The 477,901-nt window shown below is 43.8% G+C and overlaps 19 protein-coding genes and 2 pseudogenes across 28 annotated transcripts; 6 read left to right on the plus strand and 15 right to left on the minus strand.

Annotated features, from left to right (window-relative positions):
* Window positions 1–3,419: 3,419 nt before the first annotated feature.
* On the plus strand, window positions 3,420–118,057 carry LOC309794972 (recombining binding protein suppressor of hairless). Of its 5 annotated transcripts, none has more exons than XM_082606925.1 (12): window positions 3,420–3,438; window positions 42,151–42,333; window positions 74,577–74,615; window positions 90,237–90,332; window positions 97,275–97,440; window positions 101,409–101,583; window positions 105,403–105,540; window positions 105,696–105,808; window positions 111,829–111,969; window positions 113,041–113,196; window positions 113,567–113,670; window positions 113,831–118,057. In XM_082606925.1, the coding sequence occupies exons 2-12, from the start codon at window positions 42,317–42,319 to the stop codon at window positions 114,144–114,146; spliced, it is 1,461 nt and encodes a 486-aa protein (XP_082463051.1). In that variant the 5' UTR covers window positions 3,420–3,438; window positions 42,151–42,316; the 3' UTR covers window positions 114,147–118,057. The 5 variants fall into 5 exon arrangements, with proteins under 5 accessions (XP_082463051.1, XP_082463050.1, XP_082463049.1 ...); XM_082606924.1 differs by lacking the exon at window positions 3,420–3,438 and adding an exon at window positions 3,586–3,671; XM_082606923.1 differs by lacking the exons at window positions 3,420–3,438; window positions 42,151–42,333 and adding an exon at window positions 3,588–3,671.
* Window positions 20,216–21,442, plus strand: LOC309816888 (H/ACA ribonucleoprotein complex subunit 1-like; annotated as a pseudogene). Its single transcript has one exon. The product of its transcript is annotated as an H/ACA ribonucleoprotein complex subunit 1-like (transcript).
* LOC309798676 (large ribosomal subunit protein uL6-like) lies at window positions 76,267–83,124 on the plus strand (annotated as a pseudogene). Its single transcript has 3 exons — window positions 76,267–76,351; window positions 78,218–78,387; window positions 82,570–83,124. The product of its transcript is annotated as a large ribosomal subunit protein uL6-like (transcript).
* Window positions 118,058–130,414: 12,357 nt separating the features above from the next.
* Window positions 130,415–316,371, plus strand: LOC309816189 (protein FAM184B-like; the record flags this gene model as incomplete). Its single annotated transcript, XM_082643394.1, is given in 11 exon segments — window positions 130,415–130,483; window positions 132,631–132,822; window positions 139,710–139,863; window positions 145,207–145,370; window positions 148,193–148,371; window positions 303,913–303,928; window positions 303,932–304,059; window positions 306,393–306,510; window positions 308,263–308,367; window positions 309,200–309,399; window positions 311,268–316,371. Coding segments are annotated over 11 exon segments (1,419 nt in total). The 3' UTR covers window positions 311,362–316,371.
* Window positions 150,120–155,458, minus strand: LOC309791830 (THO complex subunit 2-like). The gene has a single exon (XM_082600958.1). The coding sequence runs from the start codon at window positions 155,261–155,263 to the stop codon at window positions 150,422–150,424; it is 4,842 nt and encodes a 1,613-aa protein (XP_082457084.1). The 5' UTR covers window positions 155,264–155,458; the 3' UTR covers window positions 150,120–150,421.
* LOC309791843 (THO complex subunit 2-like) lies at window positions 164,844–170,182 on the minus strand. The gene has a single exon (XM_082600982.1). The coding sequence runs from the start codon at window positions 169,985–169,987 to the stop codon at window positions 165,146–165,148; it is 4,842 nt and encodes a 1,613-aa protein (XP_082457108.1). The 5' UTR covers window positions 169,988–170,182; the 3' UTR covers window positions 164,844–165,145.
* On the minus strand, window positions 179,569–184,906 carry LOC309791778 (THO complex subunit 2-like). The gene has a single exon (XM_082600887.1). The coding sequence runs from the start codon at window positions 184,709–184,711 to the stop codon at window positions 179,870–179,872; it is 4,842 nt and encodes a 1,613-aa protein (XP_082457013.1). The 5' UTR covers window positions 184,712–184,906; the 3' UTR covers window positions 179,569–179,869.
* On the minus strand, window positions 194,292–199,629 carry LOC309791772 (THO complex subunit 2-like). Its single transcript, XM_082600869.1, has one exon. The coding sequence runs from the start codon at window positions 199,432–199,434 to the stop codon at window positions 194,593–194,595; it is 4,842 nt and encodes a 1,613-aa protein (XP_082456995.1). The 5' UTR covers window positions 199,435–199,629; the 3' UTR covers window positions 194,292–194,592.
* On the minus strand, window positions 209,141–214,352 carry LOC309791784 (THO complex subunit 2-like). The gene has a single exon (XM_082600897.1). The coding sequence runs from the start codon at window positions 214,155–214,157 to the stop codon at window positions 209,316–209,318; it is 4,842 nt and encodes a 1,613-aa protein (XP_082457023.1). The 5' UTR covers window positions 214,158–214,352; the 3' UTR covers window positions 209,141–209,315.
* On the minus strand, window positions 223,982–229,076 carry LOC309791811 (THO complex subunit 2-like). Its single transcript, XM_082600916.1, has one exon. The coding sequence runs from the start codon at window positions 228,879–228,881 to the stop codon at window positions 224,040–224,042; it is 4,842 nt and encodes a 1,613-aa protein (XP_082457042.1). The 5' UTR covers window positions 228,882–229,076; the 3' UTR covers window positions 223,982–224,039.
* LOC309791789 (THO complex subunit 2-like) lies at window positions 238,463–243,800 on the minus strand. Its single transcript, XM_082600909.1, has one exon. The coding sequence runs from the start codon at window positions 243,603–243,605 to the stop codon at window positions 238,764–238,766; it is 4,842 nt and encodes a 1,613-aa protein (XP_082457035.1). The 5' UTR covers window positions 243,606–243,800; the 3' UTR covers window positions 238,463–238,763.
* Window positions 253,186–258,524, minus strand: LOC309791822 (THO complex subunit 2-like). Its single transcript, XM_082600925.1, has one exon. It carries the CDS (start codon window positions 258,327–258,329, stop codon window positions 253,488–253,490), a length of 4,842 nt encoding a protein of 1,613 aa, XP_082457051.1. The 5' UTR covers window positions 258,330–258,524; the 3' UTR covers window positions 253,186–253,487.
* LOC309791800 (THO complex subunit 2-like) lies at window positions 267,908–273,245 on the minus strand. The gene has a single exon (XM_082600913.1). It carries the CDS (start codon window positions 273,048–273,050, stop codon window positions 268,209–268,211), a length of 4,842 nt encoding a protein of 1,613 aa, XP_082457039.1. The 5' UTR covers window positions 273,051–273,245; the 3' UTR covers window positions 267,908–268,208.
* LOC309791827 (THO complex subunit 2-like) lies at window positions 282,756–287,967 on the minus strand. The gene has a single exon (XM_082600939.1). The coding sequence runs from the start codon at window positions 287,770–287,772 to the stop codon at window positions 282,931–282,933; it is 4,842 nt and encodes a 1,613-aa protein (XP_082457065.1). The 5' UTR covers window positions 287,773–287,967; the 3' UTR covers window positions 282,756–282,930.
* Window positions 297,354–302,692, minus strand: LOC309791834 (THO complex subunit 2-like). Its single transcript, XM_082600968.1, has one exon. The coding sequence runs from the start codon at window positions 302,495–302,497 to the stop codon at window positions 297,656–297,658; it is 4,842 nt and encodes a 1,613-aa protein (XP_082457094.1). The 5' UTR covers window positions 302,498–302,692; the 3' UTR covers window positions 297,354–297,655.
* Window positions 316,372–318,105: 1,734 nt separating the features above from the next.
* LOC309791888 (mediator of RNA polymerase II transcription subunit 28-like) lies at window positions 318,106–323,137 on the minus strand. The gene is made up of 4 exons (XM_082601090.1): window positions 322,948–323,137; window positions 320,895–320,961; window positions 319,805–319,917; window positions 318,106–318,514 (listed from the first exon to the last, which is right to left on the minus strand). The coding sequence occupies exons 1-4, from the start codon at window positions 323,110–323,112 to the stop codon at window positions 318,317–318,319; spliced, it is 543 nt and encodes a 180-aa protein (XP_082457216.1). The 5' UTR covers window positions 323,113–323,137; the 3' UTR covers window positions 318,106–318,316.
* Window positions 320,969–406,672, plus strand: LOC309791899 (protein FAM184B-like). 4 transcript variants are annotated; one of them, XR_014291579.1, is made up of 4 exons: window positions 320,969–322,978; window positions 329,465–329,594; window positions 390,378–390,717; window positions 405,892–406,672. XR_014291579.1 is itself a non-coding variant. In XM_082601099.1 (4 exons), exons 1-4 carry the CDS (start codon window positions 322,956–322,958, stop codon window positions 374,736–374,738), a joined length of 261 nt encoding a protein of 86 aa, XP_082457225.1. In that variant the 5' UTR covers window positions 320,969–322,955; the 3' UTR covers window positions 374,739–375,399. The 4 variants fall into 4 exon arrangements, 2 of the variants coding, with proteins under 2 accessions (XP_082457225.1, XP_082457224.1); XR_014291580.1 differs by having other exon boundaries at window positions 390,573–390,717; XM_082601099.1 differs by lacking the exons at window positions 390,378–390,717; window positions 405,892–406,672 and adding exons at window positions 373,424–373,471; window positions 374,679–375,399.
* On the minus strand, window positions 357,371–365,988 carry LOC309792488 (cholecystokinin receptor type A-like). The gene is made up of 5 exons (XM_082602151.1): window positions 365,741–365,988; window positions 364,813–365,064; window positions 361,234–361,492; window positions 358,862–358,989; window positions 357,371–357,937 (listed from the first exon to the last, which is right to left on the minus strand). The coding sequence occupies exons 1-5, from the start codon at window positions 365,847–365,849 to the stop codon at window positions 357,402–357,404; spliced, it is 1,284 nt and encodes a 427-aa protein (XP_082458277.1). The 5' UTR covers window positions 365,850–365,988; the 3' UTR covers window positions 357,371–357,401.
* LRIT2 (leucine rich repeat, Ig-like and transmembrane domains 2) lies at window positions 406,671–411,088 on the minus strand (the record flags this gene model as incomplete). The annotated part of the gene is made up of 4 exons (XM_082643405.1): window positions 406,671–406,695; window positions 406,761–407,388; window positions 409,899–410,680; window positions 410,979–411,088. The coding sequence occupies 4 exons, from the start codon at window positions 411,086–411,088 to the stop codon at window positions 406,671–406,673; spliced, it is 1,545 nt and encodes a 514-aa protein (XP_082499531.1).
* Window positions 411,089–417,678: 6,590 nt separating this feature from the next.
* On the minus strand, window positions 417,679–427,573 carry LRIT1 (leucine rich repeat, Ig-like and transmembrane domains 1; the record flags this gene model as incomplete). Its single annotated transcript, XM_082601081.1, has 4 exons — window positions 417,679–418,652; window positions 419,868–420,173; window positions 423,023–423,489; window positions 427,452–427,573. 4 exons carry the CDS (start codon window positions 427,571–427,573, stop codon window positions 417,679–417,681), a joined length of 1,869 nt encoding a protein of 622 aa, XP_082457207.1.
* A 3,944-nt stretch (window positions 427,574–431,517) lies between these two features.
* RGR (retinal G protein coupled receptor) lies at window positions 431,518–441,305 on the plus strand (the record flags this gene model as incomplete). The annotated part of the gene is made up of 7 exons (XM_082607619.1): window positions 431,518–431,596; window positions 433,645–433,801; window positions 434,878–434,999; window positions 436,634–436,787; window positions 438,439–438,556; window positions 440,593–440,706; window positions 441,174–441,305. 7 exons carry the CDS (start codon window positions 431,518–431,520, stop codon window positions 441,303–441,305), a joined length of 876 nt encoding a protein of 291 aa, XP_082463745.1.
* Window positions 441,306–477,901: the final 36,596 nt, after the last annotated feature.

Here is a 477,901-nt window from a genome sequence, read left to right on the forward strand (position 1 = left end):
GGCAGAGAGTAAACACAATACACAGATATGATATATGGTATGTTAGTTTACGATAAGTGCCATGGGAAAAATGAAGGAGTGAACAGGGGGTATGACGAGTTACTTTCGTGAAGGGTGGTCAGGGAAGGCCTTGCTGAGAAGGTGACATTTAAGCAAAGACCTGAAAGCAGTGAAGGAAGGATCTGTAAGGCAAGGGAAAGAGCAAAGGTAGGAGTTGAGGGTGTGCCTAGTATGTCCTAGGAACAGCAAGGAAGGCTGCTGGTTAGGGCTCAGTGAGCAAGGGGAAGAGGTGAGATCAAGGAGGTCAGGGGGTTTGGGTGGCAGGCCTCATAGGAAAATAGGAAAACCACTGGAGAGTTCTAGAGGGTTACTCTAAATGCTCTACTGAGAACAGACTGAGGGAAGGCAATAAGGGATGAAGGCAGAATGAGTTAGGAGACTTCCTGAAAACCAGGTGAGAAATGAGATGGGTTAGGCTGGGCTGGTTGCCATGGAGGTGTGGATGTGTTTGGACTGTGCGTCAGTTTTGATGGTGGACCCAGCAAGATTTTGTTAGATTGGATGTTGGATGTGAGATGGAAAGGAGGTGAGAATGATTCCAAGGTTCTTGGCTTAAATAAGTGGAAGAATGGAATTATTTACTGGGATGGGGAAAGAATGCAGGTAGAGCAGGTATTAGGGTGAAGGTGAGTTGTGATTTGACTTGTGGCTCTCTGTGGCTGGGGCTCTCAGATGGCCATGGTTCCAGATGCAATTAATGACCTAGACATGGCCATGACTGAAATGCCTTCTTGGGATGAAGGCTCAAAGGAATGTGTGCCCATGGGCATCGTTCTCCTGGTGCTAGCCTATTCCAAGTCAGCCTTGCACTGAGATACTGCATTAAATGTTCTTGCATCTTCTTTTTGTGAAATACTTAATCAAAGGGATATGCAAATGCACGCACACACACACACAACTAACCTTGAAAACAACTAAAAAACTTGATTTCTTGTCCACTACATAACTAGCAGAACATGAACCCTTATTAAAGGACTCACTGTTCTCCGAAAATAAAAAACTCAATTCAACTCTACATTTGTGGGTCTACGATGTCATCAAGACACCAGTTCCTAGACAATGCCAGGCTAGGCTGGTTACAGAAACCACACCAAGGCAATCTGAAATGTGCCTGGTTGAAGAATGCAAACCGGAATTCACTGGACAAATAAACCAAGAAGGAATGCACTTAAAACAGCTGTCACTAAAGCATTTGATGAAACAATACCTAAAATTTGGAATGAATATTTCAACAAACACATAAAAAGGTGAAGGAAAGCAAAACCAGTATTTTAAGTTAAGTTAGGGGAAAGGAAAAACAAACAAACAAAAACTCCACAGAAACTTATATACACGGATTACTTCAAAAGGCTAAAAAGAGATCAAGGGGGAGAAATTTTAAAAATGTGTCCCTGAGTGGGAGGCGGAATCTATGCAAGTCTACAACGCAAGAGCGCACAGAGCAGAATTTTTTCCCTACCCAACTCGCGAGACCAGCGGGTACCTCAGAAAGAAAACAACCGTTCGCTAGAAGAGAGTAGCTAAGGGAATCCGAACTTGTTTTAAAGCAAGTAAAGTGGTGGCCAGACTGGGTGACTCAGAGGCATGACTCAAACCCGACACTGGGGGCCGTCAGCTCCCGGAGGCCGGGGGCGCGGCGTCAAAAACATTTTAGGAAAGTACCAGGCGCGTGGAGGGCGACAGGAAACCTCCCCGGGGACCGGCCTGGGGCTCCTCCTGCCCTAGAGTCTGACCTCTTACCATCCACACCAGGAAGAGTTTCTAATCTCCAGGCTTCCCTTTCTTCTTTCAGAAGCTGCCTCTCCACCACCCCCATTTTCCTTCCACAAAGCGTCACGCAGCGTGTGTGTGCGAGACGTCGGGCCCCTCCCAGCCGCCCTCCGCCCTCCGCCCCCCGCCCCGCGCCCCCCGCCCCGCGCCCCGCGCCCCGCGCTCCCAGCCGCGCTCCGCTCCGCGCTCCCAGCCACGCGCACCGCACCCCCCCAGCTCGCCCCCGCGCCTCCTCCAAGAGCCGCTCCCTTCCCACCCCGCCCGCGCCCGCCGCCCGGGCACGCGCGGCACGAACAGCGCCGGGAGCGGCTGTAGACAAACACCTGTCCCTCCTGGGCTCCGCGAGATTTGGAGCTAAAGCATAGGCAACAGTGGGAGGGTTCTCGCGAGGTTTAAGAAATTTCCCACGGCCCGTGTTGTGTCTGAATCGAGTAGTGGAAGGCGGTGGGAAGGAGGTGTAGCGTGAGACTGGGCTGCCCGCATTGGGCACATGCGCAGTGCCGCTCGCTCGTGCCGCGCCAATCCTGCAGCGCCTTCAGCAGGTTTCGGGCTCTGGATTCCAGTTCTCCGGGTTTTGGGGCTCCCTGCGGGAGGCAGTGCTGGATCTGGGAATCTCTAGGAATTGAAAGGGCAAGGGTGGGGGGAAGAAAGGGGTGCTGCAGGTAGGGAGGAAGAGGTAGGGCTCGGTCCTGTACCTTTCTAGTAAGTGCCCAGACGGGCCAAGTTTGCTCGGGGGCTTCCAGGTTTAGATTGTCTGAGATGCACTTCGGGCAACGAGCAGCGTCCTCGACTGTGCCAGGCCCACGGGAGGACCTTGTCAGTCTGTCCCCGTATACATCTGGGTTCACACAAGTCTGGGGGCTGCGATGAGGTCCTAGGGAGATTTACACGACAGGCAGCTCTCTGCCCAAGCAAAACCTTTGGTTGAGTGCGGGGTGGGGGAGTGGTGGCTTTCAATTACAACGCAGTTTTCACTTCTGGAGAAAGCTTCGCGGTGCTCTGGCGTGTGTATGCGAAGTGGACACAGTAGGGGTGTCTTTGCCAGAGGCCTTGGCCTGACCTCATTTCACACCCAAGGAGAAGAAAGCTAAGGCTCTAATAGAGCTCAACTGCAAAAGTTGTCCATTTACAGAGTTCTGGAGGGTCGGACCACGTTGTAATATTGTCTGTCTCTCTGTTAACAAGGGGGTCGAATGAACTAAGATAATTCTTGGTTTGTCACTCGGCCGAACTCCAGGCATCTTTGTAGCTCCAGCACCTAACGCTGACATTACCATAATGGAGGCGTCCAATGAACATTTGAATGAATGAAAAGGGCTGGGAACTAGAGTGAGCGGGAAGCCACTTGGAGAACACCCATTTGAGGAGGTGTTTCATCTAGGCCTGTGAAACGCGGCAGATTTTCCCAGGACCCCTCCGCTCTTCCCCTCGGCTCCGCCTCCTGACCCCTCCATTCTCCGTCCCCGTTGTAATCCCCTCCGGTTTTCCTCAGTCTCCACGTACGTCCCTCAGGGCGCGTCCCAAAACCCGGATAACCGGAGCGCTCCCCATGGACCAGATGGAGGGCTCGCCCGCGAAGGAGCCGCCTGCGCATGCTCCATCTCTTGGGTAGGTTTCCAGGGAAGGCAGTGAGCTGTATCCCTTACTCCGCTGGCGGCGCGAGGCGTCTGGCTCTTCGCGGCTGCTGCGAGGGGAAAGGGAGCGCGGGGGCTGGGTGGAATCGAGGAGTGAGGAAAAAGGGAAGGGGCGGGGGAGAGGGACCAGGGAAGGCGTCAGGGGGAATCTCGCGAGGGTTGGAGTTTTGGCGAGAGTTTGTGGAAGATGGCGCCTGTTGTGACAGGGTAAGTCTGGGGGAATCGGAGCGCTGGGAACCGGGAAACTTGCGGGCGTCTCGTAGCCCGCGGCGGGCGGCGGGTTCGAGGGCCGCGGCACGCTTGGCGTCCGGGGGCCGCGGGGGCGGTGTAGCGTGCGCCGAGCGCGGCGACGGCGTGTGGCCGTGTGCTGCCTGCTCTGCGCTGCTGTGGCTCGGGCTCCGGCGCTTGAGGGCGGGCGGCGACGGCGGCGAGGCCGGCGGGTGCGGGCGTGAGTGCGGCCCGGCGCGCGGGGCCCGCGGGCTCCGTGCCCGCAGCGCGCCTTCCGCGCCGACGTTCGCGGGCCCTGCCTCCCGGCCCCGCGCAGCTTTGTTCCTTGAGGCCGTCGTCGCCTTCTCGCCGGGCGGGTGCCCCCGGCGCTTTGTCTCTCCCCGCTGCCCCCCGCGACTCTCTACCCCCGGCCCTTTGTTTCGCCTCCTTGGGCGCTTTGTCCGACCCGTCGCGCCCCGCATCCCTTCTCCATCTCCTCCCCTCAGCTGTCCTTCCTTCCGTGCCCCTTTGTTGTGCCCCTCTCTATTCGGTAGCTCAGTGACCTGCGACAGCCCAGGACCAGATTTCTGTTTTTCTTCTAATTTTTCTCCCATTATTTCTCTCTTGCGTTTCCCTCTCACCTTTCTGCTTGGTCCTTGATCACCCCCGGAGGCTTTGTCTCCCCCGTCCAGTGGTTTATTCGCTTGGTACCCCCTTCACCTTCTATCATCGGTTGATTTATCCACTACCCACGGTGTTTGTCGGCTGAACTGTCTCAGCCCCGGGGACTGCATATGGTGCTCCTAAGTACAGACAGACCCGAGGGTTTGTTTTTGTTTTTGTGCGTCTGAAAGATGCGTGGGGATACTTGGTTTCCTCCTCAGCGCTCCTCCTCTCCGCACCCTTTTCTCTCGGGATTGCGTGCACACCTCCCCACCACCCCTTTCTCTCGGGATTACAGTGTCTCCAGTTTTCTTCGCTGTCTCTTTGGGCCCCTGGTTGTTTTGCTTGGCAACAGTAGCCCTGGAAAAAGGTCTCTTGGTTATTCGCCCCCCGCCCCCCAGTACCCGCCCTCCCGCCCCTTGGTTTCTGATGGCCTAGGCCAAGGGCAGCTGTCGTAGCTTTGCATCTGGGTTACCTGAGGGTGTTGTAGAGACTAAAGGTGTTTTTTTTCTGTTGGTGTGCGAGAATAGTTTCAGTTGTTACGATGGATATTCATTTGGTACGTGCATAGCAGTTGAGTATTTGGTGTTAAAAAACTTGTGAATGTTGGTTTGAGGTGGAGAATTTCAGCATTTTCAAGAGTTCAGTTATTTTACCAGTAACTGCTGTTTCGCAAGGAAAAAGGGAGGGCATCCTGCTTGGAAATTTGATATAAATATTTTACTTTTTCTTAATTTTTAGATAGTTTACAGTTACGTGCTTTTGCTCCGTAGATGTATGACAGCTCTTCTGCCCCATCTTCGAAGTTGAAACGGGGAAAGCGCTTAAGAGTGCAGTTTGGGTTGATGAATACTGCTTCTGGAATCTTTGTGGAATGCATTAATCAAATGCAATTAAAAGACATTTAAGTAATAGTCTTTAAGTAAGGTAAAGGCACTTCTAGTGTTAAAGGAGCTTTAATTTGTTCAGAGTGCTTATTGTTATGGAAATGTTAAAAGCTTGGAGTTTGGTGTGGGAGTTGGGGGAGGGTGGTATGGTGTGTTTAAATGGCCTGGATATTCTGGTGCTGGAATAAGAGGTATTAGATTTACCAGTATTACTAGGCTGAGTAGACTGTTCAGGAGGTACACCCCCGCCCCAACTAGCTGATCACTACTTTTAGAAGATATGTTATCCATAAAATCACTTGGAGTGTCATTTCATTTGTAAACCACATGAATTGCTACTAGTAGAGGATATACAAGTGTGAGGGATGTTGGTGGAGAGGAAAGCATTTTGTTTTTAAGGCTGTGATTAGAATTAGTATGAATTAGTTTGAATTTTAATTAATGGAAAATCATCTTTCACGATTGATACGTGAGGCTTCTGTGAAAATTTGCAGTCTGGGTTCCATGAGTGGATTCCACTGATAATCATTTGTCTTCCTTACTTGTTCCTAGGGCATAATCATTCTTTTTGAAGGTGAAAAATCTTGAGCACACACTGTTGTTTCTGACTGTAAGCAAATACCTTGTAATAATGGAAGGTATTTTGCTCTGACGTGTGCAGATAAGAATGATCACACAAACCTCATAAAAGCAACTTTTAAAAATCAAGTTGTGCTTTTTGCTTCTAAATCGTGTAAGACCTTTACTTCGTGACCAAATAAAGCTACCTTTATTAAATTATATTAAATAGCAGCATATTTAGAAACATACAGCATTAGTTGTAATTGGGAAACTTTCATTTTGAGTATTGACTATTAAAGCTTTAAATTTATTGCTCATGCGTATTGCAGATGGGTCTGCAGAGGGTATATTTTCAGGAAAAAATATAAGAGGCTCACTTGGGGTATTTTCACTCCTAATATATCTTCTTAAATAGGTTTGTTTAAAACTTACCTATTCTGTACCCACAGATTTCTATCAGTGTCTCAAGTGGCTAAGATAAAAAACGTTTTGGGGGTGGGAGGGAAGCTACTCTTGCCAGATGTAATTCATTAAATAATCTTTGGCGCTCTGGATGGATAAAGTATTAGGGAAAAAAATGGTGTGTTTGAAAGTTCTTACAAATCTTTAGTATTCGGTCATTTTTAAAAATATACTTTAAAAACCCAGGACTTGGCTTTAAAACATTATTCACATTTTGTTTGCTCCTAATACTAAATTTCATGTTATTTCAACTAGGGGCAGTATTTTCTCATGGATTGGCTAAAAGTTGTTATTTTTGGCATCTGGCTTTGTGATTATTTCCAAGTTACTCTACTTCCCTTGGGCCAGTTTCCTAACTATGTAGTAAAATGGGAATTGTAGTAACTTGCCACATCTGCACAGGATTGCTGTACCTTAGGATTTGCAGAGAGCATCCTTGGATGAAAGGTGTGGTTAAAAAATCTAGGAATTGTTACTGAATTAAGCCAATGTGAAGTAGGTCATATTTTATAGGAAATCAAGTAGGAGGTTATGAACTAAGTTCTTGGCAAATCACAGTGGTGATAGTGGGATGAAAAATCCCCAAATATGTATTATAGTTAGGGTAATAAAATTGATACTGTTTTTAAGAGGGAGAGGGATAAGTAAAACACATTACAGGGTGGTGTGTGTGTGTGTGTTTGTGTTGTGTAAGAGAGTGAAGATCTGTCAAACTCAAATGTAATAACACATTTTAAAATTGTGGGATGCCTTTCCTCTGTTGATTTGTTTTCTGCATGTGGTACTCTTTTGTTTTAAATGGTAGCACAAAATGTTTTCACTAGACTCTAGGCCAAGTCTGTTAATAGTAGTGACTAATTTTCAATATACCTTATATTTTTTAATGCTTTGTCATTTACTCTCAATATTTTCTAACAACCAGTACCATAATTTCAGACTTGACCTTTGGCCTAGAAAAGTGTTTTGCATTTGGGAGACACTCTGTAGATATTTATTGAAAAAACAAAACCAGTTGTTTCTCTATTCCTGGTAGATTATGTCATGTCCCAATAGTTCCCCAAGCCAGGTTTTCTCTCTCACACTAACTCTTTATGTTTAATCACTAAGAACTGATGATTTTCCCTCCTGAAAAACTCTTGAATCTGTCTCCATCCTCACTGCCACAATTCATGCTCTCATCGTTTCTCACCTGGATTACTACAGACATTGGCAGCTTCCTCTTTCTGCTTCTAGACTCACCCCCTTTATCCAACTTCCACATAGTCTTTCTAAAGAGCAAATCTGATCACTTCACTCCTTACTTTAAAAACCTTTCAATGGCTCCCCCTAGCAGCCTTCATTAAGAGAGGCAGCGGAGTGGAGAGTTTATGAGCTCACTTTTAGGATTTAATCTGAACTGGGTTCCAGTTCTGTCTCTGCCACTTAAAACCTCTATAAGATTGACAAACGATCTAACCTCTCCTTGCCTCCTCCATCAGTTGCAAGGTAATTATTCTTAGCTCAGTGGTTCTCTGTGAGGATTAAATGCAAGAGAACATTTGAGGATGCCTGGCATATAGCAAGTGCTCAAAAAAATGTTAGCTAGCACGGCATATAGGGTCCTCTATAACTATTTCATTTACCTTTTCTCCAGCTGAACTGTTTTTGCCTTTCTCTCCCTTCATATTCAGTTCTCCAGCCATATTCAAGAACTTGGAGTTCCTTGTATGGGCTCCACAGTTTAATGTATCCCTGTGCTTGAAAAGTGCTGGTGTTAGGTAGGTTATTATTCAAGATTTTGGTCTGAGGATATTCTACCCTGATCCACCAGGCTGGGTTCAGTTACCCCTCCCGTTGTGTTCTTAAAGGACTGGGTATAATTCACTTGGAGGTGTCATACTGAATTGCAATTGTCTGTCATACCCAAAGGCTGTTGGTCACTTGATGACAGATAACGTTAAAAAAAATTATCTATTCTTAGGAGAGTGTCTAAAACATGATGGGGACTCAGTAAAAAGTTTTTTGAACACAGGATTCAGAGAACTTTGAAACCATGATGCAACATGGTTCGTGTAAGCAGAATTTGATGTGTACAGGGAATATATTGATTCTATAGGGTATTTAATTGCTGAAGTACCCAAAGGAATTGATATTTTCAGTCAAAGACAGTCTTATAGCCCCTGACAACATTGTAGTAAAATTCTTAGGCAAAAGTTCCTTTGGATTTTTAGAAAGTAGTGTATTGTTTGTACAAACTGACAAGCTTAAATATCATATTTTGTTTTTTGTATGGTTGACTATTCAGTGTTTTTCAAAAGGTTTCATTATTTTTAAGTGTTTTAAGTACTTCTTAGATGCATAGGGACATGCATTAAACCTTAAGACACTGTAGGCTGCTTTTTTGCGGGATCCACACAATTGAACCAAGTAAGAAGTTTATAATCTTCAGGAAGGCTCAGGTTTTGTGGACAGATTACTTATAGATAATTTCTTTAAGCTTCAGTTTCTACCTCTATAAAATAAGTAATGATAATTTTGTTGTGTTTGTCTGCTGGACACATTGTGACTATCAAATAAGGTAAAATGTGTGTCAAAACCATGGATGTGTAAGTGATTTGTAAATAGTAAAGCACTGTATACAAATACTTTAATTTTAATAATCAGTTTCTTTTGGTAACCTTTCACAGGCAGGATTCAAGATGAACTTTCTTATATTGCAACCTGTGGTTTGTGGCTCATGTCTTAGGAAGGTAGCAGTGTATTTAGTGCAGAGGACTGCAGCCCTTTGAATATATGCCTTGGCATTTTGAGCAGACCTATTTGATATATTACTGCTTGACCACACATGTTGTCATTGAGTCACCCCCAACTTTTTGGGGTCTGCTTCTTGCTGCTCTCTTTTCTGCTTGGACAGCCATAATGATGTAGGAATGTTGAATGCCCAGCTGCTACCATCTCTCAGGACACCTTGCCCATAGTTCTGGATGCCCGTTAGGCCTGGTACAACATCATGATGTCACTTATGTCTCATCAGGCCTGATTCTGCTTCAGGGAGTGAAATGATATCCTAATGGTGTGAAAAGGGTAATGCATTTCCTGAACACAACTTACTACTGGGGAAAAAGCAAGCATTGAGGCACTCTGGCTTGGTTTGTATAATTGGTAGTAATTACTTATCTGTATAAATATTTGTGTAGGTTTGTTGTGTTGAGACAATGAAGAGTGATAAGCATGACAGCTTTTCAGTCACGTTGGTAAGTTCATAGCAGTTTTTGGAATATTTAAATTATTTAAATTTACAAAAACGAAAAGAAAGAAACCACTGCATCTTGGGTATCCTAAGTTGCAAAAGCCTTGCAATGAAGATGCTGTGCTGATTGGATGTGAGTTGGAATACACTAGAAAATCAAGTTGACCCTTTTTAATTCCCCTCCCGTGCTTGCTTTTCTATATTCAGTATTTTAATTAATGAATGAATTGTGGCTGCGCCAGGTCTTAGTTGCGGCAGGCTGGATCTGTAGTTGTGGCGTGCGGACTCTTAGTTGCGGCATGCATGCAGGATCTAGTTCCCTGACCCGGGATCGAACCCTGGCCCCCTGCATTGGGAGTGCGGAGTCCTATCCACTGGACCACCAGGGAAGTCGCATCTATATTCCATATTTTTAATTTGGCCTTAGAACTAATGTTTTTTGTGCACTTGTTAATTAGATGATAGAGTTGTAAATGAATAAGAATAGTTTCTCATAAAAAGTTTATATAACTAGGAAAAATGTTCATCACTTTATGAAACCCTGTTATTTTTTACTAGTGTTGTAAAGATTGTGTTATATGACTGCAATATCAGTTGCCTTATAAAATAGAGAATCAGTGTTATATATGTTTTCTTTAAACAACTTCTTTTGGAACAGTGGTATTCCATTTATGGAAAACTGCAGATCCACTAAGATCTTGCTTTTTTATCCAGAATACTTTTTTTTTTTGGCCGTGCCACACGGCTTGAAGGATCTTAGTTCCTCGGCAAGGGATCAAACCCGGGCCCCAGCAGTGAAAGCACCGAGTCCTAGCAACTGGACCGCCAGGGAATTCCTTTTTTTTTAATTGGAACTTATTTTTTAGAGCAGTTTTAGTTTCACAGCAGAATTGAGGGGAAGGTACAGATATTTCCTGTGTACTCCTTGCCCCCCCACAAATAGCCTCCTGTATTATCAACATCCCCCAACAGAGTGGTACGTTTGTTATAACTGATGAACTTACACTGACGCATTATTATCTCCCCAAGTCCATAGTTTACGTTAGGGTTCACTCTTGGTGTACATTCTGTGGGTTTGGACAAATGTATAATGTATCTACAAATATATGTGCCGTTGTAGTATCAAACAGTAGTTTCATTGCCCTAGAAAGTCCTCTGTGCTCTGCCTGTTCACTGCTCTCTCCTCCCTTATCCCATCCTGCAACCACTGAACTTTTTATTGTCTCCATTGTTTCCAGTATACTTTTTCAAATCATTTAACTTTTGGTTTGAGTATGAGGAACTTTTTCATGGAAAAAATTATGTAGTTCTGTACAGAGCTCCTGATCCATACACCAGGTGGAAGAGGTAGAAACATTGAGAACCCCAGACATGAAGGAGTGGTTAAGGGAAATGAAGAGTATAACCATGCTTTAGTGGTTCTTTATAATTGTTTTAGTAATGTATTTATTAAAGTTATTGAGCACTTAGTAGGTATAAGACCTCTGTATAAAACCTTTTGAAGATGGCTAAAAAATGGTCCAGTGAAGTTCATGATTTAGTGGAAAGTACACAGATAATAAGGGAGATTGATTTTATGTGTATAACAGATGTATAATGTTGATGGGAACATGGGTGCAAATGATTATCTTTTATTTATTTATTTTTTTGCGGTACGCGGGCCTCTCACTGTTGTGGCCTCTCCCGTTGTGGAGCACAGGCTCTGGACGCGCAGGCTCAGCGGCCATGGCTCACGGGCCCAGCCGCTCCGTGGCCTGTGGGATCTTCCCGGACTGGGGCATGAACCCGTGTCCCCTGCATGAGCAGGCAGACTCTCAACCACTGTGCCACCAGGGAAGCCCCAAATGATTATCTTTTAATTCGAGAGGAGAGATCATAGGGAGCGGTAGAAAATAAAGCTAGAAAAGTGGTTGGGGCCTCTTAGAGGACCTTGAGTGCTAAGCCAAGGATTTGAATATCAAACAGGGATGGCGGGGGGGGGGGGCACTGACCGAGTTTTGAAGAGGTGCGGCTGGGTGTAGATACAGTTGACACTTGAATTGAATAACACAGGTGTGTGTGGGGGGTGGGTTAGGGCAAATAGCTTGTAGTAGGACCTTCAGGTACCTGAGGTTCCTCTGTACCCATGGTTCCCCATCCTCAGATTCAACGAGCCTGAGTCACGTGGTACTTAGTATTCATTACTGAAAAAAATCTTCATATAGGTGGATCAGTGCTGCTCGAGGGTCAGTTGTAGTGTAAAATAGATTGGAGTTGATGGAGAACATAAGAGAAATATATATGAGCAAAGTCTGATCTTGGAAAGCCTAGGAATGGAAGGAACAAAGCAGCTTGTTTGTTTCTTTTTGGGGGCAGGGTGGTATAGGGAGCTTTGGAATCGATGCAGTAGATAAAATCTGTGGCTGTGAGCATGTCACTTAATCTAAGTCTTGCCCTTGTCTAAAAAGTGGGAGAAAATAATACTTCATGGTATCGATATGAGGATTAAATGAGATACAGGATATAAAATGCCTAACTCAGTTCTGGGAGTAGTAGGTGCTCAAAAAATAGGTTCTCGTCTTCCCCCTTTCTGGAATAGAATTTAAAGGATATTAGATGGGGGTGGGGAGAAGCATGGAAGAGAAGGTGGGATGGGGTGGGGGGACACTGAACGATTGAAACCTGGGTGATGAAGTATTTGCAGGTGGGAAAGTCTGAGTGAGGTGAACAGGTGTAAGAGAACCTACGTAACAGTGTTTGTTTCTTTTAAATAAATACTGAATATTTTTGCATGCTTCTGATATAACATTTAACATTTTTCTGCAATTGTGTAAATATACCTGTATTATCTTTTTTTTTCTTCTGTCTATATCCATTAATCTATCAGCGAGCTTCGTAAAGACTGGGCCAATATTTTACTTTTGTTGCATAATTGTGGAGCAACTGCTATTGGCCAGTTTGTACTTGCTGGATGAACATGACTTGAATGGATTTAATAAAATACTTGCCACTAGGTGGCACTTAGTCTAAGTGATAAAGCTGAAATTTAGCATAGATTGGCTTTTGTATGTAGAGCCCACTGATAAACTGACCCCCTGGATTATTGTTTAGCTTTCTGCCAGTTCTGGACTATACTTTTTGAAGTGGGATATGAAACGTATAGCAAATAGAAACCTCAGAGTATTGAAAGACAGAAAAGTGTAATGGCATTAGAATATGTCCTGTAAAAAGGAGCTGAAGTGAAGCTCAGTTAAAATTCACAGTGACTAAATTACCCATTTCTGAGTGTATTTAAAGTGAAGCCTGGTGCTTAGATTTTAGGCCTTGTTTTTTCTTAAGACTTTGTGGATTGCTTTAAAGGAGAAGATTGGGAATTTGTTTGTTCCTGGATTTAATAAAAGATGATGATGAAGTGTGGTCTGTAGGGATACTGGACACGATTCTGTATTCTCTTATTTATATTCTGGTGTACTGTGCTCTCCCTGTTGTGGAGTAACATACATACCATAGAAAGTAACTACATCCTGTGTGACAAATGTTATATATAGGTTGTTAAATTCGTTAGATTCAGGAAACTTCACACCTGGAAAAGACCTTGTTAATCATATGTTCTAAAGTAACCACTCATTTAAACGTAGGCAGAGACAGAGTAAATAATTTACAATTAGCGAATGGCTGAGACACATTCAGTGCCTGAGCTGAGACTTGTTTTGGTTGTTTTTTGTTTGTTTGTTTGTTTTTTGCGGTACGCGGGCCTCTCACTGTTGTGGCCTCTCCCGTTGCGGAGCACAGGCTCCGGACGCGCAGGCTCAGCAGCCATGGCTCACGGGCCCAGCCGCTCCACGGCATGTGGGATCTTCCCGGACCGGGGCATGAACCCGTGTCCCCTGCATCAGCAGGTGGACTCTCAACCACTGCGCCACCAGAGAAGCCCCTGGTTTGTTTTTTAAGGGGAGAGATTTATGCTGGTCTTTCACTCTTTTGTATTTATACCACTCAGCTGCCTTTTAATGTTACATGCACTTTGTTTTTAAAAATACTTTCTTCCCCCTATTTTTGTGGGCTTAGACCAAGAATACAAATTTCTCAGCCCCAAACCCGGGAGTGCTGCTGCCAGTGTTGCTTAATAAGCGGTCAGCTCTGAGCCTGCCTGTTCTTTCTTCCTTTGCTGTTTTCCTGTTCTTGATGCTGCTTGCGTTCTTTATCTTGTACTGTACTTGTGACTGACCAGGGTGGCCACACACTTGTTCTCACTGCACACCTCCTCACCCAGTCTGCTTTAGTTGCCCCATGCAAGAACTGCCTGGGTTCACTTACCCGTGGTTCACTCCAGTCTCTGCTTCTTGCCTCCTTAGCTTCTTAGTTTTGCCACCTGCACTAAATTACAGCTGGCTATTTCCAAGAAAATGGACAGGAGGGGAGATTGAGAAACAAGAAGACTGTCATATAGGGAAGGAGGCCACAACCTGAAATCATATACTGAAAGATGGGCTTGTTTATGAACCTTATGATTTTCATACAGTGATTTTTTTAGTGTATTTATGTCAAAACAATATGACACTTGACTATGGAATTCATTAAATCTGTTGTGTCTGTCATCTGTGCTTATCCAAATGTCAGGGAAGTGAATTGAATCCATTTCAGCATTCCAAAGATAGTAGTGGTAGTTTTGGTTTGGAACTTTACTTACAGCTTACAGTAATGAGTGTCATTATTTGATTAAATGGATTGTACTGCATTAGTGGGGGTTGTTGCTTCACTGTTGTAATGTTAAAAAAAAACAAACCTGGAGAGCCATAGCTTTCAAAGATGATTTCATAATTATTGGTAACAAGTATTTTTCATTCTGGCCTTCCTCTATGCTATAGTGTGATGGGTACGTTTTAATACAGAATTTAGTGGCATGTTATTCATTTAATCCTAGTTTCTTAGCTGTAAGTCCTGGAAGTTGTCATTTGGTACATTAAGTATCGTTTAAATTACATTACGATTTAAGTTCACATGGTAGCTTAGGTGTGCAGTTGATTTATTTTTTTACTGTATTTTACCTTGTTTCTAAAATTATTTCAGGGAAGTGACTATGGAGTGGAAGTTTTCCTTAAGGGCTAGTTAGTGTCATCTGTAAACACTCATCTTGATTATTTTTCTTGTTGGAAAAATAATGTTTGTTATAAGAAACTCAAAAGTTATTTAAATATGTCATGTAAAGTGAGCCACTGTAGTCTTCCACCAGGAAATTAACTACTGTTACCAATTTGGGAGCATATTCTTCAACTTCTTTTGTTTTAAATGGAAATGCTAACATTCTATTTTATTGATATATTAAAGATGTCAGTAGTTTAGCAAACAGAATATTTAAGGGGATTAGGGAACTGACATTTTGTTGAATACCTACTGAGTCCTCAACTACATTGTGAAGGGAGATAGTATCTCCATTTTATAGATGTCCGAGGGTCAGGGATTTAGTGATTTAACCCAAGTTCACACAGCTTCCCTTCTGCCTTTGTCATTGCACTACCATGTACTCAGAGAGCTTTTGTTTATCTCTCCACCTAAATGTTAATCATTTGAAAGCTTCCAAGCTCTCTACTAGGTGGCAAGACAGTCCCAGACATAGGTAAGCCTAACACAAGGCTTTAAGGAAAAGGAGATTATTATACTCTTCTCTATTACATTACTTTAAAAATAAATATAAATTCTTGACTAGTGTTTGAATTCAGAAGGTTCTCTGAAGTAGCATCGTTTATCTTTAAGTAAAATTTTGTATCATTAAAAAATAATCTTGTCAGGTACTCCTGGGATGATGTTAAATCAGTTAGTCCTCTTTCTCCTATTTGTGTTTTTAGTTTTTATCTGTCGTCTTATTCATTTTCTGCCTAAAGACCAATTTTCAAGTCATTTAATTATTTTGTATACACATTGTTTGGCTTTGGACAAGTTACCTAATTGTGTTGTAACTTAAGTTTCTCCATTTGTAAAGTGGGGAGCATATCTCAGAATTCTTGTGAGGATCAAATGTATGTATGCAAGGGGCTGCCAGACTAGGCTGTTCTGTAAGAATTGCTTACTGTTGATTTCCTTTCTTACTTCTCATTCAAGCCAGGGCCAGATCTTTTCTTTACCACTTATCTTTTTTGTTAAATGTTAAAATCTGGTTTTCCATCCCAGGCCATCAATAAATAACCCTTCAACTGGATCCCAAAACCTTGTTTAATTTTTCTGCCTCCTTTGTTTTTGTTGACCATGGTGTCTTTATTCATGACTAATAAGACACTATCTTTATCTCTTGGACATTCCATCTTTTATACCTATTCCTCCTCTAGTCTTTTTTTTTTTTTTGCAGTATGTGGGCCTCTCTCTGTTGTGGCCTCTCCTGTTGTGGAGCACAGGCTCCTGATGCTCAGGCTCAGCAGCCATGGCTCACGGGCCCAGCCGCTCCGCGGCATGTGGGGTCTTCCTGGACCGGGGCACGAACCTGTGTCCCCTGCATCGGCAGGCGGACTCTCAACCACTGCACCACCAGGGAAGCCCCCCTCCTCTAGCTTAAATATTGTGGTCTGCAATCTTTGTCTTTCTCTCTGTCTTATCTGTTCTTTGACTTGATATGTGTATCATCACCTCAGATGTTTAGATCCATATTTCTAAAACTACTACTGGTTGTTCTGTAGGCCCACCAAACTTGTTTTTTTCCAAAACAACATGTTTTTTCCACCAACTAGACCTGTTATACCATCTTATAAAATAGGCTTGATATCTGTTATTAATGCCATTGTTCATCCAGCAGGTAAAAATGAACTTCCGTATTTTCCTCATTTCCTCCTACTCTTGTATTTTCTTATTTTGTTGATGACCAAATCATTCCCTTTCTGCTTCCAGATTACTTGTCTCATATTCTGGGCTCTCCTCTCCTTGCTCACTGCCATTGCTTTATTCTCCAGGTCACCTTCATCTCCTGGTTGGACCACTGTCATAGCCTTGTCAGTTCCTTCTTTAGTCTATGGCTGTTGGTGGTTTGCTAGTGTACAGTTGTTAGTATTTAGAGGTTTGGGGTCACTTGGCAACCTAATTTTGTTGTAAATGGTGTCCGTAGATTTTGATTTTGTTGTCTAGGTGCTCTTGTATGTGGAGAGGTTGAAAAACTGCTGCTGCCACCACCATCCTAAAATCCTGTCTTGAGTTTTTTAAAAAGTAATTTAGACAAATACATGTTACTTGTAAACTGAAATCAGTATAAAGTGAATAAGATAGTTCCTCTTCACACTTAAATCCCAACCCCCAGAGATAATGCACTGCTTACAGTGGGGCGAGTATACTTCCAAACTTTAGGGCAAACTCTCTACTTGTGCCCTAGATCCCTTCCCTTCTCAGCTACTCTAGGACATTGGTTAGCCCACTAGCCTTTCCTCTGGTCTAAATTTTTACCTTTCTAGTGAAGCATTCTTTTTTGTAAAATAAATTTATTGATTTATTATTTTTATTTTTGCCTGCGTTGGGTCTTCACTGCTGCACGCAGACTTTCTCTAGTTGCAGCGAGCGGGGGCTACTATTCCTTGTGATGCGCGGGCTTCTCATTGCGGTGGCTTCTCTTGTTGCAGAGCATGGGCTCTAGGTGCACGGGCTTCAGTAGTTGTGGCTCGTGGGCTCTAGAGCGCAGGCTCAGTAGTTGTGACACACGGGCTTAGTTGCTCGGAGGCATGTGGAATCTTCCTGGACCAGGGCTCGAACCCGTGTCCCCTGCATTGGCAGGGGGATTCTTAACCACTGCTGCCACCAGGGAAGCCCTAATGAAGCATTCTTGACAGTACAAACATGCTGTTATTTCTTCTCTGGATTCTGCACTCCCCTCTAGTTTCTATTTCTCTATTCCTCTTTGCAACAAACTTCGTATGAAGAGTTCTTTCTATCTCCAGTTACTCTTACTCCATTCCCCCTAAACCTTTTCCAACCACACTTTTTGTCTGGACCATTTCAGCAAAACTGCTTTTCTCACGGTTACCAATTCCCTTCACACAGGTGAATGTAGTAGTTTTTTTTTTTTTCAAGTGTTATTTGACTTGACTTGATCAGTGGCATTTGATGTCTTGTTCAAACATTTTTTTTGCCTTCTAGGATACCACACTTCTAGTTTCCTACCTCACTGGCACCTTTTTCTTGGTCTCCTTTCTAGTGCTTTCTGATTTTACTACATTTATCCTACTTTTTATCCCACATTATGTGCTCCTTCCCTGTTTTATTTTTCTCACTGGTTTGTGTCAGCTTCTAACAATATACGTTATTTGCCTTTTATTTATTTCTCTTCTCTGCTAGAATATAGTGCTTGGCATGTAGTGGGTACTCAGTATGTAATTGTTGAATGAATGAACAAAGTGTTCTAACAGCATCTCTTTTTGAATGGTCTGTTGTTTTCTCCTTGATTTGAAGTCCTACTTTTACTACTGTGTGTTATACTTATAAAATTTTATAAGCCCCCTGGTATAAATACAGATTCATCTAATGTGTTTTAAATATAATCTATTACCTGAATATGGTGTTCAGTAGCCTTGAGGTCTGTTGTTGCATTTAGCCCTTGCCATCCTCTAGTGAGGAAGATAGTGTTCCTCTGTTTTACAGAAACTTAAGCAAGCTCACCTGTTGGTTGGTGGGAGAGTTGAAATTCAAACTCGTCTCTGGATTCCAGTTCCATTGCCATGAATGTCTTCTAGTGATTGTGCAGTCTAATATGTGATAATGCTTCCCCATATGTAGTTAATGCTTAGTCATCCATCAACACATGATTGGCTGTGCTCACTAACCAGAGGAGCCCCTTCCCTCAGTCCAGGCAGAGAATAGATCTGAGGCAGAAGGGTAAAGTTGAATAGGGAATTGGTTTATGCAGGATTTTTTTTTTAATAGACTTTTTTCAATAGATATTTTTTTAGAACAGTTTTATGTGGGATTTTTGCCTCTGAATTTTAGAATATGATTTTGGAAGGAAGATTGTGGAAAGAACACAGGCTGGTGGTCATGAAATAGATTCTCTTCACCACTAACTAATTTGGTATTATCCCTGCTTTGCTTATTTTCTGTGTAGATGATATCCTTGATCTAGGCTTTAAGTTAGAAATGATACTGTATGTGCCAGAAAGCTTAGAGAGTAATTCTCACACCATGTAAATGAAAGGTATCACTATTAAAAATGACTCAAGTCTCATGTTTTTGGTACTCTAGATACATTCATTCTTTTTATTATACTGGAGTACTTTTAATTTTGTTTTATGTAAATCTTTTATTTTAAAGTTTCTGCTGTCAAATTTTGTTGTTTTTCTAACTAAGACAGCAGCTGTGGATGTGGCTTAAAAACTGATGAACTTCTACAATGATGAGCCTTTATGGAGCAATGAAAGGCTGCTTACAAATTGTAGCCACAGTTGCAGTGAATTCTGTGTTTGTTCCCAAGGGTGAATGTGTTTTGAGGGGAGTGAGTTAGGATAGTACAAATTGAGAGAGTGTTTCTATTCTGGGAATCTTTGGAGCAGTCATTTCTGCTACTGCTCTTTATTTCTTATGACTTTGAAGGAATTTGGAATGTTTTGCATGACTTTTTGATGATCTTTAAGTGTATTACTTGGATATGTGTAAAGGTAAATTGTAATTTTAGTTGTTTTATGGACATGGTTTCTGTCATCAAATATTTTTGCCCTCAGCAATTACTGTGTGTAATAGCACTTATGGATGATGCTTTACCTATGTCTGCTGTTTAAATGTTGGATTGTTTGGAACTAAATATTTTCCATTTGGTATGATTAGCTCACACATATAGTTTTAGGCACAGTGCGTATACCTGTTTTCATTTCAAAAGTATATGGTTTTAATACGTTATTGAGCAGATCCAAATAGTTAACTATAAATTATTAAAAGTAGTTTTACTCTGAGATACTAAAGCTCACACCTGGAGCTGAGTTACAAGAAATAAGGTGAGCCTTGGTATTTTCTATCAAAATATCTAGAAGATAAATTTCTCCAATGAAAAGAATTCTAGAAGATATTTATTTCAAAAAAAGAAAATAAAAGGGGGAAGGGTGGTAGAGCGATAGTTGAAACGAGGCTCCCTGACCAAAAAAACCAAAAACAAAATAACCCCATAACTGTATATGTGAAAGTATAGTCAGTATTTAGGAAGTTATTAGAGTATATATTTGCAAACCTATAAACTATTTATGTATTTATTTATTTTTATAAATTTATTTATTTTTGGATGCATTGGGTCTTCCTTGCCGCTTGCAGGCTTTCTCTAGTTGCAGCGAGCAGGGGCTCCTCTTCATTATGGTGCACGGGCTTCTCATTGCAGTGGCTTCTCTTGTTGCAGAGCACGGGCGCCGCCTCTAGGCGTGCGGGCTCAGTAGTTGCGGCGTATGGGCTTAGTTGCTCCGTGGCATGTGGGATCCTCCCCGACCAGGGTTCGAACCATGTCCCCTGCATTGGCAGGCGGGTTCTTAACCACTGTGCCACCAGGGAAGCCCAAATTGCTTAGTATTGAAGATATTCAAAAAGTACAAGTTGAATATGCTGTTAAAATGAACTTTTTTGTTGTTAAATTGCCTCATTTTTCCTCGTAGTTAAGAGAGTTTAAACCTTGACAGTAACTTCTTTCATTGTGTGGGACAGGATTTTATGCACAATAAAAATAACAGTTTTTGTGAATTGTAGTTATTATCCACAATTACTTTTAGATATAAAAGCATTCCCAGCGCCTGAGGTGCACGTGGCTCCGGTGGGAGCAGAGCATGTCTTTTCGAGGCGGAGGTCGCGGGGGTGGCGGCGGCGGCAGAGGAGGATTTGGACGAGGGGCGGCCGTGGAGGTTTTAACAAAGACCAGGACCAAGGACCTCCAGAGCAAGTAGTTTTGTTAGGAGAGTTCCTGCACCTCTGTGAAGATGACATAGTTTGTAAATGTTCCACAGATGAGAATAAGGTGCCTTATTTCAGTGCTCCAGTTTATTTAGAAAACAAAGAACAAATTGGAAAAGTGGATGAAATATTTGGACAGCTTAGAGATTTTTTTTTTCCGTTAAATTGTCAGAGAACATGAAGGCATCTTCCTTTAAAAAACTACAGAAGTTTTATATAGATCCATGTAAGCTGCTGCCGTTGCAGAGGTTTCTACCTCAACCTCAGGTGAGAAGGGAGGCGGTGGCCGGGGAGGTCGGAGGAGGAAGAGGAGGAGGTGGCAGAGGTGCAAGAGGCCGTGGTTTCAGAGGTGGAAGAGGACATGAAGTGTAACAGTTGACAGAAACTTCACCAGTTGACTTCTGCATTAACCTCATGATCTACTTCTATGGACCAGAAACTTGTTTCTTGATCAAATCTTAAAGAACTGGTCATTTTATGACAGTGGAGCTAAAACGTCAATGTCAACAAAAAACAAGTGTGGCAGAACAGGCAATTTTGCCCTAAAAGAGTATGAACAAGTGTTCTAATGTTTTGTACAAAGCTTGAAACTTGTGGGTGTTTAATAAAGGGGCAGCTTTCATTTGAAGCATATTCGAATTTTTAAAATAAAGTGTTTTATTCCTTTAAGTTAAAAAAAAAAGCATTCCCAGTGAGTTACTTCTGATTCATAATCAGATTTTAGCAGAACAGATGTGGGCTACCAAAGGAATAATTAGCCAAAAAATACTAGGGGGTTAGAGAGCCCTTTGTGTAACATTTAACTTTAGTTTCTTGGCTAGTTTATATGAATAATTAAAGTTTCGAGGCAGTTAAATTTTCTTTTCTTCTCTTGGGATCTTACAGTTGTCACTGGTAGCTATAATCACTAGGGAAATGGAAGTATTATTTCCATAAACAGATGGCTTTTCCAGCACTGGTCCCTGACAGTGCTACTGAGGTTCCTGTTTATGTTGGATGATTTCCTAATCACACCAACTTGGTATACTTTTGAAAGATGACACCTGACAATAGAATATGATGTAGATATTAAAATGACTTAGTGAACTTGAGAATTTACAAAAGTTGAGAGTATATATAATTCCCATGTTCCTGGGGGAAGATAGTCTGTTCCTGTGAGAGGAATCACCTAGTAATGGATACTGATGCCTCAGCTATCCTCTCAGGGATTCCTTAGCTACCTCTTCCACTTTTTGACTTTCATTTAGCTATGACATCAGTGCTTTTTTCATTTCTGCTTGGTCAGATGACTAGCCCATCCAGTGCTTTGAGGCATTGGTAGGTTTTTGTTAGGATTAAGGATAGGTTTCTGTTGTGTACAAGGAAGATTTTCAGAGAATACAGTGATACAGTTACTTAAAATGACAAAATCACATATTTTTTCTGCTCTAGTGTGAGCTTTTATTTGCTATTAATAGGATTATCTTCTCCCTTTTAATGTGTCTGTTTTCCTTTTCCTGTTGGACATTTTGTTTTGTTTTGTTTTTGGCTTTGCCACGCTGCGTGGCTTGCGGGATCTTAGTTCCCTGACCCGGGATTGAACCCGTGCAGTGAAAGTGCAGGGACGGAACCACTGGACCACCAGGGAATTCCCCTGTTGGACATTTTAAAACAAACGCATATTGGGGATCCACATGTATACTTATGCTCCTAAAATTTCAAAAACACGAGCCAACTATTAGGATTCTAAAAACTTTGCATTTGTAAGCTATATTTACTCTGTAGCAAGAACTATCTGTATTTTTGAAGTCATTTTTAAATATATGAAAGGAATCTAGTGACAAAATTTGTGAAGACAGGTTGCCTTTTGAAAAGACAGGGTAGGGCTTTATTTCTTTAGTATAACTGGTTGGGGTAAGTTGTAAGAGTGAATAGAGTCTTGGCGGATATATCTCGATTTTGGAGCTATTAAGAATTTGTCAAGGGACTTCCCTGGTGGTCCAGTGGGTAAGGCTCTGAGTTCCCAGTGAAGGGCGCCCGGGTTCGATCCCTGGTCGGAGAACTAGATCCTGCATGCATGCCACAACTAAGAAGTCTGCATGCTGCCACTAAGACCTGGCGCAGCCAAAATAAATAAATATTTTAAAAAATTGTCAAGAAGGAAAAAAACTCTGGTGCTTTACACATTTTGTTGGGGTAGGGGATGGTGGTGCCATTTGTTAAGATTAGATGGCACTGTGATAAATGGCATAGTAGAAGAGTAGAGTTAGTGTTGGTGGGGAGTTTTTGGTTTTGAACATGTTTTGTTTGAGGCCATTGTGAGAAAGTTAGATGAAGATATCCAGTGGCCAGTTACATATATAAATTATGTGTGTGGTTCCTGGAGCTCGGGAGAGAGAGGTCAAGGTTGTACACACATACTTGAAGACTGTTAGATGTTCATTAAAACCTTGGGAGTGGGCAAAATCTCCTCAGGGAGAGGTGGAGTTAAGCAGAGACAAGCCACTGGTGAGCATCAATACTTCAGGAGTGGGTAGAGGTGTAAAAACTAGTAAAGGAAAACTAATAATAGAAGAGATGGGGGCTTCCCTGGTGGCGCAGTGGTTGAGAGTCCGCCTGCCGATGCAGGGGACACGGGTTCGTGCGCCGGTCCGGGAAGATCCCACATGCCGCGGAGCGGCTGGGCCCGTGAGCCATGGCCGCTGAGCCTGTGCGTCCGGAGCCTGTGCTCCGCAGCGGGAGAGGCCACAACAGTGAGAGGCCCGAAAAAAAAAAAGAAGAGGTGGGACAAAAACCTAGACAGTGTAGTATCATAAAAATGAAGAGAGTACTTCTAGGAGGAGGGAAACTTGTCAGTTGTGTCACATGCTACAAAGCGGGCAAATGGGATAAACACAAATGCTCACTAGTTTAGCACTTTAGGACTTCAAGTTGGTAAGACTTTAGGACTTCAAATTGGTAAGAACTTGTGGGAGCTAAAATGTGGTTTGTCACAGGTTGAGGAAGTGGAGACAGCTCTTTCAAGAGTAGTGGTTCAGAACTTGGTGGGAATGGAACCTAGGTGTCGTGATGGAGGAATAGGCTTGACTTGTTTAGGTGCTTATTGGAAGGAACACAAAGAGGGAAGGGGATGAAATTTAATTTGAAACTCCTGTTGGTGCCTTTTCTGTAACATTGTGCAGCTTCTCATGTGTTAATGGAAAGTCAACATTAAAGGGGGTTTTGTTGGGGACGGGCACACATTCAGTAACGTGACAATGAAGACATTCATGAACTTGATTCTCTTTAACTTTTCAGAGTCTTTCCACATTGACTATCTCATTTAAAAAAAATTTTTTTTTTTTGGTCACACTATGTGGCATGTAGAACTTCCCTGACCAGGGATTGAACCCGTGCCCCCTGCAGTGGAAGCGTGGAGTCTTAACCACTGGACCACCAGGGAAGTCCTGACTATCTCATTTTAATGAGGGAAAATATTCTGTATTGTTTTTCTCCTCAAGGGTTGATATTTATTCGTTGATTCTTCCATATTTTTTTGCTTGGTGTCCCTGGTGACTGATGTGGTGGATTTAATTAATTCATACGAAGCCAAAGAAGATTGCCTGTCTTTGGGGTCTTGATCCATATACTACAAGAGCTATGTGGCCTGTGCAGCACTTTGTTTTGCTTTGTATTATACTATAGTCTCTAGACTTTTGGTTGTTTACCTATATCAGTAGAAAGTTAACGTGTACCCCAGTATATGTGATTGTGTATTAATAAATTATAATGAAGTGTTGTACTTTACTAATATACACATTGAAGTATCTATAGAAATTTCAAATATTAAAAATTTTGTGATAAAAATGAGGTAAACAAAAATTTGAAGATACTTTTAATGGTAGAACCCCTTTTTATCTTTACAAGTATTTTGTGAGAACAGTGTATTTAAGTTTACTTTGTTACTTTTTAATTGTGGTATATATAATATACATCATTATTTTAAAAAAATCTTGGTTAATACTTTGTGAGAGTCATTCAAAGGGCTAGTTTTAAGTTATTTCTATACAAATCAGGTGATTTTCATAGTTGAAAAGCCATTGTTTAAAATGCCATGCTTACCTTAAGTGTTTTTAATTTTACAGAAGTAACTGCTAGATCACATACTACAGGAAGCTGCATGTCTTCACAGGAAAAGTAATCAATTTGGGGACCTTTTTGTGTAAGAAAAATGAGCAACTCGTCAAGTTTCAAAACCTTTTAAGTGCTTTGCCACAAGATGAAGAGCAAACCTCTCTGTGGTACAAAAGGTTTTCATGGTTACTCCCTGTTTCATGAAGATACAGTGTAACTAGCCATATCCATGACATCTGGTAGTACTTTGTGTCATTCTGTTGTCATTTTCTTTGCTTCCTAATTGAAAGATGAAATGAATGAGTTTCTTGTGTGATGGGAATCTCAGTAAGTTTTTTATAGAAATCTTGTTTTATTTTGCTTAAAGCAGCCACTCTCATAGCAGATAATACTCTTACTGATTTTCCATAAAAAGCTTTAATTAAAAGAGGTCAAAGAAGCTCCCTCCTGAAGACATTGTGTCTTTTTGTTCAGTTTTCTATCCCTTGTACCTATAAGAGTTCCTGTCATGTAAAAGGCACTCAGTAAATATTTAACTGTAGAATGAATTTGCAGTTGAGAATATGTTTTCCTATAGGTATATTCTTAGAAAACTTTGCATTTCATTAAGAAGCCAGCAAAGACTAAATAAACTGAGGCATATCAGAAAAAACATAACTACCTACTGTATGACAAATTTCCCGCAGTATGTAGTTTTTTCTAATACCAATTCCCCCCCCCCATAATCTTCAACAGTGTTTCTGTGCATATTTATATAGTAATTTATTGACAGAAAAATACATTTTGGTTTATGTTCATGTTGTTCCCCAAGTCATACTTCAGCCTTTTCTACCATGACAGGAAGAATAAATCTTTCCCATGATATGTGGCTTCTTTTTTTTTTTTTTGACCGCGGCACGTGGGATTTTAGTTCCCCAACCAGGGATTGAACCCGTGCCCTCTAAAGTGGAAGCGCGAAGTCTTAATCACTGGACCACCAGGGAAGTCCCTGTGGCTTTTTATCTTATACTGTTTTATAAGAAGTCACAAAAGAGGCATGTAAACTCAATGACATTTTCCAAAGTACTGAATTGAAAATCATGACTTTAAACCTTGCCAGAGAGAAAAAACTCACAACCTATAGAGACCTGTTATGTTTTAAGTACTTAAAATTTTAAGTATTTTACTAATTGTGATTGCTTTGTACTGTCATTTGCTAATACTTTGGGGCAAAATTTATATATACGGTGAAGTTACTGTTAATAATAGATGTAAATCTATATTTTAAAAAGTTATCTTGGTTATTTCTATCTTCTTTTTGACTGTCTTATTATATCTGATTAATCATTATTTTTACTTGGTAAAGAGGGAATACTAGGAGGAAGAGGTACCCTTCTGCCATTTATTTATTTAGTGTGCTTAAATTATTAGTACTATCTCCAATACCTCTTTGTTGCAGAAATTATCTTAAGTCCCTCACCTGTTTTTTGAGGGCTCAGGTCATTAAACTAGGTAATTTGTGATGTGCTGAAACAGATCAGTCAGTGAGGGCACCATTATCAACCCTTCACATTGTGGAACACCTTTTATTCCCTCAGGTTGGGATCTTAGTGATGTATTCAAAGGATTTTGAGTGCCAACTGTGTCCCAGGCACTAGGATATACCAGTGGACAAAACAGACCAAAAAATATAGATTTAAATATGTATAATCTGCCAGTGTATAGAGGTTGCATTTTAGTGAGAGAGACAAAAACCAAATAAGTTAAATATTTATTGCGATAAGGGCTTCAGAAGAGAAAGAGTGTTGGAAATAGGATAGGGAGTATCAGAAAGAGGTTGCAACAAGATAAAGTGGGTCTCTGAGGTGGTGACACTTGAGCAAAGGACCTTAAGCATAAGGTGAGAATGTGAGGCATGTTGTATGTGGGGACAGAACGTTCCAGCAAGCAGGAGCAGCAAATGTAAAGACCCTGAGGCAAAGCGTGCCTAGATTAGATATGGTATGTGAAGTAAAGACAAGAATCAAAGCTAACCTCATGTTCTGGTCTGAGCAATGGTAATTACAGGGTCGCCATCATTTGATATGGGAAACAGGTTTTGGGTGTGAGATTGGGAGATGAGGATGTATGTACAGGAATAATTTGCTGGCATGGCTTCTGGATTTCGCATGGTGACGGATCAAAAAATGTCACTCAGGCAATAAATGTGATTTTGAATAACTTTCACTCTAAATTGATGACACTTAGGGAAGATAAACTAATTTATTTGCTCAAGCCAAAGGTTATTAATAAAGGAAGGGAACTTTCCTGGAGTAAATGAGTGTTTCACACACTAATTTTGGATTTCTTAAATGATTACTTGAAATTTTCTTGCTTTATTCTATTAAAATGCAAAACGTCTCTCCCAACCCTGTTTTTTTAAAATTAATTGATTTAATTTATTTTTAGCTGCATTGGGTCTTCGTTGCTGCATGTGGGCTTTTCTCTACTTGTGGCGAGCGGGGGCTACTCTTCATTGTGGTGTGTGAGCTTATTGCTGTGGCTTCTTTTGTTGCGGAGCATGGGCTCCAGGCGCGTGGGCTTCAGTAGTTGTGGCATGTGGGCTCAGTAGTTGTGGCTCACAGGCTCTAGAGTGCAGGCTCAGTAGTTGTGGCGCATGGGCTTAGTTGCTCTGTGGCATGTGGGATCTTCCTGGAGCAGGGCTCGAACCCCTGTCTCCTGCATTGGCAGGCGGGTTCTTAACCACTGCGCCACCAGGGAAGCCCCCAACCCTGTTGATTTAAACAATAAATGTGGTAATATTGTACAGATTAGTATGTAATCTCTGATCATAGTTCTGAGATCTGTTTAGATAGAAACAGGGAAATAGGGAGGTATAATATTAAGACTAATGGGAAGAAGAAACAAATTTTTTACCACTGTGATGTTGTGATTTATAAATCTGGTCATCAGATGACCAGAATATATTTCTCATACGTATTTGGTTTTGTCCACAGTTCCTGGCTCACAGCTCCTAAAACCCATGGAATTTCCTGAGTGATAAAGGTGTCTTTTGTTATGTTAATGAGGTAACACGTGGCCCTTTCCCCATACCTAGCCCTTTGCATCTCTTCCAGTTGGCTATTCCTGAGTTATATCCTTTTATAAGAAACCGGTAATGTAGTAAGTGTGAGCCACTCTAGCAAATTAATCGAACCCAAGGAGGGGGTCATGGGAACCTCTGATCTATATAGCTCGCTGGTCAGAAACACACGTAATAAGTTGGGCTTGAGACTGGCTTCTGAAACCCAAGTTGGAGGTCATTGGAACCTCGGAGATCTATCTCTGGGTAGGTAGTGTCAGAATTGAGTTGAATTGTAGGATACCTTTCTGCTGTCCAGGGAACTGCTTGTTGGTATGAGAAGTCCCCTTTCCATGTTGGAATTAGTACCAGAACCTGAACCTACATTTAACCACATACTTCAGTCTCCAGGCATCACTTGAATGATTTTTTTTCTGAGAATGCTTTATGTTATAAACAATTAATTCTGGGCAACTGTGTATCAAAATATCTGCATTATATGACCTGTTTTCTATACAAACTATGTTTATCTTTCTATATGAGCTTTCTGTTTTGATGCTGTATTTATAAATTTGGAAATACATGCATGCTGGGTAGGCTCCATTGCCTTAGTTTATATAATAGATTATTCAATAGAATCACTCCCCATAGGATCATCTTTTCTAATTATGTTAAGAAATGAAGTACATTAATGGCTGCTTTGGGGTGTGTGTGTGTGTGCACGTGCGTGCGGGCGCCTCATGTCTACTTTGGGATCACGATTAGTTGACATTGATCTTTGTTTAAAGATCAACAACAGGGACTTCTCTGGTGGTTCAGTGGTTAAGACTCTGTGCTCCCAATGTAAGGGGACCGGGTTCGATCCCTGGTCAGGGAACTAGATCCCACCTGCATGCCGCAACTAAGAGTTTGAGTGCTGCAACTAAGAGTTTGAGTGCCACAACTAAGGAACCCTCAAGCTGCAACTAAGGAGCCCACCTGCTGCAACTAAGACCCAGAACAACCAAATAAATAAGTAAATACATATAAAAAAAAGATCAACAACAAATCATCAAAATATCATTAATCACCACTACTGCATTTTTGTCCTAATGGTAGCAGCTTTAACACACTTTTATTATTTTCTCTGTAGCATTGGCGTTTACATCACACTTCTAAAAGCCAGAACCAAAACCAAACAAAAAACTATCCATGGCATTTTGATAAATCCATGCACTAAAGATTCATAGGGATTGTTTTGTCTAATGCACACAGGAGTTTCTGCTATAATGCCACACACAGTTGGTCCTTTGTGTCCATAGATTCTGCATCTGAGAAGTCAACCAACTGTGGTTTGAAAATATTTGGGGAGAAAAAAAATCCAGAAAGTTCCCAAAAGCAAAATTTGAATTTGCAACTTGCTGGCAACTATTTACATAGTATTTATGGAACATTTACATTGTATTAAGTATTATAAGTAATCTAGAGATGATTTAGATGATATGGGAGGGGGGGTACTTCCCTGGTGAATCCGCCTGCCAATGCAGGGGATGCGGGTTCGATCCCTGGTCAGGGAACTAAGATCCCACATGCCCTGAGGCAACTAAACCCACGTGCCACAACTACTGAGCCCATCTGCCTCAACTAGAGAGACTGCATGCCACGAACTACAGAGCTCACGTGCGCCACGACTAAAGAGAGAAAACCTGTACACCACAACTAGAGAGAAGCCTGTGCCCCGCAATGAAAGATCCCGGATGCCACAACTAAGACCCAATACAGCCGAAAAAGAAAAAAAAAAGAATAACAATAATAAAACTATATATGTGGGAGGATGTGCATAGGTTATATGCAAATACTATGTGATTTTATATAAGGGACTTGGGCATCTGCAGATTTTGGTATCCAGGGGGGTCCTGGAACCAATCACCTGCAAATACTGAGGGGTGAATATGTAGCTTGACAAAACTTGAGATTTGCAAAATTGTGCAGTGGAAGTAATAAAACTCACGGGGAAAAAAGGTTTGGGACAGACTAGTGAAATTCTATGAAACTGTGATCTTGGATACTAACTAAAAACAATAGCAATCCTAAAAAAACAAAGGACTAGCATTTGTACCTTGTATTACCATCAATCTTTGGAATCTTGAACCTTGGATTCAGCCTCTTCTAGTTGTAGGTTCTGGAAGGACATTGCTTCTAAGAGACTATTTTCATTAAAATTAAAAATCTAATCCTATGTGTAGCTTTCTTCATTAATCCATTGTTTGTTTTTAATATTTATTTATTTGGTTGTTCTGGGTCTTAGTTGCGGCTTGCTGGCTTCTTAGTTGCGTTACGTGGGCTCCTTAGTTGTGGCATGCGAATTCTTAGTTGTGGCCTGCATGTTGGATCTAGTTCCCTGACCAGGGATCGAACCTGGGTCCCCTGCATAGTGCTCATGGAGTCTTAACCACTGCACCACCAGGGAAGTCCGAATCCATTGTTTTAATACAGGGGGAATTTTTTGCAGCTTCTTCATCTGCATAGGCAGCTTTGTCAAATAGGTTAACCCAGTTAGCTGAAAGAGTAGCAATTCCTGAAGCCGCTAAACCAGCTACTACTCATAAGAAAGAAAAGTACTTTTGTAGATTTTTCAGGGCTTTTTTCTTAAAATATTCATCTGCTACTAAGCTTTCATCTTTATTTGTGGAAAAGCTTTCCCCGTTTGCCTCAAAACATTAACATGCTAGGAAAAATAGTGTATGAGGCAACATAACTTCCTTTTACACTAGTATCATTCCCCTATTTCTAGTTGCCTAAGAAGTAATTCACAGCAAAGAACATACATTATGGCAGAACAAACTTTACACTTGTTTTGATTTGATTTGTTAAATGTATAGGGTGAGTGGCAGGTGAGTTCAGCTGACGCTTGAACAACTTGGCAGTTAGGGACATCATACCCCTGTGCAGTGGAAAATCCTCATATAGCTTTACAGTTGGCCCTCTGTACCCACAGTTCCGCTTCCTTGGATTTACCCAACCATGGATTGCATGGTATTATGGTATGTATTTATTGGAAAAAAAAAATCCGTGTGTAAGTGGACCTGCATAGTTTAAATCCGTCGTGTGTAAGTGGACCTGCCTAGTTCAAATCCATGTTGTTCAAGGATCAGCGGTATTAATTTTGGAATCAGGAAGACCAGGCTTTGAATTCTGGCTCTATCACTTAAATGTCACTTTCTGCAAGTTACTTGACTTCTTTAAGCCTCAATTTGTGTATCTGTAAAATGGAATTAATTATACCTGTCCATAGAGTTTGGTAGTAAATAAAGGAGATAATTCCTGACAATTTTTTTTACACACTGAATTTACTAATAGTAAGTGTTAGCTCTTAATTTGCAGTTGTCATTTATAATTCATAGTACTCTTCAGAGCATGGCATAACATATACCACTGTCAAGGAATATTTTCAGCAAGTTTAACATTTTTCAAATAATTTTAGATGCTTATCAATTTTATTTAATATAAAATTTGAGAAGGCAGGATTTTGTTTTTACTGTCAAATGTAGGTCACAAGGAAAACAGACACAAAATGTGGTAAATGAGATTTGTATTTTCATTTTTTTGGCAAAGTTTTATATAGGAAACTGGTAAAATAATCAGAAAGTGAAGAAGCTGTAATTGTATTTAGGCTCTTGTGATGTAAGGGGATACAAAAAGGTTTTTTCCTTTAGGTTGCAAAGGAGATTAACTTTTTTCTGTTTAAACGCTGTTAAAAGTTCTATACTGCTTTTGCCTATGATGTGTAGTGGTTTTTAAGGTTTATATTCTCTCTTCCAATTCAAAGCTTTCATTTAACCAAATAAGTTGAACAGGAACTCCATTTAAAACTTCTCATTGATCCTTCTTATTTGATTTGATATTTCCTATTGACATTTTTATTCTTAGTACCATGCACTGAACTATTTTCAACAAATTCTATTGAGGAGTCATTTCTTGAAAACCTGTTACAGGCAAGATCTTTGAACATCTTAAGTTTTATAAAAGATGAGTTAAGACAGTTTGGTCTTTGGCTGTTTGTACCTTAGTGGGGAATCCAGCTATGCTCATAACTTTTACTGTAATATAAAGATGAACATAATGACTCCTATAATAGAGACATTTCACAAGTACAGAAGAAGAAGGAGTGATTAATTTGGACTGGGGATTTCAGCAAAGCCTTCATCAAGGATTTCTTATTCCTCTTCTTATTTTTAAACTTAAAAAAAATTTTTTTTGGCTGCGCTGTGTGGCTTGTGGGATCTTAGTTCCCCGACCAGGGATTGAACCCGGGCCCTCAGCAGTGAAAGCACCGAGTCCTAACCACTGGACCACCAGGGAATTCCCCTTAAACTTTTAAATTATGCTAGAGGAAGGTGAGTTCTGGAAATGTGGAGATGAGATTTTGTTCAGGAATACCTGGGTATATGGAATCTTTAAAAAAAAAAAGTGGTTCTGAAGAACCTAGGGGCAGGACAGGAGTAAAGACGCAGACATAGAGAATGGACTTGAGGACACAGGGAGGGGGAAGGGTAAGCTGGGATGAAGTGAGAGAGTAGCATTGACATATATACACTACCAAACGTAAAATAGCTAGTGTGAAAGAGCTGCATAGCACAGGGAGATCAGCTTGGTGCTTTGTGACCACCTAGAGGGGTGGGATAGGGAGGGTGGGAGGGAGACTCGATTGAGGAGATATGGGGATATATGTATATGTATAGCTGATTCACTTTGTTGTACAGCAGAAACTAACACGCCATTGTAAAGCAATTATACTCCAATAAAGATGTTAAAAAAAAAAAAAAAAGGAGGGCTTCCCTGGTGGCGCAGTGGTTGAGAGTCCACCTGCCGATGCAGGGGACACGAGTTTGTGCCCTGGTCTGGGAAGATCCCACATGCCGCGGAGCGGCTGGGCCCGTGAGCCGTGGCCGCTGAGCCTGTGCGTCCAGCTCCGCAGCGGGAGAGGCCACAACAGTGAGAGGCCCGCATACCGTAAAAAAAAAAAGAAAAGGAATACCTGGGTACTCTCTGTCCTTCGTCCCTCCCAGTCAGGGTGTGGTTCTTGTAGGAGACAGATGAACTAATTAAAAAACCATGAGTGCTCAGTTTGTAAACATTCCTTCAAATGGACGAGAACAAAGTCAGTCGAAGGGTAAGCCTGAGTAGTGGCCGAGTGAGAATGTGGCTGTTTTCTCCCTGGACCTGAGGCGTGTGTCACTGGCAGCTGTGAATGTCATTAGGGAGCCTGAGCCAAGATAAATCTGTGCCAAGATAGGCTGCATGTGCTTCTGCTCTGTGTAGCCAGTGACATTCAGTTAAGTTCTGTATCATTGGATAAATGGAGTAGGAGCCGTATCAGGCCAAATAGATCAGGAGTGAGAGAGATTGTCTGTATAAGCTCTTCCTTATATATATATAACATTTCTTCCTTGAAATGTTATGCAATTAATACAGGAATATATTTTTGTATCATTATTATGATAGTTTAGAAGCCTCCAGTTCTACTTTTTTCCCCAGAGGTAACCAGTTTAAAAATTTTGAGATATATTCTTCCAGACAATTTTCCATATACTTTGGATTTTCTAGAGGGCAGATGGGCTCATATTATTGTATTTGTATGTTACATATTATGTTTACTTTCAAAAGTTAATCATTCTTGAGTTCTTAGCATACATTTAGAATTATTTTTCTTGAGAATTCCCTGGTGGTCCAGTGGTTAGGACTTGGTGCTTTCCCTGCCATGGGCCTGGGTTCCATCCCTGGTCGGGGAACTAAGATGCTGCAAGTTTCATGGCGCGGGTCCCCCCCACCAAAAAAAAATAATTTTCTTTAAAAAAATCTGTGTAGTAGTCCATATTCATAATATAGATGTAACAGAATTTATTAGCCAGTTTGCATTTGGCATACAACTACCTGTGTTTCTCTTTTAGGAACAACGCTCTGTAGTAGCCACATATCCGTGAGTATTTTTGTAGGACATACACTTAGAAGTGGAATTGCTGGTTGCAGGGACATGTACATTTGTAGTTTTGATAGATACTGCCAGCTCCAGAACCTTAAATTAACTCACACCCATATGTATAGCAGTGTGTGAGAGTTGATGACTGGATTTCAATAGGAATTGAGAAGAAGGGACTTCTGTACAGATGGAGAAGTGTGAGAAAAAGCATGGAGGCAGGACAGCCTAGTAAATATGGTGAGACAAAAGGGAGTAAAGAATCTGATGTGTAGAGTATAGGAAGCAAGAAGGGCTTGTGGACAAGTCTAGAAAGGTAGGTTGGATTAAATAGCAAAGTATTTTTACTGTGTTGCTCAGAACTTTAAACTTGAATGGACAATGGGAGCCTTTGGAAAGGTTTTACACATGAGCTTTATTTCAAAAGCAGTAACTGTGAAGGCTAGGTTTTTGATATGGGAAATTGGCTATGAGACTGTTACAGTAATCAAATGCTGTAATGAAGGCCATGACATTAGAAATTAAAGAATCAGATTCAAGCAGTGGTATAGAGTTAAAACCAGTTTGTAAGGTTGGTGGCTTAGGATGAGAACAGAGAAACTGAATGTTGTGGCTATCTGAGTGGGTAGGCGGCACCATTTACAAAAACAAAACTAGAATGAGAAGTAGGTTTGGGGTAAAATAAGGGAAACTTTATTAAAATATAAGGAAGAAGATAATTCACTATCTGCTATTGATGTATTTCCATGATGTGTGTTCAGTTTTTTTTATTGTAGCAAAATATATGTAATGTAAGATTTATTATTTTAACCATTTTTAACTGTACTGTTCAGTGGTATTAGGTGCATTCATGTTGTTGTACAACTATCATCACCATCCATCTCCAGAACTTTTTCCATCTTCCTAACCTGAAACTCTGAAGTTATTAAACAATAACTCTATTCCTCCTTACCCTGAGCCCTTGGTAACCACCATTCTACTTTCTATCTCTATGAATTTGACTGTTCTAGGTACCTCATGAGTGGAGTCATACAGTATTGTCCTTTTGTGACTGACTTATTTCACTTAGCATAATGTCTTCAAGGTTCATCTATGTTGTAGCATGTCAGAATTTCCTACCTTTTTAGGGTAGAATAGCATTCCATTGTATGCACGTACCACATTTAAAAAATCTCTCCATCTCCTGGTGGACATTTGGGTTGCATTTGTTTGAGTTTTTTGTTTGTTTTTATGTTTTTGTTTTTTTCGTGGGGGGAATCTTGGATTTTTTGTTTGTTATTGGAGATTGCATATAATAAAATTGAGTTTGATAAAACTGTGCAAACCACTACAGTCTTGTAGAGACCCACTGTTCGAAATAATGTTTGCTGCCACAAGGATGATTACAGAAAATCATATAAATACTTTGTACAACTCAAATATATTATGACTTTTGGAAAAATGACCTAAAATGCTTATCCTACTAGTGGTAGACACCACAATGGAGGTATAGTATAAAGTTAACCGGACTTAGAAGACTTGAGGTTTTTTTTTTTTTTTTTTTTTTTTTTTTTTTTGCGGTACGTGGGCCTCTCCCGTTGCAGAGGACAGGCTCCGGACGCACGGGCTCAGCGGCCATGGCTCACGGGCCCAGCCGCTCCGCAGCATGTGGGATCTTCCCGGACCGGGGCACGAACCCGGGTCCCCTGCATCGGCAGGCGGACTCTCAACCACTGCGCCACCAGGGAAGCCCAGACTTGAGGTTTTTAATATAATCATTGGATTATTGTGAAGATTAAGTAAAATGTACAAAATTATATACACTTTGAAGTGCCCAAAACAGAGATGGTGTTGTACATGTTCTAGTCTGACTGAAGAACTGCTTGAAGAACTGGAACTATTAGATAGGTGAAATAAAACAGCCCCTGCATCTGATGAAAAAAGTTAAGTGATAAGGTTATCCTAAAATAGGGATGAGTTGTCAAGTGTTACCTGTTAATTTTGAAAGTGTCTCTAAAATCTTGATACTTTGTGGCAGTAATTTTCTAATTGAGGTTAAAATAAGAGCAGTGAGGTGAGAATAAGTATATCAGAGAGGTTTCTTTCTCTTTTTATTCATTACTCCCCAGAAAACACGTATTCACTTTCCAAGCTCTCTGCAGTTCATTTCTATTTAGCAGAGTTGTAATTCTAGACCCACAGCCTGAAATTGTGACTTCTGTTAATACATTTCAACACAGTTCCATCTCAGGAACATGTGTTATGTTTTGGAACTCTTTAATATATCATTTTCCTTCATGTTCCTTTCCTATCATTTGGCATCGGAAAATGAAAAGCCTGAAGAGAACACAAAATCTAGATGAAGCATGGTTATGGAAAATTAAAGCAACAGATCAAAAGAAGTCCTTAGAGACTTTTAAACTAGTTCTTTCTAGTATGGCTAAAGTTATAGGACAGTTCTTTAACTTTATTCATTTCTTTCAGCCTCATTGTAATAGGTAAGCTAATAGAAGGTAGTTGGTAATTTAAATGAGATGCTTAGCATGTGGAAAGCACTTCATATGTGTTGTCTGTCAAATTTATTGTTTCTAATCTATGGGATTGAGACTGAGAAGCATTTTGGTGACTAGAGAGCATCAGATAATAGGTTCCTGTTCTTATCTGAGATTGCCTTTATTATTTTACCTGTGTTTGAATATGGACTGTCTCCCTTAAATTAGTCTCTGTAATTAGAGATTCTTTAAAATATTTTTACCACATTATCGTTTAACAGTGACAGATATAGATGGCAGAGGATGCATAATTAAAACGCTAAGATTATTAGAATACTTTAGTAAATAATACATTTACCTCATTTTTAAAAAATTCCAACTACAAGCAAGAACTAAATAGACTAACTTGACTTGTCATACCTCCCTACTCTTTGCAGAAAGTTCTGATAAACTGTAATAAATTCTGTTAGAATATCTGAGCATATCCAATTTATTATATCCAAACTGAGCTACTGAAACCCCCTCTTTTTTTCCTAATGTATTTTTTCTTCCAGTTTTATTGAGATATAATTGACATACAGCATTGTATGTTTATGGTGTATAGCATAATGATAGCGTACATACATCACAATAAGTTTGGTGAACAACCACGATCTCGTATAGATACAAAGTTAAAGACATGAACCCTCCCCGCCCCAGATCTTCTCCTTAAGTTTTCCCCATCTCATTAAGTAACTTTATCCTTTGGGTTGCTTAGGCTAGAAACCTTGGAGTCACCTGCTCTCTTCCTCTTTTTTCTTCAACTCCATGATCCAGAGTGTCATCAGATGTTGTTAGTTTTGTCTTTAAAATATGCCCGGGCTTCCCTGGTGGTGCAGTGGTTGAGAGTCCGCCTGCCGATGCAGGGGACACGGGTTCGTGCCCCGGTCCGGGAAGATCCCACATGCCGGGAAGATCCCACATGCTGCGGAGCGGCTGGGCCCGTGAGCCATGGCTGCTGAGCCTGCGCGTCCGGAGCCTGTGCTCCGCAATGGGAGAGGCTACAACAGTGAGAGGCCCGCGTACAGCAAAAAAAAAAAAAAGAGTAAATAAGGGCTTTCCTGGTGGCGCAGTGGTTAGGAATCCGCCTGCCAGTGCAGGGGACACGGGTTCGAGCCCTGGTCTGGGAAGATCCCACATGCCGCAGAGCAACTAAGGCTGTGTGCTACAACTACTGAGCCTGTGCTCTATAGCCCACGTGCCACAACTACTGAGCCCGCGTGCCTAGAGCCCGTGCTTGGCAACAAGAGAAGCCACCACTATGAGAAGCCCGTGCACCACAATGAAGAGTAGCCCCTGCTCACCACAACTAGAGAAAGCCCGTGTGCGGCAGCGAGGACCCAACGCAGCCAAAAATAAATAAATAAAATTTAAAAAGTAAATAATAAAATTTGGAAGACTATAAAACAAAATTAAAACTATATAACAGATTAAAGCCTTTTCTGGAGTTTTTAATTTTTATTTTATACGAGAGTATAGTTGATTTACAATGTTGTGTTAGTTTCAGGTGCAGGGCAAAGTGGATCAGTTATACATATACATGTATCTATTCTTTTTCAGATTCTTTTCCCATTTAGTTTATTACAGAATATTGAGTAGATTTCCCTGTACTATACAGCAGGTCCTTGTTGGTTATCTACTGTATACATAGTAATGTGTATATGTTAATCCCAAACTTCTGATTTATCTCTCCCCTCCACCTTTCCCCAGTCTGGAGTATTTTCTGACCTTAGATTCTTTTTTTTTTTTTCCCATTTTATTTTTACTTATTTATTTATTTTACTTTTTATTTTATATTGGAATATAGCCAATTAATAATGTTGTGATAGTTTCAGGTGCACAGCAAAGTGACTCAGCCATACATATACATGTATCCATTCCTTCCCAGACTTCCCTCCCATCCAGGCGGCCACATAACATTGAGCAGAGTTCCTTGTGCTATACAGTAGGTATTTATTGGTTATCTATTGTATATATAATAGTGTGTATATGTTAATCCTGAACTCCTAATTTATCCCTCCCCTGCACCTTTCCCCAACCTGGAGTATTTTCTGACCTTAGATTCTTGATATAATACTTAATTCTTCTTGCTCCTTGTTAAGAAAAGTGAAGTTGCAGGATAAAAATAAAGGAGAAATTATTTGTGAGTCCATCATTTAGAAAGTGATTCACTAATTGTGAAATCCATTTATTGGGTTACAACCAGCATTTTAAGTAAATTCATGATATAAAATAGAATAGATTTTATCTACCTGAATGTGTGTGGCTGTTATGTTAAAACCTACTTTTGGTTGCGATTAGCAGTTTGAAAAACCCTGTTTAATGTTTGCATATGCCTACTAACATTTCTGTGTATGTTTTAAAAATAATGTCTATTCATTTACTTGGGTATTTGAGAATCTACTGTTTCTCCTCCGTACCCTCCCAACCCCCATTCATTGAGTCATCACTATGTGCCAGATACTGTTCTAAGGGATTTACATATATTAGATCCCTTGTCTCCTATTACATGAAATTTTTATCCCAATTTTTCAAAAGGAGAAACTAAGTTACCTAGTGATTAATTAACTTGCTCAGAGTTATATATTGGTAAGTTATGGATCTGGGATTCAAACCCAAGTCCATTCAGAGTCCATTCTTCTAACCACCAGGCTTTATTGCCGGCTGTGTGATGTCACTGTGATAAATGCTGGCGATACATTTGAAATGGTTCTTGATCTCATGGAACTTAACTTATTTATATTTATAAATATATTTATAATTTTCTATACTTTATATATATACATACACATACAACATGTAATATGAGAAAACGCTATTTATCTATCTATCTTATCTATCTATCTGGCTGTGCCAGGTTTTAGTCTCGGTACGTGGGATCTTCATTGCCACTTATGAGATCTTTTAGTTGCGGCATGCAGGATCTAGTTCTCTGATCTGGGGTTGGACGCGGGCCCCTTGCATTGGAAGTGTGGAGTCTTAACCACTGGACCACCAGGGAAGTCCCAACACTATATATAGTTAACTAACCATGTTTATAACTAGAATATTACCATGTTATAAATTTCAACATTACTGACTTATTGCCATCAGATGGATGTGCCATGATGTAATTATTCCTGTGTTGTTGGAAATTACCAGTCCTTGCTTGGTAATATTGCAGTGAGCCTCGGAATGCATTCATTATTGTCATTTCAGCTTACTATGTGAGGCTGTTTATAAAAGCATAGAAGTTTGAAGTTACTGGCGTTTGTTTCAAATTACATTCCTGAAGCTTATGTTTTAGCAGTAACGCTGATCTTATACCTTAATAATCATTGTGTATTATAAATTCAGTAGTCAAAAACAAAACGAACAAAATTCAGTAGTCAAAAAATGGTGTCCATGTTAAATCATCTTCTTTCAAAGTCTCTATTGTCCTTGATATTGTTGCAGCATGTATAAGCCATTTCTAAATAATTTCTTCAAATCACTCGAATATTTGTGTGCCTAACATATTTTAGAGCACATGAGACAAGCACTCCATCACGAACGTTCTGTATTTAGCTATCAGTTGTGTGTCCCAAATGGGGTTTATAACATTTTCACATGCTTAAGTCATTAGTGCCAATTGTGTTCCAGGCTTTGGTGGCTAGATAATAGTTTTACTGAGATGAAAGACAAAAGCTACCCTCTTTGGACACAGCATAGTGAAGGAGGCCATAACAACTGTCATGAAAATGTATTTCTGTCTCTTCCAAAAGAAGTGAAATGTTTTGTAGACAATTGCATAGGGTTTTAATACACATTAATTTTGCAATTAAAGTTATGTAGTTGGGGGACTTCCCTGGTGGCACAGTGGTTAAAACTCCGCCTGCCAATGGAGGGGACATGGGTTCCAGACCTGGTCCAGGAAGATCCCACATGCTGTGGAGCAACTAAGCCCTTGCACCACAACTGCTGAGCCTACGCTCTAAAGCCCTCGAGCCACAACTACTACTGAAGCCCGCGCGCCTGGAGCCCACGCTCCGCAATAAGAGAATTCACCGCAATGAGAAGCCTGCAAACTGCAACGAAGAGTAGCCCCTGCTCGCCGCAACTAGAGAAAGCCCGTGCGCAGCAACGAAGACCCAACGCAGCCAAACATAAGTAAATAAAAAATAAATAAATTTATTAAAAAGTATGTAGTTGGGCATCAGGATTTCTGGGGTTTTTTTTCGGCTGCATTGGGTCTTTGTTGCTGCGTGTGGGCTTTCTTTAGTTGCAGCGAGCAGGGGCTACCCTTCGTTTTGACACTCGGCCTTCTCATTGCAGTGGCTTCTCTTGTGGCGGAGCACGGGCTCTAGGCACAGGGTTTCAGTAGTTGCAGTGCGTGGGCTCAGTAGTTGTGGCTCGTGGGCTCTGGCTCTCAGGCTCAGTAGTTGTGGTGCACGGGCTTAGTTGCTCCACAGCATGTGGGATCTTCCCAGACCAGGGATCAAACCCATGTCCCCTGCGTTATGAGGTGGATTCTTAACCACTGTGCCACCAGGGAAGTCCCTGATGAAGATTTGTAAAGTGACTATTTAATTTCTTCCTGTAACAGTTTTGAACCCTTAAATATGGTAATTCTGCAAAATTTTGTTTCAGCAATTTAAAAAATGGTTTCTTTGAGTCATCTAACTTGTTACCAAAAACACTGGTGTAGTAGTTCTGTTGATCACTTCTGCAGGCAGTTATGGCATGCAACGTGAGTGTTGGTTTCCATTCAAATTTGAAGTTGCTTAGGAGTTTCCTGTCCTTAATTTGGGGAATTTTTCCAGTGCTTTTTGTTACCCTTAGTTTAATCATGGTTTGAAGCATTGTAGAGAGCTGACCATCTGCTCTCTCTCTCCCTCTCTCTCTCTCTCTTTTTTAATTACTGATAATCTGACTGAATGGCCTCACCTCCTTCACCTAATAAATGGTTTGCTTTCCATGAGGCTAAGACTGGTAGCAGTCCATGGGGAAACATGGTAGTGCACCCTCTTAAGGAAAAGAACTTTTATGCTTATTTTTGTTTTGTCAGCTAAAATTTATATTGATAACTACCATGATTTACAAGTCAGCTTTAAAAGATCTTCAAGTGCATAACTTCATGAAAAAACTGGATCTCATTTGTAGGAATCAAATGAACTTTCTGATTTGAGTTATTAAATATGATTCTAAACCTTCTTAGTGGCTTTAGTGAATGTGCATATAGTCTCTTGTTAAAAACCATAGCTAAAAAATCTGTTTATATACACTGACTACATTTTGAGTCAGCAGCATTTATAAAATTAGATTATTGCTAGATCAGCCAGGTTGAAAAATAAAACTTAAGTTTGGATTTGATTTCTTCTGATTGCTTCTGGGAGATAGATTGGCAAAGCAACGTGAGTGTGAGGTTTTTTTTTTTTTTTTTTTTTTTGTGGTACGCGGGTCTCTCACTGCTGTGGCCTCTCCCGCCGCTCTGTGGCATGTGGGATCTTCCTGGACCGGGGCACGAACCCGTGTCCCCTGCATTGTCAGGCAGACTCTCAACCACTGCGCCACCAGGGAAGCCCTGTATCATTTAAATAATGAAGTGTTTTTAATGTTTTTATGTAAGGAAGGTGGAGTGGGGTGAGGAGGAAGGAGGAATCAGGTAACCTGTGAAGGCAATCACAGAGAAGCACTAAAACCTGATAGTTAGCCATGGATCTGTTCATCTATCTGCATGCTCTTTGTAGAAGTAAGCTTTAGAAACTGTAACTTTTTACAGTTTAATGACTTCCATGGAATTAAAATGATTCAGTAATATTAACGCCAGAAGGGGCATTGTTTGAAGGAATCCCTGTTGTGTCTTTTAATGAGTTCCCTTTTATGCAGGTGTGTGGGTGATTTCCAGCTCATTCAACACAGAATAGAATAGTTGGTCAGTGGTGAACCTGGCACCTACCAAGTATTCAGACCTGTCTTTTAGGTTATTTTCATTCCTTGAGAAGAAAACTGAAGAATCAGTTGGAGTAAAGAGATCTGTGGGCTATGGATAGATCTCTATAAAGCAAGGGCTGTCACTCTGACCACTAAGCATGTACTCCTCCTCATTCACATGAGGGTCATATTAAAAATGTTACGTGGTAGTAGCCGTAGCTGCTTTGTTTTTCTTAGCCGTGGCAGCAGTTAACACAGTGCACTCACTAGTGGCTTAACATACCAACACTTAAGTCCTTATTTTTTGTTTTTGTTTTTAAGTCATTGAAATTATGAAACTGTCATTCAAATGGAAGCATTATAGTTCTTCGGAACCATTATGATCTCACAAGGAAAGGAGAATGATACAGATACACTGGCTGAGGTGCTTTGAGGTGCATCGAAGTGTTCCAGCCTGTGGCTTACCTTAACATGTTCTTGAAGTACCATGGCGTGGATTAAAAGGTATGCTTTAGAAATCTTCCAGTGGCCCCAAGGTCATGCATAGAGTGAACACTCATGGTTCTACATTTAATTATTGCATATTTTAAGATATTTTAATATTTAGATTGCAGATGTGGTTATGGAGTTATGGCAAAAAGTATTTTTTGTTGTAAAAAAACCATGTATCACAAGCTTGTTGAGTGATTCCCCCCCCCCTTTTTGAGATATGGTTATAGGAGACACTAGGGTAGATATTTTTGCTAGAGTTTAATAGTAATGGGCTATAGTTTCTTTCACAAAATAGTTTAGGGATTATTCATATGTTAGTCTGTAATTATCTTTCTGGTTTACATCATAGACCAGTTTCTCTGTAGTGCTGTCATTTCAAGGTAGCCTGAACAGGAAATAATTGGATACAGTTCTTCAGTTGGAGTATTAATTTGACCAAACGAAAATAATTTTTACTTGGACCATTTATAGTTTGTGCTTGTTTTTGTCTTTTACAAAGAATTTTTACTGAGAGGAAAATGAGTAATTCTTTACTAATACTGTGATTGTTGTCTTTTCACCACCATATGCATACAGTTAATCTTTCATGTGTTTGTGGTATGTAGTCCCACTGTTACTTGTGGTTGCTAGTAGTGGTAATTCTAGGCTTCATATTACCCACTTAACCATCAAAAATCTTTAAGGTTTTTATGTTCATAACATTTTATTTGAGTGATGTAGTCAAAACCATTTCTTAATTATTGGAAACCTTGGAAACCTAATTTTGTACTGTTTGCTTGCTACTGAATGTTTTCTTGGGGTAGTGGAAGTGAATCAACCCAGGGAGAATGCTGAGTTCATAATGTTACATTGGGTTCAAAATTCTTTATCTTTTAGGTAATGAAGGAAAACATGTTGGGAAGATAGATGTTTAAATCATGGGTATATAAATATAATAGAAATACGTTGGTGAAGCCTGTAATTTTTATCATTTAGTCTACCTTATGTTAAGATCCTTTTGACATGTCAGCAGTTAAATTATTAATGGAATTTAGTGATTAAACCTAAGACAAAACTGCTTTATATTAAATTCTGGTCTGTAATGACAGTGAATCAAGTTTCAAGGTGAAGTCAGCTGCCTGTTAACCAAGTTCAACCAGGTATTTTATGTCCAATACAACAGTGTCTACTCTCCAAAAAGATCTTTTCTTTGGCTGGAGATGGTATTTGATACATTGTTTACAAAATATATTTCTCCATAATATTTGCCACTTCAACTTAAAAAAAAATTTCTTTTTAGGGTAGTACTTGGGCATCTGTTTGTTTTGTTTTAATGCCACAGAGGATTCTTGATGCACAGCCAGATTTGGGAACTCCTTTCTCTTTGGAAGAGTTTATAGCTTAGTGGTTAAGAGCTTAGATTCTGCGGCCAGCTGATCTGTGTTTCAAATCTGGCACTACTTTTTTTGTTTTGACAGGTTGAAAGAATGATCTGGAAAAAAAATAAACTTGTGTATTAAAAATATAATACCGTAATTATATAATTATATATTGCATTATATATGTGTGTGTGTATATGTATGTGTATATATACACACACATATATAAATAACATTTAGCGTAGGATTGAGCATGCAAGAAGCCAGTGTTAGATTAACAGTGATGATGATTATTTTTAAATTTATTTATTTTATTTATTTTTGTCTGCGTTAGGTCTTTGTTGCTGCCCGCGGGCTTTCTCTAGTTGCGGTGAGTGACTTTTCGTTGTGGTGCGCGGGCTTCTCATTGCGGTGGCTTCTCTTGTTGCAGAGCACAGGCTCTAGGCGCATGGGCTTCAGTAGTTGTGGCTCGCGGGCTCTAGAGCACAGGCTCAGTAGTTGTGGCGCACGGGCTTAGTTGCTCTGCAGCATGTGGGATCTTCCTGGACCAGAGCTCGAACCCATGTCCCTTGCATTGGCAGGTGGATTCCCAACCACTGCGCCACCAGGGAAGCCCGATGATGATTATTAAATGCCAGATCAGGAACCTCTTTTTTGCGGGGTGAGATGCTATTACATTATTTCTTTTCCTGAATCTTATACTTTCTTCTATGATCTTCCTAGAGTTAAATAAACAATCACTCTTTGACTAATGTTTTCAATTCTTTGAGCTTTTTCTCATCAGTGAAAGAAGGTGGCCACTAGAGACTGGTAATTTATCTCTGGTCCTCTTATCCTGCTAGGTCGATTTGTGTGTCCTCTAAAGCTGTGTTTTTCAAATTGCAGGTTTCAGCCCATTCATTAGTGGGTCAAGAACTCCATTTAGTTGGTTGAGAACTCGATTTAGTGGGGGTTATGATCAGCATTAATACATGTACTGTAATAGAAAATAAAATCAGTGCAGTGAATGTAGAAAAGAGCATTTTAAAAAAAAACTTGTTTCATTTTTTTAAAAAAGCTGAAATAAATAAGATATATGCACATTTATGTGTATGTTGCTTGGATCGTTTTGGTTCCACTAAGTGTATGCCTCCCGTAGTCACAGATGTCCCTGAGATGTGGTATTAGGTTTATATTGTTTTTCCTTGCTGAGAAAAAGTGACCAGGATAGGTTCCAGTCTGTGGCTTTTAATGGTATGCCATACTCTCTATATCATCTTCAAGGATCTCCCTACCATGCTTTGCGTTTGAAGTGAAGTTTATTACAGGAGAATATCTAAGGAGCAGGGAGAAACGGGGAACATAATAGCAGCAGCTGATGAGTGGCATTAACTAAGGATATTTTGTCAAGTAATCTAGTAAACTACCCCTTGGCATGCATTCTGTTAATGCGTTAATCAACTCATAGATCAGTGGTTTTCAAACTGCCAGTGGTAGCCCATTCTGGAGTCAATTCAATAAGTTGCTGCCCTCCCCTACTCCCCCCTCACCCTGCAAATTATATGAAGCAGAAAAGAACAGAATAGGAAATGTCATGAATGGATCATATGATATAGTTCTATAAAACTCTTGTTTTGAGGGTATGTATGTGTACTGTATTGCAGACCTAAGTTCTGGTAATGATCATCTGGGAAACTGTATGGCACTCAGTCTTATAAATCTATATTGCCAAACTGACCTCAGCCAGAGAAGACTTCAGATATCTAAAACAGGATTGTTAGCTCAGTAGTTTTCTCTCTGACAGTAGGAAACAGTTAGCTATGAAACCTTGTTTTTGTTTTTTGTTGTGTTATTTGGGGTGTGTGTGTATGTGTGTGTGTGTGTGTGTTTTCTTGCTTGCTTGCCCTCGTAAATATTTAAAGGCTCATAGGTAAGAAATTTATAATATTTCCTAGTTGTGAAGGAATTTACTCTTTCTTTGCATTGATGAAAATGACCCATGCAATTAAAAAGTACAAAAAAACTGATGATGCATACTAAAATCCACCCACTTCATTTTCCCATTCCTTATATCTTAGGACTTTTTCATATACCAGGTACTTCTTTACTTCAGAAGGTAAATATAAAAGTTTAATGTTGCAAAAAAAATTAACCTTAAATTAGATATGTCACAAATATTTAAGGTAGTCAAATGTTAGAACTTCTGTTTTTGTGAGGATTTTGATAATATTTAAAATTTTATTTTTCTTGGATTAGTGCCTCTGCCTATTCCAGTGTCCTCATAACAGCAGATATTTGCTTTACAGATATATTGAACAAGATCACAGAGTTTCTGGTGAATATTTTTAAAAAAACAAAGCTTCAGAGTAGTACAGTATCAGCATATTCATGTTTTAAGATTGTGTTTGAAATACAGTTTCCTCCTTCCTAGAAAACAATACGAGAATGAAGATTTCTGGTAAATTGTTTCACAACAATGGAATTTGTACATTACTTTTCTACACTTGGGAGTTGAACAATGGATAAAATCTTTGCCAAAATAAGAGGCCAAAAGATAATAAGTACAATTCATGTTTCTCTGCAAGTTCTTGGAAATTGAGTCAAAAACATATATAGTTCCTGCTCTGAATTGGGTACGATGTATTAAACCTAGAAATTATCTTTTGGAATTACAGAAGGTAGGTAAAGAAATCCCACCTCCCTCCCGCCCCGTGGGTTAACTGCCTTCATGATGGTGGCTTGTCTTTGCGTCAGTGCGTAAAGACATACTGTTGCTCGTGATGTGGGCAGGGAACAAGAGCCTGTGGATTCAGAGAATGGGAGAGTTGAATCCCTTTTTTCTTATTACTGTTTCCCCAAGTGTCCCCCCGCCCCCACCCCAACCTGGTCTTCTCCCAGACTGTCCAACCTTTTCTCCTCTTATCAGTAGCATTGCTTAGCTTTTCATCATTATTTCAGTCATATTTACTTCCAGCGTCATCACTTTCTGTCTCATGCTGCTTATCCTGTTGAGTGCAAGGTTTCATGTTGTCACCTTGTGGCATTTGTGCACAACTGTGTTCCTTTTACTTTGGTTATCATAACGCACAAGAGCAGCTTGTCATCTTTTTCTTTCAAAGATTTTTCCTCCTAAAGCGTAGTGTATTTTTTTATTTTTAAAAATATTTATTGATTTATTTGGCTGTGCCGGGTCTTAGTTGTGGCAGGCGGGACCTTAGTTGTTGCGAGTGGGATCTTTTGTTAGTTGCAGCATGCAGGATCTTTAGTTGCGGCACATGGGATCTAGTTCCCTGACCAGGGATTGAACCTGGGCCCCCTGCACTGGGAGCATGGAGTCTTAGCCACTGGACCATCAGGGAAGTCCCTGAAGTGTAGTTTAGGAAGAAACTAAACTACCTTCTAGTTTAGCTGGCCAAGAACTGAGAGAACTGACCGGAGGCAGCACCCCAACTGCAGGTCTAGGATTAGAAGAAAGAGCATGTTATAAATTACTGAGTCAGCTGTTAGATATGGCTCCAGTATACTTTTGGTTACTGAAAACAAGTCAAAAACACCCTCTTAGAATGAAGGTTAAATTCTTTGAGAGTATTTAAAAAGATGTTTTAGGGCTTCCCTGGTGGCGCAGTGGTTGAGAGTCTGCCTGCCGATGCAGGGGACACGGGTTCGTACCCCGGTCCGGGAAGATCCCACATGCCGCAGAGTGGCTCGGCCCGTGAGCCATGGCCGCTGAGCCTGTGCGTCCGGAGGCTGTGCTCCGCAACGGGAGAGCGGGAGAGGCCACAACAGTGAGAGGCCCGCATACCACCAAAAAAAAAAAAGATGTTTTAGATTCTGAAGATAACAAAGTTTAAAAAATCTTTTACGTAAATGGTAGTATTGTTAGAAATAGGCACTTTCTCAAACTAATTTATATTTCATTACTTTGAAAAATAATACTGTTTTGCATTTTAATGGGATCTGGGATATCTATTAAAAGGGTACTTTAGAACCCATCTCTAGTATGAACCTAATTGAAAAGTGGTATATGCTGTGTCAGTAATTGTCATGAAAATCAGGGAATCTCTTTCTTTTGAAAAATACAGTGAAGTCAGTTGATCTTGTTCTATTGAATTGTTAGGGGCTTATGAGGAGTGTAGGTAGTTGAGCAGGAAAATGTGCATGCATTCTTTCTTTGAAATGCCAAACTTGTCACTTCAGTGAGAGGTACAGCTTTCATTATGGAGACCATATCTTGTGTAGACAGGTTTCTACACCTCAGAATGAGTGAGCTCTGTGAGGCTCTGATAGCTGATGAAGAGGGAACGGCAATTAAAATCATGCAGCTTTAACAGACCTCTACAAGTTTTTGGGTGTTGCTTTAACAATTATCAGATCAACATACAATCTTGAAAGATAATGACTGAAAATGTGCTGGTTTAGCAGATAGTGGTCAGGAAGGGCAACTGCCTCCTTCCCCCTGCCCCTTAATTATTTGTTATAAGGAATCCTGGGGATTCCTGGGGTGGGGGAGATAGGACAGAAAACACTTTCAAAGCATTTACTTTGATTGAGTGCTTTTGTGTTTTATCACAGCAATGGGTGGGTGAAGGTGATTAATAATGTAAGTACAAGTGCTGGTGATAGCAGCTAGATTAATTAAGTGTGCATGAAATTTAACTTTATTAGAATTCCTTTATTGTTGAAATTCCTGTGGAAAAAGTACTCTGAGAAATTCTAGCCTAGGGGCAGGGATAGGGCAGAGGCAGGTAACATAAATTTATAAAACAGGTGTGACTTGGAACAGGTAGAATCCACTGAAAGCATTCACTTTTGAAATAAAAGCTGTAGCTTCCTCTGCAGGGAGCCAGTTTCCAATCCTACCCCTCCCCAACCCCCCACCCCTCTACATTATACAGATTTTTATTTTGTTGACTCCTGTATCCCCAGCCCCAGGACAGTGACTAGTCATAGCAGGTACTCAGTAAATATTTGTTGAATGAATGAACTTTTTGATAATACTAGATTTTTAAGACATGCATCTGTCCTGTCATGGCAGAACATGCCATTCTTTTATTAACTAACCTCTTACTTTACAAATAGAATGAGTGGATATATAAGGAGGTAGTCTTTTTAAAATTATTTATTTATTTATTATTTTATTTTAAAAATTTTATTTATAGGGCCTCCCTGGTGGCGCAGTGGTTGAGAGTCCGCCTGCCAATGCAGGGGATACGGGTTCGTGCCCCGGTCTGGGAGGATCCCATATGCCGCGGAGCGGCTGGGCCCGTGAGCCATGGCCGCTGAGCCTGCGCATCCGGAGCCTGTGCTCCGCAACGGGAGAGGCCACAACAGTGAGAGGCCCGCGTACGGAAAAAAAAAAAAAAAAAAAAATTTTTATTTATAGATTTTTGGCTGCGTTGGGTCTTCTTTGCTGTGCGGGCTTTCTCTAGCTATGGCGACGGGGGCTTCTTTTGTTGCGGAGCATGGGCTCTAGGCGCGTGTGCTTCCGTAGTTGTGGCTCGCGGGCTCTAGAGCACAGGCTCCGTAGTTGTGGTGCACGGACTTAGTTGCTCCGTGACATGTGGGATCTTTCTGGACCAGGGATCGAACCCGTGTCCCCTGCATTGGCAGGTGGACTCTTAACCACTGTGCCACCAGGGAAGTCCCTAGTTTTATCTTAATTGTACAGTTTTGTCATCAGTTAGCTCTTTTGTGAGTTGGGGTTTGTATGTCTAAAGGCCGAGAAAATCTGAGTGCATAATAGCTAACATTTAGTGGGCATTGCACTTACAAAATGCCCCTTTTCACGTGTTTTACAGGTATTAACTCGATCTTCACGCAGCTCTCCAAGTTGTTACAATTAACTTTCCTATTTTACAGATGTGGAGACTGAAGAAACTCTAGAATAACTGGAGTTACAGAGAAAGGGCTGGAGTGTTTTCTGTGTTAGAAAGTCCTGAACTTTGGTGGAGTAAAACTTGGAAATAGTTTACACAATAATTCAACATATTTTTCTCACAATGGTAGATATCCAAGTGTGAGATTTTTTTAATAGGGAAAGACGTTTGTGATCTGTGCTCATATCCCACAGAAGAAAAGCTTTGTATTTGAATGAAAATATTTCCATATTTGGTATTGACCAGATTTGGTTTGTTAGGAGGTGGACAGTTGCCCTTTTATGGCCACTAGACACTCCATTGCTCTCTTTTTTGTCTCTTCCACTTGGTGGCCTCTGACACTTCCTCGAGCAATCTTTTTTTTCTCTTCCATATTTTTTACTGCTCTCTTACACTGCAGTCTTCTCTCTTCCTTCTTCCTTCCTATTTCTCAGCCCTCTCTCTCCCTCATTTACATGCAACCTAAATGAATAAGAATATTAGCTCTACATTCTTACTGTTCAGAGTAACATGTGAATGTGCTTTATTTTTAAAACATCTTTATTGGAGTACAATTGCTTTACAGTGGTGTGTTAGTTTCTGCTGTATAACAAAATGAATCACCTGTACATATACATATGTCCCCATATCTCCTCCCTCTTGCGTCTCCCTCAACACTCCTTATCCTACCCCTCTAGGTGGGCACAAAGCACCGAGCTGATCTCCCTGTGCTATGTGGCTGCTTCCCACTAGCTATTTATTTTACATTTGGTAGTGTATATATGTCTACGCTACTCTCTCACTTCGTTTTAGCTTACACTTCCCCCTCCCCGTGTCCTCAAGTCCAGTGAATGTGCTTTTGAGTCCGAGAACCTGGCAAAGCAAGTGAGAAATGAGGATGCTATGAAAATAACATAGAATATAGGTCCTAGGAAGTTGTCCAAAAGTGAAGAGGGCTGACTCAGGACAAAGTAATATTCCTCTTTCAGAATAAACAGTCATTGAGTATAATGGCCAGACAAGTAGGATTAATTTTTTGGTAGGAATACTGGAAACAAACCAAGGCATTGACGAATATCCAGGAAAACAGTCAGCAGTTAGAATGACCCCCCTTTGACTTTGATTTTCATTCCAGAGTTCAAATTTATACTTAGGGCTTCCCTGGTGGCGCAGTGGTTGAGAGTCTGCCTGCCGATGCAGGGGACACGGGTTCATGCCCCGGTCCAGGAAGATCCCACATGCTGCGGAGCGGCTGGGCCCGTGAGCCATGGCCGCTGGGCCTGCACGTCCGGAGCCTGTGCTCCGCAACGGGAGAGGCCACAACAGTGAGAGGCCCGCGTACCACGAAAAAAAAAAAAACCTGTGTGAAATTGTTGAAGACTTACACCTGGTGTATGTAAGTTTTCCTAGCAATTAGTTTTAGACTCAACAAAATTACATGAAAGAACATAAACTTCTAAGGACCTCTTTTCAGCTGTATTGTTTGTAGCCCCATTTAGATCTTGATACCACTTCCTAATAGAATCTGTCAACAACATGGATTATCACTTTTTTGAAGTGGCAGCGTACCACATTAAACTACACTGCTGTTGTAGAGCGAGTAACAGTAATTATCTATAGCATGGTGTCTTTCCAGGGCATTCTCTATGGGAAAAGTAGACAGTTTCATTAGGGTGAGGAAATTAATCATCATTTTAGCTCTTTGGACTTGGTAAAATAGTTAATTCCTTTTTCTTCTCTTATAAAATTTGTGAAGTTAGTATGAACTCGTTTGGTGGACCATTTATAATTTTTTCCTCCACTGTAGAAAATAACTTAGACATTTCAGATCAGTTTGTTCATAATCATTCGTTAATTCAAAATAGTTGGTCTAAATAATATTATAGTTTAAGAAGTACAATTCTTGACAGTGTTTTGTTTTGTTATCCTTTTTTTAACAGATGACTTGCTATTGTTATGGTTCATTCGTTTAGTGAGCACACACTGTGTACAGAATTGCATTTGAAAACTTAATATTTTATGCAGTTGAGTCAACTTTAATTATGAACAATACATGCTTATAGCGTTGGTCATATTTCTCTTATGTACACTAATGCCATTAAAATTTGTCCAGCATAAAAGTTACAGCCTAAAAAATCCCCTGTGCATCTTCAGTTTATTATGGAAACAGGTTGGCATTTTCTTCATTACTGGGATACTTATAATTCTTTAAAGGCTCTAGATTTGACTAATTCCTAGAGCTGTTAACACAGTCAGATTTTCCTGGTTTATTTAAATGTGGCATCGTTCTGTATTCCGTAGTTGGATTACTACAGCATTTCATCCTTGAGAATCAGCAGTTCTGGTTTGCTGAGAAATAGTTTACAGGTTAAGAAGTGATTTTTCTGAAACATTTAAATAAATTTTCATATGATATGTGGTTTGTTTAATGGAAAAAAGCAAATAGAAGTTAAAATTGGGGGAAAAACAATTATTTTGCGAAGGCAAAGTAAAGTTGTTTAAAGACTAGACTATGGCTTCCTTATATATTTATATGTAATCTTCAATCTTAGTATGATGAGTGTGTAATCAGAAACAGAGGAAAGTCCTACCTTGTGACTTTGAGCTTCAGTTTTCCCTTCTAAGTTTGAAATAATGCCTATCAGAATTGTTAATGAGAGTTAAATGAGAGCATATATAAGCAGATATATTCTGTTTGTTTTTATGTGCTTGTCTGTTTTACTGCATGAGGCCAGTTTAGGATGCTATGGATATAAAAGTTGTAATAAGAGCTTCATCTAACCTTATGGAATCAGGGAGTGGAGATACAGAAGATAATTTGGGAATGCAACTGATAGCATTTGTCAATGAATTGCTTGTGATGGAAGACAAGAATGAGGGGAAGAGGTCAATAATACTAGTACTGTAGAGAAGAGAGACCACCATGTCTTTAGGGAACATACATGTGTAGAAGTTGGTGAGAAAGGAATGTTAAGAATTAGCTGCTGCAATGGAGCAGCTCATCTTTAAAGAAAAACTGTGTCCTCCTATTTTCTAGTTAGACAGCTGATGTTAGGGCAGTTGACTAGCCAGTTAACTAGTAAATTTGTAACACAACAGCTTTGCAGTTTACATAATTTGAATTCATAGCACAGCAAAATACCAAGTAAATATATAGCATGAATGGCCCAAACTGTGACAGTTAAGTCTACACCTGCTAAGAGTATAGACTTGTTTTCCTCATTGCTGCTATCAAATCCCAAGGCTTTTGCCTCCTGTTTTGTGTTTTACTACTATAGTTTACTCATGGTCTATACTTTTAATCACTTTATGGTGATTCTCAATTCAGAATCTTTCTTTTGCCTGTGCCGAGCCAAGGCTCCTCAGATGGTTGTTGAAGTATTAGGCTGCCTATTGTACCACCCAAGGCAAAGCAGTTTGCTGCCAGATTTTGTACCATCAACCTCTGTGCCCGTGTTGTGTATTCCCCTTGCAGAGCCCCATGGCCTCCTTGTGAGGCTTGCGTGAGCAGATGCTAGGTGCTGGGCTTGCCTTTTTGGTTCTAGCAGTGTATGAAAGCACGACAGGTTAATGGCTCAGATAAGGTTTGGCAGAAAAGCCATTCTTTAAGCTTTGAATTGTGGTTAAGACCACTTCTTCAGAGTGGTTTTTGGCTTTACCACAAATGTAGGTTTGATCGTTATAACATGACGTGATAACAGAAAGTTAAGTTACGGTTCAAAAGAAATGTATTGTTTTGGGTATAAACATTCAAGCAGAAAGGCATTTCCTTATTCGTGCAGTGGTGTTATAAAATACGTTCTGGAAATCTTTTCTTCCCTATTCTGAATATACAAATTTTGACCACCTTATTATTTTTGTTTATTGAATAGTCTCCCTTCACTGTCCTATTTTGCATGTTTTAAAATGATAATTGCCATCTTTTATTTTTTTCCCTTAGGGACAGGCTTCTTTGAAAAGGTTTAACTCCTTGTAAATCTGAATCGTAGCCTTTCCTTTATGAATTAGACCTTATTTTGGCTACACATCCATAAGTGTTCTGGTCTGTGTATTTAAAAGAGAAATACAAGGCAGATGCACTGCAGAATTCAAATACTTCAGAATACCAAACTGTATCCTAGAGGTTTGGCTGTTTAAGAAATTGGCCAAAAAATGGTTTGATAGAGGTTGGGCTGGTACTGTCTTTGTAATTTTTAGAAAATTGAATTTTCTATGTATTCTTGGTCCTTTTCAACTCAGAAAAAAATGTATTTTGTGAAATTATGATTGATAGGGTAGACACTATCACATGAACAATATAACATGTTGTCTTTGTGCAGGGAATATGAAAGAGTAATCATCAAAAATTTGACATACAGATATGCGTGAACATGCGTGTCTGTTTATGCCATAGCTAAGGTATGGCTCCCACAGCAGATGTCTTTAGACTTCCTGAATTTTATGCATTTATAGCTTTAGAAAAGATTTTTTCACTTTCTAGTTATCAAAGAAAAAATTATCCTTTACAATTATAAAATTTAGTCAGTAGCGGAAGTATTGGGAGCATAATGAAAGGTTTCCTTTCAGGTTGTTTGTTGACCCCTCACTGAAGCAAAACGGGTCTGTACTATAGCATAGAAACTTTTAGGGTCAGTTAGTACATTTAAAAATCTTTTATAATTTTTATATTCATACCTCTTCATATGTTAGTATCCAGAATTGAACTGTAATTAAATTCTATCTTACTGCAGACTATATGGAAAATCATGGACATTATACTCTAGTTACATTTTTTTAAATTTAATTTAATTTTTTTATACAGTAGGTTCTTATTAGTCATCCATTTTATATACATGAGTGTATACATGTCAATCCCAATCTCCCAGTTCATCACACACACACCCCAACCCCCTCCGTTTTCCCCCCTTGGTGTCCATACGTTTGTTCTCTACATCTGTGTCTCTGTTTCTGCCCTGCAAGCTGGTTCATCTGTACCATTTTTCTAGGTTCCACATATATGCGTTAATATATGATATTTGTTTTTCTCTTCCTGACTTACTTCACTGTGTATGACAGTCTCTAGATTCATCCAGGTCTCTGCACATGACCCAATTTTGCTCCTTTTTATGGCTGAGTAATATTCCATTGTATATATGTACCACATCTTCTTTATCCATTCATCTGTTGATGGGCATTTAGGTTGCTTCCATGACCTGGCTATTGTAAATAGTGCTGCAGTGAACATTGGGGTGCATGTGTCTTTTTGAATTATGTTTTTCTCTGGGTACATGCCCAGTAGTGGGATTGCTGGGTCATATGGTAATTCTGATTTTAGTTTTTTAAGGAACCTCCATACTGTTCTCCGTAGTGGCTGTATCAATTTACATTCCCACCAACAGTGAAAGAGGGTTCCCTTTTCTCCACACCCTCTCCAGCATTTGTTGTTTGTAGATTTTCTGATGATGCCCATTCTAACTGTTGTGAGGTGATACCTCATTGTAGTTTTGATTTGCATTTCTCTAATGATTAGTGATGTTGAGCAGCTTTTCATGTGCTTCTTGGCCATCTGTATGTCCTCTTTGGAGAAATGTCTATTTAGGTCTTCTGCCCATTTTTTGATTGGATTGCTTGTTTTTTTTAATATTGAGCTGCATGAGCTGTTTGTATATTTTGGAGATTAACCCTTTGTTGATTCGTTTGCAAAAATTTTCTCCCATTCTGAGGGTTGTCTTGTCTTGTTTGTAGTTTCCTTTGCTTTGCAAAAGCTTTTAAGTTTCATTAGGTCCCATTTGTTTCTTTTTGTTTTTATTTCCATTACTCTAGGAGGTGGATCAAAAAAGATCTTGCTGTTATTTATGTCATAGAGTGTCCTTCCTATGTTTTTCTCTATGAGTTTTATAGTGTCTGGTCTTACATTTAGGTCTCTAATCCATTTTCAGTTTATTTTTGTGTGTGGTGTTAGGGAGTGTTCTAATTTCATTCTTTTACATGTAGCTGTCCAGTTTTCCCAGCACCACTTATTGAAGAGACTGTCTTTTCTCCATTATATATCCTTGCCTCCTTTGTCATAGATTAGTTGACCATAGGTGCATGTGTTTATCTCTGGTCTTTCTATCCTGTTCCATTGATCTATATTTCTGTTTTTTGTGCCAATACCATATTGTCTTGATTACTGTAGCTTTGTACTATAGTCTGAAGTCAGGGAGTCTGATTCCTCCAGCTTCCTTTTTTTCCCTCAAGACTGCTTTGGCTATTCGGGGTCTTTTGTGTCTCCATACAAATTTTAAGATTTTTTTTGTTCTAGTTCTGTAAAAAATGCCATTGGTAATTTGATAGGGATTGCATTGAATCTGTAGATTGCTTTGAGTAGTATAATCATTTTCACAACATTGATTCTTCCAGTCCAAGAACATGGTGTATCTCTCCATCTGTCAGTATCATCTTTAATTTCTTTCAACAGTGTCTTATAGTTTTCTGCATACAGGTCTTTTGCCTCCCTAGCTAGGTTTATTCCTAGGTATTTTATTCTTTTTGTTGCAGTGGTAAGTGGGAGTGTTTCCTTAATTTCTCTTTCAGATTTTTCATCATTAGTTTATAGGAATGCAAGAGATTTCTGTGCATTAATTTTGTATCCTGCAACTTCACCAAATTCATTGACTAGCTCTAGTAGTTTTCTGGTGGCATCTTTAGGATTCTCTGTGTATAGTATCGTGTCATCTGCAATCAGTGACAGTTTTACTTCTCCTTTTCCAATTTGTATTCCTTTTATTTCTTTTTCTTCTCTGATTGCCATGGCTAGGACTTCCAAAACTATGTTGAATAATAGTGGCGAGAGTGGACGTCCTTGTCTTGTTCCTGATCTTAGAGGAAATGCTTTCAGTTTTTCACCATTGAGAATGATGTTTGCTGTGGGGTTGTCATATATGACCTTTATTATGTTGAGGTAGGTTCCCTCTATGCCTAGATTCTGGAGGGTTTTTATCATAAATGGGTGTTGAATTTTGTCAGAAGCTTTTTCTGCATCTATTGAGATGATCATATGGTTTTTCTTCTTCAGTTTGTTAATATGGTGTATCACATTGATTGATTTGTGTATATTGAAGAATCCTTGCATCTCTGGGATAAATCCGACTTGATCATGGTGTATGATCCTTTTAATGTGTTGTTGGATTCTGTTTGCTAGTATTTTGTTGAGGATTTTTGCATCTGTATTCATCAGTGATATTGGTCTGTAATTTTCTTTCTTTTGTGGTATCTTTGTCTGGTTTTGGTATCAGGGTGATGGTGGCCTCATAGAATGAATTTGGGAGTTTTCCTTCCTCTGCAATTTTTTGGAAGAGTTTGAGAAGGATGGGTGTCAGCTCTTCTCTAAATGTTTGATAGAATTCACCTGTGAAGCCGTCTCGTCCTGGACTTTTGTTTGTTGGAAGATTTTTAATCACAGTTTCAATTTCATTACTTGTGATCGGTCTGTGCATATTTTCTGTTTCTTCCTGGTTCAGTCTTGGAAGGTTGTACCTTTCTAAGAATTTGTCTATTTCTTCCAGGTTGTCCATTTTATTGGCATATCGTTGTTTGTAGTAATCTCTTAAAATCCTTTGTATTTCTGCAGTGTCAGTTGTGATTCCTCCTTTCATTTCTAGTTTTATTGCTTTGAGTTCTCTCCCTCTTTTTCTTGATGAGTCTGACTAATGGTTTATCAATTTTGTTTATCTTCTCAAAGAACCAGCTTTTAGTTTTATTGATCTTTGCTATTGTTTTGTTTCTATTTCATTTATTTCTGCTCTGATCTTTATGATTTCTTTCCTTCTGCTAACTTTGAGTTTTGTTTGTTCTTCTTTCTCTAGTTACTTTAAGTGTAACGTTAGATTGTTTATTTGAGATTTTTCTTGTTCTTGAGGTAGGCTTGTATAGCTATAAGCTTCTCTCTTAGAACTGCTTTTGCTGCATCCCATAGGTTTTGGATCGTTGTGTTTTCATTGTCATTTGTCTCTAAGTATTTTTTGATTTCCTCTTGGATTTCTTCAGTTATTTAGTAATGTATTGTTTAGCCTCCTTGTGTTTGTGTTTTTTACGGTTTTTTCCCTGTAATTGATTTCTAATCTCATAGCGTTGTGGTCAGAAAAGATGCTTGATATGATTTCAGTTTTCTTAAATTTACTGAGGCTTGATTTGTGACCCAAGACATGATCTGTCCTGGAGAATGCTCTGTGTGCACTTGAGAAGAAAGTGTAATCTGCAGTTTTTGGATGGAATGTCCTATAAATATCAATTAAATCTATCGGGTCTATTGTTGCATTTAAAGCTTGTGTTTCCTTATTAATTTTCTGTTTGGATGATCTGTCCATTGGTGTAAGTGAAGTATTACTGTCCCCCACTATTGTGTTACTGTCCATTTCCTCTTTTAGAGCTGTTAGCAGTTGCCTTATGTGTTGAGGTGCTCCTATGTTGGGTGTGTATATATTTATAATTGTTATATCTTCTTGGATTGATTCCTTGATCATTGTGTAGTGTCCTTCCTTGTCTCTTGTAACATTCTTTATTTTAAAGTCTATTTTATCTGATATGAGTATTGCTACTCCAGCTTTCTTTTGATTTCTTTTTGCATGGAATATCTTTTTCCATCCCCTCACTTTCAGTCTGAATGTGTCCCTAGGTCTGAAGTGGGTCTCTTGTAGACAGCATATAGATGGGTCTTGTTTTCGTATCCATTCAGCAAGGCTGTGTCTTTTGGTTGGAGCATTTAATCCATTCACGTGTAAAGTAATTATCGATATGTATGTTCCTATTACCATTTTCTTAATTGTTTTGGGTTTGTTTTTGTAGGTCCTTTTCTTCTCTTGTGTTTCCCACTTAGAGAAGTTCCTTTAGCATTTGTTGTAGAGCTGATTTGATGGTGCTGAATTCTTTTAGCTTTTGCTTGTCTATAAAGCTTTGGATTTCTCCATAGAATGTGAATGAAATCCATGCCGGGTAGAGTAATCTTGGTTGTAGGTTCTTCCCTATCATCCCTTTAAGTATATCATGCCACTCCCTTCTGGCTTGTAGAGTTTCTGCTGAGAAATCAGCTGTTAACCTTACAGGAGTTCCCTTGTATGTTATTTGTCATTTTTCCCTTGCTGCTTTCAATAATTTTTCTTTGTCTTTAATTTTTGCCAATTTGATTACTGTGTGTCTCGGCGTGTTTCTTCTTGGGTTTATCCTGTATGGGACTCTCTGCACTTCCTGGATTTGGGTGGCTGTTTCCTTTCCCATGTTAGGGAAGTTTTCGATTATAATCTCTTCATATATTTTCTTGGGTCCTTTCTCTCTCTCTTCTCCTTCTCATACCCCTATAATGTGAATGTTGTTGTGTTTAATGTCCCAGAGGTCTCTTAGGCTGTCTTCATTTCTTTTCATTCTTTTTTCTTTATTCTGTTCTGCAGCAGTTAATTCCACCATTCTGTCTTCCAGGTCACTTATCCGTTCTTCTGCCTCAGTTATTCTGCTATTGTTTCCTTCTAGTGTATTTTTCATTTCAGTTATTGTGTTGTTCATCTCTGTTTGTTCTTTAATTCTTCTAGATCTTTGTTAAACATTTCTTGCATCTTCTCGAGGTTTGCCTCCATTCTTTTTCCAAGGTCCTGGATCATCTTCACTATCATTATTCTGAATTCTTTTTCTGGAAGGTTGCCTATCTCCACTTCATTTAGGTGTTTTTCTGGGGTTTTATCTTGTTCCTTCATCTGGTACATAGTCCTCTGCCTTTTCATCTTGTCTGTCTTTCTGTGAATGTGGTTTTTGTTCCACAGGCTGCAGGACTGTAGTTCTTCTTGCCTCTGCTGCCTGCCCTGTGGTGGATGAGGCTATCTCTCTAGTTACATTTTAAACCAAATTTATCATTGTGTCAATTTGGGCAAGGTAGTTTCTAAACTGATCTGTGTAATGAGGATAATAGCACCTACCTTAATAAGATTGACTTGTGTGTGTGAAGTGAGATATGCATGCACAGTGCATAGCCTGATGCTGCTGTTGTAGTGTATTCTGTATGCATAGGGACCATGTTTCTTATTTGCTGTGTACGTTCCAAGTGTCTACTACAGTGCCTAACATACGATAGGCACTTCAATATGTGTTAAATGTTAATGAAAGAACAAAGGAATGAGACTGTAGGAAAACAATTAATTATGCCACTCTCTATCCTTCTTCTTCATCTTGGTTTTAGTTGAGGGAGGCATAGGAAGCCAGTTTAAAAATTAACAATAGGAAGATTCTAATCCTAGTACACATTCAGCCTTTTTCTGTGACACTGCATAATTAGTGATTTAAAAAAAAAAAATGCCTACTCTGGAATAGATTTGCCCCAACAGAGGACCATAGTTGATCCTGATTTTTTGCCTACTAATTAGGAGAGGAGATTGTAAATTCTGATCTGCAGTTTGAATGGAGAGAAGAAGACCAATTTTGTCAGGACTTATACCCTTATACTAACCTTTCTTGGTATGAAATACATATATTCGGGAATGGTATAGCCGAGGACTAGAAATCACCAGCTTCTAAATTTTGATGTTAAAATAAAATTTGAGGACGATAGGAAAAAAGTCTAGGAAAGCACTTTTTTTTCAAAACCATCCATTCATTCAAGAAACTTAGATATTTATATATCTAGAAATATATTTATCAATTAAAGTAATATACCTACAGAAAAGCAAAGCACACAAATCATAAATGTACAGTAAAGTAAATTTTCACAAAGTGAATATACGTGGGTGACCATCGCACAGATGAAGTTACAGAATATTACTAACTCTTCAGGGACCCTTCTTATAGCTCTCCTAGTGTCTGTACCTCCCTCCCAAAGGTAACCTGTATTCTTGTGAACATAGTAGATTAGTTTTGCTTTCTTTTTTTTTTTTAATTTCATATAAATAGAATCATACAATTCTTGTACCTTTTTGAGCCTGACTACTTTTGCTAGTAATCAACATTATTGCATATATAATGATAATTTTTTCACTTTCATTACTGAATAACACTCTATTTTATGATTATTCTATAATTTATCTGATCCTTTGACAGTGGTCATTTGAGTTTCTGATTGGGGTTATTATGTCTGATGATGCTGTGGACATTGTTTTAGATGTCTTTTGGTACCCATGTATATACATTTGTGGGGGTATAACATTCTTACTACTTTTGAACATGTGCAGTAATAATCTCAAGTCAACAAGCATGTATTTTAAACTGTTGTCAATGGTTTATCAGTGTCACTATATTCTCAGGTGTACTTTCATTAAGGAAAAGTCTTGGGCCTTCACGTACCACCTAATTGCATGATGTTGCTTCTGAGGCTATTCCATTCCACAGGCTGAATCAATTAATTTAGAGAGAGGTCCACTGGACCTAACTTTTACAGGGAAATATTATTTTTTTCTACTCATACTTTCCGTGTGATGGGAGCTAAGTAGTACAATGCCTGGTTTTTCTCTACCAAGTTTAATCCTTTGATTCCTCAACAGTTACTTGGAAATTTTTATTTCTAGGGTGTTAGGAATCAATATAGAGCCCAGCTTCAAAATTGCAAAGTCTTTTGGCTTAGTAGCTTTCTTTTTTAACTGAAAATCGCCTATTTTTCCATAGTTTGTTTATTCCATGCAGGCAAGAACTTACTTTGAGAGGTCTCCTGAAATGTAACTTACTCATCTTCCTCATGTCCTTCCCCACTAAAAATCTCTTTGGCCCTTTCTGCTATAGTCAAGCTTCCCTACCAGAAACGATTGATGGTCACTTCTTGGGGATCTGATCTCTCAGTGCCAAAACACCTGTCGTGAACAGTGGTTAGCATATAGGAACTGGACCCCTTCCTAGATAAATGAACTACACACTAAATGTTGCATACCTTTTCAAGAATAGAACCCAAGGAGAACAGGTGAAGAAATCCTATTATGGATAGTTATAATCTATGGCTTTCTAAATTTCATTTTAGATAAGGGGATAAGGGGGGAAAATGTCACATTTACTTTTATTGGCTTTTTTTTCCTTCCTTCTTTTTTTTTAAAGTCTCACTAGGATTGGAAAGAGCATTTCAAAAGATGAGAGAAAATTAATAACTTCTGATTAATATCAGATTTCTTTCTTCCTGGAAAGAATTTTCAAATGACCTCGGAGAACTGACAACCTTAACATCTTTGGCAGAAGTTTTGTGGAGAAAAAAGATCTTCACTGCTTATAATTTGAGGTGGGGGTGAGAAGTAATGGGGGGGGTGCAATGGCAAAAACTGTGTGATTTCATCTCATGTACAAGCTGCTTTCCATGATCACTTGGCATTTTCCATGGGAGATGTTCAGCCGCAAACAGTCTTTGATGGATTGTTTGCATGCTTTCTGGGCTGCCCTACCTTGGGAGGTGTAGATTCTAGGACAGATTTCTCTCTTTCCTTTTGTATCTTTGCCTTGATGGTAGTAGGAACCATTTTTATATATGTACATATACTCCTCATGTTTTTCTTTTGTTTGTTGTGGCACCCACTTGTTTGTTTTTTCTAAGTTACTGGACAGCTGCCACCACCTAACCTGGCAGTAACATAGGATACCCCTCAAAGCTGAGCTATTATCCCTCACTAAGCCATAGTTAAAGCAAAACTAAATGTACTGCTTGAGCGGTAGAATATATATAAAACATAAAATTTACCATTTTAAACATTTTTAAGTGTACAGTTCAGTTGCATTAAGTACATTCATATTATTGCAGAACCACCATCACCATCCATCTCCAGAACTTTATCTTCCCAAACTGTACCCATTAGACAATAACTCTCCATGCTCCTTTACCCTCACCCCCGGCATCAGTCCATGGCAACCACCATTCTACTGAATTTGAATACTCTAAGTCCCTCATATAAATGGAATCATAGGATATTTGTCCTTTTGTGTCTGTCTTATTTTATTTAGCACAAGGTATTCCAGGTTCATCCATGTTGTACGTAACATATGTCAGAATTTTTTTTAAGGTGGAATAATATTTAATTGTATGTGTATACCACATCTGTCCATCCATCGGTGGGCATTTGGGTTATTTCCACCTTTTGCCTATTGTGAATAATGCTGCTCTGAACATTGGTGTACAAGTATCTATTTGAAATTCTGCTTTTAATTCTTTTGGGTATATACCCAGAAGTGGAATTGGTAGATCATGTAGTAATTGTACATTTAATTTTGGAGATATTGCCATACTGTTTTCCACAGTGGCTGCACTGTTTTATATTTCCACCGGCAACATACAAGGGTTCAAATTTTCCCACATCCTCACCAACACTTGTTATTTTTTGTTTTCTTTGATAATAGGCATCCTGATGGGTGTGAAGTGGTATCATTACGGTTTTGATTTGCATTTCCCTAACGATTAGTAACGTTGAGCTGCTTTTATGTGCTTGTTGGCTATTTGTATATCTTCTTGGAGATACATATCTTCTTATCTCTTCAAGTCCTTTGCCTATTTGTAAATCAGATGTTTTGTTGTTGAGTTATAGTTCTTTATGTATTCTGGATGATAATCTCTTTGTGAGATGTATGATTAATTATATATATTTTAAAGCAATATAAATATGTATTTGTTTTGAAGGGCCTATTTCAGTTTTACCATATTTGTTAGGGTAAATATTCAGTAATCCACTCTTGAAGCAGTAGGGGTGTTTTGTCTAGTGCTTACTCAGTGCCTAGAACTCTTTTTGGTGCTGTACACTTATGAACTTTTTAAATTCTTGCAAGAATCCTATATGGACATACTTTCATCTGTGTTTTCAGTTGAGAAAAATGAGACACAGAGAGTTTAAGTAACTTCCACTAGTTTGCTTTAAGGGTGGAATGTGAGCTTAAGCAATCTAGCTCCTGAGTCCATGCCCTTACCACAATATGTGGCTACCTCTCCCATGACTTGCATTGGTGACAAACTGTGTGTGTGCTCTCATCAGATGACACTTTTCACCTCTTAAACATTGTCTTAAAAGGCAGTGCATAAGATCAAGTGAGGTGTCTGAAGAAGTTCTTAGCAAAAATTAAACAGACGGTTAAGATTGGAACCTCTTTAAAATTCTTTAAGTTGCATTATGTTTTCCTTTTTTGGAAGTATGTTTTCCATAAAGGTGTGTTCTTTATTTGGGTCTGGCATACTTTTTTCTAAAATGTTTCCCCTAGTGAAATTTGCTTACTGAGACCATTTTGGGGGTAAATTTTTTTTTTTTAACATCTTTGTTGGAGTATAATAGCTTTACAGTGGTGTGTTAGTTTCTGCTTTATAACAAAGTGAATCGGTTATACATATACATATGTCCCATGGGGGTAAATTTTTAACTTAAAGGTTTTTCTCTTTTTATTTTTTATTTTATTTTATTTTATTTTATTGTGGTACGCGGGCCTCTCCCGTTGCGGAGCACAGGCTCCGGATGCGCAGGCTCAGCGGCCATGGCTCACGGGCCCAGCCGCTCCACGGCATGTGGGATCTTCCCAGACCAGGGCACGAACCCGTGTCCCCTGCATCGGTAGGCGGACTCTCAACCACTGCGCCACCAGGGAAGCCCTCTCTTTATTTTAAGCCACCTGTATTCTAGACTTGGTGTATGAGTGGCTTTAACTGATGTCTAGATACTGAAATTTTATTTTGCTGTTTACCTAAGCCAAACTTAATTAGTAATGAATAAAACATCTGTCAAATTGTATAATACATTCTAGAGCAAAATGGAATTTTTGCTGCTGCCCACCATTATCACTAATACTGGGCGTAGTGGGGTGTATGTATTTGTGTGTTGTTTTATACATGCACTTGAGGAAAGGGGATGAAAATGTAGATCTCATGTCCTCATTCAAAATTAATGTTACTCGGAATTCCCTGGTGGTCCAGTGGTAAGGACTCCTTGCTTCCACTGCAGGGGGCACAGGTTCGATCCTTGGTCGGGGAAGTAAGATCCCGCATGCCGCACGGCATGGCCGGGGGTGGGTGGGGGGGAAGGAAAAGATCAATGCTACTAATTGGATAGCTTTTTTCCCCCTTTTCTTTCTCTCTTTTTTCTCTCCGTGTGTGTGTGTGTGTGTGTGTGTGTGTGTGTGTGTGTGGCCGGGCACGACTGGGAGGCAATCTATTCCTAATTGTACACATGGATTTAAAAAATTTTTTGTTAATAGAAATGATGCTTTTTAAAAATAAATTTATTTATTTTATTTATTTTTGGCTGCTTTGGGTCTTCACTGCTGCACACAGGCTTTCTCTAGTTGCGGTGAGTGGGGGCTACTCTTTGTTGCGGTGCAGGGGCTTCTCCTTGCGGTGGCTTCTCTTGTTGAGGAGCTCGGGCTCTAGGAACGCAGACTTCAGTAGTTGCAGCATGCGGGCTCAGTAGTCGTGGCTCGCGGGCTCTAGAGTGCAGGCTCAGTAGTTGTGGTGCATGGGCTTATTTGCTCTGCAGCATGTGGGATCTTCCCAGACCAGGGCTTGAATCCGTGTCCTCTGCATTGGCAGGCGGATTCTTAACCACTGCGCCACCAAGGGCAGCCCCAAATGATGTTTTATTGAATATTTTCGTATACAAATTTTTGCATAGTCACAATTTATGTGTACCTATATAATAAATTTACAGAATAGAAATGGCTAGGAATTCAAAGAAATGCACATCTTGAATTACAATAGACATTGCCAAATGTCTTCCAAAAAGATCACACAAATTTAAACTCCCAACAGTGCATGAGAATTCCTGTTTCTCTACTTGTACATCAACGTTGGGTATTATCAAACTTTAAATCTACAGCAACGATTCTTTTTTTTTTAAATATACATTTACTTATTTATTTATTTTTGGCTGCATTGGGTCTTCGTTGCTGCACGTGGGCTTTTTCTAGTTGCAGTGAGCGGGGGCAACTCTTCATTGCAGTGCTCAGGCTTCTCATTGTGGTGGTTTCTCTTGTTGCGGAGCACAGGCTCTAGGCGCGTGGGCTTCAGTAGTTGTGGCTGGCACGTGGGCTCAGTAGTTGTGGTGCACGGCCTTAGTTGCTCCGCGGCGTGTGGGATCTTCCCAGACCAGGGATCGAACCCGTATCCCCTGCATGGGCAGGCGGACTCTTAACCACTGCGCCACCAGGGAAGTCCCAACAATTCTTAAATGATTGTCGTAAGAACATAAGAGCTATGCCAGGAAGCTGGCCATAGAGTGTCTTATGTGTCACCTTCATTGGATGTTTTTTGATAGGTTTGTCACCACCAGGTTCTGTGGCAGTTAGGGGCAGGCCAGCAACTTGATCAGGAGATTAGTGCTTCTCTGATTGTGGCCTTTTTTGTTTTGATATAATTTCAGTTTACAGAAGAATTGCAAGAATATTACAAAGAAGTTCAGCCAGATACTTCAGTCATTAACATTTTACCACACTTGCATTATCCTTCTGTGTATCTACACATACGTGCGTGCACACACGCACACAGACACACACACACACACACACATATATATATATACACATATATACTTATTTTCCCTGAACCCTTTGAAGGTAATTAGGCATCATGCCCTTTTCTCCCTAAACACTACAGTGAGTGTTTCTAAAAAATAAGGACATTCTCTTATTGAACCCCTGTACAGCTGTCAAAACCAGAAATTAAAATTGATATCCTATTTTCTAATCTACCATTTTATGCAGATTTTGTTAGTTGTCTAAATAACGTCCTTTTATAGCAGAGTAAATTCTGGATAGTCTGTTGTATTCAGTGATCATGTATCTTTAGTCCCTTCTAATCTGGGCCAGTTTCTCAGTTTTTTGCTTGTTTTTCACAACCTTGATGCTCTTAAAAGTATAGTCCACTTATTTTGTTGACTATTCCACAATTTAGTTACGTTATATTTCCTCATGTTTAGATTCAAGTTCTGTGTTTTTTTGTCAGTGGTATCACAGAAGTGATATTGTGCTCTTATGCACCATGTTAGGAGGCATTTGATGTCAATTTGTCCTATTCAGTCTCTTGACATGAAATTGGAGTAGTTTGCTCAGTGTCTCATTGCTCCCTCTTGTTGAGCCATAGGTTTTAAGACATATACTTTTCATATAAGATCTTTATATGTGATGTTAATGGATGCCAGTGTTCTCATAACTCAGTTATGCTAACTGGGTGGTGAGGCTGATGGCTGTTGCAGATTCAGTTGGGGGAAGTCCCTCCTCAGGTATGGATTTTAGGAAGGACATCTTTACCCTCACCTGGTAATAATAATATTGGAGATACCTAAAAAGCCAGATGCTGAGAATAGCTGGAAATGATGGTCCCAGTCACTCATTCTTTGTATCTTTCCACTCTTCCTGATTCTTTACCAAACTGCTGACAGACTGTTACAAAGTTAAGTTTGTTGTTGTGGTTTTAATTGAAAAAGAAAAGGTAGGATAAAGGGACTTTAAAAATTAAGGAAGCAGTGCTTTTCAAATGTTCTACCCAGTATACTAGTAAGAAGGGGAGCATGTTTCTCCACCTGATGGGGTCAACTGCAAGTATGGCATGTCTTTGAAGTCTACCCCATAGGATATTTGTTCTAATATAAACATGCTTAATAAATGTGATGCTTCTGGAGACTACATCATGCCTTGATTGTCTTTGTTACAGTGTCCAAGACCACTAGTTACACCCTGACATGTTTTGAGCATTATTGCCATTAAATATGGTTCTTAAAGTAAGAGTAGTTTCAAAGCTAGAAACTGAAATGTGACAAAGGGTGACATGTCTTGCTCAAAGTTATGTGACTTAATACGTAGGCTGTTTTCTGCCATAGGTATAGAATGAATAAGCTTTTAGAAGTAAAAATAAGTTACATATTTACTTTAAATATATTTTTTAGATTAGTCAAATATTAATCTTTTAAGTCATATTCAATAAGTACAATATTTAAGTTGTTTCTTACATTTTTGTTTTCATAAACTATTTAGACAATATCTTTGAACGTATGCCATTGTCTGTTTGTTTTAGTAGCATGTAAGTTCCATAAGGACATGGATTTTGTGTCTCTTTTTTTCACTGATGTATACCAAGTACCTATATTTGGTATATACTAGGTGAATGAATGAATCTAGAGATGAAGACGGTATGTTATGTGTAGTCCTTTCTAATTAGCATCTTCTATTTTTTGTGAGTAAATTACTAAACAGCTTCCTAGTACCACTTGCTTTGTTTTTCATATTATATTTTAGCATAGACTATGGTGATAGTGTATATCACCTATTTGTTTCTTTCTCCTGGTGGAATGATGAGGTATGGATTCTTGAGTGTATGAATCAGGTTTCCTAATTTTCCCATCAAATGTTGTTTAATTTCAGTATCTTGAATCATGTTTCAAGAATTCTAGTACTTTTTTGAACTGTATACTGTTTACAGCAGATTTGGTGCAAAGTTTGGCTTAATTATGAGTTTGAATTGTTCATGCTTTCTTTTCTATGTTTTTCCTGCAAATACCGCACCAGTGTTTCTTGAGTTAATTTATTGTAATATCGTTTCTGCATGAAGCAAAAAATTTGTGAAATACAAAAAAATAGAGGAAATTACTTTTAGTTCTACACCCAAGGGCAGAATAGTTTCCCACACTACTTGAGCTTGCTTTTCCATCTAGCTCTATGTTTTTAAACTTGGAAGTTCTAATACTGTTACTAGACAGTAGTCTAGCAGTGTAATTACTAAGTTGTTCTATATTCAAAAAAGTTTTTTCTTATCCTTCCACACCCGCCTTTTGCTTTTTGACTTGGTTTTTCTCGTGTGAATCATCTGTTAGCTAGAAAAGGTGTTAAGATGGTGAAGTTTTGATATTATCATGTTTGTCCTCAATACATTTGTGGTCATATACTTCCTAAACAGATTGGTTAATATAGAAGGAAATGTATCTGTTGTGGGGAAAACAAGTGTGTAAAGTTTATGCAGGTATTTTACTTATTTGAAAATTCTAATGGATTGGAGGATATGTGGGAATCTTAATACTATTTATAGGTAGGAAGTGCTATGTTTAGTGATTGATGGCAAAATTTAAAAAATCCTTACGGTGCCAGGTATATGAAAATAGATTTAGCTATAATAATATTTTCCCTAGCTCTCTCTATTTTGAATAAAAGATCATTGTTATCTTAGAAAGGGAAAGCTAGTGAAATTAAAGTAAAATGAGTTTGCTAGCCTAAAATTATACTTACAACATAGATACTTTGGACAGTGTAAGTTTTCTTGAGCCATAGTATTATGAGCATTACTAAGTAATGATGGCACATAGATTTTTTTGTGTTTTTTTTTTTTTTTTTCCAATTTATGTTTTGCTGCATTGGGTCTTTGTCGCTGCGTATGGCCTTTTTCTAGTTGTGGTGAGTGGGGGCTACTCTTCGTTGTGGTGTGCGTGCTTCTCATTGCGGTGGCTTCTCTTGTTGTGGAGCACGGGCTCTAGGCACGTGGGCTTCAGTAGTTCTGGAATGTGGGCTCAGTAGTTGTGGCTCGCGGGCTCTAGAGCACAGGCTCAGTAGTTGTGGCACACGGGCTTAGTTGCTCTGCGGCATATGGGATCTTCCCGGACCAGGGCTGGAACCCATGTCCCCTGCATTGGCAGGTGGATTCTTAACCACTGCGCCACCAGGGAAGTCCAGCACGTAGGTTTTTGTGTTTTGTTCACCAATCCCAATCTGAGGGAAAAGCATACATAATAGAAGAAGAAAAGGGTGTAATCACCTTTATATAAGCTAAACCTTTGCTTGTTACTTAAAAAAGTCCAGAATTACAACTTTTTTCTTTTAAATTTATAACAGCGTTGATGATCACATTTAATCAAAACTATGCTTTATATAGTGTGCAAAAAATTTGAGAAACCTACTCATGCAAATGAGATATTGACAACCTATAATATCAAAAAGATAAATTGGATAACAATGATTCTTTGTTACAATGAGGGATTAAGTCAGTACTTCATAAAATCAAAGGTGTTCCTAGGGTACTTAAGGATTTAGATTTTTTTGTTTTTGCATTGTTAAATATACCGTGCAACTGTTATGAAATTGTCTTACGGAAGAGTGGCCTAAACTTGGTTGATCCAATTTATTTCTGGTTTTCAGTTGTCAACACGTCAATAGATATCTTGTTTTAAAAATAGATTACAAGGGACTTCCCTGGTGGCTCAGTGGTTAAGAATCCGCCTGCCAATGCAGGGGACACGGGTTCGAGCCCTGGCCCGGGAAAATCCCATGTACCGCGGAGCAACTAAGCCAGCGCACCACAACTACTGAGCCTGTGCTCTAGAGCCCGCGAGTCACAGCTACTGAAGCCTGTGCACCTAGAGCCCGAGCTCTGCAACAAGAGAAGCCACCGCAGTGAGAGGCCCATGCACCACAATGAAGAGTAGCCCCCGCTCGCCGCAACTAGAGAAAGCCTGCACGCAACAACGAAGACCCAAAGCAGCCAAAGATAAATAAATAAATAAAATTTCAGAAAATAGATTACAAGTAAAGGTAAAAAATTTGTAGCAGCCTGTCTCCCCATTCCCTACTGCAAAAGGGAGGGCTAGAACTTAATCTTTAAATCATAATCAGTCTCTGAGTAATTGTTAGCTGACTTGTCATTTCTGCTGAAAACTGGTTATTTTGATTGCATAATGTAAATATACATTATGAATTTTCTTGAGTCACTCATGTTTAAAGATGGGCCTTCTTTCTGTAGTAGATAATTCCTGAAGTTTTGTATATTCTATCAATACATCAGATTAGTAGAGGAAAATGGATCTTGATAAGTATAGGATGCATATAGTATCTTGGTATAATGACAGTTTTAAATACGTAGACCTATGAATTTTATTGAATAATTAGAATTTAGTTCAATTGTGAGCTTCAGAATTATGCATTGTGAACCTACTAAACACTTATGAATTTTCTCAGAAACCTCATTTTCTTATCCTTCCCCCATTCTAATAGATACAGTAACCATTAGGTTTTCTTTTTTTTATTTTTTATTGGCGTATAGTTGATTTACAATGTTGTGTTAGTTTCAGGTGTACAGCAGAGTGAATCGGTTATACATATACATATATCTGCTCTTTTTTTGTTTTGTTTTGTTTTTAAGATTCTTTTCCCATGTAGGCCATTACAGAGTATTGAGTAGAGTTCCTTGTGCTATACAGCAGGTTCTTATTAGTTATCTATTTTATATATGTATATAGTATGTATATGTCAATCCCAATCTCCCAGTTTATCCCTCCCCCCTTATCCCCTGGTAGCCGTAAGTTTGTTTTCTACATCTGTGACTCTACTTCTGTTTTGTAAATAAGTTCATTTGTACCCTTTTGTTTTAGATTCCATATATAAGTGATATATGATATTTGCAGTAGCCATTAGTTTTTAATGGGATAGATAGGAATGTGGTGGCATATTCATTAAAGAGAGGATTGAGACTGCACACAATTGGAGATGCTTTATTATATACTGAAGAACCAGTTGAATCTTATTAACATTTTTAAGCTTTCTAGCCTTAGGATAGCACCTAGATAGAACACTGCATCATTTTGAAATGCTGTTTAGGCTTAGCAGGCAAATTGCTGAGTTCTCTTGCTCATGTTTTCTATTGGGGCAGGAGTGATATTGTACAAGCATGCTATATGATTGTTGACTTCATCTAATGGGTAGCTCCAAAAAAGAATGTAGACACATATTTTAATCAGCATTCAGTTGTTAATCTAATTTTGTAAGCATTTCAGAGCACCAAGAAACAAAATTTGCATTTGAATTTTGAGTGCAGTGGATCTCTTACTAGCCATGTAATAAACTTATGTTAAATTCTGTGTTAGATCCCAAAGGATGCTTAATGGTTGGAGTTATGAGCTAGTTTGAAGGGTTAGTGGCATCGTGATTCTCACTGAAAAGTTTTATTTCATTTGTTAACTGTGTCTCTCTCTAAAATTTTCAGCATTTTAAACCCTTAGTTAAATTCTGGCCACACCTCACTTCGCTTCTCTTTATAAAGTACAACTGCTCTTAAATACATATGTGAAGAAGTAATTTAAAGATTGTCTTAAACTTCCTGGTTTTTGTAGAATATTCTAGTGAGGCAGTTTTGTTTTAATCATATGCTGCAGTGGTACATTTAGTCAATCTCAAAGGTTTAAAAAAAATCTTTCCTGTGGAAAAAGATTCAGGAGTAGAGTTTTGCCTTTAACTCCATAATTGGAGTTCACATCATAGATTAGCCAATAGTTCAGTGTTTTAAAACCTACGGTGTTCAGCAGCCTTGCTGATATTACTACTAAATCATTGTGTTTAAAATTGAATATCCTATAGGATAAAATCAATGAGAATTACTTGTTATTAATTCTTCTGACAGAAACTTGGATTATTTGCTCATTTTTAGTGCTATTTCAATTAAAGTCACTTTTCAATATTTTAGAGTTAACTAAAATACCAACAGTCACAGATGCCCGTTGTTTATAAATGGAGTTCATAAACAATGTCATATAGCATTAAATTACTCAACAAAAGGAAGTACATGGGATTCTAAGACTTTTGTCATCAAAGTTAATAATTATGTAAAATACCACAAATATAGTAGAGAAATCTTAAGTCAAATTAGGCTTCACAAACCTATAACTGTGATTATGAACAAGTCACTTAAAAAACTATTTATAACTGCAATCTTGCTTTAAAAAGAAAATAAAATTCTATTGATCATTTTTCTTCAAGTGCTGTGTGCCTCCACCATGTCTTTCAGAAGACCTCATTTCTTATTTCAGGGGAAATAGGAGGTCATCACATAGGGATTCGTTTCTTCCTCTTATACTTATTTATCTTTATTAATATCATACTTAATATCTTTAGTTATTTTAGCTTAACCATTTATAACTAAAAAACAGTGATAATTACTAACATTTATTGGTCATTTACTGCATTCCAGGCATTGTTCTATGTGTCTGCTGTATGTTAATTAGCACATTTAATTCGTTCAGCAACTCCTTGAGGTCAGTACAACCACTGTGTCCTTTTTACAGATGAGGAAGGAAACTGAGGTGTAGAGAGTCAAATAATTTCAGGGCTGCACAGGAAGTAAATATTGGGTTGGCCAAAAGGTGCGTTCAGTTTTTTCCGTAAGATGGCTCTAGTAGCACTTAGTTGTCTAAAACTTCATTTGAGACAATTTTGTTAGATTGTGTGTGACAGCTGTCATATCAGCATGCATTTAAAAAAAGACATCAAAATTGGTGAATTTTTGTTTAGCCATTTTAATATTGAAGATGGAAGAAAAACAACATTTTTAGCATACTATGCTTTATTATTTCAAGAAAGGCAAAAATGCAACTGAAATCAAAAAAAGATTTGGGCAGTGCATGGAGAAGGTGCTGTGACTGATCGAACACGTCAAAAGTGGTTTGCATAGTTTTGTGCTGGAGATTTCTTGCTCGACGATGCTCCACGGTTGGGTAGACCAGTTGAAGTTGATAGCAATCAAATCGAGACATTAACTGAGCACAATCAATGTTATACCACGTGGGAGACAGCAGACATACTCAAAATATCTGAATCAAGCCCTGAAAATCGTTTGTACCAGCTTGGTTATGTTAATCGCTTTCATGTTTGGGTTCCACATAACACGATAAAAACCTTCTTGACAGTATTTCCTACGCGATTCTCTACTGATACGTAATGAAAACGTTCCACTTTTAAAACAAATTATGACAGGCGATGAAAAGTGGATACTGTACAACAATGTGGAACGGAGGAGATTGTGGGGCAAGCGAAATGAACCACCACCAGCCACACCATAGGCCAGTCTTCATCCAAAGAAGGTGATGTCGTGTAATGGTGGGGTTGGAAGAGAGTCCTCTGTTATGAGCTCCTTCCGGAAAACCAAACGATTAATTCCAACAAGTACTGCTCCCAATTAGACCAACTGATAGCAATACTCGACAAAAAGCGTCCAGAATTAGTCAACAGAAAACGCATAATCTTCCACCAGGATAACGCGAGGCTGCACGTTTCTCTGATGACCAGGCAAAAACTGTTACAGCTTGGCTGGGAAGTTCTGATTCATTCGAATATTCACCAGACATTGCACCTTTGGTTTTCCATTTATTTTGGTCTTTACAAAATTCTCTTAACCGAAAAAATTTCAATTCCTTGGAAGACTGTAAAAGGACCTGGAACAGTTCTTTGCTCAAAAAGGTAAAAAGTTTTGGGAAGATGGAATTATGAAGTTGCCTGAAAAATGGCAGAAGGTAGTAGAACAAAACGGTGAATATGTTCAATAAAGTTCTTGGTGAAAATGAAAAATGTGTCTTTTATTTTTACTTAAAAAACAAAGGTACTTTTTGGCCAACCCAGTACCAAATCATAGACTTGAATTCAGCTAATCTCACTCTGAGTCTTTCTCTTAACCTGCATGGTGTATGTATTTCTAATTCCAACCTAAACTGTGCTTATCCTTGCTCATGCTTTTCTCTTTGCCCTCTCCCAAGCAACTGAAATGCTTCTATGCTAGTACATTTAGCATATTTATTTTTGAAGGGCCATATGCTATAAACTAATTAAGTAGTCAACATCTAGGCTTAAATCTTAACTCTCACTTAATTTACTCTGTGACATTGGGCAACTTGCTTTCTACATCTTTAAAATGGGTCAATATGTACCTTCCAGAATTATTTTATAATGATGAAAAAGGGTAAAAAAATGTGTAACATAGTGCCTGGCACATGGTAAACAGTTGTGAGCTCTACACCACCTCTTGGGCTGTGAGGATTTTTTTGAGTGCTCCAGATTATGTGAGACTGGGGCAGGGGGGTCTTCGGTTAGATGTTTTTTTAGCAAGGTGTCTCTGGAAGGTACCTGTCATCCTCATCTAATCAGCATGGTACATGCTCAGAGTGGATGTGTCAGGCCTAGTTAGGGTGTGTTGTTTTGTTTAGGAATGGTTTTAAAGAATGTATTTTGTTATAACTGGGTATAGGTGTTTACTAGAGGATTTCTTTTTACATTAGACTTCAGTAGGGTTGAATATAAGTCATAAAGGAGATTTCATGGTGCCTAAAAAGCTTAACTGTGGAGCATGTCATACAGCCTATTTAATTTTTTTTTCTTATTTTTTCTCTAGAAAATTTGGTGAGCGGCCTCCACCTAAACGACTTACTAGGTAAGCATTATGTTAGTCTTTCACCCAAACATTTCATAAAAGTGTTAGATCCTGTCATTTTGGAAGCTCTGTTAGGGGTTCTTTGCAAGAAGTTATTCACATAATGGTATCTAGATCATAAGCATATTTCCATCCTCCCTTCCCCACATCTCCCCTTTTTCTCCCTTCAAAAAACAGGGTAAGGGCCTCCCTGGTGGCGCAGTGGTTGAGAGTCCGCCTGCCGATGCAGGGGATACGGGTTCGTGCCCCGGCCTGGGAGGATCCCATGTGCCGCGGAGCGGCTGGGCCCGTGAGCCATGGCCGCTGGGCCTGCGCATCCGGAGCCTGTGCTCCGCAGCGGGAGAGGCCACAACAGTGAGAGGCCCGCATACAGCAAAAAGAAAAAAAAAAAAACAAAAACAAAAACAAAAAAAAAAAAACAGGGTAAGAGGATACAGTTCAAAGGGAAAAATGAAACCTTTCAAGAATTAATATTGAGTATTATATAGTTAATATAACAAGGGCTACAATGTAAAGATAGTTTCCTATATCTAGCTTCATTAGCCAGTCACAATTTGTTGACCACAACTGGAACTTGAAAGATACTTAAATGCTTTTAGAAAAGAATTTTAAAACAAAGATATTATCCATTTTTAATGAGACTATAAATATTATATTCTAATTATGTAATTTTTTATGGTATGCATTTTAATTACACATGTTAAATTTAAAAGTGTTAGTCTTGAAAATGATTTTAAAAATTTCTAACAATCAGTGATTGTAAAATAAAAATAAGACATTCAGTTCCACAGTTACAGTCCTAGAGTTAATGCTACCCTGTGTCGTTAGTATCTTTCAAGAAAATCATATGTGTGTATAAACATATACCTGTCTTTTTTCTTTTTAAAGTCTGGCATCATACTCTACCATTGTTCTGTTAACTGTAGATCTTCTACCTTGTTCTCCTTAGTGTCTCCATAGCTTTTCCTTGTCTTCCCACTGCTCCTTATTTAATTCACACTGATGGCCATTTGGGTTATTTCCACATTATTACTATTGTTAAAAAAGCTGTTTCACTCAAAGAATGACAGGGGCATGCTAGAAGTACACACAAAGGGAGCCAGTTTGAAGAGGCTTCTTTTAGCCAAATCATGGACACTTTGGTCATCAAAATAAGTAATGATAGTAATAGATTAAAATCCATAAAATAAAATGACAGTTTAGAAGTCTGCACTGAGTTAAATAAATAATTCGATAAATGGGGGAGAGGAGATAGCTTTTCTTTACAGAAGAATTCCACCTAATAAGTGTAGAAGGAATCATGGAACTTGGAAAGCACATTTTGGCAACCATTACAGTGATAATCGTTTCAGGCCAACATCATCAGTGAATGCTTAAACTACTGGTTTAAAGTCTGATGAGAAACAAAGTGTTTTTATAGTGTCTAAGCATATCTTCACAAAGTATGGTTAATTATAAAGTGAAAAGTAGTAACATGACAGTGAAGAAACCTGGCAGATGCCACCTTAATTAAGCGTTCTAAATTAACATCACTAATAATGGACAAATAAGTATCATATGCATCCTGAGGACATACTATCACTTTTGTAGTGGTTCTTGCCAAAAATGCATAAGCTAAATCTAAGTTTAAGGAAACATCAGACAGACACAGATGGAAGGACATTTCTATAAAATAAACAGCATCTACTGTTCAAAGTTTTCAAAATCACGAAAAACTAAGACTGAGGAGTACCAGAGTAAAGGAGACCAAAAAGACATGACAGCTAAGTTAAACATGGCAAATTCAACTGAACCTGGACCAGGAACAAATTTTTCTTGTGCTCTAAAGCTGGAGTTGGCAAACGTTTTCTGTAATAGGCCAGATAATAAAAGTGTTAGGCTTTTTGGGGCACACTGAGTTTGTTTTGACTTTTCAGCTCTGTTCTTGCATCCCCAAATCGGCCGTAGACAATATGTAAATGAATGGTGTGTCTGTGTTCCAGCTCAAATTAATTAAAAAAAACAAACAAACTGAAGGCTATTCTGATTTGGCCTGAGGACAGCTGTTTCTCAGTACTGCTCCATACTCCCATCCCCAATAAAGGACATTAGAGGGACAGCTGGAAACATCTGAATAAAATCTATAGTTAAAAGTATTGTATCAGTGATAATTGCATTGTGATTGTATAAGAGACTGTCTTTTTAGGAAATAAACACAAGTATCTTGGGTAAAGGGACTTTATGTCTATAATGTGCTCTTAAATGGTTTTAAAAACATAATATACAAATATGGTAAAATATTAACATTCGAGAGTCTGGGGGAAATGGGGACTAGGAATTGTTTGTGCTTTCGTAACTTTTCTGTATGCCTGAAATTCAAAATAAAAAAAAATTAAGGTGTATTTCAGATCAAGTGGGCTGGGAAAATATAACTTATCTCACAGGTCCATGTAAATGTATTTTCAATTACTTATTTTTATATATCTTGAAATTCTAACTGGAATTGCTTAATTCACATATATAGGCATTTTGAAATTTGAAATTTAATAGATAAACATTTTAATTTCATTACCAGCAACAATAGGTTCAAGTGACTCCTAACGATAAAATATTTATTTATTTATTCATTTATTCATTCATTTATTTAGGCTGTGTCAGGTCTTAGTTGTGGCATGCAGGATCTTCGTTGAGGCATGCGGGATCTTTTGTTGTGGCACACGGGCTTCTCTCTAGTTGTGGTGTGCAGGTCTTCTCTTTTCTAGTTGTGGCACACAGGCTCCAGGGTGCATGGTCTCTGTAGTTGTGGCACACGTGGACTCTAGTTTGTGGCACACAGGCTCTCTGGTTGAAGCACATGAGCTCAGTAGTTGTGGCACGTGGGCTTAGTTGCCCCACGGCATGTGGGATCCTAGTACCCTGACCAGGGATTGAACCCATGTCCCCTGCATTGGAAGGTGGATTTTTTTGTTGTTGTTGTTTGTTTTTTTGCTTTACAATGGTGTGTTAATTTCTGCTTTATAACAAAGTGAATCAGTTATACATACGTTGAAGTGAATCATATACATATGTTCCCATATCTCTTCCCTCTTTCGTCTCCCTCCCTCCCACCCTACCTATCACCCCTCTAGGTGATCACAAAGCACCGAGTTGATCTCCCTGTGCTATGCGGCTGCTTCCCACTAGCTATCTATTTTACGTTTGGTAGTGTATATATGTCCATGCCACTCTCTCACTTTGTCACAGCTTACCCTTCCCCCTCCCCATATCCTCAAGTCCATTCTGTAGTAGGTCTGTGTCTTTATTCCCGTCTTGCCCCTAGGTTCTTCATGAACTTTGTTTTTTTTTTCCCTTAGATTCCATATATATGTGTTAGCATATGGTATTTGTTTTTCTCTTTCTGACTTACTTCACTCTGTATGACAGACTCTATGGAAGGTGGATTCTTTACCATTGGATCACCAGGGAAGTCCCTGATAAAATATATTTTGATGAATAGTTACCTGCATATGTAAAATTTCCTTTCCTTTCCTTAAATATAAATAATAATATAGTTAGGTCCCATCTACTTTATCATGATTTTCCATTTACCCTTTAAGCAATTTTCCCTGTTTGGAAAATTTTAGTAGCTTTTAGGACTTCTGCTTCTAGCCAAGATGGAGTAACAGGGACTGGAATTACTCTTCGGCCTAAAACAACTAAAAACCTGGACAAAATATATGAAACAGTGGTTTTCAAGATATTGAATGGCAGGCAAGAAAGGACAGTGATCCTTGAGAGACAGGAGACAAATGAGGTGAGCCCTACAATTGCCTCAGCTTAGTGCCTGGAGAAAGTTTCCAGTACATGATGTAGGGAAGGGGAATCCAGGTGGAGCCTAGTAAGCACCTTGAGTTGTGGAGGTAGAGCTGGGACTATAAGGAGGCTAAGGTGGCCAGAACTCTTAGGGCAGAGAACTGGAGAGGAAAGAGCTATGCAGAGTTCCAGAGACCTACAGAGGGTCCTCTCTAGTCTTAAGCTGAGTATTGATTACCACCTGTGTGAGGAGACTACCCAAGGTTGGGAGGAAAAACAACCTAAACAATTAGAGGAAAGAATTCCTAGAGCTCCCTCAATACTATGAATTGTGCCTGTTCCCAATAGCCAAAGTGGAAAAAAATCTCATAATTCACAGTGCATCAACAAGAGTACTCAGAAGGGTTTTGTTTCAGTAGTGGTACAAAATTAGGCCTAGACTAAATGCTGCTCTGGTTTAACCTAACAAAACTTAAAAGCAAGGTTGAAAGGATAAAACTTTTTCTAAGTAACTGTCCTAAAACAAAGCTCAAGAATATTTAAAGGAATATAAAAATATGCAGCACTCAAAAAGGTGGTGAAATTCATTGTGTCTTAACATCTAATCAAAATAACCAGTTGTAAAAAGAAGTAGGGAAAATATAATTCATAATAAGAAAAATCAGTCAATTAAAACCAACCCAGAAATGACACGGATGATAAAATTAGACAAAGACATTAAAATAGTTATTACATTTGTCTTCTTTATGTTTAAGAAGCTAAGATCACCTAGAGACTGTCATGCAGAGTGAAGTAAGTCAGAGAGAGAAAAACAATACAGTATGCTAACACATATGTATGGAATCTAAAAAAAAAAAGTGGTTCTGAAGAACGTAGGGGCAGGACAGGAATAAAGACGCAGACGTAGAGAATGGACTTGAGGACATGAGGAGGGGGAAGGGTAAGCTGGGACGAAGTGAGAGAGTGACATTGACATATATACACTACCAAATGTAAAATAGATAGCTAGTGGGAAGCAGCCACATAGCACAGGGAGATCAGCTAGGTGCTTTGTGACCACCTAGAGGGGTGGGGTAGGGAGGGTGGGAGGGAGACGCAAGAGGGAGGAGATATGGGGATATATGTATATGTATAGCTGATTCACTTTGTTATACAGCAGAAACTAACACACCATTGTAAAACAATTATACTCCAATAAAGATGTTTTTTTAAAAAAAGAAGCTAAGGTCAGGAGTGTATAAAATTTTTGTTAAAGGGTAAAATGGTAGGTATTTTTGTGACCCAAACAGCCTCTGTTGTAACTACTCAAATCTGTTGTAACACAAAAGCAGCCTCAGACAATGTGTAAACCAATGGACATTTCTGTGTACTGGAGTATAACTTTATTTCTAAAATAGGCAGTGGATTGCATTCGACGTGCAGGCTGTAATTGTAGATCCCTGAGCTAGAGGAGAGGTTGAACAACTTAAATAGAGGACCTGGAAGATAAAAAAGGGAAGATCCAAAGCAAATTCTAGAGATGAAAACTAAACTATTTAAATGAAAAAAATACACTTGGTGGGATTAATCACAGATATACACTGTTGAAGAAGAGATTAGCAAACTTGAAGGCATACCAATAGAAACTATCCAAAATAAAGCACACAGAGAAAATATCTGGAAAAAAAAAAGATCATTAATGAGCTGTGGTTTATTTTCAAATACACCAATATACATGTAATTGGAGTCATTGAAGGGGAAGGTATGACTAAAAGAATATATGAAGACATAATGGCTGAAAATTTTCTAAATTTTTGAAAACTATAAAACCACAGTTCCAAGAAACTCGGTGAACCCCAAGTGCAAAAACTATCAGTTTTTAAACCACATCATCATCAAATTGCTTGAAGTCAGTGATAAAGAGAAAATGTTAAATGCAACAGAGAAAGAAAGATAAATTATATACAGAGGAAAAAAGATATAGATAAGGATGACAGAGGTTTCTCATCTGAAACCTTGCTAGGGAGAAGACAGTGGAACAAGAGCTTTAAAGTACTCAAGGGGGGAAAATATGGCAACCTAGATAGAATTCTATACCTAGCAAAGGCAAAATAAAGACATTTTTAGACATAAGAAACTGAAAAGGAATTAATCAAACAGGCCTGAGCTACAAAAAATGTTAAAGAAATCCTTCATGCAGAAGGATAATCATATCAAATAGAAATCTGTTTCTGTATAAATTACTAGCATCAAGAGTGAGAAAGGTAATACACTATAGATTCTACAGATATTTAAAGGATAACAAGCAAATATTAGAAATAACTTTCTGCCGATAAATTCAACAACTTTTGAAGAGATACACAAATTCCTTGAAACTGGCAAGCTACTAAAGCTTACTTAGGAAGAAACAGATAGATAACCTGAATAACCCTATATCTAAAGAAATTGAACTTGTAATTCTAAGCCATCCACATAGAAAGTTCCAGGCTTAGATGATTTTGCTATTGAATTCTACCAGACATTTAAGAAATACATCATGCCAGTTCTATACATACTCTTCCAGAAAACTGGAAAGCAGGACATATTTCCCAGTTCATTCTGTTAGGACAGTGATGCCCTGTTACTAAAAGCAGACAGACATTAAAATAAAATGAAATTGTGGACTGATATCCCTTATGAACACAGATATAAAAGGTCTTAACAGTTTTTCAAAATGAATCCAATTGTATTTTTTTTGATCTGTTGATTTCTTTTTTAAATTTTATTTTTATTTTTGGCTGCATTGGGTCTTCGTTGCTGTGCGCAGGCTTTCCCTAATTTCGGTGAACGGGGGCTACTCTTCGTTGCAGTGCGTGGACTTCTCATCGCGATGGCTTCTCTTGTTGTGGAGCAGGGGCTCTAGGCGCGCGAGCTTCGGTAGTTGTGGCTTGCGGTCTCTAGAGCGCAGGTTCAGTAGTTGTGGCGCATGGGCTTAGTTGCTCCATGGCATGTGGGATCTTCCTGGACCAGGGCTCGAACCCATGTCCCCTGCATTGGCAGGTGGATTCTTAACTACTGCGCCACCAGGGAAGTCCCCCAGCAATATATTAAAAAGATAATACATCGTGATCTAATGAGATTTATCTCAGAAATGGAAATCAATCAATGTCATTTTAATACATTAACAACAAAAGGAAAATCATTTGGTCATCTCAGGGATTTAGAAAAAGCTTTTGACATTTCATTCTTCATCATAATTTTCATCAATCTAGGAATAGAAGGGAATTTCCTCATTCTGATAAAGCTTACCTATAAACAAACTACATTTAACACCATACTTGTGAAAGACTGAATGTTTTCCCTCAAGATCAGGAACAATTGCAGGGGTGTCCACTTTTAACCACTTCCATTTAACATTGTACTTGAGGTTCTAATTAGTACGGGTAAGGCCAGAAAAAGAAAGGCATCTAAATTGGAAAGAAGTAAAACTGACTTTATTTGTAGACATTACTATTATCTCTATGGAATCTTCCAAAAAAAAAAGTTACTAGAACTAATAGGTGAGTTTAACAAGGTGGTAGGCTACACAGTCAACGTATAAAGCATACAAAAATGAATTACGTTTTTTATACTCATAATGAACAGTGGGAAATTGAAATTTAAAAAACAATAGCATCAAAAAATATGTGATTCTTAGGGGAAAATATCTGACACATGATGTGCAAAAACTATATACTGAAAACTACAAAACATTGCTGAGAAGTCCTAAATAAATGTTCTTCGGGCAGAAGACTCAATAGTGTCAGTTCTTCCCAGATTAATCTATGGATTCAACATAATCCCAATCAAAATCCCAATGGGCTTTTTTATAGCAGTTGACAAGCTGTTTCTAAAATTTATAATGCAAATGCAAATGTCTTAGACTAGCCAAAACAACCTTGAAAAAGGGCCGTAAGAACTAACACTACCTGATTTCAAAGCTTGTTAGATAGCTACAGTAATTAAGGATGGTATTGGTTTAAAGATAGCAAGTAGATCATTGCGACAGAATAGTGGCCAGAAATTGTTCTTGAGGTAAGTTTTTCAGTCAAGGTACAAAGGCAGTTTAGTCAGCTAAAGGGTTTTTAACAAAGGATTCTGGAACAGTTGGATAACCATATGCACCCACCACTTACATAACATAAAATAACTATGATTCATACCTGGAACCATATACAAAAATTAGATCAAAATAGACCTAAATGTAAAATTTCAAATTATACAACTTTTAGACGAAAACAAGCAAGACACATTTTCTAGAGGCACCCTGTGGAGGCACTTCAGTCACATCAATGTAGAACTCAGTCTCCTCGGAAAGAAAAAGAGGAGACTCTGGCTTCATAAATGGTGGGGAAATAGAAAGGAACTGGCGACTGTTTGCACTGTCTGTGGTCATATACAGAACATGATCAAGGGTGTTACACTGGGCTTCTGTTATGAGGTCTGTATATGATCAGTTCCCCATCAATGTTGATATTCAGGAGAATGGTTCTCTTGTTGAAATCCAAAATTTTGGGGGTGAAAAATACATCCGCAGGGTTTGGATGAGGCCAGGCGTTGCTTGTTCAGTATCAGGCCCAAAAAGGTGAGTTGATTCTTGAAGGAAATGACATTGAACTTGTGTCAAATTTAGCTGCTTTGATTCAACAAGCCCCAAGAGTTAAAAACAAGGATATCAGAAAAATTTTGGATGGTATCTGTGTTTCTGAAAAAAGAAACAGTTCAGCAGGCTGATGAATAAGATTTGAGTGGTCTGGCTACAGAAACAGCAAGATGCCAGATGATTCTTCGGACTCGTTTGTGATATTTTAAAGATGCAATAAAAGCTCTTGATTTTGGGGGAAAAAGTCACAATTTTTTTTGTTTTCTGTTGCATGTAAAAGTTATGTTTATGCTATAATGTATAGCATTATGTCTAATGCAATAGCATTATGTCTGGGGGAAAAAAAGTACCTACCTTAATTAAAAAATAATGCTGTTGGGAAAATGGTGCTGACAGACTTGCTTGATGCAGGGTTGCCACAGACCTCCAATTTGTTTAAAAAAAGACAATATCTGTGAAGTGCAATAAAGTGAAGCACAATAAAATGGTACTTAAGAAGTTAAAACTCCCCTACCATATGGCCTAGCCATTTCATTCTTACATATTCAGTTACGAAGAATGGAAACATGTTAATACAAAGACCTGAATATAGATGTTTGTGGAAGTGTTAGTTATAATAGCCATATAGGTATAACTCGTGCGCCACAACTGCTGAGCCTGCGCCCCAGAGCCCGCGAGCCACAACTCCTGAAGCCTGGGCGCCTAGAGCCTGTGCTCTGCGACAGGAGAGGCCACCACAATGAGAGGCCCGCACACCACAGTGGAGAGTGGCCCCCACTGTCCGCAACTAGACAAAGCTTGCGCACAGCAACAAAGACCCAACACAGCCATAAATGAATGAATGAATGAATAAATAAGGAATTTTATATCACTTTTCATTGGGGTGTATGGAGGTTGGACACTTGAATTCAGAAAGGGTTTCTTTCCCTTAAAAAAAATCTCTTAAACCTGCCCTATTCTATCCTAACCCCCATCTTGCAACTTAAACAACAGTGAAAAGGTGTGTTGTTATTTAGAGGATGATCTTTTAGATAGTGTTCTAAAAGCACAGTTTTTCTGACACAGTTAAAAAAATTTTTTTTGAAATAAATTTATTTATTTACTTTTGGCTGCTTTGGGTCTTCGTTGCTGTGCGTGGGCTTTCTGTAGTTGCGGCGAGCGGGAGTTGCTCTTTGTTGCGGTGTGCGGGCTTCTCATTGTGGTGGCTTCTCTTTGTTGTCGAGCATGGGCTCTAGGTGCGTGAGCTTCAGGAGTTGTGGCTCACAGGCTCAGTAGCTGTGGCACATGGGGTTAATTGCCCTGCAGCATGTGGGATCTTCCTGGACCAGGGATCAAACCTGTGTCCCCTGCATTGGCAGGCGGATTCTTCACCACTGCACCACCAGGGAAATTCCACTTTTGCAACTTTTCTTTTAAAATCATTTTATTTTTTATTGCTTATGCAGGGGTCAGCAAATGTTTTCTGTAAAGAGCCAAGTAGTACATATTTTAGGCTTTGAGGTCTGCATACTATCTCTGTTGCATAGACTTCTGTTCTTTTTTACAACCCTTTAAAAACGTAAAAGGCATTCTTAGCTCCTAGAGAGTATAAAAACAGGCTGCTAGTGTGGTTTGCTGACCTGTAGCCTGTAGTAGTATTTCTCAAAGTATGCTCTGTAGCTCTCTAAAATGTTTGCAGGTACAGAGGTGTGTGTATGGAATTACCTTGGGCACACTTGATACAACAAAACTAGGTTTCTTTACCAGAAGACAGTTCACATTGGAACCTTTATTATTTGGATTTTACAAGTGACAAAAATCCAATTTGAGTAGTACAGGGACTGATCCTATCGGTAAGGATGGCTGTCTGGACTTTCCAACTTTGTGGGCCACTTCATTCCTTGAGTAGTTGGGACTGGCTATGGTTAGCTCCCAGCTCAAATGCTTTCCCCCCAGCCCCCAACGTGTGCACGCACATGTACATCTGGTTTAAATCACTTATGTGCCCCTTGGCCTAATCATGGTGGTGTATATGAATGTGGTGAGGAAGTAAGGGCTCTGTTTTCAGAAGAATAGGGGTTAACACTGTTAAGGACGTTCTTTTTTGTGAATTTTGTTTGCGATATTAAAAAAAAAAAAAGTAGACGTTTATAAAGGAAAAAAGAGCCAAAAGTTTGACGAAGATGGTGATAGTTTAAACATGTCAAACTAGAATGGCATTTGCCATGCTTTCATGTGAGTAAAATTACTGGTAAAAATTTCTGATTTTCTAAACGTTTAAGCTAATGTGTTTTAAGTGAGTAAACACTTTCAAAAATAGTTGCTCCATGGTGTTCTTCGAATAATTGTTAATTGGCTTTCATTCAGAATGAATATTTTATAAGGAATTATTAAATGAAATAACAAAGAATACATAAGCTTCAAAACTTGTTAGATAGTAACTGTTACAACAAATTATGAGTTTTAGCTTTGTTGTTACTGTTTTTTAACAATTCAGTAATACAAAGTAGTAATTCTACTGGTAACGTTCTTACAGCACCTATATTATGTTTTCAAATGACAAAATTTCCCTCATTCTTTCTTAAAAAGACATTGAGCGATTTTCTCATCTTATTGTTGGAACATTTTTGGTTTTCTTTAATCCACTGGTTGTCAACCCAGGTGACCTCCCCCTTTACCCCCCTGACGTTTGACAATATCTGGAGACATTTTTGGTTGTCACAACTGTAGGAAAGGTGCTGTTGGCTTCTAATGGGTAGAAGTTAGAGATGTTGCTAAACACCTTCCAATGCACAGCACAGCTCCCTCACAACAAAGAATTGTTTAGCCCAGGATGTCAACACTGCTGAAATTGAAACCCTATTCAATTAACCAAACCCTAGAGTAAATGAAGAGCACATGGGCTGTCGTTCCATGGTCTTTATTTTTTAATTGTGTTTCTTTTGAGTATATTGCCTATATCTTTTTTAACGGCTCCTTATGCACAACAAAACTGTCAACCTTTAACTGCCAGATAGCATAATTTTAATGTTTGATATTCTATTAACAAAGCAAAATTTTTTCTTGTTGAAAGAAGCTATTTGGCAAATTACTACTACAGGACAACTATTATTAATGGTTACTTAAGGTTCTGGTTGCTTTTTTCAAGAATTTTTATTATAAATATGAAGGGAAAAGACAAGGAAAACTAGAGCTGTCATCTTGCATTCATCATAAATACCTTGAGATCTGTAATCTTTTGTCGTAATCATTATTGTGAACAGTTCAGCTAGCACGATAGTGCCTGGGATGTAATAGGTTCTCAATAAATCTTTCATGGGAAGATGGATAAAAGTGCAGCTTACCTATTATGCTTGCAAAAACTTGTGCCTTGCAAGTCAGGTGAGACACCTGATGATTTACCTCCAGGTCATTTTCAAGTTTGCCCTCAAACTTCAGTGTAAGTCTTCTGAACTCCATCTCCCCCTACCTCCTGCCATTGTTCTCAGAAAATAATAATAATTGGTAGAGTTTACTGACACTGGATATTTGTCAGTTTGTGGGGGTACTTAATTTAAAATATTTTTCACAATATGTGCTATTACTGTCTTTTTTGTTTTTTAAAACAGGTGAGAAAACTCAGGCTTAGTAATTGACAGGCGTCAAGATTCAGACCCCTCCCTGTTTGTTTTATACCAAAGCTGTGCTTATAATACCAGTGCAAAAATATCTGATAGTATTAATTTTGTCCTCCAAAGCCAGACTGCCTAAATTTGAATCCTGGGACTTCAGTATCATCTTGGGAAAGTTACTTAACCCCTCCTCCATTTCTAAAATGTACGTAATAGTGTGTCTTAAAGGCTTTGCATACTGTTTGGGAAGACAAGGAAAAAAGACATGAAATATGACAAACGTATCAAGTAATTGCTAAATGATAAAATAGGGACAGTAAATGCAGATAGAATTCAGCGTGGGGAAATATATTTAAAATGGTTTCTTAAAAAATTTTTTTTTCAAGTATATAGCAACTTTTCACTTTTTATGCCAGTGACTGGGCTTCTGTGCCAGTTTTGTCAAGATATTGACCTTCTCCTGGCTTAGCTTTTGTTTTCTTATCTACCTTGAATGCTATGGTCAGTCCTGTGACTTAGTAACACCTCAAATCCCTTATTAATCGTTATCCTCTCCACACTGCACCTCTTGTCCAGTACCCAGCAGGTTTGAGAATGTGCTGTCTCTATTCCCTTGGAATGTTAGTGGGACTTGACACTATCATTTATGGATTTCAACATTAGCCAGTCCTTCAATACCGATTTTCAATCATTTACTTGTACATAGTCAGCTTCTTTCTCCATTCCCTAGAGGGTATTTCCAGATAGTACCTATGGCTCTTTTCTTACTTGTTAGGCATCACAATGGCCTCTCATTTTACAAATAACTTGTGAGGCTTTAGCTGGTGCGTGTTAGACTTCTTGCTAAAATTAAAGTGACCTTCACCTCTCCAGCGTCTTAACCTTTTTAATTAATTAATTAATTATTATTATTTTTTTTTTGCGGTACACGGGCCTCTCACTGTTGTGGCCTCTCCCTTTGCGGAGCACAGGCTCCAGACGTGCAGGCTCAGCGGCCATGGCTTACGGACCCAGCCACTCTGTGGCATGTGGGATCTTCCCAGACCGGGGCACGAACCCATGTCCCCTGCATCGGCAGGTGGACTCTCAACCACTGCGCCACCAGGGAAGCCCACCAGCATCTTACCTTTTGATTGTTCCCCTCTTTTGAGGTTGTCTCCTTCCATAGCATCTAATAGACAGTTTCAGTTCTACCCCTACCGGTTCTTCATTTCCTTTTATACATTTTCTTCTTGACTCTCCTATCACTGTGTTTTCTTTCTGGGAGACTTCATTGACTACCATGGCTTTATTTGTGAATTGTGTATACCAATGAACCCTACTTTTCCAGCCCAGATCCCTCTCTGGAACTACAGATGGTTGTTTCCAACAACCTATTAAATACTTCCAGCTTTGAGTTCTGGGGCACTTCAGAGTTGACATTTGTCCAGTAGAACCTATTAACACTTGCTTCCCCTGAAACAAAAGACTTAAAACCTGTCTTCTCCTGTACTGTCTTCTATTACCTCTTTCTTGGTGTGGCAGCCTTTTTTTCAAGTTCGTCTTTTCTCTATGGTTTGTAAAACTCCTTCTCTATTTCACCACTAGAATTAACTAAAAAGGAAAATTAACTGTATGTTTAAAAGAAACCTCAAGATCTTGCATTGCCTTTTGTGTAGATTGAAAATCCACTTTCCACAGCATGGTGTTTTTCTATAATGGAGTGGAGATAAAATTAAATGATGATCGTTTCCTAACTCTCAAAGAGATGGATTTTTTTTTGGTAAAGATTTTAAGTTTTTTTAGGTGTCTTAAAATTTTTTATTACCTGCTACCACTTTTATCACCATCTTATCATAGGGTGATATTTGAATTAGCTTAAACTTTTATACTTAGCATTTAAGTTTACAAATATCAGATTTTCAAGGGATTTTATAGGCTTTTCACAATTTGACTGTACCCAGCTTCTCAATTTTATTCACTGCCATGGCTCACTTTAGAATTTTAGAGAATTTGTTTATTTCCTGACTACCATTTATTAATTGCAAGACATTTAGCATGGTATTAACAATACTTACCTTTTGGATTATGAGGATTAAGTGAAATAATGCATTTATTCAGGGCCTGGCACATAGTAAACACTCAAGAAATCTTAGCTACTATTGTTTTCTGTGGCTGGTTTACTCCTCAGCCTGAATCTCTTACGTACCCAAATTTGCAGGGTCATTCCTGCTCTTCCATACTTCTCTGCCTGGCCCTGGAATGCCTTACTCTTTCTTCCTCCCACTTACTGTGACTATTCCTTTTCCTTCAGAAGTTAGCTCTTCTAAGAAAATTTAACTAGGAGTGGTCCTTTATCACCCCTCCCCTCCTTTACATAGGCACTCCCTATTGGAGCTCTTTGGTCATAGCTCTATTTGGAACATGAATCTCATTACAATTTGTTTTCCAAACATTTTTTGCTGTCTTTACTGGACTTTGAGCTTTGTTTCAGTGGTAAGGAATAATGTGCAATCTGTTGGATTCCAGTGTTACCATTCCTGCCTTGAGCCAAAAGGTTTTCAGTCAGTAAACATGCACGCTGTCATCTCATTTAATCCCCACAACCACTCTTTGTTATGTCAGCATTATTGTTATTATCAGATACAGAAACCCAAGCTAGATGAGGTTAAGAGATTTGCCCCAGGCCACTTAGTTTCAGAGTGCCGGAAGTCTAGAATTCCCCATGTTTAATAACTTACTACTATTCTATAGCTATCCCCTATACATTTGTCTTTTACTTATAAGTAAAAATAGCATTCAGTTTATTAAAAGTTTCTTGATGATTGCCTTTGAAGCACTTTTGCTTTATTTTGTAATGTGTTAAACATCTCAAGAACTGGGATTCTACTGATTCAGAAATGTAAAGTTTGATCTTTGTATACCTTGTGTTCTTTATACTCTATTATATTGCTTAGCAAAATAATTGGGTGAATAAATATTTTTAAGACACTGAATTTTTTATACACTTGCATAATAAATAGATGGAGTATTTTGTGCTTGAAATAATTAACATTGTATTTTTTCCAAAATTTAATTGTTTTTCACTAATTTGCATTAGCTTTTATTAACTTTATGTGTTTAGTAACATCCTTGAGAGTAAATTATGTATCTGTATATAAATGGTAGCCCTTTCTTAGTCCTTTTGTAGGGTTGTTACTTTAATAACACGTAATAATAAATTTGTATGACCTAAGGATTTCTTATGGCTTTGTATTCAGTAAAAAATACTCATTCTAATAGCTGGAGGAGAAGGGCTAGTGGTGGTAGTGAATCAGATTATTAAATACAAAAGTATTGCATGTCATTAATTTTATAAAGGGTTTAAAGCCTAATTAGCAGTGTACATAGTGATTCTAGTTATTCTCTAAGTTGTAATTGTGGTTTAATTGAGTTATATCATAAATTCCAAGAGTGAGGGACAGCTTCTTTCAAAGAACAAAGAATAGAGTTGAAGATGAGCAGTATGTATTTCCCCACTGTATAATATTCTTTAAATTTAGTTCATGGGTTTGTTTTGCTTTATTGTTTTCATTTTTGGAGTTGCTTGTTTGAAACATATTCTTAAGTATTCTCATTACAGAGCATAGTAATACTCTGAATCTTACCCCTGTAAATGGTGATATTTATATTTTATTTTAGGGAAGCTATGCGAAATTATTTAAAAGAGCGAGGGGATCAAACAGTACTTATTCTTCATGCAAAAGTTGCACAGAAGTCATATGGAAATGAAAAAAGGTAAGATTATTGTTTTTCTGGTAGATAATTATGGCTAATAATAGCTATCATGAATTTGCAAGTGATGTATTAATATACAAGTAAGAGGATGGTTTCTATTGGGTTAATTTGCAAGTACAAAATGAAAAGTTAGGGGATTTGTCTCTATTGAAGAGGGAGAAACAAAGTAAATTGTAGCTTATTTAGTAAAGATCCTCTGGTTAAATCCATGATTTCACAAAATGAAATAATCCATAGTTTTTATTTGGGGCTGCATGGTGTTCCCTAAATATTTCTGTGATACATTAGCTCATTCAAAAAGTAGCTTTCCTTTTGGTGGAAAATGTAGTTTTATAAAGAAATGTGACCCCAAAAGTACCATTTTAAAAAGAAAAAGGCTTAAACAAACCCGCAAATTGAATTATGGAGTGATTGTGAAGAAAAGTACTCCCAGCCCTCTCCACCCTGACCCTGTGCCTATTCAGGTTAAAAAAAAAAAAAAAAAAAAAAAAAAAAAAAAGCAAAGCTGAGCTGGTACTCATACCACATGAATGTGGCACTACAGAAATGACCAATAAATCAGATTAGCCAAAATTAAATTATAATAGGGATTTTAATATTTAGTGTTTGTCTTAGTATTTTTTTAATTTCAGCATTTTTGGTATATAATTGTGGATTTTTGTTATTTGTTTTTTCACTTGGTTCCTGGAATTTTCTTGTTAATAGTTTCTCAAGCCTTTGTCTTTCAGACAGCATTTTGTGGACAAAGGCTGCTTATGGGGGAAGATGAAAGATTTTTTTGGATTGGCTAGAAAGGCACCAAAACTGAATTGGGAGAAGGAATGAAAACTCAGGTTTGGGTGTTGGATTGAAAGGAATGAGTGGAATCTTAGAATTTGTGAGATAAAGGAGATCTTAGCATATGCATAAGAGAAGGGAAAGGTAGTATATTAATTTACAGGCTGGAGGAATTTTAAATAGTCTCTTTCTCAAAGTCCTCTAAATCTGAGCTGAAAAAAAGGTGAAACTATTTAGTTGATAATGTTATCCTCAAAGAGGATGAACAGCTGAAAACAGCATTTAGGACTCATACTGCCAAGTGTTCTTTTTTAGTTATTCAAGTTTACTAAATTTCTGATTACTTTACTAATGGAACTTAAATCATCTGATTTAGAGTTAAATATGTAAAGAAGTTGGTACCTACAGTTTGGGATAAAGAAACCAAATCGAGATAGTGACCCCTTTTGCATGAAGTTGGTACTGGAAATTCAGGTGTTCTGCCCGCTCTTCCCCCCTCCCCCCGCCAGTAATGAAATCACGTGTATATAGGAGATTGTCTCCTCCCCCCGCCCCCACCAAGCAAAACAGCATAAGTCAGTACCCTCATTACTTGAGATGGGTCTAAAGGGTCAGCCTTGTATTTCATAGTGAATCTGAAGAAGGAACAGCTTCCCTTTATCCAGTCACGAGCTAGACGTTGTTCTGGAAATGCCTTACAAATGTCTTTAAATTTTAATCCTCAGAATAATCTTGTAAAGTAGGCATGCTTTAATCCCCATTCTGTGAGTGAGGAGACTAAAGATCAGAGACTTTAGATATGCCCAGATTCACTTTAGTTAGGAGTTGATAAGAGCCAGGATTGGAACTCCTGGGTCTGTAATTCCAAATTTCATATTTTTTTCATTTCCCTAGTTTTCATAGCCTTGCATTTTGTGTTTGAGTGTTAATTATCTACAGCAAGGCTTGAAGATGGAAAAACCTAAAGAACCTGAAGAACCTAAAGATGTCTAAAAAACACAAACTTTGTAAACTTCACTTTGTCTGGGATTCTCTTTTTACCATTAGCAGAGTGAGATTGGGCTGAATCTAATGAAGATAGGAAAACATATGTTCATTGTATAAGCTGCCAACCTGGGCCGTGTTGCTCAGTTTAATACAATTGGATTCATTTATTAACTCATTTATTCTTTATTTCTCACAACCTGTTAGGTTCCAGGTACTGTGCAAAAAGCATCTTGGATGGGAATTTTAAAAGTCACTAAGTCATTTAATACTTCGGTGGATAACTGAGGCCCAGTGCAGATAACAGAAGGGGAAGAGCTACTCAGAAAATTAGAGTCCAGATAAGGTTCCTGTTTGTTAGTCACTGTTGAAAATACAAAGCTATAGTGGTTTATCAAGTTAAAATAGGTGATTTAATGGTTAACTTATTATGGTTGCCCTTATTTTCAATTTCTTTCTATTATTTGGGGTATAGCCTGGTGGGTCTAAAACCCCAGTCAGAGGAAAGCTCAAAGAATCTAAGCTTCTGACTCCAAAGAATGAAAAAAAAAAAAAAAGATGAAAAAGCCAGAGTAACTACTTTCCTATGTTTATTGTATTATTAAAATTTCCAGAAGAGACATGCACTGGTTTTACAGTAAAGGTAAAAACCTATTAAAATTACTTGATTTTAAAAAGGTATTAGTCGTCAGGGGCTGCTAACACAGGTCAGCCTCCTGGATGACTGGCAGGGCTTCTTACTGGAAGAGGTCTTGTCCCTTACTCCTTAGTGGAGTGCAGCGGAAAGAGAAAGATCTGCTTTCTTTCTTGCATTAGGCATGAGGTAACCTGGGGACATGACCACAGTCATCTTGGCTTACAAAATAACTCCAGTGAATGATGCTAGAAATATTTGGGTAGGAAGTTTTATCCTAAAATTTTAAATCATTCTCAGGATTCACTTTTGTGCCTAATGATGAGTATTTATTTGCATAACGTATTTGGTATCCCACTTAGCATGTTAGTGGCTAGTTTTACTTTTTCATCGAAGAAGGTCTTTTCAAATTGAAAAATAAACTTAAAGAAAAAATTATTTTGTCTAGAGGCAAATTTCTATTAAAGATATGGAAATGCCATTAGACATATTAACATTTCTTCAACTTTGTGTTAGGGGAAGTATGAATAATCATCAAAGGGTAATGATTCTGCCAAAATAAAAAAATGTAAATGATGTGTTTGGATTTTGTCTAATCTTGTATATTGGGCTAAATAAAAAGGCTTCTTTGAATCTGTAAGGTATTTTCCAGACCTCATCTCAGGATATGAGGAAAAAGTTGTTGAATCATTCTCTGAAAATAAAGACTGACTGTTGAACTAGGAAATGAATGAAATCATAAATGTGTGCATATCGCCATCAAGTGGCAAATAAAAGCATTGTTTGTCATAGTTGCTTAGATTAGAAAATAAAGGCACATGTTTCATAAAGTGTCCTTTTATAGCAGCTGTTAAACTCCAAAAGCTAGCCACTTGGTCAGACTTTTCACTGAATGTTTGGTACATATTGACCAGCTGTCCAAATTCAAAGAATCATCGATTCACATACACGTTATAAAGGTGTATGTTAATTTTTGTTTCGTTAATTAGGTGGCATTTTTTCCTTACCCTCCTCCCTTTAATTTCCTTTCATTTGTCTGTAAATTTTTTTGTATTGATGCTTATCTTCTATTTGATTATTATATTACTACTGAAGTTTCTGGAAATGAAGATTTGATTCATTAGCTGATTTTTAGGGAGTGACAATATTGGGATGTTTAAAATATGATTTCATCATCACATGGTAGAAATAATCTTAATGTTTATATTGGATTTGCTATTTTCTTGCATCACAGCTTTCTTGAATAGTTGTAGAGTTGATAAAAAAAATAAGGCTAGTTCAGAGGCAGTTGAAGAATCTTCATTTTTCTTATATTTATTACAAGATTGGAAAGCACTTTCAATATAGAACCTAGGTCAGTGTTTTGAGTGGTAAAGAATTTCTTGTCAACCTGTCTGATTTTTATGCCCTGTTGGTTTCATGCCATTTTATCACAGTACTCTTGAGAAAACCAGCACTACATTTGGTACACTATAGTAAAACACAGCTTTTCGAATTTTATAGCTGATATACCAACTTACTAAGGAGGCTTAACATCTGTCAATAAAATACTAATAGTAGACAAGCTTCCAAAATTGATGCCTTCTCAACTTCCTGATAGTGTGCCAGCTAGATATTTGAATCTGTGCCATGGTAAGTATTGGGTGGTTCCCAGCATTAGAGGCCAGAAAGATCCGTGGTGCAGACTTGAACTGAGCCAACTCCTGAACTAGCCCAGCTAATCCAGGCATCCCTCCAAACTTGGAGTGACCTGGAACTGAGCCCAGTGCCTCGGCTGTGACCTCTATGTCCATGGTGACAGAGAGTATACAGGAACAAAGGCTGCTCTGATTCCTTTCTATTGGTTTAGATACATATGAGAAGACCCCAGAAGATTTTCCTCCTAACTCAGCCTGACCCCTTCGACCTACTAGGTCTCTACTTCCCCATTACTCCAGCTTCATCTCCTGTTGTTTTCGTCTCTGCTCCAGCCACGCTGGTCTGTTGTTTCTCCGCTGTCCATTATAGTCCTTTCTACTTTGGAGCCTTTGCACTTGCTATTCCCTCTTCTGAAATGCTCTTACCCTAGATACCCATGGCTTTAGGTCATGACTTAAAGTCATCTTCTTAAATAGGCTTCCTCTGGCCACCCAGGTCTTCTACATTTTAAAGTACCCCTTCCCTGCTTTATTTTTTTCCCTCAGTACTTACCATCAGCTAACAGAGTATATATGACATTTTAGTCACCTAGCTTTTTAAAATTGTCTTTCTTATTAGACTGTGAGTTCCATTAGGAAAATAATTTTTGTTTGTTTTAACTACTAATATATTCCCAGTATCTAGTATAGACAAGGGGTGTAATAGATTTTTGTGAATTAATGAAAATTAAATAAACCCAGTTCACTTCCTGTAAATTGTATGTAGATTGCCTCTAAAGTAGTCTTTGGTAGAGTTGAGCAAAAAGTAGGTGCCATATATTTTGATTCAATTCAGTCAATATTGTAGTAGGTGCTGAGGGGGAGGCAAACAAGTAGACACTACTCTACTACCTTTATTTATTTTTTTATTAATTTTTATTGGAGTATAGTTGCTTTACAGTGTTGTTAGTTTCTACTGTACAGGAAAATGAATCAGTTATACGTATACATATATCTACTCTTTCTTAGATTTCCTTCCCATTTAGGTAACCACAGGTCACTGAGGAGAGTTCCCTGTGCTACACAGTAGATTCTCATTAGTATACATAGTAGTATATATATATGTTGACCCCAGCCTCCCAATCTACTACCTTTAGGGTGGCCTGAAAGCTAAATCCAGCATGATGGTATCTGTGTGTATGTACGTACACACACATGCCTGTGTACAGTTCTTTCGTGCTTTATTTTTTTAAGTCTGTACATTGTTGGCCTAAAAAGTGTTAAAAAGCATAAATTATTTGCCACATTTTAAAATTAGGAATTTCATGTAAAAATTGATTTCAGGCAACTATTGGGAAGTTGGAGGATGTGGCCAGCACTAGGCCTCCATGCCCATAGTTCAGCCCTGTGAGTGGGTGGGTGAGTGTATACTCACATGCTTGCTGTTCCCAATTGTTTCCTTGTCATCAGAGCCACACAGCATTGGCTGGTGCTCTTTGCAGTTAAGCTTTTTTTTTTTTTTCTTACAGTGGGCTTAAAAGATTAAGAAAGAAATTTCTATGCTTATAGCTATACAAAAAGTGGGAATTATCATGAGGGCTGTGTGTTTCAAGAAAGAAGGGAGGGAACCTACTTCTTTGGGTAATTAAGGGATATTTCTACTTATTTATTATACAGCTGGTCCACCCATTTATATTACTTACCTGGCTGCTATTTGAATTTACTTGGCTACTATTTGAGTAGGTATTTGAGTTTTCAGGCCCCTTGACAAGACATGACATAAATGTTTTTTAAACTTTATTTTATTTATTTAAAAATTTTTTAGCTGCATTGGTTCTTCGTTGCTGCTCACGGGCTTTCCCTAGTTGCGGCAAGCGGGGGGCTACTCTTCATTGCAGTACGAGGGCTTCTCATTGCAGATGGCTTCTCTTTGTTGTGGAGCACGGGCTCTAGGCGCACAGGCTTCGCACAGGCTTAATTGCTCCGCGGCTGTGGGATCTTCCTGGACCAGGGATCAAACCCGTGTCCCCTGCATTGGCAGGTGGATTCTTAACCACTATGCCACTAGGGAAGTCCCGACATAAATGTTTTAAAGTATGTGTAAGTCAGTGTGTGATTGAGCAAAGGACTTACACCCTACATAAGGACTGGATTGATGGTCTGAACTATGTAAAATGTGGGGCCTGCCTGAGCTAGGCTTTTGAATTTTGTAATTACTAAGAGAAGATTATAAGGAAATTATTCTAGGTGGGAAGAATTTGTGAGGGCGGGTTTTTGGCAACTAGCAAAACAAATCTCTTGGTTGTCTGTGAGTTGAAAGGATACAGTATATTGTTCTTTCAGTCATCCACATACAGCAGGTGTTCAGGATGTAAGATATATAGTAATTCAGTGATCCATTTTGCTTTTAATTCTTTTACTTAGTTGTATTAGTATTTCAAAATTTTCTACTTTGGGCATTGCTCTAATTCTGTTTTCCAGGTTAATTACCAAATGAAGTTAAGAGTAATATCCATACCAAGAATGTCATTAATTAATGATATATCATTTGAGTAGACATTAATCAGTAACTGCAGATTCTGTGATGGTATACCATGTTTTGTATATGTTAGAGTACTTTGGATTTGTTGAACTGCAGTAGTTCAAAACTCTGAGCTATGTGAAAAGAGATGTTCCCTGCTCTAAAAAATATCTAGGCTAAATGAATGCGTAACATCAATATAGATGAACCTTACCTGAACAAATGGAAGTGAAAGTCTTGATTTCTGTGCTGTGGATATGATTATTTGCATTACAAAAGACTTCACCAAAATGTTTCATTAGGAGCTAACTTTGTGCAGTTCAGCATGATTTTGTATTCATGTGTTTAAGAAAAGGAAATGCTTTCTTGAATGTAATTGCATTGTGGTTTTTTCCCCCTCATTGTTTCAGGTTTTTTTGCCCTCCTCCTTGTGTATATCTCATGGGCAGTGGATGGAAGAAAAAAAAAGAACAAATGGAACGCGATGGTTGTTCTGAACAAGAGTCTCAACCATGTGCATTTATTGGAATAGGAAATAGTGACCAAGAAATGCAGCAGCTGAACTTGGAAGGAAAGGTAAAGAGAACCATGGTACCAGAATGCAGTTTTCTTACTTGTATTTGTAGTGGTGATTTTTTTTTCCTTTTATGGCTATTGGTAGCACTCTTTTGAATATATAAATCAGAACCAGAAATAAACTTCTCAAGTAGCTGTGGTTTAGTCATGATTCATGGAGCCTGAGCTATTGACATCTAAAGGTGGCACACAATAAGCTTCCTCAGCTTGCTAGCAGTTTTAGCAGGCTGTGAATCAGATTTCTGTTGGGGGCCAGTATAGGAGGCTAATTGCTCATCCATCTGACAGGGGCATGATAGTCAAACAACAATGAAAATACATAGTTCAATAATGTTTTATTCTACTCATTTAATCTTAGTCTTATACTAGAAACAAAGTATTATGGGTTATAAACATCATAAATGTTTTACTTAGCTTCAGTGTAGAACAGAAATATGCTGTGTAGACAAGAACAGCCATGATTACCTTTACTCAAACTTTTAGGTATTTCCTTTGATTACTTTACCAGGGAATAAAATTTATGAGTTAGTTTTACTAATTGTATTTTATGGATTTAGAAAGCAGTTATTTCAGTCTGTACCTTTAGTTTTCAAAAATAGTTCTTCAGTGGCTTAGCATTAGCTATTACTTTGTTTGCTCTTGATATTAAAATTTGAAAAATGGTTATTTCTGATTTCAGTGACCACATGAATGTCTTTTAAAGTACTGCATAAATAGCTGTTATCTCATTCAGTAAGTCTTTGTTGAATGTCTTAGTGTTTGCTGTATTGTAGCCGACACTAAGAATGGGAGTTTGGAGGGCAAGGTTGAGGGTGGTGAGCTAGTGGATTTGTACTCTCATTCAATTTTAGTCATTTTACAGATAATGAGCACTGAGAATAAGCCTTAATATCAACCTCCTTCAAATTTGAGTATGTTTATGTCATTTGTATCTTTATATTTTTATCATTAAGGCTTGTCAACCATGTATTTTAAATTAGGTTTGGGATAAAACTTAACTACAGTAAAGGTTGTTTCATCTTAAAATAGAGCAGTGTAAAATATTTCTGAATTATGACCCTTGAGCCAATGTAAAAGATATATTTCTCAGCATAGGCTTAGTACATCTTTCTTCAACTTCTGCCATTATATCCTTTCCCCAAGCCCTAGAAATTTGCAGAAGAGAATACCTGAGAGCTTGAGCATTAAATAGTACTTAAAATACCTACTTACAGGGTAGTACAGTGTCTGTATGCCAAAATTATGTGTTAATATTTAGTTATAATGAAAAATGCTATTAGAGAAGTCTATAGAGAATAAAACTGGTTGAGAGTCAGCAGAAGTCATTCCAGGCAGAAAGAACAACATAATCATATGCTTGGACTGTCAAGGTACAGGAACAAGGTAAGTGTGGGTCCAGGTAGGCAAAGATGGACCAAGCAGTGGGATAGATGCTGAGCTTCAGAAAGAGGCACTTTGGTCCTATCTCACTTAACCTCCGTTCATTTAAGGTAATATTATTTTCTTTCAACAGCTTGTTCATTGAATGGTACAATTAGTCATTATTGAAAAAGGAGGGATTTTATTTTGCATTATTGGGTATTTGTCCTTATTTTAATCTTCATTTCAACAAAGTTCTAGTATACGCAGCCCTTATTTTTATGGTCATGACATTTAACTATATGTTGGTAATATTTTGGATCTGATGTTTTTAATTTGTTAACTATTCATTTCCTCAGTTTTTGTCTTACATGGTTGGAGCTAGGTAAGCTATGCAACATGAATTACTTCCCTAATTAGCACACTTGTATTTTTATTTTAAAGAATTACATCCCCTACACCTATGTTGCTAGTATTATTTTGTTTATATAATTCAAATTCTACAATTCAGATATTTCCATAAACTTTTGTAGCATTATATTTGGTATTTCTTTTTTATTTCAGGGCAGATTTTTTTTCTTGCCCGAAGATCTTGTCTTCAGAAAGTTGTTCTTTAAGTTAAACTGTTCATTGTTTATAGACAGATTTATTATATGCCATTTTCTGTTTTAGAATTTTATTAGCTAATTTAGCCTTTTGGTATGATGAAGCAAATGTAACTTCAGTTTTTATTTACTTAGTGTCTTAAAGCCGTAATAATACTCTTTCTGAATCAGTGACTTGTCCTTTTTTTTTTTTCTTGTGAATTTTGAGTAGTTTGTGGTCAGTAGCTTTATAGCTTTTAAAAAATAATAAATTGTATCTGAGATAGCTTTATTAGAATTTTTTTGTGGATTCAAACTACTCACTTTTGTAATTTGGGGTATATTTCCTTTCCTTGCAAGGAGATATATGTATGTTTGCTTTTTCCAAACAAAATAAAGCCCTTTGAGTGTCTGTGTAATGACCCAATTTTCTCTGCTCTTTTTTCCTTTCCTGTTTGCCAGTCTACCTTATCATTTATGCTAGATTTCAGTATTTTCTCTTTTCTGATATAGATCATATCCCCTAATGTTAAAACTCAAATTAAGTGATCTCATCATTTTTAAGTTTTGCCATTAGAATTTAATTGCTTTCATTTAAATACACATTTTATTTTTGTTCCATAGGAGTACTCTGCTTTAGTGTATCAATACCCATCTTCCTAGACTTTGTCTTACGTTGTAGAATAATTCCATAGTTCAGGCTTTATTTGACTTTCAGAGCTTTTTAAAGTACGGCAGGGCCATGGTTCAGCATCCCTGAGCACTTAGAGATCCTGGAGTGAAAGGAGCTGAGTGAGTGCAAAGACTGTTGTTTTAATTTTTCTTATTACTATTATGAGCTTTATCTTAACTTTGCCTTGTGCAGAACAAAGCCTCTCAAAGCTTTTATCACCCTTTTGAATTTATAAAAACTTAATTGAGTAAAATATTCAAGACGGCACCTAAATTTTCTTATATAACTTTGCTGTTGAGAAATGAAATAAAGTATGGCATGATTTTTGTTCTGGTACTAAAATTGGCTGTGAGTAATATTTTAAAGATGAAAAACCTAGAACCCATTAGTTGTTTTCTAAATGAGTGGCATTTGCACTACTTTTTAAAAGGAATGCACAGCAGAGGTAGTCAAGAAACTTGTTTAGCTTAATTTTAAAGTAGAGCAATGATTTTTAATATATATATATATATATTTCAGATTTTTAAATACTTAAGCTGTACTTGAGCATTATGTACTCAATCTGGAAAAGGAGATCAATAAGTTAGCCTCTTCCCTCATTCACAGGGATCAAGGGAATAGGAAAGATTTTAGAATTGTCATATATAATTGAAATAGTAGCATTTCAAAATATCTTTGTTGTTTTGCAAGTGCTATAACTCTTTAATACTATCCTTTCAGTTACCAGAATTTAATTTTCTGGTAAACTGACATAGTACTTTGCTGCGTTTGTTTTCTCTAGTACCTTTAAATTCAGTTCTTTTGGTGATGCAATAGGAATTATCCCATTGGGCAAAGTGTTAGCTATTTCAAAAAACATTGTTTTCCTCAGACTCATGGGTGGTTACTCTAGTGTTCGGCTATATAAGAAAAAACATTGTATACACTATTTTGAGAAGGATCAGTGCTAAAATCTTTTGCATAATTTAATTGAGTTCTGATAGCCTTCTTTATATCTTATTTGCAGAAAGGCAGTCATGGAATTTTTTAACTGTAAAATTTTATTTAAAAACCTTACTGCTATAACATTGGTAATTCTGTGAAATAGATGTAGAGCTGTATAAAACAAGAAAAGACTATTTTTCAAAAGCCTTTTTGAGAGGGGAAAACACAGTGTTAGTATTTTGTAGACTTGATAAGGAAGACTTTGTAGTTTGTTTTCAGAGATCAGTACTTTTCACAGTTGGTTTTATCAGCTCTTCTGTGGAATTACTGCCTTTAAGTCTGATCAAACTTTGACGTGGCCATACTGAGTTGTAGGTACATAGCTGACAGGGTTTTGGTGCTATTAAAACTTGCCTTTTCTTTCACAGAACTATTGCACGGCCAAAACATTGTATATATCTGATTCAGACAAGAGAAAGCACTTCATGCTCTCTGTAAAGATGTTCTATGGCAATAGTGATGACATTGGTGTGTTCCTCAGCAAGCGGATAAAAGTCATCTCCAAACCTTCCAAAAAGAAGCAGTCATTGAAAAATGCTGACTGTATGTATACTTGTTTTCTTTTTTGTCCTCAACTCCCAACACGAACTAATAAGACAAATTCAACTATTTTTTAAATTAAAAATTGCTTTTCAGTAGCCAGTTCATTTTTTGCAGATATTTTTGTGGTCTTTATCTGAAAAAGTCATATTCAGTTATTACTGCTGCTTTATTGTCTTTTTCTTTAATTAAAAATGGGCAATACCTGGTGTAGGGAAGTGGTTTTTAAACAGAATTGGTTCATCACTGCCACCCAGAGTCATTTGGAGAAATGGGAGTTTCCTTTTGCTGTCACAGTGACTGGAGGGAGTAATGTTAGCATTAGGGTGTCTAAATGTCCTGCAGTGCCCAAGAAGGTTCCCATTCCACAAAGAATTGATTCACTTAGAATATCAAAAGCACCCCTTTGAGAAACACCGTTGTATCAAATGGGCTTTGGAAGGCTGTCCTGAGAACCTGAACAACACTTTTAATGTAGCTGCACTGGCAGAGACTGCTGCCTCATCAGCACGTTTTTAGACTACAGCAGATGAATGCCGGTTGAATTATACACTTCAACCTCTGTACCCAGTTTTCTTTATTTTAACTTTTTATGATGAAAACTTTCAAACTTACGGAAAAGGGAGAAAGTAGTATAAGGTGACCACCCGGCCTCAACAGGTTTTACCAATTCTGTTTTATCATCTCTATCACCACCACCCCTTCCTCCTCCAACTGCTGGAATTTTTTAATGTGAATCTCAGACATGCTGTCCTTTCAGCCATTTCTGCAGTAGTGACTCTCTAGCAGATAATTTTCTTTTAAACATCATTATACCCAACGACAGTTGATGGTAGTCCGTTCGTGCCATCTAATGGCCAATCCGTGTGCAGATTTATCACGTTGGCTCAGAAAATATCTTTTTACCGTTGTGCTGTTGTTGTTTTCAACAGCTGGCTCGTTCAAACTTGGATCCAAACAAGGCTCATACATTTTAATATGTAATAGTTTCTTCCCTCTCCACCAGCCTGTTTTTCCTTCTGTGTTATTTATTTGTTGAAACTGGGTCATTTTTCCTGTGGAATTTCCATATTCTGGATCTGGCTGGTTACGTGTTCCTCTGTCTCTCATATTTTCTACAAACTGTTGGTTAAACTTTTATTTTAGAATTAGCTGATCCTATGTATGTTCATTTCTATCAGATCAGAAGTCATGTAATATCTGGTTATCCCACTTCTTGTTATGTTAAGATTGGTTATAGTAATTTGAGCTGTTGTTAGTCTAATCCACCAGTTATAAAGTTCCTCAGCGACCTTTAACCTAGTGATTTTAGTAGCCCTTCATGATGGCTGCTTAAATCTAGTATTTCATTAAGGGCTGCAAAATGATGATTTTTCTAATTCTCTTATTCTTAACTTTTGCATTTGTTAGCTGTTTGCTTTAAGTATAGTCTATGGAGAAAAGCCAGGATAAGTTTTTATTTACTAATTTGCAGAATAACAATAGTATTCTTTGAAGGTGACCAATGAGCTTTTAGGATTTTGGTTTATTTGCTTGTTTTTATTTTGTTTTGTTTTATTATGAACTTAATGGGATTTTATGTAGTAGATGGTTTTTAGTCTGCTCAGTCATTATTATCATCATCATTTACTTTATATTATGGAAATTTTCAAACATACTAAAGTAGATAGTTGCATAATGACATGAAACCTCTTATGTTCATCCTCTAACTTGCAGCAGTGATCTTAACTTCAAGCCAGTCTTGATTTATCTTCATCTGTAACCCTACCCCCCACCACGCTTTGCTCTGCCCTCATTTTAGTTTGATGCAAATTCAAGACATTATATCATCTGTAAATATTTCTGTGTATCTCTGAAAGATAGGGTCTCTTGTTTTCTAATATAATTACAATACCATGGTCACATAAAAATAAACATAAAACAACTATAAAAAATAATTTCTTAGTATCATTAAATACCTAGCTAGTGCTCAAATTTAAAATTATCTAAAATGTGGGGGGGGGGCGGTTAGCCCTTTGGTTGAATCAAAATTCAAATAAGATCCACCAGATATTCTATATCTTGTGTTGACATGTCCTTGAGTTCTTTTTAATCTGTGGATTTTCTCTTCATCTCTCTTTCTCTCTCTCTTCTTGTAGTTTATTTATTCAAGAGACTGAGTCAGTTGACCATGAGAGATTTCCACATACTGGAATTTGCTAATTATATTTCCTTGGTGTAGTTTAATGTATTTTCTGTAAATTGTAGTGTCAAAGAGAAACAGAGCTGGACACTAAAGGTGGTTAGAAACAGATTTTATTCAGTACTGTTGCAGTAGGGAAAAGAGATTTCAGTAAAGAACTGAGCTCAACTCCAAATACAACAAGGAGAAGTGGGGATTTATAGCCAAGGAACAGAGTTGAAGGGATCAGTGGATGGGAAGTTACTAAGAGGAGAGAGACATGAAGGGAAGGGGGATTCTTGACAAACTAGCTTACCAGAATTTTTATGAAGACAGGCCTAGATGATCAGATATAAAGGGTGGAGGGGAGGAACTTGATCAGCTATCAAGGATGGGAGGATGGTTTAGCAGGATTCTTGGCAATAACCGGGCTAGGCATGCCAATGCCAGGGCCCAAGGAAGAGTCCCCGTGGAAAAAGGGCTCAGAGGAGCCTGTCTAAAGTTTGGTCAAGGAGAGAGTCTTTGTCAGTAAATTTAGAAATTTGATCAGATTTAAGGTGGTTGTTCTCTGGTTCTTTTTTGTTGTTTGTTACTGGAGGGCAAGCCTACTTCACAGCGATGTAGTGTTCTTGCATCAGGAGGTATAATGTCATGTATTTAGGCTGTTTCCAATTCAAATTACAGGATTACCTCTTTAATTTTGTATTTCTATTGACTCTAAGTTACTTGATGGCAGAGAACATATTTCAGAGTATTTTCTTGCTTACATAGATGTGGTTGTTTTTTCAAGAAATTTCATGCAGTGCTATACTTTAAGGTATTTAGAAGGAAACAAAATCTCTAAAATCACAGTATCCAGAGGCAGTTGCCATCAACTTTGGTAAACATCCTTCCACACCCCTCTCTATGAATGTATTCCATAGAAATAGATGTGAGCACATGGAGACACATGCTGTCACATAAAAATGTATATGTTTACCTAATGAAACCACAGTATAAAGAGTGTACTTTCCATTCAGTGATATATCAGGGAGATATTTTCTTACCAATGCGTTTAAATACACATTATTCAAATAGGTGAATGATATTATAATTTATTTAATCAATTTCCTACTGTTGGACACTTATTATTTTAAAAGTAACTTCCTTTTTAAAAACAGCACCGCATTAAACATACTGTGTAACTCTCACTTAAAAAAGATTTTTAAGGGGCTTCCCTGGTGGCGCCGTGGTTGAGAGTCCGCCTGCTGATGCAGGGGACACGGGTTCGTGCCCAGGTCCGGGAAGATCCCACAGAGCGGCTGGGCCCGTGAGCCATGGCCGCTGAGCCTGCGCGTCCGGAGCCTGTGCTCCGCAACGGTAGAGGCCACAATAGTAAGAGGCCCGTGTACCGCCAAAAAAAAAAAAAAAAAAAAAAAGATTTTTATGAACATATTATATATCTTTAGCTTGACATTATTGATAAAGAGTTACCTTGATTTTTGAGGGGTATCATCTGTATTTTCTTAGAGGGTTAAAAAAATTGTTAGCAGAATCCATTAATTATTGAATAATAGTAGAGCATAGTCCTGATTCACCGGGTACTGGTCCCTTCTTGCTCTCCACTGTTGCCCCGCCCCCAAACCCCACTCACATAAATAGGAGCTGTGTTTTCTTTGCAGTATGCATTGCCTCAGGAACAAAGGTGGCTCTGTTTAATCGACTTCGATCCCAGACAGTTAGTACCAGATACTTGCATGTAGAAGGAGGTAATTTCCATGCCAGTTCTCAGCAGTGGGGAGCATTTTACATTCATCTCTGTGAGTATAAAAATATGCATTTGATTTTTTTCGTGTGAAATTATTAAATTCTTTAAACTAATAAGACATACAGATGTATTAAGTTTTGTCATTTTTATAAGCAGATTAATAAGTTCTAAAAGATGATAATTTGATCTGTTTCCATTGCACTGCAGTGGATGACGATGAATCAGAAGGAGAAGAATTCACAGTCCGCGATGGATACATCCATTATGGACAAACAGTCAAACTTGTGTGTTCAGTTACTGGCATGGCACTCCCAAGATTGGTATGGCCTTAATGACTTCATGACTGTTTCTAATAAATGTTGGTGGCCTTTTCCCTTTTTGGTTGTATATCTGGATATGTTCAATAGAGGGCACTATAAAGTTACATTAGGACTTATTTTCTTAACTAATGTAGATACATTATTCATTCTTTGTGGTACCTGCTGCATCCCAACACAGGACCAAGTTTTCAAAAGCATAGAATTTCAAATTTCTTTAAAAATATAAGCATAATTTTTATTATTTTATTCTCCCAAAGGAAGATGGATTTAAAAATTAAATAAAATTGGTATTTCTTACTCTAGTAGAGAGGCATAGTGTTTGGGGCTTTTTGAAACTGTAAAAAACTGCTTTTCTTAGCAGAATGAAGCAAAAGCCCCTCATATACCCTTTGTCATCTTCCCCCTCCTTTTCTGAAACAGAACACAATTTAGTTATATTAAAGATGGAGGGGGTTTATGAGTAAGTTTGATTCAAGGTCAGGTTGGGGGAGGGGGTTAAGTGAATGGAAGAACTTTTAGTATTACTTTCCTGAATATGCTTTGTATCTCTTTGATGAAGTATTTCATTGGCTGATATTTTCTGGGACTATTTCAGCAGGAGCTGGGTTGATCTATAACTATCTAAGTAGATGCATCATATTATTATTTTTGTTTTGTTATATTTTTCTGTGTCATGGTTGTACAAGGTGATTTTATTCCCCATTTCAACTTCATAATCCAAAATACGTGAAACATAGTAATATAAATTTACAAAACCTTGAACCTGAGGCAAATTATAAAAAGGGGAAAGGTAGGGAAAGAAGGGTGCATAAATTAGAAAGAAAGACACACCAGAAAACAAGCTAAATCAACATTTACTCAAGTTCTTCTCTTCTCATTCATTATGTGTCACTGTATTCCAAGGATAATGTTTATTTGCTTGGTATTAAATGCTTGTACTATAGAATCACTATTCAGAGGCCTATGCCTCTGATCAGCAACAGCTTATATATGGGCCACTTAGAAGACAGACTCAAATCTTAAAATAGTGTTTACACTTAGTTTCATGTAAAGTACCAGTCTGCCTTGCTTGAAGGTCATCTTTTTTTTAAAAAAATAAATTTATTTATTTGATTTATTTAGTTTTGGCTGTGTTGGGTCTTCGCTGCTGCGCGTGTGCTTTCTCTAGTTGTGGTGAGCGGGGGCTACTCCTTGTTGCAGTGAGCGGACTTCTCATTGTGTGGCTTCTCTGGTCGTGGAGCACGGGCTCTAGGCGCACGGGCTTCAGTAGTTGTGGCTCACGGGCTCTAGAGCACAGGCTCAGTAGTTGTGGCGCAGGGGTTTAGTTGCTTTGTGGCACGTGGGATCTTTCTAGACCAGGGATCGAACCCGTGTCCCCTACATTGGCAGGCGGATTCTCAACCACTGCGCCACCAGGGAAGCCCCTTGAACATCATCTTTAATTGAATATTTTCAACATACAAAAGTATGGGGCTCTGATAATAAAAATGTTGCAATAAAAAACCTGATCCAGAGAATGCCTTAGGAAAAGTTGCAGTACCATCGTTAACAATGTACCGATAAATACCTCTTTCTAGAGATTGTGTGACTGAGGAATTAGATTCCTCAGAGTCATAGCTAGGCTTTATATGGTCTGCACTACTTCATGCCCTCCTTTACCTCCACTTACGTGCAGTTTTCAACAAAGGCACGTTTTTCAGAGGAGGCTTTCATGTGCTTTCAAGAAGGATGACACTGTCTTAATAGCTGAACGTTGCATGCTATGCTTCCTAGAATATTAGCCTTATTGGAGATCTTTGCTTGGAAAACACTCTCCCTCCAAGATCAAGTTTCAATGGGATGAATGTCCTAGTGAGAAATCCTGTTTTTTAGGGTACTTTAAAAACAGGCACAGTCTATGTAGGTCTAGCCAACTAACAAGAAACACTGGTTAGTATTTATCCCACTTCCTCAAGGCTATCAGATGCCCCAGAGGTTTGGGACATCTAAAATCTGTTAGGTAAACTAATCAGTGACATGAATTCAGCCTGGGCATTTACCAGGTATAGTCTAGGAATATGAATAAGATACGTTTTCTGTCCTTAAGAGCTATATCCTCTTTACCTCAGAAATATGGAAAATACTGTACCAGTAACCTACAAAGCCAGCATAGAAGAGAGAGAGCTGGTTGGAGTAACCACTGGTGTTTTATGAATGTAGAATTCATCACACATAGCTTGTTAGAACATTCGTACTATCTGGTTTCTCAGATTTCTTTCCTATTCTTAATAATTAGAAATGATCACAGCAAGTTTGATACCAAATAGTAGGGGACGTCTTTGGTTTCTTTATTGGTGAGACTAGGTCATTCAGCAGTGTCTATGTCCAGAGAACTATTATAGGAAATAAAATTGAACCAAACATGGCCCATGTTCTCAATATGCTTATTATTACTAGGTAGTGGAGAAACAGTGGATTACAGAAATGACAGTGTCATAGGCAAATGTTGACTCTTACGTGGTGAAGTCATAGGTGAGTGTGGTAGACTTACAGTAAGCTTTAAACTTACATCATTCAAAATTCACTTATTTCCATAAACTCCAAACATTAAATTTAAATACACCTTTAAGACTAGCATTGAATGGCAACATTTTGCTTGAGTTTAATTAGTCTCACAGAAGATCTTAGAAACTGTAATTGCTAAAAGTGTAGTGTCTCCCTTTAAACTCAAAAATTAGTGGTGATGTGAGTAAAATGACAAATATTCTGACTAATAAACTGCAGAGCTAAAAATGTAAATATGAGAATGTTGACTTTAAAAGATTGGGATTTTTAATAGCTGTGGCTTAAGTAAAGAAAAATCATCTTGGAATATGTCCGGTGTGAATCAAGTCATAAAAACCCAATAATATTGCATAATATTAATAGCACTGTTCTGAGCACTTTTACATATATTGATTCATTTAGTCCTCACAATATCCTGTGAGTAGCTACTGTTAAGGATGTTCATTGTGGAGCAAAGTATTACAGTCCTACATGCATATGTGCATTCTACAAATAGCCCTGAACCCATGGGCCAGGAACTGTCTAGATTCTGGAGATATATTGGTGAACAAGGTAGACTTTCTTTCCTTTTGGAGCATACATTTTTTTTAATGAATTAATTTATTTTATTTTATTATTTATTTTTGGCCACATTGGGTCTTTGTTGCTACGTGTGGGCTTTCTCTAGTTGTGGCGAGCAGGCTTCTCATTGTGGTGGCTTCTCTTGTGGCAGAGCACAGGGTCTAGGCACGTGGGCTTCAGTAGTTGTGGCACACGGGCTCTAAAGCACAGGCTCAGTAGTTGTGATGCACAGGCTTAGTTGCTCCGTGGCATGCGGGATCTTCCCGGACCAGGGCTCGAACCTGTGTCCCCTGCATTGGCAGGCAGATTCTTAACTACTGCACCACCAGGGAAACCTGGAGCTTACATTTTGGAAGGGAGGTCGACAAAAACCAACTAAAGAAATACCCATATAATGTATTAAAAGGTTAATGTAAGTGATAAGACATTAAAACAGGATAAAGGGAAAGGGAAATGGGAGTGCTTAGAGTGGTCAGAGAAGTCTTTTTGAAGTGGGGCTATTTGAACAGAGACCAGAATGAAGTTGGGAAAGCAGAAACTGGGTGAGGAGCATTTCAGGCTGACAGAATGAGGGCAAAAAGAACTTAAAACAGGAATGTGTGAGGACTAGCAAGGAAGCCATTGTAGCTAGAGCCAAGTCGGGGTGCGGGGGGGAAGTGCCAGGAAATGATTCTGCAAGGTTAGCCATGGGCAGCATCTTGTCAAGTCCCTCTCTCTATCTATAGTACAGACTTTCTGTTATCTGTGTAAGATAGGAGGCCACTTGAGGGTTTTGTGTGTTTTTTTTTTTATTTTTATTTTTTTGGCTGCGTTGGGTCTTCGTTGCTGTGTGCGGACTTTTCTCTAGTTGTAGCGAGTGGGGGCTACTCTTCATTGTGGTGCACAGGCTTCTCATTGCGGTGGCTTCTCTTGTTGGGGAGCACGGGCTCTAGGTGCATGGGCTTCAGTAGTTGTGGCACGTGGGCTCAGTAGTTGAGGCACACAGGCCCTAGAGTGCGTGGGCTTCAGTAGTTGCAATGCATGGGCTCAGTAGATGTGGTGTGTGGGCTTCAGTAGTTGCGGCGCATGGGCTCAGTAGTTGTGGCTCGTGGGCTCTAGAGCACAGGCTCAGTAGTTGTGGCACACGGGCTTAGTTGCTCCGTGGCATGTGGCATCTTCCTGGGCCAGGGATCAAACCCATGTCCTCTGCATTGGCAGGTGGCTTCTTAACCACTGCGCCACCAGGGAAGTCCCCACTGGAGAGTTTTAAACAGGGAATGATGGCTGGTTTATGTTTGGAAGAATAATTCTGGCTGCTTTGTGAATAAGAGAGCATAGGGACATAGCTGGGGAAACAAAGAGAAAGGTGGTTGGGCTTTTGTCAAAATTCGGGCAAGAAGTTAATGATGGTACCTTAGACTAGGATGGTACTGGTAAGGTGATGAGAGGTGACCGATCTGTTTGAAGGTAGACCTAACAATTTGTTGACAGCTTGGGTGTAAGAGAAAGCAAGGAGTCAAGGATGACTCCACGGTTTTAGGATTGAGTGAACGTGGTGTCATTTATTGAGCTATGAGTTGAGGGAGGATCACATTTAGGAAGAAATAAAAAATTCGGTTTTGATTAAGATTGAGATGCCTATTAATAGAAATTTTCAGTGTAACTGTTGAATAGGTAGTTAAATATACACGTTGAGTGCCTGAGAAAGGCTATGGCTGGAAATACAAATTTAGGAGTTGCCAACTTCTAAATAGTATAGAAAGTATAGAGTATGGCTAGAGGAGAAGAGATGTGGGGACTCAGCTGTGGAGACTAAAGGCCGGTTAGAGCAGGTGTATCCCCGAAGGAAGAATGTGTGGGTCAGATGCCTCTGAGAAAGCTAATAAGATGAGGACAGAGAAGTGCTCATGGGATTCAACTGTCTTGAATTCCTTAGTGGCCTCACTAAGAGCAATTTTGAGACAAAAGGCTGGAGAGATTTCAGGAGTTGGGGTGGTGAGGAAGAGGAGCTTTGCTGTGAAGGAGAGCAGAGAAACAGGGTGGTGAGAGGGAAGGACAGGGATGTGTAGTCAAGGAAGGGGTTTCTTCTGATTTTAGATGAGAAATGGTTCTAACATGTTTGTATGCTGTTGGGAGTGATTTTCATAGTCCTCAAACACGTAGTGATTACCTTCCATGTGATAAGTAACATCTAAGGTTTGATAGGATTATCTTTCAGATATCCATATGTGTTTTGTGGAATATTTGGATTATAAAGTCATAGTGTGTAATGGGAAGAGTTCGCGCTGGACAGGCAGCCTGTCTTGGAATCATATTCTGGTCCCTGAGCTACTAACCAAGTGATTTTGAGGAAATTAACCTGACCTCTGAGCCTGTTTCCTAATCTGCAAAATGATAACCTCTTTTAGGTTAAAATTAAAACAACATATAAGTATGATACTGGACTTAGGTACCGACTAGCACACCCATAGTGGCCTTTAGAGATAATTTCCCCTTTGATGTTGGAATATTTGTCGTTGTATATTATTCGAAAGGTCAGGATTAACATCAGCTGGAAATTTGCTAGAATGCAGAATATCAGGCCCCATATGTGATCTGTGGGATCGGAACAGATGTGTGTTTAACAGGAACCCCAGATGATTTGTATGGACATTAAAGTTTGAAAACCACTGATCTAGAAAACAGGTGCCAGTCTGCCCTATTTTTTTAGGAGTTCAAGGAAAAAGGTAACATATCTACATTCTTAACATGCTTGCAATCTAAAAGTATTCTTATACCTAGCTTTATTGTTTGTAAATTCTTTTGTGTATGTAGGTGTGTGACAAATACCTGTGATGTATTATTACATAGCAGATTCTTTCTGTGTACTCTTGACAGTGTACCAAATGAAAACTCCGTATGTGATGATCTTTTCTTTTTTAATTGTTGAAATACAGATAATTAGGAAAGTTGATAAGCAGACCGCATTACTGGATGCAGATGATCCTGTGTCACAGCTCCATAAATGTGCATTTTACCTTAAGGATACAGAAAGAATGTACTTGTGCCTTTCTCAAGAAAGAATAATTCAGTTTCAGGTATGTTTTTAAATTACTGGTAAAATCTAAAATGTACAAACTATTAGGTTAGCAGCATTTAGAAACATGAAACTCTTGCTTAATGTTAATTGTATGCAAATACACGAGGCTGTGTGTTCAGATATTTATCTCAAGTTCAAGGGTCCTTAGCACACATGTTCCTCGGATATAGCAGTCATCCTACATCAAGGAAGAACTAAAAACTATGAAGATATTCTAAGAGAAGCAGTTAACGTCTAGTTCTGAGGAACAAAGAGCCCCTCAGACTATCCAAAAGTAGATGTTGGGTATTCAGTAAATCACCTGAAATTATGTGCAGACAACATTGTATATGATACATGCCTATTTTGGAGGAGCGTTCATAATTCTCATCAGATTTATATTGGGGTCTTCTAAGATAGTAATGATGACACATTTCAAAAGCTAATTTTAAACTATATTTACTCAGAAGGCTTTTATGAGGACATTTATGACATGAACAGATGACTTAATAGAATAGTTATACTTCCACATGAAACTCATTTCTGAACATCTGGAGACTTTCCAGAGAGATGGCCACACACAGCCAGTCTCCTCAACCCAGCACTGATGGTCTGGCCTAGGTGTTGCGAGGTAGGGGTAGGGGATTGTCAGTCAACATCTTGGTTCCTTCCAGCTGAAAGTACGTAAGTTTCTAGCTGTTCTCTTAGCAGGAGGGGGCTCCCATTCTCTCTCTCTCTCAGGGATCCCTAAAGAGTTTTAAACAGCTATTTACATCACAGATACTGATCTTTTATTAAAGAAATTATACAGGTACTGGTATACCCTTACTTAAATGGTTATTCTGAAGGTATTATTAGTTTTTAGTATGTCACTGAAATATTTTGTATTAAAATAAAACCTGCCATATGTGACGTTTCCATGTTAATATTCTGTTTGTTTAGGGATTGGCAAAGCATCGTGCTTGGGAAGTTTATGAATTTGTACTAAATTCTCTGCATGTTAATGCCAATCTATGAGTGTTACTTTGTTAAAGTGTCTTATACTGCAGTGTATATAAAACTCAATTTCTAACCAATTTTTTTTCATAAGGCCACTCCATGCCCAAAAGAACCAAATAAAGAGATGATAAATGATGGCGCTTCCTGGACAATCATTAGTACGGATAAGGCAGAGTATACATTTTACGAGGGGATGGGCCCTGTCCTTGCCCCAGTCACACCGGTGCCTGTTGTAGAAAGTCTTCAGGTGAGATCACTTACAACTTGACTTTTAGCTCTTTGCAACTGCTCTCAGCTATGACATGGCATAATTTTATTTCACAATAAATTTGATTTTTCTCCAAATCTTGTGATTTGGAGGTTTTGTTACACATCATTTGTTGATTTAAAAAAAAAAGAAAATGAGAGGAACATAATTTTATGCAAGAAAATTTAAATGTAAATCAGTTTGTATATTATCTTGATATTTTTAGTTCACTTTGTCTTTATAATCATGTCATTTAAAGGAAGCATTTTATTTATCCATATTTTTGCACATGATAGTCGAATGAGAAACTGTACTTTAATGAAAAATGAAAAGTTTTCTCAACATTGTTCTGATTTTCTGTGAATTGCAGTTGAATGGCGGTGGGGACGTAGCAATGCTTGAACTTACAGGACAGAATTTCACTCCAAATTTACGAGTGTGGTTTGGGGATGTAGAAGCTGAAACTATGTACAGGTACTTAATATAATTTTTTACATCATCCAGAGTTTTTGATGGGGGTGTGGGTACATGAGACTCTTTCCTGATATTGGTTGTCCTGTATTTAAGCAACCTTGTTTTAAGTTTCAGGTCTAAAATTTTCTGTGCTTTTAAGTGATTTCTATTTCCTCCTCAGATGTGGAGAGAGTATGCTCTGTGTTGTCCCAGACATTTCTGCATTCCGAGAAGGTTGGAGATGGGTCCGGCAGCCAGTCCAGGTTCCAGTAACTTTGGTCCGTAATGATGGAATCATTTATTCCACCAGCCTTACCTTTACCTACACCCCAGAACCGGGGCCACGGCCACATTGCAGTGCGGCGGGAGCAATCCTTCGAGCCAACTCCAGCCAAGTGCCCCCTAATGAGTCAAACACAAACAGCGAGGGGAGTTACACAAATGTCAGCACAAATTCAACCAATGTCACGTCATCTACAGCAACAGTTGTGTCCTAACTACCGTCTTTTTGCTAGGACTTACACTGACTTGAGTGCGGCAAAATGTTGACAAAAAAAGAAAGAAAAAAGTGAACAATCTTTTGTGGTTTCTTGGGAAAACTTTTCATACCCGGTGATACTATTCAAAAACCCCATTACCTGCAAGTGCTGATTTGAAGTGCAGAAGCCACAGTAAAACAAACAAAAAAACATCAAAATGTGCAAACTTTTGGAAATTGATTTTTTTCAGCTGTTATTTTTGTTTGGTTGGTTTTTGTTTGTTTTTGTTTAAATGGGCAAGAAATAGAGATGTGGCTGGAGTAAAAGGTAATCAAACTAGAAGACAAAAATCTAACATAGTTTTTATGGACCAAGGAACTTGTATAAGCTTTAGTAAAAGGTACATTTTCACCATACCTTTTTTATATCACAGTATATATAGTACACCTTTGTTACCAAATAGGTTGTTCTCCTCCCCACCCCCTTTGAGCTTTTGCTCTTAAGTACATTCAGGTTCCAAGCCTGACCATGCTTGTTTAATCTAATTACCATACTCCTCCAGGTCTTTTTGGTCTAAGGCTGGAACTGTTCTTTTTATTTTATTATTTTCTTTAAAAGCTGAAGTCTTATGACTTCTCATGAGTGGAAGGTGTTTTGATTTCAGCAAGTCAAATCTTGTAAAGGCCTGCATATTTCTTTTAAGATTATTTGAAGTCTGTGCAAAAGCTTTAAAAAAAATGCCTCTGCCTTGCCTGCAATACATGCAACGTACGTTGACTTAGTCTCTATTCTCAGACACCGTTGATAGTTATTTCTGTGTGTTCCTTTTTTTAAAAAAAAAATGTATTTATAGTTGTAATCCAAGAGGTTCTAACATTTACCTGGAATTAAATGTGGCCATTTAGTCATTAATGAGTTAATGGCATGGAACATGTTGGTTTTTACAGTGTTCCCTTCCCTTTTCCTGTGCAGAAATGTATCTACGCGGTCCAGGATTTGTTCAGGTTTTTCCTCCTCCTAATCTTGTACATAACTTGTATTATGTGTAAGTTAAACATTTTATTTTGAAGCTAGAATATTCCCAGTGATTTCATTCAGCAGGGTGTTTTTCTGCCTTGTTGGCATACGACAAAAAAATATCATCAGAAGTATTTGCTACCAGTTGGTAGATGGTGCCCTTATTGTATAATGAGGAAAATCTCAGCAAAAGCATGTTTTTACTTACTTTTTTTGTGGGGGGTAGCCTAGGCCAAAACATCATTGTAACCTTGAAACAAGATGCTTTTACTAGATGACCAACTAAAATAGCTGGAAGACAGTACTTTAGGAACAGATAGCTGTAAGATGATAAAATGCAAATGTACTTTATCTTTCCATTTCTCTCCCTGCCTTTTTTTGTTTTCTTTTCCCCAGTACTGAGCATCTTCACAAATGTCTCCTACTCGGAAAGCATTTCTTCTCCATTCAGTTAAGATTTGGCTGCATTCAGGGTTGTGTGCTGGCTGTGTGTGCTGGGCTCACCGGTTTCACGTTGGTTTTGTTCCTGCACTTTGGGCACGCCTGTGTTCGGTGTCTTAGAAGTTGCAGCAGACTCATTGGGCTACATTTTCTACAGGAACTATGTGTGTGATGTTACAGGACATGGTCTAGTAATAATACAGTCATCTTTCTTTGAGTAAAAACTACCTCTAGATTGTGGTAAGCTTTTACTGTCCCATAAAACAGGAGCCACAAGTACCTTAAGAATGCAAAACTAACTTCCTGCAGTTTCCATACAGAAATTGTCTTTCTGGTGTCCTGGGCTATTTTGAAAAGTTTCCGTCAGTAGACTTTTTAAAACATCATTGTTAGTAACTTCCCCCCACTCCCCTCCACCCCCAGCTTTGATATCTTCATTACTCATTCTTTTGCTCAGACTCTGCCATTGTAAATACAATTCCTAACATCTTTACATCACTTTTTCCTCAGTTTTCAAGGGGGAAGTCATTTGTAAAACATGTTAGTGGTTAAATAAAAGTTATTGTGGTCTTCTCTTTACTGCAAGCCTTTTTAATTACTCACAGGCTGCATTATACTATATATAGCCTTTCTCTCTTTAAGTCTGCTCCCGTCACTAGCTTCTCTTGTAAGCTAATCCTGCCTCACACTTTAAATCTGTTTCAGTGACCAAGGGCAGAATTCATTGTGGCCTTATCTTTCTTTGTTTTAACTGTTTACTGGCTTTTTCTTGCAAACTTGCTTATTTCTGAGTAGTATTTATTCTTCTCTCTGTTGAGTCTGGAAGTAGTCTTTACACAGTGCTTTTTGTTCAGAGCGCCGAAATGTTTTCAGTGCTGCCTTACTTTGAATGGGCCACAAGTTTCCTCCACTTCCCAGGTTTGGTATTTAGTTACCAAATTATATTAAATTAACTGATAACAGATGAGATGCTTTTGAAGAACAAACTATTCCTACCCAGCATTGCAACTCAAAATAATTTTTTCAAGTTTATGGCTTTATTAAAATGAACTTTTGCTATTTTACTGCTTAACTATATCTAATTTTGGCTCTTTGTTTATTTTACTAAGATAATTGAAATATTAGACTGTAAACCCTTTTCCTCTTTTTTTTTTGAAAAGTCCAAGAATATACTTATACAGGCATTCTCCCCCCACTATTTTATGACATTCTACATACCACAAACTAAAGACTGAAATGATTTGTCTGTTGTGGCTTATTGTTTACTAGTAGTTCTTTTGTCAGCTGATTAAAATTTTTTTGTGAATTATTTTCAGTGTTTAATTTACAGGAGCCTTGTCCTCTGGTTATGGTAGAACACGGCCCCTCCTCCGATGGTGGCATTGTTAGAGATGCTGGTCATTTTCCCTTATAAAGACTCTCAGAATGGTAACCACTTCAGTTAAAGTATAGTACATTCAAGCTTTTTTTTTTTTTAAAGTTCTGTATTAGACGTGTAGCCTATGCTCTTATGATTCTATGCAGTTTCTGAAAATATGCATAGAAGCTGAGTCTGTTATCCAATATGTTTTTATTAGTTCTGTTGAATTTGATCACGTAGATTGGGATGGCAAGCTAAAGGCTTTAAATATAAAATGCCCTTTTTATTTTAAATAATTTCAGAGTTGAACACTAGTATAAAATTTACCCTGCTGCAGACATTTCTTAAACTGTGGCAACTAAAGGCATCCTCATATATGTATTAATTAGTGAAATATTTGTCACTCATACTGCACAGACTTATTTGCAATTGTAACTGGTTAGTTTTTTTGGGTTGTTTTTTTTTTTTTTTTAATGTAACTAGTACCATCTGTGCCCTCAATTTCCAACACAGTTTTTAAGAACTAAACTAACTAGTCATGTTTAATCAGATAATCCATGCAGGGGGTGGGGGTTTCCTTTTTGAAACAAAATGTTATTCAATTATTAACCAAGTTACTTATTTTTGATTTCAAAAGCAGCTGTGTTTCTGATGAGTACTGAACAAATGTGTGTAATTTTCTGTGCCAGACTTTCGACTTTGTTTTCAAGCACTGTAATGTGGGATGATGGTTAGAAACAATAATATATTAGGGTTTCTATTTAACCCTTTCAGGACTGAACTGTATTTCCTTTTATTAATTTTTCCATGTGTTGTGATAAATGTTTGCCAGCATTCAGTACTGTGTTGGTCCAGATGTAGGTTTATATGCTCATTTTTAGCTTATTTCTTGTACCTTGCAGCATGCTCTATGCATTCAGTCCTTAAGGGGTTTATTTTACAAACTGTGCACCTGTAAGGTTTATTAGCAATAAGATAGAAAATTGAGCAAGTTTATACCATAATTTTGTAGAAAAAAGAATCTGCTCAGTTCCATATTTCATCCATGAGAAACCTGCAATATGGGCAGTTTCAAGAAATAAATAAAAAGGAAATGTAAACCATTGTAAAAGTTTCTGTTGGATGTGCCTGATGCATGTATTATCGTCTTTGATTTCAGGATACTTCATAGAGATAAAATTAAATTCCATATTACAGTTGGTATATTTACAGTCTTACCTTGCTATCTAATCTACATCACATCAAAGTGATGGCTGTGCTGATTTTTTTTTTTAATGTTTTAAACTACACAGTGCTTTAAAAAGAGAAAGTTTTTTTTTGCGGGGGGTGGTTCTTCCTTCTTCACGGGGAAATGGGCTTCGCCACTCAAGGGTTGTCTCCCAATTCAGGAACTTTTCGAGCTAATCTCAACAAGATTGGAGAGCATTATTTAACAGTAGCTTGCTTTTCCAGTGTAAGGTTGTCATTTGGTTTGGTGTTTGAAAGAACATAGAATGTTTTTTCCTTTTTGGTGGGAGCTCCTCGTTGGAGAGAAAGCGTACTTTGTTTAATAGGGAAAGTAAAGGGGGGAAGTTACATATTTTTTCAGTCATAACAAGTTCATTTATCTGACCTCCCCCAAAAGAAAAAAATATAAGCAAAGTTATCAGGATTTTTGCTAAATACATCTAAAAATAGTGATTGTTAAATAATTTAGAAACAATATAATTGGAATTTGAGTTGTGAGGCTTTAATGGCTAGGATTGGTAATAGCTTCTTTTTAAAAAAAACTATTTATTTATTTATTTATTTTACAGTAGGTCTTTGTTAGTTATCTATTTTAAATATAGCTGTGTGTGCATGTCAGTTCCAAACTCCCAGTCTATGTATAGATTGGGTAATAGCTTCTTGGTTTAGAATTTAGATGGGAATAATATGTTTCTACCCCTTGTTATAAATAGTATATGATCACTTTCTAAGCAACCTAAAGAAAGGTCCGTTAAGTGTATAAATGTGTATATCTTTTGTCCTTGAACCCGTAGATGGTTGCCAGTTAAAAACATGCACCCTTAAACAAACAAAAATCTCGATAGATACAGTACAAAACCCCCTGAAAAACCCTAGTTTAGTGCTAGACAGCAGTGAGGACAACAAATTAAGTTGATGTATGTAAAGTACAAATGAGGTGCTTCATCTTGACCTACAGGTTAGACCCTAAAGCGTATGGCTGGGGGATAGAACTGGTGCCACAGCTCCCATAGAACCTGCAAGACTGGACAGCTATACACAGTTCTCTGTGTTAAGGATAAGGTTTTTTGTGTGCCTGGCACGCAGGTGTTCAATAAATAGTGTAAGGTGTCATGCACACATGTAAGAAATCATGACTCATCTTGGTTTAAAGAAAAGGCAGGTAAGTATTATCTAATACAGAAAAGGAACAAGGTTTTAACTCTATAACAAGAAACATTCATGATGAACACAGCTACGTTGTTTTATAATGGAATTTATAGAATGTTTTGCTTTGCGGAAGTAGCACTTTATTTTTAAAATTTTTATTCTTATTTTTTTTTTACATTGGGCCACTTGTTTTACTGGATCTTTGCTGGTGGACCACTTTCTTACACCTGGGGGACTTAGGCCTTTGAGGGACAAGACTGGGCTGCAAATGCAGCCTCGTGTCAGTGCTCTTCAGGTCTTTTTACCCATATGCCCGAGCCAAAACTCCCCTCAAGTCTCGATTGCCCAGGGGAGAGCAAAATCCTTTTACTGACACAGTGAAATCTAAAAGCATCTAGAACCAAGCATGCGGTAAGGGCAAGTCTGAGAATGCCGAAGAGGGTTGGTGGTCCCTTTCCTGTGGGATGAGAACAGGCCGGGTGGGTCCAGCACGATGGACGGGGTTGGGGGCTCGGCCAGGTGGTTCATGGTCATGGGCTGGCTCCATACCAGCCGCAGCATCTCGCGTCCTCCAGCCAGGCTTTGGGGGTCCCAGTCCCAAGGCTCCAGATCATGTGGAACAGCCACTGCCTCAACCAGCCCCACACATCAGGCTCGTGGCCGTGAGGCACGTCTCCAGCTGGATGAGGGTCTGGTTGTGTGCCTCGACGCGGGCCAGGTCCGAGTCCAGGTGGCCAAAGAGGGGCTCCTCCTGGTCCTCTTCTATGTAGAATTCCAAAGGAAAGGTAAAGTTTTCAGGCACCATCCACCACGGCTTGATCTCCATGTCCTACTGCTCCCAGCCAATTCTGAATAGGGCCAAGTCCAGGAACTTATCCCAACAGGACCTAGAGAAATCTCGGAAGTAGCACTTTAAGAGGTGGAATTCTATGACAAGTTTTTTAAAAGGTAAGTATGAGGTTTAGGTGTGTATCAGGTTCTTTCTGGCATGATTGTAGTCCCTGCTTTTCACCTCCTCGTATTCTACTACCCTGCTCATTGAGTACAGTTAACATTGCAGGTCCATCATTTCTGGCATCTCTGCCTGGTCGATCATTCTACTGGTGCTGAAATCCCAAACTCAATCCAGAACGCCACCCCTGCCCCATCTTCTTCATACAAAGGAGTAAAGAGTGTGATGAGGTCATTCCCAGCAGCCTCTTGGGCTGTCTTTGGCAGCTGTTCTTTTATCCTGAAATGAAGTTTTCTCCCCACAAGGCTGATCTTTGTCCTTGCTCACAACACAACACAAAATCGGTGATCGTGGTTTTCCCCTGCTCCTTAAACCTCATAACAGAGTTCCTTTTTTTTTTTTTTTTGCGGTATGCGGTCCTCTCACTGTTGTGGCCTCTCCCGTTGCGGAACGCAGGCTCAGCAGCCATGGCTCACGGGCCCAGCCGCTCCGCGGCATGTGTGATCTTCCCGGACTGGGGCACGAACCCGTGTCCCCTGCATCGGCAGGCGGACTCTCAACCACTGCGCCACCAGGGAAGCCCCCACAACTGAGTTCTTAATTCACATAGTTTGATGACACAATGAAAAGTTTTGGAAAGTGATTGTGATTCGAAGATAGTCATCGTGACTTTAATCACCGATTGTCCCAGGGAGTAGCTCTGACAGTTGTCAGCTGAGAATTTTAGTGTAGCTGGTAAGATTCCAAAGGTGCAAATGGTGTGATCTTTGAAAAGACCCTCAGGTGAAGGATAATGGAATATGCATCTCTTTGCTTAGAAGCACAAATATCTATCCTTATTATTTCTGAGTAGTGCCAGAGGTTGGAATTAGTTAAGACACAACCAGGAATTTTTAAATGGCCAGTAATGTTCTAGGCTCTGAGCTCATTCAGGGTGTGGCCATTTCTTAAAACATTTTCACTGAGGGCTTGTCTTAGTCTGCTCAGGCTGCCATAATAAAGTACTGGGTGGCTTTAAACAACAGAAATTGATTTTTCTTACGGTTCTGAGGGCTGGAAGTCTGAGATCAAGGTGCCAACATGGTCAGGTTCTGGTGAGGACACTTACTCGTTTGCCGATGGCTACCTTTCTTGCTGTGTGCTCACATGGCACAGAGAGAGACATCTCTGTCTCTTCTTAAGCCCACAGTCCTTAGGACCCCATCTTTATGACCTCATTTAACTTAAATTACCTCCTAAAGGCCCATCTCCAGATACAGTCACATTGGGATTTAGGGCTTCAGCATGAAATTTGGGGGAGAACAGTTCAGTCCATAGCAGGGCCCTTCCTAAAAACTTTCTGGGTTACACTTTCAGTATACTGGATATCAATCTATAGGATGGTATTTAGGTTTCCTGCATTTTTTTTTTTAAAGGGCTACAAATGCTTGGCTTTTTTATTTATTTATTTATGTCTGTGTTGGGTCTTAATTTCTGTGTGAGGGCTTTCTCTAGTTGTGGCAAGCGGGGGCCACTCTTCATCGCGGTGCGCGGGCCTCTCACTATCGCGGCCTCTCTTGTTGCGGAGCACAGGCTCCAGACGCGCAGGCTCAGTAGTTGTGGCTCACGGGCCTAGTTGCCCCGCAGCATGTGGGATCTTCCCAGACCAGGGCTCGAACCCGTGTCCCCTGCATTAGCAGGCAGATTCTCAACCACTGCGCCACCAGGGAAGCCCCAGGTTTCCTGCATTTTTAAGTTCTGGTTGGGGATTCTCAACAGTTAGCCAAGACAATGAACAGACTTGGGCTGAGGGACAAGGGGAGAGGCAAGATTGAGGGAGAAGTCACTTTGGCCACTTGTGAATTGTTTTATGGCCATTATTTAATCCTCACCACAACCCTATGAGCTAATATGCTTGTTTTAGAGGTGAAGACACAGGCTCAGGACTTGCCCAAAGTCATATGTTAAATTTGGCAGAGCTGGGATTCAGATGCGGGCTCAGGTGAATCAGTCACGCTCAAGTGCCGCGCGAGACGTCTCAGTCACAAAGGCGCAGGGACTAGCGTTTCTAGGAGCTGGTTCTGTGACAAGTTCTGTCTTCTTAAGGAACTTTATAGGGAACAGCCATTCTACTTCAGTCCTCACATTTCACAGTTGAGAAAAACCGAGCCCTAGAGAAGTTGAAATACCCAAACATGATTATGGATTGAAAATGCTTTATTCACTTGAAAGTGCTATCCAGTTGCCGGGTGTTCATTTGTTTTTAGTATTATTTTAGTATCATGACCTCTTGGTTAATGTTCTTAGTCCCCCTGGCCAAGCCTTACACATAAATATGTGCTAAATTATACAACTCTAGAGAGAATTTGAAATCTATGAACCTATTCAAGTTCATTGAAGCACTGAAGGGAAATGATAAAAATAATGATAAAAACAACTTCAAAACCTTTCCATCTTCCAGGTGAAGATAATGGATCTTCATCTCTTAATAAATCTAACAGTTAATTCAAACTTCAGTGAGTTTCTGGACCTCATATGAGTACGACCAGAGCTCAGAGACCAGAGTGTGAAACAATGACCTGAGTGATTGGTGTTCAAATCATAAATGTCCTCGGGGTGGCAGATTCAGCAGCTTGCCACTGCTCATTCATCTCATTCATAGTTGGGGAGTAAATGACACACAACACTTGGGAGGAAGCATGTGTGAAGAGCCCTCAGCCATTGTCCTGTATTTACCTGAGAGCCCAGGTATCTGCTGTGGTTGCTCTCCATCCAGCTCAGGAGGCGGCTTGACCTGGGTCTTCCAGGATCTTTGTGAGCTTAGTCCTCAGGCTTTTGCTGCTCATTCAAAAAAACAGTGATATGGTGGTTTTGCATTTAATACTTCAAAGATTTGAAAATATACACCTTCAATATGATAGCCATTATTAGAGTTACAAGAGTTAAGTCAGAAACCAAACCTGGTTAACCTAGGGAAAGAAGAGGATTTTGTAAGAATAACAGAAGCTCAAGGATTGAAGGGCAGCCTGGATCACACTTAGAAATACAAGGAAGGCAGCTCCTGTGAGTTAAGGAACCCTGGATCGTAGGAGTGGGCTGCTCAGGGAGCCGCTGCTGTGAGCGTTCCCTCTTTTCTTTTATCCTTCAGTCAGCTGCTTCAGATTCAATTTTGCAGATGAGAGCAACCGGCCATGTGAACCTAGGTCACTTGCCTGTTCCTGTGCACTTAGAGGAAGGGTCAGTTAAAAGGAACCTCTAGGGGCTCTTTGGTTTGTGTGATCACAGGCCTAGATTTAGAACCAACAGGGGAAGAGATAATTCCCCAAAAAGGAATTTGAGGTTGCTGGGTTTGGGGAATAGGTGCCAGGGAGCTCCTCTAGAGGACTACAGACAAATTCTATAGTCAAATGTATTAAGTGTATTCTCTGTGCTCAGGGCTTTACATGAAATATTTCTTATTCCTCAAACTTCTGAGTCAGTTTAATAGGCAGTTTTGAAAAGGATGCTCAGATGATGAGCCGCATCATCAAAACCCCTCCCAACTCCTCTAGCCTTCCAGCCTTCCCGAGAAATGCCCATTCCGCAGGATGAGCTCTCGGGAACTCTGACCTGCTTTTCTCACCCCCATGGCAGCTGATAGAACCACTGGAGAGACTTCCTCATGCTTTCTGCAGGTGATTGGGCAAGAAGCAAACAGGAGATCTCAGGGACCTTGTTTTGACTTGTCAACATTGACATGTCAACTGAGAAGCAAAGAACTGGTTTGCAGGGAGAAGAATGAAACAGACATCCAAAGAAAAGTGGGAGCATTCCCAGTTGCCGCCCCTTTCTGAGGCTCAGCTGTATTCCTGCCCTTGAGTTCCAAGAGATAACCCATTATTTTTATCATTTCCCTTCAGTGCTTCAATTAACTTGAATAGGTTCCTATTACTTGCAACTGGTGTCCTAATAGGACAGGTTCCTTCCAGGGATGGGATATAGACGCCAGGTGAGCCGAGAAGCAAAATAAGAGTGAGAGATCCTCCTCAGAAATGTTACGTGCCCAAAGGCGTGCACGTGCACACAAACACACGCACACACACACAACCACTCTCCTGCTCTGATAATATTTCAACGAAACCAAGGAGTCTTTTTTTGGAGTATGATGTTTAACGTTTTCTATCTGTCATGTGATTTCAGCACTAGCCGAGTGTGTGTAAAGAGCAAAGCTTTGGGCACATTTAGTGGAGTTTGGTTCACCAAGGACAAGTAGAGGAAGACTTGGCTTTGTGTGTTGGTGCTGGAGCCCGGGGCAACCTGAAGTTTTTCTTTTGTATTTTTTCCTTTTTAACCTTTGTCACAAACGTGGAGGTATTCTAAAAGATGGAAAGCAGCATGTTAAAGCATATGAAATACTTTGTTTTCTGAGCTGTTAGAGAAACATGTTTGCAAGCCCACATTTTATTAGTTAAATGTGAGTGGTTTATTACAGCGTGGCTTTGGAACATTGTCCATCCCTTTTACTCACTTGACACAGCTGATTACGCCCCTCAGTTCTGAGACTCTCTTTTCTCTTGGCCTCCAGGACACCAAGCTTTCTGGCTGTTCGTTCTCAGTCTGCCTTGCTGGTTCCTTCTCAGCTCCCCAGCCTGCAAACCTCAGGTGGTCCCAGAGAGAAGACCGATCCCCTCTGCCTCCCCTACCGTACACTCCCCCCGGTGGTGTCTCCCGTCTCAGGTCTTTACGGCGGTGACTCCCCAGGGCATATTTCCTGACTTCTCACTTGAACTCCAGAATTGTAGATATAACGGCTTGCTTGACATCTGAAGGCTAATAGGCATCTCAGGCTTCGATCTGAAACCAGCCCCTGTTTCCTCCCTTCCCCCGCCATTCTTCCCCTTTCCTTAAACGGCGCCTGCTCCGTGGTTCCAATCGCTCGGGGAAAGAAGCTCGAAGGCAAGGTTGTTGACTGTCTCTCGCTCTCGTGCCCCACATCCAGTCCATCAGGAAAGCCAGTCAGTGGCTCCTTCAAAATATGTTCAAACTCTGACCCCTTCTCACCACTTCCACCAGCGAGAGCCAAGCCGCCATCGGCTCTCGCGGGGCGTATTACAGCTGCTTTCTAACCACTCCTCCACCTTCCTACCTTGCCCTCTTAGTCTATTCTCCACAGCGGCCAAAGTGGGTCTTTGCAAATGTGTCCCTCTGCTGCTTAAAGACCTCCACTGACTTCCCATCTTGCTCGGAATAAAATCCAAAGTCCTCCTGGTGCCCCTCACCTTCTGCCTTGCTACCTCTTGGTCCTCATTTTCTGTTTCTTGACTTAATTTAAACATTATCTGTCAACTTTCCTGCGGTGGCAGCTGAGAATTTTGCTTGCCTCCACCCTGATTCCCATTCCTCTCTTACTTTTTTTTTTTGCGGTACACAGGCCTCTCACTGTTGTGGCCTCTCCCGTTGCGGAGCACAGGCTCCGGACGCGCAGGCTCAGCGGCCATGGCTCACGGGCCCAGCCTCTCCGCGGCATGTGGGATCTTCCCGGACTGGGGCATGAACCCATGTCCCCTGCATCGGCAGGCAGACTCCCAACCATTGTGCCACCAGGGAAGCCCCTCTCTTACTTTCTTTCCTCCAAATATAATACAGTTTTTATTTAAATCATTGGTCAGTGCTTACTATGGTTGTTTAATTACTCACTCTTGAAAATACACAGTAATATAGATAGGATACTATAATTATGTTTCCTCTTTAGTATAACTTTTTGTTTTTCCTGAAGTTAATACGTGTCATTTTTCTCCCCCACTACCCCTACTCAGTTTTCTATACACCTACTCTGTCTTTATTTCCAAATGTTCCATAAGATTCATTAAGTCTAAATTTTCACTATGTGCCAGGCAGTCTTCTTGGCACTGAAGATCATCAATGAGCAAACTAATTAAATCCCTGCCTTCGTGAAGCTTATATTTGTTTAAATAAGCATCATTGTTATTTTCCAAATATGCAAACATGTCAGATAATCATTAAAATCATTATTTTTCCTTAGAAAGTCATCCTTCCAGAGACCTCTAACTGCTGTTTGTCCTATGGGCCTTTTCCTTTTTAAACTGTCTTTCCTTACAGTTGATTTGTGTGGTTCTATTTGTTTGTTTGTTTTCCCCCTCTCTGGAAGATTTTAGGATTTTTTTTTTTTTTTTTTTTTTTTTTTTTTGTGGTACGTAGGCCTCTCACTGTTGTGGTCTCTCCGTTGCGGAGCACAGGCTCCGGACACGCAGGCTCAGCGGCATGTGGGATCCTCCCAGACCGGGGCACGAACCCATGTCCCCTGCATCGGAAGGCAGACTCTCAACCACTGCGCCACCAGGGAAGCCCTGGGATTTTTTTCAATCCTTGGTTTCTAAAATTGTACACTGACATACATGTGTTGCTGTACACTATTTTTTTTTTCAAACACATGCTAGACATTCACTGGGTGCTTTCAAAATAGATATTTATGATGCCGCAGAGCAACTAAGCCCATGCACCACAACTACTGAGCCTGCGCTCTAGAGCCTGCGAGCCACAACTACTGAGCCCGTGTGCCACAACTACTGAAGTCTGTGCGCCTAGAGCCCATGCTCTGCAACAACAGAAGCCACCGCAATGAGAAGCCCATGCACTGCAAGGAAGAGTAGCCCCCGCTCACCGCAAATAGAGAAAGCCTGCACGCAACAACAAAGACCCAACCCAGACAAAAATAAATAAATAAATAATAGATATTTATGAACTTTGCTGGAGTTTTCTTGTGTTATGTCTTTGAAAGTTTGTTCTCCTCCATTATCTCTGTTCTTTCTTTCTGGAATTCCTACCAGTCAGATGACCCTCCCAAACCACCACCCTGATTGCTTCTTTAATTTTCTTATCTTTATCCTGTTTTCCATTTCTTTGTCTTTTTATTTCAGTTTTCAGAGAGATTTCCTCTAGTTTTCCTTTCAGCTCTTCTTTGTATTTTTTTCATTTTGGCTCTCATTTTTTTTTTTAAGTTTTCAAAAACTCTTTCTTGTTGTTTTTTTCATAACATTCTGTTCTTGGTGAATTTTATGGATACAATATTTTCAAATGAAGTATTTATTGTAAGACCCATTTTAAGAGAGTTTTTTAAAAAATATTTATTTATTTGGCTGCACCGGGTCTTAGTTACAGCACACGGGATCTTCTTTGTGTCATGTGGGATCTTTAGTTGTGGCACGCGGGATCTTTCTAGTTGCAGCATGCGAACTCTTTGTTGCGGCATGTGGGCTCTAGTTCCCTGATCAGGGATCGAACCTGGGCCCCCTGCATTGGGAGCATGGAGTCTTAGCCACTGGACCACCAGGGAAGTCCCTAAGAGAGTTTCTGACTCAAGAGATCTGGGTTGGAGCCCAAGAAATTGTGTTTCTAACAAGTTTCTAGATAATGCTGACCCAGGGATCTCACATGGGTCAAGGAGTGTTGACCCATATCTGCTTTTCCTTTACAACTTTTCCTCACCTGTGATTTGGTACAAAACAAAAACAGAAACTACTCCCCATCCCCCATCCCCACACTGAATAGCCGGGAATGCAGCTAAGAAGTTCAAAGGGCAAGATATAAACATTCCTTTCTTCCAAAAGTCAGTTTTGAAGAACTTGAACCTGTACTTGAAAGAGTGTGAACATGGCCTCAGTTTTGAAGAACTTGAACCTGTACTTGAAAGAGTGTGAACATGGCCTCAGTTTTTCACTAACACGCTGTCTGACCACAGGAAGTTCACCTAAACTCTCTGGCCTCTATTTCCTCATCTGTAAAGTGAGGGGACTGTAAAAGATGGTCTTAAAGGTGCTTCTAGCTGGAAGATTCTATGATCTGACTCTACCATCAAAAGCTTGAATGCTGTTACTAGAAAATAGAAGTTGGTGCTACTTGCTGAACATTTATGTGCCAGGAATATGCTAAATAGTTTACCTGCTTGATCCCATTTTTAAAGCTCTCAAGAACACTGGGGAGAAGGACTTACTATTCCCATTTCATAGACAAGGACACTGAGGCTCAGAGAAGCTGAGTAACTTGTTCAAAGGCACATTGTGAATTATGTCAGATTGGAGAAGGCAGCATGGACAGGGAAAGACCGTGAGCATTAGAGACACAGAGACGTAGGCTTAAGTTCAGGTTTCCTCTTTCACTACTAGCTAGCTTTGCGGTCTTAGACACCTCACTTTATTTCTCTAAAGCTCAATTTCCTCATCTGTAAAATGAAGGGAAGGATATCTGCTTCACTGAGGTTGTTGATAAACATAAAAATGCAGTTAAATATGTAAAGTCGTTGGCATAAAGTAGGCATTCATGTAATGCTGAGTTTGATTTGGGTCACATGGAAACCCAGCTACATATTTAGGTGGGAGTCAGTGGCTTGGAAGAGAAGAGGCAGACCTGCCTTATGTTTGAAGCCACTTGGATTTTCACCTCACTGAGATTTCACCTGTGGGAAACCTGAGGGCAGTTTCACCTGTGTCTGAGCAGTCATCTGAATTCTCTAGTAAGAAGGGTGAATGCTCCCTGTTCCCAGCCTCCCAGGAGCCATGTTTGTCACTGTGAATAGGGCTGCACAAAATTCAGGAGGCCCCCGGAGTAGCAGAGAAAAGAAAAGTTGAACTGGGAGGAAATAGGAAGATTTCTCCATCTCTGCTGTAGAAGCGGACTCTCTGTTAGGATTTTGAATTCCGGCAAAAAAAAAACAAAAAAAACCCAAGCATTTCAACCCATAGAAGGCTAGAAAGAGTTTGTTTGTTTGTTTGTTTGTTTGTTTTTTAAATAGAGGGAATGAATCCTGGAGGGAACTATACTCTGGGAAGCAGTGACAGGCTCAGTTAGTGTTGCAGTACAGCCGAAGGTCAAGGACACAGAATTCAACCAGGAGGTGGAGACTGAATCCGGACTCCATAGCCCCCCAGCAAGAGCCTTCTCCCCCTGCAGGCTAGGAGGCAGCCTTCCCTGGGGAGTAGGTGAGGTCACCAGCAAGACTTTTTTCTAAACAACTCCATTGGCGCTTTCATCTCAGGGAGTTTGAAGGTGTCCTAGTCAGTGCGAGATAAGCAGGTGGGTGAGGGTCACACAGGTGTGCAGGATCTCACAGGGGGCGGAGCGCCTTAGAATAGAAGGGCCCAGCATCCGGGTGTTCCCACACTGGGCAAGGACAAGCAGAAGCAAACAATGAAAAAATAAATAAATGAAAAGGGTTCAAAAGCAAATGTAGATGTTAAACAGAAGACTCCTTTGAACCCACAGGAGGACATGTGTAGCCAAACACAAGCCAGGCTCAGCCGGGGAGCCCAAGGGGATTAGCAAGATCGACTGTTCATTTATTTTTGGAGATAACGCAGTTACAGGTTGATGATAAAATTGTCCCCCAAGGGGGCCCCATCAGCCCGTCTGGGTCAGTGCACCCTGGTCCCCGGGGGTGTGGGTTGGCAGAGGGACTCACAGCCGCAGCACCTGGTATCTGGCTTCCCGAGCCTGCCCTGGACTCACGTGCCAGGGACACTGACAGGAAGAGAAACTGCCACAACTGAAGCTGGAGCCTGGCGCTCGAGGAAGCTGTCCGGGGAAATGAGATTCAGTCCCTGACCCTGCTGGGGCTCTTCCTCTCCAAGAGCCCATTTATATAAATGTTCTTGACTCTCCAAGTGCAGGGGCCTGGGACCAGGGGCGGGGGACACGCAGGCCTCAGGGCACAGCCGCTTACAGGTGGACAGAGAGGGACAGGCCACTGCCTTCTTTTGAAGTGCCTGCTGTGTCACCAAGTAGGGGAATGACACCCTCATCCCACATGCAGGAGAAAGGAGAGCGTGGGTCAGTGCAAAGACTGGTGGGTATTCAGAGCAGGGGTATTTATACTGTCCCCAAACTGGAAACAACCCAGATGCTCATCGGCTAGTGAGAGAAGAGACAAATTATGATCTATCCGTATGTAATAGGGTGCATGGCAGCCCCCAGAGGTCATATCTGTGTGCTGATCCTTGAAATGGTGAAGGTGGCCTTTTTTGGAAAAAGGGTCTTTGCAGATGTAATTAAGGATCTTGAGATGAGATCACCCTGGATTATCAAGTGGGCCCCAAATCCAAGGACAAGAGGGAAAGAGGAGAAGGCCGTGAGGACGGAGGCAGAGACTGCAGTGATGCACCTACAGCCATGGGACCCCTGGTGCCTCCAGAAGCTGGAGAAGATAAGGAAATGAACCTCCCAGAGAGCCTCTGGAGGGTGCGCAAGCCTGGCCTCCAGAATTGCAAGAGAATAAATTTCTGTAAATAAATTTACAAAAAATAAACAAGTTCATGGTAATACATCATACAGTGAACTGCTACTTAGCAGCAAAAAGCAACAAACCATTGATACGTGCAAAATTAGATTGATCTCACTTGCACGTGCTGAGTGAAAGAAGCCAGGCACAGAAGGCTCCATGCTCTGTGATTCCATCAGAAGACCTCAAAAAGGCAAGACCCTGGGGACAGACATCACACCAGTGGTTGCCAGGGAATGGGGGGAAGGGAGAGGATTGAATACAAAAGGGGATCCAGGGAAATTTGGGGGGTGAGGAAAATATTCCATATTTTGACTGTGGTCACAGTTACACAACTATAGATATTCGTTAAACCCATAGAATTATGCACATAAAAAGACTGAATTTACTGGATGTAAATGGTACCCCAGTAAATCTAATTTTTTTCAGGTGAAGAAATGCCAAAAGAGGGTTCTCAAAATTGTGGCATATTGAATAAATCAACACTATCGACACACCCAGAATAAAAACAATGACAGCATCTGCCCTAGACAGAGGTCAAGTTCAAAGTTCTAAATTTGTGGGCTGTGTGAAGGTGTTGACCTAATGTATTATCCAGAGTAACATTCAAACATTTTGATTATATTTGGAAACAGTTTGTAGTTTGGATTTTCTCCCTTGGCTAGGATTTTGGGGTATGCCTGATGATTGCCAAGAAACTGTGACCATTTGCAAATTCAATGTATTAATTATACATGTAGCTAGATAATTTGAAAGGCAAAATGATTAAAATATTTTCAATTAAAAAAACCCTACAAAACCATGTTCGATGTGGGCTGTGGGTATTTTATATGAATGTGGGGCATGGCCTCCAAGGACAAGTGTCTAGGGCCCATGGAGTCTTACGATTGTCCTGGATGGGAGGGGTGAGTAGAAAACACATTTCTGAATCCGCTTTGGTCCCAGAGCTGTCTTGTTGACTTGTGTCCTAAACATTTCTTGACTCTGTCCATGCTACCTCTTTCAGTCTTGTCCAAACTTCCATCATCTCTTCTGTGGATTCCTCCAGTAGCCTCTTAATTGTTCTCCCCTTATCCATTCTGGTTTCCCCCACAATAGCCAGTGGGACTTTCTAACATAGAAACTGAATCACAGCTCTTTCTCGTAAACCCATACCCAGGACTAGATTTTCAGTGTCCTCTAGTGAAAGACAAAATTCCCAACAAATCCTACAAAGTCCTGCAGGGTCAGACCCCTCCTGCCTCTCCAGCCCCATCTCTCCTTCCGCCCCTGACCTCTGCAACAGTCGCACTGCCTCTGTCAGTCCTTCTTCACCACCTTGGCCCTGACTCTTCCTTCTTGCCTGACTGCCTTTCACCTCAACCCACTTCACCTTGAACTCCCCCTTGCTCTGCTGAGCTCAGCTCAAATATCACTTCTTCTGGGAGCTGTTTGCTGTCACTCCCTCCTCCACTGCCAGCCCTACCTCTGCCAGCTGCCTCGTCACATGCTCTCTTAGCTCCTGGTCCTTTCAGTGATGTGTGTGATTATTTGGTCAATGCTTGATCCCCAGAGAGTCTCAGCTTCATAGGAGAATGAGTGGGTGTCTTTTGGGAGGAGGGTATCAGGAAGGAATCTTGGTCTTCCTCTTTTTAATGCCCCAGCAACTGAAAGAGTGATTAGAACTTGGTTAGTGTTCAAATAAGTATCTGTAAAAGGATGGATAAGGGAGGCTGTCTGGTGATGAGAGGGTGCGTATAATGCCAAATAGGGTTGTCAGGGAAAGCTTCTGTAAGAAAGCGAGATTTGGGCACGGCGGGGTGGGGTACGCAAGGGAGGCTGCTGTGTAGACCTTTGGAGGGTTTTCTGGTCTCTTGATTTCTCTTGGGTGGCATACGTTCCAGCCCTTCTTCCCTGTTCCCTGGCATCCATGGCTCTAGCTGAGGAGCCCCCAGGAGGGCTGGCTGTCCCTGGATTCTTTACACTTGCAGCTTCTACCCCCCTCTGAGTTCCCTTGGGTTGAGGAGGCTCAGCTGGGCTGTGGAGACGTTCAGAAAGCTTTTAGGTTTAAAGAAAATCCCAGGCGGGGTGAGGGGCACAGCCTGAGGTCAGATGCTCTGGCGGGCAGGTCTTGCAGATGCAGCAGGCTCTGGAGCAGTGCACCAGCAACTACAGGGAGGACCTGCGGGCACTCAAGCAGCTCTCCGACCGCGAGCTCCAGGAGACTGTCCAGCAGAATCAGGTGGCGAAAGCTCAGCTCGAGGCCGCCCACCAGCGAGCGCTCCGCATGCTCGAGAAGGCCAAAAACCAGGAAGTCAAGGTAAGGGTGCTAAGGATGGTGTCCACTGACTACTACCGAGCCCTTGCTGTTCAAGCACCTGCTCGGCGATTTATGAGGTGCCTTATGTACATTATCTCCAGTCCCCACAATCATTTTACAAGGTCATTATTATCATATTCTCTTTTTCTGGATGAAGAAAGAGGCTCAGAGAGGTTCAGTAACTTGCTCAGGGTCACACAGCTAGTAAGTGGCAAGACAAGGATTCAGACTCAGGTCCCTTGAGCTTCTGGTACTGCTTTTCCCCATCTGCTCATGATCTTGATATCGTAAGAACAACTTTCTTTCATGACTTGGGCAATGTTATGCATGATGTGTGCTAAGGAGTCAGGCTCAGGCTGGCAGCTAAAAAGAGGAGGGCAGCCCAGAATTGAGAAAGACCAGCTCAGCAGAAAAAGATCTTCCGGAGGCCTTGGAAAGCAATGAGGAGTTGGTCAGGCCCTCAGCGATGTGTAATCAGCAGGGAGGTTCGGGCACCTTTCACCTGTCACCTCTACCTTCTGCTTTCTCAGAAGGCCTTCCCTCCCTGCTCTCTCAGGAGATGGGCGCTTACTCTTACTGCTACAGATAGCACACTGTCACCACGGGCTTCACACAGCGGGCTGGCTTCACACGCTAATTCCCTCTTTATATGATCAAATTCACCAAACTGGAAGCCCCTTGAAGCCAGGAACCATCTCTACCTGTCCATTACTGAATCCTCTCCTAGCTCATAGTAGCTAGGTACTCAAGGGTCTCACTGAATTAAAGCCTCAAGTTTAATTTCCCCTTCTATAAATGGGGGATATTGAGACCCACTTCTTTGAGATGTCAAGATGATTAAATGAAAAAACGTGGGAATTCTGGTTTTAAGGTGGCAACATAAAGACTTCTGAATTCTTTCCTATTGGAAATGCTCTAAAAACACAATAAAGACACACAGCAGAAGCATATTCTGTTCAGATGAAGCTGGGAGACATCTGTACCCTTGAACCACAATACATGAGGACAGGAAACAAATGGAGACATAATATATGACCTTGCAGAGCAGAGAGGCTCAAACCAAAGTGCCTGAAGACAGAGAAGGACGAGAATCAGGCTGACAGTGGAACTCACAGAAGCCAGGAATTGGAGGCACCAGTGGAAACAGAAGGCAAGAGTGAAGTGGAGAGTGTGACTCACCTAGAAGCCCAGGTTCCCAGCTTACCCAGCACAACCAGCCAATTACCTCTGTCTTATTTAAGGACAAGAGATTGGGGTGGGGGGGCAGCGATCCCTGGGTAAACTAAGCCAGAGACACTCTGAATTAGGAAGTACCAGTCACAGAGGCTGGGATGAGGCTTGCATCTGAGACTAAGTTTAGGTGAAAATCTGTGTACTGAACCATTAGGTGGGCTACAGTCACCTCTGTCACACCCCCAGCAATGTTTTCTCTGCTCAGCTCCAGAAAACAAGCAGCTAGAACCGAGATCCCCAGAGGAACTCACCATCCAATAGATGCCCCCCTGCTGCACCACCCCAGGTACAGATGGAGCTTCTGATTATCCTCCAGTGCCCACTCTTAAATATGAAGAGACAGCAGAAGATTACTAAACTTTCGAGGAAGTCTCTAATGGGAGAGTGGGAATCCAAGATTATCAAGAGGAAAAGAATGAACTCAGAGGAAATGGCTAATGCAGGCAACAGAAAAAAAAAATCAATGAGGATTGATATCCTCAGAATTAAGAGATTCGATTTGCATCTATGAAACAGGGACAACATGTTATTTGCAAAGGAGGGGGCAATTAGAGCAAGAAAGAGTTCTTTTAAAATAAAAAACAGGATAGCAGAAAACTTAAAAATCAGTAAATGAGTTGAAATATAGAAAATGAAGAAACCTTCCAGACAGCAAAGTAGAAAAACAAAGAAATGGATGATGGGAGAGAAGGAACCAGAAGTGTAGAAACACAATCCAGGAGGCTGATATCTAGCAAATAGGAGTTCCAGAAAGAGATCATGGAGGGGAGGAGATTTTCAAAGAAATAACAGAATGAAATTCCTAAAAGGAAATGAAAAAGACCCGACCCAGGCTTGGCTTGAAACTTCAGAACACCGAGGAAACAGAAGAAATTCTGAAAGCTCCCAAAGAGGAAAATTGATACCAGACTCAAAGTACTTGAATCCAAATGTCATCAGACATCTCAACAGCAACAGGGAAGCAAGAAGGTCATGAAGCAATTTTGAGAAATTCAATTAAAACCATTAGCAAGAGTGAAAATTGAATAAAAATATATCAGACAAATGAAATATTAGGAAATTTACCTTCTGTTATCAGTTTATGCCTCTCAGCTCTTGATGCCTGCTTGCGATAATGATCTGGATTCTTTAAGCATTTCTCCTCCTTTACAGAGAGCACAGTGTCAAGCTTTGTCAGTAGAAGGCGCTGGAGGCACCTTGCAGGAAGAAGGAGGCTTCTCTTCCTGGTTCTGGCAGTTGCATTTTTGCTCTGTTTCTGACTTCTGTTGCACAGTTGAACAGAGCCCTGGGTGTATGAGGACATCGGGTGATACTCCCCCAGTGACTTCATGGTGATCTCGTAGCCCTGGTCCAGGCCCAGTGACTACCATCCTGTGGTCTCCCGATGTCGACACCACAGACTCCATCCTCACACCTGCACACCCTGACTCTTTCTGGGCTCCTGCCTATTGGCTGCTGTTGCCTGCACCCCAGAAGTTTGTTTCTTGCAACCCCCTGCATTGGTGCCCCCGTTCCCTCTGGGCACCTGCCCATCTGTGGCTCACCAGCGCTGTGGAGGGTTACTCCTGCTTGACTCTGGCCTGGTGACCTCCATCAGTGAGCTGCCATCACACCTTCTCCAACAAGGTCTGGATCCAAGGCTGGGGAAGGGCTCCCCCTTCCAAGCTTTCCCTTTCTTGAATGCTCTCCCTCAGCCTCAGGATACCCTTCAGAGATCTCTTTGTATCTTTATAGTTACTCTCCTATCAGAGCTTAATGGTTCTTTAGATTCAGTTTCCTTTGTTTTAATTACTGTGTGGTTTCTGTCTCCTGTTGGACCCATACATCTTCCATACACTTTTCCTTAGGAAGTTCCTTGAAGAATATCCCACCAAAACAAGGCAGCAAATCAAGAAAGAGGAAATAAAAGGGATCTAGGCTACAGAGAATCCAACACAGGAGAAGGAAGGTTTTAGGAGCCCAGCTATGCCACTGCCTGAGGGAACAACTCAGTCTAGACTGGAGCATGATGACTGAGGGCTCTAGAAGAGATGCCTCCGAGGAAAAATAGACCTGATGGTTTTTCTGACCAATTTGGCCATGTGAAAGATTGTCGTGAAAGTATTTTACAAAGCTTTTAGAGGTTGTAGGAAGACTTAGCCAAATCTCCAAAGAAAACTAAGCAAATTAAAAATGCAGTAGTTATTAATGCAAGGAAAAACAAAACTTTGTATAAGGTAGATTTTAATAATTATAGTTCATTTAGCTCAGCAGTAAATGGTATTTACTCACAAGAAGGATAAATACTGAATATATTTTACTGTATTTTAAAAAGCAAGATAACTGTATATAAGGAATGGAAGGGGAAGAATGTATGAGATCAAAATCCTCATCCACCATAATGGGAAGACAATTCATAATTTCTAAAATAATCAAGATAGAGCAGAAGGAAGGTACTATCTTGTTAATGGTGGTAAATATCAGAAGAAAGACCTAAAAGAGTTGCCAGTGGCTGCCTCCAGTGGGCAGGATGCAGAAGGAGGAAGAAAGAGGGCTAGGAGGTGCTGTTTTTCCTTTTTTGAAAATATTATTTGGCTCTTTATGCTATGTGCATGTATTGTCCCAATAAAAATATAAAATAAGCTTTTTAAAAAAAGAAAAGAAAAAAGAAATGAGCTCATGCAATGTGGACTGCTTGGCACTTCGTAGGTATTCAAAATTTGCGAGTTCTGGGACTTCCCTGGAGGTGCAGTGGTTAAGAATCTGCCTGCCAATGCAGGGGACACGGGTTCAAGCCCTGGTCCAAGAAGTTCCCACATGCTGTGGAGCAACTAAGCCCATCCGCCACAACTACTGAGCCTGTGCTCTAGAGCCCGCGAGCCACAACTACTGAGCCCGTGAGCCACAACTACTGAAGCCCGCGTGCCTAGAGCCCATGCTCCTCAACAAGAGAAGCCACCGCAATGAGAAGTCCGCGCACGGCAATGAAGAGTAGCCCCTGCTCGCCGCAACTAGAGAAAGCCCACACGCAGCAACGGAGACCCAATGCAGCGAAAAATAAATAAATAAATTTATAAAATTTGTGAGTTCATTTTCTTCCTTTATTCTCTTAAATCTTTTTCCAGGTTGGCTTGCAATCTATAAGGGCTCAGGCTGCCGAGATTCCCAGGTTATTCGCTGCTGGGTCACGCCGGCCTTTGGGTTGGCCTGAGCTTTATCCCTCCAGGCTTTAGGCCTCAATCCCCTGCAGGAGGCAGAGGAAGCACAGAGGGCTGGCCCACCTGCAAGGGAGGTGTCCCAGGGCCTCCGACTGATTGGAGGAAGGAGGATCTGGTGGTGGGAGAGGGGGAGGGTGCTCTGCCCACTGGGGGGACCCTGCGGTTCTAAGCCCCAGTCCCTGGTCACCCTGGAACCAGATTCACGGGGTCTTTATTGCTGGCTCCAGTCTGCATGGGATGGTTCCAGAATGAGACAAAAGAGACAGGTTGCAGTTCTCGTTGGAGATGGCAGACATCTGGTCATTCCTAACACAGGATAGTGATTAAGAGTGGGGTGCCTGGGTTCAAATGCTGGGTCTGCCACTTAAGAGGAAAGGGAGCTTAGGCTTCCTTGTGCCTCAGGTTCCTCATTCATAAAATGATGGCTAATAGTATGTACCATACAGGACCACTGAGAGCATCAAAAGAGATAATCCACATAAAGTGCTTAGAACAGTACATGACTGAATAAGAGCTTGTCTTATTCTGTTCAGGCTGCTCTTGCAGAATAACATAGGCTGAGTGGCTTATAAACAACAGAAATTTATTTCCCACAGTTCTGGAGGCTGGAAGTCCAAGTCTCAGATCGGACAGATTTGGGGTGTGTTGAGAGCCTGCTTCCTGGCTCATAGTTGGCCATCTTCTCACTATAACCTTACATGGCAGAAGAGGAAGGGAGCTCTCTCTGAGCTCTCTTGTATAAGGGCACCAATCCCATTCATGAGGGCTCCACCATCATGAACTAAGCACCTCCCAGAGGCTCCACCTCCTAATTCCATCACATTGGGGAATAGGTTTCAACATATGAATTTTGGGGGTGGGGGGACATAAACATTCAGTCCATAGAAGAGCTCAATTTTAAGAAGATCCACTCTTCTTACTCATTGATTCTGCAGGTATTTATTGAGCATTTACCTTGAGCTACCATCGTGCTGAGCTCAGGAAATACGAAGATGATTAACACAGTCTGCCTTTATGGAGCTCACCTCTAAGGGGAAAGGCAGCCACTCAAACAGGTTGCTGTAATTCAGTAAACTGGAGCCATGAGATGGCCGCGCATGGTATTTTGGGAGCACAGGGGACGGAGACTTTATATAGGATGGAACATGGAGAGTTGGTGGTGAAGTCAGGCCGCTTAGGAGGCCCCAAACCAGCCACAACAAGAGCAAGGCAAACAAGAGGTTAGAGCAATTTGCCAGGGATGAGTGTCTGACTTGATATAAAATCTGGCGGCTAAACCCTGCATGGTCTTCGCTGCCAAGGGCTTCTGAGCCAGAAGGCAGGCAGGGCTGACCTGAAGACGCCGGGTCAGAGTGAGAGAGCTTGGCTCCATCTTTTACAAACCTTTGCTTCAATCTCTCCATTCACATTCCCCGAGGGGTAAAAAGGTCACCAGTTGGAGTTCTCTGAGCCTTGCAGCAAGTGCAAGAGGAGGAGAGTATCAGAGAGTTTGAAAAGTGCGAGACTTTTCTGTCTTATTAAATAAACTCACCAGGGGATGACTGAGTTTCCCCTGAGAGGAATAAGACCGTTTTTCCCCATTTGCTGGGGAGCAGCAAAGCAAAGACGCTGTGGTCTTCAGGTAGCTGCCTTGTCTGCTCACCCCTAATGGGAGCCTCATGCATTTGCTGCAGTCCTATTTCTCATTGTTCCCAGGGGCTGCATGAGGGAGCAGGTAGGGCTTGGGCCCTGGACACCGCCGCCCATGGGTCACACTCCTGCCCCCGCCATTACCTGTCTTCAGTCATGGCACTTCACCTTTCTGAGCTTCTTTCCTCCTAATCCTACATCTTTTCTGTGTGACCTTGGGAAAGCTAATTCATTCCTCCCAGCCTCAGTTTCCTCACCTGAAAAGTGGTATGTGATACTGGAACTCTCTGTTGCAAAAAAAAAAAAAAGAGAAACTATTAGTTTCTTACTGCTGCTGTAGCAAAATTACCACAGACTTGGTGGCTGAACACAGCACAAATTTATTATCTGACAGTTCTGGAAGCCGGAAGTCAGAAATCCTAAAATCAAGGTGTTGGCAGGGCTGTGTCCCTTCTAAGGGCCCTATAGGGGAGAACGTGTTTTCTTGCTTTTCCTATAGCCAGTGTGTCTGTCTGTCTCTTTCCTGCTCTCTTCCTCCTAACACCAAATTCCCAACGATTGGCCCAGCTTGGAACAGGTGTCCACTCTGGTCCAGTCAGCTGTGAACAGGGGTTAGGTTCACACAGCACAAAATGGCTGCTATGGCCAGGCCATTGCTGTCATTCCAGATGGGCAGGGGAGCATTCGCTGTAGCCTGATAAGCCCTCCGTCAGGGAGTGGTGAGTGCTCAGGGCGGGGGCCCCAGCACAGAGGAGGATCTAGGCAAAAGGGACAGGTCTCTCCTCTGTGCCCACTTCCATGCCTCCTTCCTCCCACTTTTGCCCACAGGCCACAGAGGAGCACTTGAAGAAGGAATCCAGCCACAGCCTCCAGATCCAGCACCAGGCGCACCGGCTAGAGCTACAGGCCTTGGAGGAGAAGGCCCAGCAAGAGCTCCAGGGAGAGCTGGAGAGGATGCAGGCTCAGCAGGCGCTGTTGCTAGGTATGCAGCCAGCTGTGCATCCAGCAGGGTTCACACGCAGAAACCAGGGGCAGCAGGGGGCCCAGGGGTAAGGGCCAGGGTGACTCTCCTGGCTCTGATGCCAACAAGATGTGAGATGTGGGACAGATTGCCCTCAGCCTCATTTTCCTTTTCTATAAAGTGGAGTTACACTTGTCCTTCCATCATAGAAGCATTGTATGGATTTGATGAGATATTAAATATAAAATACTTAGCATATAGCATGAGCCCAGTGAGTGCAGATAATATAATCGTCATTACTGAACATAAGCCAGATCTCTGAGCCTTCGTGAGAGTTTCATGAGATAACCTCAAATGCTCATTTCTGAAGATTTCTGCAAATTTGGGGACTTAGGCCCCCAGGCTCCTGGCTGTTCCCTGTCCCCGCATTATCCCCAGCATGAAACTGACCTCCTCTTCAGTTTCCACAGCAAAAACCTGTCACACAAAGCATTCTGGAAGTTTCCAGATGCAGTAAAAATCTCCAAAGCTAAATTGCCTGGGCTTGAAGTCTGACTCCAGTGCTCACTAGCTGTGTGACCTTAGGCGAGTTGCTTAACTGCTCTGTGACGCAGTTGCTCATCTGTAAAATGGGAATAACAATAGTATCCACCTCAATGGGCTGTTATTAGAATTATATGAGTATATACATGGGAAGAATAGAGCCTGGTACATGGTAAATGCTATGTAAATGTTCACTGTCATTATTGTTGAATATTCCAACTTTGCATGGCTGACTCTAAGGGTCTCTCTCCATTTTTGTAGATCATCTCTCTCCCTCATTTTCTCTTTTACTCTCATCTTCTTTTTCACTCTTCAGAGCAAGACCAATGCCCTCCTTATTTCATGCCTAGCATTCAAGACCATATTGACCTTTTAAAATATTTCTTCAATCCCAGACAGGGCTCTCCTTAAGAGAATTCTGGGAAGAGCATTTTCTTTACCTCCATAAGTGAATAAGTTCTACCTGCTGCTTGATTGAGTTTTCATTATACAGTATGTCCTGTTCACTGCATGTCAGCACGTCAGCTCTGCACGTTTCCGGAGGAAGGAGAGAGAGAGGGAGAGTCCCACAGATTTCCTAGTTAGCAGCTACCCTGGAATGAGGCGGCCGCGTGGAAAATGCTAAAGTTAGCAGCATCTAAAAGAGACACATTATACAAGATAAAACCTGGGTTGTACCACCTGTCTCAGAAACAAGACTCCCCAGATTGAGATCAGGCTGGACACCCCTGGTGATTTCAACACCCCACAGCAGCCATCCCTGCTGCCCCTTCCCTGGCCCCTCTGAGCCCACAGCAGCCTGGTCCTTACCTGGATGAAAGATTCAGGAGGGACCCTGGGGACAGACAGGGATGCTCAGCACAAGTCCCAGGAAGAAGGGGCTTTGTGGACTCTGTAATGATGATAGCAAATTGTAGGCTTTGCGGGTGGCCTTGGGTGGGTGGGAGCACGGACCACCACAGGTGATATTAGAAATTCCTGGTTACTCCTATTCCAACATCTGGAGAGACACACCTGACCTGCAGTATAGGTCAGTGTGTGAGGGGCAAAGGGTTTGAGTGTCCACCAGATTACCTGACATACTGGGGTGGGGACCCAGACATGCTGGATGAATAGGTGGATGGGCAGGTCGTTGGGTGGATGGGTGGATAGATGATGGATGGATGAGTGGATGGATGGATGGATGGATGGTGGGATAGTATGAGAGAAGAGGGGCAGGTAATGAATGAACTGTCTGTAGTTCCTGCTTTGCTAAAGGGTTTTATTGCACATGTTTTTGGGATAAAGGATTTCAGAAATTGGGTTGTGTTTAAACTATAGAAATCACTATAATAAAAACACTCCCATTTACCATTGCAACAAAAAGAATAAAATATCTAGGAATAAACCTACCTAAGGAGACAAAAGACCTGTATGCAGAAAATTATAAGACACCAATGAAAGAAATTAAAGATGATACAAATAGATGGAGAGATATCCCATGCTCCTGGATTGGAAGAATCAACATTGTGAAAATGACTCTACTACCCATAGCAATCTACAGATTCAATGCAATCCCTATCAAACTACCACTGGCATTTTTCACAGAACTAGAACAAAACATTTCAAAATTTGTTTGGAAAAACAAAAGACCCCAAATAGCCAAAGCAATCTTGAGAACGAAAAACGGAGCTGGAGGAATCAGGCTCCCTGACTTCAGACTATACTACAAAGCTACAGCAATCAAGACAGTGTGGTACTGGCATAAAAACAGAAAGATAGATCAATGGAACAGGATAGAAAGCCCAGAGATAAACCCACGCACATATGGTCACCTTATCTTTGATAAAGGAGGCAGGAATGTGCAGTGGAGAAAGGACAGTCTCTTCAATAAGTGGTGCTGGGAAAACTGGACAGGGACATGTAAAAGTATGAGATTAGATCATTCCCTAACACCATACACAAAAATAAGCTCAAAATGGATTAAAGACCTAAATGTAAGGCCAGAAACTATCAAACTCTTATAGGAAAACATAGGCAGAACACTCTATGACATAAATCACAGCAAGATCCTTTTGGACCCACCTCCTAGAGAAATGGAAATAAAAACAAAGATAAACAAATGGGACCTAATGAAACTTCAAAGCTTTTGCACAGCAAAGGAAACCATAAACAAGACAAAAAGACAACCCTCAGAATGGGAGAAAGTATTTGCAAATGAAGCAACTGACAAAGGATTAATCTCCAAAATTTATAAACAGCTCATGCAGCTCAATAGAAAAAAAACAAACAACCCAATCCAAAAATGGGCAGAAGACTTAAATAGACATTTCTCCAAAGAAGATATACAGACTGCCAACAAACACATAAAAGAATGTTCAACATCATTAATCATTAGAGAAATGCAAATCAAAACTACAATGAGATATCATCTCACACCAGTCAGAATGGTCATCATCAAGAAATCTAGAAACAATAAATGCTGGAGAGGGTGTGGAGAAAAGGGAACACTCTTGCACTGCTGGTGGGAATGTGAATTGGTACAGCCACTATGGAGAACAGTACGGAGGTTCCTTAAAAAACTAAAAATAGAACTACCATATGACCCAGCAATCCCACTACTGGGCATATACCCTGAGAAAACCATAATTCAAAAAGAGACATGTACCAAAATGTTCATTGCAGCTCTATTCACAATTGCCCGGAGATGGAAACAACCTAAGTGTCCATCATCGGATGAATGGATAAAGAAGATGTGGCACATATATACAATGGAATATTACTCAGCCATAAAAAGAAACGAAACTGAGCTATTTGTAATGAGGTGGATAGACCTAGAGTCTGTCATACAGAGTGAAGTAAGTCAGAAAGAGAAAGACAAATACCGTATGCTAACACATATATATGGAATTTTAAAAAAAAATGTCATGAAGAACCTAGGGGTAAGACAGGAATAAAGACACAGACCTACTTGAGAATGGACTTGAGGATATGGGGAGGGGGAAGGGTAAGCTGTGACAAAGCGAGGGAGAGGCATGGACATATATACATTACCAAACGTAGGGTAGATGGATAGTGGGAAGCAGCCGTGGAGCACAGGGAGATCAGCTCCGTGCTTTGTGACCGCCTGGAGGGGTGGGATGGGGAGGGTGGGAGGGAGGGAGATGCATGAGGGAACGGATGTGGGAACAGATGTATATGTATGACTGATTCACTTTGTTATAAAGCAGAAACTAATTAAAAAAATGCATAAAAAAAAGAAATCACTATAATAAAATCCTAGAGGAGAAGGAAGATGATCAAGTAAAGTTTTCAACATAATAGCATCAGAATACATTAAACTTTTATATGTGATTAAATACTGTCCTTTTCAGAGAACCTTAGTAAACTTACGGGAAATCTTTTACAACTGATACGCTTTCACAATATCATTAATTTTCACTCTAAACATCATTTATTTGTTTTACAAATATATGTTGAGCACTTGCTTTGTACTACGGCCTGTACTGGGTATCTTAAGGCCTCTAGGATTATTGGAACAATGTTTCAAAAGTAATTTGCAATAACTAAAATATGGTCTCAGGAGTCCATAATAGAAAATAAAGTATCAAGTTTACTAGCACTTGAAAATCATCTTCTCTTTAAAAATTAATACCTTGGACTTCCATGGTGGCCCAGTGGTTAAGAAACCGCCTGCCAATGCAGGGGACACGGGTTTGAGCCCTGGTCCGGGAAGATCACACATGCTGCGGAGCAACTAAGCCCATGCACCACAGCTACTGAGCCTGTGCTCTAGGGCCCGTGAGCCACAACTACTGCAGCCCGCGCGCCTAGAGCCCGTGCTCTGCAACGAGAAGCCACCGCAATGAGAAGCCCACACGCGGCAACAAAGGGTAGCCCCCATTCGCCGCAACTAGAGAAAGCCCGCGCACAGCAACGAAGACCCAACGCAGCCAATAAATAAGTAAATTTATTAATAGCTCACTGAATAGTGTCTACTCCATCAGAAAATTTTCTTTTTGAAATGATTGTTTTCTGTGCCTTTTGATCATGCTGGTAAGCGTTACACTATCAGAAATCACCTACCATCCTCAGAGGAGAAATTCGAGTTTCTGGCTGTACTGGTCCCTGAGTTAAGGACGGTGTGTACATTTCTCCTGAATGATTCTGGTTTTAATCATGATACTGTTGGGATGACATGCAATCTCCCGCCTTCACAATCCAGCTGGGACTTTACATCCATGAGAAGTAGGACATGTGAATGTTTTGTCTCCTTAAGTATTGGCACAAATGTCAACATTTCCGATTAGAGACCCGCACCCACAGAAGAGGCCACTGGGTCATTTGCTAATTCCCCGTTCTTCTTAGTTTTCTGACTTGGTGCTGTGGCCAGGTGTTGCCTCGGGGTTCAGCTCTGGACCCAGGCTGTCCCACCCTAGCCCACCACCCGTCCTAACTAACCAGCAATGGCGAAGCAGGTGGCCCCAAGGGAAGAAGAACCGTGGGAAGTGTTGAATCCCGACTCTACCGCTTATTAGCAGGGTGGCTCTGGGCTACTTGCTCAGCTTCTCTGAGGCTCTGTTCTCTCGTAAAATGGGAGGGATAATAGTGGATAGGATGGTGGTAGGGCGTAACTGGTTTTCAAGGGTTTCACACACTTAGTGCTGTATACATGGTATTGTGGTTACTGTTCTCTTGAAATACGTCAGTAAGTTTGGGGAACTCGAACCAGTGCCTGCAGCAGCTCCCCACTCCAGCCCACCCCAGAGACTGTGGTCCCTGCAGAAGAAGAGACTTTGGCCTCACCGTGCTCCTGACCTTCCACTGCTCTTCCTTTTGCAGAGGCCCTGAGGCAGGAGCTGGCGGAGCAGCGGGCTGCCTGCTCTGAGCACCAGAAGGACTTGGAAGCGCTGCAGGCTGAGCTGAGGGCCCCGGGCAGTGTGGGCAGGCCACAGGCCATCAGCCAGTGTCCAGGGGACAGCGAGGACCGTGCCGGCACTGCAGAGGTCAGCACCCCTGCCCTGCCCATGCCACACCCTTCTTGGAGCAGTGTCAGGGAGAGGCTCTGGGTGCTCGGTCACCCCCTGTCTGAAGGGGGGAAGAACCTCTCTTTCCACAGGCCTGGGGGACACTTGATGAGCCTGCAGGCTCCCATCTTTGGAAAGGAAAAACAAGCTTTAAGTGCAGCGTGTTATTTTAAATGCACATGCAGTGGGATCTCAGGGTGTTGGTGCCAGACAGGGTCCGTCCTGTAGACCTGCAGAGAGTTTCTCAGAACACCTCCCCAGACAGACTCCCCGTCTAGACCTCCCTGTTCCTGTGAGGACAGGTGAGCTTGTCACCAGAGGTCAGTGCTGAGTCTCCTTGAACTTTCTGGTCAGACTCGGCCCATCATCCCCCTCCTTGCCCTCCATAATTCCTACCTTGCTGGGTAGCACAGGGACCTCCTAACAACCCAGGCATCTCTCCCCAGCCCACCACATACGGCTTCAGGTATTCATCTAAAGTGCATCTGTGTAAAGCCTTCAGTGGCTCCCGACTGCTGTGAGAATAAGCTCCCAGTGGTCAGTCTGGCATTGAAAAGCCTTTACCCACTGGCTGCATATCCCTCTCTGCTCTAAATGCAGGCTCTGCATCCTGCCTCACTGCCTTTGCATGTGCCCTGGCCCCTGCCTGGGACCCCTTCCTCCCTCTTCAGTGCCCAGTCAGTCCCTCCGTGCTACGGGCCTCCCCTCCACACCCGTGACCTCTCTACCCTCTGAGCTCCTGGAGCACTTCCTGTTGCTATAGCTCAGCTGGCACCCACCTCTACTGCCTGTCCTGTTGGAGAACCACCACTTCATGGATTCCCTTGTTTCCTCGCCTGGACTAGGCATCCTTTGAGAACAAGCCATGTCTGCTTCATCTCATCCCCCTGCCCCACCCCCAGTGCTCGGCACACAGCTCTGCACACAGTAGAGTCTCCACCAGGGTGTGCAGACGACCACGACTGGTTGGTGTCCCAGCCCTGCTCAAGACCGCAGGAACATGGGGATGGTTCATTCCAGATTTTGCTGGTACTGAGAACCTGAAGACAATTTCTGTGCTTAATGAGAATCATTAACAAATGATGTATCACGATGAGTTCAGCTCAGTTGGTAAAGTCTAGCAGAGGGAAAACAGAATATGATCCATTAAATGTTCTAGGCTGGTGGGGGCCACCTGGACCTGTGGAAGGAGCTAGGGGAAGTGTGGGATGGTGACAGCTGGTGGCTGGAGGGCCCAATATTGGGCCCTCTGCAATGAATGACAGGCTTGCCTGAGGGCTACGGAGAGAGACCCGGGCTGGGTAGATGAGACGGTACCTGGTCATCCACACCCAATCCTCACCTACACCTCACTGGAGGGAAGCCCTGAACCCTCCGGGAGGAACAGCAAGGCCCTGGGTGATGTCCCCCCCAGAGAAGAAGTATATCCACAAGAAGGAACAGCCCCAGGCAGCAGGAGTGAAAGGGGGGTGCAACGTCAGGATGCATTCCCAGCGTGGCCACCACTGCAGGTAAGTGGTGTTGCATCCACTGGGATCTTCTGAGGAGCCCCATGAAAGAATTCTCAAATCTGTCGCAGCCAAGTACAGAGGGGGATGCACTTATCCAGCAGCTTCTCCCTCCCACCAGTCAAGGGTGGCCCCACAGGACTTTAACCCCACAGGCTCTTCAGGTCATGCAGGTGTGAGTGCCGGGTGGTGCCCATGGGCATCCCACACTATGCAAACCCCAGGGCTGGAACCAAGAGGTACAGGGCCTGGGCCGCACACGCTCCCTGTGCAATGCTGTTCAGTCTTTGGAAGGAACAGATGCACAAACCTTCAGGCCCGTTTGCATGGACTTGAAAACTGCTACATTCACTAATCGGGGATGAACGCTGACCCCATTTAATGGTGGATATCAGTCTTTGTATTTCTGTCTGAACCATTGACATTCAAGCATCATTTCGCAGCAAGCATTCATTTGGCACCTGCTGAATCCCAGCCACTGTGCTAGGTGCTATAGGATTGGGAAGAGGAAGAGGAGATGGCTCCTTCCCGGAACAGCTGCTGGTCTGGTGGAGGAAACCAGCATTTCAACAAATCAGTGCACTTCCTTATAACCTCTACACGGAGAGGATCTAGCTCTCAGAGAAGAGAAAGCTTGTCGCCTCTCCCCTGAGGGGTCGAGAAGGCATCACCAAGGCAGGAATGGTTGGGTGTGGAAGGCACCCTAGGTAAAGAGACGGGCAAGGGCAAGTGCGGGGCAGTGGATTACAACTGTGGTGGCCTTAGAGTCACCTGGGAGCCTTTTTCAAAAGACACAGGGCTGGGATGTACCCAGACCCGCTGTATCAGAATCCTGTGAGGTGATGTGACATTGTTATCGTTCAGCAAATATTCACTCTCCCCTTCCCCTGCCCTGTGTGGTTTCGCCCCAAGTTCCCATGTTGAAGCCCTAACCACCAATAGGATGGAATTTGGGAATGAGATCTTTGGGGGGTAATTAGTGAATTAGTGTCGTAACAAGAAGAGACTCAGAGACATCCTACCCCCCTTCCCCCCCACCCCCCCACTCCACACATGTGCAGTGTTGGGCTTGTTTTCATTTAAGCCACATTCTTGGCTCACCAGCATTATTAGACTTTTTGAGGGCCACATTTGGCCAACTCTCAAAGCAGGAAACTTTAAGAGACTAGACGTGAGCTCCTGAATCAGGAGCCCGATTTGGGTTCCAGGCTGGGTCTTTGCCGCGGCACATCTCTGGCCCTTGTCTGCCACTGCGCCTCCTGCAAACGGCTCTTCTGGCTGCTTTCTCCCTAGGAGGGGGCCGGTCCGGGCCAGGCGGGCTCCCCGACGGGCAAGGGCGCCGGCGAGCAGGAGCCGAGAGAGCGGTGCGGCCTCTGGGAGGACAACTCGCAGCTCAAGGAAACAGTGCGGCGGCTGCAGGCCGAGGTGGAACAGCACCGGCAGGAGGCGCTGCAGCTCCGCCACCAGCGCAGGTAGCTCTGCGGGTCGGGGCTTCTCTCCTCTGCCGCTTGGTGAGCCTCTGGGATCTAAGATTGGGTTGCACCCTCAGCATCTTCCCAAAGAAAGGACTCCCTAGTACGCCAGCACTTCACTGATGTTACTCCTTTGACCCATGGAAAGGATCAGTGGTCTAGGAATTCTAGATCTCATTAGCCCTGAAATGGGGGGAGGGGTACCCTATTTCCCTACAGATCAGGGAATTTATGGAATCAAACTTAACGATGCCAAAAGTATCCTCAAAACTAGCCTTAGGGAGTCAGTGCAGTGGAATAGTTAAGACAGTTCTGTGTGCTCTTTTTTTTTTTTTTTTTTTTCAAATTTTAATCTAAGGCTTAACGCATTACACTTTATTGATGAAAATACTACATTCACATAATTCATAAAACCAGAGCTAGAAGGGCCTTAGAAAATAATCACACTTGCATGGTATGCTGACAAATAAGTTACATATCGTTTCTGTACAGTATTCTCTTCACACCATGTATAATCTTGACATTACCAATTATAATTATAGATACATTAATGTTGAACTTACAGTTTTAATCCTTACAAATCATTGTTCCTGTTCATCACTGATGAATGGATAAACAAAATGTGGTACACATCCATACAATGGAATGGTATTCAGTTATAAAAAGAAATCGAGTTCTGATACATGCTACAACATGGATGAACCTTGAAAACATGATGCTAAGTGAAAGAAGCCACATATAACCAAAGGCCACATATTTCATGATTCCATTTTTATGAAATGTCCAAAACAGGCAAATCCACAGAGACAGAAAATATATTAGTTGTTGCCAGAGGCTGCAGGAAGGAGAGAGTTGGGGGTGACTGCTAACAGATGCAGGCTCTCTTCTGAGGGTGATGGAGATGTTCTGGAATTACTGGTGATGGTCACAACACAGGGATATACTAAGAACCAGTTTTAAATGGCATATTTTATGCGAATTTCATCTCAATTTTTTTAACTACAGAAACAGTCAATGTTCCAATAAAGAGAATCATGGTATCAGCATGATCACAATTAGAATAAAAAAGGCATAACATGAAAATGTCACAATTACTGGGCAAGGGAAATTCTGATGACACATTTAAGGGCACATTAAAGGATAAAACTGCTATTGCTGTTAAAACATGTGAAGGTGATCCTTCCCAGAAACTGAAATTAAAATTTTTACAAGAAGCCAAAATCCTCAAGCAATATAATCATCCCAGTACTGTCAAATTTATCAAAGTTCGCACACAAATACAGCCTATCTACATGATTAAGGAACTGGTTCCAGGAGGCGATTTCCTCTCCTTTCTGAGAAAGAAGGACGAGCTAAAACAGTTAGTGAAATTTTCATTAGCTGCTGCTTCTGGATGGCAAATCTCGAGTAAACATTGTATACACAGGAACCTTGCTGCAAGAAACTGCCTGGAGGTGAAAATAAGGTTCTGAAAATCAGTGACTTTGGAATGTCTCGTCAAGAGGATGGTGGTGTGGGACTTCCCTGGTGGCACAGTGGTTAGGAATCCGCCTGCCAATGCAGGGGACACAGGTTTGAGCCCTGGTCTGGGAAGATCCCACATGCCGCAGAGCAGCTAGGCCCGTGCACCACAACTACTGAGCCTGCGCTCTAGAGCCCGTGAGCCGGAACTACTGAGCCCACGTGCCACAACTACTGAAGCCCGCGGGCCCTGAGCCTGAGCTCTGCAACAAGAGAAGCCACCGCAGTGAGAAGCCCACACACCGCAACGGAAAGTAGCCCCTGCTCGCGCAATTAGAGAAAGCCCGCGTGCAGCAAACGAAGACCCAGTGCAGCCAAAAATAAATAAATATATAAATTTATTTAAAAAAAGAGGATGGTGGTGTGTATTCATCTTCTGATTTAAAGCAGATTCCCATTAAATGGACAGCACCAGAAGCTCTTAATTATAGGAGATACCATTCTGAGAGTGACGCATGGAGCTTTGGCGTCCTCCTCTAGGAGACCTTCAGCTTAGGGGTCTGTCCATACCCTTGATTGAAAGTCTTCATTATCTGTGCTTGTCCGAGGACTGTTTCTTCTCTTCCTTTCCTCCTGAACTGTCCCATTTCTCTTTCTTTTCTATCTTTCCTTTATCATGCCTGGACTCCTTTTTGCCACCAGAGGAGATTTTATCCATTTTTTCAGATTTAAATGAGTCACCGCCTTTTTCTTTGCCTGACGGTTTTGACTTATTCTTTTCCTTGTCTTTCTCATTTGGATAAGGAGACTCACACGGACTCTCACTTTTGTGTTTTGAAACCCCCATTGTTCCATGTTCCTCTTTCCGCCTCTTGGTTAATAAGTCTGGTGGCACTTCTCGGTCACTGTCTGAGTGATCCCTTTTCCGCTCTTTCCTGTCCTTTTCATCTTTTATTTCTCTTTCTCTGGATCTTTCCCTCAACTTGTCCAAATCTTTCTTGTCCATTTCTCTCTCCTTACTCTTGGACAGTGGTGGAGGAGTATGATTAATGTAGAGCTTTGCTGAAGATTCCTTGAGTTTGATGAGACTGTCCTGTAGAAAATGAATGGAGATGACAGGTGAGCTGGCATAGCTCTCAGAACCCAGAGGAACTTTGGGAAGTACTGTTGAGCAATGTGATGGAGAAGGGTAGGTATCAATTTTGCGACGTTTTAGTTCCCTTTCAACCTCTGCAATATCTGATCGGGGAACAGGTGACTTCAAGGACCCAGAAGCTGGTGTCTTCTCTCCTCCTTTAACATTTTCCTTTAATTTCATTTCCTTTGCTATATCTCTTTCTCTGGATGGCTCCTTCTCTCTTTCCTTTTCTTGAGTCGACTTTGATTCTGCATTGGGGACAGTGGTCTTGAATTTCTCATCTTTAGCTTTTCCTTCCTTCTTGAATTTTTCTTTCTCTTTGTCAGACTTAGGTGTTCTTTCCTTCGTCTCTCTTGCTTTTTCATCTTTACTTGGCCGTTCTTCCTTTGGTTTTTCTTTACCATCTTTACCAAGTACTCGGGCCTCTGGAGTAGTAGCTGGAGTCTTTTCTTTTTTCTCTTTTTCTTTCTCTTTCCCTTTTTCTTTGCCATTTTCTTTAACAGCTTTGCTGTTAGAGCCACTATTTCCATTGCTTGAATTCCCTTTTGGTGTGGCATTAGAAGCTTTATTAACTGCTCTCACACTCCACTGAGATCTCTCCCTTGATTTATCAGTCTCATCGTTACTGCTTTCAACCGATTTAGGTGCACTTCCTGTTGACGATGAAGAAAGCCCACTACAAGGCCCATTTTGTATACTGGCAATTGCATTCCTCGGAGGGGGGTCTTTGTGATGAAACTCCTTTTCAGGTATCATGTATGACTTTCTACTTTTCAACTGCCCAGCGTAGCCCATAGCCAATGCATATAGATCTGGCCTCTTCTCTTTCTCCTCTTGGCAGATTTTATGCACTCTTCTTTCCAAAGCCTGACCCAGATTCAAAACTTTTGGGTACCAAGGAAGTATTTTTGTTAGCACAATCAAGATATTCCTGATGTGAGTACATTCGCCTGTTTCAAGGCAATGTACCGATGCCTTGGTTAGTTTGTAGTGCCATTTATGTACAACGTGTCGAAAATTTTCATAGTCTAATTGATCGGCTTTATTTCCACCATCAAAACCAGTTGCCCGTAATATAGTAAGAAATCCTGGATAATTTCCACATTCCTTTTCATATGTGGCTCTATCACTGTGCCACCTGGTCACAGTCTCTAACATGCAGCAAAGGAATCTTCCATATCGACTAGCTTCATTTTCAGTACAGCTTGCGACTGTGTAAATTATACCAGAGAAAACTCGATCATAGCAAAGAAGTGTGGAAAACTTTGGAGTTTTCTGTCGATGTACCAATTCAACAAAACGAGCACAGTAAACAGCATCAGTTGCTGAAAAAATGCATCGAGGAAATACACACAGCTGTAGAAATTTTGTGATGGTCTCATTTTTGGTAGATTTTGCTAAAAGCCAACTGTCCTTTTCCAGTTTCAGTCTCTGTAGCACTCGCTGTACATGTTCCATCTGCTTCTTTTCTTCTTCAAGAAGCTTGTCCTGAAGGGCAGTACATCGCTCCTTCTCTTTTTTCTTTTTATTTGGAGGCATTTCCTGATTGTCATCAATTGCTTTCATCTGGACTTTAAGTTTATTGACTTCCCGTTCATAGCTGGTATGTGGAACTGCAAGGTCATACATTGTCAGTGACCAGAATGTGGCATAGAACTGAGGGCTGATGTCATCCCAGACTTTGGAAACACATAAGGAAACCACTGCTTCATGCACAGGAGCCATCACCATTTCACATGATGTAATGTACTTGTGAACTTTATGTTGCTGTTTATTTCCCTTCCCTGATTTTTTAAGTTCATCATACTTGGACGAAATACGGTGTGCATACATTGGCCTAGACAGGAAAAATGCTGCATCATGGGGTGTGTGAAATTCATTACAGAGCACATCCATTGAAGGCACTCGCTTTATATAATCCTCTGTGCTTAGATTAGACGCTAAAAAGCCACCAAACTGTACCAGGGTATCATGACACTGATCATAGAGCTTTCCCACAAGTTTCAAATGTTTCTCTCCACCTTCCTGAAAGATTACCCCATTCCTCTGCTGAGCCATAAGCACATAGAGAGGAAGAGCAAGATCATGGTCTAATAGTGCATCCTTTAATCTCTGGGAGGATTTTTTAGTGTTTCTTATCTGGCCAAAGTAACCACCCTCAGCTTTTAGTTGCTCTCCACCAGTCATGGCCTCTAGTTGCTCCACTGTCATTTCTTCTGTAATTTCTATCCCTGCCATTTTCTGTACCACTTCTTTCAATATAAGCAGGTCACAACTTTTGCCTGCCTTTAGCTGATTAGCCACATATTGAAGAAGACCAGCAAGATCAATTGGATATTTACGAAAAACTGCACCACAGAAACTAGCCAGACTCTGAAGCCAGCTTGAGATGGTTGTGTCGTCATGTTTCATTCTCTCCTTTTCTGGATTAGCTAAAGCTTCAATGATACAATAGGCCAAGACGTCATAATTCAGTGACGTGAGGTATTTCAATGAATCCACTACAGGCGTTATTAGGTTATCATACTTCTGTATTTGTGACAAGATATAATCAAACAAAATGGTTGGATTGCTGTGGCTCAACTTCCCAATTTGTCTTCCAGAGGGCTTCACATTTTCCTTGGTTAGACGCTTCATGATATATTTGGCTCTGTCTATTGTTTGAGCTTTAACTTTTACTAGAAGTGGATGACTGTTGTAAGTTTCATTCTTCCACTGGCCATACAGACGATATCTATGCTGGTATGGAAATGTTTTAAACATTCCCCACAGTTCCTCAGACATACAAGCATTGCAGCCCATCAAAGAAAGAGATGGAAGTAATACCTGGCCAGTAATGCTAAGCAAGCAGCTAAGGATAATTTCCGTCTTCTCTTTATCTTCTTGTTTGCTTCCGTCAGACTGAAACGCCTTCATAAATGACTTGCCTATCCGCACCACTTTTGCGAATAAAATGGGATCGTGAGAAAGGTGAGGACCAAGGTAACAGAACATATTGAAGACGTCTCTCCTCAAATCTTCAAAGCTCTCTGCTTGTTTTGGTGCTCTCTCGTTTTGCAAAGCATCAACAGGTGAGCCTTTAGCACCTTTAGGAACGCCAACTCTTCGGTAGAGAGGCTCAATAGTTATATGAATAAGCTTGCAAATAGCAAGGGCTATTAGTTTATGTGAAGCTGCATAGTATGGAGGCATCTGATCCATAATGTTCTGTGCATGCTGCCAATCACCAATCTTTAACAAGGCTTCCAACAAACCAAGTTTTTGGTTGTCAGGTGGCTTCTCCACTTTCTCCTCTTCTTTTTCCTTTTCTTTCTCTCGTTGGTCAATTTTATCGGAAGACAGTACAACCATTGTAAGTTTTCTAACAATCTGCTTAGCTGCTACAATTTCTCGCTTGTGTTCATCCATAATGCAATCATCAGCTGGAAGAAGATGTACATAAAGATCATCGAAATCAATAAGGTTAAATTGTAGAAGTACTGCTGCAACTCTGTACAAAGATGAAGGAGTCTCTCCATTTGGTTCCTGGTAAAACTTGAATTTGAACCCAAGAATATGACACAGTGTTTGCGGTTCACACATACTCATGTAAGAGTCTAATAAAGATATAAAGAAGTCATCGTGTTCTGGCCTGCATTCAAACACTTCTAAAATGACATCCAGAACTCTATTGGGATCCAGATTAAAGCATCCTATTAAAGATGTGATATTTTCTGAGATCAAATCACTAGAAATATTTCCAGATAGATCTTGCCCCAATTCAGCAATCAGCCTGGCATAACCTTCATTTTCTTCTCTTAACAAATTAAATTTTTGCTGCTTATAAAAGAGTTTTGTCTTGATTTTCACTGACTTTTGATTGAATTGCTGTGATTGTTTGATAAGCCCTAACGATTCCAGTGTTTCTGGATCCAAGCGTTCCTTTAGAACTGTGTCTGAAACGAAATACAAACATGCTAATACCAACTGTGTAAAACAGTCTCTCTTGCTTTTTTCTTCTAGACAATTTGTCTCAGTATCTAATATGCAGAATACGTCAGCAAGAAGGGAGGGCATATCCTCACAAAATTCACTAATGTCGTTAAGAACATTAGATGCCTGTTCATGCTTTAGATTTCCTTTAACGACATGGTATGATAACTCATAAAGAGCTTGCTGGAAATCTCTATAAGTTGAACTATCATGGCTTTTATGTTCACTGAGGATCCGGCATAAATGCAAAAATTCACCTCTCCCTGATTTCTCCCAGTTCTTTATCCACTCTGCGGGAAGCACGACAGCTGCGTCCGCCATCTTCCCCTCACTAGGAGCAAAAACCCGATGTGCAGCAGGCGAGCGAGGGGTCGAAGGGGAGCACCGCCCACGGGAATGCCGGGAGCCGCGTCTGTGTGCTCATAATTAGCTGCGTGACGTTGGGCGAGTCTGCTCATCTCTCCAAGACTCTGCCCTTACCTGTAAAATGTAGAAAACACCACCCCCTCTCAGGGCTGTTGTAGAATGCAGTGAAATGTATAGGAAATGTATAGGAAGATGCTTAGCACTGCCCCTGGCACTTGGTAAATTGTGGTGGCTGCCTTGTCCAGGCTGGATAGCCCTTGATTATCAAGTCCTGAATTCATGGCCTTCTTTTTCCCTGGCTGGAAAGTTTATAACTACAACTTTAATTTCATTAATAGATATAGGACTTTTCAAGTTATCTGTTTCTTCCTGAGTGAGCTTTGGTAGTTTGTATCTTTGAAGGCATTTGTCCATTTCACCCCAGAGTTGGAATGTTCCAGTCTCTGGCATAAAGTTCAAGTGAAAGTAGGCCTGAGGCTCATCTGAGAAACAGCCATGAATCCACCTGGCCAAGGTGGAGCACCTTAAATTCAGTTAGAGACTCACCATGTGACACTGGAATAAGGAGACTGGACCAGAGGAGGGGCTCCTAACCATTTCCGATTACAGCCCCCTCCAGGTGAGGAAAACGATGTCCCTCTCCTGGAGAAGGATATCATCACACAAAAATATGCATGTACTTTCAGAAGGTGTCAGGCCCCCTGAGGCTGGTCTGAGGATCCCTTAGTGCCCCCAAGGTTAAGAAAAGTGATAGCTGATGGTCAGTATAGGTCAGTATATGGTCAGTATAGGGATAGGGGATTTAAAAAAATGGTTATTATGGGATTACATGAAATCATGTGTGTGAAACTTTTGAAAATTGTAAAATACTATAGAATTTAAAAAATAAAAAGAGAATCAAAAAAACTTTTTATTTTATAATAATTTTAGATTTACAGAAGAGCTTCAAAGACAGCGTGATTTACCTCTCCCAGTGTCGACATCTCACATACCAACAGTACATTGTCAAAGTTAAGAAATGAACATTGGTACATTACCATTAACTAAGTTCTGGACTTTATTTGGATCTTGCCAGTTACTCCACTAATGCCCTCTCTCTGCTCCATGAGGCCATCCAGTTTACCTCATTCATTTCATTGTCGTGTCTCCTTAGTCTCTTGTAATTTGTGATATTATTCAGTCTTCCTTGTCTTTCATGGTTCAGATACTTTGGTGAGTGGTGGTCAGGAATTTTCAGTTGAGGTTTGTCTGAGGTTTTCTCATGAATCCACTGGGGTTATGCATTTGGGGGAAGCACACCGCAGAGATGAAGTGACCTGCTCATCACATCTAATTCGGGGTACACGATATCAATGTGACTTTTTCCTGGTGATGTTATCATTGATCACCTGGGTTAGGTGATGTCTGTCAGTTTTCTCCACTAGAGCATACTTTCCTCCTCTTTCCATATTGTATCTGTTAGAAGCAAGTCAGTAAGTCCTGCCCACAGGTCCCAGGATAACTGCCATGCTTTCCCATGACCCGCCTCCCTTGCCACTCTTGAGAGTGAGATATGGGAATGTAGAGTTCCTTCTCCTTCCCCTGAACGTGCCTCTATCTGGATAGGATGTGCACAACTGAGGCCGCCATTTAACGACCAAGGGGGCCAACATCCTGAAGACAATGCCCACACGTCAGGGATAGCAGTGCAGAAGGATGGACAGAACATGGGCTCCTGATGATGTTGTCAATCTGTGAACAAATATTTAATGAACAAATGAACATAATGGGAAGAGCTCTCTAGTTTTTGCCCAGCTATTTCACAAACGTTTCGAGGGGGCTCATAAGGAAGAAACCTAATAACATTCTGTGCCAGTGATTTTCCCTCCCACGGACTTGCTGTTAAGTGGGATGATACATTTTCTTGTATAAGATGGTTAGAGTTGGGTTTCTTCTTGCTTATAGCAGAAAGAAAACGGATACTCTACCCTTTTAGAAAAATCCTCCTGCAAACAAGCAACCTTTTTGAAATACCTCTCTGGAGACTCTTACAGAGATGTCCTTTAAACACGGCTGATGTTTTTATCTGAGAGAGAAAGTGTGTGTGTACTTGTGTGTAAAGGCAGCAGGACATAGAGTGTTGAGCAGAAGAGCAACCAGCTAAGAGAAGCAGGTGGGAGAAAAAGCTCAACCGAAGGCATCGAGTGCTTACCGTTCCCACAAGAGGGATAAAGGAGAGGAGAGGACAGTTTTCACTCAGTGGGTATTGCATGCCAGGCAATAGGAGCTCTAAATACATGATTTTATCGACTCCCCATGATGGGCTTAGAGATTTAAAGTGGCTTAAAATCTGACTCCAAAGTCCTGCCACTTTCCTTTACCACCCCAATCCAATCCTTAGACAAGATCTCTAGAAATGTCCCCAGTCCCTCCACTTTTCTCCATCTCCGGCGTTACCACCCTGATCCAAGCCCCATCATCCATTTCCCGGTCTGCGGCATCTCGCACCTAACTGGTGTCTCAACTGCCAACCTCACTCCTCCTCCCTATGGTCTGTTGTCTGCACTGTCTATTGGTCGCTCCTCTCTCCAGAATGATTCAAGGACATCTCAGTGTGCGAATCCAAACTCTTTCCTGTGGTCCCTTCGGATTTCCACGATCTGGTCCTGCTTGTCTCTGCAGCCTCATCTTGTACATTTTTCACTCCACTCACCGAGCTCCAGCTTCCTTGGCTTTCTTACTGTTCTTCCAGGTACTTCCGAACTTAGGGCCTTTGCCCATTTGTCCTCTTTGCCTGGAATGCAACATCATCCACCATTTCTTGGCATGGCTGATGTTTTTCAACCTGCAGGTCCTGACACAGGAAGCTTTCACTGAGCACACCAGGGTAGCTCCTCTCTGTGTGTCACCCAGGGTACTCCCTTTATTACCTTCATCTCAACTTGAATTATTTTTATTTCTCAGCTACTCTCCTTAACTGACTCCCCTGTTTAGAATGTTGGCTCCATGAAGGCTAGGACCTTCTCACCGCTGTGCCGCCAGCACTCAGAACCATGTTTAGCACATGGTAGGTGCTCCATAAATACTTAATGAACAAATGAACATAATTGGAAGAGCTCTCTATTTATTGCCCAGCTATTCCACAAAGGTTTCGAGGTGGCTCATAAAGAAGAAACCTAGTAACACAGAAAAATGTAAATGAACACCGAGAACATCAGAAATAGGGAGAGTGTAAATTAAATTACAAGAGCAACACCAGATACTTAAACCAATGCAATTCTTAAAAATGAGCCTAATCTTGGCTACGGGTTCCCTTTGTAAATAGTTCAATAAAGCCCTTTGTAAACGGCAAGGGGTTCTAGACATGGACTTCCTGCCCACCCAGCCTCACCTGACTGAATCAGAACGGTCACTTACCTGAACTGGGCCAAACTCTCTCACACTTGGACCAAGAGATACAGAGAAGGATTTGGACAGGGGGTGATATGTTCTGGAACTATGAAAAGAACAAGCCTTGGGCCATGGGCAAGGAGATGGAGCAGCTGGAAAAGCAAGCGTGGGAAGAGGAGCAGGAGTCCAGCATGGCCATGCGGAGATGGAGCAGCGGAAGAGCTCATGCAGCTTCAGAGAAGACGGTGGCAGCTGTAGCTGTCTGCTGACTCCCCAGTTCCCATGAGGCCATCTGAATTTCCCCAGTTAGATCAGCAGGACTCTGCTGGGTCCTTCTGACAAATCTTTTTCTTGAGCTTCTAAGTCTCTGTTTTTGGTCATCATGTGGTGCTGAGGCCAGGATTGATTGATAAGAGACGATAACACTGAGTCACACTAGGCTAGATTGTGCTGCAGTAACAAACATCCCCCCAGACTGAGTGGCTTACAAAGCAAAGACCTATTTACCACTTCTGCTACATATCCATCAAAGGTTGACTGCTGTTCTGCTGCAAAAAATCTTCACTCTGGGACCCAGACTGATGGAATAGCCTGTAGTACCAGTCACTGTGACCATCTCCTGCCTTCACCATCCAGCTGGGACCTTACATCCATGAGAAGTAGGACCTGTGAATGTTTTGTCTCCTTAAGTATTGGCACAAATGTCAACATTTCCGATTTGAGACCCACACCCCCAGAAGAGGCCACTGGGTCATTTGCTAATTCCCCGTTCTTCTTAGTTTTCTGACTTGGTGCTGTGGCCAGGTGTTGCCTCGGGGTTCAGCTCTGGACCCAGGCTGTCCCACCCTAGCCCACCACCCGTCCTAACTAACCAGCAATGGCGAAGCAGGTGGCCCCAAGGGAAGAAGAACCGTGGGAAGTGTTGAATCCTGACTCTACCGCTTATTAGCAGGGTGGCTCTGGGCTACTTGCTCAGCTTCTCTGAGGCTCTGTTCTCTCGTAAAATGGGAGGGATAATAGTGGATAGGATGGTGGTAGGGCTTAACTGGTTTTCAAGGGTTTCACACACTTAGTGCTGTATACATGGTATTGTGGTTACTGTTCTCTTGAAATACGTCAGTAAGTTTGGGGAACTCGAACCAGTGCCTGCAGCAGCTCCCCACTCCAGCCCACCCCAGAGACTGTGGTCCCTGCAGAAGAAGAGACTTTGGCCTCACCGTGCTCCTGACCTTCCACTGCTCTTCCTTTTGCAGAGGCCCTGAGGCAGGAGCTGGCGGAGCAGCGGGCTGCCTGCTCTGAGCACCAGAAGGACTTGGAAGCGCTGCAGGCTGAGCTGAGGGCCCCGGGCAGTGTGGGCAGGCCACAGGCCATCAGCCAGTGTCCAGGGGACAGCGAGGACCGTGCCGGCACTGCAGAGGTCAGCACCCCTGCCCTGCCCATGCCACACCCTTCTTGGAGCAGTGTCAGGGAGAGGCTCTGGGTGCTCGGTCACCCCCTGTCTGAAGGGGGGAAGAACCTCTCTTTCCACAGGCCTGGGGGACACTTGATGAGCCTGCAGGCTCCCATCTTTGGAAAGGAAAAACAAGCTTTAAGTGCAGCGTGTTATTTTAAATGCACATGCAGTGGGATCTCAGGGTGCTGGTGCCAGACAGGGTCCGTCCTGTAGACCGGCAGAGAGTTTCTCAGAACACCTCCCCAGACAGACTCCCCGTCTAGACCTCCCTGTTCCTGTGAGGACAGGTGAGCTTGTCACCAGAGGTCAGTGCTGAGTCTCCTTGAACTTTCTGGTCAGACTCGGCCCATCATCCCCCTCCTTGCCCTCCATAATTCCTACCTTGCTGGGTAGCACAGGGACCTCCTAACAACCCAGGCATCTCTCCCCAGCCCACCACATACGGCTTCAGGTATTCATCTAAAGTGCATCTGTGTAAAGCCTTCAGTGGCTCCCGACTGCTGTGAGAATAAGCTCCCAGTGGTCAGTCTGGCATTGAAAAGCCTTTACCCACTGGCTGCATATCCCTCTCTGCTCTAAATGCAGGCTCTGCATCCTGCCTCACTGCCTTTGCATGTGCCCTGGCCCCTGCCTGGGACCCCTTCCTCCCTCTTCAGTGCCCAGTCAGTCCCTCCGTGCTACGGGCCTCCCCTCCACACCCGTGACCTCTCTACCCTCTGAGCTCCTGGAGCACTTCCTGTTGCTATAGCTCAGCTGGCACCCACCTCTACTGCCTGTCCTGTTGGAGAACCACCACTTCATGGATTCCCTTGTTTCCTCGCCTGGACTAGGCATCCTTTGAGAACAAGCCATGTCTGCTTCATCTCATCCCCCTGCCCCACCCCCAGTGCTCGGCACACAGCTCTGCACACAGTAGAGTCTCCACCAGGGTGTGCAGACGACCACGACTGGTTGGTGTCCCAGCCCTGCTCAAGACCGCAGGAACATGGGGATGGTTCATTCCAGATTTTGCTGGTACTGAGAACCTGAAGACAATTTCTGTGCTTAATGAGAATCATTAACAAATGATGTATCACGATGAGTTCAGCTCAGTTGGTAAAGTCTAGCAGAGGGAAAACAGAATATGATCCATTAAATGTTCTAGGCTGGTGGGGGCCACCTGGACCTGTGGAAGGAGCTAGGGGAAGTGTGGGATGGTGACAGCTGGTGGCTGGAGGGCCCAATATTGGGCCCTCTGCAATGAATGACAGGCTTGCCTGAGGGCTACGGAGAGAGACCCGGGCTGGGTAGATGAGACGGTACCTGGTCATCCACACCCAATCCTCACCTACACCTCACTGGAGGGAAGCCCTGAACCCTCCGGGAGGAACAGCAAGGCCCTGGGTGATGTCCCCCCCAGAGAAGAAGTATATCCACAAGAAGGAACAGCCCCAGGCAGCAGGAGTGAAAGGGGGGTGCAACGTCAGGATGCATTCCCAGCGTGGCCACCACTGCAGGTAAGTGGTGTTGCATCCACTGGGATCTTCTGAGGAGCCCCATGAAAGAATTCTCAAATCTGTCGCAGCCAAGTACAGAGGGGGATGCACTTATCCAGCAGCTTCTCCCTCCCACCAGTCAAGGGTGGCCCCACAGGACTTTAACCCCACAGGCTCTTCAGGTCATGCAGGTGTGAGTGCCGGGTGGTGCCCATGGGCATCCCACACTATGCAAACCCCAGGGCTGGAACCAAGAGGTACAGGGCCTGGGCCGCACACGCTCCCTGTGCAATGCTGTTCAGTCTTTGGAAGGAACAGATGCACAAACCTTCAGGCCCGTTTGCATGGACTTGAAAACTGCTACATTCACTAATCGGGGATGAACGCTGACCCCATTTAATGGTGGATATCAGTCTTTGTATTTCTGTCTGAACCATTGACATTCAAGCATCATTTCGCAGCAAGCATTCATTTGGCACCTGCTGAATCCCAGCCACTGTGCTAGGTGCTATAGGATTGGGAAGAGGAAGAGGAGATGGCTCCTTCCCGGAACAGCTGCTGGTCTGGTGGAGGAAACCAGCATTTCAACAAATCAGTGCACTTCCTTATAACCTCTACACGGAGAGGATCTAGCTCTCAGAGAAGAGAAAGCTTGTCGCCTCTCCCCTGAGGGGTCGAGAAGGCATCACCAAGGCAGGAATGGTTGGGTGTGGAAGGCACCCTAGGTAAAGAGACGGGCAAGGGCAAGTGCGGGGCAGTGGATTACAACTGTGGTGGCCTTAGAGTCACCTGGGAGCCTTTTTCAAAAGACACAGGGCTGGGATGTACCCAGACCCGCTGTATCAGAATCCTGTGAGGTGATGTGACATTGTTATCGTTCAGCAAATATTCACTCTCCCCTTCCCCTGCCCTGTGTGGTTTCGCCCCAAGTTCCCATGTTGAAGCCCTAACCACCAATAGGATGGAATTTGGGAATGAGATCTTTGGGGGGTAATTAGTGAATTAGTGTCGTAACAAGAAGAGACTCAGAGACATCCTACCCCCCTTCCCCCCCACCCCCCCACTCCACACATGTGCAGTGTTGGGCTTGTTTTCATTTAAGCCACATTCTTGGCTCACCAGCATTATTAGACTTTTTGAGGGCCACATTTGGCCAACTCTCAAAGCAGGAAACTTTAAGAGACTAGACGTGAGCTCCTGAATCAGGAGCCCGATTTGGGTTCCAGGCTGGGTCTTTGCCGCGGCACATCTCTGGCCCTTGTCTGCCACTGCGCCTCCTGCAAACGGCTCTTCTGGCTGCTTTCTCCCTAGGAGGGGGCCGGTCCGGGCCAGGCGGGCTCCCCGACGGGCAAGGGCGCCGGCGAGCAGGAGCCGAGAGAGCGGTGCGGCCTCTGGGAGGACAACTCGCAGCTCAAGGAAACAGTGCGGCGGCTGCAGGCCGAGGTGGAACAGCACCGGCAGGAGGCGCTGCAGCTCCGCCACCAGCGCAGGTAGCTCTGCGGGTCGGGGCTTCTCTCCTCTGCCCCTTGGTGAGCCTCTGGGATCTAAGATTGGGTTGCACCCTCAGCATCTTCCCAAAGAAAGGACTCCCTAGTACGCCAGCACTTCACTGATGTTACTCCTTTGACCCATGGAAAGGATCAGTGGTCTAGGAATTCTAGATCTCATTAGCCCTGAAATGGGGGGAGGGGTACCCTATTTCCCTACAGATCAGGGAATTTATGGAATCAAACTTAACGATGCCAAAAGTATCCTCAAAACTAGCCTTAGGGAGTCAGTGCAGTGGAATAGTTAAGACAGTTCTGTGTGCTCTTTTTTTTTTTTTTTTTTTTCAAATTTTAATCTAAGGCTTAACGCATTACACTTTATTGATGAAAATACTACATTCACATAATTCATAAAACCAGAGCTAGAAGGGCCTTAGAAAATAATCACACTTGCATGGTATGCTGACAAATAAGTTACATATCGTTTCTGTACAGTATTCTCTTCACACCATGTATAATCTTGACATTACCAATTATAATTATAGATACATTAATGTTGAACTTACAGTTTTAATCCTTACAAATCATTGTTCCTGTTCATCACTGATGAATGGATAAACAAAATGTGGTACACATCCATACAATGGAATGGTATTCAGTTATAAAAAGAAATCGAGTTCTGATACATGCTACAACATGGATGAACCTTGAAAACATGATGCTAAGTGAAAGAAGCCACATATAACCAAAGGCCACATATTTCATGATTCCATTTTTATGAAATGTCCAAAACAGGCAAATCCACAGAGACAGAAAATATATTAGTTGTTGCCAGAGGCTGCAGGAAGGAGAGAGTTGGGGGTGACTGCTAACAGATGCAGGCTCTCTTCTGAGGGTGATGGAGATGTTCTGGAATTACTGGTGATGGTCACAACACAGGGATATACTAAGAACCAGTTTTAAATGGCATATTTTATGCGAATTTCATCTCAATTTTTTTAACTACAGAAACAGTCAATGTTCCAATAAAGAGAATCATGGTATCAGCATGATCATAATTAGAATAAAAAAGGCATAACATGAAAATGTCACAATTACTGGGCAAGGGAAATTCTGATGACACATTTAAGGGCACATTAAAGGATAAAACTGCTATTGCTGTTAAAACATGTGAAGGTGATCCTTCCCAGAAACTGAAATTAAAATTTTTACAAGAAGCCAAAATCCTCAAGCAATATAATCATCCCAGTACTGTCAAATTTATCAAAGTTCGCACACAAATACAGCCTATCTACATGATTAAGGAACTGGTTCCAGGAGGCGATTTCCTCTCCTTTCTGAGAAAGAAGGACGAGCTAAAACAGTTAGTGAAATTTTCATTAGCTGCTGCTTCTGGATGGCAAATCTCGAGTAAACATTGTATACACAGGAACCTTGCTGCAAGAAACTGCCTGGAGGTGAAAATAAGGTTCTGAAAATCAGTGACTTTGGAATGTCTCGTCAAGAGGATGGTGGTGTGGGACTTCCCTGGTGGCACAGTGGTTAGGAATCCGCCTGCCAATGCAGGGGACACAGGTTTGAGCCCTGGTCTGGGAAGATCCCACATGCCGCAGAGCAGCTAGGCCCGTGCACCACAACTACTGAGCCTGCGCTCTAGAGCCCGTGAGCCGGAACTACTGAGCCCACGTGCCACAACTACTGAAGCCCGCGGGCCCTGAGCCTGAGCTCTGCAACAAGAGAAGCCACCGCAGTGAGAAGCCCACACACCGCAACGGAAAGTAGCCCCTGCTCGCGCAATTAGAGAAAGCCCGCGTGCAGCAAACGAAGACCCAGTGCAGCCAAAAATAAATAAATATATAAATTTATTTAAAAAAAGAGGATGGTGGTGTGTATTCATCTTCTGATTTAAAGCAGATTCCCATTAAATGGACAGCACCAGAAGCTCTTAATTATAGGAGATACCATTCTGAGAGTGACGCATGGAGCTTTGGCGTCCTCCTCTAGGAGACCTTCAGCTTAGGGGTCTGTCCATACCCTTGATTGAAAGTCTTCATTATCTGTGCTTGTCCGAGGACTGTTTCTTCTCTTCCTTTCCTCCTGAACTGTCCCATTTCTCTTTCTTTTCTATCTTTCCTTTATCATGCCTGGACTCCTTTTTGCCACCAGAGGAGATTTTATCCATTTTTTCAGATTTAAATGAGTCACCGCCTTTTTCTTTGCCTGACGGTTTTGACTTATTCTTTTCCTTGTCTTTCTCATTTGGATAAGGAGACTCACACGGACTCTCACTTTTGTGTTTTGAAACCCCCATTGTTCCATGTTCCTCTTTCCGCCTCTTGGTTAATAAGTCTGGTGGCACTTCTCGGTCACTGTCTGAGTGATCCCTTTTCCGCTCTTTCCTGTCCTTTTCATCTTTTATTTCTCTTTCTCTGGATCTTTCCCTCAACTTGTCCAAATCTTTCTTGTCCATTTCTCTCTCCTTACTCTTGGACAGTGGTGGAGGAGTATGATTAATGTAGAGCTTTGCTGAAGATTCCTTGAGTTTGATGAGACTGTCCTGTAGAAAATGAATGGAGATGACAGGTGAGCTGGCATAGCTCTCAGAACCCAGAGGAACTTTGGGAAGTACTGTTGAGCAATGTGATGGAGAAGGGTAGGTATCAATTTTGCGACGTTTTAGTTCCCTTTCAACCTCTGCAATATCTGATCGGGGAACAGGTGACTTCAAGGACCCAGAAGCTGGTGTCTTCTCTCCTCCTTTAACATTTTCCTTTAATTTCATTTCCTTTGCTATATCTCTTTCTCTGGATGGCTCCTTCTCTCTTTCCTTTTCTTGAGTCGACTTTGATTCTGCATTGGGGACAGTGGTCTTGAATTTCTCATCTTTAGCTTTTCCTTCCTTCTTGAATTTTTCTTTCTCTTTGTCAGACTTAGGTGTTCTTTCCTTCGTCTCTCTTGCTTTTTCATCTTTACTTGGCCGTTCTTCCTTTGGTTTTTCTTTACCATCTTTACCAAGTACTCGGGCCTCTGGAGTAGTAGCTGGAGTCTTTTCTTTTTTCTCTTTTTCTTTCTCTTTCCCTTTTTCTTTGCCATTTTCTTTAACAGCTTTGCTGTTAGAGCCACTATTTCCATTGCTTGAATTCCCTTTTGGTGTGGCATTAGAAGCTTTATTAACTGCTCTCACACTCCACTGAGATCTCTCCCTTGATTTATCAGTCTCATCGTTACTGCTTTCAACCGATTTAGGTGCACTTCCTGTTGACGATGAAGAAAGCCCACTACAAGGCCCATTTTGTATACTGGCAATTGCATTCCTCGGAGGGGGGTCTTTGTGATGAAACTCCTTTTCAGGTATCATGTATGACTTTCTACTTTTCAACTGCCCAGCGTAGCCCATAGCCAATGCATATAGATCTGGCCTCTTCTCTTTCTCCTCTTGGCAGATTTTATGCACTCTTCTTTCCAAAGCCTGACCCAGATTCAAAACTTTTGGGTACCAAGGAAGTATTTTTGTTAGCACAATCAAGATATTCCTGATGTGAGTACATTCGCCTGTTTCAAGGCAATGTACCGATGCCTTGGTTAGTTTGTAGTGCCATTTATGTACAACGTGTCGAAAATTTTCATAGTCTAATTGATCGGCTTTATTTCCACCATCAAAACCAGTTGCCCGTAATATAGTAAGAAATCCTGGATAATTTCCACATTCCTTTTCATATGTGGCTCTATCACTGTGCCACCTGGTCACAGTCTCTAACATGCAGCAAAGGAATCTTCCATATCGACTAGCTTCATTTTCAGTACAGCTTGCGACTGTGTAAATTATACCAGAGAAAACTCGATCATAGCAAAGAAGTGTGGAAAACTTTGGAGTTTTCTGTCGATGTACCAATTCAACAAAACGAGCACAGTAAACAGCATCAGTTGCTGAAAAAATGCATCGAGGAAATATACACAGCTGTAGAAATTTTGTGATGGTCTCATTTTTGGTAGATTTTGCTAAAAGCCAACTGTCCTTTTCCAGTTTCAGTCTCTGTAGCACTCGCTGTACATGTTCCATCTGCTTCTTTTCTTCTTCAAGAAGCTTGTCCTGAAGGGCAGTACATCGCTCCTTCTCTTTTTTCTTTTTATTTGGAGGCATTTCCTGATTGTCATCAATTGCTTTCATCTGGACTTTAAGTTTATTGACTTCCCGTTCATAGCTGGTATGTGGAACTGCAAGGTCATACATTGTCAGTGACCAGAATGTGGCATAGAACTGAGGGCTGATGTCATCCCAGACTTTGGAAACACATAAGGAAACCACTGCTTCATGCACAGGAGCCATCACCATTTCACATGATGTAATGTACTTGTGAACTTTATGTTGCTGTTTATTTCCCTTCCCTGATTTTTTAAGTTCATCATACTTGGACGAAATACGGTGTGCATACATTGGCCTAGACAGGAAAAATGCTGCATCATGGGGTGTGTGAAATTCATTACAGAGCACATCCATTGAAGGCACTCGCTTTATATAATCCTCTGTGCTTAGATTAGACGCTAAAAAGCCACCAAACTGTACCAGGGTATCATGACACTGATCATAGAGCTTTCCCACAAGTTTCAAATGTTTCTCTCCACCTTCCTGAAAGATTACCCCATTCCTCTGCTGAGCCATAAGCACATAGAGAGGAAGAGCAAGATCATGGTCTAATAGTGCATCCTTTAATCTCTGGGAGGATTTTTTAGTGTTTCTTATCTGGCCAAAGTAACCACCCTCAGCTTTTAGTTGCTCTCCACCAGTCATGGCCTCTAGTTGCTCCACTGTCATTTCTTCTGTAATTTCTATCCCTGCCATTTTCTGTACCACTTCTTTCAATATAAGCAGGTCACAACTTTTGCCTGCCTTTAGCTGATTAGCCACATATTGAAGAAGACCAGCAAGATCAATTGGATATTTACGAAAAACTGCACCACAGAAACTAGCCAGACTCTGAAGACAGCTTGAGATGGTTGTGTCGTCATGTTTCATTCTCTCCTTTTCTGGATTAGCTAAAGCTTCAATGATACAATAGGCCAAGACGTCATAATTCAGTGACGTGAGGTATTTCAATGAATCCACTACAGGCGTTATTAGGTTATCATACTTCTGTATTTGTGACAAGATATAATCAAACAAAATGGTTGGATTGCTGTGGCTCAACTTCCCAATTTGTCTTCCAGAGGGCTTCACATTTTCCTTGGTTAGACGCTTCATGATATATTTGGCTCTGTCTATTGTTTGAGCTTTAACTTTTACTAGAAGTGGATGACTGTTGTAAGTTTCATTCTTCCACTGGCCATACAGACGATATCTATGCTGGTATGGAAATGTTTTAAACATTCCCCACAGTTCCTCAGACATACAAGCATTGCAGCCCATCAAAGAAAGAGATGGAAGTAATACCTGGCCAGTAATGCTAAGCAAGCAGCTAAGGATAATTTCCGTCTTCTCTTTATCTTCTTGTTTGCTTCCGTCAGACTGAAACGCCTTCATAAATGACTTGCCTATCCGCACCACTTTTGCGAATAAAATGGGATCGTGAGAAAGGTGAGGACCAAGGTAACAGAACATATTGAAGACGTCTCTCCTCAAATCTTCAAAGCTCTCTGCTTGTTTTGGTGCTCTCTCGTTTTGCAAAGCATCAACAGGTGAGCCTTTAGCACCTTTAGGAACGCCAACTCTTCGGTAGAGAGGCTCAATAGTTATATGAATAAGCTTGCAAATAGCAAGGGCTATTAGTTTATGTGAAGCTGCATAGTATGGAGGCATCTGATCCATAATGTTCTGTGCATGCTGCCAATCACCAATCTTTAACAAGGCTTCCAACAAACCAAGTTTTTGGTTGTCAGGTGGCTTCTCCACTTTCTCCTCTTCTTTTTCCTTTTCTTTCTCTCGTTGGTCAATTTTATCGGAAGACAGTACAACCATTGTAAGTTTTCTAACAATCTGCTTAGCTGCTACAATTTCTCGCTTGTGTTCATCCATAATGCAATCATCAGCTGGAAGAAGATGTACATAAAGATCATCGAAATCAATAAGGTTAAATTGTAGAAGTACTGCTGCAACTCTGTACAAAGATGAAGGAGTCTCTCCATTTGGTTCCTGGTAAAACTTGAATTTGAACCCAAGAATATGACACAGTGTTTGCGGTTCACACATACTCATGTAAGAGTCTAATAAAGATATAAAGAAGTCATCGTGTTCTGGCCTGCATTCAAACACTTCTAAAATGACATCCAGAACTCTATTGGGATCCAGATTAAAGCATCCTATTAAAGATGTGATATTTTCTGAGATCAAATCACTAGAAATATTTCCAGATAGATCTTGCCCCAATTCAGCAATCAGCCTGGCATAACCTTCATTTTCTTCTCTTAACAAATTAAATTTTTGCTGCTTATAAAAGAGTTTTGTCTTGATTTTCACTGACTTTTGATTGAATTGCTGTGATTGTTTGATAAGCCCTAACGATTCCAGTGTTTCTGGATCCAAGCGTTCCTTTAGAACTGTGTCTGAAACGAAATACAAACATGCTAATACCAACTGTGTAAAACAGTCTCTCTTGCTTTTTTCTTCTAGACAATTTGTCTCAGTATCTAATATGCAGAATACGTCAGCAAGAAGGGAGGGCATATCCTCACAAAATTCACTAATGTCGTTAAGAACATTAGATGCCTGTTCATGCTTTAGATTTCCTTTAACGACATGGTATGATAACTCATAAAGAGCTTGCTGGAAATCTCTATAAGTTGAACTATCATGGCTTTTATGTTCACTGAGGATCCGGCATAAATGCAAAAATTCACCTCTCCCTGATTTCTCCCAGTTCTTTATCCACTCTGCGGGAAGCACGACAGCTGCGTCCGCCATCTTCCCCTCACTAGGAGCAAAAACCCGATGTGCAGCAGGCGAGCGAGGGGTCGAAGGGGAGCACCGCCCACGGGAATGCCGGGAGCCGCGTCTGTGTGCTCATAATTAGCTGCGTGACGTTGGGCGAGTCTGCTCATCTCTCCAAGACTCTGCCCTTACCTGTAAAATGTAGAAAACACCACCCCCTCTCAGGGCTGTTGTAGAATGCAGTGAAATGTATAGGAAATGTATAGGAAGATGCTTAGCACTGCCCCTGGCACTTGGTAAATTGTGGTGGCTGCCTTGTCCAGGCTGGATAGCCCTTGATTATCAAGTCCTGAATTCATGGCCTTCTTTTTCCCTGGCTGGAAAGTTTATAACTACAACTTTAATTTCATTAATAGATATAGGACTTTTCAAGTTATCTGTTTCTTCCTGAGTGAGCTTTGGTAGTTTGTATCTTTGAAGGCATTTGTCCATTTCACCCCAGAGTTGGAATGTTCCAGTCTCTGGCATAAAGTTCAAGTGAAAGTAGGCCTGAGGCTCATCTGAGAAACAGCCATGAATCCACCTGGCCAAGGTGGAGCACCTTAAATTCAGTTAGAGACTCACCATGTGACACTGGAATAAGGAGACTGGACCAGAGGAGGGGCTCCTAACCATTTCCGATTACAGCCCCCTCCAGGTGAGGAAAACGATGTCCCTCTCCTGGAGAAGGATATCACCACACAAAAATATGCATGTACTTTCAGAAGGTGTCAGGCCCCCTGAGGCTGGTCTGAGGATCCCTTAGTGCCCCCAAGGTTAAGAAAAGTGATAGCTGATGGTCAGTATAGGTCAGTATATGGTCAGTATAGGGATAGGGGATTTAAAAAAATGGTTATTATGGGATTACATGAAATCATGTGTGTGAAACTTTTGAAAATTGTAAAATACTATAGAATTTAAAAAATAAAAAGAGAATCAAAAAAACTTTTTATTTTATAATAATTTTAGATTTACAGAAGAGCTTCAAAGACAGCGTGATTTACCTCTCCCAGTGTCGACATCTCACATACCAACAGTACATTGTCAAAGTTAAGAAATGAACATTGGTACATTACCATTAACTAAGTTCTGGACTTTATTTGGATCTTGCCAGTTACTCCACTAATGCCCTCTCTCTGCTCCATGAGGCCATCCAGTTTACCTCATTCATTTCATTGTCGTGTCTCCTTAGTCTCTTGTAATTTGTGATATTATTCAGTCTTCCTTGTCTTTCATGGTTCAGATACTTTGGTGAGTGGTGGTCAGGAATTTTCAGTTGAGGTTTGTCTGAGGTTTTCTCATGAATCCACTGGGGTTATGCATTTGGGGGAAGCACACCGCAGAGATGAAGTGACCTGCTCATCACATCTAATTCGGGGTACACGATATCAATGTGACTTTTTCCTGGTGATGTTATCATTGATCACCTGGGTTAGGTGATGTCTGTCAGTTTTCTCCACTAGAGCATACTTTCCTCCTCTTTCCATATTGTATCTGTTAGAAGCAAGTCAGTAAGTCCTGCCCACAGGTCCCAGGATAACTGCCATGCTTTCCCATGACCCGCCTCCCTTGCCACTCTTGAGAGTGAGATATGGGAATGTAGAGTTCCTTCTCCTTCCCCTGAACGTGCCTCTATCTGGATAGGATGTGCACAACTGAGGCCGCCATTTAACGACCAAGGGGGCCAACATCCTGAAGACAATGCCCACACGTCAGGGATAGCAGTGCAGAAGGATGGACAGAACATGGGCTCCTGATGATGTTGTCAATCTGTGAACAAATATTTAATGAACAAATGAACATAATGGGAAGAGCTCTCTAGTTTTTGCCCAGCTATTTCACAAACGTTTCGAGGGGGCTCATAAGGAAGAAACCTAATAACATTCTGTGCCAGTGATTTTCCCTCCCACGGACTTGCTGTTAAGTGGGATGATACATTTTCTTGTATAAGATGGTTAGAGTTGGGTTTCTTCTTGCTTATAGCAGAAAGAAAACGGATACTCTACCCTTTTAGAAAAATCCTCCTGCAAACAAGCAACCTTTTTGAAATACCTCTCTGGAGACTCTTACAGAGATGTCCTTTAAACACGGCTGATGTTTTTATCTGAGAGAGAAAGTGTGTGTGTACTTGTGTGTAAAGGCAGCAGGACATAGAGTGTTGAGCAGAAGAGCAACCAGCTAAGAGAAGCAGGTGGGAGAAAAAGCTCAACCGAAGGCATCGAGTGCTTACCGTTCCCACAAGAGGGATAAAGGAGAGGAGAGGACAGTTTTCACTCAGTGGGTATTGCATGCCAGGCAATAGGAGCTCTAAATACATGATTTTATCGACTCCCCATGATGGGCTTAGAGATTTAAAGTGGCTTAAAATCTGACTCCAAAGTCCTGCCACTTTCCTTTACCACCCCAATCCAATCCTTAGACAAGATCTCTAGAAATGTCCCCAGTCCCTCCACTTTTCTCCATCTCCGGCGTTACCACCCTGATCCAAGCCCCATCATCCATTTCCCGGTCTGCGGCATCTCGCACCTAACTGGTGTCTCAACTGCCAACCTCACTCCTCCTCCCTATGGTCTGTTGTCTGCACTGTCTATTGGTCGCTCCTCTCTCCAGAATGATTCAAGGACATCTCAGTGTGCGAATCCAAACTCTTTCCTGTGGTCCCTTCGGATTTCCACGATCTGGTCCTGCTTGTCTCTGCAGCCTCATCTTGTACATTTTTCACTCCACTCACCGAGCTCCAGCTTCCTTGGCTTTCTTACTGTTCTTCCAGGTACTTCCGAACTTAGGGCCTTTGCCCATTTGTCCTCTTTGCCTGGAATGCAACATCATCCACCATTTCTTGGCATGGCTGATGTTTTTCAACCTGCAGGTCCTGACACAGGAAGCTTTCACTGAGCACACCAGGGTAGCTCCTCTCTGTGTGTCACCCAGGGTACTCCCTTTATTACCTTCATCTCAACTTGAATTATTTTTATTTCTCAGCTACTCTCCTTAACTGACTCCCCTGTTTAGAATGTTGGCTCCATGAAGGCTAGGACCTTCTCACCGCTGTGCCGCCAGCACTCAGAACCATGTTTAGCACATGGTAGGTGCTCCATAAATACTTAATGAACAAATGAACATAATTGGAAGAGCTCTCTATTTATTGCCCAGCTATTCCACAAAGGTTTCGAGGTGGCTCATAAAGAAGAAACCTAGTAACACAGAAAAATGTAAATGAACACCGAGAACATCAGAAATAGGGAGAGTGTAAATTAAATTACAAGAGCAACACCAGATACTTAAACCAATGCAATTCTTAAAAATGAGCCTAATCTTGGCTACGGGTTCCCTTTGTAAATAGTTCAATAAAGCCCTTTGTAAACGGCAAGGGGTTCTAGACATGGACTTCCTGCCCACCCAGCCTCACCTGACTGAATCAGAACGGTCACTTACCTGAACTGGGCCAAACTCTCTCACACTTGGACCAAGAGATACAGAGAAGGATTTGGACAGGGGGTGATATGTTCTGGAACTATGAAAAGAACAAGCCTTGGGCCATGGGCAAGGAGATGGAGCAGCTGGAAAAGCAAGCGTGGGAAGAGGAGCAGGAGTCCAGCATGGCCATGCGGAGATGGAGCAGCGGAAGAGCTCATGCAGCTTCAGAGAAGACGGTGGCAGCTGTAGCTGTCTGCTGACTCCCCAGTTCCCATGAGGCCATCTGAATTTCCCCAGTTAGATCAGCAGGACTCTGCTGGGTCCTTCTGACAAATCTTTTTCTTGAGCTTCTAAGTCTCTGTTTTTGGTCATCATGTGGTGCTGAGGCCAGGATTGATTGATAAGAGACGATAACACTGAGTCACACTAGGCTAGATTGTGCTGCAGTAACAAACATCCCCCCAGACTGAGTGGCTTACAAAGCAAAGACCTATTTACCACTTCTGCTACATATCCATCAAAGGTTGACTGCTGTTCTGCTGCAAAAAATCTTCACTCTGGGACCCAGACTGATGGAATAGCCTGTAGTACCAGTCACTGTGACCATCTCCTGCCTTCACAATCCAGCTGGGACCTTACATCCATGAGAAGTAGGACCTGTGAATGTTTTGTCTCCTTAAGTATTGGCACAAATGTCAACATTTCCGATTTGAGACCCACACCCCCAGAAGAGGCCACTGGGTCATTTGCTAATTCCCCGTTCTTCTTAGTTTTCTGACTTGGTGCTGTGGCCAGGTGTTGCCTCGGGGTTCAGCTCTGGACCCAGGCTGTCCCACCCTAGCCCACCACCCGTCCTAACTAACCAGCAATGGCGAAGCAGGTGGCCCCAAGGGAAGAAGAACCGTGGGAAGTGTTGAATCCTGACTCTACCGCTTATTAGCAGGGTGGCTCTGGGCTACTTGCTCAGCTTCTCTGAGGCTCTGTTCTCTCGTAAAATGGGAGGGATAATAGTGGATAGGATGGTGGTAGGGCGTAACTGGTTTTCAAGGGTTTCACACACTTAGTGCTGTATACATGGTATTGTGGTTACTGTTCTCTTGAAATACGTCAGTAAGTTTGGGGAACTCGAACCAGTGCCTGCAGCAGCTCCCCACTCCAGCCCACCCCAGAGACTGTGGTCCCTGCAGAAGAAGAGACTTTGGCCTCACCGTGCTCCTGACCTTCCACTGCTCTTCCTTTTGCAGAGGCCCTGAGGCAGGAGCTGGCGGAGCAGCGGGCTGCCTGCTCTGAGCACCAGAAGGACTTGGAAGCGCTGCAGGCTGAGCTGAGGGCCCCGGGCAGTGTGGGCAGGCCACAGGCCATCAGCCAGTGTCCAGGGGACAGCAAGGACCGTGCCGGCACTGCAGAGGTCAGCACCCCTGCCCTGCCCATGCCACACCCTTCTTGGAGCAGTGTCAGGGAGAGGCTCTGGGTGCTCGGTCACCCCCTGTCTGAAGGGGGGAAGAACCTCTCTTTCCACAGGCCTGGGGGACACTTGATGAGCCTGCAGGCTCCCATCTTTGGAAAGGAAAAACAAGCTTTAAGTGCAGCGTGTTATTTTAAATGCACATGCAGTGGGATCTCAGGGTGCTGGTGCCAGACAGGGTCCGTCCTGTAGACGGGCAGAGAGTTTCTCAGAACACCTCCCCAGACAGACTCCCCGTCTAGACCTCCCTGTTCCTGTGAGGACAGGTGAGCTTGTCACCAGAGGTCAGTGCTGAGTCTCCTTGAACTTTCTGGTCAGACTCGGCCCATCATCCCCCTCCTTGCCCTCCATAATTCCTACCTTGCTGGGTAGCACAGGGACCTCCTAACAACCCAGGCATCTCTCCCCAGCCCACCACATACGGCTTCAGGTATTCATCTAAAGTGCATCTGTGTAAAGCCTTCAGTGGCTCCCGACTGCTGTGAGAATAAGCTCCCAGTGGTCAGTCTGGCATTGAAAAGCCTTTACCCACTGGCTGCATATCCCTCTCTGCTCTAAATGCAGGCTCTGCATCCTGCCTCACTGCCTTTGCATGTGCCCTGGCCCCTGCCTGGGACCCCTTCCTCCCTCTTCAGTGCCCAGTCAGTCCCTCCGTGCTACGGGCCTCCCCTCCACACCCGTGACCTCTCTACCCTCTGAGCTCCTGGAGCACTTCCTGTTGCTATAGCTCAGCTGGCACCCACCTCTACTGCCTGTCCTGTTGGAGAACCACCACTTCATGGATTCCCTTGTTTCCTCGCCTGGACTAGGCATCCTTTGAGAACAAGCCATGTCTGCTTCATCTCATCCCCCTGCCCCACCCCCAGTGCTCGGCACACAGCTCTGCACACAGTAGAGTCTCCACCAGGGTGTGCAGACGACCACGACTGGTTGGTGTCCCAGCCCTGCTCAAGACCGCAGGAACATGGGGATGGTTCATTCCAGATTTTGCTGGTACTGAGAACCTGAAGACAATTTCTGTGCTTAATGAGAATCATTAACAAATGATGTATCACGATGAGTTCAGCTCAGTTGGTAAAGTCTAGCAGAGGGAAAACAGAATATGATCCATTAAATGTTCTAGGCTGGTGGGGGCCACCTGGACCTGTGGAAGGAGCTAGGGGAAGTGTGGGATGGTGACAGCTGGTGGCTGGAGGGCCCAATATTGGGCCCTCTGCAATGAATGACAGGCTTGCCTGAGGGCTACGGAGAGAGACCCGGGCTGGGTAGATGAGACGGTACCTGGTCATCCACACCCAATCCTCACCTACACCTCACTGGAGGGAAGCCCTGAACCCTCCGGGAGGAACAGCAAGGCCCTGGGTGATGTCCCCCACAGAGAAGAAGTATATCCACAAGAAGGAACAGCCCCAGGCAGCAGGAGTGAAAGGGGGGTGCAACGTCAGGATGCATTCCCAGCGTGGCCACCACTGCAGGTAAGTGGTGTTGCATCCACTGGGATCTTCTGAGGAGCCCCATGAAAGAATTCTCAAATCTGTCGCAGCCAAGTACAGAGGGGGATGCACTTATCCAGCAGCTTCTCCCTCCCACCAGTCAAGGGTGGCCCCACAGGACTTTAACCCCACAGGCTCTTCAGGTCATGCAGGTGTGAGTGCCGGGTGGTGCCCATGGGCATCCCACACTATGCAAACCCCAGGGCTGGAACCAAGAGGTACAGGGCCTGGGCCGCACACGCTCCCTGTGCAATGCTGTTCAGTCTTTGGAAGGAACAGATGCACAAACCTTCAGGCCCGTTTGCATGGACTTGAAAACTGCTACATTCACTAATCGGGGATGAACGCTGACCCCATTTAATGGTGGATATCAGTCTTTGTATTTCTGTCTGAACCATTGACATTCAAGCATCATTTCGCAGCAAGCATTCATTTGGCACCTGCTGAATCCCAGCCACTGTGCTAGGTGCTATAGGATTGGGAAGATGAAGAGGAGATGGCTCCTTCCCGGAACAGCTGCTGGTCTGGTGGAGGAAACCAGCATTTCAACAAATCAGTGCACTTCCTTATAACCTCTACACGGAGAGGATCTAGCTCTCAGAGAAGAGAAAGCTTGTCGCCTCTCCCCTGAGGGGTCGAGAAGGCATCACCAAGGCAGGAATGGTTGGGTGTGGAAGGCACCCTAGGTAAAGAGACGGGCAAGGGCAAGTGCGGGGCAGTGGATTACAACTGTGGTGGCCTTAGAGTCACCTGGGAGCCTTTTTCAAAAGACACAGGGCTGGGACGTACCCAGACCCGCTGTATCAGAATCCTGTGAGGTGATGTGACATTGTTATCGTTCAGCAAATATTCACTCTCCCCTTCCCCTGCCCTGTGTGGTTTCGCCCCAAGTTCCCATGTTGAAGCCCTAACCACCAATAGGATGGAATTTGGGAATGAGATCTTTGGGGGGTAATTAGTGAATTAGTGTCGTAACAAGAAGAGACTCAGAGACATCCTACCCCCCTTCCCCCCCACCCCCCCACTCCACACATGTGCAGTGTTGGGCTTGTTTTCATTTAAGCCACATTCTTGGCTCACCAGCATTATTAGACTTTTTGAGGGCCACATTTGGCCAACTCTCAAAGCAGGAAACTTTAAGAGACTAGACGTGAGCTCCTGAATCAGGAGCCCGATTTGGGTTCCAGGCTGGGTCTTTGCCGCGGCACATCTCTGGCCCTTGTCTGCCACTGCGCCTCCTGCAAACGGCTCTTCTGGCTGCTTTCTCCCTAGGAGGGGGCCGGTCCGGGCCAGGCGGGCTCCCCGACGGGCAAGGGCGCCGGCGAGCAGGAGCCGAGAGAGCGGTGCGGCCTCTGGGAGGACAACTCGCAGCTCAAGGAAACAGTGCGGCGGCTGCAGGCCGAGGTGGAACAGCACCGGCAGGAGGCGCTGCAGCTCCGCCACCAGCGCAGGTAGCTCTGCGGGTCGGGGCTTCTCTCCTCTGCCCCTTGGTGAGCCTCTGGGATCTAAGATTGGGTTGCACCCTCAGCATCTTCCCAAAGAAAGGACTCCCTAGTACGCCAGCACTCCACTGATGTTACTCCTTTGACCCATGGAAAGGATCAGTGGTCTAGGAATTCTAGATCTCATTAGCCCTGAAATGGGGGGAGGGGTACCCTATTTCCCTACAGATCAGGGAATTTATGGAATCAAACTTAACGATGCCAAAAGTATCCTCAAAATTAGCCTTAGGGAGTCAGTGCAGTGGAATAGTTAAGACAGTTCTGTGTGCTCTTTTTTTTTTTTTTTTTTTTCAAATTTTAATCTAAGGCTTAACGCATTACACTTTATTGATGAAAATACTACATTCACATAATTCATAAAACCAGAGCTAGAAGGGCCTTAGAAAATAATCACACTTGCATGGTATGCTGACAAATAAGTTACATATCGTTTCTGTACAGTATTCTCTTCACACCATGTATAATCTTGACATTACCAATTATAATTATAGATACATTAATGTTGAACTTACAGTTTTAATCCTTACAAATCATTGTTCCTGTTCATCACTGATGAATGGATAAACAAAATGTGGTACACATCCATACAATGGAATGGTATTCAGTTATAAAAAGAAATCGAGTTCTGATACATGCTACAACATGGATGAACCTTGAAAACATGATGCTAAGTGAAAGAAGCCACATATAACCAAAGGCCACATATTTCATGATTCCATTTTTATGAAATGTCCAAAACAGGCAAATCCACAGAGACAGAAAATATATTAGTTGTTGCCAGAGGCTGCAGGAAGGAGAGAGTTGGGGGTGACTGCTAACAGATGCAGGCTCTCTTCTGAGGGTGATGGAGATGTTCTGGAATTACTGGTGATGGTCACAACACAGGGATATACTAAGAACCAGTTTTAAATGGCATATTTTATGCGAATTTCATCTCAATTTTTTTAACTACAGAAACAGTCAATGTTCCAATAAAGAGAATCATGGTATCAGCATGATCACAATTAGAATAAAAAAGGCATAACATGAAAATGTCACAATTACTGGGCAAGGGAAATTCTGATGACACATTTAAGGGCACATTAAAGGATAAAACTGCTATTGCTGTTAAAACATGTGAAGGTGATCCTTCCCAGAAACTGAAATTAAAATTTTTACAAGAAGCCAAAATCCTCAAGCAATATAATCATCCCAGTACTGTCAAATTTATCAAAGTTCGCACACAAATACAGCCTATCTACATGATTAAGGAACTGGTTCCAGGAGGCGATTTCCTCTCCTTTCTGAGAAAGAAGGACGAGCTAAAACAGTTAGTGAAATTTTCATTAGCTGCTGCTTCTGGATGGCAAATCTCGAGTAAACATTGTATACACAGGAACCTTGCTGCAAGAAACTGCCTGGAGGTGAAAATAAGGTTCTGAAAATCAGTGACTTTGGAATGTCTCGTCAAGAGGATGGTGGTGTGGGACTTCCCTGGTGGCACAGTGGTTAGGAATCCGCCTGCCAATGCAGGGGACACAGGTTTGAGCCCTGGTCTGGGAAGATCCCACATGCCGCAGAGCAGCTAGGCCCGTGCACCACAACTACTGAGCCTGCGCTCTAGAGCCCGTGAGCCGGAACTACTGAGCCCACGTGCCACAACTACTGAAGCCCGCGGGCCCTGAGCCTGAGCTCTGCAACAAGAGAAGCCACCGCAGTGAGAAGCCCACACACCGCAACGGAAAGTAGCCCCTGCTCGCGCAATTAGAGAAAGCCCGCGTGCAGCAAACGAAGACCCAGTGCAGCCAAAAATAAATAAATATATAAATTTATTTAAAAAAAGAGGATGGTGGTGTGTATTCATCTTCTGATTTAAAGCAGATTCCCATTAAATGGACAGCACCAGAAGCTCTTAATTATAGGAGATACCATTCTGAGAGTGACGCATGGAGCTTTGGCGTCCTCCTCTAGGAGACCTTCAGCTTAGGGGTCTGTCCATACCCTTGATTGAAAGTCTTCATTATCTGTGCTTGTCCGAGGACTGTTTCTTCTCTTCCTTTCCTCCTGAACTGTCCCATTTCTCTTTCTTTTCTATCTTTCCTTTATCATGCCTGGACTCCTTTTTGCCACCAGAGGAGATTTTATCCATTTTTTCAGATTTAAATGAGTCACCGCCTTTTTCTTTGCCTGACGGTTTTGACTTATTCTTTTCCTTGTCTTTCTCATTTGGATAAGGAGACTCACACGGACTCTCACTTTTGTGTTTTGAAACCCCCATTGTTCCATGTTCCTCTTTCCGCCTCTTGGTTAATAAGTCTGGTGGCACTTCTCGGTCACTGTCTGAGTGATCCCTTTTCCGCTCTTTCCTGTCCTTTTCATCTTTTATTTCTCTTTCTCTGGATCTTTCCCTCAACTTGTCCAAATCTTTCTTGTCCATTTCTCTCTCCTTACTCTTGGACAGTGGTGGAGGAGTATGATTAATGTAGAGCTTTGCTGAAGATTCCTTGAGTTTGATGAGACTGTCCTGTAGAAAATGAATGGAGATGACAGGTGAGCTGGCATAGCTCTCAGAACCCAGAGGAACTTTGGGAAGTACTGTTGAGCAATGTGATGGAGAAGGGTAGGTATCAATTTTGCGACGTTTTAGTTCCCTTTCAACCTCTGCAATATCTGATCGGGGAACAGGTGACTTCAAGGACCCAGAAGCTGGTGTCTTCTCTCCTCCTTTAACATTTTCCTTTAATTTCATTTCCTTTGCTATATCTCTTTCTCTGGATGGCTCCTTCTCTCTTTCCTTTTCTTGAGTCGACTTTGATTCTGCATTGGGGACAGTGGTCTTGAATTTCTCATCTTTAGCTTTTCCTTCCTTCTTGAATTTTTCTTTCTCTTTGTCAGACTTAGGTGTTCTTTCCTTCGTCTCTCTTGCTTTTTCATCTTTACTTGGCCGTTCTTCCTTTGGTTTTTCTTTACCATCTTTACCAAGTACTCGGGCCTCTGGAGTAGTAGCTGGAGTCTTTTCTTTTTTCTCTTTTTCTTTCTCTTTCCCTTTTTCTTTGCCATTTTCTTTAACAGCTTTGCTGTTAGAGCCACTATTTCCATTGCTTGAATTCCCTTTTGGTGTGGCATTAGAAGCTTTATTAACTGCTCTCACACTCCACTGAGATCTCTCCCTTGATTTATCAGTCTCATCGTTACTGCTTTCAACCGATTTAGGTGCACTTCCTGTTGACGATGAAGAAAGCCCACTACAAGGCCCATTTTGTATACTGGCAATTGCATTCCTCGGAGGGGGGTCTTTGTGATGAAACTCCTTTTCAGGTATCATGTATGACTTTCTACTTTTCAACTGCCCAGCGTAGCCCATAGCCAATGCATATAGATCTGGCCTCTTCTCTTTCTCCTCTTGGCAGATTTTATGCACTCTTCTTTCCAAAGCCTGACCCAGATTCAAAACTTTTGGGTACCAAGGAAGTATTTTTGTTAGCACAATCAAGATATTCCTGATGTGAGTACATTCGCCTGTTTCAAGGCAATGTACCGATGCCTTGGTTAGTTTGTAGTGCCATTTATGTACAACGTGTCGAAAATTTTCATAGTCTAATTGATCGGCTTTATTTCCACCATCAAAACCAGTTGCCCGTAATATAGTAAGAAATCCTGGATAATTTCCACATTCCTTTTCATATGTGGCTCTATCACTGTGCCACCTGGTCACAGTCTCTAACATGCAGCAAAGGAATCTTCCATATCGACTAGCTTCATTTTCAGTACAGCTTGCGACTGTGTAAATTATACCAGAGAAAACTCGATCATAGCAAAGAAGTGTGGAAAACTTTGGAGTTTTCTGTCGATGTACCAATTCAACAAAACGAGCACAGTAAACAGCATCAGTTGCTGAAAAAATGCATCGAGGAAATATACACAGCTGTAGAAATTTTGTGATGGTCTCATTTTTGGTAGATTTTGCTAAAAGCCAACTGTCCTTTTCCAGTTTCAGTCTCTGTAGCACTCGCTGTACATGTTCCATCTGCTTCTTTTCTTCTTCAAGAAGCTTGTCCTGAAGGGCAGTACATCGCTCCTTCTCTTTTTTCTTTTTATTTGGAGGCATTTCCTGATTGTCATCAATTGCTTTCATCTGGACTTTAAGTTTATTGACTTCCCGTTCATAGCTGGTATGTGGAACTGCAAGGTCATACATTGTCAGTGACCAGAATGTGGCATAGAACTGAGGGCTGATGTCATCCCAGACTTTGGAAACACATAAGGAAACCACTGCTTCATGCACAGGAGCCATCACCATTTCACATGATGTAATGTACTTGTGAACTTTATGTTGCTGTTTATTTCCCTTCCCTGATTTTTTAAGTTCATCATACTTGGACGAAATACGGTGTGCATACATTGGCCTAGACAGGAAAAATGCTGCATCATGGGGTGTGTGAAATTCATTACAGAGCACATCCATTGAAGGCACTCGCTTTATATAATCCTCTGTGCTTAGATTAGACGCTAAAAAGCCACCAAACTGTACCAGGGTATCATGACACTGATCATAGAGCTTTCCCACAAGTTTCAAATGTTTCTCTCCACCTTCCTGAAAGATTACCCCATTCCTCTGCTGAGCCATAAGCACATAGAGAGGAAGAGCAAGATCATGGTCTAATAGTGCATCCTTTAATCTCTGGGAGGATTTTTTAGTGTTTCTTATCTGGCCAAAGTAACCACCCTCAGCTTTTAGTTGCTCTCCACCAGTCATGGCCTCTAGTTGCTCCACTGTCATTTCTTCTGTAATTTCTATCCCTGCCATTTTCTGTACCACTTCTTTCAATATAAGCAGGTCACAACTTTTGCCTGCCTTTAGCTGATTAGCCACATATTGAAGAAGACCAGCAAGATCAATTGGATATTTACGAAAAACTGCACCACAGAAACTAGCCAGACTCTGAAGCCAGCTTGAGATGGTTGTGTCGTCATGTTTCATTCTCTCCTTTTCTGGATTAGCTAAAGCTTCAATGATACAATAGGCCAAGACGTCATAATTCAGTGACGTGAGGTATTTCAATGAATCCACTACAGGCGTTATTAGGTTATCATACTTCTGTATTTGTGACAAGATATAATCAAACAAAATGGTTGGATTGCTGTGGCTCAACTTCCCAATTTGTCTTCCAGAGGGCTTCACATTTTCCTTGGTTAGACGCTTCATGATATATTTGGCTCTGTCTATTGTTTGAGCTTTAACTTTTACTAGAAGTGGATGACTGTTGTAAGTTTCATTCTTCCACTGGCCATACAGACGATATCTATGCTGGTATGGAAATGTTTTAAACATTCCCCACAGTTCCTCAGACATACAAGCATTGCAGCCCATCAAAGAAAGAGATGGAAGTAATACCTGGCCAGTAATGCTAAGCAAGCAGCTAAGGATAATTTCCGTCTTCTCTTTATCTTCTTGTTTGCTTCCGTCAGACTGAAACGCCTTCATAAATGACTTGCCTATCCGCACCACTTTTGCGAATAAAATGGGATCGTGAGAAAGGTGAGGACCAAGGTAACAGAACATATTGAAGACGTCTCTCCTCAAATCTTCAAAGCTCTCTGCTTGTTTTGGTGCTCTCTCGTTTTGCAAAGCATCAACAGGTGAGCCTTTAGCACCTTTAGGAACGCCAACTCTTCGGTAGAGAGGCTCAATAGTTATATGAATAAGCTTGCAAATAGCAAGGGCTATTAGTTTATGTGAAGCTGCATAGTATGGAGGCATCTGATCCATAATGTTCTGTGCATGCTGCCAATCACCAATCTTTAACAAGGCTTCCAACAAACCAAGTTTTTGGTTGTCAGGTGGCTTCTCCACTTTCTCCTCTTCTTTTTCCTTTTCTTTCTCTCGTTGGTCAATTTTATCGGAAGACAGTACAACCATTGTAAGTTTTCTAACAATCTGCTTAGCTGCTACAATTTCTCGCTTGTGTTCATCCATAATGCAATCATCAGCTGGAAGAAGATGTACATAAAGATCATCGAAATCAATAAGGTTAAATTGTAGAAGTACTGCTGCAACTCTGTACAAAGATGAAGGAGTCTCTCCATTTGGTTCCTGGTAAAACTTGAATTTGAACCCAAGAATATGACACAGTGTTTGCGGTTCACACATACTCATGTAAGAGTCTAATAAAGATATAAAGAAGTCATCGTGTTCTGGCCTGCATTCAAACACTTCTAAAATGACATCCAGAACTCTATTGGGATCCAGATTAAAGCATCCTATTAAAGATGTGATATTTTCTGAGATCAAATCACTAGAAATATTTCCAGATAGATCTTGCCCCAATTCAGCAATCAGCCTGGCATAACCTTCATTTTCTTCTCTTAACAAATTAAATTTTTGCTGCTTATAAAAGAGTTTTGTCTTGATTTTCACTGACTTTTGATTGAATTGCTGTGATTGTTTGATAAGCCCTAACGATTCCAGTGTTTCTGGATCCAAGCGTTCCTTTAGAACTGTGTCTGAAACGAAATACAAACATGCTAATACCAACTGTGTAAAACAGTCTCTCTTGCTTTTTTCTTCTAGACAATTTGTCTCAGTATCTAATATGCAGAATACGTCAGCAAGAAGGGAGGGCATATCCTCACAAAATTCACTAATGTCGTTAAGAACATTAGATGCCTGTTCATGCTTTAGATTTCCTTTAACGACATGGTATGATAACTCATAAAGAGCTTGCTGGAAATCTCTATAAGTTGAACTATCATGGCTTTTATGTTCACTGAGGATCCGGCATAAATGCAAAAATTCACCTCTCCCTGATTTCTCCCAGTTCTTTATCCACTCTGCGGGAAGCACGACAGCTGCGTCCGCCATCTTCCCCTCACTAGGAGCAAAAACCCGATGTGCAGCAGGCGAGCGAGGGGTCGAAGGGGAGCACCGCCCACGGGAATGCCGGGAGCCGCGTCTGTGTGCTCATAATTAGCTGCGTGACGTTGGGCGAGTCTGCTCATCTCTCCAAGACTCTGCCCTTACCTGTAAAATGTAGAAAACACCACCCCCTCTCAGGGCTGTTGTAGAATGCAGTGAAATGTATAGGAAATGTATAGGAAGATGCTTAGCACTGCCCCTGGCACTTGGTAAATTGTGGTGGCTGCCTTGTCCAGGCTGGATAGCCCTTGATTATCAAGTCCTGAATTCATGGCCTTCTTTTTCCCTGGCTGGAAAGTTTATAACTACAACTTTAATTTCATTAATAGATATAGGACTTTTCAAGTTATCTGTTTCTTCCTGAGTGAGCTTTGGTAGTTTGTATCTTTGAAGGCATTTGTCCATTTCACCCCAGAGTTGGAATGTTCCAGTCTCTGGCATAAAGTTCAAGTGAAAGTAGGCCTGAGGCTCATCTGAGAAACAGCCATGAATCCACCTGGCCAAGGTGGAGCACCTTAAATTCAGTTAGAGACTCACCATGTGACACTGGAATAAGGAGACTGGACCAGAGGAGGGGCTCCTAACCATTTCCGATTACAGCCCCCTCCAGGTGAGGAAAACGATGTCCCTCTCCTGGAGAAGGATATCATCACACAAAAATATGCATGTACTTTCAGAAGGTGTCAGGCCCCCTGAGGCTGGTCTGAGGATCCCTTAGTGCCCCCAAGGTTAAGAAAAGTGATAGCTGATGGTCAGTATAGGTCAGTATATGGTCAGTATAGGGATAGGGGATTTAAAAAAATGGTTATTATGGGATTACATGAAATCATGTGTGTGAAACTTTTGAAAATTGTAAAATACTATAGAATTTAAAAAATAAAAAGAGAATCAAAAAAACTTTTTATTTTATAATAATTTTAGATTTACAGAAGAGCTTCAAAGACAGCGTGATTTACCTCTCCCAGTGTCGACATCTCACATACCAACAGTACATTGTCAAAGTTAAGAAATGAACATTGGTACATTACCATTAACTAAGTTCTGGACTTTATTTGGATCTTGCCAGTTACTCCACTAATGCCCTCTCTCTGCTCCATGAGGCCATCCAGTTTACCTCATTCATTTCATTGTCGTGTCTCCTTAGTCTCTTGTAATTTGTGATATTATTCAGTCTTCCTTGTCTTTCATGGTTCAGATACTTTGGTGAGTGGTGGTCAGGAATTTTCAGTTGAGGTTTGTCTGAGGTTTTCTCATGAATCCACTGGGGTTATGCATTTGGGGGAAGCACACCGCAGAGATGAAGTGACCTGCTCATCACATCTAATTCGGGGTACACGATATCAATGTGACTTTTTCCTGGTGATGTTATCATTGATCACCTGGGTTAGGTGATGTCTGTCAGTTTTCTCCACTAGAGCATACTTTCCTCCTCTTTCCATATTGTATCTGTTAGAAGCTAGTCAGTAAGTCCTGCCCACAGGTCCCAGGATAACTGCCATGCTTTCCCATGACCCGCCTCCCTTGCCACTCTTGAGAGTGAGATATGGGAATGTAGAGTTCCTTCTCCTTCCCCTGAACGTGCCTCTATCTGGATAGGATGTGCACAACTGAGGCCGCCATTTAACGACCAAGGGGGCCAACATCCTGAAGACAATGCCCACACGTCAGGGATAGCAGTGCAGAAGGATGGACAGAACATGGGCTCCTGATGATGTTGTCAATCTGTGAACAAATATTTAATGAACAAATGAACATAATGGGAAGAGCTCTCTAGTTTTTGCCCAGCTATTTCACAAACGTTTCGAGGGGGCTCATAAGGAAGAAACCTAATAACATTCTGTGCCAGTGATTTTCCCTCCCACGGACTTGCTGTTAAGTGGGATGATACATTTTCTTGTATAAGATGGTTAGAGTTGGGTTTCTTCTTGCTTATAGCAGAAAGAAAACGGATACTCTACCCTTTTAGAAAAATCCTCCTGCAAACAAGCAACCTTTTTGAAATACCTCTCTGGAGACTCTTACAGAGATGTCCTTTAAACACGGCTGATGTTTTTATCTGAGAGAGAAAGTGTGTGTGTACTTGTGTGTAAAGGCAGCAGGACATAGAGTGTTGAGCAGAAGAGCAACCAGCTAAGAGAAGCAGGTGGGAGAAAAAGCTCAACCGAAGGCATCGAGTGCTTACCGTTCCCACAAGAGGGATAAAGGAGAGGAGAGGACAGTTTTCACTCAGTGGGTATTGCATGCCAGGCAATAGGAGCTCTAAATACATGATTTTATCGACTCCCCATGATGGGCTTAGAGATTTAAAGTGGCTTAAAATCTGACTCCAAAGTCCTGCCACTTTCCTTTACCACCCCAATCCAATCCTTAGACAAGATCTCTAGAAATGTCCCCAGTCCCTCCACTTTTCTCCATCTCCGGCGTTACCACCCTGATCCAAGCCCCATCATCCATTTCCCGGTCTGCGGCATCTCGCACCTAACTGGTGTCTCAACTGCCAACCTCACTCCTCCTCCCTATGGTCTGTTGTCTGCACTGTCTATTGGTCGCTCCTCTCTCCAGAATGATTCAAGGACATCTCAGTGTGCGAATCCAAACTCTTTCCTGTGGTCCCTTCGGATTTCCACGATCTGGTCCTGCTTGTCTCTGCAGCCTCATCTTGTACATTTTTCACTCCACTCACCGAGCTCCAGCTTCCTTGGCTTTCTTACTGTTCTTCCAGGTACTTCCGAACTTAGGGCCTTTGCCCATTTGTCCTCTTTGCCTGGAATGCAACATCATCCACCATTTCTTGGCATGGCTGATGTTTTTCAACCTGCAGGTCCTGACACAGGAAGCTTTCACTGAGCACACCAGGGTAGCTCCTCTCTGTGTGTCACCCAGGGTACTCCCTTTATTACCTTCATCTCAACTTGAATTATTTTTATTTCTCAGCTACTCTCCTTAACTGACTCCCCTGTTTAGAATGTTGGCTCCATGAAGGCTAGGACCTTCTCACCGCTGTGCCGCCAGCACTCAGAACCATGTTTAGCACATGGTAGGTGCTCCATAAATACTTAATGAACAAATGAACATAACTGGAAGAGCTCTCTATTTATTGCCCAGCTATTCCACAAAGGTTTCGAGGTGGCTCATAAAGAAGAAACCTAGTAACACAGAAAAATGTAAATGAACACCGAGAACATCAGAAATAGGGAGAGTGTAAATTAAATTACAAGAGCAACACCAGATACTTAAACCAATGCAATTCTTAAAAATGAGCCTAATCTTGGCTACGGGTTCCCTTTGTAAATAGTTCAATAAAGCCCTTTGTAAACGGCAAGGGGTTCTAGACATGGACTTCCTGCCCACCCAGCCTCACCTGACTGAATCAGAACGGTCACTTACCTGAACTGGGCCAAACTCTCTCACACTTGGACCAAGAGATACAGAGAAGGATTTGGACAGGGGGTGATATGTTCTGGAACTATGAAAAGAACAAGCCTTGGGCCATGGGCAAGGAGATGGAGCAGCTGGAAAAGCAAGCGTGGGAAGAGGAGCAGGAGTCCAGCATGGCCATGCGGAGATGGAGCAGCGGAAGAGCTCATGCAGCTTCAGAGAAGACGGTGGCAGCTGTAGCTGTCTGCTGACTCCCCAGTTCCCATGAGGCCATCTGAATTTCCCCAGTTAGATCAGCAGGACTCTGCTGGGTCCTTCTGACAAATCTTTTTCTTGAGCTTCTAAGTCTCTGTTTTTGGTCATCATGTGGTGCTGAGGCCAGGATTGATTGATAAGAGACGATAACACTGAGTCACACTAGGCTAGATTGTGCTGCAGTAACAAACATCCCCCCAGACTGAGTGGCTTACAAAGCAAAGACCTATTTACCACTTCTGCTACATATCCATCAAAGGTTGACTGCTGTTCTGCTGCAAAAAATCTTCACTCTGGGACCCAGACTGATGGAATAGCCTGTAGTACCAGTCACTGCGACCATCTCCTGCCTTCACCATCCAGCTGGGACCTTACATCCATGAGAAGTAGGACCTGTGAATGTTTTGTCTCCTTAAGTATTGGCACAAATGTCAACATTTCCGATTTGAGACCCACACCCCCAGAAGAGGCCACTGGGTCATTTGCTAATTCCCCGTTCTTCTTAGTTTTCTGACTTGGTGCTGTGGCCAGGTGTTGCCTCGGGGTTCAGCTCTGGACCCAGGCTGTCCCACCCTAGCCCACCACCCGTCCTAACTAACCAGCAATGGCGAAGCAGGTGGCCCCAAGGGAAGAAGAACCGTGGGAAGTGTTGAATCCTGACTCTACCGCTTATTAGCAGGGTGGCTCTGGGCTACTTGCTCAGCTTCTCTGAGGCTCTGTTCTCTCGTAAAATGGGAGGGATAATAGTGGATAGGATGGTGGTAGGGCTTAACTGGTTTTCAAGGGTTTCACACACTTAGTGCTGTATACATGGTATTGTGGTTACTGTTCTCTTGAAATACGTCAGTAAGTTTGGGGAACTCGAACCAGTGCCTGCAGCAGCTCCCCACTCCAGCCCACCCCAGAGACTGTGGTCCCTGCAGAAGAAGAGACTTTGGCCTCACCGTGCTCCTGACCTTCCACTGCTCTTCCTTTTGCAGAGGCCCTGAGGCAGGAGCTGGCGGAGCAGCGGGCTGCCTGCTCTGAGCACCAGAAGGACTTGGAAGCGCTGCAGGCTGAGCTGAGGGCCCCGGGCAGTGTGGGCAGGCCACAGGCCATCAGCCAGTGTCCAGGGGACAGCGAGGACCGTGCCGGCACTGCAGAGGTCAGCACCCCTGCCCTGCCCATGCCACACCCTTCTTGGAGCAGTGTCAGGGAGAGGCTCTGGGTGCTCGGTCACCCCCTGTCTGAAGGGGGGAAGAACCTCTCTTTCCACAGGCCTGGGGGACACTTGATGAGCCTGCAGGCTCCCATCTTTGGAAAGGAAAAACAAGCTTTAAGTGCAGCGTGTTATTTTAAATGCACATGCAGTGGGATCTCAGGGTGCTGGTGCCAGACAGGGTCCGTCCTGTAGACCGGCAGAGAGTTTCTCAGAACACCTCCCCAGACAGACTCCCCGTCTAGACCTCCCTGTTCCTGTGAGGACAGGTGAGCTTGTCACCAGAGGTCAGTGCTGAGTCTCCTTGAACTTTCTGGTCAGACTCGGCCCATCATCCCCCTCCTTGCCCTCCATAATTCCTACCTTGCTGGGTAGCACAGGGACCTCCTAACAACCCAGGCATCTCTCCCCAGCCCACCACATACGGCTTCAGGTATTCATCTAAAGTGCATCTGTGTAAAGCCTTCAGTGGCTCCCGACTGCTGTGAGAATAAGCTCCCAGTGGTCAGTCTGGCATTGAAAAGCCTTTACCCACTGGCTGCATATCCCTCTCTGCTCTAAATGCAGGCTCTGCATCCTGCCTCACTGCCTTTGCATGTGCCCTGGCCCCTGCCTGGGACCCCTTCCTCCCTCTTCAGTGCCCAGTCAGTCCCTCCGTGCTACGGGCCTCCCCTCCACACCCGTGACCTCTCTACCCTCTGAGCTCCTGGAGCACTTCCTGTTGCTATAGCTCAGCTGGCACCCACCTCTACTGCCTGTCCTGTTGGAGAACCACCACTTCATGGATTCCCTTGTTTCCTCGCCTGGACTAGGCATCCTTTGAGAACAAGCCATGTCTGCTTCATCTCATCCCCCTGCCCCACCCCCAGTGCTCGGCACACAGCTCTGCACACAGTAGAGTCTCCACCAGGGTGTGCAGACGACCACGACTGGTTGGTGTCCCAGCCCTGCTCAAGACCGCAGGAACATGGGGATGGTTCATTCCAGATTTTGCTGGTACTGAGAACCTGAAGACAATTTCTGTGCTTAATGAGAATCATTAACAAATGATGTATCACGATGAGTTCAGCTCAGTTGGTAAAGTCTAGCAGAGGGAAAACAGAATATGATCCATTAAATGTTCTAGGCTGGTGGGGGCCACCTGGACCTGTGGAAGGAGCTAGGGGAAGTGTGGGATGGTGACAGCTGGTGGCTGGAGGGCCCAATATTGGGCCCTCTGCAATGAATGACAGGCTTGCCTGAGGGCTACGGAGAGAGACCCGGGCTGGGTAGATGAGACGGTACCTGGTCATCCACACCCAATCCTCACCTACACCTCACTGGAGGGAAGCCCTGAACCCTCCGGGAGGAACAGCAAGGCCCTGGGTGATGTCCCCCACAGAGAAGAAGTATATCCACAAGAAGGAACAGCCCCAGGCAGCAGGAGTGAAAGGGGGGTGCAACGTCAGGATGCATTCCCAGCGTGGCCACCACTGCAGGTAAGTGGTGTTGCATCCACTGGGATCTTCTGAGGAGCCCCATGAAAGAATTCTCAAATCTGTCGCAGCCAAGTACAGAGGGGGATGCACTTATCCAGCAGCTTCTCCCTCCCACCAGTCAAGGGTGGCCCCACAGGACTTTAACCCCACAGGCTCTTCAGGTCATGCAGGTGTGAGTGCCGGGTGGTGCCCATGGGCATCCCACACTATGCAAACCCCAGGGCTGGAACCAAGAGGTACAGGGCCTGGGCCGCACACGCTCCCTGTGCAATGCTGTTCAGTCTTTGGAAGGAACAGATGCACAAACCTTCAGGCCCGTTTGCATGGACTTGAAAACTGCTACATTCACTAATCGGGGATGAACGCTGACCCCATTTAATGGTGGATATCAGTCTTTGTATTTCTGTCTGAACCATTGACATTCAAGCATCATTTCGCAGCAAGCATTCATTTGGCACCTGCTGAATCCCAGCCACTGTGCTAGGTGCTATAGGATTGGGAAGATGAAGAGGAGATGGCTCCTTCCCGGAACAGCTGCTGGTCTGGTGGAGGAAACCAGCATTTCAACAAATCAGTGCACTTCCTTATAACCTCTACACGGAGAGGATCTAGCTCTCAGAGAAGAGAAAGCTTGTCGCCTCTCCCCTGAGGGGTCGAGAAGGCATCACCAAGGCAGGAATGGTTGGGTGTGGAAGGCACCCTAGGTAAAGAGACGGGCAAGGGCAAGTGCGGGGCAGTGGATTACAACTGTGGTGGCCTTAGAGTCACCTGGGAGCCTTTTTCAAAAGACACAGGGCTGGGATGTACCCAGACCCGCTGTATCAGAATCCTGTGAGGTGATGTGACATTGTTATCGTTCAGCAAATATTCACTCTCCCCTTCCCCTGCCCTGTGTGGTTTCACCCCAAGTTCCCATGTTGAAGCCCTAACCACCAATAGGATGGAATTTGGGAATGAGATCTTTGGGGGGTAATTAGTGAATTAGTGTCGTAACAAGAAGAGACTCAGAGACATCCTACCCCCCTTCCCCCCCACCCCCCCACTCCACACATGTGCAGTGTTGGGCTTGTTTTCATTTAAGCCACATTCTTGGCTCACCAGCATTATTAGACTTTTTGAGGGCCACATTTGGCCAACTCTCAAAGCAGGAAACTTTAAGAGACTAGACGTGAGCTCCTGAATCAGGAGCCCGATTTGGGTTCCAGGCTGGGTCTTTGCCGCGGCACATCTCTGGCCCTTGTCTGCCACTGCGCCTCCTGCAAACGGCTCTTCTGGCTGCTTTCTCCCTAGGAGGGGGCCGGTCCGGGCCAGGCGGGCTCCCCGACGGGCAAGGGCGCCGGCGAGCAGGAGCCGAGAGAGCGGTGCGGCCTCTGGGAGGACAACTCGCAGCTCAAGGAAACAGTGCGGCGGCTGCAGGCCGAGGTGGAACAGCACCGGCAGGAGGCGCTGCAGCTCCGCCACCAGCGCAGGTAGCTCTGCGGGTCGGGGCTTCTCTCCTCTGCCCCTTGGTGAGCCTCTGGGATCTAAGATTGGGTTGCACCCTCAGCATCTTCCCAAAGAAAGGACTCCCTAGTACGCCAGCACTTCACTGATGTTACTCCTTTGACCCATGGAAAGGATCAGTGGTCTAGGAATTCTAGATCTCATTAGCCCTGAAATGGGGGGAGGGGTACCCTATTTCCCTACAGATCAGGGAATTTATGGAATCAAACTTAACGATGCCAAAAGTATCCTCAAAACTAGCCTTAGGGAGTCAGTGCAGTGGAATAGTTAAGACAGTTCTGTGTGCTCTTTTTTTTTTTTTTTTTTTCAAATTTTAATCTAAGGCTTAACGCATTACACTTTATTGATGAAAATACTACATTCACATAATTCATAAAACCAGAGCTAGAAGGGCCTTAGAAAATAATCACACTTGCATGGTATGCTGACAAATAAGTTACATATCGTTTCTGTACAGTATTCTCTTCACACCATGTATAATCTTGACATTACCAATTATAATTATAGATACATTAATGTTGAACTTACAGTTTTAATCCTTACAAATCATTGTTCCTGTTCATCACTGATGAATGGATAAACAAAATGTGGTACACATCCATACAATGGAATGGTATTCAGTTATAAAAAGAAATCGAGTTCTGATACATGCTACAACATGGATGAACCTTGAAAACATGATGCTAAGTGAAAGAAGCCACATATAACCAAAGGCCACATATTTCATGATTCCATTTTTATGAAATGTCCAAAACAGGCAAATCCACAGAGACAGAAAATATATTAGTTGTTGCCAGAGGCTGCAGGAAGGAGAGAGTTGGGGGTGACTGCTAACAGATGCAGGCTCTCTTCTGAGGGTGATGGAGATGTTCTGGAATTACTGGTGATGGTCACAACACAGGGATATACTAAGAACCAGTTTTAAATGGCATATTTTATGCGAATTTCATCTCAATTTTTTTAACTACAGAAACAGTCAATGTTCCAATAAAGAGAATCATGGTATCAGCATGATCATAATTAGAATAAAAAAGGCATAACATGAAAATGTCACAATTACTGGGCAAGGGAAATTCTGATGACACATTTAAGGGCACATTAAAGGATAAAACTGCTATTGCTGTTAAAACATGTGAAGGTGATCCTTCCCAGAAACTGAAATTAAAATTTTTACAAGAAGCCAAAATCCTCAAGCAATATAATCATCCCAGTACTGTCAAATTTATCAAAGTTCGCACACAAATACAGCCTATCTACATGATTAAGGAACTGGTTCCAGGAGGCGATTTCCTCTCCTTTCTGAGAAAGAAGGACGAGCTAAAACAGTTAGTGAAATTTTCATTAGCTGCTGCTTCTGGATGGCAAATCTCGAGTAAACATTGTATACACAGGAACCTTGCTGCAAGAAACTGCCTGGAGGTGAAAATAAGGTTCTGAAAATCAGTGACTTTGGAATGTCTCGTCAAGAGGATGGTGGTGTGGGACTTCCCTGGTGGCACAGTGGTTAGGAATCCGCCTGCCAATGCAGGGGACACAGGTTTGAGCCCTGGTCTGGGAAGATCCCACATGCCGCAGAGCAGCTAGGCCCGTGCACCACAACTACTGAGCCTGCGCTCTAGAGCCCGTGAGCCGGAACTACTGAGCCCACGTGCCACAACTACTGAAGCCCGCGGGCCCTGAGCCTGAGCTCTGCAACAAGAGAAGCCACCGCAGTGAGAAGCCCACACACCGCAACGGAAAGTAGCCCCTGCTCGCGCAATTAGAGAAAGCCCGCGTGCAGCAAACGAAGACCCAGTGCAGCCAAAAATAAATAAATATATAAATTTATTTAAAAAAAGAGGATGGTGGTGTGTATTCATCTTCTGATTTAAAGCAGATTCCCATTAAATGGACAGCACCAGAAGCTCTTAATTATAGGAGATACCATTCTGAGAGTGACGCATGGAGCTTTGGCGTCCTCCTCTAGGAGACCTTCAGCTTAGGGGTCTGTCCATACCCTTGATTGAAAGTCTTCATTATCTGTGCTTGTCCGAGGACTGTTTCTTCTCTTCCTTTCCTCCTGAACTGTCCCATTTCTCTTTCTTTTCTATCTTTCCTTTATCATGCCTGGACTCCTTTTTGCCACCAGAGGAGATTTTATCCATTTTTTCAGATTTAAATGAGTCACCGCCTTTTTCTTTGCCTGACGGTTTTGACTTATTCTTTTCCTTGTCTTTCTCATTTGGATAAGGAGACTCACACGGACTCTCACTTTTGTGTTTTGAAACCCCCATTGTTCCATGTTCCTCTTTCCGCCTCTTGGTTAATAAGTCTGGTGGCACTTCTCGGTCACTGTCTGAGTGATCCCTTTTCCGCTCTTTCCTGTCCTTTTCATCTTTTATTTCTCTTTCTCTGGATCTTTCCCTCAACTTGTCCAAATCTTTCTTGTCCATTTCTCTCTCCTTACTCTTGGACAGTGGTGGAGGAGTATGATTAATGTAGAGCTTTGCTGAAGATTCCTTGAGTTTGATGAGACTGTCCTGTAGAAAATGAATGGAGATGACAGGTGAGCTGGCATAGCTCTCAGAACCCAGAGGAACTTTGGGAAGTACTGTTGAGCAATGTGATGGAGAAGGGTAGGTATCAATTTTGCGACGTTTTAGTTCCCTTTCAACCTCTGCAATATCTGATCGGGGAACAGGTGACTTCAAGGACCCAGAAGCTGGTGTCTTCTCTCCTCCTTTAACATTTTCCTTTAATTTCATTTCCTTTGCTATATCTCTTTCTCTGGATGGCTCCTTCTCTCTTTCCTTTTCTTGAGTCGACTTTGATTCTGCATTGGGGACAGTGGTCTTGAATTTCTCATCTTTAGCTTTTCCTTCCTTCTTGAATTTTTCTTTCTCTTTGTCAGACTTAGGTGTTCTTTCCTTCGTCTCTCTTGCTTTTTCATCTTTACTTGGCCGTTCTTCCTTTGGTTTTTCTTTACCATCTTTACCAAGTACTCGGGCCTCTGGAGTAGTAGCTGGAGTCTTTTCTTTTTTCTCTTTTTCTTTCTCTTTCCCTTTTTCTTTGCCATTTTCTTTAACAGCTTTGCTGTTAGAGCCACTATTTCCATTGCTTGAATTCCCTTTTGGTGTGGCATTAGAAGCTTTATTAACTGCTCTCACACTCCACTGAGATCTCTCCCTTGATTTATCAGTCTCATCGTTACTGCTTTCAACCGATTTAGGTGCACTTCCTGTTGACGATGAAGAAAGCCCACTACAAGGCCCATTTTGTATACTGGCAATTGCATTCCTCGGAGGGGGGTCTTTGTGATGAAACTCCTTTTCAGGTATCATGTATGACTTTCTACTTTTCAACTGCCCAGCGTAGCCCATAGCCAATGCATATAGATCTGGCCTCTTCTCTTTCTCCTCTTGGCAGATTTTATGCACTCTTCTTTCCAAAGCCTGACCCAGATTCAAAACTTTTGGGTACCAAGGAAGTATTTTTGTTAGCACAATCAAGATATTCCTGATGTGAGTACATTCGCCTGTTTCAAGGCAATGTACCGATGCCTTGGTTAGTTTGTAGTGCCATTTATGTACAACGTGTCGAAAATTTTCATAGTCTAATTGATCGGCTTTATTTCCACCATCAAAACCAGTTGCCCGTAATATAGTAAGAAATCCTGGATAATTTCCACATTCCTTTTCATATGTGGCTCTATCACTGTGCCACCTGGTCACAGTCTCTAACATGCAGCAAAGGAATCTTCCATATCGACTAGCTTCATTTTCAGTACAGCTTGCGACTGTGTAAATTATACCAGAGAAAACTCGATCATAGCAAAGAAGTGTGGAAAACTTTGGAGTTTTCTGTCGATGTACCAATTCAACAAAACGAGCACAGTAAACAGCATCAGTTGCTGAAAAAATGCATCGAGGAAATATACACAGCTGTAGAAATTTTGTGATGGTCTCATTTTTGGTAGATTTTGCTAAAAGCCAACTGTCCTTTTCCAGTTTCAGTCTCTGTAGCACTCGCTGTACATGTTCCATCTGCTTCTTTTCTTCTTCAAGAAGCTTGTCCTGAAGGGCAGTACATCGCTCCTTCTCTTTTTTCTTTTTATTTGGAGGCATTTCCTGATTGTCATCAATTGCTTTCATCTGGACTTTAAGTTTATTGACTTCCCGTTCATAGCTGGTATGTGGAACTGCAAGGTCATACATTGTCAGTGACCAGAATGTGGCATAGAACTGAGGGCTGATGTCATCCCAGACTTTGGAAACACATAAGGAAACCACTGCTTCATGCACAGGAGCCATCACCATTTCACATGATGTAATGTACTTGTGAACTTTATGTTGCTGTTTATTTCCCTTCCCTGATTTTTTAAGTTCATCATACTTGGACGAAATACGGTGTGCATACATTGGCCTAGACAGGAAAAATGCTGCATCATGGGGTGTGTGAAATTCATTACAGAGCACATCCATTGAAGGCACTCGCTTTATATAATCCTCTGTGCTTAGATTAGACGCTAAAAAGCCACCAAACTGTACCAGGGTATCATGACACTGATCATAGAGCTTTCCCACAAGTTTCAAATGTTTCTCTCCACCTTCCTGAAAGATTACCCCATTCCTCTGCTGAGCCATAAGCACATAGAGAGGAAGAGCAAGATCATGGTCTAATAGTGCATCCTTTAATCTCTGGGAGGATTTTTTAGTGTTTCTTATCTGGCCAAAGTAACCACCCTCAGCTTTTAGTTGCTCTCCACCAGTCATGGCCTCTAGTTGCTCCACTGTCATTTCTTCTGTAATTTCTATCCCTGCCATTTTCTGTACCACTTCTTTCAATATAAGCAGGTCACAACTTTTGCCTGCCTTTAGCTGATTAGCCACATATTGAAGAAGACCAGCAAGATCAATTGGATATTTACGAAAAACTGCACCACAGAAACTAGCCAGACTCTGAAGCCAGCTTGAGATGGTTGTGTCGTCATGTTTCATTCTCTCCTTTTCTGGATTAGCTAAAGCTTCAATGATACAATAGGCCAAGACGTCATAATTCAGTGACGTGAGGTATTTCAATGAATCCACTACAGGCGTTATTAGGTTATCATACTTCTGTATTTGTGACAAGATATAATCAAACAAAATGGTTGGATTGCTGTGGCTCAACTTCCCAATTTGTCTTCCAGAGGGCTTCACATTTTCCTTGGTTAGACGCTTCATGATATATTTGGCTCTGTCTATTGTTTGAGCTTTAACTTTTACTAGAAGTGGATGACTGTTGTAAGTTTCATTCTTCCACTGGCCATACAGACGATATCTATGCTGGTATGGAAATGTTTTAAACATTCCCCACAGTTCCTCAGACATACAAGCATTGCAGCCCATCAAAGAAAGAGATGGAAGTAATACCTGGCCAGTAATGCTAAGCAAGCAGCTAAGGATAATTTCCGTCTTCTCTTTATCTTCTTGTTTGCTTCCGTCAGACTGAAACGCCTTCATAAATGACTTGCCTATCCGCACCACTTTTGCGAATAAAATGGGATCGTGAGAAAGGTGAGGACCAAGGTAACAGAACATATTGAAGACGTCTCTCCTCAAATCTTCAAAGCTCTCTGCTTGTTTTGGTGCTCTCTCGTTTTGCAAAGCATCAACAGGTGAGCCTTTAGCACCTTTAGGAACGCCAACTCTTCGGTAGAGAGGCTCAATAGTTATATGAATAAGCTTGCAAATAGCAAGGGCTATTAGTTTATGTGAAGCTGCATAGTATGGAGGCATCTGATCCATAATGTTCTGTGCATGCTGCCAATCACCAATCTTTAACAAGGCTTCCAACAAACCAAGTTTTTGGTTGTCAGGTGGCTTCTCCACTTTCTCCTCTTCTTTTTCCTTTTCTTTCTCTCGTTGGTCAATTTTATCGGAAGACAGTACAACCATTGTAAGTTTTCTAACAATCTGCTTAGCTGCTACAATTTCTCGCTTGTGTTCATCCATAATGCAATCATCAGCTGGAAGAAGATGTACATAAAGATCATCGAAATCAATAAGGTTAAATTGTAGAAGTACTGCTGCAACTCTGTACAAAGATGAAGGAGTCTCTCCATTTGGTTCCTGGTAAAACTTGAATTTGAACCCAAGAATATGACACAGTGTTTGCGGTTCACACATACTCATGTAAGAGTCTAATAAAGATATAAAGAAGTCATCGTGTTCTGGCCTGCATTCAAACACTTCTAAAATGACATCCAGAACTCTATTGGGATCCAGATTAAAGCATCCTATTAAAGATGTGATATTTTCTGAGATCAAATCACTAGAAATATTTCCAGATAGATCTTGCCCCAATTCAGCAATCAGCCTGGCATAACCTTCATTTTCTTCTCTTAACAAATTAAATTTTTGCTGCTTATAAAAGAGTTTTGTCTTGATTTTCACTGACTTTTGATTGAATTGCTGTGATTGTTTGATAAGCCCTAACGATTCCAGTGTTTCTGGATCCAAGCGTTCCTTTAGAACTGTGTCTGAAACGAAATACAAACATGCTAATACCAACTGTGTAAAACAGTCTCTCTTGCTTTTTTCTTCTAGACAATTTGTCTCAGTATCTAATATGCAGAATACGTCAGCAAGAAGGGAGGGCATATCCTCACAAAATTCACTAATGTCGTTAAGAACATTAGATGCCTGTTCATGCTTTAGATTTCCTTTAACGACATGGTATGATAACTCATAAAGAGCTTGCTGGAAATCTCTATAAGTTGAACTATCATGGCTTTTATGTTCACTGAGGATCCGGCATAAATGCAAAAATTCACCTCTCCCTGATTTCTCCCAGTTCTTTATCCACTCTGCGGGAAGCACGACAGCTGCGTCCGCCATCTTCCCCTCACTAGGAGCAAAAACCCGATGTGCAGCAGGCGAGCGAGGGGTCGAAGGGGAGCACCGCCCACGGGAATGCCGGGAGCCGCGTCTGTGTGCTCATAATTAGCTGCGTGACGTTGGGCGAGTCTGCTCATCTCTCCAAGACTCTGCCCTTACCTGTAAAATGTAGAAAACACCACCCCCTCTCAGGGCTGTTGTAGAATGCAGTGAAATGTATAGGAAATGTATAGGAAGATGCTTAGCACTGCCCCTGGCACTTGGTAAATTGTGGTGGCTGCCTTGTCCAGGCTGGATAGCCCTTGATTATCAAGTCCTGAATTCATGGCCTTCTTTTTCCCTGGCTGGAAAGTTTATAACTACAACTTTAATTTCATTAATAGATATAGGACTTTTCAAGTTATCTGTTTCTTCCTGAGTGAGCTTTGGTAGTTTGTATCTTTGAAGGCATTTGTCCATTTCACCCCAGAGTTGGAATGTTCCAGTCTCTGGCATAAAGTTCAAGTGAAAGTAGGCCTGAGGCTCATCTGAGAAACAGCCATGAATCCACCTGGCCAAGGTGGAGCACCTTAAATTCAGTTAGAGACTCACCATGTGACACTGGAATAAGGAGACTGGACCAGAGGAGGGGCTCCTAACCATTTCCGATTACAGCCCCCTCCAGGTGAGGAAAACGATGTCCCTCTCCTGGAGAAGGATATCATCACACAAAAATATGCATGTACTTTCAGAAGGTGTCAGGCCCCCTGAGGCTGGTCTGAGGATCCCTTAGTGCCCCCAAGGTTAAGAAAAGTGATAGCTGATGGTCAGTATAGGTCAGTATATGGTCAGTATAGGGATAGGGGATTTAAAAAAATGGTTATTATGGGATTACATGAAATCATGTGTGTGAAACTTTTGAAAATTGTAAAATACTATAGAATTTAAAAAATAAAAAGAGAATCAAAAAAACTTTTTATTTTATAATAATTTTAGATTTACAGAAGAGCTTCAAAGACAGCGTGATTTACCTCTCCCAGTGTCGACATCTCACATACCAACAGTACATTGTCAAAGTTAAGAAATGAACATTGGTACATTACCATTAACTAAGTTCTGGACTTTATTTGGATCTTGCCAGTTACTCCACTAATGCCCTCTCTCTGCTCCATGAGGCCATCCAGTTTACCTCATTCATTTCATTGTCGTGTCTCCTTAGTCTCTTGTAATTTGTGATATTATTCAGTCTTCCTTGTCTTTCATGGTTCAGATACTTTGGTGAGTGGTGGTCAGGAATTTTCAGTTGAGGTTTGTCTGAGGTTTTCTCATGAATCCACTGGGGTTATGCATTTGGGGGAAGCACACCGCAGAGATGAAGTGACCTGCTCATCACATCTAATTCGGGGTACACGATATCAATGTGACTTTTTCCTGGTGATGTTATCATTGATCACCTGGGTTAGGTGATGTCTGTCAGTTTTCTCCACTAGAGCATACTTTCCTCCTCTTTCCATATTGTATCTGTTAGAAGCAAGTCAGTAAGTCCTGCCCACAGGTCCCAGGATAACTGCCATGCTTTCCCATGACCCGCCTCCCTTGCCACTCTTGAGAGTGAGATATGGGAATGTAGAGTTCCTTCTCCTTCCCCTGAACGTGCCTCTATCTGGATAGGATGTGCACAACTGAGGCCGCCATTTAACGACCAAGGGGGCCAACATCCTGAAGACAATGCCCACACGTCAGGGATAGCAGTGCAGAAGGATGGACAGAACATGGGCTCCTGATGATGTTGTCAATCTGTGAACAAATATTTAATGAACAAATGAACATAATGGGAAGAGCTCTCTAGTTTTTGCCCAGCTATTTCACAAACGTTTCGAGGGGGCTCATAAGGAAGAAACCTAATAACATTCTGTGCCAGTGATTTTCCCTCCCACGGACTTGCTGTTAAGTGGGATGATACATTTTCTTGTATAAGATGGTTAGAGTTGGGTTTCTTCTTGCTTACAGCAGAAAGAAAACGGATACTCTACCCTTTTAGAAAAATCCTCCTGCAAACAAGCAACCTTTTTGAAATACCTCTCTGGAGACTCTTACAGAGATGTCCTTTAAACACGGCTGATGTTTTTATCTGAGAGAGAAAGTGTGTGTGTACTTGTGTGTAAAGGCAGCAGGACATAGAGTGTTGAGCAGAAGAGCAACCAGCTAAGAGAAGCAGGTGGGAGAAAAAGCTCAACCGAAGGCATCGAGTGCTTACCGTTCCCACAAGAGGGATAAAGGAGAGGAGAGGACAGTTTTCACTCAGTGGGTATTGCATGCCAGGCAATAGGAGCTCTAAATACATGATTTTATCGACTCCCCATGATGGGCTTAGAGATTTAAAGTGGCTTAAAATCTGACTCCAAAGTCCTGCCACTTTCCTTTACCACCCCAATCCAATCCTTAGACAAGATCTCTAGAAATGTCCCCAGTCCCTCCACTTTTCTCCATCTCCGGCGTTACCACCCTGATCCAAGCCCCATCATCCATTTCCCGGTCTGCGGCATCTCGCACCTAACTGGTGTCTCAACTGCCAACCTCACTCCTCCTCCCTATGGTCTGTTGTCTGCACTGTCTATTGGTCGCTCCTCTCTCCAGAATGATTCAAGGACATCTCAGTGTGCGAATCCAAACTCTTTCCTGTGGTCCCTTCGGATTTCCACGATCTGGTCCTGCTTGTCTCTGCAGCCTCATCTTGTACATTTTTCACTCCACTCACCGAGCTCCAGCTTCCTTGGCTTTCTTACTGTTCTTCCAGGTACTTCCGAACTTAGGGCCTTTGCCCATTTGTCCTCTTTGCCTGGAATGCAACATCATCCACCATTTCTTGGCATGGCTGATGTTTTTCAACCTGCAGGTCCTGACACAGGAAGCTTTCACTGAGCACACCAGGGTAGCTCCTCTCTGTGTGTCACCCAGGGTACTCCCTTTATTACCTTCATCTCAACTTGAATTATTTTTATTTCTCAGCTACTCTCCTTAACTGACTCCCCTGTTTAGAATGTTGGCTCCATGAAGGCTAGGACCTTCTCACCGCTGTGCCGCCAGCACTCAGAACCATGTTTAGCACATGGTAGGTGCTCCATAAATACTTAATGAACAAATGAACATAATTGGAAGAGCTCTCTATTTATTGCCCAGCTATTCCACAAAGGTTTCGAGGTGGCTCATAAAGAAGAAACCTAGTAACACAGAAAAATGTAAATGAACACCGAGAACATCAGAAATAGGGAGAGTGTAAATTAAATTACAAGAGCAACACCAGATACTTAAACCAATGCAATTCTTAAAAATGAGCCTAATCTTGGCTACGGGTTCCCTTTGTAAATAGTTCAATAAAGCCCTTTGTAAACGGCAAGGGGTTCTAGACATGGACTTCCTGCCCACCCAGCCTCACCTGACTGAATCAGAACGGTCACTTACCTGAACTGGGCCAAACTCTCTCACACTTGGACCAAGAGATACAGAGAAGGATTTGGACAGGGGGTGATATGTTCTGGAACTATGAAAAGAACAAGCCTTGGGCCATGGGCAAGGAGATGGAGCAGCTGGAAAAGCAAGCGTGGGAAGAGGAGCAGGAGTCCAGCATGGCCATGCGGAGATGGAGCAGCGGAAGAGCTCATGCAGCTTCAGAGAAGACGGTGGCAGCTGTAGCTGTCTGCTGACTCCCCAGTTCCCATGAGGCCATCTGAATTTCCCCAGTTAGATCAGCAGGACTCTGCTGGGTCCTTCTGACAAATCTTTTTCTTGAGCTTCTAAGTCTCTGTTTTTGGTCATCATGTGGTGCTGAGGCCAGGATTGATTGATAAGAGACGATAACACTGAGTCACACTAGGCTAGATTGTGCTGCAGTAACAAACATCCCCCCAGACTGAGTGGCTTACAAAGCAAAGACCTATTTACCACTTCTGCTACATATCCATCAAAGGTTGACTGCTGTTCTGCTGCAAAAAATCTTCACTCTGGGACCCAGACTGATGGAATAGCCTGTAGTACCAGTCACTGCGACCATCTCCTGCCTTCACCATCCAGCTGGGACCTTACATCCATGAGAAGTAGGACCTGTGAATGTTTTGTCTCCTTAAGTATTGGCACAAATGTCAACATTTCCGATTTGAGACCCACACCCCCAGAAGAGGCCACTGGGTCATTTGCTAATTCCCCGTTCTTCTTAGTTTTCTGACTTGGTGCTGTGGCCAGGTGTTGCCTCGGGGTTCAGCTCTGGACCCAGGCTGTCCCACCCTAGCCCACCACCCGTCCTAACTAACCAGCAATGGCGAAGCAGGTGGCCCCAAGGGAAGAAGAACCGTGGGAAGTGTTGAATCCTGACTCTACCGCTTATTAGCAGGGTGGCTCTGGGCTACTTGCTCAGCTTCTCTGAGGCTCTGTTCTCTCGTAAAATGGGAGGGATAATAGTGGATAGGATGGTGGTAGGGCTTAACTGGTTTTCAAGGGTTTCACACACTTAGTGCTGTATACATGGTATTGTGGTTACTGTTCTCTTGAAATACGTCAGTAAGTTTGGGGAACTCGAACCAGTGCCTGCAGCAGCTCCCCACTCCAGCCCACCCCAGAGACTGTGGTCCCTGCAGAAGAAGAGACTTTGGCCTCACCGTGCTCCTGACCTTCCACTGCTCTTCCTTTTGCAGAGGCCCTGAGGCAGGAGCTGGCGGAGCAGCGGGCTGCCTGCTCTGAGCACCAGAAGGACTTGGAAGCGCTGCAGGCTGAGCTGAGGGCCCCGGGCAGTGTGGGCAGGCCACAGGCCATCAGCCAGTGTCCAGGGGACAGCGAGGACCGTGCCGGCACTGCAGAGGTCAGCACCCCTGCCCTGCCCATGCCACACCCTTCTTGGAGCAGTGTCAGGGAGAGGCTCTGGGTGCTCGGTCACCCCCTGTCTGAAGGGGGGAAGAACCTCTCTTTCCACAGGCCTGGGGGACACTTGATGAGCCTGCAGGCTCCCATCTTTGGAAAGGAAAAACAAGCTTTAAGTGCAGCGTGTTATTTTAAATGCACATGCAGTGGGATCTCAGGGTGCTGGTGCCAGACAGGGTCCGTCCTGTAGACCGGCAGAGAGTTTCTCAGAACACCTCCCCAGACAGACTCCCCGTCTAGACCTCCCTGTTCCTGTGAGGACAGGTGAGCTTGTCACCAGAGGTCAGTGCTGAGTCTCCTTGAACTTTCTGGTCAGACTCGGCCCATCATCCCCCTCCTTGCCCTCCATAATTCCTACCTTGCTGGGTAGCACAGGGACCTCCTAACAACCCAGGCATCTCTCCCCAGCCCACCACATACGGCTTCAGGTATTCATCTAAAGTGCATCTGTGTAAAGCCTTCAGTGGCTCCCGACTGCTGTGAGAATAAGCTCCCAGTGGTCAGTCTGGCATTGAAAAGCCTTTACCCACTGGCTGCATATCCCTCTCTGCTCTAAATGCAGGCTCTGCATCCTGCCTCACTGCCTTTGCATGTGCCCTGGCCCCTGCCTGGGACCCCTTCCTCCCTCTTCAGTGCCCAGTCAGTCCCTCCGTGCTACGGGCCTCCCCTCCACACCCGTGACCTCTCTACCCTCTGAGCTCCTGGAGCACTTCCTGTTGCTATAGCTCAGCTGGCACCCACCTCTACTGCCTGTCCTGTTGGAGAACCACCACTTCATGGATTCCCTTGTTTCCTCGCCTGGACTAGGCATCCTTTGAGAACAAGCCATGTCTGCTTCATCTCATCCCCCTGCCCCACCCCCAGTGCTCGGCACACAGCTCTGCACACAGTAGAGTCTCCACCAGGGTGTGCAGACGACCACGACTGGTTGGTGTCCCAGCCCTGCTCAAGACCGCAGGAACATGGGGATGGTTCATTCCAGATTTTGCTGGTACTGAGAACCTGAAGACAATTTCTGTGCTTAATGAGAATCATTAACAAATGATGTATCACGATGAGTTCAGCTCAGTTGGTAAAGTCTAGCAGAGGGAAAACAGAATATGATCCATTAAATGTTCTAGGCTGGTGGGGGCCACCTGGACCTGTGGAAGGAGCTAGGGGAAGTGTGGGATGGTGACAGCTGGTGGCTGGAGGGCCCAATATTGGGCCCTCTGCAATGAATGACAGGCTTGCCTGAGGGCTACGGAGAGAGACCCGGGCTGGGTAGATGAGACGGTACCTGGTCATCCACACCCAATCCTCACCTACACCTCACTGGAGGGAAGCCCTGAACCCTCCGGGAGGAACAGCAAGGCCCTGGGTGATGTCCCCCACAGAGAAGAAGTATATCCACAAGAAGGAACAGCCCCAGGCAGCAGGAGTGAAAGGGGGGTGCAACGTCAGGATGCATTCCCAGCGTGGCCACCACTGCAGGTAAGTGGTGTTGCATCCACTGGGATCTTCTGAGGAGCCCCATGAAAGAATTCTCAAATCTGTCGCAGCCAAGTACAGAGGGGGATGCACTTATCCAGCAGCTTCTCCCTCCCACCAGTCAAGGGTGGCCCCACAGGACTTTAACCCCACAGGCTCTTCAGGTCATGCAGGTGTGAGTGCCGGGTGGTGCCCATGGGCATCCCACACTATGCAAACCCCAGGGCTGGAACCAAGAGGTACAGGGCCTGGGCCGCACACGCTCCCTGTGCAATGCTGTTCAGTCTTTGGAAGGAACAGATGCACAAACCTTCAGGCCCGTTTGCATGGACTTGAAAACTGCTACATTCACTAATCGGGGATGAACGCTGACCCCATTTAATGGTGGATATCAGTCTTTGTATTTCTGTCTGAACCACTGACATTCAAGCATCATTTCGCAGCAAGCATTCATTTGGCACCTGCTGAATCCCAGCCACTGTGCTAGGTGCTATAGGATTGGGAAGAGGAAGAGGAGATGGCTCCTTCCCGGAACAGCTGCTGGTCTGGTGGAGGAAACCAGCATTTCAACAAATCAGTGCACTTCCTTATAACCTCTACACGGAGAGGATCTAGCTCTCAGAGAAGAGAAAGCTTGTCGCCTCTCCCCTGAGGGGTCGAGAAGGCATCACCAAGGCAGGAATGGTTGGGTGTGGAAGGCACCCTAGGTAAAGAGACGGGCAAGGGCAAGTGCGGGGCAGTGGATTACAACTGTGGTGGCCTTAGAGTCACCTGGGAGCCTTTTTCAAAAGACACAGGGCTGGGATGTACCCAGACCCGCTGTATCAGAATCCTGTGAGGTGATGTGACATTGTTATCGTTCAGCAAATATTCACTCTCCCCGAAGGCCCTGCCCTGTGTGGTTTCGCCCCAAGTTCCCATGTTGAAGCCCTAACCACCAATAGGATGGAATTTGGGAATGAGATCTTTGGGGGGTAATTAGTGAATTAGTGTCGTAACAAGAAGAGACTCAGAGACATCCTACCCCCCTTCCCCCCCACCCCCCCACTCCACACATGTGCAGTGTTGGGCTTGTTTTCATTTAAGCCACATTCTTGGCTCACCAGCATTATTAGACTTTTTGAGGGCCACATTTGGCCAACTCTCAAAGCAGGAAACTTTAAGAGACTAGACGTGAGCTCCTGAATCAGGAGCCCGATTTGGGTTCCAGGCTGGGTCTTTGCCGCGGCACATCTCTGGCCCTTGTCTGCCACTGCGCCTCCTGCAAACGGCTCTTCTGGCTGCTTTCTCCCTAGGAGGGGGCCGGTCCGGGCCAGGCGGGCTCCCCGACGGGCAAGGGCGCCGGCGAGCAGGAGCCGAGAGAGCGGTGCGGCCTCTGGGAGGACAACTCGCAGCTCAAGGAAACAGTGCGGCGGCTGCAGGCCGAGGTGGAACAGCACCGGCAGGAGGCGCTGCAGCTCCGCCACCAGCGCAGGTAGCTCTGCGGGTCGGGGCTTCTCTCCTCTGCCCCTTGGTGAGCCTCTGGGATCTAAGATTGGGTTGCACCCTCAGCATCTTCCCAAAGAAAGGACTCCCTAGTACGCCAGCACTCCACTGATGTTACTCCTTTGACCCATGGAAAGGATCAGTGGTCTAGGAATTCTAGATCTCATTAGCCCTGAAATGGGGGGAGGGGTACCCTATTTCCCTACAGATCAGGGAATTTATGGAATCAAACTTAACGATGCCAAAAGTATCCTCAAAACTAGCCTTAGGGAGTCAGTGCAGTGGAATAGTTAAGACAGTTCTGTGTGCTCTTTTTTTTTTTTTTTTTCAAATTTTAATCTAAGGCTTAACGCATTACACTTTATTGATGAAAATACTACATTCACATAATTCATAAAACCAGAGCTAGAAGGGCCTTAGAAAATAATCACACTTGCATGGTATGCTGACAAATAAGTTACATATCGTTTCTGTACAGTATTCTCTTCACACCATGTATAATCTTGACATTACCAATTATAATTATAGATACATTAATGTTGAACTTACAGTTTTAATCCTTACAAATCATTGTTCCTGTTCATCACTGATGAATGGATAAACAAAATGTGGTACACATCCATACAATGGAATGGTATTCAGTTATAAAAAGAAATCGAGTTCTGATACATGCTACAACATGGATGAACCTTGAAAACATGATGCTAAGTGAAAGAAGCCACATATAACCAAAGGCCACATATTTCATGATTCCATTTTTATGAAATGTCCAAAACAGGCAAATCCACAGAGACAGAAAATATATTAGTTGTTGCCAGAGGCTGCAGGAAGGAGAGAGTTGGGGGTGACTGCTAACAGATGCAGGCTCTCTTCTGAGGGTGATGGAGATGTTCTGGAATTACTGGTGATGGTCACAACACAGGGATATACTAAGAACCAGTTTTAAATGGCATATTTTATGCGAATTTCATCTCAATTTTTTTAACTACAGAAACAGTCAATGTTCCAATAAAGAGAATCATGGTATCAGCATGATCATAATTAGAATAAAAAAGGCATAACATGAAAATGTCACAATTACTGGGCAAGGGAAATTCTGATGACACATTTAAGGGCACATTAAAGGATAAAACTGCTATTGCTGTTAAAACATGTGAAGGTGATCCTTCCCAGAAACTGAAATTAAAATTTTTACAAGAAGCCAAAATCCTCAAGCAATATAATCATCCCAGTACTGTCAAATTTATCAAAGTTCGCACACAAATACAGCCTATCTACATGATTAAGGAACTGGTTCCAGGAGGCGATTTCCTCTCCTTTCTGAGAAAGAAGGACGAGCTAAAACAGTTAGTGAAATTTTCATTAGCTGCTGCTTCTGGATGGCAAATCTCGAGTAAACATTGTATACACAGGAACCTTGCTGCAAGAAACTGCCTGGAGGTGAAAATAAGGTTCTGAAAATCAGTGACTTTGGAATGTCTCGTCAAGAGGATGGTGGTGTGGGACTTCCCTGGTGGCACAGTGGTTAGGAATCCGCCTGCCAATGCAGGGGACACAGGTTTGAGCCCTGGTCTGGGAAGATCCCACATGCCGCAGAGCAGCTAGGCCCGTGCACCACAACTACTGAGCCTGCGCTCTAGAGCCCGTGAGCCGGAACTACTGAGCCCACGTGCCACAACTACTGAAGCCCGCGGGCCCTGAGCCTGAGCTCTGCAACAAGAGAAGCCACCGCAGTGAGAAGCCCACACACCGCAACGGAAAGTAGCCCCTGCTCGCGCAATTAGAGAAAGCCCGCGTGCAACAAACGAAGACCCAGTGCAGCCAAAAATAAATAAATATATAAATTTATTTAAAAAAAGAGGATGGTGGTGTGTATTCATCTTCTGATTTAAAGCAGATTCCCATTAAATGGACAGCACCAGAAGCTCTTAATTATAGGAGATACCATTCTGAGAGTGACGCATGGAGCTTTGGCGTCCTCCTCTAGGAGACCTTCAGCTTAGGGGTCTGTCCATACCCTTGATTGAAAGTCTTCATTATCTGTGCTTGTCCGAGGACTGTTTCTTCTCTTCCTTTCCTCCTGAACTGTCCCATTTCTCTTTCTTTTCTATCTTTCCTTTATCATGCCTGGACTCCTTTTTGCCACCAGAGGAGATTTTATCCATTTTTTCAGATTTAAATGAGTCACCGCCTTTTTCTTTGCCTGACGGTTTTGACTTATTCTTTTCCTTGTCTTTCTCATTTGGATAAGGAGACTCACACGGACTCTCACTTTTGTGTTTTGAAACCCCCATTGTTCCATGTTCCTCTTTCCGCCTCTTGGTTAATAAGTCTGGTGGCACTTCTCGGTCACTGTCTGAGTGATCCCTTTTCCGCTCTTTCCTGTCCTTTTCATCTTTTATTTCTCTTTCTCTGGATCTTTCCCTCAACTTGTCCAAATCTTTCTTGTCCATTTCTCTCTCCTTACTCTTGGACAGTGGTGGAGGAGTATGATTAATGTAGAGCTTTGCTGAAGATTCCTTGAGTTTGATGAGACTGTCCTGTAGAAAATGAATGGAGATGACAGGTGAGCTGGCATAGCTCTCAGAACCCAGAGGAACTTTGGGAAGTACTGTTGAGCAATGTGATGGAGAAGGGTAGGTATCAATTTTGCGACGTTTTAGTTCCCTTTCAACCTCTGCAATATCTGATCGGGGAACAGGTGACTTCAAGGACCCAGAAGCTGGTGTCTTCTCTCCTCCTTTAACATTTTCCTTTAATTTCATTTCCTTTGCTATATCTCTTTCTCTGGATGGCTCCTTCTCTCTTTCCTTTTCTTGAGTCGACTTTGATTCTGCATTGGGGACAGTGGTCTTGAATTTCTCATCTTTAGCTTTTCCTTCCTTCTTGAATTTTTCTTTCTCTTTGTCAGACTTAGGTGTTCTTTCCTTCGTCTCTCTTGCTTTTTCATCTTTACTTGGCCGTTCTTCCTTTGGTTTTTCTTTACCATCTTTACCAAGTACTCGGGCCTCTGGAGTAGTAGCTGGAGTCTTTTCTTTTTTCTCTTTTTCTTTCTCTTTCCCTTTTTCTTTGCCATTTTCTTTAACAGCTTTGCTGTTAGAGCCACTATTTCCATTGCTTGAATTCCCTTTTGGTGTGGCATTAGAAGCTTTATTAACTGCTCTCACACTCCACTGAGATCTCTCCCTTGATTTATCAGTCTCATCGTTACTGCTTTCAACCGATTTAGGTGCACTTCCTGTTGACGATGAAGAAAGCCCACTACAAGGCCCATTTTGTATACTGGCAATTGCATTCCTCGGAGGGGGGTCTTTGTGATGAAACTCCTTTTCAGGTATCATGTATGACTTTCTACTTTTCAACTGCCCAGCGTAGCCCATAGCCAATGCATATAGATCTGGCCTCTTCTCTTTCTCCTCTTGGCAGATTTTATGCACTCTTCTTTCCAAAGCCTGACCCAGATTCAAAACTTTTGGGTACCAAGGAAGTATTTTTGTTAGCACAATCAAGATATTCCTGATGTGAGTACATTCGCCTGTTTCAAGGCAATGTACCGATGCCTTGGTTAGTTTGTAGTGCCATTTATGTACAACGTGTCGAAAATTTTCATAGTCTAATTGATCGGCTTTATTTCCACCATCAAAACCAGTTGCCCGTAATATAGTAAGAAATCCTGGATAATTTCCACATTCCTTTTCATATGTGGCTCTATCACTGTGCCACCTGGTCACAGTCTCTAACATGCAGCAAAGGAATCTTCCATATCGACTAGCTTCATTTTCAGTACAGCTTGCGACTGTGTAAATTATACCAGAGAAAACTCGATCATAGCAAAGAAGTGTGGAAAACTTTGGAGTTTTCTGTCGATGTACCAATTCAACAAAACGAGCACAGTAAACAGCATCAGTTGCTGAAAAAATGCATCGAGGAAATATACACAGCTGTAGAAATTTTGTGATGGTCTCATTTTTGGTAGATTTTGCTAAAAGCCAACTGTCCTTTTCCAGTTTCAGTCTCTGTAGCACTCGCTGTACATGTTCCATCTGCTTCTTTTCTTCTTCAAGAAGCTTGTCCTGAAGGGCAGTACATCGCTCCTTCTCTTTTTTCTTTTTATTTGGAGGCATTTCCTGATTGTCATCAATTGCTTTCATCTGGACTTTAAGTTTATTGACTTCCCGTTCATAGCTGGTATGTGGAACTGCAAGGTCATACATTGTCAGTGACCAGAATGTGGCATAGAACTGAGGGCTGATGTCATCCCAGACTTTGGAAACACATAAGGAAACCACTGCTTCATGCACAGGAGCCATCACCATTTCACATGATGTAATGTACTTGTGAACTTTATGTTGCTGTTTATTTCCCTTCCCTGATTTTTTAAGTTCATCATACTTGGACGAAATACGGTGTGCATACATTGGCCTAGACAGGAAAAATGCTGCATCATGGGGTGTGTGAAATTCATTACAGAGCACATCCATTGAAGGCACTCGCTTTATATAATCCTCTGTGCTTAGATTAGACGCTAAAAAGCCACCAAACTGTACCAGGGTATCATGACACTGATCATAGAGCTTTCCCACAAGTTTCAAATGTTTCTCTCCACCTTCCTGAAAGATTACCCCATTCCTCTGCTGAGCCATAAGCACATAGAGAGGAAGAGCAAGATCATGGTCTAATAGTGCATCCTTTAATCTCTGGGAGGATTTTTTAGTGTTTCTTATCTGGCCAAAGTAACCACCCTCAGCTTTTAGTTGCTCTCCACCAGTCATGGCCTCTAGTTGCTCCACTGTCATTTCTTCTGTAATTTCTATCCCTGCCATTTTCTGTACCACTTCTTTCAATATAAGCAGGTCACAACTTTTGCCTGCCTTTAGCTGATTAGCCACATATTGAAGAAGACCAGCAAGATCAATTGGATATTTACGAAAAACTGCACCACAGAAACTAGCCAGACTCTGAAGCCAGCTTGAGATGGTTGTGTCGTCATGTTTCATTCTCTCCTTTTCTGGATTAGCTAAAGCTTCAATGATACAATAGGCCAAGACGTCATAATTCAGTGACGTGAGGTATTTCAATGAATCCACTACAGGCGTTATTAGGTTATCATACTTCTGTATTTGTGACAAGATATAATCAAACAAAATGGTTGGATTGCTGTGGCTCAACTTCCCAATTTGTCTTCCAGAGGGCTTCACATTTTCCTTGGTTAGACGCTTCATGATATATTTGGCTCTGTCTATTGTTTGAGCTTTAACTTTTACTAGAAGTGGATGACTGTTGTAAGTTTCATTCTTCCACTGGCCATACAGACGATATCTATGCTGGTATGGAAATGTTTTAAACATTCCCCACAGTTCCTCAGACATACAAGCATTGCAGCCCATCAAAGAAAGAGATGGAAGTAATACCTGGCCAGTAATGCTAAGCAAGCAGCTAAGGATAATTTCCGTCTTCTCTTTATCTTCTTGTTTGCTTCCGTCAGACTGAAACGCCTTCATAAATGACTTGCCTATCCGCACCACTTTTGCGAATAAAATGGGATCGTGAGAAAGGTGAGGACCAAGGTAACAGAACATATTGAAGACGTCTCTCCTCAAATCTTCAAAGCTCTCTGCTTGTTTTGGTGCTCTCTCGTTTTGCAAAGCATCAACAGGTGAGCCTTTAGCACCTTTAGGAACGCCAACTCTTCGGTAGAGAGGCTCAATAGTTATATGAATAAGCTTGCAAATAGCAAGGGCTATTAGTTTATGTGAAGCTGCATAGTATGGAGGCATCTGATCCATAATGTTCTGTGCATGCTGCCAATCACCAATCTTTAACAAGGCTTCCAACAAACCAAGTTTTTGGTTGTCAGGTGGCTTCTCCACTTTCTCCTCTTCTTTTTCCTTTTCTTTCTCTCGTTGGTCAATTTTATCGGAAGACAGTACAACCATTGTAAGTTTTCTAACAATCTGCTTAGCTGCTACAATTTCTCGCTTGTGTTCATCCATAATGCAATCATCAGCTGGAAGAAGATGTACATAAAGATCATCGAAATCAATAAGGTTAAATTGTAGAAGTACTGCTGCAACTCTGTACAAAGATGAAGGAGTCTCTCCATTTGGTTCCTGGTAAAACTTGAATTTGAACCCAAGAATATGACACAGTGTTTGCGGTTCACACATACTCATGTAAGAGTCTAATAAAGATATAAAGAAGTCATCGTGTTCTGGCCTGCATTCAAACACTTCTAAAATGACATCCAGAACTCTATTGGGATCCAGATTAAAGCATCCTATTAAAGATGTGATATTTTCTGAGATCAAATCACTAGAAATATTTCCAGATAGATCTTGCCCCAATTCAGCAATCAGCCTGGCATAACCTTCATTTTCTTCTCTTAACAAATTAAATTTTTGCTGCTTATAAAAGAGTTTTGTCTTGATTTTCACTGACTTTTGATTGAATTGCTGTGATTGTTTGATAAGCCCTAACGATTCCAGTGTTTCTGGATCCAAGCGTTCCTTTAGAACTGTGTCTGAAACGAAATACAAACATGCTAATACCAACTGTGTAAAACAGTCTCTCTTGCTTTTTTCTTCTAGACAATTTGTCTCAGTATCTAATATGCAGAATACGTCAGCAAGAAGGGAGGGCATATCCTCACAAAATTCACTAATGTCGTTAAGAACATTAGATGCCTGTTCATGCTTTAGATTTCCTTTAACGACATGGTATGATAACTCATAAAGAGCTTGCTGGAAATCTCTATAAGTTGAACTATCATGGCTTTTATGTTCACTGAGGATCCGGCATAAATGCAAAAATTCACCTCTCCCTGATTTCTCCCAGTTCTTTATCCACTCTGCGGGAAGCACGACAGCTGCGTCCGCCATCTTCCCCTCACTAGGAGCAAAAACCCGATGTGCAGCAGGCGAGCGAGGGGTCGAAGGGGAGCACCGCCCACGGGAATGCCGGGAGCCGCGTCTGTGTGCTCATAATTAGCTGCGTGACGTTGGGCGAGTCTGCTCATCTCTCCAAGACTCTGCCCTTACCTGTAAAATGTAGAAAACACCACCCCCTCTCAGGGCTGTTGTAGAATGCAGTGAAATGTATAGGAAATGTATAGGAAGATGCTTAGCACTGCCCCTGGCACTTGGTAAATTGTGGTGGCTGCCTTGTCCAGGCTGGATAGCCCTTGATTATCAAGTCCTGAATTCATGGCCTTCTTTTTCCCTGGCTGGAAAGTTTATAACTACAACTTTAATTTCATTAATAGATATAGGACTTTTCAAGTTATCTGTTTCTTCCTGAGTGAGCTTTGGTAGTTTGTATCTTTGAAGGCATTTGTCCATTTCACCCCAGAGTTGGAATGTTCCAGTCTCTGGCATAAAGTTCAAGTGAAAGTAGGCCTGAGGCTCATCTGAGAAACAGCCATGAATCCACCTGGCCAAGGTGGAGCACCTTAAATTCAGTTAGAGACTCACCATGTGACACTGGAATAAGGAGACTGGACCAGAGGAGGGGCTCCTAACCATTTCCGATTACAGCCCCCTCCAGGTGAGGAAAACGATGTCCCTCTCCTGGAGAAGGATATCATCACACAAAAATATGCATGTACTTTCAGAAGGTGTCAGGCCCCCTGAGGCTGGTCTGAGGATCCCTTAGTGCCCCCAAGGTTAAGAAAAGTGATAGCTGATGGTCAGTATAGGTCAGTATATGGTCAGTATAGGGATAGGGGATTTAAAAAAATGGTTATTATGGGATTACATGAAATCATGTGTGTGAAACTTTTGAAAATTGTAAAATACTATAGAATTTAAAAAATAAAAAGAGAATCAAAAAAACTTTTTATTTTATAATAATTTTAGATTTACAGAAGAGCTTCAAAGACAGCGTGATTTACCTCTCCCAGTGTCGACATCTCACATACCAACAGTACATTGTCAAAGTTAAGAAATGAACATTGGTACATTACCATTAACTAAATTCTGGACTTTATTTGGATCTTGCCAGTTACTCCACTAATGCCCTCTCTCTGCTCCATGAGGCCATCCAGTTTACCTCATTCATTTCATTGTCGTGTCTCCTTAGTCTCTTGTAATTTGTGATATTATTCAGTCTTCCTTGTCTTTCATGGTTCAGATACTTTGGTGAGTGGTGGTCAGGAATTTTCAGTTGAGGTTTGTCTGAGGTTTTCTCATGAATCCACTGGGGTTATGCATTTGGGGGAAGCACACCGCAGAGATGAAGTGACCTGCTCATCACATCTAATTCGGGGTACACGATATCAATGTGACTTTTTCCTGGTGATGTTATCATTGATCACCTGGGTTAGGTGATGTCTGTCAGTTTTCTCCACTAGAGCATACTTTCCTCCTCTTTCCATATTGTATCTGTTAGAAGCAAGTCAGTAAGTCCTGCCCACAGGTCCCAGGATAACTGCCATGCTTTCCCATGACCCGCCTCCCTTGCCACTCTTGAGAGTGAGATATGGGAATGTAGAGTTCCTTCTCCTTCCCCTGAACGTGCCTCTATCTGGATAGGATGTGCACAACTGAGGCCGCCATTTAACGACCAAGGGGGCCAACATCCTGAAGACAATGCCCACACGTCAGGGATAGCAGTGCAGAAGGATGGACAGAACATGGGCTCCTGATGATGTTGTCAATCTGTGAACAAATATTTAATGAACAAATGAACCTAATGGGAAGAGCTCTCTAGTTTTTGCCCAGCTATTTCACAAACGTTTCGAGGGGGCTCATAAGGAAGAAACCTAATAACATTCTGTGCCAGTGATTTTCCCTCCCACGGACTTGCTGTTAAGTGGGATGATACATTTTCTTGTATAAGATGGTTAGAGTTGGGTTTCTTCTTGCTTACAGCAGAAAGAAAACGGATACTCTACCCTTTTAGAAAAATCCTCCTGCAAACAAGCAACCTTTTTGAAATACCTCTCTGGAGACTCTTACAGAGATGTCCTTTAAACACGGCTGATGTTTTTATCTGAGAGAGAAAGTGTGTGTGTACTTGTGTGTAAAGGCAGCAGGACATAGAGTGTTGAGCAGAAGAGCAACCAGCTAAGAGAAGCAGGTGGGAGAAAAAGCTCAACCGAAGGCATCGAGTGCTTACCGTTCCCACAAGAGGGATAAAGGAGAGGAGAGGACAGTTTTCACTCAGTGGGTATTGCATGCCAGGCAATAGGAGCTCTAAATACATGATTTTATCGACTCCCCATGATGGGCTTAGAGATTTAAAGTGGCTTAAAATCTGACTCCAAAGTCCTGCCACTTTCCTTTACCACCCCAATCCAATCCTTAGACAAGATCTCTAGAAATGTCCCCAGTCCCTCCACTTTTCTCCATCTCCGGCGTTACCACCCTGATCCAAGCCCCATCATCCATTTCCCGGTCTGCGGCATCTCGCACCTAACTGGTGTCTCAACTGCCAACCTCACTCCTCCTCCCTATGGTCTGTTGTCTGCACTGTCTATTGGTCGCTCCTCTCTCCAGAATGATTCAAGGACATCTCAGTGTGCGAATCCAAACTCTTTCCTGTGGTCCCTTCGGATTTCCACGATCTGGTCCTGCTTGTCTCTGCAGCCTCATCTTGTACATTTTTCACTCCACTCACCGAGCTCCAGCTTCCTTGGCTTTCTTACTGTTCTTCCAGGTACTTCCGAACTTAGGGCCTTTGCCCATTTGTCCTCTTTGCCTGGAATGCAACATCATCCACCATTTCTTGGCATGGCTGATGTTTTTCAACCTGCAGGTCCTGACACAGGAAGCTTTCACTGAGCACACCAGGGTAGCTCCTCTCTGTGTGTCACCCAGGGTACTCCCTTTATTACCTTCATCTCAACTTGAATTATTTTTATTTCTCAGCTACTCTCCTTAACTGACTCCCCTGTTTAGAATGTTGGCTCCATGAAGGCTAGGACCTTCTCACCGCTGTGCCGCCAGCACTCAGAACCATGTTTAGCACATGGTAGGTGCTCCATAAATACTTAATGAACAAATGAACATAATTGGAAGAGCTCTCTATTTATTGCCCAGCTATTCCACAAAGGTTTCGAGGTGGCTCATAAAGAAGAAACCTAGTAACACAGAAAAATGTAAATGAACACCGAGAACATCAGAAATAGGGAGAGTGTAAATTAAATTACAAGAGCAACACCAGATACTTAAACCAATGCAATTCTTAAAAATGAGCCTAATCTTGGCTACGGGTTCCCTTTGTAAATAGTTCAATAAAGCCCTTTGTAAACGGCAAGGGGTTCTAGACATGGACTTCCTGCCCACCCAGCCTCACCTGACTGAATCAGAACGGTCACTTACCTGAACTGGGCCAAACTCTCTCACACTTGGACCAAGAGATACAGAGAAGGATTTGGACAGGGGGTGATATGTTCTGGAACTATGAAAAGAACAAGCCTTGGGCCATGGGCAAGGAGATGGAGCAGCTGGAAAAGCAAGCGTGGGAAGAGGAGCAGGAGTCCAGCATGGCCATGCGGAGATGGAGCAGCGGAAGAGCTCATGCAGCTTCAGAGAAGACGGTGGCAGCTGTAGCTGTCTGCTGACTCCCCAGTTCCCATGAGGCCATCTGAATTTCCCCAGTTAGATCAGCAGGACTCTGCTGGGTCCTTCTGACAAATCTTTTTCTTGAGCTTCTAAGTCTCTGTTTTTGGTCATCATGTGGTGCTGAGGCCAGGATTGATTGATAAGAGACGATAACACTGAGTCACACTAGGCTAGATTGTGCTGCAGTAACAAACATCCCCCCAGACTGAGTGGCTTACAAAGCAAAGACCTATTTACCACTTCTGCTACATATCCATCAAAGGTTGACTGCTGTTCTGCTGCAAAAAATCTTCACTCTGGGACCCAGACTGATGGAATAGCCTGTAGTACCAGTCACTGTGACCATCTCCTGCCTTCACAATCCAGCTGGGACCTTACATCCATGAGAAGTAGGACCTGTGAATGTTTTGTCTCCTTAAGTATTGGCACAAATGTCAACATTTCCGATTTGAGACCCACACCCCCAGAAGAGGCCACTGGGTCATTTGCTAATTCCCCGTTCTTCTTAGTTTTCTGACTTGGTGCTGTGGCCAGGTGTTGCCTCGGGGTTCAGCTCTGGACCCAGGCTGTCCCACCCTAGCCCACCACCCGTCCTAACTAACCAGCAATGGCGAAGCAGGTGGCCCCAAGGGAAGAAGAACCGTGGGAAGTGTTGAATCCTGACTCTACCGCTTATTAGCAGGGTGGCTCTGGGCTACTTGCTCAGCTTCTCTGAGGCTCTGTTCTCTCGTAAAATGGGAGGGATAATAGTGGATAGGATGGTGGTAGGGCGTAACTGGTTTTCAAGGGTTTCACACACTTAGTGCTGTATACATGGTATTGTGGTTACTGTTCTCTTGAAATACGTCAGTAAGTTTGGGGAACTCGAACCAGTGCCTGCAGCAGCTCCCCACTCCAGCCCACCCCAGAGACTGTGGTCCCTGCAGAAGAAGAGACTTTGGCCTCACCGTGCTCCTGACCTTCCACTGCTCTTCCTTTTGCAGAGGCCCTGAGGCAGGAGCTGGCGGAGCAGCGGGCTGCCTGCTCTGAGCACCAGAAGGACTTGGAAGCGCTGCAGGCTGAGCTGAGGGCCCCGGGCAGTGTGGGCAGGCCACAGGCCATCAGCCAGTGTCCAGGGGACAGCAAGGACCGTGCCGGCACTGCAGAGGTCAGCACCCCTGCCCTGCCCATGCCACACCCTTCTTGGAGCAGTGTCAGGGAGAGGCTCTGGGTGCTCGGTCACCCCCTGTCTGAAGGGGGGAAGAACCTCTCTTTCCACAGGCCTGGGGGACACTTGATGAGCCTGCAGGCTCCCATCTTTGGAAAGGAAAAACAAGCTTTAAGTGCAGCGTGTTATTTTAAATGCACATGCAGTGGGATCTCAGGGTGCTGGTGCCAGACAGGGTCCGTCCTGTAGACCGGCAGAGAGTTTCTCAGAACACCTCCCCAGACAGACTCCCCGTCTAGACCTCCCTGTTCCTGTGAGGACAGGTGAGCTTGTCACCAGAGGTCAGTGCTGAGTCTCCTTGAACTTTCTGGTCAGACTCGGCCCATCATCCCCCTCCTTGCCCTCCATAATTCCTACCTTGCTGGGTAGCACAGGGACCTCCTAACAACCCAGGCATCTCTCCCCAGCCCACCACATACGGCTTCAGGTATTCATCTAAAGTGCATCTGTGTAAAGCCTTCAGTGGCTCCCGACTGCTGTGAGAATAAGCTCCCAGTGGTCAGTCTGGCATTGAAAAGCCTTTACCCACTGGCTGCATATCCCTCTCTGCTCTAAATGCAGGCTCTGCATCCTGCCTCACTGCCTTTGCATGTGCCCTGGCCCCTGCCTGGGACCCCTTCCTCCCTCTTCAGTGCCCAGTCAGTCCCTCCGTGCTACAGGCCTCCCCTCCACACCCGTGACCTCTCTACCCTCTGAGCTCCTGGAGCACTTCCTGTTGCTATAGCTCAGCTGGCACCCACCTCTACTGCCTGTCCTGTTGGAGAACCACCACTTCATGGATTCCCTTGTTTCCTCGCCTGGACTAGGCATCCTTTGAGAACAAGCCATGTCTGCTTCATCTCATCCCCCTGCCCCACCCCCAGTGCTCGGCACACAGCTCTGCACACAGTAGAGTCTCCACCAGGGTGTGCAGACGACCACGACTGGTTGGTGTCCCAGCCCTGCTCAAGACCGCAGGAACATGGGGATGGTTCATTCCAGATTTTGCTGGTACTGAGAACCTGAAGACAATTTCTGTGCTTAATGAGAATCATTAACAAATGATGTATCACGATGAGTTCAGCTCAGTTGGTAAAGTCTAGCAGAGGGAAAACAGAATATGATCCATTAAATGTTCTAGGCTGGTGGGGGCCACCTGGACCTGTGGAAGGAGCTAGGGGAAGTGTGGGATGGTGACAGCTGGTGGCTGGAGGGCCCAATATTGGGCCCTCTGCAATGAATGACAGGCTTGCCTGAGGGCTACGGAGAGAGACCCGGGCTGGGTAGATGAGACGGTACCTGGTCATCCACACCCAATCCTCACCTACACCTCACTGGAGGGAAGCCCTGAACCCTCCGGGAGGAACAGCAAGGCCCTGGGTGATGTCCCCCACAGAGAAGAAGTATATCCACAAGAAGGAACAGCCCCAGGCAGCAGGAGTGAAAGGGGGGTGCAACGTCAGGATGCATTCCCAGCGTGGCCACCACTGCAGGTAAGTGGTGTTGCATCCACTGGGATCTTCTGAGGAGCCCCATGAAAGAATTCTCAAATCTGTCGCAGCCAAGTACAGAGGGGGATGCACTTATCCAGCAGCTTCTCCCTCCCACCAGTCAAGGGTGGCCCCACAGGACTTTAACCCCACAGGCTCTTCAGGTCATGCAGGTGTGAGTGCCGGGTGGTGCCCATGGGCATCCCACACTATGCAAACCCCAGGGCTGGAACCAAGAGGTACAGGGCCTGGGCCGCACACGCTCCCTGTGCAATGCTGTTCAGTCTTTGGAAGGAACAGATGCACAAACCTTCAGGCCCGTTTGCATGGACTTGAAAACTGCTACATTCACTAATCGGGGATGAACGCTGACCCCATTTAATGGTGGATATCAGTCTTTGTATTTCTGTCTGAACCATTGACATTCAAGCATCATTTCGCAGCAAGCATTCATTTGGCACCTGCTGAATCCCAGCCACTGTGCTAGGTGCTATAGGATTGGGAAGATGAAGAGGAGATGGCTCCTTCCCGGAACAGCTGCTGGTCTGGTGGAGGAAACCAGCATTTCAACAAATCAGTGCACTTCCTTATAACCTCTACACGGAGAGGATCTAGCTCTCAGAGAAGAGAAAGCTTGTCGCCTCTCCCCTGAGGGGTCGAGAAGGCATCACCAAGGCAGGAATGGTTGGGTGTGGAAGGCACCCTAGGTAAAGAGACGGGCAAGGGCAAGTGCGGGGCAGTGGATTACAACTGTGGTGGCCTTAGAGTCACCTGGGAGCCTTTTTCAAAAGACACAGGGCTGGGACGTACCCAGACCCGCTGTATCAGAATCCTGTGAGGTGATGTGACATTGTTATCGTTCAGCAAATATTCACTCTCCCCTTCCCCTGCCCTGTGTGGTTTCGCCCCAAGTTCCCATGTTGAAGCCCTAACCACCAATAGGATGGAATTTGGGAATGAGATCTTTGGGGGGTAATTAGTGAATTAGTGTCGTAACAAGAAGAGACTCAGAGACATCCTACCCCCCTTCCCCCCCACCCCCCCACTCCACACATGTGCAGTGTTGGGCTTGTTTTCATTTAAGCCACATTCTTGGCTCACCAGCATTATTAGACTTTTTGAGGGCCACATTTGGCCAACTCTCAAAGCAGGAAACTTTAAGAGACTAGACGTGAGCTCCTGAATCAGGAGCCCGATTTGGGTTCCAGGCTGGGTCTTTGCCGCGGCACATCTCTGGCCCTTGTCTGCCACTGCGCCTCCTGCAAACGGCTCTTCTGGCTGCTTTCTCCCTAGGAGGGGGCCGGTCCGGGCCAGGCGGGCTCCCCGACGGGCAAGGGCGCCGGCGAGCAGGAGCCGAGAGAGCGGTGCGGCCTCTGGGAGGACAACTCGCAGCTCAAGGAAACAGTGCGGCGGCTGCAGGCCGAGGTGGAACAGCACCGGCAGGAGGCGCTGCAGCTCCGCCACCAGCGCAGGTAGCTCTGCGGGTCGGGGCTTCTCTCCTCTGCCCCTTGGTGAGCCTCTGGGATCTAAGATTGGGTTGCACCCTCAGCATCTTCCCAAAGAAAGGACTCCCTAGTACGCCAGCACTTCACTGATGTTACTCCTTTGACCCATGGAAAGGATCAGTGGTCTAGGAATTCTAGATCTCATTAGCCCTGAAATGGGGGGAGGGGTACCCTATTTCCCTACAGATCAGGGAATTTATGGAATCAAACTTAACGATGCCAAAAGTATCCTCAAAACTAGCCTTAGGGAGTCAGTGCAGTGGAATAGTTAAGACAGTTCTGTGTGCTCTTTTTTTTTTTTTTTTTTTTCAAATTTTAATCTAAGGCTTAACGCATTACACTTTATTGATGAAAATACTACATTCACATAATTCATAAAACCAGAGCTAGAAGGGCCTTAGAAAATAATCACACTTGCATGGTATGCTGACAAATAAGTTACATATCGTTTCTGTACAGTATTCTCTTCACACCATGTATAATCTTGACATTACCAATTATAATTATAGATACATTAATGTTGAACTTACAGTTTTAATCCTTACAAATCATTGTTCCTGTTCATCACTGATGAATGGATAAACAAAATGTGGTACACATCCATACAATGGAATGGTATTCAGTTATAAAAAGAAATCGAGTTCTGATACATGCTACAACATGGATGAACCTTGAAAACATGATGCTAAGTGAAAGAAGCCACATATAACCAAAGGCCACATATTTCATGATTCCATTTTTATGAAATGTCCAAAACAGGCAAATCCACAGAGACAGAAAATATATTAGTTGTTGCCAGAGGCTGCAGGAAGGAGAGAGTTGGGGGTGACTGCTAACAGATGCAGGCTCTCTTCTGAGGGTGATGGAGATGTTCTGGAATTACTGGTGATGGTCACAACACAGGGATATACTAAGAACCAGTTTTAAATGGCATATTTTATGCGAATTTCATCTCAATTTTTTTAACTACAGAAACAGTCAATGTTCCAATAAAGAGAATCATGGTATCAGCATGATCACAATTAGAATAAAAAAGGCATAACATGAAAATGTCACAATTACTGGGCAAGGGAAATTCTGATGACACATTTAAGGGCACATTAAAGGATAAAACTGCTATTGCTGTTAAAACATGTGAAGGTGATCCTTCCCAGAAACTGAAATTAAAATTTTTACAAGAAGCCAAAATCCTCAAGCAATATAATCATCCCAGTACTGTCAAATTTATCAAAGTTCGCACACAAATACAGCCTATCTACATGATTAAGGAACTGGTTCCAGGAGGCGATTTCCTCTCCTTTCTGAGAAAGAAGGACGAGCTAAAACAGTTAGTGAAATTTTCATTAGCTGCTGCTTCTGGATGGCAAATCTCGAGTAAACATTGTATACACAGGAACCTTGCTGCAAGAAACTGCCTGGAGGTGAAAATAAGGTTCTGAAAATCAGTGACTTTGGAATGTCTCGTCAAGAGGATGGTGGTGTGGGACTTCCCTGGTGGCACAGTGGTTAGGAATCCGCCTGCCAATGCAGGGGACACAGGTTTGAGCCCTGGTCTGGGAAGATCCCACATGCCGCAGAGCAGCTAGGCCCGTGCACCACAACTACTGAGCCTGCGCTCTAGAGCCCGTGAGCCGGAACTACTGAGCCCACGTGCCACAACTACTGAAGCCCGCGGGCCCTGAGCCTGAGCTCTGCAACAAGAGAAGCCACCGCAGTGAGAAGCCCACACACCGCAACGGAAAGTAGCCCCTGCTCGCGCAATTAGAGAAAGCCCGCGTGCAGCAAACGAAGACCCAGTGCAGCCAAAAATAAATAAATATATAAATTTATTTAAAAAAAGAGGATGGTGGTGTGTATTCATCTTCTGATTTAAAGCAGATTCCCATTAAATGGACAGCACCAGAAGCTCTTAATTATAGGAGATACCATTCTGAGAGTGACGCACGGAGCTTTGGCGTCCTCCTCTAGGAGACCTTCAGCTTAGGGGTCTGTCCATACCCTTGATTGAAAGTCTTCATTATCTGTGCTTGTCCGAGGACTGTTTCTTCTCTTCCTTTCCTCCTGAACTGTCCCATTTCTCTTTCTTTTCTATCTTTCCTTTATCATGCCTGGACTCCTTTTTGCCACCAGAGGAGATTTTATCCATTTTTTCAGATTTAAATGAGTCACCGCCTTTTTCTTTGCCTGACGGTTTTGACTTATTCTTTTCCTTGTCTTTCTCATTTGGATAAGGAGACTCACACGGACTCTCACTTTTGTGTTTTGAAACCCCCATTGTTCCATGTTCCTCTTTCCGCCTCTTGGTTAATAAGTCTGGTGGCACTTCTCGGTCACTGTCTGAGTGATCCCTTTTCCGCTCTTTCCTGTCCTTTTCATCTTTTATTTCTCTTTCTCTGGATCTTTCCCTCAACTTGTCCAAATCTTTCTTGTCCATTTCTCTCTCCTTACTCTTGGACAGTGGTGGAGGAGTATGATTAATGTAGAGCTTTGCTGAAGATTCCTTGAGTTTGATGAGACTGTCCTGTAGAAAATGAATGGAGATGACAGGTGAGCTGGCATAGCTCTCAGAACCCAGAGGAACTTTGGGAAGTACTGTTGAGCAATGTGATGGAGAAGGGTAGGTATCAATTTTGCGACGTTTTAGTTCCCTTTCAACCTCTGCAATATCTGATCGGGGAACAGGTGACTTCAAGGACCCAGAAGCTGGTGTCTTCTCTCCTCCTTTAACATTTTCCTTTAATTTCATTTCCTTTGCTATATCTCTTTCTCTGGATGGCTCCTTCTCTCTTTCCTTTTCTTGAGTCGACTTTGATTCTGCATTGGGGACAGTGGTCTTGAATTTCTCATCTTTAGCTTTTCCTTCCTTCTTGAATTTTTCTTTCTCTTTGTCAGACTTAGGTGTTCTTTCCTTCGTCTCTCTTGCTTTTTCATCTTTACTTGGCCGTTCTTCCTTTGGTTTTTCTTTACCATCTTTACCAAGTACTCGGGCCTCTGGAGTAGTAGCTGGAGTCTTTTCTTTTTTCTCTTTTTCTTTCTCTTTCCCTTTTTCTTTGCCATTTTCTTTAACAGCTTTGCTGTTAGAGCCACTATTTCCATTGCTTGAATTCCCTTTTGGTGTGGCATTAGAAGCTTTATTAACTGCTCTCACACTCCACTGAGATCTCTCCCTTGATTTATCAGTCTCATCGTTACTGCTTTCAACCGATTTAGGTGCACTTCCTGTTGACGATGAAGAAAGCCCACTACAAGGCCCATTTTGTATACTGGCAATTGCATTCCTCGGAGGGGGGTCTTTGTGATGAAACTCCTTTTCAGGTATCATGTATGACTTTCTACTTTTCAACTGCCCAGCGTAGCCCATAGCCAATGCATATAGATCTGGCCTCTTCTCTTTCTCCTCTTGGCAGATTTTATGCACTCTTCTTTCCAAAGCCTGACCCAGATTCAAAACTTTTGGGTACCAAGGAAGTATTTTTGTTAGCACAATCAAGATATTCCTGATGTGAGTACATTCGCCTGTTTCAAGGCAATGTACCGATGCCTTGGTTAGTTTGTAGTGCCATTTATGTACAACGTGTCGAAAATTTTCATAGTCTAATTGATCGGCTTTATTTCCACCATCAAAACCAGTTGCCCGTAATATAGTAAGAAATCCTGGATAATTTCCACATTCCTTTTCATATGTGGCTCTATCACTGTGCCACCTGGTCACAGTCTCTAACATGCAGCAAAGGAATCTTCCATATCGACTAGCTTCATTTTCAGTACAGCTTGCGACTGTGTAAATTATACCAGAGAAAACTCGATCATAGCAAAGAAGTGTGGAAAACTTTGGAGTTTTCTGTCGATGTACCAATTCAACAAAACGAGCACAGTAAACAGCATCAGTTGCTGAAAAAATGCATCGAGGAAATATACACAGCTGTAGAAATTTTGTGATGGTCTCATTTTTGGTAGATTTTGCTAAAAGCCAACTGTCCTTTTCCAGTTTCAGTCTCTGTAGCACTCGCTGTACATGTTCCATCTGCTTCTTTTCTTCTTCAAGAAGCTTGTCCTGAAGGGCAGTACATCGCTCCTTCTCTTTTTTCTTTTTATTTGGAGGCATTTCCTGATTGTCATCAATTGCTTTCATCTGGACTTTAAGTTTATTGACTTCCCGTTCATAGCTGGTATGTGGAACTGCAAGGTCATACATTGTCAGTGACCAGAATGTGGCATAGAACTGAGGGCTGATGTCATCCCAGACTTTGGAAACACATAAGGAAACCACTGCTTCATGCACAGGAGCCATCACCATTTCACATGATGTAATGTACTTGTGAACTTTATGTTGCTGTTTATTTCCCTTCCCTGATTTTTTAAGTTCATCATACTTGGACGAAATACGGTGTGCATACATTGGCCTAGACAGGAAAAATGCTGCATCATGGGGTGTGTGAAATTCATTACAGAGCACATCCATTGAAGGCACTCGCTTTATATAATCCTCTGTGCTTAGATTAGACGCTAAAAAGCCACCAAACTGTACCAGGGTATCATGACACTGATCATAGAGCTTTCCCACAAGTTTCAAATGTTTCTCTCCACCTTCCTGAAAGATTACCCCATTCCTCTGCTGAGCCATAAGCACATAGAGAGGAAGAGCAAGATCATGGTCTAATAGTGCATCCTTTAATCTCTGGGAGGATTTTTTAGTGTTTCTTATCTGGCCAAAGTAACCACCCTCAGCTTTTAGTTGCTCTCCACCAGTCATGGCCTCTAGTTGCTCCACTGTCATTTCTTCTGTAATTTCTATCCCTGCCATTTTCTGTACCACTTCTTTCAATATAAGCAGGTCACAACTTTTGCCTGCCTTTAGCTGATTAGCCACATATTGAAGAAGACCAGCAAGATCAATTGGATATTTACGAAAAACTGCACCACAGAAACTAGCCAGACTCTGAAGCCAGCTTGAGATGGTTGTGTCGTCATGTTTCATTCTCTCCTTTTCTGGATTAGCTAAAGCTTCAATGATACAATAGGCCAAGACGTCATAATTCAGTGACGTGAGGTATTTCAATGAATCCACTACAGGCGTTATTAGGTTATCATACTTCTGTATTTGTGACAAGATATAATCAAACAAAATGGTTGGATTGCTGTGGCTCAACTTCCCAATTTGTCTTCCAGAGGGCTTCACATTTTCCTTGGTTAGACGCTTCATGATATATTTGGCTCTGTCTATTGTTTGAGCTTTAACTTTTACTAGAAGTGGATGACTGTTGTAAGTTTCATTCTTCCACTGGCCATACAGACGATATCTATGCTGGTATGGAAATGTTTTAAACATTCCCCACAGTTCCTCAGACATACAAGCATTGCAGCCCATCAAAGAAAGAGATGGAAGTAATACCTGGCCAGTAATGCTAAGCAAGCAGCTAAGGATAATTTCCGTCTTCTCTTTATCTTCTTGTTTGCTTCCGTCAGACTGAAACGCCTTCATAAATGACTTGCCTATCCGCACCACTTTTGCGAATAAAATGGGATCGTGAGAAAGGTGAGGACCAAGGTAACAGAACATATTGAAGACGTCTCTCCTCAAATCTTCAAAGCTCTCTGCTTGTTTTGGTGCTCTCTCGTTTTGCAAAGCATCAACAGGTGAGCCTTTAGCACCTTTAGGAACGCCAACTCTTCGGTAGAGAGGCTCAATAGTTATATGAATAAGCTTGCAAATAGCAAGGGCTATTAGTTTATGTGAAGCTGCATAGTATGGAGGCATCTGATCCATAATGTTCTGTGCATGCTGCCAATCACCAATCTTTAACAAGGCTTCCAACAAACCAAGTTTTTGGTTGTCAGGTGGCTTCTCCACTTTCTCCTCTTCTTTTTCCTTTTCTTTCTCTCGTTGGTCAATTTTATCGGAAGACAGTACAACCATTGTAAGTTTTCTAACAATCTGCTTAGCTGCTACAATTTCTCGCTTGTGTTCATCCATAATGCAATCATCAGCTGGAAGAAGATGTACATAAAGATCATCGAAATCAATAAGGTTAAATTGTAGAAGTACTGCTGCAACTCTGTACAAAGATGAAGGAGTCTCTCCATTTGGTTCCTGGTAAAACTTGAATTTGAACCCAAGAATATGACACAGTGTTTGCGGTTCACACATACTCATGTAAGAGTCTAATAAAGATATAAAGAAGTCATCGTGTTCTGGCCTGCATTCAAACACTTCTAAAATGACATCCAGAACTCTATTGGGATCCAGATTAAAGCATCCTATTAAAGATGTGATATTTTCTGAGATCAAATCACTAGAAATATTTCCAGATAGATCTTGCCCCAATTCAGCAATCAGCCTGGCATAACCTTCATTTTCTTCTCTTAACAAATTAAATTTTTGCTGCTTATAAAAGAGTTTTGTCTTGATTTTCACTGACTTTTGATTGAATTGCTGTGATTGTTTGATAAGCCCTAACGATTCCAGTGTTTCTGGATCCAAGCGTTCCTTTAGAACTGTGTCTGAAACGAAATACAAACATGCTAATACCAACTGTGTAAAACAGTCTCTCTTGCTTTTTTCTTCTAGACAATTTGTCTCAGTATCTAATATGCAGAATACGTCAGCAAGAAGGGAGGGCATATCCTCACAAAATTCACTAATGTCGTTAAGAACATTAGATGCCTGTTCATGCTTTAGATTTCCTTTAACGACATGGTATGATAACTCATAAAGAGCTTGCTGGAAATCTCTATAAGTTGAACTATCATGGCTTTTATGTTCACTGAGGATCCGGCATAAATGCAAAAATTCACCTCTCCCTGATTTCTCCCAGTTCTTTATCCACTCTGCGGGAAGCACGACAGCTGCGTCCGCCATCTTCCCCTCACTAGGAGCAAAAACCCGATGTGCAGCAGGCGAGCGAGGGGTCGAAGGGGAGCACCGCCCACGGGAATGCCGGGAGCCGCGTCTGTGTGCTCATAATTAGCTGCGTGACGTTGGGCGAGTCTGCTCATCTCTCCAAGACTCTGCCCTTACCTGTAAAATGTAGAAAACACCACCCCCTCTCAGGGCTGTTGTAGAATGCAGTGAAATGTATAGGAAATGTATAGGAAGATGCTTAGCACTGCCCCTGGCACTTGGTAAATTGTGGTGGCTGCCTTGTCCAGGCTGGATAGCCCTTGATTATCAAGTCCTGAATTCATGGCCTTCTTTTTCCCTGGCTGGAAAGTTTATAACTACAACTTTAATTTCATTAATAGATATAGGACTTTTCAAGTTATCTGTTTCTTCCTGAGTGAGCTTTGGTAGTTTGTATCTTTGAAGGCATTTGTCCATTTCACCCCAGAGTTGGAATGTTCCAGTCTCTGGCATAAAGTTCAAGTGAAAGTAGGCCTGAGGCTCATCTGAGAAACAGCCATGAATCCACCTGGCCAAGGTGGAGCACCTTAAATTCAGTTAGAGACTCACCATGTGACACTGGAATAAGGAGACTGGACCAGAGGAGGGGCTCCTAACCATTTCCGATTACAGCCCCCTCCAGGTGAGGAAAACGATGTCCCTCTCCTGGAGAAGGATATCACCACACAAAAATATGCATGTACTTTCAGAAGGTGTCAGGCCCCCTGAGGCTGGTCTGAGGATCCCTTAGTGCCCCCAAGGTTAAGAAAAGTGATAGCTGATGGTCAGTATAGGTCAGTATATGGTCAGTATAGGGATAGGGGATTTAAAAAAATGGTTATTATGGGATTACATGAAATCATGTGTGTGAAACTTTTGAAAATTGTAAAATACTATAGAATTTAAAAAATAAAAAGAGAATCAAAAAAACTTTTTATTTTATAATAATTTTAGATTTACAGAAGAGCTTCAAAGACAGCGTGATTTACCTCTCCCAGTGTCGACATCTCACATACCAACAGTACATTGTCAAAGTTAAGAAATGAACATTGGTACATTACCATTAACTAAGTTCTGGACTTTATTTGGATCTTGCCAGTTACTCCACTAATGCCCTCTCTCTGCTCCATGAGGCCATCCAGTTTACCTCATTCATTTCATTGTCGTGTCTCCTTAGTCTCTTGTAATTTGTGATATTATTCAGTCTTCCTTGTCTTTCATGGTTCAGATACTTTGGTGAGTGGTGGTCAGGAATTTTCAGTTGAGGTTTGTCTGAGGTTTTCTCATGAATCCACTGGGGTTATGCATTTGGGGGAAGCACACCGCAGAGATGAAGTGACCTGCTCATCACATCTAATTCGGGGTACACGATATCAATGTGACTTTTTCCTGGTGATGTTATCATTGATCACCTGGGTTAGGTGATGTCTGTCAGTTTTCTCCACTAGAGCATACTTTCCTCCTCTTTCCATATTGTATCTGTTAGAAGCTAGTCAGTAAGTCCTGCCCACAGGTCCCAGGATAACTGCCATGCTTTCCCATGACCCGCCTCCCTTGCCACTCTTGAGAGTGAGATATGGGAATGTAGAGTTCCTTCTCCTTCCCCTGAACGTGCCTCTATCTGGATAGGATGTGCACAACTGAGGCCGCCATTTAACGACCAAGGGGGCCAACATCCTGAAGACAATGCCCACACGTCAGGGATAGCAGTGCAGAAGGATGGACAGAACATGGGCTCCTGATGATGTTGTCAATCTGTGAACAAATATTTAATGAACAAATGAACATAATGGGAAGAGCTCTCTAGTTTTTGCCCAGCTATTTCACAAACGTTTCGAGGGGGCTCATAAGGAAGAAACCTAATAACATTCTGTGCCAGTGATTTTCCCTCCCACGGACTTGCTGTTAAGTGGGATGATACATTTTCTTGTATAAGATGGTTAGAGTTGGGTTTCTTCTTGCTTATAGCAGAAAGAAAACGGATACTCTACCCTTTTAGAAAAATCCTCCTGCAAACAAGCAACCTTTTTGAAATACCTCTCTGGAGACTCTTACAGAGATGTCCTTTAAACACGGCTGATGTTTTTATCTGAGAGAGAAAGTGTGTGTGTACTTGTGTGTAAAGGCAGCAGGACATAGAGTGTTGAGCAGAAGAGCAACCAGCTAAGAGAAGCAGGTGGGAGAAAAAGCTCAACCGAAGGCATCGAGTGCTTACCGTTCCCACAAGAGGGATAAAGGAGAGGAGAGGACAGTTTTCACTCAGTGGGTATTGCATGCCAGGCAATAGGAGCTCTAAATACATGATTTTATCGACTCCCCATGATGGGCTTAGAGATTTAAAGTGGCTTAAAATCTGACTCCAAAGTCCTGCCACTTTCCTTTACCACCCCAATCCAATCCTTAGACAAGATCTCTAGAAATGTCCCCAGTCCCTCCACTTTTCTCCATCTCCGGCGTTACCACCCTGATCCAAGCCCCATCATCCATTTCCCGGTCTGCGGCATCTCGCACCTAACTGGTGTCTCAACTGCCAACCTCACTCCTCCTCCCTATGGTCTGTTGTCTGCACTGTCTATTGGTCGCTCCTCTCTCCAGAATGATTCAAGGACATCTCAGTGTGCGAATCCAAACTCTTTCCTGTGGTCCCTTCGGATTTCCACGATCTGGTCCTGCTTGTCTCTGCAGGCTCATCTTGTACATTTTTCACTCCACTCACCGAGCTCCAGCTTCCTTGGCTTTCTTACTGTTCTTCCAGGTACTTCCGAACTTAGGGCCTTTGCCCATTTGTCCTCTTTGCCTGGAATGCAACATCATCCACCATTTCTTGGCATGGCTGATGTTTTTCAACCTGCAGGTCCTGACACAGGAAGCTTTCACTGAGCACACCAGGGTAGCTCCTCTCTGTGTGTCACCCAGGGTACTCCCTTTATTACCTTCATCTCAACTTGAATTATTTTTATTTCTCAGCTACTCTCCTTAACTGACTCCCCTGTTTAGAATGTTGGCTCCATGAAGGCTAGGACCTTCTCACCGCTGTGCCGCCAGCACTCAGAACCATGTTTAGCACATGGTAGGTGCTCCATAAATACTTAATGAACAAATGAACATAACTGGAAGAGCTCTCTATTTATTGCCCAGCTATTCCACAAAGGTTTCGAGGTGGCTCATAAAGAAGAAACCTAGTAACACAGAAAAATGTAAATGAACACCGAGAACATCAGAAATAGGGAGAGTGTAAATTAAATTACAAGAGCAACACCAGATACTTAAACCAATGCAATTCTTAAAAATGAGCCTAATCTTGGCTACGGGTTCCCTTTGTAAATAGTTCAATAAAGCCCTTTGTAAACGGCAAGGGGTTCTAGACATGGACTTCCTGCCCACCCAGCCTCACCTGACTGAATCAGAACGGTCACTTACCTGAACTGGGCCAAACTCTCTCACACTTGGACCAAGAGATACAGAGAAGGATTTGGACAGGGGGTGATATGTTCTGGAACTATGAAAAGAACAAGCCTTGGGCCATGGGCAAGGAGATGGAGCAGCTGGAAAAGCAAGCGTGGGAAGAGGAGCAGGAGTCCAGCATGGCCATGCGGAGATGGAGCAGCGGAAGAGCTCATGCAGCTTCAGAGAAGACGGTGGCAGCTGTAGCTGTCTGCTGACTCCCCAGTTCCCATGAGGCCATCTGAATTTCCCCAGTTAGATCAGCAGGACTCTGCTGGGTCCTTCTGACAAATCTTTTTCTTGAGCTTCTAAGTCTCTGTTTTTGGTCATCATGTGGTGCTGAGGCCAGGATTGATTGATAAGAGACGATAACACTGAGTCACACTAGGCTAGATTGTGCTGCAGTAACAAACATCCCCCCAGACTGAGTGGCTTACAAAGCAAAGACCTATTTACCACTTCTGCTACATATCCATCAAAGGTTGACTGCTGTTCTGCTGCAAAAAATCTTCACTCTGGGACCCAGACTGATGGAATAGCCTGTAGTACCAGTCACTGTGACCATCTCCTGCCTTCACAATCCAGCTGGGACCTTACATCCATGAGAAGTAGGACCTGTGAATGTTTTGTCTCCTTAAGTATTGGCACAAATGTCAACATTTCCGATTTGAGACCCACACCCCCAGAAGAGGCCACTGGGTCATTTGCTAATTCCCCGTTCTTCTTAGTTTTCTGACTTGGTGCTGTGGCCAGGTGTTGCCTCGGGGTTCAGCTCTGGACCCAGGCTGTCCCACCCTAGCCCACCACCCGTCCTAACTAACCAGCAATGGCGAAGCAGGTGGCCCCAAGGGAAGAAGAACCGTGGGAAGTGTTGAATCCTGACTCTACCGCTTATTAGCAGGGTGGCTCTGGGCTACTTGCTCAGCTTCTCTGAGGCTCTGTTCTCTCGTAAAATGGGAGGGATAATAGTGGATAGGATGGTGGTAGGGCGTAACTGGTTTTCAAGGGTTTCACACACTTAGTGCTGTATACATGGTATTGTGGTTACTGTTCTCTTGAAATACGTCAGTAAGTTTGGGGAACTCGAACCAGTGCCTGCAGCAGCTCCCCACTCCAGCCCACCCCAGAGACTGTGGTCCCTGCAGAAGAAGAGACTTTGGCCTCACCGTGCTCCTGACCTTCCACTGCTCTTCCTTTTGCAGAGGCCCTGAGGCAGGAGCTGGCGGAGCAGCGGGCTGCCTGCTCTGAGCACCAGAAGGACTTGGAAGCGCTGCAGGCTGAGCTGAGGGCCCCGGGCAGTGTGGGCAGGCCACAGGCCATCAGCCAGTGTCCAGGGGACAGCGAGGACCGTGCCGGCACTGCAGAGGTCAGCACCCCTGCCCTGCCCATGCCACACCCTTCTTGGAGCAGTGTCAGGGAGAGGCTCTGGGTGCTCGGTCACCCCCTGTCTGAAGGGGGGAAGAACCTCTCTTTCCACAGGCCTGGGGGACACTTGATGAGCCTGCAGGCTCCCATCTTTGGAAAGGAAAAACAAGCTTTAAGTGCAGCGTGTTATTTTAAATGCACATGCAGTGGGATCTCAGGGTGCTGGTGCCAGACAGGGTCCGTCCTGTAGACGGGCAGAGAGTTTCTCAGAACACCTCCCCAGACAGACTCCCCGTCTAGACCTCCCTGTTCCTGTGAGGACAGGTGAGCTTGTCACCAGAGGTCAGTGCTGAGTCTCCTTGAACTTTCTGGTCAGACTCGGCCCATCATCCCCCTCCTTGCCCTCCATAATTCCTACCTTGCTGGGTAGCACAGGGACCTCCTAACAACCCAGGCATCTCTCCCCAGCCCACCACATACGGCTTCAGGTATTCATCTAAAGTGCATCTGTGTAAAGCCTTCAGTGGCTCCCGACTGCTGTGAGAATAAGCTCCCAGTGGTCAGTCTGGCATTGAAAAGCCTTTACCCACTGGCTGCATATCCCTCTCTGCTCTAAATGCAGGCTCTGCATCCTGCCTCACTGCCTTTGCATGTGCCCTGGCCCCTGCCTGGGACCCCTTCCTCCCTCTTCAGTGCCCAGTCAGTCCCTCCGTGCTACGGGCCTCCCCTCCACACCCGTGACCTCTCTACCCTCTGAGCTCCTGGAGCACTTCCTGTTGCTATAGCTCAGCTGGCACCCACCTCTACTGCCTGTCCTGTTGGAGAACCACCACTTCATGGATTCCCTTGTTTCCTCGCCTGGACTAGGCATCCTTTGAGAACAAGCCATGTCTGCTTCATCTCATCCCCCTGCCCCACCCCCAGTGCTCGGCACACAGCTCTGCACACAGTAGAGTCTCCACCAGGGTGTGCAGACGACCACGACTGGTTGGTGTCCCAGCCCTGCTCAAGACCGCAGGAACATGGGGATGGTTCATTCCAGATTTTGCTGGTACTGAGAACCTGAAGACAATTTCTGTGCTTAATGAGAATCATTAACAAATGATGTATCACGATGAGTTCAGCTCAGTTGGTAAAGTCTAGCAGAGGGAAAACAGAATATGATCCATTAAATGTTCTAGGCTGGTGGGGGCCACCTGGACCTGTGGAAGGAGCTAGGGGAAGTGTGGGATGGTGACAGCTGGTGGCTGGAGGGCCCAATATTGGGCCCTCTGCAATGAATGACAGGCTTGCCTGAGGGCTACGGAGAGAGACCCGGGCTGGGTAGATGAGACGGTACCTGGTCATCCACACCCAATCCTCACCTACACCTCACTGGAGGGAAGCCCTGAACCCTCCGGGAGGAACAGCAAGGCCCTGGGTGATGTCCCCCACAGAGAAGAAGTATATCCACAAGAAGGAACAGCCCCAGGCAGCAGGAGTGAAAGGGGGGTGCAACGTCAGGATGCATTCCCAGCGTGGCCACCACTGCAGGTAAGTGGTGTTGCATCCACTGGGATCTTCTGAGGAGCCCCATGAAAGAATTCTCAAATCTGTCGCAGCCAAGTACAGAGGGGGATGCACTTATCCAGCAGCTTCTCCCTCCCACCAGTCAAGGGTGGCCCCACAGGACTTTAACCCCACAGGCTCTTCAGGTCATGCAGGTGTGAGTGCCGGGTGGTGCCCATGGGCATCCCACACTATGCAAACCCCAGGGCTGGAACCAAGAGGTACAGGGCCTGGGCCGCACACGCTCCCTGTGCAATGCTGTTCAGTCTTTGGAAGGAACAGATGCACAAACCTTCAGGCCCGTTTGCATGGACTTGAAAACTGCTACATTCACTAATCGGGGATGAACGCTGACCCCATTTAATGGTGGATATCAGTCTTTGTATTTCTGTCTGAACCATTGACATTCAAGCATCATTTCGCAGCAAGCATTCATTTGGCACCTGCTGAATCCCAGCCACTGTGCTAGGTGCTATAGGATTGGGAAGAGGAAGAGGAGATGGCTCCTTCCCGGAACAGCTGCTGGTCTGGTGGAGGAAACCAGCATTTCAACAAATCAGTGCACTTCCTTATAACCTCTACACGGAGAGGATCTAGCTCTCAGAGAAGAGAAAGCTTGTCGCCTCTCCCCTGAGGGGTCGAGAAGGCATCACCAAGGCAGGAATGGTTGGGTGTGGAAGGCACCCTAGGTAAAGAGACGGGCAAGGGCAAGTGCGGGGCAGTGGATTACAACTGTGGTGGCCTTAGAGTCACCTGGGAGCCTTTTTCAAAAGACACAGGGCTGGGACGTACCCAGACCCGCTGTATCAGAATCCTGTGAGGTGATGTGACATTGTTATCGTTCAGCAAATATTCACTCTCCCCTTCCCCTGCCCTGTGTGGTTTCGCCCCAAGTTCCCATGTTGAAGCCCTAACCACCAATAGGATGGAATTTGGGAATGAGATCTTTGGGGGGTAATTAGTGAATTAGTGTCGTAACAAGAAGAGACTCAGAGACATCCTACCCCCCTTCCCCCCCACCCCCCCACTCCACACATGTGCAGTGTTGGGCTTGTTTTCATTTAAGCCACATTCTTGGCTCACCAGCATTATTAGACTTTTTGAGGGCCACATTTGGCCAACTCTCAAAGCAGGAAACTTTAAGAGACTAGACGTGAGCTCCTGAATCAGGAGCCCGATTTGGGTTCCAGGCTGGGTCTTTGCCGCGGCACATCTCTGGCCCTTGTCTGCCACTGCGCCTCCTGCAAACGGCTCTTCTGGCTGCTTTCTCCCTAGGAGGGGGCCGGTCCGGGCCAGGCGGGCTCCCCGACGGGCAAGGGCGCCGGCGAGCAGGAGCCGAGAGAGCGGTGCGGCCTCTGGGAGGACAACTCGCAGCTCAAGGAAACAGTGCGGCGGCTGCAGGCCGAGGTGGAACAGCACCGGCAGGAGGCGCTGCAGCTCCGCCACCAGCGCAGGTAGCTCTGCGGGTCGGGGCTTCTCTCCTCTGCCCCTTGGTGAGCCTCTGGGATCTAAGATTGGGTTGCACCCTCAGCATCTTCCCAAAGAAAGGACTCCCTAGTACGCCAGCACTTCACTGATGTTACTCCTTTGACCCATGGAAAGGATCAGTGGTCTAGGAATTCTAGATCTCATTAGCCCTGAAATGGGGGGAGGGGTACCCTATTTCCCTACAGATCAGGGAATTTATGGAATCAAACTTAACGATGCCAAAAGTATCCTCAAAACTAGCCTTAGGGAGTCAGTGCAGTGGAATAGTTAAGACAGTTCTGTGTGCTCTTTTTTTTTTTTTTTTTTTTCAAATTTTAATCTAAGGCTTAACGCATTACACTTTATTGATGAAAATACTACATTCACATAATTCATAAAACCAGAGCTAGAAGGGCCTTAGAAAATAATCACACTTGCATGGTATGCTGACAAATAAGTTACATATCGTTTCTGTACAGTATTCTCTTCACACCATGTATAATCTTGACATTACCAATTATAATTATAGATACATTAATGTTGAACTTACAGTTTTAATCCTTACAAATCATTGTTCCTGTTCATCACTGATGAATGGATAAACAAAATGTGGTACACATCCATACAATGGAATGGTATTCAGTTATAAAAAGAAATCGAGTTCTGATACATGCTACAACATGGATGAACCTTGAAAACATGATGCTAAGTGAAAGAAGCCACATATAACCAAAGGCCACATATTTCATGATTCCATTTTTATGAAATGTCCAAAACAGGCAAATCCACAGAGACAGAAAATATATTAGTTGTTGCCAGAGGCTGCAGGAAGGAGAGAGTTGGGGGTGACTGCTAACAGATGCAGGCTCTCTTCTGAGGGTGATGGAGATGTTCTGGAATTACTGGTGATGGTCACAACACAGGGATATACTAAGAACCAGTTTTAAATGGCATATTTTATGCGAATTTCATCTCAATTTTTTAAACTACAGAAACAGTCAATGTTCCAATAAAGAGAATCATGGTATCAGCATGATCACAATTAGAATAAAAAAGGCATAACATGAAAATGTCACAATTACTGGGCAAGGGAAATTCTGATGACACATTTAAGGGCACATTAAAGGATAAAACTGCTATTGCTGTTAAAACATGTGAAGGTGATCCTTCCCAGAAACTGAAATTAAAATTTTTACAAGAAGCCAAAATCCTCAAGCAATATAATCATCCCAGTACTGTCAAATTTATCAAAGTTCGCACACAAATACAGCCTATCTACATGATTAAGGAACTGGTTCCAGGAGGCGATTTCCTCTCCTTTCTGAGAAAGAAGGACGAGCTAAAACAGTTAGTGAAATTTTCATTAGCTGCTGCTTCTGGATGGCAAATCTCGAGTAAACATTGTATACACAGGAACCTTGCTGCAAGAAACTGCCTGGAGGTGAAAATAAGGTTCTGAAAATCAGTGACTTTGGAATGTCTCGTCAAGAGGATGGTGGTGTGGGACTTCCCTGGTGGCACAGTGGTTAGGAATCCGCCTGCCAATGCAGGGGACACAGGTTTGAGCCCTGGTCTGGGAAGATCCCACATGCCGCAGAGCAGCTAGGCCCGTGCACCACAACTACTGAGCCTGCGCTCTAGAGCCCGTGAGCCGGAACTACTGAGCCCACGTGCCACAACTACTGAAGCCCGCGGGCCCTGAGCCTGAGCTCTGCAACAAGAGAAGCCACCGCAGTGAGAAGCCCACACACCGCAACGGAAAGTAGCCCCTGCTCGCGCAATTAGAGAAAGCCCGCGTGCAGCAAACGAAGACCCAGTGCAGCCAAAAATAAATAAATATATAAATTTATTTAAAAAAAGAGGATGGTGGTGTGTATTCATCTTCTGATTTAAAGCAGATTCCCATTAAATGGACAGCACCAGAAGCTCTTAATTATAGGAGATACCATTCTGAGAGTGACGCATGGAGCTTTGGCGTCCTCCTCTAGGAGACCTTCAGCTTAGGGGTCTGTCCATACCCTTGATTGAAAGTCTTCATTATCTGTGCTTGTCCGAGGACTGTTTCTTCTCTTCCTTTCCTCCTGAACTGTCCCATTTCTCTTTCTTTTCTATCTTTCCTTTATCATGCCTGGACTCCTTTTTGCCACCAGAGGAGATTTTATCCATTTTTTCAGATTTAAATGAGTCACCGCCTTTTTCTTTGCCTGACGGTTTTGACTTATTCTTTTCCTTGTCTTTCTCATTTGGATAAGGAGACTCACACGGACTCTCACTTTTGTGTTTTGAAACCCCCATTGTTCCATGTTCCTCTTTCCGCCTCTTGGTTAATAAGTCTGGTGGCACTTCTCGGTCACTGTCTGAGTGATCCCTTTTCCGCTCTTTCCTGTCCTTTTCATCTTTTATTTCTCTTTCTCTGGATCTTTCCCTCAACTTGTCCAAATCTTTCTTGTCCATTTCTCTCTCCTTACTCTTGGACAGTGGTGGAGGAGTATGATTAATGTAGAGCTTTGCTGAAGATTCCTTGAGTTTGATGAGACTGTCCTGTAGAAAATGAATGGAGATGACAGGTGAGCTGGCATAGCTCTCAGAACCCAGAGGAACTTTGGGAAGTACTGTTGAGCAATGTGATGGAGAAGGGTAGGTATCAATTTTGCGACGTTTTAGTTCCCTTTCAACCTCTGCAATATCTGATCGGGGAACAGGTGACTTCAAGGACCCAGAAGCTGGTGTCTTCTCTCCTCCTTTAACATTTTCCTTTAATTTCATTTCCTTTGCTATATCTCTTTCTCTGGATGGCTCCTTCTCTCTTTCCTTTTCTTGAGTCGACTTTGATTCTGCATTGGGGACAGTGGTCTTGAATTTCTCATCTTTAGCTTTTCCTTCCTTCTTGAATTTTTCTTTCTCTTTGTCAGACTTAGGTGTTCTTTCCTTCGTCTCTCTTGCTTTTTCATCTTTACTTGGCCGTTCTTCCTTTGGTTTTTCTTTACCATCTTTACCAAGTACTCGGGCCTCTGGAGTAGTAGCTGGAGTCTTTTCTTTTTTCTCTTTTTCTTTCTCTTTCCCTTTTTCTTTGCCATTTTCTTTAACAGCTTTGCTGTTAGAGCCACTATTTCCATTGCTTGAATTCCCTTTTGGTGTGGCATTAGAAGCTTTATTAACTGCTCTCACACTCCACTGAGATCTCTCCCTTGATTTATCAGTCTCATCGTTACTGCTTTCAACCGATTTAGGTGCACTTCCTGTTGACGATGAAGAAAGCCCACTACAAGGCCCATTTTGTATACTGGCAATTGCATTCCTCGGAGGGGGGTCTTTGTGATGAAACTCCTTTTCAGGTATCATGTATGACTTTCTACTTTTCAACTGCCCAGCGTAGCCCATAGCCAATGCATATAGATCTGGCCTCTTCTCTTTCTCCTCTTGGCAGATTTTATGCACTCTTCTTTCCAAAGCCTGACCCAGATTCAAAACTTTTGGGTACCAAGGAAGTATTTTTGTTAGCACAATCAAGATATTCCTGATGTGAGTACATTCGCCTGTTTCAAGGCAATGTACCGATGCCTTGGTTAGTTTGTAGTGCCATTTATGTACAACGTGTCGAAAATTTTCATAGTCTAATTGATCGGCTTTATTTCCACCATCAAAACCAGTTGCCCGTAATATAGTAAGAAATCCTGGATAATTTCCACATTCCTTTTCATATGTGGCTCTATCACTGTGCCACCTGGTCACAGTCTCTAACATGCAGCAAAGGAATCTTCCATATCGACTAGCTTCATTTTCAGTACAGCTTGCGACTGTGTAAATTATACCAGAGAAAACTCGATCATAGCAAAGAAGTGTGGAAAACTTTGGAGTTTTCTGTCGATGTACCAATTCAACAAAACGAGCACAGTAAACAGCATCAGTTGCTGAAAAAATGCATCGAGGAAATATACACAGCTGTAGAAATTTTGTGATGGTCTCATTTTTGGTAGATTTTGCTAAAAGCCAACTGTCCTTTTCCAGTTTCAGTCTCTGTAGCACTCGCTGTACATGTTCCATCTGCTTCTTTTCTTCTTCAAGAAGCTTGTCCTGAAGGGCAGTACATCGCTCCTTCTCTTTTTTCTTTTTATTTGGAGGCATTTCCTGATTGTCATCAATTGCTTTCATCTGGACTTTAAGTTTATTGACTTCCCGTTCATAGCTGGTATGTGGAACTGCAAGGTCATACATTGTCAGTGACCAGAATGTGGCATAGAACTGAGGGCTGATGTCATCCCAGACTTTGGAAACACATAAGGAAACCACTGCTTCATGCACAGGAGCCATCACCATTTCACATGATGTAATGTACTTGTGAACTTTATGTTGCTGTTTATTTCCCTTCCCTGATTTTTTAAGTTCATCATACTTGGACGAAATACGGTGTGCATACATTGGCCTAGACAGGAAAAATGCTGCATCATGGGGTGTGTGAAATTCATTACAGAGCACATCCATTGAAGGCACTCGCTTTATATAATCCTCTGTGCTTAGATTAGACGCTAAAAAGCCACCAAACTGTACCAGGGTATCATGACACTGATCATAGAGCTTTCCCACAAGTTTCAAATGTTTCTCTCCACCTTCCTGAAAGATTACCCCATTCCTCTGCTGAGCCATAAGCACATAGAGAGGAAGAGCAAGATCATGGTCTAATAGTGCATCCTTTAATCTCTGGGAGGATTTTTTAGTGTTTCTTATCTGGCCAAAGTAACCACCCTCAGCTTTTAGTTGCTCTCCACCAGTCATGGCCTCTAGTTGCTCCACTGTCATTTCTTCTGTAATTTCTATCCCTGCCATTTTCTGTACCACTTCTTTCAATATAAGCAGGTCACAACTTTTGCCTGCCTTTAGCTGATTAGCCACATATTGAAGAAGACCAGCAAGATCAATTGGATATTTACGAAAAACTGCACCACAGAAACTAGCCAGACTCTGAAGCCAGCTTGAGATGGTTGTGTCGTCATGTTTCATTCTCTCCTTTTCTGGATTAGCTAAAGCTTCAATGATACAATAGGCCAAGACGTCATAATTCAGTGACGTGAGGTATTTCAATGAATCCACTACAGGCGTTATTAGGTTATCATACTTCTGTATTTGTGACAAGATATAATCAAACAAAATGGTTGGATTGCTGTGGCTCAACTTCCCAATTTGTCTTCCAGAGGGCTTCACATTTTCCTTGGTTAGACGCTTCATGATATATTTGGCTCTGTCTATTGTTTGAGCTTTAACTTTTACTAGAAGTGGATGACTGTTGTAAGTTTCATTCTTCCACTGGCCATACAGACGATATCTATGCTGGTATGGAAATGTTTTAAACATTCCCCACAGTTCCTCAGACATACAAGCATTGCAGCCCATCAAAGAAAGAGATGGAAGTAATACCTGGCCAGTAATGCTAAGCAAGCAGCTAAGGATAATTTCCGTCTTCTCTTTATCTTCTTGTTTGCTTCCGTCAGACTGAAACGCCTTCATAAATGACTTGCCTATCCGCACCACTTTTGCGAATAAAATGGGATCGTGAGAAAGGTGAGGACCAAGGTAACAGAACATATTGAAGACGTCTCTCCTCAAATCTTCAAAGCTCTCTGCTTGTTTTGGTGCTCTCTCGTTTTGCAAAGCATCAACAGGTGAGCCTTTAGCACCTTTAGGAACGCCAACTCTTCGGTAGAGAGGCTCAATAGTTATATGAATAAGCTTGCAAATAGCAAGGGCTATTAGTTTATGTGAAGCTGCATAGTATGGAGGCATCTGATCCATAATGTTCTGTGCATGCTGCCAATCACCAATCTTTAACAAGGCTTCCAACAAACCAAGTTTTTGGTTGTCAGGTGGCTTCTCCACTTTCTCCTCTTCTTTTTCCTTTTCTTTCTCTCGTTGGTCAATTTTATCGGAAGACAGTACAACCATTGTAAGTTTTCTAACAATCTGCTTAGCTGCTACAATTTCTCGCTTGTGTTCATCCATAATGCAATCATCAGCTGGAAGAAGATGTACATAAAGATCATCGAAATCAATAAGGTTAAATTGTAGAAGTACTGCTGCAACTCTGTACAAAGATGAAGGAGTCTCTCCATTTGGTTCCTGGTAAAACTTGAATTTGAACCCAAGAATATGACACAGTGTTTGCGGTTCACACATACTCATGTAAGAGTCTAATAAAGATATAAAGAAGTCATCGTGTTCTGGCCTGCATTCAAACACTTCTAAAATGACATCCAGAACTCTATTGGGATCCAGATTAAAGCATCCTATTAAAGATGTGATATTTTCTGAGATCAAATCACTAGAAATATTTCCAGATAGATCTTGCCCCAATTCAGCAATCAGCCTGGCATAACCTTCATTTTCTTCTCTTAACAAATTAAATTTTTGCTGCTTATAAAAGAGTTTTGTCTTGATTTTCACTGACTTTTGATTGAATTGCTGTGATTGTTTGATAAGCCCTAACGATTCCAGTGTTTCTGGATCCAAGCGTTCCTTTAGAACTGTGTCTGAAACGAAATACAAACATGCTAATACCAACTGTGTAAAACAGTCTCTCTTGCTTTTTTCTTCTAGACAATTTGTCTCAGTATCTAATATGCAGAATACGTCAGCAAGAAGGGAGGGCATATCCTCACAAAATTCACTAATGTCGTTAAGAACATTAGATGCCTGTTCATGCTTTAGATTTCCTTTAACGACATGGTATGATAACTCATAAAGAGCTTGCTGGAAATCTCTATAAGTTGAACTATCATGGCTTTTATGTTCACTGAGGATCCGGCATAAATGCAAAAATTCACCTCTCCCTGATTTCTCCCAGTTCTTTATCCACTCTGCGGGAAGCACGACAGCTGCGTCCGCCATCTTCCCCTCACTAGGAGCAAAAACCCGATGTGCAGCAGGCGAGCGAGGGGTCGAAGGGGAGCACCGCCCACGGGAATGCCGGGAGCCGCGTCTGTGTGCTCATAATTAGCTGCGTGACGTTGGGCGAGTCTGCTCATCTCTCCAAGACTCTGCCCTTACCTGTAAAATGTAGAAAACACCACCCCCTCTCAGGGCTGTTGTAGAATGCAGTGAAATGTATAGGAAATGTATAGGAAGATGCTTAGCACTGCCCCTGGCACTTGGTAAATTGTGGTGGCTGCCTTGTCCAGGCTGGATAGCCCTTGATTATCAAGTCCTGAATTCATGGCCTTCTTTTTCCCTGGCTGGAAAGTTTATAACTACAACTTTAATTTCATTAATAGATATAGGACTTTTCAAGTTATCTGTTTCTTCCTGAGTGAGCTTTGGTAGTTTGTATCTTTGAAGGCATTTGTCCATTTCACCCCAGAGTTGGAATGTTCCAGTCTCTGGCATAAAGTTCAAGTGAAAGTAGGCCTGAGGCTCATCTGAGAAACAGCCATGAATCCACCTGGCCAAGGTGGAGCACCTTAAATTCAGTTAGAGACTCACCATGTGACACTGGAATAAGGAGACTGGACCAGAGGAGGGGCTCCTAACCATTTCCGATTACAGCCCCCTCCAGGTGAGGAAAACGATGTCCCTCTCCTGGAGAAGGATATCACCACACAAAAATATGCATGTACTTTCAGAAGGTGTCAGGCCCCCTGAGGCTGGTCTGAGGATCCCTTAGTGCCCCCAAGGTTAAGAAAAGTGATAGCTGATGGTCAGTATAGGTCAGTATATGGTCAGTATAGGGATAGGGGATTTAAAAAAATGGTTATTATGGGATTACATGAAATCATGTGTGTGAAACTTTTGAAAATTGTAAAATACTATAGAATTTAAAAAATAAAAAGAGAATCAAAAAAACTTTTTATTTTATAATAATTTTAGATTTACAGAAGAGCTTCAAAGACAGCGTGATTTACCTCTCCCAGTGTCGACATCTCACATACCAACAGTACATTGTCAAAGTTAAGAAATGAACATTGGTACATTACCATTAACTAAGTTCTGGACTTTATTTGGATCTTGCCAGTTACTCCACTAATGCCCTCTCTCTGCTCCATGAGGCCATCCAGTTTACCTCATTCATTTCATTGTCGTGTCTCCTTAGTCTCTTGTAATTTGTGATATTATTCAGTCTTCCTTGTCTTTCATGGTTCAGATACTTTGGTGAGTGGTGGTCAGGAATTTTCAGTTGAGGTTTGTCTGAGGTTTTCTCATGAATCCACTGGGGTTATGCATTTGGGGGAAGCACACCGCAGAGATGAAGTGACCTGCTCATCACATCTAATTCGGGGTACACGATATCAATGTGACTTTTTCCTGGTGATGTTATCATTGATCACCTGGGTTAGGTGATGTCTGTCAGTTTTCTCCACTAGAGCATACTTTCCTCCTCTTTCCATATTGTATCTGTTAGAAGCTAGTCAGTAAGTCCTGCCCACAGGTCCCAGGATAACTGCCATGCTTTCCCATGACCCGCCTCCCTTGCCACTCTTGAGAGTGAGATATGGGAATGTAGAGTTCCTTCTCCTTCCCCTGAACGTGCCTCTATCTGGATAGGATGTGCACAACTGAGGCCGCCATTTAACGACCAAGGGGGCCAACATCCTGAAGACAATGCCCACACGTCAGGGATAGCAGTGCAGAAGGATGGACAGAACATGGGCTCCTGATGATGTTGTCAATCTGTGAACAAATATTTAATGAACAAATGAACATAATGGGAAGAGCTCTCTAGTTTTTGCCCAGCTATTTCACAAACGTTTCGAGGGGGCTCATAAGGAAGAAACCTAATAACATTCTGTGCCAGTGATTTTCCCTCCCACGGACTTGCTGTTAAGTGGGATGATACATTTTCTTGTATAAGATGGTTAGAGTTGGGTTTCTTCTTGCTTATAGCAGAAAGAAAACGGATACTCTACCCTTTTAGAAAAATCCTCCTGCAAACAAGCAACCTTTTTGAAATACCTCTCTGGAGACTCTTACAGAGATGTCCTTTAAACACGGCTGATGTTTTTATCTGAGAGAGAAAGTGTGTGTGTACTTGTGTGTAAAGGCAGCAGGACATAGAGTGTTGAGCAGAAGAGCAACCAGCTAAGAGAAGCAGGTGGGAGAAAAAGCTCAACCGAAGGCATCGAGTGCTTACCGTTCCCACAAGAGGGATAAAGGAGAGGAGAGGACAGTTTTCACTCAGTGGGTATTGCATGCCAGGCAATAGGAGCTCTAAATACATGATTTTATCGACTCCCCATGATGGGCTTAGAGATTTAAAGTGGCTTAAAATCTGACTCCAAAGTCCTGCCACTTTCCTTTACCACCCCAATCCAATCCTTAGACAAGATCTCTAGAAATGTCCCCAGTCCCTCCACTTTTCTCCATCTCCGGCGTTACCACCCTGATCCAAGCCCCATCATCCATTTCCCGGTCTGCGGCATCTCGCACCTAACTGGTGTCTCAACTGCCAACCTCACTCCTCCTCCCTATGGTCTGTTGTCTGCACTGTCTATTGGTCGCTCCTCTCTCCAGAATGATTCAAGGACATCTCAGTGTGCGAATCCAAACTCTTTCCTGTGGTCCCTTCGGATTTCCACGATCTGGTCCTGCTTGTCTCTGCAGCCTCATCTTGTACATTTTTCACTCCACTCACCGAGCTCCAGCTTCCTTGGCTTTCTTACTGTTCTTCCAGGTACTTCCGAACTTAGGGCCTTTGCCCATTTGTCCTCTTTGCCTGGAATGCAACATCATCCACCATTTCTTGGCATGGCTGATGTTTTTCAACCTGCAGGTCCTGACACAGGAAGCTTTCACTGAGCACACCAGGGTAGCTCCTCTCTGTGTGTCACCCAGGGTACTCCCTTTATTACCTTCATCTCAACTTGAATTATTTTTATTTCTCAGCTACTCTCCTTAACTGACTCCCCTGTTTAGAATGTTGGCTCCATGAAGGCTAGGACCTTCTCACCGCTGTGCCGCCAGCACTCAGAACCATGTTTAGCACATGGTAGGTGCTCCATAAATACTTAATGAACAAATGAACATAACTGGAAGAGCTCTCTATTTATTGCCCAGCTATTCCACAAAGGTTTCGAGGTGGCTCATAAAGAAGAAACCTAGTAACACAGAAAAATGTAAATGAACACCGAGAACATCAGAAATAGGGAGAGTGTAAATTAAATTACAAGAGCAACACCAGATACTTAAACCAATGCAATTCTTAAAAATGAGCCTAATCTTGGCTACGGGTTCCCTTTGTAAATAGTTCAATAAAGCCCTTTGTAAACGGCAAGGGGTTCTAGACATGGACTTCCTGCCCACCCAGCCTCACCTGACTGAATCAGAACGGTCACTTACCTGAACTGGGCCAAACTCTCTCACACTTGGACCAAGAGATACAGAGAAGGATTTGGACAGGGGGTGATATGTTCTGGAACTATGAAAAGAACAAGCCTTGGGCCATGGGCAAGGAGATGGAGCAGCTGGAAAAGCAAGCGTGGGAAGAGGAGCAGGAGTCCAGCATGGCCATGCGGAGATGGAGCAGCGGAAGAGCTCATGCAGCTTCAGAGAAGACGGTGGCAGCTGTAGCTGTCTGCTGACTCCCCAGTTCCCATGAGGCCATCTGAATTTCCCCAGTTAGATCAGCAGGACTCTGCTGGGTCCTTCTGACAAATCTTTTTCTTGAGCTTCTAAGTCTCTGTTTTTGGTCATCATGTGGTGCTGAGGCCAGGATTGATTGATAAGAGACGATAACACTGAGTCACACTAGGCTAGATTGTGCTGCAGTAACAAACATCCCCCCAGACTGAGTGGCTTACAAAGCAAAGACCTATTTACCACTTCTGCTACATATCCATCAAAGGTTGACTGCTGTTCTGCTGCAAAAAATCTTCACTCTGGGACCCAGACTGATGGAATAGCCTGTAGTACCAGTCACTGTGACCATCTCCTGCCTTCACAATCCAGCTGGGACCTTACATCCATGAGAAGTAGGACCTGTGAATGTTTTGTCTCCTTAAGTATTGGCACAAATGTCAACATTTCCGATTTGAGACCCACACCCCCAGAAGAGGCCACTGGGTCATTTGCTAATTCCCCGTTCTTCTTAGTTTTCTGACTTGGTGCTGTGGCCAGGTGTTGCCTCGGGGTTCAGCTCTGGACCCAGGCTGTCCCACCCTAGCCCACCACCCGTCCTAACTAACCAGCAATGGCGAAGCAGGTGGCCCCAAGGGAAGAAGAACCGTGGGAAGTGTTGAATCCTGACTCTACCGCTTATTAGCAGGGTGGCTCTGGGCTACTTGCTCAGCTTCTCTGAGGCTCTGTTCTCTCGTAAAATGGGAGGGATAATAGTGGATAGGATGGTGGTAGGGCGTAACTGGTTTTCAAGGGTTTCACACACTTAGTGCTGTATACATGGTATTGTGGTTACTGTTCTCTTGAAATACGTCAGTAAGTTTGGGGAACTCGAACCAGTGCCTGCAGCAGCTCCCCACTCCAGCCCACCCCAGAGACTGTGGTCCCTGCAGAAGAAGAGACTTTGGCCTCACCGTGCTCCTGACCTTCCACTGCTCTTCCTTTTGCAGAGGCCCTGAGGCAGGAGCTGGCGGAGCAGCGGGCTGCCTGCTCTGAGCACCAGAAGGACTTGGAAGCGCTGCAGGCTGAGCTGAGGGCCCCGGGCAGTGTGGGCAGGCCACAGGCCATCAGCCAGTGTCCAGGGGACAGCGAGGACCGTGCCGGCACTGCAGAGGTCAGCACCCCTGCCCTGCCCATGCCACACCCTTCTTGGAGCAGTGTCAGGGAGAGGCTCTGGGTGCTCGGTCACCCCCTGTCTGAAGGGGGGAAGAACCTCTCTTTCCACAGGCCTGGGGGACACTTGATGAGCCTGCAGGCTCCCATCTTTGGAAAGGAAAAACAAGCTTTAAGTGCAGCGTGTTATTTTAAATGCACATGCAGTGGGATCTCAGGGTGCTGGTGCCAGACAGGGTCCGTCCTGTAGACGGGCAGAGAGTTTCTCAGAACACCTCCCCAGACAGACTCCCCGTCTAGACCTCCCTGTTCCTGTGAGGACAGGTGAGCTTGTCACCAGAGGTCAGTGCTGAGTCTCCTTGAACTTTCTGGTCAGACTCGGCCCATCATCCCCCTCCTTGCCCTCCATAATTCCTACCTTGCTGGGTAGCACAGGGACCTCCTAACAACCCAGGCATCTCTCCCCAGCCCACCACATACGGCTTCAGGTATTCATCTAAAGTGCATCTGTGTAAAGCCTTCAGTGGCTCCCGACTGCTGTGAGAATAAGCTCCCAGTGGTCAGTCTGGCATTGAAAAGCCTTTACCCACTGGCTGCATATCCCTCTCTGCTCTAAATGCAGGCTCTGCATCCTGCCTCACTGCCTTTGCATGTGCCCTGGCCCCTGCCTGGGACCCCTTCCTCCCTCTTCAGTGCCCAGTCAGTCCCTCCGTGCTACGGGCCTCCCCTCCACACCCGTGACCTCTCTACCCTCTGAGCTCCTGGAGCACTTCCTGTTGCTATAGCTCAGCTGGCACCCACCTCTACTGCCTGTCCTGTTGGAGAACCACCACTTCATGGATTCCCTTGTTTCCTCGCCTGGACTAGGCATCCTTTGAGAACAAGCCATGTCTGCTTCATCTCATCCCCCTGCCCCACCCCCAGTGCTCGGCACACAGCTCTGCACACAGTAGAGTCTCCACCAGGGTGTGCAGACGACCACGACTGGTTGGTGTCCCAGCCCTGCTCAAGACCGCAGGAACATGGGGATGGTTCATTCCAGATTTTGCTGGTACTGAGAACCTGAAGACAATTTCTGTGCTTAATGAGAATCATTAACAAATGATGTATCACGATGAGTTCAGCTCAGTTGGTAAAGTCTAGCAGAGGGAAAACAGAATATGATCCATTAAATGTTCTAGGCTGGTGGGGGCCACCTGGACCTGTGGAAGGAGCTAGGGGAAGTGTGGGATGGTGACAGCTGGTGGCTGGAGGGCCCAATATTGGGCCCTCTGCAATGAATGACAGGCTTGCCTGAGGGCTACGGAGAGAGACCCGGGCTGGGTAGATGAGACGGTACCTGGTCATCCACACCCAATCCTCACCTACACCTCACTGGAGGGAAGCCCTGAACCCTCCGGGAGGAACAGCAAGGCCCTGGGTGATGTCCCCCACAGAGAAGAAGTATATCAACAAGAAGGAACAGCCCCAGGCAGCAGGAGTGAAAGGGGGGTGCAACGTCAGGATGCATTCCCAGCGTGGCCACCACTGCAGGTAAGTGGTGTTGCATCCACTGGGATCTTCTGAGGAGCCCCATGAAAGAATTCTCAAATCTGTCGCAGCCAAGTACAGAGGGGGATGCACTTATCCAGCAGCTTCTCCCTCCCACCAGTCAAGGGTGGCCCCACAGGACTTTAACCCCACAGGCTCTTCAGGTCATGCAGGTGTGAGTGCCGGGTGGTGCCCATGGGCATCCCACACTATGCAAACCCCAGGGCTGGAACCAAGAGGTACAGGGCCTGGGCCGCACACGCTCCCTGTGCAATGCTGTTCAGTCTTTGGAAGGAACAGATGCACAAACCTTCAGGCCCGTTTGCATGGACTTGAAAACTGCTACATTCACTAATCGGGGATGAACGCTGACCCCATTTAATGGTGGATATCAGTCTTTGTATTTCTGTCTGAACCATTGACATTCAAGCATCATTTCGCAGCAAGCATTCATTTGGCACCTGCTGAATCCCAGCCACTGTGCTAGGTGCTATAGGATTGGGAAGATGAAGAGGAGATGGCTCCTTCCCGGAACAGCTGCTGGTCTGGTGGAGGAAACCAGCATTTCAACAAATCAGTGCACTTCCTTATAACCTCTACACGGAGAGGATCTAGCTCTCAGAGAAGAGAAAGCTTGTCGCCTCTCCCCTGAGGGGTCGAGAAGGCATCACCAAGGCAGGAATGGTTGGGTGTGGAAGGCACCCTAGGTAAAGAGACGGGCAAGGGCAAGTGCGGGGCAGTGGATTACAACTGTGGTGGCCTTAGAGTCACCTGGGAGCCTTTTTCAAAAGACACAGGGCTGGGACGTACCCAGACCCGCTGTATCAGAATCCTGTGAGGTGATGTGACATTGTTATCGTTCAGCAAATATTCACTCTCCCCTTCCCCTGCCCTGTGTGGTTTCGCCCCAAGTTCCCATGTTGAAGCCCTAACCACCAATAGGATGGAATTTGGGAATGAGATCTTTGGGGGGTAATTAGTGAATTAGTGTCGTAACAAGAAGAGACTCAGAGACATCCTACCCCCCTTCCCCCCCACCCCCCCACTCCACACATGTGCAGTGTTGGGCTTGTTTTCATTTAAGCCACATTCTTGGCTCACCAGCATTATTAGACTTTTTGAGGGCCACATTTGGCCAACTCTCAAAGCAGGAAACTTTAAGAGACTAGACGTGAGCTCCTGAATCAGGAGCCCGATTTGGGTTCCAGGCTGGGTCTTTGCCGCGGCACATCTCTGGCCCTTGTCTGCCACTGCGCCTCCTGCAAACGGCTCTTCTGGCTGCTTTCTCCCTAGGAGGGGGCCGGTCCGGGCCAGGCGGGCTCCCCGACGGGCAAGGGCGCCGGCGAGCAGGAGCCGAGAGAGCGGTGCGGCCTCTGGGAGGACAACTCGCAGCTCAAGGAAACAGTGCGGCGGCTGCAGGCCGAGGTGGAACAGCACCGGCAGGAGGCGCTGCAGCTCCGCCACCAGCGCAGGTAGCTCTGCGGGTCGGGGCTTCTCTCCTCTGCCCCTTGGTGAGCCTCTGGGATCTAAGATTGGGTTGCACCCTCAGCATCTTCCCAAAGAAAGGACTCCCTAGTACGCCAGCACTCCACTGATGTTACTCCTTTGACCCATGGAAAGGATCAGTGGTCTAGGAATTCTAGATCTCATTAGCCCTGAAATGGGGGGAGGGGTACCCTATTTCCCTACAGATCAGGGAATTTATGGAATCAAACTTAACGATGCCAAAAGTATCCTCAAAATTAGCCTTAGGGAGTCAGTGCAGTGGAATAGTTAAGACAGTTCTGTGTGCTCTTTTTTTTTTTTTTTTTTTTCAAATTTTAATCTAAGGCTTAACGCATTACACTTTATTGATGAAAATACTACATTCACATAATTCATAAAACCAGAGCTAGAAGGGCCTTAGAAAATAATCACACTTGCATGGTATGCTGACAAATAAGTTACATATCGTTTCTGTACAGTATTCTCTTCACACCATGTATAATCTTGACATTACCAATTATAATTATAGATACATTAATGTTGAACTTACAGTTTTAATCCTTACAAATCATTGTTCCTGTTCATCACTGATGAATGGATAAACAAAATGTGGTACACATCCATACAATGGAATGGTATTCAGTTATAAAAAGAAATCGAGTTCTGATACATGCTACAACATGGATGAACCTTGAAAACATGATGCTAAGTGAAAGAAGCCACATATAACCAAAGGCCACATATTTCATGATTCCATTTTTATGAAATGTCCAAAACAGGCAAATCCACAGAGACAGAAAATATATTAGTTGTTGCCAGAGGCTGCAGGAAGGAGAGAGTTGGGGGTGACTGCTAACAGATGCAGGCTCTCTTCTGAGGGTGATGGAGATGTTCTGGAATTACTGGTGATGGTCACAACACAGGGATATACTAAGAACCAGTTTTAAATGGCATATTTTATGCGAATTTCATCTCAATTTTTTTAACTACAGAAACAGTCAATGTTCCAATAAAGAGAATCATGGTATCAGCATGATCACAATTAGAATAAAAAAGGCATAACATGAAAATGTCACAATTACTGGGCAAGGGAAATTCTGATGACACATTTAAGGGCACATTAAAGGATAAAACTGCTATTGCTGTTAAAACATGTGAAGGTGATCCTTCCCAGAAACTGAAATTAAAATTTTTACAAGAAGCCAAAATCCTCAAGCAATATAATCATCCCAGTACTGTCAAATTTATCAAAGTTCGCACACAAATACAGCCTATCTACATGATTAAGGAACTGGTTCCAGGAGGCGATTTCCTCTCCTTTCTGAGAAAGAAGGACGAGCTAAAACAGTTAGTGAAATTTTCATTAGCTGCTGCTTCTGGATGGCAAATCTCGAGTAAACATTGTATACACAGGAACCTTGCTGCAAGAAACTGCCTGGAGGTGAAAATAAGGTTCTGAAAATCAGTGACTTTGGAATGTCTCGTCAAGAGGATGGTGGTGTGGGACTTCCCTGGTGGCACAGTGGTTAGGAATCCGCCTGCCAATGCAGGGGACACAGGTTTGAGCCCTGGTCTGGGAAGATCCCACATGCCGCAGAGCAGCTAGGCCCGTGCACCACAACTACTGAGCCTGCGCTCTAGAGCCCGTGAGCCGGAACTACTGAGCCCACGTGCCACAACTACTGAAGCCCGCGGGCCCTGAGCCTGAGCTCTGCAACAAGAGAAGCCACCGCAGTGAGAAGCCCACACACCGCAACGGAAAGTAGCCCCTGCTCGCGCAATTAGAGAAAGCCCGCGTGCAGCAAACGAAGACCCAGTGCAGCCAAAAATAAATAAATATATAAATTTATTTAAAAAAAGAGGATGGTGGTGTGTATTCATCTTCTGATTTAAAGCAGATTCCCATTAAATGGACAGCACCAGAAGCTCTTAATTATAGGAGATACCATTCTGAGAGTGACGCATGGAGCTTTGGCGTCCTCCTCTAGGAGACCTTCAGCTTAGGGGTCTGTCCATACCCTTGATTGAAAGTCTTCATTATCTGTGCTTGTCCGAGGACTGTTTCTTCTCTTCCTTTCCTCCTGAACTGTCCCATTTCTCTTTCTTTTCTATCTTTCCTTTATCATGCCTGGACTCCTTTTTGCCACCAGAGGAGATTTTATCCATTTTTTCAGATTTAAATGAGTCACCGCCTTTTTCTTTGCCTGACGGTTTTGACTTATTCTTTTCCTTGTCTTTCTCATTTGGATAAGGAGACTCACACGGACTCTCACTTTTGTGTTTTGAAACCCCCATTGTTCCATGTTCCTCTTTCCGCCTCTTGGTTAATAAGTCTGGTGGCACTTCTCGGTCACTGTCTGAGTGATCCCTTTTCCGCTCTTTCCTGTCCTTTTCATCTTTTATTTCTCTTTCTCTGGATCTTTCCCTCAACTTGTCCAAATCTTTCTTGTCCATTTCTCTCTCCTTACTCTTGGACAGTGGTGGAGGAGTATGATTAATGTAGAGCTTTGCTGAAGATTCCTTGAGTTTGATGAGACTGTCCTGTAGAAAATGAATGGAGATGACAGGTGAGCTGGCATAGCTCTCAGAACCCAGAGGAACTTTGGGAAGTACTGTTGAGCAATGTGATGGAGAAGGGTAGGTATCAATTTTGCGACGTTTTAGTTCCCTTTCAACCTCTGCAATATCTGATCGGGGAACAGGTGACTTCAAGGACCCAGAAGCTGGTGTCTTCTCTCCTCCTTTAACATTTTCCTTTAATTTCATTTCCTTTGCTATATCTCTTTCTCTGGATGGCTCCTTCTCTCTTTCCTTTTCTTGAGTCGACTTTGATTCTGCATTGGGGACAGTGGTCTTGAATTTCTCATCTTTAGCTTTTCCTTCCTTCTTGAATTTTTCTTTCTCTTTGTCAGACTTAGGTGTTCTTTCCTTCGTCTCTCTTGCTTTTTCATCTTTACTTGGCCGTTCTTCCTTTGGTTTTTCTTTACCATCTTTACCAAGTACTCGGGCCTCTGGAGTAGTAGCTGGAGTCTTTTCTTTTTTCTCTTTTTCTTTCTCTTTCCCTTTTTCTTTGCCATTTTCTTTAACAGCTTTGCTGTTAGAGCCACTATTTCCATTGCTTGAATTCCCTTTTGGTGTGGCATTAGAAGCTTTATTAACTGCTCTCACACTCCACTGAGATCTCTCCCTTGATTTATCAGTCTCATCGTTACTGCTTTCAACCGATTTAGGTGCACTTCCTGTTGACGATGAAGAAAGCCCACTACAAGGCCCATTTTGTATACTGGCAATTGCATTCCTCGGAGGGGGGTCTTTGTGATGAAACTCCTTTTCAGGTATCATGTATGACTTTCTACTTTTCAACTGCCCAGCGTAGCCCATAGCCAATGCATATAGATCTGGCCTCTTCTCTTTCTCCTCTTGGCAGATTTTATGCACTCTTCTTTCCAAAGCCTGACCCAGATTCAAAACTTTTGGGTACCAAGGAAGTATTTTTGTTAGCACAATCAAGATATTCCTGATGTGAGTACATTCGCCTGTTTCAAGGCAATGTACCGATGCCTTGGTTAGTTTGTAGTGCCATTTATGTACAACGTGTCGAAAATTTTCATAGTCTAATTGATCGGCTTTATTTCCACCATCAAAACCAGTTGCCCGTAATATAGTAAGAAATCCTGGATAATTTCCACATTCCTTTTCATATGTGGCTCTATCACTGTGCCACCTGGTCACAGTCTCTAACATGCAGCAAAGGAATCTTCCATATCGACTAGCTTCATTTTCAGTACAGCTTGCGACTGTGTAAATTATACCAGAGAAAACTCGATCATAGCAAAGAAGTGTGGAAAACTTTGGAGTTTTCTGTCGATGTACCAATTCAACAAAACGAGCACAGTAAACAGCATCAGTTGCTGAAAAAATGCATCGAGGAAATACACACAGCTGTAGAAATTTTGTGATGGTCTCATTTTTGGTAGATTTTGCTAAAAGCCAACTGTCCTTTTCCAGTTTCAGTCTCTGTAGCACTCGCTGTACATGTTCCATCTGCTTCTTTTCTTCTTCAAGAAGCTTGTCCTGAAGGGCAGTACATCGCTCCTTCTCTTTTTTCTTTTTATTTGGAGGCATTTCCTGATTGTCATCAATTGCTTTCATCTGGACTTTAAGTTTATTGACTTCCCGTTCATAGCTGGTATGTGGAACTGCAAGGTCATACATTGTCAGTGACCAGAATGTGGCATAGAACTGAGGGCTGATGTCATCCCAGACTTTGGAAACACATAAGGAAACCACTGCTTCATGCACAGGAGCCATCACCATTTCACATGATGTAATGTACTTGTGAACTTTATGTTGCTGTTTATTTCCCTTCCCTGATTTTTTAAGTTCATCATACTTGGACGAAATACGGTGTGCATACATTGGCCTAGACAGGAAAAATGCTGCATCATGGGGTGTGTGAAATTCATTACAGAGCACATCCATTGAAGGCACTCGCTTTATATAATCCTCTGTGCTTAGATTAGACGCTAAAAAGCCACCAAACTGTACCAGGGTATCATGACACTGATCATAGAGCTTTCCCACAAGTTTCAAATGTTTCTCTCCACCTTCCTGAAAGATTACCCCATTCCTCTGCTGAGCCATAAGCACATAGAGAGGAAGAGCAAGATCATGGTCTAATAGTGCATCCTTTAATCTCTGGGAGGATTTTTTAGTGTTTCTTATCTGGCCAAAGTAACCACCCTCAGCTTTTAGTTGCTCTCCACCAGTCATGGCCTCTAGTTGCTCCACTGTCATTTCTTCTGTAATTTCTATCCCTGCCATTTTCTGTACCACTTCTTTCAATATAAGCAGGTCACAACTTTTGCCTGCCTTTAGCTGATTAGCCACATATTGAAGAAGACCAGCAAGATCAATTGGATATTTACGAAAAACTGCACCACAGAAACTAGCCAGACTCTGAAGCCAGCTTGAGATGGTTGTGTCGTCATGTTTCATTCTCTCCTTTTCTGGATTAGCTAAAGCTTCAATGATACAATAGGCCAAGATGTCATAATTCAGTGACGTGAGGTATTTCAATGAATCCACTACAGGCGTTATTAGGTTATCATACTTCTGTATTTGTGACAAGATATAATCAAACAAAATGGTTGGATTGCTGTGGCTCAACTTCCCAATTTGTCTTCCAGAGGGCTTCACATTTTCCTTGGTTAGACGCTTCATGATATATTTGGCTCTGTCTATTGTTTGAGCTTTAACTTTTACTAGAAGTGGATGACTGTTGTAAGTTTCATTCTTCCACTGGCCATACAGACGATATCTATGCTGGTATGGAAATGTTTTAAACATTCCCCACAGTTCCTCAGACATACAAGCATTGCAGCCCATCAAAGAAAGAGATGGAAGTAATACCTGGCCAGTAATGCTAAGCAAGCAGCTAAGGATAATTTCCGTCTTCTCTTTATCTTCTTGTTTGCTTCCGTCAGACTGAAACGCCTTCATAAATGACTTGCCTATCCGCACCACTTTTGCGAATAAAATGGGATCGTGAGAAAGGTGAGGACCAAGGTAACAGAACATATTGAAGACGTCTCTCCTCAAATCTTCAAAGCTCTCTGCTTGTTTTGGTGCTCTCTCGTTTTGCAAAGCATCAACAGGTGAGCCTTTAGCACCTTTAGGAACGCCAACTCTTCGGTAGAGAGGCTCAATAGTTATATGAATAAGCTTGCAAATAGCAAGGGCTATTAGTTTATGTGAAGCTGCATAGTATGGAGGCATCTGATCCATAATGTTCTGTGCATGCTGCCAATCACCAATCTTTAACAAGGCTTCCAACAAACCAAGTTTTTGGTTGTCAGGTGGCTTCTCCACTTTCTCCTCTTCTTTTTCCTTTTCTTTCTCTCGTTGGTCAATTTTATCGGAAGACAGTACAACCATTGTAAGTTTTCTAACAATCTGCTTAGCTGCTACAATTTCTCGCTTGTGTTCATCCATAATGCAATCATCAGCTGGAAGAAGATGTACATAAAGATCATCGAAATCAATAAGGTTAAATTGTAGAAGTACTGCTGCAACTCTGTACAAAGATGAAGGAGTCTCTCCATTTGGTTCCTGGTAAAACTTGAATTTGAACCCAAGAATATGACACAGTGTTTGCGGTTCACACATACTCATGTAAGAGTCTAATAAAGATATAAAGAAGTCATCGTGTTCTGGCCTGCATTCAAACACTTCTAAAATGACATCCAGAACTCTATTGGGATCCAGATTAAAGCATCCTATTAAAGATGTGATATTTTCTGAGATCAAATCACTAGAAATATTTCCAGATAGATCTTGCCCCAATTCAGCAATCAGCCTGGCATAACCTTCATTTTCTTCTCTTAACAAATTAAATTTTTGCTGCTTATAAAAGAGTTTTGTCTTGATTTTCACTGACTTTTGATTGAATTGCTGTGATTGTTTGATAAGCCCTAACGATTCCAGTGTTTCTGGATCCAAGCGTTCCTTTAGAACTGTGTCTGAAACGAAATACAAACATGCTAATACCAACTGTGTAAAACAGTCTCTCTTGCTTTTTTCTTCTAGACAATTTGTCTCAGTATCTAATATGCAGAATACGTCAGCAAGAAGGGAGGGCATATCCTCACAAAATTCACTAATGTCGTTAAGAACATTAGATGCCTGTTCATGCTTTAGATTTCCTTTAACGACATGGTATGATAACTCATAAAGAGCTTGCTGGAAATCTCTATAAGTTGAACTATCATGGCTTTTATGTTCACTGAGGATCCGGCATAAATGCAAAAATTCACCTCTCCCTGATTTCTCCCAGTTCTTTATCCACTCTGCGGGAAGCACGACAGCTGCGTCCGCCATCTTCCCCTCACTAGGAGCAAAAACCCGATGTGCAGCAGGCGAGCGAGGGGTCGAAGGGGAGCACCGCCCACGGGAATGCCGGGAGCCGCGTCTGTGTGCTCATAATTAGCTGCGTGACGTTGGGCGAGTCTGCTCATCTCTCCAAGACTCTGCCCTTACCTGTAAAATGTAGAAAACACCACCCCCTCTCAGGGCTGTTGTAGAATGCAGTGAAATGTATAGGAAATGTATAGGAAGATGCTTAGCACTGCCCCTGGCACTTGGTAAATTGTGGTGGCTGCCTTGTCCAGGCTGGATAGCCCTTGATTATCAAGTCCTGAATTCATGGCCTTCTTTTTCCCTGGCTGGAAAGTTTATAACTACAACTTTAATTTCATTAATAGATATAGGACTTTTCAAGTTATCTGTTTCTTCCTGAGTGAGCTTTGGTAGTTTGTATCTTTGAAGGCATTTGTCCATTTCACCCCAGAGTTGGAATGTTCCAGTCTCTGGCATAAAGTTCAAGTGAAAGTAGGCCTGAGGCTCATCTGAGAAACAGCCATGAATCCACCTGGCCAAGGTGGAGCACCTTAAATTCAGTTAGAGACTCACCATGTGACACTGGAATAAGGAGACTGGACCAGAGGAGGGGCTCCTAACCATTTCCGATTACAGCCCCCTCCAGGTGAGGAAAACGATGTCCCTCTCCTGGAGAAGGATATCACCACACAAAAATATGCATGTACTTTCAGAAGGTGTCAGGCCCCCTGAGGCTGGTCTGAGGATCCCTTAGTGCCCCCAAGGTTAAGAAAAGTGATAGCTGATGGTCAGTATAGGTCAGTATATGGTCAGTATAGGGATAGGGGATTTAAAAAAATGGTTATTATGGGATTACATGAAATCATGTGTGTGAAACTTTTGAAAATTGTAAAATACTATAGAATTTAAAAAATAAAAAGAGAATCAAAAAAACTTTTTATTTTATAATAATTTTAGATTTACAGAAGAGCTTCAAAGACAGCGTGATTTACCTCTCCCAGTGTCGACATCTCACATACCAACAGTACATTGTCAAAGTTAAGAAATGAACATTGGTACATTACCATTAACTAAGTTCTGGACTTTATTTGGATCTTGCCAGTTACTCCACTAATGCCCTCTCTCTGCTCCATGAGGCCATCCAGTTTACCTCATTCATTTCATTGTCGTGTCTCCTTAGTCTCTTGTAATTTGTGATATTATTCAGTCTTCCTTGTCTTTCATGGTTCAGATACTTTGGTGAGTGGTGGTCAGGAATTTTCAGTTGAGGTTTGTCTGAGGTTTTCTCATGAATCCACTGGGGTTATGCATTTGGGGGAAGCACACCGCAGAGATGAAGTGACCTGCTCATCACATCTAATTCGGGGTACACGATATCAATGTGACTTTTTCCTGGTGATGTTATCATTGATCACCTGGGTTAGGTGATGTCTGTCAGTTTTCTCCACTAGAGCATACTTTCCTCCTCTTTCCATATTGTATCTGTTAGAAGCTAGTCAGTAAGTCCTGCCCACAGGTCCCAGGATAACTGCCATGCTTTCCCATGACCCGCCTCCCTTGCCACTCTTGAGAGTGAGATATGGGAATGTAGAGTTCCTTCTCCTTCCCCTGAACGTGCCTCTATCTGGATAGGATGTGCACAACTGAGGCCGCCATTTAACGACCAAGGGGGCCAACATCCTGAAGACAATGCCCACACGTCAGGGATAGCAGTGCAGAAGGATGGACAGAACATGGGCTCCTGATGATGTTGTCAATCTGTGAACAAATATTTAATGAACAAATGAACATAATGGGAAGAGCTCTCTAGTTTTTGCCCAGCTATTTCACAAACGTTTCGAGGGGGCTCATAAGGAAGAAACCTAATAACATTCTGTGCCAGTGATTTTCCCTCCCACGGACTTGCTGTTAAGTGGGATGATACATTTTCTTGTATAAGATGGTTAGAGTTGGGTTTCTTCTTGCTTATAGCAGAAAGAAAACGGATACTCTACCCTTTTAGAAAAATCCTCCTGCAAACAAGCAACCTTTTTGAAATACCTCTCTGGAGACTCTTACAGAGATGTCCTTTAAACACGGCTGATGTTTTTATCTGAGAGAGAAAGTGTGTGTGTACTTGTGTGTAAAGGCAGCAGGACATAGAGTGTTGAGCAGAAGAGCAACCAGCTAAGAGAAGCAGGTGGGAGAAAAAGCTCAACCGAAGGCATCGAGTGCTTACCGTTCCCACAAGAGGGATAAAGGAGAGGAGAGGACAGTTTTCACTCAGTGGGTATTGCATGCCAGGCAATAGGAGCTCTAAATACATGATTTTATCGACTCCCCATGATGGGCTTAGAGATTTAAAGTGGCTTAAAATCTGACTCCAAAGTCCTGCCACTTTCCTTTACCACCCCAATCCAATCCTTAGACAAGATCTCTAGAAATGTCCCCAGTCCCTCCACTTTTCTCCATCTCCGGCGTTACCACCCTGATCCAAGCCCCATCATCCATTTCCCGGTCTGCGGCATCTCGCACCTAACTGGTGTCTCAACTGCCAACCTCACTCCTCCTCCCTATGGTCTGTTGTCTGCACTGTCTATTGGTCGCTCCTCTCTCCAGAATGATTCAAGGACATCTCAGTGTGCGAATCCAAACTCTTTCCTGTGGTCCCTTCGGATTTCCACGATCTGGTCCTGCTTGTCTCTGCAGGCTCATCTTGTACATTTTTCACTCCACTCACCGAGCTCCAGCTTCCTTGGCTTTCTTACTGTTCTTCCAGGTACTTCCGAACTTAGGGCCTTTGCCCATTTGTCCTCTTTGCCTGGAATGCAACATCATCCACCATTTCTTGGCATGGCTGATGTTTTTCAACCTGCAGGTCCTGACACAGGAAGCTTTCACTGAGCACACCAGGGTAGCTCCTCTCTGTGTGTCACCCAGGGTACTCCCTTTATTACCTTCATCTCAACTTGAATTATTTTTATTTCTCAGCTACTCTCCTTAACTGACTCCCCTGTTTAGAATGTTGGCTCCATGAAGGCTAGGACCTTCTCACCGCTGTGCCGCCAGCACTCAGAACCATGTTTAGCACATGGTAGGTGCTCCATAAATACTTAATGAACAAATGAACATAACTGGAAGAGCTCTCTATTTATTGCCCAGCTATTCCACAAAGGTTTCGAGGTGGCTCATAAAGAAGAAACCTAGTAACACAGAAAAATGTAAATGAACACCGAGAACATCAGAAATAGGGAGAGTGTAAATTAAATTACAAGAGCAACACCAGATACTTAAACCAATGCAATTCTTAAAAATGAGCCTAATCTTGGCTACGGGTTCCCTTTGTAAATAGTTCAATAAAGCCCTTTGTAAACGGCAAGGGGTTCTAGACATGGACTTCCTGCCCACCCAGCCTCACCTGACTGAATCAGAACGGTCACTTACCTGAACTGGGCCAAACTCTCTCACACTTGGACCAAGAGATACAGAGAAGGATTTGGACAGGGGGTGATATGTTCTGGAACTATGAAAAGAACAAGCCTTGGGCCATGGGCAAGGAGATGGAGCAGCTGGAAAAGCAAGCGTGGGAAGAGGAGCAGGAGTCCAGCATGGCCATGCGGAGATGGAGCAGCGGAAGAGCTCATGCAGCTTCAGAGAAGACGGTGGCAGCTGTAGCTGTCTGCTGACTCCCCAGTTCCCATGAGGCCATCTGAATTTCCCCAGTTAGATCAGCAGGACTCTGCTGGGTCCTTCTGACAAATCTTTTTCTTGAGCTTCTAAGTCTCTGTTTTTGGTCATCATGTGGTGCTGAGGCCAGGATTGATTGATAAGAGACGATAACACTGAGTCACACTAGGCTAGATTGTGCTGCAGTAACAAACATCCCCCCAGACTGAGTGGCTTACAAAGCAAAGACCTATTTACCACTTCTGCTACATATCCATCAAAGGTTGACTGCTGTTCTGCTGCAAAAAATCTTCACTCTGGGACCCAGACTGATGGAATAGCCTGTAGTACCAGTCACTGTGACCATCTCCTGCCTTCACAATCCAGCTGGGACCTTACATCCATGAGAAGTAGGACCTGTGAATGTTTTGTCTCCTTAAGTATTGGCACAAATGTCAACATTTCCGATTTGAGACCCACACCCCCAGAAGAGGCCACTGGGTCATTTGCTAATTCCCCGTTCTTCTTAGTTTTCTGACTTGGTGCTGTGGCCAGGTGTTGCCTCGGGGTTCAGCTCTGGACCCAGGCTGTCCCACCCTAGCCCACCACCCGTCCTAACTAACCAGCAATGGCGAAGCAGGTGGCCCCAAGGGAAGAAGAACCGTGGGAAGTGTTGAATCCTGACTCTACCGCTTATTAGCAGGGTGGCTCTGGGCTACTTGCTCAGCTTCTCTGAGGCTCTGTTCTCTCGTAAAATGGGAGGGATAATAGTGGATAGGATGGTGGTAGGGCGTAACTGGTTTTCAAGGGTTTCACACACTTAGTGCTGTATACATGGTATTGTGGTTACTGTTCTCTTGAAATACGTCAGTAAGTTTGGGGAACTCGAACCAGTGCCTGCAGCAGCTCCCCACTCCAGCCCACCCCAGAGACTGTGGTCCCTGCAGAAGAAGAGACTTTGGCCTCACCGTGCTCCTGACCTTCCACTGCTCTTCCTTTTGCAGAGGCCCTGAGGCAGGAGCTGGCGGAGCAGCGGGCTGCCTGCTCTGAGCACCAGAAGGACTTGGAAGCGCTGCAGGCTGAGCTGAGGGCCCCGGGCAGTGTGGGCAGGCCACAGGCCATCAGCCAGTGTCCAGGGGACAGCAAGGACCGTGCCGGCACTGCAGAGGTCAGCACCCCTGCCCTGCCCATGCCACACCCTTCTTGGAGCAGTGTCAGGGAGAGGCTCTGGGTGCTCGGTCACCCCCTGTCTGAAGGGGGGAAGAACCTCTCTTTCCACAGGCCTGGGGGACACTTGATGAGCCTGCAGGCTCCCATCTTTGGAAAGGAAAAACAAGCTTTAAGTGCAGCGTGTTATTTTAAATGCACATGCAGTGGGATCTCAGGGTGCTGGTGCCAGACAGGGTCCGTCCTGTAGACGGGCAGAGAGTTTCTCAGAACACCTCCCCAGACAGACTCCCCGTCTAGACCTCCCTGTTCCTGTGAGGACAGGTGAGCTTGTCACCAGAGGTCAGTGCTGAGTCTCCTTGAACTTTCTGGTCAGACTCGGCCCATCATCCCCCTCCTTGCCCTCCATAATTCCTACCTTGCTGGGTAGCACAGGGACCTCCTAACAACCCAGGCATCTCTCCCCAGCCCACCACATACGGCTTCAGGTATTCATCTAAAGTGCATCTGTGTAAAGCCTTCAGTGGCTCCCGACTGCTGTGAGAATAAGCTCCCAGTGGTCAGTCTGGCATTGAAAAGCCTTTACCCACTGGCTGCATATCCCTCTCTGCTCTAAATGCAGGCTCTGCATCCTGCCTCACTGCCTTTGCATGTGCCCTGGCCCCTGCCTGGGACCCCTTCCTCCCTCTTCAGTGCCCAGTCAGTCCCTCCGTGCTACGGGCCTCCCCTCCACACCCGTGACCTCTCTACCCTCTGAGCTCCTGGAGCACTTCCTGTTGCTATAGCTCAGCTGGCACCCACCTCTACTGCCTGTCCTGTTGGAGAACCACCACTTCATGGATTCCCTTGTTTCCTCGCCTGGACTAGGCATCCTTTGAGAACAAGCCATGTCTGCTTCATCTCATCCCCCTGCCCCACCCCCAGTGCTCGGCACACAGCTCTGCACACAGTAGAGTCTCCACCAGGGTGTGCAGACGACCACGACTGGTTGGTGTCCCAGCCCTGCTCAAGACCGCAGGAACATGGGGATGGTTCATTCCAGATTTTGCTGGTACTGAGAACCTGAAGACAATTTCTGTGCTTAATGAGAATCATTAACAAATGATGTATCACGATGAGTTCAGCTCAGTTGGTAAAGTCTAGCAGAGGGAAAACAGAATATGATCCATTAAATGTTCTAGGCTGGTGGGGGCCACCTGGACCTGTGGAAGGAGCTAGGGGAAGTGTGGGATGGTGACAGCTGGTGGCTGAAGGGCCCAATATTGGGCCCTCTGCAATGAATGACAGGCTTGCCTGAGGGCTACGGAGAGAGACCCGGGCTGGGTAGATGAGACGGTACCTGGTCATCCACACCCAATCCTCACCTACACCTCACTGGAGGGAAGCCCTGAACCCTCCGGGAGGAACAGCAAGGCCCTGGGTGATGTCCCCCACAGAGAAGAAGTATATCCACAAGAAGGAACAGCCCCAGGCAGCAGGAGTGAAAGGGGGGTGCAACGTCAGGATGCATTCCCAGCGTGGCCACCACTGCAGGTAAGTGGTGTTGCATCCACTGGGATCTTCTGAGGAGCCCCATGAAAGAATTCTCAAATCTGTCGCAGCCAAGTACAGAGGGGGATGCACTTATCCAGCAGCTTCTCCCTCCCACCAGTCAAGGGTGGCCCCACAGGACTTTAACCCCACAGGCTCTTCAGGTCATGCAGGTGTGAGTGCCGGGTGGTGCCCATGGGCATCCCACACTATGCAAACCCCAGGGCTGGAACCAAGAGGTACAGGGCCTGGGCCGCACACGCTCCCTGTGCAATGCTGTTCAGTCTTTGGAAGGAACAGATGCACAAACCTTCAGGCCCGTTTGCATGGACTTGAAAACTGCTACATTCACTAATCGGGGATGAACGCTGACCCCATTTAATGGTGGATATCAGTCTTTGTATTTCTGTCTGAACCATTGACATTCAAGCATCATTTCGCAGCAAGCATTCATTTGGCACCTGCTGAATCCCAGCCACTGTGCTAGGTGCTATAGGATTGGGAAGATGAAGAGGAGATGGCTCCTTCCCGGAACAGCTGCTGGTCTGGTGGAGGAAACCAGCATTTCAACAAATCAGTGCACTTCCTTATAACCTCTACACGGAGAGGATCTAGCTCTCAGAGAAGAGAAAGCTTGTCGCCTCTCCCCTGAGGGGTCGAGAAGGCATCACCAAGGCAGGAATGGTTGGGTGTGGAAGGCACCCTAGGTAAAGAGACGGGCAAGGGCAAGTGCGGGGCAGTGGATTACAACTGTGGTGGCCTTAGAGTCACCTGGGAGCCTTTTTCAAAAGACACAGGGCTGGGATGTACCCAGACCCGCTGTATCAGAATCCTGTGAGGTGATGTGACATTGTTATCGTTCAGCAAATATTCACTCTCCCCTTCCCCTGCCCTGTGTGGTTTCGCCCCAAGTTCCCATGTTGAAGCCCTAACCACCAATAGGATGGAATTTGGGAATGAGATCTTTGGGGGGTAATTAGTGAATTAGTGTCGTAACAAGAAGAGACTCAGAGACATCCTACCCCCCTTCCCCCCCACCCCCCCACTCCACACATGTGCAGTGTTGGGCTTGTTTTCATTTAAGCCACATTCTTGGCTCACCAGCATTATTAGACTTTTTGAGGGCCACATTTGGCCAACTCTCAAAGCAGGAAACTTTAAGAGACTAGACGTGAGCTCCTGAATCAGGAGCCCGATTTGGGTTCCAGGCTGGGTCTTTGCCGCGGCACATCTCTGGCCCTTGTCTGCCACTGCGCCTCCTGCAAACGGCTCTTCTGGCTGCTTTCTCCCTAGGAGGGGGCCGGTCCGGGCCAGGCGGGCTCCCCGACGGGCAAGGGCGCCGGCGAGCAGGAGCCGAGAGAGCGGTGCGGCCTCTGGGAGGACAACTCGCAGCTCAAGGAAACAGTGCGGCGGCTGCAGGCCGAGGTGGAACAGCACCGGCAGGAGGCGCTGCAGCTCCGCCACCAGCGCAGGTAGCTCTGCGGGTCGGGGCTTCTCTCCTCTGCCCCTTGGTGAGCCTCTGGGATCTAAGATTGGGTTGCACCCTCAGCATCTTCCCAAAGAAAGGACTCCCTAGTACGCCAGCACTCCACTGATGTTACTCCTTTGACCCATGGAAAGGATCAGTGGTCTAGGAATTCTAGATCTCATTAGCCCTGAAATGGGGGGAGGGGTACCCTATTTCCCTACAGATCAGGGAATTTATGGAATCAAACTTAACGATGCCAAAAGTATCCTCAAAATTAGCCTTAGGGAGTCAGTGCAGTGGAATAGTTAAGACAGTTCTGTGTGCTCTTTTTTTTTTTTTTTTTCAAATTTTAATCTAAGGCTTAACGCATTACACTTTATTGATGAAAATACTACATTCACATAATTCATAAAACCAGAGCTAGAAGGGCCTTAGAAAATAATCACACTTGCATGGTATGCTGACAAATAAGTTACATATCGTTTCTGTACAGTATTCTCTTCACACCATGTATAATCTTGACATTACCAATTATAATTATAGATACATTAATGTTGAACTTACAGTTTTAATCCTTACAAATCATTGTTCCTGTTCATCACTGATGAATGGATAAACAAAATGTGGTACACATCCATACAATGGAATGGTATTCAGTTATAAAAAGAAATCGAGTTCTGATACATGCTACAACATGGATGAACCTTGAAAACATGATGCTAAGTGAAAGAAGCCACATATAACCAAAGGCCACATATTTCATGATTCCATTTTTATGAAATGTCCAAAACAGGCAAATCCACAGAGACAGAAAATATATTAGTTGTTGCCAGAGGCTGCAGGAAGGAGAGAGTTGGGGGTGACTGCTAACAGATGCAGGCTCTCTTCTGAGGGTGATGGAGATGTTCTGGAATTACTGGTGATGGTCACAACACAGGGATATACTAAGAACCAGTTTTAAATGGCATATTTTATGCGAATTTCATCTCAATTTTTTTAACTACAGAAACAGTCAATGTTCCAATAAAGAGAATCATGGTATCAGCATGATCACAATTAGAATAAAAAAGGCATAACATGAAAATGTCACAATTACTGGGCAAGGGAAATTCTGATGACACATTTAAGGGCACATTAAAGGATAAAACTGCTATTGCTGTTAAAACATGTGAAGGTGATCCTTCCCAGAAACTGAAATTAAAATTTTTACAAGAAGCCAAAATCCTCAAGCAATATAATCATCCCAGTACTGTCAAATTTATCAAAGTTCGCACACAAATACAGCCTATCTACATGATTAAGGAACTGGTTCCAGGAGGCGATTTCCTCTCCTTTCTGAGAAAGAAGGACGAGCTAAAACAGTTAGTGAAATTTTCATTAGCTGCTGCTTCTGGATGGCAAATCTCGAGTAAACATTGTATACACAGGAACCTTGCTGCAAGAAACTGCCTGGAGGTGAAAATAAGGTTCTGAAAATCAGTGACTTTGGAATGTCTCGTCAAGAGGATGGTGGTGTGGGACTTCCCTGGTGGCACAGTGGTTAGGAATCCGCCTGCCAATGCAGGGGACACAGGTTTGAGCCCTGGTCTGGGAAGATCCCACATGCCGCAGAGCAGCTAGGCCCGTGCACCACAACTACTGAGCCTGCGCTCTAGAGCCCGTGAGCCGGAACTACTGAGCCCACGTGCCACAACTACTGAAGCCCGCGGGCCCTGAGCCTGAGCTCTGCAACAAGAGAAGCCACCGCAGTGAGAAGCCCACACACCGCAACGGAAAGTAGCCCCTGCTCGCGCAATTAGAGAAAGCCCGCGTGCAGCAAACGAAGACCCAGTGCAGCCAAAAATAAATAAATATATAAATTTATTTAAAAAAAGAGGATGGTGGTGTGTATTCATCTTCTGATTTAAAGCAGATTCCCATTAAATGGACAGCACCAGAAGCTCTTAATTATAGGAGATACCATTCTGAGAGTGACGCATGGAGCTTTGGCGTCCTCCTCTAGGAGACCTTCAGCTTAGGGGTCTGTCCATACCCTTGATTGAAAGTCTTCATTATCTGTGCTTGTCCGAGGACTGTTTCTTCTCTTCCTTTCCTCCTGAACTGTCCCATTTCTCTTTCTTTTCTATCTTTCCTTTATCATGCCTGGACTCCTTTTTGCCACCAGAGGAGATTTTATCCATTTTTTCAGATTTAAATGAGTCACCGCCTTTTTCTTTGCCTGACGGTTTTGACTTATTCTTTTCCTTGTCTTTCTCATTTGGATAAGGAGACTCACACGGACTCTCACTTTTGTGTTTTGAAACCCCCATTGTTCCATGTTCCTCTTTCCGCCTCTTGGTTAATAAGTCTGGTGGCACTTCTCGGTCACTGTCTGAGTGATCCCTTTTCCGCTCTTTCCTGTCCTTTTCATCTTTTATTTCTCTTTCTCTGGATCTTTCCCTCAACTTGTCCAAATCTTTCTTGTCCATTTCTCTCTCCTTACTCTTGGACAGTGGTGGAGGAGTATGATTAATGTAGAGCTTTGCTGAAGATTCCTTGAGTTTGATGAGACTGTCCTGTAGAAAATGAATGGAGATGACAGGTGAGCTGGCATAGCTCTCAGAACCCAGAGGAACTTTGGGAAGTACTGTTGAGCAATGTGATGGAGAAGGGTAGGTATCAATTTTGCGACGTTTTAGTTCCCTTTCAACCTCTGCAATATCTGATCGGGGAACAGGTGACTTCAAGGACCCAGAAGCTGGTGTCTTCTCTCCTCCTTTAACATTTTCCTTTAATTTCATTTCCTTTGCTATATCTCTTTCTCTGGATGGCTCCTTCTCTCTTTCCTTTTCTTGAGTCGACTTTGATTCTGCATTGGGGACAGTGGTCTTGAATTTCTCATCTTTAGCTTTTCCTTCCTTCTTGAATTTTTCTTTCTCTTTGTCAGACTTAGGTGTTCTTTCCTTCGTCTCTCTTGCTTTTTCATCTTTACTTGGCCGTTCTTCCTTTGGTTTTTCTTTACCATCTTTACCAAGTACTCGGGCCTCTGGAGTAGTAGCTGGAGTCTTTTCTTTTTTCTCTTTTTCTTTCTCTTTCCCTTTTTCTTTGCCATTTTCTTTAACAGCTTTGCTGTTAGAGCCACTATTTCCATTGCTTGAATTCCCTTTTGGTGTGGCATTAGAAGCTTTATTAACTGCTCTCACACTCCACTGAGATCTCTCCCTTGATTTATCAGTCTCATCGTTACTGCTTTCAACCGATTTAGGTGCACTTCCTGTTGACGATGAAGAAAGCCCACTACAAGGCCCATTTTGTATACTGGCAATTGCATTCCTCGGAGGGGGGTCTTTGTGATGAAACTCCTTTTCAGGTATCATGTATGACTTTCTACTTTTCAACTGCCCAGCGTAGCCCATAGCCAATGCATATAGATCTGGCCTCTTCTCTTTCTCCTCTTGGCAGATTTTATGCACTCTTCTTTCCAAAGCCTGACCCAGATTCAAAACTTTTGGGTACCAAGGAAGTATTTTTGTTAGCACAATCAAGATATTCCTGATGTGAGTACATTCGCCTGTTTCAAGGCAATGTACCGATGCCTTGGTTAGTTTGTAGTGCCATTTATGTACAACGTGTCGAAAATTTTCATAGTCTAATTGATCGGCTTTATTTCCACCATCAAAACCAGTTGCCCGTAATATAGTAAGAAATCCTGGATAATTTCCACATTCCTTTTCATATGTGGCTCTATCACTGTGCCACCTGGTCACAGTCTCTAACATGCAGCAAAGGAATCTTCCATATCGACTAGCTTCATTTTCAGTACAGCTTGCGACTGTGTAAATTATACCAGAGAAAACTCGATCATAGCAAAGAAGTGTGGAAAACTTTGGAGTTTTCTGTCGATGTACCAATTCAACAAAACGAGCACAGTAAACAGCATCAGTTGCTGAAAAAATGCATCGAGGAAATATACACAGCTGTAGAAATTTTGTGATGGTCTCATTTTTGGTAGATTTTGCTAAAAGCCAACTGTCCTTTTCCAGTTTCAGTCTCTGTAGCACTCGCTGTACATGTTCCATCTGCTTCTTTTCTTCTTCAAGAAGCTTGTCCTGAAGGGCAGTACATCGCTCCTTCTCTTTTTTCTTTTTATTTGGAGGCATTTCCTGATTGTCATCAATTGCTTTCATCTGGACTTTAAGTTTATTGACTTCCCGTTCATAGCTGGTATGTGGAACTGCAAGGTCATACATTGTCAGTGACCAGAATGTGGCATAGAACTGAGGGCTGATGTCATCCCAGACTTTGGAAACACATAAGGAAACCACTGCTTCATGCACAGGAGCCATCACCATTTCACATGATGTAATGTACTTGTGAACTTTATGTTGCTGTTTATTTCCCTTCCCTGATTTTTTAAGTTCATCATACTTGGACGAAATACGGTGTGCATACATTGGCCTAGACAGGAAAAATGCTGCATCATGGGGTGTGTGAAATTCATTACAGAGCACATCCATTGAAGGCACTCGCTTTATATAATCCTCTGTGCTTAGATTAGACGCTAAAAAGCCACCAAACTGTACCAGGGTATCATGACACTGATCATAGAGCTTTCCCACAAGTTTCAAATGTTTCTCTCCACCTTCCTGAAAGATTACCCCATTCCTCTGCTGAGCCATAAGCACATAGAGAGGAAGAGCAAGATCATGGTCTAATAGTGCATCCTTTAATCTCTGGGAGGATTTTTTAGTGTTTCTTATCTGGCCAAAGTAACCACCCTCAGCTTTTAGTTGCTCTCCACCAGTCATGGCCTCTAGTTGCTCCACTGTCATTTCTTCTGTAATTTCTATCCCTGCCATTTTCTGTACCACTTCTTTCAATATAAGCAGGTCACAACTTTTGCCTGCCTTTAGCTGATTAGCCACATATTGAAGAAGACCAGCAAGATCAATTGGATATTTACGAAAAACTGCACCACAGAAACTAGCCAGACTCTGAAGCCAGCTTGAGATGGTTGTGTCGTCATGTTTCATTCTCTCCTTTTCTGGATTAGCTAAAGCTTCAATGATACAATAGGCCAAGACGTCATAATTCAGTGACGTGAGGTATTTCAATGAATCCACTACAGGCGTTATTAGGTTATCATACTTCTGTATTTGTGACAAGATATAATCAAACAAAATGGTTGGATTGCTGTGGCTCAACTTCCCAATTTGTCTTCCAGAGGGCTTCACATTTTCCTTGGTTAGACGCTTCATGATATATTTGGCTCTGTCTATTGTTTGAGCTTTAACTTTTACTAGAAGTGGATGACTGTTGTAAGTTTCATTCTTCCACTGGCCATACAGACGATATCTATGCTGGTATGGAAATGTTTTAAACATTCCCCACAGTTCCTCAGACATACAAGCATTGCAGCCCATCAAAGAAAGAGATGGAAGTAATACCTGGCCAGTAATGCTAAGCAAGCAGCTAAGGATAATTTCCGTCTTCTCTTTATCTTCTTGTTTGCTTCCGTCAGACTGAAACGCCTTCATAAATGACTTGCCTATCCGCACCACTTTTGCGAATAAAATGGGATCGTGAGAAAGGTGAGGACCAAGGTAACAGAACATATTGAAGACGTCTCTCCTCAAATCTTCAAAGCTCTCTGCTTGTTTTGGTGCTCTCTCGTTTTGCAAAGCATCAACAGGTGAGCCTTTAGCACCTTTAGGAACGCCAACTCTTCGGTAGAGAGGCTCAATAGTTATATGAATAAGCTTGCAAATAGCAAGGGCTATTAGTTTATGTGAAGCTGCATAGTATGGAGGCATCTGATCCATAATGTTCTGTGCATGCTGCCAATCACCAATCTTTAACAAGGCTTCCAACAAACCAAGTTTTTGGTTGTCAGGTGGCTTCTCCACTTTCTCCTCTTCTTTTTCCTTTTCTTTCTCTCGTTGGTCAATTTTATCGGAAGACAGTACAACCATTGTAAGTTTTCTAACAATCTGCTTAGCTGCTACAATTTCTCGCTTGTGTTCATCCATAATGCAATCATCAGCTGGAAGAAGATGTACATAAAGATCATCGAAATCAATAAGGTTAAATTGTAGAAGTACTGCTGCAACTCTGTACAAAGATGAAGGAGTCTCTCCATTTGGTTCCTGGTAAAACTTGAATTTGAACCCAAGAATATGACACAGTGTTTGCGGTTCACACATACTCATGTAAGAGTCTAATAAAGATATAAAGAAGTCATCGTGTTCTGGCCTGCATTCAAACACTTCTAAAATGACATCCAGAACTCTATTGGGATCCAGATTAAAGCATCCTATTAAAGATGTGATATTTTCTGAGATCAAATCACTAGAAATATTTCCAGATAGATCTTGCCCCAATTCAGCAATCAGCCTGGCATAACCTTCATTTTCTTCTCTTAACAAATTAAATTTTTGCTGCTTATAAAAGAGTTTTGTCTTGATTTTCACTGACTTTTGATTGAATTGCTGTGATTGTTTGATAAGCCCTAACGATTCCAGTGTTTCTGGATCCAAGCGTTCCTTTAGAACTGTGTCTGAAACGAAATACAAACATGCTAATACCAACTGTGTAAAACAGTCTCTCTTGCTTTTTTCTTCTAGACAATTTGTCTCAGTATCTAATATGCAGAATACGTCAGCAAGAAGGGAGGGCATATCCTCACAAAATTCACTAATGTCGTTAAGAACATTAGATGCCTGTTCATGCTTTAGATTTCCTTTAACGACATGGTATGATAACTCATAAAGAGCTTGCTGGAAATCTCTATAAGTTGAACTATCATGGCTTTTATGTTCACTGAGGATCCGGCATAAATGCAAAAATTCACCTCTCCCTGATTTCTCCCAGTTCTTTATCCACTCTGCGGGAAGCACGACAGCTGCGTCCGCCATCTTCCCCTCACTAGGAGCAAAAACCCGATGTGCAGCAGGCGAGCGAGGGGTCGAAGGGGAGCACCGCCCACGGGAATGCCGGGAGCCGCGTCTGTGTGCTCATAATTAGCTGCGTGACGTTGGGCGAGTCTGCTCATCTCTCCAAGACTCTGCCCTTACCTGTAAAATGTAGAAAACACCACCCCCTCTCAGGGCTGTTGTAGAATGCAGTGAAATGTATAGGAAATGTATAGGAAGATGCTTAGCACTGCCCCTGGCACTTGGTAAATTGTGGTGGCTGCCTTGTCCAGGCTGGATAGCCCTTGATTATCAAGTCCTGAATTCATGGCCTTCTTTTTCCCTGGCTGGAAAGTTTATAACTACAACTTTAATTTCATTAATAGATATAGGACTTTTCAAGTTATCTGTTTCTTCCTGAGTGAGCTTTGGTAGTTTGTATCTTTGAAGGCATTTGTCCATTTCACCCCAGAGTTGGAATGTTCCAGTCTCTGGCATAAAGTTCAAGTGAAAGTAGGCCTGAGGCTCATCTGAGAAACAGCCATGAATCCACCTGGCCAAGGTGGAGCACCTTAAATTCAGTTAGAGACTCACCATGTGACACTGGAATAAGGAGACTGGACCAGAGGAGGGGCTCCTAACCATTTCCGATTACAGCCCCCTCCAGGTGAGGAAAACGATGTCCCTCTCCTGGAGAAGGATATCACCACACAAAAATATGCATGTACTTTCAGAAGGTGTCAGGCCCCCTGAGGCTGGTCTGAGGATCCCTTAGTGCCCCCAAGGTTAAGAAAAGTGATAGCTGATGGTCAGTATAGGTCAGTATATGGTCAGTATAGGGATAGGGGATTTAAAAAAATGGTTATTATGGGATTACATGAAATCATGTGTGTGAAACTTTTGAAAATTGTAAAATACTATAGAATTTAAAAAATAAAAAGAGAATCAAAAAAACTTTTTATTTTATAATAATTTTAGATTTACAGAAGAGCTTCAAAGACAGCGTGATTTACCTCTCCCAGTGTCGACATCTCACATACCAACAGTACATTGTCAAAGTTAAGAAATGAACATTGGTACATTACCATTAACTAAGTTCTGGACTTTATTTGGATCTTGCCAGTTACTCCACTAATGCCCTCTCTCTGCTCCATGAGGCCATCCAGTTTACCTCATTCATTTCATTGTCGTGTCTCCTTAGTCTCTTGTAATTTGTGATATTATTCAGTCTTCCTTGTCTTTCATGGTTCAGATACTTTGGTGAGTGGTGGTCAGGAATTTTCAGTTGAGGTTTGTCTGAGGTTTTCTCATGAATCCACTGGGGTTATGCATTTGGGGGAAGCACACCGCAGAGATGAAGTGACCTGCTCATCACATCTAATTCGGGGTACACGATATCAATGTGACTTTTTCCTGGTGATGTTATCATTGATCACCTGGGTTAGGTGATGTCTGTCAGTTTTCTCCACTAGAGCATACTTTCCTCCTCTTTCCATATTGTATCTGTTAGAAGCAAGTCAGTAAGTCCTGCCCACAGGTCCCAGGATAACTGCCATGCTTTCCCATGACCCGCCTCCCTTGCCACTCTTGAGAGTGAGATATGGGAATGTAGAGTTCCTTCTCCTTCCCCTGAACGTGCCTCTATCTGGATAGGATGTGCACAACTGAGGCCGCCATTTAACGACCAAGGGGGCCAACATCCTGAAGACAATGCCCACACGTCAGGGATAGCAGTGCAGAAGGATGGACAGAACATGGGCTCCTGATGATGTTGTCAATCTGTGAACAAATATTTAATGAACAAATGAACATAATGGGAAGAGCTCTCTAGTTTTTGCCCAGCTATTTCACAAACGTTTCGAGGGGGCTCATAAGGAAGAAACCTAATAACATTCTGTGCCAGTGATTTTCCCTCCCACGGACTTGCTGTTAAGTGGGATGATACATTTTCTTGTATAAGATGGTTAGAGTTGGGTTTCTTCTTGCTTACAGCAGAAAGAAAACGGATACTCTACCCTTTTAGAAAAATCCTCCTGCAAACAAGCAACCTTTTTGAAATACCTCTCTGGAGACTCTTACAGAGATGTCCTTTAAACACGGCTGATGTTTTTATCTGAGAGAGAAAGTGTGTGTGTACTTGTGTGTAAAGGCAGCAGGACATAGAGTGTTGAGCAGAAGAGCAACCAGCTAAGAGAAGCAGGTGGGAGAAAAAGCTCAACCGAAGGCATCGAGTGCTTACCGTTCCCACAAGAGGGATAAAGGAGAGGAGAGGACAGTTTTCACTCAGTGGGTATTGCATGCCAGGCAATAGGAGCTCTAAATACATGATTTTATCGACTCCCCATGATGGGCTTAGAGATTTAAAGTGGCTTAAAATCTGACTCCAAAGTCCTGCCACTTTCCTTTACCACCCCAATCCAATCCTTAGACAAGATCTCTAGAAATGTCCCCAGTCCCTCCACTTTTCTCCATCTCCGGCGTTACCACCCTGATCCAAGCCCCATCATCCATTTCCCGGTCTGCGGCATCTCGCACCTAACTGGTGTCTCAACTGCCAACCTCACTCCTCCTCCCTATGGTCTGTTGTCTGCACTGTCTATTGGTCGCTCCTCTCTCCAGAATGATTCAAGGACATCTCAGTGTGCGAATCCAAACTCTTTCCTGTGGTCCCTTCGGATTTCCACGATCTGGTCCTGCTTGTCTCTGCAGCCTCATCTTGTACATTTTTCACTCCACTCACCGAGCTCCAGCTTCCTTGGCTTTCTTACTGTTCTTCCAGGTACTTCCGAACTTAGGGCCTTTGCCCATTTGTCCTCTTTGCCTGGAATGCAACATCATCCACCATTTCTTGGCATGGCTGATGTTTTTCAACCTGCAGGTCCTGACACAGGAAGCTTTCACTGAGCACACCAGGGTAGCTCCTCTCTGTGTGTCACCCAGGGTACTCCCTTTATTACCTTCATCTCAACTTGAATTATTTTTATTTCTCAGCTACTCTCCTTAACTGACTCCCCTGTTTAGAATGTTGGCTCCATGAAGGCTAGGACCTTCTCACCGCTGTGCCGCCAGCACTCAGAACCATGTTTAGCACATGGTAGGTGCTCCATAAATACTTAATGAACAAATGAACATAACTGGAAGAGCTCTCTATTTATTGCCCAGCTATTCCACAAAGGTTTCGAGGTGGCTCATAAAGAAGAAACCTAGTAACACAGAAAAATGTAAATGAACACCGAGAACATCAGAAATAGGGAGAGTGTAAATTAAATTACAAGAGCAACACCAGATACTTAAACCAATGCAATTCTTAAAAATGAGCCTAATCTTGGCTACGGGTTCCCTTTGTAAATAGTTCAATAAAGCCCTTTGTAAACGGCAAGGGGTTCTAGACATGGACTTCCTGCCCACCCAGCCTCACCTGACTGAATCAGAACGGTCACTTACCTGAACTGGGCCAAACTCTCTCACACTTGGACCAAGAGATACAGAGAAGGATTTGGACAGGGGGTGATATGTTCTGGAACTATGAAAAGAACAAGCCTTGGGCCATGGGCAAGGAGATGGAGCAGCTGGAAAAGCAAGCGTGGGAAGAGGAGCAGGAGTCCAGCATGGCCATGCGGAGATGGAGCAGCGGAAGAGCTCATGCAGCTTCAGAGAAGACGGTGGCAGCTGTAGCTGTCTGCTGACTCCCCAGTTCCCATGAGGCCATCTGAATTTCCCCAGTTAGATCAGCAGGACTCTGCTGGGTCCTTCTGACAAATCTTTTTCTTGAGCTTCTAAGTCTCTGTTTTTGGTCATCATGTGGTGCTGAGGCCAGGATTGATTGATAAGAGACGATAACACTGAGTCACACTAGGCTAGATTGTGCTGCAGTAACAAACATCCCCCCAGACTGAGTGGCTTACAAAGCAAAGACCTATTTACCACTTCTGCTACATATCCATCAAAGGTTGACTGCTGTTCTGCTGCAAAAAATCTTCACTCTGGGACCCAGACTGATGGAATAGCCTGTAGTACCAGTCACTGTGACCATCTCCTGCCTTCACAATCCAGCTGGGACCTTACATCCATGAGAAGTAGGACCTGTGAATGTTTTGTCTCCTTAAGTATTGGCACAAATGTCAACATTTCCGATTTGAGACCCACACCCCCAGAAGAGGCCACTGGGTCATTTGCTAATTCCCCGTTCTTCTTAGTTTTCTGACTTGGTGCTGTGGCCAGGTGTTGCCTCGGGGTTCAGCTCTGGACCCAGGCTGTCCCACCCTAGCCCACCACCCGTCCTAACTAACCAGCAATGGCGAAGCAGGTGGCCCCAAGGGAAGAAGAACCGTGGGAAGTGTTGAATCCTGACTCTACCGCTTATTAGCAGGGTGGCTCTGGGCTACTTGCTCAGCTTCTCTGAGGCTCTGTTCTCTCGTAAAATGGGAGGGATAATAGTGGATAGGATGGTGGTAGGGCGTAACTGGTTTTCAAGGGTTTCACACACTTAGTGCTGTATACATGGTATTGTGGTTACTGTTCTCTTGAAATACGTCAGTAAGTTTGGGGAACTCGAACCAGTGCCTGCAGCAGCTCCCCACTCCAGCCCACCCCAGAGACTGTGGTCCCTGCAGAAGAAGAGACTTTGGCCTCACCGTGCTCCTGACCTTCCACTGCTCTTCCTTTTGCAGAGGCCCTGAGGCAGGAGCTGGCGGAGCAGCGGGCTGCCTGCTCTGAGCACCAGAAGGACTTGGAAGCGCTGCAGGCTGAGCTGAGGGCCCCGGGCAGTGTGGGCAGGCCACAGGCCATCAGCCAGTGTCCAGGGGACAGCAAGGACCGTGCCGGCACTGCAGAGGTCAGCACCCCTGCCCTGCCCATGCCACACCCTTCTTGGAGCAGTGTCAGGGAGAGGCTCTGGGTGCTCGGTCACCCCCTGTCTGAAGGGGGGAAGAACCTCTCTTTCCACAGGCCTGGGGGACACTTGATGAGCCTGCAGGCTCCCATCTTTGGAAAGGAAAAACAAGCTTTAAGTGCAGCGTGTTATTTTAAATGCACATGCAGTGGGATCTCAGGGTGCTGGTGCCAGACAGGGTCCGTCCTGTAGACGGGCAGAGAGTTTCTCAGAACACCTCCCCAGACAGACTCCCCGTCTAGACCTCCCTGTTCCTGTGAGGACAGGTGAGCTTGTCACCAGAGGTCAGTGCTGAGTCTCCTTGAACTTTCTGGTCAGACTCGGCCCATCATCCCCCTCCTTGCCCTCCATAATTCCTACCTTGCTGGGTAGCACAGGGACCTCCTAACAACCCAGGCATCTCTCCCCAGCCCACCACATACGGCTTCAGGTATTCATCTAAAGTGCATCTGTGTAAAGCCTTCAGTGGCTCCCGACTGCTGTGAGAATAAGCTCCCAGTGGTCAGTCTGGCATTGAAAAGCCTTTACCCACTGGCTGCATATCCCTCTCTGCTCTAAATGCAGGCTCTGCATCCTGCCTCACTGCCTTTGCATGTGCCCTGGCCCCTGCCTGGGACCCCTTCCTCCCTCTTCAGTGCCCAGTCAGTCCCTCCGTGCTACGGGCCTCCCCTCCACACCCGTGACCTCTCTACCCTCTGAGCTCCTGGAGCACTTCCTGTTGCTATAGCTCAGCTGGCACCCACCTCTACTGCCTGTCCTGTTGGAGAACCACCACTTCATGGATTCCCTTGTTTCCTCGCCTGGACTAGGCATCCTTTGAGAACAAGCCATGTCTGCTTCATCTCATCCCCCTGCCCCACCCCCAGTGCTCGGCACACAGCTCTGCACACAGTAGAGTCTCCACCAGGGTGTGCAGACGACCACGACTGGTTGGTGTCCCAGCCCTGCTCAAGACCGCAGGAACATGGGGATGGTTCATTCCAGATTTTGCTGGTACTGAGAACCTGAAGACAATTTCTGTGCTTAATGAGAATCATTAACAAATGATGTATCACGATGAGTTCAGCTCAGTTGGTAAAGTCTAGCAGAGGGAAAACAGAATATGATCCATTAAATGTTCTAGGCTGGTGGGGGCCACCTGGACCTGTGGAAGGAGCTAGGGGAAGTGTGGGATGGTGACAGCTGGTGGCTGGAGGGCCCAATATTGGGCCCTCTGCAATGAATGACAGGCTTGCCTGAGGGCTACGGAGAGAGACCCGGGCTGGGTAGATGAGACGGTACCTGGTCATCCACACCCAATCCTCACCTACACCTCACTGGAGGGAAGCCCTGAACCCTCCGGGAGGAACAGCAAGGCCCTGGGTGATGTCCCCCACAGAGAAGAAGTATATCCACAAGAAGGAACAGCCCCAGGCAGCAGGAGTGAAAGGGGGGTGCAACGTCAGGATGCATTCCCAGCGTGGCCACCACTGCAGGTAAGTGGTGTTGCATCCACTGGGATCTTCTGAGGAGCCCCATGAAAGAATTCTCAAATCTGTCGCAGCCAAGTACAGAGGGGGATGCACTTATCCAGCAGCTTCTCCCTCCCACCAGTCAAGGGTGGCCCCACAGGACTTTAACCCCACAGGCTCTTCAGGTCATGCAGGTGTGAGTGCCGGGTGGTGCCCATGGGCATCCCACACTATGCAAACCCCAGGGCTGGAACCAAGAGGTACAGGGCCTGGGCCGCACACGCTCCCTGTGCAATGCTGTTCAGTCTTTGGAAGGAACAGATGCACAAACCTTCAGGCCCGTTTGCATGGACTTGAAAACTGCTACATTCACTAATCGGGGATGAACGCTGACCCCATTTAATGGTGGATATCAGTCTTTGTATTTCTGTCTGAACCATTGACATTCAAGCATCATTTCGCAGCAAGCATTCATTTGGCACCTGCTGAATCCCAGCCACTGTGCTAGGTGCTATAGGATTGGGAAGATGAAGAGGAGATGGCTCCTTCCCGGAACAGCTGCTGGTCTGGTGGAGGAAACCAGCATTTCAACAAATCAGTGCACTTCCTTATAACCTCTACACGGAGAGGATCTAGCTCTCAGAGAAGAGAAAGCTTGTCGCCTCTCCCCTGAGGGGTCGAGAAGGCATCACCAAGGCAGGAATGGTTGGGTGTGGAAGGCACCCTAGGTAAAGAGACGGGCAAGGGCAAGTGCGGGGCAGTGGATTACAACTGTGGTGGCCTTAGAGTCACCTGGGAGCCTTTTTCAAAAGACACAGGGCTGGGATGTACCCAGACCCGCTGTATCAGAATCCTGTGAGGTGATGTGACATTGTTATCGTTCAGCAAATATTCACTCTCCCCTTCCCCTGCCCTGTGTGGTTTCGCCCCAAGTTCCCATGTTGAAGCCCTAACCACCAATAGGATGGAATTTGGGAATGAGATCTTTGGGGGGTAATTAGTGAATTAGTGTCGTAACAAGAAGAGACTCAGAGACATCCTACCCCCCTTCCCCCCCACCCCCCCACTCCACACATGTGCAGTGTTGGGCTTGTTTTCATTTAAGCCACATTCTTGGCTCACCAGCATTATTAGACTTTTTGAGGGCCACATTTGGCCAACTCTCAAAGCAGGAAACTTTAAGAGACTAGACGTGAGCTCCTGAATCAGGAGCCCGATTTGGGTTCCAGGCTGGGTCTTTGCCGCGGCACATCTCTGGCCCTTGTCTGCCACTGCGCCTCCTGCAAACGGCTCTTCTGGCTGCTTTCTCCCTAGGAGGGGGCCGGTCCGGGCCAGGCGGGCTCCCCGACGGGCAAGGGCGCCGGCGAGCAGGAGCCGAGAGAGCGGTGCGGCCTCTGGGAGGACAACTCGCAGCTCAAGGAAACAGTGCGGCGGCTGCAGGCCGAGGTGGAACAGCACCGGCAGGAGGCGCTGCAGCTCCGCCACCAGCGCAGGTAGCTCTGCGGGTCGGGGCTTCTCTCCTCTGCCCCTTGGTGAGCCTCTGGGATCTAAGATTGGGTTGCACCCTCAGCATCTTCCCAAAGAAAGGACTCCCTAGTACGCCAGCACTTCACTGATGTTACTCCTTTGACCCATGGAAAGGATCAGTGGTCTAGGAATTCTAGATCTCATTAGCCCTGAAATGGGGGGAGGGGTACCCTATTTCCCTACAGATCAGGGAATTTATGGAATCAAACTTAACGATGCCAAAAGTATCCTCAAAACTAGCCTTAGGGAGTCAGTGCAGTGGAATAGTTAAGACAGTTCTGTGTGCTCTTTTTTTTTTTTTTTTTTCAAATTTTAATCTAAGGCTTAACGCATTACACTTTATTGATGAAAATACTACATTCACATAATTCATAAAACCAGAGCTAGAAGGGCCTTAGAAAATAATCACACTTGCATGGTATGCTGACAAATAAGTTACATATCGTTTCTGTACAGTATTCTCTTCACACCATGTATAATCTTGACATTACCAATTATAATTATAGATACATTAATGTTGAACTTACAGTTTTAATCCTTACAAATCATTGTTCCTGTTCATCACTGATGAATGGATAAACAAAATGTGGTACACATCCATACAATGGAATGGTATTCAGTTATAAAAAGAAATCGAGTTCTGATACATGCTACAACATGGATGAACCTTGAAAACATGATGCTAAGTGAAAGAAGCCACATATAACCAAAGGCCACATATTTCATGATTCCATTTTTATGAAATGTCCAAAACAGGCAAATCCACAGAGACAGAAAATATATTAGTTGTTGCCAGAGGCTGCAGGAAGGAGAGAGTTGGGGGTGACTGCTAACAGATGCAGGCTCTCTTCTGAGGGTGATGGAGATGTTCTGGAATTACTGGTGATGGTCACAACACAGGGATATACTAAGAACCAGTTTTAAATGGCATATTTTATGCGAATTTCATCTCAATTTTTTTAACTACAGAAACAGTCAATGTTCCAATAAAGAGAATCATGGTATCAGCATGATCACAATTAGAATAAAAAAGGCATAACATGAAAATGTCACAATTACTGGGCAAGGGAAATTCTGATGACACATTTAAGGGCACATTAAAGGATAAAACTGCTATTGCTGTTAAAACATGTGAAGGTGATCCTTCCCAGAAACTGAAATTAAAATTTTTACAAGAAGCCAAAATCCTCAAGCAATATAATCATCCCAGTACTGTCAAATTTATCAAAGTTCGCACACAAATACAGCCTATCTACATGATTAAGGAACTGGTTCCAGGAGGCGATTTCCTCTCCTTTCTGAGAAAGAAGGACGAGCTAAAACAGTTAGTGAAATTTTCATTAGCTGCTGCTTCTGGATGGCAAATCTCGAGTAAACATTGTATACACAGGAACCTTGCTGCAAGAAACTGCCTGGAGGTGAAAATAAGGTTCTGAAAATCAGTGACTTTGGAATGTCTCGTCAAGAGGATGGTGGTGTGGGACTTCCCTGGTGGCACAGTGGTTAGGAATCCGCCTGCCAATGCAGGGGACACAGGTTTGAGCCCTGGTCTGGGAAGATCCCACATGCCGCAGAGCAGCTAGGCCCGTGCACCACAACTACTGAGCCTGCGCTCTAGAGCCCGTGAGCCGGAACTACTGAGCCCACGTGCCACAACTACTGAAGCCCGCGGGCCCTGAGCCTGAGCTCTGCAACAAGAGAAGCCACCGCAGTGAGAAGCCCACACACCGCAACGGAAAGTAGCCCCTGCTCGCGCAATTAGAGAAAGCCCGCGTGCAACAAACGAAGACCCAGTGCAGCCAAAAATAAATAAATATATAAATTTATTTAAAAAAAGAGGATGGTGGTGTGTATTCATCTTCTGATTTAAAGCAGATTCCCATTAAATGGACAGCACCAGAAGCTCTTAATTATAGGAGATACCATTCTGAGAGTGACGCATGGAGCTTTGGCGTCCTCCTCTAGGAGACCTTCAGCTTAGGGGTCTGTCCATACCCTTGATTGAAAGTCTTCATTATCTGTGCTTGTCCGAGGACTGTTTCTTCTCTTCCTTTCCTCCTGAACTGTCCCATTTCTCTTTCTTTTCTATCTTTCCTTTATCATGCCTGGACTCCTTTTTGCCACCAGAGGAGATTTTATCCATTTTTTCAGATTTAAATGAGTCACCGCCTTTTTCTTTGCCTGACGGTTTTGACTTATTCTTTTCCTTGTCTTTCTCATTTGGATAAGGAGACTCACACGGACTCTCACTTTTGTGTTTTGAAACCCCCATTGTTCCATGTTCCTCTTTCCGCCTCTTGGTTAATAAGTCTGGTGGCACTTCTCGGTCACTGTCTGAGTGATCCCTTTTCCGCTCTTTCCTGTCCTTTTCATCTTTTATTTCTCTTTCTCTGGATCTTTCCCTCAACTTGTCCAAATCTTTCTTGTCCATTTCTCTCTCCTTACTCTTGGACAGTGGTGGAGGAGTATGATTAATGTAGAGCTTTGCTGAAGATTCCTTGAGTTTGATGAGACTGTCCTGTAGAAAATGAATGGAGATGACAGGTGAGCTGGCATAGCTCTCAGAACCCAGAGGAACTTTGGGAAGTACTGTTGAGCAATGTGATGGAGAAGGGTAGGTATCAATTTTGCGACGTTTTAGTTCCCTTTCAACCTCTGCAATATCTGATCGGGGAACAGGTGACTTCAAGGACCCAGAAGCTGGTGTCTTCTCTCCTCCTTTAACATTTTCCTTTAATTTCATTTCCTTTGCTATATCTCTTTCTCTGGATGGCTCCTTCTCTCTTTCCTTTTCTTGAGTCGACTTTGATTCTGCATTGGGGACAGTGGTCTTGAATTTCTCATCTTTAGCTTTTCCTTCCTTCTTGAATTTTTCTTTCTCTTTGTCAGACTTAGGTGTTCTTTCCTTCGTCTCTCTTGCTTTTTCATCTTTACTTGGCCGTTCTTCCTTTGGTTTTTCTTTACCATCTTTACCAAGTACTCGGGCCTCTGGAGTAGTAGCTGGAGTCTTTTCTTTTTTCTCTTTTTCTTTCTCTTTCCCTTTTTCTTTGCCATTTTCTTTAACAGCTTTGCTGTTAGAGCCACTATTTCCATTGCTTGAATTCCCTTTTGGTGTGGCATTAGAAGCTTTATTAACTGCTCTCACACTCCACTGAGATCTCTCCCTTGATTTATCAGTCTCATCGTTACTGCTTTCAACCGATTTAGGTGCACTTCCTGTTGACGATGAAGAAAGCCCACTACAAGGCCCATTTTGTATACTGGCAATTGCATTCCTCGGAGGGGGGTCTTTGTGATGAAACTCCTTTTCAGGTATCATGTATGACTTTCTACTTTTCAACTGCCCAGCGTAGCCCATAGCCAATGCATATAGATCTGGCCTCTTCTCTTTCTCCTCTTGGCAGATTTTATGCACTCTTCTTTCCAAAGCCTGACCCAGATTCAAAACTTTTGGGTACCAAGGAAGTATTTTTGTTAGCACAATCAAGATATTCCTGATGTGAGTACATTCGCCTGTTTCAAGGCAATGTACCGATGCCTTGGTTAGTTTGTAGTGCCATTTATGTACAACGTGTCGAAAATTTTCATAGTCTAATTGATCGGCTTTATTTCCACCATCAAAACCAGTTGCCCGTAATATAGTAAGAAATCCTGGATAATTTCCACATTCCTTTTCATATGTGGCTCTATCACTGTGCCACCTGGTCACAGTCTCTAACATGCAGCAAAGGAATCTTCCATATCGACTAGCTTCATTTTCAGTACAGCTTGCGACTGTGTAAATTATACCAGAGAAAACTCGATCATAGCAAAGAAGTGTGGAAAACTTTGGAGTTTTCTGTCGATGTACCAATTCAACAAAACGAGCACAGTAAACAGCATCAGTTGCTGAAAAAATGCATCGAGGAAATACACACAGCTGTAGAAATTTTGTGATGGTCTCATTTTTGGTAGATTTTGCTAAAAGCCAACTGTCCTTTTCCAGTTTCAGTCTCTGTAGCACTCGCTGTACATGTTCCATCTGCTTCTTTTCTTCTTCAAGAAGCTTGTCCTGAAGGGCAGTACATCGCTCCTTCTCTTTTTTCTTTTTATTTGGAGGCATTTCCTGATTGTCATCAATTGCTTTCATCTGGACTTTAAGTTTATTGACTTCCCGTTCATAGCTGGTATGTGGAACTGCAAGGTCATACATTGTCAGTGACCAGAATGTGGCATAGAACTGAGGGCTGATGTCATCCCAGACTTTGGAAACACATAAGGAAACCACTGCTTCATGCACAGGAGCCATCACCATTTCACATGATGTAATGTACTTGTGAACTTTATGTTGCTGTTTATTTCCCTTCCCTGATTTTTTAAGTTCATCATACTTGGACGAAATACGGTGTGCATACATTGGCCTAGACAGGAAAAATGCTGCATCATGGGGTGTGTGAAATTCATTACAGAGCACATCCATTGAAGGCACTCGCTTTATATAATCCTCTGTGCTTAGATTAGACGCTAAAAAGCCACCAAACTGTACCAGGGTATCATGACACTGATCATAGAGCTTTCCCACAAGTTTCAAATGTTTCTCTCCACCTTCCTGAAAGATTACCCCATTCCTCTGCTGAGCCATAAGCACATAGAGAGGAAGAGCAAGATCATGGTCTAATAGTGCATCCTTTAATCTCTGGGAGGATTTTTTAGTGTTTCTTATCTGGCCAAAGTAACCACCCTCAGCTTTTAGTTGCTCTCCACCAGTCATGGCCTCTAGTTGCTCCACTGTCATTTCTTCTGTAATTTCTATCCCTGCCATTTTCTGTACCACTTCTTTCAATATAAGCAGGTCACAACTTTTGCCTGCCTTTAGCTGATTAGCCACATATTGAAGAAGACCAGCAAGATCAATTGGATATTTACGAAAAACTGCACCACAGAAACTAGCCAGACTCTGAAGCCAGCTTGAGATGGTTGTGTCGTCATGTTTCATTCTCTCCTTTTCTGGATTAGCTAAAGCTTCAATGATACAATAGGCCAAGATGTCATAATTCAGTGACGTGAGGTATTTCAATGAATCCACTACAGGCGTTATTAGGTTATCATACTTCTGTATTTGTGACAAGATATAATCAAACAAAATGGTTGGATTGCTGTGGCTCAACTTCCCAATTTGTCTTCCAGAGGGCTTCACATTTTCCTTGGTTAGACGCTTCATGATATATTTGGCTCTGTCTATTGTTTGAGCTTTAACTTTTACTAGAAGTGGATGACTGTTGTAAGTTTCATTCTTCCACTGGCCATACAGACGATATCTATGCTGGTATGGAAATGTTTTAAACATTCCCCACAGTTCCTCAGACATACAAGCATTGCAGCCCATCAAAGAAAGAGATGGAAGTAATACCTGGCCAGTAATGCTAAGCAAGCAGCTAAGGATAATTTCCGTCTTCTCTTTATCTTCTTGTTTGCTTCCGTCAGACTGAAACGCCTTCATAAATGACTTGCCTATCCGCACCACTTTTGCGAATAAAATGGGATCGTGAGAAAGGTGAGGACCAAGGTAACAGAACATATTGAAGACGTCTCTCCTCAAATCTTCAAAGCTCTCTGCTTGTTTTGGTGCTCTCTCGTTTTGCAAAGCATCAACAGGTGAGCCTTTAGCACCTTTAGGAACGCCAACTCTTCGGTAGAGAGGCTCAATAGTTATATGAATAAGCTTGCAAATAGCAAGGGCTATTAGTTTATGTGAAGCTGCATAGTATGGAGGCATCTGATCCATAATGTTCTGTGCATGCTGCCAATCACCAATCTTTAACAAGGCTTCCAACAAACCAAGTTTTTGGTTGTCAGGTGGCTTCTCCACTTTCTCCTCTTCTTTTTCCTTTTCTTTCTCTCGTTGGTCAATTTTATCGGAAGACAGTACAACCATTGTAAGTTTTCTAACAATCTGCTTAGCTGCTACAATTTCTCGCTTGTGTTCATCCATAATGCAATCATCAGCTGGAAGAAGATGTACATAAAGATCATCGAAATCAATAAGGTTAAATTGTAGAAGTACTGCTGCAACTCTGTACAAAGATGAAGGAGTCTCTCCATTTGGTTCCTGGTAAAACTTGAATTTGAACCCAAGAATATGACACAGTGTTTGCGGTTCACACATACTCATGTAAGAGTCTAATAAAGATATAAAGAAGTCATCGTGTTCTGGCCTGCATTCAAACACTTCTAAAATGACATCCAGAACTCTATTGGGATCCAGATTAAAGCATCCTATTAAAGATGTGATATTTTCTGAGATCAAATCACTAGAAATATTTCCAGATAGATCTTGCCCCAATTCAGCAATCAGCCTGGCATAACCTTCATTTTCTTCTCTTAACAAATTAAATTTTTGCTGCTTATAAAAGAGTTTTGTCTTGATTTTCACTGACTTTTGATTGAATTGCTGTGATTGTTTGATAAGCCCTAACGATTCCAGTGTTTCTGGATCCAAGCGTTCCTTTAGAACTGTGTCTGAAACGAAATACAAACATGCTAATACCAACTGTGTAAAACAGTCTCTCTTGCTTTTTTCTTCTAGACAATTTGTCTCAGTATCTAATATGCAGAATACGTCAGCAAGAAGGGAGGGCATATCCTCACAAAATTCACTAATGTCGTTAAGAACATTAGATGCCTGTTCATGCTTTAGATTTCCTTTAACGACATGGTATGATAACTCATAAAGAGCTTGCTGGAAATCTCTATAAGTTGAACTATCATGGCTTTTATGTTCACTGAGGATCCGGCATAAATGCAAAAATTCACCTCTCCCTGATTTCTCCCAGTTCTTTATCCACTCTGCGGGAAGCACGACAGCTGCGTCCGCCATCTTCCCCTCACTAGGAGCAAAAACCCGATGTGCAGCAGGCGAGCGAGGGGTCGAAGGGGAGCACCGCCCACGGGAATGCCGGGAGCCGCGTCTGTGTGCTCATAATTAGCTGCGTGACGTTGGGCGAGTCTGCTCATCTCTCCAAGACTCTGCCCTTACCTGTAAAATGTAGAAAACACCACCCCCTCTCAGGGCTGTTGTAGAATGCAGTGAAATGTATAGGAAATGTATAGGAAGATGCTTAGCACTGCCCCTGGCACTTGGTAAATTGTGGTGGCTGCCTTGTCCAGGCTGGATAGCCCTTGATTATCAAGTCCTGAATTCATGGCCTTCTTTTTCCCTGGCTGGAAAGTTTATAACTACAACTTTAATTTCATTAATAGATATAGGACTTTTCAAGTTATCTGTTTCTTCCTGAGTGAGCTTTGGTAGTTTGTATCTTTGAAGGCATTTGTCCATTTCACCCCAGAGTTGGAATGTTCCAGTCTCTGGCATAAAGTTCAAGTGAAAGTAGGCCTGAGGCTCATCTGAGAAACAGCCATGAATCCACCTGGCCAAGGTGGAGCACCTTAAATTCAGTTAGAGACTCACCATGTGACACTGGAATAAGGAGACTGGACCAGAGGAGGGGCTCCTAACCATTTCCGATTACAGCCCCCTCCAGGTGAGGAAAACGATGTCCCTCTCCTGGAGAAGGATATCATCACACAAAAATATGCATGTACTTTCAGAAGGTGTCAGGCCCCCTGAGGCTGGTCTGAGGATCCCTTAGTGCCCCCAAGGTTAAGAAAAGTGATAGCTGATGGTCAGTATAGGTCAGTATATGGTCAGTATAGGGATAGGGGATTTAAAAAAATGGTTATTATGGGATTACATGAAATCATGTGTGTGAAACTTTTGAAAATTGTAAAATACTATAGAATTTAAAAAATAAAAAGAGAATCAAAAAAACTTTTTATTTTATAATAATTTTAGATTTACAGAAGAGCTTCAAAGACAGCGTGATTTACCTCTCCCAGTGTCGACATCTCACATACCAACAGTACATTGTCAAAGTTAAGAAATGAACATTGGTACATTACCATTAACTAAGTTCTGGACTTTATTTGGATCTTGCCAGTTACTCCACTAATGCCCTCTCTCTGCTCCATGAGGCCATCCAGTTTACCTCATTCATTTCATTGTCGTGTCTCCTTAGTCTCTTGTAATTTGTGATATTATTCAGTCTTCCTTGTCTTTCATGGTTCAGATACTTTGGTGAGTGGTGGTCAGGAATTTTCAGTTGAGGTTTGTCTGAGGTTTTCTCATGAATCCACTGGGGTTATGCATTTGGGGGAAGCACACCGCAGAGATGAAGTGACCTGCTCATCACATCTAATTCGGGGTACACGATATCAATGTGACTTTTTCCTGGTGATGTTATCATTGATCACCTGGGTTAGGTGATGTCTGTCAGTTTTCTCCACTAGAGCATACTTTCCTCCTCTTTCCATATTGTATCTGTTAGAAGCAAGTCAGTAAGTCCTGCCCACAGGTCCCAGGATAACTGCCATGCTTTCCCATGACCCGCCTCCCTTGCCACTCTTGAGAGTGAGATATGGGAATGTAGAGTTCCTTCTCCTTCCCCTGAACGTGCCTCTATCTGGATAGGATGTGCACAACTGAGGCCGCCATTTAACGACCAAGGGGGCCAACATCCTGAAGACAATGCCCACACGTCAGGGATAGCAGTGCAGAAGGATGGACAGAACATGGGCTCCTGATGATGTTGTCAATCTGTGAACAAATATTTAATGAACAAATGAACATAATGGGAAGAGCTCTCTAGTTTTTGCCCAGCTATTTCACAAACGTTTCGAGGGGGCTCATAAGGAAGAAACCTAATAACATTCTGTGCCAGTGATTTTCCCTCCCACGGACTTGCTGTTAAGTGGGATGATACATTTTCTTGTATAAGATGGTTAGAGTTGGGTTTCTTCTTGCTTATAGCAGAAAGAAAACGGATACTCTACCCTTTTAGAAAAATCCTCCTGCAAACAAGCAACCTTTTTGAAATACCTCTCTGGAGACTCTTACAGAGATGTCCTTTAAACACGGCTGATGTTTTTATCTGAGAGAGAAAGTGTGTGTGTACTTGTGTGTAAAGGCAGCAGGACATAGAGTGTTGAGCAGAAGAGCAACCAGCTAAGAGAAGCAGGTGGGAGAAAAAGCTCAACCGAAGGCATCGAGTGCTTACCGTTCCCACAAGAGGGATAAAGGAGAGGAGAGGACAGTTTTCACTCAGTGGGTATTGCATGCCAGGCAATAGGAGCTCTAAATACATGATTTTATCGACTCCCCATGATGGGCTTAGAGATTTAAAGTGGCTTAAAATCTGACTCCAAAGTCCTGCCACTTTCCTTTACCACCCCAATCCAATCCTTAGACAAGATCTCTAGAAATGTCCCCAGTCCCTCCACTTTTCTCCATCTCCGGCGTTACCACCCTGATCCAAGCCCCATCATCCATTTCCCGGTCTGCGGCATCTCGCACCTAACTGGTGTCTCAACTGCCAACCTCACTCCTCCTCCCTATGGTCTGTTGTCTGCACTGTCTATTGGTCGCTCCTCTCTCCAGAATGATTCAAGGACATCTCAGTGTGCGAATCCAAACTCTTTCCTGTGGTCCCTTCGGATTTCCACGATCTGGTCCTGCTTGTCTCTGCAGCCTCATCTTGTACATTTTTCACTCCACTCACCGAGCTCCAGCTTCCTTGGCTTTCTTACTGTTCTTCCAGGTACTTCCGAACTTAGGGCCTTTGCCCATTTGTCCTCTTTGCCTGGAATGCAACATCATCCACCATTTCTTGGCATGGCTGATGTTTTTCAACCTGCAGGTCCTGACACAGGAAGCTTTCACTGAGCACACCAGGGTAGCTCCTCTCTGTGTGTCACCCAGGGTACTCCCTTTATTACCTTCATCTCAACTTGAATTATTTTTATTTCTCAGCTACTCTCCTTAACTGACTCCCCTGTTTAGAATGTTGGCTCCATGAAGGCTAGGACCTTCTCACCGCTGTGCCGCCAGCACTCAGAACCATGTTTAGCACATGGTAGGTGCTCCATAAATACTTAATGAACAAATGAACATAACTGGAAGAGCTCTCTATTTATTGCCCAGCTATTCCACAAAGGTTTCGAGGTGGCTCATAAAGAAGAAACCTAGTAACACAGAAAAATGTAAATGAACACCGAGAACATCAGAAATAGGGAGAGTGTAAATTAAATTACAAGAGCAACACCAGATACTTAAACCAATGCAATTCTTAAAAATGAGCCTAATCTTGGCTACGGGTTCCCTTTGTAAATAGTTCAATAAAGCCCTTTGTAAACGGCAAGGGGTTCTAGACATGGACTTCCTGCCCACCCAGCCTCACCTGACTGAATCAGAACGGTCACTTACCTGAACTGGGCCAAACTCTCTCACACTTGGACCAAGAGATACAGAGAAGGATTTGGACAGGGGGTGATATGTTCTGGAACTATGAAAAGAACAAGCCTTGGGCCATGGGCAAGGAGATGGAGCAGCTGGAAAAGCAAGCGTGGGAAGAGGAGCAGGAGTCCAGCATGGCCATGCGGAGATGGAGCAGCGGAAGAGCTCATGCAGCTTCAGAGAAGACGGTGGCAGCTGTAGCTGTCTGCTGACTCCCCAGTTCCCATGAGGCCATCTGAATTTCCCCAGTTAGATCAGCAGGACTCTGCTGGGTCCTTCTGACAAATCTTTTTCTTGAGCTTCTAAGTCTCTGTTTTTGGTCATCATGTGGTGCTGAGGCCAGGATTGATTGATAAGAGACGATAACACTGAGTCACACTAGGCTAGATTGTGCTGCAGTAACAAACATCCCCCCAGACTGAGTGGCTTACAAAGCAAAGACCTATTTACCACTTCTGCTACATATCCATCAAAGGTTGACTGCTGTTCTGCTGCAAAAAATCTTCACTCTGGGACCCAGACTGATGGAATAGCCTGTAGTACCAGTCACTGTGACCATCTCCTGCCTTCACAATCCAGCTGGGACCTTACATCCATGAGAAGTAGGACCTGTGAATGTTTTGTCTCCTTAAGTATTGGCACAAATGTCAACATTTCCGATTTGAGACCCACACCCCCAGAAGAGGCCACTGGGTCATTTGCTAATTCCCCGTTCTTCTTAGTTTTCTGACTTGGTGCTGTGGCCAGGTGTTGCCTCGGGGTTCAGCTCTGGACCCAGGCTGTCCCACCCTAGCCCACCACCCGTCCTAACTAACCAGCAATGGCGAAGCAGGTGGCCCCAAGGGAAGAAGAACCGTGGGAAGTGTTGAATCCTGACTCTACCGCTTATTAGCAGGGTGGCTCTGGGCTACTTGCTCAGCTTCTCTGAGGCTCTGTTCTCTCGTAAAATGGGAGGGATAATAGTGGATAGGATGGTGGTAGGGCGTAACTGGTTTTCAAGGGTTTCACACACTTAGTGCTGTATACATGGTATTGTGGTTACTGTTCTCTTGAAATACGTCAGTAAGTTTGGGGAACTCGAACCAGTGCCTGCAGCAGCTCCCCACTCCAGCCCACCCCAGAGACTGTGGTCCCTGCAGAAGAAGAGACTTTGGCCTCACCGTGCTCCTGACCTTCCACTGCTCTTCCTTTTGCAGAGGCCCTGAGGCAGGAGCTGGCGGAGCAGCGGGCTGCCTGCTCTGAGCACCAGAAGGACTTGGAAGCGCTGCAGGCTGAGCTGAGGGCCCCGGGCAGTGTGGGCAGGCCACAGGCCATCAGCCAGTGTCCAGGGGACAGCGAGGACCGTGCCGGCACTGCAGAGGTCAGCACCCCTGCCCTGCCCATGCCACACCCTTCTTGGAGCAGTGTCAGGGAGAGGCTCTGGGTGCTCGGTCACCCCCTGTCTGAAGGGGGGAAGAACCTCTCTTTCCACAGGCCTGGGGGACACTTGATGAGCCTGCAGGCTCCCATCTTTGGAAAGGAAAAACAAGCTTTAAGTGCAGCGTGTTATTTTAAATGCACATGCAGTGGGATCTCAGGGTGCTGGTGCCAGACAGGGTCCGTCCTGTAGACCGGCAGAGAGTTTCTCAGAACACCTCCCCAGACAGACTCCCCGTCTAGACCTCCCTGTTCCTGTGAGGACAGGTGAGCTTGTCACCAGAGGTCAGTGCTGAGTCTCCTTGAACTTTCTGGTCAGACTTGGCCCATCATCCCCCTCCTTGCCCTCCATAATTCCTACCTTGCTGGGTAGCACAGGGACCTCCTAACAACCCAGGCATCTCTCCCCAGCCCACCACATACGGCTTCAGGTATTCATCTAAAGTGCATCTGTGTAAAGCCTTCAGTGGCTCCCGACTGCTGTGAGAATAAGCTCCCAGTGGTCAGTCTGGCATTGAAAAGCCTTTACCCACTGGCTGCATATCCCTCTCTGCTCTAAATGCAGGCTCTGCATCCTGCCTCACTGCCTTTGCATGTGCCCTGGCCCCTGCCTGGGACCCCTTCCTCCCTCTTCAGTGCCCAGTCAGTCCCTCCGTGCTACGGGCCTCCCCTCCACACCCGTGACCTCTCTACCCTCTGAGCTCCTGGAGCACTTCCTGTTGCTATAGCTCAGCTGGCACCCACCTCTACTGCCTGTCCTGTTGGAGAACCACCACTTCATGGATTCCCTTGTTTCCTCGCCTGGACTAGGCATCCTTTGAGAACAAGCCATGTCTGCTTCATCTCATCCCCCTGCCCCACCCCCAGTGCTCGGCACACAGCTCTGCACACAGTAGAGTCTCCACCAGGGTGTGCAGACGACCACGACTGGTTGGTGTCCCAGCCCTGCTCAAGACCGCAGGAACATGGGGATGGTTCATTCCAGATTTTGCTGGTACTGAGAACCTGAAGACAATTTCTGTGCTTAATGAGAATCATTAACAAATGATGTATCACGATGAGTTCAGCTCAGTTGGTAAAGTCTAGCAGAGGGAAAACAGAATATGATCCATTAAATGTTCTAGGCTGGTGGGGGCCACCTGGACCTGTGGAAGGAGCTAGGGGAAGTGTGGGATGGTGACAGCTGGTGGCTGGAGGGCCCAATATTGGGCCCTCTGCAATGAATGACAGGCTTGCCTGAGGGCTACGGAGAGAGACCCGGGCTGGGTAGATGAGACGGTACCTGGTCATCCACACCCAATCCTCACCTACACCTCACTGGAGGGAAGCCCTGAACCCTCCGGGAGGAACAGCAAGGCCCTGGGTGATGTCCCCCACAGAGAAGAAGTATATCCACAAGAAGGAACAGCCCCAGGCAGCAGGAGTGAAAGGGGGGTGCAACGTCAGGATGCATTCCCAGCGTGGCCACCACTGCAGGTAAGTGGTGTTGCATCCACTGGGATCTTCTGAGGAGCCCCATGAAAGAATTCTCAAATCTGTCGCAGCCAAGTACAGAGGGGGATGCACTTATCCAGCAGCTTCTCCCTCCCACCAGTCAAGGGTGGCCCCACAGGACTTTAACCCCACAGGCTCTTCAGGTCATGCAGGTGTGAGTGCCGGGTGGTGCCCATGGGCATCCCACACTATGCAAACCCCAGGGCTGGAACCAAGAGGTACAGGGCCTGGGCCGCACACGCTCCCTGTGCAATGCTGTTCAGTCTTTGGAAGGAACAGATGCACAAACCTTCAGGCCCGTTTGCATGGACTTGAAAACTGCTACATTCACTAATCGGGGATGAACGCTGACCCCATTTAATGGTGGATATCAGTCTTTGTATTTCTGTCTGAACCATTGACATTCAAGCATCATTTCGCAGCAAGCATTCATTTGGCACCTGCTGAATCCCAGCCACTGTGCTAGGTGCTATAGGATTGGGAAGATGAAGAGGAGATGGCTCCTTCCCGGAACAGCTGCTGGTCTGGTGGAGGAAACCAGCATTTCAACAAATCAGTGCACTTCCTTATAACCTCTACACGGAGAGGATCTAGCTCTCAGAGAAGAGAAAGCTTGTCGCCTCTCCCCTGAGGGGTCGAGAAGGCATCACCAAGGCAGGAATGGTTGGGTGTGGAAGGCACCCTAGGTAAAGAGACGGGCAAGGGCAAGTGCGGGGCAGTGGATTACAACTGTGGTGGCCTTAGAGTCACCTGGGAGCCTTTTTCAAAAGACACAGGGCTGGGATGTACCCAGACCCGCTGTATCAGAATCCTGTGAGGTGATGTGACATTGTTATCGTTCAGCAAATATTCACTCTCCCCGAAGGCCCTGCCCTGTGTGGTTTCGCCCCAAGTTCCCATGTTGAAGCCCTAACCACCAATAGGATGGAATTTGGGAATGAGATCTTTGGGGGGTAATTAGTGAATTAGTGTCGTAACAAGAAGAGACTCAGAGACATCCTACCCCCCTTCCCCCCCACCCCCCCACTCCACACATGTGCAGTGTTGGGCTTGTTTTCATTTAAGCCACATTCTTGGCTCACCAGCATTATTAGACTTTTTGAGGGCCACATTTGGCCAACTCTCAAAGCAGGAAACTTTAAGAGACTAGACGTGAGCTCCTGAATCAGGAGCCCGATTTGGGTTCCAGGCTGGGTCTTTGCCGCGGCACATCTCTGGCCCTTGTCTGCCACTGCGCCTCCTGCAAACGGCTCTTCTGGCTGCTTTCTCCCTAGGAGGGGGCCGGTCCGGGCCAGGCGGGCTCCCCGACGGGCAAGGGCGCCGGCGAGCAGGAGCCGAGAGAGCGGTGCGGCCTCTGGGAGGACAACTCGCAGCTCAAGGAAACAGTGCGGCGGCTGCAGGCCGAGGTGGAACAGCACCGGCAGGAGGCGCTGCAGCTCCGCCACCAGCGCAGGTAGCTCTGCGGGTCGGGGCTTCTCTCCTCTGCCCCTTGGTGAGCCTCTGGGATCTAAGATTGGGTTGCACCCTCAGCATCTTCCCAAAGAAAGGACTCCCTAGTACGCCAGCACTTCACTGATGTTACTCCTTTGACCCATGGAAAGGATCAGTGGTCTAGGAATTCTAGATCTCATTAGCCCTGAAATGGGGGGAGGGGTACCCTATTTCCCTACAGATCAGGGAATTTATGGAATCAAACTTAACGATGCCAAAAGTATCCTCAAAACTAGCCTTAGGGAGTCAGTGCAGTGGAATAGTTAAGACAGTTCTGTGTGCTCTTTTTTTTTTTTTTTTTTTCAAATTTTAATCTAAGGCTTAACGCATTACACTTTATTGATGAAAATACTACATTCACATAATTCATAAAACCAGAGCTAGAAGGGCCTTAGAAAATAATCACACTTGCATGGTATGCTGACAAATAAGTTACATATCGTTTCTGTACAGTATTCTCTTCACACCATGTATAATCTTGACATTACCAATTATAATTATAGATACATTAATGTTGAACTTACAGTTTTAATCCTTACAAATCATTGTTCCTGTTCATCACTGATGAATGGATAAACAAAATGTGGTACACATCCATACAATGGAATGGTATTCAGTTATAAAAAGAAATCGAGTTCTGATACATGCTACAACATGGATGAACCTTGAAAACATGATGCTAAGTGAAAGAAGCCACATATAACCAAAGGCCACATATTTCATGATTCCATTTTTATGAAATGTCCAAAACAGGCAAATCCACAGAGACAGAAAATATATTAGTTGTTGCCAGAGGCTGCAGGAAGGAGAGAGTTGGGGGTGACTGCTAACAGATGCAGGCTCTCTTCTGAGGGTGATGGAGATGTTCTGGAATTACTGGTGATGGTCACAACACAGGGATATACTAAGAACCAGTTTTAAATGGCATATTTTATGCGAATTTCATCTCAATTTTTTTAACTACAGAAACAGTCAATGTTCCAATAAAGAGAATCATGGTATCAGCATGATCATAATTAGAATAAAAAAGGCATAACATGAAAATGTCACAATTACTGGGCAAGGGAAATTCTGATGACACATTTAAGGGCACATTAAAGGATAAAACTGCTATTGCTGTTAAAACATGTGAAGGTGATCCTTCCCAGAAACTGAAATTAAAATTTTTACAAGAAGCCAAAATCCTCAAGCAATATAATCATCCCAGTACTGTCAAATTTATCAAAGTTCGCACACAAATACAGCCTATCTACATGATTAAGGAACTGGTTCCAGGAGGCGATTTCCTCTCCTTTCTGAGAAAGAAGGACGAGCTAAAACAGTTAGTGAAATTTTCATTAGCTGCTGCTTCTGGATGGCAAATCTCGAGTAAACATTGTATACACAGGAACCTTGCTGCAAGAAACTGCCTGGAGGTGAAAATAAGGTTCTGAAAATCAGTGACTTTGGAATGTCTCGTCAAGAGGATGGTGGTGTGGGACTTCCCTGGTGGCACAGTGGTTAGGAATCCGCCTGCCAATGCAGGGGACACAGGTTTGAGCCCTGGTCTGGGAAGATCCCACATGCCGCAGAGCAGCTAGGCCCGTGCACCACAACTACTGAGCCTGCGCTCTAGAGCCCGTGAGCCGGAACTACTGAGCCCACGTGCCACAACTACTGAAGCCCGCGGGCCCTGAGCCTGAGCTCTGCAACAAGAGAAGCCACCGCAGTGAGAAGCCCACACACCGCAACGGAAAGTAGCCCCTGCTCGCGCAATTAGAGAAAGCCCGCGTGCAGCAAACGAAGACCCAGTGCAGCCAAAAATAAATAAATATATAAATTTATTTAAAAAAAGAGGATGGTGGTGTGTATTCATCTTCTGATTTAAAGCAGATTCCCATTAAATGGACAGCACCAGAAGCTCTTAATTATAGGAGATACCATTCTGAGAGTGACGCATGGAGCTTTGGCGTCCTCCTCTAGGAGACCTTCAGCTTAGGGGTCTGTCCATACCCTTGATTGAAAGTCTTCATTATCTGTGCTTGTCCGAGGACTGTTTCTTCTCTTCCTTTCCTCCTGAACTGTCCCATTTCTCTTTCTTTTCTATCTTTCCTTTATCATGCCTGGACTCCTTTTTGCCACCAGAGGAGATTTTATCCATTTTTTCAGATTTAAATGAGTCACCGCCTTTTTCTTTGCCTGACGGTTTTGACTTATTCTTTTCCTTGTCTTTCTCATTTGGATAAGGAGACTCACACGGACTCTCACTTTTGTGTTTTGAAACCCCCATTGTTCCATGTTCCTCTTTCCGCCTCTTGGTTAATAAGTCTGGTGGCACTTCTCGGTCACTGTCTGAGTGATCCCTTTTCCGCTCTTTCCTGTCCTTTTCATCTTTTATTTCTCTTTCTCTGGATCTTTCCCTCAACTTGTCCAAATCTTTCTTGTCCATTTCTCTCTCCTTACTCTTGGACAGTGGTGGAGGAGTATGATTAATGTAGAGCTTTGCTGAAGATTCCTTGAGTTTGATGAGACTGTCCTGTAGAAAATGAATGGAGATGACAGGTGAGCTGGCATAGCTCTCAGAACCCAGAGGAACTTTGGGAAGTACTGTTGAGCAATGTGATGGAGAAGGGTAGGTATCAATTTTGCGACGTTTTAGTTCCCTTTCAACCTCTGCAATATCTGATCGGGGAACAGGTGACTTCAAGGACCCAGAAGCTGGTGTCTTCTCTCCTCCTTTAACATTTTCCTTTAATTTCATTTCCTTTGCTATATCTCTTTCTCTGGATGGCTCCTTCTCTCTTTCCTTTTCTTGAGTCGACTTTGATTCTGCATTGGGGACAGTGGTCTTGAATTTCTCATCTTTAGCTTTTCCTTCCTTCTTGAATTTTTCTTTCTCTTTGTCAGACTTAGGTGTTCTTTCCTTCGTCTCTCTTGCTTTTTCATCTTTACTTGGCCGTTCTTCCTTTGGTTTTTCTTTACCATCTTTACCAAGTACTCGGGCCTCTGGAGTAGTAGCTGGAGTCTTTTCTTTTTTCTCTTTTTCTTTCTCTTTCCCTTTTTCTTTGCCATTTTCTTTAACAGCTTTGCTGTTAGAGCCACTATTTCCATTGCTTGAATTCCCTTTTGGTGTGGCATTAGAAGCTTTATTAACTGCTCTCACACTCCACTGAGATCTCTCCCTTGATTTATCAGTCTCATCGTTACTGCTTTCAACCGATTTAGGTGCACTTCCTGTTGACGATGAAGAAAGCCCACTACAAGGCCCATTTTGTATACTGGCAATTGCATTCCTCGGAGGGGGGTCTTTGTGATGAAACTCCTTTTCAGGTATCATGTATGACTTTCTACTTTTCAACTGCCCAGCGTAGCCCATAGCCAATGCATATAGATCTGGCCTCTTCTCTTTCTCCTCTTGGCAGATTTTATGCACTCTTCTTTCCAAAGCCTGACCCAGATTCAAAACTTTTGGGTACCAAGGAAGTATTTTTGTTAGCACAATCAAGATATTCCTGATGTGAGTACATTCGCCTGTTTCAAGGCAATGTACCGATGCCTTGGTTAGTTTGTAGTGCCATTTATGTACAACGTGTCGAAAATTTTCATAGTCTAATTGATCGGCTTTATTTCCACCATCAAAACCAGTTGCCCGTAATATAGTAAGAAATCCTGGATAATTTCCACATTCCTTTTCATATGTGGCTCTATCACTGTGCCACCTGGTCACAGTCTCTAACATGCAGCAAAGGAATCTTCCATATCGACTAGCTTCATTTTCAGTACAGCTTGCGACTGTGTAAATTATACCAGAGAAAACTCGATCATAGCAAAGAAGTGTGGAAAACTTTGGAGTTTTCTGTCGATGTACCAATTCAACAAAACGAGCACAGTAAACAGCATCAGTTGCTGAAAAAATGCATCGAGGAAATATACACAGCTGTAGAAATTTTGTGATGGTCTCATTTTTGGTAGATTTTGCTAAAAGCCAACTGTCCTTTTCCAGTTTCAGTCTCTGTAGCACTCGCTGTACATGTTCCATCTGCTTCTTTTCTTCTTCAAGAAGCTTGTCCTGAAGGGCAGTACATCGCTCCTTCTCTTTTTTCTTTTTATTTGGAGGCATTTCCTGATTGTCATCAATTGCTTTCATCTGGACTTTAAGTTTATTGACTTCCCGTTCATAGCTGGTATGTGGAACTGCAAGGTCATACATTGTCAGTGACCAGAATGTGGCATAGAACTGAGGGCTGATGTCATCCCAGACTTTGGAAACACATAAGGAAACCACTGCTTCATGCACAGGAGCCATCACCATTTCACATGATGTAATGTACTTGTGAACTTTATGTTGCTGTTTATTTCCCTTCCCTGATTTTTTAAGTTCATCATACTTGGACGAAATACGGTGTGCATACATTGGCCTAGACAGGAAAAATGCTGCATCATGGGGTGTGTGAAATTCATTACAGAGCACATCCATTGAAGGCACTCGCTTTATATAATCCTCTGTGCTTAGATTAGACGCTAAAAAGCCACCAAACTGTACCAGGGTATCATGACACTGATCATAGAGCTTTCCCACAAGTTTCAAATGTTTCTCTCCACCTTCCTGAAAGATTACCCCATTCCTCTGCTGAGCCATAAGCACATAGAGAGGAAGAGCAAGATCATGGTCTAATAGTGCATCCTTTAATCTCTGGGAGGATTTTTTAGTGTTTCTTATCTGGCCAAAGTAACCACCCTCAGCTTTTAGTTGCTCTCCACCAGTCATGGCCTCTAGTTGCTCCACTGTCATTTCTTCTGTAATTTCTATCCCTGCCATTTTCTGTACCACTTCTTTCAATATAAGCAGGTCACAACTTTTGCCTGCCTTTAGCTGATTAGCCACATATTGAAGAAGACCAGCAAGATCAATTGGATATTTACGAAAAACTGCACCACAGAAACTAGCCAGACTCTGAAGCCAGCTTGAGATGGTTGTGTCGTCATGTTTCATTCTCTCCTTTTCTGGATTAGCTAAAGCTTCAATGATACAATAGGCCAAGACGTCATAATTCAGTGACGTGAGGTATTTCAATGAATCCACTACAGGCGTTATTAGGTTATCATACTTCTGTATTTGTGACAAGATATAATCAAACAAAATGGTTGGATTGCTGTGGCTCAACTTCCCAATTTGTCTTCCAGAGGGCTTCACATTTTCCTTGGTTAGACGCTTCATGATATATTTGGCTCTGTCTATTGTTTGAGCTTTAACTTTTACTAGAAGTGGATGACTGTTGTAAGTTTCATTCTTCCACTGGCCATACAGACGATATCTATGCTGGTATGGAAATGTTTTAAACATTCCCCACAGTTCCTCAGACATACAAGCATTGCAGCCCATCAAAGAAAGAGATGGAAGTAATACCTGGCCAGTAATGCTAAGCAAGCAGCTAAGGATAATTTCCGTCTTCTCTTTATCTTCTTGTTTGCTTCCGTCAGACTGAAACGCCTTCATAAATGACTTGCCTATCCGCACCACTTTTGCGAATAAAATGGGATCGTGAGAAAGGTGAGGACCAAGGTAACAGAACATATTGAAGACGTCTCTCCTCAAATCTTCAAAGCTCTCTGCTTGTTTTGGTGCTCTCTCGTTTTGCAAAGCATCAACAGGTGAGCCTTTAGCACCTTTAGGAACGCCAACTCTTCGGTAGAGAGGCTCAATAGTTATATGAATAAGCTTGCAAATAGCAAGGGCTATTAGTTTATGTGAAGCTGCATAGTATGGAGGCATCTGATCCATAATGTTCTGTGCATGCTGCCAATCACCAATCTTTAACAAGGCTTCCAACAAACCAAGTTTTTGGTTGTCAGGTGGCTTCTCCACTTTCTCCTCTTCTTTTTCCTTTTCTTTCTCTCGTTGGTCAATTTTATCGGAAGACAGTACAACCATTGTAAGTTTTCTAACAATCTGCTTAGCTGCTACAATTTCTCGCTTGTGTTCATCCATAATGCAATCATCAGCTGGAAGAAGATGTACATAAAGATCATCGAAATCAATAAGGTTAAATTGTAGAAGTACTGCTGCAACTCTGTACAAAGATGAAGGAGTCTCTCCATTTGGTTCCTGGTAAAACTTGAATTTGAACCCAAGAATATGACACAGTGTTTGCGGTTCACACATACTCATGTAAGAGTCTAATAAAGATATAAAGAAGTCATCGTGTTCTGGCCTGCATTCAAACACTTCTAAAATGACATCCAGAACTCTATTGGGATCCAGATTAAAGCATCCTATTAAAGATGTGATATTTTCTGAGATCAAATCACTAGAAATATTTCCAGATAGATCTTGCCCCAATTCAGCAATCAGCCTGGCATAACCTTCATTTTCTTCTCTTAACAAATTAAATTTTTGCTGCTTATAAAAGAGTTTTGTCTTGATTTTCACTGACTTTTGATTGAATTGCTGTGATTGTTTGATAAGCCCTAACGATTCCAGTGTTTCTGGATCCAAGCGTTCCTTTAGAACTGTGTCTGAAACGAAATACAAACATGCTAATACCAACTGTGTAAAACAGTCTCTCTTGCTTTTTTCTTCTAGACAATTTGTCTCAGTATCTAATATGCAGAATACGTCAGCAAGAAGGGAGGGCATATCCTCACAAAATTCACTAATGTCGTTAAGAACATTAGATGCCTGTTCATGCTTTAGATTTCCTTTAACGACATGGTATGATAACTCATAAAGAGCTTGCTGGAAATCTCTATAAGTTGAACTATCATGGCTTTTATGTTCACTGAGGATCCGGCATAAATGCAAAAATTCACCTCTCCCTGATTTCTCCCAGTTCTTTATCCACTCTGCGGGAAGCACGACAGCTGCGTCCGCCATCTTCCCCTCACTAGGAGCAAAAACCCGATGTGCAGCAGGCGAGCGAGGGGTCGAAGGGGAGCACCGCCCACGGGAATGCCGGGAGCCGCGTCTGTGTGCTCATAATTAGCTGCGTGACGTTGGGCGAGTCTGCTCATCTCTCCAAGACTCTGCCCTTACCTGTAAAATGTAGAAAACACCACCCCCTCTCAGGGCTGTTGTAGAATGCAGTGAAATGTATAGGAAATGTATAGGAAGATGCTTAGCACTGCCCCTGGCACTTGGTAAATTGTGGTGGCTGCCTTGTCCAGGCTGGATAGCCCTTGATTATCAAGTCCTGAATTCATGGCCTTCTTTTTCCCTGGCTGGAAAGTTTATAACTACAACTTTAATTTCATTAATAGATATAGGACTTTTCAAGTTATCTGTTTCTTCCTGAGTGAGCTTTGGTAGTTTGTATCTTTGAAGGCATTTGTCCATTTCACCCCAGAGTTGGAATGTTCCAGTCTCTGGCATAAAGTTCAAGTGAAAGTAGGCCTGAGGCTCATCTGAGAAACAGCCATGAATCCACCTGGCCAAGGTGGAGCACCTTAAATTCAGTTAGAGACTCACCATGTGACACTGGAATAAGGAGACTGGACCAGAGGAGGGGCTCCTAACCATTTCCGATTACAGCCCCCTCCAGGTGAGGAAAACGATGTCCCTCTCCTGGAGAAGGATATCATCACACAAAAATATGCATGTACTTTCAGAAGGTGTCAGGCCCCCTGAGGCTGGTCTGAGGATCCCTTAGTTCCCCACCCCAAGGTTAGGAAAAGGATAGCTGATGGTCAAACATACGCTTTGTGCCACGGGCTCTTCTGGACATGGATTAACGTGGTTCATCCTTTCAATAACCCTATAAGGTAGCCACTGTTGTCACATGGAGAAACTGAGCAGAGCGCAGCTCACACAAAGTCATGCAGCTAGGAAGTGATAGGCCACAGAGGGACACAGGCAGCCTGGCTCTAACAAGTGTTCTCCTAATCTCTCTCCCATCCTGCCTTCTCACCCTGGACCGCTGGTCTCTCAGCTCTCAGAGTCCACAGCGTTCGGTAATTCTGATACAGAATCTCTGCCTCCAGGCCTACCCACCTCCCCCAAGTGAAAGGAGTGTTTTCTGGGACTCCTCTCCTGAGCTCTCCTCCACCCCTTCCCCCAGAAGGCTGCCCTTTGTGCTCAGGTTTCTCCTTCATGGAATGCTGGGGGTGGAAGGTACTGAGAAGAAGTTCCACAAGCTGGACCCCACAACTCAGAGACCCCGGATCTCCTTCCCACTGTGTCCTGACCTTAGATTCTGCAGGTCACCTAGCAGAGTGGGGAGAAACTCCAGTGCCCTAGAGGTTCAGTCCCTAGAGCCTGGACAAGCCCAGCTGTGCTTCCACCCCGCCCCACAGGCTGCTGGAGGAGGATTAGCAAGCCCAGCGGGCCCGGGAGGTGGAGATGCTATGCCAGCAACACCGGAAGGAGATGCAGGCCATGGTGGCCGATTTCAGCAGCACTCAAGCGCAGCTCCACGCCCGGCTGGCTGCCCTGGAAACTGAGTAAGTGAGGACTTGGCCCCAGGTTGGGAGGGACTAGTAGATGTACCATTTTATTAGGGGGACCTCATCCTAGTGTCCCCAGGACTCTCCTAGTTTTGTTTTTTTTTTTTTTGGCGGTACGTGGGCGTCTCACTGTTGTGGCCCCTCCCTTTGCGGAGCACAGGCTCTGGACGCGCAGGCTCAGTAGCCATGGCTCACGGGCCCAGCTGCTCCGCGGCATGTGGGATCTTCCCGGACCGGGGCATGAACCCGTGTCCCCTGCATCGGCAGGCGGACTCTCAACCACTGCGCCACCAGGGAAGCCCCCTCTCCTAGTTTTAAAACTAGAAGTCCCGAGTTCCAGAAGCGCCTCAGTTCCAGGCAAACTGGGATGGTTGGCCACCCGTCTTTTTATGAGACTGCATTCCCGTCTTGTGCAGGGTACTGGGAATCTGTGAGGAATGAGCATGGTTTGACCCTCACACACAGAAGAAGATCAGGGCTACTTTTTTATGAGCATTTCTGCCTTCTCATGTGCATCATCTCATTTAATCTTCACAGCAGTTCTTCACGGTGGAAACCATTGTTCCCATGGATTGATTAAGAAAGCAAGGGCCCCTCATGCAAGCATTCATTTATTCATTCAGCAAATATTTGTTAAGGGCCTACTGTGTGCCTTGCACTGTTTTAGGCTCTGGAGTTACAGTGGGAATAAAACAAAGACTGTGCTCTCATAGCACTCACAAATTCTAGATGGGGATTCTGACAAAGAAATAAGCAAATAAATATTTAACTTCATATCAGGTAATGAAAGTACCTGAAGGTACTAGAAGGAAAACAGGATCAGTGTCTAGAGTGCCAAGGGTGGGCAAGGAGGTGACATTTAAGCATAAAGAGGAGAGGAAATGAGAGAGCCATCTGGACGAAGAGCATTCCAAGCAGCCAGAACAGCAAGTGCAAGGGCCCTGGGGCCTGCCTCCCAAGACCAAACAGCCAGAAGGCTTAAGTGGAATGAGTGAGAGAGTGATGATAGGAACTGCGTTGGCAAGGTATCTGGGAGGGGTGGAGGAGACGCTGCGCTGAGCAGGAAGGGGTTTGGGTGTATTCGGATGGAGTGCACTGGGAAGCCCTTGTAAGGCTTTGAGCATGACTGACATGGTCTGAGATACCTTTTAACAGGGTCACTTCTGACTGCTGAGAGGAGAAGAGACTGGCAGATCGGGGTTAGTGGCAGGGAGATCAGGTCAAGCAGCACTAAGTAAATTTAAACGTCACCTGTCTGACCCTTAACTTGTGCTCTTAAAAACTGTCCTCCACTGGCTCCAATACAAGGCAAATCATCCAAAATCTGGAGTGGAAGGTTTTACCAGCTACCATCTGATGGGTTCTTAGCACGTGCTGGGCGTGCATTATCTCACTGAATCCTCACAACCACCCAGTTTCACGCCCATATTAAAGAAGGAACTGAGTCTCATGGGCAAAATGCCCAAGATTACATAGCTAGAAAAAAGCAGAGCTGGGATAAGAGCCCAAGTCATCTCACCCCAAAGCCCTGGCCTCTTATCAACTACAGTCAGTAAATCACCAGCAGCCCTCACCCTCTCTCCCCCACCATCCAGAGGTTATTTCTCTCCAGCTTCACACTGAAAGCGTGGTGGTACCAGCTGCCCCGCTGCTTTGCAGAACTAGCTAATGCCATGCTCTCTGGCTGCCTGCAGGTGGGGCGGGAGCTACATCTGTATTGGCATAACCTGCTGGCCTTGGCATGGGTGGGGACATTTTCCGGCTGAGGCCTCTTCTCCCAAACTTCACTGGTTCTTTTTTTTTTTTTTTTTTTTTGCTGTACGCGGGCCTCTCACTGTTGTGGCCTCTCCCGTTGCGGAGCACAGGCTCCGGACGCACAGGCTCAGCGGCCATGGCTCACGGGCCCAGCCACTCCGCGGCATATGGGATCCTCCCAGACCGGGGCACGAACCCGTATCCCCTGCATCGGCAGGCGGACTCTCAACCACTGCGCCACCAGGGAGGCCCCCACTTCACTGGTTCTTGAAGCCCCACTGCATGTGGCATCAGTGTGCACACACAGGCCTTTGGTTTCTGGGCCCTACAGAACCTGGGGGAACTGACAAGTGTCAGACTGGGAGTTGCAGTCCTGGGCTCCACCTGGAGCTCTGCAGCCAACTCACTGGGTGGCCCTGGGCAGGCTCTCTGGGCCTCACTCTCCCCTTTGGTGAACAGAGAGTGGCCAGCCAGGCCAAGCAACATAGCAGCATCCCCATCACGTCCACCTCTTCTCCCTCCTTGTGGTTGGGTTATTGCAGCATGGTGGCTAACTGCATGCCTGCTCCAAACAGACTGAAAGATTCCGGAGAGAAGCCAGGAAAGGGGGAGTTGAAGCCGGAGGACGTTCAGTTCATAGGCCGTCTGCAGAACCGCTTGAAGGAGAGGGAGGAGATCATCAAGCAGCTCACGGTGAGGCTGTCCGGGGTATTCGCTTTAGCCTAGCACTTCCATGAGTGCCTAAAACTGTAATCCTGATAACCCGAAAACCACCTTACAAAAGGTCCTTGGTTATTTTTCCCCTATCATATAAAAAAAATACATGCTCACTAAAAAAAAATTAACACAGGAAAGTAGAAGGCAAAAAAAAAAATCACTCTCAAGTCCCACACCATCTGCCTGATGTTGGTATTGGTTTGGTTTTTTTAACCTACAGCATTTGGGAAAATCTAGAATGGTCTGCACCTCACACTCATGTTTCCTCACACTTTAACCCTTGCTTTAGGCTTTTGCCCAGCCTTCCTGTGCTCCAAGCTTTGGTTGAAAGTTCTCTGTAAGCCCGCTCCCGGTGGCTTACATTCAGCTCTGGGGACTTTGGGTGATACACTCGCTCCTGTCAGCGTTGCCCACGTGGGTCAGCTAATTAGCCACGTCAGAAGTCCAGCCTCTTCCCACTATCTCTACCTTCACCACCTTCACCACCTTCACCAGGTCCGGGCCCTGCTGCCTCTCATGCATGATGGAGAGTCCACTGGTCTCCCCACTCACTCCAGCCTCACCCCACTCTGTTGACCTCACAGCGACCAGAGTACTCTTATAAAAATGTAATTCGGACCACAACACGGCTCTGTTCAGGACCTCCTGTGGCTCCCTGTCCTTCTCAGAGTAAAATCCATGGTCTTATGGTAGCTTACACAGCGACACATCCTCCCACAGTACACACGCACACTTGTATCTCACACCCATCCTTGCACCCTCCTGCTCCCCAGTCACATTGCTTCATGTCGAGATGAAGAGGAAAACTTAACCACCAACTGAAAATTAGATGATACTAATAAGGAATTGCTTGTTTGCTAAGTGTGACAAAGGTATTGTGGTTATGTTTTTTTAAAAAAAGAGTCCTTATCTCTTAGAAACACTTATCAATGTTTTTTTGGGGGGGGTGTTTGGCTGCGTTGGGTCTTTGTTGCTGCGCGCGGGCTTTCTCTAGTTGCGGCGAGCGGGGGCTACCCTTCGTTGCGGTGCGCGGGCTTCTCACTGCGGTGGCTTCTCTTGTTGCGGAGCATGGGCTCTAGGCCCACGGGCTTCAGCAGTTGTTGCACGTGGGCTCCGTAGTTGTGGCCCGCGGGCTCTAGAGCGCAGGTTCAGTAGTTGTGGCGCACGGGCTTAGTTGCTTCGCGGCATGTGGGATCTTCCCGGACGAGGGCTCGCACCCGTGTCCCCTGCATTGGCAGGCGGATTCTTAACCACTGCGCCACCAGGGAAGCCCTCAATGTTTTTACAGATGAAATTATGCAACAACTGGAACTTGCTTTAGAAACAATACAGCAGGAAAGAAAAAAAGTGGAGAATGACACAGGTAAAGAAGGTTGGCCATGTAGTGATTGTACCTGGGTTTTTTTTTTTTCTTTGTCTTAACTAATACCTTTCTGCAGTAGATTCTGCTCAGATCCTAAGAGTACCTGGATCTCTGACTTCCCTAAGGCATTCCAAAAAGGCTCTCCCTTTCCTTCACAAGGGGTGCTAGGGACACAAAAGCCCCAGAAATAAAGGTGCTTCTTCAAAGCTTCAGTGGGTGGCAGCGTGATTCCCACTGACTTCCCCTCCCTTCCCTGGTCTTTCCTCCTCTCTGTAGTCTGCTCTCACACAGCCATCTTCCTTCAAATTAAACTCCGTGTGCTGGGTAGTTAGGCTCATTTAGACTCCGTTGTATTGTTTTTCCAGGAGGAGAAAAGATTTCACTACGCAGCATTCCCCAGCGCAGTGTCCCATCGGAATCGGTCCTTCTCTTTCAATCCTCGCCCAGGGTATTTGACCCCTTCCATGAAGGTAAATTGGTCCTACTGGTTTCAATGCATTACATAATTCTGCTGGCTTTGTTTTTCCCAAAGGTAATGGCAGCTTATTTATCAACTGTCCGGCATTCATTTGGAGGAATATTCATTGAAAATAAGACCCCCAGGAAATAGTCCAAATTATTAATAAACAGTATTTATATCTGGCTAGGCAGATTATGTGTTTTTTATTTTTATGAGTTTTTTGAATTTTCCAAACTTTTTGTATATAAATGTGTCACTCTAATAATGGCTATATCTGGGTGATAGGAAGGAGAGAGAGAAGAGCAGGAATCCTTCACTGTAACTTTTTTTCCTTTTATAAAAACTTTTGGAATTTATTACAGTGAGAGTATTCACATCCAAATCTCTCATCTGCTATCACAAAATCCTAAAGTGCTTAAAAATTTGTATTTTTTTTGTAACTCATAGGACAGTAAACCTAACCCAAGCTGAATTCATGTAAGCTCATTTATAACTTTTATATATCGCTCTTGGTGTGACAAAATGTAAGTTTCACTCCAGAAATATTAATGTGTTTGAGGACAAGGTGGGCCCAGCTTCTGCTGGGGATGTTATATAGCCTTTTAAAATCTAAAACAGATTTTAAATTAAAAAACACATTTGTCACCAGAAGTTTTGGATAAGAGATTGTGAGCCTGTGTTTTTTTAAAGCACAAAGTGGATTGGAAGATAAAATGCTTTAAAAAATAACATGTAAGTTATTGCCTCCTTGCTCATATAATTTCGGTTGGGCAGGCCTTATCTACTTTTACAACGATGCCTCTTTGGGTGGTACTGACAGGCCTTTCCTTTAATACCAACAGAAAAAGAAGATGGAGGAAGTGCCCAGCCGAGTGGTCAGTGTGCCAAACCTCGCTTCCTATGCTAAGAACTTTCTGAGTGGCGACCTGAGCTCCAGGATCAACACTCCTCCGATAACTAAGTCACCCAGCTTGGACCCAGGCCCCAGCTGTGGCCAGCCTTACAAACCCACCCCACCTCTAGATGTAAAAGCTGCCACAAGGTAGGGGGCCAAAGCTATCATTCCATTTTCCCATAGTCAGGAGGGAAATTAGTATTCCTTTCTGGTACCTGTTAAATACCCAGCATTTCGGCCAATACAAAGGGTAACGAAACAAGCCCTGCCTTGGACAAATTACAACCCAGCCAAAAAAGAAGATATGTAAGAGAAGGGAAATAGGTCATTCTTTGGAAGAGGCACTATTCCTGATACCAAATTTCAGAAAACCTTTTTTTTTTTTTTTGTCCCATGGATGATTAGACAGGGGACATTGAATCACTTAGCTGACTACTTCAGAGTGGGTCACACAGAAGATGGACTCATCATCTGGCCTTGAGTCTGGATTCAAATTCTGATCCTCCTTGTTCTTAGCTTGCTTGGCTTTGGGCAGCTCACTTGACTTCTCTGAGTCTGTTTCCTCACCTCTAAAATGAAGATAATACAGCACCTACCTCATTAGACTCATGTGAGACTGAAGGAATTAATCCATAGGACATGCTTAGCACAAGACCTGGCACAAAAGCATTCAGTAATTTTCCACTATTATTATTAAGGTTATTTCTCAAGATTCATTGTATAATCTTGAAATTTTAAGGCCTCTTAATCTGTGGGTTTGGTTGATCACGCATGATGATCTCTGATACTGCCTTATTTTTCCAGAAGCCCTTGCAGCATGCTTCTCTTCCAGAAGTGTGTGATTTCCCCTTTGTTTATTGATTCCTTCCTGTCCAGCCTTCCCTTCCCTTTAATTCTGGGCTTTGAAGTTTGCATTTCTGAAAGGGGCCCTTCTGAAATGTTCCTTTTCCAAAGGCCTGCCTGCCCAAGGCTATTTGGACAAATATGAGTGTGGAGCTGGAAGGACTTCCTGTCAGTCACTGAACGAGTCCAGCCCTTTGTGTCACAACTGACGACACTGAGGCCTGGAGCCCCAAGCACACAGTCTATTAACTGCCAGAGTCAGCCTGATTGGCCACAGTTCATCTCATTATCACACACCTGTTTAAAGCTGTGTTCCCACTGTTTGTTTGTTTTAAAGATTTATTTTATTTATTTTTGGCTGCGTCAGGTCTTAGTTGCGGCACGCTGGACCCTTGTTGAGGCGTGCGGGATCTTTTGTTGCAGCACGCAGGCTTCTCTCTAGTTGTGGCATGCGGGTTTTCTCTCTCTAGTTTTGGTGCGCAGGCTCCAGGGCGTGTGGGCTCTGTAGCGTGCGGCATGTGGGCTCTTGTTGAGGCGCCGAGCTCAGCAGCTGTGGCGCGCAGGATTAGTTGCCCCGCAGCATCTGGGATCTTAGTTCCCTGACCAGGGACCAAACCCGCGTCCCCCACATTGTAAGGCAGGTTCTTTATCACTGGACCACGGGGGAAGTCCCCCCACTGTTTTATAAGAAGCTTCACAAATGCAGTTAGAGACCGCTCAGACAGGTATACACTGTACTTTCTTACCTACCGTCTCCCCTTTTCAATTTATTAGGCTAATTTTACAACCTCATTGAAATGCCAGAGCACATCAGATAACTTTTGAAGAAGCCATAAAGTGTAATACTGTATTGATTAACCATTTCTTCTTTTACCTGTTTTTGGAGGGGGGTTATTGTTTAATTTGTGCCTGAAATAAATAGTACATGTTGCAAAATATGCCTTGTGTTAAGTGAAACAATGGAGAACCTTCTGTTTTCAAAACTGGAATTAGATGCTCCCTCTCCATCCCCATCCTTTACAACTTGTTTCTAGCTCCCTAATATTGGCCCATCATGTTCTAGTATCTTTTTAAGAGTAAAGAAGCAGTTATCTTTCCCTGAAAAGATGGTAGAGTATTATTTATTGAATAATTTTCAAAATCATCTAAGAAAACGTTTTGTTTGTTTTTAGGACACAAGATGATGAAACAGCCCAACCCAAAGAAGTCCAGCAGAAGCAGGGCTCAGCCCACCAGGAATGGTTTACCAAATATTTTTCTTTCTAAACTGATCCTGAAACTGATCATAAAGTGGATATTTGAAACACATTTCTTTTGAAGCATCTGATTGAAGGAATGAATTAAAAAGCCAACCAACCAAATAACTTGCTTGTAGTATGATTTACATACATAGCTAAAACAAATTCTTGCATTAACATTTCATACTGTTTCATTGTGACATTAAGATAAAACAAGCCAGTGTTATCAGAAAGTGCCCATAGGGAAATATTATTAATGTTATTGATGACCTACCCATGGTATTTCTAGTGTCCATAAGATTGCAATTTGCATTGTGGAATATCAGACTTTGTGATTTCCATGGTCTACTTTTAAAGTGGTTTCATTTTCCTAGGATGCTGGTCATCTTCACTTGAGAAGTGTTTCTATGTAAATGATATAATTCCAAAATACACACGTAACCTCAATAGGTAGAGGAATAAAACAAAGCTCAAAATAACCAGGAAAGTCAATTTTAAAAAACCAAAGAAAACAAAACTACTAGGAATGGACTATAGCAGACCTTGGCATACTTGGATCAAATATTTTGACTTCCTAGGTCCAGGACATGAAGAAGATTATAGAGGGCATAACACCTACCTCAAAGGGGCTTTTTGAAGTTTAAGCAAAATATGGGTAATGATACTAACCATGGATTGGAATTAAGCCTTGCCAGGATTTTTCTGTGAATAACTGAGCCTCACCCCGTCATACATCTCAACTTCAATGACTGTAGCATCAACTTGGTCATTTGTGCTGGTTTCTAGATTATTCTTTGAACCGAAAGATCTACTGAACCTCTAGTCTTGCCTCATGGTGCACTGCTTCCCCATTGCATGGATGCTCAGCAGATTAAAGGGAACTGGGAATGGCCATTCACAATGCTGACCTGTCAGCCCATGCTGAGCTGTCTGACCCTCTGATGGAGCGGTGCAATTTGACAAGAGTCAGTACAACTTTTAGTGGTCAAAATATGTTCTCAATCCTTTGGTGCTGGCCCAGCAAGTGGCCCATAAACAGTTGTCTATTCTATGCACCATCAAATCTTTGCTCTTTGAATAAAGCTTTATAAACAACTGGGCAATAAAAAGGGTTGTGATTTGTATTGATTTTCCAAAGAAAGGTGAAATTAGATGAAGGCTGAACTTGGAAATAGGAAGCTCACATTAACCTCAGTCAGATCATCTTCAATAAAACGTAGCTGCGGTGCTCTGTGACCACCTCGAGGAGTGGGATAGGGAGGGTGGGAGGGAGGGAGATACAAGAGGGAAGGGATATGGGGATATATGTATATGTATAGCTGATTCACTTTGTTATAAAGCAGAAACTAACACACCATTGTAAAGCAATTATACTCCAATACAGATGTTAAAAATAAATTAATTAAAATAAAATAAAATGTAGCTGCTCACGCACTTATGTCATTTTTTTTTTCTTTTTTTTTTCTTTTTTTGCGTATGCGGGCCTCTCACTGCCGTGGCCTCTCCCGCTGCGGAGCACAGGCTCCGGACGCGCAGGCTCCGGATGCGCAGGCTCAGCGGCCATGGCCCACGGGCCCAGCCGCCCCGCGGCACATGGGATCCTCCCAGACCGGGGCACGAACCCGCATCCCCTGCATCGGCAGGCGGACTCTCAACCACTGCGCCACCAGGGAGGCCCGCACTTATGTCATTTTGAGAGAAATGTAATTACAACTCAGACTCACAATTTAAAAGTAAATTTACTACCTAATCAAAACACATGGTCCAATAACATAAATTTTTAAATGCAAATATTTGTTACTATCCGTGTAACATGCCATATTATTTTTCAGTATCAAGTATTTTTTAGTTTTGTTACCTGCTTAGGGTGAGCATTGTAGGATGTTTGTGTTTTAAAGACTACATACAGGTAGTTCTACTTTTGTTTGTTGAAATATTTTCCCACTACTGTGCAACTCCTGATGACTAACAAAGGAGACTGCACTTTATACTACTGTCCTTTAACTCAGCATAACACATGCTACAGGGATAGAATTTTACTGAGACCCCACATCTGTCTTGACTCCTTTCTTGCTGCAGGCAAGTGAAAGATCATGTTAAATTTCTAGGTTACATGCAAACAATTGTGTCTGTTAAGTAAAGCTTGGCATGCTTCTATCATTTTTTTTCTTTAGGACATATTCCTTGAGTATTGAAGTAAAGCATCAAAGGATATGCCTAGGCTTTTTGTGTGATACTACCAAATTACCAGAAAGTTTCTAGCAATTTACACCTTCACCAGCAGTGAATGAAATTCTACCTCTCTGTACCCTAGATAATATTGACAAGGAAATTTGAGTGATAAAACATTATTGTTTTCTCTTGCATAATCTGGTTCCATCCATCTCTCAAGAGCAGAGTGGTCTAGAGATGAATGGGGATGGCTTGGAGGTAACAGCAGACATGAAGAGAAATGAACGGATTCAGAATTGATTTAGGAGGGAGAAACGACAGGATTTGACGATAAATCTCTTTAGGCATATATATTATGACAGAGAAGAGGAATTAACATATTCCTGGAGCAAAACTGGAAAGGAACATTGTGGCGAACTGTTTCTTAATTGGGGGAGAAAAGAATGAATTCACCCTATCAGCGGCTGCACACCACATACCTGAGTCCTTACTCCTGCTCTGCATCAGTGCAACATCCAACACAGCAGTTGCAACTGAGGCTACTTGGTATATACTCATTCTCCAGCCTCTCTCTGGATTCTGCAAGGGCAAGGCTGGGGACGTAAATGGAGTTATGATGGGGACCGGCTTCCTAGCATCCTTTAGATTTCTCAGGATAGCACTAATCTCCACCATTACCCCCGAGATGCAATACTGGTTTTGATCTGCTACCTCCTACTAGCTCCTCATCTGTCTGTTCTCCCCCTGCGGGAGATAACCAAACATGCCCTGGGCACTCACAGTGGCCTCTGAGCATTAAACAGTTATTTTGTCATTGTCCCTTTGCTGAGAGTCGAGACAGTGTACTGCTAACCTGCCAACTCCACCGTTCTTATATGCAGTATTCCCCCTTAGCTTCCAAATGTTCGAATCCGTGCACTGACTAAGTTCCCTTCCACTGGGACACTTGCCCAGGGCACCACTGGTGCGATCTTCAATAACTGGGCCACCCTCTTGAGCCAGTGACTGTACCTCACATACCCTCAGGACGGGTCTTCCTTGCCAGTTGGACAGTAAGCAAGCCAGTCCCCAACCCCACCCTCTTGCCTGCTCTCTCAGGCCACGTGCGTGGCAGTGTGTCAGTTGGGCCCTCCAGGACGCATACCCCGGCACAGCTGGAGGAACAGAACACCAGAAACCCACCTGTAGTTGGATGAGTTGGCTTTACTACTTGTTGGACACAGGGAGAATGTCCATCAAGAATGGTGGGGCCTCAGAAAAGAGGGTGTTAGAAAGAACCTACTCTAAGATTTTGGCATTGGTTGGGTGATTACCAGGAGGGTCTAAAGAAGCAGGGATTCATTCTAGATTGGATGCTGTCAGAAAGCAGGGACAGGGCTTCCCTGGTGGCACAGTGGTTGAGAATCTGCCTGCCAACGCAGGGGACACGGGTTTGAGCCCTGGTCTGGGAAGATCCCACATGCCGCAGAGCAACTGGCCCCGTGAGCTACAATTACTGAGCCTGCGCGTTTGGAGCCTGTGCTCCGCAACAAGAGAGGCCGCGATAGTGAGAGGCCCGCGCACCGCGATGAGGAGTGGCCCCCACTTGCTGCAACTAGAGAAAGCCCTCGCACAGAAACGAAGACCCAACACAGCCATAAGTAAGTAAATAAAGAAAGAAAGAAAGAAAGCAAGCAAGCAAGCAGGGACAACTCTATGACTGGGTGTCTTATATCTTATCTATAGGAAGGGCAGACCAGAGATAAAGCCGTAAATGGTTAAAAAAAAGAGAGAGAGAGAGAAAGCAGTCACTTATCTTTTAGCCAGGAGAATGTTTGGTATTTGGGGGGTGGCACAGTGACCTTGGTTTTTTTTTTTCCTGTGCTTAGACAAAGCTGTGAAGTGGTTTTGGTTTGTCTTGCTTTACTATGGTCTCAGAGCAGCTTTATCTAGGAGGCTGGTATCCTGAGACTGCTTCTGTCCCGTAGGAGAATAACATGGCCAAGCAGTGCTGGGTCGGTGTCCCATGTCAGGGGCAGGTTTCCGCCCTTCTCAGGGGAAACACCTACGTTGAATAAAGGGGAAGAAGCAGGAGGCAGGAAGGGCCTTCAGATTTTGATGGAGAGTTGACACCTGTATAGAGAGCCAAGGAAGATTTGGGGAAGAGGCTTAGACAGCAGCAGAGTTCGGAGAAAAATCCTCGGCCAGGCTGAAGAGCTCCAGAACAGGGACTGCCCATTAGAGGGGTCTGTGTTGGGCAGAAATGACACAGATCCAGTATCCCCACTGTGCCTGGTCACACCCAGGAAAGAGCATGGCCTTTGAGATAACTGAGCAGGGCTCCTTCGTGGCCTCCAGTGGCCCAGGACCAAACCCTCAGGAACGTCAACATTTAGAGGCTGCGGAAAGGAGCAAAGAGAAAAAGGGAGATGTGTTAAAGAGAATAAGAGAATGAGTTCAAATAAAGAAGATGATGAAGTGTCACAGTGAAGCAGCTGGGAGCCATCGCAAGCACAGTTGGAGCTGTGGAGCCGCACGTCACAGCCTGGGGGCGGGGAGCGTGGAGGAGCTGGAGACTGAAAGAGGGGCCGGGAAACGGGGCAGCGCTTGGGCATCGCATCGCGGCAGGGAAGACCAAGAATTCTGTGAGCTGCAGGGGGCAGAGAGCCCCCAAGGGGTTAAACCCTAGAGAAGGCAACTGGCCTGGACCCAGATCATTTGTGGAAAGGTTCATCTTATACAGGGTAAGGGCTTCAGCAGATGGACCAGGAAGCAAATAAAGATGCCCTGAAGATGTGGGTTGGTCTGTCATCCTGAAGGAAGATGAGGGAAAGTCCACCTGATGGCTCCTTATTTTCTCCTTGAAGGAGATGGCATCCCAGGGGGTTTTGTTTGTCAACCAGCAAGATGCCACTAAAAAGGAAAAAGATATTTACAAACAGAAAAAAGTGAAATGTTTATGTGGCAGAGAACTTTTGAATTTAGTAAAGAAATGACAGTAACTGGTACACACATTAATTCAAAATATTTTTACTAAGCACCAAATAGAAGTTCCTGAACTTTCCACTAAGAACCTCTTCATTACTGAAAGAATGCCTAAAATGTAATCAATTTAGCTTTTTAATCAAGAAATCTACAGCTGCCAATCAGCGCTTCTAATTGGCACGAGATGACCAGGTTAACAACCTTGAAATCAGATAATGTGATTGAAAACAACTTTTAAAAGCTTTAACTATATACTCTGAATGAGGGAATTCAATGGCCTCCAGCTGTGTACCATACACATACGCACACAAACAAAAATAAGTACTAAGTTATTATGTATAAAAGATAATAAGTGGTCTCTGTATATTCAGAGGGGAATAATGCCTACCTCTCATGAGGAACAAAGAGACAGATCACTAACTGCAGAGGGAAAACCAAGCAAGGCTGGCAGAAGGGACAGGAAGTCCTGTGTCCTGTGGATACAACGGAGAGCGCTTTTGGAGGCTGCAGAGACCAGGTGGCGTCCAGGCCAAACTGGAGCTTGAATGGATGTCAAGGTGGGTGGGGTGGGGCCTTTAAGGCTGGAGGAAAAGCAAGCCAAGACTCCGAGTCACAGAATTGCTGCCTGCTTAAGAGACAGTGCAGCACTGGGTGAGGGAGAAGGGCTGTAATCTAATGAGGGAATGTGAACAACAGAGAGGGGAAAGCCTCATCCAAGGAGACCAGGCACAATGCCGGTCTGTATTTCTCAACAGCAGACCAGGCACAATGCTGGTTTGTACTTCTCAACAGCGGTTCAACAGAGAATCTGAGGTGGCCTGTGTGACTGACAGAGGGTAAAGTATCTTCCCAAACACTGAGTCTCCCATGCACCCTGCAGCCAACCTCCCACCTCGAGGCCCCAGTCCCTCGGAATCAACACCACCCATTAGCAAGAAATTCATTAACGGAAAAATCTGCTCCAAATAGCAGAACAAACAAACCTCAAAACTCAGAGATGATCACAGCAAACTTTAACCCTCATACTTCACCTATGCCCCTACTGAGAGCAGGGTCCGCTCTGTTACTTAAACTGATTATTGAAGAAATGAGTATCACTAGCATAGCACTGCTCCTACCCTCCCCCACAAGTACATGAACACTACACAAAATATAAACTCACCCCAAATAAACGTCAACAGTCACTTAAGGGTACTGCTGGAGTCCGACAGCACTCGTTACTGCAGTACCGTGACGGTCACTACACTCACCTACGATATTATGATCCTCTTCCAACCTATGGACAAAATATCCTCAGTCGGAGGTTCTGGAAGTGTTGCATCGTTGCATTAGACTCCTCTTCTCTAGGTAGTTCAGTCTTGAAAAACAGCAAATTTACTATTCTTATATACTGCCACTGATGGGTAAATGATCATAAAAGGCCTACAACCAAAATCCTCATCCTTTGATATGCAGATTAGATCATACAAGCTTTTCCCCTCAGATCATACAAAATAATCTAAAACTGGAAACGGAGAGATAAACACTCATACAAAAATAAAAATAATAAAAACAAGCAGCAAAAACCAAAAACATAAAAAGGAATCTGTAAACGGCATCATATTAACAGTCTTAAATTTTGCTAAAGACAATATACTTGGTTTACCAAAGCAATAAGCATTTTATAAAGTACTCCAGAAATAACGCTTACAAAAATAGGGGGAAAATTTTAGATGAGAGCGCAAAACTAAATCATCTCGCCCTCTGGCAAAGAGTTCTCCCAAAATGTCATGTCTACAAGAAGTGATGTTTGGCAAAACTGTGTCTGGGCTGACTCAGCCACCAGCTCATGTTCAGGTGGCTTTTCCTCAGGTTTGCTTCATCGGTGCAGGGATATTTGCAGACGCCTGCTCGAGGTAGGCCAGGGAACCCTGAGGGATGTCGGCTGGCTTTTTGTGCTGCATGTTGATGTCCTCTAGCACCTGCTGCCAATGTCTCAGTTTTGTTAAGTGCTTCTGGACCAGAGCATCCTTTCGCTGTAATTCGTTCCTCAGTTCCGAGACATCCTACAAACGAAAGCAATGAAGTCAGAGTAAACTCACAAAACATGAACATAGTTTCTGATTAGTTAAGAGCACTAAGAAGTAAATTCAAAACAGAGAACCAACTGAATCATAGTAGGCTGATTACTCTGCTTGGCTGCATACTTTAAATAACCCAAAGCAACTCTTCTCATGAAAGATGCCTGCTTAACAGTTTTTATTTTTAATTCATGTTCTTTTAGTAAGTAATACACACATTACAAAATTCCGAAGTATCAAAGGACAGCCAAAAAGTCGTCAGTCTCTTTCCCATCCTGGTCTCCAGGCACTCAGTGTATCTCTCTATCCAAAGGCTACTGTGAGAAGAATCTAAAACATTGAGAATCTGAAACACATGTTAACTGTTTTAAAAGAATCCACAGCCACTGTTCCATCATTTCAGATTATGAAGTGTTAAAATCTCATTTTCAAGAGCTTTTTAATGAGTAACAGTATTAAAATCCTGTATTAAGACCTGGCTTTGAACACACCTAGACTGTCATTCAGGCATTCAAATCAGGAAATGATCTGATATGGTGAACTGTAAGAATATCATCTTCTTACCACTCACCTTCTCAACAGCTGGTATCAAAGAATAAAACGAACATTTTGACTAATTGCTCAGCTTGTGGGAGGAGTTATTTTAAAAACTGCTAAAAAAATAATCATCCCAATTTAGTATTTCCCACTGGGGGCATCACTGTGTTTTGGGCAGGAAGATTCTTCCCTCTTCCACACTGCAGGGGGCAGGCCCTGGCCCTATCCACTAAATGCCATTAATGACAACCTCAACACACTTCCAAATACCCTGGTTTCAAACAACTGAGATAAATAAAATCCTGAGTTTCAAGGAGCCTGGGACAGAACATTTACTTTTTGGTTCCTTGAACAAAATTGCCTAGAGCCCTTCCTGTGTGTAAGGCAGCAGGGACACACAGATCAGTTCCTGTTCAAAATGAGCTTATCATCTACACTAATGGCTTTTCAACCTTTCACGCAGAACCTTTTCTTTTTTTTTTTTTAAAAGAAAAATCTTCCATGAAAGCCAGTGTATGAAACGAGTAAAAGCCGAGAGCTGCTGTGTTTTGAAACACTGCTTTCCACCCCTGACCCCCAGGTCCAGGTTGTCATGAACACTGACAACCAACATTTTACATTCAAGCTATGAAGCCCCACTATAACTAATGCGCAAATGGAGCATCTCATTTAAACCATAAATGGAATTTTGACAACATTTGCTCTTCCTTAAACTTAGAGAGAGAACTCAGCTTGTACCTCTTTGATAACTTGCTCTGGTTTCTGGACAGATAACTGCAATCTTTTTTGTAGGAAAAAACATTCTGTCTGTCTCGCAATATCTAGAAATTTCTGGATACACTGATCAACACCTTAAAAAAAAAGACCAAAATATTAAATTAAGGAAAACACTAGACACATATATCTCTCTCATAAATCAACAGTTGGAATATCAAAACAGCACCTTCTTGTAGATGAAATAGGGGATTTTAATCCTGCCCACAGCAATATTACTGACCCCAACCCCCTATGAGTTAAGCAACATTAACTAGCAGACAATCTGTGTTTTTACCAGGTGAATAAGAAACCGAACTACAATGCAAAAGTTCTTCTGAAGAAAGACAATCCAGAGAGCCAGCAATTAACATCATGATTTCCAGTTAAAATGAAACATTTAAAACAGTACAAAGAAATCAGAAGTACCTCTCCTGGGACAGAACTTGGGCAAGGAAGGGGAAGCAAAAAACTTAGTTCTTTCTTTATTTTTTTTAAGACATAGAGGATTTTTTTCTTATTTACTTATTTATTTATCTTTGGCTGTGTTGGGTCTTCGTTGCTGCGCGCAGGCTTTCTCTAGTTGCAGCGAGCGGGGGCTACTGTTCGTTGCGGTGTGCAGGCTTCTCATTGTGGTGGCTTCTCTTGCTGCGGAGCACGGGCTCTAGGCGCACGGGCTCAGTAGTTGTGGCTCACAGGCTCTAGAGCGCAGGCTCAGTAGTTGTGGTGCACAGGCTTAGCTGCTCCGTGGCATGTGGGATCTTCCTGGACCAGGGCTCGAACCCGTGTCCCCTGCATTGGCAGGCAGATTCTTAACCACTGCACCACCAGGGAAGCCCAACTTAGTTCTTTAAAAGGCAGTACACACTATTGGTCTTCTGCGTCTTGGTACCAATAGGAAAAGCTCATTCATTACAAGTGGCTCATTATGAGTGACATAAGATGTCAATAAACTGAACAAAGAACCAGCAGTATATAGAGATTACACAAATCTTATTCCCTGGAAAAGTTCTCTTAGGATACAAGCGGGACTGAAACACATCAAGTGTAAAATCAGCAATGAGGGAGTTCTTACCAGTTCGAATTTCTTCCTGATCTGTACCACTGACATAATCCTGACTCACCAGAGAAGCAAAACAAGCCTGTGTGATCAAAAGAAAAAAATGTCATTCACACATCAAGAATCTTACTTTAGAGTAAGAAATAACTTCTCTTGATGGAAAACGAAGGCTGAGCCGAGTCTCGCGAGAAGACTAGGTGGGTGATCCAGGTAGCACCTCTCCCCATCCTTTTCACTTGACTAATTCCCAATGCCCGCCTGGGTTTCATGTTTTCTGGGAAGCCTTCCTTGACAGCCATGCCCAGATGTGCTCTCAGAGTATCCCGGGTTTCTTCTATCAGAGCACTGATCCCACAGCACAGCAGCTGCCTGCCATTTATCTGTTTTTTCCACTGCACAGTCACGAGCTCCTTGAAGGCAGGAACTGTTTTCTGTGTATTCTTAGCACCCAGGACAGGTCCTGACACATAACAGGCTCCTTCACTGTTTGACAAATATTCATCAAGCACTTGCTATCTGCTACCACTGGATTAGCACTACAGATACAATGAGAGGAGAGGAGGGCAAAACAGGTGTTCTCTGACTTCATGGAGCCTGATGTAGTGTGCTACAAAGAGCAGCAAGGCAGGGTCGATGCGGAAGTGATGTGTGAGCTGGGGGAGGGACCTGGAAGCCCAAAGAGAAAATGAAGAACATAAGCAGAAGGTCTCCTGTGGCCAGAGTTAGAAGAGATGGGTCTGGAGCAGAGACGTGAACATGCAGAGCTAGGAAGACCACAGCACTTCTTGGGCTATCCACTAAAGGGTTTTAAGCATTAGGGTGCTGGTGGTCAGCTGCAGACTTCCTTCTACAGGGCCAGTGTTTCATCAAGAGCTCATGATGAGAGCCACCTCCCCTCTCAGTGCTATATGCTGCTCTAAAACTTCACCTGTCCCTTTCCTTTATGGTTTAGCCCCACCCAAAAGGCGTCTCATCCTCCTCCCAGACGGAAGAGATTTCTGTTCTTTAAATCTGTTGTCTCCAAACTTTTGAATGTACACTCCACCAGCAAAAGCATTTTGTCCACGCAGCCCCAATAACACGTTCATTTACAAACTATGTTTATCAACTACTCTGCTATTATATACAGTATAAAAGTCACACGACTAGGATTTAAAGTATAGAAAAGGTAATTCCAGTTTCAAGTTATTTTATTTCCACACGTTAATGGCTCATCTTCCACTTTAGAGACCACAGGAAGCCGTCTTATTTCTAAGCACTTATTTTGTACCTCTCCTTTGTCTGCTATCACTCCCCATCTTCTTTGGTACAGGGTTAATGCTTGAGCAGAACTCAGAGTTTGGGTCACCTCTGCCTCTCTCCTCACCCCCCAGCTTTCCTCCCCCTTCCTCGGCCCTGAGTACCAACTTCCCCACAGTAACTTTTTTTTTTTTTTTTTTTGCGGTACGCGGGCCTCTCACCGCTGTGGCCTCTCCCGCTGCGGAGCACAGGCTCCGGACGGGCAGGTCCAGCGGCCACGGGCCCAGCCGCTCCGCGGCACGCGGGACCCTCCCGGACCGGGGCACGAACCCGTGTCCCCCGCACCGGCAGGCGGACTCCCAACCACTACGCCACCAGGGAAGCCCCACCCACGTAACTTTTAAATAACTCCCAGCTCCAAACGTCCCACTACTTTAGGACCGTTTAAGGGTGGAGCCCAACGGAAAGGATACAGGACGTAGGGGTGGACGCTGCGTTCCGGAGAAGATGAGCACGTACTAAACACGCAGGGACGCGGGAAAGGATACTCAGGGATGGAACCAAAGATAGGGTGGGACGAGAGCAGCCCACTGAAAACCTAGAAGGGCCCCACGGTTGGGGGTAGACAAACTGCAAGTCCGCGTGGCTCCAGATGCCGCGTGGCATCTCCGCCAGCCAACCGAGGAGAATTCCGGCCACCATTCAACGTGGAGACTAACGCAAACGACTTACGTGCACGTATCGCCGAAAGAGAGAAGCTGCGCACGCGCAGCATACGCTTCAGAAAAAAAGGGAAGCTGGGAACACAGACTCCCACGTCTTATCTTACCTCGAACGATGATTCCAACTCGTCCACCAAGGTACTGTTAGAAGTCCTCGGAACGCCTGGTGTGGCCTGAAGAAGCGAAGCCTGGGCCAAGAGGCCCGGCGCGGGGGGTGGTGGCGGGGGTCCCGGTGGCTGCCCGGAGAACATGCCTCCTAGCGGAGCCGCCATTTCTAAAATGGCGGCCAAGACGCTCACTGCGCCTGCGCGGGAGCTGGGGCCGCGCGGGTCACGTGACGTGGCCTGTCACGTGATGGTGTGGCGTGCACGTTGGCGTCTGTTGGACGCCCAGGAAACCTATAGTTTGGTGCTTCGTGCCCTCATTTTTCCGTCACGCAGGCAACCTGGCTTTTACTTTTGCTTTTTGAACTTGAGAATTGAAGGCTTTGTTAGGGTTTAACACAGTTGTGTGGAGAGCAGAATCAGTAACTACGGTGGGGCGAGCCCTCTGGCGGAGTCAGGATATTCCTGTACCAGCCCCGCCTTGCTCTCAACTCTTGAAATGACTTTGGCCCAGGAGCTTTCTCTGGGCTCGGTTTACCCGTTGGTAGAAGGGAGGTGCTCATTCATCCCACAAACATTTATTGAGAGCGCACTGTGTGCCAATTACTAATCCAGTCACTGTAGCGGGAATAAAGAGGAAAAATGTCCCCTAAATTTTCCTTTGGGAGATACAGGTAACAAAAACGACTTAACATTGTTGAGGCTCCCTGTCTTATGTGCTGGGAGCTATTTGCTTTAGATATTTATGGTTACATCAAAGAAAATCACTGTGCTAATCTTTTTTTTAAACATTTGCTTATTCAACTTTTCAGAAGCTAAATATTTTTTCATTATAATTAACTTTACAGTTATCATCCAGCATATCTGTTGAGCCTTCCATGTCCCAGGCTCTATTTACTGATCTGAGGGTTATAGCAATCACCCCAAGTTTCTGTCCTTGGAGAGTTTACCATTGTTTTGTGGGAGAGAGACCAATAAACATGTACATATATAGAGTGAAATCATGTAGAGATAAGTGCCAAGAAGGAAAATAAAGCCCAGTAAGGGGATGATTAATGATGGATTTTATTTAGTTTTTTTTGGCTGCATTGGGTCTTCATTGCTGCATGTGGGCATTCTCTAGTTGTGGTCAGCGGAGGCCACTCTTCGTTGTGGTGCAGGGGCTTCTCGTTGCAGTGGCTTCTCTTGTTGCGGAGCATGGGCTCTAGGGTGCGCAAGCTCAGTAGTTGTGGCGCACGGATGGGCTTAGTTGCTCTGTGACATGTGGGATCTTCCCGGACCAGGGATCAAACCTGTATCCCCTGCGTTGGCAGGCGGATTCTTAACCACTGCGCCACCAGGGAAGTCCCAAGTGATGGATTTTAGATGGGTGATTGGAGAAGGTCTCTCTGAGGAGATCTGCACTGGAGTGACTAGAGTAAATTTTAATTAGGAAAGTTTTCTAGACGGGGGGGCCTTGAAGAAGGAAACTGCCTGGCATATTTAAGGAACTACAGAGAGGCCAGCAGGGCCAGAGTGAGTGAGGCAGGCAGAAGTAGAGAAAAAACAGAGGCTTCCCATTGCCAGTCAGGTCTCAGATCAAAAGTCACCTTCCCAGCGTCAGTCTGATTGGACCCACACTCCCAGCCATTTCACCCTGTTTAATTTTCTTTACAGCACTTGAACAGTTACTTGAAATTATCTTGTTCATTTTTCTTCATTGACTAAGTTGCCTTGCACACATGCACACACGCACACAACACGTGAACTGGAAAACAAGATCTATGTGATCAGGGCCTGCCTGTCTTGTTCACCTGTATTCCCAACACCCAGAACTGTGCCTGGCGTAAAATAGACATAATAAATATTTAATTGAACAAAAATAGAATGACATGAGGGAACTAGTGTACTCCAGCAGTTCTCAAACGTTTTTGGACTCCTTTACACTCCTAAAAAATTATTGAGGACTCCAAATGTTTTTGCTTATGTGGGGTATGTTGGGCAATATTTACCTATTAATTAAAAATAATAGGTAAATATTAAAACAATTTTAAAAATATATTCATGTAAAAATAAGCCGATTATGTTAACATAAATAATATTTTAATTAAAAATGTAACTATTGTATACAATGAAAAATAGAGGAGTGGAACCATTTTACGTTTTACTCCTGGGTTTCCAATGGCCATAGGGCTGCTTGAATTCTGGATTTCTTACTTCAGCTACCTTTTAACACTACTGTATTCTAAACCGCTGCTGTTTTGGATTTGCTGCTCTCTGAAGCCATGGCTCTCTCAAGCCCTGCCTTGTCCTTAGTGATTTAGATGCAGATTATACCACCAGTCTCTGGAACATCATTCTAAGGATCCACCAAGGTTTTGTGAATACCTGGTAGCCAGATGCACCAGCAGTGGCAACTAAATTTCATCTCAACCAGATTAGATAAGCACAAGAATCTAGGACTACACCATGCCTTTTGTATCTCACACTCTAGTAAACACAAGAGTTCTACTGTTCGTTTACTTACAAAAAGCCTGTGATAGAAAGGTCAGATCCCCATTTGGTCTTCTGAGAATCACACAGAAGAAATCTAAATGTGTTTAGTTTCCTTTCACAAGGCGGTAATTCCACCTCTCCGTTTCCATCTTTCCTGCTGAAGTAGCTTCTGGATATAGATACCCAGAGGAACCTGTGTTTACACACTATTCCTGCCTGATTTTAATTCTGATTTAATTTAAATTCATGTTATTTATGAACATGGATATGCATGTCCGTTGTCTTTCCCTCTCTAAAAGCCAGTTTAGACACATAATATCCATTTACATGTCAAGTTTTCAAAATACTAAATGTTAAAAATAACTCCAATTAAAAAAAACTGTCAAACGTTGTCAAAGTCTTAAAAAAAAAAGATCCTATTTGTGGGTAATTTGATTCACCCAATACAAATGTAGCAGAAATTTAACCCCAGGGCTTCCCTGGTGGCGCAGTGGTTAAGAATCCGCCTGCCAATGCAGGGGGCATGGGTTCGAGCCCAGGTCCAGGAAGATCCCACATGCTACGGAGCAACTAAGTCCGTGCGCCACAACTACTGAGCCTGTGCTCTAGAGCCCGTGAGCCACAACTGCTGAGCCCGAGTGCCACAACTACTGAAGCCCACGCACCTAGAGCCCGTGCTCTGCAACAAGAGAAGCCACCCAATGAGAAGCCCGCGAACTGCAACAAAGAGTAGCCCCTGCTCGCCGCAACTAGAGAAAAGCCCGTGTGCAGGAACAAAGACCCAAGGCAGCCAAAAATAAAAATAAATAAATAAAATTTAAAAAATTATTAAAAAAAGAATCATATCAATAGATGTACAAAAGCATTTGACAAAATTTAACATCCTTTCGTGATAAAAACTCTTCAGTCCATGAATAGAAGAGAATTTCTTCAACCTGAAAAAGATCATCTATGATAAACAATGTAAACATGCATAATGGTGAAATGTTGAACACGTTCCTCCTAAAATTTGAAACAAGGCGAAAATTCTGCTTTCACTACTTAACATTGTCATGAAGGTCCTAGCCAGTCCTATAAAGCAAGAAAAAGAGCCACAAATTAGAAAGGAAGAATAAAAGTATCTTTATTTACAGACAGAATGATCATGATTGAAATATTCAGTGTTGTTAAGATCTTAATTTACTCTGAATTGAGCTATAGACTCAGTTCAATCCCATATAAAATCCCAATAGCCCTATTTGTAGGAATAAATAAGCTGTTCTGAATACTGATATGGAAAAGCAAAGGACCTAGATAAAAGAAGAATCTTGAAGAACATAGCTGGAGGACTCAGGCTTTCCTGATTTTAAGACATTATGAAGGTAGAGTAATAAAGCCTATATGGTATCAGTATATAGATAGACAAATAGATCAATGAGAAACAATGAAGGTTCTGGAAATAGACCTGCACAAAGATGTTAGATTAGTTTTTCTTAAAGGTGCTGAGGCAATTTAATAGGGAGAGGAAAAGTTTTCAACGAATGGTGTTGGAACTGGACAAACATATGAGAAGAAATAAACCTCAACTTCTACCTTACCCCATGCATAAAAATTAATTTGAGATGTTCCATAGATCTAAACATAAAGTTAAAACTATAATACATAGGAAAATATCTTTGAAAATTTGGGGTAGGACATGATTTCTTAGGACATGAAAATATTAATCATCAAAAACAATTGATAAATTGGTCTTCATCAAAATTAAAATGTATGCTCATTAAAAAAATGCCAGTGAGAAAATGAATAGACAAGCCACAGACCTATAAATCAACAGTAAAAAGACAAGCGTATTTTTTAAATGGACAAAATGTTTGAACAGACACTTCCATAAAAATGATATATGAATGGCCCATAAGCACATGAATATGTACTCAACATCATTAGTCATCAGTGAAGTGCAACTGAAAACCAAAAGGAAATACCATTTCCCACCTATCAGAATGGCTAAAATTAAAAGACTGGCAGCACAAAATGTTGGCAATGATGTAGAGTGATTGGAACTCTCATGCATTGCTCCTAGGAGTGTAAAATGGTACAACCACTTTGGAAAACCATTTGATAGTTTCCTAAAAAATTAAGCATATACCTACCACCAATTCCAATTCTAGGTATCTAAGTAAAAGAAATGGGAACATATATCCACAAAAATATTTGTACAAGAATATTTCTAACAGCTTTATTCATAATAATCCAGAAATAAAAACAGCTGAAATGTTGTTTATCAGTAGGAAAATGGATACACAAATCATGGTGTATTCATATAATGAAATACCTCTCAGCAGCCAAAAGTATGAACTACTGACATTTGCAACAATGTGGTTGAATTCCAGAGACATTATGTAGTACCACGTGATTCTGTTTGTATGATGCTTAAGATGAGGCAAAACTAATCTATGGTGATGGAAATCAAAGCGTTGGCTGCCTGTGGATGGTGGATTCACTGGAAGAGGGTGCAGGGAAGTTTTTGGGTAATGAAAATGTTCTATATTTTGATTGGGGTGTTGCTTTTATGGTTGTGTGTCAAAACTCATTGAATTGTACACATAATTTCAATACTGTAAACTTTACCTCAATAAAACATTTTTTAAGATAATAACTGAGCCCTGGGAGAAAGTCTGGTCCCCTCCCCAGGGAAAGTTTACCTGTTCCACACATCCAGCCTGGTAGTGTCACTTATCATCCTTGCTCTAGACTGCTTCACTGTCTGTCACCTCTGGCTTCTCCTAACCAGAGCTCAGACCAAGGTATCTCCCCTTTATTGTTTCTTAAATATGGTTATGTTTAGCATAGCTTCCAAAAGTTTGAGGATAACCTAAGAGAATTAGGATGCAGAGAAAGAAAACTTCTCACTTTATTAAATGTTTGATTAATTTTTTATGTGATTATTAACTATGTGCCAGACATAGTGTTAAGCATTTTTTAAGATATTTACTCTATTAAGCTTTATAACAATCTGTGTGAAAGGTACTATTATTAACCCCATGTTATGGAAGAGGAAACCCAGACAATTTGAAGAGCTCAGCCAAGGTCACAAAACCAGTGTAGTAGAGCTGGAATTTGAACCTGGGCAATCTGGCTCTAGTGTCCATCCTCTTAACCACTTTGCTATGCTACCCTTAGCATCCTGCCCTGCCTTTCAAGGGTCCCCTCTGTCCATGTTGCTGGGCCTTTTCACCTCTGCCAAGCCAGAGTCCTTCTTATCATGGCCTTTCTTCACAGTCCAGGGCCCTAACTCCCTAACCTCTGGTCCTCTGGCCTGATGTCTTTGCCAGAGGAAGCAAAACGTCATTGAGTCCCAACAATCTTGGCAGAGATGCCCACCGTGTGGCATCCTTTTTCACTGTTAAACAGGATAAATACTTAACTTTACAATCTCAACCAATCACATTTGAATTTCTTAGCTGGTTTAAAAACACAGAACTGAGTACAGGAAAGTCTCCTCCAAAAATATTTGTCAACATCTCTTCTAGAATGCAGAAACTACTGGAGCTTTAAACCAGCGTTTTCTTGTTCTTGCTACACACACAAAAAGGCCTATTTATAATCCTCCTATCTATAGCTGGGGACAGCCAGTAAAAGTTTTGAGTGTGCTTTGAAAAGTGTAAAGTACTGTATTCAAGTAAAGCATCATTGTTTTGTTATTTTTTTCCATATGCAGGAAAAGTTGTGAAATTAGACCGCAGAGACCTCTTCTTTTGAAGCCCCCAGGGACCCCATATAAGTCACTCTAAGCTCTCAGTCATTCTGACAATTAATCATCATTTATTAAGCACCCACTAAAACAGTTGCCGGTTGATTCCAGCTGAATCTTGACAGTGTCCCAAGTGCAATAGCACTGAGAATTTGTAGTCAAGTGGCTTTTTAAAGTCCAAGTGAGATGTCTCTCATTCCACTAGCCGCTATCGGAGCTCCCTCCTCCCAGCCCGAGTGTCTGAGATGCTATCAGGGTGACCATGTCATTTCCAGCCTGGGATCTCTTGTGATTTTGGCCTCCATATCTTCAAAGGATCGAAGTGCCCCTCAAGGAGGGAAGTGACCTGCAGCCTCCGCTGGGCTCTTTGCCGAAGGAGAAGGCGCCAGAAATCCAGCGACTGCAGGATGAGTGGCAGAGCCAGAAGGCCAGATTGCAAGCCCAGGTAGAAGGACAGCCGTGGTGGGGATGCACCCTCGTGCTGAGTGAGACCCTACCTCTTGCTTAGTCTTGCAGACAACCTTGGAAATGCATGCAGGGCCTGATTCTTGTTCAAGCTGGGGAAGGTATTCCAGGTCCAGGGCGAGGTGGGATTCTGGGTTCTGTTTATTTATTCATTCAACACCTGCTATGGCTCATGAGCACTGCTAGGAGCCAGGAACTCTTCTAGGTGCTTGGATATCGTCAGTGAACAAACCAGACAAAAGTCCTGCATTACAGGGCTTGTATTTTAGCAGAGGAGGTGGATACAGACAAAAAATACTAGACATAGGAAATAAGCAAAGCACATAGTGTATTAGAACATCTTACGGGCTTCAGGAAAAAGAAAAAGCAGAGCAGGATGAAGGAGATTGGGATGTCAAATGCACATGGGTGAGACCAGGGAGTGAGTGAGTGAATGCTGTATGTATTACTCCCATCCCTTGGTGGTCCACTTCAGACCCTAGCACAGGGCCTATTTAGAGAAGAAGCACCAACCTGCAGAGCTGAGAATTCCAAGCTGGACCCCGCAGACACCCTGACCAGGGGAGGGGCTGTCTCCAGACTACGGGCTTTCTCTGTCCCCACCATCCCCAGGATCCAGGGCCGTTACCTGGGCTCTGTCGGGAAGATGCCTGCTGAGATCTACGAGTCTGCAGCACGTGGAACCCCTCAGCCCCTCTCCACTGGCAAATAGCTTAGATATGGTCTCTGAAGGAAGCTTTCCCAGAAGAGCGGAGATAAGAATTGGTATCAAGACCACACCCAGAAAAGTCATTTCTGGAAGTGCTGCCTAGGGTAAAAATGTAAGGTGGATGAAAGACTAAGAATCCTCCCTAAGGTGGGGTGGAGAGGATATTTCTTCCAATCACGATTGTTTCTTCATTTTCTCCTAAAAATAAAAATTGTTAGCACCCGCTATGGACTTCCAGCTTAGGAGGATATGGAAGCAGTATAAAGTATTTTCCCAGAAATCAAGTCACTTGCAGTCTGAGGATGTCAAATGCACGTGGGTGAGACCAGGGTACCATTTATTCATTTGACAAATAGCGTTTATTATGGGTCAGGGCTCTGCTTGGCACTGGGTATCAGCTGGAATGCTGCCCACTAATTTGTCCCCGTTCTGGGCTTTCTCAGCAGTTTTTTTACATAGGCTGTGGTTGAGTGCATGGACTTTGTAGCTGGATGCCTGGGTCTGATTCCTGGTTCTGCCATTTTATAGCTGTGTGAACTTGGGCAAGTTAATTAATTTCTCTAAGCTGCTGCTTCTGTGAAGTAAGGACTATTGATACCACCTACCCATCACATTGTTACCAGAATTGCATTAACACTTGTAAAGTGCTTAGAATGGAACCCAGTGGGAGTTAGCCCTCTATAAATGTTTGTCATTATAATTGCTATTATTTCCATCTCCCTGTCTCTGATGGTATAGATCATTTGTATTTCCACCCAATATAAGGGGCTCATAGGGGATCTTCCTCTCCCTCTCTGCTCATCCTTGAGGTCAGTGTGGGGCTGTCATTCAGGAATCTGGGGTGAAGCACATGACCCACATTGAGGCCAATAAAGACACTGCATTTCACTGCCCATGACAATCGGCTCAGGGCTGGTAATATGATGTAAGCTGGTCCAATCAGAGTGATTCCCAGGATGCTGTCTTTCTCTTGGGAAGTTGGGTGGGGACTGAAGCTGCTGCAACCATCTTACCTGAGAATGAAATAAATATGGTGAAAGGCTGAACTCAGACCTGGCAAACTCAGAGTTCTGGGTTCACCATAGGAGCCCCGTGTCCATTGGGTGGAAAGCCCAATCTAGTCCCCATTTTTTTCATTACCAGGTTAAGAAATTTTCTTTCTTTTGGAAACCAGAAATTTTCTGCCCCTTGCAGCAGAAGGTCCCAATAGACATATCACACGTCCATATTACACCTATTTATTGAGTGCCTTCTACCTGCCAGGACCTGGGCTAGGTGCTGGGGGACTGGGGGTTGGTGTGTGTGACATAGATGACACTGCTCTTCTCAGGAAACTTGGGTTCTAGGATGAGACAGTAAGACCCAGGCACCACCCTCCCCGCAAGGGCTACGATCTCTCAGGGCATTTGGGAAAGAAAGCCTTTGTCTTACATTCGCAGCCAGCTTAGCTGCAGACCACAGGGCTCGCTCTGTTCTCCCTCTGGACCCTCAGCCTTGACCTTCTCACCTGCCCAGGGGAGGCAGGGGTGTGGGTACTCCACTCTCCCATGACAATGTTCCGTGCAGCTGCACAAACCCTCGGACTTCACAGTCACGGTCGTTAGGACGTGTGGGTCTAAGCGGAGAGAAATTTAAAATGACACGCCTAGTGTAACTGTCCCCGTAGCCGTACAAGAGAACACACACACACACACACACACACAAACACACTTCACTGGGGACCCCATAGGCACACCCTAGGTGTTCCTTTTCCTTTCCTGTCAACTGATACACCCTCTTCTAAAAGATTCTCTTCTACAAGTCTCCCCAGGAGGAAAGGAAAGCACCCTTTATTCCCGAAGACTGGTTTGGTCCTGGGTTCTATCTTCCACCCCTACTCACCACCCACACCCCTCAGCTCTTCCAGGTAATACCCGGCACTTGTTTCTTCTCATATCAATTCAAATTCTTTAACAGCTTGGGTTCTACAGCCAGATACCTGGGTTCCTTACCTAGCTCCACCATTTGCCGGCTGGATGACCTTGGGCAAGGTACCTAACCTCTCTGAGCCTCAGTTTCATTTGTAAATTGGGGATAATAATAGCACTTATTTCTTAGGGTCTTCGGAAAGATTATTTGAAGTTATGTATGTGATGTGCATTTGGTTTTTTTGTTTTTGGTTCCTTGAACATACCAAGAGATTCCCACCTCTGGGCTTTTGAACCTACTGTTCCTTCTGCCTAGATCACTCTTCCCAGAGCTCCCCATGGCTGTCTCCCCCACTTCATTCAGGTGTCTGCTTTTTGAGAAAAAGATGGCCATCCTAATAAGTCTCTGTCTTCCAGCCCCCCAGCTCATTCACTCTTCATCTCATTCTCTGTTTTATTTTCTGTGTAGCGTTTACTGCTCCTGAGTTTCTGCACTTGCGTATTGCCTTTCTCTCCTGCTAGAAGGCAAGAGCCAAGAGAAGGGAAGCACTGTTTGCCTTGTTCAATGCTGTGTCCCCAGAGCCTAGAACAGTGTCTGTAAACGCTCCATAAATATTTATTGGATGAGTTTGAGTCCATCTTCACAGCTCCATAAATATTTATTGGATGAGAACTGCACTCTGTGGCGGTTTCCTGGCAAGTCACTGGGCAAGGGAGACGTTGGTGAGCCCTACCAGTGAGAAGCTGTGCAAGAGGCAGGTCTTAGCTCACACACACACACACACACACACACACACCATTCTTCTGTTCTCTAGGACAAACAATTCTCAGAGATGCTAAATCTGTTTTCAAGGAAGGGGAATGTTTCCTGGACTACAGTGTAGTCTCCCTGCCTGCCCCTGGCCAGAGGTGTCTCTCTGTGGTCCTGTGGGGCACTGGTGGCTGGGAGCAGTCTAAAGAATCACCAGGCAGGGGCTTCCCTGGTGGCGCAGTGCCAATGCAGGGGACACGGGTTTGAGCCCTGGTCTGGGAAGATCCCACATGCCGCAGAGCAACTAAGCCCGTGCGCCACAACCACTGAGCCTGCACTCTAGAGCCTGCGTGCCACGACTGCTGAAGCCCGGATGCCATAACTACTGAAGGCCGTGTGCCACAACTACTGAAGCCCGCGAGCCACAACTACTGAAGCCCGTGTGCCACAACTACTGAAGCCCGTGTGCCACAACTGCTGAAGCCCGTGAGCCTAGAGCCCGTGCACTGCAACAAGAGAAGCCACCACAATGAGAAGCCCGCGCACCACAACGAAGAGTAGTCCCCACTCGGCGCAACTAGAGAAAGCCTGCGCACAGCAACAAAGACCCAACACAGACATAAATAAATAAATAAATAAATAAATTTATTTTTAAAAAAGGAAAATCACCAGCCAGACTTTGGATCCCATTCCAGAACCATCAGCTTCCCAATGGCCAGTCTTGAGCCACATTGAATCTCAGAAAAATCTTTGAAATTAGAGGTGTATGTGTGTGTGTGTCTGTGTGCTTTCTTTCTGGGGGAGTTTTACTTACGGACCCGACTTACCTTTCATATGCAGCAGGAAGCAGTGTGAGATCTATTGTTCTCCAATGCTTGCAGTTCAGATATTTAAAAAGTATATCAAACACACACACACACACACACACACACACTTTCTTGTAGGGGAGCTGGGAAGATGGAACTTCCTAGCATCTTCTACTGAGTGGGCAGCTCTACCTGCCGGACTTTTCTGAATGTGTACATTCTGGGCCTGAGTAACTTCAGGAGACATTCTTTGACTTTCAGACTCAATATGCTTTTTCCAAACTCACAGACTATGAAGGAGGAGCCATAAAATCTAGAAAAACAATATATCCATCCATTGAGGATATAACATAATTTATTGATTGGAAATTTCATTGTGCTCTAATTTATAATCTAAGATTTTAAAACACATAATCCAAAACAGTTTATTCTTCTGAATGGGATATTACTGCCAGATCCTTATAATAGATCATGTTTCCATAACTTTCTGCAAATGTTTTAAGTTACACATGGGTTTAGTTAAAATTTAAATGTATGCAGGTAAATATAATGTCAAGAGTTGGCCAGTAGATGGCAACAAGTTTGAACTTGGCTTGGGAAAGATTTTCTCGAGTTTGCTGGAACAGGATATGAAAGTCAGCCTGAGCACAGTAAAGATTTAAAAGCTAACAGCTCTGGATAAAAATGTGAGCCCAATGTGCCCTCCAGTCCTCATCTTGATGAGCAACCTTGGAAAGTTCATTTACATCTCTATGCTTTTTGGCATTTATTAAGAAATATACATTGAGACCCCACTTTGTGCCAGGCGGAGCCATCATGGCAGACAAGATCACCGCCATTCTGAAGTTATGTTTTAGCACCATCATTTGGGTTATCATCCCAACAGAGGTAGTCTCTAAACAATGTTTAAAGCAGTGTGCTGAGGTGCAAAACAAGGAGTTACAAGGTGGAGTGGAAGGCATTCTTATTTCAACTCCCTGAAAACCCCAAATGAGTACAGTCACAAGACTGAACAACAGGTTCCACACCTCACTAAAGTGAGTTCTGCAGCAGCTAAGAAGAAAATTTAGTTTCTGGAAGGTCTGATCATATCCTAAAAATGAAGAAACCAATTTTTGTGACACCCTAAGATCAGAGTTGATTAATGAGCAATTAGCATAGGTAGGCCTGGAAAATGTTTGACAGGCGAGTAAGAATTGGTCCTCTCTCTCTCTTTTTTTTTTTTTTTTTTTTTTTTGCGGTACGCGGGCCTCTCACTGTTGTGGCCTCTCCCGTTGCGGAGCACAGGCTCCGGACACGCAGGCTCAGCGGCCATGGCTCACGGGCCAGCTGCTCCACGGCATGTGGGATCTTCCTGGACCGGGGCATGAACCCGTGTCCCCTGCATCGGCAGGTGGACTCTCAACCACTGTGCCACCAGGGAAGCCCTGGTCTTCTCTTTTACCTCTGTCTTTAGGGTTTGTTGATGTGGTTGATGATTCACAAGTAAGGCCGCCTCCCACAGTTACACAGAATCCTGTTCCATTCTGTTTCCTAAGGTACAGCAGGTGAGCCAGGAGTATTGCAAAGGAGAGAAGGCACCTCTCACAGGGGACTGTGACTCTGGTCAGCGAGCCAGGCTCTGGCTCTTCCTTTGCGCCATGCTACTGGACCCTCCCGAGCCCAACTGATTGGTCCAGTGTGGACATCCAGTGGGGTGGCTGTCAATCTACTGGGGGCTCAGCTAGGAGTGGCAGGTATCTGAGTCATGGCAGCCAGGAAACGGGTTAGCAGCAATGTTTGGAAGCCCAGGCAGCAAGCACCGGAGTAGTGGGCTGGGGTCCATGTGTTTGGAGCAGTATGAAGGATATAGACCCTTGGACTTGAGCAGGCTTCATCTATCTCGACTTTCTCTTTGATGATAGGAATCACCTGGGATGGAGAGGGGTGCTTATTAAATACACAAATAAGCAGTTCTCTCCTCTAGAAAGTCTAATTCAGTAGGTCTGGGGTAGGGCCTGAGCTTATTTATTTCTAGCAAGTTTCCATGGAATTCTGATGGGCTAGTCCTTGGACCACACTTCAGGTAACAAGGGCTTAGAGTCCCTTTCAACTCTAGATTCTACAGTGGGTTCATGTCACTAGAACAACTCTGATTTTGTATGTAGTGGGGAAAGAAATTTGGACACCAGCATTCCTGTAGGACCTATCCGATGGCGACCTTGCTCTTGACTCTTTACAAAAGCTATTTCATTTAACCCTCTCAATACCCAACCTGGTGATTGTCTCATTGTCCTCATCATACAGAAAAGGAAAGTGAGAATCAGAGAAGTTAAGTACTTGTCCAAGGTTGAACAGTTAACAGGTGAAGGATTTAGAATTCAAACCAACGTCAGATTGGTCCAGTGCTCATTAATTAATTAGTCAACATGTTCATTGATCCCCCAAAGAATTATTAAATATATCTATGGATTAAGTACTGTATGAGGTATTAGGACATAAGGTTAGAGAAACAGATGATGCACAAGCCCTCATGGAGCTTTAGCAGGAAAGGTGGCTTTTGAATGAGGAATAACACCACAGAGTGGAAACAGATCCCAAAGTTTTTCACTGCGTCCAGAGCTGCCACTCTGGTTCTAGAGGACTGCTTTGGTCTCCTTGTCCACCCAAGGAGGACACTTTTCCCCAGATCTTGACATGGCTGGTCCCTTCCTATCACCCAGACTTCGGCTCCACCGTCACCTGCTCCGTGAGGCAGTATGTCGCATAGCAGGTGAGAGTGCGGACTGTGGCACAGCACCTGGGCCTGCATCCAGCTCCTCCACGTATTGGCTGTGTGATATAGAGCAAGTTACCTCACCTCTCTGTGCATCAGTTTCTTCATCTGTTAAAGGGCAATAATAGTACCTACCCCATACAGTTGCTGTGAACATTAAATGAGTTAATATACACAAAGAACTTAAAATAGCATCTGTCAAACGGTAAGCAGCATGGAAACTTCCACTTCTGGTATTCCCTGAGCACCCTACCTAATCGTGATGTACCCCCTTTTATTTGCACATATCCTATCACCCTGTTCTTTCTTCCTAGTCCTTGTGACCAAAGCACTCTGTGTTTACTCGTGTGTGGTCTGTGTCTCCACCTCCAGATTCTAAACAGGGGACCTGGGCATTGTCTACACTCCATGTGCCTCCAGGCCCGGGGGCCAGGCCTGGCACCCAGCAGGTTCTCCATAACTCTTTTTTTTTTAAGGTATATATATATATATTTTAAATTTATTTACTTTATTTATTTATTTTTGGCTGTGTTGGGTCTTCGTTGCTGCACGTGGGCTTTCTCTTGTTGTGGCGAGCGGGGGCTACTCTTTGTTGCGGTGTGCGGGCTTCTCATTGAGGTGGCTTCTCTTGTCGTGGAGCACGGGCTCTAGGTGCCCAGACTTTAGGAGTTGGGCTCAGTAGTTGTGGCTCGCGGGCTCTAGAGCACAGACACAGTAGCTGTGGCGCATGGACTTCGTTGCTCCGCGGCATGTGCGATCTTTCTGGACCAGGGCTCAAACCCGTGTCCCCTGCATTGGCAGGTGGATTCTTAACCACTGCGCCACCAGGGAAGCCCTATAACTCTTTATTAAAGGAGTGGATGAGTGAACATGAAGTCTGGGTTCCATGGAGAACAGAGCTGTGTTCTCTAGCCCAGGCCAAGCAGCCTTCCACGGAAATTAACTTAGACTCAACTACGTACTATACCCCAACATGAAAGCCATAGCCTCTGCCATTAAGAACAGATGATGGAAAGAAATAGGTGGGCTTTGTTGGCCTCCACTGACTTCTCTGGTGAGTTGTTTGAGCCTTCCTGGAAAATCTTTAGAGGTTTTAAGCCCAGAAGCCAGAACATGAAGAACATCTCTTTGTTGAAGATTAGAGGCAGCAGTCTGTCTTAGCTAATGCTGGTCCGTGTCGTACCTTTGACATATTTAAACATGGATTTTTATATTTAATAAGTAAAAGTTCCCTCAGAGAGTCTCCAGAGCCTTCTGCTCACATTAATCATCTTCCTGTACACATGCTGCCATGTGCACTGGGGAGCTGGGCAAACTTTAAGGGAGGGGTGAGCAGCTAGAATTGCCAACCCATGTTGCCACTTCTTGTGAGCAAATGATAGAATGAAGCAGATGTGTGGCTTCTGTTGAGCCTTCTTGAAAAATCAGCTATTTGATGGGGTGTGCCTCACCCTGGCTATTAGGAGTGTGAAATCAGGAGACATAAAAAAGTGTGCCCAGTCTGTAAATGCCTTTTTCACCTGCTTGCTGATTCCTGAAATCCTAATAGCAAAGTCTTTCTTTTTGCAAAGACACAATGACTTGGGAAGCATATATATATATTTGGGAGGGGAAAGTCTGTAATTAAAATTTAGTTTAAGTGATAAGAAGTTGACCTCAGGCCTTTTAGGTTGAAATATTTTGATAGATATATGTATATGTGTAACCAATTCACTTTGCTGTACACCTGAAACTGACACAACATTGTAAATCAACTATACTCCAATAAAAATTTTTAAAAAAGAAATACTCTGATTGGGAGAAGACATAGGAGAAAGGATAGGAGACACATAGAGTGAGGTGGTAGGAAACAGGGAAAGGGCAATGCATCCGTCAGGTATTGCTACAGTAATGCTGCATAACAAATCATCCAAAACCTCAGTGATATATAATAAGGGTTTATTTCTTGCTCAAGTGTCCATTGGTCAACGTGGGTTCAGCTGATCTGTGTTAGGCTGGGCTCAGTTCTAAGCTGTGAGTAGAGTCCAGATCTGCTCCATGTGTCTCTCATCCTTCTTGGACCAGCTGCAAACTGAGGAATAAATGGAAACCCTCAACGCTTCTTCAGTCATAGGCTCAAAACTTGCTCACTGTCACTACCCTGTCCTCAAATTCTTTTGGCCAAAGCAAGTCACATGGCCAATCCCAATATCCGTAGGGCAGGGATATGCCTCCTGCAGAGGAGGTGGAGTGTCAAGAGAAAGAATATTGGCTGAACAGTAATCTTTCACAGGCCTGGGTATTGAAGGCCACTTTTGCCAGCCCCCCAGGTTGGGAAGCCTGACGTGGGGCTCAGAACTTTCACTCCAGTAAGTGGACTTCTGTGGTATAAGTGTTCTCCAGTTTGTGAGTCACCCACCCAGCTGTTACAGGATTTGATTTTACTGTGATTGCGCCCCTCCTACCATCTCACTGTGGCTTCTCCTTTGTCTTTGGATGTGGGGTATCTTTTTTGGTGAGTTCCAGTGTCTTCCTGTCGATGATTGTTCAGCAGTTAGTTGTGATTCCGGTGCTCTCGCAAGAGGGAGTGAGCGCACATCCTTCTACTCCACCATCTTGAACCGGACCTGAGTTTTTATTAAACTCTTCCCATGTCCTCCTGAAACAAATGTCTGAGACCACTATTTCTCCTCTCTCTACTTTTACCAGGGGATTCCTGTAATGCTGCTCCGGGCTGGAGAAGGGGAACTGTTTATCTAGTTATAAGGATCTACCTTTTCAAAGGGCAGGGTGGAGTGGCCTCTGGGAGCTTAGAATGGGGAATGCCAAGCCTTTGTGTCCATGTGGGTGTGACCCAAGACCGCAGGCATAGATACCTCTGTTGTTGGAAGCTGACCTCCCCCTACCCTCATGCTTCCCACAGCTCAACAAACAGTGAATTATTCCCTGGCTGGTAGCACTTTTTGAACCTCAAGGAATTTGCCAAATGATTCCAGACCCAGGCATCTGCTCAGTTCTCTACTGGGGACTCAGTTTTCTATTGGGGATAACCCTTGGTAAGCCCTAGTCCTCACTCACTTGTCCCTCTTTTGAAAGGGCCAGTGGAAGTGAGGGTCACAAAGTGTGACTTCCTGCTCTGCCCTCATGAGTGATGTGGTTCTGGCAGCTTTCTCAAACTCTTATTGGTCTTGTTTATAAAATGAGGTTAATAATATCCACCTCAAGCAAACGTGAGGATAAGGAAGAGACGTGCACATCTGAAATTGCATTCTGCCACGAGCTGAGGAAGCAGAGGGATTAAGCATTTAATGGAAACACACTGAGGGAGATGGATGAATACTTCATGGGTAGACTTACTTATGCCCATTTCACTGAGAGCTGTGGAATTAGGAGACTTGAAGTCTCTAAGTCACTGTTGCAGGTTGAATTGGGTCCCCTCCCAAATTCATGTGCTGAAGTCCTAACTCTCTCCCCAGTACCTCAGAATGTGACCTTATTTGGAAACAGGGTCACTACAGATGTTATTAGTTAATGAGGTCATTAGGGTGGAACCCTAATCCAATATGGTTGGAGTCATTATTAAAAGGGAAATTTGGACACAGAGGCATGACCACAGAAGAACACCAGGTGAAGATGAAGGCAGAGATGGGGTGGTGTATCTACAAGCCAAAGAATGACAGACATTCCCAGCCAACCACCAGAAGCTAGGAGAGAGGCACGGACAGGGCTCAGAAAGAACCGTCCTTGCTGACACCTTGCTTTTGGACTTCTAGCTTCTTCTAGCCTCTAGAGCTGTAAGAAAATACATTTCTGTTGTTTAAGCCTCCATGTTTGAGGTCTTTTGTTACAGCAGCCTTAGCAAGGAGCACAGCCACTAAGATTCTGAAGGGTCAGAGCCTGGGTCACCAAGGGTCTACACGTGGAGCTGTTGCTAAGATGGTGCAAGGCTCAGGCTACCCCAGGGCTGCGACCTTGAGAGAAAGCATACTGTGCTCTCTCCACCCAAACCAAGGGAGACCTGGTTGAAAGCAATATTTAAGGCAGCCTTAGGGTGTCAGAAATGCCCCCACAGGGTAGACTGGGGAGTATATTCAGGAGGCCAGACCTGAGTGTGTCTACTCATTTTAGTTTCAGATCTACATTCTGTCTCCTTCCCTCAGCCTTTCATGTCCATGCCTAAGTCTCAACCCCTAATACTCAACACCTTGATTTTTGAGCACCATCCTTGTATATATCTAGGAGCCATGAATCCTGGCCAAACTCTTTTTTCCTAATAGCAACCTTGACAAGGTGGCAGAAGCCACAGGGGAGAAACACTGGCAGATAGAATAATGGCCCTGCAAAGATATCCACGTCCTAATCTCCAGAGCCTGTGGGTATGTATGTTACCATGATCCAGGTGGACCAACATAATCACAAGGGTCCTTATATGTTGAAGACAGACAGATCAAAGTCAAAGAAGGAGAAGGGATGATGGAAGCATAGAGGGAGCAAGGAGGGAAAGGAAAGGGAGAGGGGGAGGGGGAGGACAGAGGGAGAGAGAGAGAGAGAGAGAGAGAGAGAGAGAGAGAGAATTGAAGGTGCTATGCTGCTGCCTTCAAGATGAGAAGGCCATGTGGCCTCCAGAAGCTGGAAAAGTTTAAGAAATGGGTTCTCCCCTAAAATTTCCAGAAGGAATGTTGTCCTCCTGACACCTTGGTTTTAGCTCAGTGAGACCCGTTTCAGATTTCTGACCTCCAGGGCTATAAGATAATAAGGTTTTGTTATTTTAAGCCATGAGGTTTGCAATAGATTGTTACAGCAGCAACAGAAAATGAATACAACTGGGATGCTTTGACTTAACTCCAAATGAGGGGCTGCAGGCTGGGATGGTGACAGTCTCCAGCCCCACCTGCCCTGGCCAGAGACACATCACCCAGAAGCACTCCTTTCCTTCTTCCCAAATTGGTTCAGAACCTATGATGTGCCAGTCTCTGCCGTGTCCTCCGTCTGTGCTGCACGTGATCGTATTTAATTTCTTCCCTCTCGGTTTCCTGACATTCCTTCTCTGCCCCAGCACCTGAGAGCCCCTGGATGCAGTTGCCAGATATAGCTGATAAATACAACATTGCCCAGCACATGCTTATACTAAAACATTATTCATTGCTTATCTGAAATCAAAATTAAATGGTGTTCTGTATATTATCTGGCAACCCTCCACCTGGAAGGTGCCCAGGGAAACACCTGCTGAGTTAAGTCCTGGGATCCATTGGCTCCACCTAGGGAGATTTTCAGCTGGGTTGAACCCACTCAGCCACTACTCCTGTTCTCACTTGCCCAGCTCATTTATTTGCCCCGCACCCCAGCCCCCAGCCAGCTGTTTCCTTATTGCAGCTGCTGCTTCTGTGCTTCAGGGATGTAACTGAAATTAGGGCCCAAGAGGGAAAGACAGAGCAGGTGATGGAGAAGAGACCTAGGGGCAAGTGTGAGGACTTAGCTCAAACTGTCAGAGGTTCTGGTGGTGCCACACAAGGGGCATTTCTGAGGCTCTGTCTTCTCTGACCAGTTTGGACTGGTTTGGGGCCTTAGGAATGAGAGTGGCCTTCTGAGCCCTGCACCTTTGGTTGGGGGAGGTGTATTAGTCAGCTAGGGCTGCATAACAAAATACTACACACTGGGAGGCTTAAACAACAGACATTTATTTTCTCACAGTTCTGGAGGCTGGAAGTCCAAGATGAGCAGAGTTGGTTTCCTCTGAGGCCCCTCCTTGGCTTGCAGATGGGCTCTTGCTGCCTCTTCACATGGTTGTCTCTCTGTGCATGTGCAGCCCAGGTGTCTCTCTGTGTGTCCAATTTCTTCTTATAAGGACACCAGTCAGATTGGATTATGGCCCACCCTCACAGCCTCATTTTAATTACCTCTTAAAGGTCCTGTCTCCTAATACAGTCACATTCTGTGGTACTGGGGGTTAGGACCTCAACATATGAATTTTCTTTTTTTTTTAATTTTTTTTTATTTTTTGCTTTATAACAAATTTAATCAGTTATACATATACATATGTTTCCATATCCCCTCCCTTTTGCGTCTCCCTCCCACCCTCCCTATCCCACCCCTCCAGGCGGTCACAAAGCACTGAGCTGATCTCCCTGTGCTATGCGGCTGCTTCCCACTAGCTATCTACCTTACGTTTGGTAGTGTATATATGTCCATGCCGCTCTTTCACTTTGTCACAGCTTACCCATCCCCCTCCCCATATCCTCAAGTCCATTCTCTAGTAGGTCTGTGTCTTTATTCCTGTCTTACCCCTATGCTCTTCATGACATTTTTTTTTCTTAAATTCCATATATATGTGTTAGCATACAGTATTTGTCTTTCTCTTTCTGACTTACTTCACTCTGTATGACACACTCTAGGTCTATCCACCTCATTACAAATAGCTCAATTTCATTTCTTTTTATGGCTGAGTAATATTCCATTGTATATATGTGCCACATCTTCTTTATCCATTCATCCGATGATGGACACTTAGGTTGTTTCCATCTCCGGGCTATTGTAAATAGGGCTGCTATGAACATTTTGGTACATGTCTCTTTTTGAATTATGGTTTTCTCAGGGTATATGCCCAGTAGTGGGATTGCTGGGTCATATGGTAGTTCTATTTGTAGTTTTTTAAGGAACCTCCGTACCGTTCTCCATAGTGGCTGTACCAATTCACATTCCCACCAGCAGTGGAAGAGTGTTCCCTTTTTTCCACACCCTCTCCAGCATTTATTGTTTCTAGATTTTTTGATGATGGCCATTCTGACTGGTGTGTGAGATGATACCTCATTGTAGTTTTGATTTGCATTTCTCTAATGAGTAAAGATGTTGAGCATCCTTTCATGTGTTTGTTGGCAGTCTGTATATCTTCTGTGGAGAAATGTCTATTTAAGTCTTCTGCCCATTTTTGGATTGGGTTGTTTGTTTTTTTGTTATTGAGCTGCATGAGCTGCTTATAAATTTTGGAGATTAATCCTTTGTCAGTTGCTTCATTTGCAAATATTTTCTCCCATTCTCAGGGTTGTCTTTTGGTCTTGTTTATGGTTTCCTTTGCTGTGCAAAAGCTTTTAAGTTTCATTAGGTCCCATGTGTTTATTTTTGTCTTTATTTCCATTTCTCTAGGAGGTGGGTCAAAAAGGGTCTTGCTGTGATTTATGTCATAGAGTGTTCTGCCTATGTTTTCCTCTAAGAGTTTGATAGTGTCTGGCCTTCCATTTAGGTCTTTAATCCATTTTGAGCTTATTTTTGTGTATGGTGTTAGAGAGTGATCTAATCTCATACTTTTACATGTCCCTATCCAGTTTTCCCAGCACCACTTATTGAAGAGACTGTCCTTTCTCCACTGTACATTCCTGCCTCCTTTATCAAAGATAAGGTGACCATATGTCCGTGGGTTTATCTCTGGGCTTTCTATCCTGTTCCATTGATCTATCTTTCTGTTTTTGTGCCAGTACCATACTGTCTTGATGACTGTAGCTTTGTAGTATAGTCTGAAGTCAGGGAGCCTGATTCCTCCAGCTCCATTTTTCGTTCTCAAGATTGCTTTGGCTATTCGGGGTCTTTTGTGTTTCCGTACAAATTATGAAATTTTTTGTTCTAGTTCTGTGAAAAATGCCAGTGGTAGTTTGATAGGGATTGCATTGAATCTGTAGATTGCTTTGGGTAGTAGAGTCATTTTCACAATGTTGATTCTTCCAATCCAAGAACATGGTACATCTCTCCATCTATTTGTATCATCTTTAATTTCTTTCATCAGTGTCTTATAATTTTCTGCATACAGGTCTTTTGTCTCCTTAGGTAGGTTTATTCCTAGATATTTTATTCTTTTTGTTGCAGTGGTAAATGGGAGTGTTTCCTTGATTTCACTTTCAGATTTTTCATCATTAGTATATAGGAATGCCAGAGATTTCTGTGCATTAATTTTGTATCCTGCTACTTTACCAAATTCATTGATTAGCTCTAGTAGTTTTCTGGTAGCATCTTTAGGATTCTCTATGTATAGTATCATGTCATCTGCAAACAGTGACAGCTTTACTTCTTCTTTTCCAATTTGGATTCCTTTTATTTCCTTTTCTTCTCTGATTGCTGTGGCTAAAACTTCCCAAACTAGGTTGAATAAGAGTGGTGAGAGTGGGCAACCTTGTCTTGTTCCTGATCTTAGTGGAAATGGTTTCAGTTTTTCACCATTGAGGACGATGCTGGCTGTGGGTTTGTCATATATGGCCTTTATTATGTTGAGGAAATTTCCCTCTATGCCTACTTTCTGCAGCGTTTTTATCATAAATGGGTGTTGAATTTTGTCGAAAGCTTTCTCTGCATCTATTGAGATGATCATATGGTTTTTCTCCTTCAATTTGTTAATATGGTGTATCACATTGATTGATTTGCGTATATTGAAGAATCCTTGCATTCCTGGAATAAACCCCACTTGATCATGGTGTATGATCCTTTTAATGTGCTGTTGGATTCTGTTTGCTAGTATTTTGTTGAGGATTTTTGCATCTATGTTCATCAGGGATATTGGCCTGTAGTTTTCTTTCTTTGTGACATCCTTGTCTGGTTTTGGAATCAGAGTGATGGTGGCCTCATAGAATGAGTTTGGGAGTGTTCCTCCCTCTGCTATATTTTGGAAGAGTTTGAGAAGGATAGGTGTTAGCTCTTCTCTAAATGTTTGATAGAATTTGCCTGTGAAGCCATCTGGTCCTGGGCTTTTGTTTGTTGGAAGATTGTTTATCACAGTTTCAATTTCAGTGCTTGTGATTGGTCTGTTCATATTTTCTATTTCTTCCTGATTCAGTCTTGGCAGGTTGTGCATTTCTAAGAATTTGTCCATTTCTTCCAGGTTGTCCATTTTATTGGCATAGAGTTGCTTATAGTAATCTCTCATGATCTTTTGTATTTCTGCAGTGTCAGTTGTTACTTCTCCTTTTTCATTTCTAATTCTATTGATTTGAGTCTTCTCCCTTTTTTTCTTGATGAGTCTGGCTAATGGTTTATCAATTTTGTTTATCTTCTCAAAGAACCAGCTTTTAGTTTTATTGATCTTTGCTATCGTTTCCTTCATTTCTTTTTCATTTATTTCTGATCTGATTTTTATGATTTCTTTCCTTCTGCTAACTTTGGGATGTTTTTGTTCTTCTTTCTCTAATTGCTTTAGGTGCAAGGTTAGGTTGTTTATTCGAGATGTTTCCTGTTTTTTAAGGTGGGATTGTACTGCTATAAACTTCCCTCTTAGAACTGCTTTTGCTGCATCCCATAGGTTTTGGGTCGTCGTGTCTCCATTGTCATTTGTTTCTAGGTATTTTTTAATTTCCTCTTTGATTTCTTCAGTGATCACTTTGTTATTAAGTAGTGTATTGTTTAGCCTCCATGTGTTTGTATTTTTTACAGCTCTTTTCCTGTAATTGATATCTAGTCTCATAGCATTGTGGTCAGAAAAGATACTTGATACAATTTCAATTTTCTTAAATTTACCAAGGCTTGATTTGTGACCCAAGATATGATCTATCCTGGAGAATGTTCCATGAGCACTTGAGAACAATGTGTATTCTGTTGTTTTTGGATGGAATGTCCTATAAATATCAATTAAGTCCATCTTGTTTAATGTATCATTTAAAGCTTGTGTTTCCTTATTTATTTTCATTTTGGATGATCTGTCCATTGGTGAAAGTGGGGTGTTAAAGTCCCCTACTATGATTGTGTTACTGTCGATTTCTCCTTTTATGGCTGTTAGTATTTGCCTTATCTATTGAGGTGCTCCTATGTTGGGTGCATAAATATTTACAATTGTTATATCTTCTTCTTGGATCGATCCCTTGATCATTATGTAGTGTCCTTCTTTGTCTCTTCTAGTAGTCTTTATTTTAAAGTCTATTTTGTCTGATATGAGAATTGCTACTCCAGCTTTCTTTTGGTTTCCATTTGCATGGAATATCTTTTTCCATCCCCTTACTTTCAGTCTGTATGTGTCTCTAGGTCTGAAGTGGGTCTCTTGTAGACAGCATATATATGGGTCTTGTTTTTGTATCCATTCAGCCAATCTGTGTCTTTTGGTGGGAGCATTTAGTCCATTTACATTTAAGGTAATTATTGATATGTATGTTCCTGTTCCCATTTTCTTAATTGTTTTGGGTTCATTATTGTAGGTCTTTTACTTCTGTTGTGTTTCTTGCCTAAAGAAGTTCCTTTAGCATTTGTTGTAAAGCTGGTTTGGTGGTGCTGAACTCTCTCAGCTTTTGCTTGTCTGTAAACGTTTTAATTTCTCCATCAAATCTGAATGAGATCCTTGCTGGGTAGAGTAATCTTGGTTGCAGGTTTTTCTCCTTCATCACTTTAATTATGTCCTGCCACTCCCTTCTGGCTTGTAGAGTTTCTGCTGAGAGATCAGCTGTTATCCTGATGGGGATTCCCTTGTGTGTTATTTGTTGTTTTTGCCTTGCTGCTTTTAATATGATTTCTTTGTGTTTAATTTTTGACAGTTTGATTAATATGTGTCTTGGCGTATTTCTCCTTGGATTTATTCTGTATGGGACTCTCTGTGCCTCCTGGACTTGATTAACTATTTCCTTTCCCATATTAGGGAAGTTTTCAACTATAATCTCTTCAAATATTTTCTCAGTCCCTTTCTTTTTCTCTTCTTCTTCTGGAACCCCTATAATTCGAATGTTGGTGCGTTTAATGTTGTCCCAGAGGTCTCTGAGACTGTCCTCTGTTCTTTTCATTCTTTTTTCTTTATTTTGCTCTGCAGCAGTTATTTCCACTATTTTATCTTCCACCTCACTTATCCGTTCTTCTGCCTCAGTTATTCTGCTATTGATCCCATCTAGAGTATTTTTTATTTCATGTATTGTGTTTTTAATCGATGCTTGATTCATCTTTAGTTCTTCTAGGTCCTTGTTAACTGTTTCTTGCATTTTGTCTATTCTATTTCCAAGATTTTGGATCTTGGAAATAGAATCTTGGATCATCTTTACCATCATTATTCTGAATTCTTTTTCAGGTAGACTGCCTGTTACCTCTTCATTTGTTAGATCTGGTAGGTTTTTATCTTGCTCCTTCTCCTGCTGTGTGTTTTTCTGTCTTCTCATTTTGCTTATGTTACTGTGTTTGGGGTCTCCTTTTTGCAGGCTGCAGGTTCGTAGTTCTCGTTGTTTTTGGTGTCTGTCCCCAGTGGCTAAGGTTGGTTTAGTGGGTTGTGTAGGCTTCCTGGTGGAGGGGACTAGTGCCTGTGTTCTGGTGGATGAGGCTGGATCTTGTCTTTCTGGTGGGCAGGTCCACGTCTGGTGGTGTGTTTTGGGGTGTCTGCGGACTTTTTATGATTTTAGGCCACCTCTCTGCTAATGGGTGGCGTTGTGTTCCTGTCTTGCTAGTTGTTTGGCATAGGGTGTCCAGCACTGTAGCTTGCTGGTCGTTGAGTGAAGCTGGGTGCTGGTGTTGAGATGGAGATCTCTGGAAGATTTTTGCCGTTTGATATTATGTGGAGCTGGGAGGTCTCTTGTGGACCAGTGTCCTGAAGTTGGCTCTCCCACCTCAGAGGCACAGCACTGACTCCGGGCTCCTCAATTTGGGATGATGTGTTGTCTATTCATGTATTCCACAGATGCAGGGTACATCAAGTTGATTGTGGAGCTTTAATCCGCTGCTTCTGAGGCTGCTGGGAGAGGTTTCCCTTTCTCTTCTTTGTTCTCACAGCTCCTGGGTCTCAGCTTTGGATTTGGCCCCGCCTCTGCGTGTAGGTCGCCGGAGGGCGTGTGTTCTTCGCTCAGACAGGACAGGGTTAAAGGAGCAGCCTCTTCGGGGACTCTGGCTCACTCAGGCCGGGCGGGAGGGAGGGGCACGGAGTGCGGGTCGAGCCTGCAGCGGCAGAGGTCGGCGTGACGTTGTAACAGCCCGAGGCGCGCCGTGCGTTCTCCCAGGGAAGCCGCCCCTGGATCCCGGGACCCCGGCAGTGGCGGGCTGCACAGGCTCCCGGAAGGGCGGTGTGGACAGTGACCTGCGCTCGCACACAGGCTTCTTGGCGGCGGCAGCAGCAGCCTTAGCGTCCCACGCCCGTCACTGGGCTCCGCGCTTTCAGTCGCGACTCGCGCCCGTCTGTGGAGCCCCTTTAAGCAGCGCTCTTAATCCCCTCTCCTCGCGCACCAGGAAACCAAGAGGGAAGAAAAAGTCTCTTGCCTCTTCGGCAGCTCCAGAGTTTTCCCGGACTCCCTCCCGGCTAGCTGTGGCACATTAGCCCCCTTCAGGCTGAGTTCTCGCCGCCAGCCCCAGTCCTCTCCCTGCGCTCTGACCGAAGCCCGAGCCTCAGCTTCCAGCGCTGCGCGCCCCGGCGGGCGAGCAGACAAGCCTCTCGGGCTGGTGAGTGCCGCTCGGCACCGATCCTCTGTGTGGGGATCTCTCCGCTTTGCCCTACCCAGGTATGTGGGGAGTTTCTTGCCTTTTGGGAGGTCTAGGGTCTTCTGCCAGCGTTCAGTAGGTGTTCTGTAGGAGTTGTTCCACGTGTAGCTGTATTTCTGGTGTATCCGTGGGGAGGAAGGTGATCTCCGCGTCTTACTCTTCCGCCATCTTACCCGGAACCGCCTCAACATATGAATTTTAAGGGGACACAATTTAGCTCACAACAGGAGGCCTGTTGGACTGGGATCTCCTCTCAGCTAAATGCTGTGGTGTGTTGAGTGGTCTGCTCACTCGACAAAGCCAAGGGCACAGCAAGTCTGGAAATCAAGACCCTAAACTTGTGAGGCCAAGCTTAACTGTAGTCACTGGCTAGTCCTGATGGAAGACAGGCTGATATTGCAGGTCCAAGGATCACAGATTCTTAGTCTTGAAATCGAGTCAAATTAGTGGTTTTCAAACCCCAAGGGGTTCCACTAAGATTTCAAGGAAGTTTCTCAAAGCCCTCAATCTTTCATCTCTTTCCCATTTGGGCTTCCATACAGAATTGCTTGGGGAGGTGGGGAGGAAAGAGGTTCCTCTGTGTTAAAATTTTAAATCCACTAATCTAGACCCAATACTTTATTTTATAGGTGAGGGATTCATTCATCAAACATGTTTTGAATACCTTCATGTATGATCCTCTTTGCTAGATTTGGGGTTGTTTGTTAATGAAACACAAGGCAACAAAAATTGACCAATAGGGTTTCCCTGGTGGCGCAGTGGTTGAGAGTCCGCCTGCCGATGCCGGGGACACGGGTTCGTGTCCCGGTCCGGGAGGGTCCCACATGCCGCCGAGCGGCTGGGCCCGTGAGCCATGGCTGCTGAGCCTGCGCGTCCAGAGCCTGTGCTCCTCAGCAAGAGAGGCCACAACAGTGAGAGGCCCGCGTACTGCAAAAAAAAAAAAAAAAAAAAAAAAATTTGACCAATAAACCCAGAAACCCTAAGCAGACTTGTCCTTACTTTTCACTGGTGTCTTAGTCTGTTTGGCTACTATAACAACATACCACAGACTGGGTGGCTCAAACAAAAAACATTATTTCACACAGTTCTGGAGGCTGCGAAGTCCAAGATCAAAGCACCGGCAGATTTGGTGTCTGGTGAGAGCCTGCTTCCTGGTTCATAGATAACCATTTTTTTGCTGTGACTTCACGTGGTGGGAGGGGTGAAGGATCTCTCTGAGGTCTCTTTTATCATTTATTAATTTTTATCGGAGTATGGTTGCTTAACACTGTTCTGTTAGCCTCCACTGCACAACAGAATGAATCAGCCGTACACTTTTTTTTTTTTTTTTTTTTTTGCGGTACGCAGGCCTCTCACTGTTGTGGCCTCTCCCGTTGCGGAGCACAGGCTCTGGATACACAGGCTCAGCGGCTATGGCTCACGGGCCTAGCCGCACCACGGCATGTCGGATCTTCCCGGACCGGGGCACGAACCCATGTCCCCTGCATCGGCAGGCGGACTCTCAACCACTGTGCCACCAGGGAAGCCCAGATATCCTCTCCGTTTTGGACTTCCCTCTCATTTAGGTCACCACAGTGTATTAGGTAGAGTTCCCTGTGCTATACAGTATGTTCCCATCAGTTGTCTATTTTATACATAGTATCAATAATGTATATGTGTCAATCCCCATCTCCCACTTCCTCCCCCACCCCGCCTTCCCCCTTGGTAGCCATACATTTGCTTGAGGTCTCTTTTATAAGGGCACTAATCACATTCATGAGGGCTCCACCTTCATAACCTAATCAGCTCTCAAAGACCCTACCTCTTAATACTATCCCATTGGGGGGTAGATTTCAACATATGAACTTTGAGAGGACACAGACGTTCTGTCTATAGCTGGGATGGCAGCTAGTCCCTCTTTTCAAATGTGGGACAACTTGCCAGCCCTGTCCACAGCCACAATCTGAGTCTGTGAAAGTCTGCTTTAATATCCTTTAATGTCATTTTAAATTTAATATCATCAATATCCTTTAATATTATTTAATATCATTTAATTCTCCCAAAAATCCTCTGAGATAAGTACTACAGATGAGGCCTCTAAGACTTGGGAGCAGAGGAATTGCCTGCTATCCCCCAGCTGGTAAATGCTGGGTCTGGGATGAGAATCCAGGTCTTTCTGACTCCAAAGTTCAAGTTCTCCATGACTTCCTGATACCACCTTTTAAAAGGTGAGCCAGATTTTGAGCCTGAGCATCTGAGCAAGTGGAGGTACCATAAGCAAGCAGACAGAATCAGGAGAAGTGGTTTGCGATATGACAGATCATTCCATTTCAGATGATGAATTTGGGGTGGGGACATCTTAGTGAAGGTCTGTAGATAATGTTAATCTGTAGATTTAACTGGGGAAGGGGGATTTGGTAGAAAGGTAGCAGGTGAAGGGACAGACCAGGAAGCTTCACATGGCAGGCTGAAAAATAAATTGGCCTATATTTGTCTCCTCTCTGATTTTTCTGAGAAAATAGACCTACCTTAATAATGTTGATAATTAGCCCAAGAGGTGAAAGCTCATTGACTGATAGCATCTCTCGGCTTCCCCATGATATGGCAAAGTGTACTATCTTCCCTCTAACAATAAACATAGAGATAGAAGCATCCAAGACACATGTGCAAAATGCCAGCTTTCAAATCCTCCACATTCAGGGAGCTCAGAGCAAGGCCATTGGTGAGTGAGTTGTTGGGGGGAGGTGGAGGACAGAGATGGGATTTCTCATCCTTAGGCTTGTGTAGCACCAGGACTAGGAACTGTAAAGCATTATAGGAAATGAAATCACCAGCTATTGATTACTTAGGTTATGAAATGTCACCTAATCCCGACAGCAGCTTGGTGACATTAGAATGGGCCCGATCTGTCTCTGCTGTTTACTAGCTGTCAGACCTTGTACACATGGTCACTCCCCTGAGGCTCAACTTATTCACCTGTGAATTGTGGGAAATGATGCCTCACACGTTGTTTTGAGATTTAAATAAGAAACCAGATGCTGCTTTGCAAGCAACCTTCTCGGGGCCTTCCAGGGTAAAATCTGAAACCGGCCTCCTTGGTAGAGGGCAGGGAGAGACTGAAGACAGAGGCAGCCCTCCAGATTGGTCGTGGCAAGTATAAGAAGCAAGGGGACTTTCTTGGGTGACAGCAAGGTGAGTAGATCTCCACGCGTGCCCACAAGACTCTTAGAAGTTTACTCAGAGGCCTTCTCTGCACAGTCCAGGAGCCTCAGCACCACATTTCTATCTCAAGGCTGTATCCTTGGAGCAGCTTCTGGGAACAGGGAAGGCAAGTGGAAAGCATATTCCAGGGACAGGGGAGGGGAAGGGGAGCTTCCAGCTCAAGGGTCAACTGGCGGTAGCATCTTTTTGATGGCCTCCTTTAACCCCATATGTACCAGACATTCATTCATCCTTCCATGAATGTGTATTGTTACCCGCTGTCACCAGTGACTTCACAATGCATAAAGCAGGCTTTAACGAATGTTGGTACTTCTTTCATCTAGGAAAAATTTGGTTTGGGAGTGGATTTTTCTGCCTACGTTTCAGTGGGAATGTGGCTCAGGTTCCAGGGACCAGACTCACACAAGTTGCTCTGGCAGCTGTGACCTAGAAGGGGCTGAGAGCTTGCACATTCCTCTTTGAGACCTTTTCTTTCTCACCCTGGCCGCCTTCTCTCAGAGGTGCCCTCAAGATCGAGGCTTCCTCAGAGGTGGTTATGTGCTTAGTGTCAGGGAGCTTTTCTGATTGCAAAGACAACGGGAAGCTGACGAAATTAAGGGAGGGTATGGAATAATAAAAGCACATAGCAAATTCCGACCTACTGAATCCCACAGTACCAAAAATGGAGCAACAACCCGTCATTTTGCAGGAAGGAATTGATACCCAGAGAGGGTGTGTGACCTGCCTGGAGCCACACAGCAAATTAGGGACAGGGCTAAATTTGGGACACAGATTTCCGGACTTGGGGTCCAAAGTATATCCTCTTTACCCACAGAGGACGTGTTTATGGTCAGCGAACTCAAAAGCAGTTTTTGCTGTACTTCATGTCCAGCGTGGAGGATTGGAAACAGAATGAGGCCGCCCAGTCAGCTTTACCTCTTGTCAAGCCCTACCTACTGCACACTCTGGGCAAGATGCCTCTGGTTAGGATGGTGCCATCCCCAAAGCAGCCCGGAAAGGCCCGGCATTGAGGAAGGACTCCATTCAAATGTATTCATCCATTCACTCATTCATTCACCCCCAGACACTTACTGAGCACCTGTTATGTGTTATGTACAAGGGTGGCTGCTGGACAATTCATACTTGTCTGATCTCTCTTCTTGAGCAAGAAAGAGGACCTGAAATTCTTCCCAGGCTGAGCTGCTCAGAGCCAGGGTGTGGGGTGGAATTGTGGGGCTGGTCCTCAGCTGTGGCAACAGGTTTAGGAAATGTGGAATCTATGTTCCACTTGAGGGTGACCAGGAAGCCGGAGGGGCCATAGAGATCCGAATCAAGGAAGCACCTTGGCTGGAGCTGAGAACCAGCCACAGGGCTCAGAGGTAGGGTTGGGGAGGGGGGGGATGGCACAGGAAGATGCCCAGAGGTACCCAGAGGAGTCCTGCAGGAGAGCAAAGAGATGGGAGGTAACAGCTAAGGGCGCCAAGTGGGCTTTGATAATACTTACCAGCCCTAACGAGTGAGTAGAGTACTTAAACATGGATTAGGAACACAGTGATGGTTATTTTAACTGTTCTCCTTAAAGAGAATGAGGGTGGGAAGGAGCAAAACCAAGGGATACTATAGACCAGTGCTTCCCAACCCCCTTCCCCCTTTTTAATTTTGCTAAAAAAACACATTAACTTTAAATTTACCATCTTAACCATTTTTAAGTGCACAGTTCAGTAGTTTTAAGTATATTTACATAGCTGGGCAAGAGACCCTAGAACTCTTTCATTTTGCAACACTGAAACTCTACACTGGCTGAACACTAAATCCCCAGCCCTTGGTAATCACTGTTCTATGTTCTGTTTCTATGATTTTTGACTACTTTAGATACCTCACGTGAATAGAATCTTACAGTATTTGTCCTTTTTCCCAGCCCTTTAAAAAAATCTATGTCCTGGCACTGTTCACAGGTGTGACAGTATCCCATTGGTAACATCTCCAATTACACACACACACACACACACACACACACACACACACACACACACACACGGGGGAGAGCAAAAGGGAGGGAGAGATGGCAGCAAATGCTCACACAGCCAAGTCTTGGGTAGGGATACATGCAGAGTTGGAAAAAGCCCTCTAGAAATTCTGATACTCCCCAAGAGTATGCCCCCCTTGTTGAGACTCACTGTTGTGGACAGAAAAAGAGTTCTCCAAAGCATCGGAGGCAGAGCAGGGGTCAGTCACAACATTTATTGAACACTCATGGTGTACAGAGTACTGGGCAAAGCACTGGAAGGAAATACGGTGGAGATTCAACAGCTACTGTCGCTCGCCTCATGATTACCTTTTAAGTGAATGGAGAAGATACACACACGAACACGTATAAACTAATATCTAGACACATGCATTTCTTATTCACCACTGCAAGTTATCATGAGAGTTTACCGAAGTAACTAGGGCATGAGAAGCCATTGGGACACATGGGCTAAGTAAAAATCAAAGATACATTTCAGTGCTCAGGTTCATACTTACCACTCTGGTGATGAGTGGAAGCTACCAGAAGACACTAGAAAATACCAGAAACTTGGTGAATCTATTTTCTTAACTCTCTTGGTCATTTTGTTTCAAATTTAAGAATTCAGTTTACCATGAAATAAAGGAAATTGACTCAACAAAGTACTAGAATACCTTTATGTTAAAAACTTTTTTTTTAAGTAAAATCAGCCTATTGATAGTACCATTTCCAAAGGTCAGGCACAGATTCTGAAAGTTAATAGCATTTTTCATCTTTTTTAAAAAAGCTTCCATTATGTGAAAGGCTTTCCAATATATTTCATGAACAGAGACATTTTATTGCTCTATATTATATTTGGGAAAACTTGTTTATATTCTTACATGCTTTTAAAGTAGGGTTGCCAGATAAAATATAAGATATATTTTAGTGCATGGGACATACTCATACTAAAAAAATTATTAATTGTTTATTTGAAATTAAAATTTAAGGGCCTCCCTGGTGGCGCAGTGGTTGAGAGTCCGCCTGCCGATGCAGGGGATACGGGTTCGTGCCCCGGTCTGGGAGGATCCCATATGCCGCGGAGCGGCTGGGCCCGTGAGCCATGGCCGCTGAGCCTGCGCATCCGGAGCCTGTGCTCCGCAACGGGAGAGGCCACAACAGTGAGAGGCCCGCGTACGAAAAAAAAAAAAAAAAAAAAAAAAAAAAAAAAAAAAAAAAAAAGAAATTAAAATTTAACCAGACATCCTGTATTTTATTTGCTAAATCTGGCAACCCTGTTTTTAGGTTAACATACCTTTGGAATTTCCAAAGGTTTCCAATAAGGTGTGGGGAGCAAAGAAGCTAATTTAGCTTCATTTATATGCTAACACTGTCAGAAGGGAAGGCTTATTCTTCTGGCAGGAAAATGGTAGGTTTTGTAGGATTTACTCAAATATTGGAGACATCTTCATTTCTTACACCTTTTATCATTACTATTTTAGCAGTGCACGTTTTAGTCAGTTGAATTTTTACCTTGAAATTTTTGACAGAGATGACTGATTAGAATTATTAAAATAAGATTGTAGTCTGAGGAATAGAAAAACTAACATCTGGCTTGAAAAGTCCCCTATAACATATGTTCACGTCCTCAATAATTTCTTCTCTGTTAACACTTTATCCCCCCAACCCGCAAAAAAACAACAAATGTCAACACTCACATCTTGTTAAATTATACAACGTCCCTTCCCCTATTCATGATCACTTCCTGCCACTCTCTGCCCCTCCCCTTTCCATATTGATTTTTTTTTTTTGATAATTGAAAACACTAGCTCTTGTGCACCACAAAGAGTGTCTGTCAGGCATGGATCAATGGGTGGTCATGGACCCAAGAAAACAGGAAAAAGAAAAGCTCACCTCTCAGATGCTTGGAGGCATGAAAACTATGACAGAAAGTGGTGGGGAGGGAGGGAGGAGGGCTGGTAGACTGGATTGACACATTCTGTTCTAGAAATGCACTTCCTTGTATCTAAATGTACAGTTCATGTCTTATTTTAAGTTGAGATTCTACATTGGAGGAGAGATATTTCAACACCAATTTTGCAAAGAAAAGAAGTTCATGAAACTCCAGCCATTGTAGAGGAATGTAGAATGATAACACTTTCTGAGTTCCAACCTCCATCCACTATTCGTTTTTTAAACACACCGAAGAGTATATCTATATGTAAAGAATGTACTTCTCTGTTCATATTCCACATACACATAAAATTACTATGAACATTAACAAACACATAGATTGTATTTAAAGGCATATACAGCCTTTGACTTTCAAAAGCTACTTGTTAATTGAGTTATTCTGGGCCTGACTCCACCTGTTTCCAGCTTGCCCAGGTGCACATAGGTTACAGCTCTCCTTTGTACCTTGAGGTCTTTCCAGAAAAGAGGATGAGTATGAGAAATTAAGTTGAGGCAAAGAAGCCACGGGGTTTCATATCACCATGTAAAGGTGGAGTTAAGCAACATATATTATTAAAGCAGAAAAATATTTCTATGCCCCCTCTGGCATTTAACATTCCTTATGCTAAGACAGCATTCCATCCAGCTGCTTGCCACATACTCTTTTCTTTTCAGAAATATAAGTTCCAAATTCCATCATTTAGACAACTTTCCATACGCTGTTCTGATGACGACATAAACTTTTGTCTCTGAATGCCCCTGACCGACCTCAAGGAGAACAAGTCAGGCTGTTCTTTTACTACAGAAAACGGCCGGAAGAGGGTTTGCTTTGGGTTCCCATTCGTGGTCATGATGAGGTGGGTGGCTACAGAATGTACGTGAAAGAGTGATGGACTCCCCAGGGCCAAAGTAGCCCCCCAGATTTTGCATCAACAGAAGCAGCAGTGCACAGAAGGGTGTCCCTATGGGGGGTGAGAGCCCCCTCTAGAGCCCCACTTCTAAAGCTCAGTAGAGTCCGCGTCCCAGTTTGAACACGTGCTTGGCAATTACACGTGCAGGAGGAGTCCTGTTGGACTCCTGTTACTGGACTGCTGAGGTTTTTCTCATGGTGACTGGTATGGAAACTGCCTGCCTGGAGCTGCCTGGAAACCCAGTCCCGGCCCCGCCCTAGTAGTGTTCCCCTGGCACCCGGACGAAGGATGCCAAGCAGACAAGGAACAGTTCCCACTGGGGATGGCGCCTTCCCGCTCCTTCACTTCCCGCTTCCTCTTCCTCCTGCTTTCTTCTTTTCCTCCTTCTCTGCTGCCTCCCTCTGTCCCCGCTCCATCCTTTGGCGCTGGCGGCCAGGGCACAGCTCACGGGGGCGGGGCAGAGGCGCTCGCGTGGCTGTACGAGCGCCTGGACAGAGAGGCCCAGGTGGTCCTGCTCTCCACCTCCTCCCCTGCCTCCCCTCTCGCTCCTGGGGGACCAGGGTTGGGGCAGCAGGGGAACGTGGCCATGAAGCCGAGGCGGAACCGCTGGTTCATGAAGCAGTAGATGATGGGGTTGACGCAGGAGGAGGTGTAGGAGAGCAGGAGGATGAAGGAGATGGGGGTCCCGGAGAGGCGGCGCTCGGCAGAGGCGGTGTCAAAGGCCCGCCAGGCGTTGGCGCAGAAGATGGGCATCCAGCAGAGGAAGAAGAGAACCACGATGACCATGAGCATGCGGATCACCCGCTTCTTGGCCATCAGGTTGGTCGCGGGGCTGCTGCTTCTCATGCGGCCGAGCCTGCCGCCGCCGCTGCTGGACAGCTGCTGCAGCTCCAGCTTCCCTGGAGCTTGCTTGGACCTCTGCAGGTAACACCCATCGGTGGCCTCGTATCTGCCGCTGCTGCCGAGGCTCGGCTTCCTTTCTGGGTGGGCAAGGGATAACACTTATTTTTCGGGATGGGTCATGCCAGACAGAAGGCATGGAACCCCTTCCCCCTGCATCAAGGGGCTAAACCACACTTGAACTGTACTATTGGGCAGGCGACCTCGGGCCTGCCTTGACATGGGTAGGTGTTGTTTACACTAGTCCTTTCCTTCAAATGAAAAGCTACTTAAAACCACTAAAATAATATATAGTATCTGAGGTACATAATTTATAATAGTAAAATAATATTTTACATATGTAGATTATAAGGATAAAAAACTGTTCAAGAATGAATAGGCACACTCTTCTTCCAGCTCCTCAGGGGGAAGTTTCCTGCTTGCTTGGGAAACCTCCAGACTGCTTTTACTGGGAGGACTCTGCATAATGAGCAAAAACCAAAGAAGACCTTGAAGTTGTATAAGTGGTAAAGAGTTGAGTAAAGGGGTGGAGTGAGAAGGGGGGGCGAGTGTTACCAACAAAGGTGTCAGGTAAGTTTCTCTGACCAGTGGACTATAATGAAGGGGGGGACGGGAGGCTCTGTGGCAGCTGCAACAAGAGTGAAGGGGAGGAGAGAGGATGGCGCCTGGAATTACAATTTGCTTTGGTTGTGGAAGGGGGTCCATTTGAATGCAACGGCACAGAGAGCCTGGGACCCATGGGCCCTCAACTTGTAACTGGGCGATGTGTGTATTATTTCATCTATTCCAATCAGCACCCTTTTGAGAGGAATAATTTCTTCATTTTACAGATGAGGAATAGAGACACTGGGTCTCATGACTGTGCCTTAGGACACAGAGTCTCCTAAGAAGACTTTTGAAAACCTCTAATATACCCTATACACACTCCGGGTATATCTATTTAAGTTACAGAAAATAAGCTTTTGTAATCTTTTGGCATAAACATACAGCTAAGAGATAGTTACCTCTAGCAGACTTCTTCTGGCTAGCATCAAATTTTATTCCCTGGTAAAGTTCCAGAGAGATTAATCCATATGCCACCATCATCACAATTCCAGGAATAAGAAAGAGGATGAGTAACAGGAAGGTGTGCCTAATAAAATAAAAAGCAATCCAATAACCAGCATCTCTAGCATTACAAACTCAGATGGGATGGAATAAGCAAGGTTCATCTCCATTTTAATGGGTCTGAGGAAACACATTAATTACTAGGATTTAATATCTTTGGAAATTTCCCATCTGGAGGGTCAGTCATTAGAAGTTGTTTACTTCTTTTCTTTCAGATAAAGTCTCATATGAAGGACTAGTTAAATTTGAAAAGTTTGGTGTAAGTCTGTGCCTGAAACAAGTCTACATTTAAAACAAATGAGAGCTTAAAAAAGAAAAAAAAAACAAGCCAATGAGAGTAGGTGAATACCTCAATAAAATGGTTTCTGAAATAATAGTAATAATAAGAGCTTACATTCATTGATGACTTATTCAATTTCAATATAGCATATATATATTACTATATCTAATTCCCATAATAACTTTTGAGGTAGGTACTATTAACATAATACCCATTTTACAAATGAGGAAACAGACTTAGAGACAATAAATAATTTGTCCAAAGTTACACAGCTCGTGGCAAAGGTGAGATCTGAACCCCAGCAATATGATTCTAGAACTCATGCTCTTAAACATCACAATATACCATTTGTTGACTTTATAGCAACAGAATCATCTAATGCATAGGTAGCAATGATGGAAAACCTCCTTGGTTTTGCAAAATAAGCATTCTGGCTGTTCTGACCCATTGGCACAGTGGCAAGCTTGTTCTAGTGCCTGGTGGGCCAGAGCTATGCTTTCTCTAAATATGTTTGATTCCTGAAGAATTGCAGCCTCCTTCTTTATGAGTCTGGCCCCTAAATCACTTTTGCAGTCTGGCATGTTAAGATTACGCGATTAGGCCATAAAATTGTCAGAGGCTCACAGTGGCTGAGCCATTTCTCATTTCAATTGGACATGTTTTGATAAGAGTTCTTTTCGAGTCTTGGAAAAGTCCCTCATTTGCAACATAACTCTTTTTGTGTGTACGCATTACTTGGATGAAATGAAAAAAAGGAAGGAAAGAAAGCAGAGATTATCTCAGTTTTGAGCTATTTTTTAAAAAAATCCTTGTCTGAAGTTTCCAACATCTGTGTTTTTTAGGGTTGGTTTCTATTGCCAGTTTTTTTCTACGTACAGCTCATATTTTCCCATTTATTCCCATGTCTAATACTTTTTTAAATTTTTTATTTATTTATTTTTGGCTGTGTTGGGCCTTCGTTTCTGTGTGAGGACTTTCTCTAGTTGCAGCAAGAGGGGGCCACTCTTCATCACGGTGCGCGGGCCTCTCACTATGGGAGCCTCTCTTGTTGTGGAGCACAGGCTCCAGACACGCAGGCTCAGTAGTCGTGGCTCACGGGCCCAGTTGCTCCGCGGCATGTGGGATCTCCCCAGACCAGGCCTCAAACCTGTGTCCCCTGCATTGGCAGACAGACTCTCAACCACTGCGCCACCAGGGAAGCCCTTGAGCCATTTTAAAATGTCTAACTCCCTCCTTCTAAAACATGCTGGGAACTGGTAAACATAATGTCCTGCATTTGTGTAGCCTTTTTAAAGATATTTAGTGACATTTTCATAAACATGCTCTCATTTGAATCTCACATCCATCTAATGAGGTAGATAAAAAAATATCTTTATCCTTAAATCTTTGTGTAGATAAAGGACTTGAACGTCAGGGAGGTGATATGAACTTGTCCAATATCACCCACTAGTAAGCAAAGAAACAGGTACTAGAACCTTGCCTTTTAATTTCCAGTACAGTGTCCCGTGCAAGTACCACAGCTGCAGCTCTAAGAAAAACCACATGGGATTCGGAACTCATCCTTGGCTCTACCTCCAGTTCTTGGAAAATCAGAGCTCTTCCAGAAGCACACTGCATAGTGGTTAAGACCAGATGCTCTCTTATCTCTTCTAGGTTTGGGACCTGGAGCAACTTGCTTAACCTCTCCATGTCTCAGTTTCCTCTGTAAAATGGGGACAATAATAGTACCCACCCTATAGGGTTTTGAGAGGATTAGTTGAATTTTTATATATATATATATATATATATATATATATATATATGGCGTTTAAAACATAGCACTCTAAGTGTTTGCTGTCACTGTTACTCTAGAAAGAGGTTAGAGCGAACCTTCTCAATAAGTCTCCAGGAGACTGATCCCCCTAGACACTGGACAATACATTTCAGTTTTTATTAAACCTGCAAAATTATATCGAGTTGTATTAAACAAATAAACCCATGCAGCCTTACCAGGACTGCTGCATGACATTTGGCAGTAGAAAACGGCACATGTTCGCAGTCTGATTGTTATTTTTGGTAAAAGGCACCAAGTTGCTATAAATCGGGTATGGAGTCATGATGGTAAAGGAGAGGCACCAGGTAGCGGCAATCACCTTCAAAGCGTGGGATTTTGTCTGCCAGACGTGGGACTGTAAGGGCTTGCAAATTGCACCATATCTCTCCAGCGATATGGCTACCAGATTAAAGGTGGAGACACTCACAGAGGTGCCTGGAAAAGGAACAAAGAAGCTGGTTATGCAGGCTCTGAAATCCAAAGTTTATTTGCACTATGAGCTTAAGCATACCTGATCTGAGCAGGTTTGATAGATAGCAGAGGAAAACGCTCACAGGGTAAGAATATTGTGTATATATATCTTTAAAAAATGATTTATTCCCAGCTTTGTCCCCAAAACGATTTGAGGCAGGTAACGAAATGTGTTTGCAAATACATCTTATTGCCAATTTTTAGATAAGTTTATTGAACTTTGATTACAACCAACTCCTTCCTAGGCTGAAGGTGCTCATTAATTAATAACCAAGTGGATGAAATATGTTCCTATCCCACAGAAGAGATTTCTGAGTGACCTGTAGAATAGCTTTAGTTTTGAGCATGATCTGCATAGTTAAGTTGACCTTTTAACCCAATATTCTCAAGGACTGTGAGCCTGAAAATTCAGTGGGGTCTCAGCTGGGAGCATTAAAACTCTTCCTGAAAATTTCTAGTACATTTTTTTAAAGATTTTTTTGATGTGGACCATTTTTAAAGTCTTTATTGAATTTGTTACACTATTGCTTCTGTTTCATGTTTTGGTTTTCTGGCCACAAGGTATGTGGGATCTTAGCTCCCTGACCAGGGATCAAACCCACACCCCCTGCATTGGAAGGGGAAGTCTTAACCACTGGACCACCAGGGAAGTCCCCAAACTGTTCTTAAGAGTGAAACATTCTAACTTGCAAAATGGAGTGTTGAAAAAATACCTAGTGAAAAAGGAAGAAGGAAACTCTCCATATCATAACTAACGTTTTTCTCTGGGTGGAAGGGCTAGGGCCTGCTTTCTCATTCTCTTTGCTTCCTGTATTTTGTAAAAGGAACGTGCGTCATCAGTGAGAAAGACGTCAAAGCACCTCGTTCAAAAGAATATACTTACGCATAGTCAAAAGAGCTTAATTTTCCTTATTTTTTGTATTTTGTGTGTACTTATTATAATCTCTTATCCCCTTAAAATTCCCTTTAATTCTTTTTTTTTTTTTTTTAATGTGGTACGTGGGCCTCTCACTGTTGTGGCCTCTCCCGTTGCGGAGCACAGGCTCCGGATGAGCAGGCTCAGCGGCCATGGCTCACGGGCCCAGCCGCTCTGCGGCATGTGGGATCTTCCCGGACCGGGGCACGAACCCGTGTCACCTGCATTGGAAGGCGGACTCTCAAACACTGTGCCACCAGGGAAACCCCCCTTTAATTCTTCATCCATAAATTCAACTGATTCTTCTCTTATCTCTTACCATGATGGAGGAGTTCTTAGCCTGGGGCCTTTTGTGAAACTATGTATAAAAATATTATTTTTCTAGGGAGAATAGCCATAGTATTCCTGAGAGACTTGAAGGAATCTACAACCCTGAAACCATTCTATAAGAACTTACATTCTGAGACAGGATTTGCTGTGTTTTATAGGACTTTAAGGAGTTGATGACATCTGAATTAGAGGGTACAGCCCCAAATTCCTCAGAGTCAAGTCTGTACAATGGGTCCACTGTACTTATAAACCCACCAGCAGGCAAGCAGTCTTTTTTTTGGCTATGTATTAGGAGCTTAATGAGTGTTAACTATTAGAAACAATATTGAGGAGAACATAAAATTAAGGGAAGAATTGAAATCACTGGAATCAGAAATCCAACAAAACCATTATGGTATTGCAAACACTTTCAGAATTATCTTGCTTTTCATTTTCTAGAACAGTCTGTCCTAGAAATTTTCAGGAAGAGTTTTAAAGCTCCTAGCTCAGACCCCAGCTATTTTTAAAACACTTTTGGTTGCGGTGAAACTTACATAACATAAACTTAATCATTTTAAAGTGTTCTGTGGCATTTAGCACTTTCACAACGTTGTGCAACTACACAAGCACTCTTTTTAAATCTCCTTCCACAAACCTTGGTTAAGATTATTAAATATTATCATAAGATATATACAGACAGGTCTTGAAAGCCTAAAGCACTATGAGATGTTGGTTATTATTATTGCATCATTGTTTAACAATGATCCTTTTCATTTGTGAGTCCATTTTTCTCTTCAGAGGACTGGGCCCAGATTGACACTTTCTTGGTTATTTGTCCATGTCACGCAGATCAGTTATTCATCATCATTTTGTCACTGCTGGATCCCGCTTCCTCAATTGGGAGAAATAAAGGCTTTTAAAGCTTTCCGGTCATTGAAGGCTGCCCTAGCCCAACTCAGCTCTGCATATTTTGCCTGGCTTAGGTCAGAACAAACAACAACTCCTTCCTCATTCCCCGCCTCTCCTCCTCCTCTCCCAACTAATTCTCAGAATGGGCAAGGGACAAAGCATTTTGGCAGACAGAGGGGACAAAGAGACATGTTTTGTTTCAGCCTTAGAAGAGCCACAGCAGTTGGCAAAGCAAGGTCATGTACTCACCACTGTTGTGGCTACCGATCTGGGTTCAAGTCAGCTCTGTAGCTTACCACCTGTGTGTCCTTGGGCACATTATTAACCTCTCTGTGCCTCTGTTCCCTCCTCAGTGAAACAGGGAAGGATAACTGTATGTTCTTTATAGGGTGGTTGGGAGATAAAATATGATCATGGAAGTAAAAACTTAAACCAATTAGGAGACTATCTGGTGCTCAAAAAATACATTCAAAAATATTAGCTCTTGTGACTTTTATTATCATCACCATCATTTTGATTGACAAAGGCAGAGAGCTGCATATCTCAGCCAACCAGTGTCAGCTTAGCGACCTACAGGCTCTAGGAACAAATTCAATTCCTCGTCTAGTGGCAGAGGTCTCTCTCTCTCTCTCTCTCTCTCTCTCTCTCTGCCTGAGATGGTCCCAGACCCTGGGAAAACGGTCTGGGAAGTGAATCCTGAGAAGGGAATCTAGAACTCTGATGAAACTGGTTTTCAAATAGCCCCTGTTCCCTAGGAAAGCCAGAGCAACGGCAGAAAGAGCCCTCTTCCAGCACCCTGGCCACCCCAAAAGCCATGCCTTGGGTTGGGTAGAGCTCAGAATACAATCAACGACCTCCAGGAAGGAACAGAACAGCTTGCATCTGCCTTACTTTCTAACAGAAGCAAGCAAAACCAACCTCTTCTGTGGCTTCTTACCAACTTATTCCACTTTGAGAAACTGACCCCTAAAACTGGGGACTGACTTCTGGGGAGTTATGAGGACTGACCCCCCTTAAAGCCAGCTCCTCTGTCCTTACACCTAGCCCCACACAGCCAGATGTTTTGTTTTGGCTGTTAGGGGTTGGGGAAGGTCTGGGGCTGAGTGGGGTTTGGGGCGAGCTCCGGAAATAGGCACCAGCAGCAACTCACCCATGAAGTAGGCGGTGGTCTTGCAGACAGCGCTCCCAAAGATGAAATCCTTGAGCAGGTTGGGGATGAGGTTGAAGGGCATGCAGAAGAGGCAGAGTGTGAGGTCACTGACAGCCAGGGAGAGCAGGAAGATGTTGGTGACCGTTCTCATCCTCTTGTTCCGAATCAGCACCGTCATGACCACCGTGTTTCCCAGCACACTGAGCAGGAATATCAAGGAGTACAAGAGAATCTGCACGGCTGGCTGCCACTCTGAGAGGAGGAACGGAGACGAGGGATGGAGGTTATGAGAGCAGAATGGTAAAACCTAGCACGTGCAGCAAACACTTATTTCCTGCCGATTTTTTTTTTCAGGGGCGGACATCATTGAACCCAGATCTCCCTGTACTTACAATATTTTGCAGAAACAAAGTGAGGAGAGCACAGAGTGATTCAGTTGCTTCTAAAATGTTGGTCTGTTAAAGGATCACTCACTCAGGGAACCACTTTTTCTTAAGAACAAAGCTCCTCTAGTGAATAGTGATTGCTTTCTTTCCTAAGCTGCTAAGCATTATTTTGCTATAATCACTTCTTCACACTGATTTCCCCCAAGAAAAGGCGACAGCTAGATGGTGACAGCACCTTTTCTGTGATGCTTGTAAGTTCAAGCTTTGACACTTGTCCTCGCTTCTGGCTCCACTTCAGGTCCTCCTCCCACTGCTTTTGTGCCCCCAAGTCCTGTACATTAATCCCAACTCTCCCCTGGGGAACAAGAACATTGGACTCAATTCTGCTTTTTGATCTCTTATTCAAACTTCTGAACAGATGACTTTACCCAGCCTTGTCTCACGAGGACTTTGTTATATTTTCGCAGTCAGCCTTGCCTTTGCTGATTTCTTCCCCCAACTTAATAGTTTTCTGAATTAAAATATCAGCCTCTGACACCTACCTTTGGAAGCATGGGGCTGATCCAAGCAGAAAAACGTCTTGTTTTCGATCCCCAGTTCGCAGGGAGGCGTCACGTTGCTTCCATTCAAGAGAAGGCTGTCCACATCCATCCTTGCTTGCTGCTTTTCACCAAGCGCTGGCGAGCTGATGAATGGCTCACTCTCGGCTCATTCCTCTAATGACCGACTGGAGAGTTTCCCAAATGCAACCTGCCGTGGAGGGGCAAGGGGGTTGGGGGAGTGATTGCCAGGTGTGGGCTTCTGAAGCCATTCTTAAAGGCGACTGGAGTTCCACACACTCAGGCCAGCTGGGCAAACATGTGCACTCCTGTCTTGGAAAGAGCAGCTGATGCAAGGCAAGCCTGCCCCACCTTCCAGGCCCACACCATTCCTGGGCCAGCCATGGGGCCCTGCGCACAGACAGCCTGATTGTAACTTAACCCTTCCTGGAGTGTCGCTGCTTTTCCACACACATACACACAGGTGTGGACACACACATACATGGACACATTACCTCCCTTCTCTGTATAGGAACCTGTCACTGTCCCAGACATAGGCAGAATAAAGCCCAAACTGGCCGTGTGAGACAGAAACAATTAACACAGTAACAGATACCATAATGCAGAGCATCAGGACTAAAGGACACGGAGGGACTGTGTTTCTACCTCCTTATATAAAAGCAGTTAGTGCCTTTTTAGCTTTGGACCCATGCCCAGCAGTGTGTGTGGATATAACTACTGGTTGTTAAGCTCTTACCAACCACAGGGTTATTTCTCTGCCCTTGGAAACTGAAAGAAGGGGGGTACTTTGACTATACGTGCCTTGATTCTTATTACAGAAACACTTTAGTAAGATTTTCCATTCGTTCATTTATTCACTCATCCATTCATTCAGCACATGTTCATTGAGAGTCAGCCGTTTGCCAGGTACTTTTCTAAACACATAAGCAGATAATAAATAAGATTATTTCAGATGTGTAAAGCACCACAGAGGAAGTCAAGCAAGAAGGCGTAATTGAGAGGGATGGATGGGGGATGCTAATTTAGGCAGGGTGGTCAGGAAGGGCCTCCCGCAGGAGGGACTATGATCAGAAAGCTAGATGACAAGGAGGAGGAAAGCTTGTGCCGATCTGGAGGAAGCTGCTTCTAGGCAGGAGTAGCAGTCTTCTTGGCAGAGGTCACAGCAGGAACAAAGGCCCTGAGGTGGGAATGAACTTGAACTGTTTGAGTTCAGTTAGAAATAGGAATGAGGTGGGAGTTTAGGATAGAGAGGGGGACCTGGCCGGGAGCTCTGGGTTTTCTGTGAGGCTTTGTGGTGCCGGAAAACTCCTCCAGCCCTATTGCACACATACTCTCCTCAGTTGACACCTTTGGGACAGCAGGTGAGAGCGGAGGGCCCTGTGTTTCTCACATGTTGCTTGGCCCAGCTGAGACCTGGTCTAGATGCCTCTGGGACGCCTTGTGTTTTGACAGCTCTCTCAGTTGACAGAGCTACGTGTTATATATTTGCTGAATCCCTACCAGACACACATGAACTAATGGACTTTTTCACCATCCAGGCTCAGTGGAGCTGAGAAGAGAGTGGTACCCCTGTTCTTTGAAACCATGAACAGCTCACGTTGAGGCACTTAGTTGTAAGAGCTAGAAATTCGAGGAATGTTGGAGAAGCTAACAGTAATTATTAAGAAGACAGGCTTTGGCATCAGACAGACCCAGGGTCAAATCCTGGCTTCACTGGTTACCTGCTGGGAAATACTGGGCAGGTTTCTTAACCTAAGGCTCATTTCCTTCTTCTTTCAAATGGGGACCAAAATGACCTCATAGATATTTGTTATGAAGATTGATTGCCTCAGGACAGTGCCTGACACAGAAAAAGTGTTCCATAAATCACAGAAAATAACAACTATTATTATTATTTTCCTTTTACACACAAGGAAATTGACTCAGAGTGGCCATGTGATTTGCTGGCAAGAACCAGCTGTGGATACTCCCTCACTGGCCGGCAGCCCCACCCTCACTCCTCTTCCTGCAGCATAGAGCTTTCTTCACTGTTCTAGTGTCCTGTAGCCCGTTTGGAGCCAGAACCTGTGTCTCTGCCTGTCATTCCTGCCTCGGTTCCTGTTGGCTGAATCTTCTCAGTCTGCAGACTGATACGGACCCTGCCCACTAGGAGGGGACCCTGTGCAATACTGTCCTGATTTGGAAAGGGATAAACATTCAGATTCTGAGCACTGGGTATAGCTAAATTTCACTGCACTGCTGTTCCCAGCAGCTGACTGCTTCAGCTGCTTTAAGTGGGCTGATATCACCGTCCATAGAGGGTGCTTCCTAAGCACGTTCCTCAGGCCCTTCGGCTGCTGCTCCAGCCACTGCAGGGAACCTGCTGCTCAGGGTCCAAGAGCAGAGGGGCAGAGGGCTGGTGTCCACCTGCCCTGAACTGAAACGGAGCCCAATTTGGAGCGTTTCTCCTCCCTTCCTTCCTCCCTCCCTCCCTCCCTCCTTCCTTCCTTCCTTCCTCCCTCCCTCCTTCCCTTCTTCCTTCCTTCCTTCCTCCCTCCCTCCCTCCCTTCTTCCTTCCTTCCTTCCTTCCTCCCTCCCTTCTTCCTTCCTTCCTCCCTCCCTCCCTCCCTTCTTCCTTCCTTCCTTCCTTCCTCCCTCCCTCCCTCCCTTCTTCCTTCCTTCCTCCCTCCCTCCCTCCCTTCTTCCTTCCTCCCTCCCTCCCTCCCTTCTTCCTTCCTTCCTTCCTTCCTCCCTCCCTCCCTCCCTTCTTCCTTCCTTCCTTCCTCCCTCCCTCCTTCCCTTCTTCCTTCCTTCCTTCCTTCCTTCCTCCCTCCCTCCCTTCTTCCTTTCTTCCTTCCTTCCTCCCTTCCTCCCTTCTTCCTTCCTTCCTTCCTACCTTCCTTCCTTTTTTCCTTTTATCCTTTCTTCCTCCTTTCCTGCCTTTCTATTCTGTTCTGTTCATCCATTGGCAGGAAGAAAGGGTGGAGTGCAGGAGAGTGGGTCCTAGAAGTTTTGTAAACTCACAAAGAGTAAGTGTGGCACATTTGAGTGCTGTGCTTTACGAACTTTAGTGCAAATCTGATCACTGGGCTTAGTGGTTAAAAAATGGGATTCCCGGGCTCCCTTCCCAAGGATTCTGATCCTTCTGCCCCAAGCCTGGGAATCTGCACTTTTATCCAGCATTCCTGGTGATTTGGAGGCCAGTGATCACAGGATTACCTCTTAGGAAGCTCTCTGGAAGCTGGTAAGTGTGTGAGAACAGGTGTCAGATGGCGGGAACCTAAGCCTGAACTTCACCCCAGTTGTGAACATGACCAAATTACTTGACTTTTCTGAGTCTCAGCTTGTTCATCTGTAAAACAGGCATAATATAGCCCTACCTCTAAACAAAGCAACACATGGAAAGCACCTCGAAAAATGCCTACAACCTAGGGCTGGACTCTAATTGTTACTATCAGTGGATAAGAGTAATCCTGAGAATGCTCTATTTATCCCCGTTATCATGGTCAGGTTAAGGGTTTGTGTCTCCAGTACATCAGCACAGTGCCTGGCATACAGTGTGTGCTTGGGGAATGGGAATAAATAAGGAGTAAAAAATCAGGAGAGCCTATATTGCATTGCTTATTCTACCCTTCTATATCTCTATTACATCGGTTCTTTTCCTGGCCAGCTCTGGATTTTTCAGTCTGACTTTCTGAGCCAGTGTTATCACAGAATTAAATTTAAAAAGAGAGGATTCCAACAAGAGACATTAGGGCTTTCAAGGGGAGAGCTGATGCATTTTTCAGGATGTTAGCCCTTACTTCGTTCCTCAGCACACATTTATCGAATGCCTTCTAAGTGCCAGGCAAGGTGCCACGTGGTGGGGATAAGCCATGAACCAAGTGGATGGAATCCTGCCCTTGGGAAATTCTCCGTGCACTGTGAGAAGCAGGCAATAAACAGATGGGGCAAAATAAAAGTAGCCTTCTCGCCTCGGAGCCCTACCTTCTGACTGAGCATAGGCCCAGGAGAATTGATAAAAATTTACTAAACTGAGTTGAAATGGTTTAAGTGCCTCCCCTCTCTCCGAGCCACAGAGTTTGGGTGTCTCCTGCAGTCCCCAAAGCCCTGTGGATACTGAGGACTCTTCTGGCAAACGCTCCCCTAGGAAGACAGAACGTGAGCAATCCTGCTGGAGCCCTGGATAAAGAAATTGGTAGCTGTTCCCCCAAACCATTCTCCATCTTAAGAAACAATTGTTCTAAAACACGTAAAAGGTTTATTTGGATTTTTTTCCTCATTATAACATGAATCATATGCTCATGATTCATGTTAGGCAAATTTTTTTAAATAAAGAAAAATAGATAAGTAAAAATATTATACAAATACATTTCAGAGCCCCACATGATTTATCCTCAGAGAATCACAGTCCAGAAGCCAGAGATAGTTAACAGGTAATGGCATGTTGCAGGATTCCCAATTCTTAGGGCAGCCTGACATTTCTTCAAATGATCTTGCCTCCCCTCTGCAATTTTCCCCCCTCTCTGCTGCTCAAAATGTCACTCTCTAAATTCCTTATTCCTCGTTCTCTTTCTAAACTCACCCAGACTGCTGCCTGCTAGGGTTTTTCCTCTTTTCCTCCCTGTAACCATCTCAGATTTCTGGAAGAGCCTGACTGGGACTCCCCTCCCTCCTCACCCTGCACTGGCCACGTATGGGTTCCTCAGGAGGGTAGATGCACTGAGCCCTGCTGCCCTCAGAGGCTTGTGTGCAACTCCCTCTGAAGTCCTCCCACTGGCTGCCCTTCTTGAGAAATCATATTGGATCCTTTCTGACAAGTGAAAAACCCCTCCTTGCTACAGAGGAGGGCAGACATCATGTCTCTGTTTGATAAGGCTGTCACTTAGCAAGCCATGGCTGAGTTTGGGCAGGTAGCTTTGCCTCGGTCTCCATTTCCTCACCTGTAAAATGGGTTAACAGAGGTAACACCTACCTCAGAGGGCTGCTGGGATATTACATGTCACAGTGTGTGTAAAGCACACAGCAGAGTGGTTGGCATGTCATAAGGGCTCAGTAAATAACAATAATGATAGCAATATAATAGTAATAATAATAATAATATACCATGTTTCATGTTGATGGGAACATTAAAATCATCCTTAATACCACTGCCTCAAGATAGACGTTTGTTTGTTTGTTTGTTTTTAAACATCTTTATTGGAGTATAATTGCTTTACAATGGTGTGTTAGTTTCTGCTTTATAACAAAGTGAATCAGTTATACATATACATATGTCCCCATATCTCTTCCCTCTTGCATCTCCCTCCCTCCCACCCTCCCTATCCCACCCCTCTAGGTGGTCACAAAGCACTGAGCTGATCTCCCTGTGCTACGCGGCTGCTTCCCACTAGCTATCTGAGAGAGTGGCATGGACATATATACACTACCAAAGATAGACGTTTGTTAAAGACTTGGTAGCTATCCTTCCAGCCTTTACCTCTAACCACAGTTCATAAAAAGCAAATTTGAACGCCTACTTTATATACAGTATTCACCCTACCTACCACTTTTTGAAAATGTCTTTTTAAGGTAGAATTTTCGCTCAAAATGAGAAATATGGTTTTTGTAGGGTTCTGGAAAAAGTATTTTTTTTAATTTAGACAAGAAAGTAAAAAAAAAATTACAACTCCATCACCCAGAGAGTTTGAAAAGTGCTTTACACATATACTACTTTGTATATTCATTATTTTTTCATCTTCCTGTTTCGGTACTTCTCTATGGTATTATTTTTAGGGATGGCTATTATTTCATTAAGAACACATACTCCCAATGACTAAAGTATTTCCATACAGTAGGGTACTTAGTTATTATTTGTAGCCTTCTGCTTTTATAAGTGACACTGTAGTGAACACTTGTGCATATATATATATTGAGGCATTTGACGTACGTTGGCAACCTCGGGGCTGCCATCAGCACCACTCCAAGGGCAGCGCTCACATTGAATACACTGTCACTGCCACTTCTTAGAGCTGCCAATGAACGACGCCTGGCACTGGTGGCCTGAGGCCTGGGCAAATAGCTTTCTAAAGGATCAGATTCGTTTATAAGGCTGCTGTTTATTAGTACTGGTTTATTATCCTTTTATCAGCATTTGATATTATGAGTTCACATTTTCATTTTGCTAATTTAATCATTGAAAAAAAGCACCTCGTGGTTCCTTTAATTTGCACTTTTTCTTTTAATTGAAGTATAGTTGATTTACAATACTACATTAATTTCAGATGTACTACATAGTGAGGCAATATTTTTATAGATTATAATCCCTTTACACTTATTTTAAAATATTGGTTATATGCCCCGTGTTGTACATAACATCATTGTATCATATTTATTTTCTACCTAGTAGTTTGTACCTCTTAATCCCCTACCCCTATCTTGCTCCTCCCCCATCCTATTCCCCTCTGGTAACCACTAGCTTGTTCTCTGTATCTGTGAGTCTGTTTCTGTTTTGTTATATTCATTCGTTTGTTTTATTTTTTCAGATTCCACATGTAAGTGAAAACCTACCATGTTTGTCTTTGTCTGACTTATTTCACTTAGCATAATGCCCTCCAGGTCCATCCATGTTATTGTAAATGGCAACATTTCAATCTTTTTTATGGCTGAGTACTATAATTTGCATGTCTTTTATTACCAAAGATGCTCCATATTTTCCATGGGTTTGTTTACTAGTTGTATTTCTTCTGTCACTCTTGTAAACCCAGGATAAGCCAGAGCATTTTTTATGAATTGTTTATGTGCTTTGTCCATTTCTTTGTTCAATCACCAAATATTTATTGAACACCTAGTACTTGGCAGGAACTGATGTAGGTACTGTTCACAGCAGTGAATAAAACAAAGTCCCTCCCCTTACTGAGCTCCCATCCTCATGAGGGACACACAATAAACATAGAAATAAATAGAGCACATAATATCGGATAGTGATAAGTGCTATGTAGGGAAACAAAGCCAGATTAGGGGATGGAGAGTGATGGGTGACCAGAGAAGTCCTTCCTAAGGAGGTGACATTTGAACAGAGATCAGAATGAATTGAGGGGGCTTCCCTGGTGACGCAGTGGTTGAGAGTCCGCCTGCCGTTGCAGGGGACACGGGTTCGTGCCCCGGTCCGGGAAGATCCCACATGCCGCGGAGCAGCTGGGCCCATGAGCCATGGCCGCTGGACCTGTGCATCCGGAGCCTGTGCTCCGCAACGGGAGAGGCCACAACAGTGAGAGGCCCGCGTACTGAAAAAAAAAAAAAGAATTGAGGGAATGAGTCTCATGACTATCTGGGAAAAGAACATTCCAGACGGGGTATTATTTGTCATCCTAAAATGTTTTTCTCATCACTTGACAGGAATCCTACCTAAAGTGATGACAGTGATATTTAATTTACAGCTTACTATCATAAACTGCTGTTGTAGCACAGACTGCTTCCCTTCCCCCCCCCTTCTTATATAGTAATTGAAGCCCCAATTTTTAATTGGGTGTGTGGCTGCCTAGAATTAATGTTATATATTTCCATTCTCCTTTGCAGCTAGATGTGGCTGTATGCCAAGGTCTGGCCAATGAGAAGTAGGCAGAAATGAATATACAGCTCCTGAGAAGTATCTTTACAGAGAAGGAGCATACCATTTTCTTTCCTTTTCATCCTTCCTCTGACTAGAATGAAGATGTGAGCACTGGAGCTGGAGCAGCCATCTTGTACCCCGAGGTGGGTGCCAAGAATTGAGTGTAGCAGAAACCTGGATACTAATAGAAACCTAGATTCCTGATGGTCTTAAAATTTATATACTAGCCAGACCTGGACAGCTTACCTCCCGACTTCATTTATGTGAGAAAGAAAAATAAATTTATTTTATTAAGCCAGTGTTATTTTGGGTTTTCTGCCGCTTGCAACCTAATCCTAACTGAAACAGTGTGAACTAGAGTCTGCATGTTTAATTTCTGATCTAGTCTCACACGATTCCTCAGTTACACTCAGGATGCATCATGGTAGCGGTCACCTCACCGACTGGGCTTGCCAGCATGTCTGACTCCTTCCCACCTAATCAGGGTTTACGCTTCTTCAAGGCCCAACTTCATCCCATCTCCAAGCAGCCTTCTCCAGTTTACAGCCCTCATGGCTCTGCCTTTTCTTTTAACTGCCACAGCCTTTCCCACTGATCCCACCCATTGGGAGTTAATCAAATTGCCTTATTCTTTCTCAGGTTGAAGATAAATTTCTGTCCCATTATTTCACATCTCTCCATCTCCACTGCTCTACTGCAGTCCACGTGACCCATAACTGATGTTCCTACTTTCCCTATGACTTCTCTTAACCCTTCTCCGTGCAGTAACCCGAGCCGTGGTTTCAAAACATAGACCAGAATGTCATTGCCTACCTAAAGTGCTCCAGCCCAATCCGGAGCGGATGGTCTCTGCCTCCCTCCATGGCTTCATCTTACACTATTCCCCACCCACTCCCCGGCTCTGTGTGTGCCGATACACTTTCTTCTCTCTCCTGTGCCACGCTCCTGGTCCACTCTCTTCCCCACAGTGTTTGCCCACATTGTTCTCCTGCCCAGGCTTTTCTGCCTGCCTGTTATCTCACCCTCACTTACCCCTACCCACTGATGCCACCTTCACAGGGAATTCTCCCCTGGACCCAGACTAGGACGAGTTTCCCTGTTGGATGTTCATAAAGCCTGCAGGACTCTTCTTTCACTTACTATGTACTTACATAGCACTTACTGTAGTTTTGAATGTTACATTTGTGTGATCATTATCTGTCTCCCCATTAGCCTGAAGCTCTGTGAAGACCAGGGCTGTGGCTGTTTTGCACTTCACTATAGTAACTCCTCAGGCGAAGTGTCCAGCACCATTCCTCTTAAAACCTCTAGGAAGTAATAATTATCTATTACTATAATTTCCTTTTGCAGATGAGGAAGATACGCCACAAAGAGATTGGAAATGCAACATCACTGCTCAGCCCCAAGTAGGACTGGGGCCAACATCTACACTTGTTTCATTACACGACTAGAGTATAAATACCACCTAATAATTCTCAGAGTCTTATGGGAAAAAGACCAACAACTGACTGATTCCCACCCCGTCTGGTCCTCAGCACTGTTGTGGATGGGCCGTGCATCTTTAAGACCCAAGGATATGACTCTCAGAATGGAATTTCACAGTGAGGGCAGACACTGGGCGAGACACGTGGGGGCAGAGGATCTGGTAACTTGAGAGTCAGCAGGAAGACAGAATTAGCTTAGAACTTTCCCACTCTTTCTTAGGGTCTCCAAGGACCACTCAGAGCAGGACATCAAGGGATGAACATGCCAAGACCCCTCCATGTGTCTTTACTGTGCCATCTCCATTATCTGGCCTCAGTTGGGCTCCACCCTTGACCTTCCTGACTCTGAATATCCAGATCCTCATTCATAAAGTACTGATTATAATAAGAAGCTCACAGGGTCATATGAAGATCCCATGGGATGGGGTACGTGTGTGAAAGTTCTGTCTGAACTCTAGAGAAATGTGTGAGTGATACAAGCACCATTTACTGAGCATGAACCCTCCTTTGGGTGCTTTATTCTGCCATTTCTATTCCTCACCCAACCTTGTGAGGTGCCTTTAATTATCCCATTTTACCAATGAAGGACTCAGAGTTCCAGGAAATAGACCTGCTGCCCCACTACGGAGCATCCTCCAGTTATGTGTGGGAATCCTCAAAGCAGGGCTCAAGGGCACCTACACACCATTCTCTTAGCTACCATTCCCTCCTGATGTCTATCATTTTATCTCCCACCCTGGGTCTCACCATGGACAAGTACTACCCTTGCAGCCACAGGCTATGGAAAAGACACTGTCTCCATATATTCCCACAGTGGCCAGTCCTTGGGCAGAGGTGGAGACCGAGCACTCAAATGGCTATTTGGGCCAGAACCTCAGAAAGCCTCCTGTGAAAAGTGTTCCATCCGCCCCAGTCCCCGAATCCCGTCCAAAGGCCAACCTGACCCTCCATCTCCCCATCTCCCACTCTCCTGCTCTGCTGCTCACCCAGAAGCCTTTCTCCCCCCTGAGCTAAAAGACCACAGCCACCAGGGACTTCCCTGGTGGTCCAGTGGGTAAGACTCCATGCTCCCAATGCAGGGGGCCGAGGTTCGATCCCTGGTCAGGGAACTAGATCGCGCATGCACGCCACAACTAAGAGTCTGCATACTGCAACTGAGAAGCACTCATGCTGCAACGAAAATCCTGTGTGCTGCAACTAAGACCCAGCACAGCCAGAATAAATATTAAAAACAATGAAGTCAATCCCAAGGGTTTTTTTTTTGTTTTTTATTTTTTTTTTAAAAAAGGACCACAGCCCCCAGAGATATCAGTGGCTGTGAAGAGCTGGATGTGCCTTCTGGGTGGTGGAAAGTCTGTGTCCCAACTCTGCCAGCCAAATGTCCTATTCCATTATTATTATCATCATTCAGTAAGATGTTCCAGTTATACCAGGACAAGGGTGCTGCACACCATTAGGCCACTAAAAACTCCAGGTTCACATGGCTCAGAGGTGTGGGGAGCCATCAACACTGCTCTTACAGGAACCTCTTAGAGAGTTGTGCCTGCTGGGATCTGACCCACCCACATGTCCACTTGCTATCTGGGGACTGTAACAGCTACTGAATCCATTAACTGGACTAAAAATGAAAGCAGTTGGAAGCACAAGTGGCTTGAAATGTTTAAGCACCATAATGCTGATCTGGCTTCATTACTGCCAAAAGTAGGGTCAGAACAGAACTCTTGATCTCAGCCCCCCTTCATGGCCCAATACATTAAAGGAGAAATGTCAGATTTAACGATTAAAAAATACGATTTCTATGCCTGTCAATAATAAAAGCTTGAATTTGAAATTCGGTTGTCTTAGAAAGGTACTAACAGGTCACAGAGTACTTACAGGACCTAAACGCCCAGGCTCAGAGCTTATAATTCACCTTCCGTCTGGCTCCACGAGGTGAAGTGGGGAGGGGGTCCGGGCTCCTTGAGGGCAGGGCCCTGTCGGCCACTTTTGCTGCAATTATATCTCCAGCTGTTCCTGCAATATCTAGTGCATTGTAAGCATTCACTAAATGCTTGCTGGGTAAATGCATGAACAGATGGGAGGATTGATGTCATTGAATGTCATTTTATCATTCTTATAGACAAAAGAAAATGTTAGTCTGAAACTGTGAGATTTTCCAGACTAGATGGGATCATCTTCCTTATTTTACTTGTGATATAACTGTTTAGAGAACTCAAGTCTCTTGAATGAAGGGCTTTTTCGAAGCCATTAATAATATAGCAGCAACAATGAAAGTAATAATTATACCTAATATTGATTGACTTCTGTTTCATGAGCTTTATAAACATTGACTCTTATAATCCTCATATAACCCCTAAGGGAGGAACTACTATGACCCCCATTTTCTGGAGAAGCTGAGTAACTTTCCATAAGACCACAACAGAAAAGAAACATGTTCCACTAGGGCTGCTCATGACTTTCTTTGGGTCATAAATCCTCCTTAGGAATCCGACATTATGAGTTTCCACCTAAGGAAAAATGTGCACTCCTCAAAACATACACTATCGTGCACAGTTTCAGCAAGTGCATGAAGCTGCCAAAATCTATTCATAAACCATAGGTTAATAGCCAGTGTGACAATATCCTTAGGTTTTGGAATAAGACACACCTGGTTTCTTTCTCTTTTTTAAAAGTAATAATTGTTAATTAAGAACTAATACTGGGGACTTTCCTCATGGCGCAGTGGTTAAGAATCCACCTGCCAATGCAGGGGACACGGGTTCGAGCCCTGGTCCAGGAAGATCCCACATGCTGCAGAGCAACTAAGCCTGTGCGCCACAACTACTCAGGCCACGTGCCACAACTACTGAAGCCTGCACACCTAGAGCCCGTGCTCTGCAACAAGAGAAGCCACCGCAATGAGAAGTCCACGCACCACAGTGAAGAGTAGCCCCCACTCACTGCAACTAGAGAAAGCCTGCACACAGCAAAGAAGACCCAACGCAGCCAAAAAAACCACAAAAAGAACCCTAATACTGAAGTACATGTTCTTTAGTGAAAATCCAAACATTAGAGGTAATATCTAAATTCCCTTTGACCAGTTAATTCCAGGACCCTTCTTAGAAGTAACCATTCTTATCGGTTCACATTATATCCATTTTCTATACATTAAATACCTATCTATGTACCCATGGAAATTACTTGGTATGGTTGCATGTTACTGGGGAGTTTACAAAAATGATATTGTATTGCATCTTTTTTTCCTGCAACTTGCTTTTTTTCACTTAAGAATCATCTTAGAGTTTTTCAGCCTATATAGATCTGCCGTGTCCTTTAAGCGACTGCATAGTACTCCACAGTGTGGACACATTACATTATTACCATTTTCTTATTAAGTGACTTTAGATTGTTTCTAGATTTTTGCTCTTGCAGACGAAGCCACAGTGAACACTTTTTTTTTTTTTTTGCAGTACGCAGGCCTGTCACTGTTGTGGCCTCTCCCGTTGCGGAGCACAGGGTCCGGACGCACAGGCTCAGCGGCCATGGCTCACGGGCCCAGCCGCTCCGTGGCATGTGGGATCTTCCCGGACCGGGACACGAACCCATGTCCCCTGCATCGGCAGGCGGACTCTCAACCACTGCGCCACCAGGGAAGCCCCATCATAAGACTTTTTGTATAACTTTGCTCTACAGGTCACAGACCGCCTCATGAACTTGATTTCCCCCTAAGCTTCTAGAAAAGGTAAGACAGGGAAAACTCTGCCCCTCCAAACTTCCGAATAAGGAAACAGAGGCTCTGAGGCAAAGCCATCTCTGACTTTCCCAGTCTGACTTGGAGTCCCCTCCTAGGCACCTCCATCCCACCATGTACCTACCTCTATCAAACCACCTTCAAGTCAGGTATATATGTCTTGGTTTCCTTCACTAAATGAGTTCCTTGTGAGCAGAAACTCTACCTTCTGTCTGTGCATCCTTAACCCCTGCCTAGCATGAATGCATAGATAACAGATGGATGAATGTATGTCATACCTGCTAAAAAGTGGTACCCAGGTCTCCATAGCCATACAGAGCATTTCTTTTTTAGACGTATTAACAAAATTTTTTAATGTCTTAAATGATCATACAGTACAGTAGACTTTGGGGAGAGTGTGTATATAGAGCTCTATGAATTTTAGGACATGTATAGATTCACATACTCTCAGCCACAATCAAGTGACAAAACTGTTCGATTGCCACTAAAAACTCCCTTGTATCACCCTTTATAGTCACACACTCCCCAACCCCTGGCAACCACTCACCTATTCTCTATCACTAGCATTTTGTCTTTCCAGCATGTTGTATAAATGGAATCATACAGTATGAACCTTTTGATACTCTTTTCTTTCATTCAGTATAATACATTGGAGGCCCATTCCAGTTGTGTGTATCGATAATTTGTTCTTTTTCTTATGCTGAGAAATACTCCTTTGTGTGGCTGAACCACAGAGCCGTTATCCATTTGCCTATAGGAGACAATTTACGTTGCTTCCAGTTTGGGGCAATTATGAGTAAAGCTGCTATGAACACCAAAGTCCAGGTTTTTATGTGAACCTAAGTTTTCATTTCTCTAGGGCAAATTCCCCGGAATGGTATTTGCTGAGTCTTATGGTAATGTGTGTTTAACTTTTTAAGAAATTGCCAAACTGTTTTCCAGAGTGACTGTATCAAGCATCCTCACCTTTGTACCATAAAAACTTAAAAAAAAAACACTCCTTTTTTTTCCTCTCTTGGGGTAGGATCCCTTTCCCAGGCTCCCCTCAGCTAATTTCCCCTCCCTGCACCCTTCAGAATGCTGGGTGCCTCCCTGAACTCCAGGGCCAAGGAGGCAGCCGCCACAAGGGACATTGATCGGAAGATGAACCCCCTCAAAGTCTCTCTCTCGTGGGAGAGCACCAGATTCTATCTTTCATCCTTGTTAAAAAGCAAATGGTCAGGATTGGAACACGATGGCCTCTTATCAGTCTTATTTTTCATAGAACGAACCACATTCATGGTTTTCCCAAGTATGGACTTGGTACAGGAAATAGAAAAACGTTGGTGGGCGGGGTAATTGGAGGGACTTGGGGGAAGGTAGAGGGTTCCCAGTGCTATTTGTCTGTCAACGCTGTTTGTTTGAGGCAGCTTTGCTGACTTACACTCTGATGCTTAGTAATGGGCCAGGGTGGCCCACACCCCACCCCTTCTTTTCCGTATAATCTTCTACAAGTTCTCCCCTCTCATTTCACCACGATGAACACAGTGGAACTGGTTCCTTGCACTCAACCTTTCATATTGTGTGATTAGCACAAAGACCCAAGCTAGACACTTTTAGATTAAGGGATTATAAAGTCCCAGGGACAATGGCGCCTCACATCATGGCTTCTTTGTACAGGTCTAATCACGTATCCCTCCCAATTTGACACCAAGATGGTGGTAGGGAGGCAGGGGAATCCTGATATCACACAGGCTACAAGGTGGAAGAAGGTCCTGCCCCCAAAAACTTTGCAAGAGGCACCACGGCCTCTTAAAATAATCTACGTGTCATATTTCAAGCTCCACACTCTTTATTTTATCTGTGATCTTAAACACTGCCCGGCAATGAGATATGATGATGTCAGACTTCACAGCCACAAATCATGATGTTATGTGAGTTGCTTCATTCTTGACAAACTTCACAAACACAGGGGATGGAAAGAAGAGGCTCTTTTTGTCTTTCTCTCTTTGTGAAATCTTGACACCATGCAGACCCACTTTCTTCTAATGGGCCTTTGGCCATAATGGCGGTGGTGCCATCTGGCAGTGGAGCCCACACTGGCGCTGGTCTCTGTGAAGCCGGAAGGCTACCTGGGCCCAGGGCCTGCCGGTGCTTGCTCACTGGAGGTGGTGCTTCAGATAGATCTGCCCCACCAATCCTGCTGAACCTCCTGCCCTGCTGGCTGCCTCCCTGACTGGCCTGCTGGGATTTTCTCATTTCAGGAAGCAAATTGTTCATAGGCTTCGTAGCTCAGCATCCTGCATGCTGCAGCCCCTCCTACACTAATGGGGAAACAGGCACACCAAAAGCTCCTTTGCATCCAGCTGGGCCTCACTACCTTGTCTCTGGGGCTTATAGGCTAGACAGCACTGAGGAGGGAGGACCAGTGTGTGGGGTGAAGGTGTTTCCGAGGGTGGTGAGTCTGATGGGAGTCACAACACAAAGATCCCATAGTGGGAGGGTGAGGAGAAAGTGGATGGAGGCTACAGAATTTACTGTATGCTCTTAATCCCCACCCATTCTGAATGACCTTGACAATGAGGACCAGGGAAATGACCCACGCCTTTTGCTGCTGGGCCCTTCCTTCATCAGTGAAGCTAACTGCTTAATGAGGGAGAAAGGTGACACTTAAAATGTGTTCTCCAAACCATAAGCTAAAGCAGAGATCAGCAAACTTTTTCAGTGAAGGGGCAGATAGTAAATATTTTTGGCTTTGTGAGCCAAGTGTTCTCTGTTGCAACTACTCAACTCTACCTGGAACGTGAGGGAAGCCAAGACAGTATATAAACAGATGGGCATGGCTGTATTCCAACAAATCTTTACTGATGCAAACAGACAATGGACTGGCTTTTGCCCATGAGTGGGTCATGATTTACTGACCCCTGCTCTAGGGGATGGCAAATAAGCCAGAGAAAGATTCCAGGTTCTTATTCTATCAGCTCTGGATTACTTACATTTAGTCTGTTGGGTGAGAGAGAAATGAATATCTTTCTTGTTTAGGCAGCTGTTTTGTGGGTCTCTTTCTTACAGCAGCCTATCTGGTCCTTGCTTGGCTCACGCCCTTACTTTATTTCAAACTTGTACTTGAATGGCACCTTCTTAGAGATATGCTCTCTGACCACCTCATCTGAAACAGCACCTTCTAACATCTCTAGCCCTTTGAACTGCTTGATTTTTTAATTGTATCTGTTACTATATGTTTTACTTTTTTTTTTTTACTGCCTATAAATCCCAGTAAGTTCTATGAGGGCAAGGGAATTTCCAATTTTAATGTTGTATTCACACACCTGGACAGAGGATAACACGTAGTAGGCACTGAATGAGTATTTGATGAGTGAATGAGTGAAACAATGAATAACCTTAAAGGATCTGGAAAGCTCAAAGTATGAGAGACTAAAACAAGTTTCCAAACTTTTTTCATCTATCCCCCGTCAGCCAACATTTTTTGAGCATGTACCCCCACTATAAGACTATTTATTTATTTCTCAGTTATGTCAAAAATATTAAAGGATGAGATGAAATGAAGAAATAGAACTTCCTACATGTCAATGAAGTGTCTCATGCATCCACTTTGGAGTCCACTGAATTAAAGATGGTGGTAAGAGGAGAAGGCCTAGATTAAAGTTGACATTGGGGATGGAGAAAGAATACAGGTACCAGTGAAAATACAGCAGTGATTTATTGGATCCCACAAAAGATCTTTGAGGGCATTGTCTTTCCTCAAATCTTTGCCATTGCTTCCTCTGACCCTGGTGAATGGTTCAAGGAGCTGACCCTTCTGAACAACCAATGTAGAATCTGGGAGATGACCTCAGCCATAAAATAACAAAAGCATATGCACAGGTTTTAGGACCAACTGGAAAACTGTATACTTTCCTTTTTTTAAGAAATTTCTTTATTTTTGGCTGTGTTGGGTCTTTGTTGCTGCATGCAGGCTTTCCCTAGTTGTGGCGAGCGGGGACTATTCTTCGTTGCGGTGCGCAGGCTTCTAATTGTGGTGGCTTCTCTTGTCGTGGAGTACTGGCTCTAGGCATGCAGGCTTCAGTAGTTGTGACACGTGGGCTCAGTAGTTGTGGCTTGCAGGCTCTAGAGCACAGGCTCAGTAGTTGTGATGCACGGGCTTGGTTGCCCCGTGGCATGTGGGATCTTCCCATACCAGGGCTCGAACCTGTGTCCCCTGCATTGGCAAGTGGATTCTTAACCACTGCACCATGAGGGAAGTCCTGTATACTTTTCTTTAGTGCAGGAGCTTGGGGGTGGGGATGGTCTCTTCTGTCCTTTAATTTCCAAATTGTCTAGAGTGCATGTGTGTACTTTTAAATAAACTAGCTCTCAACTCATTTATTTTTAAAATATTTATTTATTTATTTATTGGCTGCATCAGGTCTTAGTTGCGGCATGTGGGAGCTTTCGTTGTGGCGCATGGGCTCTTCATTGCAGTGCACGGGCTCCAGAGCACGTGGGCTCATTAGTTGCAGCGCACAGGCTCTCTAGTGGTGGTGCATGGGCTCCAGAGCTCGTGGGCTCTGTAGTTATGGCATACGGGCTCAGTAGTTGCAGCACTCAGGCTTAGTTGCCCCAAGGCATGTGGGATCTTAGTTCCCTGACCAGGGATCGAACTGGCGTCCCCTGCATTGCAAAACAGATTCTTAACCACTAGACCACCAAGGAAGTCCCTCAATTCATTTATTAAACACAGTCCACATGTCAGGCACCTTACGAAGCTGGGAGTTGAAAGCAAAAACAAGGTTCTCAAAACCTAGGAAACACCACCTCCCTTTACAATGAGAAAAAAAAAAGCAGGAGGAAAACACACATACGGAATGATCTTCACTGCTTACAGACCATAGAGAGCATGCTCTGTAAGACACTGAATATTCTAGAGCCTAACTTTGGTGTTGCAGCTGCTCCCTCAGATATTTACCTTGCTATCCCCTTGGCCGCCTCCTGCTCCTGTCTTATTGGCAATTTGCCTCTCTTGCAGGGACTGACTTTTCGGCCCATCTCAGCCTGCTCTCACTTCTGGCTGCATTGAGTCTCTCATATTTTGAGCTTTCCAGATCCATTGAGGGGCTTTATTTATGATTAACATTTTCCACACTGTGTCTGTGCCCTGGATCTCTTTCTTCTTTGCTTTATTAAAACTGGATATGTTAACACTAGGTGTTTTCATCTTTTTTAATATATTGAAAAACAGCTTGTTTGTTATAATTTCATCTTCCCAGGACTCAGGGGTGAGTCCCTGGGTGCTGGGTCAGAGGGAAGACAGTGGAAGTGACCATGGGATCTCATGTTGTGTTCAAATCCTCCCTCCACGCTAACCCTGCTGAGCTTGGATCACATCTGCATACTTGACTCTACCCTGGGACAAGAGTTTTCCCAGGAGGATTTTCTATTCCTCATGTTAATAGGGTCTTGATATGATTCTCTCCACTACTCTTCCAGATGCAACTGAATCCTGGAGTAAAAGCCCATGGGAATCCTGCAAATATACTGGCACACAAGAGTGTTACACAGCTTTGTTGAAATAGCATGGGCTTTGCTGTCAGCTGGAGCTGAAATTGAAAGTGATTTTATCATGTGCTCATTGTGTGACCTTGGCCAAAGTACTCAACCTTTCTGAGCCTTGGGTCCCTTATCTTCATGTGACAGAGAAAGAAGGAAAGATGTTAGATTATGACTATTTGCACTCCCCCCCCATACACACACACTCCACAATACAACGCACCTGAAATGAGCAAGGATTCTTTGCCTGCTATTGGGCTCTGGATTGGTTCCACCAGGGTGAGAGGTGGAGAGGAGAATTAAAGAAACCAGAGAGGCCAGATTGCGTTGTTTAAGAAAGATTTGAAGGGGCAGTGGTGAGCTAGAAGGGAGCAAGCGGGAGCCTTTTTCATGGCCAACTACAAAGACATGGGAGCTTAGGAGCTGGGGCTTCGATGTGTCATTTTGCATCTTCCGAGAAGCAGATGCCAAGATGGAATTAGAAGTACAGAGATTTATTAGGGAAAATGTCCGTAAAATAAAAAAGACAGGAAGCAGGACGCGGAGGAGGGAAGTTTGACACCTGTGAAGAAAGAGTGGGAAGGAAGGAGGATTGAATAAGAGCTTCAGTCTGCAGCACAGCTCTGAGAGAGTCTTGGCCAGGCTGATGGGAGCCCCAGACCAAAGGCTACCCAGTAGAGGAGTCCCCTGTTGGACAGGAATGGCCAAGCTCAGGTACCCCTACCACTCACATTGGCTGGGAGCAGCCCAGGGAGGGCAGTGGTGGGTCCAAAGCCCTACTGACGCTATGGTGGGTCCAAAAGTGCTGCAGCACGAGGCTGTCAGCTACAACAGGTTCTCTCTTGAAGGGAGATCAGAGAGTCATGCTCCAATGTCTGCCATAGACCGTGGTGTAAAGATGGCCCTACCCAATATACCCTCATGGCTGCAGGGTTGATGGTCACTGCTGCTGTTACCATTCTATTGCTGCTCTTGACAATTACCAAAAACTTAGTGGCTTGAAACAGCACACGTTTATTATCTTATAGGTCTGTAGGTTTGAAGTCCAAGAAGAGTCTCACTGGGCTAAAGGCAAGTGTTGGCAGGGCTGTGTTTCCTTCTGGAGGATCTAGGGGAGAATGCATTTCCTGGTCTTTCCCAGGTCCAAAGGCTCACTGCCTGCTTCCTCCATCTTCAAAGCCAGCAGCAGCAGATAGATGCTTCTTATATCCCATCACTCTGACCTTTTTTCTGTACTCACATCTTCCACCCTGTCGCCTCTTCTGCCTCCCTCTTCAACTTTTATGGACCTGTGTGATTACTTTGGGACCACCCAGATAATTCTAGAAAATCTCCCATCTCAAGGTCCTTAACTTAGTCATATCTGCAAAGTCCTGTTGGCTGTGCAGAGCAGCTTATTCATAGGTTCCGGGGATTGGGACGTGGACATCATTATTCTGCCTCTCATGGTGGCTGTGAGTTTTCAGTTTGGATTCTGTGTCCCATCAGAAACACAGTCTGTGGAGCCAGCCATTGACTGAGAGGGAAGCAGTTGGGTTGTGTGGCAAATAGATGAACTCCAAAGTTGGATTTTTATCAAGAATTATGTGGGAAGTTAATGATGGATATTTCTTACAAGCCATGTGATAAAAATAGTTTTGTTCAGGCAAAAATGGGAAGGGGATGATCAATTTGAGGGCAGAGGTAACACTAACAAAATTTCGTCTACAAAAGAAAAATACAAGGGTAACAAGTTTGGGGGATGTTTTCATCTGAAGTTGGTTATTTTTGTCCAGCAGCCTTTTCCCACAAGGAGAATATCTAAATATCCTCCACATAATCAAAATTTCAAAAGAAACACATTCACAATAAAGCACATATCTGTTTAAGAAGAAGAATCTTGAAATGTAGTGAAGTTGAAACAGATTAAATTTTTTTTTTTTTTTTTTTTTTTTTTGCCGTACACGGGCCTTTCAGTGTTGTGGCCTCTCCCATTATGGAGCACAGGCTCCGGATGCGCAGGTTCAGCGGCCATGGCTCACGGGCCCAGCCGCTCCACGCCATGTGGGATCTTCCCGGACTGGGGCACGAACCCGTGTCCCCTGCATCGGCAGGAGGACTCTCAACCACTGCCCCACCAGGGAAGCCCCAGATTAAATTCTTTTGCTTAAAAAGAGTAAGTTCATACTGTGGGGAATGCATTGAGAGTAAGGATTATGGGATGGCCTTCATCAATGTTCAAAATCTTATCAACGTCACAGAATTCATAATGGAATAAAAATCTGTGAATAAAATGAACGTAGGGAGATTTTTAGCCATGGCTGTCATCTTACTCAACATCAAGGACTATATGCTGGAGAAAAATGCTGTGGATATAATAAATGCAAGAAGGCTTTTAGCCAATGCTCAATGTTTACCCTCTATTGGAGAATTCATATTGTGGATAAAGCCTATGAATGTAATGGGTATAGAAAAGCTTTTAGCAAGTTCTCAGACCTTACTAGTCACCGAAGAATTAATAGTGAAGTTGAAACCTATGAGTTTCATTACTCTAAGGCTGGAGTAATGACTGTGAGAAGACAAGACCTTCAGCCATGCCTCCAGCCTTGCCTAAAGTGAGAGAATTCATGTTGGAGGAAAGCCCTACAAATGTAATGATTGTAGGAAGTCCCTTAGACAGAGCTCAAACATTGAGCAACATTTCAAAATTCTCATGTGAGTAATGAATGCAAAGAAGACTTTAATAGATACTGGCAATTCATGCATTGAACAAACCCTATAAATACAAAGAATGAGGGGACACCTTTAGCCTGTGTCACTCCTTACTCATATCAGAGAATTCATATTGGGGAATGAAGGTGGAGCTTCTCTTAGTTATAAGTTTCATTGATTTAACATAAAAAAAAAAGGCACAGCAATGAGAAACCTCTGAATTTGGCAATGTCTTTTGTCATAGCTCAATCTTATTGACAAGCAGAGAATTCTGATCTGGGAGAAATCCAAATCACAGAGCAAGTGAGTAATTTGAATACACAGGTAAAGCATGAGAAATGTGAAGAGATCCATTTGTCTGTGTAAATACTTGGTTTTCATTATCATTTCACAGAAAATATTGGTAAATAAAGCCAAAGAGCAAGGATATTGAGGACTTTTGTCTTAGAGTCAAAATCAGTAGAGGTAGCGGCTGCAGACAGAAGGTGATTTCTCTGTTACAAGGAAAGCCTAGCACATTTGTTTTTAAAAGCCTTGTCTTTTGGGACTTCACTGGTGGTGCAGTGGTTAAGAATCGGCCTTCCAGTACAGGGGACATGGGGTGGAGCCCTGGTCCAGGAAGATCCCACATGCTGCCAAGCAACTAAGCCTGTGCGCCACAACTACTGAGCCTGCGCTCTAGAGCCTGTGAGCCACAACTACTGAGCCCTCGTGCCACAATTACTGAAACCCACGTGCCTAGAGACCCCCTGCTAAGCAACAAGAGAAGCCACCACAATGAGAAGCCCGCACACCGCAACAAAGAGTAGCCCCCGTTCACCGCAACTAGAGGAAGCCCACACATGGCAACAAAGACCCAACACAGCCAAAAATAAATAAATAAATATTTTAAAAATTAATTAATTAATAAAAATAGATAAATAAAAGCCTTGTCTTTTAATAATGTGTATTGTAGGAATCATGAATGAACTCATATTTTAATGGATAAAGTTTTTTAGGTTTTTTTTAACATCTTTATTGGAGTATAATTGCTTTACAGTGGTGTGTTAGTTTCTGCTGTATAACAAAGTGAATCAGCTATACATATATCCCCATATCCCCTCCCTCTTGCATCTCCCTCCCACCCTCCCTATCCCACCCCTCTAGGTGGTCACAAAGCACCGAGCTGATCTCCCTGTGCTATGCAGCTGCTTCCCACTAGCCATCTATTTTACATTTGGTAGTGTATATATGTCCATGCCACTCTCTCACTTCGTCTAATGGATAACGTTTTGAGTCTATTCCAAATGGCTCTGAAGAGACAATGAAGAATGAAGCATCCAGAATGAAAAGTTTCCAAGTGAAAGTTCTTGATACACAGGAGGAGCCACCATTTCGTGATGATGAGTGTAAAAAGGAAGACGTAGGAGAATGGGGGAACCTAGTGATTTTAGAGGAAACAGTAGACTCACAGTGGTGGTGAGCATTGACTTATGGGGAGAAAAAACAAGGACAAGCTTCAGGATGGAGATGTGTGGAATCTGAGGGAACTATTTTCTTTGCTATCAGAAACCATGTAGAGAAGCAAGTATGACCAAGGCCAATGGGAATGAAGGGCCAAGGTCCTCGGGGGAGATGGCGGCAGGACTCTCATTTAATCCACAGTGAGCATGAACGTTGGGGGTTATGTTATTGTTTCACTTGAAAGTAATTTAATATATTGTATAAATGAAAAGATTTTTGGGGGAAAAAAAAGAAGAAAAATATTGGACTACCACAGTGGGGAAAAGATTTGCAAATGGAGAGAAGAGAGGGCTAGGGAACACCAGGTGGCTGAGAAAGCATAGCCCTGTGGAGAGGGAGAAGAGGGGAGGAGATATGCAGATCCTTGAGGAGCAGATTTTTTTTTTTTTTACGTACGCCGGCCTCTCCCTGTTGTGGCCTCTCCCATTGCGGAGCACAGGCTCCGGACGCACAGGCTCAGCGGCCATGACTCACGGGCCCAACCGCTCCGCGGCATGTGGGATCTTCCCGGACCGGGGCACGAACCTGTGTCCCCTGCATCGGCAGGCAGACTCTCAACCACTGCGCCACCAGGGAAGCCCGAGGAACATATTTTAATTACGGAGAGCAGGTCTGTGGTGATTGCGCAATGTAATCCCTTCTTCACTTCCCCATCCTGCTCCCACCCTAATACAACCTTCAGTAAAGTTCACATTGCTTTCAGTGCCAGCAGATCAGATTTGTGCTTCTTTTAAGGTGAGCTTGTTTTACTTGGGTTATGTGTAAAAGCACGATTAGCATCTACCTTTTGGTTATAAGGGATACGTAAAGTGAACCATGTGGAATTGCTTGCCACATAGCATACTGAGCATCTGAGATGTACCTGTCACTATTCTACGTGCTAGGAATGGAACGATAGACAGGACGGTCTTGCCCTTGTGGATCTTCATATGTAGTCATTTTTCTTATCTTCCTTCTCAGGAAACATTCAGTTTAGGAGATAACGCAACCAAAAGGACATTTAGGATCTCCTTGATTTCACACCTGCATAGACAGGCAATCCCCTTGAGTGGTATGATATTGACTAGTTATGATAATAATCTTGGCTAATATTTGTTGCTTGAACTTGAGGAGTTTTTATGTGTGAAGGTGTTGAATCTTCACATCATGCTCATAAAGCAAGTATCTGTGTTACCCCCATTCTAAAGATAAGGATAATGGAGCACAGAGGTCTTGAAGCACTTAGCAGGGATTTGGCAGAGGTGAGATTTAAACCAGATGTTGGCCTTCAAAGCTGCCACTCTATGGAGACACGATTCTACCACTGGAGTGAAAAGGCCTATTCCCTCCGGAGAAGTAAGCGTTATCTAATGACCCTACCCACGCAGCCGTTAATGAGTTAACTGTTGGACAAATGTTTGCTTTTCATAAAACAAACTTTAACGCCTTTATCTTTCCAAATGTGTGTAGTGCCGACAAGGCCATTCAGGGAGCCAGGGAACAGAAGCAGGCCGAGTAAGCCTTTATTTACGTTTTGAGAAGACAGTTCAGCATTTTTCTTGTCTACAGAAGAACCCTAATATCTGTCTGCAGAGCTCGTTCTGGGTTGCCGCCACTGTTTGCTCCCCATCCCCACTGCCGAGACAGAGTGCTCCCCTTCATCCTCAGGAGGCAGAGACTGCTCTTGCTCCCACTTCCAGACAGATATTTTCTGTGCCAATGCCGGGAATAATTCTTCAGCAGATTGCTGTATTAGTCCTTCATTTGTGGCCCAAGTTAATTTTTTTTCCCCACTGCCATGTTCATTTCTCCTGTGAATGACACACCTTCTTCTGGATTCATTTCTGTCTACGTTTTTCCTCTTTTATTTAGTTTTTTCTTCCTGTTATTCAAGGTTAATAGTGATATTAATATCTTCTATTTGCACAGTGCTCTCTGAATTACAAATGTTTTCGTTTACTTACTTTAATCCTCTCGATAGTTTTATGAGATGGGCATTTTACATCCATTATAGAGATGAGAAAACTGAGACCCAGGTATTTTTGGTGATTTGTGCAATGTGATTGTAGTGGACATTTGTTGTTCGCCTAGCATCTGTTTCCCCTTTTTCTAACACCGTTCTGATTTTTATTGCAGTTGACTTCCCCGGTCTTAGGGCGTGAGGTCCTCATGAAGCTGAGTCAGCTAATGGTTCCACAAATGGCTATTAGAGTAATATACCACCTGAGCATCACTGAAAAGTGATCAGTGACCTCCATAGAGGTGGCAAAAGGTCATCCTGGGAGTGATCTGGAGAAGGGCCTTCTTTTTTACTGAACATGAATTTTTGAGGACCCACAGGAGAAAAGAGATGACTGAAAATGGAGTTGATGCAGAAAGACGCAGAGCTGAAGACAGTCAGCGTCTTTATAAGCTGGATCCTGCTAGAAGTTCTGGTTGAGAGAGCCAACACCCCACCCCTTCTGACTTAAGCCAGGTGAGTTAGGTTTCTGTTTGCTTGTCCTTTTGTCTCACATCCCCTGAAAGCTTTCAGCTTATTGGATTATTTATATTGTGATCCATGGTGACTCATTTTACTCTAATTTTCCAGATAGACGATTTCCCCCCATTTTTATGTACTCAAATTTATCTGTTTTTCCTAATATAGTAGCCTTCTCATTTTCATTTCATTATTAGGAGAATCTACTGCAATTAATCATTGATTTTTCTCTAATATATTTGTTAACCTTTCTTAGTTTATTTTTATTTTATTTGGTGTAAAGTAGGAACTTCATTTAAATTTAATAAATTGGTTGTCAATTATTCCAACACACTCTATTGAATAATTCACATTGTTTCTTCTGATTTGAAATACCACCTTTATCATATTTCCTAAACCTGTCTTTATTCTAATTCTGGACTCCCTGTTCTGTTCTAGCAATATATGTGTGTATTCTGAACAAGTGTTGCAGTATATCTATGCTCTAAGTTATCCATTACATGTACTACAGAGTTAAAAGCACAGGCTCTGGAATCAGACTGCCTGGCTTCAAATCCTGGCTACATCACTTATTAGCTGTGTGACTTCGGGCCGGGCACTAAGTCTTTCTTGACTTTGCTTTCCTTATCTGGAAAATGTGACCAATAATAGTATCAGTCTCAGGATGTTGTTGTGATGCTTAAATGAGATAAGATATGCCGAGCATGTAGTTGAATGCCTAGCCCGGTAAAAGTAGTACATTCTTAGGGACCTTCAAGTCTGAGACCCACCAAGTGCTGTGTGCTCCTTTTACAGATATGCTTTTTAATCTCCACTTAAAAAATAATAATAAGTAAGATTTAGAAATTTTAAGAAACTTGCCTGATGTGTGATGTGGTGGAACCCTGATTCTAAACTATGTCTCATTGTAAGACATGTGCCCTTTCCACTGTATTATCCTCCTTTTAAACAACAGGCACTTTGCAATAGTGGTAATTTGTGACTAACCTCCTTCCTTTTTTTTTGAATTTAATTTAATTTAATTTTTATATGTAGCAGGTTCTTATTAGTTATCTATTTTATACATATTAGTATATATATATATATATATATATATATATATATATATATATATATATATGTCAATCCCAATCTCCCAATTCATCCCACCACCACCCCCAACCCGCTTTCCCCCCTTGGTGTCCATATGCTTGTTCTCTACATCTGTGTCTCTATTTCTGCCTTGCAAACCGGTTCATCTGTACCATTTTTCATATTCATTTATATCATAGTCTTATTGTTAGTCCCATTAGTCTGAAATTGGCTGTCCCCAAAACCACTGTTTTTTACCCTCTCTTGACCCCCTGGCTTCCATGCTGAGGAAGGATGCCAGTGTTAAAGTTAGTTCTCCCGGGCTTCCCTGGTGGCACAGTGGTTGAGAGTCCGCCTGCCGATGCAGGGGACACAGGTTTGTGCCCCGGTCTGGGAAGATCCCATATGCCGCAGAGCAGCTGGGCCCGTGAGCCATGGCCGCTGAGCCTGTGCATCCGGAGCCTGTGCTCCGCAACGGGAGAGGCCACAACAGTGAGAGGCCCACGTACCTCAAAAAAAAAAGTTAGTTCTCCTAAGGGACTTCCCATGCACTAAGAATTGGGGACAACAAACAAGGCCTAAAACATAGTAATACATTTTCTCTTCTGGTGGTTTTCATAGCTATGTTACCCAAAAGAATATTCAACATAGGCTGTTGGCCAAAGCTTAAACTTATTTTAATTCCACTAACTTTTAAAAATGATATTCCTAGTAATAGATTTGGTCATGGTGCTCTTGGTTTGCCCTCTGCTCTGAGTTCCCAGGACATCCTACACCCTGCCACCCTCTACTCTCTTTGACAGTTTGTTGAGCATCCCCCTCATTTCGTTCCAGTGCTTCTAGGATTGTTCTTTCCTATATTAGGGATCCTTTATGTTGAAAACTCACTGCAGCAGAGACCAGCTAGATATTCACCACTCCCGTTTCCTCTTCTTAGACACATGGGACAATTATATTCCCTGCCTTCCCTTATGGGTAGAGCTGGGCCTTAGTATGAGCTATGGCCAGTGAAATGTGGTCAGAAGCGATACACACTACTTCCAGGTCTGACAAGAATAGACTGTGTGTGATGGTTAATCTTATGTGTCAACTTGATCAGGCCACAGTTCCCAGATGTGTGATCAAACATTATTCTGGATGTTTCTGTAAGGGTATTTTCGGATGAGATTAACATTTAATTGATGGACTTTGAGCAAAGCAGATTGCCCTCCATAATGTGGGTGGGCTTCATCCAATCAGTAGAAGACCTTAATAAAACAAAAAACTGGCCTCCCCCAAGCAAGAAGAAGTTCTGCCAGCAGGTGGCCTCAGCGCCAGCTCTTCCCTGGTCTCCAGCCCACCCACCCTACAGATTTTGGGATTGTCAGACTCTATAATTACATGAGCTAATTCCTTAAAATAAATCTTTTTTTCCTCTCTACACACACGTTCTATTGGTTCTGTTTCTCTGGAGAACCCTAATTAGTACACTGTGCCATTCTCCATGCTACTTTGTTCCCCAGCTGCATGGCTAGAAGTAAAGTCCTCCAAGATGAGGGAGCCACATGACAGAAGGAGCTTGGATCCATCCCTGCCTGAGTCACCATAAAAGGCATTCTGCCCAATAACATCATCTGGCTGTATCAGGCTTTTTATGAGCTGGAAATAAAAGCTTTTTTTGTTTTGTTTTGTTAAGTCACTGAGATGAGTTACAGCAGCCGGAGTTACTTGTCCTAACTAATATACACACTTATATCATTGTTGTCTAGAAATTCCAATGAAAATGTCTGACTTTTCTGAAGCCCTTTCTTTTTTTTTTTTTCTTGCGGCATGCGGGCCTCTCACTGCCGTGGCCCCTCCTGTTGCGGAGCACAGTCTCCGGATGCACAGGCTCAGCGGCCATGGCTCACGGGCCCAGCCGCTCCGCGGCATGTGGGATCCTCCTGGACCGGGGCACGAACCCGCGTCCCCCGCATCGGCAGGTGGACCCCCAACCACTGCGCCACCAGGGAAGCCCCTGAAGCCCTTTCTTGAAACTAGGAATTTTGCTTGGAAGCTGTCCTGACCCTGGGATTCTATCACACTTGAGTGATAATCCTGGTGCTCAACTATGTGATCCTAATAATTTTTTTCTTCCAGTTTTATTGAGATATAATTGACATACAGCCCTGGACAAATTTAAGGTATACAGCATTATGATTTGATTTACGTACATCATGAAGTGATTATCACAATAAATTTAATGAACATCCATCATTTCACATAGGTACAAAATTAAACAAATAGAAAAAAAATTTTTTTTCTTGTGATGAGTGATCCTAATAATTTTTTCATATTTTCTATAGTAGACTAATTAAATTATCTACAAACATTATTTTATTAATTTATTCAAGAAATATCTACAGACTGCCTACCAAGTTCTAGGCACTGTTAGTGTTAAGGACACAGTGGTGAATAAGATATGTATGATGCCTGTCCCATAGAATACACAATCTAGTGGGGGATTTATGTCTCTCAGAACCTTGCAAGGTTCACATTATCATCTCTACAGATGAGGAAAAGGAAGCACACAGAAGTTAGGTGGCTCTATTAAGCTCTTTCTGGGTAAGGAGATCTCTCTCATTGACTCACTAAGCCACCCTAGATGCGGGCTTCCAGTGAGCAGTACCTATTTCTGGTTTCAGCTTCCAGTAGCATTTGATTCAGGAGGAAGGCATTGTTTACTACTTCTCTTGCATGCTTATTCCTGAGCTCCTCCACTTTCCATACAAAATTTAGTGTCCAGCGGGCCAAGGAAACCATAGGCTTCATCTCTACTGGTGTGCACATCCAAATGTATCATCAAGGCTTGTGACCTCAAGCAACAGAAACTAAGTTTGGTTAACTAGGGCAGAAAAGAGAATCATTAGAAGGATATTCTATTTCCAACAGAAATGATGGAAGATTTAGAGAGCAAATTGAAAAAAAGTTGCAGGAACCCAGGTTAGCAGAAACGTAGCCATGACCACGTCTCAGGAACTTTCTGGCAAGACTACCATTGCCACTGTGGCCACTGGATTAAAAACTGCCATTTTTGCTTTGAATACTATCTCTGCATGTTTGTGTCATCGTCTGGATGGGATAATTGAGTTTCAAAATCTGGGCCAGGAATCCATGCTAAAGTAGCCAGGGATCAGGGAGAAGGATCCCTTTGAATAGAAATGGTGTGGTGAACAGATTCTGGGTAGCCAAAAGTAATGAATGCCCACTCCATCAAGACAGTCCCAGATGAGACTAGGGTACAGAGGAAAGCCATGACCATAAGAAACTCTCAGCATTGGTGACCCCGGAAGCCAGGCATTGGCAGGGTTTTAATTCTGGGGTAGAGGGGATCCATCAAGTGTGGAACAGTAGTAATCAAAATTCTGAGTTTCAAGAAGTAAAAACAAACTCTTTTACCTTAAGCAAAAAAGGGAATTTATTGTCCAATGACATGAAAATGTACAAGAATATTTTGGTTTTAAATATGTCTTGGTCCAGAGATTCAAATGACATCACTAGAATCCAGTCTTGCCATCTCTGAGCAAACTCTCCTGTATGTTTACTCTATTCTCAGGCTCTACTTTGTGGCAAGATGGCTACCAGCAGCACCAGGCCCACATTCTCCCAGGTTTATAATCAGCAGAAAACAGTGGGTGCCCCTCTCCAGAAAGTTCAAGTAGAAGCCTAATTATGTCTTGTTGGTTTCTACTGATGACATGCCCATCCATTAAATCATCAGTATGGTCAGGGAAAGATGATGTCTGATTGGCTAATCCCAAGTCACATGCCCACCCTAGAGCTGGAATAAAGTTAAGTCTATTTGGCACAAGGACAGAAAATGGGGGAGGAACTGGCCCTTCAGAGAAAAACCAGAAGAGGGCAAATGCATGTTAATAGCAAAAGCAAGATGTCCACTTTGAAGTAGGACCCCAGACAGTGGTGGAACATACAGGCTAGAAGGTCTAACCTGGCAGATAAATAGGGGGTTCGTCCAAGTGGGGAACCCTAATGAAAACCAAGGAGGTGATGCAGAAGGGACTTGGGAGTGAGCAAACACAGAGAAGGCTTATGGACCAGAAGCTGGCCTGGTGGGCCAGAGCTTCCTCAGGCAAAACATATACTTGTCCTGCAAAACACATTTTAGACTCCAGCTGCTGGTCAGTGTGAGCTGATTGTCTAGTAAGACTCAACCCAGGGACTGTAAGAGAATGAGCGACTGGGCTCCTGTGGAGCCAGAGAGGCTGGGGCCCAACCCAGCTTACTCAGGAAGCAGGAGGGCAGTGTAGGTAGCTGGATCAGTAGCACTAGCCCAACCTCCCTTGGTCCTTTGCTTATATTCATACTTCTCCAAGTATCCCTGCCCTTTCACTTAATCTTGCTGACATCCTCATTTCTCCCTCTAACCCTATTTCTCTGTGATGAGCTGGGTTTCTTGCTCCCCTCAGCCATCTGGCTCTGACCCATAGCTTGTTTTGGCTGCCAGGCAACCAGATGAGAACTCAGGAATCAGGCACTGACCTCAGCCAGACTCTAATCTTTGATGTCTCCTTGCTCCTTGTAATGGATTGAATAGTGCCATCCCCCCAGTCATGTCTACCTGGAACCCCAGAATGTGACCTTATTTGGAAATGGAGTCTGGACAGATTCAAGTAAGTTAAGGCTCTCAGAGTGAGATCATCTTGGATTTAGGGTGGGCCTTACATCCAGTGACAGACATCCTTATAAGAAATGCAGAGGATGCAGAGACACACATCAAAGAAGGTGATGTGAAGATGGAGGCGGAGACTGGAGTGATGAGTGTGCAAGCTGAGGAAGGCCAAGGATTGCAGGCCGCCACGGGAAGCTAGGAGACAGGCCTGGAACAGATTCTCCCATTGAACCTCTGGAAGGAACCAACCCTGCCAACATCTTGATTTCAGATTTCTGACCTCCAGAACTGTGAGAGAAAAAATGTTTGCTGTTTCAAGCCACCCAGTTTGTGGTAATTTGTTATGGCAGCCCTAGGAAATTAACACACCCCTTCAGGCCCTGCTGTGGCTGTTTTTCTGTATACATTGCCTGCTGCTCAACGTTAAACAGCAAGTTAGTGGTTGAATAGAGTTTGAAGCTGGCCCTTATGATACTTGAATTAAAACTCTTGCCTCTACCTCTTGAGGCTTTAGGAAGCAGCTGATGAACGTGGAGGATGAGGCAGCAGGGAGCAAAAAGCCCCTGATGTCCTCAACCCTGACCACTATCAACTTCATCACGGACTTTCTGGTTCAGTATACTTGTTGCCTAATTTCCAACCTTCCTCCAAGGCGAAGAAGAGAGACAGCGGTCTGCACAACCTGTTCAACACAATGAAAGAGAAAAATTCTGTTCATCACCCTGGTTTTTATTTGCTAGTTCCAAACAGCTAAATAACAGAATTCTCTAACTGCCATCAGGATGTGTTTGCTTGGCCCAGGTATGGACAGGCTCAGATGTCTCTATAGTTGGCTTTGTTGGAGGAAAAAAATTAGAACGGTGACTCAATGCAAAAATCACATTACTTTAAATGATATGAATAGCAGTCAAGGCAAGAATACAATTATCTGCAGGTGGAATCAGAAAGCAGAGGTTCACTGTCACAGTCCAGAGGAGGTTTGTTGTCATCTGAGTTCCTTCCTCTTCCAGACAATTTCATTGACTGTTGACCAATGAAACACAGTTGAGAACACAGAAACTGACCCCAGTATATCTAAGAAAATAAGATGGTGTCTTGGTCTGTGTGGGCTGCTGTAACAGAATACCATGGACAAAGTGGCTTATGAGCAACAGACATTTATTTCTCACAGTTTTGGAGTCTGGGAAGTCCAGGATCAACAGGCCAGCAGATTCAGTGTCTGGTGAGACTCCACTTCCTGGTTCATAGACAGTTGTTTTCTCCATGTCCTCACATGGATGAAGGGGCCAGGGAGTTCTCCTGGATCTCTTTTTAAGGGCACTAATCCTATTCATTAGGGCTCCACACTCATGACCTAAGTACTTCCCAAAGAGCCCACCTCCAAATATCATCAGATTGGGGATTGGAATTTCAACATATAAATTTTGGGGGGACATAAACAAAACATTCAGTCTATAGCAGATGGCATTTCAAGTTAGTTGAGGGAAAAGAGATTATTCTAATCATTCAACAATTCATATAGGAACAATTGATTATTTGAAAAAAGTTAAGTTCTATTCTTACTGCACAGCATACTTGAATTAGTCGATGTACTTGGATGCAGACAATAGAATCCTCTCTAGTTAGTTTAAGTAGAAAAGGAAATGATTAAATTTTTAAAGGATATTAAGTGGCCCTGAGACTCTCTTAAGAAGGCCAGGAATCAGGCCTGAGGACTATGCGGCCAGGGAATAACCCAAATTATAATACAGCCCAGCTCGAATGGAAATCCTATTGCTCCCCTCCTAAGTATGGACCCCCAGACTTCTCCACTGTAGCTGCACAAAAGCTAGTGACCCCATAACCTCTGTCATTGCTGCCTCTGAGATCTGGAGGCCTGTGCCGCCACCCTGCTTAGAGTGGATCTTTGGAGGCCTCTACCCTGATCATCACTTGTTTCTAGGTTGAAATTTCATATGGATTGGTAAAGCATTGCTTATGCCCTATTTGGAAAGGCATGCTTCTGGCTTCTACCATGAGGGAGGTACAGATAAGGTGAGAACAGCCCCTAAACACACACACACACACTGGAAGGAGTGTGTCCAAGTTGCTGGTTAGCCAAAAACACGATAAATATTCACTATAATACTTCAGAATAAATTCTAGGAATTACAGAGTTAACTGTAAAGAAGGGGGCCCTAAAAAGACTGGGAGAAGATACAGGCAAATATTGAACCAATCTTGAGACAAGGAAAGACTTCCTGAGCATAAAAGCAATAGAAGAAATCACAAAGGAACAGACCAATAGATTCAGCTACTTAAAAATCTAATCCTTCTTACATCAAGCAAACCATGAACTATTTGACTGATCACCCCATGTGGCACTTGCCTCCTTTAAAATACACACGTGTAAGGCCAAAGTCAACTGAATAAAATATATTTGGAAAGTCATCAGACATCACACAATTTGAGTCCAAAGGAAACTATTTCAGTCCTCTCAGATTGCCTAAAAACCAGCTCTGTTCTACTCCAGAGGATTATTTATATTTCTAAAGAAGAAGCTCTTGTTTTTCCCAGTCTCTTAAGAATTGCTCTTACATATTAGGAAAGTTTGTTTATTTTTATTGTCCAAATTACTTTCTGCCTTTTAGAGGAATTTAAGTTAATCCATGTCTAGACTTATGAGATTCTTTTAATTAGAAGTGACTTTGTCACAATGTCGATTTTTCCTGCAGTTCCCTCAGCTGTTTATAAGGTTATTGCTGAATGTATTATTGCTAAAGTGGAGACCGATGTGGGGCAGTTAAAAGGAATCCTCTTTATTCCTTTTCTTTACAGCTACTGGAGAATGCTGGGACTCGGCTTTTGTGGCTAGCTGGGCTCTGACAAGCGCTTTTTACTGACAATATAAAATATATGTTTTTTGATTCCTTGTCAGATTTCAAATGTATCGTTCAGATGATAATAAACTTAATCTTCAAGGAAAATGAGGAAAGAAGAGCAGATCAGGGTCTTGACACAGAGATGTGCTGATGTATGTGAGGCTGGTTGTCTGAGCCTAGAGCAGTGCAGATGTGGGGGGACATATCCCACACGCTGACCCACTCACTCCGTGGTAGGTGAGGGGATAAACAATATCCCACAGATGTGGAGGAGATAAAGAAGGGCTATCTGATCAATGTGATCTTAATTGTTTTGGAGTTTGTGATCTAAGATTAAGCAAAAAAGGGTACTTGTAAGCAGATATGAAAACCAGGGTCTATTCCCAGCCAGTAGTTTCCATCCTGTGCATTTCTACCAACACCCATTTCATCACAAAACACAGAAAAAGTCAGAAAATTTTATTCTGGCATCTATATGCCAAGCACTTTGAATAAGTAACAGGAAAGTAATTTTGCTGTTGACAACACTTTTTTCAAGATGACAGGTGTGGTGGATTAAAGATGGTGCAAATTCTAATCTGAGTTGGCTCTAGCTTTGACCAATAGAAGGTAGTAGAAATTTTTGCCTTAGAACATCCAAGGCTGAGCTTTAAGAGAGCTGCAGCTTCTGCTTTCAAGTGTTGGGAATGTTCCCTCTTGGAATCCAATTGCCATACTATGAGAAGCCCAAGCAAGTGGAGAGGCCACATGAAGGGGAGCTGAGTGGCTCCAGTTCAGCTCCCAGCAGAGACACAGCACCAACGGCCAACCATGTGAGTAAACCATCTTGGACATTTCATCCTCCTGATGCCGGTAAGGCCAGCTGACACCATGTAGAGCAGAGGAACCACATGGCTGAGCCCAACGAACCCAAAGAACTGTGACAGAGATAATAAATACTTGTTGTTATGTTAAACCAGTGAGTTTTGGGGTGGTTTATGCAGCAATGGGTAATCAAAATAGCGAGTCCTGATAAAATGACTGGAGGACCCTTTGTTTCCTGAGCAGTGTGTCAAGTTTACATGTGTTAGTGTAAAATTCAGACCTGGCTTAGAGCCAAAGTCATATGGTAATAAAAGTTTGATAGAATTGCTTAGGGTGGAAGATACTGGAGGGAGAGGAGTTGAGGCAAAAAAAGAAAAAAAAAGAGAGAGAAAGAGAATGAGAAAGGAAGAGAAAGATAGATGGATAGAGAGAGATAGAGAAGCTCTCCCTCATCCTTTCTGGTGGCAGGTTAGCAGAGAAGGGAGTTGGAGCAAGAAACACTAGGTCATTCGCTATGGTGGGTAATATGCAAAGCTCTTCTTCATTGCCCCTACACAATCTTCATTAAAGTCTACATTACTTACAAATGCTTCTGCGCAAGTGCAGCAGTCAGACACAGTGGCTGCCTACAGTTATTCCAGAGCCACAGGACAAGAAGGCAGAGTGCAGGGCACAGGCAATAGGCAGCATCTCATCTTGTCAGCTGCCCTGTGAGATAGGTATCATTCAACTCATCGGCAGATGAGCAAATCGATGCTTTGAGATGTGATGTTTCCTAAGTAGTGCAGCATAAAAATGACAGCAGTGGGATGATTCACCTCTAATACCATTCTCTCTAATACCATTGCTTGAATTCTTTCCACCTCACCTTGTTTTCTGTGCCTCCTCTCATCTTTTACTGTTCATATAAGCAATCTTCAAGACTTAAACAAGGGTTTCATATGCCTTTTATCCCTTAGTTTCTCAAGCCTTTTATTCTCTATAAATGCAATGCCCTAGTAGTATTTAAATGTTGTTTGAGAGGCTATTACCCTAATGGCCACATGCATAGATTCTGGAGCCAGACTACCTTGGTTCGCAGCTCACGTCTCTCACTTCCTGACTTTCTGAAATTCGGCAAGTTCCGTAACCTTTCTTGTGCCTCTGTTTCCTCATCGGTAAAATGGGGTTGATATTTTTTAACCTCTCCAGGTTGTTGAACATTTTCAATGAGTTAATGCCTAAAGTTCTTATGGCAGTACCTAGCACACAGTAAATGCTACGCAAGTATTAGCTATTGTTATTACACTACCCACATTGTAACAGCACCTTCTGGAAGATGGGAAACTAAATTTTTCCAGTCATTCTGATGTTTATTGCTAGTATTCTTGGTTTGTATTGGAGATGAGAGGAAGCAGGATGCTCTCTCCTTGTTGTGAGCTGCACTGCCTGCTGAAGTGGTCAGCTTGTCCCCAGCAAGTGGACAGTGAATTCTGTCACAGGACAGCAACTGAGGACCCATGAAGAAGTCCATTTAAAACTTCCTTTTTCTTTTTGGGAAGAAAAGAAATAAGCTCCGCTATAATTTAAAGAGACATCAGAAGAGCAAACAAACAAGCTTATTAAGCAAAAGCTCTAAACAAATTTCTGCATGGCACATCCCACTGCAGGGGGCACGGGTTCGATCCCTGGTTGGGGAACTAAGATCCCACAAGCTGCGTGGTGTGGCCGAGAAAACAAAAACAAAACAAAAAACAAACAAACATTGCTCTTTACAATCTGACAGCCCTGGGTCTGAATCCTGGTTCTGCCACCTAAGTGTGACTTGGGACAAGACACCAAGCATCCCTGGGGCTCATTTTCCTCATCAGATGCAAAAAATCACTGCTATGAGGATGACAAGAGCTAATCTATGCAAAGCACCTGCCACCAGCTTTGTTTCTGCTGATATAAGCTCAGGAGACAGGCGCTACTCTTAGTTGTACATGAGGGCATTTGAGGACGGCTAACAGTCCCCATGCTAGAGCATCATACCCTGAGGAAAGGATTTCTTCTGCTCATCCTTACCTCCAGGATGTTTCCACCCTCTGATAGGAGAAGAGAAGAGAGTGGACCAGGAGGCAAGTGGGGGAGGGCGGGGCAGACACCACAACATCTGTGACTTTGCAGCCCTACAGACTGCGTTTGAGCATCTACGCTCCCAGGGAGTTAGGAACCAATGAGACTGCCCCTAAGAGGACCCACGGGACTCTGTACTGAACAGTTGTCCCCCAGAGTCCAGCTGGCGAAGTTTGCCAAGAGCTGGGCAGGAGCCGGAGTCTCCTGGTTCTCTGACGACCGGACGCTTTTTTTAAAATTAATTTTTATTGAAGTATAGTTGATTTACAAAGTCATGTTAGTTTCTGCTGTACAGCAAAGTGAATCAGTCATACGTATACATACATCCACTCTTTTTTAGATTCTTTTCCCATAGGTCATTACACAGTATTGAGTAGCGTTCCCTGGGCTATACAGTAGGTTCTTATTAGTTATCTATTTTATATATAGTAGTGTGTATATGTCAATCCCAATCTCCCAATTTATCCTTCCCCACCATGAGGACTGGAAGCTTTGAGAAAATCCTGGGTCAGCTCACCCAGCATGGATGTTGGCATCTGTTGGCAAGCAGGAATACTTCCCGGACAGTCTTCAAGGGCCCCGAGCATGGGAGGATGGGCAGAGAGAATGGGGAGGATGCCATGTGAGGACTAAGGCTGCTGACCGGCATGTGGACACAGGGAGGACCCCTTAGGAGATTCACAGAAATAACTGGGTGAGGGGGCAGTGCTCAGAAGATCTTAGTTTCTGGAACTTCCCTGGTGGTCCAGTGGTTAAAAATCTGCCTTCCAATGCAGGGGATGTGGGTTCGATCCCTTGTCGGGGAACTAAGATGACACATGCCTCGGGGCAACCAAGCCCACGCTCCACAACTACTGAGCCCGCGTGCCACAACTAAAACCCAACTCAGCCAAAAATAAAATAAATAATTTTTTTAAAAAAATAGAAAGTCTTAGTTTCTAGAATGAAGTGGGTAAGGCTTAAGCAACCATAATTTGATCAATAAAGTAAGTGACCTTATTTTGTACCAATGGGCTTGTGATATTGGTGACATTATAAAATTGTACAAATGCACCTCTTTGGCTGAGTGAGGTCCAGTCATTTATTTATTAATAAATAATTTACTCAATCATTCTTTCAATAACACAATTTCTGAGTATATCGTCTGTGTCAGGCCCTCCTGTAGGTGTTAGGGACACAGGCTCTAACAAGAAAAAAGAAAAAAAGACAAAACACCTCTCTCAAGTTGCTAATAACAGATGCCTAGGAGTGACAATGGCTTCATTCTAAAACCAAGTAGCCCTGCTTACAAATGTCTCCTGTATCAAAGGCACTTACCTTAAAAAGACATTGTCTAAGCTCTAAACAGATTCCCAAGAGCATGACAACTGAATCTAAAACTATAGCATATTTGAAACATTATTTATACAGAACAGAACATTAATTAAGCATTAATTAAACAGAATGTGAAGGACATTAGCATAGATACCCTGTCTTTATATGTATATATACATATATGTATGTATTTCTACAGAGACACACATATGTAATCCTAATAAGATCTGCTGTTCCAAATGACCAGACTGTCTGCTGAGTCACATTCAGAGAAAACACAAATGGACATGGATGCCTTAAATGGTGATACTTATTGAGGGCTTACTATGTGCCAGGCATTGTTCTGAGATCTTTACATGTAAAAATTCGTACAAGCATCAGGACAACCTTATGCAGTAGGTACTGTTATTATCCTCATTTTACAGATGATGAAATTAAGGCTCAGGGAAACAGAGTCACAAAGCCAGTAAGAAGTAAAGCCAAAATTTAAGCCCAGGAAACTGGGCTCCAGAGTCTGTGTTATTACCCCTACCATCATATTTCTTAATCTATCTAATGTGCATCTTTAGGACTTTTTTTTTTTTTTTTTTTTTTTTGCGGTACGCGGGCCTCTCACTATTGTGGCCTCTCCCATTGCGGAGCACAGGCTCCAGACACGCAGGCTCAGCAGCCATGGCTCACGGGCCCAGCCACTCTGCGGCATGTGGAATCTTCCCGGACCGGGGCACGAACCCGTGTCCCCTGCATCGGCAGGCGGACTCTCAACCACTGCGCTACCAGGGAAGCCCCATCTTTAGGATTTTTTAAGGGACAGTCTAAAGGTCTTAAAATATCAGATTCTCAGAAATCCTCTCTAGATTATGTTCTCTTTCCCTAAATGTCCATGTCACAGACACAGCCGAACACTGCCCCTGCTCAGGACATGCTCCTGACTCTCCCTGCTACCCACACTCCTCTTCCACAGCCCCTTCCCTCCTCCTATACCTCTGCCCACACCCACCATGAAGCTTTCTTTGCCCGAAGTGGAGGCCAAAGCATCCACTCCTGCCTTCAAGGTAACCCTAGGCCACTTCACGATGACTGCATCCCCTCAAGACCCACGGACAGCCTTTGCTCTTATGAAAGGAGTACACAGAGGCCAGTGGAAGTACGTTCTTACCCTGCTCCGACCACTTTTTTTCAAAATTTATCATGGGAAAGCTCTCATAAAAAAATTCTCTGCTACATTACATATACGTGTGTGTTATTTGTACACACATGTATATATAACTATATATATGTACATATAGTTCAAAAATGCATGTTCTTCGGTGTGACAGTGGAATTGTGGTCATGTCTTTTTGAAACTTCATTATCTGTTTGGAGATAGAACTAAAATATTCACAGGTAAGTTTTGTATTTACCATAAATACTCCAGTTTAGAAAACCTGTTGAGAGCAAGGACTAGATGAAGTAAGAGTGGAAAATGTTAAAAAAAAGAATTATGGAAGCTGACTGAAAAGAAGAACAAGATTTTCTCTACTTTTGGTGTGACAGAAATTTTCCATAAAAAAGCTTCTTGTGCTCAGAAAAAGATAAATGAGGAGAACTTGAAGAAGAGAGATAACAATTGGTCTGAATATGAGAGCTGTCTTCAATTTTTAAAAATTCATCATAACCAACACTGATTATCAACACAGTCCAGGTATTGGATGAGCCCAGCAGCTACAGCAAGAAAGGGTCAGTCTCTGCCCCAAAGGGCTTGCAAGCAACAAAAACATTGCATATCCTGTTCCACTCATTATTTCTTTTTCCTAGACATGTAAAGTCAAGGAGGGCTACTTGGAGGACGTGATACTTGAGATGAGTCTGGAAGGATGAGTAGGAATTGCTAAGGAAGGTGGGAAGGAGGGAGAAAGTATTTCTGGGGATGTCACAAGGAGGTGAGCTCACACCTGAGTCTTCAGAGCGTTTCCCTGTGGCCAGTGGGAGAAGCTGTGAGGACACAGATGTTGGTTTAAATCCTGGGAAAGACCTTCACTAGCAGGGCTGCGTGGAGGGACAGTGAGCTGTCCCTGAGGTTCAGGGGGACCCCCCCCCTACTCCACGTGAGCCCGGTAAGAGGAAACAACCACCTCTCAGGGGTTTAATAGGAGAGCTTGGAAAATTAACTGGGGAAGGGAGTGCGGATTATATCCTTATTCATATAAAAACATTTGTCACACTCAGCACTGCAATACTAGGGACACAGGGCTGAAAAAATAAGCCTTAATCTCACAATCGCATGAAACTAGGTGGGAATCAGGACGGTGTAGCCTCCTCTTTGTAATAAGAGTAAGAGCAATAATAATAATTATAGTTATATGATTTTATATAAATTCTTTTCTTTCCAAATAGGGCTCCTGTGACCCTGCTTTCCATCAATCACTGGACCATGAGCCCCGGGCTGCAGCCAGCCCCCTGTTCCTCACTGCTGATGGCACCAGGCTCTCAGGAGCACCAAGGACTGCTCACAGGGACACAGACACCCACAAATGGAGACTCACATCACCCTCCAGGCTCTCATCACCCCCAAAAGGCAGCTTTTTTAGAACATCAAACTTACGTGATCTCAGTTGGGAGTTTGCTGTTAAAAGGAAGAATAATACTTTCTGAACAACCGGAGACACAAGAGACTTCGAAGCAAACATTTAAAGGAAACAGTGGAACTAGAACCTCTTTTGGGTGGTGCCTCCTGCCTACTAGTTGGGTGACATTGGTCAAGTCATTGTAACTTTCTGGGCTTCTGTTTCTTCACCTGTAACAAAGGCTAGAATCCTACTTTTCTGCAGGAGGATAACACATGTGAAATGTGTTATATGTAAATGTTCCATGTAAACATGTAAATGTTATAGGGTTATATATTTAGAAAATAACATTTATTAATTTCGAGTCACCATGGATAACTGGACAAAGGTCTATTGGCACCAGTTCTGTGAAGATAAGAATTATGTCTCCTGGATCATTGTGTCAAGTTCAGAGCCTGGAACTGAGTAGCTGCTCAATAAATACTTGTTGACTAAATGGGTCGAGCCAAGTTGAGCTGCCACAGAAATTTAATTTAGGGGCTGGAGGCACACACCATTCCTCCTGGGCCACTATCTCCCTCTTCATCTCTCTTCTCGTCCCTCTCCCCCTCAGCATCTCTGTGCCCCAGGCCATCTTCACAGACAGCTGTGTGGTCTCTATAGGAGACATCCCTGTGCTCTGGGACTGCCAGGGGGCACCTGGGGGCTTTCCTGCGAAGAGGACAGCAGCGCAGGCCCCACTCCCTGCAGCTGCAGGGAGCCTGGACTGCCCAGACATAGGCGCCCACAGGCACCGCGAGCAGCACGGCGCACAGGATCACCGTGGTGTGCAGGAGGCGCTCCCGTCCCTCCAGCCCGCTGTGGTCTCGGCCCGTCACAAAGACCACACACCGGCCCTGGCGTGGGGGCTGGCGCCCCAGGCTAAGGCAGACCTCATATTTTGTGCCAGGGAGGAGATCATCCACCAAGTATGTGCTGATTCCTGGGCCGACATGAATGACCTCCTTCCTGCGGGCTTCATCCGACCCAATGTAGAGGGTGAACCACTTCTCAGGGGTGTCGGGTGCCACAAACCATTCCAGCACGATCCCACGCACTGTCTGCTTAACCACCCGCAGGTCAACGTAGGCATTGCCCTCTGAAGTGGAGAAAAGAGAATGGAGTGTGGGCGGGGCCTGGGCGGGCTGGACGTGGAGGGAGATGACACAGGTGCTCCTGCCAATGGAGTTGGAGGCTACACAGGTGTAACTGCCCCTGTCTACCAGGTGGGCAGCAGGTATGACCAGCTCCGACAGAGCAGCATCTTCTGCAGTAGACGAGGTCAACACTGGGTAGAGAGACAGCAAAACAGCTCAGGTAGACATTTCTCTGATAGACAGTCAGCTGGATAATGTGTCCAGCAATGCCAGTTTCTTGTTAAAAGGTGGTGGCGAGCGTTTATTAAGTATGTACTAGGTGCCAGGTGTTGCCTCTCAGCAATCCTGTAAGGTAAGCACCCAAATTTTACACATGGGAAGTTGGGGACTAGAGTAATTAAGCAACTTGCCTATAATGAGAATCGTTCAGGGGTGTTGATTGATCTGGAACCTAGTTCTTCTGTCTATGAAGACCACACTCTTTTTTTTTTTTTTTTTTTTTTTTTTGCGGTAGACGGGCCTCTCATTGTTGTGGCCTCTCCCGTTGTGGAGCACAGGCTCCGGACGCCCAGGCTCAGCAGCCATGGCTCACGGGCCCAGCCGCTCCGCAGCACGTGGGATCTTCCCGGACCGGGGCACGAACCCGTGTCCCCTGCATCGGCAGGCGGACTCTCAACCACTGTGCCACCAGGGAAGCCCAAGACCACACTCTTTTAACTCCACTAGCTCCTCCCACCAAACGACCTTAGCCTCGCTGAGCTAACATGTGGTTTCCAGGAGATCTCTAACAACAGTGTGATTGTACAATACTGTGAGCTTCAGGAAATGCCTTTTTACCTCCCGGATGTAGAGTGGCTCAGAGCCTGGAGCCAAGTGCCTGGATTCTATCCATTACTAAATATATGGTCTTGGATGAGTTGCTTAGATTCTCTTGGCCTCAATTTTCTCATCAGTAAAATGGGATGATAACAGTATTTACTCCGTAAGTTTGATAGTAAGTGCTCAGTAAGTGTTAGCTGTTATTATTACTGAGAGAATGGATCTAACATGGTACCAAAGAGAATGATAATAGAACATCACAAAAGATAACATCTGGATGCATCTCGTCATTATCAAAGAGGCTAAGACAACAGATCCTATGTTTCGCCTTCATTGGTATTTAACCTCAAGCCAATAAGACGTAATCAAATGATAGGAAAAAGTCAAAATTTCAGCTAATTAAGTATTTTTTAATCATCCAGAGGTTTGTCACCATATATAACAAATATCTGGGTGACTGATTGTACTTCTCAAGTTTCACTTAGATATTTCTAGTTGTCTTCTAGATAGCGTCAAGATACTTCTAAAGAGGCCATCCTTGGCTTTGTGATGTACCCCAAGGCTGAAGGGTGGCATTAAAGGTGATTTCAGCTGAGGTGTGATAACAGAGCATGAACTTCAGGAAATGAGATGCAGGGTAGAATCCCAGCGGTAAGGCCCACGAAGGTCTCTCCCTCTCCCTGGGTCCCAGTGTGGCAACTTCAAGCCAATAAGTTCTGATCAACACAGCAGTAGGAAGTGTAAAATTCAGTCAATATCTAGGACTTCCCAACCTTGCCTGGTAAGAGTTAGCTGGGGGGTAGGCAATGTCAGAGGGAGGAAATACTTGTTAAAATACATTCTCTCAGGCCCTCCCCTGGACTAACGGAATCAAATCTCCAGGGAAAGGCCTGAAAATTTTATTTGAAACAAGCACCCCAGGCGAGTCTGCTCGGACAACTTTAAGAAGTAAGTAATAGGGCTTCCCTGGTGGTGCAGTGGTTGAGAGTCCGCCTGCCAATGCAGGGGACACGGGTTCGTGCCCTGGAAGATCCCACATGCCGCGGAGCGGCTGGGCCCGTGAGCCATGGCCGCTGAGCCTGCACATCTGGAGCCTTTGCTCCACAAAGGGAAGAGGCCACAACAGTGAGAGGCCCGCGTACCACAAAAAAAAAAAAAAAAAAAAAAAAGAAGTAATAGATAATCTCTAGAATCAGTTCTAGTCAGAAATTCTCTGATTTAAAAATACACAGTATGGTGTTTTGCATCTAGAAGGCTTTCAAAGAATATATGTGTTCATATACAATTCTATAATATTTATATCAATACAATATGTTAAGTCAATTCATATATATTAACATCTTACATCCTATCAAGATCTGTAAGCAACAAATATACAAATATATATATATGCAACAAATATGTATGTAATATATATTTGCATCTTACTTCCTATAGAGACCTGTATGCAAAAATATATAAATATATATTATACATATATGTGTGTAACAAATATATATTATATCAATAGATAGATCTGTATGCAACAAATATATAAATATATATTATATGGAGTACATATATTTACATCTTATGTCCTATAGAGATCTGTATGCAACCATGTAAAATAATGCCAGTAGGGAGTTCCCTGGAGGCCTCGTGGTTAGGATTCCGAGCTTTCACTGAGTCACATGACCTAATAATAAAATAATGCCAATAGTGGAACACTGTCTTGGAATTTTTTCTGTCATGGTGAGTATAATTCAGGTCTGTCCCAGTCTTACCTGCACCCCTCCTTCATGATTGACCCAGTTTAGAACTTCTCTATTGAGGGCAGTGTTGCTACAGACCTCCCCAACCACCCCCCCACACCCAGATACGTGGAGAGGGTGCATGCACTTACCATCAAATTCCCTCCACGTGCTCAGGGGATAAGTCCAAGCAATAGTTGGTGAGGGGCTAGCCTGTACCAAGCATCTCAGGGTCACATTCTGTCCCACCCGGATGCTGACATTGGCACTGGGGGTTGAGATCTGTGGTTTCATGCAAGCACTGAGCTCTGTTTCGTGAAAAAGCTGCCCTGCCTTGGAGAGAGGACCTCGACACATGAGGTAGGGATTCACCAGGACTACTGGAAGACTGATGGACTTTACAAACTGGACAAGTCCCCTTAGGCGACAGTCACATAACCAGGGGTTGTCATGCAGCGCCAGCACCATGCTGGAGAGAATCTCGGCCTCACAGCCAGGCTGCCGGTGTTTCTGGTAGGCTGGCCAGTTCAAGAAGACACTCTTGGCTACAACTGTAAGCCTATTGGAGGATAGGTCAAGGTAGGTCAGGTTGACCAAGAACTGAAGAGCCAGTTCAGGGAGTGCATCAATCCTGTTGTGTTTGAGGTCCAAGACCCGCAGGAGCGGAGTGGCACGGAACGCTGTCCATGGTACTGAACGGAGTTTGTTCCCCTCCAGTCTCAGCTCTTTCAGTTCTGACAGGTGCTCCAGGGCTCCTAGATGCATCACAGTGACATTGTTAAAATTGAGCCAAAGGTACTCCAAGGTGCTCATGTTGATGAAAGACCCTCGGGGCAGTTCAAATAAGGGTGAATTTTCAATTCTCACTTGCTTGAACTCTTCAGGAAGTTTCCTTGGGATCTTTCCCAAAGTGATAGACGTGCACTGCAGAGTCCTGTACAAAAAACCAGAACAGCTTTGAGATGTACATCAGGAAACTGGGAAGTGGGATCAGGCTTATCCTGGCATTAGACATATGAATTAGAAGGAAAAAAATACGATTCTCTTGAAATACAAGAGTTAGACCCATTTTGGTAAAAGCGCACAGTTTATCAAAGTCCAGCATCAGTTAGAGGGAATCTCACAGAGATTTTGCTGATTTCCTGCCAAATCTTTGCCTGCTCCCACTTCACACCATCCCCAAAGAAAGCCCATCCCCTACAAGCTTCTGGGATCTTGTTAGCCCAGCGCACCTGCCAAAACTCTCCTCTGAGCAGGTACATCCTGGCAGACAGAATGGCTGAGCTGCATGTGAATCCAGAAAGACCAGAACTAGCAAGAAATAGTGAGAAACTGAAGCCATATTCTTCTGTAAGAAACTACCTTATGAGTTTTTGAATAAGCATAGTCCAAGCTTCCGAGTGGCAAATCCTATTATTGGTAATCCATAATGATGTAGGTCAGCACAGCAGCAGCAAAGCCCCTGGATGCTCTGAGGTATGTTATGGCCCAGATCACAAGCTCAATAAGAACCCAGAAGAGAGGGGCTTCCCTGGTGACGCAGTGGTTGAGAGTCCACCTGCCGATGCAGGGGACACGGGTTTGTGCCCCGGTCCGGGAGGATCCCAAGTGCTGCGGAGCGGCTGGGCCCGTGAGCCATGGCCGCTGAGCCTGGGCGTCTGGAGCCTGTGCTCTGCAACGGGAGAGGCCAGGCCACAACAGTGAGAGGCCCGTGTACTGCAAAAAAAAAAAAAAAAAGAACCCAGAAGAGGGAGCTATGTCTCTTAACTAAGGTCAGAAGATTCACCGTTTCTCTGGTTCTTGAGTCCAGAGAGCAAACTATAAGCCAGATGTGTCCAATTCAGTCCTGATACTGCCTCCCCTCAGCCTCATAAAAAAGATCTGAGAAACAAGCAGGTAATGCTATCCTGAGCACTATGGTTCAGGGGATTTGGCCAGAATACATCTAATACTTCATCAATCACAATTGGCTTCTGAAACCTAGGATTCTCAACCAGTCTCTAAAAGTGACTTCAGATAATGGTTAACAAAGTAATTCTGCAACCACTCCTATCAGTGGTAATCTCCCCAGCACCTCGTGTGGTGGATTCATTTTTCTTCTGCATTAAGACAGCTGCACCTGCTGCTTGGATGACCAGAATCAGAGAAGCATCACGGTACAGAGGTTAAACCACAAGACTGTGCTTTCTGATTAAATCAAAGCATGCTTCTTATCCTGGATCACATAATTTATCCTGAATGCTGTGTATTTCACATGTTATAAATCTTCCCTGAACACTGTGAATTTCTTATGTTAAAAATTTTTAAGTGAGATAATACGTGGTTTTGTATACTTGATCTGCCATTCTTCATTCAACAAATATATATTGGTCATCTGCTCTAAGCCACACCTTTGCTAGGTGCAAGGAAGGCCATGTTGAGCAAGACTGTTATAGATCCGGTCTCATGGGGTCTCCTATCTACCTTATACTTCCTAGCCTTGAGATCTTTGGAAAGTCGGTTTCTCCTGTGCAAAGTGAGAAAATTAATGAATTCTTTATAGTGTTTCTAGGAAATATTAATATTATGCAAAATAAAGTACGTAACATAGAGTAGGTGCCCAATAAAGTTTAATTCACCTCCCACACCAACAGACTCTGGAAGAGAGTCTGTTTTCCATTACTTGGAGTACTTTCTGATGACTATTGAAATTCCATGGGTTCCCCTAAGATTCATGATATACATTATATCCTATAAAAGACCTCAGGGAAGAAAATCCGCTTAGTAGCTAACCAGTGAGAGGGGAAATGGGTCACCAAGTAAGCTGATTACACCCCAGGCTTTCCATCCAAGCCAGATATATTTGCTGGAATTTCCAGACAGTCTAACTCTACAATCTGGCTAGATCTCTGGACTTCCTCTCAAAGTGAAAATTTAAAAAGCAAGGAGAGTACAATGAGCACAAAGCTGTGGCAGATGTGGAGAGGTGCTGCCTAGACACCCTTCAAGGAATGAGTCGATGCTCAACTCCAAGGAGTGCTTGCATGAGGTCATGCCCTTCCCCAGGCAGCCCCATGCAGAGACTGAGGGTGGTGAGGACACAGGGCCCTGGCCAGTCTGGCCTGATGGGGGCAACTCTGATGGCTGATTCTCATTCCAGAGTTCCCTACCAGGTTGGCCAAAATTTTGTCAGCCTTGCTTTGTGGGAAAATGTGATTCAATCCATGGGTATCACAAATGACTAGTGAGTTCTTTTCAAACCCCAAAATAGAAAGGCCTAAAGAGCCCTACATCCCCACAGTTTCTTCTCTGTTCATCCCATCCTGCCTCTTTAAATGAATCCAGCTCAACTCAACCTTCCAGTGGTCTGCCGGAAACTTGAGAAGGACGCCCACTGGTATGTCATTTCTGGAATCACAGCTCCTTCTTCTCTCCTGACTCCCTCATCCTCTAGTTTCCTTATTTTGCATATAGGCATAGGGAGTAGCTGTGCTGTTGGTTAAAACAGGATCCTAGAACAATTAAAGTTAGCTTGGCTCGTGTCATTTCTCTTAAACAACTAATGGTTAAGTGGTGTCCTTAAACTCAAGAGACTTAACAACAAAGGGAGGAAGGAAGGAATCTGAGGATATTATAGCCCCATCTCCCTTCTGGAAGGTTGCTTTTAGGAGCTTGGCTCTTAGGATTTTTAGTAGAGACAGAATCTTGGGGGAAGGAGTTACTCTGCATTGGTGAAATTAATTAGATAAAAATGGCTTCTGAGGGGCAGCTCCCTGGCTTGTCTTAGATTTCCTATCTATTCAACTGGAAAATGCCCCCTTCCCCCCATCCCCCAATATGGTCGGAACTCTGGGAGAGCTCAGACAGAGAACTAGGCAACCTACCAGGAAGCAGATAGGCTGTCCTTCCTCTTTCTCAAGCTGGTGATTTTCCTTCACTCCTCCACCTGCTCCAACCATATCTCAGACGGTCCTCTTGGGTCCCCGTGCCTGTGATAGATACACAGAGGACGACATCCCCAAGCCCCCTTGAAACAGGTGGGCTACGTGACCAATATTCAGGCTAATGAAATGTTGGACGAAATCATGTTTTAAAAGCCCCTATGTGATTCTCCCAGGTTCTCTTTTCCCTTGTTGCAGCAACTGTTGACATTCCAGGTGGTGAAGTCTTCATCAGCCTGGGTCCCTGAGTGAAGAAGAGAGCAGAGCCCTCCCTCCATCCTCACTTCCCACTCACTCAAGTAGACTCTGTGAGAGCAGGAATAAATGTTTCTTTGTTAAGCCACTGAAATCTGAGAATTGTTAGCACAGCATAAGCCTAACCAATGCTGACTACAATGCCCATACAATAAAATATGCTCAAGTGCTTGTAGATTGATTTTTGTCTCTCCTGGATTATATGATAGTTAAAACAAAAGTTTCCAGCTCTAGTCCTCTAAACGCACTGCTCACTGAGCCCCTTGACTAACAGCCTAGTTTTAATAGCCACACCCACTTTCCAGGATAAAATTTCTGTTGTCTGCCTTTTGGTTCCCTGTAAGTTTACACGTCTACATCAAGTGACAACAGACATACCCTCTGCCTAGGTCAGGAGGAATATAACCATGTTGCAGCCAAAAAAAATAAAAAAGACATGTTGGAGATGTCATGATTCCAACCAACCTCCAAACAAGGCTTCCAAGGGCCATGTACTGTGGGATCACCCTAGTGCAGGCTGGTCTTCAGCATTTGAGAGACTAGAAATTCTTTTTTTTTTAATTAATTAGTTTATTTATTTATGGCTGTGTTGGGTCTTCGTTGCTGCATGTGGGCTTTCTCTAGTTGCGGTGAGTGGGGGCTACTCTTCCTTGTGGTGTGCGTGCTTCTCATTGCAGTGGCTTCTTTTGTTGTGGAGCACAGGGTCTAGGTGCGCAGACTTCAGTAGTTGTGGCATGAGGGCTCAGTAGTTGTGGCTCGCGGGCTCTAGAGCACAGGCTCAGTAGTTGTGGCGCACGGGCTTTGTTGCTCCGTGGCATGTGGGATCTTCCCAGACCAGGGCTCAAACCCGTGTCCCCTGCACTGGCAGGCAGATTCTTAACCACTGCGCCACCAGGGAAGTCTAGAAATTCTTCTCCCAGGATTTTAGGAAGATGTTAGGTTTCCAGGGACTGACTCATACTAACCAGATTCATATACCAAAAGACAAATATACAAACAGTATGTCATTTTATTTTTTACAATGTGAATTTGTTTTTTCCAGTGACTTGAATATACATGAGCACAATCCAGGATGATTCTTCCCTACAAGAGCAAACCAGGGAAGACAGAACACACAAAGAAAGGCTGACATATGGATATTTGGAGGCTGACTATTTTGGGGGCCATTTCATTCAGACCACCAATGTAGGTCTTCATGAATCACTGGAAAGTTGAAACTTTCTTTCTCTCTCTCTTTCACACACACACACACACACACACACACACACACACACACACATGATACTGGATAAATACTAACACATTCTTGCTTTCAAGTTCCTGATTTTTCTTCAAACAGGGTTCAATAAAACTGACTGCATGTTAGTTGGGTCAATAATTGTTCAGTCCCCATTGGTTCAGCCAATCATTTAGAGAAAACATCTTTATTATTTCAACAGATGGCTGCTGTCATCCACTGCACTTATATTTGTTCTGATTTGGGGAGTGTCTGTCAGTTTCATATACCAAACAATCAGAGTTGAGTCTTAAGTCTCACAAGGCATAGAAGAAATGCCTTTACAAATCTAGATCAGGGGTTGGCAAACTACAGCCTGGGAGCCAAATCCAGCCTGCCACCTGTTCTTGTAAATAACATTTTATTTGAACTCATCCATGCTCATTAACTTACATATTGTCTGGGGTTGCTTTCACACTACATCAGCAGAGTTGAGTAGTAGTAATGGAGCTTCAAGTATCTCCTATCTGGCTTTCTTTATAGAAAAACACAAGTTTGCTGACCTATGATGTAGACAGTGGCTTTGTCATTTTCCAACCAAATAATTTCTCTAACCAATAGCAACAGCCCCCAAGTTAAAGTCAGATGTACCCTACATGTGATGGGCAGGAAATAGCCATGTATGGAAATCCCACATTCACATGCACTGGTGCTCTCATGGTTCTGATCCCAGGTTTCAGTAGCTCAAAAAAAATCCATTTCCATAGTAAAACTGCTGTGGGTCACACTGCAGAGATCAATACTAAACAAAGACCCTCAGCCTGGCCAGAACATTAACAAAGACACGGATCCTCCAAGAAAATCCATCACTGTGCTCGATAAATTATTCAGCTCTTTGGGTTCCAGTTTTCTTGTCTGTAAAATCAAATAGCCCATCCTTCAAAACAGGTTATTGTGAAGATCAAAATGAGAGAAAACAAGAAAAAAATTTGTAAGGTCATCTGTTGTAAGGTCTTTCGTAAATGTGAGAGGAAGTACAGTAACTTTAGACATCACTGCATCACATTGGTTTTTATATTTAGCAAAGAGTCAAGACAATATGGGGTCTCTTAGGTGATACTAGCAAGATAGCTTTCTTGCATCACTTGCTGTCCCCAAATTTCCTCAGTTGTTACCCAAAGGCCTTGGCACAAACAGCCTGGATGCTCCCTTCATTAGAAGCCACTCCTTCAGACAAGACAGAACATTGGCCCTTCTTCTGGGAATGTTTGTCTTCTCCTATGTGCAGAGATGACATCTCAGAGGTTTCACAGCTTTAAGCAAACTGAACAGGAATCCTCCTTTGAAGTGGCTTACTGAGTGACCCAGAAGGCTCTGAGACACCCTCAGGAACCCAGGTAAGTTTCAGTTAGAATCACAAACGCTGCTACACGGGGACAGAGGTGAGCTGTGTGCCAGACAGCATTGAGTGTACTGTGCCACCTGCCACGGAGGGTCTCTCAGATCCCTCCAGCCTGACATTCTGAGAGTAAATGAGCAGTAGTCTCCTGGGCATCATCTAAACCTCTAGGAATTACTGAAAATCAGATGATTATCTCTAGGCAGAATGGCACCCGGAGAAAAAAATGTTAGAATCCATGTGTCCACAGTGAGGGTCTCTGCATGTGTGTGTATGTGGCTGTACAAATGTGGCAAATGCATAAAGAGACTATGTGTGAGTGCCTACGAGTTAGCATAAATGGAATCAAGACGCAGTATAGGAAAGTAGCAAGGACTATCAACTCTGGAATCAAGTGCATGGTCCAATTTCTACAGCTGCCACTTCCTAGCTGTGTACTTGTGGGCAACATAGATTAGATCACTGCTCAGCAAAATATGTCCTGCCCTACCATTACCTCCATGGAAGAACTATCCTTTCCTGCCCTGTTTAAAGTTTAGTTTTGGCCATGAGACTTGCTTTGGCAGGTAGAATATGGGCAGAAATGGCAGTGTTAAGGAGCTTAATTGGCATCACATGTTTTTGCTCATTTCTCTGATATCATCTGACATCTCCATGAAAGAAGCCTGCCCCAGGTAGCCACTGACTCTCCATCCTGAGCCCCAAGTAGGACACACGGAGCAGAGCCACCATAGTCAACCCACTGACCTATGGATTGTGTGAAAATAAGTGCTTGTTGCTATATATCACTGCAAATTTGCCTTTATTTGTTACACAGCAAAAACTGACTGATACAGGCAAGTTACTTACTCACCCCGTTCCTTCTCCAGGTGAGCGGGGAGAAGAGTGGTGCCTGCTGCAAAGTGTTGTCCTAAGAATTCAATGAGTTAATGTATATAAAGCACTTAGAACACTTTCCGGCACATAGTAAGTGCTTATATAAGTGTTAGCTGTTGTTGTTGTTGTGTGTAAATGTATGAGTAAGCAGATACCCAAGTAGGTAAGAGTGGGTGAGCATGGACTCAGGGGTCAGAGTGAGCATGTGGGAGGTGAAGAGGGAGAGTGGTTGGGAGCAGGCGTGTAGGCACCTGTGTGCACGGCCCTCAGCAGAAGTACTCGTTGATCCGTCTGCCCGCCCTGATGCCCAAGGCCTGAGAGTCCAGGCTGGAGCGGGAAGAGAGGAGCCTGTCCGCCTCACTGAGGCTGTGCTGGGACAGCTCCTCTGAGCCATCTTCACTGTGGCCCAGTCTCTCCAGGTTGACGTAGGCACCTGTGGCCTCGGCAGAACCCCTGGTGTGGCACTTGCGCCAGCGGCTCTGGAGAGCACCGCAGCAGACGAGCAGCGTGAGGGGCAGGGCGATGATGGCAGCCACACTGATCACCACCACGTTGATGAGCCACTGAGTGGCTTCAGCATCCACCACCTCGTCAGTGGAGAAGATGACACACTGCTCCTTCCGGGGCACCAGGCCCTGCACGCAGACACACGCCACGTACTTGATCTTGGGCACCAGCCCATGGATAGTGACACTGGTCTTCCCAGGCTGCACAACCATCCGCCGCATGTCCTGCTGCCCAAAGACTGCGTAGAGGACGCTGAAGGAAGTTGTGTTCCCAGCCTGGGGGGCCTTCCACACCAATGTCACGCTCTGGTAAGTGTCCCCTACCACCTTGAGAGAGCTCACCCTTTGGGCCTCCTGGGGTCCTGCCTGCACATCCAAGTGCTCTCCTGGGGCCCCCATCTGGAAGGGCTGGAGGATCAGTTGCTCCTTCGTGTTGGGCACAGAGGGCCGAGTGGCCGGGACAGCAGGCTCGGGGATGTGGGGGACATGCCTGGCCACCATCTTGTTGTATGCAGCTGCTTCTGCTCCCTCACCTGTCCTTGCCCACAGTGCCGCTGGGCCCCCACTGTGTTCCGTGGATGTCTGGGGCTCAGAGACGACCAGGGAGATGAGAGTCTCAGAGGCTCCAAGGAAGTTCTTGGCCTGGCAGATGTAGTCTCCAGAGTCAAGGTGGGACACAGCAGGCAGGCCCAGCAGAGTCCAGATCGTGCCATCACTGGAGACTTCCTGGTGCACTGTGGGGAAGAGGCACATGTGGGAGAATGAACGGGCCCATCTGCCCCAAGTTTCCTTCCAGGGCCGAGTTCACAGCCCCTGGACTGTGTACATTCTGCCAAACACCGTTATCCCGAGAACAGACTGGGCATCACTGAACTTTTCTTAGATTAGCCATGGGGATGGAGATCACCTGGGCTCAAATGTGGGGAGACACAGGCTGAGGCAGAGTCTAAGAATGATCAGCCTTCTAAATCTGAGATGCTCCAACTGTGTCTTTCAAGGGCCTGAGCTCTGCAGAGCTGACCCGTCAAGGGTGGCAGGCTGATGCTTTGGGAGTGTGGTGGGTTGGGTGAACCTGAGGCGGAGGCCCAGCTAGAAGTGGTCTGCACACCCCTGCCTGGCCCCACTGCCACTTCAATCACAGCATCTCCAACTTTCTGTATTACATTAGTGGAGCTCCTTACACAGTTTTGTTTGTACATTGATTTCAAGCCCACAGTCCTAGAGCAACGCTTGCCAACCTAGTTGGGGGAAACACAGAAGAAAGCTGGGAGGGATGGGAGGTGTTCTGGTCAGGTGCCAAGAAATTATTCCTCCTTCACCCTCTTTCTGCAGGTAGGTGGGCTGTGACTCCTGCAAACCTCCCCGACCAAGTGCCAGGGAGGGACCACCTCTGTCTGCACAGCAAAAAGGGCACAGGCAGTTCCTCCTTGTATGAGCTGTGTGATGCAGACCAACCATTTAGCCTCAGTTTACTTATACCCCAAATAGAAGGATAATCAGTTTGTTCTTTAAAGTTCAGTGACACCTTGTACGTAATACATTTAACACATGAAGCTCTCAATAGATGGTAACTTCTAGCATTAATTACTCCTAGTGATACTGGCTTCATATTTACAACTTGGAACCTTACTATCAATAATAAATACACTAAGAGAGCATCTTCTACCAAAAAGCCAGTGTTTTGCTCCTCTCAGGGTGGACCCCAAGTCTTTGATAGAGTGGCTGGTGGAATATGACAGGACAGGGTGAGATCCATTGTTATTACTGAAGCCACTGTCCTCATGCCCAGCCTCTGGGCAGAGTCCCCCAACTCCACTCAGACAGGATGGGAGTAAAGAGCCTTGCTTAGCCTACCTCCGTCTCCCTGGCAAACCTGAAGCCCCATGTGGGATGATGACCCACCCGCCCCAGTCTGGATCTCAGCACAGCCGTCCCCAGTGCTCACACACCTGTGCCGTTGAGTGGGTGCCCGTTGGCCCTACTCCAGCTCATTTCCGGCCCAGGGACTCCGGAGGCCCCACAGCGTAGCAATACTGCACTGCCCAAGGGGGACCTGATGCTGGCCGCCCCCGGACGGAGCTCCGGACTCTGGCACTTCCTCAGTTCCAGCTGGCTGAAGGCCACTCCGGCCAGGCTGCGCGGGCTGGCACACCTCAGCCTGGCCTCTATGAAGGCCAGGTTTGGGGCCCAGCCTTCCAGGAGACGGACCAGATCATAGAGTCGGCAGTCACACACCCAGGGGTTGTCCTGCAGCCCTGCAGGGGTGAAAGGCAAGGCAGGAGGTGAGCCCTAGATATTCAGATCCCCAGGCCCAGCCCCCCTTCTCCCCCAGAGAGGACAAGGCACGTTGTGAGCTCAGGGTAAGCAGAACTGGCCTCCAGACCCAGCTCCTTGCTTCACTACAACCTTAAGCCTCGTTCTTCATCTAGAATGACAGCATTACTCCCATGTCTGGGTGGCTATAAGCATAAATAAAGATAAATGATATTAAGCACTGGGTAAGCCATACAGCACGCTGACAAAATTGGCAGTTACTGTTGCCACTCTTGGACTGATCCCCTCAGGCTACCAGCCAGGCAGTGGGTATTTCTGCAATAACTGCAATATGCCAGAATCCATCCATTTCTAGAAATGCTTCATGAACCCGACCCCCCCCCACCCCACCCCCTTTTTTTTGGCCTCGCCTTGCAGCTTGCAGGATCTTAGTTCTCTGACCAGGGATCGAACCCAGGCTCCCTGCAGTGGAAGCCTGGAGTCCTAACCACTGGACCTCCAGGGAATTCCTGACCCCTGTCCTCCCAGTATAAGTGGCACTTTCAGCATCACCCCGGCAAAGAGTGTGGCTGTTCTGAGCCATGGTCCCTTTGACACAGGCTCCAAAAGACAAGAGTGAGGATGATAGGGAATCAAATCTTATGTTATATTCCCAGCCCTCTTTACTTTAAAATTGAACACTTTTATAGAGCTGAAAGCAGGTCACTGCACCTACCCTGTCAAATAACCTTCAACATATAGAGAGGTATTGTGGGTCCTCCATTCTAAGACACAGTTCCTTTTCATATGTTTGCATTTCTAAATACAAAATGAATGCATTTAATGTGATGTCCTTTCTACCCTCCATGGATTGTTATTAAATTTGATAGCATCTAATCAATAGCATATTATATGTTTGCGTACATGTATTTGATATATTTGGAAACGGAAATGTCAAGGGTTGGGGAAGGTGGATTCAGACCTGCTTGTATATCCGTGACTCCCGGGTCTTTTAGAGCACTAGCTGGGAAGGCGCCAGCTCCTCTCCTATTCCCCACCCCCATCCCAGCCAGGTGACGGCTACCTTGTGTCACTGGTTAAATGCATTTCATGATGCATCTACACCCCAAGAGTCATCACTGCCCAGCTCTGGTGGTGAGCTATCTGACTTCACACAGAATCCCCAAAGAATTAACGCAAATGGCAAAGTTAAAGGACAATGAAACTTTCACCAGTCAGACTGGCAAAAATTAAACATTCTGACCACTTTAATTGTTAGCTTCATGAGGGAATAGATGTTCATCCATCTTGTTCACTGCTGTATCCGCAGCATCTAGAACGGAGCCCACACATTGGCTGGCACTCAAATAAGCTTGCAGACTGGACACAAGCATGGATGGTCGTGCACACTACTGGTGGCAGGTAAGAACTGACACTTTAGAGACTATGATTAATATTAAAACATCTAATGTGCATACTCCATGACCCAGCAATTCCACTTCTCAGTTCCTATTCTAGAGAAACATTTGTCTCGGTGCACGAGGATGCATTGTCAAGAATGTTCTCTGTGGCATCACAGGTGTTAACAAAATAATGGAAACAATTTAAAGGCCCATAAAAGGAGGAATGGCTAAATAAACTGTAGTATAACTGTATGATGGAATATTATGCCAGAGTTTTAAAAAATGAAGTTGATCCATTTGTAGTAACTTACAAAGATCTCCAAGACATATTGCGGGGCAAAAAAAGTACTGGTTGATACATATGATATGATGAAATTTTATGCAAAACACACAGCTAAAATTTCTATGTGCATGTATGTTTGTATATGCATGTGTATGTAAATGTAAACAATAGGGAACATGCAAATAAACATAACAATGGCTACCTTTTAGGAGGGGGAGAAGGAATTATAATCAGAAGAGGGCATAAAATATAAATATATATATATAGGACATTCAAAGTTGATTTTCAAAGAAACAACGTCTTTCCATGTAAGTACTACCCTATACAATGTCCTTTATCAGGTGAGATAGTCTGTAGGGTGGACGGAGCTGGAATGGGCTTTGCTGTTCCCTGCCCCACATCCAGGAAGTGAGGGGTCTAAATATTCCCTCCTTGGGCTTCCCTGGTGGCACAGTGGTTGAGAGTCCGCCTGCCAATGCAGGGGACACGGGTTCGAGCCCTGGTCTGGGAGGATCCCACATGCCGCAGAGCAACTAGGTCCGTGAGCCACAACTACTGAGCCTGCGCGTCTGGAGCTTGTCCGCAACAAGAGAGGCTGCGACAGTGAGAGGCCCGCGCACCGCGATGAAGAGTGGCCCCCGTTCACCGCAACTAGAGAAAGCCCTCGCACAGAAACGAAGACCCAACACAGCCAAAAATAAACAAACAAACAAACAAACAAACAAAGATTCCCTCCTTGAGCGACTCTCCCAGGCCTCAGGGCAAGAGCTGCCCCAAACTGCTCTAAGATTGCTCCAGCCCTCAGTGCTGGACCTCACGTGAGCCAAGGCATGCTCCAGGGACACCTGCCAGGAGGCCTCTCTTCTGACACTGCCCACCCACTCCCTACCACCCACTTTCTGCCAGGGCCTCACCATGATTCCCAACCCCTCATGGGACAGGGAAAAGGGGCAGAGCTGGGGTCTGAACTGCAGCAGTCTGGCTGGGAGCTTGAGCTCCTAAACCTACCTACCAATGTGTGTCTCTCATTCAATCTTTACTCAAACCCAGAAGGCAAGTGTGACTTTCCAGGTAAAGAACTGAGTCTCAGAGCGGCTTTAATAAACATGCCTAAGACCCCCAAGTCTCACTAAATTGGTTCCAAGTGAAGGATGCCATCTCTTACCTAGAACCAGCTTGGCGTGGTGGCCGGGAAGGAAGGGTCCCGTCTGCAGGTGAGTCCAGGTGGTGAGCAGCTCCTCGGGGAGCCTCAGCAGCTGGTTGCTGGAGAGGTCAAGGAAGGTGAGGTTCCCCAAGAAGCGCGCAGCCTCCGGGGGCACAGCCGAGAGGCGGTTGGCCTGCAGGTCCAGCAGCCGCAGCTTGGGGGCGTCCCTGAGCGCCGCCCAGGGGAAGGTGGCCAGATGGTTCCCGGGCATGCGGAGCTCGCGCAGGCGGCGCAGGCCCCTCAGCATCAGAGCATTGAGCTCGCAGAGCGCGTTGTAGGGCAGCCACAGCTGCTCCAGGCGGCCCAACGGCTTGAAGGCCTCCCCGGGCACCCTGCGAATGGCCGTCCGCTCCAGGCGCAGGCTGGAGGTGTCCAGAGGGACAGATGCTGGGGGCAGGGTCATGTCAGGGTCGTTGCACACCACTGTCCTGGTTACAGAAATGGGAGTATTTGAGCAAAGGTCCTGTGGGGTCGGAGATTCCCCCTTACTTAACCTCCTTTCAAGAGTCCCCCCTGGTGCGCACAGCCTCCTCATAGGACACCAAACCCAGACTGCGGTGTGCCCCGGAGGTGGGCTAGTAACAAGATTCCTTCTGTTTTCTCTTTGGGAGCTTCTTGCTTGCAGAGCCTCTCACAAGTGTCCCAGGAGGGCCGTTTGGTCTCGGTCACTGGCCTGAAGGACCTCAAGCTTGAACTACTATGTCGCCTTACAGCCTACACCGCCCGCAGTGCACTAAGAATTAAAAGTATTTATAAATCCTGAGATCATTTTGTGCATTGCAGCATTTCATCTATGAGTTAAAAGGGTTCCTTTGTTAAATTATAGCTCAGTTTTTGTGACTGCTTTGGCTTTTCTTCATTTAAAAAATATATATATAGCAATGGCATCAGAACTGGAAGCCACACACGGGATGCCTCGAGCCTCTCCTGACACTGAGGGACCACGAGATGATCAAGGTGTTTAAAAGCTAGAATTTTGCAGCCCCACAGCTGGATTCACCTCTGGGTTCTTCGCTTGCTAGCTGTGTATCCTTGAGTCTATTATGTAACCTCTATTTTCTTCAGTTTCCCCAGAATAATAGACTCCACTGCACAGGGTGGTTTGGGTGTTTAAATGAGTTCATGTGTGTACCAGCTCTGCATACCTGTCACCTGTAGAAGCCCAACTGCTATTGACCACTGTTGGAAGTTTCTGCATCCCAGAACTGCAAGTACATCAGTTCGGTCTTACCAGCTCCTTCCAATGCTCCTTCTGCCCAAACAGTGACTTCTTAAAGCTCATTCTATTAAGTTTGACACTAAAGCAGATAGATAACAGGAGGCAGTCCCCGCCCTCGAGGAGCTGACAATGCAGGACTGTGTTAAATGCCATCACTGACAGCAGCACACACACAGACGGTAAAAAGGGAAAGATTCTCGGGCTTCCCTGGTGGCGCACTGGTTGAGAGTCCGCCTGCCGATGCAGGGGACGCGGGTTCGTGCCCCGGTCCGGGAGGATCCCACATGTCGCGGAGCGGCTAGGCCCGTGAGCCATGACCGCTGAGCCTGCGCGTCCGGAGCCTGTGCTCCGCAGCGGGAGAGGCCACAACAGTGAGAGGCCTGCGTACCACAAAAAAAAAAAAAAAGGGAAAGATTCTCAAGAGAACGAAACTTTGAGTCTGGCTGTGAGGGACCCAGCCTTTATGCAGCCCCAGTTGCATCTGGAGGATGTTTCTGCTCACACTGAAGGTGATGGGGTGGGAGTGAGGTGGGGGTATTGTTTAGCTTTGCTAAGAGAGGTGGTTCTCTTGTCAGGTCATAACGCATTGCTCATCTCATTCTTCCTGACACCACACACACACACACGCACACACACACTCGCTCCCCCAGCATCCCTCAGCTTAACTTGCATACAGTACTCAAAGTCAGCTGGGCTTGGCTTGTTTTTGTCAATGGTGCCCACAAAAGGCCCAGTTACTTCCGCCCACTCGTATTCATTCTTTAGGTATACATGGAACCCCTACTGAGTGACAGAAGAATATCAGACTCACAGCCCCTGTCCCCATACAGCTTATAATCCAGCAAAGGAAGAAAAAGCATTGGAGGCAATGATACCTTCAGTGCTAATGGAAGCTTGGGTGTTGCAGGGAGGAAGGTCTGGATGTAGGTGGGAGGAAGGAAGTTGATGGGAAAACATGTGCTGGAAGGGGGAGAAAACGGTCAATGGAGGAATCAAAGAAACCGATAAGAGCCAGCACAGGCCAACCGCACGGCTCCTGGTGGGGCAAACCAGGCATGAAGGACAAGGGGACACATCTCTCCAGGTGCCCAGACTCACCCCCACCCCCACCCCAGGAAACCTCAGGACCCACAAGTACACACACTCTGTTCATGATAGGGGAGCGTGGAGCACAGGCAGGTCCATCAGGTGCTCAGATGTAAGGGCTGGGCCCTCCAAGGGACCCTGGTTAAAGATGGGGTGAGGAAGGCGTCTGAGACACAAAAGGAGACTCTGTCTGACAGCACAACCTGTGCCCTTGGCCACTGGGGATCTCAGGTTTCCCAATAGTCTTTCATGGCCTCACTCCCCTCATTCCTCACACTCCATGCAGATGGGCCAGTGCCTATCAGCTGTGGGACTTCTGGGCAGGTAGAACTGATGGTGAGAGCTCTGGCTTCAGAGGACGCATAACCACTAGCCGATGTTAGGGGCCCTGGAAACTGCCCTGGGAATTTCATTTTCCAGCCTAAAGTCAACCTGCTATCAGAAGCCCTCCCTGGTCCCTGCCCATGGCAGCACACCAGGTAAGAAGAGTTCTTGAAATGGAACTGAAGTTCTGGGCTCCAGGACCAGCTCTGCCACTGATGCTGTATGACTTTGAGCCCTGTGCTCTCTGTAGGCTGTAAGGGAGGCTCTTTGCCACCCTGGTCACACTGTCCTTGGCCATGGGCTATTCCTGGCCTATTCAGGGCTTAGCCCTGGTTTCTCTTGGGGAGAAGATCCTTACCTCTGATGATCCATATGAGTTGGAGCATCACAGCTTTGGGCCAAAAATGGAGCTCTTCCTGTTCTTCAGACCACATGGGGTATCCTTTCTTGGGGGTGTCTCACCTTTCTCTACCTCCCCTCACACCCAATCAGCCTGACCTATTGCTAAGATCATTGAAAGAGTTGCACTGAGGGCTTCCCTGGGGGCGCAGTGGTTGAGAGTCCGCCTGCCGATGCAGGGGACACGGGTTCGTGTCCCGGTCCAGGAAGATCCCACATGCCGTGGAGCAGCTGGACCCGTGAGCCATGGCCACTGAGCCTGTGCGTCCGGAGCCTGTACTCCGCAAGGGGAGAGGCCACAACAGTGAAAGGCCCACATACCGCAAAAAAAAAAGAGTTGCACTGATAACATTGCTGCCCTGATCAGAAGCCATCAGTGGCTCCCCAACACCCATCTAAGACAAGGGAGAAAGGGAGGATGAAATTCCAGAAGGTTGGAAAGATGGTAGGAAAGACCCTAAACCAGAGACTGAAATCTCTGAGTAAGTTGGGAAATGCAGTGGTCATTAACGGATGACCCATTAACCCGTTAATGGGTCATTAACGGAAGAGGTCAGTGAAAAGATAGTTTAAAGACTGCCAAAGAGAGATAGGGAATGAGCCATGGGGGAAGAGCAAGGGTCCACAAACCACGGGAGCCTTGGGGACGTCCCAGGGAGAGGAGGAGGAGAGGATGGAGGTGCTCTCAGGGCTCAGATGGGGGATGAGGAAAGTCAAAGAAGAGGCTGAGGATGGAGGGACCCTTGCTTGCAAAGGAATGGGCACTCCTGGCCTTTCTGAGAGCCCATTGAAAGGGGTCAAGGCCGAGGCTCCTGGGGGCTGGGCCAGAGGAGACCCAAAGTGGGAAGAGTATGAGGAATCAGGTGGTCCCATCATGGGTGGGGTGGTAAGAAATACCTGGGATATGATTGGGTACCCCCAGGAGGTGGGGCAAGAGAATGGAAGAGTCCTGGGAAAGAAGGGGCTGGGGAGATAGAGGATGGTAGGGGGCAGGAGAGAAGGAGAGGAAAAGAAAGAGGTAAGGGGGAGACTTCCTGTGCCCTTAAAGAGGGTTCCACTCACAGGATCCTGGAGGAAGACTCAGGAAGGATTTCTGGAGCTGGCACACCGGTGCCCCACCCCTGCCCCATGTGTGAAGGTACCTGGTACGTCCACTCCACCCTCGAGGCAGAGCCACACCCTGCTGACTGGAAGAAATGCAGCCCAGACAAGACCCACGAGACCCTTGGGTCTTGAGGGCCAGGGAGATGGAGGTTTCACCCCGCCACGGTCCTAGGACCATGCATCCAACCCCTCCCAGCCCAGCCTAGCTGGTGGAGCCTTGGAGGCCGGGCAACCCACCCCGCACACCTGGTGCCATACCTGGCTTTGCTGCCATCGCCCAGGACATGGAGGCTGCAGCTGCACTGAGAAGGGCAGGCGCCCCGGGCCTGCGGGGGTCCTCCGAGGGCCAGGAGCCACAGAATGCCCACCGCCACCCTCATGGCTCCTGGCTCCTCTGTAGCCCGGGCAGGGGCCTGTCCCTGACTGCTCTGTCCTGCCGGCCCAGCAAACCCAGCAGCTGCCCGCCGGCTCATCAGCTGCCCACACCCCCAACTGAAGCCATCGGATAATCATGGACAGGCTGGGGATTAGGGAGGGGAGCCCTGGCCACAGTGGCTCAGCGGCTTATTGCTTCCTGGAATCACCCAGTCCTGAAGATGGGGGTGGGGCATCCCCTTCCAGAGCCACAGCCTCAGGCCCAGAGCACGCAGGGCCTGGCAGGAAGTGGGCAGCCACCCAGGGGCAAGCAGCTGCTGGACTGCCCTATGCCAGCCAGGCTGCCAGGCAGCCAGGCTGCGGCTGCACAGACCCCACAGGGTGCCTGGGATCAAAAGAGATGAAGACAGAACGCTGGCCAGTGACCCTGTCTTATAGTGAAAAGGCATTGAGATGAAGGCGGTGAAGGCATTAGAAAGAGCCCAAGTGCTGGGCCGGGCCAGCTGGGTTCAAATCCCAGCTCTTCCATTTGCAGGCTGTGACGTTGGATAAGTCACACAGTCCCTCGTGGCCTCTGTGTCCTCATCTGCCAAAGGGAAGTAATGTTACTCAGGGTGTTTATGAAAATGAAACAACCCAGGTTTCTCAGACCTTGACAGCCTGTGGGAATAGAAGCTTTCTTGGGAGTAGTAAGTACCCAGTTCCACGGGCACTTCCAAGTACCTGCTCACGGAGGAGCTGGAAAGATTCAGCTATTTGGGGGCAACCGCAGAGGTGTCTCCCATGGACTCAGGAGCTCTCCCAGCCTGCCGGGCAAACAACTGCCTCCTGGGGTACCCTGTGGCACTGAGTCTCAGATCACTGCCATCTGAGCCTTCAGGACATTACCATCAATGCCAAAGGCATGAGGTGTCTTGGCCTGAGGGTGGAGAGTGCCCCTCCCCTCAAGTTATCTCACTCCAAGGAGGGTCTCAGAGCAGGATCTCCCAGAGCTTTTAGAGAAGCTAAAAGCTTCTGTCGGTTTTTACTGATTGTCCCCTACCCCCAACCTCATCCCACCATAGACACCACCTTTCACTCATTTATTCTTCACGTTTGACTCCAAGGCTTTGCTCTTTGGCCCAGCAAACCCTACCTGGTTCCTATGGCCTTTCCAGAAGGTTCCTCAGCCCATGCACCTAGACAAACCTACACCAGTGAGGTGTGACCAAGGCAGATACCTGGGGCCCCGGTATACACACAAAATACCTGTGCCAGGCCTGTTTGGACAATATTGGCTTCCAGGAAACATTGGTTCCCATTCCTTCCTCTCTTCCGATTCAACCAATGTGATTTTCTCAGTGTTTCCCACCTGTACCTCCTCCTCCCCAAACCAGAAATCCAGCCGTGCCCACTCCCACCTCTCTGGCTTTTTCTCCTCCTTTTGGCCATGCCACATGGCATGTGGGATCTTAGTTCCCTGACCAGGGATCGAACCCGTGCCCGCCTGCAGTGGAAGCGCGTAGTCCTAACCACTGGACCACCAGGGACTTCCTGCTGGCTTTTCCTCCTTCTGTTGGGGATGCAACAACCCTGCTCTCTTTTGCCAGCCTAAATTCTAACCGTGGTTCCTGGTCCTGTCCTGCTTTCTCTTCTCCCTTGAAGTCTTTTGCAATCTTGCAGACATGAACAAAAAAACCTGACATATGTTGCTGGTTACAGTAATGCAAGATGGAAATCAGGAAAGGCAGGGAACACTCTCTGGTAACTGGGTAATCAAGGAAGGCTTCCAGGAACACGTGGACAGTCAGCTCAGCCCTGAGGGATGGTTAGGCTTGGATAAAAGTGGGGGCCAACAAGAGGAAGGGCATGGGAAATGAACATTTACAGGATAAAATGAGCTGCTTGACCAGGAGCCCAGGCAGTAGGAGACTGTTCCAGCTCCATCCTTGAATCACTGCATGACCTCAGGCTAATTCTTTACTGCTTTGAGCCTCAGTTTCTTTGTGTGAAAAGAAAAGGATGGTGGTATCTAATTTGTGCAGTTGTGGTAAGAATCCTCATAAGATCATTTGGCACAGTGCCTAGCCCTTAGTGAGCACTCAGTAAATCTTAGCTATATTACTGGTAGTGTAATAAGGAAGAACAAACCTGACTCCATATTAGATCTGTTTCTTTAACTTTGTTATTCTATTGCTTTGGCTTAGAGTTAAGAATGTTGCCTATAGCCTGAAATATACAGAATAGCCCATTCTCAAAGCTCTGACCTTTAAGAGTATAACATTTTTCCATTCATAAAGAGATAAAGAGTTGCAGAAAGAGAATAACATTTGTCTTGTTGAAGGTTTACAAGAACATCGTGGCCTGACATAGGTGGACAGCTGCAAGAACAAAGGATCTGACACCAAGAAGTCTGCAACAACCAACCATGCCCCTCCCTCACCTTGCCTTTAAAAATGCTTTGCTGAGTCCGCCTGCTGATGCAGGGGACACAGGTTCGTGCCCCGGTCCGGGAGGATACCACATGCTGCGGGGCGGCTGGGCCCGTGAGCCATGGCTGCTGAGCCTGCGCCATGGTCACTGAGCATGCGCATCCGAGGCCTGTGCTCCGCAATGGGAGAGGCCACAACAGTGAGAGGCCCGCATACGGCAAAAAAAAAAAAAAAAAAAAAAAAGCTTTGCTGAAACCCTTCCGGGGAGTTTGCGTTTTGGGGGGCACGAGCCACTCCTTCTCCTTGCATGGCCTGCAATAAACCTTTCTCTGCTTCAAACTGATGCTTACGTTTGTTTAGCCACACTGTGCATCGGGCACGTGAGCTTGTGTTCAGTAAAGATAGCACCCTGAGCCTTGGTTTCTTTACCTGAAAATGAATTAAGTTGTTCTGGATTAGTGTTTCTTCTTTTTTCCTTTTCTTTTCTTCTCTTTTTTTCTTTTTTCTTTCTTTTTTTTTTATCTGCACTGTGCAGCTGGTCGGATCTTAGTTCCCCGACCAGGGATTGGACCTAGGTCTTGGCAGCGAAAGCAAAGAATCCTAACCACTGGACCCCCAGAGGATTCCCAGGAATAGTGTTTCTTGACGTAACTGTCACTATAAGCCAGTGTGTAACTTGTAGCAGTCCCTCATTTATAGAAGGCACAGCTCTTAGTGGGTCGTGGGCCACTTACAAGAAGACAGAAGCCCCTCTGTCCCAATCCAGTGCCTTGGGAGATGCTTGTGCTTGCATAGCCTAAGTGCTCTATGGGAGACAGGAACTGCAGCCCCAAAGGCTATATCCACCATGTATTCTTCCGACCAAGACTCACACAGGCCAGGGGCAAAGATGCTTACTTTGCAAAAGAGGCAACTGAGATGACCCCAGTGGTCCTGCCCCAGGGACATAGCTAGTTAATGGTTAATGCAGAACCAGAACCAGTCTCTAGTCCCAGTTGGAGCTCTTTCTATGACAGCAAATGACTTCCCAACCAGCATTCTTTCCCCATCGCTTGTGAGAACACACACATGAGCAGGTGGACACACACACATACGTGCACACACATGCACACAGGTGCTAGGCTTGTCAGCACCTGAAAACAAGGAAGGGCCTGGCTCCTGACCTGTTTGCAGGCTCAGCTGCAGCTCAAATCCCCACTTCTGCTCCCCATCCCTCCCTTCGTTATGCAACTCTCTTCTAATTTAGCTTTCAGCCGTACACCATTTGGATTCCAGGTCCTTAATCCGATGGAGCTGAAATGAATGAGGCAGGACTCCGTGCCGGCTTCACAAAGGCGGCACTGTCTAACTGATGAATGGGTTCCTTTCTCCGGGCCAAGAGGACAATTTGGAGGGGCCAGGGCAGGCAGCAAAAAGGAGCTCAATGTCTAGCATAATAACCTGCATGTGCCAGCACGTGGAATGGCCCTTTATAACAGAGGGGCCTGGGTTGGGGGAGCCAGAGAAGAGCTGGGTCAGTTGGGAGGAAGGCAGAGAGAATGGCAGAGTCCGGGACCCTGCCCACTGGCTTCGGGGAGCTGGAGGTCCTGGCAGTGGGAACGGTGCTGCTGGTGGAAGGTGAGCCAGGCAGGAGCCGGGGTGGAGCAGGAACTCGGCCGGGTCCCAGAACCCAGGCTGCAGCTGCAAAGCTGGCAAGGAGAGGTCCCAAACCCTACTCCTCTGTGCCCAGACCCATGGGGTCTTCTGATGGCTGCACCTGCGGGATGCAGCACGCAGGCTGGGAAGCCAAGAGAGAGAAGCTGGTCAGGGTCAGGGAGGGAGGAACTTTGAGGAGGGGACGTCTGCCCAGGGCATGACCAAGAACCAGGACTTTTCATGTCTCTTCAGCCAAGAGAAAGTTGAATCCACTCCCTGGAAGTCCTGCTAAGAATCTCATATAAGATCAGGCCCCTGGTAGGCTCTGGAGGCAGACAGCTCTGCCGCTTGCTGTCTGTGTCACTGAAACCAAGACACTTGAGCTCTCTGACCCTCGGTGCCCTGACGTGCCAAGTGGGTGGTGGTAAAGGTTAGATGGGATAAGGGCATAAAGTGCTAGACTAGATAGACACCCAGGGTTTTCAGTTCATTCATTCCCTTCCTCTCCGGCCCCACATTACTTGGACCATCTCCATTCCCTTGGCCCTAAGGTCTTCTGCTCTAGTGGTGACCTGGGTCCATGAGGTGCCAGCTTCAATCCAGAGTCCCTAAGATGATCACTGAGGGCAGAGCTGGGCCGGTAGACGCTGGAGTTGGGCCAGCCCAAGACTAGGTTGATGAGGGATGCAGCCCTTGTTCAAAGCAGATCCAGAGAAATAATCAACACATTTTCTCACCCAACAAGAACTGACAGTGGAGAGGGAGCCGCAGCCACTAGGCTGGTCCCAGAGACCCTGGATGTCATCATCTGGTGGCCAAAGCCCTTTTTCCTCTCCACTGGGAGCCCTACAATCTAGCATCCCTCTAGGTCCTCAAACATGCCTTGAAAGTTTACAGCTTTATGTTTTTGTACGTGCTGTTCCCTCTTTTTTTTTTTTTTTAAGATGTTGGGGGTAGGAGTTTATTAATTAATTTATTTATTTTTGCTGTGTTGGGTCTTCGTTTCTGTGTGAGGGCTTTCTCCAGTTGTGGCAAGTGGGGGCCACTCTTCATCGTGGTGCGCGGGCCTCTCACTATCGCAGCCTCTCTTATTGCGGAGCACAAGCTCCAGACGCGCAGGCTCAGTAGTTGTTGCTCACGGGCCTAGTTGCTCCGCGGCATGTGGGATCCTCCCAGACCAGGGCTCGAACCTGTGTCCCCTGCATTAGCAGGCAGATTCTCAACCACTGTGCCACCAGGGAAGCCCCGTGCTGCTCCCTCCTTTTAGAATGCTCTTCCACACCTTGTCCTTCTAGTGGACGCTCACAGTTTGAATGCAGGATCCTTCCCCATTCCTCTTTAGACGGGAGAAGCCCAGGTGCAGGGAGCATAAGGGGTGGCAAATGAGTGATAAAGCCGAAGTTCAAGGTCAGGTCTGTCTACCACTGGAGACCACTCCCTTCAAGCTCACCTCGCTGCCTGGTGTCCTGGGAAGCTCCCAGTTCTACGCTGCCACCCCTTATCCAACGCTCTCCCTGACGTTGTTCCAGAGCCCTTGGAGAAGGCATTCTGGAATTTGAAAATCCTGATTTCCAGTCCCAGCTCCGCCACTTTCTAGCTGCATACTTAGGGCAAGCTGGCCAGCACCTCTGAGCCTCGGCCTCTCTGCTGTAAGTGGGGAGGACGGTGTCCAGGTGAAGACTGACTGGGAGGACCCACATAAAGTGCTCAGCACCCTGCCGGGCACGTGATAAGTGCTCCATGGCTGTCCATGACTATGATTGTTCTGGCACAAACCGTGCTGCACTTTATCGGACTTCTTCCTTGTCTGTCTTCCCATCAGACTGTGCATTGGTAGAAGGCAGGGTGTACATCTCGTGGCTTTCGGTACCTGAGGGCCAACCCACTGTGTAGGGGCTGGGTGAGCTGCACTGAGATGGATGCTGAGGGTTTCGGGGGAGGCTGATGAGGCCCCATCCCTCCCACGGCCCCTCATTCTGAGCCCAGGAGGGCCTCTGTGGCCCCGGTGCCAGCTCTCCCCTTCCTTTCAGCTCTCTCCGGCCTCGGCCTCAATGGCCTGACCATCCTCTGTTTCTGCAAGAACCCGGAGCTGCGGACTCCCAGCCACCTGCTGGTGCTGAGCTTGGCGCTGTCGGACAGTGGGATTAGCCTGAATGCCCTCATGGCAGCCACGTCCAGCCTCCTCCGGTACCTGCCCCCTCCGCAGTCCCTGGGCTCTGGGGCCTGACCTCTGGGCACTGGGCAGCAAGCCAGAGACATTCTGCCTCCCTGTAGAAGACTATAGGGGAGAGGGTGGGCAGACTGAACTAGGTTAAATCCGAATTCCAGACTATCCCTGTAGAACCCCAGGCGATTTCTGGAACGCAGGAGTTGCTCGGACCTGACCATCAGAGCTGGCTGACTGCGGGGATTAAGAGGATGGGCTCTGCAACCAGGCCGCCTAGGTTGGAATCCTGACTTCATTATTTCTATCTCTCGGCTTCTTCTGTAAATTGCATATTATTACCTAACCCATATGGTTGTTGGAAGTATTGACTTATTATTTGTAAATAACATAAAACAATGCTTGGCACCTAGGAAGCCTTAAATAAGTGTTTGTGAAAGCAAACAGGATTTTGACAAGTGTCTAAGACCTTATGTGCAAACCAGGGTCTTCCAAAGTGGCCTCAGAAGGTGTTTACCAGATTGTTTTCTTAAGCAGATGGAACATTCCTGTGAAAGCTAGAGCCCCACCCCCACCCCACCGCCGCCCTCCTATGAACACTCAGAGCTGACCAGTCTGAGGGTCTGAATCAGTGAGGATTCCTTGCCTTGTTCTCCTCCAGGGCTGGGGAGGGACAACTGAAGCTTCCACCTTGCTTGGCCCATGAGGCTGGGAGTTGGGAGGCCTGGGATCTACCCTCTGTCTTTGTCTTCATCTGCTGTGTGACATTGGCTCAGTACCTTTTCCCCTGAGCCTCAGGCACAAGCTCTCCTCCCAACCAGGTTGTTCCATTTCCTGTGATGCAGGCATCTGATCACCAGGGAGACCCTTCGGTCCAACAGAGGTGCCGTGAAGGACCCTGAGCCTGGAGAGTCGTCATCAGGCTCCACCCCTTCACCCCAGCGGCTTGATCTCTAAGGCCCCAGTTTCCTCATAGGAAAAACAGATACTAAAGCCCTTTTCTAAGGAGCTAAAAGTGCCTTCCAAGCTGCTGCTGAGCAGGTGAGGGAGGAAGACAGGGATGGAGGGAGGGGTCACTGGTGCCCCGTGTCTCCCACAGGCGCTGGCCCTATGGCTCAGAAGGCTGCGAGGCTCACGGCTTCCAGGGCTTTGCAACGGTGTTGGCCAGCATCTGCAGCAGTGCAGCCATCGCCTGGGGGCGCTATCACCACTACTGCACCCGTATGTCTTCGGGTTCCCACAGTGGAGGGACATCCACCTATTGAGAGTGATCAGGGAGAAGGTCTGCCCAGTGTTTCCCAGTTCAGGGAACTGTGGGTGGGCGTAGGTGCCCATGAGCACGGGGTGTGGGCACTCAGGAAAGGATGGGGGGAGGAGAGTGCAGGAGAGGTGTTGAGGCACATGCTGGGAAGGCTGCCTGTGCCCTCACTACAGCCTCAGGCAAGTCAGGGGTCCTCTCTGAACTTAGTCTCCTCCTCTGTAGGATGACTTTTATAACCTACCTCACAGTTTTATTTTGAAAATCAAATGAGATCCTGGATACAGAAAATGCCCTTGAAGACAGGCACTGTTGGGAAGCAGAGAGGTGACGTGTGTGTGTGTGTGTGTGTAAAACTGGGCATGTGCCTTCGCACCCCACACTTCCGTGGAGCCTCTGTCATGCAAAGGCTTCATGAAAATGAGTCTAGCTCTAGATTTTCCAAGCTGTATTGTCAAATTCCATCTTCGTAATTATCCATATCAGTGTACCACCTGCTCTGTTATTTTGTTTTTCTTAAAAGTGACCCATTTTTAAAAATTTAAACACCTGCTTTAGTCTCATTCTAAAAAAATCTGTGAAATCACAACTTTAATGTCCTTATAATTTTAATGCACATTAAAGTAAAAAACATGTTCACCCATAGACCATTTAGAATAACACTCACCACAGAGATACATAAACATGTATCTGGGGGGCCGTGGCTCAGTTACCACTCACAGCAAACCCCCAGCTTGCAGACTGGGAAGCAGAGGCTCAGAGAAGTTGAGTAGCTTGCCCCGAGTCACACAGCGATAGGGGCAGAGCTGGGATTGGGCACAGCCTGGATGCCTCCAGAGGGAGTCTCTCCCTTTGTCTCCTGGGCTCTGAGTCCTGGAGCTGTGGATTTGCCTGGCACAGCGGCTACTCTGGGGTCCATAGCTAGCATGACCTCAAGACCTGAGCACTTCCCTTTGGAATCGCAGATCTGCCCTGACCACAGACACACGTGGCCCCCTGCCCTCCACAAAGTCACATGCCTCTGTCCAGGCCAAAAAAAAAAGCCTTCGTTCTTATCCTAACTCCTATCTGAGCCCCTCCCACCCCATCTGACCTTGGAGCTCCTCTCCCACCACTTCTACCCCAGCCCTGTCCCCAAACCTCCCTCAGACCATCATACACGCATGCACACACATACACACACACACGCACTCTCACATGTGCACACAGGAATGCACACCTTCTCAGATGGCAACAGGCTCTCGGCCTTAATATAGAGCAGTTAATCCCTGTCCCATGGGCCTCTGGATCAAAGCCCTTCCCGTGCTGGAGGGCACAGGCGAGCAGCACGAAAACAGGGAAGAGGGAAGGGGGGTGTGTTCTAATAAAAATTATCTTTTTTATTCTTCATAACAATTATCTGAAGCAGGGAGTATCATTTCGACTTTGTGAAGGAGAAAACTGAGGCTCAGAGAAACTCTTAATTGCCTGAGGCACTATGCTGTTAAGCACCAGGGGCAGCAGTTAGGGACATTCTGCATGACCACAGAGTCCATTAGTTTTCACTCTGCCAAGCTATCTCCTCCTCTCAACCATCCTCCTCCTGTGTCCCATGCAGGCAGCCGACTGGATTGGAACACGGCCGTCTCCTTGGTTCTCTTTGTGTGGCTGTCTTCTGCCTTCTGGGCAACACTGCCCCTCCTGGGCTGGGGACACTATGACCGTGAGCCGCTGGGGACATGCTGCACCCTGGACTATTCCAGGCCGGACAGGTGAGGTGAGGGGAGTGGCTTCAAGGCTCCTTTCCATGGGAGTCTTGGCTTTGAGTCTGTAGGACAGCAGTGTCAGCTGAAAATCCAAATGGGGACATGTCAGCATTTGCCAGACAATCTCAACTCCCTAGTCATCATACCCACTAAGGAAAGCCCATTCCAAAGACTGGCCAAGTTATGGGAATGTTATGCAAATTGGGGTGCAGAGTTGGGCCCCAGAAGGGGTCCTTTCCGGGGAGCTATTGGCCTGTGTTGGTTATAACATTCACTGAGCCCCATGACCCCTTTGCCACCTTCAGTACAGTCAGATGTCCCAGCTCTAACTTACCAACTTCTACAGGGAGCCATATCCTTGGTTCGATAGCATCAAAGAATGTTAAGGTCTTTGCATTGGAAGGGACCTCCTTGGCATAGAGTTCAGTTCTCTGAATTCCTTGAGCGTCTGCTGTGAGCCAAGCCCTGGGCCAAGCCCTGGAGAGACAAGAATAAATGCATGGGGCTTCCCTGGTGGCACAGTGGTTGAGAGTCCGTCTGCTGATGCAGGGGACACGGGTTCGTGCCCCGGTCCGGGAAGATCCCACATGCCACGGAGCAGCTGGGCCCATGAGCCGTGGCCGCTGAGCCTGTGCATCCGGAGCCTGTGCTCCACAACGGGAGAGGCCACAACAGTGAGAGGCCTGCATACCGCAAAAAAAAAAAAAAAAATAATAATAATAATAATAAATGCATGATGGAGCCTACCATTGTGGACCACACGTCTAGTATACTGCCAGGTCGACCTGGCTCTGGGGAGTCCGGAGCTCCCTCTAGGGGCTGCCTTGTGGAGGGACCATGTGGGCTTCAGCCCCCCTCTTGCTTCCACTAGAGGCACATTTCATTCATCTGCTTTACATGTTTATTCATGTTTACTCATAAAGCACCTGCATTGATGACCCGCTTCCCGGGTCAAACCCACTGGAGAACCCTGGGTCTTGTCTAATGCCCTTCAGGGCATTCCCTGCAGGTATTTCCCCAGCTGGTGTCCAGACCTTCTGGCAGCCCTCCTTCCCACTCCTCCTTAGTGGACAGCACCCAGGTGACATGGTCTCCCCTTCATGGAATGGCAGCCTACCTCCCTGTGACTCCCACCTGCTTCTGGGCAGCCCTCTTGCCTCCCCATCACCACTACCTGGGACCCCAGGCTCTTCTCTGTTCCCTTCAATGATTTCTTCAGTGATACAACGTCCAGTCTCATCCACAGGGTCCTTCCAAATCCCTATGCCAGGAACACTCCTTGGATGATCCTTCCTCCTGGTCCACTGACATCTCCATTTGGTAAACACGTTTCCCAAACTAAAGTGTCCCGTTCTCTATGCTTGGGGCACATACAGAGAGCAGGGCTGAGCACTTGAACCGCCCAACAGCAAGTTCAAGGAGGACTATCCCTCATTCCAGCTCCCTGGCTCCTAAAGGCAGGTTCCAGGAGGACCTAGTAGCTCTCTGGTTCTGAGGGGAGTTCAGCTGGGACTTGGGAGCACCCACACTCTGAAAATGCATCTGATGGGAGCAGTTCCGTGCACCTGACTGTCTAGAGCAAAGTCTGGTGGGCTTTCTAGGGTAAGTGATCGTCTCTGAGAGGCAATCCTGACTCCTCCATCCCCTCTGTCTGCAGAAACTTCACCAGCTTCCTCTTCACCATGGCCTTTTTCAACTACCTCCTGCCCCTCTTCATCACAGTCATATCCTATCGGCTCATGGAGCAGAAACTCGGGAAGACTGGCTGTCCTCCGGTAAGGACCAACACCTAGAGCGGGAGGAATCTCTCTGTCCCTCTCAGGGACAGCAGGGAACATGAATGATGTGACAACACTCAGGGGTTCTCTGTGTTTTCAACGATCAGGAAAGAAATCCAGCTTTTGTACATTGAGCATGGGGTGTTAGGGCAGAAACACACCTTCCCCATTGCTGGGGATCACCAAGACCTGGGAGGAACTTATCAGAACTACTCAGACTTACCCAGACCCCATAACTCTGAGAGCCAGCGTGCCCTACCGGACGCCATCCTTGCTGTTACACTTGCTCCTTCACAAGAATGTAAGGGTTGGCACAAAATTACATGCATTTTAAATGCTACTTTTAAATTGCTTCAAGATGTTTCATTGAATCACAGGCACAGGCTGTTACCCACAACATAAAACCACACCTGAAAGCACGTTTGTCCAAGAAAAACAATGCTTCAGAATAAGCCCTCCTGGTCATTTCTCAATTTCTGCATTAATATTTTCTTGCCACGATTTTCCTTTAACTTTATCAACTGAACAGTCTCTAGCAGATGAGTCATAAGAAGTACCAAAAATTCAAAAACAAAAACAAAAAAACCCAAAACACCCAGGTACTAATGTTACTTTATGTGCATTATGTCATTTCATTTTTGCACCCCACTCCCCGAGGAAGGAAGCTTTTACTGTCCCTAGGTCACAGATTAGAAATTTGAGGCTGAAAGGGGTTATTAGCTAAACAACTCAAAAGCCATGCAATTAGTAATAGCAGAGTTGGATCAAACCCAGGTCTGGGACTCCACCACCCAAGTGGACAATCGTAGTGCATAAAAGAAACACTCTCTTTGATGAGAAACTTCATCTGCCACATTTTTGTTTTCTGTGAATTGGAAAAGCACTGTACAAATCGATTTTAGCTGTGGACCCAGGTTCCCCTGGTCACAGAAGGAGGGCGAGGGCTGTGCCGGTGCTTTCCCCGGCGCTCATCACCGCCTCCACGGTTGTCCTCCGCGCTCTGCCCTCCCTTAGCCCTGCCTGGGTGCTCAAAGTCGCCACATTTTATTGAAGGTTCAATCGGCCAGGAGACAAGGCTGCCACACGGATTTTTCCGGGTTGACTTTAAACCATCCGTTTCAGTAACATCAGCAGAGGTCGCCACGCGTTGTCCCAGGGACCACGCCTGCGAGCTTAAGTCACCTTCTTTGTTAAAAGGCGACATGGAGCTTCCCTGGTGGCGCAGTGGTTGAGAGTCCGTCTGCCGATGCAGGGGACGCGGGTTTGTGCCCCGGTCTGGGAAGATCCCACATGCTGCGGAGCGGCTGAGCCCGTGAGCCATGGCCGCTAAGCCTGCGCGTCCAGATCCTGTGCTCCGCAACGGGAGAGGCCACAACAGTGAGAGGCCGGCGTACCACAAAGAAATAAAAAAGGCGACGTGGTCAGTAAGAAAATAAGCACTGATTTTTAGCGTCAGAATTTTAACCTCTGAGTGTATGTGGGGAGCTAGAATTTAGCAAGTTCCACCCTGAAATTAGAGCGCAAGTCGTGCGCCCTCCTGTGGCCACAGGTGGTACCACATCGCCTGCTGCTTGATTCTATCTCACACGGCGGAAAGCGGCCCCTTTGAAACCAGGACTGGTTGACCTGCAAGTTGGCTCCAGCTACTGATGGCCAGCTGCTTCTGGGGCTGAGTTGTGAGGGCAGCTCAGCCTGGGGACCCTTACGCACACATTCACACTCACAGAGCCCCTGGTTTCTCAGAACACAGACCAGGAAGGAAGCTCGTTATCCACGCCAGTCCCAACCTCCAGGCAAGTCAGGCATTATCAGGCCACTTTACAGACAAGGCAGCTGAGGTCAAGTCAGCTTGAACGAGAGGCCTAGGGTCAGACATCTTAAACAGAAGAGAGATTCATCCGGTCCCAGGTTCCCCCCCAGGCTCAGCATCTTCCCACAGCCCTGCCGAGTGCCGACCTGGTTCCTGGACCTCACGGGGCTGCCGAACACCTAGAGCAAGTCGATGCCTCCCTCCTTTACCCATGTCTCCCCAGGTGAACACCGTTCTGCCAGCCAGGACGCTGCTGCTCGGCTGGGGCCCCTATGCTCTCCTATATCTGTACGCAGCCGTTGCGGATGTGACCTCCATCTCCCCCAAGCTGCAAATGGTACAGACACCGCCAGTACCCAAAGCTCTCCCCATCTTTGTGCTTCTGTTTCACCCCATCTCTCTTTCTGTCTTTACGGCCTCCAAGATAAGCTCTCTCTTTCTCTTTTCCTTTGAACACTCATAACTCACTGGGTATTAGCTTGTCCCCTGGTCACGCAGGGCCGCTGCTCGACATGGCCTAGGCCTCATGTGAGATGACAGGGACAGCCAGCCAGATGGTAACACGTACACTCTGGGACCAGGGGCTGAGATTGGTGCCCAGAGGATTGTGATTCCATGCATCATCCACCAACGTATGTCATAGTCAGAGAAGGCTTAGAGGTTGCAGAATCAAGCTAAGGACAGATGCTTGGCGGCGGGGGCGGGGATGTCGGGGTGAGCATGGGGGACTAGAGTCACCAGTTGGGACCAGAGAGAGGAGAAGAGGCTCTGAAACTTCTCTCCTGGACTTTTCTGTCACAACAGGTGCCCGCTCTCATTGCCAAGGCTGTGCCCACAGTCAACGCCATCAACTATGCTCTGGGCGGTGAGATGGTGCACGGGGGAATCTGGCGGTGCCTCTCGCCGCAGAAAAGAGAGCGGGACCGAGAGCAGTGAGCCTCTCCAGGGCGCTGCTCAGACCCAGGCCCACCCTGGCCACCCTGGACTGAGCCCCTCGCAGGAGGCTTCCCGGGAGTCCTGTCCAGCAGCCTCAGGAGCCAAACTCCAGACACGCACCCACCATCCCCGATGGCCCTGTTGAGCCTGGCCCAAGGCTGGACACAGGGGATTCAGAGAGAAACCAGGCTGCGTGGAAGGAGCCGGGACTTTGGAGCCAGACAGACCTGAGTGTTGGTCATAGCGGTCCCCACGGAGGCTGAGAGATCTTGGGAAAGTCACGCTCTCTGAACTCAGCTTCCTGACCCATAACAGAAGGATGTCAATATGCACCTCAGGTCTGTCGTGAGACTTGAACATGATAGTGTGTACTCACCACGCACATAGAAGCTGCTGCTCATTAGAACAGCTGTTAGGACTCAGAAACTTGCATAGAAAGGGGTGAAAGCCCCAGGTTTGTTTGTGGGAGCTCAACCCAGGCTGCCAGAGTTCAAATACCACTTATTAAATCGTGATCTTTGCAGGTGACTTACTCTTTCTGGGCATTTGTTTCCCAACTTGTGAGGTGTGATGACAGTAATGGTGACTTGACTGTGCAGAAAGGCCCAGAATGTTACCAGGCACGTGCGAATTGCTCCCTGAGAGTAGCCGCCAGCACCCGCCAGTCAAGACAGCTAGCTGTACATTGCTTAGTTGCCGACATTTAAAAAATCAGGACAATTTATTTAGAACTCCAGACCTCTGAAGGTGAGGCCCCACCAGCCCCAGAGGAGGCTCCATGGTGACAGTTTGAGACGCGGGTGGCTCTGCCCTTTGCCCAGGGCACATACTCTGCCATCAGTTACAGCTCGTGTGTTCCCTGCGGAGCCCGCGGGCATCTGAGTTTGAGACACTATCGTTGGGGTCCCCATCCCTGGATGTCCCTCTGCTCCTCCCACAGAGCCAGCGCTTCAGGGACAAGGCACAGCAGGTGCACAGGCCTGGGCGGGACCCATGGCCCTAGAGGGAAATGGAGATGGGTGGAGGGTGACTGAGGGCTCTTCAGAAGGTCTGATGATGGAGGGACAGCTGCCCCAGGCACCGCGGAGGCAGCAAGTCTGCAAGCCAATCCCGTGGAGCTGAGGGGAAGAGGGGCCACGTCGGGGGTGGGCGCGGATGGCCAGGAGAACAGCATCTGGGGTCCCTGCAGACCAGGACCTGCCTCTTGGTTTTGCAGATGCAGAAAATCAGGCCACAGAAACATCTAACTCCCAAGAAGTCTGCACAAAGCAGAAGCCGTTTCAATCATTTTGCAAAACGTTGTGGGGTGGGGAGGGGAACGCAGCCTTCACACAGCACTGTTTCCTAGACCATGCCCTGTGCCAGGCACTGTGGAGGCCGAGATGCCACTCAGTCTCACTCCAGCGTCCACGCAGGGTCCTTGTCTTCGGCCCTGGAGTGGGGATGGGGTGGGGAAACCTGGGACCTGAGCCGGGCTCACACACAGACGGAGTGGGTCACCAGGAAAGCGATGGATGCTGCGGCCCAGAGATGCTGACTCTGCCTCCACAGCCCGTGGACCTTTAAATGGTCTTTATTGGGGACCCACCCTTTACTTCCCCATTAGAAACACTAAATCCTTAAGGAGGGATGAGGAAACACATTGAGAAGAGGGGAGATGAGCCCCAGACTCCAAGAGAGAAGGGCTGGAAGGTTAGACGAGGCTGAAGACACCCAGCAAGAGTGGCCCATGTCCCCAAAGAGATCAATCCCCCGCTGGTGCTCAGAGAGGAAGGGAGGAAGGCAGGTTGGCCAGATGTGGCCAAAGACAGCGTTAGCTTGAGCCCTGTATCCCCAAGTCTGTCTGGAGAGGGGAAGGTGGGCTTGGGGCATCTCCACCCTGGGCTGGGTCGGCAGGAGATGGGAGGGGCTGACAGCACCCGGTGGGGAACGACCAGAGCCCCACCTGCAGCTGTTTGTTCAGATGCCCCAAGTCCACCCACCCATACCCCTGCATCTCACTTGGGGAATGGGTTTAGGGAGACTCATCAAGGCGCCACTTCTGCAGAACCGTGGGATTGTATAAAGCCCAGTTTAAAAGGCACAAAATTTGCTTCCTAAGAGTGCCTACATTCTAAGATCCATTGATTTCATAGTTTATTTAAGCTCTTATTAAAAGAAATTTAAGTACAGTAGAATAATATCCCCCATCCCCCCCCCATCTTCTTGCTGGGAAAGATGACTCCGCCTATTGACAGATGGACTTGAATTAAGATTACAAATGAAGTAGCAAGTTGTCTCTGAGTTAAAGGAATGTACAATCCCTGGTCTCCTCCCCAAGATCCCCACTGGGACAATTTTCCTGGGAAGAGGAGGGACTGTGTGCCTGACTGATTAGAAAAGAAGGAAGCATAAATTAATTATCGCGCTTTCCTGGTGGCGCAGTGGTTGAGAGTCCGCCTGCCGATGCAGGGGACACGGGTTCGTGCCCCAGTCCGGGAAGATCCCACATGCCGCGGAGCGGCTGGGCCCGTGAGCCATGGCCACTGAGCCTGCGCTTCCAGAGCCTGTGCTCCACAACGGGAGAGGCCACAGCAGTGAGAGGCCCGCGTACCACAAAAATAAATAAATTAATTAATTAAAATTAATTAATTAATTAATTATGGCCTAAACTACGTCTATATTTTCTATTAAAAGTAAAAGGATTTTACAAATTTTCTACATTCAATAGCAAGGTAGTAGACCTAATTTATTTATATCTTTCCCCTTGTCATGAAATTGAAAGGATTTCTGCTGTTTTCCCTCTTAGAGACACTCATAATTCAATTTGTTCAAATACAGGCTCATTATCCCTCCAACAAAACTGTCTCCTGGATTATTTTTCCCATCTCAGTAATATCATTACTATTTGTCCTGTCATATAAGCTAAATGAAGAGAGAAGAAATGGGGGAAAGCAACAGCGTGCTAGGCAGAAGTCCTTACCTGGAAGATAATGATGACGCAGTGCCCAGTTTCTACCACAGGGTGGCAGTGCTAACTCAATGATAAATTAATTCAACCTGGGTCTCCAGTCCCTGAGGTGTATTTTGAAGAGCCTGAAAGTTCCACACAAGGCTACTGGGGTGAATTATAGATTCCTGCAGGATTCCGGACAAGCTTTCTTTTCTGCTCTTGCTACAGAAACCTGATGTCTAGTTGTTTTCCACTCCAAATAATGATGTGATTCTACATCTCTCCTTGAAGGGCACAGAATTGCACTCCCACTGTCCAGAGGACTCCCAGAGGGCCCTATATAGCTCCCCTTTTCTCTGCCTACAGAACAGTCATTGAAAGTTCTGCCAGATGTAAACCTCCAAAGTTTTCCCATGCATAGGATTTGGTTAGGACGTCTGGTCTGGCTTTTTTTTTTTTTTTTTTTTTTGCGGTACGCAGGCCTCTCATTGCTATGGCCTCTCCCGTTGCGGAGCACAGGCTCCGGAATCGCAGGCTCAGCGGCCATGGCTCACGGGCCCAGCCGCTCCGCGGCATGTGGGATCTTCCCGGACCGGGGCACGAACCCGTGTCATCTGCATCGGCAGGCGGACTCTCAACCACTGCGCACCACCAGGGAAGCCCTGGTCTGGCTTTTGCCTCTGTCTAATCATGAGAAGTTGGGGCAGTCCCTGAATTTTTCTGACTTGGATTATTCATCTGGAAAGTGGAGGTGAGAGCACCTTATACTGATATTACATGTGGGCACACACAGTAAACTATGGGATGTGGGACATAAGGGCATTGCAAGGACTGTACCCAGAGAAGCAGCCCGAGCCTCAGCAGAGGTGCAGTAAATGGCTTTTGGTGATGGTAACTTTTTAAGGTAACAAGTCCTGGAAAAGCCCTGGGTGACGGCCAAAATCACAATCCCTAAATCTTCCTGTCCTCTTGGTTGAGGTAACTTGCTGCTCCCCTCTTAAGCTGCTCCCTGGCCCTGACTCCACACATCCCTGCAGCTGCTGCTACAATGGCCTCCACTGTCTCCCTGCAAGGCCTGCTCTGCCCAGCTGCCCTTCCTTTCACAGCTGTCAAAACATGCAAGTCCTTTGCCGTCTAGGTGAGAGGCAGCGTGGCAGCTTGGAAAGCACTTAGGTGTGGGTATTGGAAAGACCTGGCATGAATCCAGGATTGGCCTTTTATTCAATATGTGACCAAGCTTGAGCAAGTTTCTTATCTCTGATTTTGTTCTGCTCCCACCAAAATGGCCTCATTGGGGTGGCATATTTTAAAGCACATAGTGCGTAGTGGGTGTTCAATAAATATTAGAGTCCCATCTTATCGACTATTCCCTGCTATCCCCTGATTTTTACTATTACTCACTCACAAAAGGGGTGTACAGGAAAATTATGATGATTGAGTGACGATTATATGCAACATGTGTCACATCTACAACCTTGTTTAATTCCCCACAACATCCTCAAAAACATATTCTCAAACTTGTCTGCACCTTTGAATCATCTTGGGGCCTGGCCATTCAAAGTGGTCCCTGGACCAGAAGCATCTGCATGCTTGTTAGATATGTAGATTCCCAGGCCCCAACCCCAGACCTCCTGAATCCAAATGTGCTTTTTAAATGACCCCCAGGTCATTTGTGTGCATCTTAAAGCTTGAAAAGCACAGCGGAGCTTTACAGACTCTAAAGTCTGGGTCCCTCCCACAGAGACTCTGATGTAATTGGTCTGAAGGGCTGGCGGGGCTTGAGGCTTTTAAAAGCTCCCAGATGATTCTATTGTGCAGCCAGGATTAAGAACCATTGATTAGGGGTGGGGGTTATGGACGCTCATTCTGTGAAGAGTGATTTAGCTGAGATTTACTGAGTCATCTCTGAGCCTATTATTTGCTCTTTTATATGAATATATTATATATCTATATCCACACACATATGCATACACATTTCTCTCTAGAAGTCTATTTCTTTTTTTTTTTTATTTTATTTATTTATTTATTTTTGGCTGCATTGTGTCTTCATTTCTATGCACAGGCTTTCTCTAGTTGCGGCGAGTGGGGGCTACTCTTTGCCGCAGTGTGCGTGGGCTTCTCACTGCAGTGGCTTCTCTTGCTGTGGAGCATGGGCTTTACGTGTGTGGGCTTCAGTAGTTGTGGCGTGCGGGCTCAGTAGTTGTGGCTCACAGGCTCTAGAGTGCAGGCTCAGTACTTGTGGCACACAGGCTTAGTTGCCCTGCGGCATGTGGGATCTTCCCGGACCAGGGCTCGAACCCGTGTCCCCTGCATTGGCAGGCGGATTCTTAACCACTGCGCCACCAGGGAAGCCCTAGAAGTCTATTTCTTTGTTACTCACCCCCATCTAGTCCTATGGCTTGCTCTCATCTTTCTCTTACTAATTCCCCAAATCCCAAAGATCATGGATCCAGCAGTAGAGTTTCAGCCTAAGGCTTTTTGTTTTATCACCATGATATCATTTACAAGAGAACAAGGTCAGGTCTTGTAACTGATGGAGAGACAAAGTCATAAAGAGGTTAAACATACTCCTTAAGGCCATACAATACAGTACGTGGGGAAACATGACTCTTGACTCTCAGCCCAGACTTTTGGGTATCAGTGCTGGCCATTCAGATGCAGGAGGTAGAGAGCCGGGCTTCTCAAGCCATCAAGTGCACACGAATCATTGTTAAGTGCACATTCTGATTCAGTAAGTCTCAGGTGGGGCTGAGATTCTGCATTTCTAACAAGCTCCCAAGTGAAGCCAAGGCGGCCGAAGCTGTAGTGTGTTTGGCCAGGGCATCATACTATGATCCCTGGTCCCCGGTGCCTGGCTCTCCCTTCCCAGCAGCTGACCGGGGTGTTTCAGACCAAAGTTTCAAGGTGTGTTATCAGGTTGTGGAGATCGGCTGACCTCCATGCCATGACTCAGCCTACCACTGGGCGGCGCTCTGGGAACACCTCCCTACAGGATTTCATCTCGCTCAGCTGCTCTTGGGTGTTCGTGAAACAAATATTTATTTAGCCTAATTTTATCAGGACACCGTTTAAACAAGACAGTCAAGGTCCTCATTTGCAGTTTACAGTTTAAGACAATAAATAAGTGTATAAAATCGATCATTATGTACTGTGCTGTGCAAGGAGATAAATAAGGACTAAGATGGGAAGTGACTGGGAGTGGTGGTCAGGGAAGACAGCTCTGGGGTGGTGCCCAGAGAGCATTTGGAAACATGGGCAGGAGCTAAAGGGAGTTGCCCTGGGCGGGGCCACATCACATGGCATCCTCTAGGTGTGGGACAGAGTCACAAACTCCCAGCCTTAGCACAGTCTCTCTTGACAGCCCAGGAATTAGCATGAGGAAAGGAATGCTCTAGTATTCTGTTGAGAAGTTTAGGACCTGTGATTCTCCAAAATAAATAAAGCCATGAGCATCAGTATTCTGCTACTAGGGGAATAAATGGAGGACCTTAGTGAACATGTGGATTGGGAAAAATTAGAATTAAAAACATTTTTCAAGTCTTTTATTTCTGTGATCCTTAGAACAAACAAAAGAGGAAAGCAGGAAGAGGATTTGGAGTCCCATTTTTTGATGAAAAACTGAGATTCACACAAGTTAACTGATGACACCAGAGCCTGCATTTGAACCCCTTCCCCCTGATTCAAAATTAAGCCTCCAAACCCTGCAGATCCAAATAGCTATGGCCAGATAAACTATTCTTGGAAAATATGTACATGACTCAAGACAGCACGTGCTCGAATGTTTTTTCAGGTGCTTTGGGAGGTGACTTAACAGGGTGGCAGCAGGTAAGGTGGAAAGAAACCCTGGGCTCCCGGTCAGAACAACACCCACCTTGGAGTTCCAGCTTTGCTGCTCCCTTCCTGTCTGACCTTGGGTGGGTCACTAAATTTTTCTGGTCTGTATTTTCATCTAATAAGGGGTTTGGATTATATCAGTTGTTTTCAAAGTTTTAAAAAAATGGAAGTTTTTGTTTTTGTTTTTTGTTTGTTTGAGAAAAGCCATACCAGGATGTAAATAAATTAGAGGGATCCCAGCATAACTTGTCCCCAGTCCTCTTCTCCAAGAACCATCATCCTGGAAGGTCTGATGACCTCTCTGCTTTGCTTTCTAGGAGTCTGTGGGTTGCTTCCCTTTCTAGGTAAGTCCTGGGGTTTCCTACCTGCCCCCAGCTTTAAAGCCTCCAGTGCCCCCAGGAAAGCTGCCTCAGAGTCCCTGTCTTCACACCTGGCAGCCCCACAAGGCAGCAGGTGCCCTCTGTTCATAGCTCTGTCAGGGCATGAGCCCCATGGATGGAGCATCTTGGTTGTTCTGCCTGCCTGGGTTTCAAAGAAGGCCTTTGTGGAAGCTCAGGCATCAGAGAGCTAAAGACACTATTATTCAGCTGTTGCTGTTGGCAGGTGCATTTGCCAAACCTTTGGTTAATTTAAACAGGAAGTGATTAAAGGGTTCCCTGGAGCTAGGAAAGGCAGGAAGAATAAACACTCGTAATTATGAGCAGCAATGCCTGACACCATGCTTTGTGTCAACTCATCTAATCCTCTGAACCTTACTAGGGTCACAATATTATGATACTAAGTACTATTTTCCACATTGCATATATGTGAAAACTGAGGCTCTAAATGATTATAACAACTGCCTTAGGACACTATTAATAAGTGACACAATTGGGATAGAAACCTCACAATTATCTAGATACCAATGGAAGGATAGTTTTTCTAAGATTCTCTAGGATTAAGAAATAAAGCCACAGCATCGCAAGATAGCACAATAACTTGTCCTCGGTGGTTACTTCTGTGGAGTTTAATCACTCATTCCTTCAATAACAGCCTGCTATTTACCAAGCACCTGACTTGGTTCTTCACTTGGAGGTGAAGATAGGAGGTGAGTAAGACCTAATCCTTTCACTCTAGGAGTTCACAGCCTAGCAGGAAAATAAAGTCATACATTATTATTTGTTACAAGTGCTATAATAGAAGTTGATTCAAAATACCATGGGGTGTCAGCAGGAATGACGGAACAATATATATCTCAACCATACAGCTCAGTTTTAGGGTGTGTAAACTGAAAGTGCTACAGGAGCTCAGAGGAAAGTTAAAAGCTACAGGGGCATCCACGAAGGCTTCCCTGAGGAGGTGATATAAGTTCTTCTCTTCCTAGCTCTCAAGTCTCTGAAATACAGTTGGCTCACAATCACTTTCCAAAGCAATGTCTCACCAGAGCACTAAGGGCCCACTTCACATGCTGATGTTTCTTCCCAGTGCCTTCCTTTCCTCTATACAGGCTTTACGTTACATTGACAAAATCCTCCTGGCTCTATTTGTCCAACCTTTCTTCAGTGGAAGTTTCTTCTACATCAGAATATACTTTTTCATGGTCATTTTAAAATCAATGTCTAATAGACATCTTGCATGAGAACTTTCACATCTTCCACATGTTTAAGGCTGGAGCAGGGTGGGAAAGAGACAGCCCATGGGAATGGAAGGGAAGGGACGTGCTAGGGGCTGAATGTCCGGGTGTAAGGGGCATTATCTAGTGACTTGTAGCTCGGTTTTGCCATGCACTATGCTTGCACCACGGTTGCATGCCATAAAAGCAATGCTGATAAGGAAACCACGGCCCAATGCCAGGATCCATTAGGTTGTGTATTGATCAGAAAGGGGACAGAGTACAGAAAAACAAACAGTGGTGGAAGCATCCAAGGGGCACCGTTGATGGAGGATAGATTTGGAGATGGGCTGGGAGGAACAGAGTCCTAACTCTAGGTCCTGGAGGAAGGAGCGTTCATCTTTAGCAGAGGAGTTGCCTGCTCTCCACTCCCCCACCCCCTCACTCTATGGACCTTAACATCACTGAGGTTTGAGAAAGTCATACCCTTTTAGTTGGGGTGTTTTTGAGATGAGAAAGGAGATGTTGCTCTAAGGCCATTGGAGTTGAAATAATAAATGTAAGGAAAGGAACGATATAAGCTGAGGCAGGAGGCACTGGTCAGACCACACAGGTCAGTTTAAAGATTTTAGACTTTACACTAAATGTAACTGGAAGGCATAGAAGGGGGTTAAGCATACGTCAATATAATCCAATTTATATTTTGATATTCTGGCACAAAAAAGGGTCTTTGTTAAGAAGAGTGGAGGCAGGGGACCAGTTAAAGTCTATTTATGGACATCCAGGGAAAATATGGTGGTAACTTGGACTGTGATGATAGCAGTGGAAGTGGAGGAAAGGACTGGAAGGTGGCTGGGTTTATGGGGAAGATTATGAGTTCAGCCTGGGATTGTTGTGGTTGGAATACCCGTGTGATGCCAAGGGGAGATGAAGAGAGGGTGATTGAATATAAGAGAAGTCTGAATGGGGATGTAGATGTGCAAATCTTTGCTACAGAGTTGATAACTAAAGCTGTAGTCTGAGATGAGATTGCCCAGGGAAAGATTATACACAGAGAGGAAAAAAGAGCCTCCACTGAGCCTTGAGGAACCCCAAGATATTTAATGGCCTGATGCAGGAGGAAAAGTCTTGAAAGGAGATGGAGAAGGAATATCCAGAGTAATGGGGGAAAAAAATCTGGAGTGGGGGGTGTCCAGTAGAGGGAAGTGAGTGTGTCGAGAAGGAAAGCAAGGTCAAGTCAAGGAAGAATGGGAAAATGTACATTGGATTTGGTGACTTGGTGGCCATTATTGACCTGAGCAAGAACTGTCTCAGTGAAGGGAAGAGAATGGAAGCCAGAGTGGAAAAACAGGAGATTATTCCAAGAATTTTAACTGTGGGGTGAAAAATAGAAATAAGGTAATGTGGGGGAGAAAGGGAACTCTGTGAACTCTAATTTAAGAAGGACGAGATGTGAGTAAGCTTAAATGTTAATGGGAAAGCTCTATTGAGAAGGAACAATTGACCATATGGGAGAGAGAAGCAATAATTCATAGTGTAAGGTTCTTTTTTTTTTTTAACTTTTTAAAAAAAGAGGCTATCGCTTTAATTATTTATGTTTGTTCTTGTATGCACAGAATCAAAGTTTCTCATTTTTCTATGGCACAAAGACAATGATTTAGTTGAGCTGATTACAGTGTAAGCCAAAGGAAAAAGTTATCAAAATCCTTTTAAATACTTGACTTAACTGCAGGACAGAACCTGCTTAAGAATAAATTTTACAAAAAAAAAAAGAATAAATTTTACAAGTCTTTTGAAAGCTGAGGTTTTATTAAGTCCATGAGATTTTATTAAGTCCATAAAAATATCATTCCTTTTTATGGCAACATATGAGATGTGATTTTAAGCGTCTTCACTTCTAAACATGTTTTTCTCAACTTTTAGGTATACAATGTTTTCATGCTGAAAATGAAGCTATCACAACTTCCTAATTTGGAGGAGCATTTCACATTTTCTTTTCTGTATAAATGTTATCTTTCTATACATCCACATAGTGTAGGGTTCTGAGAAGAGGAAGAAGATAGGACCTAACACAAGAGAAGGGAAGGGGCGGTGGGAGGGAGATTGGGATGGTTTGGGTATACTGGCAGAATTTTAAGGAAATTCCCATTTGATGACTTCAATTTTCTTTGTGAAAGAGGAAGTCTGCTATTAGCAAGGGAAGAAGTGAGAAGGTCGGAAGATTAGGAAGAATGATAAGAATGAAGAAAGTTTAAAATAAAAGTGGAATTTCACTGAAGAGGATTACAAATAAACACATGAAAAGATGTCCAACATCGTTAGGCGTTAGGGAAATGCAAATTAAAACCAGGAGAGAACTCCTGTTTTCAGGAAGTTGGAATAGACATGCGATTCCTTATTCTTCTTGCCAAGTATAACTAAAAACCCTAGACGTGATATATAAAGCAAACATAAGAAAATGGCTGAAAGGTGGAGAGAAGGAAGCCTGCCTAAAGACCTCAGGATGGAGAAATGACACAGCGGTTTGCTCCCTGGGTTTTCTTTTTGCCTCCAATACCACAGATTTGAAGCTGAGGAAGCCAGCCTCCCAGTCATGACAATCAGTGAAGAAAAAAATAGAACCCCAATAAAAACCTGCTCTCTCCAGCCAAATCAACAGGAAAGGTGCAGCCTGGCAAGACAGAAAACATTTAGACAATAACCACCCCAATTTAATTAAATACCACGGGAAACTGTTATTTCAACACATAAATTTGACAACTTAAATTTTACCGATTCCTTAAAAGCACAAACTACCACAACACATCCAATATGAAACAGATCTTTTGAATAGCCTTATGAGGGAAATTGAATTTATAGTTTAAAAATTCCAAGAAAAATCTCCAGATCCAGAGAATTCTACCAAATGTTGAAAGAAGAACTAACACAAATTCTATGCAATCCCTTCCATACAGTAGAAGAGGAGGAAAGGCTTCTCAATTTATTTTATGAAGCTATCATTACCCTGATACCAAAACCAGACAAAGACAAGAAAACTACAGACCAATATACTTCATGAATATAGATGCAAAAGCCCTTAACAGAATATCAGCAAATAGAAATCAAAAATACTTAAAAACAATTATACGTAAAAACAAGATCAGGAGAATCTATTCCCAGGGATACAAGGCTGGTTCAATATGGGAAAATCTATCAATGTAATTGTGGACAAAGAATGTCACCTGCCATTTCAGTAAACAAAGAATGTTGCCTGCTCTTCCAATAAACCACAAATGTTGCCTGCCATCAAGCCGTCAGCCACTGCAGCTGCCACCTGCCCACGGTGCACCCTGAGGGGAATTCAAGATAGAGAAAAACAGGATACTGGCCCTAAATAGTTAAGATGCATATCTAAGGAATAATTTCAATATGCCCAGATTCTTGCATATTCCCATACATAGAAAATCATTAACTTGGGATGTCTGGTTTTTGTGATTAGCAGTCTTCAGATGTTCAACTACATGTTGCTGTTGCTTTGTTTTTCATCAAAAACTCCTCTATATCCTTGCTCCTCCCTTACCTCTTTGGAGTAGCTCTTGAGAGCTATCTGAGAGGCTGTCTCTCAGGCTGTGGTCCATAGGAAGGTCCCTGAATAAAACATAACTCAGAATTTTTAGGTTTTGCATTTTTCTTCAGTCAATATAATCCACCATATTAACAGACTAAAGAATAAAAATCACATGATCATATCAATAGATGTAGAAAAAAATTTGATAAAGTTCAACACCATATTATTCATAATAAAAATTCTCAGAAAAATAGGATAAAGTTATTTAAGTCAGACAAAGAAAGACAAACACTGTTCCTTAACTTGATAGAGAGCATCTACAAAAACTTACAGCTAACATTATATTTAAAGGTGAAAAACTGAATGTTTCTCCCTAAGATCAGGAGCAAAACAAGGACGTCCACTTTCATACGTCCTATTCAATATAGTCCTAGAAGGTCTAGCCAATATAATCAAGGCAAGAAAAGGAAATAAACAGCACAGAGTTTGGAAAGGAAGAAATAAAACTGCCTCTATTTGCAGATGACAAGATTGTCTATGTAGAAAATCCCAGCAAATATACAAATAAACTCCTAGAACTAATAAGTGAGTTCAGCAAGGTCACAGAATAAAAGAAAAACATAAAAAATCAACTGTAGTTCTATATGCTAACAACTAACATGTGGAAACTGAAATTAAAATACAATACCATTTACAATTGCTCAAAGACAATGAAATACTTAGGTGTAAATCTAAGAAGACATATATAGGACTCATGGGCTGAAAACTATGCAATGCTGATGAAAGAAATCAAAGGCCTAAATAAATGGAGAGACACATCATGTTTGTGAATTGGAAGACTCAATACAGCAAAGATGGTAATTCTCTCCAAATTGATGTAAAAGTATAACACAATTCCTATTAAAATCCTAGCAACAATTTTTGTAGATATAGATTTTTAAAATTTTTATATAGAAAGACAAAGAAACAAATATCCTGAAATTTATGAAAAGGAAGAATAAACTGGGAGGAATCCATCTACTCGATTTCAATACTTATTATAAAGCTACATAACCAAGACTATGTAGTATTGGCAGGAATATAGTCACATAGATCAGTGGAACAGAGTGGATAAGCCAGAAAAAGACCCACCCTAATATGCCCAGCTAATTTTTTTTTTTTTTTTTTTTTTTTTTTGTGGTATGCAGGCCTCTCACTATTGTGGCCTCTCCCGTTGCGGAGCACAGGCTCAGCGGCCATGGCTCACGGGCCTAGCAGCTCTGTGGCATGTGGGATCATCCCGGACCGGGGCATGAACCCGTGTCCCCTGCATCGGCAGGCAGACTCTCAACAACTGTGCCACCAGGGAAGCCCCATCCCAACTAATTTTTGAGGAAGATGCAGAAGCAACTCACTGGAGGAAGGGTAAGCTTTTCAACAAATTGTGCAATGCAAGTCCATAGGCATAAACAAACAAACAAACAAATAAATGAACAAAAATTAACTTGACCTAAGTCTCACACTTTAGGCAAAAATTAACTCAACATGGATCGTGGGCATAAATATAAAATGCAAAACTATAAAACGTTTAGGAAAAAAATTTAGGGAAAAAATTCACAGGATATAGAGCCAGCCAAAGTGTTTTTAGACCTGACACCAAAAGGATGATTCATAACAGGTAAATCTGGTAAATTAGACTTCATCAAAATTAAAAACTTTTGAAAGCAACTGTACTCCAATAAAAATTAATTTAAAAAATTAAAAACTTTTGCTCTGCAAAAGACCCTCTTGTCAAAATGCCTCTGAGAGGTACTTCGACAAGAACACATTTAATAGTTTCTATGAGGAAGAAAGGAAACCTCACTTCAGTTCAATAGAGATTGTTATTTGGGACCCTTTCAAAACAACCAATTATTACTCTCTCTACGATATTGCCATCCAGCCCCCATCCCTCACTACTGTCTTCATGGTATTTAGAAGGTATTCACTCATCCTGTGCCTTGCTGAAGTCCAGATACTACTGTCTAAAGCAGTTCTTTAATCTGCCTGTCTAGTGATCCCACCACAAATGGGTCTATTGAGTCTGGCATGCCTCGTGCGTGGTGTGATTTTCTACACAGTACACTCATTGTAGGTGAACGGGACAAATGATCTGATTAATATAGAAAGCTACATTCAAAGCATTTTGTCCCAGACCCAGTAATCTCCATTAGAAGGAAAATACACTTTCTATTTGAGAATCCTTGGATTTAAGTCTTCCATTTGGAGGTTGGAGAGAATAAAGAAGGGAATCTGTGGCATCTACTTCATTCAAATCTTTTTACAAGGTGAAGATTTATTAACTGTTTGTTGTTTGGAACTCTTCACTAAAGCAGTCTGTGACGACAGCATCTTCCTACCTCAGAATTCATGTGTGCCCTTTATATTATCAAGGAATCAAATGTTAATAATCATAAATACTTTGGTATAGAAACTACTTTCACCTCTCTTGGCTTCATTGCACACTGTTCTGAAAATATTTCGAATTCTTCCAAAGATAACCGCCTTGGGAGTAGTCACGGAACATTCTTGTTCAACCTGCTTATTAACCCAGCAAGCAACAGCTTCGGGATTATGCACCTGTGATCAGGCCAAATGTGGTAGGAACATTATTTACCCCTGTCTCCTCAGGGATGAAAAAACTCTGCATTGCACATCAGCCTCATTTTTTTCCCCTTACTCTCTGCCCAGAAATCCAGCCCCACCCCATGAAAAGGCTGTCTATTCAATCAGAGAGACACAAAGTTGGCTTGTGCAAACCAGGCCTGAAAGACACAAGAGCAATTTATTCTGGTTAATAAGCTGGGAGAAAACATTTAGAGGCCAATTGTATGGTGGGCACAAGAAGGGTTTCTTGTCTGACCAGTGTATAATGTGGCAGACACTGTTATTTGTTTGCTTACCCAATAGCCACCTCCCACCTGCCTTCTTTATTACTTAGAAAAAAACTATCTGCTACAGATATCAGGCAGGTGGCCATGGGATTTAGGAAGCAATGATTTGCTATCAGCCCTGAAAGATGAACAAATTACAGTTTCTCTGTACAAATGTTGGGAGGCAGCTTTGAGATCCTCAAATGATGCTCACCTCCTGGCCTTCATGCCCTTGTGTAGTTGTTTCCTACAGTGAATAGGGCTGATGTGTGAACAACAGGATATTGTGGAAATGGCAGGGAACACTGGCTAGCAGAGCTGAGGACCCCTAGGAATAGTATGTCTCTTAAAAGAAAATGAAACAAAACCTGAATCAGCTGAGGCCTTCTGGCCTGATGTGAGTTGCCTTTGGACCCACATAACCTTTTTAAAGGGGAGGAAGAAAAGAGTGGATACTGGTAGAATGTGTACTCTGTGTTTATCACTGGGCTAGGTACTTTATAAAAATTATTTTATTTGGTTCTCACAACGCTATATGTCAGCAAATGTGTCGGCGTTTCCCCAATGATGAACGACCCAAGACACTGAGAATTGGAGTAACTGGCGGAAGGTCACCTAGCTAATCAGCAGTGGGGAAAGAATTTCATTCCAGGTCTCTCTCCGTCCAAAGCTCCAGCTCCTTACACTCTAGATGCTGCTACTTCCAAAAAGTCAACAACACAGTGGACTCTTGACCTAAGAAGAACTAAATAGCACTGGATTAGGTAATAAATAATGTGGATTATTTATTATCGTAGCGCTCTGCTTGAAGTCAGGGGATACTGCTCCCTCTACACCCCTTCTTCAGCTTTCAGGGGAGCTCCTCTAGGTGCTGGAAAGAGCCTGCAAATAGCTTCACTCCTACTCAATGGGAGAAAGGGAGGTCATTCCTGAAAACATGGGCTGGCAATGCCCTGGGACAGGGACTTAAGCCAAAGAAGGCCAATGCTTGACAGCAACCAAGGGATTTCCTGGTGTGTGGTTAGGTCCCAGGGAACAGAAGAGGCTTCACACACTAAGACCAGAACCCCATCTTGAAGCCATGCCTGAGATATGGTCAGTTCAACAAACACCACACTATGGCATAAACCTTTTATGGTAAGGTAATAGCGTGGTGGTTAAGTGCCACCTCAGGTTGTCTGCATTCACACTGTTTCCACTAGCTGTGTAATTTGGGGTGCATTTATTTAACCCCATAAGCCTCAGTTTTCCCATCTGTTAATAATAGAGTTGATTTTATGCAATTATGTCATATGCTTGACCAATGGAAAGTATTCAATCAACTTTACCTATTTTTATTAACACCATTACTCTGCAGTGATGCAGGTCACTGAAGGAAAAGGCAGCATTTCAACAATAAAAGGGAGAAGGTCCTTAGCGTGTCTCCATATTCCTTGAAGCAGAGCTGGAAAGACAAGATGGGCTTGGCCTCACTTCCCTCCCAGGCCCTCCCTGTTGGACTGTCATTCCTCTGCACACATTCCTCTACAGAAGCAGCCCCACCCATCTCCTGAACCATTCCCAACCAGGACAGGAGGACGTCATGGCCTCAACCCACCAGCTGCACCACAGTTGAGCCTCTTGTCAGGTGCCCACTGAATCCCAAGCCACCCCTTCTCCCGTCCTTGTCCATTTGACCTGACTTCTGACTGGTTTTCTCTTCTGGACACTTGTCTGGGGCTGTATCTCTGCATGGATCTTGTGGTCCCCTGCCCAGAGGTTGGGGGGAAGAGGCTCCCACGCCCTAAGACAACAGCTGAACTCAGTCCTCTGTGAGTGCCGCCTGTCAGAAGAATAATGGCACTGTGTTTAATGTGCCAGCTGTCACTGTGACCCCATCACCCAGATGAGCACATGCCATGCACCTGGTGCATGGTGGATCACCAGCTGCTTTGTAGAGAGGTCCTCCCATCCTATGATGACCTAACCAGCTTCCCAATCTTCCCCAAAATATGATATGGCTGAGGTCCCTGTGGATCTTGCAGATAAACTCATAAAGGACATTCTATACACAAGACAAGCTGCTTATAATTAAACAGTCTTGCTCTTCGGTTCCTGGGCCCTACTTCACAACAGATGGCAGCCAGCTGTCTGGTTTACCCACTTAGGCAAAGGGATTCAGAAGTTTTCCCATCCATTAAAGCTACCACCTTCCATTCTGAACCACACCCCTTAGTGGATGCACTAAAACACAGTCTCTCCCCTCCACCTGCTTGCTGTAACCCAGGGAAGCCCATGGGTTCTTCTTGATTTCAGTATTTCTGATTGCTATAGGAACAGGGGAAATAGCAGCCACATGAGAAACTGAGTTTAACTCTGTAATATTATAAAATTCTTATAATAACTGGTTTTAGGCTTAGGGTCAGTATTGTTAAAAAGAGATGATTCAGTGGATGCTTGTTAAAAATGGCAAGACAGAGTTTATTCAGGACTATTGCAACAGAAGAGAGACCAACTCAACTCTGAATACAAACAGAGACGGAGAGGATAGGAGGAACTTGGTTAGGTATCAAGAGTTGGGAGGAAGAAGAACTGGATTAGCCCTTGATAAAAGGTGGAGGAAGAAGAGTTTGACTGGAAATCAAAGGGTGGTTGGGAGAGATTCTTCATAAACTGGCTTAGCAGGATTATTTGGTAAAATTAGGCTCAGCAGGTCAAGGATGAGATCTAGTCAAGAAGATCAAGGGGGGAGTCTTTGTCAGTATCAGTCAGAATCCTTTGTCAGTATCAGAAACGGAACCATCAGGATATATGTATATGGAGAAGGGGTTGGGGGGGTTGGGAGGGAGGGAGAGAGGGAAGGAAGGAAGAAAGAAGAGAGAAAGAGATTTATTTTAGGGAGTTGACTCATGTAATTATGGAGGCTGGCCAGTTTGAAATCCATAAAGTAGGCCAGCCGGCAGGAAACCTATGCTGAATTTCTATGATACAGTCTTGAGGCAGAATGTCTTTTCTGGGAAACCTCAGTTTTTTCTTTTTGCTCTTAAGCCTTTTAATGGATAGAATGAGAACCACCCACATTATGGAGGGTACTCTGCTTTTTTAAAAGTCAACTGGTTGTAAATGTTAATCACATCTACAAAATACCGTCCGTCACAGCAACATCTAGACTAGCATTTGACCAGAAGACTGGCACCATAGTTGAAACACCCTGACATAAAATTAACCATCACAAGGTTCAGAGAAAGTATGTGAAAGGCCAGCTGGGCATGTCCAGTCCCCTTTGACTTCTGAGGGGCACTCACCAGCCTCCTGATCCTATTTTCAGAGATGATACAGAAGACCCCTCCCCTGTACAATGATCCTCTTTATAGCCTAGAGATTAAAATGAGGTAGAAAATATTTGTGCCTTTACCTCAAGTGGATATTCTTTATCCAGAAACCCACTGTTCTGGGAATATCTGCCTCCCTCAGACTCTGACTGTTGACAAGGGTGTTTTGAGGCATTTCATACAAGATGCATTGCCAAGGAGAGGTAACAAACAGTCACCTGAAACTGAAAGTAAGGTCTCAGTCCCGGAGATGCTGAGGCTTGGCAAAAATGCTAAGAACACTGATATAGTAAGCCCCGCAATGTTATCTGGAGGTAAGAGCAAGGAAGGATTAAGCCACAAACCTAATAATCAGAGATGACGGAAGTGGAAAATCTCACTTCCCATATATGCTGTTGTCTTCTGACTCTCAAAAATGAGCTTTTAAGGGCTTCCCTGGTGGCACAGTGGTTGAGAGTCTGCCTGCCGATGCAGGGGACATGGGTTCGAGCCCCGGTCCGGGAGGATCCCACATGCCGCGGAGCAACTGGGCCCGTGAGCCATGGCCGCTGAGCCTGCGCGTCCGGAGCCTGTGCTCCGCAACAAGAGAGGCCGCGATAGGGAGAGACCCACGCACCGCGATGAAGAGTGGCCCCTGCTTGCCGCAACTAGAGAAATCCCTCGCACAGAAACGAAGATCCAACGCAGCCAAAAATTAATTAATTAATTAATTAATTTTTAAAATGAGCTTTTAGATTTGGCAAGGCAGGAAAAACCACACAGGTAGAAATGGCCACCATCCTCTCCCCAAATAGGAACTTGTCACAGAGCATCTTACTGCTTTGCTGAATCTTCATTACTATCCTCCACGGAGTGAGAGCTAAGCTGCTCAGAACCAAGTTCCCGCTGCCAGCTGATGCCGCTGCTTCACCAAGCACCTCAGCTCCACTGGGACTGGCTGGGCCTGCTTTCATAGGGAGTCCCTCTTGTCCAAGACCGTGGGCGGTCTTCAAACAAGCAAGGGAGTGAATAGAGTTTTCCTACTTTCTGTGATGGATTTTCTTGGTGTGATTATAAAGTAGGGTGCTTGCCTTTAAAAGGACAGCTCCCTTGATTTTACTTACTACATCCCGTTCTCCCAGAACTTGGACATTAATGGCTGGGCTGAGAGACAAAGCTGAGAGATGCCAGGTCTGGCTGCTTCCTGATAACCAAGCTCCTGATTGGATCAGGCTCAACCTGCGGGAATTCCTCCCCTCTCATTCACTCATGAGTGCATTTTAGAAATGTGCTTTGAGTGCCTGTGCACCAGGCACTGCTCTGGGTGCTGGGGATTCAGCAGTGCCCACGCAGCCTCCGCCATCCTGAAGTGCCCCTTCTTGCAAAGAGACCTCTGCTCCCATCACCCCAGTGGTCAGATGTGTCCCAGTGGTCAGATGTGTCCAAATAGGCCTGCTTCCAGTTGAGACTCATGATGGGCTCTCTTACCCCTGCTATGTTACGTATATTTTTTAAAAATATTTTTAAACATTTGTTAAATAGCACTCAGTGGTAGATACTTCTTTAAAACAGGAAAACAGAAATGTTTAAAAAAGAAAAGTAATCATTTTTACATCCAGATCCATTGATAACAATTGTTAATATATTGGTATATTTCCTTCCAGTTTTTTTCCCCAATATATATAAAATTGGAAACATACTACACATCCTGGTAATGGGAAGAATTGGCCATTATCTGCGTTTCCTCCAGAAGGAGTTGGGAGATCAAAGGCCCTGGGCTGAGAATGAAGTGAAGGCATTGTTAGAAGCGTCATTTCACAGCCCCTCTCGGGGTAACCAAGGGAGTCTCCTCTGAGGCATAATGTGGCTCCTTTGTTTTTCAGGCCAGCCTTAAGGAGAGGCAGGAAATAAACCAAACACGACATAGCTTAACAATGCAGCATACTGACTCCCAGGAAATAGGGAGGTGCACTCAAATTATGGAGCTGCTCAGGGAAGAACTCCCTTCTCACTACGGGTTTGGACACTGACTCTGACCACTAGCATTGCTGTTTGCCCTTGGGACATATGGGTGTTGATGCTGACTTTAGCAGGTGCATCATTTGAAGAAGCTGGATGTAACAGGTGCATTCCCTGGTAGAAATGTGGCAAAGGAAAGCCAATCTGATGCCAGCATCCACCTCGACCATTGATATCTGAGGGCCAAAGCCCCTCCCGGGCCCAGGATGTGCAGGGGACTAGATTATTGAGTGGGAGTTCCCCCATCATCCTTCCAAAGCCCAGGGGATCACAGACTCAGGCTTGGGGAAAGGCACTGGAGCCTTATAAAGCGGTGGGTGTGGGGATGAAGACTGTGTTGCTCAAAAGTTGGGTGAAGGTTTAAAGAAAGAGGCATCACCACAGTGGGGCAGGTGTGAGCAGGGGCCTAGTGCCAAATTAGGACCTGGGTCATGCCCTGAGGGGCTCCTCCACGAGGAGCTCATCTCTTTTGTACTGTTTCTTTGGATTCTGGGGAGAAATGCTAATTACCACCTTCAATATGACAAATCCTTTTCCTCCACTGCCCTAATCAAAGCCCCTGAACGACATCAGGGCAGCAGGCCCAGATCAGAGTAGACAGATGCCACTGGGAGGGGCTCTGTCTTCTGAAGAAAAAGGAGATAACTCCATATCTGTGGGCTTCCCTGGTGGCGCAGTGGTTGAGAGTCCGCCTGCCGATGCAGGGGACATGGGTTCGTGCCCTGGTCCAGGAAGATCCCACATGCCGCGGAGCAGCTGGACCCGTGAGTCATGGCTGCTGAGCCTGCGTGTCTGGAGCCTGTGCTCCGCAACAGGAGAGGCCACAATAGTGAGAGGCCCGCGCACCGCACACACACAAAAAAAACTGGAGTAACTCCATATCTGAGACCGCGGAAGCCTTGTTTCTGTGGTTATTGTTTAATGGAAGAAAAGAAAGAATGTGAGGACTTCGGGAAAGAAAGACACAAAGAAAGAAAATATAATACTCTCCCCAGATCCACAGAGAGCATTGTCAGCGTGGACATAATAAGGTAGCCTTTGTTTATTGATTTAACCAAAATAGTAATGGAGCTATATTGGGAGAATGGAAGAAGGAGAAGATGCTGTAAGGAAGCTAAATCATGATCTAAAGGAAGTAAAGAGAGAATGTCTAAAATTAATAAATTATGATTCAGAGTGCTCATCCGGGGAGCTGGGGTGTGGTCAGAGGTGGTGCAAGGTATTGCTTTATCATCCTCCTCTTAGCTGTCTTAGCCATGTTTGTGTATAACTTTTACCAAAAAATTTAAATCTATGAAATTATTTGGGAAATGGAAGTATGCCTGTTTACATGGCTGGTATATGGAGAGGGGGTCTTGGGGACTACAGGAGGGTGGTGGAGGAGAGGGGCCTCCCGCATGACCCCTGCCCCCCCATGTCTGTGCTGTGTTGGAGGACAAACAGCAGCCAGCCATTTAACAGGTGGTGTCTGGGGAGCAGCTCTAATGCTGAGGACGTCCTGCAAGGACCCCTCCTGAGAGACACATATTAGACCTTCTGTCTACTTGTGCAGTAAGAGGAAGCTGGCATTGAATGGGGAAGTCGAGATTGACACTGATGTTTCACATACCTCTGTGTCTTGCTTTTTCCACTTATGGGCATTTTGTGTGTGTGTGCAATATATACATCCTTTGGAAATTTGGTCAAAGTGATATCTAATCTCATGTCGTGACAATCCCATGTTAGTGGCAAAGCCAAAAACAACACTGCTGGTTAAGAATGCAGGTGTACCAGTCCCATCCTCTGGGCTGGAACCCTGACTCTGCCACCTGACACAGCTTCAGTGTCTGTAAAATGACCTACTTCCCGGAGCAGTTGTGAGATTTAAATAAATGGATACATGCAAAGTGCTCAAAACAGCATCTGTTACATAGTAAGCACTCAATAAATTGTAGCTATTATTTTTTAAAAAATTTAGCCATCCTCATTTTTAAATTTAAGGTTTCTTTTTCCTAAAGCTCACTTCGATAAACATCCCTGTACAATTGTTTTTTGTGAAACAATAATACAAATAATTTATATTTATTATAGAAAAAATAGACAATGCAGACGAGAAAAGAAAAAAGAAAGAAAGAAAAGAAAAGCTGCTTGCAGTATATTACTCCTCAAAGACAACCACAATATATTTGGTGTATATATTTCAAGTTTTTATTTCCTATATGTGTGTATGTACACATACACACACACACACACACACTTTACAAAATGAATCTTGTGATACTGTTTTATAATTTTCTTTCTACCAGTTAAGAATAATCATGTACACTTGTCAGGAAAAAGAGGCAACAACATAATTTTTAGTGGCTGTCTAGTATTCCTTTGCATGTTTGTATCATTCTTTATTAGCACCCATTGCCAATTACAAACAGCATTTTATTATTCAAATTGTATGTATGTGGTGGGGTGAAAAGTTATGCACAGTCTCCTCTGGTGCAAAAGCGTACAGCTTTAAATTTTCTCCGTAATTATCACAAGGTATTCTCTATCAGGTGGTGTAATGACAAAAATTTAGACTTGCCATTTAAAAGTTTGCTATCTCTTCTCTTATTAGAGATAAATTGCCTGTCAGTATTTAGTCTCCTTCTTCTGAAATTGGTATCTGGGTTGACAGGAGCACAGTGTGTGTAGGAATGAGGGGGCAGGTCCTGGGGCAGAGCTTGGAGCTGTGTACTCTTGTCATGGGGTCCAGCATGAAGTCTCTGGGGACCCCTTTCTACCAGCTGAGCCCTTGACCCCTGACTCCTGCAAACCCTCTGAGTCTAGACACTTTCTCCATCAGTCCCCTGGCCAGTCTGTCTTCACCAGTGCTTTTCAATCTTTGGCACACAAAGCAATCACCTGGAGAGCCTGTCAAAAGAGATTTCTGGGCACCACACCCAGAGATTCTGATTACAGGTCTGAGATAGGGCTGTGAGAGTTTGCATTTCTACCGAGCTCCCAGGTAAGGCAGGTCCAAAGACCATACTTTGTGCAGCCCTGGTCCAGGTCTCCACCACAGCCTCTGCTTTGGGGTCACTTTGCTCTCGCCAAGGTGGTCCTATGGCTGGCTCATTGGTTCTCAACTAAGCTGCCTACCCCACATGTTACTGGGAACTTAGGAGAATTTCTGGATTCTTGTATTCCACAAAAGAAACAGGGGTGGGTGCTGCGAAAGTGCTTCCTCTAGCTCCCCCTTGGATGAACATTCCATGCTGCCTCCTCTCCACTAAAATGAGATGGGAGTTCCCTGTGAGAGGCATCCTTCCAAAGTACCAAATGGGAAGAGAAACACAAGCTCCCTTTGCTTTAGGCTTCTATCTGAAGAGGCAGTTCTTTCATTTTAAAACTAGGACCGGGGCTTCCCTGGTGGCGCAGTGGTTGAGAATCTGCCTGCTAATGCAGGGGACACGGGTTCGAGCCCTGGTCTGGGAGGATCCCACATGCCGCGGAGCAACTAGGCCCGTGAGCAACAACTACTGAGCCTGCGCGTCTGGAGCCTGTGCTCCACAACAAGAGAGGCCACGATAGTGAGAGACCCACGCACCGCGATGAAGAGTGGCCCCCGCTTGCCACAACTAGAGAAAGCCCTCGTGCAGAAAAGAAGACACAACACAGCAAAAATAAATAAATTAATTAATAAACTCCTACCCCCAACATCTTAAAAAAAAAACTAGGACCAAATGTGGGGAAGGGTAAACACAAGGACGCTGGCACCTGACATCATCTGTGTCTCTCTCTCTCCTCTCCTTTCCTCCCAGAACCAAAAAGGCTTTCTTTCTTTGCCCGCTTTGTCTGAAAACCACTTTTCCATTGTTAATGCCTCCTTCTTCCTGTGGTGGACATTTGGCTGCCTTCCTTGGGGCCATAAGGGCAGAGTGGCTTCTGGGGAACATGACTGAGAGAATATTAAAAAATACATGGCTTAATGTTTTCAAAAGATTGTCTCTGATACACTCAGTAATTGTGTTATCTTTTTTTCTTTGTTACATTTGCCAGACATTTGTCTATTTGTTTATGCTTTTTTATTTGGTTTGATTTATTAATTCTACTTTTTTCCTATTTTCACATTCAATAATATTGTTACCTTTATGACATTCTTCAGTTTTAGATTTTTTCTAACATCTTGAACAGAAAGCTTAGTTTATTAATTTTCATCATCTTGAACTTTAAAAATATCAATATATTTCACAATCATATACTGTAAATAGGTAATTTTACATAAATGGGATCATGTCACATGTGGATACCTTCTCTGCCACCCTCAGTTACATCATCCCTTTGCATCAGCACCACCCCTTGCCTTTTTCTTCTTATATAACAGAACATTTGAGGCTAGAAATTTATTTATTTATTTATTTTATTATTATTATTTTTTTGCGGTACGCGGGCCTCTCACTGTTGTGGCCTCTCCCGTTGCGGAGCACAGGCTTCGGACACGCAGGCTCAGCGGCCATGGCTCACGGGCCCAGCCGCTCCACGGCAGGTGGGATGTGGGATCTTCCCGGACCGGGGCATGAACCCGTGTCCCCTGCATCGGCAGGCGGACTCTCAACCACTGCGCCACCAGGGAAGCCCAGAAATTTATTTCTTTAAATGCTTTGGCTGTATCCTATTAGTTTGACATGTAGGATTCTCACTGTCTTTAAATTTCTATAGACATTAAAATCCTGCTATAGTTTGCCTCATAGATAATGTGAATTTAGACTTACTAGATCTACATTTACTGAGATCAGTGCTTTGTTCCTCCCCTCCTCTGAGCCCTCTTCTTCCTTTTCTTTTTTTTAAATTTATTTATTTATTTTTGGCTGCGTTGGGTCTTTGTTGCTGCGCGTGGGCTTTCTCTAGTTGCAGTGAGCAGAGGCTACTCTTCGTTGTGGTGAGCGGGCTTCTCACTATGGTGGTTTCTCTTGTTGTGGAGCACAGGCTCTAGGGGAGTAGGCTCAGTAGTTGTGGCACACGGGCTTAATTGCTCTGCAGCATGTGGGATCTTCCCAGGCCAGGGATCGAACCCGTGTCCTCTGCTTTGGCAGGCGGATTCTTAATCACTGTGCCACCAGGGAAGTCCTCTTCTTCCTTTTCAAACGGGGTCAGCTAAAATTCTTATCTTCCTCACAGGAAGGGGGATCTTAGGAGATGTGAGATTGGGCAATGGAGTGAAGAGAATATGGCCTCCAATTTCTTGGGATTCCCCTGGCCATTGGCCCCAGGTCAGTTGGAAAACACCAGGTAAGAGACCCTGAGACTGTTGCTCATGTCCTGGATGTAATCAGCCACAGAACTCAAATGCATTCCTGTGAATATTTAGGTTGGGGCAGCCATCAGCTAGCAGGTAGCACCAAGTGCAGCCAGATCCTGGATGGATTTGGGGAAATCCCAGCTACAAAGACGTGACCCTCATCTTTTCATCTCATTCAACTTGCAGTAACATAAACCTGTATATTTAACAAAATTGAATTTTTTGGACTCTTCTAAGTGGATTATGGTGGGGTTTTACTGTGGGATGTGTGAACAAAGAACAGAGAGCGTCACTCATCACCCAGTTATACAAGGGTTAAATCGAAACCCATGCGGTTGTCCACTAACAGGACACCCTGAGAGGGATTCAGGATGAAAAACAGGATGAGGCACTCTGTGCTTTGAATAAATGGGCCCCTATATTCCTAGAGAGTGAGAAGTCTATCTCAGGAAGACTTTCAATGACCCTAGATTCTTGCATCTTCCCACATATATTAAAAAAAAAACACCAAAATCATTAACTTGAGATGTCTGTTCTTTGTGATTAGCAGTAATCTTTTACCATGATGTATCCTTGACTATATGTATTTCCTAGTCAAAAAAAATCATATACAAACTGGCTCCTCTCCTACCTCATAGCTGAATGAGTGGCTGTCTCCAGGGCTATAGTCCTCAGTAAGACCCTGAATAAAACTTAAACTCACAACTCTTATGTTATGTTTTTCTTTAAGTCAACAGATGAAATATACTTGAGTCTGTTCCTACCCCCTAGACCATGAACACCCAGCGCCAGAGAATGGCTCCCTGCCCCTGATGTTCACTCACCCACTGCCCTCCTTCCAGCTCACATCACCCTGTTGTCCTGGCGCCAGGTTTTTCTGCATTTCGCACCCTTGGCTCCTAATCCTGTCTTCCATTTCCTCCCTCAAGCCTTCTTACTCCAGCAAATGAGTCTGGTACCCTCCTTTTTGGTTGCGTTTTAAAATTATTATTATTGTTATTATTTGAATTTATTTCCTATACTGCATAGGTATTTTCTTCATATGGTACAGCATTGAAAAGCTACACGAGTATACAGTGGAAATAAAGTCTCCTTTCATTCCACATCTCTTAGTAACAGAATCCCCCTTTGTGAAAGCAACCACTGTTAGAAGTTTCTTGAGTATCTTCTGAGAGATGGCCTTTGAAACTACAAATATTTGATGTATATACACCTATTTCCTTTTCCTTAAACAAGTTGTGGCACGTTATACATATACTTCACACCTGGCTTTTTCCCCTTGACATCGTGACTTAAAGGGAGCTCCATTCCAGCACATGGAGACCTGCGCGTTGTTGTTAATGCCATTACATTTCTTGGGCCTTGACTTTTGGAAAAATGTCTTGGGTCATTCTGAGAACCCCCAAAGCTGCCTTCTACTCCCCACACTGCAGCTTCCAGTAAGAGGTACTCCGTTCAGTCCACCCCCCCCCCCTCAGGGACTGGCACCATCTTGGCGCTCTCCCAGGCTTTCCTGCCAACGATGGAGAGGAACGAGCCAGTTCTAGCCACAGCACTTTATTTCTCCCACAGAACAGCTGAGCTGAAAAGGGAAATGGCTCTTTCTGGAAGGGAGTCTGTGGACCTTCAACAATGACATGCTGACGCCTGCAGAGGAGCGCAGAGTCACAAAACCCCCTCAGCCATAGCGGGCAAATGGCATTCATATGGAAGGGCAAGGCTCAGCAATATCAAATCAGCAATCCTTTCTTCTTTATCTGCGTGTTTATCCTGTAAGATAAACAAGGGGTCACTTTCCACGAGGAACAGTCAGCATCCTTCTCAGGGCCCAGGGCGGCAGGATATTTCAATTTCTTTACTCCTTGATCATGCGGGTTATTGTATTATCACTTCTTAAAAAGTTAGCCTTTTTCTCCCCAATTCAACAAATATTTTTGAATACTCACTACGTTACAGGTTGTATTCTAGGTACCAAGAATATAACCGTACTGGAAGGTCCCTATTCTCAGTCCAGTTGTTTTGTTTTGTTTTGTTTTTTTAATTCTGCAATCTTCCCTCTTACATGCTCTAAAACCTGTTGGCTGTTTCTTGTATGATATTGATATGTTCATTGTAGAGTAATTTCACGGGAAGGATAAAAAACTTTGCTCAATTTCCTGCTTGCTTTTGGTTCCTATTCCTTTCTCCAGACATGTCCACAGATCAGGTGTGTCAAGCAGAGTCTCCTGACTTCCATGGCTTAATGCCCTGGTGCTCAGGATAATGCAAATGAGGGAATGGAAGGGAGAAGGAATCAGATACTGCACTGAAGTCATCCGTGGTAGAAACTGCCTCTAATACACATTCTCCTTTTCTTCATAGGCATAGATTTTATATCTGGGCACAGAACTGTAGAGAGGAAAGAACACATTTGCCAGCCTCCCTACAACTAGGTGTGGCCATGAACTAAAGTTTGGCTGAGGAAATATAAGAGGAAGCGTCCTGTGGCCACTTTTGGGAACCTACCTTAAGAGACTGCTGGAGCATGCCTTTTGCCCTTTCTTCACTCCTTTCTCCAGCTTATTGCTTAGAACACAGCTGTTGACTTAGACCTTGAAGACTAGAGCCACATCCTAGGGATGGTAGAGGAACTTCAAGAGAAACTGATGGCACCAAGCCCCATAACGATACTGGACTACGTACACCTTGACTTTTCCTTGAAGGAAAAAAGAAATTCTGGTGTGGTTGTAACCTCTGTCAGGTTGAATTTTGCTGATTTTTTTCCCCATCCCTACCTAAGTCATAAACTACCATCCACTCAGAATCCCGAAGAAATATATTTTCATGTTTATTTTAAAATCTCTGCTATTAGTAATGGCAAGGGTTAATTTATAAATGTTGATTTAGAAGCTATCAGCCATTCTCAGCCCCCTGCCTTTCCAACCTACACAGCAAATTTTTCAGCTTGAAACTTCAGTCCTGCTCAGTGGGTGAGCCTGAGAAGGGGGTATGGAGTGTGCATGTGGAGCAGGGCAGGGGGTATAGAGGAGTTTGGAATTGTTCTTTCAGGAGGTTGGATTCCAATATGCCCAGGCCACCCAGATGGTACTCTACACACCTGTGTGCTCAGCCCAACATCCGCCTCACCCTTAGTGTCTTGCTTCACCATCATGAGCAGGTCATTCACTCCTCAAGGGTGCACATCCTCTTTTATGTCTGTTAGAAGAACTGGCTACTGGCCGGTGGCCTACGATGGGAATCCTCTCCATGGTTAGTCCCAAGTACCAGGGAAATTGAGAGCAGAATTGGCATAGGAGCCAGTTGGGAGGAAGTGAAAAAGGCAGCCCATGGGTCATTAAGCAGATGGTTTCCTATCACTGGCACCACTACTGGCCAATGGTGCATGGGCACATTTACCCAGCTTAAAGGTCCAGGGTAATCTGTGTAGTTTCTGACAGAAGCCTCTCTGGGTTGCTGGTGCCTGGCCCCTGCATTCTGCCCAGCTCTAAACGAGATGGGTCAGTTGGAAGTGCTCAGGTTCTGCCAACAGTGCCCATATTGCTTGGAGAAGTTGATTCTGGGCTCCATCACTACACCAGACTGGGATGGATACTAGCTCATAATGCAACTCATATTTGCTATGTACCCTGCATGCTGATTTGGAATCCCCACCCCCTATATTGGAAGTCCTCTCTACAATGTCCTCAGTGACCTGAGCCTTGGGATCATCCATCATCCCTTTCCTTCCTGGCCCATTGTTGAGCCAATTGCCCGGGATCACAGACAGTTTTCAGAGGTGCTGTGGTGTTTGCAGGAGCCAAGGTGAGGCCAAGTCATCCAGAGAGAGCTACTGAGCCCTGATCAAGTCAAGGGGACTATATCTCCTGCTACCTTACTTGGAGTCTTCCACTTGGAAGGCTAAATAAGGGACATTGCTCCAGTGACTACAGAAGGCAGGAGACAGCATCTTTGAGGACCCCAACTCTTCCCCAGACCATAAGGTCCTAAAAGCTATAGCCCTTCCCATCCCCCATAATTCAGACACCTTCTTAGAGAGAGAAGCAGGGAACAGATGAAGCCACAGAGATATCGGGTCTTTTTACAAGGAAATAATCAAAGACTTCTTAAAATCTGTTGTTTAAAAGATCAACTATGTCCAAGCTTTAAGCAGATTGATATATTTTTTTCCAAAACCCAGCAGATAAGGAGTCAGGGGAAAAGTCAGATTAGTTATAGTCAAATAAAGGAATTTAAATTTCTCTGCTGTTACGGGCTAAATTGTGTCCCCCTAAAATTCATATGCTGAAGTCCTAACCCCCTGTACTGAGTGTATTTGGAGATAGAGTCTTTAAAGTGGTAATTAAGGTAAAATGAAGTCATTAGTGTGGGCCCTAATTCGACATGCTGGTATCCTTGTAAGAAGAGATTAGGGCATAGACACAGAGGGACACAGGGATCAGGTGGCCATCTACAGGCCAAGTTGAGAGGCCTCAGAAGAAACCAACACTGCCGACACCTTGATCTTGGACTTCTAGCCTCTAGAAGTTGAGAAAAAAATTTCTGTTGTTTAAGCCACGCAGTCTTTGGTACTTTGTTATGGCAGCCCTAGCAAACTAATATATCTGCATATCTGAATAATAGTGTAAATAAATTTACATCCGCGTTACGACTTTAATTTTTACATGAATTGAAGTGCGTTGTAATAATATCTAATTATTTAGCACCTCCTCTGTGCCAGGCATTACTCTAAGGGCTTACATATATTAATTCATCTTATTCTTATAAGAACCTCATTTATTCTCCATTTACAGATATGAACACTGAGGGACAGAGAAAGTAACTTCTAAAGCCTCACAAAGCATCAGTGGCATGTGGCAGAGCCAGGATTCAGAGCTAGACAGTTAGGCTCCAGAGCTGCATGCTCCACCAGCGCAGGGAAACTTGGTTTTTCACTGAAATATAATACTTCCTGGCAGTTTTCCAAGTCAGTACATGTTTGTTTAAAGAGTCACATGGAATTATAGTTTTATTCCAGGGTATGAAAATTAAACCTGCACTGATGCCTTTGCTGCTTTAGCAAGTAGCCTTCTGACCATCCTCAGGAACAGTGACTCATCCAGAAAGAATTAAGGCATTTCCTCTCATCCCCAAGGCGCAGAGTGGCCATTGTGTTTCTAAGGATTGGTGGGCCCTCCTTCATTTAGTAGAGCTCTTTTTTGAGAAGCTTTGCCTGGAAGGAATTTAAGTCATATTATGACAGAAAAGAAGTAAAATGAGAATTTGTAAGAGAGGTACTAGATGGATTTCGAGCTGGCACCCTAAGAAATGCCTGGGAGCAGGGGACAGGACGAAGTCCTTTGAAAGGTCCTGGGGTCCAGTAACTGGCCCATACTTGTGTGGTCCCATCTGTGGTATATAGTCGGGAAAGGGTCAGGTCTACTGCCAGTGGGGGCAGAGGACTGTAGGGAGTTCTGTTGGAGTGGCCAGGGTGGCTGTCAGACTAGAGAAGGGCTGTCCTACACCAGAGGCAATCAGCCAAGGCAGGCTGCACAGTGGGGAGAGGAAACCATGGGAGTGGGCACTTGCCCTAGATGCTGCCTGCCCAGCCTTCTGGGAAAGCCTATGAAATCCATGTCCCCTAGTGAATCATCTGCTAGTGAGGGGCTTCCTCTTTTTACCCCAGGAACTTGGCACACCTTCAGGAGATCTCATTAAATTATTTAATCTCCTGTTCTCAATCTCTTTTTCCATTTTCATCAATTTCTGGGAGAGTTCCTCAACTTTATTTTCTATCCCTTCTATTGAGTTTTTTCATTGCTGCTTCATCTTTTCCATTTCCAAAGGCTCTTGAACAGTGTTTTCAGAACATTTCTTTTTTTTTGTGACATCTATTCTTGTTTCATGGACGCAAGGATATTTCTTATTTCTTTCATATTTTCTTAAACACGTTATTTATACTTTTTTTGTGAGGCAAGTGAATGGGGTGTAGTTTTCCTCTTCCTGCAGAGTTTCTGGTTCCTTTCAGGTCTATTTGTTTGGGTCTCTGTCTTCTGTGTTAGAGGTTGTCTTCTAGTGTGCTGCAATTTTGGTTTCCTGTTCATTGTTACACAGGAAGGGGAAACTAAGGAATCCTATAAAACTATATTGGATTCTGTACCTATAGAAAAGAAAATATACCTTTTCTTGAAGTGCACGTGGAAAATTCATGAAAATGAACCAAATATTAGGTTGCCAAGAAAATCTCAAGAAATCCCAAAGAATAGAAATATACAAATAACATTCTCTGATCATAATGCAATAAAACTTTTAGAAATTAGTGACAGAATTTCTTAAAAATGTAAAATTTCCTTTTTCCTGGTAATTAAAAAAAACTATTAAACACCTATTGGATTAAAGGGAAAATAAAAAATAAGATTGCAGAATTTCTTGAAAATAATAATAATGAAAACATGACATAGAATCGCTGTGATACCACTAAGGTTGTTATCACAGGAAAACTTATAGCTTTAAACACCTGGTGCAATAGAAATAAAAACATCAATATAAATGAATTTAGCATCCAAAATGGAAAGCTAGGAAAAAAGTAACTAAAAGAAAGGAGAAGGAAACTAATAAAGATCAAATTATAAACAATGACTTGGAAAACAGAAAAGAGTAGAACTAATAAATCCAAAAGTTGGTTATTTGGAAAACACAACAAAATGCACAAACAATTAGCTAACTTAAGCTTTAAAAAGGGAGAAATCACAAATGTAAGAGGGAAATCGCATAAAAGGGGGTAAACCACTAGCTAACCTATGCTTTAAAAAGAAAGAAATCACAAAAATAAAAGGAAAATAGCATAAAAACAGAGAAAACAATTTTTAAGAAAGTACTTTGTGCAACTCTGCAAATCAACATGAAAACTTAGAAGAAATGGGTATGTTTTCAGGCAAATAGAAGTTGCCAAAATTGATCCTAATAGAGACAGAAAGTCTAAACAAACTAATTGCTATAAAAGAAATGAAAAGGCTAAAGAGTTATTTCTCAAAATAATACACAAAGAATCACCAAGCAAAATGGTTTCACAACGAAATTCCACATAATCTTTAAAGGTCAGATAATTTCATTGTTACTTAAACTATATATAATATTAGGTCAGATAATTGCATTGTTACTTAAACTATATATAATATTAATCTCTAAACCTGATGAAGATTTTCAGGTTTTTATTCCAATACATTTCAACTCATTTAGGATAAATTCCAAAGATTTTTATTCCATCTGTAAATATTTTTTTTTTCATTTTATTTTGGCCGTGCTGTGTGGCCTGTGGATCTTAGTTCCCTGACCAGGGATCGAACCTCCCCTCCCCCCACCCCCGACCCAGGGAAGTCCCAAAGATTTTTATCCCAATAAAAGGAGAACACAGACCATTCTCAATTAAGAATTTCCTTATCTATTCATCCATGTCTTGGCTCTTGTGAATTATGCTGTGATTAACACTGAGGAAGAGATATAGCTTCAAGATAGTGCTTTACTTTCCTTCAAATATATACCCAGAAGTGGGATTGCTGTGTCATATGGTAGTGCTATTTTTAATTTTTTGAGGAACATCTGTAGTGTTTTCCATACTGGCTGTACCAATTTACACTCCCAACAATACTGCACAAGTGTTCTCTTTTCTCCACATCCTTGCCAGAATTATTTTATCTCCTGTTTTTTTGTTCTTTTTTAAATTATAGCCATTCTAAGAGGTATGAGGTGATCTCTCTCTCTCTCTCTCTCCCTTTTTTTTAACATTAAAAAAAAAGAAATTTAGTTAACCAAAAAACCAAAAACAGTTCACCCATTTCTCCTACTCTTCCACACCCCCACCCCTGGCACCCACCAATCTGTCTCTTCTCTGTATCTATGAGCTTGAGCTTGTTCTTTTTGTTTGTTTTATATTCCATGTATAAGAGAAATAATACAGTATTTGTCTTTCTCTGTCTTATTTCACTTCATGTAATGCCTTCGAGGTCCATCCACATGGTCACAAATGGCAAGATTTCACTTTTTTTCATCTCTGAATAATATTCCACTGTATATATACCAAATCTTCTTTATCCATTCATCTGTCAATAACACAGCTGTTTCCATATCTTGGGTATTGTAAATAATGCTGCACTGAACACAGGAGTTCATGTATCTTTTCGAGTTAGTGTTTTGATTTTCTTCAGATGAAAATCCAGAAGTAGAATCGTGGGATCATTTGGTAGTTCTATTTTTAATTTTTTGAGGAAACTTCATACTCTTTTCATAGTGGCTGCATCAATTTACATTCCCACCAACAGTGCACAAGCGTTCCCTTTTCACTACATCCTCACCAACATGTATTTCTAGTCTTTTCGATGATAACCATTCTAACAAGTGTGAAGTGATATCTCATTGTGGTTTTGATGTGCATTTCACTGATGATTAGTGATGTTGAGCATCTTTTAAAGATAATAAATGTATTACAGTATTTAAGCAATAAATAAATAAATAAATAAATAAGTACAGAAGTCCCTAGGAATATTAACTCCAAACTAGTAAAACATGTTAAGATGTCTATAAACTTAAGAAAATACACTGAAATATTATTATGATTGTATTAAGTGTGTTTGAGAATTGTGAGAAGTCTTTTCCTTGTTTTACCTATTATGATCCCATTGTAGATACTTTTGTAATCTAATAAACATGCATAGTAAAAATGTATAAATATACTTGCTGACTCTTCTCTAGACTCATTCCCATACAGACATCTGTAAGGCAGACACCTCTTCCTCCAAACATTCTGTGCTATCATACAGTTTTTCTTAATAAGCAAGTCCAGACTGCGATCCAAAAGATCATCTGATTCCCTGTTTGCCCTGACACCACTGGGCCCATCCCAAAAAACACAGGGAAGGTTTGTCAAACTACTAACGTTCCCACCACAGCATTTTGTACATCTGCCCCTGACTCTTCATCTTCTGTTCTACTTCCCCTGCTCGTGGGGCTGGGGTTATACCCTGGCCTTCTCAGCTGTTCTCTGCTGCCTAGCCTGTGTTGAAGGCTGTCACAGTTGGGTTACTTATCCACATAACACATGACACTTAAACCTTTGTCTCCCATCAGTCATTCATGGGTTTCTGGGAGATGGTCATCTCCTACCTGATTAGGATGATTGTAGCATAGATTGTTGAAGAGGTAGTTTAGTGCAATGGTTCTTAAGGTGTGGTTCTTGGGCATTATTCCTCCCAGGAACTTATTAGAACTACAAATTTTGGGGTACCACCCAGGCCTTCTGAATCAGAAACTCTGGGGGTGGTGCCCAGCAAGCTACAGTTTGCTAAGCTCCCCAGGTAATTCTAACTAAAATTTGTGAACCACCGCTCATCTTGATCTGTCCTCTCACCTTTAACCTCAGTCATAAGCAGGCTTCAGACTCTCAGAGGTCAGACTTCTAAGGATATATATAATATGTATATACAATATATTTATATTTAATATTAAAAGCTTTTCTATATATAGCTTGATGTGCCTGATAGAACTAATGTGACATGATAACAACCAAGTAAATGAGGAAATTGGGATAAAGACTAAACAGCAATAAGGAAAATTAGATGAAGTTGGGAAATATTCATACACAGCAAGCCCCCAGTAACCTTTGCAGAGGAAGAAGGGAAGGGTGACAGTATTAAAGAGCTGCTAAAGGAAAGAGAAAACATAATCACCTCAAGTCTTTAGAGAATCACAAGATAGCAACCTAGCGGTTTGGAGAAGCATAGCTCTTTCTGATTTTTGGAACAGAGATGTTCCTTTCCTAGATCCTCATATGCAGACTATCGAGTATGTAGCATTTTCTCCAATTCCCACATACAAGCTGTTAGGAGACATTTCTTTTTTTTTTTTTTTTTAATTAATTAAATAATTTATTTATTTTTGGCTGCGTTGGGTCTTCACTGCTGCACGTGGGTTTTCTCTGGTTGCGTCGAGTGGCGGCTACTCTTTGTTGCGGTGCGTGGGCTTCTCACTGCGGTGGCTTCTCTTGTTGCAGAGCATGGGCTCTAGGTGCACCGGCTTCAGTAGTTGCAGCAGGCGGGCTCAGTAGTTGTGGCTTGTGGGCTCTACAGCACAGTCTCAGTTGTTGTGGCGCACAGGCTTAGTTGCTCCACGGCATGTGGGATCTTTCTGGACCAGGGCTTGAACCCGTGTCCCCTGCATTGGCAGGCAGATTTTTAAGTACTGCGCCACCAGGGAAGCCCGAGGAGACATTTCTTGTACCACCTCTCGATTTAGCTGATGGCATAAACCCCAAAGCGCATGTTAGTAACTGCATTTCTTGAGGGATGTTCTTGAGGGGTGTGTTCAAGTGTTCAGTCTGGTGTTTGCCTAATGACCTGACTTAATCCAAAGATAAATCGTAGAGTGTTTAGTTCTAGTCTTTCTCTACATTTTAAACATACATCTTATCATCCAAGAAATTCAATCTTTAACTTTATGGGTTGATTTTAAACATGACACTATTTTCCAAATATAAAAGTATATTATTGAGAAGTCTGGTTCTACAAGTCAGGCATGCCCCCTCATATCAGTCTGGTAATTTCCACTCCCTTTCCCCTTGGAGTATCACTGATCTGGAGGCATGAAAGAAATGGGTATTTCTCAAGAAATCCTCAAAGTTATTTACTGCAGTGGAGCTGTTGATAAGCATGGCCCACAGGGATTTCAGGTAAGTCTATTGCCAGACAGGGGAACCTCCAGGGCTTTTACATCCAGCTAGACCAGGGAGGCCTCCAGGGGCAAGGGCACTTAAGCCAAGCCATCAAGGAAGAAAGGAGGGGAAGAGAAGGCCTATGGCTGATGGAAGTCCCAGAGGGCAGGAGGACCTGGCTTCCGGCAAAAGAAACCCAGATTGATTATGTCATGAAGCTGTTTCCACTCTCAGCACTCCGGTGTGCCTATTTCTTCCCCTCAATCTCAGTAAGATCCGGCAGAGTGTTGGTTCTGGCATTACCCAGAGCAAGCACCGGAGGGCAGGTAACAGGGATGGACCTGAAAACACAAAATGTTAGATCTGTCCACTTCACTGAAATGTGGGAGAGGAGCCCATGTCAGTCCCAAAGCTAGACTACTCCTAACTTTTCGGGGTCAGGAGGTTTAGTTGACAGATTTGACCGAGGTAAAGAGGCAAATGTTGGTCCAGGAGGCCGGCTATAGGTGGCTCAGCCACTAGGCTGGCGTCACAATTTGAGCGAAGGAAAGGCCTGAGTC

The sequence above is a fragment of the Mesoplodon mirus genome, assembly GCF_964341445.2.
Source record: "Mesoplodon mirus genome assembly, chromosome: 2".
Classification (NCBI taxonomy): Eukaryota; Metazoa; Chordata; class Mammalia; order Artiodactyla; family Ziphiidae; genus Mesoplodon; species Mesoplodon mirus.

What these genes read in the sequence shown, in the direction of transcription:
- LOC309791888 (XM_082601090.1), bottom strand. Translation starts at nt 323,112, where the DNA reads ATGGCGGCTCCGCTAGGAGGCATGTTCTCCGGGCAGCCACCGGGACCC. An exon ending in AGTTGGAATCATCGTTCGAG is followed by an intron (nt 320,962 to 322,947) that starts GTAAGATAAGAC and finishes TTGATCACACAG; the next exon opens with GCTTGTTTTGCTTCTCTGGT. An exon ending in TCAGGAAGAAATTCGAACTG is followed by an intron (nt 319,918 to 320,894) that starts GTAAGAACTCCC and finishes TTTTTTTTTAAG; the next exon opens with GTGTTGATCAGTGTATCCAG.
- LOC309791784 (XM_082600897.1), bottom strand. Translation starts at nt 214,157, where the DNA reads ATGGCGGACGCAGCTGTCGTGCTTCCCGCAGAGTGGATAAAGAACTGG.
- LOC309791827 (XM_082600939.1), bottom strand. Translation starts at nt 287,772, where the DNA reads ATGGCGGACGCAGCTGTCGTGCTTCCCGCAGAGTGGATAAAGAACTGG.
- LOC309792488 (XM_082602151.1), bottom strand. Translation starts at nt 365,849, where the DNA reads ATGGATGTGGACAGCCTTCTCTTGAATGGAAGCAACGTGACGCCTCCC. An exon ending in TCAGCCCCATGCTTCCAAAG is followed by an intron (nt 365,065 to 365,740) that starts GTAGGTGTCAGA and finishes TCCTCCTCTCAG; the next exon opens with AGTGGCAGCCAGCCGTGCAG. An exon ending in AATGTCATGCAGCAGTCCTG is followed by an intron (nt 358,990 to 361,233) that starts GTAAGGCTGCAT and finishes TTATTTTATTAG; the next exon opens with GCACACCTTCCTGTTACTCA.
- LOC309791800 (XM_082600913.1), bottom strand. Translation starts at nt 273,050, where the DNA reads ATGGCGGACGCAGCTGTCGTGCTTCCCGCAGAGTGGATAAAGAACTGG.
- LOC309791822 (XM_082600925.1), bottom strand. Translation starts at nt 258,329, where the DNA reads ATGGCGGACGCAGCTGTCGTGCTTCCCGCAGAGTGGATAAAGAACTGG.
- LOC309791772 (XM_082600869.1), bottom strand. Translation starts at nt 199,434, where the DNA reads ATGGCGGACGCAGCTGTCGTGCTTCCCGCAGAGTGGATAAAGAACTGG.
- LOC309791899 (XM_082601098.1), top strand. Translation starts at nt 322,956, where the DNA reads ATGATTCCAACTCGTCCACCAAG. An exon ending in ATTCCAACTCGTCCACCAAG is followed by an intron (nt 322,979 to 329,464) that starts GTACTGTTAGAA and finishes ATATCTTCAAAG; the next exon opens with GATCGAAGTGCCCCTCAAGG. An exon ending in ACACCCCTCAGCTCTTCCAG is followed by an intron (nt 332,230 to 373,423) that starts GTAATACCCGGC and finishes TCCTCTGACTAG; the next exon opens with AATGAAGATGTGAGCACTGG.
- LOC309791778 (XM_082600887.1), bottom strand. Translation starts at nt 184,711, where the DNA reads ATGGCGGACGCAGCTGTCGTGCTTCCCGCAGAGTGGATAAAGAACTGG.
- LOC309791834 (XM_082600968.1), bottom strand. Translation starts at nt 302,497, where the DNA reads ATGGCGGACGCAGCTGTCGTGCTTCCCGCAGAGTGGATAAAGAACTGG.
- LOC309791811 (XM_082600916.1), bottom strand. Translation starts at nt 228,881, where the DNA reads ATGGCGGACGCAGCTGTCGTGCTTCCCGCAGAGTGGATAAAGAACTGG.
- LOC309791789 (XM_082600909.1), bottom strand. Translation starts at nt 243,605, where the DNA reads ATGGCGGACGCAGCTGTCGTGCTTCCCGCAGAGTGGATAAAGAACTGG.
- LOC309794972 (XM_082606923.1), top strand. Translation starts at nt 3,652, where the DNA reads ATGGCGCCTGTTGTGACAGG. An exon ending in TCATATGGAAATGAAAAAAG is followed by an intron (nt 90,333 to 97,274) that starts GTAAGATTATTG and finishes TCATTGTTTCAG; the next exon opens with GTTTTTTTGCCCTCCTCCTT. An exon ending in AGCATTTTACATTCATCTCT is followed by an intron (nt 105,541 to 105,695) that starts GTGAGTATAAAA and finishes ATTGCACTGCAG; the next exon opens with TGGATGACGATGAATCAGAA.
- LOC309791830 (XM_082600958.1), bottom strand. Translation starts at nt 155,263, where the DNA reads ATGGCGGACGCAGCTGTCGTGCTTCCCGCAGAGTGGATAAAGAACTGG.
- LOC309791843 (XM_082600982.1), bottom strand. Translation starts at nt 169,987, where the DNA reads ATGGCGGACGCAGCTGTCGTGCTTCCCGCAGAGTGGATAAAGAACTGG.